Here is a 576716-nt window from a genome sequence, read left to right on the forward strand (position 1 = left end):
GTGGAGGGTAGAAATTGCAGCATTGTTAGCAAGACCAAGAGGACACCCCTCTGGGACTCCTAGAAGTAGCAGGTTGAACCACAGGTTGCTGATAGCCAGTGATCAAGCTGCTGGAGCTTGGTCCGTCACCATCTGGCTGCGATAAGGAAGGTTAGCATCATTTTGAAGTCATAGGCTGGTGAGGATTCTATCAATTTATTTTAATGAAAAGTCCAGGAAAGGCAGGCAAATGTTTCTTTCCTGAAATGATTTGCAATGACTTCACCTCCCCACTTCATTTCCTGTCTAATCCAAACTTGGCCAGAACCACTGTTCCAGCTATCGAATGCTTTGTAACAAATAACCCCGCAATTTAGCACCTTAAGACAATAATCATTTTGTAACCTGCCGTGATCTCTGTAGGTGAGGAGCTTGGGAAAAGTTCATCTGGGCGTTTCTGGCTTGAGTCTCTTATGTGGTTATGGTCAGACAGTGACCGGAGCTCAGAGAGCCAGGGCTGAAGCAGCAGGCAGCTGGCCAGGCACCTCTATCTCTTCATGTGCTGTCAGGGCCTCTGTGTGGCCTCTCCATGTGGCCTAGTTTGGGCTTTCTCACAGCATGGAGGCCTCAAGGCAGTCAAAATATTCCAGAGGGCTGAAGGCTTCACGAGTGAGGACCACGGGTGGAATATGGACGTCTTTTATGGCCGAGCCTCTGAAGTCTCACGTAGCATCACTTCAAGGGTGCGCTGCTAATTCAAACAGTCACAAAAGCTCACTTAATGTCAAGGGCAAGGGAATTAGACCCCACTTCTTGATGAAGGAGTGGCAAGGTTCTAGAAGAGTGTGGGGGATGAGGAGGAGTGGAAGACTTTGCTGCACCCATCTTCGGAAAATACACCCACAACCGCCTTCTCCACGCAGGGTGAAATCATTCTTTCGAGTCTGCCTCCCTCCAAGGCTGGCTTCCTTTAAGACAGCCTTGATCTGGATGTTCCTCCCTTATCAGCTTTCTGCCACCTTTTCTACGTGCTTGAATCTCTGCTCCTTCCCCTCTTCTCCCAGCTCCTCAATCATGTTGGCTCATCTCCTCCCAAGCCCTATTTAATATGCAGGGCCTCGGATGGAAACCTCTCCAGGTCTCCTGCTTTCCTGCTGAGGGATCTTTTCCTAAAAAGGCACTGAACTGGCAGTTCTCGTGAGCAAAGAGAGTGCAGAAATCCATCAGAACACTGACTAAGATGCAGGGCAGCTGTGGGACGCTGGCTGATTGAAACATCCCTGAGTTCTTTGATCTGAGCAAGGCACGCACCAGGGAGGACAGAGGGAGTAAAGGGCTGGGGGAGAACACCAGGAAGATAAATGGACTTGGAAACCAGGAAAGGCTCTCAGGGAATATTTTCCAAGCTTGCAGGCATGTAAGGACACTCCCTAATTGCCAATAAGTGAATCATCACCAATTATCATGCAGCCCAGTTAAGGATAATGGTATGCTATAGGCCTAGAATCAAAGCCTTAAAAATAATATTAATAATATCATTATTATTATTAATATTATTTTTAAATCAACAGAAAAGAGAATCTGTTTAGAAGCCTGGAGGATGATCTAAAAGGAGAGGTCAGGATGGGAACACTTGGAGGCAGGACAGCAGAAAGACAGAGGTATTCCTATGTGACTGTGAGGAAGGGCAGGCTCATGGAGAAACATGGAGCTTCTGGCCAGAAGAGACCTGTTCATAGAATCAGCTAGGTCCCCTGAAGTCACACTAAGCTGCCACCCTCTCCTCCCTGGGTTATTTGTCCTTATTTATGTGGCCGTGAAATAACCAGGCCTCACACGCATCATGCATTTCCGTTTCTTTGCAGTAATTCGAGCCAGAGAAGGTGGCACTCAAACCCAAGCGTGAATTCTGGCTCTGTCACTATTAATCTGTGCAACTTTTAGGCAAGGCACTTAACCTCTCTGAATCTCTGTTTGCTCACGGAAACTGTAAAATGGGGAATATTATACCTTACCTTTGTGTTGTGATAAAATGAGATAATATGAATCAAGTGTTTAGAATAGCCTTGGACCCAATTAGTGCTTAATCAGGTCTGTTCTCTTCTGTTCCCTCTTAATTATCCAAGTAGCATCTTTTTTCATTTTGTAACCAGTCTCAAACTTGTTTCTTTTGATAGGCGTGCATTATTGCAAGAAAGCAAGACATTTAAAATCAAAACATGGTTATACTAAATGGCAGGCCATAATCATTTTGGGGGATTCAGCAAAGGAAGAGTCCTTTTTCCTGGTTTCCTTTTCAAGTGTGGGCCTTCTGAGATGCTGCCGAGTTGGGAATGCAGCCCGCCCAGCATCCTGGCCTTTGTCCTTGGATCTAAGATTCCAGATTTCCCAGCCCTTCACCTGCTGCCATCACAGGTTTAGGAAGGGCTGTCTGGGGGTTTTGCTATGAGTCTGGGTCTGTGAGGCACACAGAGGCATTGTAAGGCAGATCCACCTGCCCCATTCAAGTCCAGCCCCTTATGAACAAACACCACAGATCATCTATTCCCTCTCCCTGGGGTAAAACATCCTCCATTTCCCCTGAGAACTCCCCTCTCAAGCAGATGTGACTTTCTCCTTTGGGGCCTCATAGTGCCTATGACTCGCCTCCATCACAGCAGCTCTCCCTCGGCATCCACATCCTGATGATTTGAGTGCACACTGCCCTCCCTGCCAGGCTCCTCTCACACTCCTGATTCCCAGCAGAGAGCTTGGCACAGAGAGGTGCTCAGTAGGTATTTGTTGACCTACATCAAACTGATGAAAGGCAAGACTTATAAGACTTTCCCAACCCTAATATTCCATGATTTTAAAAAGTGCCTCCGGGCTTCCCTGGTGGCGCAGTGGTTAAGAATCCGCCTGCCAATGCAGGGGACAGGGGTTTGAGCCCTGATCCGGGAAGATCCCACATGCCGCGGAGAAACTAAGCCCGTGCACCACAACTACTGAGCCTGCGCTCTAGAGCCCACGAGCCACAACTACTGAGCCCATGCGCCTAGAGCCCGTGCTCCGCAACAAGAGAAGCCACTGCAATGAGAAGTCTGTGCACTGCAACGAAGAGTAGCCCCTGGTCGCTGCAACTAGAGAAAGCCTGCACACAGCAACAAAGACCCAATGCAGCCAAAAATAAATAAATAAATTTATAGAAAAGAATCACTTCAGAAATGAAAAAAAAAAAAAGACTAAATCAAATTTGCCCAACTTTTCACCCACTTCCCCTCTGATCATCAAGGTGGTCAAAAAGCTGGGCTCAAGACTTAGCGTGAGCACCATCCTCCACAAAGATTAGGGCCCAGAACTCAGCTGGTGCTCAACGAATAGGTGTTTGCTCAATAAACAGATCAAATGAATGTGGCATAGTAACACCAGGAAGTATACTCACTGACCCAGGACTTATCATCTGAGGTGCTGGTTTATCTTAGGGGGTTGATGAAGCATTTCTGGGAACCTCACAGGGCTGACAAAAATGCAGGCATTGTTAGGAAAGCGGATTAAGCTGTTTTGATTGCTGGGCAGACCTAGTCTTCAACATTTCCCCATGGTTACAGCTCTGGATTTTGATGACCTGTCTGAGTGTTTATAGAAGCACAGCCTTTCCAGCAGCAGCCGAAAGGGTCTTTTTGGGAAACCTATGTGAAGAACCCACTGTGACATGGATGTCACCACAGGCTGTGATGTATCTGAAGCAAAGATGCGGCAGACCTGGGTGAAGGAAGTGAAGTCTCTTTAATGATGAAGGTTATAGAAGCACGTGGAAATGGTTACAGAAAGTAGGAGGCAAGCCAGCCTGCTTCCAGGGAGAGGCGAAGCTTCCCATGTCCCCAAAGTCCCCACAAGGACAGCCCCCCACAAGTGATGCGAGCTTCAGAGTGAGGCTCTGCCGGGGCACCACGAGGTGCCCTCTGCCATCGCCATGGGAGGAGTGAGTGAGTTTTTCTCCTGTTACTTCCTCTGCAACACCAGATGTTTTGGAGACTCTGGCTACTTACCTGCCCACTCGCCAGGTACGAGGGATGGGACAGAATAACTCTAGCACGTTCCTGAGTGTTCACCCTGAAAATAACAGATGAAGTAAAAGCCTATTTCTCAGGAGTATCCATTCCTGCCAAGGGCAGTTGCCAACCCCTACTAGAAATACGTATCACCCCTATTGTGATACATATTTCCAAATTACATTCCAAATTGCTTTCACAAATTCATACTCTCATCAGTGCCTGCATGAAGACATCCTTGCCAGCATTACATATTAAGATTAAAAAAAAACTCTCAAGGCTGGAGTTTTCACACATCAAGAAATCAAAGCTGAGAGAAGCTGAGTGATCATTCAGTGAATCATAGAGGATGGCAGAATACAGATATGACAAAAGAGAAGTTTCTATTCCACAGGAAGTACAGCTATTTTGGGACTTGGGGAAAGAATCGAGAAATAGGGCAAGAAACGGCAGGCAGGGGTCGGGCTGTGAGTGTGCTGATGCTTTCCAACCCACCCGTTGGAATCAAACCCCAGGGATAAGGGAGGATAGAAACACCCGGTAGTTTTAAGGGCTCCAAGAACACCAGGGCTGGTGTCCGCACTTTCCTGGGTGTCCCCTGAGAAGGCTTCACACATTTCACTGGACCCTTGGGTCAGCCTGACACTGCTTCCAACATGGCGCCCAAGCCATGGAGTAGAAATGACTGAGGGAGGTGCTTCAGTGGGTTGGGCCTGAGACGGCAGCCCTGGTTCGTAACGTCTGGTCCAGCATGAGATGTGGAGGAGGTCTAGAAGTTCCTTTGTGCCACAGGGGGACCCAAATAGTAGCTGAGGTACTGGCTGGTGAGTTCACTAGTTCACCCATGGCAAAAAAGCAAAGTGACCTTTTAACAGAGAGTTACAGGGAATTCCCTGGCCATCCAGTGCTTAGGACGGCACGCTTCCACTGCAGGGGGCACGGGTTCGATCCCTGGTCTAGGAACTAAGATCTGGCAAGCTGTCTGGTGTGGCCAAAACCCCCCCCCCCAAAAAAAACAAAAAAAAAAACCCGCAGAGAGCTACAGGATGGACTTCTCAAACCAGGGATCAAATGGCTTTCCCATGCAGGCCTCAGGGCATCAGGAGCCTCAGTGAGAGCCAGGTGAGACCTAGGCGGCAAGGCAGCACCTCCAACCTCGAAGGCAGCATATAATTGTGCCACAAGACATGAAGACTTGTAAGCTTCCCCTGCAACAAGCTGTCATGTTGGAATGAAGAGGAGGAAGGAGAACCCTTGTAGTGATGGAGAGACTAAAGACGAAGTAATTACCCAAAAGGAGATGATTTTAAACCAGAAAAGTATGAGATACCATAATGGCACAAACAAGAGTTTTTTGCCTACAGTGGAAAAAGGGGGCTTGTGAGCTGCTGGGGATCTTACAGTCGTGTTTTGCACATCTCAGCACACTTCACCTTCAAGACTTCTATAATAACATACTTTATTTTTTCCGATTATAATGGCAATATGATTTCATTCCGAACTTGGAGAACAATAGTATAAAGAAGAAAATAAAAATCATCCTATGATCTCACCAACCACAGATAACCACTGCGCTATCTTGGTGTATTTCCTTCCAGTCTTTTTTCTACATATACGTGTTTGTGTGTGTGTGTTACTGTGATTGTACACTGGTGCTTCTTGTTTGTTGACAAGAGTCTTTAATGTCTGAGGCACTTTTGTTTGTGGAAAAGAATACCCACCACTTTGTGTACTTTGTTTATTATCTGTAAATAATTAACAATTCTTAATGTTCACAGCACTCATGACCACCAAACTGAAAATGTAAGAAGTCATCAAATCCAGTTTCCCCAGATGCTTAAACATTGATGGAAGTGTGATCAATTAAACTTCCGTAAACATTTGATTACAAATCTCCAATATTATCAGATTCTCTCATGTGCTGTAAATACCTTAAAATGCAGACAGAACAGGCCCACAATGACAATGATTTCTACACTGAGCAGCAGTTACAGAAGTGCTCATTTTATCTCATCATCTCATTCTTACTCCTGTGTTTATTTCTTGCCAGAGGCTCGGCTTCCTTCCCTTAGCCCAGAGAGCTGGCTGCCTCTTCGCTGGCTGAAATGGGAGAAAGGGTTATGGGTCGGGGACTGCTCAGATTATCAGCTCTGACTTATTAGATATGTTGTGATTTTTTTGTAGTCCTATCAGATGGGGGAACTGACCTGATTTAGATAAAAACTTGTCACACTGAAAGTACAGCTTCTCTTTCTCATTGATTATTTTGACCTATAATGTTGACACTATTTTTCCTCTTCATTTCATGAGCATTTCATGGGTGATTAAGTTTTCTTCAAAGAAAATTTTTTAATGGCTGCCTGACATTTACTGGAATGGATGCACCATCATTTATTTAACCTGGTTACTTAATTGTTGGGCATTTAGATGATGTTCAGTTTGTTTTCAGTTAAACTCATCTCCATTTGAACAATGCATGCTTATGAATCTCAGTGTGCCTTTCTAGTTTCTTGGGTTAAACTCATAGAAGGGAACCTCCTGGGTCAATGGATATGAAGCTATTTAAGGCTTTTGATACATAATGCCAAATTGCCTTCCAGAATGGCTCTGTAGGCCTCATTGTTCTGGTGGGGTCCCACATAGGATAGGAGAAGGCACTGCTGTCTTCCTTTAAAGGAGGGGAAATCAAGACATGGCAGAGCAGGACTTCCCTGGTGGTCCAGTGGTAAAGAATCAGCCTTCCAATGCAGGGGGCGCAGGTTCGATCCCTGGTTGGGGAACTAAGATCTCACATGCCACGGGGCAGCTAAGCCCACACGCCACAACTACAGAGCCCACGCGCTCTGGAGCCTGTGGGCCACAACTAGAGAGAGAAAACAACCACACACCACAACTAGAGAGAAGCCCGCGCGCTGCAATGAAGAGCCCGCACGCCACAACTAAGACCCGACGCAGCCAAAAAAAAAAAAGTGAAGACATGGCAGAGCAAATTGTCTGAGGAGAGGGTCACTACTGGAAGTTCTGGTGAAGGACGGTCCATGCCAGATTTCCAAACACTGCCCGGTTACTCACATATGGTAACTGTGCTTTTCAAACTAACAGTTCAGACTCAGCCTGACAAGTCCAGGTATACTTAATGGACAATGGAAAAGAATCTTTGGAATTAGGACTGTTCCAGAAAAGCTGGAACGTATTATAATTAGCTATTCATCCCTGCATTGTCCAATATGGCGGCCATCAGCCACATGCAGATATTGAGCTAATGTGACTAAGGAATGGAATTTTTAAATTTAATTTAATTAATTTAAATTTAAAAGCTGATATTTGATGCAGTTATTGGAAAACTTTTAAGGGTGTTTGGAACAACTTGAATATGTGAATTTAGTTTTTGACTCTAAGTTTTATGAAACCTAACTAAATACGGTCAATATTTCCAGTGAAAATTTAGCATCCAAGTTAAGATGTGCTATAAGTGTAAAATGCACAGTGGATTTCAAAGACTTAGTATGAAAAAAGAACATAAGCTGTCCCATTAGTAAATGTTTTATATTGATCACAGGTTGTAATGATAATATTTTGGATATATAAGGTTAAATAAAATGTCATTAAAATTAATTTCACCTAATTCTCCTTTTTTAAAATAAACTTTTAATTTTAGAATACTTTCAGATTTACAGAAAAATTGCAAAGATAAAATGGAGAAGTCTCATATGCCCCACACCCAATTTCCCAGTTATTAACATCTTAATATTAGTAGGATATAATAACCAACATGGACCTACTGTATAGCACAGGGAACTATACTCAATATTTTGTAATAACCTATAAGGGAAAAGAATCTAAAAAAGAATATATATATATATTAGACTATATATATATATTAGAATTTGTATATATATATATATATATATATAAAACTGAATTGCTGTGCTGTACACCTGAAACTAACATGATATTGTAAATCAACTATACTTCAATTACAAAAAGTTTTTCAAAGTTAAAAAAAAATGTATTAGGGCTTCCCTGGTGGCGCAGTGGTTGAGAATCTGCCTGCTAATGCAGGGGACACGGGTTCGAGCCCTGGTCTGGGAAGATCCCACATGCCGCGGAGCAACTGGGCCCGTGAGCCACAACTACTGAGCCTGCGCGTCTGGAGCCTGCGCTCCGCAACAAGAGAGGCCACGATAGTGAGAGGCCCGCGCACCGCAATGAAGAGTGGTCCCTGCTTGCCGCAACTAGAGGAAGCCCTCGCACAGAAACGAAGACCCAACACAGCCAAAAAATAAATAAATAAATAAATAATAATTAAAGGTGCTAATAATTATAAAGAAAAAAAAAAGATAGTTTAAAAAAATGTATTAGTAGGATATATTTGTCACAGTTAATGAGCCAGTATTGATACATTATTATTGACTGAACTTTATTCAAATTTCCTTAGTTTTTACCTAATGCCTTTTTTAAAAAAATTAATTCCTTGTCTAGAAATATCCTAGCATACTAAGTTTCCTTCTAGATATATTTCCTTTTTATCTCTGTTTCCCCATGGCCTCAACTCCAACAATTACTCATTTAATGTTTTTTTTTTCTATTGTACCTAATTTTGTTAAGCCATCCTGAATCCTCTATGGAATAAGGCATGTTTATAGGACAATGTTGATGCTCTGCCCAGATCCCTCAGATCCCTTTTACTGTTTTTGTGTGTGTGTGTGTGTATGTGTGTGTCCCCGCTGCCACACTTCCAATAGCTGGCCCCTGTCTAGTCTCTGGAGGTCTAGTCTTAGGCTATTTGGGGAGGCATTGCCTGAGAATTTAGGCAGAATTTGGGGAGGCATTGCCTGAGGCAATGCCCCTCTGGGGCAGCCCTTAACCATTGACTGGTGGGGTGTAAGAAGTGGAAGCTTTGTTTAGGTGCCCTGAGGGCGGGAAGCGGGGGGATTCTGAGATGCCGCTTACACTGCAGACCCCTCTATGGAATCAGGCAACAGCCACCCTCCATGGGACTTTGCCTGAGATGGCACCTTAGCGTGGCTTCCCTGAGATGGCATCCTTCATAAGTCACTTGCATACGAAGCTCGTCTCAATGTCTGCTTGGGGAACCTGACCTAAGACAGCCAGTGATACTTTTTTTTTTTGGAATTTTTGAATTTTATTTTCTTTATTTTTTTATACAGCAGGTTCTTATTAGTTATCTATTTTACACATATTAGTGTATATATGTCAATCCCAATCTCCCAATTCATCCCACCACCACCACCACTCCCACCACTTTCCCCCCTTGGTGTCCATTCTTTTGTTCTCTACATCTGTGTTTCTATTTCTGCCCTGCAAACCAGTTCATCTGTACCATTTTTCTAGGTTCCATATATATGCGTTAATATATGATATTTGTTTTTCTCTTTCTGACTTACTTCACTCTGTATGACAGTCTCTAGATCCATCCACGTCTCTACAAATGACTCAATTTTGTTCCTTTTTATGGCTGAGTAATATTCCATTGTATATATGTACCACGTCTTCTTTATCCATTTGTCTGTCGATGGGCATTTAGGTTGCTTCCATGACCTGGCTATTGTAAATAGTGCCGCAGTGAACATTGGGGTGCATGTGTCTTTTTGAATTATGGTTTTCTCTGGGTATATGCCCAGTAGTGGGATTGCTGGGTCATATGGTAATTCTATTTTTAGTTTTTTAAGGAACCTCCATACTGTTCTCCATAGTGGCTGTATCAATTTACATTCCCACCAACAGTGCAAGAGGGTTCCCTTTTCTCCACACCCTCTCCAGCATTTGTTGTTTGTAGATTTTCTGATGATGCCCATTCTAACCGGTGTGAGGTGATACCTCAGTGCAGTTTTGATTTGCATTTCTCTAATAATTAGTGATGTTGAGCATCTTTTCATGTGCTTCTTGGCCATCTGTATGTCTTCTCTGGAGAAATGTCTATTTAGGTCTTCTGCCCATTTTTGGATTGGGTTGTTTTTTTTTGTTTTTTGTTTTTTGTTTTTAATTTATTTATTTATTCATTTATTTAATTTTTGGCTGCATTGGGTCTTCGCTGCTGCACGCGGGCTTTCTCTAGTTGCAGTGAGCGGGGGCTACTCTTTGTTGTGGGGCGCAGGCTTCTCATTGTGGTGGCTTCTCTTGTTGCAGAGCACAGGCTCTAGGCACGCGGGCTTCAGTAGTTGTGGCACGCGGGCTTCAGTAGTTGTGGCACACGGGCTTCAGTAGTTGTGGCTCATGTGCTCTAGAGCACAGGCTCAGTAGTTGTGGCTCACGGGCTTAGTTGCTCTGCGGCATGTGGGATCTTCCCGGACCAGGGCTCGAACCCGTGTCCCCTGCATTGGCAGGCGGATTCGTAACCACTGTGCCACCAGGGAAGCCCCTGTTTTTTTTTAATATTGAGCTGCATGAGTTGTTGAATATTTTGGAGATTAATCCTCTGTCTGTTGATTCGTTTGCAAATATTTTCTCCCATTCTGAGGGTTGTCTTTTCATCTTGTTTGTAGTTTCCTCTGCTTTGCAAAATCTTTTAAGTTTCATTAGGTTCCATTTGTTTATTTTTGTTTTTATTTCCATTACTCTAGGAGGTGGATCAAAAAAGATCTTGCTGTGACTTATGTCAAAGAGTTTTTTTCCTATGTTTTCCTCTAAGAGTTTTATAGTGTCCGGTCTTACATTTAGGTCTCTAATCCATTTTGAGTTTATTTTGGTGTATGGTGTTTGGGAGTGTTCTAATTTCATTCTTTTACGTGTAGCTGTCCAGTTTTCCCAGCACCGCTTATTGAAGAGACTGTCTTTTCTCCATTGTATATCTTTGCCTCCTTTGTCATAGATTAGTTGACCATAGGTGCGTGGGTTATCTCTGGGCTTTCTATCCTGTTCCATTGATGTATATTTCTGTTTTTGTGCCAGTACCATATTGTCTTGATTACTGTAGCTTTGTAGTATAGTCTGAAGTCAGGGAGTCTGATTCCTCCAGCTCTGTTTTTTTCCCTCAAGACTGCTTTGGCTATTTGGGGTCTTGTGTCTCCATACAAATTTTAAGATTTTTTGTTCTAGTACTGTAAGAAATGCCACTGGTAATTTGATAGGTATTGCATTGAATCTGTAGATTGCTTTGGGTAGTATAGTCATTTTCACAATATTGATTCTTCCAATCCAAGAACATGGTATATCTTTCCATCTGTTTGTGCAGTGATACATTTTTAAAGTAAAATAAATTTGAAAAAAAAGAGCAGTTTCTGTAGGTATACTCAGAAATTTGAGTTAGTCTGTACAGCTTATTAAGTAAAAAATGAAGCCAGACTCACTTCCCTTGACATATCAGTCTGGAGTCACAACTGTAGCAGCAGGGAAATAGGAGGGGGATCCCTGTGCATCATGGGTGCTCATTTTGTGTCCTCTGGACACTGATGCCAGATCCTAAGGAACTTCTATGGGGGCTGGAATCACCTCAGAGAATGGGGAGCAGGCTTCCCTCCCTGCTGCCCTCCCAAGTGCATAGGTGAGGCCAGAGGCCAGAACAGGGGCAGTTCAACCAAAATAACTGTCCTGCTGCACCTGACTCGTGGGCCCCACACCCCAGGTCCACCCACAGGCCACAGGGAAGGAAGAGGCAGAGTAAAGAGGGCTGAGTGGAGATGGAGTTTGATTTGCCACCCTGAGTGACCACAGAGAGGGTTTCTAGAACTCTCCACCCTCCTGGCAGCTTTGGAGAGAGGAGTGCTCTGTACTCCCACTGCTAACAGTTGGGGAAGTATGACTGTGGGTTATTCTACACAGCTCAGAGGTCCTGGGAGTTCTGAGAAGCCTCCTAATTCAAGTTCTGCCTTTTGTGGAAAGGCAGAAGGTGGACACCTTGGTTCTTCGAACTAGCAGGGTCACAACTAATGACCACTTGCTCATAGCGTCTAGAGTCTCTGCAGAGCCAGCCTAGGCTTCCTGGAAAGGGCGCCACCTGGTGGTGGGCACTCTAGGGATGGGAGTGCATTCTCTCTCTTGCTCATCTGGGGCACTTGGAGATGGGGACTAATCGGAGGTGAAGGGGTGGAGATTTGCCTCCTGCAGCCTCAGACTTCCCTGGCAAGTCACTGCCTGGGGCACATTTGCTGACTAGCTGTGATTGAGGGCTTCCTGGGGCAGTGGAGCCAGATGCTGGAATTCAAACCACATCTTCACCACTGTGGGAACTTAGACAAGCTACTAGAACTCTCCAAGCCTCAGTTTCTTATCCATAAAAGGGAGATCAAAGGACCTGCCTCCCTTGATTCTTTGTAAAGAATGAGAGATTAGGCATTATCTGAGTCTGGGTTCCCCAAAAGCAGATCCTGAGATTCAGATGTAAGTAGTTTATTTTGGAGGTGATCTCAGGAAATACCACTTGGGGAGGATATGAGACAGGTGAGGGGAAGAAAACAGCAAGAGTGATTTATCCAGCAAGCGTTCTGCCACTGGGGCACCGGGTGCTTAGTCCCTCTCAGCATTACCTGGCCTGAGGGGCATAGAGCTGGGGTATTTCCACTGATTCCCATCAGTCTCTGACTGCGGGGGAGGTCCTGCTGGGGTGCTTTAATTCCCTAGCACTTCTGGCCTATTCAGTGCATGCACATAGCAGGCTCCAGCAGCCAGTGTCCTAAGAGTCAGAAATGATGATATTTGGAAGTTGGGCCAATATGTATGGAAATGTTCAGTGTGTGTGTGAGGGGTGAATTGCAAAATCTTCTATATGCATATTTAAAAGTTCTCAGAACAGACTGGGATACTAGTAACATCTCAATAAACAATAGCTCTCAATAATAGTACACATCAGTGACCCAATGTAGCCCACCCCTTCTCCACCAAAGTGAGATATGGCTGACAAACTAGAAGAGGGACAGATAGACTGTGCCATGGGGAGCACAGGTGCCAACAGCCCTACCAGCCGGGGTTTGATGTTCCCCATTTTGTAGATGAGGAAGCTGGGGCTCACAGAGTGTGAGAGGCTCGCCCTGGTCCTGGGTCAGATGACGTCAGTGCTGGTCTTCCGTGGGCAGATACCGCTGCTTCCACCAGTGCCAGGATTGTAAAGAGTTCATTCTGTGCCTGAATAAAAATGCTCTCTCTCTCTGAGCCCAGCCATGACTGTGCAGAAATGTGTTTCCTTCTGTAAAATGTCAAGGCTGAATCCTTTATGTTCTGCCCTGGGTCTGCGCCCAATAATGAACTCCATCCAAGCCCCATGGCTGCCTCCAGCCCCTGAGACTCACTGGGAGCCTTGGAATAATAACAAAAGGACTAATTCTCAATGGTTGGAGAGAGTGAGGGAATGGCATTATCATTCTTTTCCTGCACCACTTAGACCTGAGAGAGAAGAAGAGGGAATTGGTGGAAAGAGGAAAAGGCTGGGGGCCTGCTCTCTCCCTCATTTCCAGTTGTGACCACGTGGAATATTGGAGCCTGCCTGCCCATGGGGCCTGCTTCCCGTCCACCGGGAGCCAGAGACCCAGGGTCTCATTGCCAGCATCATAGCCTGGAATAGAGGGCCTGCTCAGCTCTCCTTCCTAAGTGCTGCGGCCACATCTGTCAGTGCTCATGACGAGGTTCATGTGGTACTAGCAGGAGAGCAGCCTGGGAGTGGGCTGGGCAGGGCTGCCATGGAGAGCATCATGGTGTGGGGGCAAGGAGCTGTTTCCAGGTGACTCCACTGGGCAGAGGACAAAACCCATCTTTAATGGTCAGTTCTTGGTTGGAGCCAGGTAAGCCTTTTTTCCATTATGATTATTTAAAATTGTTTTTATTGTGGTAAAATATATAATATAAAACTTTCCATTTTAACTATTTTGAAATGTATAATTCAGTGACATTAATTACATTCACAATGTTTTGAAACTATCCTCATGCTGTTTCCAAAACTTTTTTATCACCCCAAACAGAAGCCCTGTCACCATTAAGCAACAACTCACCATTCTCTCCTCCTCCCAGTCCTGCAACCACAATTCTACTTTCTGTCTCTATGATTTTGACTACTGTAAGTACCTCATAATACTAGTGGGTATTTGTCCTCTTTTTTTTTTTTTAATTTATTTATTTTTGGCTGCGTTGGGTCTTCGTTGCTGCACACGGGCTTTCTCTAGTTGCTGCAAGCGGGGGCTACTCTTCGTTGTGGTGCGCAGGCTTCTCTTGTTGCAGAGCACGGGCTCTAGGTACGCGGGCTCAGTAGTTGTGGCACAGTTGTGGCTTAGTTGCTCCGCGGCATGTGGGATCCTCCTGGACCAGGGATTGAACCCGTGTCTCCTGCATTGGCCGGCGGATTCTTAACCACTGCGCCACCAGGGAAGTCCCAGTATTTGTAGTTTCTTGACTAGCTTATTTCACTCGGCATAATGTTTTCAAGTTTCATTCATGTTGTGGCATGTGCCAGAATTTCCCTCCTTTTTAAGTGAGATTATCCCATCATCTGTTGACGGAGGCAAGTCTTTCCCTTACATTTCTATCCACTGTGCACTTTAAAAAAAAAAAAAAAAAAAAAAAGAACACTTTTGAAAGAAACAAAGAGGGCACCCAGCCCATACGATCCTCTCACAGCACTGGCCTGGCTTGCCTGGCAACCAAAGACACCAGTGGTCACCGACACTCTTCGTTAACACTTCTGAGAACAGCAACTAACTATTGTAAGAATAACATACACGTTTCAGTCAATTACACATAAGCATGGATTTAATATTTTGGTCCTTGGAAGTGATCAAACTGGGCTGTGTGTTCCATGAGGGCAAGGTCCAGGATCATTTGATCTCCACTCTGTACCCAGGGCTCACTCTGACCTGCCTAGCATGTAGTACAGTAATACTAAATGAGTATTTTCTGAATATGGAATGAGACAGCTGGTCCACAGGGCTGGAGTGGATTGCTGCCCTGTGTAATAATACTGCTAGTACTGTTTGTTGAGCACCGACATGTACCTGGTGTTTAACACTCACTCTTCCAACAGCCCTGCAAATGTAAGCATCATCATGCCCGTTTTACAGACAAGGAAGTTGAGGTTAAGTATTTAACCCAAGGGAGTACAGGGCAGAGCCAGGTCCCAGTTGGAATCTGTGTTCCTGGAAGGGTGTGAAGAGGAAGTAAACACTTCACTAGGTTATCTTTTAAAATCTTTACAACAATACCTATGGAGAGGTACCGATACTATTGCCATTTTACAGACAAGAAAACTGAGGCCTTAAAAGCAGCTAGCAAGTGCCAGGGCCAATATTAGAACCTGACCAGTCTGGCCTCACTGCCCACTGCCTCTGCCCCACTGGACTGGCCCTGTTTCTCACTCCGTTCTGCTGGAGTCACTCAACGAGCTGAAATGTCAAGCATTGCTGGGACTTCGGCTTCCCTCTGAATGCAACTGGTAGGCTGAGGTGAGTCTGTGGGAATTTTGCCATCTCATCTGGCTAATTAAGTGTGATTTGGGGGCTCCTGAATGATGTGGATGTGAATCATAATAAACACGGGCTCATTCAAACTTAATAACCCCACTAGTCATGCATCTATGTTTAGAAGGGATTTGGGAGCTGCATGAGTTGGGGCTGGGGCATTCCTGGAGGACCCCGTGTCTGTTTTTTGCTGCCTTCCTCATAGGACAAGCACTTATCAACCAGAAGAGAACAATTTGCCGATCAGTTTAAATAAATAAATTTTATAATAACAAACCATTGTGTACGAGATAAATTTTGCATGAATTTTAAAAATAAAGTGTAATATTTTTAAAAATTGCCCCTTGCAAGAGGCAGCATTAGGTAACAACCTCAGCATCCCCAAGGTGGAGGGGCATTCTGTGGCCAGGAGACTTTTGCAGAAGGGTTTGAGAATTAATTCGCTGCATCATTATACCACCATGCCAGTGCGTCTGGCCGCCAGCTCCTGCCTCTCCTCTGTTGGCCTGCTCTGCTCACTGAGCAAGCAGGCTCTAGTCTGATGCTCAGGGTCAGGCACGCCTGGTACCTGCCCTTGGCGTAGAGGTGGGGTGTGTGGTTCAGTCTGCTGTGTTCCCTGTTGTAATCTACCAGGTAGACAGAAAAGGACATGGAACTTCTAAACGTGGTGCGTAAGGCACCATCACACTTTATGTTGTAGGGTCTATCAACTCAGAGAATCAGAACTCTGATTCTTTCCATGTCCATGAGATGAACATTTCAGGAAAGGATCAGAAAGAGTTTCCCCATGGCCTTTATTGCTCATCAAATGCTGTGTGCAAACTCTCCTTTCCACACTCCTTCCATCTCTCTGCCTGATGATGGGACTCCTCAGTCATCTGAACCTGGAGATGGATGGTATAGAGCAGGCATCTGCAAACTATGGCAAAGGACCGTGGGCCTGTTTTTGTATGACCTGTGAGCTAAGAATAATTTTTACATTTTTAGTGCTTGAAAAAAATCAAAAGAATAATTCATGATGTATGGAATTTAAGCAAAATTCAAATTTTGTATAAATGTATACAAAATTCAAATTTCTGTGTCCATAAATAAAGTTATAAATACATAACTTTATATAACATATATAACTGTAAAATAAATAAATAAATACATAAATAAATAAATAGCCACACCTATTCATTTACATATTTCTTATGGCTGTCTTTGAGCTACACCAGCAGAGCTGCATGGCCCACAAAGCTGAAAATAGTTACTACTTGGCCCTTTACAGAAAAGCTTTGCCAACTTCCAGGTGTCTTTTTGTTTTTTTTTTTTGGCTGCATTGGGTCTTCACTGCTGCGCACGGGGGGTGGGGGGGCTGCTCTTCATTGCGGTGCACGGGCTTCTCATTGCAGTGGCTTCTCTTGTTGTGGAGCACGGGCTTCAGTAGTTCTGGCTCATGGGCTTAGTTGCTCCGCAGCATGTGGGATCTTCCCGGACCAGGGATTGAACCCTCCCCTGCATTGGCAGGCAGATTCTTAACCACAGTGCCGCCAGGGAAGTTCCCTTCTGGGTGTTTTGCTCAGAGCCCACAGGCATCCTGTAGGGGGATAGTCACGATGACCCAGGAGCAATGTCTAGGGCAAGCTGTCTCTCCTCCCTCAGCAGAGTGTGCGTGCTGCTCCCAAATTCAGCTTCCCATGACGTTGGTGGCTTCTCCCCCAGTGGGGAAGGCCGGACATGACCTCACCATTCCCAAGTCTACAGGTTCTAGGTAGCCAGCTCTCCCGGGACTCTCCTGGATATCTTGCACCCAAACTCAGAGTCTTATATGGTGCATGGAAGAATGGCCTTGTTCCCCATGGGAGACATATTTTTTAGTCTGGCACCAAAGATTCTGATTTTAAAAAATAAGACAATTTCCCTAACTGACCACTTAATTTTTAATTTGGAAAAACATGCTAAAAATATACTTCTGGTTATCCTAAGTGAAAATATGCCTGGTTAGATCTAAATCTTCTAAATATGGTCTACATGGGGAAAAAAAAGAAAAGAAAGAAAAAAAGGATGCAGGTGTTGAATGAATTCACATTTGTTTGTTTGTTTGTTTTAAAATAACTTCCAGCAGAGAGTTACTGAACCGAGTAAACCTTAGCGAAGGGGGTGTGGATTCGGAGGAGGGGTGTGGGCTTTGTGACATTCTCCTGTGTCTGAGCCGTGAAAGTTATTCAGCCTCCCAGAGCCTGAGTCTGTCCATAAATATTTAAAATAGTGAAAACATAGCCTCCCTCGTAAGACTGCTGTGAGGATTTGGAAGGTCAAGTTCCTGGCATGTAGTAGGTGCACAACCCATGTTAATTTCTCCTGTTCCTTGCCTTGTGCAGACCGCCTTAGAGTATGATACCACCGAGTGTTAACTCACAAAGTCAAAGAAGTCATTTTTTTTAATGTGAAAAATTTCTCACTTTTTGTTTGCTTCATTGGCTTGAAAAACCTTTATTCCATGGCTCTGGCCATTTGAATACAGGAAAAGTAAAAATCATAATTTCATAGATTATTAGACCCACACAAGCAGCCAGTGTAGACAGTCCGGTGGTAAAAACCACTCTGATATCTTAAAACCCCTCTTCTCTAATTTGTACTTTGCCTTTCCCCTGCAAGTCACCAGCAAAATGAGTGGGCACAATGGTACAATGGTACAATGAAGAAATGCTTGAGGGGTGTGTCTTTGTAGCTGGTGTGGTCTGACTAGCCTGGAAGATGGGGAGGGGAAGCCAGCACACAAAACTGCAGGCCTGGAAGGACCAAGGCCTCGTCTTGTCCAACAACCTTGTTCTGTATGTGAGGAAACCGAGACCAAACAGCTCATTAATGGCAAGGCCAGAACCCTAAGCAGGTGGCCCAGTGCCCTGTTGCATTACTACCAGTCTGCTGGCAGTCTTGGGGATGCTAATACTGTATCTAATGCTGATACTAATACTGTGGGACCTCCCTTATAATGCAAGTATCTGGGAGCCAGGGCTTTGAACACAGAGGCGAATGGCCCCTGCCATTCAGACTTCATCAGGAAGGGCCAGCACGCTAGAGCTGGCTGCACCACAGTTGGCACAAGTGCAGGACACCCAGAGGCAAGGCGAGCTAGCCAGACATCATCCGAGACAGGCCAAAGGCCTGGAGGTCAGCTGGCGAGTGGGACAGGGAGTTTAAAGTTCACCTGGTGCCTTTCAGCTTCACTACCCACTCGCCACTACTGGGAACAGGACTCAAGAGCAAGGTGAGGTCTGCAGTGAATCCTGTGGGTGTCCCACCCCAGACCCCCTTTTCAGGCCTGCACACCCATCCCCCAGCTGCTGGGGGTGTGGTTGCTAATATCTCCCAGTTGCCTCTTTCTATGGAGAACTGGGCCAAGCTAAATGGGAGCTGCCAGGGAGGTGTTGCAGCCCGTACCCCCAGACTTTGGCCAACGACTGAAATGGGAGGACAAAAGACCAGCCCTTTGCATCAAGTGGAGAGAGGGTACAACTCTGTGGTGCAATTCCTGCTCGAGAGCCCCCATGGGATCAGGCTGAAGGTGACTCCAGCTGAGACCACATCCTTGCTTTGCTCCTTCCCTGCCCCATCCTGATTCCTCCACTCCCTTCCTCCTGAGAGCACCCTTCAATCAATCCCTTGTATGAATCTTTACATCTCAAGCTCCGCTTCCAGGGACCCCAGTCCTAGACAAGATCCCTCCTAGAAAGCCTTAATATGGTCCATTTATTGTGAGTGGTGCTGAATACATTTTGACCCAGTAATGGTTCTTGTCCTTGGCTGATTCCCCCACCTCTGGCCCCAGCTCTCTCCTTTCTCTGGGTAGGTGCTGTCTTCAGTCCCTGCCCCTGACAGCAGAGGCATCTGAATGCAGCTGTTACTTGGCCATGTGGAGTTGTGACTCCACATGGAGTCAGCTTTGGGGGCAGCATTATACAGGAGCAATATCCTTCTTGCTTATTGAATCTCAGAATTCATTTCACACCAAAGACATCAAACAAACCCAGACAATACAAGGCAGCTCCATGGTTATGACTGGAGGAGATGAATTGCATTGTTCATCCTCTAAAGTTGTGTTCTGTTCCTTATCAGCCTCGTCTGAAACCTCAGACTCAAGAGTAGAGATGTTTCTCCAGGCGGAGTAGAAAGTTTGGTCTGCTTTGATATGTGTCGGAGATGATAGACTTGGGATGGGAAAGATAGAAGACCTCCCCAGCCCACTCCCTGCCAACAATCTCCATCAAGCCTTTGGCCCTCAGATAGGTTTCAATATCCTGTGCAGCTGACCTCTGACCCACATCAAGAATACAGCCTTTATATACCCGCTGCCCAGAGAAGCCCTCTATCACCTTCTGCAGAGGGAGGGACCCCCAAAGAGCCCCTGAGTTGAGAAGGCAGAGTGGCCTCTGAGAAGCAGGTGCCTGCTGGGGTTAAAATATGTAGAATATATGCATGAACATTTGTCGATAAATATTAGCCACGGTCACTGGGGGTGCTGGGGTTGTTGCTGCCATTGATTCCTTTATCTTATGGAGGGTGTTTTCTCAGTTTTCTATGATGTAGCACTTGTATAATAAAGAAAAGTTTTCAAAACAGGTACAGAACAATTCCATTTTTAATATAAATAACTACTCACAGACACATATACATGTGTAAAAATAGACTGGAAGTATATTCACCAAAATGCTGGCAGGGCTTATTTTTGGGTAGTAGGAAGATGAGTTCTCTTTTCCTTCTTTTTTATGTGTCCTCATTTCTAATACTTATACAATGGATAGATAGTATCCGTGTTCAACAAGAGTATAAGGATGGTGCTCTGCAGCAAATTGTCCTTTCTGAGCAGTGTTAACCACCACGGGGACATGGTGACAGCCTGGAGCTGGCACTGTGGGATGTGCCTCTCAGGCTGGGTGAGACACAATTTGGAACTCAGTGATTCAAGCCTTCCAGGACCAAAAGAGAAGACTGTTTCAGGGCAGAGGAGAGAGTTGATGGGGCTGTCCACTCAGGGGTAGCTCTTTATTTTTTGATTTTTTTTGGCTGCGCCACACAGCTCGTGGGATCTTAGTTCCCTGACCAGGGATTGAACCCGCATCCTTGGCAGTGAAAGCGCAGAGTCCTAACCACTGATTCGCCAGGGAAGTCCCCCAGGGGTAGCTCTTATAAGAGGGAGGCCAGCAGAATCTGTTCCCAACTGTTGTCCCCATGTGCTCCTGCCAATGCCCATCCCATTGTAGGTCCCCCAGATGGCCTTCCTATGGCCCATTCTTCACCTGCTTCAGGCTATGGCTCCAGGTCAACCACTCCATTTTAATGTCCTTTGTGCCTTTATGTGGGGTCTTTTATTGTGTGTGAGGGAAAGGGGAGGGCAGGATGAGGTGGGGAATAATCTTTATGTTCTTAAAGCTGTTTTATTTTTTTAATCTCTTATTAAAGTATAGTTGATTTACAAGGTTGTGTTAATTTCTGCTGTACAGCAGTGATTCAGTTATACATATATCTACATTCTTTTTTATATTCTTTTCCATTATGGTTTGTCACAGGATACTGAATATAGTTTCCCGTGCTATACAGGAGGACCTTGTTGTTTATCCATTCTATATATACTAATTTGCATCTGCTAACTCCAAACTCCCACTCCATCCCTCCCCCACCCCTCTTCCCCCTTGGCAACCACAAGTCTGTTCTCTACGTCTGTGAGTCTGTTTCTCCTTCGTCGATAAGTTCACTTGTGTCATATTTTAGATTCTACATATAAGTGATATCATATGGTATTTCTCTTTCTCTTTCTAACATGTTTTTGATGATTTTTTTAAAGTTTAATTTTGTTAATTTTTTTATACAGCAGGTTCTTATTAGTTATCCATTTTATACATATTAGAGTATATATGTCAATCCCAATCTCCCAATTCATCCCACCACCACCCCCCCGCCACCACTTCCCCCTTGGTGTCCATACGATTGTTCTCTGCACCTGTGTCTCAATTTCTGCCCTGCAAACCGGTTCATCTGTACCATTTTTCTAGGTTCCACATATATGCATTAATATACGATATTTGTTTTTCTCTTTCTGACTTACTTCACTCTGTATGACAGTCTCTAGATGCATCCATGTCTCTACAAATGACCCAATTTCATTCCTTTTTACGGCTGAGTGATATTCCATTGTATATATGTACCACATCTTCTTTATCCATTCATCTGTCAATGGGCATTTAGGTTGCTTCCAGGTCCTGGCTATTGTAAATAGTGCCACAATGAACGTTGGGGTGCATGTGTCTTTTTGAATTACAGTTTTCTCTGGGATTGCTGGGTCATATGGTAATTCTATTTTTGGTTTTTTAAGGAACCTCCATACTGTTCTCCATAGCGGCTGTATCAATTTACATTGCCACCAACAGTGCAAGAGGGTTCCCTTTTCTCCACACCCTCTCCAGCATTTGTTGTTTGTAGATTTTCTGATGATGCCCATTCTAACTGGTGTGAGGTGATACCTCATTGTAGTTTTGATTTGCATTTCCCTAATAATTAGTGATGCTGAGCAGCTTTGCATGTGCTTCTTGGCCATCTGTATGTCTTCTTTGGAGAAATGTCTATTTAGGTCTTCTACCCATTTTTGGATTGGGTTGTTTGTTTTTTTAATATTGAGCTGCATGAGCCGTTTATATATTTTTGAGGTTAATCCTTTGTCCGTTGATTCGTTTGCAAATATTTTCTCCCATTCTGAGGGTTGTCTTTTCTTCTTGTTTGTAGTTTCTTTTGCTCTGCAAAAACTTTTAAGTTTCATTTGGTCCCATTTATTTATTTTTGTTTTTATTTCCATTAATCTAGGCGGTGGATCAAAAAAGATCTTACTGTGATTTATGTCAAAGAGTGTTCTTCCTGTGTTTTCCTCTAAGAGTTTCATAGTGTCCGGTCTTACATTTAGGTCTGTAATCAATTTATAGTTTATTTCTGTGTATGGTGTTAGGGAGTGTTCTAATTTCATTCTTTTATATGTAGATGTCCAGTTCTCCCAGCACCACTTATTGAAGAGACTGTCTTTTCTCCATTGTATATCCTTGCCTCCTTTGTCATAGATTAGTTGACCATAGTTGTGTGGGTTTACCTCTGGGCTTTCTATCCTGTTCCATTGATCTATATTTCTGTGTTTGTGCCAGTACCATATTGTCTTGATTACTGTAGCTTTGTAGTATAGTCTGAAGTCTGGGAGCCTGATTCCTCCAGCTCCGTTTTTTTCCCTCAAGACGGCTTTGGCTATTTGGGGTCTTTTGTGCCTCCATACAGATTTTAAGATTTTTTGTTCTAGTTACGTAAAAAATGCCATTTGATAAGGATTGCATTGAATCTGTAGATTGCTTTGGGTAGTATAGTCATCTTCACAATATTGATTCTTCCAATCCAAGAAGATGGTATATCTCTCCATCTGTTTGTATCATCTTTAATTTCTTTCATCAGTGTCTTATAGTTTTCTGCATACAGGTCTTTTGTCTCCCCAGCTAGGTTTATTCCTAGGTATTTTATTCTTTTTGTTGCAATGGTAAATGGGAGTGTTTCCTTAATTTCTCTTTCAGATTTTTCATCATTAGTGTATAGGAATGCAAGAGATTTCTGTGCATTAATATTGTATCCTGCAACTTTACCAAATTCATTGATTAGCTCTAGTAGTTTTCTGGTGGCATCTTTAGGATTCTGTATGTATAGTATCATGTCATCTGCCAACAGTGACAGTTTTACTTCTTCTTTTCCAATTTGTATTCCTTTTATTTCTTTTTCTTCTCTGATTGCCGTGGCTAGGCCTTCCAAAACTCTGTTGAATAATAGTGGTGAGAGTGGACATCCTTGTCTTGTTCCTGATCTTAGAGGAAATGCTTTCAGTTTTTCACCATTGAGAATGATGTGTGCTGTGGGTTTGTCGTATATGGTCTTTATTATGTTGAGGTAGGTTCCCTCTATGCCCACTTTCTGGAGAGTTTTTATCATAAATGGATGTTGAATTTTGTCAAAAGCTTTTTCTGCATCTATTGAAATGATCATATGGTTTTTCTTCTTCAATTTGTTAATATGGTGTATCACATTGATTGATTTGCATATATTGAAGAATCCTTGCATCCCTGGGATAAATCCCACTTGATCATGGTGTGTGATCCGTTTAATGTGTTGTTGGATTCTGTTTGCTAGTATTTTGTTGAGGATTTTTGCATCTATATTCATCAGTGATATTGTTGTGTAATTTTCTTTTTTTGTAGTATCTTTGTCTGGTTTTGGTATCAGGGTGATGGTGGCCTCATAGAATGAGTTTGGGAGTGTACCTTCCTCTGCAATTTTTTGGAAGAGTTTGAGAAGGATGGGTGTTAGCTCTTCTCTAAATGTTTGATAGAATTCACCTGTGAAGCCATCTGGTCCTGGACTTTTGTTTGTTGGAAGATTTTTCATCACAGTTTCAATTTCATTCCTTGTGATTGGTCTGTTCATATTTTCTATTTCTTCCTGGTTCAGTCTTGGAAGCTTATACCTTTCTAAGAATTTGTCCATTTCTTCCAGGTTGTCCATTTTATTGGCATAGAGTTGCTTGTAGTAGTCTTTTATGATGCTTTGTATTTCTGCAGTGTCTGTTGTAACTTCTTTTTCATTTCTAATTTTTTTGATAGGAGTCATCTCCCTATTTTTCTTGATGAGTCTGGCTAAAGGTTTATCAATTTTGTTTATCTTCTCAAAGAACCAGCTTTTAGTTTTATTGATCTTTGCTATTGTTTTCTTTGTTTCTATTTCATTTATTTCTGCTCTGATCTTTATGATTTCTTTCCTTCTGCTAACTTTGGGTTTTGTTTGTTCTTCTTTCTCTAGCTCCTTTAGGTGTAAGGTTAGATTGTTTATTTGAGATTTTTCTTGTTTCTTGAGGTAGGGTTGTATTGCTGTAAACTTCCCTCTTAGAACTGCTTTTGCTGCATCCCATAGGTTTTGGATCATCGTGTTTTCGTTGTCATTTGTCTCTAGGTATTTTTTTGATTTCCTCTTTGATTTCTTCAGTGATCTCTTGGTTATTTAGTAACGTATTGTTTAGCCTCCATGTGTTTGTGTTTTTTACGTCTTTTTCCCTGTAACTGATTTCTAATCTCATAGTGTTGTGGTCAGAAAAGATGCTTGATATGATTTCAATTTTCTTAAATTTACTGAGGCTTGATTTGTGACCCAAGATGTGATCTATCCTGGAGAATGTACCTTGCGCACTTGAGAAGAAGGTGTAATCTGTTGTTTTTGGATGGAATGTCCTATAAATATCAATTAAATCTCTCTGGTCTATTGTGTCATTTAAAGCTTGTGTTTCCTTATTAATTTTCTGTTTGGATGATCTGTCCATTGGTGTGAGGTGTTAAAGTTCCCCACTATTATTGTGTTACTGTCGATTTCCTCTTTTATAGCTGTTAGCAGTTGCCTTATGTATTGAGGTGCTCCTATGTTAGGTGCATATATATTTATAATTGTTATACCTTCTTCTTGGATTGATCCCTTGATCATTATGTAGTGTCCTTCCTCTCTTGTAACATTCTTTATTTTAAAGTCTATTTTATCTGATATGAGTATTGCTACTCCAGCTTTATTTTGATTTCCATTTGCATGGAATATCTTTTTCCATCCCCTCACTTTCAGTCTGTATGTGTCCCTAGGTCTGAAGTGGGTCTCTTGTAGACAGCATATATATGGGTCTTGTTTTTGTATCCATTCAGCGAGCCTGTGTCTTTTGGTTGGAGTGTTTAATCCATTCACGTTTAAAGTAATTATCGATATGTATGTTTTCTTAATTGTTTTGGGTTTGTTTTTATAGATTCTTTTCTTCTCTTGTGTTTCCCACTTAGAGAAGTTCCTTTAGCATTTGTTGTAGAGCTGGTTTGGTGGCGCTGAATTCTCTTAGCTTTTACTTGTCTGTAAAGCTTTTGATTTCTCCATCGAATCTGAATGAGATCCTTGCCGGGTAGAGTAATCTTGGCTATAGGTTCTTCCCTTTCATCACTTTAAATATGTCATGCCATTTCCTTCTGGCTTGTAGAGTTTCTGCTGAGAAATCAGCTGTTAACCTTATGGGAGTTCCCTTGTATGTTATTTGTCATTTTTCCCTTGCTGCTTTCAATAATTTTTCTTTGTCTTTGATTTTTGCCAATTTGATTACTATGTGTCTTGGCATGTTTCTCCTTGAGTTTATCCTGTATGGGACTCTGCGCTTCCTGGACTTGGGTGGCTATTTCCTTTCCCATGTTAGGGAAGTTTTCGACTATAATCTCTTCAATATTTTCTCGGGTACTTTCTCTCTCTCTTCTCCTTCTGGGACCCCTATAATGCGAATGTTGTTGCGTTTAATGTTGTCCCAGAGGTCTCTTAGGCTGTCTTCATTTCTTTTCATTCTTTTTTCTTTACTCTGTTCCGCAGGAGTGAATTCCACCATTCTGTCTTCCAGGTCACTTATCCGTTCTTCTGCCTCAGTTATTCTGCTATTGATTCCTTCTAGTGTAGTTTTCATTTCAGTTATTGTATTGTTCATCTCTGTTTGTTTGTTCTTTAATTCTTCTAGGTCTTTGTTCATTCAAGAAATGAATCTTCTCGATCTTTGCCTCCATTCTTTTTCTGAGGTCCTGGATCATCTTCACTATCATTATTCTGAATTCTTTTTCTGGAAGGTTGCCTATCTCCAGTTCATTTAGTTGTTTTTCTGGGGTTTTATCTTGTTCATTCATCTGGTACATAGCCCTCTGCCTTTTCATCTTGTCTATCTTTCTGTGAATGTGGTTTTTGTTCCACAGGCTGCAGGATTGGAGTTCTTCTTGCTTCTGCTGTCTGCCCTCTGGTGGATGAGGCTATCTCCTGACTTATTTCACTTAGTATGATAATCTCTAGGTCCATACAGATGGCATTATTTCATTCCTTTTTATGACTGAGTAGTATTCCACTGTGTAAATGTACCACATCTTCTTTATCCATTCATCTGTTGATGGACATTTTGGTTGTTTCCATGTCTTGGCTAGTGTGAATAGTGCTGCTATGAACATTGGGGTGCATGTATCTTTTTGAATTAGAATTTTCTCTGGATATATGCCCGGGAATGGGATTGCTGGATCATATGGCAACTCTATTTTTAGTTTTTTGAGGCACCTCCATACCGTTTTCCATAGTGGCTGTACCAACTTACATTCCCACCAACAGTGTAAGAGGGTTCCCTCTTCTCCATCCCCTCTCCAGCATTTGTTATTTGTAGACTTTTTAATGATGGCCATTCTGACCACTGTGAGGTGGTACCTCACTGTAGTTTTGATTTGCACTTCTCTAATAATTAGACATGTCAAGCATCTTTTCATGTGCCTGTTGGCCCTTTGTATGTCTTCTTTGGAGAAATTTCTATTTAGATATTCTACCCATTTTTCAACTGGGTTATTTGTGGGGTTTTTTTGTTGAGTTTTATGAGTTGTTTGCATATTTTGGAAATTAAACCCTGTCGGTCACATCGTTTGCAAATATTTTCTCCCATTCTGTAGGTTGTCTTTTCATTTTGTTTATGGTTTCCTTTGCTGTGCACAATTAAAGCTGGTGTTTTAAATTCGCTTCTTCTCTCCTGTTAGTTATTGTTTTCCCTTCTACTTCTCCCTCTCCAATTCAGAATAACAATTAATAACAATAGTATTTATGATGATGATTTATTTATAATAATAATAATTATTATTATTTCTTTTAAATAAATTTATTGATTTATTTCTTGGTTGTGTTGGGTCTTTGTTGCTGCATGTGGCTTCCTCTAGTTGCAGAGAGTGGGAGTTACTCTTCGGTGCACAGGCTTCTACTGTGGTGGCTTCTCTTGTTGCAGAGCACGGGCTCTAGGCGCGCGGGCTTCAATAGTTGTGGTGCATGGGCTCAGTAGCTGTGGCTCGCGGGCTCTAGATCGCAGGATCAGTAGTTGTGGCGCACGGGCTTAGTTGCTCCACGGCATGTGGGATCTTCCTGGACCAGGGATCGAACCTGTGTCCCCTGCATTGGCAGGCGGATTCTTAACCACTGTGCCACCAGGGAAGTCCCAGATAATTATTATTATTATTATTATTATTATTGCCAGTGCAGTCCTCCTCTAGAGGTTGCAGAATTATCTAGGAACACAGGAGGTGAGGTAGGGTATAATGTGAAAGTTTATAGTAAGAAACTCAGCATCTTTCTTACTAGGTGAACCAAAGAATATGGCATTTAACTCAAGACAGGGTACGCCTATGATCATAAAATATTCTAGAATAAGATTCCAAATTATTACAATGACAGAAATCACAATTCTAGATCATTACACAGTGTGAATCATGATTTAAGTCCAGAGTGGCTAAGTGTACAAGGAAGGCCAAGAGCTAGGCTGCGATTCACAAGTATATCCTCTGGGATAGAACAACACGGAGCCTTGGACTGCTGGGAAAACAGCAGGGACTCAGAGACACTGTAGCACAGCCACTGGGAGGGGGTGGGGAGCTCTTCTAGGTTCCGAACAAGGTTCACACCTGCAGTCCAGGGTCAGACCGGGGTGGGATAGAGAGCTATGGGGTCAGCAATCTTTCCCCACCCCCCTCCCTGCCTGCTGACCCTCAGGAAGTCTCACAGAACTTCCCAGGAGCCCAGGAAGGACTCTGGTCACAGAGTAAAGTGGGGCCTGCTGGGTACCCCCAAGGTAAGTTATTTTCTCAAGTGCCAAAAAAGCTTTCTGGGAGACAGTTTGTACGAAGAGTCAAAATGAGGCCTTAGGATGTTATCAAGATGCCAATTATTTTGACTTTCATCAGTGCCTCTGTGAAAGCACAAAAAATAACAGGCCCTCAGAGGCACACTAGCTCACCCCGGTACTTTAAGGAGACAGTTCTGGGAATACTCAGGCAGTAAGAACACCAGGAAAATGCTCAGGGTGAGGGGAGGAGAGAGGCCTTTAATTGTCCTGGGTGAGCAGCAGCCATGCTACCAGCCCTCAGAGAACCACAGTAAATCTCCATCATCCTCAAAATATGCTTGGACCCTGGCCTGTCCCAGGGCATGGCAGAAATTACCACGCATCAGCACTTGTGTGGGGGATGCCAAAGCTGGGCTGCAGACTGTGCGATTCTGGTAGCTGGAGGTGAGGAGGGAGAGAAGGCAGCTTAACTCTCCCAGTCCTTGTAGCTTTAAACCTTTTAACCTAGCTGAGAAATGGATGATTCTTCCCCAGTGAAAGGAGAGAATTGGAACAGTGAAGACCAGCTCTCTTCTTGCCCCTTTTGTCAATGAATGAGTCATTTCTGTGCGGTGGGGGAGGGGCTAGGCCAGGTGAGAGGGGACACCTGCTCTGACCTTCTCTCCATTCCTTTCTTTCCATTTTAACTCCTTCCATCCTTCTCCCTTGATGACTCCTAGGTCATGGAGATCCAGAGTGTATTTTTGTCTAAATCTCCCCAGTTGAGTTCTTTTGGGACCCACTCTACGCAAAACATTGGAATGGCCACCAGGCTGATGACCTCCATCACTCAGGAGACTTAAAGAATGAACTGTAATCTGGGAATTGCACACATAGGCGCACACAGGCTACCGTGGCACACTTCCTGTCCCGTCAAAGAAGTACTGATTTAGTACTTTAGTAAACTGCATTTTTGGAAGTGTTTCACTACTGAGATGATGCAAATCAAACTGACTAGGAGCACAGACCCTGAAGCTGAGCCTGCCAGCGTCTTACTTCCTTTACCCAGTGGATGGTCCCAACTTAAAGAGACCAAAAGGACACAGGCTCCATCCCACTTTGTAGTCTCCTGCTTAGAGCTCTGGCTCTTAGAAAGCAGCCAAAGTCAGCATAGTGAACTAACCGGTCATCCAATGTGTGTGTATGTGTGTGTGTGTGTGCACGTGTGTGTGTAGAACGATCGATCGATAGATCTAAATACGTTTTACGTGTGTGTGTGTGTAAAAATACATAGAAAGTTTTATCAAGTGCCTGAGTGTCTCATTTAAAAAATTGATGCTCTCCGGCTCCTTTGCATTTGTGACTACACAGAATCTGACAGTGACAGGGGTGGGTCAACAGAGGATCAGACTCTGAGGGGCTAGCTCCTAATTCACCTAGGAAGGGAAGTTTCTGGTGATGAAAAAATAAGAGTCAGGGAGGCAGAAGACCCAGGTTTGGTTTCAGCTCTGCTTTTTTGTGTAGCTATGTGATTGTAGGCAAAATGCTGAACCTGAGCCTCAATTTTCATCTTGGAAAAATCAGGGAGGGTGACTCTGTGTGTGTGTGTGTATTGTCCTAGGAATTCTTAATATGCCTTCCAGAATTACAAATGCTATGACTATATTAAAATTGACCAAGGTTAGGAAAGTTATTTTCTCCTGCTAGTTACCACAGGGTTGGAGAAGAGAGCAGTTCACAACCCACCTTGCTTTGGCGTATAAGAAGGTTTACAGTGACGCATGAGGCTAGCGGATTTGCATTACACTGAACTTCGCCAGTGTCTGGATCAGGAGATAGAGGAAGACTGCCACCCTCACGCTTTCCTCTCTAAGAGGCTGGCTTCTGCTAGAGAGATCCTGGACCCCTAAGAGACAGAGGAACAATTGAAGCTACAGGGCAATGACCCAGACTCTCCTCCAGACATTCCTGTGATATAATAGAGACATCTTGAGATAAAAGGAGGCTACATATTTTGAAGGTTCTCTTCCACTAGTACACAGCGGTTCTCAAATTTGAAACACATCAGAATTTGTCACAGGGCTTGTTAAAGCAGATTGCTGTGCCCCACCCCAGAGTTTCTGCATCTGTAGGTCCTGGGCAGGGCCCCAGTTCTGCATCTCTTAACAAGTTCCCAGGTGTTACTGATGTTGCTGTTCCAGGGACACCACTTTGAGAACTATCAAGAACGGTACCTAGTATTCACTAGAACAGTATGCTCTAGAACAGTTATCAAGTATTCACTCAAAAGTGGGAAGGAGATGGAGCAAGAGAAAGTAGCTTAAAATTTTTTTTAAGGTGTTAGTCTGTAAGAGTTCACCTTGAAAAAAATCTTAATGCTGAAATAGCTCAGGCTTTAAAACCAGCTTTTGAAATGTGTTCATATACTAAAGGTTACACATATGAAAAGGAAATTTACATGCCTTTTAAAATGAGTCATTTTTCATGAAAGACACCTGGCTCAGAGGAACTACCGATTTCACCATATTGGCACTTAACTGGGTGTTTTACAGGGCCTGAGGGAAATGCGTAAAAAGATAAATCACATAAAACCCTGTATGCCGCCGTGACGGGTGTCAGTGAGGCTGAGGGGTGGGGGTGGCCGCGTGGTGAGAGGCAAAACCACTGCCATTAGGGCCAGTAGTATGGTTTCCATCTCCCACCTCTCCCAGACAGGCAAGTGAGACAGAGTTAGCCCTTCTCTCACTTTCTGAAGATTCCCTTCCTCGCGTTTCAGGGGATCATCTTGTAATTCTTGGATTCCTTTTCCGAATCAAATAAAGACACATACGCATCTCTGGAGGAAAATGTCTGTATTAAAAGCCAAAAAAACACAGAAGTACAAGAAGAAACGCCCATCTGGCCACGTCACTGGATAGATCGACTTGGAAAAAGGTTAATAAAGTTCATTTTCAGCGGTAACAATATAACAGTGTTAAATCATTCCCATGCCTCCTCCCCCTTTTAAATAAATTAAAAAACAACAAACTTCAAATACTGTGTTCAGATACAAAGAGCTTCCCTTACTACAGCAATGGCAATTTGATTTTTTTTTACTAAAACTTTCATTTAAAACAGTTATTAAATATATAAAACAAATACACAGGATTTGGTCATTTTCTGCCATGAATATAGGGCACGTGGGTGCGGGAAGGAAGGAGGGCAGGGGGACGCAAAGAGGGGAAGGGGCCCCATTTCCCTCCTCTCCGTCTTCCAAGCTGCGGATCTCACCCTGCAGGGCAAGGGCTTGCATCTGCTTTTCGGAGCCAGAAGCGCGGCACAAACCTGGCTTTTCCCACACGCTGGGGCCTCTTCCGCGGACCCCTCCCGGGAAGAACTAACGGTCACTACTGCACGAAGCACACCGGCCAAGTCTCCCGGCGGGAAAGGCACCGAGAGCGCGGACATAGGGCGGACAAGGGGAGGAGTGGGGCGGGTCACTTGGTCGCCGCCCCCGAGGTGACGGCCGCGGCTGCGGCGGCAGCGGCTGCGGCTGCGGCTGCGGCGGCGGTGGTCCCAGCGGGTACAGCGGCGGGGGCGGCGGCGGCGGCGCTGGCGGTGGTCCGGCGCTGCTCCATGCCGTTGGGCAGGAAGCCGGCGATGATGGGCACCGGCCAGATGAGGGCGGCCACGCTCCACACGACGATGACCAGGGTCATGAAGCAGGCCACCAGCGTGGACTCGATGGGCTTGCGGTTCAGCCGCCAGCCCGGCTCGCCCTGCAGCTCCTCCAGGCTGAAGTCCAGGCAGCAGAAATGCAGCGGCTCTCCCTGCAGCCACAGCGGCGCGGGGGACTCGGCCGCGGGGTAGGCGGGCAGCGCGGTGGGCGCCCCGGCGGTGGCGCCGGCGGGCCGGAGGCGGCCGGGGCGGCGGCCGCGCACCCAGCCGCAGCCCACGCAGAGGCGCAGGTCCTGCTGCGCGCCGCCCGCCGCCAGCCCTAGGTGCTCGATAAGTAGCGGCGGCCCGACTCGGTGGAAGGCGGCGGCGAAGAAGGCGCGGCCGTGCGCGTTGGTGGAGAAGAGGAGCAGGTCGCACTGGAAGCCCCGCGGGCGGCCCCAGCGCACGAGCAGCGAGCTCAGCATCTGTCGCTGCACGCTGATGTTGCACGGCGCCGCCGCCTCCTCCTCCGGGCCGGGGCGCTCGGGGGCCCCGGGCGCCGCCGAGGCCAGCAGCCGCGGGGCGGCAGGCTCGTCCGCAGACGACGCGTTGACCGAGGCGTTGAGGGGCGCCCCGAGGAGGCCCGGCGCGTCCGCGGCCCTGCCGCGGGCGGGCGGCAGCGGGCAGGCGGCGGCCAGCAGCGCGGCGAGCAGGGGCAGCATGGCCTGTGGCGGGCGCCTACGCGCGCAGGGCAGGCGGTGGCTGCATGGCGCGCGGGAGACGAGCCGGCGAGCTGACGGCGGGACCGCGGGGACTGGCGGCGGGCGGAGTGAAGACGCGTCGGGCCCCCCTCAACCCGCGGGGGCGGCGCGGAGGCGGTGGCGGCGGCTCGCTTGGCGCGGAGCTCCCTCCCGGCCCGGCGGTGTCTGGGGTTCCCCGCCGCCCCCCGACGCGAGTGCCCTCGGACGGCCGGGCGGCTCTGCTTGGCCCTGCGCTCGCCGGGAGCAGGATTCCCCGACTCGGCTCCGCCTCCCGCGCGCCTCGCCCCATCCCGCCCCGCCCTCCGCCCGCGAGGCTCGGAGACTCCGGGGAGGGCGGGGTTGCACGCGCCGCGGCGGGAGCGGGGGCGTGGTCGGGCGGGCCCGGAGGGGTGCAGGCAGCGTGCGGGGGTGGGACTCCGAGGCCTGCGCGTGGGCCCGGACGGTCGCTTCTGTGGCTGTCGTCCGATAGTTTGGGGCGGGGTGGGTTGGCCCGGCTCGCGAAGCCTGCGGACGCGCCCTGGCGGCCCCGCCACACCGCCGGAGTCCAACTCCAAGCGGCGAAGGCGCTTTGAGGGAATTGCATCCTCGGAGGGAGGCTTTTGTCACGCCTGAGGCGGGCCTGAGATGTCTCACCTTAGTGCTCACCTGGACCTCGCTCCTTTTACAGAAGGTAAAACTGAGGCGGAGAGAGGGGGAAAGACTTCCCCAGGCCACCCCAAGAGCCAGAACCGGAACTCCTGGCCACGAGTGTCTCTTAGGTCCGGAGAGTTTGGCGGGTTTTTAATGTGCCTCCAACACAATAGATCCACTTGGTATTCTCACAGCAAGCAAACCCCCAAATTCCAAGAACTCTATGGAGTTGGGGTGGAGAGGGTCGGGTGGGAATGTGAGCCCCATAGCCTTGCTGCTCTGGGGTTTCCTGATAGGGACTTTCACTCCCAGGAAACAGCTGCTCATGTGCAAGGCCCTGTCTGGCAAGTCCAATGAGCACGTAGTTATGAAAGATTTGTATGTAGAATCTGTTCAAGGGAAGATTCATCCCCGTTAGCATATTAAGCGGAGGAAGGCCTGTCAAGAATAACGTGCCAAGACCAGATTTATATTTTAAAAAACACTTTCCTAGCAGTTTGGCCTTTTACACTTGGTAAGAAAAATTCACTGATGCTGCTCCAAGAGAATAACCCTGTGGTTTGAAGCCAGTGTGCTCCGTGAGCACCAGCTATTCCTGAGTCTGAGAGGGAAGGGGTGGAGAGAGCAGAAACAGGCCGTCACCAAAATGGCACTCCGTCTAAACCAGCTCTGTTTCCTGAACAGAACTACATTGCTAGGCTTGGTGGCTGATTACATTTCTGGCAGATTTATCCATTGTTTCTAACAATGAGTCAAACCAGGTTGAGGAAGATGTAAAAACAGCTCCAAAATATAGGTCCCAAACCTATCTGCCTTCTTTCCACCTGGGCAAGTTATTATTCTGACTTGGCCTTGGCTTCCCCATCTGAACAGTGGGGTCAGTGGTACCTGCCTTGCGGGGTTGCTGTGATCAGTGCACTCAACCCAGTGTCTGTCCGTCTGTTCACAGAGGTGCTCATGTGGTGGCTGATGAGATGTAGTTCCTGTCAGTCTAGCCCGAGCTGGCTGCCTGGAATGACCCTTGGTTTCTACAGAAATGATGAGTTTCCCTGAGGGGATGGGACTCCCTTTTGTTTAAGCCTTCGTCACTTCTCTGCTGGGAAGCAAACTACCAGAGAGAGCAATGTGAATTTTCGTGCTTTTATTAAAAGTTAGTTTTCCTTTTAGCCTTGCATGTCAGGAACAGAATCTATTGTCTGATATGGCGGAGCTGTTTTGATCTGAGACATGTGGCTGGTGAACAGCCCAAGAACAAGGGCCTCAGGTAATCTTCAGGGCTGAGACAGGCCCAGTCTTCAGGGGGGTGGATTTTGAGTCCACTGGCTTTGACAGCGGGTGATGCTCTCTAGGGTTTCAGCCAGAGGTGGGAGCTTCCTGGCTTTGTCTGAGCAGCAGGGAGGCAGCAGCAAAGGAAGAAGACACAGAGCCGCTTGGGGAGCCAAATAGTTTGCTGCAAAGCTGTGCCACCGTTGCCCTGCGTCCCAGGAACCTGAATTCTGCCCACTTTTCCAGCACGTGTAGGACTACAACACCTTACCCTCATTCAGAGGGACAACCACACAGTTCTAGATTGATTTGCTGTCTTTGGGGGCAATTGGAATTTGGGAAGATAAGATAAAATTACGTTATTTTCGTTCTTGTTTACTGCTGTGTTACCAGCAATGGCAGAAGCGCTTGAGCACGGGGGAGAGGCTGTGTTTGTTGATTGGACAAATTTGCCTGTTTGCTAATAGCTCTGACTAGCCACCATTTATTTAGTACTTACCACATGCCAGGTGTTTTACACATCATCTCTACTCTTTAAAACAATCCTATGGATGTGATACCTATTTTACAGTGAAAAAACTGAGGCTCAAAGAGCGTGAGTAACCTACCTGAGGCCCCACAGCAACTGGTGGCAAAACCAGAATATCAGTCCAGTCTCCACTGACTCAAAAGTTTGTGCTTTTCAAAGAACTAGTTGTGTCTTATCTTATTGAGGTTGGGTTCCAAAGTCTGTGCATAAGTTAAAAGAATATATGGTGTAATTCTAATTTCATTTTGATAAAAACTTTTGGTCGAGTTTCTTTTTAAAGATATATATATAACCAACATATTATAACAGCATTAGACAAAGTTTGGAAAACAGTGGAGGAAACCATTAGAATCCTGGCTACCTGATTCTTTACTTCTCTGCATCTGCATCATTATTCTTTTCTGCAATCTTTGTATTCTCTAAATGTGCAACTAATACTCTGAAAAAAAAAAAAGGAAATTGAAGTCCCACTACCTTTTACAGCCATATCACTTTGTGTTCTTTGCTTCAGCCCAGCGGGGATCTGGGGTCCAGCCAGGAGCATAGGGCACTCAACATGCAGTTGCTGACTGAGTGAGTTGGCCTGCTGGTTAAGAATTCTGCCCAAGCTACAGGCGGAGACCTGTTGGTTAAGTTGTGGCTCCTGGTCCCTTCTCTGATCCATCTCCTACCACCTTCCCTTTCCCTCACCGGCTCTGTTCCAGGCATACTGCCTTCCTTGCTATTCCTGGAACACAGCAAGCAAATCCAGACTCAGAGCCTTTGCCCATGCTGTTTCCTCTGCCTAGGATGCCATTCTTTCTGATAGCTATCTTGCTTGCTCCCTCCCTTCCCACAGATCTCTGGTAAGATGTCAGCTTCCCCAGAGAGGCCTTTCCGGACCATTCCTGTAAAACAGCACCCATTCCCAGCATCCCCAGGCCTCTCCATCCTCTTGTGCATTGTTCCGTGTCTTCCTGGTACTTATCGTCAGCCGTCACACCGTAGGTTTTTCTTCTTTGTTTAATGTGTTTCCCTTCTTTGGAATGCCTGCTGCCTGAAAGCAGGGCTTTATCTGTTTTGTTCAATGGAACAGTGCGTGGCATATAGTAGGGGTTCAATAACTAGCTGATGAATGAGTGAGTGAATTTAATAGACTGGGCCAACCCAGCAGGCAGGATGTCGGGAAGCGGTCAGGGAATTGAGATGGACAGAGCCACGCCAGTTCCACAGCAACAAGACTCACGTAGTCCCTACCAGCCTGCAGGCCAGGAGCCGCCCACCTGGCCCTGCCCTGCCCTGCCTGGGACTGGTGGAGGAGCCAGGTCCCATGGGGAACCACCTGGTGGGGCAGAGTTTGGCCTGGAAGGCTGAATTGATCTCACAAACCCTGACACCCAGCAGCACTGAGGGACATGAGTCAGGGCAAGCTGAATGACTAGGAAGAAGATCCCAGATGAGCCCAGACTTCCCTTCTATCTAAGGAAGAAAGGCAAACGAGACTCCTTCCATCTCCTCAAGTCCTATCATTTTTATCAAACGAATGGAAGACTTTGATAAATCTCTGTTTTGTCTATAAAATACAAATAGCAAGTTTTTCTACATGGACTGTATTGTTAGAAAACAATCATGAGGACTTCAAAGAAAATAATTAGTAATGATGCCCAGTTGTTTCATTCTTTTCATTTCCTGTGTCCTTTGCCGGTGTTAGCTAATTTTTCCTTATGCTGCCTACTGAAGTTATAATTAACAAAAAGATCTCTCTGGGTTATTTGAATTCCTTTCATCTAGTGACCTCAGAGTGCCACAGGTACAGTAATTCATTAGATATGATTACCACACGCTGTAGGCTGAGAAGTAAGCAAGAACCACAAAAGAATCGTAAAAATAGGACAGAGGAAAGAAGGGCTTAGAAACCAGTGGTTCAGCTATACCAGAGTCACTGGTGAAGGCTGTGGTAGTTGGGTTGGCGTGTGTTTTGGGCGGGGGGCACTAGGAAATAGGGGAAGAATTCTTTTCATTCCAGTCTCCCTGTGAAATCCCATTCCTCCGATGGGAAACTTGACTGATTGCAGAAGCAGCTGAAGAGCTGGGCCTTTGTACCAGGCACTGGGGGAGGGCTGGGGGCCCCCAGTGTTCAGGTGATTAGAGCCTGACCAGTCCTGTGCCCTCTGCTTCCAGGTTGCTTCATGACCTCACCGAGTGGCTCAGCCAGATCTCCAGGGTGTGGATGTTTATCCTTCCTGATCACTGTGGTCAGAAGGGAGATTTCCCTTCGCGCACTTCTGGCAGCAATTATAGCCCACACAATTCATTTGGCAATTAATCGTGGGCTGCCTTGGGACAAGGCTGCTGTGGCCAGCTCAAGCTGTTACTAAGACAATTCAGTCTGGTGCATTCGTTGTTTGCTTTTGGATATCCTCTGTGCATGGTGGGCAGGGCCACTGCTGGTATTTCTTTTCTATCCAGAGACCCAGACATCATGCTGGGCTTTTGGTAAGATTTCAATGAAGCCTTTTTGAGGCAATAAGAAGCTTGTGCTGTTATAGGAAGATGGAGAGTATCTAAGAGAGAACTGTGAGGAAGAAAATGGTGCCCGGGTGATAACATATGTGAAAGAATTCGAAGGGGAGAGAAATCCTGCCAAGTGAGACCCTCTTTTGGGTTTGGCCTGGCATTGGTACCTTCACCAGATGATAACTGTCCCTTGACACTTACTGTGCTCCAGGCACTGTGTCAAGCACTTGAAATGCATCCCCACCGTAGTTTCCTGAGGAAGAGATTACTGTGACCATTTTACAGATGAGGTAAACGGAGGCTCGAGGGATTAAGTCACTTATACAAAATCACAGTGGTGGAACCAAAATCCAAACCTCATCTGACAACTGTGTTCTTAATCACAGCGCTGCTAAATGGCCTCAGCCGTCACCAACAACCTTGTGAGTTGGAGGTTATTGTCCTGTTTTAATGATGAGGAAGCAGGTGCAGGATGTCTGGGCAGCTGGCAAAGGATGGGTCATCTGCATCTCTTCAGCATTCCAATTATATCTAGCCTGTACTCAGTCCCAGTTCATAAATTCCACCAATACTGAAATTCTGGAGGATGTTTTCCCAATCTGGTGCATCCTTATGGATGGAGCCCTGGATTCCCCACGCCTGTTGCTCTGCCTCCAGGGCCATCAGGGCTCCTGGTACTCAGTAAGTGCTGGTCAGGAACCTGGGATTCAGCAGGGACTGCTCAGCTGGACAGACATCCAGCCTGGAGCTCCTGAGATACCTGAGAGCCTTCAGGTATGACGTTGATGGATTCTAAGATAATGTATTCACAAGTTACTTGACGAAATATTCAAGAGGTATTGACTAAACCCCATTGATGGAGATAGCAGAATAGTTTCTGTGAAAAAACTGCCATTAAACACTTATTTCCAGGGTGAGCATCTGTCAGGCAAACTGACTGAAACTATCTTTTAAAAACTTTTTTTTTTTTTTTTTGGTAGTATGGTGATGTGCATTTCTAAAACTTTGGTGCTGCTTAAAGTAATTTCTCTTGGAAAGACAACCCTTAAAGCAGATGATATTTTGTGGTTCTTGTGTCCACCTTATAAAAAATTAAAAAGTCATTTAACATTTATAAATGTAAATTCTGAGAATTTCAATATGGCAAATATGGGAGACAGAGCTGGGTCATCAGAGCCAAGGCAGCTGAATGTTCCCCATCAAGCAGTAACCAGCATCATAAAAATTTACTTCATGCTGCTTCTAAACAGCACCAAACACTCCCTTCAAGTGAAATCGTTGGCGTTCCATTTCCAGAGGTAGGGAGGAGACGGAGGAAGCAAGAGCCCATTTAGAGAGAGCCAGGAACATTGGAACACATTTGTCAAAGTCCTTCATGCCTTCTCACCGCGCCCCCTTCCTGCTGGATCTACTGGCCCCACATGCAGGGGGACATCTGCCACTTGCCTGGGCATGTCCTGTCACTCAGGGGTCCTGCCTGGCATTCCCTTCGTGTTGAGTTGGCCTCTTGGTCTACCCATTCTTTCTCTACTAAAGTCCCCAGATTTGGAGATTTGAGAGAGTTTTGACTATGAACATGGCCTTCGGAGCTGGGCAGACCTAGACTGGATGCACTACTTTACTGTGTCGTGGTTTTCTTGTCTGTGAAATGGGCCTAAGAGCTGCTCTCTTGTAAGGGTTAAATGGGATTCTTATTGCAAAACAGCATTCAGTGAGCGTGGCTAGCACTTTGGGTTCCAGAAACATGGGCACGCGGCTCTTCCTCTGTCCTTACACTGCTGTGGAAATGGATGTATTTGCACCTGCAGGGGTTCATCATTGTATGTGGAAAATAAAGAAAGAGGCATGGCTCCTGGCTTAAAAGAAGCTAGTGTACATTCCTGTCTACACGGAGCCATCCCTAGTAATCAAGCACACTTGGATTCCTATGGCCGTGAGAGTTGGAAGGGATCGCAGAGGCCACCTAGTCCAAGCTCCTCGTTTTATAAATGGGGAAACCAAGGCCCAGAGATGGCTGCTGGCCTCAACAAAGATCACAGTCTGCTTGGCAGCAAAACCAGGGCTGGAAGCCAAAACCCATGGCCAACTGGCCATCAAACATGGCACCTCTCTAAGTACAGTCTATTGCAGTGGTTTTACAGCTGCACTGTAAAAATGAGGTCCAGTTGCAAAGTGAGAGCAAAGAGCCTTTCTAATTTACTTGGAGAAGAAGAGGAAAATAATGGGCTTTATAATTGCCAGAATCACACTTCTAACTCTGTTTACACGATGGAGGATTGATTGCATGGGCTGAAAGTGTCAGCACACTTGGCAAGCTTCCATTCTGATGCAATTAAGCCTTTCTCCTTCCAGCTCTGCTGAGAACCTGGGTCAGGCCCCAGGAGACCCAGATGTGGGTGGAAGCCCAGGCTGAACCAACGCCACCCTTAAGTCCTGAAGGAGTCCATGGGAATAGGCAGGAACTTGGAGCCCACTGTCCAAGTGAGGCCACTGGGGCCATCAGGTCATGCTTCTTCCTGATACCTGGGCTGTTGGCCAAACTCCTGCAGTCCTTTGCATGGTATGAGAATCCCCAGGTGACTACCTGCTTGAGGCTATGTACCAGGGTCACCCAGAGCTGGCTGTGCCCTGTCCTCACCATCCAGGCTGTCCCCCTCAATGGCATTCTTCATTTTGATGGTGCCTCAGTTTGCTTTGCCCTGTGCACTTTGGAGATGTGAGCTGTGAGCCCCTCCGTGGAAGAACCCAGTGCTACCCTGGAACTGGGCCTGTGGTTCCAGCCCTGTCCACCCTAGCCCAGCATGTATCGCCCTCTCTGGCTGGCTGTTGACTAAGCAATGGAGCACACAGGTGGGAGGGATCAGACTTCTCTTAAAGCCAAACTCCTGTGGAAATCTAATGAATGAAGCTCAGAGATTTCCCACACTGCCCACTTGCAACTCGCTTTTCAGTGACAGTAATGGAAAGGAAACACATTTGGCTTCCCATAGGCAGACAGTCTCACAATGTCCCATGCTCCACCAGGGCCCAACCATCTCACTGTCACAGAGACTGATACCTGCAGTCACCTACAGTCCCCTGAGCAGGCATCTCCCAGAGGGGACCCATTAGGGTTCTGAACTGACCCCTGTGGCTTACACCTTCCTTAAATCCAGTTCACTTTAGTCTCTTGTTCATCAATGATCTGGCATCTTGTTTTAAGCCTCAAAATGGCAAATCACTTTTATCTTGTAAGCTAGCTTGGATTGGCTGGAAGTCATTACCTGAGTGCTGTGTTAAGAAGGATTCTGAGGCTGAATCTTGGCTCAAGGGGGAAATATTGTTATGGATTAACAGTAGCTGCCAGGGTATGAAGGAATACAGATAGTGAATATCTGGTTTTGTCTGCCTGTTTCTTCAGGAAAGGACATCCCTTTCTCTTGGGTATCTGCTGCTCCCTAAATCCATATGGTTTTGGTGGTGCTACCAGTTAAGAGTACCTGGCCCCTGGTTTCAGTGATGAACATGTGACCCAGGCCTAGCCAATGATAGTGCCCCAACCACCTAACCCTAATGATTTGCCCAGGGAGCATGTGGCCCAAGCCAGCCAATCAGAGACCTTCCTTGGGATTTGATACATGAAGCTGGAGGAGAGAAGGCAGCTCTTTCCTCTGGCATGTCTGGCTGGAATGAAGGAATACTGGAGTTGTCTGCAGCTCTGCCCACTCCTTCCTCCACCCCCTGCCCATTTCTCCTCTCCCTGCACACAGAAAGCCTGTTTACAGTAGGAAGGAATAACCAATAGCAGTTGCTGAGAGATGCCAGAAGGCTTGTTGTTATCATTTGTGACCCTTGATCTAGCAGGACTTGAAGCCTGCACTGTCCCTGTTCTGACCAGATTGTGAGCTTAAAAGCACAGTTGTGAAACTGGAAGCTGGCTAGAGATGCGTGTCTGACACATGCAACCAAATACATGCAGCAAACATGCAGCAAAACACCCTCAGCTATAGCACTGCTTTAATCTTACTGGGAAGCCCCTCTACTCCCTTTTCTCACAGCCCCCAGAATGCCAGCTCTACTCTTTGAACCCCTCTAATTCTCTCAAAGAAAGAAGACACTTTTTTCTCTCCTTAATCATATTCATAAATGAGCACCACTCCCTCCCCTGCTCAATCTCAGGGGAAATTTCTGTTCTCTGTATACTTAGCATTTGAACCAAATCGCTCAACATTTGTGAATCTGTGTTCCAAGGTCATAATCGTGAATAAAGAGAAAGTTTGTAGCTCTAAGACATTTATCATGTTGTTTACGATAGTGAAAAATTGGAAACCAACAAAATGCCCCCCAGTAAGGGGATGGCTAGGAAATAGAGAAATGTTCTCCTTATGAAAGAGTATGCAGCCATGACAATTCTCTTTACAGAGAGTTTTCTGCTGAGTGTGGCATTGAGACCATCATGCAGAATTTAGCTCCTCTCATGGTGTCCAGAGTGTAGAACCCCCAGAACTTTGGTTATTTGTGTAACCCTCACCGATGCTTTGTGCAGTTTAGGGAGAGGGCACATTGCATAAGGCTTGTGATTCCACAGACAATGTCTTGAGATACTCCTTGTTAGGGGGGTCTCACTCTCTCTTCCTTTTTCCCACATAGCACCCAGCCTCACTGTCTTCACTCTCCTCCCCCCTAGATTTCCTCAGGGGACCTCAGAAGTCCTTCCCTTCTATTGTGAAGAGCAATCCAGTTCTTCCCCGGCTCCTACCTCCCAATCTATCCCGGGACTCCCCTGACCTGAGCCATGCAGGGAACCAGACCCTTCCTTCTTACAAGGCCATTGAGCCCTGGATTTTGCCACTGGAGCATGTTCTGGAGCTTCCCCATCTCCACCAAAATTGGCTTTCCAAGCCTTAACTACTCCTGAATCCCCTGGAGGGCCCACCCTAGTGGTTCTGATGCAGCAGTGCAGGGTGGGGCCTGAGAATCTGCATCTCTAACAAGATCCCTGATGATTTCCAGGTGATGCTGAGGCTGCTGGTCTGGGGACACACTTTGAGAACCACTGACTTGGAGCATTTCTTTTGAACACATAGAATACTCTCCCTAAGAGGAATTTTGTGAACAGTGTTTGCTCCATCTTGTCACATATTATTATAGTACTATTCCTGGAGATAGAAAACGTTACATAAAAATGTTTATGCCAGGGGCATCTGCTTCCCAGTTTCTCCAGAGAAGCAGGGAAGGGGATCCCAGGCTGCCCATCATCTGGGTTTGCTTAACTAAAGAGATCCAGATCTTTCCATGGTTTGGAAAGATGATTTCCAGCAACTGACCAGGGCAGCTTCCATGGTATCCAGGCCAGAGAAGGTGCCAGGATGGGGAGCAGTGTTGGGAGCAGGGCTGGGCCAGCAGAGGTTGGAGTCCGGCCCCAGAAGCCAGGTCAGGGACCAGTCAACTCACTGGCAGCTCTACTCAATTACCACTGTACCAAGGGCATGTCAGAGATGACCAGGGACACAGCTCTCTGCTGGTGGAGGAAGGGGAACCAGGCCAAGTCAGCACGTGAAAATATGAAGTCACCCCAGACTCATGGTGGGCACTGACGGAAAAGCCACGGGAGGTGGGGAAGCCCTAGGGCACCTGGTTCTAGTCCTGCCCTGGTGTTGGCTGGTGAGCCTTCCATCTTGAGCACATCACGTCACCTTCTTCAGTTCCAGTGTCTCATTGGTAAAATGAGGGGCCTGCATCAGATGATGTCCTTGGCTCCTTAAGATTCCACAGTCAAATGTGTCCTCAGGGCTGGCACTTCTCTTCTTCATTGGGACTGTATTCCTTTTGTGGGGTAAGGGGATAAAGGGCCAGCTCGGATGTTGGGAGAACTTGGGCCAGTTAGGATGCCTTGATGCGTGTGGCAGCCTCTTTCGTTATGAGGGGTCGTCAGGCTGTGAGAGACCCAACACGCTGTCTCAGTCCCTGGGGTGCTCCTTTTACTCTGACAAGTGGAAGCAGGATGTTGGGGAGCGCAGGTGTGGAGATGGGTCGCATACTGGGCTTCCAGATGTGGGGAGTGCCCAGCACAGCTGGACCACATTTGGTCCCCACTGGCTGTGGGGATCTGAAGGACAGAAAGAAAAGCATCGATAGCTCTTGCAGGGCCTCTCTGGACAGCAGCCCTGATGGCTTAAAATGGATGTGGATTGTGAAGGGAAGGGAGGCACTCCACTGGGGCAGGGGCACCGAGGACAATATTGTCGTCTGAGTGCAGGAGTGTGGCTCCTCCCTGCAGCCAGCCGTGGGACGTGGCATTGCCCACTAGAGTACTGCTGGGGATTTGCAGGGCATTTATATAGTTTCCCCAGATTCTATAGTCAGACTGTTCCCAGGACTCGGAGAGCTCTCGTCTGCCAACAGGAGCTCCTGGTGGCCTTGCCAGCCTCAGGCAGGGCCCTTCTCTGGCCCGATGGGGGCTGCCCCTGTAACTTTGGGACAGACCTAGGCTCAGGGTTTTTCCCCTGCTTTCTCCCTTCCCGTGTCCCTCTTTTCAGGTGCCTGGGGATTCTCTTAGCTGACAGCCAGCTGAGCACTTCACACTTCATTGAAAAGTCACCACAATAATTACCAGATCATTAACAAGGGATTTTGAAAAGGCACTTCAAAGCGTCTCTCCCAGAATTGCTAAGACAGATGTAACAGTCTATCTGGGCAGAGAAGAATGGTTTAAAGGGATGTTGGGGACTGAGGGTAAGGTGTTAATTAAACTGGGCTGAGCAGCGGCAGGAGTGGGTAACCTTCTAATCCGAGCATGGTAACGACCCAGGCAACGGTGAGGAGGCCTGACAGTTTTAGACAAAACACAAAACGTACAGACTTTGTTTCTCCTCTTACACTTTAATAAGGAATTTGACATAAATCCTAGGTCTTCCTTAGAACGCCTGGTACCTGTTTCGACAATGTTCATGTACAAGAAACATAAACTTTCCTGCACCACGGGCTTCGTTATTAATTTTACTCATTACAGTTAAAGAAAAATCAAATGTCCAAATGGCTGGGGACGAGGTGGGCAGATAAGCTTTCCTTATATCAAAAGTCCCACAGGAAGGAAGATAAATGGTTATGTCTCAAATAGGTGGACGATTAGGTATGCCTGCTTAAGCTACCCCCTTTACTGAAACTTTAGATCAAGTTGTTGCCTCCTGATAAATCTGCATACTGTTTGGATGGAGATACAACCCTTCCCTACCTGGGAACCTTGTTTCCAGAGATCCTTGCCCAATTGCAGGTGATATCCGGGTGGCAACAGACTCAAGTACAGATCATCATCTTTCTGTGATGGTCCAAGTCAGTGGGTTTCAGCCCTGGCTGCGTATCAAAATCCTAGTAACACAGGTGTTGGGACTCACACAAGACATGTGGAATCAAAATCCCTGGGGCTGAAAACCTGGCATCCATATTTTTAAACACCTCTCAAGGTGATTCTTGTGTAATTTTTAGAGTACTGGTGTTTGGGAACTAACTACAGGAGCTGAAAATACTTTTTGTGAGGTTGTTTTTCTTTTTTTTTTTCTTTTCATATTCAAAGCTACTTTAGAGCACAACTGCTTTAAAATGTCACCTGAGGGTCTTCGGCCTCCTTGAGAGGGCTGATTTGCATGAAGTATTTTCTAGAAGCCAGGCAGAAAATGTAAGCTAAGCATAGGAGTGTTTGGGCTCGTGGTGACCATCTTTAGCATCAGGCAAGCATCTGTCTGGCACCTTGCAGGCTGGCGAGGCAAAGTGTGAAGTTCATGGTATTTCTTATTCAGAGAATAGCAAACTCTACCTAGGACATCATGCTATCTGGGTATGACTTGCTAAAATGCAACTGTGTCCGTTTGTGCATGAGATCATGCGTGCTGTGTGGGCCTAAATGTGCATGTCCAAACTCCATGCCCCGTCCCAGATTCTCTGCCTGACTCTTGGACAGTGATCATGCAGCCTGAGACAACCGTGGTGGGAAAGGGAGGTCCTGGGTGGTCCCAGAGGGAATGAGGGTGATGGAAGATGCTGGGTAGACCCGGGGGGACAAGTAGATGGGAGGGGCTGGCTGTCCCCAGAGGGGTTGGATGAGAGTGATGGGTGGGGTGCCGTGCTTAGGAGGAAGGTGTCACCAGCTAGATCGGAATCCACAGTTTGGGAGACCCGCTGTAACTTAACAGATCAGTCTGCCCCTCCCCCAATCCTTAAATGGGTGCAGGCATCAACTTGTCATTTTGGATTTTATTAAGTTTTATTAAAATCACCTTGGAAATCTGCCCTATTTATCATAGACACGCTGATGTCTCTGAAACACCTCTGGGCATTCTTGGGGCATTCACATTTCTCCTGCCCGCCTCTGGCCCTGATTCCTGTTGGATTCCCAGTCTCTATTATGTGCTCTTGTTTTCTCCGTAGGATATCACCCCACCTCCCTCAGCCCTGATCTCTTCTTACCCCCAAAGTCCCACCAGCTCAAAGCTTTGAGAGGACCGACTTCCAGGCCCAGATCAGCAGAGTCCAGCCACATCACAAGGATACCCTTGCCCTTAGCCTGGTCGGGACCCTTTACACTCATGCTGCTCCTCGTGTTATAAAAGCAAAGCGTCCCATTCCTGGCCCATTGCCCCTCTCATCTAGCATCTCCTCACCCCTCAGAGACCTCCGACACCCCACTTGCCAGGGCAACGCTGCCAGCTGTGAAGGAAGAGTAGAAAGATGGATTGAGGGAGTCAGAGGGAATGACTCTCCTGTATATCTTAATTTCAGCATTAAAATCAAATAGCCAGAGATCAGATTCTGTAGACAGAAGCCAATTACACACAAATTTTGGCAAATCATATGCAAATAACACATGTGACTCTGCCCTGGATTACATCTGCTTAGATGTGTTTTTCAGGAGCAGACAAGGAGAGATCACGGGGAAAGCGTGTTCGGGATGTGGGGGCAAAGAAGCAAGAGAGGGAATGATGGATTCTTAAACCCAACCACATGCCAGGAAATTTTACTTATGTCATTTGCTCAGCTAGCCCTTCTTGAGTGGCTGTTGTGCGCTTTGTATATTGGCCACGTTTCTCCCCATCATTTAAAAGTGGCTGCCATTGCCCCAAACACCATGTCATCACACGGTGAGGGCCAGAAACAGAAAAAGAAAGGAGAAAGATATCCTCAAGCCTTTCCCTCTTTCATTTTTCAGAGAAGACAATTGCTTTTCAAAGCTACCCAATAATCTTCCCAAGGCCACAGAGCTGGGAATATAGTGGAGCAGCAATTTCAGTGTGGAAGTCTGACTCTAGACTGTCCAACAGAAACATAATGCAAGCCACATATGCAATTTTAATCTTTTAGTAGCTACATTTAAAAAGTAAAAAGTAGGTGAAATTAATATATTTTATTTAACCCAATGTATCCGGAAGATTATTTCAACATGTCAACAGAAAAATTACTAATGCTATATTTTACATTTTATATACTATGTCTTTGAAATCCAGTATATCTTTTATACTTAGAGTACATCTCAATTCAGTCACCATATTTTCACTGGAAATACTTGATCTGTGTTTTATATTTCATAAAATTTATATAGATACACATACTCAAGTTGTTCCAAATAGACTTAAAGTTTCCCAGTTATTGAATCAAGTAGTGGTTTTTACATTCACATTTAAAGTTAAATAAAATTAAAAATTTGGTTTCTCAGTGTTTCTAGCCACAGTTCAAGTGCTCAGAAGCCACATGTGGTGGCTACTGTATTGAATAGCATCGTTCTAGAGTCTGCACACTTAAGCTCATTTTGATCAAATTCCCTGTACCCAAGTACACAGTGATGTGTTAGTAGGTGTCCACCTATATTTAAGTGATGCACAAACTCTCCAGCTAGAAGACTGGAGACCTGCCTTGTGTTCTTGCCCTGGTTCCAATCAGCTGTGTGACCTCAAGCAAGTTACTCTATTTCTCTGGCCTCTGTTTACTCATTTGTTAATGAGGTGGTGTGTCTCAAATGTCTCTTTCGAGCTCTCAAAATATGTATTTTTTCTCTTTTCTAAAAGAGAAAGGAATGAGGTCATTATTAAAGCCATGGGCACCAGGGTGCGCACGCACACACACACACACACACACACACACACACACACACACACACACACACACACACACACACATTCTCCTCAACATAATATATACAATGCGTGTTGCCAGTCTCCAGCATCTGCTGAAATGCTGTGGGCAAGCATGACTCCCAGGGTGTTCTCTTCCTCCCCTCCAGCATTGAGGGACTTTCTCCAGAATGCCCATGATAAAGAAACATTGAGGCATTGTCTGGCCTCCAAATTCCAGGAAATATTGCTAGTTTGTTTCCTTTTATACACTACCTTTTAAGGAAGAAAAATCCTATACATGGACGGAATCCTGCATTGGTTTCTGCAATGATTTTGAGTCACTGGCTTCCTGGAACAGGCTGTGTTCTTTTAATATATATAAAAGAAAGGGCCTTGGCTCTCCCATACTCCCCTTTGTTACAGTTTGTATTGTGTGTACCTGACTTGTTAGTCAGAATGAGGCTTTGGGTTTATTGGAGAGCATAAAAGCTCGACTATATTTTAGGTACAGAGCCATGAAAGGATGGTCAGGGGATTCGAGTCAAACCAGAGAGTAACTACTGAGTCTGAAGGCCCGGCAATCCACATAATAATTGGATTTGACCAGAACTTGCCTTCCAAATGGAGGACGTGGATGTGCCAGGGGGATAAAACTTAACGGCCCTGTAGGAAAGTCGCAGTTCTGAAAAATAATTGCCCCAGACTGGTGACATTTTACTACTTAGAGTCTCATTTCTTTGGGTCTTGTAAGGTGGGCAAAGTGGAACTAGCCTCCTCACCCCAAACTGAGAGATTCTAGTCTGGGTTTGAATGTAGGAGAAGAGAATAATAAGAAACTGAATGAGAGAAGAGGGCAGGAGGGGGCAGGAGGAACTAAAACGACACTGAAGGAAGATGCTAAAAGTTGTCAGCCATTTTATGTGAAGCTAATGCCATACTGGAGTTTATACAGACCAGCAAAGACATAAAAAATCTGTCACCAGTTTATGCTCTGCTTAAAGAAAGACAGGCCAAAAAGAATCAGGAGTGTGGGGTTTAGTTTCTTCATTTCTTCAACCAGCATGAGAATCGGAAGGAAGGTTATAACTCATTTATTTGTTCATCTTTTCATCCATTCATTGTGGTAGGTAACTTTGAAAGATGGTCATCATCAATTCTTACCACTCCGTTCATCATGTCCTTCCATCAAGAGCTGAGTTTGTTTTCCCCTCCAGGTGATTCTGGGCTGGCCTGTGACTTGCTCTGACCAATGGAATGTGCTGGAAGTGATGCTATGCCCTTGGGAGGCTGCGCTGTGCCATAAAGGAGCTCAGGCTAGATTACTGGCTGATGAGAGGCCATGCAGAGAGGGAGAGGCCAGGCGGAGGAACCTGAGGTGCCAGAGGTGAATGAAGCCTTCCCACCCAGCCCACCTACCGTTGGAATGCAGGTGAGTGACCTCAGTCAATGCCAGATGGAGCGGAAAAACGGCCCAGCTTTGAACACTGCCCAAATTCATCGCCAACAGAGTCATGAAATTGTTGTGGTTTTAAGCCACTATGTTTTGGGATAGTTTGTCATCCAGCCATAGATAACTGAATATATATGTTTTTGGCAGCTGTATTTAAGGGGTTCCTTTTTTCAGTTTTCTAAAATAGATTTTTGATCATAAATATGAGTTGAAATTTGTTAAATGACTTTTTCTGCTTCTATTAAAATGATTATGTGGTTACTTTTCTCCTTTAGTCCATTAATCTTTAATTTGCTCTGCATTTTTGGTAGTTTTTTAGCAGAGGTATTGCATATCATCTTTCCTTAAATTTATCCTAAATATTGTATGTTTTTTGATGCTATTATAAATGGTACCTTAAAAGTTTTTATATTCTAATTGTTTGTGACAGTATAAAAATAACACTGATTTTTGTATATATTAACATTGTATTCTGTGACTTTGCTAAACTCATCTATTAGTTTTAGTAATTTTTAAAAAGATTCCTTAGGATTTTCTATATACACAATCATATTGTCTACAAATAGAGATGGTTTTACTTCTTCCTGTCCCATATTTCTACTTTTTATTTATTTTTCTTGCTTTATTGAACTTGCTATGACTCTAGGACTATGGTGAATAGAAGTGTTAAGAGTGAACATCCTTGCCTTATTCCTGTTCTTAGGGGGAAAGCACTCAGTCTTTCATCTTTAAGTATGATGTTATCTTTAGGTTTTACATAGATGTCTTTTATCAGGTTGAGAAAGTTGTCTTCTATTAATAATTTGCTGAAAATTTTTATTATGAATGGATGTTGAATTTTGTTAAACACTTTTTCTTCGTAAATGAAATGATCACATTTCCTGTCCTTTATTCTGATTTTTTAATGGGTTGAACTACAATGTGGTTTGCAGCCTCTAACATGGTCCCCAGTAATCCCCTTCTCCTGGTATTCATGCCTTTGTGTAATTCCCTCTACTTGAGAATGACCTGGACGTAGTGACTCACTTACAATGAACGTAATACAGCAGAAGTGGTGGCTTGTCACTTTTGAGATTAGGTTATAAAAAGACTGTGGCTTCCATCATGGGTGACTTCCCTCACTCACTTGCTCCGAGGAAAGCCAGCTGCCATGTTGTGAGCCACCCTCTGGAGAGAGAGGTCCACATGGCATGGAACAGAGGGAAGCCTTTGGCCATTAGCCAGAGAAGAACTGAGGGCTTCAGTCCCAACAGCCCATAAGGAACTGAATCTTGCCAAGAACCACATGAATCATCATGAAGCAGATCCTCCCTCAGTCAAGTCTTCAGATGAGATGACTATCCAGGCTGACCCCTTGACTACAGCCTCATAAGAGACCCTGTACCTGAAAACCCAGTTAAATAGCACCAGGATTCCTCACCCACAGAAACAGTGAGATAATAAATGTTCATTGCTTTAGTATGCTGCATTTTGGGAGTGATTTCTTTATGCAGCAATAGATAACTAATATATACATTGATTACTTTTTGAAGGTAAAATAAGTCTTGCATTCTTGGAATAAACCTCACTTCGTCATGAAACATTATCCTCTTAAACATTGTTAAATTTGATTTACTAATATTTTGTTAAGGATTTTTGTGTCTAGGTTCATAAGGGATATTGGTCTGTATTTCTTTTGTAATGTGTTTGTCAGGTTTTGATATTAGAGATATGCTAGCCTCATAAAATGAAATCCCTCCTCTGTTTTGTGAAAGAGGTTATATGATGTTCATATTATTTCTTCCTTAAATTTTTGATAGAATTCACCAGTGAGCCTGGAGTGTTCTTGTAATGAATTTTTTTTTCTTAATTATAAATTCAGTTGTCTTACAGATACAGGACTATTCAGAGTTTGTTTCTTCTTAGGTCACTTTTTCCCCTTCTCCAGCTTTAAATATTGAAAGAAAAAATATACGGGTTGATTATCAAAAGAAAGGCAATTATGTTGTAACAAGAACTCCTAAGGCTGCTTTGCATAGCAGGATTGTACAACATAAAAGGAACACGTTGCCTGGAAATGCATTGATGGTGGGAAAAGACAGCATGGATGAGAGTTATGTTGGAGCAGAAGAGTGAAAAAGTATTAGGAGTTTTAGGTGTTAGCGAGTAGAGAGCAGGAGACTTTAATGAGTTGCTATGGCCTAAATCAGATTCCCTGATCTCTCTGAAAGAAACATGCCTTAAGATTAAAATTCTTGTCTGCACCAAGCTTAAGAGTAACACCCGTTTGGGACAACAATATGGATGCTTGGAACACACGAGAGGAGGGATATTCAAAGCTTTGTAAGCATTACTTTTCCATTGCTCTGATGTCACTGAACTTCATTAAGATAACGTGTACTTTGTTACCATTGCTTCCTAACAAATTACCCCAAAACTCCGTAGCATACAACAACCATTTATTATTATGCTCGTGGATTCTTTGGGTCAGGAATTTGAACAAGACATAGTAGGAACAGGAGTTGTCTCTGCTCCGTGCTGTCTTAAAGCCCCAGCTCTCTCCAGCTCTCTTTTTTTTCTCTACCCACTATGCCTTCCAGGCCCAGTCATCTGAAAGTCTTTTACTTTCCTTAACACACTCTGCATTTTCTCTTACTGAGGTCCTTCCTCCATACATGCTCTTCCCAGTACAGAATGCTCTTCTCATATCTCCTTGTCCAATTAATTCCCAGTCTCCTTTGGAGACCACTTAGATGCTACCTCCTGTGACCCTCTGCACCTGCTTTAAGTGCCCTTCCTCCAGGCTCCCATAATCCTCTGCACTTCCCCATTGTAAAGCTCATCACACATTATTTATTTCCTGATTCTAATGTCCAACTCCTCAACCAGGATGCTAGCTCCATGAAGCCAGAGACAGCCTCTATGCTGTTCAAGTGCTTTCCCTAGCATGCGGCACAAGGCTGGATATTTACTTGTTGACTGCATTAATGGGCAAGGCAGGCATTGTTGTTCCCATTCACAGAAGTGAAAACATGGTAGGGGAGAGTAAGAACCAGGCCCAGTCATGGTCAGTTCATGACATAGCTGAGTCTAAGTGCAGGTCACACCACCACCCAACACTCTCGTGCAGCCTGGAAACAAAATTTGCAACAAGCCCCCGCAGCTTTGGTCCTTGATACTCTACCAGCTGTGTCCACTGTCTTTCCAGCCTGGACATGCCAGGCAGCTGGGTCCATGGAGGGAAAAGTCCTGGTTATTAACTTATTTTTATTCATTTGCTTGTGAACCACCCAGTGGGAGATGGTGCTTTTGACTTGTCTTGGTAAGACACAGCCAGAGAGATGCAAGTTCTATTCCCATGATTAAGACTTCTCCACAACTAAAATATTGATCTTAATTAAGAAATAATGCAGGGCTTCCTTGGTGGCGCAGTGGTTAAGAATCCGCCTGCCAATGCAGGGGACACGGGTTCGAGCCCTGGTCCGGGAAGATCCCACATGCCACGGAGCAGCTAAGCCCGTGTGCCTAGAGCCTGTGCTCCACAACAAGAGAAGACACGCCAATGAGGAATCCACGCACCACAACGAAGAGTAGCCCCCGCTCGCCGCAACTAGAGAAAGCCCGCGCACAGCAACGAAGACCCAACACAGCCAAAAAAAAAATAAAAACAAACAAGTAAATTAATTAATTAAAAAAAAAGAAATAATGCATAAGGAGGATGCTGGGAACAGTGGCAATAGGCTATGGAGACAATAGGCTTTTGTGAGATGGGGAGAAGATGGAAGTTCCATCCGCTCTCGTTGCCAGCGTTTTTCTTTCCCACTTAGAATAGTGACAAATAGTTTTCTTTTTCTTTTTTCCATTTGGGAGAAAAGTACCCGCAAACTACTTAACTCAGGGGAAAAACAAGCCCCAAAGCCAGACAACTAGATCACCCTGTCTCTTAGCAGCTGCTACTAATGGGTGTAGAATCAATACCATCGAACCCCCAGACTTCCCAGAGCAGACACTTCCAAATGCCCAGCTCTGAGGCAGGAGGAACTAAGAGGTGAGGCAGGGCTGGACCAGCCAGAGCTGGGCCCGTGAGATGGTAACCAAGCAACAGGCCCACACTGAACCAGGGCAACCAAGGGCATGTGGCTGGATGGCAAGCAGAATTCAAGACTGTGGCATCTCAAGGCAGGGTAAGAGAGGTCCCAAGGCAGAGAGCTCAGGAGCTAGATAAACAGGAGGAAAGAGCACCTGGTTACCAGAGGTAAGAAAGCCAGACAGTCATGGGAATTTCTGCATTCTGTGGCAATGACAACAACGAAATAACCTTGATACAGAAGCCAGACCCCAGCCCACGGAGGAGCTTCCCATACACTTCCTTTTAAGGATGAAACCATTTTAATACTCAGTAAATAACACACAGGAACACTTAACAAAAGAGCTATACAAGTGTCCACTAAGCATATGAAAAAGGTCTCCAATATTTTAGTCACCAGGGAAGTAACAACTGAAACCACGGTGAAAAACCGTTTCACGCCACTAGGATGGCCAACCTCAGAATGACACCACCTCTTGGTGAGGATGTGGAACAACTGCCTGTAGGAATGCAAAATAGTATAACCACTTGGGAAACTTGTTTGACAAGTTCTTGTAAAGTTAAACAAATATACATCTACCCTTTGACTCCGTAGTTTCATTCTTACTATTCTTACCCAAGAAAATGAAAACACACGTCCACAAAACGATTTGTATATGAATGTTCGTAAGCAACTTTATTTATAAATAGCCTCAAACTGAAAACAACCCAAATGCCCATCAGGTTGAGAATGATGAAAATGATCATTCCAGGATGATGAAAATGTTCCATATCTTGCTTGCGGTGGTGGTTCCAAGGATGTAGACAGTTGTCAAAACCTATCAAGCTGAACACCTAAGATCATTGCACCTTGCTGTGTGCTAATTATATCTCAGTTTTTAAAAGAAAAGCCATAGGCAAATTGGAATCTTTAGGTCTAGAATGACAAACACAAAGCTCACATGCTGTTGCTTCTGATTCTGCTCCCATGGCAGACATGATGAATTGATTTCAGCATTCTGTGCCCTTGAACTTCAGTGGGGCTTCAGAATACATCACAGTGTAGCTCTTCAAGCAGCCAGTATTAGTCCACCAATCTGTTAGAGGTCAAAGCCAATGCAACTCATTCTTGCTACTGTGATCTCAACTTGTTTCTCTAGTTTGGTGAAGCCGGGGGAAATTCAAATTTTATATGAAAATAATAATCCCATTTCAGAAAAGTTCTAAAGTAACTCAAAATCCTACTCTCCTATTACCGTCACTAATACCATTGAAGTTATTTCCTTCTATTATGTTGTCCTAGGTAGGCATATTTAACATACAAGTGCAGGTCCTGTTTCTCACTATTCTAAGCATTTTTCTGGGATACATAATAGTTGTCATAACTTCTTTTTATTTATTTATTTATTTATTTTTTTTTTTCATGATGTTTGATGTGGGTTTGTCATATATGGCCTTTATTATGTTGAGGTAGGTTCCCTCTATGCCCACTTTCTGGAGAGTTTTTATCAGAAATGCTGTTGAATTTTGTCAAAAGCTTTTTCTGCATCTATTGAGTTGATCATATGGTTTTTATTCTTCAATTTGTTAATATGGTGTATCACATTAATTGATTTGCGTATATTGAAGAATCCTTGCATCCCTGGGATAAATCCCACTTGATTGTGGTGTATGATCCTTTTAATGTGTTGTCGGATTCTGTTTGCTAGTATTTTGTTGAGGATTTTTGCATCTATATTCATCAGTGATATTGGTCTGTAATTTTCTTTTTTTGTAGTGTCTTTGTCTGGTTTTGGTACCAGGGTGATGGTGGCCTCATAGAATGAGTTTGGGAGTGTTCCTTCCTCTGCAATTTTTTGGAAGAGTTTGAGAAGGATAGGTGTTAGCTCTTCTCTAAATGTTTGATAGAATTCACCTGTGAAGCCATCTGGTCCTGGACTTTTGTTTGTTGGAAGATTTTTAGTCACAGTTTCAATTTCATTCCTTGTGATTGGTCTGTTCGTATTTTCTGTTTCTTCCTGGTTCAGTCTTGGAAGGTTATACCTTTCTAAGAATTTGTCCATTTCTTCCAGGTTGTCCATTTTATTGGCATAAAGTTGCTTGTAGTAGTCTCTTAGGATGCTTTGTATTTCTGCGGTGTCTGTTGTAACTTCTCCTTTTTCATTTCTGATTTTATTGATTTGAGTCCTCTCCCTCTTATTCTTGATGAGTCTGGCTAATGGCTTATCAATTTTGTTTATCATCTCAAAGAACCAGCTTTTAGTTTTATTGATCTTTGCTATTGTTTTCTTTGTTTCTATTTCATTTATTTCTGCTCTGATCTTTATGATTTCTTTCCTTCTGCTAACTTTGGGTTTTGTTTGTTCGTCTTTCTCTAGTTTCTTTAGGTGTAAGGTTAGATTGTTTACTTGAGATTTTTCTTGTTTCTTTAGGTAGCCTTGTATAGCTATAAACTTCCCTCTTAGAACTGCTTTTGCTGCATCCCATAGGTTTTGGGTCGTCGTGTTTTCATTGTCATTTGTCTCTAGGTATTTTTTGATTTCCTCTTTGATTTCTTCAGTGATCTCTTGGTTATTTAGTAACGTATTGTTTAGCCTCCATGTGTTTGTGTTTTTTACGTTTTTTTCCCTGTAATTGATTTCTAATCTCATAGCGTTGTGGTCAGAAAAGATGCTTGATATGATTTCAATTTTCTTAAATTTACTGAGGCTTGATTTGTGACCCAAGATGTGATCTATCCTGGAGAATGTTCCGTGCGCCCTTGAGAAGAACGTGTAATCTGCTGTTTTTGGATGGAATGTCCTATAAATATCAATTAAATCTATCTGGTCTATTGTGTCATTTAAAGCTGTTTCCTTATTTATTTTCATTTTGGATGATCTGTCCATTGGTGTAAGTGAGGTGTTAAAGTCCCCCACTATTATTGTGTTACTGTCAATTTCCTCTTTTATAGCTGTTAGCAGTTGCCTTATGTATTGAGGTGCTCCTATGTTGGGTGCATATATATTTATAATTGTTATATCTTCTTCTTGGATTGATCCCTTGATCATTATGTAGTGTCCTTCCTTGTCTCTTGTAACATTCTTTATTTTAAAGTCCATTTTATCTGATATGAGTATAGCTACTCCAGCTTTCTTTTGATTTCCATTTGCATGGAATATCTTTTTCCATCCCCTCACTTTCAATCTGTATGTGTCCCTAGGTCTAAAGTGGGTCTCTTGTAGACAGCATATATATGGGTCTTGTTTTTGTACCCATTCAGCAAGCCTGTGTCTTTTGGTTGGAGCATTTAATCCACTCACGTTTAAGGTAATTATCGATATGTATGTTCCTATGACCATTTTCTTAATTGTTTTGGGTTTGTTTTTGTAGGTCCTTTTCTTCTCTTGTGTTTCCCACTTAGAGAAGTTCCTTTAGCATTTGCTGTAGAGCTGGTTTGGTGGAGCTGAATTCTCTTAGCTTTTGCTTGTCTGTAGAGCTTTTGATTTCTCCATCAAATCTAAATGAGATCCTTGCCGGGTAGAGTAATCTTGGTTGTAGGTTCTTCCCTTTCATCACTTTAAGTATATCATGCCACTCCCTTCTGGCTTGTAGAGTTTCTGTTGAGAAATAAGCTGTCAACCTTATGGGAGTTCCCTTGTATGTTATTTGTCATTTTTCCCTTGCTGCTTTCAATAATTTTTCTTTGTCTTTAATTTTTGCCACTTTGATTACTATGTGTCTCGGCGTGTTTCTCCTTGGATTTATCCTGTATGGGACTCTCTGTGCTTCCTGGACTTGGGTGGCTATTTCCTTTCCCATGTTAGGGAAGTTTTCGACTATAATCTCTTCAAATATTTTCTCTGGTCCTTTCTCTCTCTCTTCTCCTTCTGGGACCCCTATAATGCGAATGTTGTTGCGTTTAATGTTGTCCCAGAGGTCTCTGAGACTGTCCTCAGTTCTTTTCATTCTTTTTTCTTTATTCTGCTCTGCAGTAGTTATTTCCACCATTTTATCTTCCAGGTCACTTATCCGTTCTTCTGCCTCAGTTATTCTGCTATTGATTCCTTCTAGTGTAGTTTTCATTTCAGTTATTGTATTGGTCATCTCTGTTTGTTTGTTCTTTAATTCTTCTAGGTCTTTGTTAATCATTTCTTGCATCTTCTCAATCTTTGCCTCCATTCTTATTCTGAGGTCCTGGATCACCTTCACTATCATTATTCTGAATTCTTTTTCTGGAAGGTTGCCTATCTCCACTTCATTTAGTTGATTTTCTGGGGTTTTTTCTTGTTCCTTCATCTGGTATACAGCCCTCTGCCTTTTCATCTTGTCTATCTTTCTGTAAGTGTGGTTTTTGTTCCACAGGCTGCAGGATTGTAGTTTTTCTTGCTTCTGCTGTCTGCCCTCTGGTAGTTGAGGCTATCTAAGAGGCCTGATGGGAGGCTCTGGTGGTGGGTAGAGCTGACTCTCTTTTTATTTTTTAAATGGTGGCATAATTCTCTGAGGAGCTGCACTATCATTTACTGCCCCTGCCCCTCTGGTGCTCTGTTTTCACTCATTCCAGAAATATAGTTTTGTTGGGTTTATAAATCTAGTTGACGGTTATTTCTATCAGCACTTTGAAGACACGATTCCACTATCTTCTGGCTTCTATATTTGAGAAGTCAGATATTGATTTTTATATTTTTGTAGATAATCTATCTTTTCTTTCAGGCTTCTTTTAAGATCTTGTCTTTGTCTTTGGCATTCTGTCTTTTCACTATGATGTCTGGATATGGCCTTTTTTATTGTTTATCCCGTTTAGGATTTTTTGGGAACTTTCTAAATATGAGGATTCACATCTTCACCGAATTCTGCAAAAATTCTCAGCTACTATTTCTTTGACTATTGCCTCTTCCCCCATTCTCTCCATTATCTGCTTTTCTAACCCTGATTGAAAGTATGTTGAACTTTCTCACTCCATCTTGTCATTTTCTTAACCGAAGTTTTCCATATTTCTGCCTCTCTGAGCTGCATTCTGTGTAATTTCTTCAGATTTATATTTGAGTTCACTGATTCTTTTTTCAGCTCTTTTTTGCTTTTGAACTCTTTCATAGATATTTTAATTTTTATTATAGCCTTCATTTCTAGAAGAAGTCTTTTTTTGGTTCTTTTGTAGTACATTTGCTGCTCATTTGTATAGTTTCTTGCTTCTTTTAAATTCTCTGTTTTTTACATAATCATATTAAAATAATATTTTAAATTTGATAATTCTAATATCTAATCTTGGTGAGTAACATTTTTTCCTTGCTGTCTCTTACTCATCACAGTGGCTTGTTTATTGCGGCATTTTCTGGTTTTATATTGTGAGCTCATATATGATGGAACTTTGCCTGCAGGAGCTTTATGAGGCCTGGGTTGAAGGTACATGCTTGCCTCTGTCAGGAGTTTTAGGCACTAAAGACCTGGGTCCCTCTAAATTAAATTCTTACCCTGGGATTTTTTGGTATATTTCAGTGTATGAATCTATATGAGTGTTGGCCAGTGGCCTTGAAATCTCAGGGGAAGCCTTTTTTTTCTCCGCCAACAGAATTGTTCCTAAGTCACTGTTTCTTGTAATCAGCCTCTGATAGGCAGGATTTCTTCTACTTCACGCCTTTTCTCAGGGTGTAACCCCCTCTGAGTCCTGGATTGATGCCAAGTTTTGCTGCTCTGTGTCTTTATCACTATTCACATCTAAGGCTTGTTCTCCTTTCCCATCCACCCCTCACCCCAATTAGCTTCTATGTGAGGAAATTCTAGGTCTCTTTTCTCTAAAGATGACCTCAGGCTGGGAAGTGCTTTTTGATTTTCATTTACCTTCAAGGGCTGGTATTCCTGCCGATTTTCTAAATCACAGATGATTCCCTTACTTTACTTTCTTGCAGACGATTTCATTGCTATAAAGGAGATTGTGTGTGTGTGTATCATGTTAAGATATTTTGTTGCTAGAAGATCTCAGGATGCTCAAATTGTTTGCTACTCTTCTTCAGTCATTCTATTCTCTTTACATTGATTTATCTTTGTTCATAATATCTATTCTTTCTAATTGCATTAATATCTTTGTATTTTTCCTTTGCATTGTCATGATTATAAGTTCTTTTATGATAGCAACTTGATTTTGAGCCTTTTATTTCTTACTGTTTGTAAATATTTTTAAAAATTATTTATTTATTTTTGGCTGCGTTGGGTCTTCGTTGCTGCGCGAGGGCTTTCTCTAGTTGCGGCGAGCGGGGGCTACTCTTCATTGCGGTGCGCGGGCTTCTCATTGCAGTGGCTTCTCTTGTTGCGGAGCACGGGCTCTAGGTGAGCAGGCGTCAGTAGTTGTGGCACGCGGGCTCAGTAGTTGTTGCTCGTGGGCTCTAGAGCGCAGCCTCAGTAGTTGTGGCGCACGGGCTTAGTTGCTCCACAGCATGTGGGATCTTCCCAGACCAGGGCTTAAACCGGTGTCCCCTGCATTGGCAGGCAGATTCTTAACCACTGCGCCACCAGGGAAGTCCCTATAATATTTTTATTAATTCTTTTATGATATTGTGTTTGTCCTCGATTTGTTTTCTTAATTCTGAAATATCTAGTTTAACTGTGGTCTGTTGATTTTATGAACTCACCTTTCAGTTCTTGTTCTGTTGAATTTGTGAGAAGAAGCACTCATGTTCTGTTTTTTGAGTTGTGTTTTCTTTTAGAATATGTTCTTCACTTATCTTTGGCATGCTTTGTCCTTTTCTTTCCTTTTGTTTATTGGGGTATTTTTTCCTAGTTTGAATGTGGACTGCTATATCCACACAGAGTATATTCTGTGAGAAATTTCCCTACAAGTATTTCTTGTTCTGTCTACTTTTCTGTAACATGAGAGCGTGGGGTAGGGGTGAGTATTCTCCTGATTCACTGCGAAGTCCTAAAGCCCTTGCTTTCATCTGAGAAAGTACCTCCCTTCTCCTCTCAGTGGCTGTTTCCACTACTCTTACTCTCCCACCCAGCCCCCCACCCAAATAGAAGAGGAAAAGAAAATGTCACATTCTCTCCAGAATAGCTATAAGTAGAATTCTCAGGATCCTGTTGACTCACCAGAGTTACATGTGGGAGGTAGGCTGCACTCCACCATATTCTGAGTTATTTTATTCCCCTTTGTCACCCCTTCTTGAATTCTTATGTCATTAGGTTATGCCTTTGTCTGGCTCCTACTGGTAAAATTTTCTGGTTTGTTTATTTTTTCTTAGTGTTTTTGTCATTTCCTTAGGAGTTAGAGGAAAAAGCCTCTCTGATCCTATTTCACTTTGCCAAATCAGCTCAGACTCATCTGTTTTCTATCTTCCATAATTCTCTCAAACTTCCTGTTAGCTGTAACAGACATTATTGTCTTCCAGCACTTTTATAGTTTCATTCCTTAAACACACACACACAGCCACACATACTCTGCTTGGGGAGCAGCCATGTATAAAGGACGTGTTTTGACTGAGGTGCCTGTTTACTTAGGGCAGCTCACCAGCTTTTGGCTCATATGGACTTTTCTGTGCCAACTTGAGAAAGGCTTCCTGTGAACTAAGGCAGTACTCTTAAGCAATTACTGCACTTCTGCACCCCACATTGGCTAATGTCAAGTACCCGAGTTAGATTCATCAGGGCTTCTCAAACAGAGAAACGTCAGTTATCGGTGTTGGTGCATGAGGACATTTTTCTGGGGAAAGAGGCCTCAGCTTTCATCAGACAACCTCTCTAAGCCTCCGATTCCTCATCTGTAAAATGGGGATTATAATAAAGGTACCCACTGCAGAGGCTCATTATGAGGATTAAACAGTGGAATTCTTATTTAATCTTATTTATTTAAGTAAAGCATTTGGCATAAGGCCTAGAATGTAGTGAGTACTATTATTATTCTCAAACGAGCCCATGTCCCCCAAATTTTAATAACCACTGAAATAGAAGATTTTCCTTCTAGTTTTCTACTGCTATATAACAAAATGCTCTAAAATCTGGTGGATTAAACAACAATTTCCTATCACTTGCTATTTTGTGGGTTGACTTGGACTCAGCTGAGCAGTTCCCACTTGGGGTCTCTCAAACAGTTGCCATCAGACGTTGGCTAGAGTCATCAACAGGCTCGACTGGGTTGGCCATCGAGATGGCTCACCCTCATGGCTGGTAGTTGATTCTGGAGGCTGGCTGAGAGCTCAGCTGTGGCATGCAGAGCGCCTACACATGGCTTCTCCTTGTGACTTGGGGGCTTCACACAGCATGGGAGCTGGGTCCTAAGGGCAGGAATCCCAAAAGTAAACTACCCAAGAGACCCAGTCATGGAAACCTCAAGGCTCCTTATGACCTAAGGGAGCGAATACTGGGAGATGTGAGTACTGAGAGGCTTGGTTCACTGGTGGAGGGGGAGGGACATTTTGGGGAAACTAGCTACCACAGTTAAAGGTCTCTTCTAGCTCTAATATTCCACAGTTACATTGTCATAAACTGTTCTCTTTTCTCATTTCATGCTTATAACCAATCTTTTGAACTCCCATTTTAAAGATGAGGAGACACAGACAGGGTAAGTAACTTGGCCAGGGTCCCTTAACTCCACGTCCAGTACTCTTTGCCCTAGTGGCTTGTAAACACAAACTGGAGTGCCGCCATCTATTGAAACCCTGCCCACGTTCCTAGCATGAGGCTGGGTACCCAGAAGAGGCTGAACTTGTGCTTACTAATGAAGCAAAGGTCTTTTCTTTGAGAACTCACCAAAAGAAGGGGTTGCTCAAGTCTGTCTCCCTGGGGTGGTTCACAGGACTTGAGAAATGCAAACACATTTTCCTTTACTGACTATATGTAAGACAGGCAAAAATCTCTCCTTGAACAGCCGTCTTCGGGAAGAGAAATGTAAACCAAAGCACGCTGCAGCGGCTGCCCAGCCTCTGTCCTTTGCCACACACCTGGATGGGCATCCATGCTGTGCTGGGATGTTGTGTATCTATGACTGTGTGGTCACAGCAGAGGATCTTGACAGCTGAGCAGGCCCAGAATTAATCTTTTCCACCACCAAAATATAGATCAGCTCCAACCCATCCTGTCTGGGCATGTAACTGTGCACAACGAAACAGGTGGCGTCAATTAAACACCCCTAAAATACCCTTTCCCAGAGGAACTAGTGAGAACAAAGTGACGTAGTGGTTGAAGTTATGGCTGAAAAGTGTTTTGCTCTGACATACTTCCTCCCCCAGGGCATCGCGAGAGTTTGCCCAGCCTACCTGCCCAGGAGGGAGAGGAAATACCAGAGGCTCTGAGGGTCCGTCCCCTCTTAGTCTCTCCCTAACAACTGCTGTTCTGCCCAGCACTTCACAGTTTATAAATTCTCTCACATGCCTCTTTGCAGAGACCTTGTGAGCTGGGTTTTACAGGAAAGGAAAAGCAGGTGGAAGGAAGGAAGGTAACTGGCTCAAGGAAACGTACAGGCAGACCTCCTTTTATTGTAATTTGCTTTATTGCGTTTCGCAGATATTGTGTTTTTTCACAAATTGAAGATTCGTGGCAACTGTGCATCAAGCAAGGCTATCAGTGTCATTTTCCCAGTGGCATTTGCTAACTTCACGTTTCTTTGTCTCATTTTGGTAATTGTCACAACATTTCAAACTTTTTCACTGTTATTATATTTGTTATAGTGATCTGTGATCAGTAGTCTTTATGTTACTACTATGGCTTGCTGAAGGCTCAGATGATGGTTAACGTTTTTTAGCAATAAAGTATTCTTTAATTAAGTTATGTACATTGTTCTTTTAGACAGTGCTGTTGGACACTTAATAGACTACAGTGTAGTGTAAGCATAACTTTCCTGTGCACTGGGAAACCAAAAAATGCTTGTGACTGCTTTATTGTGATATTTGTTTTATTGCTGTGGTCTAGAATCCAACCCACAATATCTCCAGGGTCTGCCTGTAGTTAGTGAAGATCACAGTCAGAACCTGACTGATTGTCTTTGGACACCAAATGCCAGCCCCTTCTGCTCCCCTGTGGCCCCCACTGTCCCGCAATTACACTAGGAGCATTACCTGCCCCCCACGCCTCTTGGGGACCACAGTGAGCTACTCAGCCTTCCCCTCCCACCCGCCCTTGGTGTCTGCCGGTCTCCTCAGTGGAGCCACTTTGAGAACAGGACTACCCCAGCCAGGTCACTGCAGCTCCTGGTTTTCAGTTCAGTATGTTACACAGCACAAGTTGCAACCATGAAACTTCATTTTTTTTCTTCCCAACCTTAAGTCTTTCAAAAACAGTCCCAGCTAAATATAATAAGGATGCCCTTTGGCACATCTTGCCAATCTTATGAGTGAATCATAGAGCTCACTGAAGATGCCCAGGGACACAGTAGCTGCCATATAGTAAAAATACCCGCTGTGCTGGAAGGTGGCACAGATGGTTCTTAATGAGCTCACCCTGCTCCTCCGGAGCCGTGCAGCGGTGTGCACAAGTGAGCCTGGCAGGGGACAGGGTTACGCTGGGCTTGCTCTGGTCCCCCAGTCGGCTTATCAGCCCAGTGGAGTTCCCAGAGTCTTCCCACAAGCCCACAGTGCTGGCCAGGCAGAGCTGGCCCCATTCCACGCAGAGTCTCCCTCCTCTGACCACCCCTGAGGCACTGTCTTTGGTTGGGTTCCCCAGAAACAGAGCCTGAGACAGGGGTTTACTGAGGGACTACTCCCAGGTAAAACCTGTAAGGGAGTGAGGGAATCAGGATAGGGCAGGGAGGAGGCTGGGCAAACGTGTAGGTCAAACTGAAATCTAGTCTCAGCCTAATCCCACGGGGAGCTCAGAGGCATGAGTTTTTCCACCTGGAGGTAAGGCCTTTGGCCCTTGGACCAGTCAGACCAGACCAGTCACCGCTGGCTGCCAGCTGCTTCTGCGGGAGGGCAGAACCTCCCAGGCTTTTTCGGGTGAGGATGATTCCCTGGAGAAGAGAATCCATTAGTCACTGACACCCACAGCAGCTGGGGTCTGGGTGCGCTGGCCAGGAAAAGAGGCGCTCAGTGGGACGCCAACTGTACCTACTCCAGGCACCATTTCTCACCTGTTGGGAAAACCAGAATGATCAAGCATCGGAAAGTAAGTCACTTGCTCATAGCAAAACATTATTTTCTATTTGTCCCAAGGGTGGAAGGAAGCCAAATACAGCATCAATTCATTTATCTTTCATCTTGCATTACGTCTGATTTTCCACACGCAGGGCAATCCCTGTGGCTGAGGAAGAAGTAAAAGTATAAACACTACTGAGTCTTTCTTAAACATTCTAACCTCCTATACGACCAGGGAATGCCATAGTTTTCATCTCACTTCCTCAGTTCTTTCACTCTGAGATAAATTCCCTGCTGAGATTCACGTGGTGTGGGATACAGCAATGATGGAGTAAAGCATTCAGTAAGTCTACTGATGATGTTGCTGGAAGAAACATGGTGACCATGGAAGGCAAATTCAAATCTAGAGTGGGCCCTTACTACCTGAGGACAACCCATTGCCCCCTTCAAGATGGAAGGGATTATAAACAACCTGCCCCTGGGTACCTGAGGTAGGTACCATATCAGATGCCCAGCAATGGTCTTTGCTGCTGGCAAACTGGGGAAACAGGAGTGGCAGTACCAGATCATCTTGGTGAGGGGGAGTCCCTATTGTTTATAATTTTGGAATGCAAGAGAAGCTCTAGGGACTCCCTCCTTCTTACTATAATTGCCTTTAGTCCAAGGTCAAAGAGTCAGTGTGGGGATTCTTCCTCTTGCTGAACTGGGAAATGAGCCATTATGTGCTAGGATATAAGTGTGTAAGATATCAGGAGGCTGACTGAGGTGGGCTAGTACCAGAGTGTAGTCCTGGGTCCCTCAGAGCAGATGTCCAATGCTCCTCAAATGGTCTGATGATTTCCCTGTCCCCAGAACATAGTTACCCTGGGAAATGGCCACAGGTCCGTTTGGGAAAGTGGTGATGTCAGGGAGTAAGGGCAGCCTGGAGAAATTTTGATTTCCCCATGAAAGTAACTTCTTTAGGTGATACCATTACAGGACTTCAAGCAAGGTGGGGAGAGCCTCTTCAAACTGGGGAGGAAGGGACATTTTCTGGCAAGTGGATTAGTGGGACTTGGTACCTCTCTTACTAAGCCATCCAGTGCCACTGGAAGAGGCCAGTTTATCCCAGGTTAGGTATAAGAAGTTATGTACATACTTGTGATATTATCACATTATCCAGAAATTCTGGGTCTTCTAAATAACTCAGATCTGGGAACTGCTCTGGCGGCTCGAGTTAAGCTCCAGTTGGCCAAACTAGAGGTATAAGGTCAAGTGGCACCACAGTTAGCTGCCATCCTATTTTAGTCCTAAGGACCCCATGATCACTTGGCTGCTCCAAAAAGCTCTGTGGTCAGACTATGCTGAGTGCTACCCCAGCCTCTCTGCTGATTGCCGTGATCCCAAAGCACCTTCTGGAAGCTAGGCCACCTCTTGGCCTCAGCCACCTCTGTATCCCTTCACCCGCTGCTGATATCAGGGAACCCATTTTAATGTAGTCTCTCCCACTAGCACATCCAAACTACAGATAAGAGGTACAATAGTGCCTTTCAAACATTCCCATTCGTTCTTTATTAATGTAATTCTCAATACTTTGGCAAAGAGAGTGTCTTCAGGGCCCTTTCAGGGGACATGTCTAGGGAATGACATGTCCCCTGACATATTATATGAACAGATCTCATATACTTAGTCCAACATTTATAGCTCCTTCCTCTACATCAGGGCTTCATAACCTTGGGTATACATTTTAATCATCTGAGGAGCTTTGACAAAATACTGGTGCCCAGGCCCCATCCACAGATATTCTTTTTTTTTTTTTTTTTTTTTTTGGCTGCCTTGGGTCTTCATTGCTGGGGGCAGGCTTTCTCTAGTTGCGGTGAGCGGGGGCTACTCTTTGTTGCGGTGCGCAGGCTTCTCATTGAGGTGGCTTCTCTTGTTGCAGAGCACGGGCTCTAGGCTTACAGCCTTCAGTAGTTGCAGCATGGGAGCTCAGTAGTTGTGGCACATGGGCTTAGTTGTTCGTGGCACGTGGGAATCTTCCAGGACCAGGGATTGAACCCATGTTCCCTGCATTGTCAGGTGGATTCTTAACCACTGCACTACCAGGGAAATCCCCATCCACAAATATTCTGATTTAATTGGTCTTCAGTGCAACCCTAGCATCAGTAGTTTGAAAAGCCCCTCAGATGATTCTAATGTGCAGCCATGCTTGAGAGCTGCCGTTCTACATTAGGCCGTGAAATTTCTGGAACTCTGTTTTATGTTGGCTGCCATTGAATTCAGGATTAAGTCCACCAATCAATTAGAGAGAGTAATTAGAATAGTAATCACCTGCTCAAGACAGTCCATTAAACATGGACTCTGGTCAGAGCACTCCAGTTGACAAATGCAGGTCTATCTATGTTATGTTCTTCCCTCCCTGGACCAGCATCTTCAGAATCAATCCCTACACACGCCTCCATGCTTCTTTCTGGCACAAATTAGCAGGTTCTTGCACGTCTTTGAATACAGATGCCTTTTCTTCCCAGATTTGACTTTATATTTGGCCTCCTGTGACTGTTGGGTTCTGATCTCCTGATAGGTCTCAGGGCAATGAGTGGTGATGGCCAGGGGTGAGGGGAACTTGGAGGGAGTTAGAGTTACTGGGCCAAGTAACTCCTGTGGGTGAGGCATTCCAGGCCCTCAAGCAGGCAGGGAAGTAAGGGGATACTGTTCTAACAAAAGCGGGATGGAGGGGCTTAGTGCTGCTCTTGGTGAGCTGGCCAGTGTACTGGGGGCAGCCAGTTTACCACCCCTCCGGCCCTGAATTCCTCATACTTTTCATACCATTTGATGGCAGCACCATTAGATCACCCTGAGCTTTGCCTTCAATGTGCTCTTCAAGGCAGCCCCAGGAAAACACTGTTTTCAAGAGTCATGCCTTGGACTGCCTGGTCCCCTTCCTTATTGCCAGCTGGCCCTTCAGTGCCATCCCTTCCAACTAAGTCAGATAACCAAGCCCACATTCCTTCCCAGGGTTTTGTAGCTGGGACCGACTTCTAGTCCCAATTTCTGGATAAGTCAGGTGTCTGATGGCGAGACTGACTCTAAGTAGGAAAGGCATTTATTAAAAACACATTGCCATAGCTCGTAGAAGTGTTGGGAGGGTGGAGAATCATGCTCATAGCTAAGCTCCCAGAATCACACTGCAGACCTGACTTGATGAAGACACTGCCGCCTCTGGCACTAGAGGAACACTCCCCCCACCTCCAACCCACCCCTCTGAGGCTGCTTTTTCCCCAGGAAGTGACTTTGTACCCGCTGCTGACCCTGAAAGCTAGATGCCTCTGCCACCACCCTGCAGAAAGTTCTGAATAGAGCCTTCTTCGTTGAGTTGCTCATTTCTGAAATTGTATCTCACACAGATGAGAGTTGACATATAGGTCGTGTGCCTGTGTCCCAGCAGCAATGGAGGTTGGGGAACTGATTTTTCTGGGTTCTACTCTCCATAAGCAGAATTTATAAGGCTGGTATATGCGATTTATCTAAAGGAATTGGCTTATGTGATTGTGGGGGTGGGCCTGAAACCCTCAGGGCAGCCCGGAAGGCTGGAAGCTTCCGGGCAGGAGTTGATGCAACCATCTTGAGGCAAGAGTTTTTGTTCCTCAGGGAAACTTCAGTTTTGCTCTTAACACTTTCAACTGATTAGGTGAGGCTCTCCAACATTATCTACGATAATCTCCTTTACTTAACGTCGACTGAGCAACACCTAGATGAGTGTTGGATTGAATAACTGGGCTCTATAGCCTAGTACCCATAAAAAGTTAACACATAAAAATACCCATCACAGATGGTTATTTCTTGGAGTTAGCAATGGTGTTCAAAAGGTCCTGGGAACCCAGAAGACATGGCAGATGTTTACGATGCACCCCAAACTCACCACTAAAGAGGAGATGATGAGGATGATGGTGGTGATGATGACGCCTACAACAATTTGTTGAGCTCCTACCATGCAGCAAATGCCTAGTCTATTACTATCTCATTTAATCCTCACAATAATTCCATAAAGTGGTGTAATTATCTCCATGTTATCAATAAAGAATCTGAGGCTCAGAAAGGTTAGTTCATGGTCACAGTGCACGTGGAGGAGAGAGGAGCAAGAGACACTCTGCTGGATTCCAAATCTCCGCCCACTCCACACACCGCCTCTCCAATTGTCCTAAGAAGGCACTTTGGTAATTTAGCTAATTCTCAACACTCGTGCTAAGGAGGGGACGAAGGAAGTCAGTAAAAGCAGTGATTCTCCAACTTTAAGGCACATCAGGATCACCTGGAGAGGTTGTTAAAGCACAGATTTTTGGGCCCTATCAGCTGAGATTCTGATCTCGTGGGTCAGAGGTGGAGCCTGAGAGTCTGCATTTTTTAACAAATTCCCAGATGATGCTGATGGTGCTGGTGTGGGACCAGACTTTAGGTAGCATGGGGTAAAGAAATCCACACGTATTACGAGCATCTCTCCCCAGTGAAACCTTTAAGAGCGACATCTGTAAATAGCAGACAGCTGACTAGAGTGGCTGCTGTCCTCTCTAGCCTGGGGCTGACAGTGCAATGATCAGAAGTCAACGGGGTGATCATGGAGGAGAAGAAGCAGCAAAGGGCAGCTTGCTAATCTCTTTGTCAAAGAGAAGCCACTGTCAGAGAACTGGGTTTCAGTTTTGTGAGCTCTTCCGCAAGGCTGCAAACACCCCGGTCCCGGGCTCTGAGGGAGCCCTGGTAGGAGGATTTGACACAGCATCATTTTCCCCACTGAGGAAACTCTAGGCAGAAGTTCAGCTCTTGGAAGAGAAGAGAGGATGGGCTTGGCCTTGGTGGGGGCCATGGCCAGCTCACTCATACCGGGTATCCAGCCCTTGAAGTTCTGCCCAGGCCCATGCTGACTACGTGTGAGGAGACCCCACTGCTCTCTCCTGGCAGCTTACTGGAGTGGGGATTTAAGACACGGTCCTGGGAGGTACCAGGAGAGGAATGAGCATTCAGAAAATGGGAGAAGAGTTCCAGTTCAATCATTTAAGCTATAAAACATCTGAGTCTCAGTTTTGTCACTTGCAAAATGGGAAAATACAAGGAACTACCTTACAGAGAAAGGTTTCAGTGCATGGTTGTAAAATTTTATATTGCTTTGACTCTTTCCCTGCCTCATTTCCTTTTTTATTTTATATCCTTTTTTATTTTATGTGACTGATACTACAACTGAGCACAGACTGTTCTCAATTTGGAAGGAAGAACAGTCACTTCCAGATTCTTTAAGGATTTGGATAGTCTGGACTTGATCAAATACCTGGGTGAACATGAGACAAGATAATGAGAAGGGTTTCTTAGCTTAGGCCTCTGGAAAGCAGAGCCAGAAGCAAAGACTAAAACATTGGCCTTAATTGTTTGTTTTTTTCTTTTTTAATCAATATTTTTTAATTGAAGTATAGTTGATTTACATTGTTGTGTTAATTTCTGCTGCACAGCAAAGTGATTCAGTTATACATATATATACATTTTTTATATTATTTTCCATTATGGTTTATCAAAGGATATTGAATATAGTTCTCTGTGCTGTACAGTAGGACCTTGTTAATCCATTCCATATATAAAAGTTTACATCTGCTAACCCCAACCTCCCACTCCATCCCTCCCCCAATCCCTCCCCCTTGGCAACCACCAGTCTGTTCTCTATGTCTGTGATTCTGTTTCATAGATAGGTTCATCTGTGTCATATTTCAGATTCCACATATAAGTGATATCATATGGTATTTGTCTTTCTCTGTTTGACTTACTTCATTTAGCATGATAATCTCTAGTTGCATCCATTTTGCTGCAAATGGCATTATTTTGTTGGTTTTTTTATGGCTGAGCAGTATTCCATTGTATCTTCTTTATCCATTCATCTGTCGATGGACATTTAGGTTGTTTCCATGTCTTGGCTATTGTGAATAGTGCTGCTATGAACATAAGGGTGCATGTATCTTTTTGAATTATAGTTTTGTCTGGATATATGCCCAGGAGTGAGATTGCTGGATCATATGGTAATGCTATTTTTAGTTTTCTGAGGAACCTCCATACTGTTTTCCACAGTGGCTGCACCAACTTACATTTCCACCAACAGAGTAGGAGGGTTCCCTTTTCTCCACACCCTCTCCAGCATTTGTTATTTGTAGACTTTTTAATGATGGCCATTTTGACTGGTGTGAGGTGGTACCTCATTGTAGTTATGATTTGCATTTTTCTAATAATTAGCGATGTTGAGCATCTTTTCATGCGCCTATTGGCCATCTGTATTTCTTCTTTGGAGAAATGTCTATTTAGGTCTCATGTAAATCAATGAAGCTAGAACACACCCTCTCACCATACACAAAAATAAGCTCAAAATGGCTTAAAGACTTAAACATAAGACACGACACCATAAAACTCCTAGAAGAGAGCATAGGCAAAACATTTTCTGACATAAAAAGTACCAATGTTTTCTTAGCTCAGTCTCCCAAGGCAATAGAAATAAAAACAAAAATAAACAAATGGGACCTAATCAAACTTACAAGCTTTTGCACAGCAAAGGAAACCATAAACAAAAGGACAACCTACAGAATGGGAAAAAATATTTACAAATGATGCGACTGACAAGGGCTTAATTTCCAAAATATACAAACAGCTCATACAACTCAACAACAAAAAAACAAATAACCCAAGCAAAAAATGGACATTAATTGTTTGACAAGTGTCTAGCCCAGGGTGGTGAGAGTGGGGAAAAAGAGAAGGGGGGCAGGGATAAGGAAAGATGCAAAACAACATGATGCAACGTGTTACCACCCTGGGTACCACTTCACGACAAGCTGAGAAGGAAGAAGCAGGTAACTTAGCAGGTATGTTTATCCAGCGCATGGGACTCCTCCAAAATAATTGCAAGGGAGAGCTAGTCTTTTATGGTAGTCCATGGAAGAGAGAAAGGAGGGCACACTTGGTGCTGCCACTGATGAATGCCAAAGGGGGAAAGCCTTTGCCTCCCTCCATCTCTTGTTGTGTCTTGCAGATATGGGCACCTTGGGCTTTAGCTGGAAACTAATTGATGTTCTCTGGCCCCTTTCCTAGGGATGATGGTAGATTCTCTGATTCCATTCCAATCTCCCCACCCATGATATCTGTAGCCAATTTCCCCCACTAAGTTATCCAAGAAGCAAGCAACCTCACCAAGGCAAGCATTGTCCTTGTTCCGCTCAGAGGTAGGTCCAGCCTCAATATGAGGAAAATGTCTGCCTGCCTTGAGCATGACTATCATAGCCCTGGTATAATTGTGGCAAGATGAATTTGACTTTTTCTGTCCCTGCAAGTGTTGCCAAAGTGGCTGTAAATGGCCTCCCTCTCAGCCACCTGCATGGGTGGTACCAGCTCAGATTAAAAGTCTTCTTGATTCCAGTTCACTCTGACACAGTGGCTGATGCATAGGAGATGCACAATGTGCATATCTGCCCCCTTCAACACTCCTCTTATTTATGATTATGTTGGCATTGATCCTATTAAATAACTATTTTCCCCCATCACCTCTTTCTTTTACATTTTCTCCCTCCCCTCTTCTTTTATTTCTGACCTCATCTTTGTAGTTTAATCTCTTCTTTGTGGTTTTGTATATCCTTTGTAATTATGAAGTGGAAGGGCTCTTTGGTGATAATTTCTTGAGAAATTCGTACCAGAGAAGAACAAGTAATTTAAAGTCTTCTCTCATCTCAACAAAGAGCTGTGGTTCTGTTTACGTCAGTAGAGGTGCAATTCAAAAGTACTAAACAGCCCAGATTAATGCTCCAAACAGCTTCTGTGTGGGTGGGCAAGGCAATTAAAAGCTAGACATGTTCAAGTTTTTAGCGGATGTCTAGGTGATCAAATGCTGTCAACACATCCAAGGAGGAGTCTGCCAGCTTTTGTTGGAACAACACAATTCTCGTGTCCACAAAGGAAACTCTCATCTTTTCTTCAAGTTCAGTGTCAAACTGGAGAGGAGTATTAATGGGAGCGGGGGAATGGGGATGGAGCAGAGACAGCAGGTGGCTTTGTATTTAAAGGACAGCCAAGGAGACACCCATTAAAATCGGGATTATGCTACAGAACTTAAAAAAACCAATCTCTAAACTTCTAGATGAAAAAAGAGATGAGTTGCTTTAGGATGTCTCTAAAGGTCGCTTTCAAAAAGTTTGAAGGGTCCTTCAGCACACGCTGGGTTTGCAGCTTGGAATGGCTCATTGTCATTGCCCTTAAGTTTTCGTTGATTCTCTTTAGTGTAGCAGGAATGTTGCCATGAGCTTCATGTATACCATCTCACTCTTCACAATAATAAGCATTATAATCTCCATTTTGCAGATGACAAGACTGGGTCTCACACAAGTTAAGAAGCAGAGCAAAAGTTACACAGTTTCCAATAGTGAATAGTTGTTCTATTCACTATTGAAAGTGGGGTATTGAAATTTCCAAGTGTGATTGTTGAATTGTCTATTTCTCCCTTCAATTCAGTTAGTTTTTGCTTCAAGTATTTTAGGGTTCTGTTGTTAGGTGCATATATAACTATAATTGTTATATCTTCCTGATGGAATGACCCTTTTATCATTATAAAACGTCCATATTTAACTCTAGTAACATTTCTGTTTTAAAGTCTATTTTGTGTGACATTTGCATAGCCGCTCCAGCTCTCTTATGGTTGCTGTTTGCATGGTATATCTCTTTCCATTCTTCTACTTTCAATTTACTTATATCTTTGAGTACATAACTCAAAGCCCATTGAGTACTAACTCCAAAGCCTATTGCTATCTACTCTCTGAGAAGGCACTTTAGATTCAAAGATATAAGTAGATTGAAAGTAAAAGAATGGAAAGAGATATACCATGCAAACAGCAACCATAAGAGAGCTGGAGTGGCTATGCAAATGTCACACAAAATAGACTTTAAAACAGAAATGTTACTAGAGTTAAATATGGACGTTTTATAATGATAAAAGGGTCATTCCATCAGGAAGATATAACAATTATAGTTATATATGCACCTAACAACAGAACCCTAAAATACTTGAAGCAAAAACTAACTGAATTGAAGGGAGAAATAGACAATTCAACAATCACACTTGGAAATTTCAATACCCCACTTTCAATAGTGAATAGAAAAACTAGGCGGAAGATCAACAAGGAAAAAGAAGACTTGAACAACACCGTTAAATGACATCTATAAAACACTCCACTCAGAAAATACATTGTTCTCAAGCACACATGGAACATTCCCCAGGTTAGACCACATGCTAATTTATGAAACAAGTCTCAATACATTTTAAAGGATGAAATCATACAAAGTTTGTTCTCTAGCCACAATGCAATTAAGTTAGAGATCAATTACACAAGGAAATTTGGGAAATACACAAATATGTGGAATTAAATTTCCACATTTGTTTCCCAAATAACCAATGGGAAAAAGAAGAAATCACAAAGGAAATTAGAAAATACTTTGAGATGAATGAAAACAAAAACATGACATTCTAAAACTTATGGGATAAAACTAAAGCAGTGCTTAGAGGGAAATTTATAGCTATAAATACTCATAGTAACAAAAAGAAGAAGGGGGACTTCCCTGGTGGTGCAGTGGTTAAGAATCTGCCTGCCAATGCAGGGGACATGGGTTCGAGCCCTGGTCCGGGAAGATCCCACATGCCGTGGAGCAACTAAGCCCGTGTGCCACAACTACTGAGCCTGTGCTCTAGAGCCCATGAGCCACAACTACTGAGTGCATGTGCCGCAACTACTGAAGCCCACATGCCTAGAGCCCGTGCTCCACAACAAGAGAAGCCATCACAATGAGAAGCCCGCGCACCACAAAGAAGAGTAGCCCCCGTTCACCACAACTAGAGAAAGCCCTCGCGCAGCAACGAAGACCCAACGCAGCCAAAAGTAAATAAATAAATAAATAAATAAATTTATTTTAAAAAAAGAAGAAGAAGAAGGAATTGCAAATCAATAGCTTAACCTTCCATCTTAGGAAACTAGAAAAGAAAAGCAAACTAAATCCAAAGCAAGAAAAAGGAATAAAATAAGGACTAGAACAGAAACAAATAAAATGCAGAGTAGAAAAACAAAACTTATGTTTTAAAAGTAATCAAATATTTTTAAAGAAAAAAACTTTATATATCCGTACTTTAACAGCACTTTTTTCCTGCTTTTTGAACAAGGAGTCCCACATTTTCATTTGCACTGGGACCTGCATGTTACTCAGCCCTGCCCATTAAACAGGAATTGTTCTAAAATGCAAGTCATACCTGTCCTTCAGCTACTTAAAACCCTCTACTCTTCCCTGGCTCCCCACTACCTTAATGTAGCTTTCCAAGGCTCCTCACAGTCCTTGCAAATCCTAGTTTCTGCTGTTTCTCATATCACGCCTTGTACTTCCAATATGCAGACCTCCTTGTCATTGCCTGGACACCCCATGCTGCTTTTCATACCTCAGTGCCTTTGCACATACTGCTCTCTGTGTGATATGTCTTCTCCTCCTGCTCTGCTTTCTGCCCCAGTGTGGTAACCCCCTCAGCCTTCACCTCCTCCCTAAAGCCCTTGTCTGAAGCCCTAGTTAATTGAGAGCTCTTTTGTGTTATTTCTGTACCTTATACATACTTCACATTGAATGGACCACACTTTCTATATACTAGGTGACTGTAGGCTCCTCTAACACAAAGACTGTTTCTTATTTACTGCTGTACTCCAGGAATCAGAGTAAATCAGAACTGAACCACAGGGAGAGCACAGCTCTGCTCCACTTGAACTAGGGAAAGCATAAAAAAGAAGGTAGGTTAATATGTTACAACCATGAGCAGAGAGCTGCCTTATGGTAGCAAAACTGACACTAACCAACCACATGACCCTTGGAATCCATAATTTTAGAAAGAGGTAGGAAATATATACATGTTTACATATGTTACTTGTAACATAAATACACATTATTTACATGTTCAAAATTCAGAAACTCCAGCGTGTTTTGTCCATGATTCTTAACATGTCTAAGAAGTAGGGAAAAAAATAAAAGCACAAGTATACCACACACCATTTATATTTTTGCTTTAAAAGATTGTTCAATAAAAATATATGAACACAGTAATTTTAGGAGTATATGTTCTAAGAGCAAAGTTATTTTAGTCTACTACCACTACATTTTGTAAGTGACTCAAGTTTCATTCTGCTTTGTTCTCTCATTAGAATACATCCGTTATGGTATAGATTAAAATTCTCTTTTATAGAAAGGCTTTCTGAAGAAGTTTTTTAAAATAAATAAAAGTCACTTGAAAGCCAACAAAAACGTTATTTATTAAACATATATCTAAAAGGAGCTTTAATCAATGAAAACCAGGAGTTGGATTAGAAAACATCAAAAGGATGGAAGAAAGACACTGTAATTTCTGTCTGATGTACTCTGGTAATTTTTCATTTTCTCCATACCTAGTTGTTTGACCATCTGGAGATGTATAACTAATAGAAGACACTCCTGCTTGCACGACCAACTGGGACCCATCATTAAACTGAACCCACACAGCTCCACTAGTTAACTGTGTAGCCCAACCAACATTTTTCACAAAAACAGACTTGAAAAGTTGTGCTGATTTAGAGAGACAATCTTTTAGACTACTAGGAGAGCTGTTAGTTCCAGAAGCTGCACCTGCAAGGCCAAGTCCTTCATTTGTAACCATAGAAGGATTAAGTATTGGTGCCTGTTTTGGAGAAGCAGCACTATTTATGATCATTCTATTCAGAGATGGTGTCTCTCTCATTGGGTAGTTTGGATCCACAGAAGGAGGAGGTATTAAGGCCTTAGGTGAACTAGTACTACTAGGTTTTCTTCCTATGATTATTGGGAAAAAGGGAGCACTTCCACTTTTCTTTTCCTCTTCTGAAATTATGGATTTAAGAGGTAAGAAAGGGTGTTGAGTAAGCCAATACTTCTATGGAAAACAGAACAGTGTCTGGCACATAGAAGGTGCTCAATACGTTTTAACTAGAGTTAGCAGAGCTTAGTTGTTAAGGGCCTTAACACCACAGATCCTCAGTTTCCTAACCTGTAAACTGGAGATGACAATACCAATCTCCAAAGGGATATTGTGAGAACCAGTGCAGTACCGTGAATAAAGCAATTAACGGAGGGCCTAGCTGTTACTGTTTATTATCATCAGGCTCTTTGAGTCAATAGAGGAAAGGAATGAGATGTTCAAATGAGAGGCAAAGCTGACCTGCAGAGTCAGCAGAGTTTCAATGCCCATGTGGTGTCACAGAGGCCTCTAGTAAATGCAATTACCCTTTGGAGCCATGAAGACCGGGACAGTGCTGGTAGCAGCTAGTGTTAATTGAGGATCAATGACCAGGCACTTCTCTAAGTGCTTCTGTAAGGTATATGACCTATTATAATATGCCTATTTTATGATGAGTAAACTGAAACAAGCCTAACTGTGTGATGTGTAAGCTGAAATATAGTGATGGGAAGTAGGCTACTAATGTGACACACTAATAGTGGTGGAGCCAGGATTTGAACCCAGGCAGTATGGCTGCAGAGGTTAGGCCCTTAACAACTAAGCTCTGCTAACTCTAGTTAAAACGTATTGAGCACCTTCTATGTGCCAGACACTGTTCTGTTTTCCATAGAATTATTGGCTTACTCAACACCCTTTCCTACCTCTTTCTAAAATATCTTCCTATACGGCGAAGACTGGAAAGCTAGGCATTTTCCAGACCCCCTAAAAGCTTGTCTCCAGTTGTTCTCCTATGAGACTGTGATTTACAACTGAGTTACTTGAGCAGAGAAGCAGGGTCCAAAGCTCCATTTTCCTGGCACAGGTTGGTCTAGAGGTAGCATGGTTCTTAAGTCAGCAACTGTAGAGTTCGCTTCCTGATCCTGCAGTTTCCTAATTAAGCAGAGGAACAGTTTTTTTGGTGGCCCAGTTTGGCACTGTGGTTTTGGCAGTTGTTCCTGGAAGCTCAGCCCAGAGCCAATTTCCTCAGCCCCTATAATGATTCTGTAAGTTTTCTATTCTCCCTTATAAATTCCTTAGCTAGAACAGATACTGTTGCCTGCAACCAAGGGTCCTCATTAACACCCTTGGATTCCCTCACCCTGGGGTTAGTCGATTTCTTCAAGAGGAAATTGAAACTCCAAGAAGTTAAAAGATTTGTCAAAGTCATACAGTAAGCCAGGAACTAAGATTTAGTTCTGTCAAACTCCAAAGCCTGGGATTCAACCACTATATTTCACTGTTTTGGTTTTTCTGTTTGTTTGTTTGTTTTTTGTTTTTTCCATTTTTCTGCTAGGCTCAACCCATCATTTTTGAGATATCCTTATTATCAGAGGCAGCTATGTTCCTCTCTTCCTCTCTCAGTCTTCTTGGAATGTGGTTCTGAATATCTGGCAGTTCCAGCAGCATTACCTTTTAATGACTTATCTCCATTGTCATGTGTTGAGCTGGGCCTCATGCTGGGGATTCCACATCATCCTGCAACGATCCCAGAGATGGATAACGTAATCCTCATCTTAAAAAGCAGAGAAGAGATCCTGAGGGCTGTTGATTGAAGATCATAGCTGGTTAGTTAAGGTCATGCTAGCTGTTGGAACAAACCTAACAATATACAATGGCTCAAACATGATAGGAATTTATTTTTCATTCACCCAAAGCCTAAAACAAATGTTCCTGATTGGCAGTGGCTCCCCTCCAAGTGGTGATTTAGGCACCCAGGCCGTCTCCGTCCTATGGTTTTGTCACTTTCGACGGGTGGCTTCCTCTAAGTCAAGGCAGTAGATGGAGAAAGGGCATGGGTGACCCCATGTGGGAGGGTTTTATGGACCAGGCCTGAAAGTGATGCTTGTCACTTCTGCTCACTTTCTATTAGCAAAGACTCAACCAAAAGGCCACACGATCTCAGGGGAGGCTGAGAAATGTCTATGTAAGGAACACTTGGAAATGTAGCCTGGCCACATGCCCAGGGAGAAGAGGGAATGGGACTGGTGATCGTTAACCAGCGCCACACAGCAGCCTCAGCGGGGCCAGTGCCAGCCCTGCTCTCCTCCCTGCTGCCCAGTCGTCTTTGTCACCAGTGGTGGTGCAGAGGGAAGGAGATTGGACTGGAGACAGGCGTCCTAGTGCTCACTCTGGCACTGGCTACATGACTCTGGGTAAGTCATGTCACTGTTCTCAACCTCACTCTCCAACTCAGTAAAATGAAGGGGTTGGGCTAGCTATGTCTACCGCCCTAGCCAGCGCTTAACATTGACTTTGACTATGCTCATTGCCTTAATTATGCTTTTGTCTAGAAGAGATGTTTTTAAAACATCTTTTTAAAACATTTATTCTTTCTTCAAAAGGCAGATCACCTGGAAGCCCAATATAGGACAGATAAAAGGAGAGCTGCTCCGGCTGGAGGCAGGAGAGGGGCTGGGAGCCGTGTGTCCTTGGCTGCCTGCTCCCTCTTTCCTGCAGTGGCCCCTGGAGAGTCTCTGTGGACCTTAAGTCTCCAAGAAGCATAGTCTGAAAACCAGTTGTCGAAACCATAGTGGTCCCTCCACATGTGCATGCTAGGTCTCTGAATAGCACAGGTAACCCCTAGATTCATTCTTTCACTCCTCCATCCAATCTTACTGAGTTCCTATTTTGAGAGGCAGGAGGGTACAGTGGTTAGTCATGTGGTATCCGAACCTGGGTTTCAATTTTGAATCTGCCACTTAATAGCCAAAGGATTAGATTTTGAACAAGTTCCTTAACTTCTCTCCACCTCAGTTTCCTCAGCTACGAGACATGGAAAATATGCATCTCATATGCTTGCTCAACCCTCTTCCTTGTACTATCTTTCTCCTTAGCACTTATCACCTTATACTATGTCAAGTAATTTACTTATTTATCTTGTTTCTTGTCTGTCTTCTCCACTAGAATATCCACTCCTTGAGGTGGTGACTTTTGTCTATTTTGTTCTCTGATGTATCCCCAGGACCTATGACCCAGCCTAGCTCAATAACCATTGCTCAATAAATATTGTTAAATGTTGTTAATTTCCTTAAAGCACTCAGAATGGGGCCAGGTACATTATAAGCATTTAGTAAATGTTGACTGTTAGTATTTTTATTGAGTGCTATTGATGAGGATACAGTGTTGAAAAGAATCAGATAGCGCTCCAGCCTTCATGAACTTTACAGTTCAGAAGGGAGACATATAAAATAAAGAAGCAAAAATAAATATCTATTATATGTTACACATATTTAAATTGTGACAATTGTTATGAAAGTTTAGAGAGCCATGAAAGGATGTAACAGAAAAATATCATTTGGTTTTGGTTTTTTGGGGGTGGACAGGGGTCCAAGCTGGCTTCTTTGCGATAAACCATTTAAGCTGAGACCTGACAGGTGAACATGAGTGGGCCAGGCACAGGGACAGTGTTCCAGGCACGGGGACAGGTATGTGAGGCCTCAAGGCAGGATGGAGCTTGGAGTTTCTGGGATCTGAAGGAAGACCAGTGGGGCTGGTGCCCAGTTAGTGAGGGGAACAGGGATAGGAAAGTCCGCTGGAGAGGCAGGGATTGGAGGGGACAGGATATACAGAACCTCATCATCCCCAGCAGGGTGGAGTCTTGGCTCGACAAGCAATGGGTCCCACAGGCAAGTGATGTATTTAAACAACAGAGGAGGGACATGGTCACATTCACAAGATCCCTCTGGTTGCTGAGTGGGGAGGGAGCTGCAGGGGGAGGAGGGAAGCCGGACACAGAGGCTACACTTCACCCCTGCACCACATTCCACGGGTCAGCGTTCTTTTTCTGCCATTTGTTTTTCCACAAGTTTTGAATTACTTACGCAAACTCTTTCTTCTGTTTACTGATCAAGTTCTAGTGCTTGATCTTGAAACTGCAGGTCCTTCTAACTGCTGGGGAAAGAATTCTCATCGCGCTAAGAAAGAAAAATATTGCCTCCTTTCCTGCAGCTTAGGCAAACCTCCTTTGCCTTAGCAAAGCAGATACTATTCTACATCTTAAAACTGTCTTTGCAAATGCTGTTTCTGACAAGGTCTTCTCTAAGATGCCTGGATTTTGGAGATGGTTGCTCTGCCCTATAACTACCTTTTAACCTCTAAGATGTCTCTTGTCCTAATGGAGTGCCCTGGTAATAAGATTTAAAATGGCATCTTTATTCTCTAAAAGTGATAAGTACTTGCGAGGTTTCTTTCTCGAGCCTGGAGGAGAACATGAACCCTCCCTTCTTTCTTTCTAAAAAAAATACCTTTTTGTATTTCTTTTTTAAACAGAGTTTGCTAGCTTTGGCTCACTGAAATTAACCCTGGAGACTCGTAGGGAGCTTTTGCAAAGTCAGGTAACAGATGCTGCAGGTTTGGATTGGGGGGGAGGGGGGCGCGCGGTGGGGATGAGAGAGCTGGGAATTGGACAGAATTGAGAAAGATTCCGGAGGGAGAATTGACAAGACTTGGGAAAAGACTGAACTGAGTGTGGGAGGGACTTTGACAGATGACTCCCAGGTTCCTTGCATGAACCACTTGGAGGATGGTCCGTGAAAAGAAATGAGAGGGTAGAATGTCCCTCGGAAATCTGTTTACTCCACAATTAATGATGCCAAGAGGTCCTTTGTGCAAAATTTCCCTCCTCAGAGGCCCCAGAGTGAAAACTTAAAGGTCATTGACTGTGTCTGAACAGTATTAGAGGAAATGGGGGTGGGGTGGGTCACGGGGGTTCTTGGTGACTCAGCAGGTGGATTTTCCTCCATAGACGTCTCTGATGATGTACTGGGACGTGAATGGGAGCAGAGCTCCACCCTGAGCCCCCAAAGAGGTGGCATTTCTGCTTGAACTCCTCTCAGCTCTGTCCTCTGGGCACTGAGAGCTTAGGGGGTTGGGGGAAGACATCTCACGAGTCGGGGAAAGTCTGAACCTGGATTGTTCTGTGGGAAGTAAGGACAGGGCTGAATGGCTGAGGAGATGTGCTGGGAATTGAATTCCCTGTGAGAGACTAAATGTACAAATGCGGGCAGCTGGACCACATGTAAAAATAGAACTCTGACCCACAATCTGCTGCCACCAGCTCAGGAAGCCAACCCACAAGGCTTGTAACATTCTGCCCAACATGACTGGGACATTACAATCAATAACTGCCAGCTTCTCTAATGTGTGTCTTCCTTCCAACTTAGGACCAATCACAGAAGGCCAAATATGCTCCCCTAACCAATCACGCAGGATGCCCGGCTTCTAGTTAGCCCACCTCCAGCTCCCTCTGCCCACAGCCTCCAATCAGGACACACCTGAAACCTTCCCTTTCTCCACTACACAGCTTTCCCACTCCTCCGCCTGCCTTTGAGTCTCTGCCAAAGGCAAGTGATGGTGCTGACTCCCTTGCTATATAGCAAGCTCTGAATAAATAGCCTTTGTTTGTTCTCATTTGGGTAGTCTTCACTTATTTCCGCACCTGGCCCCTTCCAGGACTTCATCGAAGCTACCTTGCTGGGGACTTGGGGAGGGGGAAAGCAGACATGGACCTTGAGATCTCTGTATTTCTCAGTGTTGGGGCAGAAGGCTGATTCTTCATCAGAGGTGATGCCGGCAACATCTGGCAATTAATCTGACAGCTTCCCAATGCAACTGAGGAGTATCACTGAGTAGGAGGAGGGCCGTCTGCTGGGACAGACCCTCTGAGAAACAGCTGTTTAAAGGGGTGTGTGTGCGCGTGTGCACATGTTTTTCTGAAATTGTTTAGCTCCTTTACAGGAAGAAAGCCCACAATGGCCACCAGCATAGCCTTAGAGTTTAGAGCTGTACAAGTGGCCCACATGGTGTGTTCTCCTTCCCAAAGAATATGTGCAGAGTATGTGCACCTCTGACTGCAACTGGGTCTGAATCCTGGCTTTATCACTCTCCAGCTGAGTGATCTTGGACAAGCTACTTAACCCCTCCCCCCACCCAGGGTCTCAAAGTCCTCCTGTGTTTATTTCTTGGGCATTTCCATGCTGCCATGCTGGTTTAAGTGTGGTCTACATACCACCTGCATTTGAATCCCCTGGGGTATTTGTTAAGCATACAGGTTTCTGGCCCCCACCGCAGGCCTAATGAATCAGAATCTCTGGCAGTGGTCTGGATATCTATCAGACTAGCCAACTCTCCAAGTGATTTTTCCACTCATTAAAGTGTGGGAACCTCAGGGTTACTGCATCTTAGGTACTTGCGAGGTTACAATGATGATCAAGAGCTGATGCTCCTCCAAGGCAAAGCACATTGCAATAAACCCAGAAATGGAGGAACCAACAGCTGTGGGAAAAGGGATGAATTCCAATCTGGGAAATCTGAGAAGGCTGCATGAAGGAAGTGGTTTCCAGTCTAAGCCTTGAGGGAGAAGTAGAATTCCATCCTGCGGACATGGAGCCCCATCTGAGGTGCTGGTGGTAGGGAAGAGGAAAACCTTCTCCCTCCAGAGGAGAGAGGCATAGACTCAACACTGCCTGGAGGTCACTTACTACAGTGGCACAGGCCCATTCTAAAGCCATGTTAGTTGCCACCTGCCTATGGGGTAGATAGTACTGTCCCCGTTTCATGCATGGGAGACCAGAGGGCCAGCGAAGACCTGGGACTTACCCAAGGATGTGCAGCAAGGAAGGAGGATGCCAGAGGTTTGCCTATGGAGTTAGAGAATCTGCAAGAAGAAGGGGGTTTCTGTGGAGCATTTGAGGAGCAGGGAGCCCCCCTTGATCGGTTTTTTGGAAAAAGGTTGTGGTGCTGATTTGTCAGTATGGGAAACCTGGCCTCAAGGCAGGGGTAGGCTGGTGTATGTTTAACTGGTCACCAGCTCTGGGGAGAGTAGGGGCCCTGAGTTGTAGCGTTTGCTGGTTGCTGTGGTGTAATCACTCCCACCACGGCCCATTTCAAGCTGTTGACATGATGCCACTGAATAAAGTCGGGAAGAGATGCACCCAATGGGCTCTCGAGCCAGTAGAAGCGGCTCCAGCACCCTGTGTCTAGGGCGTGAACGAAGGAGAAATGTGAGCCAGACTCACCCATCGAGAATGAAGTAATGCCGTGGGCTGGTTTGTGGGCTGACCGTGGCCTTCGGCTGGTTTAGAATGCCCCTTAGTCTCTTTGATGGGCTGTGCCATCTTTATTGCTTCTTGGGCATGCCTTTGCTGAAACATTTGCAGTTGAGGAACCCTGGGTGTGAGGGAGGCGGGGAGCTGAGCACTGCTCTTCTCTCTCAGAAGGGAATGCATCCAAGATCTTCACAATGTTGGCTTTTGAAAAACAACCAGTCTCAACATGGTCGAAGGGGCTCTGTGCGCGCGTGGAAGAGCCAGAGGAGAATGAGGGCGTCCTGGCCTTTGGGACAGTGGGAGGAGAGGTGCTAGGAAGACAGTGAGAAATGAAGGGGACCTCCCAACCGAGCTGGGCTTCGTGGGGCAGAGACAAAGCGGAGGGAAGGAGGGAAATTTACTTTCAACAAACCTATGCAGAACCATGGCAACCAGATAATTAAGTTATTATAATTTCAGCATACATATAAATATTGTGCTTTATGATTTTTATTTGGAGTTAGGTATAGGGAGGAGGCATGACAGATAACAGATGTCTTTTCTTGCCCGGGGCACTAAATGGATTTATCCAGCCCCACCCCACTGCCTCCTGACCCATATCTGCCTCCTCCAGCCCCTCACCCCACTCAAACATAGCCCATGTTGGTAGTGGGAGAGGGAAGGGGTGCCGTTTCTCCCCCTTGGAGAGGAAGCCAAGCTGTCCCTCTCTGAGGGCATCCTCAGTGACAAAGGGGGCCAAGCTGAGGCGGAACACACCTGACGAGGGCCATACCCACCATCTAGGCAGAGAGCACCCCACCAGCAAAACCAGAGGGAGCCAGAGAGAGGCCCGAGGCCTCACCCAATGATGGGAGACCATCCCTGAGCCTTGATTCTCTTAGGTCCCCAAGACCTAAGGACCCAGGAGAAGGCATTTGGTATTGTAATTATTATTCTTTGGTGGTATCTTAGGAACCTCAGGGCTGGGACAATGCCTGCTATGTGGCATCCACTCAGGCATCTACTAAGATGGTGGGTACGTCTTGTAACCCACTCTGTGGAGGACAGATTGGACAAAAGAGGCAAGAAGAGAGGCTAGGGGAATGTGGCAATAAATAATAAAGAGCAGGGTGTAATGATGAGGATGGGGGGCACTTCACCTCTGCGCCTTTCCTCCCAGAAACCCATAACCCTGTCCAAGCACGAGAAAAAACATCAGACAAGCCCAAACTGTGATTGAAGAACTATCACAGATCAGGGGAACCTAAGGAGAAATGACAGCTAGATGTAATGTGCATCCTGGAGGGGATCCTGGGACAGAAAAAGGACTTTAAGGAAAAACGAATGAAATCTGGACAAAGTGGGAAGTTTAGTAGTGTACCAATGTTGGTTTCTTCGTTTGGCAAATGTACCATGGTAACCTAAGATATTAACATCAGGGGACACTGGGTGAGGAGTATATAGGAACTCTTGCTGCTGTCTTGGAACTTGGTTTGCCTCTGTCAAACCTGCCATAAAACGGTAAACTTCAAAGAGTCAATTCTACTATATGTAGATTTTCCCTAAATTTAAACACACACAGTACACACATACACAGGGTCACTTAGGCTGGCTCTCCTCACCCGGAACCAGGTAGGCCTCTGTTGGTCGGATGTTAACTCCAAGTCCTGCCTACAACTCCTGGGATCCTTGTATAATTTTTTAAAGGAGGGGAGAAGGAGGAGAAACGCCAACGCAGGATTATAAAAACTAGGAGGTCTCTGAAGCAGGGGCTTGCCACCTTGGCTGTCCCCAGCACCCCCTGCGAGCTCTGACAGCTCCAGGCCACACCCAACAAATGAAGTCAGAATCTCTGGAAATGGGACCCATCCTCAGGATTTAAAAGTCCTCCCACCCCAACCCCCACCCCATGATGGTTTTGTGTGAACGGTTTGGGACACTAATGGCTCTAAAATCATGAGGAGTGGCTTGTATATTCCATCCTTCACTGTTACATCTTTGGAGTCAGTGTCCAAGGCCTACATCTGAGGCTCTGTGCTCTCCCGCCCCCCACCCCGCCCGCCCTACAGGTTGCTGGGTGCCCTTGGATTTCCATCTTGCTGCTATGATGGGACGTCAGTAGACTCCTTCCTCTCCCACTCAAGGATCGATTTGGAACTTTGGCCCTGGGTTCCCACTGCCTCTGGCCCCTGCCCTCCTCCCTCTCTCCCTGGGAATGTACATACATATCGTGTCCCCAGAGGAAGAACTTAGAACTGAACTCTGGTTCCAGCTCCCCATCTTGGGTGAGATTCCTGGATTTAGGAATCCAGGAATGTGCCATCTGCCACTCAGCTTGTCCCTGGGCCCCCTCCTGCCCAGGGCAAATTTGTTAGGGCAAATCATGACCCTCTTAGAAGGGTCATTGGACTTAGATTCCTTGGGTGAGCACCCAGGTTAGGGCAAATCACTTATCCTCTTTGAGCCTCAGGTTTCTCACCAGTAAGATGGGGAAGATGGCTGAGATGATATGTAAGGACTCACTTTGGAAATCCAAGCATTCAAGCCCTAGTTAACATTTTCACCAATGGCTCCCTGGAGGACAGGACTTTATATCCTACATTTCTTGGTTTCCAAAAGGAGTCTCTGCAGTGTTCTCCCAGGGATGCCCGATCATCGTTTGCCAAATTAATTACTGTTAAACCTTGTTTTTAATGGGGAAAAAGACCAAGCTATTTTCAGGCTGGTGGGTTAAGTCAGAACTCTGTGCAGGCTTCCAAAACAGCTGCTGGTTCCTGCTGGGAGGTTTCTGAAGTGGCCCAGATTTCTAAGTGCCCCTGTCCTAAGGGAAAGGCTGTCACCATGCCTGCCCGCCCACTGTGAGGGAAGAGGATGAGCACTGCCCTCCTATGCGTTCTGTTCTTTCCTGTACAGCATGGACAGGGAATGAGGCTCTCCCCTCTGGAGGGCAAAATTGAGGGACACAGTGGGAAGTGGTGTTGTATTTTGAAGCTTTTCCAGAATTGATTGTTTCGGACACTTTTCTAAAGGGTCCCTTCTTGAATGTTGGCAAAGTGGCCAGACTGCCAGAAAAAGGTATGACATGGACAGTGTCCCTCTGCCCTCATTAGATTTCCCCACCCACTTCAGAGCCCAGGAAGGCTGCACATCCCACCTCAGGACCCAGGGTTCCCACTCAGGGTGTCAAATCCGGAGTGTGTTCTGCGCTTGGCAGAGCAGGGTGGTAGGGGTCGGGGGGGGGGCGGCTAGAAACAACAGAAATTTACTCTCTCTCAGTTCTGGAGGCTGAAGTCCAAAATCAAGGTGACCCATCCTCCCTCTGACAGCTCCAGGGAAAAATCCTTCCTTGACTCTTCCTAGCTTCTGGTGGCTACTGACAGTCCTTGATGCTCTTTGGTTTGTAGCTGCATCACTGCAATCTCTGTCCCATCGCCACATGGCCTTCTTCCCGGTGTGTCTTCACATGACCCTCTTAGAAGGGTCATTGGATTTAGTTAGTCATTGGATTTAGGGCCCTCTCTAATCCAGTATGACTTCATCTTAACCAATTATATCCTAGACCCTATTTCCAAGGAAGGTTTGAGTAGAGCTGAATTTTAGGGGGACACTGTTTAACCCAGTACAGTATCCCTGGGGCTTACGTATCCTTATATATCCTCTGTGCGAGGGGTTTTTTTGGGGCAAAGTGTGAGCAGGGTGAGCTCAGCACCACAGTAGTGAAGACAGGCACTGTGGTGTGAAAGAAGGGCCAGGGCTTGGATCTGAAGACTTGGGTCAACTTCCTGTGGACCTGAGCAAGTCACTACCCTCAGAGCATGAAGCTACCTGCAGCCCCACAGCTTAATAGGATTAAGTTCTAAGACTGTGTGCATTAAAATTAACCCTCCAACATTCACAGAAAGATAGACAAGATGAAAAGGCAGAGGGCTATGTACCAGATGAAGGAACAAGATAAAACCCCAGAAAAACAACTAAATGAAGTGGAGATAGGCAACCTTCTGGAAAAAGAATTCAGAATAATGATAGTGAAGATGATCCAGGACCTTGGAAAAAGAATGGAGACAAAGATCAACAAGATGCAAGAAATGTTTAACAAAGATCTAGAAGAATTAAAGAACAAACAGAGATGAACAATACAATAACTGAAATGAAAAATACACTAGAAGGAATCAATAGCAGAACAACTGAAGCAGAAGAACGGATAAGTGACCTGGAAGACAGAATGGTGGAATTCACTGCTACGGAACAGAATAAAGAAAAAAGAATGAAAAGAAATGAAGACAGCCTAAGAGACCTCTGGGACAACATTAAACGCAACAACATTCGCATTATAGGGGTCCCAGAAGGAGAATAGAGAGAGAAAGGACCCGAGAAAATATTTGAAGAGATTATAGTCGAAAACTTCCCTAACATGGGAAAGGAAATAGCCACCCAAGTCCAGGAAGCACAGAGAGTCCCATACAGGATAAACCTAAGGAGAAACACACCAAGACACATAGTAATCAAATTGGCAAAAATCAAAGACAAAGAAAAATTATTGAAAGCAGCAAGGGAAAAATGACAAATAACATACAAGGGAACTCCCATAAGGTTAACAGCTGATTTCTCAGCAGAAACTCTACAAGCCAGAAGGGAGTGGCATGATATACTTAAAATGATGAAAGGGAACAACCTACAACCAAGATTCCTCTACCCGGCAAGGATCTCATTCAGATTCGACGGAGAAATCAAAAGCTTTACAGACAAGCAAAAGCTAAGAGAATTCAGCACCACCAAACCAGCTCTACAACAAATGCTAAAGGAACTTCTCTAAGTGGGAAACACAAGAGAAGAAAAGGACCTACAAAAACAAACCCAAAACAATTAAGAAAATGGAAATAGGAACATACATATCGATAATTACCTTAAATGTAAATGGATTAAATGCTCCAACCAAAAGACACAGCCTTGCTGAATGGATACAAAAACAAGACCCATATATATGCTGTCTACAAGAGACCCACTTCAGACCTGGGGACACATACAGACTGAAAGTGAGGGGATGGAAAAAGATATTCCATGCAAATGGAAATCAAAAGAAAGCTGGAGTAGCAACACTCATATCAGATAAAATAGACTTTAAAATAAAGAATGTTACAAGAGACAAGGAAGGACACTACATAATGATCAAGGGATCAATCCAAGAAGAAGATATAACAATTATAAATATACATGCACCCAACATAGGAGCACCTCAGTACATAAGGCAACTACTAACAGCTATAAAAGAGGAAATTGACAGTAACACAATAATAGTGGGGGACTTTAACACCTCACTTACACCAATGGACAGATCATCCAAACAGAAAAATAATAAGGAAACAGAAGCTTTAAATGACACAATAGACCAGATAGATTTAATTGATATTTATAGGACATTCCATCCAAAAACAGCAGATTACACTTTCTTCTCAAGTGCACACAGAACATTCTCCAGGATAGATCACATCTTGGGTCACAAATCAAGCCTCAGTAAACTTAAGAAAACTGAAATCATATCAAGCATCTTTTCTGACCACAAGGCTATGAGATTAGAAATCAATTACAGGGAAAAATATGTAAACAACACAAACACATGGAGGCTAAACAATACATTACTAAATAACCAAAAGATCACTGAAGAAGTCAAAGAGGAAATCAAAAAATACCTAGAGACAAATGATAATGAAAACACGATGATCCAAAACCTACGGGATGCAGCAAAAGCAGTTCTAAGAGGGAAGTTTATAGCTATACAAGCCTACCTCAAGAAACAAGAAAAATCTCAAACAATCTAATCTTACACCTAAAGGAACTAGAGAAAGAAGAACAAAGGAAACCCAAAGTTAGCAGAAGGAAAGAAATCATAAAGATCAGAGCAGAAATAAATGAAATAGAAACAAAGAAAACAATAGCAAAGATCAATACAACTAAAAGCTGGTTCTTTGAGAAGATAAACAAAATAGATAAACCATTAGCCAGACTCATCAAGAAAAAGAGGGAGAGGACTCAAATCAATAAAATTAGAAATGAAAAAGGGGAGGTTACAACAGACACCGCAGAAATACAAAGCATCCTAAGAGACTACTACAAGCAACTCTATGCCAATAAAATGGACAACATGGAAGAAATGGACAAATTCTTAGAAAGGTATAACCTCCCAAGACTGAACCAGGAAGAAACAGAAAATATGAACAGACCAATTACAAGTAATGAAATTGAAACTGTGATTAAAAATCTTCCAACAAACAAAAATCCAGGACCAGATGGCTTCACAGGTGAATTCTATCAAACATTTAGAGAAGAGCTAACACTCATCCTCTCAAACTCTTCTAAAAAACTGCAGAGGAAGGACTGCTCCCAAACTCATTCTATGAGGCCACCATCACCCTGATACCAAAACCAGACAAAGATACTACAAAAAAAGAAAATTACAGACCAATATCACTGATGAATATAGATGCAAAAATCCTCAACAAAATACTAGCAAACAGAATCCAACAGCACATTAAAAGTATTATACACCATGATCAAGTGGGATTTATCCCAGGGATGCAAGGATTCTTCAATATACGCAAATCAATCAATGTGATACACCATATTAACAAATTGAAGAATAAAAACTATATGATCATCTCAACAGATGCAGAAAAAGTTTTTGACAAAATTCAACATCCATTTATGATAAAAAACTCTCCAGAAAGTGGGCATAGAGGGAAGCTACCTCAACATAATAAAGGCCATATATGACAAACCCACAGCAAACATTATTCTCAATGGTGAAAAACTGAAAGCATTTCCACTAAGATCAGGAACAAGACAAGGATGTCCACTCTCACCACTATTATTCAACATAGTTTTGGAAGTCCTAGCCACGGCAATCAGAGAAGAAAAAGAAATAAAAGGAATACAGATTGGAAAAGAAGAAGTAAAACTGTCACTGTTTGCAGATGACATGATACTTATTATACATAGAGAATCCTAAAGATGCCACCAGAAAACTACTAGAGCTAATCAATGAATTTGGTAAAGTTGCAGGATACAATATTAATGCACAGAAATCTCTTGCATTCCTATACACTAGTGATGAAAAATCTGAAAGAGAAATTAAGGAAACACCCCCATTTACCATTGCAACAAAAAGAATAAAATACCTAGGAATAAACCTACCTAGGGAGACAAAAGACCTGTATGCAGAAAACTATAAGACACTGATGAAAGAAATTAAAGATGATACCAACAGATGGAGAGATATACCATGTTCTTGGATTGGAAGAATCAATATTGTGAAAATAACTATACTACCCAAAGCAATCTACAGATTCAATGCAATCCCTATCAAATTATCAATGGCATTTTTTTCAGAACTAGAAGAAAAAATCTTAAAATTTGTATGGAGACACAAAAGACCCCGAATAGCCAAAGCAGTCTTAAGGGAAAAAACGGAGCGAGAGGAATCAGGCTCCCAGACTTCAGACTATACTACAGAGCTACAGTAATCAAGACAATATGGTACTGACACAAAAACAGAAATATAGATCAATGGAACAGGATAGACAGCCCAGAGATAAACCGACGCACGTATGGTCAACTAATCTATGACAAAGGAGGGAAGGATATAAAATGGAGAAAAGACAGTCTCTTCAATAAGTGGTGCTGGGAGAACTGGACAGCTACATGTAAAAGAATGAAATTAGAACACTCCATAACACCATACACAAAAATAAACTCAAAATGGATTAGAGACCTAAATGTAAGACCAGACACTGTAAAACTCTTAGAGGAAAACATAGGAAGAACACTCTTTGACATAAATCACAGCAAGATCTTTTTTGATCCACCTCCTAGAGTAGTGGAAATAAAAACAAAAATAAACAAATGGGACCTAATGAAACTTCAAAGCTTTTGCACAGCAAAGGAAACCATAAACAAGACGAAAAGACAACCCTCGGAATGGGAGAAAATATTTGCAAACGAATCAACAGACAAAGGATTAATCTCCAAAATATATAAACAGCTCATGCAGCTTGATATTAAAAAAACAAACAACCCAATCCAAAAATGGGCAGAAGACCTAAATAGACATTTCTCCAAAGAAGACATACAGATGGCCAAGAAGCCCATGAAAAGCTGCTCAACATCACTAATTATTAGAGAAATGCAAATCAAAACTACAATGAGGTATCACCTCACACCAGTTAGAATGGGCATCATCAGAAAATCTACAAACAACAAATGCTGGAGAGGGTGTGGAGAAAAGGGAACCCTGTTGCGCTGTTGGTGGGAATGTAAATTGATACAGCCACTATGGAGAACAGTATGGAGTTTCCTTAAAAAACTAAAAATAGAATTACCATATGACCCAGCAATCCCACTACTGGGCATATACCCAGAGAAAACCATAATTCAAAAAGACACATGCACCCCAATGTTCACTGCAGCACTGTTTACAATAGCCAGGTCACGGAAGCAACCTAAATGCCCATCGACAGATGAATGGATAAAGAAGACGTGGTACATATATACAATGGAATATTACTCAGCCATAAAAAGGAACGAAATTAGGTCATTTGTAGAGACGTGGATGGATGTAGAGACTGTCATACAGAGTGAAGTAAGTCAGAAAGAGAAAAACAAATATCGTATATTAATGCATATATGTGGAACCTAGAAAAATGGTACAGATGAACCGGTTTGCAGGGCAGAAATTGAGACACAGATGTAGAGAACAAACGTATGGACACCAAGGGGGAAAGCGTTGGGGGGTGGGGGTGGTGGTGTGATGAATTGGGAGATTGGGATTGACATGTATACACTGATGTGTATAAAATGGATTACTAATAAGAACTTGCTGTAAAAAAAAATAAATAAAATTCAAAAAAATAAAAATAAAATAAGATTAGCCCCCCGCTCTCTGCAGAAAATTCCTGCCTAGGAAGATAAAGTTACAAATAATTGTATTATTTGTCTTATGAACTTCCTGAAAATCCATTTATCTGAATTTTTATTTATCACTGAACTAGCCTTCGTCAGGGTAAATAGCCCCTTTCTCAGAACAGTGGATTGCTCAGCTGGTTTTAGCAAATGACTATTTACTCTTAAGTTTCATTCAAAAACTTCCTTTCTTTGTTTTTCCCAATCCTCAACTATTGTATCAGGAACTTGGTCCAATTCCAATCAGCTCCCCACAGTTGAAGATCCACCTTAAACCAGACCCTCGAATCCTATAAATATGGTACCCTTGACCTCCCCACTTGCTACAGAGCAATAAACTGAGCTTTGCAGGCCCCACAGGCTATCCAGGTGGTATTTTGCCTGGAGTTGGCAGCTGGCATCTCTCTGAGTGTCAATCTCCTATATTTTATATTTATATTATATATAGCAAATACATATTCTTATATAGAAATATATTTTTACATTATGTATTTTTATATTTATATTATAAAAAGCCTATAAAATGGGGATAACAATTCCCTACTTTACCCACCACACAGACTTGTGGGTTCCCTGCTCACCCCCACCCCTGCACCAAAGAAGAAAATGGAGACTGGCAAAAATTCTCGTCAGCAAGAACGTACTCCAAGACTGAAAGGAACAGTTGCCCCCTTGGGAGCTTTGGAGTCTTTTAAATGTGATATGTCAGTAAAAGAATTCTGTAAGTCGTAGGCTGCTGTTAGATATTTTTGTCCCTCTACCCACAAACGGAAGCTTTTGAACCAAATAACAATCTAGTGAGGTAAAGTTGGCTACTTGTTGTAAAATTGGTCCCTGAATCAAGAGTTTCCTAGCTTTTGTTAATTAGAAGTAGACACACACACACACACACACACACACACACCCCTACCGGGCTCAGGATTAGCCTGGGGGATGTCAGGCACCCATGTGGAATGAGGGACAGTGCTGGGTGGTCTCCTTCCACCAGCCCACCTGCAGCATCTTACATGTCCCCGCTGGTTGGGAGTCACGGGGGAATTACTGTGCAGTAAGCCAAGATGTTGATACTTAATAAGTGGTACTTACTGAAAGTTTAGTTACCAAAACTGAATTTAAATAGCTTTCTAATAGGCATTTTATGTAAAATGAAGAAAAATATGCTATTTTGAAGTTGTGCAGAATTCCCCTTGGTTTAGGAACATACCATAATGGCCTCTCTGAGTGTGTCTATTATGGACTGTGATTCTAGGGGTGGGGCTTTTGCAGATCAGGTATTTGCCAGCTGGGCGGCAGGTCTGTAGTTTGGCCAAGTGAAGATCATAATGAAGATCCATATTTCACTTTCCCCAATTGTCCTTACAATGTCATTTAGACCTGACTCTGAGTCAGGACCCAATCAAGATTTGAACGTGGCATTTGGTTGCTCTGCCTGTTTAGTTTTCGTTCATCTAGAATGGTTCCCCCAATTGTTTATCCCTTATCATATCAACTTTTGGAGAAGATAATCGGTTTCTTTATAGAAGGTTCCATCTTCTGGATGTTGTCAACTTGTTTCTTCGTGGTGTCATTTCACTTATCTCTCTCTTTCATGCAAAGTGGGAGTTAAGGCTCATTTGATTAATTTTTGGCAAGAGTATGTCACAGATTTTTTAAAATATTTTTTCAGATAATGAAACCAATTCAAAGTTATTATGGAAAAATTTAAAGAAAAAATAAATAAAGGCAGCCCATAGTCCTATCATTCCAAAATAAATATATTTTGGTGCATTTCTTGCCAGTCTTTTGTTCTCTGCATGTATATAAAGAGAAACAATGAGAGAAAATATATAAATATCCTTTTTAAGAACAAAATTAAGCTCACAGATTCTCTGTGTGGGGGAGTGTGTGTGTATCTGTGTGATCCATCCATCGTTTGATCAGTTGTCCTATTGTTGGGCATTAAGGTCATTTACAGTTTTTGTCTTTTACATGTATGACAAACATCCTTGCATCCAAATCCTTATCTATCTTCTTCTAAAATGGAACTACTAGGCTAGTACCATGTACACCTTGGTACACATTAACAAGGTGCCATAGTTGATTAATTTATACATCCGCCAGCCATTACTCACCTGCCCATTTTATTACAAATTCACCAAACCAGAATTTTCTTTAAAAATATTTTGATAGATGAAGACATAATGGTATCTAATTTTAGTTTTCATACCAGATTATTTAAGGAAGCTGAGCATATTTCCATACGCTCATTAGCCCACCATGGGGTTTTTTTAGTATAATTTTATCCATAATTTCTTGATTGCACAGTCCTTTATATTAAGAATAATCCTATGTCATATATGTTGCTCTTATCAAGTTGGAAAATGAAAGGCCGCTCATAGCCTCAGATTTCACTCATAGCCACTCTCTCCTTGGGATCACGCTGGAGTCTAGGGCCTGTTGAGAGGGTAGGAGCTTGGTGTAGAGAAAGCCCTCGGCACAGGGCCTGGCACACAGGAGGCACTCAGCAGAGGTTGGGAGCATACTGGTGATCCCAATAAGCCCCCAGGACACGTCCCCTCCTGTGACCAGAGGGACCCCGTCATAAACCACCAGGATGAAGCTCAGAGCTCCTCCCGACCTTGCCTCCCCATTCCCACTTCATTCCCTTCTCTCCATCTGCTCCTCGTGAGTCCAGACCTGCTTGGATTTGCCTCTTGATTTTCCCTTTGTTGAACTACAGACCATGATCCCCAGTTGACAAGGGCCTGATTTGCAGAAGCCCCACCCCCAGAATCGGGTTCAGAATACCTGGTTCAGAGGATTGCACCTCTGAAAGCTGCAGAAGGTGGGGGCCGGGGCGGGTGCAGAGGGAGATGCATGCCTCCAAAGCAAGCCTAGTCCAGGCTGGCCTAAGGCATGAGGACATCCTGGGCAGCCTAATAATTTGGTGCCCCATCACGCTGATACACTTTTTAAATTCTTTAATGGGAAGTAAATAGAAAGTAATTTTCTGTTTTAAAAACTAGCGTGCAGAGACAGCTTTCTGCCTCTATGTTCCCAGCACGGCTTCTCTAAACCTTTGCTCTGGTTTCCATGTTGTGATCACCAGCAACTGCCTATCTCTTCCAACCAGACTGTGAGTGCCTGGAAGGTGGGGACTTTCCCTCTTTGTCTCAGAGTCCCCAGCACCTGGGGCAGTGTCTGGCACATAGAAGGTCCTGGAATGAATTGCTGACTCTCCTTCTGTAAAAGGCTGCGGTAGACACGTGGGCTCAAAGGGAAGAGCAAGAAACCCACACATTGCTGATCTCAGGCCCCTTTGGACACCGGGGCTCAGCCCTTATGACTGGGAGCCCCTATGCCTGGGCCCTGGAAGGAAGCCCAGGACTCCCCCTCCTCCCCTCAGTTCTTCTGGGAGCTCTCTGCATCCTGAGACACATTTGGCTCTTCTTGTCCTGGATTAACTTTAAAATGCAGCAATTCCTCTTGGAGGAAGAGATGGAGACTGAGAGGGAGAGCAAGCTGGAAGTGATCTGAATGAGGGTGGGGGCTAAGTGGACCACAATGCTGCCCTGGACACCAAGGGTAGGAAATCAGATTGGAAGCCAAGAAGCTGTTGGCAAAAGGGTTGGGGTTAGCAAAAAGGGCATCATAAAATACCTGTTCTAAAGAGAAGTCACTGGGGCTGAAAGGCTAGGGCCTCGCCACTCTAATCCTGTTCCCAGCTCTCTGCTGCTTCTCCCCTGCGAGAAGCCTGGCCTCACACTTCTGTGCTGTCCACATCAGCCTAGGCAAATAATAATAGTTGCCATTTGTGAATGTCCTCTGTGAACTCTGCTTCACATATGCTTTCTCCTTTAATGTAGACCTCACCGCTTCTCATCTGCTCTTTGATGTATGATGATACCTATCCTCACTTTTGTAGCTATAATAAAAATCAATATAACAATAAAAAGCACTAGGGACTTCCCTGGTGGTGCAGTCGTTAAGAATCTGCCTGCTAATGCAGGGGACACAGGTTCGAGCCCTGGTCCGGGAAGATCCCACATGCCGCGGAGCAACTAAGCCCATGTGCCGCAACTACTGAGCCTGCGCTCTAGGTCCTGCGAGCCACAACTACTTAGCCCATGTGCTACAACTACTGAAGCCCGCGCGCCTAGAGCCCATGCTGCGCAACAAGAGAAGCCACCTCAGTGAGAAGCCCGCACACCACAACAAAAAGTAGCCCCTGCTCGCCACAACTAGAGAAAGCCCACACGCAGCAACAAAGACCCAACGCAGCCAAAAATAAATAAATAAATAAATAAATTTATAAAAAATAAAATAAAATAACAAGCACTAAATTTTTATAATGAAAAAAAACCCTATAGATATGATGCTAACACCCCCCCTTGGAGCAGAGTTTGGCTGCACTAGGTTCCCAGTTATAACTGATGGGCTTGATCTTAGAGGATAAATCATTGGGTTCAGGCATCGCATAGATAAGCTATGCCCTGCACCACCACTCCACTCCTATCCTCCAACTGCTCCCTTTCCCCAAGCCTGTCACATCAGAACTCAAAGCTTACGTTTGCATTAATATATCATTTACATAAAGTTCACCCATTTGAAGTGTACACTTTGAAGAGTTTGAGTAACTGTATACAGTCATGTAACTACCATCACAACACAGACCAGAACCATCCCCTAACCCTAAGAAATCCCTCCTGCCCCTGTGCAGTTGCTCCCCGCCCCCCACCAGCCTCATGCAACCACTGGTCTACTCTCTGTCATTATAATTTAGCCTTCTCTAGAATTACACATAAATGCTCTCATGTAATATATCGCCTTTTGTGTTGGACTTCTTTCACTTTAGCATCAAGTTTTTGAGATTGATCCGTGTTGTTCCATGTATTGCTATTTTGTTCCTTTTTTTAATATAAATTTATTTATTTTATTTATTTATTTTTGCCTGCATTGGGTCTTCCGTTGCTGCGTGCAGGCTGTCTCTAGTTGCGACAAGTGGGGCCACTGTTCGTTGTGGTGCGCAGGCTTCTCATTGCGGTGGCTTCTCTTGTTGCAGAGCACGGGCTCTAGGCATGCAAGCTTCAGTAGTTGTGGCATGTGGCCTCAGTAGTTGTGGCTCGCGGGCTCTAGAGTGCAGGCTCAGTAGTTGCAGCACTCGGGCTTAGTTGCTCTGCGGCATGTGGGCTCAATAGTTGTGGCTCGCAGGCTCTAGAGTGCAGGCTCAGTAGTTGCAGCACTCGGGCTTAGTTGCTCTGCGGCATGTGGGATCTTCCCAGACCAGGGCTCGAACCCATGTCCCTTGCATTGGCAGACGGATTCTTAACCACTGCACCACCAGGGAAGCCCATATTTTGTTCCTTTTTATTGCTGAGTAGTATGCCACTGTATGCATATTCTACAATTTGTTTATCCATCCACCATTTGTTGCTTCCAGTTTTGGGTGATTATGACTAAAGCTACTATGAACGTTCACACACACATCTTTGTGTGGATGTATGTTTTCATTTGTCATAGGTAAATATCTAGGAGTGGAATGGCGGAATCATATAGTAAGTTTATATTTAACTTTAAAAGATACCGCCATACTGTTTCCCAGAGTGACTGTACCACGTTGCATTCCTATCAGTAATGTGCAAGAGTTCCAATCGTTCCACATCCTTGTCAGCACTTGGTATTGTCAGTTTTTGTTGTTATTTTGTGTGTTTTAGCCATTCTAGTAGTTGCATTGTGGTGTATTGTTGTGGTTTTACTTTGCATTTCCCTGATGACTAATGATGCTGAGTATCTTTTCATGTGCTTATTGGCCATTTGTGTATCTTCATTGGTGAAATGTCTGTTCAGATCTTTTTCCTATATTTGTATTGTGTTGTTTGTCCTTTTATTATTGAATTGTACAATGCCTAATTTTTTAAAAATTTATTTTATTCAAGTATAGTTGATTTACAATGTGTTAATTTTTGCTGCACAGCAAAGTGATTCAGCTATACATATACATACATTTTTTTCATATTCTTTTCCATTATGGTTTATCACAGGATATTGAATATAGTTCCCTGTGCTATACAGTAGGACCCTGTTGTTTATCCATTCTATACATAATAGTTTGCATCTGCTAACCCCAAACTCCCAATCCATCCCTCCCCCACTCCCCCTTCCTTGGCAGCCACAAGTCTGTTCTCTATGTCTGTGAGTCTGTTTTGTAGGTAAGTTCATCTGTGTCATATTTTAGATTCCACATATAAGTGATATCATATGGTATTTGTCCTTCTCTTTCTGACTTCACTTAGTATGATAATCTCTAGGTCCATCCATGTTGCTGCAAATGGCATTATTTCATTTTTTTATGTAAAATGCCAAATTTTTAATAGCTAAATGTTCCCTATGACCCAGTCTGAGGCACGGAAGTCTGATTTCTTTCTCAACTGCTTTATCTCTCTTAGAGAGACAGATTTAATAATAGTAAAATACAGAATGTGCCTCCATCCAAGTCATGCTGACCACCGAAAAGTTATTTTAATCCATTGCACCTTTTAAAACTGAACAAGCATTTGTCCTCTGAACCCTAAACATGGTTAATATGACTTTTAACTTCCTTTTTTCAGGAACATAAACATGTAACAATGCTTGTGTAAGAAAACACCCACACTTTAGCTGACACCTGCTTTTTCTCTTCTTATGTCAACTAAAGTCAAATAATCACCAACAGAACTTGGAGGAATCTATTCCAGAGATAAATCCCTTAGCTTCTTGATACTCTGATGGGTCATTGCTCTGAGTAAGAAAATCCTTACATCAGGAAATCTATGCCTTGGCTCAAATTCTTGGAGTTTCTGATTTTTACATAAAGTCCTAACCATGCCAGGGGGAACCCTTACATAGAGTTCGTCCATGTGTCTGTGCTTCATTCAATTCTCTCCCATGGTGGGACACAGAATAAACCTAGTAAGTTTGATAATTTAATAATGGTTACCATTGTAGATGGCTTACTGTGTGCCTGGTCCTTGGAACTTGGAGTCCATAATCTCATCTAATCCTCAGGGAAACCCTGAGAAATGGTGGCTGTTATTATCCCCACTTATAGGTGTGGAAGCTAAAGCTTACAGAGGAGAAGTACTAACCTGCCTGAGGTCTCATAGCCAGCAGAAGCTGGGCCAGGTTCAAACATTGGATCCAGTGCTACTAACCACCCTACTGCGCTGCCTCTCATTCTGTGTATCAGGATTGCCTCATCTGTTCAGCCAGAACACAGCAGTGCTTGCACGGTGGCCTCTGTGCTAGCCACACGGGTGGGCTTTCCCCCTTTATTCGCCCTCACTCTATTTGACCAGTTGGAAGGCTAACACTGCATTTCCTAGACTTCTGGATGTGAATGAGGTTGTGCCAATGAGATGCAAGGTTAGGAAATGTTATGGGTTAAATTGTGTTCCCCCGAAAAGATATGTTAAAGTCCTAACCTCCGGTGCCTGTGAATATGACCTTTTTTGGAAATGGAGTCTTTGCAGACATAATCAAGTTAAGATGAGGTCATTAGGCTGTGTCCCTATCCAATATGACTGGTGTCCTTGTAAGAAGAGGAGAATGCCATGTGAAGACAGAGACACATGGAGAACTTCATGCGACGACAGAGGCGGCGATGGGAGTGATGCAGCTTTAAGCCAAGGAACACGGCCACCACCAGGGGCTAGGAAGAGGCAAGGAAGGATTCTACCTAGAGCTTTAGAGGGAGCATGGCCCCGCCCACACCTTGATCTCAGATGTCTAGCCTCCAGAACTATGAGAGAATAAATTTCTGGTTTTAGGCCACCCAGTTCGTGATACTCTGCTACCAGCCTGAGCTGACTAACACCGGAAGGTAGAGCAAGGCAGAGGCTGCTGGCAGGCAAGCTGGGGGCCGGGGGCATGAGCAGTTTCAGGGGCCAACTCTCTGCCCACTGCCATCACAGCTTGTGGCCAGAGACAGTCACAGCCAGTCCTGGCTCTGGATCTTGGCTTTGAGGCTGGACCTTGAAGGCTGTGCTCCAGTGGTGGTCCCTAGCTCCACTTCTCCAGCCCTTCCAACAACTTTTGTAAGGGCTCAATTCCCTGGATTAAATCCTTTTCTGCTGTATTTCCTGTACTGAACCCTGATTGACACACATTCCTAATGCTGCTAAATATTGGATAGACTTAAAAGCGGAGAAGATTCCCGTGTGGAAATCAGGGCAAGCTATACTAGAAACACAGCTGCAGGGGGGGAGGGCTTCAAGCCTGCCTTGGTCCGCAGGTCTCTCTCTAATCTCCAGGTGACGCACTTTTCCGTTTTCCAACAGCCTGAATTCCTTTCACAGAGCTGACATCCTCAGTGGGTTTCACCCCACTTGGGTTGGCAACCTTTGCTGGATTGTTCTATTGTCAACTTGTTTACGCTGGGAACTCTGTTTTCCAAAATTGCCTTCCTGGTGTGGTTCTGAGTTTGATTTGGTCACAGCTGAAGTTCTACAAGACCCAAGAAGCAGAACTGATGCAGCAACCCTGAAGGTTGTTATTGGTGGGAGGCAATGAAAGAGAGTTTGTCACACCCTACTTGCTCTGTTTCCCCTCCTGACTGCCAGGTGCCTGACCAGTAATGGCCCAGGGTCACTGTTGGATGCTGCACTGTCACCTCCCAGAGACAGTAGCCACTGCTCTTTGGTTAGCACTTAGGATGGCTAATCCCTTCTTTGAATATCCTGTTTCTCCTTGTCCCAGAGCTAGGGGTGCCGTCTGCTCAAAGTTCCTGCATTTTCTCCTTTTTTCAGGCTTTTTCTTTTCTTTTTTGGAATCAGGATGCAATAGGGTAGATTTCCTTCCAAGCCTCCATCTCTCTCCTGTTTGATTCACATGATTCAGGTAGTTTTCTTCGATGCTTGTCCTATTTTGAGGTTGGGTGATGGGGGAGGGAAGGACAAGGAAGGATTTAAGGGTCATTTCTTGTAGCAGGATCCTGTGGGGACTGTTATGGGGCTAACCGATGCATGTACGTCTCAAAATGTCAGAAACCACAGGCAGATTGGAGGGTTGAGAAAACTCTCAGTGAGAACCATCAAGCTGCTCATTCTGTCTGTCTTGATAAATGCCCTTTTTATTAGGGGATGAGGGTGTTATGGTGATGAGAGAGGGCTGAATGGGGAAGGGTTTGGTGTTTTGGTTTTATGTGATTATTTATAGGCAGGGGCATAACTTGTATGAACCATTGTAAAAGTTTTCTTCTCTGAGCTGTACTGAATTCATGTCCCCCTAACACTGTGGACACCATAAGGGAGGAGAATGCCGTTTTCTATGATTCCCAGACCAGATCAGTTCCTACCTTCTTGACATTGCCCAAAGACCAACAAGGAACCCACAGCTACTAAAGAGGGCAGGGAACAGCCGGGGCAGATGACCCAGTGGCTGGGAATGGACATGTTTTATTGGTCATCTTTCCATCCATTTCTTTGGGCTCTAGAATTTGCACATGTTGGAGTGAAGTGTGTGGATGCAGTTCTGAACTCGTCATGACGTTCTGATGGGTACAAACTGCTTTCACTTGCAAAAAAGACACAGAGCCTGGCTGGAGAAAATCACATGTCAGACTTGAGTCATCTGTCCTTAAGGAAATTCTTGGACTGTGGAAATCCTTTTCTGATATTCTGGCCGACTCCACATTTACTCACATATGGGAGAGCCTGGGGAGATCCTCTCAATAGCTATCACAACACTTCTATCTCCACCTGAAATCTCGGGACCACCCAGACCTTCTCACCTTTGGCTTCCATGGCTCAGGGAAGCAAACATATTGCCACAAGCTCCGGGAAGACTCAGACTTGCTTCATGCACACTGCTCTTGACTGCTGGCATTAACCTTGCAGACAGAGGCCCTAATTATACCAGTCACTCTGCCCGATAGACCTGGAGTATCCCCATGATTAATGGGAGAGATTCAGTCAAAACACAAGATATCTCATTTCCTAGTTGGGTGTACAAGCAAAGTATTGCGGAAATGTAGCCTCCACTACTCCAGCTGAAATGTCTCGGCAGGTTTCCTTCTATTCCCAAGCAATTGGAAACAGCAGGGGTGTCTCCTTAGAATCCAAAATCATATTCAGGAAGAGGTGGGGGAGGTAGTCATTAGAGGTCCCAGGTGGTTTTTTAACAAAAGTCACTTTATATAAGTTCACTATAGAAAAGTTGGAAATTATAGAAAAATATGTAAAAGAAACCAAAAGTCACGCACAATCCCACCAGCCACAGATAACTCTGATTGGCATTTTTGGGTATCTATTTCCATCTGTTTTGATGCATACATAGAGTAATAGCTCACACAAAATACTCTGTTTTTAAATTTTTTTTTTACATTAGCATACTATCCAAATTATTAAATACTGCCAGTCAACATATATGGAGCATTAGCTGTGTACTGAGACCAATTTTCCATACTCCATACTCTACTGATAATACCTCATTTAATCCTCTCAAGTACTAGAAAGAAAGCTACTTTTATCTCCACCACTCTACAGAGGAGGAAATTGAGGTGAGGAGGTATTAAAACAACTTGCCCAAAGTCATTAGTTAATACACAGTAGAGTTAGGATTCAAACCCTGGCTGCCTGGCCACAAACCTGTGCTCTTAGCTGCCACTGTGCCGTGCTCTGGTTTCCAGTGCTGGCTCCCCAACAAATGAGCTGTTGACCTTGGTAGGTCTCTGGTCCTTCTTGTCACAGCTTGTGTAGGCCTGGCACCAAGGCATGCTGTGCAAACGTTTTCTGAGCACCTACTACGTGTAAGGTGCTGTGGCTGCAAATTTAACAAACGCAGGGTCCTGTTCTCAAGAGTGTCAAAAGGTCATAAGGAGACAAACACCGTTTCCTTAAAGCATGGCATAGCCAGGGAATTCATGGAAAGACCTCCAGGGGGTGTCCTGCAGGCAACAGCGAGAGGAGGACCTGCTGTTTGGGGTGACCCTGAAAGTGGCCAGCAGCCCAGCTTTCAGCACCTGAAAGAGGGGGATTGCTCTAAACAGTTGTGGATCCTCGTAGGGTTGACCTGGCCAGTACCGGGGTAGTAATGCTGCTTGGAATCAGGTGGTGAAAGAGCCGTGTTTCCAGGAAGTGCATTTGTTGCCATGGTGCCCAGATAGCAGGAGGGACCAGAGAGAGAGGAGCCTCTGTGCCATCTGCCCTGTCCCCAGGAAGGTATTTATGGGGGGAGGATGAGCCCAGGAAAGAATTAGGGACCAATTCCAGCCCCAGGAGGACAAGAGGAGGACGACATTCCTGGCCACGGCCTGGTCTCCTACAGGCTACGCGCTTGGAAGCCTGAGCTTTGAGTGACAAGGATGCTCAGGGCAGCCGACGCCACACTGCCAGCCTTGGCCAGGACCACTCATCCTCAGAGCTTGCAGCCAAGTGACAAGCTGGGCTGCCACTCCTGTGTTCTCCCTCTTTCATCTGTCCTACTGTGCAGATGAGAGGAAATGGGAGATGCTTTGAATAGTGAAAGCAGCAGGCCAGGGTAAGGCGTCTATAGGTGTGCTTATGCCTGCAGAAAACTAGGTCCTTGTCATTAACCCATGTCTCATGAAAATTGAACCCGTCCCCCTCCAGGCTGGTGACTGGGCTGTGCCCCTCTTGTCAAAGAAGTGTCAGTGTCTGGGAAGCATGGACAGGCCGTATTTTCCTGCTAGAGAGTCCTGACTACAGCCCCCAGGCATGTCCTCCGGGCAGGCACTGAGTCGAGACTTTTCTGTGCACTATCGCACAGAACCCACACAGCATGAGGCAGGTTCTAGGATTTCTCTTGTGTGGACAAGGAAATGAGCCTTGGAGAAGCCAGGGCCACACCGGGGCCACATTGGGGCCATGCTGCTACTGAGTGACAGAGTTTGGATTCAAACCCAGAGGCATCTAATCACAAATTGCTCGCTTGGTCTTGTGTGACTGCATCCATTTGTGTGACACTTGAAGCTCACTTTGGCCTGGAAATAAACTAACAGTTTAAATACTTTGGGCTCATTTGGTGTCATTTTATTTAGGCAAAGTGTTACTGGGTCAGGGAACCAGAGAAGTGGCCGGTGGGTTCTTTCTTTATCCGTCTCAGAGCCCAGGTGTCCAGGTTCCAGTCTACACTCCAACCCCACCGAGGACTCCAAGGAGAGCTGGGAGGGGCGGCACGGTTGCCTGCTCACTCCTGTATCCACAGCAACTAGACCAGCATCTGCCCCACACCTAGGGCTCCATCCACACGCTGCATGAAGAGTGGGTGAGGCTCAGGACACCGAGGCTGAAGGCAGACTCCTATCCATCAGGGAAGCTCTTTCTCACCTGTCTCCACCAGCCTCCTTACCTCCCCACACACCCCCTGTTCTGGTGGAGGTCATCTGCACCCCACCCCGTCCCACCTCTCACTTTTGCTTATGACAAAAGGATGCCCTCCTACCAGGCGTACACCACTCCCATCTCCAAGGCCCAGATCCACATTCCTCCCTCCTGCACAGAACTCCCCACCAGCCAGTGGCTTCCTCCTCCTCTCAACTCCTGGCACATCTGTCTGAGCTGTGAAAGCCTGGGGGCCCCTCCAGAAGGTCCCCCATCCTGCTCTTCTTCCCCTCTGTCTCCCACTTGCCATTTCATCCTTACCATTTGTGTGTGTGCTGGAGTGGGGGGATGCAGTAAGGAACTGTTGCATCACAGCTCTTGTATTGTTACAGGAGGTAGGAAATTATAAAGACATTACGTTTCTAGAATGATGCTTGCAGAATAATGTTTGTAGAATGATATTAGCACTAAGCATATTTCAGTCCCAGCTTCTTCTTTTGTTTTTAAGACTCTGAAATTCCAAGTCTAATTTTTCCGTGGCCATTAAAAAATTGAACCTTCCTGTGGGATTTTACCACCACCATCCCCCACTTTCATCAGGAGCTCACATGCCGTGTACTTACACTCCCACCACACAGGTAGCAATCCAAACACACAGCAGGGCCTGATTCTGGACAGAGAGACCTCTGCCAAAGCTGGGGGAAGAAAATCGAATCCCATTCATTCATACTTTCATGCTTGCTGAGTATCCCCTATGTTCCAGGCACTGCCTTGGGGACACAGTAGTGACTAACATTCCAGTGCAGGGAGCCAGGAGTAGGCAGATAGCACTTTCTAGGGAGGGAAGGAGGTGCTATGGAGAAAGTAAAGCAGAAAACTGGACGAGTGGCGGGAGCCCAGCGTGGGCTCCAGGCAGAGGGATCAGCAAGAGCAAAGGCCCTGGGGTGGGAACGTGCATGGCAAGCCAGGCCCGCAGGAAGGCAGAGGAGTGGACCATGGCAGTGGACCAGGGAGAGAGTCAGGTGCCGAGGTCGGGGCAGGGGGTAGATCATAGGACCTTGCAGATGACTTCACATGGCTTTGTGTTGTGCCCAGGTCAGCTGGAGAACCTTTGGAGGATCTTGACTTGTTTTTTTACTTCTGTGTTAAAGAATCACTCTGGCTGCTGAGCGGTGAACAGACTTGGGGGCTGGGGCAAACGTGGATGCAGGAAAACCAGTTTGGAGGCTGATGGTGGTCTAGGGGCTGGATTCTAGGTACACTTTCAAAGACAAGCTGTTGGGATTTCCTGATGTCTTGGATGTGAGTGTTAGAGGAAAAAGAAGTTTGATGAAGTTGACTTTATATGGAAACCATTTTCAAAGTGCTTGTGTGCATATTATTAGGGTCTTTGATGACCCCTGAGAGGTGGGCGGGACTTCTCTTTACAGATGGAGAATCTGAGGGCCAGAGAGAGAAGGGGCTTGTCGCATGTCACAGGTGTTGTTTCTTAGACCCAGGCCATTGGCTGCTCCTGAGGCATTTAATCTCGTTTCGTGCTTTATGTCCTGAGAGAGCCTGAGCAGGAGGGCTGTGCAGGGTAGGAGAGGGTGAGCTGGGCCCCAAGAGGGGGTCTGCACAGAGGCCAGTGTGAAAGCAGTCGGGGCACCACAGGCGGGGCCCGGGGTTATGGTCGGAGGCTGTCTCTGCACCCTCCACCCTGCAGAGCAAACGTCCTTCACCCTCAGTAGAAAGACCGTGAAGGTGGCACTCTTGGCTCTGCCGGCTCCCCTCTGGCACTAGACTGCAGAGTCGATTCTACTTATTACCACCCCGAGCTCCCACTCCAGCACCTTCCATGGTGGTCACAGCATGATTTGTTGGTGACACAGAGGTCCCACTGGCCTCAGAACAGTTGGGGAAACCCAGACCCTTTGCAGTAATTCAGGGAGGAAATGGGATAAATGTGCTGCCAGAGAGGGTGACCCTATGCTGCCAAAAGGCTCAAGACATCTTGTCACCCAGTTCCTTAGTGGGGTCCCGGCTGGAACAGAATCTAGCCCTTATGGTTCAAGAGACTTCAATGCTGGGGCTGTTATTACAGAGTTTGGGCAGGTTAAGGAAACCCAGAGACCAGCCGCAATGGGGGCTGTTGTTACCACCGGACCTAAAAAGGAGGAGGAAAGGTATTCCTGGAGGCCTGAGGGCTGGAGCATGAAGGAAGGACTGCCCCGAGGGAGCAGTGTTCATGGGGCCACGTCCAGGGCCAGAGCGGGGCCAACAGGGCAGACCTTCCCCGGCTCTCCTCCCCGAGGAAGGTCTCGCATTGGCCAACCCAGCCAGAATCCAGAAGGCGAGGGAAGCCCTGGTGCTGCCATCCTCAGGACCAGCCTTGGGGTACACAGGGCAGGGCCAAGAACAGAAGAAGAGAGAGGCACAGGGAGAATAACAAACACACCAGAGATGCCTCAAACCTGGGGGAAATGTGTGCTTAAACAATACATTGATCGTTCATTACTGCTTTCCCTGAACCTGTGCTTAAGTTACCACTGGAGAAAATCAAGTTCTCTGGAAAGAATATCCTGGTAGGAATAGTGATTAGGTACTAAAATCCAGAGACTGTGAAATCTTGACTCCTGGGGACTTTCCAAAACAGACTTAAAAAATCACTGGCTTCAGATGTCAGAGAGCTTCCAGAAGGCAGAGGAATAGACCTAAGCCCCAGGAAGTCATTTCTAGCTCTAGTGTTAACGTATGTGATCCAGTATTTTCCAAAGTGGCCTATATAATTTTGATATAATGGAAACATAAGTCATTTTCCAGGCAGAGTCTATACTAGCAGATAGGCTACTACTATGTAACCCTTTTCAGGGCAGACATATCTTGATAATTGGGATGGTGTAGATGGGTCTTAAAGTTCTCATAAATTCTAGGTAATTAGGATGCTTTGGAACCGAAAGGAATTTGTTGTAAACTGGGACTAAACATGTTGCCTTCTTAGTGTGAAGTTTTTTTTTAATTAAGACTTTTTTTATTCCTCTCTTTCCTCAACTAAAATCTAGGTTTCCACAGGCGACCAGCTGGCCTTTTGATTTGAGCAGAATTTGCTGCTGCTTATAAAGTCAAAGATCAATGCTTATCAAAAATCGTCAGCCTGGAAATCTCTTTATTTTCCTGAGCTGTGTAGGCGGCTTTTCTGATAACATGCACTCACTCTGGTGCTACATTTTGGATGCGGTCTGCATCTGAAAAGCACCCTACAATCTGCTTTCCCTCCCAACACCCAGGCACATTGGTCGGCAATTCCCATCAGTCCTTTCTAGCTGCTCCATGGGGTCAAGGCTGGGTCACAAAGCTCTGAATTCACTCCATCTATCCAGAGAGGGGGAGATGGGAGCGCAGACCTGCAGGAGGGCCTCCACACTTCACTTAGATGCACCCTCTTTAGGTCCCTGTCTCCTTCGCCTTCTCTCTGTGGCTGCCTCATGGTGTTTCTGTCCTTTTTTGCCCTTTTTTTCCCCATTCTCCTCTGGTAGGGATTTTTGGGAAAGGATCTTAAATTGTAAGGGTTTGCACTCCCACTCCTTTAAATCATCTCTAGATCACTTATAATACCTAATACAATGTAAATGCTATGTAAACAGTTATAAATACAATGTAAATGCTATGTAAATAGTTGCCAGTGCACATCAAATTCAAGTTATGCTTTTTGGAACTTTCTGGAATCTTTTAAAAAATATATTTTCTAGGGAACTTCCCTGGTGGTCCAGTGGTTGGGACTCCCCTCTTCCGCTGCAGGGGGCAAGGATTCGATCCCCGGTCAGGGAATTAGGATCCTGCATGCCGTGCAGTGTGGCCAAAAAATTTTTAAATAAAATAAAATAAAAAATATCTGCTACCCCTGGTTGGTTGAATCTGCAGATGTGGAAGGCGGACTGTAATTCTTCTGAAAAAAAGAAGGCAACCTTCACTGACAGTGCATACATTCCTCCAGCTGATAGGTGGCGCTGCATTTGATTACTGTCAGTACCCTAGAAATTTAAAAGGAAAAATTTGTATTTCTAGATATAATTAAACAGTTGTGATTTCCACTTGATTATCTTTCTTTTCTTCTATCATGCCATTTCTTTTAGTTCAATATAGCAAGAAAAAAGATGAAAAAGGAACTCCAAGCCTATGTAAAAGCTTGTGCTGATGAATTAAACCAAAGCACCTCATTCATTCATTCATCCAATCATTCATTCAATGATATTAACAAGGGATACTTTTTGAGTATTTACTCTCTGCCAAACTTTATGCTAAGAACTTTAGATGATTACCTCATTCAGTCTATATAATTACTCTATGGGATGACTGCTAATATTGTCACTATTTCATAAGTAAGAAATTTTCAAGAAATATGCCAGGTCCTATGCTAAATGGGGAGGAACAGAAAAACTAACATATTTTCTTGGCATCAAGGATTTAGGACCATGGAGGCAGAGACAAATGCATAAACAAAAACATAAAATAAAATATTATAGGAGCCACCATGAGCAGCTGTTAGGGTCCAGCTGGGCACAAAGGGGGAATGGTCCCCTCTCCTTAGTGTTATTCAGCTGGCTGTAAGTCCTGAGGCTTTCCAATGGGTTGGGAAAAAATGGGCCTAGCACCAGCATCTCAACACACTTTATTTTCAGCTAAAGCTCTTGGCCACTCCCCCTTTTCCCAATCACCTCTGCTTGCAGGTTCCCCCTCCACCCTATTGACTGTGTTATCCCCCAGACCCTTGGGTATGGTCACCCCCAGCCCTAGAAAAGAAAAGCCCAATACTTTCTGCGATAACCATGTTGTGATGTAAAAAGTATACTCTGTTAACTGCAGGTACCCTAAGCCCTCTTAGGAAAGCCAGCCTGGGAAGATACCATGATCAACTTTTGAGGGCAGAGCAGGGAGGTTACAAGGTGAAAAGTCAAAAGTAATGCTTAAAGATGAGAGAGTAAGAGGAATTTTCTCTGCTCCTGAGAGGAAGAAGGAAAAAGAAACGAGGCAGAGAGAAGCCAGAGCTACCCAGAGGGTGGGTCCCTAGGGGTAAAAGTAGCAGAAACAGGTGGTCCATGCTGGTGGCCCCAGGAAACTTCTAAGAATGAGGACGCCTAGTGGCCAGTTGTAGTTGTAATCCCTTTCTTCCCATCCCCACCGCAACACACACACACACACACACACACACACACACACACACACACACACACGGTAGAGAAGTCTACCACACTCAGGAATACCTTGACACCTTTTGGAGGAAAACAAAGGGCTGAATCTTGTGTGAGGGTGAATGCACTGTGGCATACAGACAGGGAGCTAGGTGCAGGGGCAGATCCAAATTTCATGGAATCTGAAGCTCATACAGTTTGGTGAGATGCCCTTAAAGAAAAATAATATGAAAATATCAACCTTTTGCAAATTTTACCAAAACATATGACCACGTGAACACTTTGCTAGGGCCTCCCACAAGGGAACAGCCCTGGAATTTAAGCTTCATTAGCTTTCTTATAAATCTTTCACTGGGAAGACGTGACCACAGGAGAGCCAGGCCCCATCTGAGAATCCTCAGAAATTTTTGAGGGGGCTTTGGGCTCCATAGTCCACACAATGGGGGAGTTTGAGTCAAGCTGATCTAGATCTCAGGGGCTGGCTGGATATGACTGACAGCTGGGTTATAATCACCTTCCTAGTCTCCAGAACAATCTACAATCTCAGAGGAGGAGAGACCAGGGTGAAGGAGGGACTAAAGGCAGCTGCGTCGGAACCTGGAAGGGTAAATCTGAGAACTTGCGTTTCTGGAGGGGATGGGAGGGAGGATGACCACAGGCCTGCAGAGTGAGGTGAGCCGGCTCTATAAAAGCTCTTCAAGTCTTATTAGAAAATTGCAATGGAGAGATCCCCTGCCCTCTCCTCCATCCCAGGGTACACATTAAGGTCTGTCCTCCACTCTGATTACCCTCATTTTGGAGCTCAGAAAGAAGCTAATCAGAAGACTCACATTGTACAAACTACTTCAAGTGCAATTTAGAATTCAGCGTGACAAAGGGAGTCATCGGGTGTGTGATTATAGAGAAATATTCCAACATAATTAAGGCATGAAGGTGCAGGGGTGGGCGGTTGGACAGGGATGGTCAGAAGAAACCAGGCACAGCTCACCACCACTCTCAATAGCTCCCAGCTCTGCACACCGACCAATGAGGAAACACAGCTTTCCTGTGTTCCTGCATGTCCAGTAGCATCGCCAATAATCCTCACAGCCCTCTCAGTGGCGTGTATTAGTTTTCTCTTGCTGCTGTAACAAATTACCATAAATTTAATGTCTTAAAATAATACATTTATTTTCTTATAGTTCCATAGGTCAGAAGCCTGAGATGAGTCTCACTGGGCTTAAATCAAGGTGTCAGCGGAGCTGCATTCCTTGTTGGAGGCTCTGGGGAGAAATCATTCTCTTGTCTTTTCCAGCTTCTGGAAGCTGTCTACACTCCTTGGTCATGGTCCCCTTCCATCTTCAAAGCCAGCAAGTCTTTCTCACATCTCATTACTGTGACATTGACTCTCCTGCCTCCCTCTTTCACATGTAAGGATCCTTGTGATTACATTGGCCTCACCCAGATAATCCAAAATAATCTCTTTATTTTAAAGTCCAGCTGATTAGCAACCTTACTTCTCTTTTCCCAAATAATGTAACATATTCACAGGTTCCAGGGATTAGGGAATTAGGATGTGGACATCTTTGGGGCCATTATTCTGCTTATCACAATAGGAAATATTATTATCTTCTATTTTCCAGGGGAGGAAAATGAGGCACAGAGAGGTCCTGCGGCTTGCTCAACATCACAGAGCCGGTGAGCAGTAAAGTTGGGATTCACCCAGGCCCATCTGATGCCAGACCCTGTATTCTTAACCTTTAAACTGTACTCCTTTCATATAATCATTGTTCTTTTGTTCAATACTTTATTGAATTTTATTTGACACTTCCATTGATAGAAGCATTGGGTAAGGCAAAGGCTCTGGGGGCAGGAATTGCTGGTGGTATGGACACGCAGGAGTGGGAGAGGCATACTGTATACCCCATAACAGTGCCAAGTGGGGGACCATCTGCTTGTGTTAGGTCACAAGAGACCTGGGTTCACATCTCAGCTCTGTCACTTGTATCTATGTGCCTTCCAGCCAATTGCTGGATCTCTGAGTTTCCTCTGCAAATTATAATAACAGAACCCACCTTACAGGCTTGTTATAGTAACTAGAACAGCATGTATGAAGCTCCCAGCTGTTCCTAGAGTACAGGTGGTGTTCCATGAATGCTGCTGTTACACCCTCTCTCTCCTTGGCCCCTCTCCCCAAGGAACCTTAACTTCTCACAGGTAGGTATTAACAGGGGAAATGGTGGCTGAGATTTCTGGATTCTGAGGAAGCAGATCTGGGGAAGCTGAAACAGAACAGGTAGGAAGAGGACAAGGAGCTCTGCTTTCATCTGTCTTAGGTAGTCCACATTAGATTTAATTAGAGAAAAAGGGCTCTGTGGCTAAAACACATTTTAAAAACACTGATGTCTCCCTCCCTCCCTTCCTTCCTTCTTTGTGTTTTTAGAAAAGTTTGGAAGAAGGAGAGGAGAAATGAAATGTCCATTAGATTTAGAGTTCTTGGTTGCAAGCAACAGAATCTGACTCTGACTAACTTAGATGAAAGTTGAAATTTAGTGGAAGGACATGGGGTGACACCAAACTGAAGACAAAGCTGAACATCTGGGTCTCGGGAAGACAGGAGCATGTAGACAGCAGGAAGGAATAGATAGCCTCTTCAGGGCAGCAATGCCCTGAGTGGAGCCCTTCCCGCTGTCCCCCTGGGCTTGGCACTGGGTCCACTATCCATCTTCCTGGGAAGCAGAGTTACTGGACTAGCCTGGGATACTTGCTGGCCCCATGTCTCAGTGGGCAGGGAACCTTGACTGACTGTCCCTCCAGAGCATCTCCAGAGGGCACGATGGGGTTCCCCAAGAAGATGCCAGCAAGCAAACAACTGTCACCTTTGACAAAGGTCACCTTTGCCAAGCAACCATTGGTCACCTTTGCTATGTCTGAAAATGTATCTTTCACCCCTGCCCTGCCTCCAGGACTCTCTTTCATTTCCTCATTCATTCTATTTAAACTGCAAAATGTCATTTTTGTAGCTACTGCCACCCCCCCCCCAAAAAAAAAAAACAGGAAAAAGAAAAGCTTCATGCTTCTTGGACCTGGGGAGAAATACTTTATGTTTTACTATAGGGTCAACCGAGTTTGGTTAATACGGGACCCTGAGCATAGTGACCTTTTGCTGTGTCAACATCAGTCGAAAAAGGACCACTATGTGACAGAAGACCCACCTGTTAAAACCTCATATTTTACAGTTGAGACACAGGTCGGAGATGCTCAGTGACCTGCTCAAGGTCACAAGGCAGTTTAGAGGCAGGATCTCTGCTGGTTCCTTCCATTAAACAACCTAGGCCTTTGGAGTGGCAGTGCCTCATCAAGAGGGAGCTTCCTCTTATCTGTCATGTACAACGTTGCCCCATCATGGATGAGGATGTGAGTGGCGCCTCCTGGCGTTTGCGGTACGATATGGTGCTGAAACCCAGCACCCAGGGATGGGCTCCTGGGCGATGGAGCTCCGCTGGCTGTGCTTGAGGTGTCCAGAGTCAGATGCAGCTCTCTTGTCAGTCCGTGCCCCTGAGGGCTTAAAAAAGGAAAGAAAGAAAAAGAAAAGAGAAACACTTCCAACCTCTGATTTTACAGAACAAGGCAAATTTCTCATTTTGACAGAATCAAAACCCAAATCCGTCTTACCAAGAGACCAAAGGAAAAAACAAAGTTCAATAGATTTTTTTTCTTAAACTGTTGGATCCCATTTGAAAGGAAATGGGTTTCTTTCTTTAAAAGAGAGACATAAGAGAAATGAGAGTCCCTCCAGGATGGAGAATTCAGAAGTATGGTGTCCCTACGTGCCCGGAAGCCAAGGGAGGGTCAGCAGTTTCAGGGTGTGGTGGACAGGTGATTTGACCAGGGGGTGCAGAACTGGAAGAGGGTAAGGTTTCCAGAAGAACTGGAGTGTCTCTTACTGTCCAGTGACTTCCAAATGGCATCCTTCAGTTTCAAGGAGGGCAGGGCAGGGTGAGCTACTCAAATCAAAGTTGGCACTACAGTGAGCCTCCAAGCCCCACCTCCAAATGCTGGGCCTAATTGTCTTGCTCTAAAGTAGATGGAATCTAAACCCAAACAGCCCATTCTACCTTTATTGCATTTCTAGGCTGTCCTTGCCCCCAGACTTCTCTTCCTGTTGGGCCACTTGAGTGAAAAACAAAACAAAATAACCCAAGACCTTGCAGCAAAATGAAGCAAAACCAATCATGTATTTCACCAGGAATAAAGTGTTCTGTTGTTGATTTTTTAATGCAGACACTTTGCCTTGGTATGATTTATACCTCATTTTATCTTTCCGATACATTTAGCCATCAGTTGGTGGGAAGTTTTCAGAGCCCTTCTCAAATGTCATCTTATCCAAGAGATTGGCCATCCTATCCCCAAGAGAATATGCCCTAGTACCTAGAAAACCCCTGGCATATATTAGGTGTCCAGTAAATATTTGTTGAATGAATGAATGACAAATTCTTTCACTCAGATGCGCCCAGACCCGGTTGTGCTGATGCCCACAATATTCATCGACTACCCTCCGAGGTAGATACAGTGGGCACAGTATGGGAGGGATAAAGGGAATAGTACCCCAGGCTGCAGCCCTGGAGGACTTGAATGTGTAATTTGGGAGGAAAAAAAAAATGTACGTGTTATAGAAGTTAGTGAACTCGTAACAGAAACAGAGCAACAAGGAGGCAAATAGGGCTGTCCATCTGCAAGTGATTTCATTCATCCATCAAATGTCCTGAGTGCTGACTGAGGCTGGCTGCTCAGCTGAGTGCTGGGGCATGATGAATCCTGAGGTCCACCCTGCCCTCCCCGAGCCTTGAGTCTGGTGGGGTGAAGGGAGAGTGAGAAGAACGCCCAGAGCCAGAGACAATTTAAGTCTCAGGCTTTATAAGAAACTTATTTAATATTCTTTAATTACCTTAAAATCAATGTAGAAATTTGACTAAGAATTGAGGATTGGAAAATCTATTTTAAGTTCATGTAATTGATTTTGTGGGATCAACTTTTAGAGCTGGGCAGAGCTTGGAGATCCTCTAGCCCACCCCACCCCCTCCTTTATTATCAAATGTGGAAAGCGAGGCTCAGATCAGCCAATGAATAGTTTTCCATATAAGAAAGAGGGCCCAGATCCCTAGGGTGACAAAATCACAATCTTTATATGGTCACGTATAGTGGGGAAAGCATACAATATGATAGCGACTTTGTGGTCGTGGAATTTTACTTTTTAAATTTTATACATCATTAAAGCAGGATGTGAGATTTGTGTGTTTATCAAAATGAGAGTGTATGCCTGACCCAGTCCTCTGCCAAAGTAACATTGTTGTGAAAGATAAGGAAAGAGAGAGAAGCTGCCCAGATCAGAGGAAGCCATGGAGACCTAATGACTGTATGTGCCATGATAAATGACTCATGGTTATGTAAGATGTTAACAACAGAGGGACCTAGGGGAAGAGCACACAGAATTTTCTGTACCGTCTTTGCAAATCTTCACAATTATTTGAAAATAAAAAGCAATTTTTTTTTTCAAATTGCGGTTTTTCTTTTTTTTAAAATTAATTAATTAATTAATTTTTATGGCTGTGTTGCGTCTTCGTTTCTGTGCAAGGGCTTTCTCTAGTTGTGGCAAGCGGGGGCCACTCTTCATCACGGTGCGTAGGCCTCTCACTATCGCGGCCTCTCTTGTTGCGGAGCACAGGCTCCAGACGCGCAGGCTCAGTAATTGTGGCTCACGGGCCCAGCTGCTCCACGGCATGTGGCATCTTCCCAGACCAGGGCTCGAACCCGTGTCCCCTGCATTGGCAGGCAGATTCTCAACCACTGCGCCACCAGGGAAGCCCAAAAAGCAATTTTTAAGAAGGAGAGCATGGTGTGGTAGATTGTATTTTCTAAAAGTGGATGCCACATGGTCTTCCAAAGTTTGCCACCTCCACGTCAAGAGGTAGAATCTATGTTCTCTCCTTTGAGGGGGCGCAGGTTACTTACCTTCTCTGTGCTTCTGCTGCCCTGTAAAATGGGGAAAAAATGCTAGAATTGTTTTTACTGTGAAATGGGAACACACATGTAAAGCATGTAGACAGAGCTTGGAAATGTTGGATGTCATTATTGTGGGGCACAAGGTAGGAACCCAGTTATCAGAGCTGGACTGGCAACCAAAGTAACTTAATACAGAATCCCGGGAATTCCTTAAACTCCTCCTGTTTCAGGGGAGAATCCTTCCCGGGGGTGGAGATGAAAGTTTGCAGGTGGACTCTGGGAGAGACGGGATGGAGAAGATAAATGCAGAGACCAGGGATGGATGATGATGTGTAGTGCATTCGCTCGGGGGAGGAGGAAACCTCCATAGTCTGGGGCGATCAGGGGTGGTGTCAGGAAGGGGTTAGCTGTAGCTGTACCTTGAAGGCTGGCTCAGGTGCAGACGAGCAGAAAGGCAGGGAAGGGTAGCAGAGGTGGAACCAGGGCCTCACCAGGGGCCTGCCTGGGCACACTTTTAATGTTATTTGCCTTTAGCTATCCTTCTTTCTCGATTTTTACCAATGTGAAATGGTGGAAAAGAATCTGTACATTTCATCATTTTAAGGATAATAGACTCTAGCCATGAACTCAAAGTTCCTGCTGGCCTACATGTACTCGTCAGCTGAGCCCTCTCCCTCCAAGGTCACATGTCCATCAAATGGCACAAATTGGAGCTTATACCCAAGACTGGCCACTTAGGACAGACACCACATCCATGTGCTGGTGGTGATCGGTCCAGAGGTGGTCCTGGGACACCAGCAGGACCAATCAGTGTCCTCTCCTGGGATCATAAGCACTCTGGGAGAGAGAGGGACCCCTTGTGGTGGTTTTAAGTCATGGCCACAAATTCTGTGATACTCCTGCCTTAGAATTGTAGCCCATGACTTTCCCCTTGAATTTGGGCAGGATCGTAACTGCTTTGAGCACAGAATACGATGTAAGTAACACCAGTTGACATTTAAGGCTCCAGCTTAAAAGATCATGTGGCTTCTGTCTTGTTTGTTGAAACACTTGCTCTCACAGCCTTGAACAACCAGATAGTAGAATAGAGGAGAGGAGAGGAAGGAGGGAAGGGGAGGGGAGGGGAGGAGAGGGGAGGGAATATGAGCCCTTAGTCATGTGAGTCATCCCACCCCTTGTGCTAGACATGGAGTGAAAAAGCACTTAGATGATACCAGCTCCCAGCCATTTGAGTCTCACCAGCTGTTATGGATTGAATGTTATACCCCCAAATTCATATGTTGAAGCCCTAATCCCTAATGTGATGGTATTTGGAGATGGGGCCTTTGGGAGGTCATTAGTGTCAGATGAGGTCATGGAGGTGGTGGCCTCATGATGGGACTAGTGCCCTCACAAGAAGAGACACCAGAGAGCTGTTCCAAGCACGTGCTAAGAAAAGACCTTCTGATCGCATAGAAGGCAGCTGTCTGCAAGCCAGAAAGAAACCTGCACCAGAACCTGACTGTGCCAGTACCCTGATTTTGGACTTGCAGCCTCCAGACTGTAGGAAAATAAATTTCTGTTGTTTAAGTTACCCAATCTATGGTATTTTGTTATGGTAATACAAGCACACTAAGATACCAGCTGAGACCCCAGACATAGTGGAGCAGAGAACAGCCAACCCTGCCATGCCCTGTCTGAATCCTTGGTCCATAGACTCCATAAGCATAAGAGACAGTTGTTTTATACTACTAAGCTTTGGAGTGATTTTTTAATATAGCAATATCTATTAACTGGATGGATGGTTCCTATTAACTGGAACATTGTCCTTCCAGAGCCTTGAGCTGGGGACTGTGGAAGCTTTGAGTTGCCAAAGGCCATATCAGCTAACAAAGGGACAGAGAGAAGGAGCTGGCCTGAGAAATAAGCTGGCACAGAGCTGGCAATGAAGAGGAGGAAAGGTCCAGCCCTTCTTGATGATACCACTCAAACCCCTGGATCAAGCTGTGTCAATCTCCTCTTCAACTTTTCAGTTATATGAGCCAATATATATGTTTTTAAGTCTTAAGCCAGTTTGATTTGGTTTATATTCCCTCCAATTATAACTGGAATAGAGATTAAAAGGATAAAAAAGGGAATTCCCTGGCAGTCCAGTGGTTAGGAATTCACACTTTCACTGCCATGGCTTGGGTTCAGTTCATTGTCAGGGAACTAAGATCCTGCAAGTTGCATGTGGGGCAGCCAAAAAAAAAGAAAAGGAAGAAGAGAGAAATGGAGGAAGGCAGAAGGGGGTCAGGTGGGAAGGGGGACAAGACCAGACCTGTTCTGTTTTCCATTTAAATGTAAGTGGTATCTGTAGCAAACACTGTAGGTTGCCCATTTACCATCCATTCCCCACCTTCCACCTTATTAACAGAACCAATCCAGGTTGTCCAATGTTCCTTACCAATGATTGGCTCAGGAGTGGGCATGTGACCAAGTTCCTCCAATGAAATGTGAGGGGAGGTCTCTGGGAGGAGCCTTTGGGAAAGGCTTCCTCCTCTCCAGGAGGCGAGACAGGCCCTCTTGCCTTCTAACCGCAGGAGTTGGGAAGTACACCTGGAGGGGCCACAGCTACCTTGTACAGAAGGAACCTGGGTCTTAGATGACATTGAGCTGCTGATTGTACCTCGCCTCAGGCGCACTCTCTTCTGCCTTTTGTGTGAAATAGCAAATGACAATCCGGTTTGAACTGCGGTTTTCTGCTACTTGCAGCCCTGATATTGCAGAGCCTGAGGAAGGCCGACTCACCACCATCTTATTTTACTGAGAAAGGAACCAAGGCCTAGAGGGACATCTGTGTGTCCAGGTGTCAAAACTAACTGATGGCAGTGAGAGACAAGAGCCTCACCTCCCTTCTAACCTAGGCCTCATCCCGTGGTAAGACAGGTTCTAGAATCTTCCATGTTGCCTTGCCCCCCCTCAGCCCAGAGCCTTCTGTAGTCAGCTGTGTCTGTGGAAGCTCATCTGATTTGAATCCAGCAGGCAATATTCCACCTAATTAAGCAATTAAGAGCAGGAAGGCTACATCTCCAGAGCCTACCTGCTTTCCATGTTGAGCCTTTATAAGCCCTCACTGGTTGTTGTGACGGATGCCAGGGGCCGTGGAGACCTCTGGAAGCCGAGTCTTTCTGGGCTGACCTGTGGGCTGTGACCCTCTTTATGGAATCTAAAGTCTGCCTTTGGATAATTACTTCCAGGTGATTGTGGGATTAATGTCACCTGGGCCAGAGGTCTGCTGTTTTCTGCTTAAGGGAAGAAAAACAAAACCCTTTGGAGAGGCTCAACGACTGTGAACTTGGAAATCGCCCTAAAAATTAGTGAGCCATTGTGGTGAGGCCAGAGCACAGCCACCAGCGTGCTGAACAAGTGTGCCCGTGGGTGAGGTAGAGAGGAGCCTCATAGAAAATGTGTTGATTTTCCTGCTTTCCTCACACACAGGCACAAGGGTGTGCAAATTCACTGAGAAGCAGGCAGCGGTGGGCTTCTGATACGGCACCCTCTGTCCTGGGCGCCCACTATCAGGAAAAATTCAAGCCAGAAAATTCAGGAAGAAAACTTGGGAAAAGCCGGGTCCAAAGAGAAGCCACCTTCATCGTGGACACCTCAGCCATTGCTCTCATTACTCAAGGGCCCGCCCTGCAGCTCAAATTCACAGGCAGTAATATTTCAGCACCAAGGCAAACATCCTTCTCTCAGAAGAACCCCCTCAAAGAGACTGATGCTACAGGTAGAGGTGCCATCTGCCACATGTCTACCACTCAGCCAGACAGAGAGCTGCTGATCAGTGGGTGGGAGGCACCCCCAGCCGATGTTCTAGAACAGCATTTTCCCTCAAGTCCAGTGTGGGGGCGGGGGCGGATGATATCCTCAGGCAGGTGCTCTGTGGCTGGTCTTGGGGGTTGTGTGTCTTTGTGGCCCCGGGTCCTGTTTCCCTGAGTGGCTCTGTGGGACGAGTGGTGAGTGTTGGGGGTGGGGGAGGCAGAGAGTGTAAGTTGTCCTGCGCAAGCGGGTTGTGTGTGCTTGTGCGCGCGTGCGCGTGCTCGCTCGCTTACACAGGGACCTATAGGGATTTGGGTATCCCTGGATATGGGAAATGCTTGGTGCTTTGCAGCCAGAGCTCTAGACCAGGAATGTAGTCATGTTAATAAAAATAGAACGTGAGTTAGATATTAACTTTCAATTTTCTAGTAGCTACATTAGAAAAAAAGAAAAGAAAATCTATTTCCAAAATATATTTTATTTAACCCAGCATATACAAAATTATCATTTCAACATACATTCAATATAAAAATATATAAATGGGATATCTTACAGTCTTTTTTCTCTTATGAAGTCTTCAAAATCTGGTGTGTATTTTACACTTACGGCAATATCTCACTTTGGACCAGCCCCACGTCAAGTGTTCAATAGTCACGTGTGGCTTATGGCTGCTGTCCTGGACAGTGCGGGTCTGGAGACTTGAATCTGTGTCCCTGCTCGGTTTCTTTCTAGCTCTGTGGCCCTGAGAAAATTATTTATGTGTCCTGAGCTGCTATGTAGCCATCTGTGTAATGCCATTAATAGTCCATCTCATGGCAGTCGTTCAGGTAGCGTCCTATGTGTTGCTGGGTATGTAGGGTCCAAATCAGTGCTGCGGGGCTGGCTTGTACAGTGGTGTGCCGGAGCTGGACCATACATGCTCACAAGAGCCAATGGTTAAGTATTCAGGAATTTTGTAAACTGATGGTAAACTATTGGTCTCTTGAAATCAGCCATGGTGGGAGAATGTTTACACCATGGAAATGAGCAAATGCTTACAAATCGGTCCCTGCCACTCCAGAGAGCTGGTTGTTGAACACTTACTTGCACACCATGGACTTGGGTATATTTATATGTGATTGCAGGGGTGAGTGTGGTCTGGGGGCTGCTTCCTTGGCTGTTTTTCCTTGCTGAGGCCTCATCATCTCCCTTTAGGTGCTCCTGTCTTGTGGCAGCCCCTTCCAGATTACTCTTTCCCACTATGAGAGGCAGCATTGAGGAGTGGTTAAGCCAGCAGAATCTGGAGCAGACCCTGGATCCTCCATTTACTCATTTTGTAACTGTGGACAGGTTAACTTCTCTGTGCCTTAGTTTCCCTCATCCGTAAAAATAATAGCAGCTGAGAAATAGGGTTAAATACCATCCCTGTAAAGTGATAGAACAGTGCCTGGCATACAGTATGTGCTCATGAATGTTGCCTGTTCTATGTTGATGATTCGCAGGTGATGTCTGCAGCTCCTCCTGACCTGCAGGCTCTGTTGGTCACTGTGGAACAGTCGTGAAGGGACAGTGTTTATGGCAGGTACATCCAGAGGACGAGCTGGTGTGATGGTGGGGTAGGTAACACCACAGTCAAGTTGGACCTGGGGTTGTCTTTCCTTCCATTTTCCTTTCATCTTCTCTTTCTCATCCTGTTATAAGAATTGACCGCCTACTGTGTGTGAATTCTGTGGGGAGGGGATGGGCACACAAAACTGAGAAAGCTGATCCCTGCCCTCAAGGAGCTTACAAAAGCTCTTTGGGGTCTTCACTAATTTTTAAGAGTATAGAGGGGTTCTGAGATGGAAAAGTTTGAGAACTGCTGGACTGCAGGTATAATGAAAAGACTACTAAATGTGGGGGCCAGAGGGGTTGGCAGGTTTGAGCTCTAGCACATATTACTGTGTTTCTAATCCCTTGACTTCTTCTGGCCTCAGTTTCTTCCTCTGTAAAATGGGAGTGATAATATGGATCGATACCCCAGCCACCTCCAGGGCGCTGTGAAAGTGCATTTAAAGACTCTAAAGGCCTGGGGGGGGGGCGTTGCTGTAGGCACAAGCTGGGCCCTTGGGGGCTATGTTCTAAAGCTGACATTTTACTATCTGGGGGATCTGACTGACCCCCCTGAAGTGAAGCCCAGAGAGTACCCAACAGGCTATCCCAAGCCCTGTCATCGGACTCTCTGGAATACCAGGGATTCTCTGGGGTAATTCCCACATCAATGCATGAAAAACAAAACCGACACATTTAGGTGACTCTGGAAACATTGCTGGAAAATGCAGGCAGGGAGTTCCCTGGTGGCCTAGTGGTTAGGATTCTGGGCTTTCACTGCCTTGGCCCAGGTTTAATCCCTGTTGGGGAACTGAGATCCAACAAGCCAAGTGGCATGGCAAAAAAAAAAAAAAAGGCAGGGAGGGGATTTGGATCTTGAAATTTCCAGATTTCTGCCACCCTTCTTTGACTGGAATTGACAGCCTCAAGTGTGTCACCTACCAGGACCAGTCTCAAATGGAGGGCTGTGAAGACTCCAGAATAGCCCAAAGGGGACATTGCCCCACCCTACCCTGCTCCTGACCTTCTTCCATCAACCCTGGCTTCCTCCAGGTTCCAATGCTTTTTTCCTCCCCAAAAGATGCTGTCATGATTATTCCTACCCATAAGAACCCCTAGGTTGTCTCCCACCAGAACCCCTATCTCCTACCCCATTCCCCCAGAGACCCCAGCCCTAACCTTGGCCAATGACTAGGTGGGATGAGGAGACTCCATAAGAGCTGAAGAGCTTTTCCCAAAGAAGAGCTTCAAAGGTTCCTGGGACATTTAAATATGTCAATATTAATAGAGATGTTTTAAGTAGAAGAAAATGCCAAAATTGCAGCTGGTCAAAATGCTAAAAAACGCTCCATGTCAAACTCAGCAACCAGCAGGGTAGAGAGGACAGGTTCTCCTTAGCATCGCTCTGGCCAATTAACTCCACTCCCTGTATCCCCCCCACGGAGCAGGAAACCTTCCCAGCACCTCTCCCTTGCCCCTGCCCCTTAAGGAAGACAATTAGCATCTGAGCAGAGGTCTCCAAATGACATCCTGTCAGTTTTCTATCTAGTTCAGTACCATTTCCAACAGTGACTTTCAAAACAGAAATGATTTTTTTGTCATTTACTTACAATTTTTAATATTTTAAATCTGTTTTACATAGTTGTGTGATTATATTCTAAAAACAATTTAATAGGCTGTTTAACGTTTTAATATAATAAACACTTATTTTTTTGGTTTTATTAAGCACTTCTTCTTCTTTTTGTTTTTTTTTTCTTTTCCAAAATGGAAATGATTTTTTAAGTGTACAAAAGTAATGCATCGTTTAAGAAAAAGTTTAGGGGAATTGCCTGGCTGTCCAGTGGTTAGGACTCAGCTCTTTCACTGCTGTGGTCCAGGTTCAATCCCTGGTTGGGGAATTAAGATCCGGCAAGCCGTGCCACGCGGCCAAAAAAAAAGAAAAAAGAAAATGTTTAAAATAGGGAAAAGAAAAAAAAAACACTCATAATCCCCTCCCCCCAACTCTAACACAAGCAATACCATCATATTGGTGCTTTTTCCTTGCAGTCTCTGTCCCTATAAATACATTTTATTTGAACGTTGTGATGCTTGTCTTGGCCTGGTTCCCCAGAAAGCAGAGTCTGAGACAAAGGTTTCTGTGCAAATATTTTACTGAGGAACATGATTTCAGGGGGGAGGAATGGGAAATGGGGAGCGAAGCTGGCAAGAATGTGTTATGGAATTGGCCACAGCTGAGTGCACCTGGGTGCTGGATCCAAGATCATCTGAGGAGTCATAGGAAGACCTTGCATGGGTAGGGGGAGAAAGAGAGAAGCATTTTCCATTGGCTCCCAACCCCCGTCGGTCAAAGGCTTTCCCCGTGGGGTAACTCACCCACATTTCTGAGCTGCCCTTGCATGGGTGCTGAGTGGGTTTCCCCTAAGTCCCAGGCGATGGCATTGACAGAGAAGCCCCAGGGTGAGTGGCATAAGCAGGGGACACATAATGTCAGGTTGCAGCTGTGAGAAGCTGGCTGGAGTCGACCCAGAACTGGTCACCCCAGCGTGGGTGGGACTAAGAGACAGGCAGGGCCAAGCAGATCTGAAGAGGTGCCCAATACAATCTTGGCGATGCCCACCTAATTTTATCCTTGCTTTCCCCACTGAACTTTATATATTTTCCATATCGATCAATAATTCTCAAAAATTTTTAATTGAAATATAGTTGATTTACAATGTTTCAGGTGTACAACAAAGCGATTCAGTTATACATACATAAATATATTCTTTTTCAGGTTATTTTCCATTACAGGTTATTACAAGATATTGAATGTAGTTCCCTGTGCTATACAGGAGGTCCTTGTTGTTCATCTATTTTATATATTGTGGTGTGTATCTTTTAATCACAAATTCCTAATTTATCCCTCCCCCACTTCCCCTTTGGCAACCGTTTGTTTTCTATGTCTGTTAGTCTGTTTTGTAAATAAGTTCATTTATATTACATTTTAGATTCTATATATGTGATGTCACATAGTATTTGTCTTTCTCTATCTGACTTACTTCACTTAGTATGATAATTTCTAGGTCCATCCATGTTGCTGCAAATGGCATTATTTCATTCTTTTTTATAGCTGAGTAAGAGTCCATTGTATACATGTACCACATCCTCTTTAACCATTCAACTGTTAATGGACATTTTGGTTGCTTCCATGTCTTGGCTATTATAAATAGGGCTGCTATGAACATTGGGGTGCATTATCTTTTGGAATTAGAGTTTTCATCTTTTCTGGATATTTGTTCAGGAATAGGATTGTTGGATCATATGGTAACTTTATTTTTAGTTTTTTAAGGAACCTCCATACTGTTCTCCATAGTGGCTGCACCAATTTACATTCCCACCAACAGTGTAGGAGGATTCCTTTTTTCCCACATCCTCTCCAGCATTTATTATTTGTAGACTTTTTGATGATGGCCATTCTGACTGGTGTGAGGTGATACTTCACTGTAGTTTTGATTTGCATTTCTCTAATGATTAGTGATGTTGAGCATTTTTTATGTGCCTTTTGGCCTTCTGTATGTCTTCTATAGAGAAATATCTGTTTAGGTCTTCTGCCCATTTTTTGATTGGGCTGTTTGGTTTTTTTGATATTGAACTATGTGAGCTGTTTGTATATTTTGGAAATCAATCCCTTGTCGGTCACATCATTTGCAAATATTTTCTCCCATTCCATAGGTTGTCTTAGTTCTCATAATTTTTAATGGCTGCTTTCCAAGTAGAGGGAAAAGTTTGAATTTTATATATAATCGATTTCTATATATTGTGTTATTTGCAAAACAGTGACAAGTCAGCCCACTGAGGTGACCTAAGAAGGGTCATTTTATACCTTTGTGGCAAAGAGGGAGGTGTCATTCCTCAACCCAAGTGAGTGGAGGGAAGGCATTGATCTCCTTACTAAATACTTCTGTTTCTGTTTCAAATTCAGAACTATTTGGAATACATTGATGATTGGAAGTCAGGAGAAAAAAACCCTACTGACTTCAGTGTTCTCAATAAAACTCTATCCCTTTTCTTCCTTCCCAGCAGTAATACTTTTAGGACTGCTAGAGAACTCTGGATAAAGATGGGTTTAGGACTCCATTTGTCTCTTGGCACTCATCCATTCGGCAAATATTTATTGAGCACTTGCCATATGTCAGGTATGGCACCAGGCACTGGGGACCCAGAGACCACGGACCATCTCTGTCCTCAGGGCATCAGGTGATACAGGCTTGTAAACAATCAAATGTTATGACAATGCTATGATAATAAGCACAAGACACAGCAGGGAAAGAATAGGTCTGACATTTCATTCATTCACTGACTGTATTTGTTATTTATTGCTGGGCAATAAACTGCCCCAATACTTAGGTACCTAAAACAATAATAACTATTATCACACAGTTTTGGTGGATCAGGAATTTAGGAACAGTTTAGCCGAGTGGTTTTGGCTCAAGGGCTCTCATGATGTTGAAGTCAAGATGCCAGCCAGGACTGCAGTCATCTGAAGGCTTGACCAGGACTCAAGGATCTGCATCCAATATGGTTCCCTCACATGGCTCTTAGCAAGAGGGTTTAGTTTCTTGCCATGTAAACCTGGACTGCTTGAGTGTCTGTGATGTAGCTGCCCCAGAGCAAGTGATCCTACAAAAGGAGGTTGAAGCCACAATGTCTTTCATGAGCTAGCCTCAGAAATCACACACCATCACTTCCACTATATTATATTGGTCCCACAGGACAACGCTATTCAGTACAGGAGGGGACTACCTAAAGAGTCAGCATTAGGAAGTGGGGATCATTGGGGGCCACCTTGGGGGCTAGCTACCACGTTGGTTCATTGATTCATTCGATTGCCAGTTATTAAGCACCTGCCAGGAGTCTGGCACTGTGCTCAGGACGGGGGATACCAACATGGTTGGGAATAATTGAGTTCAGGGACCAATTCTTTGTTTAATTTTATATCTCCAGTGCCTGGAACACAGACAGTCTCGGTAAAGGCTTATTTATTTGTCAAAAGGAAGCAAAATGAAGTGGTTAGGAGCTGGACTTATGGAGCCAGTATGCCTAGGTTCAAATCTGGCCTCCTCCTCCCCACCCTGATGGTTTTCCAACAAATCTTGTTGGTTTATGTTGCTTACAACCAAGAATGCTAATGATATGCTCATTAGTTTTCCCACTAATCTCCTTTTGTAGTTCAGACTCCACACAGGATCCCACATTACGTTTAATTGTCATGTCTCCTTTAATCTGGGACAGTTTCTCAGTCTTGCCTTGTCTTTTATGACCTTGCCACTTCTGAAGAGTACTGAGTATGCATTTTGTAGAATGTCCCTCAATTTGGGTTTGTCTGAGATTTTCTCATGATTAGATTGAGGTAATGCATTTTGGACAAGAGCACCAGAAGTGATATTATGAATCATATAAGGGATACGTTATATCAACATGTCTTATTACTGGTGCTGTTGACTTTCATCACTTGGTTAAGGTGGTAGGTATCTGTGCAGTTTCTATCTTTTCCTTTGTAATTAATAATTATCTTGAGATACTTTGAAACTGTGGAAATATCTTCTTTTTTCATTCTTTTGCCCATTGATTTGGCATCCATTGATAATGCCTTTGGACAACAATTATTCCATGTTGTTTGCCTATTGCTGATTTCCTATCTCTATCATTCATTCTACATTTATTAATCAGAATTTTACTTTAAAGAAGAATTATCCCTTCTCCTTCTTATTTACTTATTCAAGTATTTATTTGTAACAGTATGGACTCATGGATTTTTTTCCCTATGGTTTATAATCCATTACTATGGTTATTTATCGCTCAAATTATCTCAGATTTGGCCATTGGGAACTCTCAAACTGGCTCCTGTGTGTATAGGAGAAATTATTTTTAATTTTAATTTTTTACTATGAAAGTAATATATGCCTGGGTGGAGGGTACATGAGAGACCTCTCTGTACTATTTTTGCAATTTCTTGTAAATATATAATTATTTCAAAAAGGAAGTTAAAAAAGTAATGTATGCTCATTATAAAAAATCAGGAAATACAGAAAAGTACAAAAATTATCTCATCTCTTAGACTTAATCACTCTCTGTATTCTGGTATGTTTCTCTCCATTCTTTCATTTTAAATGCTATCATAACACAATTGTGGCAGCTCTGAGCACTGACATTCTACTTTTATAATGGAGAGAATGCCAGCCAGGGAGACAGGGATTACTAAAACAATAATACCACCAGCCCAACATCCATGTGTCTGCCACATGCCCCCAGCCCTCCTGGTGCTGGACCACATCTAATCCCTCCCCCGCCAGCATATGAGGTGGGGTGGTGTGGGCAGTACCCATCAGACAGGGTACTGGAGGGTCTCAATGTATTGATTCAGGGAGAAAAGAGTATCAAGGTTAGTTAGTAGAAACAGAAGGAGTTAAAGCTAGTAAATTCAGGAGAATGTACACAGGTCAGGCTGACTTGAGAGAAGAAGAGAGAGATTAAGATGATTAGAGGGAGAGAAAAGAGGAGAAAAGCAGAAAATGTTGAATTTTTACATTCTTGCTTCCAGGAAACAGAGGGCAGCCAAGAACTCAGTGGGTGTTTAACCAAGCAGACTTAAGGTCTTGGTCAAGGATGAACTTCTCGCCTCCACTCTAGGTTGCCCTGACAACCTTCTCCTTCTGGTATTGACGTTATGATGAGAAAGAAGGGAAAACAGGCAAATGAAGAAAATAGTCACTAAAGGCAGAACCAGCTGTGGTCTGGCTTGCTTCATCTTGCAGGGAGGTCTGGGGAGGAGTCCGGGAGAGGCAGAGGGCTCTTGGGCTGGTGTTTCAGACAGAGGCATGAGGACTAGAGGGAGAGATGGGGTTTCCTGTACAGGGATGGACTTGAACTCATGTGCTAGAGACACTTGAGGCCCCTCTCAGAAATTTTAGTGAAGCCATTCAATTTAAATTAGATCTCACTGGTTGCATATCCTCCTTGCTTCCCTGGCTCTTCAAATTAGTCAAGGTTGCTTAGAAGGAAACTCCAGAACCCAGGTTCAGGAAATGGCAGCCACCCACTCTACCAGCAGGGCTCTGAGTCACCACATTAGCCTGGGGCTTAGAGCCCTTTCTCCTTTTCCATCACCCAGAAGGGTTGGGACCATCAGAGGAGAGAGAAAGAATGGAAGAGGGTATCAACAGTAGTTATTACTCTCTTCTCTTTTCAGGTAGGGAAACTGAGGCTGAGACATTAACTCGCCTACAGTCACAAAACTGAGAAGTGTCCGGGATTCAAACCCAGGTCAGATCAAGTCAAGGTTTTGCTGGGTAATTACCTCACTCTGTGATACAGAGCAGTGGTTCCCAAACTCTATCGTGTGTCAGAATCCCCTGGAGGGCTTGTTAAAACACAGAAGGCTGAGCCCCACCCCAGAGTTTCTGATTTGGTAGATCTGGGGTGTGGCTTGGGAATTTGTATTTCTGACAAGTTTCCAGAAGATATTGATGCTGCTGGTCCAGGAATCACACTTTGAGAACTACTGACATAAAGCAAGCCATTTAAACCTTGGACCTTGAGTATAGTCTTTGTAAAACAAGGAGTACCTTTTTCAGAGGTGCTTTAGCCATGGGGATACAAAGGTTGAGGGAGTTTTACTTTTAGCAAAGTAGCTCCTTGGATCTCTTTACATATTAGGGTTCCATGTGAGAGGTTATTGGAAAGGAGGTTTCTGCTATTAAACATAAAACCAAGAGTTATAAACTAGTGACCTAAAAGATGTCAAATACTGTTTGTTCCTGTTATCTCTTGCTATGGCTTAAAACAACAACAATTTTAATACATGATTTTGTGGGTCAGGAATCTGGGCAGATCTACCCCTATGGTGCCCACCAGAGTTACTCAGGGCTACTCAGCTGGTGTCCGGGCTGGTCTGGAGGGTCCAAGATGGCTTCACTCACATGGCTGGAGCCTTGTCGGGGTGGTTGGAAGGCTGTTGACTGGAACATCTACCATGGCCTCTCCAGCAGGATGGTCTCAGGGTAATTGGATTTCATGGCAGCTCAGGGTCCAGAGCAAGTGTTCCAAGAGACAGAAAGCAGAAAGCACCAGTCTTTTAAGGCGCAGGCCTGGAAACCAGCACAGCGTCACTTTGCCATCTGCCATTTGTCAGCATAGTCACCAGAGGTCCCTGTCCCCAGATTCAAGGGAGGGCACATACACCCACCTTCTCAGTGGGCGGAATGTTTTGTGGCTGTCTCTTTGAACTCAAGCTTCATCCACTCCTGAACCTTATGCTGATGATAAGCTTCTGATCCTCAAGCCAGATGTGGTAAAGGGATGAGACTTAGGTGGGGGGGGGGGTGAGTGTATTTTGCATGTGGGATAAATGTAAATAACTTGAGCAGAGGGTGGGTTGTAATAAGTCCTAGAACACCTCCATCCTTCTGGAGGAAGCCCAGTCGGCCCCATGGAGAAGCCCATATAGAGAGAAACCTGGCCCTGCACCTTTCTCCCAACAGCCCAGCTGAGCTCCCAGCCCATAGGCAGTGCTAACTTGCCAGCCATGGGAGTGATCCAGCTGGGAAGGTTTGGTCCTCCAGCTCCAGTCAAGCTTAGCTGATGGCGCATAGAGTGACATGGCACTAAATAGGGCTGTGTGATGGTTCATGTTGTGTGTCAGTGCCCGGATGCCTGGATGTTTGGTCAAACATTATTCTGGATGTTTCTCTGAAGGTGTTTTTCAGATGAGATTAACGTTTAAATCAGTGGACTTTGAATACATTAGATTGCCCTCCATAATAGGGTGGGCCTCATCCAATCAGCCGAAGGTCTGAATAGAACAAAGACTGACCTCCCCTGAGCAAGAAGGAATTCTTTTTAAGATTCATTATTTATTTATTTATTTATTTAATTTTTGGCTGTGTCGGGTCTTAGTTGCAGCATGCAGGATCTTCGCTGAGGCATGCAGGATCTTTTGTTGCAGCACGCGGGCTCTTCATTGTGGTGTGAGGGCTGCTCTCTAGTTGTGGCGTGAGGGTTTTTTCTCTCTCTAGTTGTGGCGCACAGGCTCCAGGGCGCGTGGGCTCTGTAGTTGTGGCGTGAGGCTTCCAGAGCATGTGGGCTCTGTAGTTTGCAGCACGCGGGCTCTAGTTGAGGCGTGCTTGTGGCACGTAGGCTTAGTTGCCCCACGGCATGTGGGATCTTAGTTCCCTGACCAGAGATTGAACCCGCATCCCCTGCATTGTAAGGTGGATTCTTTACCACTGGACCACCAGGGAAGTCCACAAAAAGGAATTCTGCAGCAGATCTTGAGGTCTTTGACTCTAACTGCAACTCTGCGATCTATGGAATACTAGTTTTTGATGAATGTTAATAAGTCCTCAGCTATTAAAAAAAATGTTTCCATGGTCAATTATGTTTGGGAAAACTATTTATCAAACAATGCTTAAAAGGGCTCTGTGTTGCAGAACTTCTAATTTGGCCGTGGATCAGTTTCCGTATAGCACATCTGGAGCCTTGGAAAGGGCTGATCTGGGGTTATTGCGAGCTTCCTGACAGTGAATCTTTATTCTGTTTTGTAAGTGGGTCACCCTGGTCGGCTTCCACTCTTTTAGAGGGTCTCATTTATAGGAGAAAAGGGGTCTCCTTCTTGGGTAAAGGGAAAGCGATGCATCGCTTTGTTCTCTTCCATCAGAGCAGCACTGTGGGTCCGCGAGTGAAGACTTTCCAGCCTGAGAGCTGCTGCTGCATCAGAGCCCTCGCCCAGCTCCTGAGGCTTCCCCTTTCTGCGAGGGAGTTTGGACCACTCTATCAGATATTCTAGAGCAGAACCAATGAATTATTTAAGTGCTTTCTGCTGGCAAAGATGCTAATGAGATGCTACTGCATACATTAGTGTAATACCTGGAGATTCTTTTTGCTCAGGACCACTGTCTCTGCCCTCTATTGGCTGTGGTGGTGGGTGGGGTATGGGGTGGCAAAGAAGCCAAGGAACTGAACACTTGCCAGCCAGCAATTCATGACTAGGGAGGACAGAGGCCTATCCATCTTCCTAGGTCCCATGTTGGGGACTTGAAGAATGAACATCCAGAAGCTGTTTTCCACTCACACAAGCAGGACAGAGCTCAAATCACCTCCTCCAGGATGCCTTTCCTGACTTATCCCTACCCACTGTGCCCTCTCCTTCCTCTCCAGGCTGAGAGATGTGTCCCTCCTCTGTGTGCCACAGTCCCTGTGCTGACCAACATCATAGATGATGGCAGGGCTCCATTGTCTGCGTCCACCATTACACCCTGAGCTCCTGAGAACGTGTGTTCAGTGCCTTTCTTCTCTTCCTCTCCAGGAACGAAGGTAGCGCTCAGTACGTACAGGATGTTCAGATGTTGTTTCATGAGTTGAATTGAATTGTTCATACGTGATTAGTTCAATTCAGAAGGAAATGTGGTTATTTTGATAGGGATTGGTCTTTGCCTTTGGAGCTGCTGAGCAAATTTAATATGTAAACAAGACTCAGGTGGAGAGATGTTAAGCACTCAAAAAACAATCTTTTCCAAGTACTTTGGCAGCTTCCATTTGATGAACAGTTGGTTGATTTCAAATGATTTAGATGTATTTATTCAAGTAAGTTCAATAGGACCAATCTCTATTTGGCAAAATTCTGTTAACTCTTACTGTCTTTTACTGTATGGCCTTAGAAGTAATTCATTTTCATTTCATCTCCCTTCCTTCCTTCCTTCCTTCCTTCCTTCTTTCCTTCTTTCCTTCCTTCCTTCCCACTCATTCAGATGAGAGTTTGCTCCCCAAATTAAGAGAATAAGTAAGTATTAGGAAGTAAATCTGCGGTCATGTATCTTGTCTGGTTTCTGCATTGCTTTCATGTTTCAATCGACACTGTCACACCAAAGCTATTGGTTAGCTCTTTACTGCTTACGGTGCAGTGCATGGGCTGGCAGTATCGGCATCTCCTGGGAGCCTGCTAGAAATGCAGAACCTCAGGCACACCCCAGACTTTCTGATCCCTGGGTGATTCATATGCATGTACATGTTTGAGAACAGAGGTTTAACTAACCTGGGCAATGTCCCTGTTTCATACCTTGGAGATGATGTGGAGACTGAACCAAAGGAAGAGGATTGAATATGTACCTCTTTGCAATTTATCAGCACTAAGTGGCCTACACCTTTACGGGATCTACACACTGGAAAGGTTTCCCTACCTGTCCCAAGCACACCTTCTGTAAGAAGCAGCACCACTGCCCCTAAGGGACTGCCATTAACCACTTTATATGCGTTCTCTCTCTCAATCCTTACAACAAATCTATGAGGTAGGCACCACCTCTGTCTCTTTACAGATGAAGAAGCTGAAGACTAGAGAGGTGAAACAGCTTGCTTGCCGCCACCCAGCTTGGCACAGCACCTGGCCTGTAACAAGTGTTCTATAATTGAAGGCTTTCAGAATCCTCCTCCTCTTTTTGGGGACAGGGTGGTCCAGATTTAAATGGCTGCAGAATAGTTCAGTTGACTCATAAACTGCATTGAGGTGTCATCTTCTGTTTTCAACCCTTTGCAGACTCTTGAATGGTATTTGCTACCCTGGGCCAAGAGCCAGGGATAGTATCTTATTGCCTGCCCCGTCCCAAGGCTCCCACTTCCTCTTCCGTGTACTTCTCCTCCTCCTCAATCTCCTCCTCCTTCTCAGCCTTCTCCTCCTTCTCTCCTTCCTCCAACTTCTCCTCTTTCTCTTTCTTGTCTTCCTCTTCTTCTTTCTATTCCCTCTCCTCTTCCTTTCTTTTTTTTTTAGATTTTTTAAATTGAAGTATAGTTGATTTACAATGTATTAATTTCTGCTGTACAGCAAAGTGATTCAGTTATACATATATATACATTTTTCTTATATTCTTTTTCATTATGGTTTATCTCAGGATATTGAATATAGTTCCCTGTGCTATACAGTAGGACCTTGTTGTTTATCTATTTTATATGTAATAGTTTGCATCTGCTAACCCCAAACTCCCAATCCATCCCGCCCCCACCCCTCTCGCCCTTGGCAACCACAAGTCTGTTCTCTATGTCTGTGAGTCTGTTTCTGTTTCATAGATAGATGTTTCTCTTTTTTCTCTTCTTTCTCCTCCTGTGGTCAAGCACTTGAACTCAGTGCAGCTCCTCTTTCTTCCATCCCCCTTCTTCCCTCCTTTAACTCTGGGCTCCAGGTAGAGAATTCAGATGATGATGATGGTGACAATGATGACGATGATGATTTTATCGTTGTTATTGTTTGGCCATGCAGGATTTTCGGTCCCTTTTCCCCCTTTATTCTTTTCATCTTCTACCCTGGTGGGAAGGAGGTCATTCAGCATAAGAACATGAACTGCTATGAAAAGCAACCAACATTAGGAAGAGAAAGCCTGGTTTGTCTTAAAGATTTGGAAACTCTGTGGGTGAGGAGGAGGGACATGATGGGTAATAAGGACCGCAGGGAGTGAGGAGGGAGAGAAAAGAGAAGAGACTAGAAAGAAGGAACTCCAGGGTGCTCCTCAGACACACAGTCTGGTTGCTCTGCAAGGGGATTAGTAGGAAAAGCACAGACTATTTGGCGCCATCCTCTCTACTTGGGGTGTGTTCGTCACCAGCCACTGGGAAGCCTCTGTCAGGTTAAGGGTATGCCGGCAAGTCCTTCCAGCCACTGCAGGACATTAAGCGGCAGTTACATCATTGTTACTGCTAATACCAGCCCACCACTTCCTACGCTCCCTCTGCATGCCTGGCGCTTGTTAAATTCTTTCCATACACGACTCCTACATCTCACAGATTGGGCAGAGTAGGAAACTGAGGCCTGTGCTTTCTCTATTTGTCTGCTCTACAGTTTGGACTGTAACACACTAAACTAGATCGTTGGGACTGACACACAACTTGCTGTCCTCTGTGTACAAAACTATGCTGCTGATCAAGGATCAGAGGAGTGTGATCATTGACTTAATTAATTTATTGTCTACTTGGGAAGAGAAGACATATACACATAAATTCAAGGGCTAATTACCTCTAGAGGAATACAAGAGATGCCAGAGATGGTCTGACTAAACACCAAATTAATGGCAGAGATATAGGACCTATAAGATCTTACTAACATTTATTTATTAAAATTGAAAATATCACCAAAAGATGGACAAGATACATTTTACACATTTGCAAATAAATATAAGTAACCCATAACCCACTCTTAGACTAAAAATAACAAATTCTGTAGATGGTTCTAATTAGTAATGTTTTAAAAGGCATTGAACTGGTATTTTACAATGAAAGTTCCTACGTAGAAATTTTTCTAAGTAGAACCTAATTATTTCTCATTAGTAAGACAGATTCAAGAATATGTCAAGCTGATTTTTCTAGGGTAAATCATTATTTAAAATGTGACAAATTGAAAAGGATACTGTGAATGATTTTTCCCCCTAATATCTTTTTTTCTGGTATGATTTACATACCATAAATTCACCCCAGTGTGCAATTCAATGATTTTTAGTACATTTACAGAACGGTGCAACCATCACCACAATTCAGTTTTAGAACATTTCCATCACCCCAAAGGGTCCCTCACATCCATTTGCAATCATTCTGTTCCTACCCCCAGTCCCAGGCAACCATTCATCAACTTTCTCTTTTTATAGATTTACCTTTACATTTCATGTAAATGAAATCATATAAAATTTGGTCTTTTGTGTCTGGCATCTTAAACTTAGCATAATGTTTTTGAGGTTTGTCCATGTGGTAGCATGTATCAATAGTACATTCTTTTTCTTGCTGAATAATAAGTCATTGTTTATTCATCCATCAGTTGATGGGCATTTGGATTGTTTCCACTTTTTTGCTGTTATGAATAATGCTAATATACACATTTGTATATAAAAAAAAAAACAAATTCTGAATATCTTCAGGTCAAATGTAACTCAGTACTCTTTTATACATTCAGTATTTCTTCAAATAGGATTATCTTTTTCTAGAAGCAATCACAAAGCCTAAAGAGATTTGCAGCAGTGGAAAGGATTTTTTTCTCCCCTGTAATGAACAGATCAAAAGCTTAATCCCAAGGTCTGTCTTTGTGTCCAAGGATCATTGTGGTGTGAGTCACTCCAAGTGGGTTTTTTCCTACACACTCAAGAACTGCAAGGCATGGCAGCGGGGTGGGGGAGACATAAAATTTTAAAAGTCAACAAAAGAGATCACTTTCAGCAAACTTTGTATACTGGAAGGGACGCCAAAAACGGGTACTTTTTTATATCAGGCACCTAGGAAAATATGTACTGATTTTGCTCCAGGCCACTCAAGGCCAAGACTGCTCTTCAGAAAGGCATCTACTCCCATTTTCTTTGTTCCTGATCTCTTGGACACTGGCTTTGCAAAGATCATTATGAGTGTTTTGACCCACCAGTGCTAGGCTTAACTTTCAGGTCAGCAAGAACTATTAAAGAAAAAATTATCCATGACACTAGTTAAAATAGTGAGGTAGACTTTATTCAGGGAGACTTTTACTATAGGTGTAGGGACTACTGCAATGGGGTTTGGCAGTAGGGGAGAAAGATTAGGCTTAGCTCTGAATATAACAAGGAAAAGTGGGAATTTATAGCCAAGGAGCAGAGTGAGGGTCAGTGGATGGAAAATTACTGATAGGAAACATCAAGGGTAAGGGGAGAGTCTGGCTAAGCCAACCTAACAGGATTCTTGCTGAAGGCAGGCCAGGGTGATCAGGCATCACTTGGGGGTTGGTGGAGGAAGAGGAATCCCGGGCAGGGGGAGTCTGGCTAAACTGACTTAGCAGGATTCTTGCTATGATTGGGCCATGCAAAGATAGACACAGAAGTCCAAAAGTTGAGGCCTAGTTGGGAAGAGGATTCTGAGACAGCTGGCTTCAGGTAGGGCTTGATCTGGCAGATCCTTCTGTAGCACCAGGACCCAATTCCTCTCTTAGCCTCCGCCTTCATTCTTAGCAGACTTATCCATCTGGTTCTGGGATGGCTGCTGCAATTACTGAGATTTTTCTTTCCACACAGCAGCAAAAAGAATCTGGGTTCTAGTGTTCCCAGCAGAAGTCCTATGCTTTCCTCTGGTTAGTCCAGCTTAGATAATGTGCCTGCCTCAACCATCTCTGTGGTCAGGGGATGGAATAACTGGATTGGATTAAGCCAGACCTCAGACCTGGGGTATGAGGGGTGGGGTCAAGTTCACAAGACTAAATGGCTCAGAGTTGGGGTGAGGGGTGGTTTTTTAAAGGGAAGTCCAGAAGCATTGATCAGAAAAGGGGGAGGAGTAGGTAAGGGGAAAAATCATAGATGATAAGCCTATCTACATCTTCAGTGGTTTGATTATCACAGCTGGGGCATTTTTATTGGAAAACAATCCACACAGTAGCAAGAATCTTGGGGTTTGCCTTCATAGTGGAAGACTGAACGTTGTTCCCAGAAGATCTGAATCAATGTCTGAAATGTGACAGCTCAGATAAGAATTTACATGGCTGCCTCAGGATTTATTTTTTTGAAAGGTCGCAAAAGCATGGAAATAAATGTCAAGTTGGAATTATTTATTACTCTTGCACCTCGAGGTCATTTCTAGTGAGTTTGCTTTACCTAGTGAGGTAAGCAGGGAAAAAGCTTGTTTTTACACTAAGGGAAGAAATGAATGAAGAAATGGAGACTCCTATTCCTGGAAATTCCTGACGCGCAGGCTTTTGTATTAATCAAAGAGAGTGCAGAGCAAGGTGCAAGAGGTAAGGAAAATGAACAAAGGGTAGAGAAGTAAAGTTTCAGTGATTCAAATAAAACTCAAAGATGTTAAGGGAGTCCGCAAAGAACTCAGGAAGTTGGTCATTACAATTTTCAAAATAGTACTTGAAGGAATCCAGAATGTCTAAACCTTGGTAGCGTCCAACAGAGTAGGTGGGGCAAGGTGAGGTGGGAAGGGGGTTGAGGAGGTGGCGTGGGAGGGACCAGAAAGAGACCAACTGATAGGATGGTTGGGAAGAGAAGAAACAGTGAGGCGGGGGGAGAAGAGGAAGAAGCAGGGAGAGGAGGAGGAGGAGGACGACGAAGAAGGATAAGGAGAAGAAGAAGAAGAAGAGAAACTTGGAGGACCAGACACCATAATATGAAAGGCACACAGTTGGGAGGAAAGGCAGGGACACCCAGGCAGAGAGAACGAGAGAAACAATTTGAATATGAGAGTCTCCCTGAGGTCAGAGAAGCCTGTTTTCTTCATCCTTGTCCACCCATTTCCTGATGCAGGGCCTGGCTCTTATAGTGAAAACCAAGGCAGAGGAAGCATGCAGAGAAGGATGCCGGGAAGCTGGAGGGGGAGACACAGGGATGGGAGATGTGCAATGGTTCAGGCTAAAGATCGAATGCCGGCTGTTAAAGGCGTAAACATGAGTAAATACGTTGGAAGAAAAGTAAAATTTGCAAGTCTCCACGCTATAGAAGCCTCTTACAATATGGGGGGAAAAGGTAGTATAATTTCTGAAACAAGATTGAGCCTAGAGTTTAAAAAAATGTCTTTTTCATTTTTTAATCACAAAAGTAATACATGTGTGTTGTTAAAAACTTCAGTGTTCTAATACAGTGAGTAAAATGTGGAAGTCCACCTCTGTGAGCTGGGCATCCTGCCCCCTCTCACTTCTTCAGGCTTCCCTCTTTCGGTTATTCCTTCCATGTCCGGCACTGATTTCTCCTTTGACTTTACCATCTCCACCCCCTTACAAACATGTTCATGCATTTCCTATTCCTTTTAAAAAATGCACCAAGAAGGGCTCAGCCTTCACTTCTGTGGCATGTCTGCCCCATATACAAATCATGAATTAAATCAGGAGGGACATTCTACAAAATACCTGACTGGAACTCTTCAGAAGTGTCAAGGTCATAATAAAGCAAATAAAGATGGAGGAGCTGTCCCAGATGGGAGGAGACAAAGAAGAATTGTATCTCAATGCAGGGTATACCCTGGACTGGATCCTAGACCGGGTATTAGAAGGAAGCTCTCCGGATGTGATAAAGAGTGCATTCGTTATCTGTTGCTGAGAAAAATTATCCCAAAGCATAGCAGCTTAAAACTACAAACATGTTCTATCTCATGCAGCTTCTGAGAGTGACTTAGCTGGGGTTCCTCCTCAGGGTCTCTCCTGCTGTTTCAGTGAAGTTGTTGCCTGGGGCTGCAGTCTTAGAAGACCTGACTGGACTGGAGGAACTGTTTCCAAGCACACTGACCTGGCTGCTGGCAGATGACCTCAGTTCCTCACCATGTAGCTCTCTCTTTTCTTTTTGGCCGTGCCACTCCACACAGCATGCTGGATCTTAGTTCCCCGACCAGGGATCGAACCCACGCCCCCTACAGTGGAAGCATGGAGTCTTAACCACCGGACCACCACGGAAGTCCCTAGCTCTCTTTATAGCCTTGCTCATGACATACTCCCTCATACTCCATCACCTGAGTGAGTGATGCAACAAACACACACACCAAGATGGGAGCTGCAGTGTCTTTTACAACCTAATGTGGAAAGTTTAGGTATATAGAGTTATTTCTGCTGTATTCTATTGGTCATACTAACCCAGCCCAGTATAACATGGGAGGGGATACACAAGGGTGTGAAGACCAGGAGGTGGGGTTATCAGTGGTACTGGTGGTATCTTGGAGGTGGGATACCACAAAGAGTATTTACCAAAAACTTAAAGTAAGCATCATACGTTAAGGTAGAACATTAGAAGCAACCCCAATCCAAGTGAGGGACCAATGGAGTAAGACAAGGATGTCCACTATCACGGCTATTAGCAGTGCTTAATCAAGTGTGAAAGAAGGCTCTCCTTCTCTTTAAGGATTATTTGTGGTATCTGGCATGTTTGACCCTGACCTGTTCTTCAAGTTGAGTCCTGGCCAAAGGAGACAAATAATGTTTGGGTGAGACTCTGGAGAGCTAGGCTCCTTTGATGAGAGGGTGCCATGTAAAGAACCTTTCTGAAGATCCATAAATTAGAATGTTAATAACATACAATGCCCTATAAAGATGAAATCAAACAAATGGTGATGGGCATCACTCTATTTAATAAAAAGTCTTCTTAATCTTTTTCTGTATACAAAGTCATAGAAGCTGAATAGTACACAAATTACCACACACTCGGTGGCTTAAAACAATACACACTTATTTTCTTATAGTTCTGGATGTCAGAAATCCATGATCAGTTTTACTGGGCCAAAATCAAGGTGTCAACAGAAGTCCACTCCCTTCTGGGAGGTTCTAGGAAAGGATCTGTTTTCTTTCCTTTTTTTTATTTTTTTTATTTTTTTTATTTTTAATTATTTATTATTATTTTTTATTTATTTATTTTTGGCTGTGTTGGGTCTTCATTTTCTGTGCGAGGGCTCCCTCCAGTTGCGGCAAGCGGGGACCACTCCCCATCGCGGTGCACGGGCCTCTCACCATCGCGGCCCCTCCCGCCGCGGAGCACAGGCTCCAGACACGCAGGCCCAGCAGCCGTGGCCCACGGGCCCAGCCGCTCCGCGGCATGTGGGACCCTCCCAGACCAGGGCCCGAACCCGCGTCCCCTGCACTGGCAGGCAGACCCTCAACCACTGCGCCACCAGGGAAGCCCCCTTTTTTTTTTTAATTGTGGTAAAATAATCATAAAATTTACCATCTCGGGACTTCCCTGGTGGCGCAGTGGATAAGAATCTGCCTGCTAATGCAGGGGACACGGGTTCGATCCCTGGTCCAGGAAGATCCCACATGTTGTGGAGCAACTAAGCCCGTGCGCCACAACAACCGAGCCTGTGCTCTAGAGCCCGCGTGCCACAACTACTGAAGCCCGCACGCCTAGAGCCCATGCTCTGCAACAAGAGAAGCCACCGCAAGGAGAAGCCCGTGCACCACAACGAAGAGTAGCCCCCACTCGCCACAACTAGAGAAAGCCTGTGTGCAGCAACGAAAACCCAACACAGCCAAAAATAAATAAATAAATAATTTTTTTAAAATTACCATCTCAACCATTTTTAAGTGTACAGCTCAGTGGCATTACATACATCCACACGGCTCTGCATTCACCATCATTCATCTCTGGACCTTTTCATCTTCCCAGACTGAAACTTTGTACATGTTAAACAATGACTCCCCATTCCCCCTCCTCCTAGCCCCTGAGCAACCACAACTCTACTTTCTGTCACTATGACTTTGGCTACTCTAGGTACCTCATACAAGAGGAATCATATAATACTTGTCCTTTTGTGACTGTTTCACTTAGCATGTCTTCAAGGTTTGTCCATGTTGTAGCATGTGTCAGAATTTCCTTCCTTTTAAGGCTGAATAATATTCCACTGTATTTATGTACCATGTTTTGTTTATCCATTCATCCCTTGATGGACACTTGCGTTGCTTCCACCTTTTGATTATTGTGAACGATGCCTCTATGACATGGGTGTGCAAGTATCTCTTTAAGATCCTGTTTTCAGTTCTTTTGGGTATCTAACCAGAAATGGAATTGCTGGATCATATGGGAAAATCTATATTCTTGTCTTTTTCATCTTCTAGAGCTGCATTCCTTGCTTTCCTTTGCTCATGGTCCTTCCTTCATCTTCTAAACCATCAGGGCAGCATCTTGTTCAGTGGTCACATTGCCTCTTCTTCTGTCTCAAATTTCCCTCTGCCTCTCTCTGTCATTGCATTTAGGACGTACCAGGATAACCCAGGATAATCTCATCTCAAGATGTTTAATTTAATCACATTGCAAAGTATCTTTTGCCGTATAAAATAATATTCACAGGTTCCAGGGATTAGGACCTAGATATCTTTGGGGACCATTATTCAGCCTACCACACAAGCTAATAGAAAAAGCAAAAGTAACATAGAAAACTATCATGAATAGAAAGCCCCATAGAACCCCACTGTCCCTGGAGATCATCACAGGAAATAAATAGTATGAGACATATTTTTCTAGATTTCTTTCCATGCATATACTAACACATGTATTTCATTTATTTCCTTTCCTTTTTAAAAAATCAAAAATGGGATAACATTTTACACAGCCCAGCAACTTGTCTCTTTCATTTAATAATGTATCTCTGTAGCAAGCTCTTTAAGAGTAAAAGAAATTTACTTTCATGCTATGTCTTCTTTGATGTAAAAATAGCAACTTTCCAGTAAAGCAAGTGAACTTTTAGAAAAATTCTATTTGAAATAATCTCCTAGAAATGTCAATGTTAACTTTAATTCATAAGAGGAAAGAGATATTTTGAATCAAAATAAGGGTAGAGGCTACTTAGAATTTAGTGTTTTGGGTAAATTAGAGAAAGGGCACCCTAGTTATATGTGCATACAGCATGAAGTCCTTGAAGATTGAATTACTTTGTGTGGTATGTTGATATGAGAGTCAGTGCTTCCATGGTGTCAATTTAAATTAAGCATCTGGTTTCAGGGGTGGAGAGATCAGGAGACCTGGATGGGAATCCTGACTCTGCCATCAACTAGCTGTGTGACCTCAGGCAAGCTGTAGCCAATCTCTGGGCCTCAGTGTCCTCATCTTCGAAATGAGAGAATTGGCCTGGAAGTTGTCTCAACTAATGATCTTTCATTCTGCACTTTGGGAAGGGCACTATTTTAGCAGGTTAGAGACCCAGTTTTGAATACCAAATCTTTTACAGTCAGCCCTCTGTACCCACGGGTTCTACATCAGTGGATTCAACCAACCACAGATGGGAAATATTCCCCCCCAAATTCCAGAAAGTTCCAAAAAGCAAAACTTGAATTTCCTGTACACTGGCAACTATTTACATAGCATTTACATTGTAATAGGTATTATAATCTAGAGATGGTTTAAAGTGTACAAGAGGATATGCATAGGTTATATGCAAATATTACACCATTTTAAGAAGGGACTTGAACATCCTTGGATTTTGATATCCTCAAGGGGTCCTGGACCCCGTCCCCCTGGGATACCTTGGGATGACTGTATTAATTTGCTGTGATCTTGAGCTAGACAGCTCCATTGGGCCTCAGTTTATTCATCTGTAAGATGAGCCGGCTGGACTAGAGTATTCTCAAGATCCTTTCTAACTCTCACATTCTAAGACAGTGAGTCTCAAACTTCAGCGTGCCTAAGAATTCCCTAGAGGTTTGTTAAAATGCAGAGTCCAATTCAGCAGGACTGGGGTGAGGCCTGAGGTTCTATATTTCTAGCAAATTCCCAAGTGAAGCTGATGCTGGTCTGAAGTGTACACTGAATAACAAAGTATTTGGATTTCGAACTGTCAGGAAACTTTGTTAAAGACTTGGAAATTGGTGAGAGATTAGTGTGTGGGTGGAGTACTGGTCTGGGGATTATCTGGTGCTGTGGGGTATGCACATTTGCTTGTCTTCTATTGTCCAGCTCTGTAAAAGCTAAGATATAGACTATAGATGTAGAATACAGAATAATGGGATGAATTTTGTTTGATAGCGGTACAAGTGATTTCAGCCCTGTAGAAAAAGATAGCTCTCAAACATTACTTTTTCTAGTCCTACATGATATCAACCAGTTTTGCACAAGTAGCAGATTTCTTTCAGTATTCCTGATTGCCCATATATATGTGTTCTTCTAAATCTCCTTTAAACAGGTTTTACGTTTTTGAAAATTATACTTTAACCCCGCTGTTCTTTGCAATTCATTCATTGATTCATTCATTTATTTATTTATAGCAAGAAATACTTGCCAGGGATGGGGAGGTTACAGGGTGGAATACATAAACTCTTCTAGGAAAGTGGGTGGTCAGGCATCACGCTTTCCTGACTCCCAGCCCAAGTATCAGGTGAGGAAAGCACACTTTACCTCCGACTTTGGGCTGGTAATTCCCCTCCCAGAGCTAGACCACGGATATAGTGGAAGATGGCTTAACCATCATGTGGTCCATTAAGGATCAAGAGGTTGAGAGAGGAGGAGGAGGCTGTAACTACGATGTACTTCGAACCGTGGCCTCGGGATTCCTCCAGTGGTCTTTACACCACGTGCCGCCTAGGGACACTAAACTGATGGCTTTCACACGCCTGCTACAATTGTTAAGAATTCGATCATTGGGTGTCCAGAGTTTTGCAGCCGCCAGACGCAGGGTGGAGGTCTGGGCCCAAGGGCGGGGCTTGGGGCCAGGGGGCGGTGCCAGTGACCGAAGAGCAGAACCTGCGACAGCCGCCCAGCGGCCCCGGCCTCAAGGAATGCCGGGAGTCGGGACCAGGCCGCGCCCTTACTCCTTCGGCTCCGCCCCCGCCTGTCTGTGTCTGCAGTGGCCGCCATCGATAAAGTTGTTGTTCTGCCAACATGGCGGCGCCCGTGGTGACTGGCCGTGCCGTGTTCGCCTAAGGTGGGAACCGAGGCGTAAGGAGGCGCAGGCCAGAGCCTGTGAGCAGGTAAACCCGTGACCCGGGCTCATAGGGGCAAGAGACGAGGCCTGATCTCCCCTCTACCCGGATTGGTAGATTTCGACTTGCCGGGAGCCGGAAGGGAAAGTGCGGGCTGGGTTTGGTGGTCTCGGAGCTGTGCAGTTTCCCAGCTGGAAAAGTTTCTGAGATTAAGATCTTCAGACTCTTTGAGCCACCGACTCTGTTGATAGGTCTGGACCCTTTCCCAGAAAAACGCATATGTACGCATAGTTTTGTACTCAATTCCCTCTCTCCACCGCTCCACTACCCCGGTTGGTCCCTGGATCTTTGCTCCCGGGGCTGAGGCTTTAGACTCGAAGGACATCCATTGGCCCACATCATCTCTGTGACCCACAGATCATTGTCACAGCATGTTAGGGCTCTAAGTTCCTCAGAGATCATCTGGATTTACCCCTTTATCTTAAGGAGAAGCTGATTTTCCAGGCAAGAAGTAATTTCCCTGAGATCACATAGAGAATTAGTTGGGGTTTTTTTTTGTTGTTTTTGCACATAACTTAGCTCCTTTAAGATTAATTTCCCAGGTATATTCTCGCACACTTTCTTTTGGGCGCACACTAATGCTCTCGTGTGCTTCTCTGTGTTCTGTTTCTTTGCCCTTTTTTTCCTACTCTGCTAGGTTTCTCTGTCCGTATATGATTGTCATTTTGGGTCCAGTTCTCAGGCCCCTCCCTCTATGGTCACAGGCCGCTACCCCCACCATTCTCAAAAAACTTAACCTTAAGCTCTAAGTGAGGTTGAGATCAGGGCTGACTCTTAAAGAGGAGTGGAGTAATGGGGATTGATGCTTTGGAAGGATGTGGAAGAAGAGACAAGATTCCAAACATCTAGGCAAGGAACTGGATGTGACAGAGCTAAGGAAGAAAAGGGCCAAGTTGATCATAACACAAGATATGAATCACACCTTTCACATTCATGGTAGGGGCATGGTCCTCTAATAAAATGGCTGCTCCTTATCAGGAAGAGGCAGTGTCCATCAGGGCTTCGGTGGTGGAGTGTCCCAGAGCAGGGCCTGGGATGTAAAGAAAGGGAACTGGACTGAGCTCCAGGGCTGCAGTAAATCATAGCCCTGAGTGCACTTATGGCTGAGTTCCCCTAACATAAAGGGTGTGGACTTTTCTTAAAGGGTCTTGACACATATATTACCAGATTGCTCCCCAGGGAGTTGGAATCAGTTTGCATTTCACCAGCAGTGTATAAGAGTGCACATTTCTTTTTATAACAGGTTTTTGCCAATCTGATAAGCAAAATATTTCCTTGTTGTTTTAATTTGCATTTCTTTGATTAGTTGTAAAGTCATTCTTTTTCAGGTATTTGTTAGCCAATTTGTATTTCCTCTTTTCTCCTTCCCCAATTTTTAAAATTAGGTTGTTACTGTTTCTCTTCTCATAAGTGAACTCTTTATAGAGAAGGGTAATCTTTTGTTGTAGTTTTGGCAGTTTTCTCTCAGCTTGTTGTTTGCTTTCTAATGTTGTTCGTGGTGGTTTTGATATGCAGGTATTTTACATTTTTTAGAGAGTTTTATTAATATTTTCCTTTATGAAATCTTCCATTGCTTTTATGCTTAGGACAGAACATCCTGCACCTTTTACAGAATTAGTACATACTCATCTATGTTTTTTCTTGTTTTATGGTATTTTAAAAAATTCTTTAATCTATGTGGGATTTACTCTGCTTTTTGGTTTGAGGTGGGGCTCTAATTTGAATCGGCCCCCCATTCATTGAATAGTCGATCACTTTCTAATCTATTTGTGCTTTTTGCTTTATGAACTTTAAGTTCTTTAAAATACCCGGATCAGTTTCAGAATTCTCTAGTCTATACCATTGATTTATGTACAGGAAAGGTTATTAGTGAGCCAGGTATTATGTAAACATTTTTAGAAAGCTTACTGTTATGTAGACAGGGAATGTTGTTATACGTTTTTTATAATTTAGTGCATAGTATAAGTAAGTTATAGAGACAGGATTAGAATTTTAAGTGAACTTAAATTCCTTCCTTCATATTGCTCATATTGGTGATCTGTCTGCACTCCTTGGTATTTCTTTTTTCACAATGGCTAACCAGCATCGAAACAAAACTTTTGAGAGGATCAAGAATTAATGCCAGCTTAGAAATAGAGACACAGATGTAGAGAACAAACGTATGGACACCAAGGGGGGAAAGCGGGGGGTGGGGGGAGGTGATGAACTGGGAGATTGGGATTGACATATATACACTAATATGTATAAAATAGATAACTAATAAGAACCTGTGGTATAAAAAATAATAATAAATAAAATAAAATTCAAATCAAATCAAAACAAAACAAAAAAGAATTAATGCCAGCTCAGAGTGCCAGTTTCTTCCTTCATTTCTCTCTGGTTTTGAAAGGTCTGTTTTTGTCTGTTTCTGCACTATAGCTAATGCTGTTATGCAGGAAGGCAGAAAGTTTAGGCTATTTAGTCATAAATCTTAAATATTTGATGAACTGTCACCTTAGGCTTTAACACAGTGATAAAACATGAAACTTCTTCTATGAGGTCATTTCTGGAATTCACCTTTGGAGGAAACCAATAAAACATTAAAGTTGAATTTTGATTCGCAGCTAGATGTCTTAGTGGGCCCCAACCTGTGGGTTGTATTCCAGAAAACCATAACACTCATCACTGTTACACATGTTATATATTTATTTGTTTGTTTCTTATCTGCTTTTTTCTACTAGTATATAAGTGCCATGAAAGAAGGGACTTTGTTTTTGTTCACTGCTCTATCCCCAGTGCCTAGAATAGTGTGTGGACCTAGTGACACTCAATAAATATTTGATAGGTGAATGAAGAACTAAATGAATAAGCAGTCTTCTAAATAATTTATTTCCTGGCTCAGCCTACTGAGTATACTTAACTTGTAGTATGTATGAAGAATGCTAATCTTAGCTCAGAGTCTCCAATCTTCCTGGGAGACCTGTGTTCAGATCTCTTCTGATACTTGAGCCTAAGGCCAAGCCCAGATGTGCTTAGAGCTCTTCTGAAGCCTGGACAATGGGAAGTAAAGCCTCCTGTACAGACCCTGGGCTGGCCTAAAGGCGAGGGCCAGAGGTGGCTCTGCTGCTTCCCACGCAGGCAAGCTGTGAGGTTGCAGCAGGAGCTGGCCCAGGTGGTGGTCTCCTTTTGTTCCTATGGGGCTTTTGTATCTTTGTTGTTTGGGAGCATCGAACACCTTTAATATTTTCCAATTAAGAGGTTTGTGTTTAGCTCAATTGCACTTCTAAAGTATTCTTTTCAGGGAAAGAAGTCATCAGAATAAGAGGAAAGCGTGTGGACGGGCAGGGAGCGCTGGCTGTGCTGAATGGAAGGATGAGCTCGGGGAGGTTCCGGGCGGCTCACACGTGTGCTTTCTGCCCTCTCTTTCAGGGCCTTCCCTCCTTTTGAAGAATGGCTCCTTCTTGGCAGAGGCTGGGTTTATATGCCTCTCTTCTGAAAAGGCAGCTAAATGATGGTCCAGATGTCATCAAATGGGGAAGGAGAGTGATTCCAGGATGTTCCAGAGGTATTTACAGTGCCACGGGAAAGTGGACCAAAGAGTATACGCTGCAGACAAGAAAGGATGTGGAGAAATGGTGGCATCAACGAATAAAAGAACAGGCCTCCAAAATGGCAGAAGCTGATGTGAGTATTCTTTTATATATATGTATATATATTTTGGTTGCACCAGGTCTTAGTTGCGGCAGGTGGGCTTCTTAATTGTGGCATGGGAACTCTTAGTTGCTGCATGCATGTGGGATCTAGTTCCCTGAACAGGGATCGAACCCGGGCCCCCTGCACTGGGAACTTGAAGTCTTATCCACTGCGCCACCAAGGAAGTCCCGTGAGTATTCTAAGAGACGCTGAAAGGGTAGAGAAGAGGGACTAAGGGCTTGGACCGGGGTGAGACTGCCTGAATTCAAATAAGTTATTGAGTGTGTGACCTTGAACCAAATTTCTGAATCTCTCAGGGCTTCAACTTTTTTTAATCTAAAATGGGCAGTATTAATAGTAGTGCCCACCTGCTTCCCAGGATGCTTGTGAGGGGTAACTGGGATGAGACCAGGATGGTGCTTGGAGGAGTTTCAGTGTGGTGCACATACAAACAAGGTGCATGCAAATGGTGCCACACTGGGCATTCTGGAGCAGCATTTACTGGGGAAACTCATCAAGACAGGAGCCACAGCAGATGTCAGGTCCTCTGTGGTCCACTGCATGGTGGGGCAGCACACAGGGATCCAGCAGGGTCACATAGGAGACTCTAGGAGAGGCACCTGGGGCCCTCAGCTGTGGAACTTTTAAGCTCCTGCATATTCTGAGAAGTACCTCCCTCTCCCCTCCCATGACGTTGACCTCCAACCCTATTCGGCCATCATGGCTTGGGAGGTACCAGCCCTTCCCAGGTGTGATCTGGGACTGGGGTCCAACCTCATGGTCGCAACTATATAAGTTAGTGGACCCTTGGCTTCTGGTCTGTCTGCACCAGAGTTTCAGCGCTCTACCTGAATTAATTGTCTTAAGCACTTGGCTGTAGCCAATTTCCATGGAGTGCTCTGCTGGAGGCCAACTCCTTCTCTGGGAGGCCAACCTGCTGGGGATCAGTCTTGGATGCAGTAACCCTTACCTTACGATATTGGTCAAAATGACAAATGGAAGATGTGATTTGTTACATGAAATGTTGAATCTGATCAGAGCACAGCACTATAAAATAAAGTTTTACTCTTAAATTCTGACCATCCTTTCATAATAGTTACCAGTCAAATAATACTGACCCTCTATGTTTAATTAAAGAGATTAGGCCAAAGGCAAGCAGTTGAGTAAATATATATCTGCACAAGACCACACTGTGCTTGAATCGCCTTTCCTGATTCTCCACTCTTATCAGACTCATTCTTTCTATGAGATTGATCATTGTGAAAAATGGGGGTGGGTAGATATTTGTATTCAACTGAAGGATGGTTTTTGGCATTAGTTACAAAGAAAATCTGGTATTTAAGAGATGTAGTGTGTAACACGTGAAATGATAAAAAGCAAGGTTTAAATATAATGCATAATTATACAATAAAAGCTTGACTTTTACCTCATTAGGAAGTGAAAATTCTTCATGGCAACATGACCAGACTAATGTAACTAAATGTATTTTGGAAGCAGACCTTAGGGAGCAGTTTAATTCTCAATGAGGAGCATAAAATTAGCTTTTTTTCTTTTTACTTTTGGTTTAGATTTAGTCACTTCCAAACATTTTGAAGTTGTAGCTTTTTGTTCTTGTGACATTGCATTCTTAAGCATATGGTTGTGTAAAAAACTAAATGGATCAAAATAAACTGTGTTTCACTAGTTGGGTAAATAGCTTGAGGGACATTTTGGGTGATCCCCTGGTGGCATTCTATGAGGGTTTGAATCAGGGAATAGCAAAGTGGAGAGAGCACTGGATCGGGAGCTTGGGCAGTAATACTGGTTCTGCCCCCAAATCAGTGTGATCTCATCAGCATCGTTTAACCTCTTTGAGCCTCAGATTCTTTGCATTGTTTATCTCACAGAATTGCTTTGAAAATCAAATGAGAAAATATGACTGAACCCATTTTATAAACTGAAAGAGGATAAAAATGTGTCATGTGTCTTTGTCAGGAATGAGAATATGACTAGATGCTGGTGGATTTTGAAGCATCTATGATCAACCTCCCTCTGGTATTAGCTACATTTGAAATCCACCTGAATGAGTTTCTAGAAGTTGAATATTTTGCCATCATCATCATAATCATCGTTATAAAAAGAACTTCCATTTAATGAGCATTTTACTATGTCAGCCACCATCTTTCCATTTATTATCTCATTTAAATCCTGAAACAACCCTGGGGGTAGGTAGTATTATCCTCATTTTGGGGGTAAGAAAACAGGCTCAGAGGGAGGTTTGTTAAATTGTTGAGATGCACAACTCACTTGTGGCAGAGCCCAGAACTCAAACCCAGACACGTTTGATTTCTGAGCTCATGCTTTCACCAGGAACCTTCTTTTGCCTTGCCTTTGATTTATAGATTGTAAACCGAGCCCAGAAAGACAAAGGAATTTGCCTAAGGTCTCACAGCTAGTGTCAAAGCTCGACCAGATCCCAGGCTGCAGGCTCCTATTGAGTGGTCCTTCCCCCTCCATCCTCTAGACTCAGCGACAGCTTCAGAGCATGATCTATAAAGAGGCAGAAGTTATCTTTCTCTTGATGTTAGAAGCTGACAAAAATAATAGGACCCACTTATAAAAACCATCCTTTTTCCATCGCTTCCAATCTTAATTTCTTTTAAAGGCTTAAATTCTTACACTTTTATATAATTATGAAAATTTCCCTTTCAATCAGATTCCTACTCAATTATAGTATAAATTCCCATAATTCCTTCTTTCCACTCCCAGAGATAGGACTTATTTCATTGTCACAGAGGAAAATGACTTAATTCACACAGAAAAGCAAAAGGCAGGGGCAGGCAATAAGCTGAATACCTTTTCTGCAATAAATAAAAATATTCATGAATAGTAAAGACTTTGCTAGCAATACTTTTCTTTTTTTTAAAAATTAATTAATTAATTAATTAATTTTTGGCTGTGTTGGGTCTTCGTTGCTGCGTGCAGGCTTTCTCTAGTTGCAACGAGCGGGGGCTACTCTTCGTTGCGGTGCGCGGGCTTCTTATTGAGGTGGCTTCTCTTGTTGCGGAGCACGGGCTTTAGGCGCGCGGGCTTCAGTAGTTGTGGTGTGCAGGCTCAGTAATTGTGGCTCACGGGCTCTAGAGTGCAGGCTCAGTAGTTGTGGCACACGGGCTTAGTTGTTCCGTGGCATGTGGGATCTTCCCTGACTAGGGCTCTAACCTGTGTCCCCTGCATTGGCAGGTGGATTCTTAACCACTGTGCCACCAGGGAAGTCCAATACTTTTCTATATATATTCTGTAAACTCAGTTTTGTAGTTTGGCTTAGCTAGTATATAATGAATCCCTCGATTTTGCTATAAATTTAATCTTTGTTGGATAGACATACAAAATGGAGATGTTAATGAAGAAGCTATATGTGGAAAATGTTTGGGGCAACATTGTTAAATAAACATAATTTTAATATATATGTCACTATAATAAAAACAAAGTGATTATAATAAAAAGTAGGTTTAATGTAAAAACTTTAAAGTGAAAAACTAGAGATAGTTTATATCAAGGATTTTATTGTTTTTTTCAGGTCCCAAAGAACTCTGTAACAGCTGTTTTCCCATGTCCCTAAAAATTCCCAAAGGAAAGGCAGTAGGCCTAATCCATTGCAATGAGTAATGTTTGAATCGAGTGGATAGTCTGCTTATTTCCTATTCTGCACCAAGTATCAGAACGAGGTCTTGTACTTCCTTTGAGGGATTTGTTTACAAGCTGAGAGGATTGTCTGTCACTTGCCTTCTTAAAGAAGGAAAGTCCTGAGTCCCCACTAACTCCTGAATCTCAAGTCCTCTCTCATTCTCCTGAGGTTTTCCTAAGAGTTATGGATCCACATTAAAGTACATGGTCAATGTGGGGCTTTCCATCCGTTTCTAGAAATCAATAGCAGCTGTTACTTCAGTATTCCAGATTTCCAAGTTTATGTATTATCCAAACTTCTTATTTATTCACTTTTCCCTTCTCTTCCTTCAGGCAGCTTTACTTACCACTCACTCAGTTGGTAATTTCCAGAAGATGGGCAGTACAGAGAAAAGTGCCACTCTGGTCTGTTTTGCCACCCTTTAGGGGCCCTGCTAAAGATTTGTTTAACTTCTTTGCTGAAGAAAGTGTAAAGCAAGGGGTCGAATGAGATTTGGAAAGAATCTGATTTCTGGTTTCTTCTGTTCCCCTGATTACAGTTGGCTGTCAATTATCAGTCATGCAAATACTTACCAAGAAATACCTCCCCACACACATACCCAAAAGAATGGTTATGAATATTCTGTCTTGCATTTGTTTTCATTAATTTTGGAGAAGCAAAGCCTTAAAGAACTCTAGTAGAGCTCACAGAAGGGAGTAAGGACAGAAAGAGAAAAATAGAAGGTGGCAAAAAAGTAATGATAACATCAGACAGTCCAGACCCTTAGTGACTAAACAGAAGCAGTTACCTGTTGTCTTCCTTTCTTCAGAGGCACCCCTTCTCCCCAGTGGGAGGATTTAAGGTTGGATAGGGGGAACATTCCTGTCACCTGGACAGGATTGGTGAAGTGTGCTGGGAAAAGTGCCCTTCAGTAATAAGTGCTCTGCAGAGGCCTGTTATCAGGCTTCAGAGCACAAAGGCCGACAAACATTTATCCAACAGTTATTAAACTGGGAGGTGGGCAGCCGGGAAGGTGGGGTTGGGGGGGAGGGATGATTAAAACATGGTCCTTGCCCTTGAACAATAGGTCCCCAATAAGGAATCAATTAAATGATACCACCTTTCCTGTGGAGCCTTGTCCCCTCATGTGCACAAACTCGTGACAGCATTCACCATTTTACTGTGGAAGAACTAAGGTGCCAAAAGTCAGTGTTCCAGTGAGGACCTCCTGCCCTGTGTTCATTCTGTTCCAATGCATTTACCTTTTTTCTGTGTTTCTCGTGATGAAGCCGCGTCTTTGGAAGTTGGAGAGTTGTGTAACCCTGGCCTGAGGCTGCCTGTAGATCACCCCCTGGGAAATAGCAACCTGGCTAAAATTTTCTCATTACCTTCCCATTTCAACTTTTTCTGTTGAAAGATAAGCTCACAATACAGCAGAGAAACCCGGGACCTGAACCGGTGCCTGAGGACCCTGCTCGTACTGTTCAATCCAAGTCTACACGCAGCTACAGGGAATTTAGGGAGGGCCCGCATTTTTAGACATGTCACATCTCTGTGATTCACCATTGTTTCCTTGAATTATATGGACATATGTGTCAGAGCTTCATTTGGAAAAACATATAGTTCTTTAAGACCTAGATAGCTGTCCTAAAAGAGAAGCTTTTAAAAGAGAAAAAGACAGATTTAAAAATACATATGGGTAATAGGACTTTGAGGTTGTTTGGCATTATTTTGGACATTCTTTAGGTTAAACCAGGGCTTTGAATTTTGGTATTAGGCATTTTTGTCAGTTTACCTTATAGGAATGGTTTTTTAAAAAGAAAACTTTTAAAAATGTTAAATTATTACCTTGAGTAAAATGCCAAAATATTATGTGCATGCAGGTTTCCCCGTGAATGCTTAATAAATACTCATTGTCATTTTTTTGTCATTCTTTCCTAGAAATCAAAGCCCAAGTTTTACGTGCTTTCCATGTTCCCTTATCCTTCCGGCAAGCTGCACATGGGCCACGTACGTGTGTACACCATCAGCGACACCATTGCACGCTTCCAGAAGATGAGAGGGATGCAGGTAAGGCAAGATGCCTGCTGGAATAGCACTTTCCTGCCCGACTCAGGACAATAAGAATGTAGGACAAAGGAAGAAAACCAATCTTAGTTAAGATTAGGACAGCTTTGAAGATAAACATGAAAAGCTCAGGGTTTCCTCTCATGAATTGCAGGACATAATAAAGCATCCAGATTAATTGGGGGGCAGCCGCGTGTTGGATGTTGTGCTAGGGAGGGAGGTGGGGTGTGGATGCAGTGGAAGGAGGTTACAAATGTGGGTACCACATGATATCTCCTCAGGAGGAGTTCACAGTCCAGTGGGGCTGACATCCATAAATAGACAAACATTGAACAGGGGAATGAATCCAATAGTAGAAATGAGGAACAAATGCTGTGAGTAGGAAGTGGGGCCACAAGAGATTTTTCTCCTTGTATTTGATATTTTCTGTATTCTCTAATGAGCATGTATTTATTTTATAATGGAAAAAGTAAAATTTTCCTAACAAAAAAATATGTGGGGAGTAACAGCTCTGTGGGAGTTGGGGAAGGCTCCGCTAAAGAGGGAGCATCTGTCCTTGAAGGACAAGGTGAAATTTCCTGGGAGAGGAGGAGAAGAACCCTTGCATGTCTGTTGTGGGTAGACCCCTTTACCCCACTGCCAGTTACCCCAGAGCCTGCGCTCTACTCTTTACCAACACGTCATCTGTAAGATGAGGTGGCAATGATCATAGCAGCTTCTTTAACACCTTACAGAGAGAGGCAGGATCAAAGAGGGGCTGAGAGCATGGACCATTGAACCAGATGGCCAGCATTTGAATGCCAGCCCTTAACACTTAGTAGCTATTCGACTTTTGACTAATTACTAAATTAACGTCTCTAATACCTAGTTTTCTCTCATCTGTAAAATGGGGATAAAATATTACCTACCCATTGGACTGTTACAAGGATTGAAAGAGGATGACTATGAAGCACTTAGCACATAGCTGGCGCATAAGTATGTAACCAGTAAATATTAGCATCGCCAGTGGAGGGCTGGAGCCTGCTTGTAGCAGCTCCTGAGAGCTGTGCGCATGTCTGCCCAACTTCATGTTAATTATTTGTCACCTTAGTAGCTTGTAATCCACCATGGTGGGAGTATTTACATCATGGAAATCAGCAAAGTCTACAAATCAGGGCTTTTTCTGCCAGAGAGTTGATTGTTAAACGTTTACTGGCATTCCCACTGGCTGTTGCTATTATTAACCTCTCAGGGTCTATATAAAGGGTATCTGCCCCTCCCAGTTCTTTATCAAGATTTTCTTTTAGAAAGGTACATGAATCCATTGTCATAATTGGTTTGAAAATTTGTGCTGAACTGACATTGGCAGCAAGAAGTATTCCTAAAAATAAAAAGGAAGTCAAGGTATAATGTCTCTTTGTCACTTGAAGAGTTAATGACTTTTACTGTCAGATTCAGAGATTTGCCTTCTACAGGGGATGTCTCCCTGGGCTATGCCAGGTGTTATTTTTCCCAGATACTGCTTTCCATCACTTCTGCAATGTTTATTAGAAAGAGGTGGTGCAGAATAAATTGGCTCTTGTCATGAAGTATAGTATCTAACTGTGTTTCTTCAACTAGATTTATTATTATTATTATTATTTTACTTAGGCCAACTTATTTTGGACAATTAGTGAGTACAGGCCAGTTGCTGAAGATTAAGCTTTTAAAACAAAACTGTCATTTATGGTACATTAGTGGATAAGTGGTTGAGGGGATGTAGGTAGGACTCTAATTCCCTTGGATGGATGAGACGTTACAGAGAAAGCTCAAGGCAGAACCCCAGGCCCAGAGATAACTGGGACCCTTGTAGGCAGCTTAGGCCCAAAAGACAAAATGGAGTCCCTTACAGTAACTGAAGCCCAAGGTCAGGCTGGACCCAGGGACTGGGCAACCCAGGTTTGAACCCCACTGTACCACTTTCTCACTGAGTGACCCTGCACAAGTCATTTAATGTCTGTGAATCCCACTCTCCTTGTCTTTAAAATAGGGATAATAATATAATAATAATTATTCTTCCCTCCTGGGTCGTTGTGTGGGTTAAATGAGATAGTACATGTGTCTGGCACATAATAGTCCCTTAATAAGTGGTAGCCATGATTATTATTTATACTGATCTGACTTACTCTGGGAAGTCATTTAATAAATGAAATGAAATCTAATTCATTTAATAAATGAATCTGTGCTCTCTTCTGCTTGGGGCCTGCTGCATGGAGTTGCCTTCTGAGAAGCAACTAGACTGCAGATCATCACCTGCTATTTGTATTATCTATCCTGTGACTCGGTTGGTTCCTGAAACCACTCTTTGTTATTTGGTTTATGGTATCTTAGTCATTGTGACCAGCAGGCACCTAGGGTTCCCTCTGTTCCTCAGTTTCAGTTGCTGTCTTTAAGATGATAAGCTATCTTGGAGGGGGGCGGGTATCCTCCAGGCTCTCTTGAAATTAATTTCTTGTTAATTTTCATAGCCCATATTTAAGTCAGATCATCCCCAAAATAACCGCCAAATATGGTGAAAACTTGTCCAGCCATTTCTAAGTGGTAATGGCAAAAAAGAAGCAAATCTCTGTAATGGTGAACAGTGTGAAAGCCTGTTGAGCTTCCTGTTGTTTTAAAATCCTTCTTTCCCAATGTCAGGACTAGTCCCAGGGATTGGGATTCAGGTCAGGTTCAGTGATCCTCACTCTAAGGAGGGAAGGAATATCTGCTCTGCAATAGCAAGGTCTGACATGTGTATTGATTAATTCATTCGGTACATAGTCCTTGGGCACCTGCTTTTCCAAACACCAGCCTTTCTACTGTATTGTGTAGTAGTATTGGAGTCTTAGATTCAAAATCAGTCAGTAGGCCTAGGAAAAATTCAGTAAGCTTGCCTTTTTCTATAATTTGTTAATTTGTTGGTAGATTTGCTTAATTCTTTTTTTTTTTTTTTAAGATTTATTTATTTGGTTGTGCTGGGTCTTAGTTGCGGCAGGTGAGCTCCTTAGTTGTGGCAGCTAGTCTCCTTAGTTGTGGCTCACCGGCTCTTTAGTTGTAGCACGTGGTCTCCTTAGTTGTGGCAGGTGGGCTCCTTAGTTGCGGCTTGCTGGCTCCTTAGTTGCAGCACGTGGGCTCCTTAGTTGCGGCATGCGAACTCTTAGTTGCGGCATGCATGTGGGATCTAGTTCCCTGACCGGGGATTGAACCCAGTCCCCCTGTATTGGGAGCACGGAGTCTTATCCACTGCACCACCAGGGAAGTCCCTGATTTGCTTAATTCTTTTTTTTATTATTATTATTATTATTATTTTTAATTAATTTATTTATTTTATTTTTGGCTGCACTGGGACTTTGTTGTTGCGCGCGGGCTTTCTCTAGTTGCAGAGAGTGGGGGCTACTCTTTGTTGCGGTGCGTGGGCTTCTCATTGCGGTGGCTTCTCTTGTTGCGGAGCACGGGCTCCAGGCATGCGGGCTTCAGTAGTTGTGGTTCGCGGGCTCTAGAGCACAGGCTCAGTAGTTGTGGTGTGTGGGCTTAGTTGCTTCACGGCATGTGGGATCTTCCCGGACCAGGGATCGAACCCGTGTCTTCTGCATTGGCAGGCGGATTCTTAACCACTGCGCCACCAGGGAAGCCCCCTGATTTGCTTAATTCTTGAATGGAGATATGGAAGTCATTCTAAGGCACACTAAGAACAGTAGATGAGAAGTAAAAAGTGGAGTGACCTTTGCACCAAGTCTGCTCTCTTCAAGGCCACCAGTGACCTCCCTGGATGTGTCTCTGTCATCCTGTCTCACCTCAGTGGGATGTAATACAGTAGAACATTTCCCCCTCTGTGAAAGACTGTGCTCTTGGCATGAGACCCCACTCTCCAGGTTTTTTTGCTGCATCTTGGTTTCTTCCTCCCAGTTTACTCCACAAGGTTTTCCTGCTCCACTCCATCTTTGCATACTCTTATCAGGTTGCAAAGTTCTGCTTTAAAGGCAGACCTCAGGGATTGTGTGGGTTTTGTTCCAGACCACTGCAATAAAGTGGATATCGCAATAAAGTGAGTCACAGGAATTTTTTGGTCCCAGTGCATATAAAAGTAATGTTTACATTATATTGTGTTTTGTTGTGTGCGATAGCATTATGTCTTTTAAAAAATGTACATACCTTATTAAAAAATAATGCTGTTGGAAAAATGGTGCCAATAGACTTGCTCAACGAAGGGTTGCCACAAACCTTCAATTTGTAAAAAGCACAGTATCTGTGAAGTGCAGTAAAGCAGAGTGCAGTGAAATGAGGTTATCCCTGTATTCCTAGTTTGCTCAGAATTTTTATCATGAATGGGTATTGAGTTTTGTTATATGCCTTTTCTGCATCTATTGAGACAATACATGGTTTTTCTCCTTTAATCTGTTAATGTGATGTATTATGTTGATTGATTTTTTAAAAATATTAAACCAACATTGTGTTCCTAGGACAAATTTCATTTGGTCATGATGTACTTTTTTGAATGTATATATTGCTGTATTCATTTGTCAATATCCCTATGTGCCTGAAAGACACTGACCTGTAATTTTCTTTTCTTGTAATGTCTTTGTATTTAATATCAGGTTTATGCTAGCCTCATAAAACAAGCTAGGAAATGTTCCCTTCTTCCCATTTTCTGAAAGTGTTGTGTATTATTAGTGTTATTTCTTTCTTTATTGTTCAATAGCATTCACCAGTGATGGTATCTTGACCTAGAGCTTTCTTTGTGGGAAGTTAAATTACAGTTCTATTTCTTTAATGGATATAAGGCTATTCAGATCTTCTGATTTTTTTTTCTGTGTCAGTTTTAATTTGTGTTTTTCGAGGGATTTGTCTACCTTACCTCAGATTCCTTTCTAGACTGCCTTCTCTTTTTTTTCTCTATCCACTTTCCCTAGGTAGGCTCTATCCTCTTTAGTTTAAATATGATACTTTTAAAAATTATAAACATTTCCAACACAGGACTACAGAGAACATTATTCTAAATACTCAGACCCGCCATCCTGATATAACAGATATTACCATTTAATCTTGTTAATCTCAGCTTTTTTTTTTCTATGTTGCAGATACAGTTGTGCCTCTCCACAATCAGATTCCAGTCCTTCAGTTAAAAAAAAAGCTAGTGTCTCTCCTTTGCCTTCATGTTTCCATGGTTTTATTCTATGTATGGTTTATGGATACATACACACTTGTGTGTAGTATTGTGTGTTTTAAATTTTATGTAAAAGACATCTTAATATTCTGCATGTTTTTTCAGTCAGTATTTTGTTTCAAGATTTAATCTATGTCTCTAGAGTTAGTTCATCCATTATAAGTGCTGTATAATTATGACAATATTTAATTATCCATTTTCACATTGATAGAGTTTTAGGTTGTTTTAGATTTTTGTTCCAATGAACATCCTTGCACCTGACTGTTAGCCTGTGGGAGAAGTGGCACTGCTGGGTCATAGAGTGTACACTCCTCAGCATAAATATATCTTGCCGAATTGCTTTCCAAAATGTTGGTGCCAATTTATATTCCTACCAGAAATGAATGGCATTTCCTATAGCCCTACATCCTTGACAATACTCACTAATGTTAGGCTTTTAAATCTTTGCTAATTTGATATATGGGAAATGGCATCTAATTGTGTTTTTAATTTACGTTTTCCTGAGTTCTGTCCTAGTGAAGCTGTTTTTTATCTATTTAAGTTTCCTCTTCTCTGACTGGCTTGCTCACATTATTTGCCAAGTTCCTCTTGGGTTGTTTGTCTTTTTCATATTGTTCTTACTGTTCATATAGTTCTTTTTTTGGGGGGGGGTCTCAGTTGCTGTGCACAGGCCTTCTCTAGTTGAGGTGAGCAGGGGCTACTCTTCATTGCTGTGTGAGGACTTCTCATTGTAGTGGCTTCTCTTGCTGCAGAGCACGGGCTCTAGGCTCACGGGCTTCAGTGGTTGCAGCACGGGCTTCAGTAGTTGTGGCGCATGGGCTCAGTAGTTGTGGCGCACGGGCTGTAGGGTGTGTGGGCTCTACGGCACGTGGGCTTCAGAAGTTGTGGCTTGTGGGCTTAGTTGCTCTGCGGCGTGTGGGATCTTCCCGGACCCGGGATCGAACCCGTGTCCCCTGCACTGGCAGGTGGATTCTTAACCACTGCACCACCAGGGAAATCCCTCATATAGTTCTTTATATAGTCTGGATTATTGATTCTTTGTTAGTTAAATACAGTGCAAATGTCTTCTCCCAGTCTGTTTGTCCTTGTACAAAGCAGGTTTGTACAAACCTTGTACAAATACAAGGTTTGTCCTTGTATTTTGTGAGCCTGCCAGACCGCAGTTTGTAATTTGGGTTTGAGAATGGACAAGAATGATGATTTGGAAAGTTCAAGGTTGCTTTTACTTTGGTTTCCTCCTATAGCAGCAAATAAGTTGTGCAATGGAGAGAAATGAGACAAGAGTGTAAGCAGATCATTGGGGTCCCCCACATTCTTGTTGTAGTCAATGGAGATGTGCCTGAGGCCATGATCATCACAGTTCTCTCGGGGAAACCTAAAGTCACAAAGTTGGCCAGGCCTTGGGCATATAAGTAAATTACACGTGGACTTGGCAAGTGGAGAGGGAGGTGGTTTGGGGGTGATGAGTTGATCAGGAATCTGTGACTTTAGTCAGTGGCAGTGGCCTCCCACCCACCTCCTACCTCACAGATTTGTTGCAAGGTTCATGTGCAATGATCAATGAGAAAACTCTTTAAAAACCATAATGCAATTTTCCAGTGTAACCCAATTAATAATAGCAGTAATACGGTAGTCCTGAGGTTTGGATGTTTAAGCAGAGGCCACTTGAAGCCGGAGATAAATTATTCTCTTTCAGGAGTCAGTAAAGACCACAGTGCCGATCGGTTTCTTCTTAAACTCATACAATGTCTGATGACATATTTAAAGTTTAGCACCATATGGTGATTTTGTTGTGTTTTCATATGTTGTATGCACAGATGGTTAGAAAATAAAATTACCCACCTCCCACCGCGGCTGGTCTCCTCAGCACCTTCTGGGCCAGAAGCGGGGCAGTTAAAGCATCAAGCTGCCAAGTTCCCCCTCACAGAGTTGGACCTTGAGTAATTTGTCTCAGGCAAAACGCCGCAGGGCACTGCCCAAGTAGTGTTTTCTGCCTGGGCCTTTTTGCTATTCCCTGTGGAGGAGGAAGGAAATTGAGGCTATGTGTCTGGCACCCGCATGATCATAATGCAATTACCCACAAATATCAGGAAGTGGGGGGAGTTCTTAGCAAGTGAACCATAATATACGTTTCATCAGCTTTCAGTTGGCCAGTCAGTCAACAAATGTTTATGAAGTGCCCAGAGAATGCATCGCATGGCATTTAGTTTTCAGATTTTCTAATCTCTGGAGCATCTGAAAGTAGAGAGTAGATTTCCACGGCTTATCCTCTCAGATGTAATTTGAAAGGGACAGTGAGTTGCTAGTCCAGTATTTTGATTGGAAACTGCCTGATTTATCTGCCTCACATTCCCAGAGGTCTTCTGTTTTGGGTCTAGTTACTGTCATTTGGATTCTTTACCCTGAAGTATTCGCTTCATTTTGATCCCCAACCTGTAATAATAGTGAGTTATTAAACTTGCTAAACAAAATTAAATGTTGTGTTTCTCATTTCTTGGAAATAAAATGTTGAATCTACTCCACAGAAACCACGACACTCTCTGAAAATAGCAATTTTTTTCAGAAGCAGTAACCATGGTTGCTCTTAATTAGAAGCTGAATTGGTTTCAAATATAAAGTTTTGTTTTCTGATGAAAGGGAGAGAAAGCTGGTCATTCCTGGGGAATTGGTACTTCTCTCTCATTGGGAGGGCAGACAATCAGCTGCCCCAGCTCCCTTCCCTTCTTAACCTCCAAAGTCTTCTTAACTCTCCTTCATCTTCCTTCCCGTGCTAGAGGAAGAACTGTACTTTTGCCTGTTTGTTTCTTCCTTCTTAAAAAAGGTATTTTTAAATTGTACATAAAATTCCATATTCTCCCCTTTAAAAAGGAGAGATACAACATAGATAAGGCTGCAGTCCCCTTTGAATGCCCACTCCCCCCAGGCCCTTCTGGGCAGTGATCGCTATCATTTTCTAGGGTATATCCCTCCAGAGCCTCATCTGTACATTGTCACATGTAACTGTGTTCTCCTGTATCCCTTCTCGTCTGCTTGCCATCCATCCTGCCTGCCAACCCTGAGATGCCCATAGCTCTGCCTAAATGGAGGCAAGAGGTCCTGTTGGGTAAGCCATGGTCATGTGACTGGGTCCACACCAGAGGCTGGCCTAGCTTGAGCTTCTAGGTCTCGCTTCCTGGCCAGCTCTGTCTAACTTGACAGGGCTCTGATCACTGTGTTTGCCCCTCATCAGTAGCTGGCCCTCACGCGCCTTTGATATCTCGAGTCATGGTAAATTTTGCAGTCCTGTAGTGTTCCTTTGCTGGTCTTTGACTAGTTTGCTGTCAGATGGATCTCCTGCTTTGCTTTGTATGGTGGAAGGGCAGAACTCTGCAGGCCACATTTCCCAAGCTCTGGTGTCAGCTGGCGTCTGGCTGGTTTTGGACGGGAAGAATTCTGGCAAGACTGTAGGGGAGGAGGAAGGAAGAAGCCAAGGAATTTCTCTCTCTCTGCCCTGGTTAGTATCTCCTTCATTAATCCAGTTCCATTTGGCCAGACCTGCCTCTTTCAGCTTCTGCAACTGATCTCAGCCTTTGGGTTCAGTTATCTCTGCTTCCTCCCTTTGTTCCTTCAGTCTAGAAGTGGGGGCAGTGTCCCACTCGTCCTAATTTCTCGGTTGTTTCCCTGTCCTCTTGGCTTCTCACTCAATTTAAAATACTTAGAGCATTTGTTAGAAGAACAGCTGGAAATGATGGTTTTTTACACCCTGGAAATTTATTTTATGATTTCCAAGTTATAGCTGCCAGGACTTCTTGATTCCCTTTCTGCTGAAAGCACTCATCCAAGAAGAGGTTAACACCTAGGGGATTGAGAGGGCTCAGGTGGCCCTAAAATATAAATCCAGATGTTGGTGGGCGGGTTGTTGTTGTTGTTGTTGTTTTTAGGATAAATTGTCTAGTTGGCATATGTGAACTGTAGGTTTAGTTACTTGTGGAACTATGGAAGGATTAAACCAAGTTATGGTGATAGAAAAGAATAGGAATTTTAGAAGCCAAAAGGAGAGTTTAGAGTTCCTCCAGTGAATGTTTTCGATACTCTTGCCCATAGAGAAATCCCAGACAAGAAAGTGGGCATTATATATCCAGAATGGGGGTATTTGATCTGGATGATGTAGAGCAGCGGTCCCCAGCCTTTTTGGCACCAGGGACCGGTTTTGTGGAAGACAATTTTTCCACGGACCGCGGGTTGGGGGGGGATAGTTTCGGGATGATTCAAGCATATTACTTTGTTGTGCACTTTATTTCAATTATTATTACATTGTAATATATAATGAAATAATTATACAACTCACCATAATGCAGAATCAGTGGGAGCCCTGAGCTTGTTTTCACTTGCCACTCACTGATAGGGTTTTGATATGAGTCTGCAAGCAATTCATTTATTATGGTCCCTGTGCAGTCAAACCTCTCTGCTAATGATAATCTGTGTTTGCACCCGCTCCCCAGCGCTAGCATCACTGCCTCATCTCCACCTCAGATCATCAGGCATTAAATTCTCATAAGGAGAGCACAACCTAGATCCCTCTCATGCACAGTTCACAGTAGGGTTCGCGCTCCTATGAGAATCTAATGCCGCCGCTGATCTGACAGGAGGCAGAGCTCAGGCAGTAATGCGAGTGAAGGGGAGCGGCTGTAAATACAGATGAAGCTTCACTCGCTCGCCCGCCTGCCCGCCGCTCACCTCCTGCTGTCCGGCCCGGTTCCTAACAAGCCATGGACCTGTACCAGTCCATGGCCTGGGGGTTGGGGACCCCTGATGTAGAAGAGACCAAGAGGTGAACGAGGTGGGCAAAGGCAGCACTGACATGGTGTCTTTTAAATAAATAGGCTATAACAATTTGACCAGCAAATAGAATCTGCTGCCCAGGGGAAAGGGACAGGCTTTGGTATTTTGTAATCTTGTTATAGGTCTTTACTTTGTTCCTTCTGGACAGTAGTGAGTCATCTTATGGCACAAGAGTGAGTTCTGCCCTTGGTCACTGGATGTCTGGGAAACCCAAGGTGTAGAATTGATTGGACCCTTTCCTGTTCCGTAGAAACTTGGTTCACAGGGACATTGAATCCAGTGGTCCAGCCCATGGTGGAAAGAACTATCCTGACTCCCCACAGTCTGTATTCCAGGGCAGACATTTGTTTTTTGTTAATTTCTGGTAAGACTGTGAAATATTAAGGAGCTTTAAGATTTTTCTAACTTTCTTTTCTTATTGGATCTTTATTGGAGTATAATTGCTTCACAATACTGTGTTTTCTGTTGCACAACAAAGCGACTCAGCCATATGCATACACATGTCCCCGTATCCCCTCCCTCTTGAGCCTCCCTCCCATCCTTCCTATCCCACCCCTCTAGGTCATCGCAAAGCACCGAGCCAGTCTCCCTGTGCTATGCTGCTGTTTCCCACCAGCCAACTATTTTACATTCGGTAGTGTATATATGTCGATGCTACTCTCACTTTGCCCCAGCTTTGCCCTCCCACCCCATGTCCTCAAGTCCATTTTCTATGTCTACTTCTTTATTCCTGCCCTGCAGCTAGGTTCATCAGTACTATTTTTTTTTTCTTAGATTCCATATATATGTGTTAGCATACGGTATTTGTTTTTCTCTTTCTGACTTACTTCACTCTGTATGACAGTCTCTAGGTCCATCCACCTCACTACAAATAACTCAATTTCATTTCTTTTTATGGCTGAGTAATATTCCATTGTATATATGTGCCACATCTTCTTTATCTATTAATCTGTCGATGGACATTTAGGTTGCTTCCATGTCCTGGCTATGGTAAATAGTGCTGCAGTGAACATTGCAGTACATGTTTCTTTTTGAATTATGATTTTCTCAGGGTATATGCCCAGTAGTAGGATTGTGAGTCATATGGTAGTGCTATTTTTAGTTTTTTAAGGAACCTTCATACTGTTTTCCATAGTGGTTATATCAATTTACATTCTCACCAACAGTGCAGGAGGGTTCCCTTTTCACCACACCTTTGCCAGCATTTATTGTTTCTAACTTTTTTGATAATGGCTATTCTGACCGGCATGAGGTGATACCTCATTGTAGTTTTGATTTGCATTTCTCTAATAATTAGTGATGTTGAGCATCTTTTCATGTGCCTCTTGGCCATCTGTATATCTTCCTTAGTGATGTCTATTTAGGTCTTGCACCCATTTTTTAACTGGATTGTTTGTTTTTTTGATATTGAGCTCCATGAGCTGTTTGTATATTTTGGAGATTAATCCTTTATCTGTTGTTTCATTTGCAAATATTTTCTCCCATTCTGAGGGTTGTCTTTTTGTCTTGTTTATGGTTTCCTTTGCTGTGCAAAAACTTTTAAGTTTAATTAAGTCCCATTTGTTTATTTTTGTTTTTATTTCCATTACTCTAGGAGGTGGGTCAAAGAAGATCTTGGTGTGGTTTATGTCAAAAAGTGTTTTTCCTATGTTTTCCTCTAAGAGTTTTATAGTGTCTGGTCTTACATTTAAGTCTTTAATCCATTTGGAGTTTATTTTTGTGTATGGTGTTAGGTAGTGTTCTAATTTCATTCTTTTACATGTAGCTGTCCAGTTTTTCCAGCACCACTTATTGAAGATGCTGTCTTTTCTCCATTGTATGTTCTTGCCTCCTTTGTCGTAAATTAGATGCCCATATGTGCATGGGTTTATCTCTGGGCATTCTATCCTGTACCATTGATCTATATTTCTGTTTTTGTGCCAGTACCATACTGTCTTGATTACTGTAGCTTTGTAGTATAGTTTGAAGTCAGGGAGCTTGATTCCTCCAACTCCGTTTTTTGTTCTCAAGATTGCTTTGGCTATTCAGGGTCTTTTCTGTTTCCATATGAATTATAAGATATTTTGTTCTAATTCTGTGAAGAATGAATGCCATTGCTAGTTTGATAGGGATTGCATTGACTCTGTAGATTGCTTTGGGTAGTATAGTCATTTTCACAATATTAATTCTTCCAATCCAAGAACATGATATATTTCTCCAGCTGTATGTCATCTTTGATTTCTTTCATCAGTGTTTTATAGTTTTCTGAGTACAAGTCTTTTGCCTCCTTAGGCAGGTTTATTCCTGGGTATTTTATTCTTTTTCTTGCAATGGTAAATGGGAGTGTTTCCTTAATTTCTCTTTCTGATTTTTCATTGTTGGTGTATAGGAATGCCAGAGATTTCTGTGCATTAATTTTGTATCCTGCAACCTTATGAAATTCACTGATTAGTTCTAGTAGTTTTCTGGTGGCATCTTTAGGATTTTCTATGTATAGTATCATGTCATCAGCAAACAGTGACAGTTTTACTTCTTCTTTTCCAATTTATATTCCTTTTAGTTCTTTCTCTTCTCTGATTGCTGTGGGTAGGACTTCCAAAACTATGTTGAATAAGAATGGCGAGAGTGGACATCCTTGTCTTGTTCCACATCTTAGTGGAAATGCTTCCAGTTTTTCACCATTGAGTATGATGCTTGCTGTGGGTTTGTCATATATGGCCTTTATTATGTTGAGGTAGGTTCCCTCTATGCCGATTTTCTGGAGAGTTTTTTTATCGTAAATGGGTGTTGAATTTTGTCAAAAGCTTTTTCAGTATCTATTGAGATGATCATATGGTTCTTATTCCTTTATTTGTTAATGTGGTGTATGATTGATTGATTTGCATATATTGAAGAATCCTTGCATCCCTGGTATAAATCCCACTTGATCATGGTGTATGATCCTTTTAATGTGCTGTTGGATTCTGTGTGCTAGTATTTTGTTCAGGATTTTTGCATCTATGTTCATCAGTGATATTGGTCTATAATTTTCTTATTTTGTGATATCTTTTGCTGGTTTTGGTATCAGGTTGATGGTGGCTTTGTAGAATGAATTTGGGAGTGTTTCTTCCTCTTCAATTTTTTGGAAGAGTTTGAGAAGGATCGGTGTTAGCTCTTCTCTAACTGTTTGATAGCATTCGCCTGTGAAGCTATCTGGTCATGGAGTTTTGTTTGTTGGAAGATTTTGTTTTATTTTTTTTCAGCTTTATTGAGGTATAATTGACATAAAATTACAAGACGTTTAAAATGTACATCATGGTGATTTGATGTATGTGTACATTGTGAAAGGATTCCACCCATCTCGTTAATTAACACATCCATCACCTCACGTATTTATCCTTTTTGGGGGGAGGTAAGAATATTTAAGTTCTACTCTTTCAGCAAATTTCAATTATACATTACAGTGTTACCACTACAGTCGCCGTGTTTTTTGTTAGATCCTCAGGCCTTATTTATCTTATAACTGAAACTTTGTACCCTATTACCATCCTCTCCTTATTTCCCCCATCCCCTACCTTGGCAACCACTTTTCTGCTCTGTTTCTAGCCTTTGACTTTTTTTTTTTTTAAGATTTCACATATAAGTGATTCTATGCAGTATTAGTCTTCCTCTGCCTGGCCTATTTTAGATTAATTACATTTAAAAAGTATTCCAACCCATGTCCTCAAAAGCTGTATAATCTTCCTGTATAAATCAGAGTTTTTATTTAAATTGTATAAAAACCATATATGGTTTGCATTATTTTCTTATTAGTCATCAGTTTTATACACATCAGTGTATACATGTCAATCCCAACAGCCCAGTTCATCACACCACCACCACCACCACCCCGCCGCTTACCGCCCTTGGTGTCCATACGTTTGTTCTCTACATCTGTGTCTCAATTTCTGCCCTGCAAACCGGTTCATCTGTACCATTTTTCTAGGTTCCACGTACATGTCTTAATATACGATATTTGTTTTTCTCTTTCTGACTTACTTCACTCTGTATGACAGTCTCTACATCCATCCACGTCTCAACAAATGACCCAATTTCGTTCCTTTTTATGGCTGAGTAATATTCCATTGTATATATGTACCACATCTTCTTTATCCATTCGTCTGTCGATGGGCATTTAGGTTGCTTCCATGACCTGGTTATTGTAAATAGTGCTGCAATGAACATTGGGGTGCATGTGTCTTTTTGAATTATGGTTTTCTCTGGGTATATGCCCAGTAGTTGGATTGCTGGATCATATGGTAATTCTATTTTTAGTTTTTTAAGGAACCTCCATACCGTTCTCCATAGTGGCTGTATCAATTTACATTCCCACCAACAGTGCAAGAGGGTTCCCTTTCCTCCACACCCTCTCCAGCATTTGCTGTTTGTAGATTTTCTGATGACGCCCATTCTAACTGGTGTGAGGTGATACCTCATTGTAGTTTTGATTTGCATTTCTCTAATAATTAGTGATGTTGAGCAGCTTTTCATGTGCTTCTTGGCCGTCTGCATGTCTTCTTTGGAGAAATGTCTATTTAGGTCTTCTGCCCATTTTTGGATTGGGTTGCTTGTTTTTTTAATATTGAGCTGCGTGAGCTGCTTGTAAATTTTGGAGATTAATCCTTTGTCAGTTGCTTCATTTGCAAATATTTTCTCCCATTCTGAGGGTTATCTTTTTGTCTTGTTTATGGTTTCCTTTGCTGTGCAAAAGCTTTGAAGTTTCATTAGGTCCCATTTGTTTATTTTTGTTTTTATTTCCATTACTCTAGGAGGTGGATCAAAAAAGATCTTGCTGTGATTTATGTCAAAGAGTGTTCTTCCTATATTTTCCTCTAAGAGTTTTATAGTGTCCGGTCTTACATTTAGGTCTCTAATCCATTTTGAGTTTATTTTTGTGAATGGTGTTCAGGAGTGTTCTAATTTCATTCTTTTACATGTAGCTGTCCAGTTTTCCCAGCACCACTTATTGAAGAGACTGTCTTTTCTCCATTGTATATCCTTGCCTCCTTTGTCATAGATTAGTTGACCATGGGTGCGTGGGTTTATCTCTGGGCTTTCTATCTTGTTCCATTGATCTACGTTTCTGTTTTTGTGCCAGTACCATATTGTCTTGATTACTGTAGCTTTGTAGTATAGTCTGAAGTCAGGGAGTCTGATTCCTCCAGCTCCGTTTTTTTCCCTCAAGACTGCTTTGGCTATTCGGGGTCTTTTGTGTCTCCATACAAATTTTAAGACTTTTTGTTCTAGTTCTGTAAAAAATGCCATTGGTAATTTGATAGATTGAATCTGTAGATTGCTCTGGGTAGTATAGTCATTTTCACAGTATTGATTCTTCCAATCCAAGAACATGGTATATCTCTCCATTTGTTGGTATCATCTTTAATTTCTTTCATCAGTGTCTTATAGTTTTCTGCATACAGGTCATTTGTCTCCCTAGTTAAGTTTATTCCTAGGTATTTTATTCTTTTTGTTGCAGTGGTAAGTGGGAGTGTTTCCTTAATTTCTCTTTCAGATTTTTCATCATTAGTGTATAGGAATGCAAGAGATTTCTGTGCATTAATTTTGTATCCTGCAACTTTACCAAATTCATTGATTAGCTCTAGTAGTTTTCTGGTGGCATCTTTAGGATTCTGTATGTATAGTATCATGTCATCTGCAAACAGTGACAGTTTTACTTCTTCTTTTCCAATTTGTATTCCTTTTATTTCTTTTTCTTCTCTGATTACCATGGCTAGGACTTCCAAAACTATGTTGAATAATAGTGGTGAGAGTGGACATCCTTGTCTTGTTCCTGATCTTAGAGGAAATGCTTTCAGTTTTTCATCATTGAGAATGATGTTTGCTCTGGGTTTGTTGTATATGGCCTTTATTATGTTGAGGTAGGTTCCCTCTATGCCCACTTTCTGGAGAGTTTTTATCATAAATGGGTGTTGAATTTTGTCCAAAGCTTTTTCTAAGACTGTTGAGGTGATCATGTGGTTTTTATTCTTCAATTTGTTAATATGGTGTATCACATTGATTTGCGTATATTGAAGAATCCTTGCATCCCTGGGATAAATCCCACTTGATCTTGGTGTATGATCCTTTTAATGTGTTGTTGGATTCTGTTTGCTAGTATTTTGTTGAGGATTTTTGCATCTGTATTCATCAGTGATATTGTTGTGTAATTTTCTTTTTTTGTAGTATCTTTGTCTGGTCTTGGTATCAGGGTGATGGTTGCCTCATAGAATGAGTTTGGGAGTGTTCCTTCCTCTGCAATTTTTTGGAAGAGTTTGAGAAGGATGGGTGTTAGCTCTTCTCCAAATGTTTGATAGAATTCACCTGTGAAGCCATCTGGTCCTGGACTTTTGTTTGTTGGAAGATTTTTCATCACAGTTTCAATTTCATTCCTTGTGATTGGTCTGTTCATATTTTCCATTTCTTCCTGGTTCAGTCTTGGAAGGTTATACCTTTCTAAAAATTTGTCCATTTCTTCCAGGTTGTCCATTTTATTGGCATAGAGTTGCTTGTAGTAATCTCTTAGGATGCTTTGTATTTCTGCGGTGTCTGTTGTAACTTCTCCGTTTTCATTTTAATTTTATTGATTTGAGTCCTCTCCCCCTTTTTCTTGATGAGTCTGGCTAATTGTTTATCAATTTTGTTTACCTTCTCAAAGAACCAGCTTTTAGTTTTATTGATCTTTGCTATTGTTTTCTTTGTTTCTATTTCATTTATTTCTGCTCTGATCTTTATGATTTCTTTCCTTCTGCTAACTTTGAGTTTGGTTTGCTCTTCTTTCTCTAGTTCCTTTAGGTGTAAGGTTAGATTGTTTATTTGAGATTTTTCTTGTTTCTTGAGGTAGGCTTGTATAGCTATAAACTTCCCTCTTAGAACTGCTTTTGCTGCATCCCATAGGTTTTGGATCATCGTGTTTTCATTGTCATTTGTCTCTAGGTGTTTTTTGATTTCCCCTTTGATTTCTTCAGTGATCTCTTGGTTATTTAGTAACGTATTGTTTAGCCTCCATGTGTTTGTGTTTTTTACGTTTTTTCCCCTGTAATTCATTTCTAATCTCATAGTGTTGTGGTCAGAAAAGATGCTGGATATGATTTCAATTTTCTTAAATTTACCGAGGCTTGATTTGTGACCCAAGATGTGATCTATCCTGGAGAATGTTCCGTGCGCACTTGAGAAGAAAGTGTAATCTGTTGTTTTTGGATGGAATGTCCTATAAATATCAATTAAATCTATCTGGTCTATTGTGTCATTTAAAGCTTCTTTTTCCTTATTAATTTTCTTTTTGGATGATCTGTCCATTGGTGTAAGTGAGGTGTTAAAGTCCCCCACTATTATTGTGTTACTGTCGATTTCCTCTTTTATAGCTGTTAGCAGTTGCCTTATGTATTGAGGTGCTCCTATATTGGGTGCATATATATTTATAATTGTTATATCTTCTTCTTGGATTGATCCCTTGATCATTATGTAGTGTCCTTCCTTGTCTCTTGTAACATTCTTTACTTGAAAGTCTATTTTATCTGATATGAGTGTTGCTACTCCAGCTTTATTTTGATTTCCATTTGCATGGAATATCTTTTTCCATCCCCTCACTTTCAGTCTGTATGTGTCCCTAGGTCTGAAGTGGGGCTCTTGTAAACAGCATATATATGGGTCTTGTTTTTGTATCCATTCAGCAAGCATGTGTCTTTTGGTTGGAGCATTTAATCTATTCACGTTTAAGGTAATTATCAATATGTGTGTTCCTATGACTATTTTCTTAGTTGTTTTGGGTTTGTTTTTGTAGGTCCTTTTCTTCTCTTGTGTTTCCCGCTTAGAGAAGTTTCTTTAGCATTTGTTGTAAAGCTGGTTTGGTGGTGCTGAATTCTCTTAGCTTTTGCTTGTCTGAAAAGCTTTTGACTTCGGCATCGAATCTGAATGAGATCCTTGCTGGGTAGAGTAATCTTGGTTGTAGGTTTTTGTCTTTCATCACTTTAAGTATATCCTGCCACTCCCTTCTGGCCAGCAGAGCTTCCGCTGAAAATCAGCTGATAACCTTATGGGGATTACTTTGTATGTTATTTTTTGTTTTTCCCTTGCTGCTTTTAATATTTTTTCTTTGAATTTAATTTTTGTTAGTTTGATTAATATGTGTCTTGGTGTGTTTTTCCTAGAGTTTATCCTGTATGGATCTCTCTGTGCTTCCTGGACTTGGGTGACTATTTCCTTTCCCATGTTAGGGACGTTTTCAACTATAATCTCTTCAAATATTTTCTCAGACCCTTTCTTTTTCTCTTCTTCTTCTGGGACCCCTATAATTCGAATGTTGGTGTGTTTAGTGTTGTCCCAGAGGTCTCTGAGATTGTCTTCAAGTCTTTTCATTCTTTTTTCTTTATTCTCTCTTATTTCCACCATTTTGTCTTCCAGCTCACTTATTTATTCTGCTTCAGTTATTCTGTTATTGATTCCTTCTAGTGTATTTTTCATTTCAGTTATTGTGTTGTTCATCTGTGTTTGTTTGTTCTTTAGTTCTTCTAGATCTTTGTTAAACATGTCTTGTATTTTCTCAGTCAGTGCCTTCATTCTATTTCCGAGATTCTGGATCATCTTTACTATCATTACTCTGAATTCTTTTTCAGGTAGATTGCCTATTTCCTCTTCATTTATTTGGTCTTGTAGGTTTTTACCTTGCTCCTTCATCTGTGACATATTTTTTTGCTATCTAATTTTTTTTTTTTTTTTTTTTAATGAGTGGATTGTGTTCCTGTCTTACTGGTTGTTTGGCCTGAGGCTTCCAACACTGGAGTTTGTAGGCTATTGGGTAGAACTGGGTCTTGGTGCTGAGATGAGGAACTCCATGAGACCTCCCTTGGATGAATATTCCCTGGTGTCTGAGGTTCTCTGTTAGTCCAGTGGTTCAGACTTGGACCTCCCACCACAGGAGCTTTGGCCTGACCCCAGGCTCATGAACTAAGATCCCGCAAGCCGCCTGGGGTGGCAAAAATAAATAAATAAAAAGAAAAAAAAAGCAATAACAAAGTAAAAAATAAAATTAGACTAGGAAACTAACAGATATGTTAGGAAGAATATAAAAATAAAATTATAGATGAATCAACAACTGGAAGGTACATCAGTACCACAATAGTAAAAAAAAGTGGAGGAGGGAAAAGAAAAAAAAAGTGGGGGCGGGGAAGACCTCAGCTGTGGAGGGCGGGGCCTAAGCAAGGGCAAGGTTTGGGTAGTGGGCAGGGCCAATGCTGCAGACCCATGGAGCTGGGAAAGGCTCTGGGGCCTGTGGGGGGTGGGGCTTAGGCTCAAGGAACAGAAGGGACCCAGGTTTGCCCCCCACCTCTGGTGTCAGAGGGTAGGGGACCTCACCTGGGAGCCCAGCAGGCTTCCTGGGCTCGAGTGGGTGGGGCAAATGCCCTCTTCTCCTCTCCTCTGGTCTGGGAGGGCCCCTCCCGCCTGCCTCTACTGATCTCCCTGGCCTCCCTCCTATGCCCCCAAGGACCGACGGGGCCTGGAAGGGGGTTTGGAGGGCGGTTACTGGCTTGGGAGCTCATCAGGGTCCCCATGCCCGAGTGGGCGGGTCAATTGCCCTCCGCTCCTCTCCCGCTCCTCCTGGGTGGCTCCTCCCACCTGCCTCTCCTGATCTCCCCGGCCTCCCTCCTATGCCCCCAGCACTCACACAGCCTGAATGGGGCTTTGGAGGGCGGGTACCGGCTTGGGAGCTCAGCAGGCTCCCCTGCCCGAGTGGGCCAGGCAGTCACCCTCCGCTCCTCTCCCACTCTTCCCAGAGAGTCCCTCCTGCCTGCCTCTCCTGATCTCCTTGGCCTCAGGGGCATCAATCCTGTCTGACCTCCACTTCTCCGCCCTCAGCCCCGCTACGTCCTACCGGTTCACTTTGGTGTTCCTCCCGTCTCCTTGGGCATCAGAGTCCCCCACCAGCGGCGGGCAGGTGCCCTAGTTGTGGGGAGACGCTAACTCTGTGTCTTCCCACACCGCCCTCTTGACTCCTCCTTCCCTAACTATATTTTCATAGACAGCCTGGGGCAACATGTGAACTAAGAATATCTTTTCATGTTAATTTCATCTGAAAACAAAAATAGAAATGAATAAGTATATTACATAAATCCAGACTGATTTTTTGACTGTCTCTGTATTGACTTTATTTAAAAACATGGATGGTAACCTAACAGAATGTTAACAGGCAGAAACATTGAACTGGTGCCATTTTGGCAGTTCCAATGAAGAAACCAAGTGGTAATTAAGTTTTCCCCTTTCTTGTGGAACATGGTTATACAAGTTACATTATTCTGCCAGCGAAGTAGCCCTAGGAGAATTAAAGCATCACTGGAAGCTGTACTCTAGTGTTGTCCATGGAAGTATTTCAGAACTTTCTACTAATCAAGCACAAATCCCCAACATGGGATTATTATTATTATTATTTTTAGCTCTTGAAAATTAAAAAGAAAAAGAAAAATCTGTGAAGGAAATGTTTTTCATCTATGGGTTAAGCAGTACTCAAGAGAAAGCTGTATCCTAAAGGGTGAGTGTTTTAGTCAGGATTCTTGGCTACCAGGGACTGAAACCCAGCTCAGACCAGTTTAAGCAAAAAAGGAGGTTTTGGGTGTTTTTACAAATCCTGGTGTAACTCACAGAACCAAAGGAAATGTTGTAGGAATGGGGCCCACTGGGAATTGGGCCCACGTCCTTGGAGCACATCAGTATCCCTAGTCTCTGCCTCCCATTTCTGCATCTGTCCACATGCCAGCTGTATTTTCTTAGACATCTCCACCAGGTGCTCCCTCTGTGGCCAGAGGGGTGGGTTTTGTGATTCACCGTCCTCAGCAGGACCGTGTGAAGTAGGGGGAGGAGCATTTTCCCAGAAGGAGGGGAGGGTGCTGTTTGGAAAGGTGAAACACTTTGGGTAGGACACATTTAGCAAGAGGAAAAGAGACCTCAGGTCTGAAAGATCAACTGGATTGGGTTATGTTTTGACAACTTCCTAAAACTACATAGACTATATATTCCTAGGGAATGTTAGAATCTTTTTAAAAGACATGTGTACACACACACACACGTACTTACATATTTTGTACAAATGTCCATGATATGTTAAATGAAAAAAAACAGGTCATAAAATAGTGTATGACAGGTTCTATTTCCATAAAAACAAACCAGCCAGCTCCTGTATATGTATATATATGTTTGTGTATTTGTGTTTGAGTGAGGAGAAAGGTGTGGAAGGATACACTTGCTTGTTGGTTACATCAAGGAGTTGAGAATAGGAGTCGGGGCTGGGGGAGATGATCAGCTTTGCCTTTATATATCATGTATTGTGTCATTTCACTTATTAAAATAAGCTTGTATTATGCTCGTAATTTGAGAAACATCCAATTAAGGAAAAAGAAGAGGAGCCTATTCCGACTGACCTCAGGAGCGTGGATGCAGGGATTGAATGTGATAGCTTGGGAGTCATGTCATTTTTTTTTTTTTTTTTTTTTTGGCCGTGCCGCATGGCTTGCGGGATCTTAATTCCCTGACCACGGATTGAATCCGGGCTCTCGGGGCAGTGAGAGCGCGGAGTCCTAACCGCTGGACTGCGAGGGAATTCCCCGGGAGTCATGTTCTCTTAGGCTGGCAGGCCAGGGCATTCCACTCTTCCCAGATTCCCAGGACTGGGAAGCACGGCAGAGGATGTGGCAAACCAGACTGGAGCAGCAGCAAACTGGAGAGATCCACAGCACTGTTGTTCACCAAGTCTGTATCCCGTACAGAAAGCAGACCTGAGTGGATCAGGCCTACCACCTCCCCTGATATGGCAAAATCTACTGGGCAGGGCCCTTCCTACCCAGCACACAGATGGCTGCTTCTGCTCATGGACTACCCCTGCTCCAGTCAGCCATGGCAAGAACAGCTGGGCTACTTTCGAACAAAGCACCTGATGTGAGCCGCTAGTTATGCGCAAAAGAAGAACTGATGGGCCCCTTTCATGGAAAAGAAGGCCAAACGGCTGGCCCTTTGAGCCTCATGGTCTGTTCGGTTTGGTTAAGAACTTCCAGTGCCTGGCACCAACCTGCTACAGAGGCTCTTATCATAAGTAACACACCCTTAGGAATGTACATGGATGAGGATGTGTGTGAGGTCAAGGGGTCTCCCTGCCTGTTGTCACAGAGCCACCATAATGAATGTGGCCAAAGAGACACGGGCTGAGGTCCTGATGAGGGAATTGGTGATGTGCAATGTTGTGAGGTGCTGAAGATCAAGCAGACGACAGCAGCTGCCACTGCAGCCAGCCCTGCCATTTACTGGGTGCCTGTACTGTGCTGGGTGCACCACATACATCTTAGTGTGTAATTCTCAACGATTTGGGTGGCTGCTTTCAGTCAGAGTTGATAGTTGGGACTCAGTGTAAGTGACGTGCCTCAGGTCCCACTGCCAGTAAATGGCAGGTTTGGGTTAGGACATTTCCCCACAAACCAAACAGCCTCCCGAGGAGCGAGCCTTTGTTGCATTTCCCACTCACTAGCCAAAGGAGTTAGAGCAGCTCTGATTTTAGATGCATGGTCTTCATTCTTGAGATGGAATTGTTCCATCAGAACTAAAACCTAATTAAAAAATAATAATGTGCAGAATGGAAGGACGATGTAAGGCAAGTGGCTTCTGCCACTGGGAGGGCCGTGCCTGTTCTCTTACTGCCACCTGCTAAGAGGGACTAGGGAGAGAACGGATCTGGGCACTGGGATTCGAGTGTGAATCCAGTTTGGGACACTAAATTGTAGGTGCTTATGGACTTGAGGCAGAGGTGGCCATGGGTGATACTCATTTGCATCTCAGAGAGTCTTTGAACAAGACAGAAAGATGGAAGAAAACTCTAGGTACACAATGAAAAAAAAAACACACAGAAATAATATGATCCCAACTGTTAAAAATTGGATATAAATTTACCAAATAACATTTATGTATGGCTATATGGTAGAATTAAGGTTATTTTATTTTCTTCCGAATATTTTTCTCTATGTACCAAAGCTATTTGTAGTGAACGTGCATTATTTCAATAATCAGGGGAAAAAGTTATTTATAAAAGAAAATGAGACCTGTTTCTTTAGTGGAAAATGTTCCATCATGATATGGGCGGGTGATGAGGTAGTGCCAATAAGTGTGTCTGAGTGTCCATCACTATCCAAGATGTATGTGAACAGAAGCTCAGGTTCTCTGCATGATTACAAACAAACAAACACACAAACAAACCCAGCTTGTGGCAGTTGACAGATCAGGAGCTTGATAGGAAGTAAGAAGGCCAGCTGTAAAGGGCTGTTTTCTAGAAATACTGGAGCCTCCTCAAGCCATCCTCATCCACAGGCAAGCTTCAGAAATATGGCTCTGGGAGAAGCTGTGTTTATGGCTTTGTGGCTGAAAATCAGCATTAGAGAAGGGTAGGAGTCTGAGTTTTCAAAGCAGGTGTCCTTCCTGGCAGTGGGTAGAGAGCCTGGCCTTCTGAGTCTGTCCCTTGATGCCACAGCTTGTGTTTCAAGCCATTGTTCCCATTCATGGCATGTAAGTTAGGTTGAGAGAACTTGGCTATTGAAGCTGCCAGCTGAGCTGTGACTGGTCATCCATTTGCAGAAATGAGAGCCTATCCTGGTCTGAAGTAATTGCTTCTGGTGTGACCTAGCTAGGCTGCTTACTCTTGTTGGTCCATCGTTGCTTGGACTGTCAAATAAAGGAGTGGGGATGGAGGATATATTTCAAAAGCTTCTTCAAGCTCTGAGATCTTAGGATCCTCTGTTGTTTGGAAAATGGAAATATCTTATAGGAGGTGATTCAAAGTGGCTTATTGTACACTTGAAAAGTGGCTAGTGTGACTGAGGAACTGAATTTTAAATTTTAATTAATTTTAATTAATTTAAGTTTAAATTTATATAACCACATGTGGCTAGGGGCTACCCTATTGGACAGCACAACTCCTTAATTGGAAAATCTAACATGAGGTGAGCATCTTGAATGCCTATATATATTTTTATATATACCTATTTTTGAAATTGAAAGAAACTTTTTATAATTTCAGAAAAACCCTTTGGGTTCATTACACACAATACAGACAAGAAGAAGAAGAAAGTAAAAAATAGTCACGAAAATACCTACTCAGAGATAACTGCTATTGGCACCTTGGTGTATAACCTTCTAAATTCTCTTCTGTGCTTATGTCTTAGGTAGCCAGCTGGCTTTCAAAAGCATAGTTTGAAATCATCCAGGAAAGGGATAAGACGTGTTAGAAGGAGAGAATGCCTGCTCATTGCCCAGAAGAGAATACTGATAAAGATTTTAGCAATCTGCCACGGCTGATGTTTCTTTTCTGGGTGCTAGGTTATCAATCCCATGGGATGGGATGCATTTGGATTACCTGCCGAAAATGCTGCAATCGAGAGGAATCTACATCCAGAAAGTTGGACACAGAGGTATGTGTTTACAGGCATATTCAAGCATTTGTATACAGAACCCTTAAACAATTTTTTTTAACCTGTGCACAAGAAATAGAAAGTAAAGCAAACAAAACATTGCAGTCTGCCAAGCAATAAACAGGATTGTCTGTATTTGGTGTTTGCCTTTTAGCACGCTGTATTCTTATCTAAGAAATAACAAAGAGGGTTTGGATATTCATTCATGTGTTCATTTTGATGCTTTGTTATTTACAGTTATTCTTCCTTTGAGTATTTACATTTGGAAGGAAAAAGGAGAAGGAAAGGGTGACATTTGTTAAATTTCTACAGTGCTCTTCATCTTCCTGACCATAGTTTGAGCCATATTCAAATTCCACATTATAATTTTCTCTGCAAATTCTGTTAATTTTTTGCCTTCACCATTTTGAAGCAAGAGGAACTTAGATATTCAACGAGGAAATATATGGCCAATTTATTCTGGGTGTGGCTTTCTCCAAGGAGGACATACTCCCAGTACCCCCTGTGCCTCATGCTTCCATGTACTTGTGGGCCAGCAGTGCCCATCCCTCTCCCTCCTGGTAAAGCCTTGAGGGCCTTATACCAGAACCCAGCAGAATGTTCTGGGCTCACTCCACCCCCTTTCACAAAGCCTTTCCTCACCCTGCCCCTCAGAGGTAGAGAGGGCAGTTCAAAGTCTATCCCCATTGTCTTTCACCTCCCTTTGCTTTATCTTCTGCACCATCTACTTGTCTTTTTCTTCCTAATCCCTAGTTTCCACTTTTCCAATTAAGGTTAATTCTAGAGTAATGGGTGTGATGAAAAAAAGGAGGAAATAATGATTTAAATAAAATGAGTCAAATATGGTATAAATTTGATGTAAGCTAGGCCAGGGATTGGCAAATTCCATGGGCCAAATTTGGCCCTGCCTGATTTTGTAAATAAAGTTTTATTGGAACACAAGCCACACCCATTTGTTTATATATCGGTCATGGCTGCTTTCATGATACAATGGCAGAACTGAGTAGTTGTGACAGAGACCATATGGCTCACAGAGCTGAAAACATTTACCATCTGGCCCCTTACAGAAAGTTTGCCAGCTCCTCCAAGGAGGAGTAGTAAGCATAGCAGTAAAGAAGATGGCCCCTGAATCAGGCCATATAGGTACAAATCCTGCCTTTCCTTCTTCCTAGCCATTCACCTTGAGCAAATTACTTAACCTCTCTGCACCTCAGTTTATTTATCTGTAAAGGAGGGATAGTCATAGTTCCTACCTCTTATGAATGGATAAAGATTAAGCACTGTCTTAGTCAGCTGCTATAACAAAAATACCATAGTCTGGGTGGCTTATAAACAACAGAAATGTATTTCTCACAGTTCTAGAGGCTGGGAAGTTCGAGATCAAGGCACTTGCAGATTTGGTGTCTGGTGAGGACCCGCTTCTTGGTTCATAGACAGCTGTCTTCTCTCCGTGTCTTGGCATGGTAGAAGGGGCAAGGTTGCTCTCTGGAGACTCTTTTATAAAGGCACTAATCTGGTTACCTCTCACAGTACCTTTGGTTACCTCAAAATACCATCACGTTGGAGATAAGGTTTTAACATAACAATATGAGGGGGACACAAACATTCAGTCTGTTGTAAGCATTTTTCTGCAAAATGCTTAACACGAGGCTTGGAATTAAAATCAGCTATTGTTAGCTAATCAGAGATCACCTAGAGAACTTCTTCATGGTTTTTCATACTTTCAGTCTGCTTGAACTGAAAGGGGACACAGTAGAAATGAATTAGTACTTTTTCTTTAAAAAGAAAAAAGAGGACCTAGAGATTATCATATTAACTGAAGTAAGTCAGACAGAGAAAGACAAATATCATATGATATCACTTAGGTGTGGAATCTAAAAAAATGATACAAATGAACTTATTTACAAAACAGAAATAGACTCACAGACATAGAAAACAAATTTATGGTTACCAAAGGGGACAGTGGGGCGGGGCAGGGGGGAATAAATTAGGAGTTTGGGATTAACGTATACATATTACTGTATATAAAATAGACAAACAACAAGGACCTATTGTATAGCACAGGGAACTATACTCTGTCTTGTAATAACCTATAATGGAAAATAATCTGAAAAATATATTTATATGTATATATGTATAACTGAATCACTTTACTATATATTTGAAACTAACACAGCACTGTAAATTAAGTATATTTCAATAAAAAAGGTTAAAATTTTTTTAATTTAAAAAATTTAAATAGAAAAAAGTAAATAATATTTTCTTATTTCATATTATATTAAAGTTGATTAATTTACTTCTCTCCTCTTTTCCAATTGTTGGAGAGTTTTCGGTTTTAGGTTTTGATTGACAGAGCACTGTATGGCTCCTCTTGGATTCCCGCAATTTGTATGTTAAGATTTTTCTTTTCAGTCGCTTTTAAATTTGTAAATGCTTGGCTTAAATTTGTGCAGAATACAGGCATATGGATGGGCCAGGAGTGCACAAATCAGAAGGGTTGCCTTCCTGAATGGCCAGGGAAAGGGTTAGTCCCCAGGACCAAAGACTATCATGGTTTTTAGTGGATTTTGCATGGGTCCAAAGAATAGATGTCTTCTACTAGGCAGATATTTTCACTGATTCTTAGTAATTAATTTTTTCGCCAGGGCGAAACAACACTTAAAGCCCTTTGGAATAATCTAGACTTTTCCAGTTTCCTTTTCACATTCTCAAAGTGTAGTTTGTTTATGGCTTTTCCTGTTTCTAAAATCCAAACTCTTTTCCCTTTGTTTTGCAGTAATATTAGACACATGAGGAAACAACTTGATCGACTGGGCCTGTGTTTCAGCTGGGATAGGGTAAGTCACCTTTTTCCTGGAAGGTCTTTATTTTAACCAAGGTCCTGATTGAATGTGGGATTGTGCACATTTACTTTATCTTCCTTCTCTTCAGGTTGGGAGGAAGGAGGAAAAGAAGGGTGGCAGAAAGCAGGAGGGAAGGATTAGCACTCCACAAATAAAAAAGTATCCCCAGTGGATAATTTGCCTGCAAACAAGTAATTTTCTGTGGGATTAAGCTAAGAGAGTTAACTTCTTATTTAACTTCACAGTTGGCTATTATTTATGTGTGGCAAAAGCTTTGCACAAGGATTTCTCATGTTCTCAGCAATAGTTTAAAAAGACTATTGGAATCTATGTAAAAGTGATTAAATATCAACCTATGTGGTCCCTTTAGGTGATTAGGTGTAGGTTGATGGATCACTTATCTCTTTTGTTCCATGTTTGGAGTTGAGGCGTATAACAAATAGCCTTTTGATATAAAATGTTTTCAAACTGTGTATTAAACCACTGGAGAATTCCAGACCTGGGTGGAGTTCAGTGAAGACCACCTGGGTGTTAGGAACATCCGCACTAAATATGGCTGAGCCCTTTAAAGCTCTGGCCAAAGACCACCCCTTAGACATTGATGAGTGGTCTGTTAGGTAAGATGAACTCTTGCTTGTCCTCTCTACGAACCAATGTCGTGATCTCTCTTATCATCCCATTAACTCCACAAAATGCTTTTCATTGCTGGGTCTGTCAAGTTCAAGTTCACATCCTTTTACTCATGCGAAGCACCTGGAACAAACCCAAATGTAATCACCTTCTCCTCCTCCCCCATAATTTCTTAAATGATTGCAATTTGATGAGTACAGTAAAAAAGAGTGAAAATCAAACACGTTTAAACAGTCCCTGCTTTTTTCTTTTTTTCTATTTTTTCTTTTTTAGCTTCTTTAGATAAGGTCATGGGTTGAATCAAGTTCTTATTGTAGCACTGATGCCATTTTTATCACTAACTTGCAAGGTCACCAGGGTTTCATTTGGTAGAGGTGTGAAAAAGTCCTGGTGCCTGAGTCAAGTTGTCCTGAGGTGCCAGTGGGGAAGTGCTGATGGAGAATGAAATGCATTCTAATGTGGAGAGAACTGAGTAATGCCCTCAGCTCTCCAGAGATGCATTGGTAAATTCCTTGAGAGCAGAGATGGGCTTGTTAACCCTCTAGGATAAGAACTAGCCTAGTCCTACGCAGGAACAGCAACCATAAATAGTTCAAAAATTAATGGATTGTTTTCCTGGTTATCATAGAAGATTAGAAAATACAGAAAAGTATAAGGAAGAACATAATGTGGTTAACCACAATGTGGTTAATTTAACCTCCTTGTATGGTTCCTTGTAGTCTTTTATTCTGGAATATTATATAATTTACTTTTGCAAAATAGAATTCATAATTTGTGTTTTTTATTTTGCTTTTTTTTACCTGCTATTCATGAACATTTTCCCAGTTTATTAAATATTCTTTGGAAAAAGTGACTTTTTATAGCTGTATAGTTTTCCATCCTATGAATGTATCATAATTTATGTAACCTACCCCTTATTATCATACGTTTAGATAGATTCTAATGTTTCTCTGTTATAAATATAGGTTCTCAATCCCTCTTGTAAAAATCTGAAGTCCAGAAAGCTGTAAGCACGAAAAGTTTTTCCATAACTCATTTGACTGCAAAACCTGACCTGAACTGATGTTTATCTCACTTAGAATGAATATTCATATATTTTACTCTATGAATAGTGATGTAATTGATTACCAGGTGCTCTCCCAGACCTAGTTAGGTAAATATACTGTTTACCTTTTCATATCCAAAAAGGTCTTAGTTCTGAAGCACCACAGTTGGACCACAAGCATTTCAGATAAGGGATTTTGAACCTGTTAGTGCAGGATTGTAGATAAATATCATCACCCCTGCTATCAGTGTCTAATAGTTACTGAACAATTCCCATGGGCCAGGCACCCATAATTCTCTCTTCAGATCTCCAGAAAGCTCTAAAATGTGGGTGATTTTATTGACATCATTTTATTGCTGGTCACCCAAGTGGCAGGGCTGGGCTAATCCACTGGCCAATTTATGACTGCTGTGCTCACCCCCCGCACTTGGAGCAGATACTTTAGTACACATATTTTATTTCCTTAATATGACTTCTCAAAAAACCATGAGCAAGTGTAAAGCTTACAGTACTTGAATTTAAAGATACTTAAAGATATAATTTGCTTATGTTACTTTGCTATTGCCAAATTATCCTCCATAAAGGTTATATATATTTATACTCCCAAGTTATTATATAGTTGTTTTCACCTGTACTTCTTTTGTTATTAGTGATGAGTTTTTCCGTGCTTTTAATGAATGTTTAAATTTGGGGAGGGAGGGTGTGTGTGAATAATCTAATCATGTCTTTTGCCCATATGGTTAGAGGGTGTTTGTCCTTTTCTTAGTGATTTTCATTTTGTTACAAATATTTTCCCTCAATTTATCATTTGCCTTGCATTTTGTTTATAGTGGGATTATTGTTAGCACACAAATATGTACTTGGAAAGGCCTTTCAGATAAATACATTTTTATTCTTAATCTTGTGTTTAATTTTTGCATTTAACTCAACTGGAATTATTTTAGTATATGATATAAGATAAGGAATTCCTCCTTTTTCTGAATAACCAATTGTTTCTGTCTTTGATTTTCAAACATTCTTTTCCTCATTGATTTAAAAGGCTAACTTTATTATAACCATCTTCTTTTACACTGTAATTATACAGTAAGTTCTGTTTCTGTTCATTTGATACATTTATTACTATGTCATTACTAAGCTATTTTTAGTTACAGTTGCTTTATAATTGGCTCTAATACCAGGTAACAGAAGTTTCTTCTTATTGTCTGATACTGACAGTGCCATCCCTACTATCTTGTGTTTCTGTTTCCTTGATATATTTTGCCCATTTGAAAAAAATTTTATCCTTTATTTGTTGAATTCTTTTGGTGCATCACTTGTGGATACAATTAATTAAAAAAATTAAAAGATGGACAAAGCATATGGGGGAAACCTTCTTTTGGCTAATCTAGAGTCTTTGTCTTTAACAGGGAAGTGTAAGCTATTTGTATTTATTTTTATAACTAGTATAGCAATTCTTTATTGTGCTAAAAGATAGCTGTAAGGGTCTTAAACCACATGTTTAGTATCAACATAAAAAATAAAAAAGAACATACGTTTTTGCCTCCCATGTATCAATAAGATAAGGAGATTAGCTGGCAGCATTGGGTCTTCATTGCTGCGCATGGGCTTTCTCTAGTTGCAGCGAGCAGGGGCTACTCTTTGTTGTGGTGAGTGGGCTTCTCATTGTGGTGGTTTCTCTTGTTGTGGAGAACGGGCCCTAGGTGCATGGGCTTCAGTAGTTGCAGCACGTGGGCTCAGTAGTTGTGGCTCGTGAGCTCTAGAGCGCAGGCTCGGTAGTTGTGGCGCATGGGCTTAGTTGCTCCGCGGCATGTGGGATCTTCCTGTACCAGGGACCGAACCCATGTCCCTTGCATTGGCAGGTGGATTCTTAACCACTCTGCCACCAGGGAAGTCCCACACTTTCCACTTTCTAAATCTATTTTCCAGAGGTTTTTTTGGGTATGTTCTGAGATTTTAGGCCTAATTTCTTCTTCTTCTTCTTCTTCTTCTTTTTTTTTTTTTAATTAATTAATTAATTTATTTATTTATTTTTGGCTGTGTTGGGTCTTCGTTTCTGTGCGAGGGCTTTCTCTGGTTGCGGCAAGCGGGGGCCACTCTTCATGGCGGTGCGTGGGCCTCTCATTATCACAGCCTCTCTTGTTGCGGAGCACAGGCTCCAGACGTGCAGGCTCAGTGGTTGTGGCTCACGGGCCTAGTTGCTCCGCAGCATGTGGGATCTTCCCAGACCAGGGCTCGAACCCGTGTCCCCTGCATTGGCAGGCAGATTCTCAACCACTGCGCCACCAGGAAAGCCCCCTAATTTCTTCTTATTGTAATTTTTCTTATCATGTATCATTTCTTAAACATAAACATAGATCTTTGCTTTTGGTTTTAGAATCATTTTCATAGCAAATTACTTAAACTGAGTGCTCCTTAACTAGTTTCAGTGCTCATCAGTAGACCTTATAGAGCATGATTGCCCATTTTCACAATTTAGATTCATGAAAGAAAATGTTTAGATATTTTAGCTCTTGCTTTGAATCTTCCGATATTACTTGTTATTTTCATAATGGAGAATGACTTTTCGTTGCTTTCACCTATGACCAGCAACTTACTAGGGTATGAAATTCTTTTTTCTTTCAAATCTCTTTAGTAGACCTTGATCCTTGATTTACTGTCTTAAAAAAAAACAAATTATAGACTCACAAGAAGTTGCCAAGATAGTATAGACAGATCCTATGGACCCTTCATCCAGCTTCCCCCAATGATAACATTTTATACAACTACAATATAATATCAAAACCAGGAAATTAACATTGGCACAATACTATTAACTAGAGTACAAATTTTATTCAGATTTCACCAGTTTTTATATGTACACACAGTGTGTGTGTGTGTGTGTGTGTGTGTGTGTGTGTGTATAGGAGTAGTAGTAGTAGTTCTGTACAATTTAATCACATGTGTAGATTTATGGAATGACCACCCTCTGGCCCATTGGCCTCTGATGGAGAAGTCTGAGGCCAGCCCAGATCGTCTCTTTGTAATACAGTGATCTTTCTACCCTCGTTTTGATGCTTGTTGGACTCCTGTCTCTGCCTTTTCCATTTAAAATTTTCATCAGAGTGTAGCTCAGTGTCCATCCTTTCACTTTAATTTTGCCTGGTGCTTGGTGACCACTTTTGATCTGCAGTGTAGGTATTTCCTCCTGTTGGTTTTCTAGACTCTCTTTCTCAAGAACACTGATTTTGAGTGTGTGCTCTGTTCACTGTCCTCCATTGTTTTCACCATCTTTCTCATGATTTTGGTCCCTTTGTTCTTCTCTACCTTTTGGGAGAACTTCTCATGTTTGCTTTCCACATCACTGATTCAGTTTCTATTGAATCAGGGCTGCTTTGTATGGTTTCTAATGCAGATAGTAATGCTATTGTATTTTTAGATTGATTCTTAGTGTTCCTCATCTCATTCAGTTCCCATTTTCTTTCTCAAGCCTCTTGGCCAACTGCTTTTTTTTTCTTCTTATTTTGCTATCTTATCTCATTTCACAGACCGTGTTTGTTCAAAAATTTTCTTGAGAATACAAGGTGATGCTCTTGAAAAATTATTTTTGCTTCTTGTAATAAATCTTTTTACAAGTTTGAAATGCTGTGCTCTCCTTGTTTGTTTCAGAATCTTTTCACAGACACCTTGTGGATTTTTCCCCCATTTCCTGAGTGAGGTGGACTAGTGTATCAGTTTAGGGATCCATCAGCATGAGGGGAGCGGAGTGGAAGCTCTGTCATACTCTCTGCCTCATTCATTTCTGTCCGGGTTCGGGGAACCCATAGCTCCTGGGGCATCTTTCTCTTTGCTCTGATCTTTACCCGGGTGTGAGTTGTGGTATCACAGATGCCCCTGTGACACCCTGACTGCTTCAAATGCTTCTGAGGCACCACAGACAGGGGTGTCCAGTTGGTGGGCTTTCTACCTGCTCCGTAGCCCACTCTCCCCTCTGGATTTGCCGTTTCAAGTAAGGGGTGCCAGAGCCCTGCTTCTCAAGAACCCAGTCTGTCCTTAAGAGGGAGAGATGCTATTTGGCTTATGGTATTTTTCTTCAACCTAGTCCCATCTGCCAAAATTCCTTGACATTTCTGGCATGTCAGTGGCACCTCTGTTATTTCCTGTATTGGTGCAGTCCCCTCGGCCCCCATCTTTATATTCTCTTGGTCATTTTAATGGGAGTAATAGAAACAAGTTTAGATACATGTGTTCTTGATGCCCTTTTTCCCAGAAATCCACCAGTGCTTTTTAATGAAACCTTTACAATCTGATTGGTCATATAGAGCAGCAGAGTGAGGAGGTAGAGGAATAGTTTATTTAATTGATGAGGCAGATCTGTACCCTTTGCAAATAACAATCCTAAAGTCCCATAAAAACTGGATAATTAAGCAGATGGGTATCTGACAGTTAACAGAATATTTAAAAAATAAGATGGCTCAGAAACGTTATCTTCCTCCCCCAGGTGGAGAAAGCTAACTTGAAAACGTGGGTCATGGCCTCATTCTTCCTGTCTTTGTCTGGATGGGAATCCCTGTAGGAATGGTTCAGCTCTGGAGCTGCATTCTCATCTTTCTTACAGAAAATGCTTAATTCTCTGAATTAAAAGGAAAAAAGTATACATTTCTCGAATTAATGGTGAGCCAGAATGATAATCAAATGATGTCTTTTAGCTCAGCACTGTGTTTCACTTTTTCAGATGTTATTCCGCAAATAGTTTGTATCATCTCGATTTGGAAAGTAAGAAACTGAAAGCTGAATTTGAATAGTTGAACAGCTACTAAGGGAAGAGTGAAGAGGAGATAAAATTCCAAACTGTGCAATGAGAGAGATCAGACGTGTTTTTTTGTGGAGCACTTTGTGGAATAATTGGCAGCCTTTCTGGAGAGGGTGTGACCCTGCATTCTGCTCTCATGGGTTCAGATTATGGCCTTGGTGATCATGCACTGGTCCTAGGGGATGGCCCCATGAGTTCCTTGTGACAGTGACATAGTTAGCTTCTAAGTTGTGTGGTATGGCCCACTGAGGCAAGTGTGTCTCTGACTTTGACCTCTACCGTCTCACCAGTGCTCTGGTGCCTGAGCTGGTTCTGGACCAGGCCTTGGCTGTGTTTTGATTGGCATAGACTTTGGGGCTTGATTTTTATCAGGAGTCATCTGGATAATTATTTGGGGACCAGTTCCCTAGGAGTTCCCTTCAAAACCAGACAAGTATACGAAAGGAAAAAACATCCAAACCAGATAGGATTCAAAGTAATGCCTGTGGAATCTGCGAGAGCAGGGCTTTATTAGCTGTTTATGGTGCTTGCTGAGCAATCCCCAAACACTCATACTCCAATGTAAAATCAAAACAAAACAGGAACATAGGACTGGGCATAAATGATGTTTGGATTAACTTTTCTTGTCTCCTTTACTAGAGTAATCAAGAGTTGACTTTGCTGAGTTTCTTTACTATGGAGATCTTATGAACTTTTATTTGCACTCATTTTCATTGGATTTTAAATTCCTGTGTTTGATTTCCTTCTCGTGTTTCTCCATTCTGCCTTTTCTACATGTTGGTGCCCAGTAATAAGACTGATGGCTTTGCCCATCAGTCCCCTTGGGACCAGGCAAACACACGAATTACTGCCCCCAAGACAATCATCCATTGAAATGAACTCAGTGTGCCCCCCACCATGTTCCCCAAAGGCTGAGTGGGCTAAGGTGGATGTGTAGTGTGGTTATCCTGGAGCAGTGGAAGAGGCACATCAGAACTGGGCTCCATCAGAATTTTTACTGGGACAGGCTTTTATGATGTCGAGCTTTTCCAAGTTTTATCCATCAATGCTGCACAGCCTACATAAATTAAGGGGGCTGCTGAGGCATTTGTGGCATCTCCACCATGTGCAGATGGTGCTTTGCTTCTATTTGCATTTCTTTGCTTCTATTTCTCTCTCTCTCTTTCTCCGTCTTCCTTCCCTTTCACTGTCCTCTTTCCATTCCCTTATTCTCATCCATTTTCCTTGACTCACCTTCCTTCCTTCCCTCCTTCCTTCCTTCTTCACAATTCCATTATCACACCTAAAACAATTAATGATAATACCATAAAATCATGGAATACCAGTCATTTTGCAGATTTCACTGGTTGTCTTATCAGTATTTCTTATTCCGTGGGTTTGTTTGCCTGCACTTCTGCTGGCCTTTTCTTCCCCACCGTCATGTCATAATCATGGTTTGGAACCAGTACTCTCTTTTCATCCCAAACACACGCCCTTTGGACCATACCTGCATGAGTTTATTTTCAAAGACAGCATGATTTGTATGATTACAAAGTGAAAATTATTATTGCTTCAAGACCCTTACTACCTCGGAATTTTATTTACATAGAAGACTAGACATTCGAAAGGAAGGATTAAACTCCAAGAAATAATGAGCGTTCCAGGATAATAGAAAGATATATTTTTAATGGTATTTATTTTAAAAGAATTTAAAGAATAGCCTAAAACAAAAAGAATTTAGGGCAAGTGATTGCCTGAAAACCTGGTTGGGAAGATTCCCGTTGTCAGAGCTCGGGGTTGTGGTTGCCTTGACAACATGTAACAGGCCCTCTAAGTGTTTGACTCTCTGAGTCCTCTTTCAAGTCCTTACAGAGGTGAAGCAGTTGGTCTGGTAGATCTCTGACTCTAGATTACTTTCTGTCTCTCAGAATCAGAAAATTAACCTTTTTCCAGAGGATTTTGTTTTGGTTGGGAGGGAAGAGGCAATACGTTTGTTTTAACTGAAATGAATTGGCAGCATATCTCTAGTGCTTTCATTTCAGGGAAGGTTGGTGCTGGTGCATAAGGGTTAGTGTTCAGAATTGTCATCATCTCGAGGCTGGGAACCACGTCTCATAATGAATACCTAGCACACATGCAGCTGACCTCATGCACAGCTGTGACAGCTCAGTCCTTACCAGCCTAAAACATGGAGGGAAGTTTTTCATTGCCTCAGACAGGATAGTGTTCTTGGACTCTTCAGCCCTAACTAAAGAAGGAGGTCTCCTGGGGCCGCTCAGCAAATGTGGCTATGCAAGGAAGTAGTTTGTTTTATCCTCATCCCCAGTGGTGGTCATGAGCCCTATCAAGGATGTACACTCTGGCTAACGGGAATAGAATTTACCAATTTAATGCTTGTTAAATGCTTCTAGGAGATTGGATCTTGGATGCTCATTCCAGAGGCTTGGGTTTTGGTGATGGGCTTTACCATTCACACATGGTGGGCATGATCTGTTGCCCCTCTGAGCCTCAAGTTCTTATGGTTATTAAAGAGATTAGATCACTCTTCAAATGCTGTAGAAAATAAGAGTACAAAACCTCTTTCCCCATGGCTGAATCAGGTCTCCAGGTCAGTTTTGCACAATGGCCAGTACAACCTTTGACAGAACAGGTGCCTGTAGGTGTACGGTGCAAGGTGCTCTAAGTGTGTGGTTCAAGATCACAAGGTCTTGAAGATGAAGTTGTTACTCCATGAAAATAACAAGGATAATTTATGTGTGTGCTTATACCAGTGGTTCTCAAACATTGGCGAGCATCAGAATCACCAAGAGGGCTTATTAAACCACAGATTTCTGGGCTCCACCCCCAGAGTTTGTGATGCAGAAGGTCTGTGGTTTTGTTTTTCTATTCAGAAAAAAAGGATCTTAGGAATGATCGTGCTCCCAAACCTTATTAGGTAGGAATCATAAGAAGACCTACCATCAATTTTTTCTGACATGTGGTAGAGCATAAATGAATAATAAAAACAAAATTTTAAGAAATAGGCAATGTTTTTGCAAATACAAGATTATTTTTATAACTTCTTTCACTGTGAAATATTAGACGTGGATAGACTAAAGCAAAAGCATATATGTGAAGCTTAACGCATTATTGGAATGTACAGCTACCACCTAGGTTAAGAAACAGAACTTTGCAGCACCCAGCAGTTCTCTGTGTGCCCTTTTCCAATCACAACTCCATCTCTCCCCACTACCACTATCATAGGGAACCTCTGTTCTGACATTTATGATAATCACTGCCTTGTTTTCAGTTTTACCACCTACATATAGTTTTCATAGTTACATAAATGAACTCACATAGTATGTGTTCTTTTGCGTCTAGCTTCTTTAACTGAACATTATGATCAGAGAATATTCTCTGTATGATTTTCTGGAGGAAGAACATTCCTGTGTGTCTCCTGTACTCTCAGTACTCTACTACAGCACCTTCACTTCTGACACCAGATGTGTGTCCTACAATTTAACTCAATTCTGATACAATCTACATGGAGATGGTGTCAGATCCCACAGGTTAAAGGCTTAGCCCTACAGGACTTTCCCCCTCCCCCACTTCTTATGCCAATTACAAGTCCAGGTTGTTACCTATGCTTCTGATCAACTGCCTATAAGTCAGAGGTTCCCACAACCCTTCCTTGATTAATTTGCTAGCAAGAATTCATGAATTTCACAGAATTCAGGAAAGCAGTCTACTTACTAGATTAGTGATTTATTACAAAGGACATCAAAGGATACAGATGAACATCCAGATGACAAAGTATATAGGATGAGGTCCAGGAGGGTCTCAAGCACAGAATCTTCTGTCCCAGTGGAACTGGGATGGGCCACCCTTCCTGCATGTTATCATCCAGAGGCTCATCAAATCTTACTGTTCAAGAGTTTTTATAGAGCAGGGATGGACTCCCTGACTCTCCGTTTGAACTCCTCTGTCACTGTCCCATCAGGGAGAGGGAGGGGCACCTCATTACTGCTGGTTGGAGTAGAAGTCCAGACCCCACCCCTGTGGTCTCCACTGACACCAAGGGTTTTTTTTTCCTAAGTTAACTTGCATTTTATTTTATTTTTATTGAAGTATAGTGGATTTATAATGTTGTGTTAGTTTCTGCTGTATAGCAAAGTGATTCAATTATACATATTTACATTCTTTTTTTATATATATTCTTTTCCATTACAGTTTATCATAGGGTATTCAGTATAGTTCTTTGTGCTATACAGTAGGACCTTGTTGTTTATCCATTCTGTATATAAAAGCTTAGTGCCCAGCAGGGGTAGGAGAGTCCCGGCTTTCCACTCAACCTCCTCTGATGCCACACTGACGCAGAGAGAGATTGGGCTGCCTTGTTATTGCCTCCCAAGGTTGTAAGTCTAGACTCTCCACTGAGCCCTTGCTGGCGAGGGTAGGACTGTCATTTTTTTTTCTGTGGTGTTGACTAAGGTAGAGTAATTATTGTCTAAATTTTCTCTCTTGCTAGGCTGTCCCTTTCCTGGTACTCTGGCTAAAGAGAGCAGGCTTTTCTTTTTTCTTTTTTCTTCTTTTTAATTTTTTGTCTGTACTCCTTGGCATTTCTGGATTACTGGCTTCATTAGCTCCAATTCTGGGACTTATGAGAAAATCCGTGGAACTCACCACTGTGTCACTCCTCAGGTGCTGAGGTCTCTAATTAGTCTACCTTCTCTTCTCAATTTATTGGACTCTATGTTTGTTTTATACATATATATAATATTCGAGGTTTTTAGTTGTACTTAGTGGAAAGAACAGGGAAAAGTACATGTATTCCATCTTCTCAGAAGAAGACAGCATATATAGTTTTAAATCCCTCCTTCTTCCTGTGAGATTCTGGTCTGCACTTCCCTGCCCGTAATCTTTCCCTTAAACATCATTGGACTAAAAGATCTTCAAAATAATTTTCTATACTATTTTCTAAGTTTATAGTTTTATTTCTTGGTCTGTGTCACATAGGAAATCTTTTAAGCTGTGATGGGTTTCTACTACTCGTTGCTTAGGGCGCTCGCAGGCAGCAGAGCAGCTCATTTTGGGCACTGCTGTCACTTTTGCATCCTAGGAATTGATGAATAGATATTTCCTCTTCCTCTGGATCCATGCCCGTATCTAACAAATAGCCTTCACATTATTCAGGAAACCTAGAGAACTCACATCTCAAAAATATCTTTCAGATGACTCTGCCCTGTTGATCCTGAAACTTTCAAGTATGTTGCAGATAAAATTAATGTTCTTTTCCTTCCAGAAAAATGGAACAGTTGTAGAGAGCTGGTTTGGCATGGATAGTTGAAATACTGGCATCTCCCCAAATAGACCGATAACAAACTGCAACTCAAACCCATTCATCTTATCTGTAGTTTAATGGAGGGTTTTCGTTCCCAACTGTCTAGTTAGAGAAGCTGTCTGTATTGTTTGACTGCCTTGATGAAATTCTTGTCAGCTGGCAAAGAACAGTTACCAGGAAATTAGGCAAATTGTTGCTTCTTGTCCGATTATGGATAGTTTACAGAATCTTGTGCAGTTTGTAGCAGGAGGCAGCTTTCAGGTTACCATAAAAATGACAATGCTCAAAAAATAATGGTCAAGGGACTTCTCTGGTGGTACAGTGGTAAAGAATCAGCCTTCCAATGCAGGGGACGCGGGTTTGATCCCTGGTTGGGGAGCTAAGATCCCACATGCCTCGGGGCAATTAAGCCCACACGCCACAACTACTGAGCTTGCGCGCTTCAACTAGAGAGCCCACATGCTGCAACTATAGAGCCCACATGCTCTGGAGCCCGCGTGCCACAACTAGAGAGAAGCCCATGTGCTGCAAACGAAAGATCCCTCATGCCTCAACAAAGATCCTGCCTGCTGCAACTGAGACCCAATGACGCCAAAAAATAAAAATAAAAATAATGGTCAAGAAAATAGCAAAAGAGGAGCTTACTGATGAGTCTGATTTCAGTTCAGAAAGTGTCAGTTGTCTTCAGAACTGCAAAGACCATGATTTCCCTTCACTTAATACTCATTCTCTAAATTGGCTTCAAGAGCACGTAGAACATGAACCTTTCAAATTACTTGAAAATTTAGCTGTAGCCCTAGATTTGAAAAACAAGACCTTTAAGAATAAAATACATGCTCTATAAAAGCAGAGTGTCTAGCATTTGTCATTTTCAATTTTCATTAAATGCTCATTTTCAGTCTAAAGTTAGTCCTGAGATGAAGAAACATAATTATATAAAAATGAGTTCTTAGACAAATGTTTAGGTTCATGATTAATTAATTACCCTGATATTAACACCTGTTCCCTCAGTTCTGCAGAAAGGAGGAGAACAGGGAAGGTAAAGGAGGCCAGAGGGAGAAACTCAGCCAAGATGGAATTAAACAGATGGTTAAAGGAAGAGGGATGAGAAGATAAAGCCAAGATGAAGCGGACAGTGAGGCTGAAGAAGCCTGGGCAGTGGCAGTCATGGGGGGTAACAAATAGTTTAGGAGGGAGGAAGCAGTGGCCGTGTGGTCTAGAACAGGGACCACTGGCTGGGCCTGTAGATGACAAAGAGTTGTTGGGAAAGATGCAAATGCAATGGAATAAAGCAGAACTGGAGAGGTGGGAGGGATGGGTCTAGGGCCTGGAATGCTTATAGGAGGTAAGGTGGGGTGATGGATTGCCTCTCTTTTCTCTCAGAGACAAATGGGAGTGAAGGGGATAGGAATGGGGCTGACAGTTCAGAGAAACTGCTTAAGGGAGGAGAGACTGTGAAAAGGCTTAATGTATAGGTAGATGGCCTGAATCTTCATGCCCCCTGACCCAATGCCCGTATGTTGTTGGTACTCAATAAATCTCTGTGGAATAATTCAATGAGTGAATGAGCAAACAGAGCCCTGAGTTGGATGGAAATTCCCTTCTTTTTGTTCTCTGTACCTCCATTTTCTATCATGATAGCCAGTTATTGAGTCTCTCAGGATAAGGACTCGGTAATGTAGACTCTTGGTGAGTGTTTTCTCATTGGTGGATAAAATGGGGAGAAACACAGAATTCTGAACCAGTGTTATACCAGGGAGCTGAAAAACTGATCTCAAGTGTGTCTCCTTTTGAAAAGCCATTTGTTTTTGATGTTGTGGAAGTTGCTAATGGAGGTAAACGTGGTTCTTCGTTTGCCTTTAGAGGTTCAAAGGTTCTGCAGACAGGTTTCTTAGAACACTGGGTTCGGTGTGCATTGGAGTGACATTTCTCATGTGAACCCCTACTTGACAACATTTAATGTGAATAAGCCAGACTAGTTCCAAGAACAAAGGCATTCTATTGATACTTTTTTAGAAAACCTGTTATATTTAAGAAAACTTGCAAGGGTTCTGTCTCAAAGCTTTAATTTGTTTTTTAAATATAATGACACTTGACATGCTGAGTTTTGTTGTATTTGTTGCTTTAATGAAGATTTATTGAGCAGCTGCTATGCATAAATACTGGGACAGACAGTGTTGGAAAGGCAGGCTGACCCTCTCCAGGTTCCTTGATCCTCACAACAGCATCCCAGTTTCCAGAGGAGGAAAGTGAGGCCCAGAGAGATGAGTCATTTGTCCAGGGTTACCGGTGAGTCCACAGCAGACCCACAGACTGAGTCCAGTGCTCAGACCCTGGTCTTCAGCCTGCCTGCCCTTCACTCCTTCCATCCACTGCCCTTCACCTGCCTCCAGGAGCTGACAGCCTGTTTAGGAAGGTGAACAAAATTTGGGGACTTAAATAATAGGGCCAAAAAGTTTGGGTCCTAAAAGATGGAGATGTACTTGGCATTTAAGACTCAGCAGGAGCTTGTGACCAAGATGGCAGAGTAGAAGGACGTACTCTCACTCCCTCTTGTGAGAACACCAGAATCACAACTAACTGCTGGACAATCATCAACAGGAAGACACTGTAACTCACCAAAAAAGATACCCCACATCCAAAGACAAAGGAGAAACCACAATGAGACGGTAGGAGGGGCACAATCACAGTAAAATCAAATCCCATAACTGCTGGGTGGGTGACTCACAGACTGGAGAACACTTATACCACAGAAGTCCACCCACTGGAGTGAAGGTTCTGAGCCCCACGTCAGGCTTCCCAACCTGTGGGTCTGGCAACGGGAGGAGGAATTCCTAGAGAATCAGACTTTGAAGGCTAGTGGGATTTGACTGCAAGACTTCGACAGGACTGGGAAAAAGAGAGACTCCACTCTTGGAGGGCACACACAAAGTAGTGTGCGCATCGGGACTCAGGGGAAGGAGCAGTGACCCCAGGGGAGACTGAACCAGACCTACCTGCTAGTGTTGGAGGGTCTCCTGCAGAGGCAGGGGGTGGCTGTGGCTCACCGTGGAGATAAGGACACAGGCAGCAGAAGTTCTGGGAAGTACTCCTTGGCGTGAGCCCTCCCAGAGTCCGCCATTAGCCCCACCAAAGAGACCGGGTAGGCTCCAGTGTTGGGTCGCCTCAGGCCAAACAACCAACAGGGAGGGAACCCAGCCCCACCCATCAGCAGACAAGCGAATTAAAGTTTTACTGAGCTCAGCCCACCAAAGCAAAAGCCAGCTCTACCCACCACCAGTCCCTCCCATCAGGAAACTTGCACAGGCCTCTCAGATAGCCTCATCCACCAGAGGGTAGACAGCAGAAGCAAGAAGAACTACAATCCTGCAGCCTGTGGAACAAAAACCACATTCACAGAAAGATAGACAAGATGAAAAGGCAGAGGGCTATGTACCAGATGAAGGAACAAGATCAAACACCAGATAAACAACTAAATGAAGTGGAGATAGGAAACATTCCAGAAAAAGAATTCAGAATAATGATAGTGAACATGATCCAGGACCTCAAGTGCACACGGCACATTCTCCAAGATAAATCACATCTTGGGTCGCAAATCAAGCCTCAGTAAATTTAAGAAAATTGAAATCATATCAAGCATCTTTTCTGACCACAACGCTATGAGATTAGAAATCAATTACAGGGACAAAAACGTAAAAAACACAAACACATGGAGGCTAAACAATACGTTACTAAATAACCAAGATATCACTGAAGAACTCAAAGAGGAAATCAAAAAATACCTAGAGACAAATGACAATGAAAACACGATGATCCAAAACCTATGGGATGCAGCAAAAGCAGTTCTAAGAGGGAAGTTTATAGCTATACAAGCCTACCTCAAGAAACAAGAAAATCTCAAATAAACAATCTAACCTTACACCTAAAGGAACTAGAGAAAGAAGAACAAACAAAACCCAAAGTTAGCAGAAGGAAAGAAATCATAAAGATCAGAGCAGAAATAAATGAAATAGAAACAAAGAAAACAATAGTAAAGATCAATAAAACTAAAAGCTGGTTCTTTGAGATGATAAACAAAATTGATAAACCATTAGCCAGACTCATCAAGAAAAAGAGGGAGAGGACTCAAAGCATTAAAATTAGAAATGGAAAAGGAGAAGTTACAACAGACACCACAGAAATAGAAAGCATCCTAAGAGACTACTACAAGCAACTCTATGCCAATAAAATGGACAACCTGGAAGAAATGGACAAATTCTTAGAAAGGTATTACCTTCCAAAACTGAACCAGGAAGAAATAGAAAATATGAGCTGACCAATCACAAGTAATGAAATTGAAACTGTGATTAACAATCTTCTAGCAAACAAAAGTCCAGGACCAGATGGCTTCACAGGTGAATTCTATCAAACATTTGGAGAAGAACTAACACCCATCCTTCTCAAACTCTTCCAAAAAATGGCAGAGGAAGGAACACTCCCAAACTCATTCTATGAGGCCACCATCACCCTGATACCAAAACCAGACAAAGATACTACAAAAAAAGAAAATTACAGACCAATATCACTGATGAATATAGATGCAAAAATCCTCAACAAAATACTAGCAAACAGAATCCAACAGCACATTAAAAGGATCATACACCATGATCAAGTGGGATTTATCCCAGGGATGCAAGGATTCTTCAATATATGCAAATCAATCAATGTGATACACCATATTAACAAATTGAAGAAGAAAAACCATATGATTATCTCAATAGATGCAGAAAAAGCTTTTGACAAAATTCAACACCCATTTATGATAAAAACTCTCCAGAAAGTGGGCAGGAGGGAACCTACCTCAACATAATAAAGGCCATATATGACAAACCCACAGCACACATCATTCTTAATGGTGAAAAACTGAAAGCATTTCCTCTAAGATCAGGAACAAGACAAGGATATCCACTCTCACCACTATTATTCAGCATAGTTTTGGAAGTCCTAGCCACGACAAGCAGAGAAGAAAAAGAAATAAAAGGAATACAAATTGGAAAAGAAGAAGTAAAACTGTCACTGTTTGCAGATGACATGATACTATACATAGAGAATAGTAAAGATGCCACCAGAAAACTGCTACAGCTAATCAATGAATTTGGTAAAGTTGAAGGATACAAAATTAATGCACAGAAATGTCTTGCATTCCTATACACTAATGATGAAAAATCTGAAAGAGAAATTAAGGGAATACTCCCATTTACCATTGCAATGAAAAGAATAAAATACCTAGGAATAAACCTACCTAGGGAGACAAAAGACCTGTATGCAGAAAACTATAAGACACTAATGAAAGAAATTAAAGATGATACCAACAGATGGAGAGATATACCATGTTCTTGGATTGGAGGAATCAATATTGTGAAAATGACTATACTACCCAAAGCAATCTACAGATTCAATGCAATCCCTATCAAATTACCAATGGCATTTTTTATGCAACTAGAACAAAAAATCTTAAAATTTGTATGGAGACACAAAAGACCCCGAATAGCCAAAGCAGTCTTGAGGGAAAAAAACGGATCTGGAGGAATCAGACTCCCTGACTTCAGACTATACTACAAAGCTACAGTAATGAAGACAATATGGTACTGGCACAAAAACAGAAATATAGATCAATGGAACAAGATAGAAAGCCCAGAGATAAACCCACGCACCTATGGTCAACTGATCTATGACAAAGGAGGCAAGGATATACAATGGAGAAAAGACAGTCTCTTCAATAAGTGGTGCTGGGAAAACTGGACAGCTACATGTACAAGAATGAAATTAGAACACTCCATAACACCATACACAAAAATAAACTCAAAATGGATTAGAGACCTAAATGTAAGACCGGACACTATAAAACTCTTCGAGGAAAACATAGGAAGAACAATCCATGACATAAATCACAGCAAGATCTTTTTTGATCCACCTTCTAGAGTAATGGAAATAAAAACAAAAATAAACAAATGGGACCTAATGAAACTTCAAAGCTTTTGCACAGCAAAGGAAACCATAAACAAGATGAAAAGACAACCCTCAGAATGGGAGAAAATATTTGTAAATGAATCAACGGACAAACAATTAATCTCCAAAATATCTAAACAGCTCATGCAGCTCAATATTAAAAAAACAAACAACCCAATCCAAAAATGGGCAGAAGACCTAAATAGACATTTCTCCAAAGAAGACATACAGATGGCCAAGAAGCACATGAAAAGCTACTCAGCATCACTAATTATTAGAGAAATGCAAATCAAAACTGCACTGAGGTATCACCTCACACCAGTTAGAATGGGCATCATCAGAAAATCTACAAACAACAAACGCTGGAGAGGGTGTGGAGAAAAGGGAACCCTCTTGCACTGTTGGTGGGAATGTCAATTGATACAGCCACTATGGAGAACAGTATGGAGGTTCCTTAAAAAACTAAAAATTGAATTACCATATGATCCAGCAATCCCACTACTGGGCATATACCCAGAGAAAACCATAATTCAAAAAGACACATGCACCCCAGTGTTCACTGCAGCACTATTTACAATAGCCAGGTCATGGAAGCAACCTAAATGCCCATCGACAGACGAATGGATAAAGAAGACGTGGTACATATATACAATGGAATATTACTCAGCCATAAAAAGGAACGAAATTGGGTCATTTGTTGTGACGTGGATGGATGTAGAGACTGTCATACAGAGTGAAGTAAGTCAGAAAGAGAAAAACAAATATCATATATTAACGCATATATGTGGACCCTAGAAAAATGGTACAGATGAACCAGTTTGCAGGGCAGGGATTGAGGCACAGATGTAGAGAACAAACGTATGGACACCAAGGGGGGAAAGTGGCGGGGGGGGGGGTGAGGGTTTTGGTGGGATGAATTGGGAGATTGGGATTGAGATGTATACACTGATGTGTATAAAATTGATGACTAATAAGAACCTGCTGTATAAAAAAAACAAGTAAAATTAAATTAAAATATTAAAAAAAAAAAAAAAAAAGAAGACTCAGCCAAGCAGGAGCATGGCGCACGAGGCCTCCCTTTCATTCCCTTGTGGCCTGGACAGCAGACTGATTCCACCCCAACACTGTGGGGAAGGGAGCGGGTGATCCTTAGATACCCCTGGGGCCCCTGGCATCACCATTCTCCTCTCATCTGTGTGCTACGCATTTGCCAAGTACATTACCAACATTTCTCATTTAATCTTCGTGTCTATCCCAGGATTTGGTCCAATTATTGGCTCCTTCTACAAATGTATTAGTTATCTATTTGCTGCATAACAAATTTCCCCAGAACTTAGTAGCTTGAAACAATAAGTATTTATTATTTCATCATTTCTGTGGGATAGGAATCCAGGCATGGCTTAGTTGTGTCCTCTGGCACAGGGTCCCTCATAAGGCTGCCATCAAGGCCATGGCTGAGGTCTCATTTGAAGGCTCGGCTTTGGTGGGATCTGCTTCCAAGCTCACTCATGTGGTTTTTAGCTGCTGGACTGAGGGCTGGTTCCTTGCATTTGCTGGCAGAAGCCTACCTCCATAGGGCAGCCCACAGCATGGCAGTTGGCTTTTTTCAGAGCAAGAGAGAGTGAGAAAGAGACAAAGAGAACAACGGCCAAGACAGATCCAAAGTCCCTTTGTAACCTAATCTTGGAAGTGACATCCCCTTACTTGCTATATTCTATTTTTTAGAAGCAAGTGTCTAGGGCTCAGCCCACACTCGAAGGAAGGGGATAACATAAGGGTGAGAATACCAGGAGGCAGGGATCATTGAGGTCCCTCTTAGAGGCCACGTGCCACAACTTATGGGGAAAATGAGGTACAGATATGGACAAGTCACTTGCTTTGTATCACATGGCCCCTAGGTGGGATCTGAGCCCTAACCTCCTGATTCCAGGACACTGCATGCCCTGCCCCCACCCCACTCTTGCTCATTACTCGCAGGCAAAGGTGTCTACGTGGCCCTTTATACCCTTATAATAGCAACTTAGAAGGTGGGTAGGCCATCCTAGGCCTCTTACCTAGAGATTGTGGACAGTGAGCCCTCCTCCCCCATTATATTCCCCTGTGGTTCTGCCTTTAGGCCAGATCCTTCCCTTTGGAGCCTGGGTTGTTGGAATTGGTTATATGGATACATACTAAGGTTGTCTGGGGGCCTTGGAGGTGGCCATGTGGATGCCCCTTTGTGACCCCAGGACATTTGTCTGTAGATGGACCATCTCTAGTTCCTTTAAACTCTTCTGTGTGAGTCTCGAGGTGTGTATTCCAAGTATGTTGGAAAGCTCCTCACCAGGGCAAGGGTCCCATTGCTGTAGACCTAGCTCTTTGGTTTTCTTCTTCCTTTGAATCTAAAGGTTTTCTAGGACAGTAAAACCATAGGCGAATTCCCAGAGTAATACACAATCACTATACAGCATCAGTGAAGTTCAGAAAACTTTAGAATTTTAAGAAAATCACCCACAATCATCAGTGTCATCCTGAGGCAACCCAATGTTTGTTTATATGTTGGCATTTTTTCTAGTATTCTTATCATTTTTCCCTTATATAATTGAAACCATAAAACATACTCCATTTTGTATCAACTGTCATGTTCCCATGTCATTAAAAATTATATATAGTTTTTATGAAAGTCAAGGATATAACATTTAAAATATTTCATTAATTCTAGCTTTAGTGCAACTTGTACAAATATTCAATAGAAAGACAGCTATGTGAACATTTATAACAGAAGTTTAACTACATGTAGTGTGTGTTTGGTTCATGTGGCTTTCCGTGTTTGAAAAGATCTAGCGTGAAAGTCTTACAAAAGTTGGGCTGACACTGAGGGGAAGAAATCATTCGGGGTCGTACAGTCATCAAGTCACTCAGACACATGTTTGGATCCTAATTTTGCCTCCTACTGGCTATGTGATCTTAAACAAGTTACTTAGAGACTCAGTTTTCTGAAAGGTAAAATGATTTATTCATTCAGCAGCCGTTTTATTAAACATCCATTGTACCAGGTACTGTTCTAAGCTCTTGGAATATATCAGTGGGAGGAAAAAAGACAAAAACTTTTTTTTTTTTTTTTTTTTTGCCCGCACCACGCGGCTTCTGGGATCTTAGTTCCCAGGCCAGGGATTGAACCCGGGCCATGACAGTGAAAGCGCCAAGTCCTAACCACTGGATCGCCAGGAAACTCCCCGACAAAAATTCTTTCTTTAATGAAGGAACCTTACAATTGACTGGGGGTGGGAGGAGGGGAGACAAAGATAGGCAATAAACATAATAAATAAGTAAATAATATAGTATGTTAGGAGGTCATAAACGCTACAGAAATAAAAAAGTGGAGCAAGGTAAGGGGTGGGGGACAGGACGGCCAGGGGTTAATTGCAATTTTAAGCAGGGATGTCAAGTCCACATTTGATAACCGTAATAACTGACTGCTTGCATCATAATAAGAACTAACTGAGATGTTTCTAAACTGCCAAAATGGGACCCAGTACTAGGCAGCGCCTGGTAGATGTTTGCTATTATTACTGCTGTTGTTATTCCTAAAAGAAGATTCACTGCGGTATTCCTTTATCTAAGAGTGCTCCAGCCTGTTCCTCCTGCTTGATTTACCCAGACCTCCTTGGAGCACACATTTGAGTCAGTCTGGGCACAGCCTGGCTGTACTTTCCAAGGTGCTGTTTCACTGCCTGGTGCCCCTCTGAGCCCAGAGACCTGGGTTCCTGTCTTGATTCCGCCACCCAAAAGCTGGGCAGCGTTAGGCAGGCCACCCCCTCCTCACTGAGGTGCCGTTTCCTCCTGTGTGAAGCAGCATTCATGGCACCGCTTTGCAGCGCCACCGTGGGACGTGGGACGGGAGAGGAGAGGAGGGGAGAGCGGGAGGAGCAGTTTGGGAGCACAGAGCCGTGTACAAATGTGTCCTGTTATTTACTGATTAAGACTCCAAGCCAGGGCTGTGCTGAGCGGTCTGCCTCCACTCTCTATGCCCCCTCCTGCCTGAGGATCCTTTAGGAGCCTCTAAGTGAGGAATTAGTCATCTTCCCCCCTACCTCTGCCTGTGAAGCCCCAGGGGAAGGCCAGGCCACTCTTGTTGGTTTTCTGCAGCTTCCCTTCCAGAACCAAGTCTCCTCTGGGAAGAGGGCTGAGCTGTCAGACAGCCTTGTATTTTTAAACAGATGATCATTGAGCACAGTAGTTACCTAATCAAGTTTCTGTGTCTGTTGGGTGGAGGTGGTTATTTCTTATTGTTTTCTTATGTTTGTTTTGTGAAAACAGAGAGTGACGATTGACTGTAAGGACGAAGAGAATCTGTGTTGGGGCAGACCTGAGGCGCACAGGAAGGGTTTGAATCCAGGACAGGCTCCTGGAGAGACCCTTCTTAGCACAGTGCACTGGGGGCCCTTGTTAGAAATCTCGTATGGACTACATTGTGCCTTTAGCTCCTGTCGAAGCCCAGTTCATTAAGTTCCATGAAGACACAAGGGCAGGACAGAGGACCCTGTCACTTAATGCAGTATTTGGGAGGGAGATGTATTTGGGAAGAACCTCTCTGCAGTGGTTCTCCACCCTGGCAGCACATGAAATTTGTGGGGGTGGGGTGAGAACCAGGCACCAGTAACCTTTAAAGCTCCATTTCAAGGTGCAACCAAGTTTGAGAGCCAGTGCTAAGTTTAGAGGACTTCGTGCGGGGGTGGCCATACATGTCCTATTCCGGCAGATTTTTCTGGTGAGCCTCCCTCTCCCATCTTCCAACACAGCAGGTGCACAGAGCTGTGGACTGGAACCTTGAACCATCAGCAGTGAGGAACATCTGATGCAGGATGTATGTTTACTCCTAAGCTGTGCAGTATGAATCCTGAGGCAGGTTTCTCCAGCCTTTAAGCTGTGCTATGCTTTCAGAACCCCTCCCCTTCAGAATTAGAGAACCTGGGAAGGAATAAAAGGCAAGGCCATTACCATACATTTCCTTTTGATCCGTTGCAGTAAAGAGCACATGATAGAAATGCACAGAAAAGGTATGTGAGTACCCCCCTCCCTCCTCTGTTTACAAGATTGGTTGTTTTGGAGGCAGAAGGCCCTGGTGAGACTGAGGAGAGGGGAGACGATGCTGGAAACTGTGATGCATGGTGGTGGCTCACCTTTCTTACTGCGTTTATTTTCCCGGTGTACAGGGCCACCGAATGACTGACTTGATAAAATGTTGCCTCAGGTTTTGGTTTGTTTCATTTTCTTCAATCCTGATAGCTGACCTAAACATTGTGAGGTTGCAATGCAAATTACATGCACGATGGCTTTGAGTGGTTCTGTGATCTGGGACCAATCACTGTCAAAAGTGCAATGGGAGCAAGAAACAAAGACCCAACTAAATCCTGCCAGAGCAGAAAGGTGGGGGTAGGAAGCGAACTTGCTGGCTCTCCCTGCGGTGGGCATTGCCACCAGAGGTGACTGGGAGCAGCCTGGTGTGGATTTCTCTGTCGGGGTCATGTGTTTTGGTCTTCCCCTCATAAACACTATCTCTTTTTAGTCAGAAAGCCAACATTTGGTAAGGGATGGTGGTGGCAAGCTCTTCTGACCTCAGTCCATTCCTCTGCCTTTCGCCCTGTCCCAGTAGCCCAATGAGGGCGTCAGCCGCCTCTGAGAGGGGTGTGGTGATGGAGCCAGCCTCACTCCTCTTGTCACACACTCTGAGTCAAGCAAGGGAAGTGGCACCATCGATCCCTCATATGTGCCCAGTGTGTGCTTTACACACATCATCACGTTTGTCCTTACAGCCCCTCTGACAGACCTCATCACCCCTCTCTTCTAGACAGGGAAACTCAGCTGTGGCTACAAGGCTAATGATGATGCAAGGACTTGAACCCAGTCAAATGGCTGCAAAGTGGGTTATCCTTCCCTTGGATCACTCTCTCTCTCTTTTCCTGGAGCAAGGAGTGTGCGCCTGAGGAGATCTCAGTGAGGTACACAGCAGTCAGTCACCTTCACATATCAAATGCTGTTTTCTCTCAGGGACAATCCGGTGGACGTCTGCACCTCGGCCTTCTCCTGGCCATTGTCAAGCACTGTGTGCAGGCAGTCCTGGCAAGGCTGGCTTGGTTATTTATCTGTACAGTCACTGAGGTGTGGGTGGCAGGCCTCAAAGGTTCACGTTTTGATCCTTGCTTGTGTTCTGGGGGAGTGTCACCTTCTCTGTTGGGCCCTGGGTTTGGCTGTGAATGTGCAAAATATTTCTAATGCTAAAACAGTGTGGAGGAATGAGTCTAGTTGAGATTTCAGATGCATAAGTTTGGTCTCTTGGCAGCTAGGTTGCACTTTCTAGAGCTCAGGGAGTTATAAAAGTTGACATCTTTATATAGATCTATGTGCAGCGTGGCCGAATTGCAGTTGCTTTTGGAGCTATAACTTTGAATTACCTGACTTTTTGTTTTAAAAACAAGGATGCATTCACGTAGGTGTTGGCTTATTTGGAAAGCAGGGCAAGGAAGGCACAGGAGTGAAAAGGGATTTTGGAACACAGGGAACAGCCCTCGTTTGACTCCTCTGGTGGTCTCACTGAGAAGTCTTACCAAGATGGTGCCGTCCCACAGCTTGGGGACAAGAATCCCCAGCCTGCAGACGTAGGGCTTCCCTTTGGAGGACAGGCAGGGCTGGGCCTAGACATTTGGGTACTGTGGGCTGGATTCCAAAGGATGATCTTTAAACATTTTGTTCAACAACTCTTTCATGGGCGGGGATAAACTGATGTTGTGTCAAGAAAAACTGTATGCCTCTCTAACTTCAAAATAGGAAATTTATTACATGAATTTATTACAGGAGATTTTCCAAGTCAGACAGCTACTTGGAGGTATATTGAATGATTTAAAATTTAGTTCATAAAGGCAGTCACTCTTTCCCAGTGAGTAGCATTATCTGTGCCTAACAGTTTCAGACCTGTGTCTGCCGGCACCCCAATTGCCAAATCTCCCCTCTGGTTGGTCTCAGCATTGGTGGAAGGGCCGGTGGCTGCATCGTGCAGCGTTCCCACCTGCGTTGCATGATGTGCTCAACGGAGATGGGGTCACACCAGCTGGAGAGGGAAACCTAAGTTAATTTACTCCCGTTTCCACTCTTCCCAAGGACGTTTTATCGCTTTTATGGACTGCCCTCCAGAGTTGCTTGGCTCATTCCCCTTAATCTGTGGTTACAGACTCAGACTAAAAAGATTGAAATCCTTCGAGTAGGGTTTCTCCCTTTGGCATTATTGGCATTTGGGGCTGGATAATTTTTTGTTCCAGGGGCTGTCTTGTGCATTGTAGGGTTTTAACAGCATCCCTGACTTCCACCCACTAGATGCAATTGACAGGTCCCCCCACCCTCACCCCCATCACAGTTGTCAAGAACAGCAATGTTTCCAGTCATACCTGGGGAGCAAAAGTTTCCCCGTTGAGAATCCCTGCTTTAGGAAAAGGAAGGAAGGGGTCTTAACATCTTTGTGGGTGCTGAAACCCCAGAAGACCTTTGTCTACAGGGCTGGGTTTTAAATTAGTTCCCAAAGCCTGAAAAGGCAGTCTCAATTTCTAGCCAGTTGACTACAGTTAAAGCTTTTAAGCAGTTTAATTTCAGAAAGATGTGTTTGATGATTTTTACTGAGATGAGGCATTAGAAGACTAGAAATAGCTGTTCGGGTTTTTTTTTTGTTTGTTTTTTGTTTTTATTTTAAATCAGCAAATCAAGGGAGGTTCCAGAAAGGCTCTTTGACTTTTTCAGGAAATACTTTTCCGAGCAGGGTCTCTAACCCACCATGTTTATGGTTCTTGTGAGACTGGACTCCTGCTCTGGCATTTCTTCATGGAGTGGGCAGTACTGAGGGTCGTGGCTGGGCCCTGTGTGCAGCAGATGGGAATAAATGGGCAGGGGCGAGGTTCCTGTCCCCAGGACGTCCCCAGCCTCCTCTAGGCAGGGGGCTCCAACACTTCAGCAGGAGGGGCAGTGCAAGTGAGATAAACATGAGTTGAAACAGTTCTGTTGGGATTGGAATGACGGTTCTGGAGCCGTGGTTTTCGAGCTGTACTCTTTTAGCAGCTGATGTTACTTTTTCTTCAAATGACATGTGCAAAAACACAATATAAATAAAACAGGTCAGACCCAAGTTTGAAGGCAGAGTGAAAGAGGGGGCCTGTACCCCACACACCTCATCTCACCTTGGAGCTGACACTTCCAAAGACAATGCACTTTGCGTCACCCGTCTGACTGAAAGTGGGCTAATGCATGGTTGGATAATCTTGTTTTTTTCTCCCCCTGACTGGATCTATCATCTTTTTTCTATTTTACATAAAAGTAAATTTCAAAACTACAAACCTAAGTGAAGATTATCATGCTCCATTGCTGTGTAATTTTTACTCTCGATCTATGGAAGCAGATTCAGGGGCTGAGAAAATACATATGTATATACATACATACATATACCTATTCATTAGGAGTATTTTGATATTTTGTTTTGAAAAACTTAAATATATAGAAAAATAGAGAAAAGAGCCCAACCCCTAGATTTAACAGTTGTCATTATTTTGTCATATTTGCTTCACCTATTTCTTTATGTCATATTTGCTTCACCTATTTCTTTAGACCTCTACTGGATAAGAATTTTAAAGAACATACCTACCCTAACAAGGTCTGGGAATATTTCCACCGCATTCCCCTCACCCCCACCCCATTCCCTATTCCAGTTCATCTTGCAGACCTGTGTAATTTGAATTTAGTTTGTGAAACCTCCATGAGGAATACAAATTTAATTCGACATGCAGACATCCCTATATCTATTTAGTTTATTCTTTATTCAACACCAATTTGGGGGTGCCTTGATGTGTCGGGGCCTGAGCGTACATGAAAAGCAAAATGAAACAGATGAAACGTAGCCCCTGCCCTGGGTTTTGTAAGTTGCTTGTCAGGAAAATGAGTTCTGTGCCAGGCTTGCAGGAGGGCTAGCTGGTGAGGAAAAGATGATGGGATGAGGATGAATTTGGAGGTTTGGGGGAGCAAGCCTGCCCACAGCGTGCTGCTCTGATTCTTGCGTTGGTGAAGTGCTTTGTGTCCGACGCCCTGCAGACTTGATGTCCGTGGAGCCTCGGGAGCTGGTATAGGCTGTGTGTGCACATGGCTCAGAAATCACGGCTTTGGCGTTGGCAGGGGACAGCTACGGTGTGGGCAGAGCTGTTAGACTGGCTCGTTGTTCACTCCCTGCCTTGTAGGGGCGAGTGGAGCCAGTGATCAGAGTTGAGTTATTTGTTTTCTAGTTGCTATTACTCCGCTATTATTACACAACAGCATATAAAAGGACCCAGGAATCTCACATAAGAAATATCACCCATTGGGGACAGCAGGAGTTTACCTGACACCTTGCTCAGTTCCTGCTACACTTACCCTCCTGTCCTTGGCTTTAAACTCTCTCCTCATTTACTCATCTGAAGAAAGACTGGATTGTTTGCATTTCTGATAGAAGGAAGTATGCCTTCTGTTAATAGTCCATGACGAATGGAACCATTTGGAATGTCCCTTGCCCTACATCCATTTCTCTGTTAGCTCTTTTTTGAAGTGAAAGAAGAGCACTAGAAGAGAAATGGTGTGACTAGTGTAGAGGTTTTTATGCTTACTTGACTTCCTCAACTGCAAACGTTATTGGTTAATTAATTAATTAAACCTGATTTTAAAGATTCTATAGCACATGTGTTTTCAGGACAGAAAATAAACTTAAATAAAATTAAGCTTCAAAATACAAGCCAGGTGATTTCTCACTAAGTTTAATATTTGATAATGCTTTTTAATGGGCCTTCCTAAGTAGACTACAGCATGATTCACATAATGGGATAAACGGAATATAATGAGCCTAAAAGAGGTACCAGTCCCCAGTTATATATAGAAACACAGGTTTGTTTTCCAGTGAGGATCATACCAAAGCAGGCAAATATTCTTCTTGAATTTTGTGATTGCTTCTAAAATGAACTACGTTTATGAATTAGCTTCTTGGCCCCCCAAATATGTTTATGCTGACAAAAATGGGAGTACCCAATTTTGTACAATGTAATTCAGCTATTACTTGCATACATGGGGGGTGGTGCTGTGCAAAAGACTTATGTCGAGTTTCTCATCATTAAACATGCCCTGGGAAAGGTGAGGGTGGCTTTCGATAACATCTCTCTTCCCAGAATAAATTGCTTCTTCCCTTACTTTGCAAATTGGTAAAAATATTATAGGTTGATAAATATTTTTGCAGTGTGATTGCTTTTCAAAATTGAATTGCAAAGCTGATGCATACGTTGGGAGAGGGGATATTTACAATGGCCTATACCTGATTTTCCCCCTCTTTGGCAGGAAATAACCACGTGTTTACCAGATTACTACAAATGGACTCAGTATCTCTTTATTAAACTCTATGAAGCTGGACTGGCCTATCAAAAAGAGGTAAGTTAAAGTTAGCTATGCTTTTAAGATTCTATAAACCTTCTCCATCTTCTTAGAAGACATCATTGTTAAATAGGGAATAAAATAAACCCTGTTTGCACAATAGCAGTGAAAATGAACACAACCTCACATTCATGAAATCAATCACAGCAGGCCCAGAGAGTAACTACTGTCTGGCTTATTTTGGTGCCTCCAGGACAGGGCTTGAGCTTCTTTCACCCTTGAATTCCCAGCACATAACAATGTCTGTAATGAAGTCAAGGAGGAGGCTTAGGAGGAACATGTTTCTCAAATCCTAGCTACCTCTCATAGATGTGTGCCGGCTGGTGACAACGTTTAGGAATCATGGTTTCTCATCTGCTGATGGGTGATAATATCTTCCTTGCCGGGTCTTGGGAAGAGAGAGGTAATATTTAAAGAACAACAAGCACAGTGCCCACACCTAGTGGCCTCCCAAGAAATGGAATGCTTCTTAAAACAGGAGGTCAGTAATAGTAGATAAGCCTTAGATGGTGGGAGTTGAGAGAAAGAGTATCATCACATGGCCTAGAACTGCACCGTCCAGTATGATGATAGCCATTAGCTGCATGTGGTTGTTGAAATTTAAATTTAAAGTAATTAAGATTAAATAATATTAAAAATTCAGGTCCTCAGTCATACTAGCCACATTCACGTACTGGTAGCTAGTGTTGGACAGCAAAGATATAAAACATTCCCATCATAACAGAATATGCTTCCACATAGGAAAAGTACCAGATAGCACTGGTCTAGAAAATTCAGAAGTACCAAGTAGAAAACTCATTGTACCGTTATACTTGAGATGTTCTCCTTTGACCAGAGGGATTTAATGACATAGAATTATATTTACTTTTCTGTGGGTCACATCACACTGCTTCGTCTTGCAAAGAATAGTACTTATAATATCATTATGTTTTAAATATAAAACATTTTACAATCAGTATAGAGACTCATAGAGAAGGCTCAGTTTAGAATATGAGAATAACACAAAATGTCTTAAACCTTGACAACATAAAAAATAATATAGCTAACAAAAATTAGGAGGTGAAATTGGGGAAGAGAAGTAGAAGCAAGCGTGAGATGATCCCTACACCTTTCATAACAAGGAGTCATAGATGGAGAATTAGAGATTTATGTCTATTTTTTTTTTAAGTTGAAAGGTAGCTATTAAAGCTAAAGTTAACAAAGGTAGCAAAAACTAGAATAGGGGTCAGGTGGGAGGAAGGCTGTATGACCGTGCTGAATATCTCATATTACATGGTAGAGGGTCAGCAGAACTGTCTAAAGATAGTATATCAGGGACTTCCCTGGTGGCACAGTGGTTAAGAATCCGCCTGCCAATGCAGGGGACATGGGTTCGATCCCTGGTCCGGGAAGATCCCACATGCTGTGGAGCAACTAAACCCATGCGCCACAACTACTGAGCCTGCGCTCTAGAGCCCGCATGCCACAACTGTTGAGCCCATGTGCCGCAACTATTGAAGTCCGTGCGCCTAGAGCCTGTGCTCCGCAACAAGAGAAGCCACCGCAAGGAGAAGCCCGCACACCGCAACAGAGAGTAGCCCCTGCTCACCACAACTAGAGAAAGCCTGCACGCAGCAATGAAGACCGAGTGCAGCCAAAAAAAAATAAAATTAAATCTTATTTAAAAAAAAAAAAAAAAAAAGAATCCGTCTGCCAATGCAGGGGACATGGGTTCAATCCCTGGTCCAGGAAGATCCCACATGCCGTGGAGCAACTAAGCCCGTGTGCCACAGTTACAGAGCCTGCGCTCTAGAGCCCATGAGCCACAACTACTGAGCCCACGTGCCACAACTGCTGAAGCCCGTGCGCCTAGAGCCCATGCTCTGTAACGAGAGAAGCCACCACAATGAGAAGCCCACGCACTGCGACGAAGAGTAGCCCCCGGCTTGCCACAGGTAGAAAAAGCCCGCACTCAACAATGAAGACCCAATGCAGCCAAAAATGATAATTGTAATAAAAAAATAAATAAAGATAATATATCAAACTTGAGGTAGTACAATTTTATTACTTAAAGTTATAATAGTAAATACCAGAAGAACTAATTAACAGAACCTGCTAAAAGTGGAGAAGTATTTTAATAACCATTGCAGATAATTATGAATAGTCTCCTTTGATACTACACCAAAACTCAACAAGTGGTGGGTTCTTAAAGGTCTGTTGCAATGTTGAATCTAAATATCAATGAACTTTTTGTACTCTGTTATTTTAAAATGTGTTGGCCTATTTTACACTTTGAATGAATGTTGTACCCATGCATTATTATTATAATGAAAATAGTTTTGACCTGCACAGCCCTTGCAGGGGTCTCAAGGACCCCAGAGGTTTATGGACCACACTCTGAGAACCATTGTACAGCGTATACAATCCCTAACCCACTCTCATCTTTAAATTAAGGATATTAAAATATTGGTTGTTTAAAATATTATGTTGTTATGTTTGTTTTTTTAAAGAGACTATTCCATCCCCATTAACATTTGGGATAAATTGAGAGTGAGAACTTTGTGGAACTGAGTCATACTGATGTTTAACCACTGTAGAGTCTCCTGGGTCAATTTAATTTCTTAACACACCATAGCTGTTCCTATGCCCAGAGCCCCGTTAGGTGAGGAGTGGTGAGAGACGAGTACCTGTCCAAAGTGCTGACTGCGACAGACCTTTTGTGTTGTTAAAGCATTATTTTCAGAAGTTAAAAATATGACTCCCATACAAATATAAAATGAATATGTGTCAAGGATTTTATTCAACTCATTAATTAGTGAGAGAACCATTTGTATGTTAAGACTGGTTCAAATGAGATTTCAAGGAAGGGCGGTTTATAGGGTCACAGGCATGCTGAAATGAATTTGCTAATAGAATCAAAACTACTTAATGTCCGTCCTACAATTCTGGGGACAATCTTTTCTGTGAGACAGAAATCATTTGCATTGTCATTGCATGGGAGCCATTTGCATCACTCTCAGACAAAAAGCGTTTGTGAAGCTCTGAGTTTTCTACAAGTTAACCTCTTCTTTTCACCTAGGAGGGCTGTAAAATAACTTAAACAATAGTGAATAGGGAGTCAAACAAAGGTACACATCCCTAGAAAATCAGATAATCCCTGGGGGATGTGGGTCTGCTAGCCAATCCCAGCCTACGCTGAAGGAGCAATCCCTTTTGCCTGTTTCTAAGTTTTGGATAATTTTTCTTAACAGCATTATTCAATATCCAAAAGCAAAAGGGTAGGAAGAGAATTGGTGGGAAAATCATCAGATTTCCACTCTAATCAATAGGTTCGGTGCTGATCTAGCAGCCTGGCAGACACCTTCCCAGAAGAGCCTCCCTTGCTCAGGTGGATTATAATTATACCCAAAGGGGTTTCCACACTGGAATCACCCATGGGTCCAGGCAGACGGAATAAGAGATCATGAGCTACATTGTGTATCCCAAGTGATAGCAGGAAGGACAAACAAAAATTGAAGTTATAAGACATGAAAAAGCCACAGCAAAGCAGAGGGTGTCCTGCAGGTAAAACACAGGAAAGAGTGAACAGTTCTTTAAAGAGTGTAAGCAGTTGTACACAGCATCAATTAGATTAGCCAATGTTACCTATCCTCAGTTGCATAGTTACTATTTATATGCATGGGGTATGAAATGATGTGACATGTTAGTGTAATAGTGTAAACATTTCTTGCATGGAGCCCTTGGTTGTGTAATATCCCTTTACAAGACACTTGATTTTTTTGTATTTATTTATTGTATAGTTAAGCTGACTTTTTGAATATATTGAATGTTTATTATAATATTTCTTCATAGGACACTTGCTTCTCTGTCTCCACACCCCGGGTTTGTTCATGCTGCTTCAGTTCTAAGCACATCAAACCCAAGTAGGAAGCTTAATCTCATCACTTTTGGGTTGGATCCAAAGCCAATCACAGACAGCATCTTAGGAGCTGAGTAACTTTTCTCATGATGGAAGGGGTTTCTGGGGCCCCCCATTGCACAAGGATGACCATGCTACTGGCTCCAGATGTCTCTCTTCTCCCCAGTTGTTTCCAAGTCAGTGTGACACTCCTCCCCCCCGCCTCACAATCTGCATACCCCTGGGGAATTTGGTCCAGTTTTCCCTCTGACTACTTCTCTCATGGGAACAGACTGTATTCCTTTCCCGTTGCTGCTGCTGTAACAAATTACCACCAACTGGGTCGCTTAAAACAACACAGATTCATTGTCTTATAGGTCCATGAAATAGGTCTCACTGGGATAAAAATCAAGGTGTTGGCAGAGCTGCCTTCATTCTGAAGGCGCTAGAGGAGAATCTCTTTCCCTGCCTTGTCCAGCTTCTGGAGGCTGCTTCTGTCATTGACTGGACTGCTCTCCAACTTCAAAGCCAGAGCGTAGCATCTTGAAATCTCTCTGACCTGTGCTTCCATCGTCACCTCTCCTTCTCAGACTTTGAATCTTCTGCCTTCCTCTTTCTCTTATAAGAGCTTTTGTCATTACTTTGGGCCCATCTGCTTAATCCAGGTTAATCTCCCCATCTTGAAATCCTTCATTAATCATATCTTCAAAGACCCTTTTGCCATGTAGGTAACATTCACTGGTTGCAAGTGACATGGGCATCTGGATTCTGGATGACATAGGATGTGGACATCTTTGGGGTGCAATTGTTCTGCCTACCACCCTCTTCTTCCCACTTCATAGGGTGTTACAAGGGTAAAACAGATGAATGCTTGTGGAGAGCCTGGGATTGTGCCTGGCACAGAGTATGTGCTTAATAAGTGCCTGTCTGTGCGTGCCTGCAGGTACCTGGAGTCATTATGATATTTAAATTGGAAAAATAGAAAGTAAAAAAAATCCTGAAGGGACTTCCCTGGTGGTGCAGTGGTTAAGAATCCGCCTGCCAATGCAGGGGACACGGGTTCGAGCCCTGGTCTGGGAAGATCCCACATGCCGTGGAGCAACTAAGCCTATGCGCCACAACTACTGAGCCTGCCCTCTAGAGCCCGCGAGCCACAACTAGTGAGCCCGTGTGCCACAACTACTGAAGCCTGCGTGCCTAGAGCCCATGCTGCACAACAAGAGAAGCCACCGCAGTGAGAAGCCCGCGCACCGCAATGAAGAGTAGCCCCTGCTCACCACAACTAGAGAAAGCCCACATGCAGCAATGAAGACCCAATGCAGCCAAAAAAAAAAAAAAAAATCCTGAAGTTTCCTGGCTAATTCTAAGGCAGGCTGTCCATGGGAAGGTATCACAGAAAAACAATGTAGATTATTTCACGGATTTTCATTTAAAAAGATAATGTTCTTATTGCTAACTAAAACTTGCTAACATTGACTTAAATGTTTTTGGTGTATTAATTTTAAAAGTCACTGTTAAATGACATGATCTTAAGAAAAAAATCATAAATAGAATGCAAACATGCACAATTGGTACATTGTTTGAAGATCAGAGTTAACTAATCCAAAGTATTTTTTCCAGGTAGATTTCCTTTTATTGGATAGCCATTTTCAAATTGGCTTTAAAACATAAAATATATTGGGACTTCCCTGGTGGTCCAGTGGTTAAGAATCCACCTTCCAATGAAGGGGACGCAGGTTTGATCCCTGGTCTGGGAACTAAGATCCCACGCGCCGCAGGGCAACTAAGCCCCGCGCGCCACAACTAGAGAGCTTGTGCGCCACAACGAAGAGCCTGCGCGCTGCAACAAAAGATCCCGCGTGTGGCAACTAAGACCCAACACAGCCAAAAATTAATTAATTAATTAACAAATTTTTTTAAATTAATAAATAAAAATAAAACATATCGATATCAGTTAACATTCTATTCCTGGGGTTTATTTCAAAATATAAACTTGAAATTAACATTAGAAAGTTAATTTACTTTAGAAAGACTGCATATAGCATACTTTGTAAAGCATATTTGGCAAAAAATAACTCACATATTAATACTTTTCCTCTAATGGCATTGTCATAACTTAGTTTTTTAAAAAGAAGATAGCCTTCATTCTTAAATTCAGTTCTGCTAAAGCTGTATAAATGGACATTTAGGGAAAATATTTTAGCAGAGCATTACAAAACAGAACCGGAGTCTTTAAATCTTGTTCTTAACAAGCACTGTCCATCAGAATGTTTATTTTCCGTGCAAAAGGGAATCTCTTCTTGCTCTCACAGAACAAAATATTTTCAGCCAAAAATATGAATATAGAGACCTCTTCTTGGGAGAACATTAATTTCACCTCTCTGGTTTAAAAAAAAATTATTCTGTGGATGTAGCTAGTAGAGAGAATGATGCTGTGTTCCACTTGGACATTCTAGAGACCTGTGGAGTGCCACCTAATTTATGAGTTTGTCTTTGGTTGTCTTCATGATTTCAGTGGCAGCTGCTTATAGTGCTAATTCACCCACCTAAGCTACTTAAAGAAACATGGTGCACAGACAGGCAACCTCTCTCAGTCTGCCCCCTGGTGGCTTTGGAAGGTGGTGGCAAGTAACAAATAAACTGGCCTTGGGAACCTTCCACCCCCCATTCTGGACTGAGTCCAAATTCAGGCCCATTCTAGATGGAATGGAGCAAAATCAATTTTGAGAAATAGATCCTTTAATAAGATCTATACGGTGTTCCTTAATTAAACAAGCTTTTGTCGAGAAAAAAGCTAATAGACCCTGAGAAAATCAATACCCTAAAACATAGATTTTACCAGCCTTCTGGAACGTGAAGCTACATGACAGGATACTCAAAAAACGTCTTCAGTCATATAAAAGCAGAGCTTGAGGAGAAAGAAGCAAGGGAAATGATGGAGAGCAGCCAAAGGCCTGAAGAGTGATGCCTTGGCCAGGAGACAAAAGCATACTAATGGAGGATGTGCTCTAGTTGGGACAGGCACCCTATGAAATGGGTGAGGGCCAGGGAGGCGAGGGGAAGGAGGATCCAGGGGAAGAGGAGGATGAGATGAGCAAGGATGAGGTTTGGAATAGGAAGCCTGCTGGGCAATCGGCACCACAGCTGCTGTGTCGCAGAGAGGAGCGCTGATAAAGTCAAAATCAGGATGAAATTGCCTTGAGAATCCCCGATGGACCCCATAGTCACCCACACCTCCAAGAGCCTAACAGCCAAGAAGGGGAGGGGGAGGAGGCAAAAATGATGCAGCACCCACAGTCACTGTACAAAACTGACCCTGTGAACATGGCCGATTCTTGTTTAGAATCGTGTTGTGATGTGCATTTCTAAAATGCTTTCTGAAAGCTTCCCACAAATCACTCAAACAAAAAAAATGTTAATCTTAGTGTTTAACCCTTGATCAACCGGGGAAGTTCTCTTATTTGGGATGGCTCATTCTGTGATGTTGCCAGATAACTTGTGTGAGGGAAGCAGTGGGCAAAATCGACTAGAGTCCAGTGTTTCTGCAGGTGTTTTAATGATTTCAGTATTGATTTAAAGTTGATTTCAAAATACAGAGATAGGCTGTATTTTACTAATAAGACTAGTTAACTATAAGGAGCATGGAGTTGGCTTCAGGAGGTGATAGAGACCATAATCAACCACCGTAGTGACTACAGTCAGTGAAGTTGTCCAGAAACTATATTCTATGTAGCAAGACTGTGCTTGCTTAAAAATCAGGGCATCTATCAAAGTAAGTGTTCAAAATGTGAAAACCCAAGAATGCCAGATGAGAGAAGACAGACTGTGGCTTGAGGGGAAGCTGTAGGATAGAGACCATTACATAAGAGAGGAGACCCGGAGAAAGGTATTTGGGAAGCAACTCCAGGGCTTCAAGAGGCCACAGGTACTGTGCACCCTGGACCCCACAGGCCCTACATTTTGACCACCCATGGGTTTACTGCCAGCAGAAAGGCTGAGTCTGAACCCTGAAACTCTGTGCTTGAGGTGGATCGTGGTCCTGGGAAGAAAAGAGAGTGGGTTCTCACAAGGATGCATCTTTGATTTGAGACTTTCCTTTTGTGTTTTTCCTCATCTCCCCCACCCCCAAGACTTTCATCTGGGAAAGATTGCTTTTGTGTTTTGCTTTTATTTGTCTTTCGTTCATTACCAGGGTTTTATTGCATTTTGTAACCCGGAGTCTGAGAGATGCCAGGCCATGTGGGAATGTTGATAAGAAAATAAAGTCCTATTTGTTTTTGCAATCTGCAGTGCTGAGTGTTTGCTTCTCCGTGTCACCTGCAGGGGGCAGGAGACAGAGGTGAAGGCATATAGGGCTTTTTTCCCTCCCTTTCATACTTTATACCATTTTAGTTGTACATGGGGTTTTTTTGGGGGGGGGTGCCTTTGAAGGAGCTGTCCTTGTTACTAAACAATACTTGGCTCTTTCTTTTTATCTTTTAAGTGGTGTCCTTCCTCCTAACCCCTAATATGGGCAATGATAATAGATAAGTAAGTCACCCTTGGTTTATTCACCTCAAGTTTTTAGGTCTAAGGTAATTTGTCCTATATTTTGTCTATCTCTATTTATGAATTCAAGGATTTGGGGGGCCCTAGAATCAGGGGAGAAAATCATTCAATGCATGTCTTTCCCACTCCGACTCTAGGCTTCACAGGCTTAAGTTTTTCAGTGGATGTACTACTTTTTAGTTGTAAAATCACAACCCATAGATGGGTTAGTCTCTCCTCCACTCCTACTTTTTATGTAATTTTTAGATATGTCTCTGAATCAGTCAGGGTCCCAGCAGGAAAAAGAGGGCCTACCCGAAAGCAGTCATTGAAGAAAATGTAATGAAAATACTGTCTCTGGGACTTCCCTGGCGGTCCAGTGGTTAAGACTTTGCCTTCCAGTGCAGGGGGTGCAGGTTCGATCCCTGGTCGGGAGCTAAGATCCCACATGGCTCGCGGCCAAAAAACCAGAACATAAAACAGAAGCAATATTGTAACAAATTCAATAAAGACTTAAAAAAAAAAATGGTCCACATCAAAAAAAAAAAAAAAGAAAAAAGACTTTCTGTGCAGAGTTCAGGGAAACCCACAAGGGATGGTCAAGCACCTGGCACTGGGAACAGAAGGAAGCTTTTGCCCACCCCAGGCGGCAGGGGCGACATCGGGAGCCGTTACTGGAACTGGGAGAGCAGTAGCTGGAGCAGTAGGAGAGGCCGCCCAACGGGGGCCGTGGCCCAGCTGGGAGGAAGCCAGGGTGCCTCTCATTGGCCAGCCAGAGGGCAAGGGTCCTGGTTAATGTAGGCACAGGGGACAGCTTCCTGGGGTACAGAACAGGGTAGAAAGAGGATTTGGATGGGCAAATTGGCAACATTCAGCACAATCTCTTATTAAAATTGCTTATTAAAATTTAAAAAAACAATGTGTATTTTACTGCCTAAACATGTCTCTGTACTCATTGCCTTCTTTGTACTCAGTTGTACCTAAATGTCATAAAGGAGTGAGTGTAGATGGCAGAGGTATTTTAAATGAAAATAGAAACGAACTAGAACTCTATGGAGAGAAACTTCATCAAGGTTAAGACTACAGGTTCTATCAGCCAAAGAAATCTATGGAGATAGATCTCAGAATATTGTTACCTTTTGGGGGGGCAGATGTTGATTGGGAGAAGGCATGACAGAATTTTCTGGGTTGCTGGGAATGTTCTGTGTCTTGGTATGAGTGATGGTAGAAATTGATGGAGCTGTACACTTAAGATTTATCCACATTACTCTATGTATGTTGTACCTTAATTTAAACAGAAGTTTTTAAAAATTGCAAAAATGTTTACAGTTCCTAGAGACCTGAGTTCCTACCTTGCTATCTCTGCCACTTACTGACTGTGTGACCGTAGGCAAGTTATTTAATCTCTCTGTTCCTTAACTTCCTCCTCTGAAATATGAGGATAATAATATTCTTACCTCAAAATGTTGTCGTGAGGATTAGAAGAGCCAACCTTAGGAAAGCACTTAGCACAGCGTCTGGCACATGGTAATCTCTCGGTAAGTGTTAGCTATTTACATTAAAATAAATACATTTTTTCCCCTAAAATAACCCAATTCTGCTAAGTTCTAGGTACCATTTTTTCTTCTTTTCCTCTGTTTACTAAAATTTCCAATCTGCAAGTCCATCCTTTCATACAAGCAGATTCCAAACTTGAAGACACATGCTTATTAGAGCCTCCCTTCCCAAGCCTGTTCTAATAAAATGAAAGCACAGAGGCAGTTCACATTCTTTCTTTACAGCTTGCTAGTGGCTTCCTTGCCAAGTGATGCTCAAGTCTCAGAGCAGAGATACTGCCTTTGCAGACCCTCTCACATGTAAGGAACCTCAATATGATCCTATTCGGTATACTTACCAGATTGCATCATTTTGTTTCATGAATTATAACAGGCCTTGGTTAACTGGGACCCAGTGGATCAAACAGTGCTTGCCAATGAGCAGGTGGATGAACATGGCTGTTCGTGGCGTTCTGGAGCAAAGGTGGAACAGAAGTACCTCAGACAGTGGTTTATTAAGACAACCGCTTATGCAAAGGTGAGTGTCAGCCTGGAGGCTCCCCAGTAATGCGTACGTGTTGGCAGGCAACACCAAGGTCTTCTCGGTATTGGAGAGCCTCACTGTTGGGGGTGAACTCTAGTTAGAGGTGTTAGAGCCATGGGTGTGCAGACAGGAAGCACATGAACCTCAGGGTCACTCACGTAGAGGGTGATGGATTTGGGTCTTTCAGTTGGAAATCAAGAATAGCACCTGGAGGTCATTGTAGGCCATTGTTTGCTGACCTTTCAACACATCATTGTACTGCCATAGAGGCCAAAAAACATTCATCTTCATCTGCAGTTATATATCAACAATAAAGCTAGAAAGGAAGAAAGTATCTTCACCTGTGCAGTTCTAGTAAGACCTCCAGAAAGACAGAATGACATGTCAGAGGGTCCAGAGAAGACCATCTAAAAGGAGTGAAGAGATGGCCAGTCTCCATGAGGGAAGGCCAGGGTGAAAGTGAACTAAGCCAGGAACCAAAGCTTTGGACTTTAACTCTTGTTGTGTCTCTGATTAATAGTGTAAACTGATGCAAGTCCCTGCACCTCAGTTTCCTCATCACTAAAAGGAGAGGGTGCGACCAAGTGGTCTTTAAGGTGCCTCTGGCTTTTTATGTTTTCAGGAATTCAAGGCAAACCCAACCATTGAAAGGGGGAGCTTACTTACTAAATCACCAATAGCCTGGGCAAAATAACTTGTTCTGGGTATGCCAGAACCATTCTGTGCAAGGTATTCTTTGAGCCTACCATGTTTCAGGATATGGAATTGAGTGATCACTCCCTGAAACTCCAGAGAAAAGTGGTTAGAGCAAATCAGGGGCATTTCCCATGGCAATTTGATAATCTCTGTATTAGCATAAGACAGGAAGTAAGCAGGATCTGAAAAGGTAAAGGCATCATGAAGGGCTACTGATGGTATGTCATGGTAGTTCTTACCCTGGGGTAGTCACCATAAAAAGGATAGTTGTACCTTTCCATAGTAGCCCATGGGTTGCTCCATCACAGAGAGGGTACTGGACTGAAATGGACTTTGGGTCAGATCCAATACTGCACTTCTTATATGCAAAGAAAGCACAAGTTATAAATAACCTCTGATCACTACAAAACTTTGCTGAATTAGAACTGTAGTACACCAGCTCACCATACCAATGCCATATGGTTATATGACCTCTAGTTCTCTCACTCAAAAGACATGTCTTAAATGAGACTGTTTTCCCTTTTTAATTTATTCAGAATGTAGCATATGGATTTGGAAAACTACTAATTAGAACTTGTTAACATAATGCCTTACTCCTTTTAAGCACATTAGTAGTATTGAGAGACTGAATAAGAAGAAGAAAGCTGAGGACATTGCTTTCTATAACATCCCAGGCAGTGAGAGCCCCTACTTGCTGACAGTTGGGGTCGACTGCATTACTGGGAGGCATGCCAGGTCACCTCGAGGACCTGTCAGATGACTCTGTAATAGGCACTGGTGAAAAGGCCACCTAATTGTCCTCTGCCTCTAATTGGAAATGTAATAACCTAACTGAGTGGCATTATTCTTTAAACTGTCAGCCGTGAATTTTCAGCTCTTCAGCAGAAATGGTTAGTTACCATGGTGACTTGCATGGTTCTTTCTGAACTCCAGTGAAGAATTATTGAAAAAGCTGACTTTGGAGGTCAACACTTGGTTTGCCCTGAAAATCAGGAGAAGAGGGGGTGGCATGGGCGGTAGGGGTGGGCAGAAATCCATGTTCACTGCAGGTCCTTGGCTGAGGGCTGCACATGCACAAAGCAAGACTTCATAAGGCCTAATAGAAAATGATTACTATGAGATTGAGAGGAGAACAGAGATACCAGGGGGCTGCACAGTGCTCTGAAACCTTGGAGTTATGGCTCAGCCAAAAGTACGCAGTTGAGACCTCAGAAAGACTATATATTACAAGTGTGGATGACACCCTAGGACCAAGGACAAAATTAAAATAGACTCACCTTAATTAAAAATAAAAGTAAGCCTGACAGTTTCAAAAGGAACTTTCAGAACAAAACTCAGCACCTTTAAAAGGAAACAACATAATCCAGACTTTCTGCAAGGTTGGTTTCATCTGCAATGTGTAACATATAATAAAAAAAATTACTAGACTTGCAAAGAATCAGGAAATTGTGACTCATAATAAAGGGGGGGGGATGGAGTCAGCCCAATAGAAATAGATACTGAGATAATGGAACTTAAAGGAAAAGATGGTCATAATGAGTGGACAGGGGAATCTCTGAAGAGAAATGGAAACTTTTTTTTTTTAAAAAACTGGAAATCTAGAACAGAAAAGTGCAACTTCTAAAATGGAAAATTTATTGTTTGAGCTGCAGAGGGATGAGTAAGGGTTAAGTAGGCCATAAAGCCATAGGGGAACCCCCATCCCCCCACATAGAGAACATAACAAGTGGTAGCCCTAAAACAGAAACGGATATGACAAGTTTGAGAAGCTGAAATAATGACGGTATACCTGAAACTAAGAGAGCCAAGAGGAGAAACTCAAGATAGGGCTGGAGAACCTGAATAGGTGGTTAGGGGCCAGATTAGCCAACGCCTTTTAGGTCTTAAGAAATATGTACTTTATCATGGGGGCCCTGAGAAGCCATTAAAGGATTCTAAGGAAGGGAATGACATGGTCAGATTTGTGCTTTTATAAATTCACTGTGGAAAGGGCAAGTGTGGGTGCAGAGAGACTAGTTAGGAGGTTATTGCAATGGTCCAGGCATGCATAACTTAGACTTAGATGGTAGTGGAAAGAGATGGGTAGGTTAGAAAAATATTCAGATGGTGAAATCTGTAGAACTTGGTGATAATGAATGAGAGTGTGTAGGAGATGATGTCATCAAGAAAGACCCTGACTTGGACACGAAGTGAATGATTAAGCTACTCACTGGGATAGGGAGTCCTGGAAGAGATATAGTCCTGACCCTTTTGAGTTTGCAGTGGCCATGAGTCATTTGAGTAGAGATGTAGAAATAAATGATGCTTGGATAAATGGGTCCAAAACTTCAAAGAAGATCAAATGAGATAGGACATCTGCTTTAAAACCTGGTATGACAGTAATAGTGTTGAGTTAGTGATGAGGTCCTATTTAAATAAGGATGAGATATTGAGTCAACAATGCTTTTAGCTGCAAGTAAATAAAAACCCAAGTTACAGTAGCTTAACAGATGGGAGGTTACTTCCCACACAAGAAGTCCCAGTTGCTGGGACCAAACTGGGAGAGGGCTCTGAGTTGGCATTTCTGTGATTCTCATGACCTTTCCTTCCTGCCTATCACTCATGGTTGCAAGATGGCTGCTGCAGATCAGACATCACGCTTCCATTCAAGACAGAAAGAAGCAAAAGAGGCAGTGTGAGTGACTAGAATGCAAGAACTTTCCCACAAACCCACAGCCAATTTCCACTGATGTTCTGTTAGCCCCGGTTGTGTCATGTGACTACACCCAGCTTCAAGGAAGACTAGGAAAGCAGGCTCAGGCTTTTTAGCTTCTATAGTCAAGATGGTTGGGGGAAGGGGATGGGGAATGGGTGCTGGGATGGCCGGTGAGCTGTGCCTGCCACAGTTATCTTTAGAGCTCTGCATTTACATCTAGTTTTGCAGCTCTGAGGGCTGCCTCTGTGATGTACAGCTGGTGGTCTGCTTGGGAGCATGGCTGTGAAGGAGCCCTCCTTTCATTCACTTGACTTCCAAATTATAAAGACGATGCCTGAAGTAAAAATTACAGGGAACCCTGGAATATAAAAATCCTTTATTAAGGCTGTTCTGTGACGTATTTGATTTTCCTCCCTTTACCCCCCACCCAGTCTTCCTAGGATTGTTTGCTTTGCTTTATGAAACATTAAAAGTGATTTCAGCCACTCGTTCTGTGAAAAAGAAAACTGGCAGTAGGAGTATCTGAAGAAAATGAATTAGTCTTGGCAGAGATGTGTGGGAGGATTCTTGTGGGCAGCACCACGAGGTGAGAGCAAGGGGAGGAGGGCGGATTGGAGACTTACATACAGAAAGCAAGAGGGATTCAGAGCCGGGTAGAACGAACACTTCAGCTCCTGACAACAGGGTGACAATTGGAAGGCGAGACAAATAGACAGCTTCCCGTTTGAACTTTTCTGATAGATTTGTGGTTTCGTTTTCTGTGCGGCTTCCTGTAGCCCCCAGAGGCTGACTTCTCACAGGCCCTCAGCTGCTGGGACACTATACATGGACTCCTCTTTGGCGTTAAGATGGACATAATCATGCCCTGATGGTGCTTAGTCAGTGCCCACACCAAATTGGTGCTTATGTTTTCTAAGTTTCCAGGAGTTACCCGGCAACTGCTAGAATGTGAACCAAGTCTGTGATCACCTCCCACTTCCTATCTGCTTGCCCCTGATCTGATCAGTTCTCAGGCTTTTACTTACACCATCTTACCGAACCTTCACATTATTCTTTGGAGGGTAGATACGCCTGTTATCCCTGTTTTACTGATGAGGAAACTGAGGCTCACACTGGTCATAAGTAACAGCGCTGAGATTCAAATCCAGGTGCTTGAGCTCTTAACTGGCAGTCTGTGCCACTTCTCAGGTAGCCTGAATTCATTCTTTCTCTCCCCAGCTGTATTCCTGCCTAGGTGCTAAGAATACAGGTGAGAAAAGCTGAGGTCCCTGCTCTTTGGGAGCTTGGAGGCTAGTGCAGGAGACATTCGCAGACATGAGAGGTCACAGCCCCTGGGATCAACATCACATTGCAGGAGAGTGCAGGGGAGGCGAGGAAAAGCCCCAGCTCTACCCAGTGGTCTGAGGAGGTATCACAAGATGGTGATGAAAGATGGGAAGTGCAGAATATCTGTAAGGGAGCGTTTTGTTGCCTCCCAGACATGCAGGAAACTTCACGCTTCACAAGTATTTCCAAGTAGAATTTCTGCTGGCAAGAAGCAGATGGGCAACAGTGAGCCCTTATGAAATCAGGGAGGATGGGAGGTAATAAGCCACCCATTTCCCTGCGCCCTCTGTGCCTCTCATCTTGGTTTCATGTTGCACTTGTGGGTAAAGTAGAGATGCCTTTACCAGAACGCACTGGTCTTGTTGGTCACTGCAAAGAGTGAAACTCTGGAGTTGGAGAGCCAAGGAGGTGAGGGAAGGGAATGAGGCTTATGACAGGAGCTCTTTGGGGAGGTGGAGGAGGAGGCTGGAGCCGAAGGACAGCCCCGGAGGAGCAGCGGTATAAGGGTCTAGTCCCCTGGGTGCCCCTGGCTGCTTAAGAGTCCCCTGCACTCTGAAATGGGGACCCTTGGGCACCCTTGTTCTAATCCTGAGGCCTTGAGTTCCCTGTGAAAGCATTTGGCCGTCTCCTGGAAAGTGGGCTGTCGCCTGGCTTTCTGCTTCTACCCTCAGGTCCTCTCCCAGCCCCAGAACAGAGATAGTGCCAGGAAGCGCCTCCTTGTAATGGCATGCAAGTCCTCCTGTGCCCTCAGAAAACTTTGCAAAGGGATTGATCAGTGAGGTTTGGCGACTTGACCCCACCTTGTCCCCCAAAAAAGACCCTTGGCCCCAGTGTCGCCTGCTGTGTGTTCAGCCTGGCCCTTCACACGGTGGGCGTGTGCACAGATTAGATGTTGGCAGAGGAAGCAAAGTTTCTGAGAACCAAGAGGAGCAAGTGAGAAACGTTTAATGAACTATCAGCTTCTCTGCAGGGCGGTTGGGATAAAAAGCCGTGAGGATCCAGACCAGGGCCAGATTTAACAACGCTGATGCTGAGGTGTATCTACTGTGAGGGTTAGGGTTAAGCCCAGTGGCTTTAAAGCTGTTACTGCGTTCACCCCCACCGTGCCCCTCTGTGGCCAGTCAGGGCTGAGGGTGGCCTTATTCCTCCCTCCTTGTAGAAAGCAGTTTATCAGCTCCTGCGTGGTAGGGGGGGCAGAGCCCATATGGCTCTGGACCCCGGGACTCAGACCAGCGCTCAGACACAGCCTCGGAGCCAGCTTCCTGCCCGAGTTCTCCCCCAGGCCCCGGCTGTGTCTTCTTTTGGAAGCGGCAGACTCTGCTCCCATCCCCAGGATCTGGTTTTGACTCCCTGTCTCACAGAGCTAATTAATTGTTAAATTCTGCTCCTTCTTACATAATACTTCCTGCTGTTCTCTGTTTAACCTGCCTCTCCAGGATCCTTTCTCTTCTAAACCATGAGCCGAACGCTACTCTTCACCTTCCATCCTATCCTCTCAGTCCTCCTCAGGGTGATTGTTGGCTGGTGCCAAGGGGCGCAGTGAAGTCCTTCTGGGGGCGGGGGTGGGAGGGGGACAGAGGCGAAAGGAAAGTAGATGATTTGAGGCTGACAGTCCCCGGCACTTTGTAGGCGAGCGAGAGGCTGCCTGGGGTGTATCAGGAGACTTGTACGCCAGCCTCCATCCCGGCCCACATCCCCAGCCAAGGAGACAGGCTCCTTAATGTCAGCTGGGGCTGAAGGTGAGACTGCTGGGAGAAGGCCGCCGGCTGGCTCTGAGCAGGCCTTAGGGATAACTTCTGCCTGGAAGAGCTCATCAGAGTTGGTGCAGGGCTGGGTTCCAGCTCTGGATTTGGAAACCATGGTATTTCATGACAGAACAGGCAATGAGATTTCCTGTCCCCTAAATGCAGTGCCTTCCTGCCTGTCTCGGGAATGTCCCCCACCAATGCCTGATCACATCTGTATGTGGCCTCTATTAGGTCAGGTCTCTAGGGCTGCCTTATTTCCTCACCCCTGAGTTCGTGCCCACACCCTGTCCCTCCCATCAGGGAACTGAAGACAGCCCTGCCTGCACACCCACTCCAAAGTGTGTGAGAATGAACGAGAACTTCTGAAGGAAGGGGACGCACAGTTTCCAGCTTGGCACACATACTCTGCAAGCAGGAAGGTTTCCTTTGGTTTTTTTTTGTTTCAAGATGGAATGATTGCAAGGGGAAAATGGGAGAAATACATAATAATATATTTCCTATTGTGTATTGACAATGAAATAAATTATAAATTTGATTAGGAAAAAAAATGAACAAAGTAAACATTATGTCTTGCTCTTAAACCCCTAGTAGCCTTTCTGAGCTGCCAGCCAGGTCCTTTAGGAGCGTAAAGGCCACCTTCTTTCTCAAGGTGTTAGCCTGGACTCCGTGGGAGGAAAGAGATTGATTAGCACCTTGTTGGGGGCAGTCCCTGGTTGTGCTCGGGAGGGCTAGTGAGTGTCACCAACGAACTCCTTTAGTTTAGAGAGTCATCTGAATTTTAACACTAGAAGAAACCCGAGAGAACATTGTGCAGCCTCCCCGACATTAGGCTCAGTCTCCTGTGCTTTCTAATCACCGTCCTGATCTGAAAAACATAAAAGCTGACAAAAAACTCCCTCGTGCCTGCCTTTACTGCTGCCGGAAATTACAAAGTCAATATGATGTCTAAAAACGAAGGGATGAGGTGTTGCTTTATTTTAAGCAGCCCACATCCTGCCCTCCTCCTGCTCCCCAGGGGGGCTGATGGCCAGCTTGAGGTGTCCCTGAAAATTACCGCCTGATCCCATTCCTCTTTTTATAACTCAGGCCCCCAAGGCTAGGAAAGCCAGGACCCAACTTGAGTCTCCAAAGCCCTAGGCCTGTGTTTCGTCCACCTGCTCTTGAGCACTAGTTCCCAAGCAACCAAGCATTTCCGACAACCACGTGCAGAGGGCAGACAGTCGGAGGGTGAGTGTTGCAGGAAGGCAGCTAATGCAAGTTAGGAAATGTTATAGGTACAGGGAGAGGGCACAAATGGCCAGATAACGGAAAGTACAGTGATTAGAGGTTTTCTAGTTTGTTCTTGATGGAATTGGCTTGTTGGCCTCAGAGCTTGAGCAGTGTCATGTTTTATGTCATTATTCTCTAATCCAGTGCCCTTTCCTTACCCCAGGGCATTCTAAACCCAGCTGCTCGGAGAACACTGAGACTGATCCAGTGGCTTCCACTGCTATTAAGGAAGCGAACAGACATTAGCAGATACATACATATCCATATTATATTGTTCCGTTTTGTTTTTCAGAATGTGTTTTCTTATAGAAAGGGACAGTTTTCCACAGTATCTTTCCATTTCTCTATTTATTTTGCTTACTATTCCAGGGTGGCTGATTCTGAGTGTCAGAATTGCTTAAAAAAGAGATTTAATCCTTTCTAGAGCTGTAGTAAGTTGTGAACTCTGGTAAAATGCAAACTCTAGTCATTTAAAAACAGTATATTAACAGCATAATTTTAACTGTGTAAAAACATATGCACAAGTACACACACTCATACTGTTTTATCAGTTCTAACACACGATTGGTTTTAAATTTTATGCTCCACTGAGAATGAAAAATGCTCAATCAAAGACACCATTGATTGTAAGACATGTCTCAATTTCAGAATTTGTGGGGAAAATATGTATCTCTGTCACTGGAAGATGGGATATAAATAGGATGGAAGGATATAAAATAAATATTAATAGTGATCTCCCTGGGTGCTTAAGTTGATTTTGGGTAACTGTAATTTTTTTCCCCATCCTTTTCTGTCTTTTCCATATTTTCCACAATGATTACTGTTATTTTGATAATCATAAAACAAAACAGCCTGATAGCAGGGTTATGTCAGCATTTATTTACACATCTTCTTTAGACCTGAGTGTCTTGGAAAGGGATGGTCTTATGTTCTTGCAAGTTTTAAGTTTATAAGCAGGCTTCCAGGTCGAAGGCATTTGAGCAGAATGTCCCCTGGGACTGCTGTCCCCATTTTGTTTTTCTTAATTAGACCAATAAAAGCTCTTAGTGTTGCTCCCAAAACTCCCCTTTCTCGGAACAAAAGCACCTTTTCAGACAAGGGTAGCCTAGTGCCACAGATTGGGCTGTGTACCGTGTTCTGTTTGCAGGATAGTGATTTAATTTCTCCCTCCCCCTGAGGGGTACAGTTACAGCCTCTCTCTTGTACTGTGGAGACATGGGCAGTGAGGTGATGTGGGTGGCCTCTGGGAATCAGAAGCTGTCTCATCAGACAGGTGGCTCTGTCACTGAGAGAGTTTGTCCTCTGTCATCTGCACTCTTAGGTTTTGGTGGTGACACTTCAGAACCTATAGTCACCATCTCTTAGAAGTTAGTGGAATTTAAATCATTTTGCTGCTGAAAAAGTGGGTTACCTGAGACAGAGGGAAAAAACAAAAAGGCTGATGTGTGGCCTGAGTTGATACATGAGTAAGAAGAGATTAGTCAATCTGGCTGCCACTGTAGCTTCCTGGTTTCCTTCACCACATCCTTTCCCACAGAGCATGCACACTGGGCCATCCATGCTGGTCATACCCAGAAAGCACTTCCTTCTTTCCAGCTATTTGGAATCTATTTAATAGCACTTGGTTTGTTCCTCCTTTTCACATGGCTCTGAGATACACCCTTGATGTAAGCATGGGCTGCTTGGTGCCTCTTCTCCTTTTGCCTCTGCAGTCCCATGACCCATACATTGTTGGCAAGTCATACATCATTTGCAGGGTGCTTTGCTTAGAACTGATTATTTCCCTTCTGAGTTAATAGCAACTTCACTGGAATTGAGACCCTTCGATAGCACAACTGTATTTGTAAATAAATGTTTTACATTGAGATGCCACAACAAATGGATTTTGCTAGAAATGCATATTATATTGCAGAAGAGAGGTTAAAGTAGAACCATCAAAAAGAGAGAGTTAAACAAGGTAAACATCATACCAGAGCTTTTTAATGTGTCTATAATCTTCATGCACAACTTCGTGCCAGAGCCAAAGCAGAAGAGGGAGACTAGGATGTGAGAGAGTTTTTTCCTCTAGAATATTCCAGAGGGGACATCTAGATTTTTTAAACATCTTACTGCCTCCAGAATTGACTTTCCTTTATTACAACTCAAATATATACTGTGTCTTTGGAGTAATTGCACTGAAATGATTCCAGAAACAAAAAGAATAAAGAAATCTTGGCAACAATAATAAGTTTTAGAAAAAATACAGACAAATTATCGTTCAAAAATAATTGCTAATCAAATCATACTGATTCAGAAGAAGGCTAAGTGTTAAGCTTTTAAAAATATGTCCATTTTAATTAAATCTTATTAAATCCTGTCTCAAATCTGTAACCAGCTCTCAAGGTTCCAGTTTCTCAACTTTCCCCTTAGTAGCTAATAAATCCACTTGTTTTAAAAGGTCTATATTTCTCAGTTTGCCTAAACTTTTTTTTTTTTTTTTTTACCAAGGTCTTTAAAATGTGTCATGTTTTTAAAACCACGTCTTCTAGAATTCTTATTTACGGTCCTGTTGCACCTTGTTCTTCATGCTTTAGCGCACATCCTGTCTTCTCTTGGGAAGTATGGATTTATTCCTGGCATTATTTCTGCTTCTTGGAAGAAACAGTCAGATTAGCCGTGTTATATCTAATTCTCTTTTTATCCCCAGCTTTGTAGTTTTGATCTTCCTCTTTCTTATTCCTGATTCTATTTTGTATTACTAAAGCCTTTTCAGTTGGATGTTTGCTTCAGCCCATCTCCTGGTGGTACATGCTCTTAAACACGGGCTCACACTGAGACTCATTCCTGTACAGTGCTGTTTCAACTTCTGAAAGCATCTTCATTCACGCACTGTACCTATGGAGCAACAGTGGCCATCTTTTCAGACTTATCCTAGTGAAATGATTATAATAAGTCCCCCCTAATCCTAACCATAGTACTTCTATATACGCTAAATAATAACCACAGGGAAACTTTACAATTTGACTCCAGCTGAGTATTAAATACAATAATTATTTGTAAAAATTGAATGAGGAGCCCATTCACGTTGTTCATTTCTAGGTTTTGCATATAGAAGAAGTTGTCTTTTTTTTTAATTTACAGAAAGATGCCTGAAAACTGAGCATGATGGCCCCAGAAAAATCAGATCTGGTGAATTCATTATTTGGGGTCTGCTGTTGACTTGGTCGAGTGAGCCATTTTTTCATTAATTAAGTGAAGGGAGTTGAATAATTAATGGTTTCCAAGTTGTGCCCAAGCCTTGGGAGTTGATGTAGAGGGCTTAGAGGAGAGAGCAGGGCATCTCCTAGAATAGTTCAGCTTTCAACTCTTAGATATTGGGTTCCCTCAGATTTTATTTGAAAAGGGATTTCATAGCACTTTAATAAAGAGTCTCAAAACCTGGTACTTCCCCAAGTTTTTGGATTCTATGAGCCAGTAAGATTTCTATAAATTGAGGTTGGCCAGAGTGGGGAAGGGAGGCACTGCCAACTGGCAAACGTAAGGACTTGAGATGAATACCATCTACTGTCACTGTAATTGCAAAACATCACAAAAAGTATATAATCTCAACAAAAATCCCAAACAAACAAATGAAAACAGTTCTTTGCATTGAACAACTGTAGCACTGTAAATGCTCACCAGGCTTTTCTTGTTCTGGTGGAGACTTGGTGGGGCCAGCCCTGGGCTGAGGGGAGCTTGTTGGAAGCTGTTGGGCAGGTGCTTTCTGGAGCCCTGTTCTTCAAAATTCAGTCGTGAATAATGAGTTTATTTTATAGTGGGGACTAAAAAGGGCTTGCTGGGTTATTCTCAAGAGGTTTGGTTTCATTTTTTCTTTTTCATTTCTTTTGATTTTTAAAAAATATTCATAGATTTGGTAAGGTTTTACGCAGGCGGACTTTTTTCCCTACCACAATTAGCATATCAAAACATTCACATTTCATTCTATTTGAATCTTTTGTCCTCATCACGATCTGAATATTTTAAGCAAGGCACCTCCATAGGAAGTATTCCAGCTTTGACAGTTCAATCTAGAAGAAAAACACAATGAGAGGGTTTGTAAACTGCGGCTCAGTAATGCAGGGGAAGGGAGGGGCGTAAAGTGTGTCAGAAATGGACCCCATCAGCTCCGAATTTTCTGTGGCAGGAAAGGATGGAGTGGGAGTTGGGGCTAACCTTCAGATCATGTAACGTGGGTTTTATCTGATGGAAAGACATCAGATCCCGTGATACCATACATAGGTTTGCTTGGAAGTTAAATGGAATCTCACTGATCCTTGGAGAGGAAAAGCCGAGGGTCATTCTGAGTTCATAATGCCCTAGTTACGTGCTTGTTGGCATTTAAGACCCCTTAAATTGCTGCATAAATTGAAAAGCTTTCTAAAATATATAATTGTATCAGAAGATTAAGTAATAGTTTATTAACATTGTTTTATTTTTCTAACATTAATATATAATTAATATAGTCAAGATTTTACACTTTTGCTACAATGATATCAGACAGTATAGTTTCAGCTAATATAGATATACATCAGGATGTTGAAACTTTTTAAATCCATTATTAGTTAGGAAACTTGGTTGAAACAACCTAAAGTTACTCTGGTTAACTTAAGCCAAAAAGGAATTGGTCAGAAGAGGATCAGGTTCCTCACAGTTGGATGGGAAGGCAGGAGACCCAGGCCTAGGCAGGAAGCAGGGAGAACAAGGGCACAGCTGAAACCTTGTCCTGGGAATGGTCTGGTTAAGTCATTGCTGCCCTTGGTACCAGCATCTCCAGCCTCTCAGTTCTGGTGTGGCATTTAAACCAGTTGACCCTGTGCCTCTAGGTCCCCTCAGTGTTCCAATTGTACTGAGCCTATGATTGGTTACACTATTTGTTTAGCTTCCACAGAGCAGGAGATTGGGATGGGAAAAGCACCCCCTTTCTAGCTTCCATAGTTGGTGGTGGGGCCCTGCCACTCACCCCATCTTGCAATTCCCCTCCCTACCCCCACCCCCAAGGAAGAAGAGACTTCAGGTGCTGGGCAGCTTAAACAATAGAAGTTCACTGTGCAATTGGGGAGAAAGGTTCTGAGGAAGATGCATTGTAGTTAAATGAGGCCAGAGGAATGAGTTTTTAGCTTCACTCCAATTAGCTAAGTGATGTTGGGCAGCTTGCTAAACCTCTGGGAGCCTTTGTGTCCTTATCTGAAGAAAGGGAATTTTGATCACAACCCCAGTCCTATGACTCTATAACCAGAGTCTTCTTTCCAGGAAAAAAATTAAAATATAAATAGGATAATAGAAGCAGGCAGATCTCTAATAAGTGTCTCTTTTAACTTAGAGAATGATAAGCCAAAACTATCTGAAATATGGATGTGGGAAAGCTGGATTTAAGGACCTCTGCTGGAGAGTAGTCATTGCATAGTAGAGTATAGGAATGCGTATGAACTTAGGAGTCAGCTACACCTTGCTGCCAGTGCTTTTTCACTGTTCCACCCCATACTTCTGGAGTGACTTAGAGGAAATTTCTGAGACTTGTTTTCTCATCTGTGAGGTGGAGATAATACTTCTTGACTTGTCCTGTTGTGAAGATTAAATGAGGCAACATACATAAAAGTGCCTGCTACATAGGAAGTGTTCTGCAAAGGTTACTACTTCCTTCCCTAGATGCCTGGTGATCTGGTTCTGTTGTACTGCTTGCTCTCTGAGACTCTCCCTTGAGTGGAGGGAATTAAATGGGAATTTAATGAGCATTTGCCCAGTTCAAGACACAGTCCTAGGCTCTAGGTCAGGCCCTTTGTGGGGTTTAAAGAAAAACAAGAGAGTTTGCACTTGAATCATAGAGATCACAGGCCAACATTTCTCTATGCCATACTCTGGGAACAATGTGGGATAAGAGTTGTGACCTATGTAATACCAAACTTAGTAGTAAGTTTTTGTTTTGTTTTTACATTTTTATTATAAAATGAAATGCAGATAACCATATAAAACAAATATATAGCTTTTGAATTATTTTAAAGCAGCCGCCCTTGTAGGTCAAGATAGTGGATCTTGCCAGAGCACTCCAGAAGCCCTCTACATGCCTCATCTCAACATTAGTGCCTCCCTAGCCCCAAAGTAGCTACTATCCTAACTTTTAGATAGTCACGTCCTCACATTTCTCTATAGTTTTATCACCTAAATGTGCCTCCCTAGAGAGTATAGTTTATTCCTACCTTCACTTTTTAAATTTGATGTCTTTCAAGTACTTTAATCTACAGGTTTCCCTCTTTATCCCTTTCTTTTTCTTACAATTTATCAGTTGAAGGACCTGGGCTGTTTGGCCCATAGTTTCCTGGGTTTTGCCGATTGAACACTCATGGGGCAGTTCAACATGTCCCTGTGTTCTCTGGATTTCCTGGCACCTTTTATTACACGAAACACAATGTCTTCTACAAGGGAGCTCAGTGGCCATATTATAATTGAAGTGGATGGGAACATGGAAACTTTGGTACATGATTCATTCATAATTGAGATACCACATGCCATCTTCTAAGGTCCATAGCAGCTGGTTTCTTTTGAGAGAATTTCTAAGAAAGCCTTATTTTAGATGAAGTTTACATTGCAGTTCTTACCAACTGACTCATTTTTATCTCTCATGCACCTTTACGATAGTATATCAAAGATCGAATCCCAGAAATCCCATTAACCTCTGGGTTATGCTAAAATTAGTTGTTCGACTTTTCAAGTCTGTGCTGTCAGTAACAGAAACTCCATGTTTCTAATATTTGTTTTGTAGCATTCTTAAAATGTTACATATATGTGTAGCTCTGCAATTTCATGTTCCATTTATGTCAGCCAGGAAGGGAAAATATGGAGAAACTATGGTTTACCTGAAAGATTTTGGGAATAGGCTCTTTCAGTCAAGTAAATATTCTCCTTAGCTGAGTGTGTTTATAGGTACCTTTACGTATATGGTTAGTTTCCAAGGAATTTGTATCCAACTAAATATATATAAACTACATATGGAATATAATTCAACTTTTCTTCAATGAATCATGATCTTACGCTGCCTTACGGCCACCTCTATGAGTGATTTTTTTAAAAAATATTTATTTATTTGGCTGCACTGGGTCTTGGTTGCGGCACCAGGGATCTTCATTGCAGCGTGTGGGATCTTTTAGTTGTAGCATGCGGGATCTAGTTCCCTGACCAGGGGTTGAACCCAGGCCCCCTGCATTGGGGGCACAGAGTCTTAACCACTGAAGCACCCAGGAAGTCCTTATGAGTGATTTTTAAATACCCCAAAAGTCACATTTAAAAATAAACCTGTATTAAATAAATAAATAAATCTGTATCAATTTTTTTTTTTTTTTGGACTTTTGTAACTTTCTCGTAAAGCAGAAAGTTTGCAGACTTAAAATCATGGAATTGAGGCCTCTTGAGATCCCTGAGGGAGGGAAAGAGAGGGACACCAATGAAACTGAAAGGCCACCAAGGGGCCCACTGAAGAGCCAGGTTCCTGTTGGCTGTGCCGCAGGAGGACAAGGCCACCTGTCCATGGTCAGCAGTGTGTCCCCTGGGACAGGTCTATTGAAACCAGAGCCTTGGCTGATCCAGGTTATTAGAGGTAGGCTTCCTTGTCATTATCAGGGAAAAGAGGAGGGGAAAGGGTTGGTTTCTACATTACCTTGGCAGGAGGCCCATTTCTCATTTTTTTTTTTTCACTTATTCAAAATACCTATTATATATCAGAAACTATAGGTGCTGAGTTTATACTGGTGAACAGAACTCTCAGGGAGCTTATAATGCAGAGAAGGAGCCAGACCATCAACAAGCAATCAAACAGACTAGAGAAGAAATGGACCATTAGGGATGTGGGAAGAGCAAGGAGAATGATAGGGGCACCACTTTAGATGGGGAGACTCAGCAGCCACCGTATAGAGGGTGAGGAAATGGTGTTTCAGGGCAAGAACATAGCATGTGCCAAGGCCATGAGGCAGGCTTCGTATTTTTGAGAAACTGAAAGAAGGCCACTTCTTTTTTTTTAACTTTACAATAAATTTTATTGACTTTTTTTTTTCTTTATACAAAAGGAACTACTTATACACTGTGTGATTGTTGCTTTAATTTTTTTTGAATTTTATTTTATTTATTTTCTTATACAGCAGGTTCCTACTAGTTATCCATTTTATACATATTAGTGTATACATGTCAATCCCAATCTCTCAATTCATCACACCACCACCCCCACCCACTGCTGCTTTCCCCCCTTGGTGTCCATACGTTTATTATCTACATCTGTGTCTCAATTTCTGCCCTGCAAACCGGTTCATCTGTACCATTTTTCTAGGTTCCACATATATGCGTTAATATGCAATCTTTGTATTTCTCTTTCTGACTTACTTCACTCTGTATGGCAGTCTCTAGATTCATCCACGTCTCTACAAATGACCCAATTTCGTTCCTTTTTATGGCTGAGTAATATTCCATTGTATATATGTACCACAACTTCTTTATCCATTCATCTGTCGATGGGCATTTTGGTTGCTTCCATGACCTGGCTATTGTAAATAGTGCTGCAGTGAACATTGGGGTGCATGTGTCTTTTTGAATTATGGTTTTCTCTGGGTATATGCCCAGTAGTGGGATTACTGGGTCATATGGTAATTCTATTTTTAGTTTTTTAAGGAACCTCCATACTGTTGTCCATAGTGGCTGTATCAATTGACATTCCCACCAACAGTGCAAGAGGGGTCCCTTTTCTCCACACCCTCTCCAGCATTTGTTGTTTGTAGATTTTCTGATGATGCCCATTCTAACTGGTGTGAGGTGATACCTCATTGTAGTTTTGATTTGCATTTCTCTAATAATTAGTGATGCTGAGTAGCTTTTCATGTGCTTCTTGGCCATCTGTATGTGCTCTTTGGAGAATTGTCTATTTAGGTCTTCTGCCCATTTTTGGATTAGATTGTTTGTTTTTTTAATATGGAGCTGCATGAGCTGTTTATATATTTTGGAGATTAATCCTTTGTCCGTTGATCTGTTTGCAAGTATTTTCTCCCATTCTGAGGGTTGTCTTTTTGTCTTGTTTATGGTTTCCTTTGCTGTGCAAAAGCTTTGAAGTTTCATTAGGTCCCATTTGTTTATTTTTGTTTTTATTTCCATTACTCTAGGAGGTGGGTCAAAAAGGATCTTGCTGTGATTTATGTCATGGATTGTTCTTCCTATGTTTTCCTCTAAGAGTTTTATAGTGTCCGGTCTTACATTTAGGTCTTTAATCCATTTTGAGTTTATTTTTGTGTATGGTGTTAGGGAGTGTTCTAATTTCATTCTTGTACATGTAGCTGTCCAGTTTTCCCAGCACCACTTATTGAAGAGACTGTCTTTTCTCCATTGTATATCTTTGCCTCCTTTGTCTTAGATTAGTTGACCATAAGTGTGTGGGTTTATCTCTGGGCTTTCTCTCCTGTTCCATTGATCTATATTTCTGTTTTTGTGCCAGTACCATATTGTCTTGATTACTGTTGCTTTGTAGTATAGTCTGAAGTCAGGGAGTCTGATTCCTCCAGCTCCGTTTTTTTCCCTCAAGATTGCTTTGGCTATTCGGGGTCTTTTGTGTCTCCATACAAATTTTAAGATTTTTTGTTCTAGTTCTGTAAAAAATGCCATTGGTAATTTGATAGGGATTGCATTGAATCTGTAGATTGCTTTGGGTAGAATAGTCATTTTCACAATATTGATTCTTCCAACCCAAGAACATGGTATATCTCTCCATCTGTTGGTATCATCTTTAATTTCTTTCAACAGTGTCTTATAGTTTTCTGCATACAGGTCTTTTGTCTCCCTAGGTAGGTTTATTCCTAGGTATTTTATTCTTTTTGTTGCAGTGGTAAATGGGAGTGTTTCCATAATTTCTCTTTCAAATTTTTCATCTTTAGTGTATAGGAATGCAAGAGATTTCTGTGCATTAATTTTGTATCCTTCAACTTTACCAAATTCATTGATTAGCTCTAGTAATTTTCTGGTGGCATCTTTAGGATTCTGTATGTATAGTATCATGTCATCTGCAAACAGTGACAGTTTTACTTCTTCTTTTCCAATTTGTATTCCTTTTCTTCTCTGATTGCCATGGCTAAGACTTCCAAAACAATGCTGAATAATAGTGGCAAGAGTGGACATCCTTGTCTTGTTCCTGATCTTAGAGGAAATGCTTTCAGTTTTTGACCATTGAGAATGATGTTTGCTGTGGGTTTGTCGTATATGGCCTTTATTATGTTGAGGTAGGTTCCCTCTGTGCCCACTTTCTGGAGAGATTTTATCCTAAATGGGTGTTGAAATCTGTCAAAAGCTTTTTCTGCATCTGTTGAGATGATCATATGGTTTTTCTTCTTCAATTTGTTAATATGGTGTATCACATTGATTGATTTGCATATATTGAAGAATCCTTGCATCCCTGGGATAAATCCCACTTGAACATGGTGTATGATCCTTTTAATATGTTGTTGGATTCTGTTTGCTAGTATTTTGTTGAGGATTTTTGCATCTATATTCATCAGTGATACTGGTCTGTAATTTTCTTTTTTTGTAGTATCTTTGTCTGGTTTTGGTATCAGTGTGATGGTGGCCTCATAGAATGAGTGTGGGAGTGTTCCTTCCTCTGCAGTTTTTTGGAAGAGTTTGAGAAGGATGGGTGTTAGCTCTTCTCTAAATGTTTGATAGAATTCACCTGTGAAGCCATCTGGTCCTGGACTTTTGTTTGTTGGAAGACTTTTCATCACAGTTTCAATTTCATTACTTGTGATTGGTCTGTTCATATTTTCTGTTTCTTCCTAGTTCAGTCTTGGAAGGTTATACCTTTCTAAGAATTTGTCCATTTCTTCTAGGTTGTCCATTTTATTGGCATAGAGTTGCTTGTAGTAGTCTCTTAAGATGTTTTGTATTTCTGTGGTGTCTGTTTTAACTTCTCCTTTTTCATTTCTAATTTTATTGATTTGAGTCCTCTCCCTCTTTTTCTTGATGAGTCTGGCTAATGGTTTATCCATTTTGTTTATCTTATCAAAGAACCAGCTTTTAGTTTTATTGATCTTTGCTATTGTTTTCTTTGTTTCTATTTCATTTATTTCTTCTCTGACCTTTATGATTTCTTTCCTTCTGCTAACTTTGGGTTTTGTTTGTTCTTCTTTCTCTAGTTCCTTTAGGTGTAAGGTTAGATTGTTTATTTGAGATTTTTCTTGTTTCTTGAGGTAGGCTTGTATATAGCTTTGTATATAGCTATGAACTTCCCTCTTAGAACTGCTTTTGCTGCATGCCATAGGTTTTGGATCGTCGTGTTTTCATTGTCATTTGTCTCTAGGTATTTTTTGATTTCCTCTAATTTCTTCAGTGATCTCTTGGTTATTTAGTAACGTATTGTTGAGCCTCCATGTGTTTATGTTTTTTACATTTTTTTCACTGTAATTCATTTCTAATCTCATAGCGTTGTGGTCAGAAATGATGCTTGATATGATTTCAATTTTCTTAAATTTACCGAGGCTTGATTTGTGACCCAAGATGTGATCTATCCTAGAGAATGTTCCGTGCACACTTGAGAAGAAAGTGTAATCTGTTGTTTTTGGATGGAATGTCCTATAAATATCAATTAAATCTATCTGGTCTATTGTGTCATTTAAAGCTTCTTTTTCCTTATTAATTTTCTGTTTGGGTGATCTGTCCATTGGTGTAAGTGAGGTGTTAAAGTCCCCCACTATTATTGTGTTACTGTCGATTTCCTCTTTTAGAGGTGTTAGCAGTTGCCTTATGTATTGAGGTGCTCCTATGTTGGATGCATATATGTTTATAATTGTTATATCTTCTTCTTGGATTGATCCCTTGATCATTATGTAGTGTCCTTCCTTGTGTCTTGTAACATTCTTTATTTTATCTGATATGAGTATAGCTACTCCAGCTTTCTTTTGATTTCCATTTGCATGGAATATCTTTTTCCATCCCCTCAGTTTCAGTCTGAATGTGTCCCTTGGTCTGAAGTGGGTCTCTTGCAGACAGCATATATACGGGTCTTGTTTTTGTATCCATTCAGCAAGCCTGTGTCTTTTGGTTGGAGCATTTAATCCATTCATGTTTAAGGCAATTATCGATATGTATGTTCCTATGACCATTTTCTTAATTGTTTTGGCTTTGTTTTTATAGGTCCTTTTCTTCTCTTGTGTTTCCCACTTAGAGAAGTTCCTTTAGCATCTGTTGTAGAGCTGGTTTGGTGATGCTGAATTCTCTTAGCTTTTGCTTGTCTGTAAAGCTTTTGATTTCTCCATCAAATCTGAATGAGATCCTTGCTGGGTGGAGTAATCTTGGTTGTAGGTTCTTCCCTTTCATCACTTTAAGTATATCATGCCACTCCCTTCTGGCTTGTAGAGTTTCTGCTGAGAAAGCAGCTTTTAACCTTATGGGAGTTCCCTTGTATGTTATTTGTCTCTTTTCCCTTGCTGCTTTCAATAATTTTTCTTTGTCTTTAATTTTTGCCAGTTTGATTACTATGTGTCTCGGCATGTTTCTCCTTGGGTTTATCCTGTATGGGACTCTCTGCCCTTCCTGGACTTGGGTGGCTATTTCCTTTTCCATGTTAGGGAAGTTTTCGACTATAATCTCTTCAAATATTTTCTCTGGTCCTTTCTCTCTCTCTTCTCCTTTTGGGACCCCTATAATGCGAATGTTGTTATGCTTAATGTTGTCCCAGAGGTCTCTTAGGCTGTCTTCATTTCTTTTCATTCTTTTTTCTTTATTCTGTTCCGCAACAGTGAATTCCACCATTCTGTCTTCCAGGTCACTTATCCGTTCTTCTGCCTCAGTCATTCTGCTATTGATTCCTTCTAGTGTAGTTTTCATTTCAGTTCCTGTGTTGTTCATTTCTGTTTGTTTGTTCTGTAATTCTTCTAGGTCTTTGTTAAACATTTCTTGAATCTTCTCGATCTTTGCCTCCATTCTTTTTCCAAGGTCCTGGATCATCTTCACTATCATTATTCTGAATTCTTTTTCTGGAAGGTTTCCTATCTCCACTTCATTTAGTTGTTTTTCTGGCGTTTTTATCTTGTTCCTTCATCTGGTACATAGCCCTCTGCCTTTTCATCTTGTCTGTCTTTCTGTGAATGCGGTTTTTGTTCCACAGGCTGCGGGATTGTAGTTCTTCTTGCTCCTGCTGTCTACCCTCTGGTGGATGAGGCTATCTGAGAGGCTTGTGCAAGTTTCCTGATGGGAGGGACTGGTGGTGGGTAGAGCTGGCTGTTACTTTGGTGGGCTGAGCTCAGTAAAACTTTAATTCGCTTGTCTGCTGATGGGTGGGGCTGGGTTCCCTCCCTGTTGGTTGTTTGGCCTGAGGCGACCCAACACTGGAGCCTACCCGGTCTCTTTGGTGGGGCTAAGGGCGGATTCTGGGAGGGCTCACGCCAAGGAGTACTTCCCAGAACTTCTGCTGCCAGTGTCCTTGTCTCCACGGTGAGACACAGCCACCGCCCCCCCCCCACCTCTGCAGGAGACCGTCCAACACTAGCAGGTAGGTCTGGTTCAGTCTCCTATGGGGTCACTGCTCCTTCCCCTTGGTCCCAGTGAGCACACTACTTTGTGTGTGCCCTCCAAGAGTGGAGTCTCTGTTTCCCCCAGTCCTGTCGAAGTCCTGCAATCGAATCCCACTAGCCTTCAAAGTCTGATTCTCTAGGAATTCTCCTCCCGTTGCCGGACCCACAGATTGGGAAGCCTGACGTGGGGCTCGGAACCTTCATTCCAGTGGGTGGACTTCTGTGGTATAAGTGTTCTCCATTTGTGCGTCACCCACCCAGCAGTTATGGAATTTGATTTTATTGTGATTGCGCCCCTCCTACCATGTCTTTGTGGCTTCTCCTTTGTCTTTGGATGTGGGGTATTTTTTTTGGTGAGTTCCAGTGTCTTCCTGTTGATGATTGTTCAGCAGTTAGTTGTTGTTCTGGTGTTCTTGCAAGAGAGAGTGAGAGCACCTCCTTCTACTCCGCCATCTTGAACCAATCTCGTTGCTCTGACTTTTTTTTTTTATGTATAGTTGATTTACAATATTATGTTAGTTTCAGGTGTATAAGGTAGTGATTGAAAATTTTTATAGATTATACTCCATTCATAGTTATTATAAGATATTGGCTATATTCCTTGGGCAGTGCAATATATCCTTGTAGCTTATTTATTTATTTATTTATTAATAATTTTATTTATTTATTTATTTTTGGCTGCATTGGGTCTTTGCTGCTGCGCACGGGCTTTCTCTAGTTGCGGCGAGCAGGGGCCACTCCTTGTCGCGGTGTGCGGGTCCCCCACCGTGGTAGCCTCTCTTGTTGCGGAGCACGGGCTCCAGGTGCACGGGCTTCAGTAGTTGTGGCTTGCAGGCCCTAGAGTGCAGGCTTAGTAGTTGTGGTGCACAGGCTCAGCCGCTCTACAGCATGTGGGATCTTCCCGGACCAGGGCCCGAACCCGTGTCCCCTGCATTGGCAGGCAGACTCCCAACCACTGCGTCACCAGGGAAGCCCCGCTTATTTATTTTATACATAATAGTTTGTACCAAAAGAAAGCCACTTTAATTGAAGTAATGAACAGTCAGGAACCTGAAGCAGGACTTTTACCACCTTCTCAAAAGTCAGTTTTCACTCAGGCAGATACTGAAACATAATGGTCCTTTTGGGCAACTTTACTTGACCCATAAAGCATTTTGTATATCCTATGGAAAGCCATCTCACAAGCACAGATGTTGGAATATATGTATGGCATTGACACATGTTGATCTGCTTATTTTACTTAAAACTAGCAACTCTGGTTTTCCTTGATCCTGCCCTGGGAGATTGGGCAATACGGTTTCATCAACATCAGGAATTGGCTTAAGCATAGGTCATGCTGAATTATCAAGCTTCAAAACTTACCTAAAATATTTCTGAATCTTTGTCATCAGCTATTTGGTTTTTGTGGATCTCCTTTCCAAATGACCAGGTAGACTATAAAATACCCACGGTTTCTAATTGATGACATTTCCTCATAAAAAACATTTTTATCTTTCATGATTAATGGTCCGGAAATGGGAGAACCCTAGAATCATTTTGTTGAAGATGACCTATAAACATGAGCTGGGTAGTTGGGTCTCTGCACGAGGATTATGCCAAGTGTCACACAGCTAGGTTCCTATTGGTAGCAAAAAGGAAGGGGACCTGCCTTTACTGAGCCTTAGTATGACGTTGTGTTAAAAGGACAGCTTGAGCTCTTCACTGAGGCTTTCCAGTGCTTTCCTTTTCCTATTTTGCACACACGTCTGGTTTCTATTTTAATATTAGTGTAACTCCGTTCCCTCTTTCCTTTGCTTTTCTCTCAAGGTTGACAGCCCCATGGCAGGAAGGCTCACCCTGTTATTGATTGGTCATTGCACCCTACTGTGGACTGGGCAGGCACTCTTTAGTTGCTTCTTTTCCCTTCCTTTCTTTTCTTTTTGGAGCTTTTCTTTCCTCACCCACCCACTTCCTATGACTTTCCTTCTCCTCTGTGGTCCATCCCCCAAATCTTTTATATCTCTCCCTACTTTTCACTCTGTTACTTTTCTTCCCTACCCTCCCACTATTTTTCTTTTCCCTTGATTCATTTCCACAACCCGTGTCCCATCTTCTTTGATGCTAATAGCATTTGGCATTGCATTTTGATCAATTACCCAACTAATAGCAGCAGGCTCCATGTGTGCATTATTTAAACTTCATTTTAGGGACTCTGGCACATCCTGCTTTGTGTATGCCCAAGTCTCCAATGCCTAGATGAGGTCCTTGTGTTTAGGGTTGGGGAATTAATACATTCCTGGGGATAAACAAATGAATGAACACATTGCTGGTCAACTTGATGGTGTCCATAATCCACAATTTCTGCCTCAGAAGAAATTTCTGGATCTTGAAGCTTGCAGGCTCTCCTGAATAAATGAGAATGGATGGATAGATAGATGACAAGTATAGAAAATGCTCTGTGTTGTTTATCACATGATAGAGTAAGTCTCTGCACTGTAGGCAAAAGAATGCGGTTAGTAAGGTCTGGGTTTTAGTCCTGACTTGTCCTTTCCTGCAGGCTTGCATGAGAAAGCTATACCCTTTCACAGTATGGGCTCATTAATCTGAAAGTGAGCTACCTTACCCAGAGGGTGTGAGAAGAGATGTGTGTAAAAGCACTTTATGAATTACAAAACACTACACAAATAAAGCATCGTTATGTTGCCTGTATTAGTCATAATGCAATTAGGAATTTAAAATTGAACTCTTATTATAAATATATGATTTACTTTTAAACTTATTTGTTGAAAGAATGTATCTCATCTTCAAATAAAGGGATGGCATGAGCTTCAGACCATAGAGAATAGTTTATTGAAAAGCCTCCCTTTTGTAAGATTTTAGGATTAAAATTAGATAACGATGAAAATAAATGTGTGCTTTTAATAGTAAATGTTACACAAATCAATGTGATGGCTTCCCTTATGCTAATTTTTATTTTTTAAATAAACTTATAATGTTCTATATATGATACAGTTGAGTGGTAGAATAGCCATACCTGTGAATGACTTATCTTAGGGTTTAAAAATTCATAAACTTGAACTTCTTTTGTTTAGGTCCCAGACTGTGGAGGAGAATGCACTAACCACATCCATCAAAGATGTTAATCATGGTTTCTCCTTGTTAATTTTCTTCTCTCTCTGAAACCTTGGCCCACTCAAAATAGAGAAATGAGTGAAACCCATCTCACTAAATTGAGTCATGATGAGTGCATCTGTGTGACCTTTGCTGGGCCCCTCTGATTGACAAGTGAAGGAGAAAAGGGCTAAATCCTGAACCTCCTTCAGTGTCCCCAGTTCTCCCACCTTAGCTAACCCCAGATCACTTGCTTTGTCTTAAGTGAGCTGTGTGCTTCTACCTCTCCATTCTCCTTTCATTCCTACAGCCCATGCAGGACGCGCTGGCAGACCTTCCAGAATGGTACGGAATAAAAGGCATGCAGGCCCACTGGATCGGGGACTGTGTGGGCTGCCATTTGGACTTCACGTTAAAGGTGATTGAGCAAGAGCATCTCCAGCAATTAATTCTCAGAAACCCCCTTCTGCATTTTTAGAACTCTTTGAAGAAACCAGCAACTTGAGACTCTGCAGCAGTGCTATCCAGTAGAAAGATACTGAGAGTCACATATGTAATTTCAAATTTTCTAGTAGCCACATTTTTTAAAGTGCAAAGAAACAGGTGAAATTAATTTTAATAACATATTTTATTTAACTCATTACATCCAAAATTTTCATTTCAAGATGTGATCACATAGAAGACCTTTGCTTCTCCACCAAGGTGAGGGATGCGGGTCTCTGAGCCACCTGGCTACTGTATGTGGAATGTCTTCTGTATTCTCTCCCTTGCCCAATATTTTATCATGAAAGTGTTTCCATCTCCATTTCTGGACCCACCTGAAAATGAGACATCTCCAGAGGGAACACTCTCAGTCCTGCAGGTACAGGGCCATGTGGCTGTGCCTCTGAGGCCCCACGCCTGGCTCCATAGGTGATACCTAATTGGCACTCAGTCCATAGTGTGGACTTTTAGTTCTGGGCCCCAAGCGCTTCGCACATCATTGGCACTTTGTGAGCACATTTGAATGTGTGAAGGAAGGAGGATCTGGCCTCTCTGTGTCCTCTGTGTCTGTCACATAGTTGGCATTCAGTTGGTGCCTAATGTTTGACTCTTCCTTGAAAGGCATTTAACCAGCCCTAGGAGCACTCATTCTTGAGCTCAGCTCAGGCTGTCCTTTCTTTCCTATTCAAAATGGAATTAGCCTCAGTGTCTTTTTCTGGTTAGAAATGTTGATGCCTTTATTTGTAACTTAAATCCTGGAGGAAAGTATAGCTCCTTTCTCAGGACAAATAACATTGACAGTTATTATTGATTTGTGAACAAAGGAGCCAAGAACCGGGGAAGGCATCCTTCTGAGCATGCTTTGACCCCCTTTGATTTGGGGCCCCCAAGTACGCTTGGTTGTGGGCACTGGAGAGGCCTCCTGAAAGAGGAGCTGCGACCCTCTTCTCTCTTGCCCTTTCTGCCCCTGCCAGGGACCACCTCAGGTCCCCACATCCCTGTGGCTATGGTCAGAAGCTGTCACCACTGTCTGGGATTGGGGAGGGGTGGGGGGAAGGGATATGGCTGGGGAGCACAGCAGCCCAGAGGGAGGACTGAGAAATGAAATGACTCTGCTTCCCCCCTGCCAGGTTGATGGGCAAGTCACAGGAGAAAAGCTGAGCGCCTACACGGTCACCCCCGAGGCCGTTTACGGCACCTCCCACGTGGCCATCTCTCCCAGCCACAGACTCTTACATGGGCACAGCTCTCTGAAGGAAGCCTTTCGGAAGGCTCTCATCCCTGGCAAAGGTGAGTTGGCAAGTTAAGGTTAAGACGGGGGCATTATGCCTTATGTTTCACAGAGTTCACGGTCCTTTCACATATGTCATCTTGTGTGATCTGTTATTCTCCTTGGCCTAACTTTTCATGTTTTGATTTTAAAACATGAGGATCAAAAAGAACTTTGAAAATGTTAAGTTACTTTGAGTTACTAGTTTGTCCGCTTCTTAAGTTTTTATTTGAAAGCTCAACTCTTTCCCTTTAAATATAATCTAGATTTAAAGCTCTTTTCTGATAGGAATAGAATCTGGTACTTAATTTATAATTTTATCATCAAATAAAACTATACTGACAGGGACAGGAAGGAAGCCAATGACAATTAGAGGAAACATTTTCAATAACTTAATTTTAGTATCTTTAAGAATTCACACAGTGATCTGAGCAGACAAGCAGAGTCCTGCTCAATACAGGTCTTAAATGAGTGGATCAAGCTGACCTAGAATTGGCATAGCAGGTGTTGGTCAGTGAGGACTGGGAAGTGCCTATGCATTAGTCAGTATTCCAGGGTTGCAAGTAACAGAATCCATCTCTGGCTAACCCAGGGGAGAAGGGGAACATACTGGAAAGCTGTGGGGAAGAACCAGTCTGGAAGAGGAGTTGGACCAGACAGCCATGGGGGTTTGGGCAGCAGGAACTAATAGTGTCTTGAGTACCACTGACTGAGTGAATCTGCTCTCACCTCGCCCTCAGTGCTTGGGGCACTTGGTTTGAGATTCCTGTTGCAGAGAAAGGTGTTCGCTTGGTATAACTGGGGACCCTGGCCTTTTTGTTGGCCAAGGGAAGGCCAGGCACCTTCCCTGATAGACCAACAAGACTGTCATCAGTGAGGAAGGGGTAGCTTTCTAAAACTCAGAGGCTCTTACCAGAGGAAGGGGATATGGATCCTGGGCAGGCGAAAGGAACTCCCCTGTCATTTAGAAGTAGGTCTCCAGAGAAATGTAAAATTTCTGTAAAAATCTCAGCCTACTTCGCTTTTCATAGACTATAAACTTCAACCCAAAGCACACAGTCTGAATTATTGGAGGTCTATTTAAATTATTTGATTAATAAAATTTTTTGAATGGTGGCATAAAGTTTTTTTTTTAATTGCTATTCTTAAAATAGTCAGAATGAAAGATTTCCTGATCACGTTGGAAAGATAAACAATGTCATCCCAGCTTATCTCTGCTTAAGACTTCTAATTGTTTACTTAACAATGTTAATATTCAGATCAGTTAATACTTATTGAGAGCCTGCTACATGCTGAGCACTCGGGGATGCATAGATGGCCGTTCACAGTCCTGTCTTCGGGGGGCGGAGGCGGGGTCATAGCAGAGGAGACCCAGGTGCATATGTAATTCACTGGCACAGGACAGATATCACTTGGTTTCATCTCTTTTGTTGTTGTATATTGAAATGGAGAAAAGACTCTTTTAAGATTTCAGTGTGTGCTTATAAAGTCCAGTAGCTATCTCTCTCAGTTTTCTTTTCCACGTATTCAAAAGAAAGATTGGATTGTTTTCAACTGTTTAGTTTAAAGGGAAAACTCGTTGTTTTTACTTTCATGAGCATTTTGAGATTCCTTGAGGGCTATGTTGGTTGAATAATATCTAAAATTGAAAAACTGAAAAATATAAACATCTGGCCTTAGATTTTTTTCCCATGGTTAATTTGGGGACACGAATTAAAGTGAAGTAATAGCAGTAGAGGATTATCCAGCTAATAAGTTACAAAAGATGGAGTTCCTGACATGAAAGACACTATATAAATCAAAAACATTTTCATACATAAGAAATTAAGAAATGATTTTAGCATATGCAGAGAGCAATGTTTTCATGATCATTTGGATATCAGCAGATCTGACTTGGCCTGGTTATTTCCTTTTGGCGCTGAATGGCTCGTTCGCTTTGTTCTCCCCTCTTTTTAGTAATCTCTGAAATAATTCCAAACGGAACACTAAACTTGGCTCTAGATTTTCTGATTCTAATTTTCAGAATGGAAATATTTTTAAAAAAATATTCTTTTTGCAGATGTCAATTTATTCAAAGTCTCTAGATTAATTTGCATGTCAAGTCTCTAGATGTTGACATGTGGAATCAGTCATTTATGGCCAGTACAGTGCTTGAGTGTAATGCAGTTTGCCCAATGAATTAAAATTACCATATGAATATGGATTTATGCCTCCTTTGGCCTTTGAGGTCACATTTTAAACCTGAACATCTTATCACTAGTGTCATTTACCATTGTCATCTGGCTCAAATCAGGCAAGCAGCTTGGTTTTCCCTCAAATGTCCAGTTTTGAGGATAACTAATGTTAAAGCAGTGACTGCTGCAAGTCATGGCAACACACATTTGTGACTGAATATGTCACTTGCACAAGTTTAAATTCTCAAACATGAGTTCCTGCGGTTGCTAAGTTGATTTCTGCATATTGGCTCCTGAGTTGGCACAAGATGATCAAGGTTCTGATCCCAGATCCATCCTATGACTTAAGGATGATCATTTTACCTTTGTAAGTTGAGTTTTCTCTGCAGCGCAGGTGATGGGGCTATCAGGCAAGGTGGGATGGAGTGCTTGGTGGGAAAAGAAGGAGCCCTGAGGGGTCTGAGGAGGAGGATGACACATGTGGACAGGGTGATGCTTGAGTCGCAGAGTAGAGGCAGGAGAGCTGGCTTACCCCATTAGTTAGGGTGAGAGATGATGAAGACCCTAGAACAGTGGCCATCAAAATGGAGGGGCGAGAACAGCTCTGAGAAGTATTTGGAAGGCTCCTGGGACAACTCCCTGATTTCTGGCCTGGCCGACTGGGTTGCTGATGTTATTGACTAAATGTACTGTTTTTGCTCAGCATCCTATAATTGGCACAGATTCCTTTAAGAGAGCAAAAATTAAGGTCCTTCTCTATACAGTTCTTGAAATTGAGTGTATTTCCATAATCATTGGCATTGCCTCCTTTTCTCAGCTGACCGCCTCTGATTTAAGTTATGTTATGTAAGCTGTGACTTGATAGGAACTAGAAACCATAAAAAGCATCAATAGGGAAATATCATCAGAGTTTTAGAAGCTGTTCTGACATTTCCTGGAGTCTTTTCTTACATTCCTAATATTAAAATATGCAAACCCTGGGGCTTTGGAACCACGCATTTCAGCTCTGAGTCACCAGTGGTCTACACAATGTATTTTTTGGCAAAAGGGTAAATGAGGTCTCCCTCATGGGTGACTTAGAAACCCTGTTGTTATTGACACATTAGAGAGAAGCCCCAGAACACTGAATAATTTATTGCTCCCTATTGTCTTGCCCCGGCTCCATTGATTCAGCATGGGGGTGGGACAAAGGGTAAGGAACAGAATCCTGTGGATAATACTTTATTCTCGAATCAAACTGCTCCTACTAGCATCCTTTCAGCACATGTTAATAGATGCTGTGTGGAGGAAAGCTTCCGTGCTCGGGTAACCTGGAATAAAGCAAAAATAAATAGGTTTCTTTGCTTCTGGACTTTTTAGTGCCTTCGCTGTGCTAATGTGCACTGCGACTGTCTACGAGGGGACGTCATGCAGCTCTCCTCACGCTTACTTGACCAGAGGACCCTGTTTCCACAGAGCATCCCTGCGACCTAGTTGCAAGCAGCACTGCTTTGCTGAGTTATGAACAGAGACTTTGGTCTGTTTTTCCATGGGGCGTGAAAGACCTGCCTCTTTTGCAGTGGGGGCCCTGAGAGCAGAGGGCAGCTTCTTGACTGGAATGTTTCCTTTGTAATTTCTAACTATTAAGTTAGTAATCCTTTGTATCTTCTAAAACGTTTAGCTGTGACTTAACCCCTGTATGAACTGCTTCAGTTACTTGGGATTTCTCCTTGGCTTCCTGCTTCATGTCACCAGCACATGACTAATGAGAAATGTAGAGAATGCTAGGCCTGGCCAAGAACTTTTTTCTAATTGAAAAACTGTCATAATAGACCTTTATGTGGGAAAATGGAGAAAAATTCAACCCTTTAATGCAAGTACTCTACTTTTTTTTTCATATTTTTCTTGTAATGACTTTATTGAGATATAATTCACATATCATAAAATTCACCCATTTAAAATGTGCAATTCAATGGTTTTTAGTATATCTACAGAGTTTTACAACCATCACCACTGTCAATTTTAGGACATTTTTATCATCCCCCAAAGAAATCCCACACCCTCTAGCAGTCACCCCCATTCCTCCTATTTCCCCAGCCCCAGGCAGCCACTAATCTACTTTCTTTCTCCATAAACTTGCCTGTTCTGGACATTTCATATAAATGGACTTATATGATATTTGTTCTTTTGTGACTGGCTTCTTTCATTTAGTATAATGTTTTCAAGGTTCATCCATGTTGTAGTCAGTACTTCATTCCTTTTTATTTCAGAATAATATTCCATTGTATATACCAGATTTTATTTATCCATTCGTCAGTTGATGGACATTTTGTTTCTTTCCACTTTCCAGCTAGCTGCTATGAACATTCGTTCAGATTTTTATGTGGATATATGTTTTTATTTCCTTGTGTATATATTGGCTTGGCCAAAAAGTTCGTTCGGGATTTTTCTATATGATCGAATGGAAAAACCCGAATGAATTTTTTTGGCCAACCCAATATCTAGGAGTAGAATTGTTGGGTCTTATGGTAACTCTATTTTTAACTGGTTGAGGAACAATAAGACTGTTTTTTAAAACAGCTGCTCTATTTTACATTCCCAGCAGCAGTTCATGGGGGTTCCAATTTCTCCACATCATTGCCTACACTTGTTATTGTCTGTCTTTTTTATTATGGTCATGCTGGTGAGTGTGAAGCATTATCTCATTGTGGTTTTGATTTGCATTTACCTGATGGCTAATGGTATTGAGCATCTTTTCACGTGCTTATTGGCCATTTATATATCTTCTTTAGAGAAATATCTGTTCAGATCATCTGCCCTTTTTTTAATTTAGTTGTCTTTATTATTAAATTTTAATAGTTTTTTATGCTAGATACAAGTTTCTTTTTTTTCTTTTTTCTTTTTTTTCTACATGTTATTTCATTTAATGCTCACTACAAATATAACACTATTACAAAATTCCCACTTTACAGAAAGTAAAACTGATACTTGTAGAGGTTAAAAATCATACCACCAGTAATCTTAGGAGAATGTTTGTACTTTTTTTTTTTTTAAATCAGTCATCAATTTTATACACATCAGTGTATACATGTCAATCCCAATCGCCCAATTCAGCACACCACCATCCCCGCCCCACCGCGGTTTCCCCGCCTTGGTGTCCATACGTTTGTTCTCTACATCTGTGTCTCAGCTTCTGCCCTGCAAACCGGTTCATCTGTACCATTTTTCTAGGTTCCACATACATGAGTTAATATACGATATTTGTTTTTCTCTTTCTGACTTACTTCACTCTGTATGACAGTCTCTAGATCCATCCACGTCTCAACAAATGACTCAATTTCGTTCCTTTTTATGGCTGAGTAATATTCCATTGTATATATGTACCACAACTTCTTTATCCATTCGTCTGTTGATGGGCATTTAGGTTGCTTCCATGACCAGGCTATTGTAAATAGTGCTGCAATGAACATTCGGGTGCATGTGTCTTTTTGAATTACGGGTTTCTCTGGGTATATGCCCAGTAGTGGGATTGTTGGGTCATAAGGTAATTCTATTCTTAGTTTTTTAAGGAACCTCCATACTGTTGTCCATAGTGGCTGTATCAATTGACATTCCCACCAACAGTGCAAGAGGGTTCCCTTTTCTCCACACCCTCTCCAGCATTTGTTGTTTGTAGATTTTCTGATGATGCCCATTCTAACTGGTGTGAGGTGATACCTCATTGTAGTTTTGATTTGCATTTCTCTAATAATTAGTGATGTTGAGCATCTTTTCATGTGCTTCTTGGCCATCTGTATGTCTTCTTTGGAGAAATGTCTATTTAGGTCTTCTGCCCATTTTTGGATTGGGGTGTTTGTATTTTTATTTTATTTATTTTTTTTGAGAATTTGGCCTTTACATGTTTATTTTTAAAAGGACAGGGAAGATGAACAAATAGAATCAAACATTTTGTAATTTGAGAAATTTCCATAGGAACCTCTATTCTCTTTTTTTAGGTATATATTAAAATTTTTTTCATCAAAGTAATTTATACACATGGTTAAAAAAATCAGTGATCACAGAGGGTGATAATTTCCGCCCTACCTTTCTTCATTCTTAGTTACAATTTCCTGAGCAATCACTTCTTTTTCTATTTTTAGTTCTGTTTGGTGATTACTTTTATAGTTCTAAATAATATGTTTATATTGTTAACTTTTAATTTATAAATACTAGGCAGCACCTAGATGTGTGCTAACTTTATTAACTATTTGTGAAAATAATTTTTAAATTGCACTGATATTTAAAATAAATATCTTATATTGTTGTAGTGGCACCAATAAAAGCCCTGTGTAGCTTTCCGGCGGCGGGTGGGGAGGGAGGGCGGGCGGTCTGCTGGGTCCGCGCAGCCTCGGGGTCGGAGCCCGGGTCCCTGCCCACCCCAGCGCCCGCTGCCAGCCGAGCCACGCCCCCCGCGTCTCCATCGTGGGTCGCGGTGGTTGGATGTACGTCCGGGTCCGCGGGACAGGCGGGCGCAGAGGTCCCTTGTATTGGCGCGGGTGAGTGCGGCGAGGTTCCGGCGCCTCCGCGGAGCATCGTGGGTCTGGGGCTGTGGGCGCCGCGGATTGCTATCCTCTCCGCACTTTCCCGGGTCTGAAGCCTCGAGAGCACGGCTAGGCAGCAGTAGTTTAATGGGGAGTTTGACTGCTGGGAACTAGGGGCCTGCTGGGGTCTCAGTTCTTGGCTGGCCCCGGAACACGAGGTTGCCAGGTGTGTGACGGCAGCAGGTAGGAGTGACCCGCTGGTGCAGTGATGAGCAAGAAAGTACAGGAAGGACAGCGGCTGTTGGCCTGTGAACCTAGGCAAGAATGACCAGCCGACACAGTCCAGACCAAGGTCCGTGGGCCCAGCTTGGTCCTGTGCGTCTGGTCAGTGGACTAGACCTGCAGGTGTGGCTCTTGTCACTCTAGGACTGGCTTCAGGACAGATCCTGCTGATGCGCCCAGGGCACCGCCCTCAGTTCTCCAGGAGAGTGTGCCGGAGAGGAGCCAGGGGGTGTGCCCGACTCAGCGCGGTGGCCACGCACATCCAGTCTGCTGGCAAGGGCAGTGGGCAGCCGGAGGAAGTCATGGCCTTGGGAGTGTCCTGTGATGAAAAAGAACCTGCAGGCTTATCAAATAACTTTGGTGTGGAACGTTGGTGTGCTGAAAAGCAGTTCTGTGTGCTTTTCCCCCCTAGTGTGAATTAGCAGTGCTGAGGCAGCAAGCGGGATACAGAAGTGTGAGCAGAGACCGTCTGGAAGCCCCAGACTCCAGGGAAACTAAAGGTGACAGCCAGCCTAGTGAAGAGGACGGGAGTTAGGGGCGGGGGCGGCAGCCCAGCAGGCGCCCCTCGTCTCAGGGCCCTAATCCTGGCTCCAGCCGGCTGGTCAGGGAGCTGCAAGGTCTTCTGGGCGAGCAGAGTCCACAGTCCTGAGCTGTTCTTCTCTGTGTTTGGGTCATCTCCCCCCATCCAAGGGGAGAAATCTAGATGAGGTTTAAGCATCAGTGCTTTAAGACTGTGGATCTCGGAGTTGAAACCTCGGAAGACATGTTTTCAGCACAGGGTGTTAAAGTGAACGGGAAGATTCAACCCCTTTTCAAGGAGGGTGTCTCCATGTGGGCAGAACTAGAGAATAAATGGGTCTTGAATGAAAAAAAAAAAAAAAAAAAAAAGCCCTGTGTAGTCAGCGTTTTGATGATTGGAAAGAAAAATTTGGACCAATAGGATTGAACTGTAGAGAACTCACTGGAGATACAGTAATGGATAACCTATTTGAGATTCAGCAAGCCCATATTATTATGACAACTCCAGTTGGTGTTGCTTATTATTTCCTTGGTTTATTAGCAGATATCTCTTTCTCTTCACCATGGGAAAAAGTTAAAAGAAAATACAAAGTAGAAGACTATACTTGCAATGTGAAGCAAACAAACAAAACGTACTAGTATTCAGGGTACATACGGAATACTAACAAATCAATTAAGTAAAAGACAAACAACCAAATGGAGTAAATAGGCAAAAGATATGAATAGGCGGTTTGTTATTGTGGATGATTTCTAATCATACTTATTGCTTGTATTCTTTTTGTTTTGTTTTGTTTTGTTTGTTTTTTTATACTGCAGGTTCTTATTAGTCATCAATTTTATACACATCAGTGTATACATGTCAATCCCAATCGCCCAATTCAGCACACCACCATCCCCACCCCACCGCAGTTTTCCCCCTTTGGTGTCCATATGTCTGTTCTCTACATCTGTGTCTCAACTTCTGCCCTGCAAACCGGCTCATCTGTACCATTTTTCTAGGTTCCACATACATGAGTTAATATACGATATTTGTTTTTCTCTTTCTGACTTACTTCACTCTGTATGACAGTCTCTAGATCCATCCACGTCTCAACAAATGACTCAATTTCGTTCCTTTTTATGGCTGAGTAATATTCCATTGTATATATGTACCACATCTTCTTTATCCATTCGTCTGTCGATGGGCATTTAGGTTGCTTCCATGACCAGGCTATTGTAAATAGTGCTGCAATGAACATTCGGGTGCATGTGTCTTTTTGAATTACGGGTTTCTCCGGGTATATGCCCAGTAGTGGGATTGCTGGGTCATATGGTAATTCTATTTTTAGTTTTTTAAGGAACCTCCATACTGTTGTCCATAGTGGCTGTATCAATTGACATTCCCACCAACAGTGCAAGAGGGTTCCCTTTTCTCCACACCCTCTCCAGCATTTGTTGTTTGTAGATTTTCTGATGATGCCCATTCTAACTGGTGTGAGGTGATACCTCATTGTAGTTTTGATTTGCATTTCTCTAATAATTAGTGATGTTGAGCATCTTTTCATGTGCTTCTTGGCCGTCTGTATGTCTTCTTTGGAGAAATGTCTATTTAGGTCTTCTGCCCATTTTTGGATTGGGGTGTTTGTTTCTTTAATATTGAGCTGAATGAGCTGTTTATATATTTTGGAGATTAATCCTTTGTCCGTTGATTCATTTGCAAATATTTTCTCCCATTCTGAGGGTTGCCTTTTCGTCTTGTTTATGGTTTCCTTTGCTGTGCAAAAGCTTTGAAGTTTCATTAGGTCCCATTTGTTTATTTTTGTTTTTATTTCCATTACTCTAGGAGGTGGATCAAAAAAGATCTTGCTGTGATTTATGTCAAAGAGTGTTCTTCCTATGTTTTCCTCGAAGAGTTTTATAGTGTCTGGTCTTACATTTAGGTCTCTAATCCATTTTGAGTTTATTTTTGTGTATGGTGTTAGGGAGTATTCTAATTTCATTCTTTTACATGTAGCTGTCCAGTTTTCCCAGCACCACTTACTGAAGAGACTGTCTTTTCTCCATTGTATATCTTTGCCTCCTTTGTCATAGATTAGTTGACCATGGGTGCGTGGGTTTATCTCTGGGCTTTCTATCTTGTTCCATTGATCTACGTTTCTGTTTTTGTGCCAGTACCATATTGTCTTGATTACTGTAGCTTTGTAGTATAGTCTGAAGTCAGGGAGTCTGATTCCTCCAGCTCCGTTTTTTTCCCTCAAGACTGCTTTGGCTATTCGGGGTCTTTTGTGTCTCCATACAAATTTTAAGATGATTTGTTCTAGTTACGTAAAAAATGCCATTGGTAATTTGATAGGGATTGCATTGAATCTGTAGATTGCTTTGGGTAGTATAGTCATTTTCACAATATTGATTCTTCCAATCCAAGAACATGGTATTATCTCTCCATCTGTTGGTATGATCTTTAATTTCTTTCATCAGTGTCTTATAGTTTTCTGCATACAGGTCTTTTGTCTCCCCAACTAAGTTTATTCCTAGGTATTTTATTCTTTTTGTTGCAATGGTAAATGGGAGTGTTTCCATATTTTCTCTTTCAGATTTTCCATTAGTGTATAGGAATGCAAGAGATTTCTGTGCATTAATTTTGTATCCTGCAACTTTACCAAATTCATTGATTAGCTCTAGTAGTTTTGTGGTGGCATTTTTAGGATTCTGTATGTATAGTATCATGTCATCTGCAAACAGTGACAGTTTTACTTCTTCTTTTCCAATTTGTATTCCTTTTATTTCTTTTTCTTCTCTGATTGCCATGGCTAGGACTTCCAAAACTATGTTGAATAATAGTGGTGAGAGTGGACATCCTTGTCTCATTGCTGATCTTAAAGGAAATGCTTTCAGTTTTTCACTGTTGAGAATGATGTTTGCTGTGGGTTTGTCGTATATGGCCTTTATTATGTTGAGGTAGGTTCCCTCTATACCCACTTTCTGGAGAGTTTTTATCATAAATGGGTGTTGAATTTTGTCAAAAGCTTTTTCTGCATCTATTGAGATGATCATATGGTTTTTATTCTTCAATTTGTTAATATGGTGTTAGATACAAGTTTCTTATCAGATATATGATTTACAAAAGTGTTCTCCAGTTCTGTGGGTTTTCTTTTCACTTCCTTGATGGTGTCCTTTGAAGCACAGAAGTTTTAAATTTTGGTAAAGTCCAATTTATCTACTTTTTCTTTTGTTTTTGCTTTTGGTGTCATATCTAAGAAACCATTGCCTAATCAAAGATCACAAAGATTTATACCTATGTTTCTTCTAAGAGTTTTATGGTTTTAGATCTTATATTTAGGTCTTTAATCCATTTTTAAATTAAGTATAATTTTTATATATAGCAAAGGTAGGAGTTCAACTTCGTTCTCTTGTATGTGTCATAAATCTTTTAAATTTGTGTTCCCGCACACACTTATCTTAAAAATCAGACTGCTTCTGTCTTTATTTTTTGGTTTTTACTTAATATGATATCAGAAAATATTTCTTTGTTTTTAGGCAGGCTTCCCAATTGTATTTTAATCCATACATAATATTCTGTCTACTCAGTGTACCATAATATCCTAAATCTTCCCTATCATGTTGAACATTTGGCCTTTTTCATGTTTGGGCTATTATGGAGACAGCTCTTTGCCTCTATAGAATTACTTCCTTAGGAAACATCCCCAAGAGTGTGATTTTTTTTGGTCAAAGGTTATGAACCCTTTTCTAGTTCTGTTTACAAGTTGCTTTTATTGGTTTCTGAAAGGGCTATATCAGTTTAGAGTGCTGTATCCAATGGTATATGAATTTCAGTGCAACTTCACAAACAGTGATGGTACCCTTCTAAAAGTTTTTCTTATCAGGTGAAAAATAATAATACTTCAAAATTACTTTAATTTCCATCTCTCTTTATAAAAATTAATTTGTGTTTTTAAAAATCTAGGTGATATATGTATATTATGTGAAATTTCAGAGGGTACTAACAACAACAATGACAGTAGCCTCCTTACCCAACCACTTTTAATTTTGGAGGGAATTTGTTACTTAGGATATAAGTTCAATGGCTGTGACAGAGTCCTAGAAAAACAGTGACTAAAAGGACAGAAGTTTATTTCTTGCCCACGTGACATGCAGAGTGGGTGTAACAAGTCTGCTTTGTGGGGTGGTTGGGGCCGAGGCTCTTTCTGTCTTCCTGCTCTGCCCCTCTAGGACGTTGCCCTTATCTGTGTGTTCTAGGTTGTTCTACACTTCATCTGTGTCACAGTAAGAAGGTGGTGGGGGAAGAAGGGCAGCTCCTTCCCTTTGAGAGCGTGACCTGCAAGTTGCTTCTACACTTTCCCCATGGCCATACCCAGTGCAAGGGAGGCTGAGCAGTGCTGCCATTAGCTATGCAGTCATGTGCCCAACTAAACATTCTATTGCTGAATCAGAAGGAGAGACAGATATGGGGTCAACTGGCAGTCTGTGCCACCGCTGTTTCTCTGGTATAGACCGCCACATGTCTGTATAATATGCCTACACTGCTGTCTCTCCATTCACCAGTTCTAGACATTACCTAGTGACTTTTATTGTCACTCCACCATGCCTCACTGTCCATCCTCCTAATAACATACCATAATTGCAGAATTTGCAAATGTATCCCTCTTCTTTGAGAAGGGACCATATGGAATCAGAAATCTGGGTGTCCACTTTGAGGGTGTCAGCACTTAAGCAGCTCCGGCAGCAGGTGCCTCCCAGTCATGGTACCAGGGTGCTGGCTGAACCTCATCCCTGGAGACCCATTTGCGTTGCATTTTCACTCTGTCCCCACCATACCCTGTCCTGTGCTTCCTGACACCCAAGGTGAAGAAAGATCAGAGCTGGCTTAGATGTTTACAGAGCCTATCTTTACCTCTCTGAAAAATAAATCCTAATTCCTAGGCTTTTTTTTTTTTAAGGTTTTTCTGATGTGGACCATTTTTAAAGTCTTTATTGAATTTGTTACAATATTGCTTCTGTTTTATGTTTTGGTTTTTTGGCTGCGAGGCATGTGGGATCTTAGCTCCCCATCCAGGGATCGAACCCACACCCCCTGCATTGGAAGGCGAAGTCTTAACCACTGGACCACCAGAGAAGTCCCCCTAGGCTTATTTTAACTTTGGGGTTTGTAGAACATATTTTAGATAAATCTATGTAAAGTCTTAAAACATAGCGGGTGTAAACAGTAATAGTTCATTAATTATAACTGTAGTTAATTGCTTATGTTGCAAAAGCTCAAATGAACTCACTAATTGTTTACACCTCTCATCCCTTCTTCCTTTGGGACTTTATTGGGGTCTTCATGCTTCCAGTCCAACATATATTCAGTGAAGGTTCATGTATGTATGGTTTATCTCACTGCTGCAGTAGTTGTAATAAGCTTCATTTAAGATGACACACTGTTTGAATAATTCCAAATTAAGTGTTTTATTATGACCACATAAATATTGGTCACCTGAGCCAAATATACTATGATTACATTTTCCTTTTTATATAACTTTCTATTTTTCCTGAAGTTCATGGTGTCCTCATTTTTTTAATTTGCTTTGTGTTCTTTGAATTTCTGACTGTCTTCCCACATCCTCCCAGAAGCTCTTTAAAACTCCTCTCAAGTTTTCTACATATTCCAGCCTGTCAGATAATCTATCCATCCCCTTTTTTTCCTGAAGATGCTTCCTGGGGCTCTCTGTCCTGCTTAAATCTGACCTGGTCATCCTCCAGGCTTCTGCATATCTGTCCTCCTGGGACTTCTCTCTGTCTCTGCAAATGTCCCTACCCTCTTTTCTTTGTTGGATCCTCTGTTTCCTAGATCCCATGTCTGTCTCTTTCTTGATTTACCCCTTCCTTTTGACCACAACCTCTGGTATCTCCTTAGCAATGGTACATGGGAAGGAACTGTTTTGTCCTTGTATGTGTGGAAATCTCCTCTCTGCTCAGTCATTTTCTCCTTTCCTATCCACTGCCATCTTCAAGTGTTATGGTTTAAAATTTCAGATATCTTTTAGTTTCACCATAGATAGATTGTTGTGTTTCTCATTCTTTTGTATACTTGAGGTACTTTTCAAAAGGAAAAAGGGGTGGTGGGAACATCTTTACTCCACCATCTGTAAAGTAAAAATGCTATTTTCATGTCTTTGGTTAGGAGCGCGAATGAATATTTTCATTTTTTTGTTTAATTTTGATTCTCCACTAGTGTGAATTATCTGTTAATACCTTCAAAGAACAAATTCTAAAACACAGAAATTCTAAAGCTTATTTTTCTCACTTGTCTCCTCTGAGATTCAGATGGTGTTAGAGTCCCAGCACACTGGCGTCCACAGTTGTTTGCTCTCATTTTCAGATTGCCTCACGCCCGTGATGGCTGTGAGCATGCTCACCCAGCAGGAAGTCCCTGTTGTCATCTTGGCCAAAGCTGACTTTGAGGGCTCTCTGGATGCAAAAATAGGTAAGTAGCCATTCAAATGTAACCAGGATAATGTACTTAGCAGGTTTAAGATCAAAATACTAGCCTGGAAGAGCTGACTGTATATTCCATGATCTGTTTTGCCTCTTTGTAAAAATGAATGTCCCTTCATTTCATCATCTCTTATTTAAGCATCACATTTTGAAAACGTACCAAGTATATCGCATCTTGCTAGTTGCTACTGAGAATAATGAAAAACGTCTGGCCCATGGATTTTGCCAGTAGAGCTAGTTGGTGAGACTTGCCTATACAATGTGGGGAACCATACAACTCAGATGAAAATCCAATTTCAGAATTCATAGAACCAACAGCAATTGCTGAGATGGGCGTTCAAAGCACACATGATCGATGTGGGCTGGGTTTTTGGTGAAGGCTTTGTGGAGGAGGTGAACTTCAGCTATGCAAGAAAGGGATCGCGAAATAGCAGTAAAATCGAAGGCATATTTAGAGCTGTAAATTGGATATCCTTGGCGGCCTTACTCATTCCTAAGAGTTCTAACCTATCATCACCTAACAGGAAGTCTGGGATTGAACCAAGGGGTGAGACCTAATCATACCCCATCCAAGACCTGCCCTCAGGGTAGACCCGAGCATGTTTCTTTACAGCTTTCCTACTGTAGATTCCAGCCAGTCTCCAATGTGCCAAAACCTGCGGAGAAAGTTATTTCCACACTCTCTCTCTCCTAGCACACGGAAGAAATAGCATTGCTTATTGAAATCATGTTTTTCCTCACAATTCTCAGATCCTTTTTTGGCAAATTGACTTGAAGAAACATCAACACAGAAAACAGATATTAAGCCACTCAAATCATTCTCCTCTGACAATTTAAACCTAGAAAGTATGTTGCTTAAAGGAAATAATTCCTTCTATTACTTTAATGCATTTTATAATTAGTAAAATTCATTAATACAACCAGCCAAGATAAACAATAAAGGAAGCTCTTGTTGATGTGGCTTTTTTTCCCTTTTGTTTTTGTTGTTTTTTTTTTAATATTTATTTATTTATTTCGGCTGCGCTGGGTCTTAGTTGCGGCATGAGGGATCTTTTAATTGCAGCATGCAGACTCTTAGTTGTGGCATGCGAACTCTTAGTTTCAGCATGCATGCAGGATCTAGTTCCCCACCAGGGATCGAACCTGGGCCCCCTGCGTTGGGATCGCGGAGTCCTACCCACTGGACCACCAGGGAAGTCTCCCCGTTTGGTATTTTGAGTCAAAGTACTAACACAATATTGAAAGTTCTGAAGGATAAGGGAAAAAGAAAAAGGAAAATCTGACTTTCTTGGGTATGCATGGAAAATCATTTTTCCTATTGTCTTGATTTCCCACACTTCCGTAATTAATGTTTTCTGAATTATTGGCTCTTGCCTTCCAAGAAGAACAGAAACAAAAGTAAACAAGAGATAAAGTGGTGTTTTCACCATCTCACCTACAAATAGTTCACATTCTACTGAGCCCCACATGACCAACACCGTGGCCCAGAGCGGTCTTTATGTGATCAAATAAATTCCGTGGTCACAATGTCTCCATTCAAAGATTGCTCCTAGTTACTACAGACCCCAAACTTTTGGAATGTAGTAAATGACTTTTTTCCCTTCTTGACATGAACACTTTTCAGCAACCTTTATTGCTTGCCATTTGTCCTCACCCTTCAGTATCCTTCAAGTCCACTCTGAGAGTTTATTTGCTTCATTAGATGCTTTTCGTCCATAATCTCAGCTGGAACACTGCAGAACTTTCCATCATACCATGGAGTTTTCCATCTTACCAAGGAGCTTTAGAATGTGTGTCCCGTGCTCACTTTGGCAGCACATATACTAGAATGTGTGTCCCAAACATTAAATCACCCTTTTAGGGCAGCGTTCCAGAGAGGTTGTTCATGGACATCTGACGTAAGCATTTTGTGTATTACCCTTAGTTTTATCTCTCTCAGTTGCTGCATGATGTGTAGTGTCCCCAAGGATGTCAGCAGTTTTGACAGTTGACCCTACAGCAGTTCTCAACCAGGGGTGATTTGGCAGCAGGCAACATTTGGCAATTTTAGAAACATTTCTACTGGTAGAGACCAGGGATGCTCTTCAACATCCTACAGCACACAGAACAGTCCCCCCAGCAAAGTTCAGAATGTCAGTAGAACCCAGGTTGAGAAACCCTGGCCTACAGAACCAACAACTAAAAAGCTTGTTTTTATTAATAGCTGAAGCTGAAACAGCATGCCTTGGCCCTCTGGATGAGTGATTTACTTACATTCAACTCCATCTCCTCAAGGGCATATGTGGGTTGAAGAATAAATGTCTATTCAGAATGTACTGTTGCCTCTGGGAACAAAGCATAGTTTGAAGAAACACAGTGGCCAGCTTTCCACTTACTGACCGAGTGGATTTTTCTGGGGTGCTAGGAGCTGCTGGAGGAGTCAGCCCTGCTTCTCAAGAGAACTTCACTGCCCTGTGTCACTCAAAGGAGACACTTCCCCAGATGCTTGTGATTTACTATTTAAGTGACAGAAGCACCCAAAATTGTATATTTTAGAATTACAACTAGTTTTTAAAAGAAACTAAGCAATGGAAAAAGACTTACAGGAAGTAGTGCCAAAATGGTAAACTATTGTGTTAGGGTAGTGAGTTTCTCCAAGACTGTTCTCCATTTTCCCAATGAATATGATATGGTTTTATAATTCCTGTGACTAAAATCTTTTAGTCTCCCTTCAGAAGCTAATGCTGAGTGTCAGTGCTGTCAATTATTTTGTGATTTGGCCATTTGCAAAGGAGACATTTTGTGTTTCTTCCCCTAAACAGGAATTCCCAGCACCAGCTTAGAGGACACTGTCTTAGCCCAAACCCTGGGCCTGTCGTACTCTGAAGTCATTGAAACGATGCCAGATGGCACGGAGAGACTGAGCAGCTCTGCGGAGGTCGGTGCCTGTAGAGGTGGCTGAAGAACTTACTTATAAACTCAGAGCCTTGACATGAGCTTGATGACACATTTTCCTTTGGGTGCAAGTTACAACCTATCATTTCATTCATACCCACACTAACAGTCTTGCAGCCTCGCTTCTTAATCTATGAAAACAAAATAATATTCTTTTTCAAGATCTAAAAGCTTATCAGCTCCAAGTTGAACCTGATCCTAGGATAGTGTGGTTATCGAAGCAACTAAACTTTATTTTGCGAATCTTCTGCTTAAGAAAAATGACCTCTTCCAGGGAAACTGATTCCTTGGGACAGGTGACCAAAATTGGCTGTTCCTTTTAGAGATCTCTGTTCTCCCCAGATTACTGACTTATTCCCACCTAAAGTTTGACTCAGTTTTAGAAATCAGCAGAGAAGTTTTGAGTCATGTTTATTTGGTCAAGGTTGTCTCTTGCTAGGTGGTAAGTCTGGCAGGATTTGAGCTCAGCCTTGTTACCGAACTAGGCCAGAAATTATGATGGGAGAAGTAGGGTGAGGTGGGGAAGGGGGAAGTGGGAAATGGCTTAGACAGTCATTCTCAAACTTGAGCACACACCAGAGTCACCTGGTGGCCTTGTTAGAACACAGATTCCCTGGCCCCCATCTGGAGATTCTGCTTCACAGTCCCTGATGCAACCGAAGAATTTGCATTTCTAACAAGTTTCCAGGTGATGCCACTACTGCTGCTGATCCAGGGACCACATTTTGAGAATCCCTGGGTTAGAACTCTGCCACCCAACGTCTGGTCCCCGGACCAGCAGCGTTGGCATCACTTGTTAGAAGTGTAGACTCTCAGACCCCACCTGGTCTAGTGAGAACCCCATGTGATTTGTGTGCACATTAAAGTTTGAGAGTTCTAGTTTAGAGCACTCTTTCTTAAACTTGGCTGCCCTTTGAAAACACCTGGAACGTTTTGAAAAATACTGATGCTTGAGTCCCACCCCAGATATTCTGATTTAATGGTTGGGGGGAGTGGAGAGGACATGGATCGGATATCAGGAGCATTCAGTGCTCCCCGGGTGATTCTAACGTGCAGTAGGGCCTGGGAACTCCTGGCTTAACATAGTGTTTGCAACCCGGCCATGTCTCAGAATCACCTGGGAGATGCTTACTGGCCCCACCTGGGTGATCCTGATTCCGTTAGACCTGAAGATCCAGGTTTTTCAGGTTTGGGACTACCTGGCTATAGGATATTATGTATATAAAAAATAAGGGAATAGCCAGGGTTTTTTCCTCTATAAGGAGTGGCAATGTTTTCTGACCTCATGTTTGTGCCTTCACTTCATAAATTATACCCCCAGACATGAGTCATGTTTTAAGATACTGAACCTTAAACCCTTCTTAAGACTGTGTGTGAGCAGGCTTCTTAGATATGGAGCAGAGCCAAGCCAAGGTGCCAAAAAGGAGACCCGGATAACCCTCTGCAGGGCGAGAAAGGGGACAGTCATGGCCAAAATTAGTCTTCTGAATTAGCCAGAAAAATGCCCCCTCCTTAGTATAGGACTGAGCATTAATTACGCTCCCTGGCTTCTTTCAAATAGCTTCAGGTGGTCTGTTGAATCCTCTGGTGGCCCTAGACTGAATATCTAGACTGGAGGAATTATTTCAATGGATGGAAGGCGAATGGATGGTGAAAGCCTCCATGAGCTTCTGGGATGTGAAAACAGTAATGCATTGAGAAGATAGACTTTCAAGAGAGCTTGTGATCACCTGCACCATAATTACATGATAGTGGGAGTGTAGGACAAAGAAAGTGCTCTCCCAGAGTATAAGTGGATCCTTGGTAGAGAGCTTGGTCTTCAGGACACTTCAGACGCTTAATGGAAAAGGCTGCTTTTGATAAACATAGCTGTACTTTCCTATTCTTTATGCCCCATGGCTGTAAGCTCATTGAGGATAGGGGCAGATCAGATTTATCTTTGTGCTCCCAACACCTAGCACAAGCCTGGCACCTAGTAGGTTTACGGTACACCTGCACTGAACCAATTCCAAGGTTCCCACGATCCCCTCGTTGGCAAGCCATGCTGGCCCGATTCTTATCATTAGTTTGGTTCTCTCAAAAGTGTCCGGTGAACAGAGAATTCCTCTTTTCTGCTATTAGTGTCCTGCCCTGCTGTCTCTAACATGGGAGCATTTAAATACAAAAGGGGTGGTCCTTCAAGCTGAGGCCTCAGTTTGTTCCCCTACTTGCCCAAATTCCTTCGGCTCTAGGATAATATTGAACTTTTCTTTTCTGGCTACCCCTATCTCAAGAGGGGAGTAGTCATTAAAATAAATATGCAGTTTTTTACTGGCAGCTGAATGCTGATATTTGCCTCTCTCTGTAGGTGCCACAGGGCTCTGGTGATAAGGAGAGCCACAAACCAGGGCCCACAGTACTCTCAGGGGCCCCCAAAAAAGTGTTAATTTCTTTTAACATCAGAAGAAAAAAGTGAACTCTTAAGGTCAAATTATATTCATCTTTATTCACCACCGTCATAAAATATGTTTTAATACTGTAGGGAGGAAGGTGCCCACAAAGGCAACAGAGAGTCACAATGCGGCCCTGCACAGACCACACAAAAAATGGCAATCCAGGGTGGTGGCATCAGGGTGGCAGCTCATTCTTGCCAAGGGAGGAACGCTATCTCTCTCCTTCCCCTCTCAGTTCACAGGTATGAACCGGCCGGATGCATTTCTAGCCCTGACTCAGAAAGCCCGGAGGAAGAGAGTGGGCGGAGAGGTGACAAGTGATAAACTGAAGGACTGGCTGATCTCTAGGCAGCGGTACTGGGGCACGCCCATCCCCATGGTCCACTGCCCGGCCTGCGGTCCTGTGCCCGTGCCTCTGGAGGACTTGCCTGTGACCTTGCCCAGCATCACCTCTTTCACTGGCAAGGGAGGCTCCCCACTGGCCTCGGCTTCGGAGTGGGTGAACTGCTCCTGCCCTAGGTAAGGAACCACGTCCCCCAGCTGTGACCATGTCTGGTCCCAGACTTCCACTTGGCTGGAAAGAATAACGTAGGTCTTAGGTCTTTTGCTACCTTTGAGAGAAGGGGCTGGAATCTGGGGCCCAGCCCCTGTGATGAGCGCCCTGTCCTCTCTTCTGAGCCGGTAGAAGCAGCAATGTCAATTCACATCTTTCCTAGAAACAGCTGATCCAACTGATGGAAAAGCTACACATTTTCATGATAGCTTTGGAAGAGACCACTTTCCTCCATTTTATATTCCAAAGAGCTTCTCAGAGATGAGAGAAAATGCCTTACCGTTTTCCCACATAGTGGCTGTGATAACAGTGGGGATTTTATCACAAGTAGCAGAGTAGTAGTAGCTACGAGGACAAGTATGCTCAGGAGGTCTCATTCTTTAATATACTGAAACATACCATATCTCATTTCTTCTCATTTTGGCAGTAGGATTATGTTTTTCTGTTAATTAACTGGCATGTCTCACATGTGATTTTTATGATACCATTCCAGCTGATTAAACAAATAAATAACAGATACCAAGCTGTAATATTTCCCTTCTTCCTTCTATGGAAAAGCCATTTTTCTCTGCCTTATAGATCATGATGGGGTTGTTTTAAAATAACTTAGTCCTCTTCTTAGTATCTCTAGGTCAGTAATTAGGTAGCCATATAGTGCAAGTACATGGCTCAGAATGGGGAGTCAGACAATAATGGCTTCAAGTCCTGGCCCTGCCTCTTCCCTAGCTGTGTGGTCTTGGGAAAGTCACTTAACCTCTCTGAGCTGTGATTCCCTTATCGGGAGCTAAAATAACCCCTTTGAAGGGATTTCAGAAGACGAGAATTAATGCATGTAACTCTGCAGAGTGACACCTAGCAGACACTCTGTAACTGGAAATGTTAGTGTCATCCTGCCCCGGCCTGCCAACAGTCCGCCCAGGTCCTCACCCAGGCGGTTCTGAGGTTTGAGATGGGGCTTGCAGTCAGGAACATAGGAAGCTCTGGGCCATTTTAGGGTATCACCCTCTTTGTTGATAAGCAGTGACAAAGGGTTTCCCTACCGGAGACATCAGCAGCCTTCAGCCCACCAGTTGTGGCAGCCCAGGGCTTTGGTGGTGGGGATAAGGTTTCCTACCTTGGCTGCAGATTCCTGGAGGGCAGAGCCCAGGCCTTGGTCTTGGTCAAGTCTCCCTGATGATTCTAATGAGCACGCAGGGCTGAGAGCCACTGAGCCCATGTGGTCAAGCAGGACAGCATGGTGGTAAGGACCACAGGCACGAGTCCAGCAAAGGTGGATTCCTTACCCTTGAGCTCCAAGACCTTGGGCAGATTTTTTAACCTCTCGGAACCCTAGTTACTCAACTGCAAAATGGGGACATGAGTAGTGTCTACCTCATAATCCCCAGGGTTACTAGGGATTAAATGAGATAATGCCCGTGAAGCATTTGGCTTAGTGTCTGCCACCCAGTGTTAGTATTATTACTATTGGAGCTAATAATGGTAATAACGTTGTCACCATCACCATCATCTCTCCATCCCACTTACCAAGTAGCCTCTTCCGTGTAGTCCAGCTTTTAGTGTCAGCAGGAAAACATGTTGGTTGTCTTCAAGTCCAACATGACCTTTAAAAAGAAAATCAGCATGGCAAGTTTTAGTCAGATATTAGTCCTTTTATCAGTTGAATCCTGCATTTTCTTCCTAACTTGTATGGGTGACCTAATGGTGAGGAAGAAGTAACAGTTATCTTCTAATTATTTCCCAAAATAGTATGTGTTCTGGTTGATTGCCTTCCAAATAAAAAGACCTGGATTTTATTTATTTATTTAATTTTAAAATTATTTTATTTTTTTTTGGTGGGGGCGCGTTGGGTCTTTGTTGCTGCGTGCGGGCTTTCTCTAGTTGCAGTGCGTGGAGGCTACTTCGTTGTGGTGCACGGGCTTCTCATTGCAGTGGCTTCTCCCGTTGCGGAGCACGGGCTCTAGGCACATGGGCTTCAGTAGTTGCGGCTCACAGGCTCTAGAGCGCAGGCTCAGTAGTTGCGGTGCACGGGCTTAGTTCCTCCGCGGCATGTGGGATCTTCCCGGACCAGGGCTCGAACCCATGTTCCCTGCTTTGGCAGGCGGATTCTTAACCACTGTGCCACCAGGGAGGCCCCCTAGCTTTCATTTAGAGATGCACTGTAGGAAACAGGATTAGGGCTCCCTTGGGGCTCTCTCCGATAAGCTCCTACCCCAGGGACCACCACTCTTCCCGGTGGGAGGCCCCCCGACTGAAATGAGGAGGCCCCTGGGACCCCAGAGCCCTGCCAGATCTGGGCTCCTGTGCTCTCTGCTGAGCCACTTCCATTTAATAAGCAGAAGATGGGGAGTGGCTGTTTCCTCCAATAGTATTCGGAAAGCCAGTATGAACTGCGTCACAGATGCAACATATAAAGGCAACTCTTCTATTTCTAAATTAAAAACAGACTCAAGCCCTTGCGTGCTAAATTAGCAGAGGATTCATCAGTTCCTCTTGGGGTTCCTCATCCCCCTCCTCAAATTCTCCAAGAGCCCCCAAGGACCCATACTGCCAAAAGGGCAGCATTTGGAGAGGTGGTTGGTCCCACTTCCATGCCTCAGAAGGGAGACCCTGGAGTCTCAGCCGTGTTCTCCTGCTGTGGCTTCTCACGGCCACAAAGGGTCCCTGCTAATAGCTGTCGGTAGCTGGCTCACCCCATCCACTGCTGTTCCATGCCTTTGGGGGGTCTTCAAGGAAGCCAGGCACCCTCCTTGGCCGGCCTTGGCTCAGGGTACTCTCTCTTGGCTTCCCAGAAGTTGTGGCTTTTGGCTTCAGTCCCACAGGGCCATCACCCTACCAACATGTTTCAAAATTGGTTCAGCAGTTGGGTGCTTGTGGAACCTTAGTCCTCCCCAGGCATCTCTGCATGCCTAGGATGAGGATTGCTTTTTCTTTTCAACCCTTTACACACCAAGCATCTCACTTCATTCACTTTCTTGAACAGTGGGGCTATCTTCACCCTTCTATAAGGAAGCTTCCTTTAGGCAGTGATGTGTTGGTAAGTGTGTACTAAATAGCTCTCTGGAGGGGAGCTTCTGATTTGTAGTGTTAGCCCATTTCTGTGGTATAGGTACTTCCACCAAGGGCTAATTTCAGACTACCAACTTGGCATCCTTTGTCCCAGAGTTGGGAAGCGATCCCAACAGTTAATCCTCACAAGCTGGTATGAGGTGGCTCCAGCATACCTCTGCCTTTGGGCTCCCAAGGTGATTTATCTTCCTGAGGTCACCCCTTGTGGATTTCTGCTCCCCTTACCCAAGAGACAGAGATAGAAAAAACCCCAAGTTCATTTTTCAGCACAGTATCTCACTACATTTGGTTTTCAGCTTTTCTTCATAAACTGATTTGCCTCATAAGCATCATGGAGTAGGCATTGGCTGAAGGCAGTCTTGATATGCCTAAAAGAGAAGTGAATGCAGTAAAGAGACAAGATTCCTGTTAGATATTCTACCATGTTAAATTCAGAGAAGTACAGAATAGGGCTTTTCATTGTTGAAGATTTAAATGTTTATTTTGTAAGTTTCTTTAAAACATCATGTACTCTGCAGTACAAAGAGAGTCCATACTGTGAATTATCTTTTCATGATGGGGCATTGTTCTTATGACATTTTAAATTCATAATGATTGTCATAGCTTTCTCAAAAGCTGGTGGAAAATGCATTAATATTTAAAAAGAAACCAATCAACGAACTTCATTTATTTCTTAGGTGCAAGGGAGCAGCCACGAGAGAGACAGACACGATGGATACCTTTGTTGATTCTGCTTGGTACTACTTCAGATATACCGACCCAAAGAATACTCAGAGGTAAAGAAGGCCCTGCTGAATTCGTGAGCATGTGTCAGTCTGGGTCTTCCAAGAAGCAAACACCAAGATGGAATTCGATGGGCGAGAGATTTATTGGGGCAAGCGCCTCTAGGGAATAAGGAGGTGAGGGAGCAGGAGTTGGCAGGGCGAGCCCTTGACCGTGATGCAGGTCTGACACCTGTGAAAGGAGAGGGCGAAGGTAGGAGGATTGCGTAGGAAGAGGCTCAGACCCCAGTGCAGCTTGAGAAAGTCTCGAGCAGGCTGACGGGAAGCCTCAAGCAAAGCTTGTCCATTAGAGAGTCCCAAGTCAGGAGGAAACGCCTGCTGTGGTGCGCTCCCTCTAGGAGGGCATGGGCTGGCGTGAACACCCAGTGGCTCTAAAGACAGAAGAGCTGGAAGCTGTTGATCAATTGTGCTCTTTGAAACAGGCTCTTGTAGGGAGTGTGTTCGATTATTAAATTAGATTCTTCACAGCCAGGTAAGTCCCAGGTACAAGAAAAATGAAAAACAGAAAAAGGAAGGAAGTGCTAATACCCTCGTTGGCCCTGTGGTGAACTGCATTTATGCAGTTGTAAAGATGTAATGTTATTTACTTAACTGAAAATAATGATGTAACTATTCAGGGAGGATAGGAGGTTAGGGAGTGTGAGAGAGCTGAGAAGCATGACTTCTTAGCACATACAGTCGCTAGATAATTTCCAAAAGTGATAAATGAACAAAGAGCCTAAACATATTTTTTAATAATTGCCAGAAAAAACATCTGAAAGAATTAAAAGTGGCTAAGCGACAGGTGAGGGGTGGGAGGGAGGTTAGCAAAGAAATGGGGCTGGAGACCACTGTTTTAAATTATAAACCTTTTAGTACTATTTGATTTTTTTCAGCTATGTGCATGTGCTTCTTTGACAAAAATAAATAAATAAGGGAAAGAGAGCAGTAGGTAGATAGGTAAAGAAGGAAATGAGAACAAAAGAAAACTGGTGCAGAGCACAGGAAAACCACAGACACTGTGCTTCAAAGACCTTGCCAGCTTGCTCTTGTCCGTGGGAGAACAATTATATTTAAACCCCGTAGTCCACGTATGAAAATGCCCCCATTTTCTTCGTTGGTTGTAAGATAATATATTTCCAGGGAGACAGGCGCTCCTGCCTGCCCTGCAGTCCTGCAAATCTGTGATTTGAGTTGAGGCTGTGCAGAATGAGCAGGATCCGGAGTACATAGCAGCCGGCAGAGGCAAGAACGGATACAGGGCGACTGCTGTGGCTGGGAACCACCAGGGCAGCCCCGGCTAACCCACAGAGGGGCCCCTCTTCTGGGTCTTCCTTCTAGAAGGGGCTTTTGGTGACTTCCAGTTAGGAAGAGCTGCCTTAGAATGCAAGGGAAATCAGGCTCTCCACCTCTCAGGATGCTTCAAGGGAAAACCTTCTTACAGATGATAGACTCCAACTTAATGATGGACCCTTAACTGGTGAGAGGTATGTCTCGAGACCTTCACAGCCCCCAGTTTGGAAATACCACGTATCACATCATTTCCCTCGTAAAATGCTGTTGTTTATTTCCATGCTGGCTTGCATTCTCACTAGGTGGTTTCCAGGAAAGATCATAGATCCCAGCTATAGCTACCTTCAACATCTCACTCCTCAATTTATTTCAAACTTACTTTCAGGCCAAGTACCATCCTTGACTTCCCTTGCTTTTCTGTCACCTGCATGAGCAGTTAGATTTCTCTGGGGAAGCATTTTTCACAAATAAACATTATTTAAAATTTTACCAGAATTCTGGCATAGTGACTGGAGGAGGGAAAACCAAGCTGCATTAAGATGCAAACACATGGTGTTTGGCCAGGCCCACCTGCTGAGCGCCAGGGAAAAAAGTACCTTGCGGTGTAGGGAAGAGAATTCACATATATGTGAAACCATGGAGTGTACACACACACACACACACACGGAGTGTACACACACAGAGTGTACACACACACACACACACACACACAGAAAATAAAGTGAGTGGTATTTCTTTTCCTCCCTAGCATCCATTAGGACTAGGGAATGATGCTTCCAGTGAAGAAGCCTTTCTTTTAGGACCTCTATTGACTAACAAGTATCTATTAGGTGACAGAGAGTTAGGCTATTTCATGTTAATTATGCCAAGTATGCTCAGTGCATTCAGGAAGCATATGCAGGCTCTTGCTATCTGCATTTTGAGGCTGCTTTAAAAATAATATTGAGGGCTTCCCTGGTGGCGCAGTGGTTGAGAATCTGCCTGCTAATGCAGGGGACACGGGTTCGAGCCCTGGTCTGGGAAGATCCCACATGCCGCGGAGCAACTAGGCCCGTGAGTCACAACTACTGAGCCTGCGCGTCTGGAGCCTGTGCTCCGCAACAAGAGAGGCCACGATAGTGAGAGGCCCGCGCACCGCGATGAAGAGTGGCCCCCGCTTGCTGCAGCTAGAGGAAGCCCTCGCACAGAAACGAAGACCCAACACAGCCAAATAAATAAATAAATAAATAAATAAATAAATAAATAATAATTAAAAAAAAATAAGATTGAATTTCTGTTTTATTTATTTATTTATTTTCTGGTTTATAAGATGTAATTTTATTTTATGTTACTCTGCTGTTACATAGGGCATAACATTTTCACAAGGCTTTTTTGGGACTACAGTCGATGATTATTAGCAACATACAATAGTGGTCCAACTCTCTAACAATCACTAGACAAACTGGACACCCTCTCACATGTGCACAAATCTGCATGGAAAAGTACTAATTTTAGACTTGGACTTGTGTACTTTATTTCCCCTTTCTAGTGTATTAAGAAATGACATGCATGTCATTTCTTAATACACTAGAAAGGCAAATGAATTTCTGTTTTAAAATGAACTTTTAGTGTCTGCATGAGAGTCTCCATTGTACATGCCATATTGCCCTCTATTGGTAAGAACTCAAAAATCTTGATTGTCTATGGTAATAAAAATTAAAATAAATCCAGATAGTCAAATATGCATTGTACAGAAATACCCTTTTTGCTGGTATGTTTTTCTTTTGTCCTCATTATATATGAAAATCACATTTGTTAAAATATGTCAATAATGGCTTCTGAAACAGTTTTTATAAATTTCATAAATTAACACTGCTCTGACATTTTTCTCCTTTGTTATATAAGCTTCTCTCATTATCTTTTAAGAAGAAAATCACTGTTCTTCTTTGACATAATTTATTTCAGGGAATATGCAAATTATGATTGGTCTAATTTATGCAATTGTGACAAAGCTAGGTTTTTTTATAAATGACCATCTCTCTTCCTCCCAGCCCTTTCAGCACAGCGTTGGCAGATTACTGGATGCCTGTGGATTTGTACATTGGAGGGAAAGAACATGCTGTCATGCACTTGTTCTATGCAAGATTCTTTAGTCATTTTTGCCATGATCAAAAAATGGTCAAACACAGGTGAGCATTTATACTGCTTTGCAAAAGAATTCAGTTCCTTGAACAGCAACTGAAGGCAGGTGTTGGTTCTTCTGAAGCAAGGTAAATATATGTGGCAGAAGAACTCTATTTTTCAAGCATGCTTTAGAGGTCACTGTCAGCCTTAACCACTGGAAGTCCATTTATGTTGCTTAGTCAGTTCTAGCCCGTGGTGTTTGCCTGCTTGCATAGGATCTTCCCTTCAGCTTTTCTCTGTTGAACTCAGTTAAGTAGTTGAGATTTTCACTTGTGAGGCAGAGAAGAGCGGTTCATAATGTCACACAGCTTTTTATAGCTTCTCATGTGAGGTCATGTTTATCATCTGGTCCCTTGGTGTAAGCTCTGTTTCCAAGCTTGACTGAATCCTGTCTCAATATGTCATTCTGATAAAATGGATTAAAAGCTAGGGAATTACATTGTAAATCCATTGATAAATTCTTTTCTTGTTGGTCTATGATATATTACCCATCATGTTCAGAAAGATGTGTGTGTGTGCTTTTTTCCCATGAAATATATCATATATATGTATATATAATATATACATAATATGTACTTAATGTATTATACAATTTAAAAAATAAAAAATAAATGAACATCCATGCACCCCCTCCTCAGATTAGGATATAGAGTATTCCAGGTCCCTTAGAATACCCAGGGTGCCCTCACTAATCAGATCATCCCCCTTCCTACACCACCCACCCCTCCCCCATAGAGTCCCTATCCTGAATCTTGAATTATTCATTTTCTTGCTTTTCTTAAATGTGTTACTTCTTTATATATTTTTAAACAATATGTGTTGTTTAGTTTTCTGTGTTTGAACTTTGTATAAGTAGAATCATATTTCACGTATTCTCTCTTGCTTCTCTTGCTCAGCATTTTTGGGGATTCATCCATGTTGCTGCATGGAGTTATGTTTCATTCGTGATTCACTGCTATCTGGTATTCCATTACATGGAATGGAATTTCTAATACAGAGCTTAGTTTATGTCCATACCACCATTAACGGTCCTTGGGCTGTTTTGTGCAATTAAGAACAAAACTGCCGTAAGCATCCCGGTACGTTTCCTGACATACGCGTGTTAGCAGTTCTCTAGGATGTGTACCTGGAGTAAGATTAGGGTAACCACATGTTCAACTTCACTAAGAAATGCCAGACCGTTTTCCAAATTGGTTATATAAACCTATACTGGCACCAACAGAGGTGAGGGTCCTATCACTCAAGATCTTCATCATTACAACATATAGTACAGCCATCCCTGTGTATCTGCGGGGGATGGGTTCCAGGACCCGCCACAGATGCCAGAATCTGTAGATGCACAATTCTGATAGTAGGCCTTCCTTATCCGTGGGTTCCACATCCTTGGATTCAACCAACCTTGGATCATAATCCCAGAGGGCTGACTGTATTATCTAACTTTTAAAATTTTGTCAAACTGGTGGTTATATAATGGATCACTTTGTGAGTTAAATTTGAATTTAAAGACACTGCTTACTTAATGAAGTTTAGCATATTTTTATTGTGTTTATGGACCTCTGTGTTTCCTCTTCTGTTAAATCCCTATTTGTGTCCTTTGCCCTTATTTCTTCTGGGTTATCTTTTATCAACTGTAGGAGTTCTATAAATATTCTGGATGCTAATCCTTTATCAGCTATATGAATTGCAATATTTTTTCCCGGTTTTTGGCTTGTCTTATTTTTATGGTGTCTATTGATGAACAGAAACTCTTTTTTTTTTTTTTTAATGATTGTTGTGCTCTTTTATTTTTTTTTCATGTCACACATGGATTCATATGTTTTTTTATATCTTTACTGGAGTATAACTGCTTTACAATGTTGTTAGTTTCTTCTGTACAACAAAGTGAATCAGCTATATGTATACATATATCCCCGTATGCCCTCCCTCTTGAGCCTCCCTCCCACCCTCCCTATCCCACCCCTCTAGGTCGTCACAGAGCATCGAGCTGATTTCCCTGTGCTATGCAGCAGTTTCCCACTAGCCATGCATTTTACATTTGGTAGTGTATATATGACAGTGCTACTCTCTCACTTCGTCCCAGCTCCCCCCCCGCCGCGGTCCTCAAGTCCGTTCTCTACATCTGTGTCTTTATTCCTGCCCTGCCACTAGTGATGAACAGAAACTCTTAATTTAATGTAGTAAATTTTAATAATCTTTTCCTTTATGGCTATTGCTTTTAGTGTCTCAGTTCCTTTAATGGAACAGTCCATCCATTTCCCCATTGATCTGCAGTGCCCTCTCCATTATAAATCCAGTTTTCATATATTTGCAAGGGCCTATTTATAGGGTCTTTATTTTGTCCATTAGTCTATTTGTTTTTTGCTGTGCTAATTAGTTACTGGCATTGTTATTTTAATTTTACAAGTCTCAGTATCCAGTAAGGGAAGTCCTCCTACTTTGTTCTTTTACTTTAGGAGTATCTTGACTATAATTGGACCTTTGTTCTTCCATATAAATTTCAGATTTAGCTTGTCAAATTCCACAGAGTTTATCTATTGGGAGTTCAACTGTAATTGCATTGGATCAACATACTTACTAATATCTTTTCTCACTCTTCTTGCATCTCTGACTTTAACATCTGAAATCATTTCCCTTTTATCTGAAATATATACTCTCCCTTATACTGAAATATATCTTATGTTTTGTAGTGAAAGTCCATCTATTAGTTATTATTTATCTAAAAATACATTTATTTCAACCTCATTTCTTAGAGTTTGCCAGCTCAATAACACATTTAAAACATTTTATACACGTTTTATATCTTATCGGACTTTTTCACTTGTTTTTCATCAGGACAATGATTCAGGTTCTCTTGTCTTCCATACCGCCTGGAGCATGGTTCCTGGGATTTTTTTTCAGTTTTTGCTGTGTTTTGTTTTTTTAATACAACAACCTTTAGAATATTTTTTAATTGCAGCGAAGAAAAGGGGGAAAAATCTGGTTATCTCCTTGTGCAGATAACTTCATGTTAACAATTAAAAAATTAAATAATGAAAAAGTAATACGTCTAAGGTTAAAATTTAAAAATTTAACAGCACAGAAAGTAAACATTGAAATCTCCCTCCCTGCATCCTACCCTCTACCCATCTCCTCAACCTGTTAAGTTTCTTTTGATTTCTTCCAGAAAAATATTTTGCATATCTCCATATTTCTATTGATATACTCATTTTTAAATGTTACATATATTATATATATATATATATATATATGCCTTTTGCATTTTTGATATAATATATCTCAGTTGTCGTTCTACATCAGCATTTACAACTTATGCACAGTATTCTGTCATATGGATATACCATAATTTATTTAAGCAGTCACCTAATTTTCTAATTGCTATTAAAAAAAAGAAAAAGTCCAATGATGCTCTTTATCTATATTCTTAGCAGGCATTTGGGATCATATCTGTAGGTTCAAGTCCTGACACTGGAGAATGCTGGGTCAAAGGATATGTATTTTTAAATTTTTGATCCTTAAAAAATATATTACTTTTAGAACCTCTGTAATGCAGACTAAAATCCAGTTTCATTAAAATGAAGTACCTTGAAAGCTCCCTCCCTTTTCACCTCAGACCTGCTCCCTCATTCTGTGCATGCATACATGGATTAAAAGTCTACAGAAGGCTAATTTAGGATATAAATTAAATGCTTAAAATAATTTCTTCTCATTAGTCCCAGAGACCTTCATGTGTAAAAATTAACCCATCTGCACCAGAAGGACACTAAACACATTAACAGTGTTAATCTTCAGAGAAATAAATTACAGTCATCCCTTGGTATCCATAGGGGATTAGTTCCAGGACCCCCGAAGATACCAAAATCTGAGGATGCTCAAATCCTTCATACCAAATGGTGTAGTATTTGCATATAACTTACACTCATTCTCCTGAATGTTTTAAGTCATTTCTAGGTAACTTATAATACCTAATACAACATAAATGCTATGTAAATAGTTGCCTGGGTGCACCAAATTCAAGTTTTGCTTTTGGGAAGTTTCTGGAATTTTTCTTTTTTTCGAATAGTTTTGATCTACGGTTTGTTGAATCCGCGAGTGTGGAACCCACAGATAAAGAGGGCTGACTGTAGTTAAAATGTTTGTAACTTGGATTATAGAATTTACCATTCTGCCTTGCATTTCTTCTCTATGGAAACTTCTTTACCTCACTAGGTAAAGATTACCATGGAGGATGGAAACCCGTGTTCTGTTACTATCACAGTCTCATGGACATTATATATTCTCAGTGAATATTTGTTTAAATAAGTTGAGTTTAACCCCTTGATATAAACAGATAAAAGTTTATGTTGTTCAAAGGAAATGTTCTTCTTGGGATAGGGAGAGTTGCATAGAGAGAGGTTAAGTTCAAAGACCAAATACAACATGAGAAATATTTCCTTCTCATGTAGGTCTAGAAACAAAGACCATAAATGGCTTCTGGCTCCTTAACAGTAGGGCACATTTCTCAGCTTTGGAACAATTATTTGTAGAAGTAATGAATGAGTAAATAAATTATTCAATGGCTCACTAATTTAAGATGTAGGACAGGCCCTGGCTACTTTTCTGATTTCTTTACAGTGTTTTAAAACTATAGTCAAGGAGGAAAAATGTTTGTAGCATTCCAACATAATTTAAAATACAGTTTTGGATGTGACTTGTTTCTGTTCAGATAAATTTCTAATTTGCAAAGCCTCGAGGGACACCTGGTATTTGCCTTACCATCAACTTTAAGGGACAGCTGTATGGTATAAATGGAAACGTACCTAGGCAATATATTTTTTTAATTCTTGACAAGATGGTACGTTCTATTCCATGCCCTCCCACTCCCCAAAAAGCGGGAGATTTATTTTAAGTACTTAGAAGGCTGACTTTTTTGAGGAAGGTGCAGAAAGTCATCTTATCTCTGTTTCTCAGCACAGTTGTCAGAATTACTCCTGTTAAATTACATCAGGGCAACAATAGCCTCTGAAAACTATTTCTGAGTGTTACCTGTTTATCAGAGGTGTTTTGGTAAACCACTTGGCCTCAAATGAAACGAAAATCATCTACTTTCTGTGATGAGTAATTCAGAACTCTCTGATTAAACATTTTTTAAAGCCTCCAAACAATTTTATCAAGCTGGCCTAGGAGGAAATTTTGAAACCTGTCAACCATGTGTGTATTTCTCTCTGTTTATTAGCTATTTTTCCTGAAATGTGTATAAGTTGGAATTTCATGTCCATTTCTGTATTCTTTTTGATTAGCGTTGTCATTTCAGGAGGAATTTGAGACTACAACTGTTCACTTTTGTTTTCATTTCTCAGCCACGTGGCCACTGTCTCAAGTAGTAGCTCTGGACTGGGAGTCCAAAAAAACCTCTGTCCCGTGATCACGTGGGCCTGTCATTAGCGGTGTGGACAAGAGACCTAACCCCTTTGGTTCTCAGTGGCCTCATAGGTTAGGGATTCAGTCACCTCTGAGCACCCTTTTCACTCTATGATTCTGGTTAAATGTCTTCAAATATCAATATAAAAGTAAAGGTTTATGTGGATTTAATAATCTTCCTAGTTCCTAAAAGAGCCCTGGCCCTTTCTTTCATCACTTGTACATTTAGGTCTGCAGTTTGAACTTTCAGAAGGTCTCTTCACCCTTTATGAGAAACTGGCCTCTGGGTTGGGTATGCCATCGCATGGGACAGCGAGTGCCTTTATTGTGTGTCTGAAACACCAGGTTAATGATTTTTTTTTTTAAATAAATTTATTTATTTATTTATTTTTGGCTGCCTTGGGTCTTCGTTGCTGCACGCAGGCTTTCTCTAGTTGCGGTGAGCGGGGGCTACTCCTCGTTGCGGTGCGCGGGTTTCTCATTGCGGTGGCTTCTCTTGCTGAGGAGCACGGGCTCTAGGCACGTGGGCTTCAGTAGTTGTGGCTCGCGGGCTCTAGAGCACAGGCTCAGTAGTTGTGGCACACGGGCTTAGTTGCTCCGCGGCATGTGGGATCTTCCCGGAACAGGGCTCGAACCTGTGTCCCCTGCATTGGCAGGCAGATTCTTAACCACTGTGCCACCAGGGAAGCCCCAGGTTAATGATTAAGCTGGAATTGATGTCAACAGGAAATTTGCAAAAGGAGAAATACAAGTGATCAATAAACATACTATAAAATGTTTATCTCGCTGGCAGCAAAAGGAATACAAAATAAACAGCAGTGAGGTACTGTTTTCCATATAGCATCCCAATGAGAGCAGCTCTCTCATATACTACAAGGCAATTGCGAACAGGCTTCATGAAAAGCATTTTGGCAGTATATAGTGAGAGTTTTAAAAATAGTCAGACTTTTGGATACTATTTGCACTTCTAGAAATCTATCCTAAAGAAATAATCAGAAATGCAAACTTATACAGCAAAGTGTTCCTGTAAGTATTACTTCATGTAGCTAAATACCCCGAACCTAAATGCCCCAAAATGCTGAGAAAGGGCAAAGTATACCCCATCTGTATGGAGGATTCTTGTACAACTCTTTAAAATTATATTACAGAGAATGTTGAATAACATGGAGAAATACATCTGAAGTAATGAGAAGTGAAAAAAGCAAGATAGAAAATTGTAGATAGTTTGATTATCTCTGTCTTTATATGTACACACATACCAATACACATACACAAAGCAAGAGAAAAGACTAGAAAAAATTATGTCAGCATGCTAACACTATTTTTCTCTGGATGGTGAGCTTATTGATGATTTTATTATTTTTTAATGGATTTTTTTCCAGATGTTATACAATGATTATGTAACTTTATAACAGAAAATAAAGCGAAGTCATTTACAGTTTATATTCTGAAACAGGGAAGTGCACTGGGCCTGCCAGTGTGACTTGTGAGTGTGAGGTTGGCACCAGCCTTGGCTGCTCGTCACCAGGATGCTGGAAGGCACAGAGGGGCACGCTCGGTGGGAGTACGTGTCTCTGCTCCTCTCCACTGAACTGGGGTCAGAAAGCCTTTTCTCCCCCTTTGTGAGAGACAGCTGTAACGCGGAATCTTGTCAGTTTTTGTTTTTGCTCTTTCATACAACTCAGACACTAAATTCCCTGAATCGACTTTCTCCCTGCAGTTCGCAAACAACAAAGAGTGGGGTGGCGTGGGAAGCTGCTGCTCCCGTGCTAACAGCCACCTGCTGACCATTGAGACCTCAGCAGGCCCCCATCCATGGTCCGGGGAACTTTTTCTGATCACACCAGAAATGGAGCTATTGGGAAAAGGCAAAGGAAGAGAAGAAAAGCCTTACTTGAGTCTCGCTGTAATGCTAAGGCTTCCTTCTATGCCCGTGGCTAGCTGCTAGGAAATGGAAACAGTGATATTTTAAGATGAGCCATGTCTTGATACTTAGAAACGGGCTAATTATGTGAACATGATGGTCCTAGACTCAGGGTAGGGACGAAGAGCAAGGTGAACTTAGTCTGAAAAATACCAGTTAGAGACTATTTTCAGAGATCCATGGCTTTCTGTTTTCTTTTTTCCAGATCTATAGTAGCTGCCTGACCAGGCAGGAGAGTGGGCAGCAGGCTCTCCAGGTCTTCTTAAGTAGGGAAATGTCATCTGCAGTGACTAGTTAGGGCTCTGATGGATCCTGAGATTCTTTTAGCCCATCTTGGTTAATGCATTCCTTTATGCACTGAGTTTTACAAGGGTGCTTAAAATAGCTTATCTATGTTCTGAAATTCCTTGTTAATCCTAAGAATTAGTAACCTTCCTCCCTCCCTCCCTTCCTCACACCCACCCTCCCTTCCTTCCTTCTTTCCTTCCTTGAACAAAGGTGCCTTTCAATGACCAGCAGGTATTCATTGTAATTTCTGAATTAGTGCAGTCCAAACTATCAAGGAAACAGTGACGATTCCATCCCTTTTCATCATTCTGATTGCATATAGCTGTGCTGCGGTACAAACAAAGGTAATCGATCTCTAGGGGTGGTATTGAAGGAGTGAGAAGAAAGCTGACTCAGCAAAGAGCACAAATTTGTATTCACGAAAGTGAAACCATCTAGGCCTTCCTCAAGGCAGATGCCCTGCAGAATGCCTCCACCTTTAATGGCTTCAGAGTCAGAAGGGGTTTGTTGGTGGTTTAGAGTTGCAGACTTTTCACTTTCTTTTTTTTTTTTCTTGTTTTTAATTTACTTTATTTTAAAAATCACAGAAGTCATGAATATGCATGTATCCTTAGCTTAAAACTTCCCAATTTTGCTGTTCAGGGAGACACTGCTTTGGGAAAGATCCCCGGTGTTCTCCTTACTTGCTGTCAGTAATAATAAATCCTTCCTTCTCTTGAAAAATAACTAGCTAACTAACTAACTAACTAAATAAATAAATATCACAGAAGGACAAATGCATGTTTAAAAAAATTCAAACAAGATGAAAGTGCATTAATACTGTCCACCCCCCTGTTCCCCAGTTTGTGTATTTGTTGTCCAGTTTTCCCTTCAGAGGGAAGCTTGGAGGAGGGCTGTTGAGAAAGGCCCAGGAGCTAGAGTGGGTGGGAGCAGTGACCAGGGAGATGGTGGGCGGGTCCCTGGGACGTGGCCTGGCTGGACAGGTGTCCCCGGGCTCCTTCGGAGGGGTCTGGGACCCAGGTACATGGCCTGGTCATGTTGGTCCCTTGTGGGCACCAGCAGCGTGACCCACCCATAGTGGAGGAGGGCGTCACCTGCAAGAGAAAGTGCCGTTTGCACTCCTGACCTTGCTGGAATGCCTCCTGTTACCTTCAAATGGAGGAAAGTAGAAGCTTGGGTGCCCAGGCATGGCCATCATCTTAACCCAGTGGAGACATTGTTCCCAGACTTTAAAAACATTCACTCTTCACTTTCTTATAAAGCTCCCTGCTATACACAGTCATTATGATGTGTGAATAACTTGTTTGCTTATACAAGTTTGTTCCCAGGTACCATTTGTTGAATGAATGAATGAATGAATGAACAAATGGGAAATACATTAGTTACATTGTTATGAATCTGAATAATGAACCTGGCAATGTGGTGTCATCTCTGCTCCAGCAGGACTAGGCTCCAAGTCTAGCAGGGCCCTTGATGTCCCCTTGTCCCCCATTCCCATGTACCGTGCTTCTCTATATCACACTTCATGCCTCCTCCTTGTGGTGGTGGCGGTTTATGAGCATGTCTTGGGCCACTCATTTTGCTGTAAGCTCTTTGATTAATTTCAGAGGGCTCTGTACCCAGTTGTCACTCAAATACAAATGTGACTCCTCATTCTAGGCTAAACTACACCTGAGGCTGGATGGAATAAGAACCAGCTTCCCAGAGCCCTTTGGCCCTGGAAGAGTGGAGGGAGAATCACTGGGGAGTGAGCAGGATTCCAGGACCTGGGAAGTGCCCCTCCCCACTGTGGAATTTCTCTCTCTCTCCCACGCTCATTCCCTGCTGATCTTCCCAAGGGCTTGAAATAGAAAGAGTTTGAAATCTTTGAGGGTGCCTCTCTCTGCAAAAAGGTCCTGGCCCCACCTGGAAGCCATAGCATCCAGTGCCCACTCTTCATCCCCTTCCTTCATCTCTTGTCCCCTCCACATTGTCCCCTCCTCTGCTGCTGGAAGATTTATTTATTCATTCATTTCAAACCAGTTACATTAATTGAGCATCTGCTATGAACTGGGCGCTGGGAGGGGTCTTCACAGCTCCTCCTCTTCCTTCTCCTCCTCCTCCTCCCTCTCAGGAGGAAGACAGGCAGCAATGCAACTCACCTGAATACACAGTGACATGTAATATCTGCCCAATGCCGTCACAAGCACAACACTGGACACACCGAGGAAAGAGCAACTAATTCTGTCCAGGAGGGCCTGAGATGCCTTCACAGTGGAGGTGGCATTTGAGTCAAGCCTGGAAGGGGGAGTAGAGTTTTGACAAATGGGCAGTTTTGATAGCACTTCAGGGAACAGTGTGAGTGAGGACATGGAAGCACATATGGGCAACATGTAGAAAGAGCAAAGGAAGCGAAAAGGGAGGGATAGAAGTCCGATGGCCAAGCCGGCAGTTTGGACTTGATATGGCAGGAGTTGATCTTCAGATCTGACTGGACTCTCTGTTCCTCCTTCCCAGCTCTGAGAGTGGTCAGGCATTGGTTTGGTTCAGTGATAGCAGACAGGCTGGCTCCCTGAGGGCAGGGATTGATTTGCCCACCATGACATCCCTAATGCCTGGCTCAGTGCCGGAATCATAGTCAGCACCCAGTAAATACCTGCCGAATAAATAAATGATAGATTTCACAGGGTAACTCTGCTTTCTGAGGACGCGATACCAAGAATTCTGAGCCTCGGCCTGAGTCCACCAGGAAGTGCTGCCATGGATCAGTGATGGGGCGGGAGGGGCACTGGGGCAGTCTTGCCATCCCTGCACTAGATGACACTTCCAGCCATCCCTGCAGTGCTTTGGCTCTGGGAGAAGAAGGTAGCCCAGATGAGCCTCAGCTATCAAGTTGTGTTGTTGCTAACTTTTGGAAATTAAGATTTATTCATTTAACTGGCAGGCCTTGTTTTGGGTGTGCTGCTGTGTGAGAAGGGTACGCCTGCCATTCTGGGGAAGGCCTCCAGTGTGGATGCTCCCCTGAGATCCCTCATTCTGAAAGGGTTAGAAGTGGTTTTGAAACAGGCAGAACTGATCTATGGTGTTAGCAGCCAGGCTGGTGGCGCCCATGGTGGGGAGATGTTGCCTGGAAGTGGGAGGAGGGGGCCTTCAGAAAGTAGGTCACATTCTGATCTTTGACCTGGGTACTGGTTACACAGGTGTGTTTATGTTGTGAAAATTCCTCAAGTTTTACCCGTAGGAATTATGTGCTTTTCAGTATGTGTGCTTTACCTCATTTAAAAGTTTACTTTTAAAAAAGAGAGAGTTGTAAAAGATGAGGCCTGAGGAGTGCAGCCTTAGGCGGAAAGGCTGGAGTTAGGGTCAAGATTCCAGCAGGTTGCAATTCTGTCCATTCCCAGAAGGGGGCAGCATTGTGCCACTTGATAACCTGCAAGACTGGAGAGCGAGCTCCTTGTTTCTGACCCCGCCCCTTCAGGAGGCTTAACGCTACTGATTTTGATCATCCTAGTGGTCTTTATCTTTGGGATCCAGATTATTCCCTCCCTCCTTCCATCCCAAAGGCATCTTTTTTCTTTCTCTTAAGAGTGACCAAAGCCATGTACTCAAAGTGAGAAAAGAGAGGAAAAACCTGGGACTTCCCTGGTGGTGCAGTGGTTGAGAGTCCGCCTGCCAATGCAGGGGACACGGGTTCGATCCCTGGTCAGGAGGATCCCACATGCCGCGGAGCAACTAAGCCCGTGCGCCACACCTGCTGAGCCTGCGCTCTGGGGCCCGCAAGCCGCAACTACCAAGCCTGTGTGCTGCAACTACCGAACCCCATGCACCTAGAACCCGTGCTCCGCAGTAAGAGAGGCCACTACAATGAGAAGCCCACGCACCGCAACGAAGAGTAGCCCCTGCTCACCACAACTAGAGAAAACCCACATGCAGCAAAGAAGACCCAAACACAGCCCAAAATAAATAAATAAATAAAGAGTAGTATTAAAAAAAAAAACAAACAGCAAATTCATCCTCCTGCCACTGAGCACAGCAGGGACAAGGTTGCAGTCTGTCTCTTTTGTGTTAAGCAGCAGCATGTAAAATTATTTGAGGAAGATTCTTGAAAGATAAGCTAGTGCTCAAAAACGTGCATCCTGGGCGTGTGAGAAATCAGCCCCGTCGAACCACTGATGGCCAGTGAAGGCACCAATGGGGCTTGGGGAGGCATGCCTTCTGTGTAGAACACTTGTGCAGTTTGCTTTGTAACCAGTCTCTTCATCTGCCCAATGAAACGTAGCCATACTATTTTCTCCTTCTGTTTTAAAACTGTGTTGTATTGTTTCTGTAATGAGGTTAAAATTCAGGTGCCACCTCAAATCGGATGGAAGGCAAAGATGGCTTCAGGAGCTGGCAGCCCCAAACATCCCGTGTCTTCCTCCTTCCATCCCGCCATCCGTCTGTTCATTCGCATTTGTTCATCCATCCATCCATGTTTTGAACATGTTTAAAGAGCCTGTTGTCTGTTGAGTACAGTGCTAAGCGCTGGGATAGAGGGAAGGACAAGAGAATGCTCCTTGCCACGGTGCGGGTAGGGCGGGGGGCGGACGGGTATTTATGTTGTAATCACAGTGCAACCTGGTCATGCTCTTCACGGCAGGGTGTGCTGGACGTGGCAGGGCACAAAGGAGGGTTCGGAGCTGCGTTAAGGGGACTGTGTGCAGGGTACAGGGACAGCCACCAGAGAAGGGGATGCCTGAGCTCAGTGGTAAAGGTTGGGTCCAGGTTTCCCCAGGAACCCAGGCTGAGGTGGGCAGTCCTGCTGAATCCTAGGAAGCACGGCACATTCTGGGAATGGCCAAGTGTCCGTGTGACCTCTGTGAGGAGCAGGGGCATCTAGATGTGAGAGGAGAGGCCAGGAAGGTAGATGGGGCTGATGGTAGAGAGAACTGCATGCTTGGTCTGTGGGTACAATTCCCTGAGCTTCCTGAGGAAAATGCAGATCTGGGTCCTTGGGCATCAAAACCCCAGGCTACCCTGGATACGGCTCATGTGGCCCGAGGACACAAGGTTCCCGCGGTGTCTATGCCAGTGTTCCTGAGAAACAGGGACCCCAGACACCATTGCTCCCCCTTCAAGGTGCTTCTGTATTAAAATGCATCATGAGATCCAAGTGCATTGTATTTTTAAATCATTTTTCATATCTTCCCATCACTCACATTTTCTGGGAATCTTGCTGGGATGTGGCACAAAAGGATGTCATTCTGCCAATGGTGACATTGCTGGTAGAATTTCTTGGAGGTGGAAGGAAGGCAGTTTTATGACTCAAAAGAGCTTATTATTAAGATAGATCTTAGAGCCGGAACAATGGGGTGACTATTTTTATGCGTATGCACATGTGAAATTTCTTCCAAATTAACACGGTACCATGCTGGATGGGCCCTGTGACACGGAATAATTTGACTGAGGCTTCAAAAATACGTGTTACATTTCCATTTGATGTTAAATATATGGGTCTTTTCCACGTTGGAAAATACCCCCCCACACACACATACCACCAAACTCACACATGCACACACATACATACACACGCTCATAGCAAGATTTTAAAATATGAAGGCCAGGAGTCCTTTTTTTCTAGCTGACCTTCATCTTTTTCCCAGTCAGCCTCTTTGTTCCACTCTGTCCCTCTGAATCCACTAGAAAGTTTCCTTTAAACTGCCTCTGTCCACACAGCTGCTGTGACAGAGGCTGCACAGTGTACAAATCAGAGGCCTGTCCAGAGGTCTTACCCTGTATCAGGGTTCATCTACATGAGCCTCGAGTGTGAAATGAGATCCTGTTAAATTAACAAAGACAGCGCCCTCTACCTCCATCACTAGAGCTAGGTTTGTGGTCTGCTTGGCCTCTGAGGTTATTGGGTTTTTGAGCCTCTAAATAAAAGCCATTCTATGTAAGTGAGCTTGAAGCACCCGAGGGTTTGTACATCGATAGGCTCGTCATACTGGGGGTGACATTGGTGGAGAACATCAATCCGTCCCCTCATTCACACGTTCCTACCTGCTGCTTTGTAAGAGTGAAATACAGGCACATGCTCTCAGCAGAGGTTTCCACAAATACTTTGAGTTTGGAATAGCTCTTGCTCACATGCTTCAAAACTGAGTAACAATTTCAAATCTGAAACAAAGTAATTTCAGTAGGAGGGTCAACCCCTTCTTGTCCTCTTAAGAGAAAACATCTATAGTTCACTATTCAGCCAGTAAGGGTGTGACTAAAACTGCTTTTTAAAAAATAGGCACTATGAAAAAAAATAAGCACTATAAATAAATTGTAATCCACCCATATGTAAAATGCTAAATAGATGTTTAAAAAATGAAATAGATCTGGGGAATTTCCTGGCCGTCCAGTGGTTAGGACTCGGTGCTTTCACTGCTGGGGCCCCGGGTTCAATTCCTGGTTGCAGAACTAAGATCCTGAAAGCCTCTCGGAGCAGCCAAAAAAAAAAAAGGATATAGATCTACATGGACTGATAGTAACTGCCTCATCAGAGGGGAATAGGCCTGGGAAGGCGGGGGCAGGGGTGTTTGAATTTGAACAGAAAGGGCATATTCATATATAATTTGTATGATTTAAAAATTTTAAAAAGAATGTAAGCAGGCACTGTATAAAAGTTAAGGAAAGAGTAATCTTCACGAGTAAAACCCCAACGTAAACCTGCCTGTGTCCTCCTGAGCCCTTCATTACTCCGGGCTCAGCATAACTGACATTTGTACAGACCTTTAAAAGTTACAAGTATTTTCATGCAGTCATTTCATTTAATTCTCCCAACAACCCTTTGAGGCAGGTTTTTAAAATCCCCGTTTTACAGAGGAGCAGACTTATGCACAGAGTAAGTGACTTGCCTTGGCTCATAAAAGTCTTTGAGAAGCAGAACAAAGATTCAGATCCAGGCCTTCCAGGTGTGAGGCCTGGTGTTCTTTCCACTTTGCCACATTGGAAAGTAGTTAATTTCTTCTGATTTGACTTAATTTCCTTATCGCTTATTTGTAAGGAGCCATTTGTTCAAGTTGGATTTACAAGTGGCATTGGTCAGCCTGTTTTCACGCAGGGCAGTTATCTCTACTCATCAGCTGGTAAGGTTTGTACTGCTGTTTTCTGGATGCTTTGAATCCCTGCCCCACCAGTTTTCTTTTTCTGTTATCTTTCCTCAGAGAGCCTTTTCATAAACTGCTGGCCCAAGGCCTTGTCAAGGGGCAGACATTCCGCCTACCATCTGGACAGTATCTACAGCGAGAGGAAGTAGATCTCACAGGTACGAATGGCCCATCTAGTCCCATCCAGGTGCTCACAGAAAACCAAGCAGGAGAACACTGCCAGGCCCTGGCTGGGCAGGAATCCAGGAGAGTGACCCTTTAGCCTCATGGTCTCAAAGCCTCAGCTGGCTCTGGGCTGGCGCCCTCTGAGGCTGAGGCTGGCTGCCCCTCAGCCCCATCCCATCCAGCTCAAGTGTCAGTTCAGTTTCTGGAAGTGTTTTCTTCTGTATATAACATGGAGTCAACTCTGGCATCACCTCCTGTGCTAGCCTGTGTTTGACAGCCCATCTCAGGGACAGAGCCCCCAGACCCAAGAGACATTCTTGTAAGACTGGGGCATTTTCGGCACATCTCCCCACGTGGTCTAGAGGGGCATTTCAGAACGTCAGGGGCGACCACTCTACTTGGGCCCCCTGGTGGAATTCCTCCCCCTGACCCCCTGGACTTCCCCTTCTCCCAGCTTTCCCGAGCCTTTTCCTTCCACCCTGTGTTTTCACTCATCCTCAAAAATCTCTGGGTGGCATGATGAGGGTGTATCATGTGCACCCAGCATACAAATAAATGACATGTTAGAAAATTGGGAGGTGGCTGTGAGAAACTCTGGCCATTAAATTTAGAATAACTCATGCTTAATGGATGAAATTAGGTAAACCCAACAACCCCTTAAATGGTAGGCAGCCTCCCAAGCCAAACACTAGAGAGAAGGTTTAGGTGGAAGCAGGCAATGGGATTACCTAGTTAAAGCCGTAATTTCTCAGGGTTTGGAAGGGTCACCATGGTCCTTGGGAGAAAAAGAAGCTGGAGAAGCAGAAATTGGCAGTGTTTCTCCAACACTTGCCAGAGGGAAAGGAGCTAAATCCAGGGGACACATAACTTTTAGCTGTTGGTGAAGGGCTCTCTGTGTCATGGGCAGGGCTGCTACGTATGACTGTGCAGTTTGTGCAATGTACAAAGGCAGCCGGCTGAGGGGGTGAACAGGGCCCGAGATCCAGCCACTCACCAAACTATACACCTCAGGGCCACATCTGCCCAGAGAGGGCACCTTTTTCTAACTTCTCAACTTCTCTGCCCAGAAAGATGCCTTTTTCCTAATTTTCACAGCAGTGTTATAAAGGCTTGCTGCAGCCTGGACGGGGGGTGTGGGGTAGAGGGGGCAGTGGTTCCCTGATCCTCACCACAGCTTGGATAAAACATCTTCCAGGACTTCAGTCTCCCTTTGCTCTGATGTCACGGGGTCAAGCATTGTTGTGAACATCTTTTCCCTTCCCACGCAGACTTGCCCCCAGGGGGAGAATATGTACGTGGATCAGCAAGGGCAGGCATCTGTCTACTTAATGGGTGTGCCTCTCATGAAATATGGAGTTGGCTTGTAGGTATATAGGGAGTGAGTTTGGTTGCTGTTAGAGGGAGTATTTAGCTGGAAGGAACAGAAATCCACACAAAGGCAGGTTTCACACAGGGATGTAGGGACATCGCCCAAACCCAGCTGCAGGAAGTACAACATGTAGGAAGCCGCCGGGCCACTCCTCTCTCCTCTGTCTTTCTCGAGCCTCCAGTTCCTCTTCCTGCTCCTCTCTGTTCTTCTGCCATGTTCTCTTTCCTCTGCCAGGCTTGGATTCTGCTCTCCCTAATTTCAGTTTACAAAGTGACCTTTGGCAGCCGCAGAGCCACGTCTTGCCCCATCTCCTTAGGACCTTCTGGTTCCAGTGCCCAACAGCATTGAGACAGAGTTTCTGTCTCTTAGTTCCAATTCCTGAGAAGGAGGCTTAGCCTTCTCAGATGTCCTTCCTGGTCCCAGCCACTGGAGCTTGGCAGCAAGGTCACCTCATCCAAACATGGCCATGGAAGGCCTTCGCCATCAGCACCATCTGGACCGATGGTGTGTGGGTGGGGAGGAGACAAAGAACAGGGCTCCACAACGGGACACCACGTTTACTGTGAGCCCAGCGGGCTAACTCCATGCATGGGCCTCGATGGTGCGAGATCATGTTCTGGTGACTTCAGCACGGACGGGGGATCTAGCCTCCAGGTGAAGTGACCTCTCAGGTGCTTTGCTGCTCCGAGACCCTGACTGGTCATCTGCCAGTTTCCAAAGGAGACCCTGAATCCGTAAAGAAAAGAGCAATATGCGAGTCTTCCTTATCCTTTTTCACTTTCCTTTTTGTATATAAGTAATTTACTTTTTTTAAAAAAGGGAAATTGCTTTGTCTTGTTTTGTGATTGAGAAAAAGGAAGATTTGTTATGGGAGGTGGACCTCATTTATTTGAAAACAAAAACATTTTTATGACGTCTAGAGGGAGAGAACGAGTCATGTTAAATGAATTAGTGGAATTCTTTAAATTGACACTTATAATTGCTCACCCAGTATTTTCTTATTGAATATACTGTTATAGAACCAATTCGGCATCACACATCCCCTACCGATGCAATTTTCTGGCGTCTAGGTTCTGTTCCTGTTCATGCAAACACGAGGGAGAAGTTAGAGGTGACTTGGGAGAAGATGAGCAAATCCAAGCACAATGGCGTGGACCCCGAGGACGTCGTGGAGCAGTACGGCATTGACACCATCCGGCTCTACATCCTTTTCGCCGCCCCTCCTGAGAAGGATATCTTGTGGGACGTAAAGAGTAAGTCACCTTCCTCTTCCCAGCCTGCCTCCTCCGTGATCCGCCTCGGTGCCGAAGGAATTCAGGGAAGGAAATGTCTTTGCTGAGTCAATAGTAGGGTTCTAGGAATCAGCTCTGTGAAGCAAGTAGCAATTTGCCCAACATCCTGTGCCATTCCTAGGCCAGTTTTCTCAGATGTAATGAGCCTCAAACCTTTGGGGAAGCTCCCTGTGACTGCAGACTCCCAGTCCTCACCACAGCCCTGCTGACCCAGCCCCCAGGGCAGGGCCCCAGAGCCTGCCTTCAATGAGTCTGTGGCGTTCTCATGCAGGTTCTACGAGGATCCCACTTTGAAAACATTTCCTTGAGCCAGACTGGTGTTTGTGGTACTCCTGGGCCCACTGTGGTCCACAGAGGCCAGTCCCCTTTTGGTCTAACCTGAAAGGTTTTTTCTAGAATTGTGTCATTGCCCCTCACCAGTCCAGAAAACCCTGCATGGGGCCTGGTCCTGATGTTACCTGTGACCTCTTCAGTCACCCACAGTAGCCTTCAGAGGCCCCCGCAGGGGAGATTCGTCCCTCCAAAGTTGTTTAGACCTAAAATGGTGTGAGGTAAAATAATCTCAGGTATCTGGATATCCTAGAATAAGCTGTCCAACAGTAATCAGTAATTCAGTTTTCCTTCATGTGGTCTTATCCAAGTGTTATGGGAAAAAGAAATCAGGTGCCTGGAATCACCGTTCAGTTCAACACACCATTTCTAGTGAGAAGTGTGGTCTGGAGCAGTGGTCACAGATGCCAGTCCTGGAACTAGAATCCCTGGGGACACTCAGGCCCAGGTTCTGGCTCCCCAGCCCTCCCTGTGGGACCAGCTCCAGGAATCTGTTTCTAACAAGCCTTCCAGAAGATCCTGCTGTGCATCCAGGCTTGAGAATGTCTAGTCCAGTGGCTAAAGTGTAAAAGACCTGAACTGGCCCTAATTTGGTTAGCCATGTGACCCAGGGCCACCAGGTGAAGCTGTTCAACTTCTCCAGATCAGATGAACAGCTGATTTGATGAACACATCCGAAATATGTGATACATACAGATCTGGCGTGGACGAGGGTTGTGTTAAAACACCTCAGGCTGTGCAGCACTGCAGCTCAGAGTGCGGTCTGTGGACCACTGCCGCCTCTGCATGTTACCTGTCCACGTGAGATGGGGCACCTGCACCAGTGTAAGTCAACCCTGTCTCCAAGCACACTGTTAGTTCCGAGGACACTTTTGTCACAGCAAGCTTTCTAACCAAGGAGGCAGTGCCCTGATGCACATCCTGACCCAAGCTTCTAAGCTCGTTGTGGGCCAGTGACAGTTGGTGGAAACCCTTTGTGTAGCCCTGCCGTCCTGTACTCTGAATATCTGGGGCTCTAAGAAATGATAGAGTCAGTCCTGGTCTGAGTTCCCAGACACTGGAAGCCAGGAAGGACCCTTCTCCCTGCCCTTGGAGAGATCCACCGGGCACAATGAAGTGTCTCTTCATTCACAGGTGCTTTGTCACTTAGGTGTAACCAAACCAATCATTCTCACATGTCTCTCTTTCTCTCTCTCATTCACTGACATTACACTCAGCCGACGCTCTCCCTGGGGTGCTGAGATGGCAGCAGCGTCTCTGGTCCTTGGCAACTCGATTTATCGAGGCCAGGGTTTCTGGGAAGGTTCCCAGGCCTCAGCTGTTGAGTAACGAGGAGAAAGCCGAGGCCAGGAAGCTGTGGGAGTACAAGAACTCCATCATCTCTCAGGTCAGAAACCTTCCAGGGGACACTGGTTGATTCTGTAACTGAGCCATCGTGATCTGTACGGCTCGCCCTGCCTTGGGGTGGGCACTCTGGGTCTTCCTCCTTTCTTATTATGGTGGCCCACTTGCCTTGATTAACTGGTCTTACTGCTTTGGGTATTTCCCCAAGGTGGAGCAACAGTGCAAACGTTGTCATGAACAGAGATGCTGTCAGGAAATGGCTCCCTCTAGTGGTGCCTCCCATTTATCCATCCCGGATCTCAAGAAGCTGCCCACTTTCCATGTTTCCATATTTAACACATCCAGGTAGAGAACCAAATTTAATATCATACTGATGACACACTGTATATGTTATAAAAACAGAAACAGAATTTTAGAGTTGAAAGGGGCTTGAAAAGACTCTTCTTTAGCCTCATCATCATCCCGTCTGTGGGCAGAGCTGAGACACAGAGAGGTTAAATGTCATGAAAGTCACACAACCAGTGAGGAACTGAGCAGAGAGTTCCCTGATACTCAGAGTAGCGGGTACTTTCCCACTCAGGTACTTTGTTACACAATGTTCACGTGAGTTATTGTGGGTTAAATTTTACAGGTAAAATAATTGTTCACTTTATCTTCTTAGAGAATAGTATATTATTCTCTAAATCATTTTAAAAGATTCTTCATTGATAGCATCCCTTTAAATTGTTCATCTAGAAGTCTGCTATAATACCATGACATTCACCTTTTTTAAGAACTTTGTGAAAAAATGTCATATATCTTTGAAAGAAGGCCCTTAGGAAATCTGAAGCCATTTTTTAATGGGTACCAGATACCCCAAATTCTCCTTAGGCTGAATTTTTTTTTTTAAGTTGTGCTGATTCAAACTTAGAAAGTTAGCCAAGGTCACTTCGCTGGACTCTGGCAACTGATTACATTGAAGGAGCAGGGCTTTTCCTCTGGTTTGTATAACCTACAGTGGCCCTGGGTCCAGCATGGTCTCATTTAGTGACACTTCTTCAGCTTTATTTTCATCCTCTCTACTATAGTGTAGAGAAACAGAGCTCACCGCATTGAATTTAGTGATCTGAGTGATGCCTGAATGATCGTTTTCATACCCCATATTTTCTCTTTGGATTTGGCACATTCTTCTCTTCTGTCAGATAATGGAATTGGGTTATTTCAACAAGTTGGAAACTCTTGACATCTTAAGGATGTGTTATTTTTCTATATCTTTGCCCATGGTCAAAATTGAAAAGCACACCAACAGGAAAAAGCTGACAAATCGTATTTGTGTTCTTGTGTTGACTCCGTATTTGAAAATGTAAAACTAACCTTATCCCATATACCAATAATCTTCACTGTGAATTGAAGTCATGTAACCACGGAGAAGTGACATCCTTTACCCCATCTCCTGTTTAATATTGTTTTGTTGTTTGCTTATCAAATGGGTCCCGCCTCCTTTTCAGGTAATGATCAATGTTTTCTTAGGCACCTACTATGGGAACCAACACTGTCCCAGATATGGGGGAAGAGTAACAGTCTTGAGTGGTGGAAACAACATTGACTTTGATTTTAAAAACCTTTGTGCTGACGAAACATTAAAGTGACTATTTGAGATAGTGAATACACTTATAAATATCTTTTATTGCATGCATTTAGTGTCATATTTTTTGGATAATTCAGTTTTTTTATGGAAAGCTTAAAGGAAATTTGAACAAAGTGAATAATTCAACTTTTTACCAATAGGTGACTGCCCATTTCACAGAGGACTTCTCACTGAATTCTGCGATTTCTCAACTGATGGGACTCAGCAATGCCCTCTTGGTAAGTGGCCCGTCTGTGCTCATTTGCTGGTAACCGAGGAGGGAGCGTGGCTTCCAGTCACGTGGTGAGGTGGCCTGCAGCTCCTTGAGGGCAGAGACTATGCCTTTCTGGACGTTTTATCTCTGAAGTCTGGTGTATAGTAGGTGCCCCATAAAGTGAATGGGTGTGACTGAGTTAACTGATTAGCCACACCTCAGGAAGACACTGAGTGTTTGCAGGAACTGTCAAAGAATGGGGAACCCTGAGCTCCCTGAGGGGCGCAAGAGGACCCCTGTCCTGGAGGTTCCACATTGCAGAACCTTTGAGCAAGTCTCTGTATTTCCCACTGGTTCTGTGCACATAGGAAACATAGCTGAGTGGTTAAGAATTAGGACCGACCTGGATTCTAATCTGGTCTCCATCTCTTGGTTAGCCGTGTACCCAGGGACAGATGACTCTCCCTCTCTAACCCTTAGCTGCTTTATCTGTCAAATGGGGAAACAATACTGCCCTCAAAGGGTAGTAAAAACCAAATGAGTTAGCATCAGTCCGCGGGCGTGGTTAAATGCTCAGTCAACAGTAATATATCTGCTCGGGAATTCCCTGGCGGTCCAGTGGTTAGGGCTCTGCGCTTCCATTGCAGGGGGCACGGGTTCGACCCCTGGTCCGGGAAACTAAAATCCTGCAAGCTGCGCAGCACGGCCAAAAAGACAAATAGTAATATATCTGCTGTTGCTGCTCCAGCTATTTTTAATACTATGATTAAATGGGGAGAGTTCTTTGCCCAGAGCAAAAATGATGTTGAAGAGGGTTTCTTCCTGCCTGTTTGTGTCTCTGGATTTCACGTACACTCATGGCCTTTCTTACCCAGGCTTATCTTGTACACCTCAGTGTTCTTACATTGCTGTTCTTTTCTGTTCCTCAGCAAGCTTCTCAGAGAGTTGTTCTCCACAGCCCTGAATTTGAGGATGCTCTGTGCGCCCTGATGGTGATGGCTGCTCCCATGGCCCCTCACATAACCTCGGAGCTCTGGGCAGGTAGGTGGGGAGGCCTTGCTTGACCAGTTACTACTGACCAACATGTGCTCCAGCCTCTTGTTGAGCATTATTCAGGACTCAGATGTCCTCAGCCGTGGGGTCCAGCGTTTGGCATCTGCACTTGGGACCTCTCTGTGGAAATGGGAATGAAGTGAGAAGGTGCTGTGCGGGAGGACTTGATGGTTATTCTGGGCCCCATTCTCCAGACCTTGTGTTCAGAGGTCTCCTGTGACTTCTGCGGATGTTTCAAAGGAGCTTGCAGAAGACAGGCAGCCTAGGGATGCTATGTTTACATCATGCTTTTATCTGGGGGCCTCTGAGAAGTAGCATTCATTTCTTTTTTTTTTTTTTTTAAATAGTTTTTGGTTTTGTTATTTTTATTTATTTATTTTATTTATGGCTGTGTTGGGTCTTCGTTTCTGTGCGAGGGCTTTCTCTAGTTGCGGCAAGTGGGGGGCGCTCTTCATCGCGGTGCGCGGGCCTCTCATTATCACGGCCTCTCTTGTTATGGAGCACAGGCTCCAGACACACAGGCTCAGTAATTGTGGCTCACGGGCCCAGTTGCTCCGCGGCATGTGGGATCTTCCCAGACCAGGGCTCAAACCCGTGTCCCCTGCATTGGCAGGCAGATTCTCAACCACTGCGCCACCAGGGAAGCCCCTCATTTCTTTTTCATAATTATTTTAGCTCTTCTCACCTGTTTATTCTTCTCAGTAGAACTCTGGCATAGTTCTGTTAAGTTCTCCCAAAATCTCCTTGAGCTTTTGATTGAGATTTGGTTAAACCTAGAATTAACTTGGGAAAGTTTCACATTTTTACTGCATCTAGGCTTCCATCCCAAAACATGGTCTGTCTCTCCATTCATTCAAGACTTCCCTCATGCCTAGGCAAGTTTTGTAATTTTCTTCATGTAGGTCCCACACATTTCTTAAGATTATTCTCAAGTATTATATCTTGCCACATTTCATTTTATTTTTGTTATTGTGACTGGAATCGTTTTTCTTTAATAATTTTTGACTGGTAATGTCTGGCATATAATTTTTAATATTAATTTACTTCCTTATTTTCTAACCAGATTCCCTACCAATCTCTCCTCCTTCATTTAAGGGGTAGAATCCTCTTGGATTTTCTAGGAGTCTATGATCAGCAAATAAGGTTAAGTTTTCTCCTTTCTGATAGTAATGCCCTTGTGTCTGTTTACTTTCTTTAATATACTGCTTAGAAAACCGTATGTAATGTTAAAGAATACTGGCAACAGCCAATCTTGTTTCATTTCCAGATTTAAATGGAACACTTCCCTGTTACGTATGGTGTTGGCTATTGGTTTAGAGTAGATATTCCCTGTCATGTTAAGGAAGCGACCTTCTAACCTTGTTTACCAGAACTCATCTTAGGAATTGGGAGGTAGATTTTACTTAACATCCATTCTTCAATTGTTGAGGTGTTGTATCCTTTGCTTTTAATTTTCCCCTTTGCCCTGTTGTTATGACTTATGTCCACTTAATTGATTGCCTAATAGCCTATTGAGGGATAAATTTACCTTAACCATGGGGTAGTAAACCTTTAACATACTGTTAAATTCTATTTGCTAGTGTTTTATTTAGAATTTTGCAATTATACGCCTAAGAGACACCAGTTTTTTCTCAGTATGCATTGTCAGGTTTGGGAATAAGGGTTTTGCTGACTTCACCAAGTGAATTGAGTTGCTTCTGTACTTTAGAACAGACTCTACAGGACAAGACGTTCACCCATTCTTTGCTGAATAGACAGAATGCCCTAAAGGGAGGGTGGTATTAGGCCCTGCCAGGCTACTGCCATATTATATTAGATTATGTAGCCTTTCATTATCTCCTTAGGCAGGGAACATGCCTCTTTCATTTAGCATTGGTGATCACATTAAGTCTTTTAAATGGCACACTGTTAATTCTTTCCTAGTCTTCCCTTCTTTTAAAACAAAACTTATCTAATTTATAATAAACATGTTTACTCTGACCCTAGAGTATACAGATCTCTCCCTTTTATCGTCCTTTTTTGTCCTACATTATCTGTCTGCCTCCTTCATTTCATTTCTCCCAGGAGGGACTGATGTAAATGGGGTTTTCAGAAACTCCCTTCTTGCATGCCCCTCCAGTCTCTGTGTTTTAGGGCCAGGATTTGGGGGGGGGGTGGCAGAGAGGGTCTGCCGTCTCCAGGGTCCTGTCCCTGCCCGGCAGGTCTTACCAGACAGGTGTACACTGTGGTGTTACCCCGTTAGTCTGTCCTTCGATTGTGTGACAAGATCTCCAGCAGGACATACACTAAAGCAGTATGATAGAAACTGGCCCATTTCAAACTTTGCTCCCTGTTTTTTTCCACTCACAATACCAGTGGGCTTTTGTGAGCTGTGTTATAATAAGGAGTGGGTCTAGACTGAGTCTTAGTTTTGCTAGCATGTCTCATTCAGCCATTCAGTAAACATTCACTGAGAATGTATTTTGTGCCTGGCTCTGTTCTAGGCATTGGTGGGAAAGCTGGGGAGGGCATTCTGAGCAGCGGGCATTGCAGTCTGTGTTCATTCACTTGAGAAGATCTTCCCTCAAGCTTTACAAATTCATGGCAACTAATTTTTTTTTTTTAATTCAAAGAAACAATGGGAAACCTTTGTCTCCTGGCTCTGCACATGTGTATGTGTGTGGCTTCTCTGAATGAGCATCGGGGGCTGTAGCACAGTCAAGTGAGGAGTCCTACACACCAGGCATATCACCCTGGTCATTAACTCACAGGTCTTTGTCAGGTGCCTTCTGGAGAGAATGGGGCCACGACCCCTTCCTGCCTCTCCCAGCAGTGGATAAGGGCCAGTGTCACAAGGTGTTGAAAGTCCTTTGCAAACAGAAGTGCTGTGTTGTGAGGGTCATTATTGTCATCCCACACTGTCAGTCACTCTTGTCTCAAGGCTTTGGGACAGTTTTTACACACATTTGGTTTATTCTAAAAAACATAGCTTTCATATAACTTCTGGTTTCATTCCTGCATCTTCAAAAGATAACCTCACAATGACTATAATGGAAATATGGTCAGTGAGGGTGGGATGTTAGAAATTACCATTTCTCAGAGTTCTCCAGAGAAGCAGGTTTTCATAAAAGAGATCCTCCCCCAAGGGCAGCAGAATTGAGATCTGTCTTCTGGGGGCAATTTGGGGTCCATGGGCAAAATGGCCATCATGGCTCTGGATAAAAGGAAACCTTTAGAGAAGCCCAAAGTCCTTCTCTACCGATCACTTAAAGAATCAATGGAGACCCAAGAAACAGAACCAGTGTCTTGGCAGTGTGCACACTTCAACAGGATGAGGAAATCTTTTTTTCCTTCCTGAAACTTTGGATCTGAGAAGGTCAATAGACCACATCTGAATTTACAAACTTATCTTTTGTTTACCATCATAGAATATTGTCCTATCTATGAGGGTGTTAAGGAAATTTTGCATATTTGGAGTTACTGATACTGTTTACACACAAAGGACACAAGGTTTCCTTTGTTGGTGGATAGTAAAAAAGCAGAAAATCACCAAACAGGGAGCTCCTTGATGGTACTCTGGTTAAAGGTATAATTTTATCATCATCAAAAATGACCTTTCTAAGAATATATCAGCAATACAAATGAGCTGGTTTTATCTTATATGCAGAATAAGGGCAACTGCCTCAGGTCCTGCTCTTGGGCAGTTGGTGGGGGGAACTACAGCAGATACGCAGGTGTAAAGCAGGGGAGGAGCCTGACAGCAGCTAAAATACTCTAACATGCACTCCCTCGCCAAAGCTCCATCAGGAGGCTTGTTGTCCATCTGTAAGATCCACCCTCCCCCAAGTTGTTCTCCAATCTACTGGCTGCCACCACCAACTGGGTTCAGATAATACAGACTATGCCTTGGTAAATGCTTTTGGCAGTTTTAGGTATGAGTAAGTGTGCCTCCTCAGGATGACCCTCCTCCTCCCCCTCTACACAAGGAAATCATTCAAATGCACAGGGCCCAAGTTTCATTTCCATAGTCTTTTTCTTCATCCTTAGAGGGAAAATTTTTTTTGGAAAAAAAAAAGATCAGGGTTTGGCTGGGCATCTAGTCCAGTATTTAGCTCAAAATGATATTCCAACAGTATTCAGGTTCACATAAATTCATCTCAATTCAGTTCAGACTCAAATTCACTGTTGGTATTAGTCATCATATTATTAATCACAGTCTTTTACTGAGCCTTGCTCAGGGTTTGTTAGGAAGCACCTGTCTATGCCTTTTTCCAGAGGCTCAATTCTGCACCTTCCTTGGAAGGGTCACATCCTTGCCAAAACTCCATCGTGGGTGGTGGAACAATTTAGCTTGTGCATGCCCCCCCAAGAAATACGTAGCTAATGATAAGAATGTACGGTGTCAAACTGGAGAGGGACAAAATGGTTCTAGTGACAAAATTATCTCTATCAGAGAGAAAAACTCTTCAGTGGGATTTTTTTCACAGCCTCCCATTCAGTGCTCTGAGGAGTTGCCTTGCAAATGTCCATTATTACTCTGCTCAGTCACACCCTAGGACAGCTGTAGCCCTCATTACTCATTTAATGTACAGTATTTAATGTACTGCTTATCATATGTATGATATGTCCTATAACATTTATGATATATTTATTTACATTTAATTATAATTTAATGTATGTATTTTATAATGTACTGCTTTATCATATATGTATATATAGTACATTAAATTCACGATAATTTGATACCTATCTGTGAAGTAAATAATTAACCCAGCAGCCTTGAGTTACTCAAATCTTGTACATTCTCAGAAGGGCCTACTTGTATGACTAGCCTTTGGCTGGCTCCTAGGAACTGAGGTCTTAGAACATTCCCTATGCTACTAACTGATTAGGGCACTGTGCATGCTTGAGGTCTTGAACCACATTATACCAGCTTGTGTGGATAGTTTGTGTAAAAAATGTGATTTATGGTGAACACCTGCTTTCCTTCCGGGGGGTCTGAAGTTTCAGTAACTGCAGTCAGCACTGCAGTTACCCCAATAAAAACCCTGGACTCTTAGGCTCAAGCAGACTTCCCTGGAAGAAAACATTTTGCATGTGTTTCTGCAGTTCATTGCTGGGGATTTAGTATGTCCTGTGTGACTCCACTGGGAGAGGACTCTTGGAAGCTTATACCTGGTATCCTCCAGCTTCTGCCTGATGTACCTTTTTCCTTTATTGATCCTGCTTTTTATTCCTTTGCTGTAATAAACTATAGCTTGACTATAAAAAAAAAATGACCTTTCTAACAGGCAGCAGCTTGGCTGGATCTCAAGGGGATTATGGTGAGTGAAAAAAAGCCAATCTCAAAAGGCTATATACTCTATGATCCCATTTATAACATTCTTGAAAAAACAAAATTATAGAGATGAAGAACAATTAGTGGTTGCCAAGGGTTAGGGACTGGGCAGAAGGGGTGGTGGCCATAAAAGGGGAGAGGGAGCCTTGTGGTGATGGAACAGTTCTGTCTCTTGAGTGCAGTGGTGGTTATATGAAGCCACACGCACACACATTAGTGCTTATAAAACTGGTGAAGTCTGAATGAGCTCTGTGGATTGTACCAATGTCCATTTCCTGGTTTTGATATTGTGCTGTAGTTATGCCAGATGTTACCAGTGGGGGAGGCTGGGGGAGGGGTCACAGGACCTCCTGTACATTTCTTTGCAACCTCCTATGAATCTATAATTATTTCAATTTCTTTTGTTTGTTTGTTTTAAATTACCTTTCTAAACCCACAAGTCCTGAGTGTTGAGATTCTGGTTCTGGAATGTCATAGACGATGAGAGAGGAAGGAAGGGAAGAAGCAATTTATTTCTTGTTGTGGAAGGTTTTAATAGACACACACACACACACACACACACACTCACACAACTGACCAGATGCAGCCATTCATCCCACTAGTGTGTGAGGCGCCCGTGTCTCCTGCATCGCTCTGCAGAGCAGCGTGAAGGAGCTCGTGGTGACAGGATGGGTCTGCCCTAAGTGCCCAAGGAGCGCTGCTCCTCGAGGGTGACCTCGCAGCTATACAAGCCTAGCTTCCGAAGAAAAGCCCGTAGAGCCAGCTGCAGAAAATAGCTCCACCCTCCAGTGTACCTCTCTGGGCTTCTTAAAGCAAAAGCAAAACCTAGATTTTTCATTGAAAAGTACATCTATATGCATATTGTGAAACCTTCAGTTCTTACAAAGGGTGTGTCCTAAGTTCCCTCCCATCCTCACCCCTACGCTCAGTTGTTCTCCCCAGGTACCTGCACTGCCAGTTGGATAGTTGATTTGACAGAACTCCATGCATGTATGTGAAATGTTTCTCTCTTACCATATGGAGTGTATAGAGCCATTCTATATCAACACTTACAGGCTGACCCTGTTCTTTTTTAACAGCTATATGGTGTCCTACCCAGTGAATATTCCATAGGTTATTAAACAGTCATCCACTGATGGGCATTTGAGTGATTTCTCCTCTTTTTCTGTTTTTTTGTGCTGCTTTGAGATGAGCCTCTTGTCCAAAATACAAGTTATTTAAAATGTGGTGATAAGATCTCCATTTCTGTTTCTCTGGCCATTTTTACAGTTTCAACAGTGATTTATCTATCTTGGTTTTTGCCTCCAGCTTCTACCTCTTGTCATCTCCAAGTCTTCCATCAGTACTTTAATTGTGAGGGTCACAGCAAGGTGACCCTTTGCCTCTCTTAAGTTTCTGAAGTAACTCTAATCTTGAAGTATAGTCTACTACCATAAACCCATTTTTCTTTGTACAAGTGGTGGTAAAATATTGTAGCTATATTGTTTTGCTGTACGTATATGCTGTATTCATTAATTTCAACAAAACTGTAAATCTTGGGAATTCCCTGGCGGTCCAGCGGTTAGGATTCCACGCTTTCACTGCCAAGGGTGCAGGTTCAGTCCCTGGTTGGGGAACTAAGATCGCACAAGGCACGCAGTGCAGCCAAAAAACAACAACAACAGCAACAACAACTGCAAATCTACAAATAATCTAGAAGTGTGGGAACACTTCTTGTAAGGGACGCTAAGATACTTGTAAGGGACAGTAAGACATCTGCTGATGTTCGGATGGTTTTATACATGAATGTGTATGCTGTGTCAGTGTTGTTATTTCAAAATAATGTCAACAGAACCCTTTCTATGGGTAAAGGCTAATGTGAAGTAGCATCATTTCCTGTCCATTTCCTTGGAAGTGCCAGGGCTGGACGAGGCATGTTGGGGATGAGACACCACAGAGTCCCCAGGTCCTCCCCTGTGTGTATATGACGATGGGGGTGGGGTGGAGACAGGCCTGAAGATGGCTGTCAGGAGAGGCCTGCCATCCACGGACACCATGACCACCCAGCACTCACTCCGGGTGCCATGGTGGCGTGGCGACCTCGCCAGCTCTCAGAGCGGGAGAGGAGGCTTGTTTCAGTTATTTCACGGGAAGGTCAGCAACAACAGCTCTCCAGAGGAGGGGCAGGAAGGGGGTGGGCTGAGAGCGACAGCTGGCCCTGCGTGGTGGCCTTGTGTGCAAGGGCCTTGCCACTTCCCAGCCTGTGTTCAGACTTTCTCCACATGCTTCCCAAAGGCCAATTCTTGACCTGACCTGTGTCACGTAAAGAAACCATTGTATTTGCCATGCAAATATTAGGTATTTTTACTACCCTAAAAAGAGCAGGAAGGCAAAAACACTACGTAGAACCTGGGGTAGTGAGTTTCTGTTCCTCCCTGCTGAGCAGGATGGCCCCACTCCCATCTATATGGAATCGCTGGCGGGGGCCCAGGCCGCTATAAATAAGCATCCTGATTGCTCCAGGAAGGCTGGACTTCCTCATTTTTTTTTAAGTGGAATTTGTAACAGCTTCTGCCCAGAACATTTGTGTCCAATGTCCTTTCATCTCCCAGGCATCCTGTACAACTGCCATGCGGAGATTTTGGAATGCTTCCCACTGCAGCTGGGTCACAGGACAAGGCATGCTAGCCCAGCCAGCTAAAATAAAGAAGTAATTATCTTCCTTCTGTGACCTCTGTCTTGCGATATGAGTCTTAATAGGATCCCTTCTGAGGAACAAGCAGGAAGCTCCTTTCTGCTTCTGCCAAAAGGCACATCTGTTAGAAATGGAGTAGGTTCATTAGAAGCATGGGAACCCCAGGACACAGGGGCCAGATGGGCCCCAGGAATACATCTTTTATGCTACTTGATTCTCAGACCCTGATGGGCCTTCCCTTCCCCCAGGTTGACTAGCAGCACAGGGTTACAATAGGAGTGACAGATAGTAAAACATGGGAAGCTACAACAAATCTGTGATGCCTGCACAAGAACCAAGACAGAGGTCAACAGAGCAAAATGGACCAGTGCTATTCAGAATGGTCCGTAGACCTGAGGCTGGTCTAGGAACTGTCTCTAGGACAAGATAAGGAGCTTAGTAGGTACATCACCTGTGTCACTAAGCACATATTCGTGTAAGACTGACCATTTTTTTGGTAGCAAGAATTTCTCAAGGAAGGAAGCAGTGTGTTGATTCATATTCTGGCCCGTTCTTCACCTCATCACAGACAGGCATTTTGAGTATCTTTGTAGTGAATAGTTCTGAAACCATCCCTAATATAATATAGTGTAAAAGAAAAATCACAAACCAATAGGGAAGAGAAGGTTTATTCAACAGATTGGATTTGGAGAATTGACCAAGTATTTTTTAAGAATGTTTTTTCACATTATATGCAAAATAAATTATGGATAGATAAATTATGGATAAATGGGCCAGAAAATGAAACCTTAAAAAGAAATCAGAAGAAAAATCTTGAACTGATGTTATAGCATGGGAAAACTGTTCTTAAATATCTTTTCTAATTACAAAAGTAATAAGTATTCCTTGTAGAAAATCTATAAAATTTTGTTTGGAAATTTATGTTTATTCTTATAGTTCTAGTTATTCCATTTCACTCTGTATAATATTCTGTTGAATAAATAGCTCACAATTTATTCATCTAGTCCCCTACTAATGGACATATGGGCTGTTTGAAGTTTTAATTGTTTTTACTATTAAAAAAACGTCAACAATGCTTCAGTGAATGCTCTTGTAGCTGCCTTCTTCCTAATACTACTAAAGACCTAGATGGAGGCAGTACATGAGAATTCCATTGTTTCACTTCCTCACCAGCATTGGTTTTGTTTCAGTGGTGGTTTTTCATCATCATCAATAAATTTGTTTTTAATAGAAAGATCACCTATACTTCTGCCTCCCAGGGATAATGCTTGCTGCTATTCTGATGTATTTCCTTCTAAATTTTTATCTGTTTATTTAAATATTTACTAAAACTGTGGCCATACTATATATACTATTGTGTGTCATCCTTTTCCATGAAATTGATTATTAGTTTAAAATGTAGGAAAAAAGAGAATCCAAAACTATATCTACAGCATGATCCTGGTGGTAGTTTGGTTTCATTTTGTGGAGTTGGTTTGTACATACAAGTATTCATTAAATACATTACATTAGTATCTTTCAAAATAAAAAGTTTAAAAGATGCTATCCATATGAACATGATTTTCTTCTTTGTTTTTAGACTTTTTACAAATTTTCTGCAAGGAGCATGCATTACTTTTGTCATCAAAGAAAATAAAATAAAACACTGTCATTCACAGCCCAGTGTTCGGGACCGGCATTGGTGGGATTCATTCCCTCTGTCCCAGACTTGGCCTCAGACCATTCCCTGAGCTATGGGCCCGTCCCTCAAATGCATTTGCTGGTCTCAAGGCTAATAATAAGGGGGAGGTGTGCAAGGGCCACCCCACCTCCACCAGCCCTGGAAAAGCCATTCACAGCGTGAGGGCTGTGCATCTGCCACAGCACCACCCCCAAAGTGGGCACACTGGCCACATGCACTTGCCCGCTTGCCCAGGGCTTGCCTCTGGGAGGACCAGGAGGCAGCGGGGATGTACCACACAACAATTGCCCAGGGATCTGTTTTCTGCTCTGTGTATTTCCTGCCCATTTGGGGGCATCTTTTGTACTCATGAGATCAACAGAGGCTTGGAAATCAAACTTTCCCTGCTAGGAAGCCCCTGGTTGAAGTCCCAAAGCACTGACAATTGGCCCTGAGCAGCTCTGGATGGTGAGCCTCCTCTGCTTTGGGAGCTGCAGCATGAAGCACTCTGGGAAGAGAGACTGGAGAGGGTTTCATTCCTCCCTGCTTCCTTGGGTTTGACCCACCCTGAGCCAAGGACAGCTCTTTCCAATTTGGTAATGGCGGGAGCCCCCCCCGAGAAGAAGTTTAGCGGAAAGGTTGAGCGCCCTCTGAGTAGGTCCCGAAGGAGCGCCCCGCTGTTCTCAGCATGTTGGCTCTGGTGATTATGAGTAAAAGTACTCTCAGGCCACAAGTATTCATGGGCCAGAAAGGAAGCAAATGTAGCTCATTACTTTGGGATCCACTCTCAGAAGCACAAAGGATTCCTTCACCAGCAGGACTGCAGAGAGACCGAGTAAAATCAGCAGCCTTGCTTTTGCAAATGCACTTGAAAACAGTGTGTCCGTCCATCTTTATGGCTCTGGGTGTCGTTTGAAAAAAAAAGAAAAAGAAAGCTACCCATAAACTGGGATGATGAGCCAGGCTGAAGGAAGTAGGGGGCACCTGGTAGGCTGTGGAAAGCCATGGTGTGGCCTCCTGGGGCCTCAGACGGCTCCAAGCCAGGCTGTGTCAGGGCAAACGCTTTATTACGTGCTCCCAAGGGCCTCGTATGTGCTCAGTGACTCTCTGTGCCTTGGCGTTGCAGGCCTGGCGCTGGTGCCGAGGAAGCTGTGTACCCACTATGCCTGGGACACCAGTGTGCTGCTTCAAGCCTGGCCAGCTGTGGACCCGCAGTTCCTCCAGCAGCCCGATGTCGTACAGATGGCGGTTCTGGTGAGTGTCTCCTGCAGCCCCCAGGGCCAAGGCGAACCAGCCACACACACACGGATGGGTTTGGAAGTTTCTCGCCAGGCCTTTCTAGCCCACCCAGCTCTCTGCCCAACCCTCCAGCCTGTCTTCCTTTGCCAGCACCTTCAGTTTTGAAGTTACCACATACCAAAAGCTTGTGAGCATGAAACTTGTGGCCAGAAAGTGGAAAGTATCAACCTGTCCTGCATTATAGGTTCTAATTGTCTTCCTTTCCAACTGTGTTTCAATCTCTCTAAATTTCATTTAGCTGCTCTGGGCTCTTGGAGGGGGTAGGGTGATGGTGAGGAGGTGGGCAAGGAACACCTCGCTCTACAAAATATATTTCAGAAAGGCTACATGAAATTTATTTTTGGTAAATTGTGTCATTTTAAATACATAAAAGTAGTTGATTATAGTTTATAGAGCAAATAACTCTCCTATAGTTTATCCTTATGTAATTTTTATGTATTTAATTTGTTTAATCTGAGACCCATTATGAGGAATATCTCTTAAATATGCTGATGTGGCTGAAGAGGGAAAGAGAACAAGGGGTGGACCTTTTAGTCTGAACCACACATGGGCCAGCTAACTTACATCCCAAGTTTAATTTAACTCTCACCACCCTAAAAGATAGGCATAGCTGTTCCCATTTTTTTCAGCTGAGGACACAGGCTCAGAGAAGCTCGTCACCTTGCCCACGTTTATTTGTTTATTCCTCAGTCATTTTCAAGTTACCTATGCTATCAATACATCAGGCACAGTGCTAGGCTCTGGGGACACAAACCGAAATGCAAAAAACAGGGTCCCTGCCCTCACGGAGCTTAAAGCCTGGTGGGAAAGATAGGGGAAAAGAAGAAGGAAAGAGAAAAATAAACAAAATAATTGCAAACTGTGGAAAGTACCACAAAGTAATCACCCAGGGGCTGAACGGGAGCCGGGCCTGCCAGGCCCCACCTGCTGCGTCTGCAAACCCTGGGCCCTGCGGGCAAGTCCATGTTGAGAAAGACAGTTTCCCCCAGGAGACTGGCTCCGTCACAGATGCTCTGTCTCCATACCACCTCCCTGACACTTAGTTCCTCGCTGCCTCCAATTCGCCCCCACCCCCATGGAGGGGAGGAGGGGCGCTGCCCTGCTAGGCTTCTTCCAAAAATCCTCAAAACCAAAACCAGCCTGTGGCACAGAGAGGCGATTTCTTTAACTTGAATAATGTTTCTAAGAAATAACTATCTGTGTACCCCTAAGAACTCGTCCTCAGTGCAACTGAGAAATGCCAACCTGAGACACTGAAGTTTTAATCTGTGAAAATGTCTTTCCATTTTAAATTACCACTGAAGAAAAGAAATTTAGTTTTGATAATTGGTAAAATAATTTCAGATTATCATTGAAATAAAAATCCAAGATTTAAAATGTGTGGAGGACTCCCTACAAGTACACCCAACTCAAGAACCTCTGGGTTGGGGCACTGTGCCATGTGGCAGGACTTCTGTCAAGGTCTGTGTTCCATCTCCACATGATCTCACTTGGTGCCATGGCCAGAAATAGAAGTTGCAACACAGAACAGTGTAACTCAGTGTAATTCAGTTCAGCCGTGCCCGTGTGCTCTGAGCCCAGAGACACTACATCGTCTTCATGGAGCCCAGCACCCAGGAGGGACAGTCTGGGAAGGTACACGCATTGTCATGCACACCGAGAGTTTGTGTAGCCTCCAGGTTAAGATGTAAGAGCTTGGGAGTTGGACCATCTCAGTTTTGCAAAATACTTAATTTCTCTAAGCCTCAGTTTCCTCAGTTAGAAAACACAGGGCCTGCCTTACCTGGTTGTTGAAAGAATTAGATGGGATAATGCCAGGAGGTACTTAGCCTGCTTCTGGACACACTAATGACAAAAGCCACTAACACACAGTGAGTACCGACTAAGAGGCAGGGACTGCCCTTAGAACTTTCCAGATCCTAACTCATTAACCCCGCACAACAGCCCTGTGAAGCAGACCCCGCCGTTTTCCCCATTTCACAGAGGAGGCAGATACATGCCTAACCCCATCTTACAAGTGAGGAAACAGTGGCAGAACAGGGCTTAATAACTCACTCAGTAAATGGTAACTGCTGCTAGCATCAGCATTGCTGCCTCTGGCAGTTGGAGGATTGGAGAAGGCATCTGAGGAAAGGGATGTGGACCTTGGCTTTGAAAGAGGAGCAGCATTTCCCTAGTGGAGAAAGGAGCAAAGGCGGGGGAAGTCCTCACTGGACCGTGAGCCATGGAGGAGGTGGAACAGAGGCAGAGGCAGAGGCAGGGCAGCACTGGAGAGAAGGCCAGACTCCATCCCGAGAGGTTGGGGGCTGGCAGGGAAGAGAGAGGGTCCATGGGGTCATCCCATCTCCACCACTTGCTGGAAAGGGGCCTTGGGTAAGTGGCTTCACCTCCTATCCCTTAGCTTTGCCCTCTGTGAATCGGGGATGGAACGGCTGTGACCTACCTCACAGGCTTGTGGTGGGGATAAACAGGTTCACTCAGGTGGATGGTGGAGCACAGTGCCTGGCACAGAGTGAGAGCTCAGACAACGTGAGCTTTTATTGTCATTAGCCATTGCAGGGCTCCTGTCAGTGAGTAGTGGTGGATGGGGCGGGTGGATAGCGCTTGTGGCCAGGGGCCCTCCAGGCAGCTGTTGGAAAAGTCCAAGAGAACAATGCAGAGGCCCGGACCAAGGCTGAGCGATGAAGTGGAGGTGGCAAAGCTGGAGGGGCGGAAGCTTGCAAGGCCGCCAAATGGGAACTGGGAGACCTTTCTAAAGTCAAGCAGCCGCTGTTTGAGGTGCTGTCTTACTTGTCTCCCACCCAGTGATCTAGGCTAATGCAGCCCATAAAAATGCCACTAAATTCTACAGAAATCTGAAAAGATGAAGTGGGTGATTAAGGGATCCTGGATAATGTGCTTGGGTTGAAACTTCAGAAGTTATTCCTGGTAATTTTTCATAACACAGTGACTTTATTTTCCAAGTTAAAAACAGGAGCATTCGTGAAAAAAAGTACGCGTTCTTACAGGAGCGATGGGATGGAGGATTGGAAGCACGGCTGCTCAGAAGCTATTTGGGTCATGTGTCGCTTTCCTCGGTGGCAGTATCAGTTCATATTTGATGTGAAGTTTATCCTTATGAAACTAATATTCAGTGAATACCACTACGGCTAGAACCGTACTGGCCCATTTTAGGCAAGAGTTGTGTGTGATGTGGGTCCAGCTTCCAGGTGGTCAAACTTGAGCGCCCCCTTCTGGAACCAGTCATCAGGGAGGGAGGTTGCCTACATGCCCCAGAAATTAGTCCACGTGAGATCTAGGTAAATCCTCGGTGACACCCCCTGTAGCCAGATCTGAACTTGATTTGAGCTTCAGTAACACAATAATCCCTCTATCCCTGGATACAGCCTAAGCCATCTCATGCTGAGGATTTTTGACATAGTTTCCACCACAGCTGTGATGGGGCAGCACTCAGGAAATACAAGGTGGCGCCCTCTCCCTCTCCTTAACCGAAGTGTTCAGGCGTTAATCCTACCCATCTAAGTGCACTTTGTTCTTCCTGGAAGCTGGGTGCTGCCTTTTCTTTCTCTTTTCCCGTACTCCCTCCCCACACAGAAGCAGCAGTACCCTTTAGGGGCAGTGGGTATTGATGTCTGGCTGCCTGCCACTCTCAGGACTTTCCTCATTGTTTGTCTCGGCTTTTCACCTTCTCAGATCAACAACAAAGCCTGCGGCAAAATCCCTGTGCCCCAGCAAGTAGCCCAGGACCAGGACAAAGTCCACGAACTGGTTCTCCAAAGTGAACTGGGTGTCAGGCTCTTACAGGGGCGAAGCATCAAGAAGGCCTTCCTCTCCCCCCGAACCGCCCTCATCAACTTCCTGGTGCAGGAGTGACTGCAGGGATGCTGCGGCTACCACGAGGGCTTGAGGCATCTCCTCCAGGTCTGGGATGAAGGAAGGAGTCTGGGGCCCAGGGGCAGGGAAAAGCCAAATGCCTTTTTTTATATATATACATAAATTTAATTAATTTATTTATTTATTTATGGCTGTGTTGGGTCTTCGTTGCAGTACGCGGGCTTCTCTTTGTCGTGGCTTCTCTTGTTGCGGAACACGGGCTCTACGCGTGCAGGCTTCAGTAGTTGTGGCACGTGGGCTCAGTAGTTGTGGTTTGCAGGCTCTAGAGCACAGGCTCAGTAGTTGTGGAACGCGGCCTTAGTTGCTACGCGGCACGTGGGAATCTTCCCAGACCAGGGCTTGAACCCATGTCCCCTGCATTGGCAGGCGGATTCTTAACCACTGCACCACCAAGCCCCAAGCCCAATGTCTTGAATGTCTGCCTTTGTACTCTGACGGGCTGGCATCAACAGGGTGCCTCTGAGGTGTGGCCTGGTGCAGGGGTGAAGGTGGGTGGAGGCAGAGGAGAAATATGAGTGAAGCGGGTTGGGGACCCTGTAACTTCCTCCACCATTGCAGGGTGGAGGAAGCATCTAGCCCCATAGGAAACCACCAGAGAGTCAGCTGGGTGGGAACGAGAAGGTGAATTGAAAAGCAAGTGAGGATGAGCACGAAGCCTCTCGAGCAGCCTGGGAGCTTCTGGACCCTAGAAATTGCACTGCCTTAGGCAGGTGTTAGGAACATGAGGCTAAACCGAGGAGGCACAGGGGCTCAGGAGCAGCATGGGCAGTCACTGTTGAAAAGGTGACAGAGCCTCAGCATCGTGGTGGATTGTCTCCCGCCTTCAGGCTAGATGGAGAAGCCATTTGGGTCGTGTCCAAATATCCATATGCGGAATGGACACTGGGGTCTTCGGAAGTTGCTCGGGGGAATTCCCTGGCGGTCCAGTGGTTAGGACTCGGCGCTTTCACTGCCGTGGGCCCGGGTTCGATCCCTGGTCAGAGAACTAAGATCCTGTGGGCTGGCGCAGCCAAAAAAAAGAAGAAGAAGAAGTTGCTCGGAATCAAAAGGCAAGCAGGCCTAGTCTGGCTGCCAGCACTCCCACCACTTCTCAGCCCTGCCGTGCGGGCTGTTTCAACCCCAGCCCAGCTGGACTTGCCTGCCGGGCCTTCTCTGATCCTGGTACTCAGGCTCGTGGACGAAGTACCACTTCCCACTGTGACTGGTGAGCAGCGCTTCCTAACCACTCCCTCAGGGTGTAAAATTTGCTGTGAAGTGAAGCAGAACGGAGCTGGTTCCAGCCTCGGATGGAACCAATCTCGGAGCCCGCTGCAGCTCAACAGGGAGTCTGCTCATGTGCGCCGCAGATGGTGATGCCGCCATGGATGTGGCCCCCAGAGCCAGTCATTAGGAAGAGCAAGTCCACCGCAGGGGGTGGGACTGATGCCACCCAGGCCTCTCCTCCTGTGCTTGAGCCACAGCAGTTGGCTGCCAGGGAGACCCTGTGTGATTGTATATTAGGGTGATCCTGGGTTTCTGTGAAGTCAGCTATCAGGTGCTCTTACCAGAACTGGCCTAAGCCACTGATTACTATTTAATAGGGGGAGGAGGAGGAGAATCTAGCCATTTTGTGACACTGAAAATCTGTATTCATTCTCTGATGCCTTTTTCTGAAGTAGCCTCAGATGTGGTCCCCTGCACTTCAGCAGTTAACAGATGACTTTTTTTAATGGAATAAAATGTTTGTCATGTATGACTTTGGGACATATGTGTGATCCTGGAATAGCCACCATATTCCAATTCTGGGAGTTAATCAGGAACAGATGGAGGTATTCCATCGTCATCTGAAGCACTGGCTATGTGCCTGACTCCACGTGGACTGTTATAAAGTGGGATGCATGCGGAACTTACAGAACATGGTAGACCGTACTGACTCAGGAACGTTAGTAACAGCAACTAAGTCACTTGGCTCAAACTTAATATTCTGCCTGATCCCCATGCCCAGAAATCCTGGTTTAATTGATCCGAAGTGCACTTGGGCATCTGGGAATCTTAAAAGCTCCACAGGTGATTCTAATGGACAGCTAAGTTTGAAAACCACCGGATTAATTGATGCATTTGAACCATATGTCTAACTAGTCCTTTCTCTCCCTAACCTTCAGCTTAACTGGGATGAATTTGGTAACGACCAAAACACAATGAAGTATAGCTGGGAAAGACTAGGACCAGAAGGGAAGGCAGGGGCCGGAACTCTGGAGCAAATATTTAAGACGTTCCTAGAGCTGACTTGAGTGTACACAATCCAGTTCCATGTACCAACAAATGTGGATTAAATATAAGTGAATGGATGAGGATATTTGGTACAAGGAGGTGAGTGAGTGTTTTTGCTTGATTGTCTTGTTTATTCCAGAAGTAAGGTAAGTGGTCTTGAGTCTGTCAACAAGATGAGTGTAGGGAGCCCTTTGTCTGCACATAATCTGACCAGAGCAATGGGTGAGTCCAGCCTCAAGGCCACTGGACTAACCAGCATGTCTTTGGAGACCTTCTTCTCCAAGAGGATAAAACTTTTAAAAACAAGAGCTCATTGGTACTACTGAGATGGTTGGTGTAATGGAAAAATTGAACAGAAAAATCTGATCCCTGGGGTGGGAAATGATCTCAGTCCTTTATTAACTGTCTTGATTAGGTCAAAAACTGGACTCAACAAGTTCACTTGCATTATGTCATTTAATTTCCACTAAAACCCTAGAGGGAAGGAATTATTCTCTCATAAATATGAAAATCCCCAGGTTCTGAGGTTCAGTAATTTGCTCAGTTTCCACAGCTAAGTAGAAGAACCGAATCCAAACCCAGGTCCTCTGGCCTCCAAATCCCCTTATGCCATCCACTGTGTCTACCAGTCCCCTCACCTAATTGCCCATCTTGCTTGAAGTCGGGAAAATTGAGATGTTGCCTGGAAGCTTGGGGCTTACTAGGGAAGCCTCGTGACTGAATGGAGTGGCCATTATTCTTGTTGCCTTTGCTGCCTTGGCTTGGGGTTTACTGATTGATGGCCTGCGGCTGCTGGGGGCAGATGGCCCAGTGGTGTGAGCTAGAGGTTTCGGGCCACATAAAGAAGTCCACCAGAAATCCTTGCAAGCCACTCATGGCCCACAGGCTTCTTGGCAGGCCAATGCTCAGACAAGATGGCCTCCAAACCAAAAGCTGAGGATCCGAAGTTGGCTTTGGTTTTCATTTCCAGGTGGTTTGATTCCTGAACTGAGCCCAAGTCAGGGTTATGAGGCCACTAGTGCACACGGACATGCAGCAACATGCAACTGGGCTGATGACATTTCTGCTGGGCCACAGTTGGCCATTACTCAGGCCAAAGAGGGCATGGTTCCTGCACCAGCTGCCCTGGCCTCCACCACCAGCTGCCCTCTTGGTCTTTCTCCTCCTAGGAGGGAAGGGAAGGAGGCAGACAAGGCTACAGGGTCATTCTGTGCACCAGGAACCGTGCAAGGGGTTTTGCTGGTGCTCTTAAATCCTCACAGCAGTGCTACAAAGTGGGAATTATGACCCACATCCTATAAAGAATGAAACTGAAGCCTAGAAAAGTATAGCAAATTACCTACATCATGCCACTGATAACTGCTCGAGCCAGGATTCGGCCCCAGTTCTGCCTTTCTGTTCACAGCTCATGCTTTCTCTGCAGCCCCAACCTGCCTTCCGGGAGGGAAGAAGTGGGATGTCTTGGGAGGAAATACAGCTCTTTCTTGTTCTTTCTGTCCCGGGAATTCTGAACTGGAGCTCTGGCATGTTTGTGGCCCCGCAGACTGGAGCCCCACACTCATGATTCACCTCCCCGCAGACCCTCCTTAAAGAAGGGGACTGGGCTTTTGTACCCTGAATCCGTCCATCACTGGCTATGGGCCAACACCGGGTGGAGGGGGATAGTTAATAATTTCCTGGGCATCTTGGGATGAAGGGACTCCCACTGGCTCAGGGAAGGTTTCCAAAGAGGAGCACAGCTGAGCCGTCGGCAGCCAGCATGCACGGGAGCTGGGGACAGGCACCCCTGCTTGTGAGGAGGACCCGGGTGGAGCACCCAAGGCGACCACCACAAGGAGAGAAGGTGAGAGTCCTGAGAAGCAGTCCTGAGAAGCCTGAGAAGCAGCGAGTCCGTGGGTGAGGAAACGCTCTAGACAGATGCAGAGTCACAAGAGACGTGGATGAACATAGGATGGAGTGAGGACAAGCTGAGCTGCCTTGATGCCCTGGGCTGGGTGGCTCCAGGCATTGCTGCTGCATTCAAGGCAGCGGGTGAGACCAAACCGGAAGGCGTCATTCCCCCTTTTGCAGATGACAAAACCACGGCTCACACAGGCTGTGACTTGCTTAAGGTCCTACAGTAAGTGATGGAGTATCTTGACCCCCATTCTGTGCTCATTCCACTCAGGGGCCCCTGCCCCTACCCTGCAGGGAAAGCCTGGTGGTGCCGCCAGGCAAAACTTAGCTCAGGAGGTAAATATTCTTAATTGTGGAAACCATCAGGGTAGACAAAATGAGTAGAGTCTGTACTCCCGTTTCTTCCTGTGAGAAGAGCAAGCAGAAAACATCTGTTTCATGGGCTGAGTCCCTGTCTGAAGCTCGGAGGGTGGGTGGCCAAAGGCTCTCATCCAAGCTGATGAGTCTGGAGATCGGAATCTGTGGTGACCAACAATGAGCAAGGAGGAATCCCCCCAGGGTGGGTGGGCAGGCAGTGCTGGCAGGGAGGGGGCAGCCTGGAACGGCTGGGGAAGGGCCAGTCCTGTGGGCAGCAGCCTCGGATCCAAGGGTGGGGCCAACAGCCGTCCAGAATGGTTGACCTCACTCCAGGTCTTCATTGCATCTGCCCACGTGAGGGAGCGGATGCACGGATAACGAGGCCCTGCGGGGGTGCGGAGCCAGGCCTGCTGGAGTCACACGCCTGGAACCCAACAGTCATGACTCACCTCCATGCGCCTCAAGCCCTGAACTTGAATTCCAGTTCTTGTCTGGCTTCTGGAAGAGCAGGCCTGTGCCAAACACCCAGTGATGCCTGAGATGCCCCGATATCAGCAGCAATAATAACATTTACCACTTACCGAGGACTAGGTATGTGCCAGGCCCTGTTGTAAGAGCCTTACCACAGAAGGGGCCCAGCTCAAGACCACACGAGAGGCTGGCAGAGCCGTGATTCCGACCCTGCTCCACCACATTGCTTCCCAAAGGCCTTGATGCAAACCAGCCCTGAACCTCCTGGGTTTTCCAAGACAGCCCTGATTTCTGGCTCTCAGAGTACCCTAGAACCTGCCACGCCCACACTTCCTGATCTGAGGACACCTGGGTGAGCACCTCCCTGGTACCCAGGGAGAGGTCTGGGCTTTCTCTCTGAGCCTGGGACTGACCACTCCCATGGAGCCCTCACCTTTGAGCCCCATCAGTGAGACCTAGAAGTCAGGGGGTCAACTTTGCTCTACTCCACATACTGCGAGGAAAATACCATGGAAGGGGAGACCTGGCCTGGGCCTGTGGGCACAGCGAGAGCTGCCTGGCCTCACAGCAGCCGGGCTGGTGTCTTCCCCAGAACATCCTTTCCTCCGCCCACAGAAGAACCTCATCTGGGGTTACTTAGGGGTGGTTCGCCCCAGCCCCCCATAAAGGTGGACTCGCCTGCCACACCTGCTGCAGCTGCGCCCTCATGGGCTGCCTCAGGACCAGGAGAAGAACCGGGCCTGGGCAGGGATCCCCTTCCTCAGACACTGTGAGGTGAGGGACGAGTGTCCAGTGGGTATAGCGGACACTGTGGGATCAACTGGGGAGGCGGGGCCACCCAAAAGGTGATATTATTCACTGAACCTGGAATGTCATTCATCAGGGAAAAGGCAGCTCCCTTCCAGTAGAAACAGGGCCAGGGTGGGCCAGTGGGGCTTAGCGAGGTGGGTTCCCCGGGGGGCTCGCTGTCAGTGGGCAGGACACAAGGCAGCCACCACGTGGAAATAGGCTGAAAAGCCAGATGTCACCAAGTATCTCCATGATTAGTTGTCAGTTAACCTGTTAGTTATCAGATAACATGTTAGCTTTCTAGTAATATCTTAATTGATTTTTATTATGGCCTGAATGTTTGTGGCCCCCTAAAATTCATATGTTGAAATTGTACTTCCAAATGTAATGATACTAGCATGTGGGGCTTTGGAGGTAACTAGGTGAGGTCATGAGGGTGCAGCCCTCATGGGTGGGATTAGTGTCCTCATGAGAGTCACAAGAGAGCTTGCTTCCTCTCTGTGTTCTGCCACGTGAGGACACAAGAAGTCAGCAGTCTGCAACCCGGAAGAGGGTTCTCACCAGAACTCGACCAAACTGGCACCCTGATCTCAGACTTCAGCCTCCAGAGCTGTAAGAAATAAATTTCTGTTGTTTATCAGCCATGCAGTCTATGGTACTTTGTTACAGCAGCCAGAACTAAGACAATTACTAACATCTTAGGAGTCAGTTCCCCTCTTAGTGAGTGCAGTAGACCTCAGTTACAAGTTACCTCATGATTACCTGCAACCCCTTAATTGTGCACTAACACCTTAGTGGTCTGCCAGTATCTTGATTGTCTACCAATCATCTTTAGCAATAATTTTTCAAAAATTATCAGCTGTTAATGTAACTATAACAGATAAACCCCTAAGCCACAGTGGGCTCACTCAGCAAACTTTATTTCTCATTCCCTAAGTCTAATCCTCTGGAGAAGGGAGCAGGGAGGGATCCTGTTCCATCCCATTCCAGCTTGATGGAGGGACCCAGGCTGAAGGAACCTCCACCACCTTCACCTCTTGGCTCTCAAGTTGCCCTGGACGTTGATATCTAGCCCTCAGATATGGGCAGAGAGAGGTGGAATTTCATAAGGTGGTTTTTATGGACCGGGTCTGGAAATGCCCATACATCACCTCTGCCCACTTTCTCTTGGCCTCAGGGAGCTGGGAAATGTGGTCCCGGCTGGGCAGCCCCTTCCCAAGAACAACTCTGCCTAAGGGAAGGGGAACCCAAATCTTCGGTGGGCAGCCACCTGCCTCCACCACCTGAACAATCTTTGCTTTTAAATTCTTGGCTGTCTGTGTAAATCTGTTATCTTCTAAATATCTCAGTTGTCTGCTGACACCTGGGTATACAGGCATCTCCTGAGTGACAACTGTTCACCTTCTAAGTGTGTGAACGCTGCTGACTGTGGCTCTGAAATAACTCATTCATCGCCTGCCTGCTGATGCCGGCCCTGCCCTCTGTCCTGGACTCCAGGCCTCACTCCAGAAATGTGTGAAATCACAGGTCTGCTTTGTGCCACTTTATAAATGACTGATTTTTACTCCAAAGGTCCATTTATTGGTCTCTAGTTCTCCCCACTTTCTTCCTCCATGAGATTCACACATTGATTAATGGAGACAGTTTGGAGTGTTTTGCTGGTTTGGAAGAAGTGGGGCATTTTAAAATGTAGAGAAGGGCAGGTTTCCCACGTGCCCTGCTGGAAACCTGGGAAATTCTTCAGATTCCTGTTTCTGAAGGGTCAGGGCTGTTTATTAACGGTAGAAATGTGACACAGCCCTAAATGCTTCACCTTGTTTTGGTCCTGGAGACTTACACCCCCACCTCACCCCATCCCACCTCACAATCACACACACGCCCCCCACACACACGCCACACACCACACACACACACGGCACACACACACACGCCACACACACGCCACAGACACATGCCACACGCACACACGCCACACACACACGCCACACACACACCACACACACACACTCCTCAGACCACATACACACACGTCATACACACAGCCCATACACAACACACACATACCGTATACACACACACCCCACATATACACACTCACACCTCAACATGCACACACACCCACACACACACATATAGAGATACCACACACACATACTGCACACACACCCCGTGCCATACACGCCAGCATACAACACATGCACAAGCCCACAGCCAGAAACCTGCTTTGGGGGAGGTAACTGATAATTTGGTTTTGCCTGACAGAAGATGAGCTTCACACCAGGTGACTAGGAGTGTCATGGGGAGGGCAATTTAGTCTTGAGGATTAATCCAAGCCACAGCTGCCAGTCAGGGAAGGGCCTGAGGCTGGGGCCAAGGCGGACAGTTACACAGGGAGGCCCCCATCCTCACCTGTGCTCAGGTGACACCATCACCAGAGGCATCAAACTGCAGGGAACCCTCCTGTGACAGCACCCACCTATGGTGGGAGTCGTCTGTATTGTTGATGGAAGCGCAGTAATAAGTCGGGACTCTACTGCGTATTAAGCTTAACTTTGTGCAGAGATTGAGCTCGGCAAATGGCGGATGAGATGGGGGACCCTGGAACTCGGCTTGGCTGGAGTCCCCGCTCTCCCAGGTACTGGTCCTGAGAGCTCAGCGGGCCACTTAACCCCCCGAGCCTCCGTCTCCTCACCTGGGGAAGTGGGGATGACAGTTTTAACCTTGGCGTTGTTGCGAGGGTTCGATGAGTTCATGTATGTAGAAAGGCTGATGACTTGGCCAGTGTTCTTAGAATTAAATGCTTTATCCCATTTAATCCTCACCAGACGTGCTGTGAGGAGGTTAACAAGCAGGGCCCCACTTTACAGATGGGCAGACTGAGGCTTGGAGCTGTTGGGGAACCTGCCTGCGGTCGCCAGCTGGTGAGTGTCTGGAGGTGGGTGCTGTTGGTTTCTGTTTCATGATCTGGGTGCTGATGGCAGAGTTTATGAGGATTTGTTGAGCTGTACGCTTAATGTGTATGCGTTTTCGGAATCTGTATTTCCACAAATGTTCACTTTTTTTAAGAAGTCTATATAAGCTACAAGGATACATTGTACAACACAGGGAATACAGCCAATATTTTATAATAACTATATATGGAGTATAACCTTTAAAAATTGTGAATCACTGTATTGTACACCTATAACTTATAGAATATTGTACATCAACTATACTTCAAGAAAAAAAAAATCTATAACACCAAGTGCTAAAAGCAAAAAAAGCCAGTCATGACCTACCCAGCAGGACCCTGGGCCAGCCTCCCACAGCTCAGAGGCTCCACTTGCTCGCAGTTAACCCACCCCACAGGGATGGTGCCCACCAGGATGCGCGAGGTCATGAGCTCTGGTGCACAGTGAGTGCTTAGCACAGGACAGTTCCTTTCTCTTCCCCTTTTCCCCGCTTTCCTGGCCTGAGACAGGGCCCTGCGGAAGGGAGCAGAGGAGAGGAGGGTTCAGAGACCTGACCTTGGTTTCCCCATTTCCCCTCCCAGAGCCCTCCCTTTCCCTGCGGCCACAAATGACTGCCAGGTGGTCACAGGTGGGGTAGGTGAGCTGAGGCACAGCCCCAGGGCCGGGGCAGGGGTCAGAGGTCTGGGCGGGGGCCTGCCTAGGGTAACGACAAACACGAGCCTCCCAGAGGGTGGCCTTGGGGGTCAGGGAGAGGTGGCGGCAGGGGGCGGAGGGGTCTTCGCTTCCCAGATCCCATCTTGTTTTTATCCAGGTGCTGATCTTTCAGTACAAGAGCTAGGAATGTGAGTTGGAGGCCTCTCCCCACGCACTCTACCTGTGCCCCTCCTCCCCGCAGGAGCTCCGACAGATTCCAGGTGAGGACAGAACACCAGGTCACCCGCAGAGTTGAGCTCCCCCGCATCTGTTACTGCAGCCCCACAAGCTGCCATAAACCTCTGATCAGCCGTGCTTTGCTCTGTGCTTTGCTAAGCAAAGTGTACCTGGAAATGAATAAGACGCCGTCTCCACATGATGGGTCCAGTCCCTCCCACCGCTGCCTCTCCACACTCCTCTGAGGTCACTCTGCTCCAGAAACACTGGCTTCTTTGCTGTTCCCCGGGCACACCGGGCACACTCCTGCCTCAACATCTCAGACTTGGAGTCCCTCTACCAAGAAAGCCACTCCCCAGATCGCTCCTTCTCTCACCTCCTGCTGGTCTCTGTGCTCGTAAGGTCTTCCCTGACCATCCTATACCAAATACCACCCCATCCCCAGCATCCCCTACCCCCTAGCAAATAATAACACAGTTTGCATATTTATCTTATCATTTGTCTCTCCTTCCAGAAGGTCAGCATCGTGAGGGCAGGGACTCATGCGGCCTTATTTTATTTATTTACAGCAATTTTAGTCTCTGTTGTGTCTCAGACCCAGAACACCATCAGGCACACAGTAGGTGCTCAGTAAATACTTGCATGAATGATTCTAGCCCTAAGTGGGCTCGGTGACCTTGAGCAAGTTGTTAAACCCAGCAGAGGTTTTTATTTCCTTAATTACAAATTGAGGGAATTCCCTGGCCATCCAGTGGTTAGGGCTCCGCGCTTCCACTGCAGGAGGCACGGATTCGATCCCTGATCAGGGAACTAAGATCCCACATGCCATACGGCGGCGAGGCCAAAAAAAAAGCCAGCTGGTGGGTGAGATGGGCATCCTGGAAGGGAAATCTGCTGAAAATTGTCTGGGGATATTTTGTAAACTAGAAACTGTTGAGCAGCCCTAAGTAACAGTCTGGGGGTTTCTCTGCCAGGGGAACAAAAGGACAGCAACTGGATGGTTTCCTGCTCTGTCTTTCAGTTAAGACTTCAGTTCTGGCCTCTCTTGCCTGGGCTGCCACAGAGTCATTGTTAAACATTAGTCATGGGGCATTATTGGAGCACATCAGCCTCTTGCAGATATGGTTTGTGTGTGTTTTAAAGTCTTGGTTGTCAAGAGCTGGGCTGACCCTAAGGACTGGAAGCCCTCAGGGGAGAGAGCTTCAAGCAAAGGCCACAGGGAAACAGTGAGAAGGCAGTGAGTTGCTGCTGGCGGAAGCGCTGTGGGTTTATTTTTAAGGCTGGAAAGGAGAGGTGAGGGAGCAAAATGTGATGCAGTAATCGGGGCCCAGCAGTCCCTGGCCTGTTGCTGGATATTTCCCCTGAGGAAGGAATGAAAAGGAACTAAGGTTTCTATTTATCATAAGGCTGGGGCCAGAGCCCACGGGAGCCAGGAAGGGGAGATGGGCGGGGGACAGCCATAGACCAAAAAGAGCCTGTTGCTATGTTGGTGGTTGTGGACGCTGGCTGTGGATCACAATGACCCTCTCTGGGCCAGAACCAAAAAACCACTGGACAGTAGCATAATGCAAGACTGGAAAACAGTGACCCATGGGCCAAATCTGGCCCACCACCTGTTTTTATAAATAAAGAGTTTTATCGGAACACTGCCATGCTCGATTATTTATGAATTTTCTGTGGCTGTTTTTGCAGAGTTCAGTAGTTGTGACAGAGACTCTGTGGCCCACAAAGCCTAAAATATTTATTATCTGGCCCTGCACAGAGAAAGTTTGTTGAACCTCAGAATGATGGGAGGGACACTGGGCTTGGGGAGTCTGAAAACCTGTCTTAAGTTCTGGTGCACCTGTTTCCCATCTGGTGCCCTCAGGCAAAGCTTTAGCCTCTCCAAGCCTCAGTTTTTCTACCTGTGAAATTGGGTGTTAATGCTCCTTCTACCTACTTGTCATGAGTGTTGAATAGATAATGTATTTATTATATCTCCTTGTATTATTTTTCATGGGTATTTTAGACATTACAATGTGCAACCTTAACCAATAATAGTCTTCCTTGAGTTAATGTTGTAATCACTTCACAATGGACAAATTGAACTGTTCTGACAGAACTATCCCCTCCTGTCCTTTTGTCAAATTATTGTCAAATTATGAGCTATTGTCAAAATTATTTATACATATGTTATAAATCCCACACAAATTGCTTATTATTTTTGCTTTAAAAACAAAAAAAAAATAGTCTTTTATATTTACCCAAATACTTAACATTTCTTATATTCTTGATTCTTCCTGCAGATCTGGCCTTCAGTCTGAGATAACTTCCTGTTGGCTTAAAGAATTTTCTTTGGTATTTCTTTTTTTTTTTTTATAAATTTATTTATTTATTTATTTTTGGCTGCATTGGGTCTTCGTTGCTGTGCACGGGCTTTCTCTAGTTGCGGCAAGCTGGGGCTGTTCTTCATTGCAGTGCGCACGCTTCTCGTTGCGGTGGCTTCTCTTGTTGTGGAGCACGGGCTCTAGGCGTGCAGGCTTCGGTAGTTGTGGCACATGGGCTCAGTAATTGTGGCTCGCAGGCTCTGGAGCGCAGGCTCAGTAGTTGTGGTGCACAGGGTTAGTTGCTCCGCGGCATGTGGGATCTTCCGGGACCAGGGATTGAACCCGTGTCTCCTGCATTGCCAGGCGGATTGTTAACCACTGCACCACCAGGGAAGTCCCTCCTTTCTTTTTTAAAAAATAGATTCACATGCAGTTGTAAGAAGTAATACATACCCTGAGAAAACCATAATTCAAAAAGAGACATGCACCACAATGTTCACTGCAGCATTATTTACAATAGCCAGAACATGGAACCAACCTAAATGTCCATTGACAGATGAATGGATAAAGAAGATGTGGCACATATATACAATGGAATATTACTCAGCCATAAAAAGAAACAAAATTGAGTTATTTGTAGTGAGGTGGATGGACCTAGAGTCTGTCATACAGAGTGAAGTAAGTCAGAAAGAGAAAAACAAATACTGTATGCTAACATACATACGGAATCTAAAAAAAAAAAAAAAAAAAAGGTGCTGATGAACCTAGTTGCAGGGCAGGAATAAAAAGGTAGACATAGAGAATGGACTTGATGACATGGGGTGGGAGGGCAAAGCTGGGGCGAAGTGAGAGTAGCATCGACATACACATTACCGAATGTAAAATAGTTGGCTGGTGGGAAGCAGAAGCATAGCACAGGGTGATCGGCTCGGTGCTTTGCGATGATTGAGAGGAGTGGGATAGGGAGGATGGGAGGGAGGCTCAAGAGGAAGGGGATATGGGGACATGTGTATGCATATGGCTGATTCGCTTTGTTGTACAACAGAAACTAACACAGTATTGTGAAGCAATTATACTCCAATAAAGAGCTATTTAAAAAAAAAAACAGATAACTAATAAGGACCTGCTGTATAGCACAGGGAACTCTACTCAATACTCTGTAATGACCTATATGGGAAAAGAATCTAAAACAGTGGATATATGTATCTATATAACTGATTCACTTTGCTATACAGCAGAAACTAACATAACATTGTAAATCAACTATACTCCAATAAAAATTAAAAAGGGGGAAAAAAAAGTAATACAGACAGATCCTGTACCATTTCCCCCAGTGATAACATCTTGCAGAACTGTAGTACAATATCACAACCATGATAATGATATTAATAGAATCTACCGATCTTATTCAGATTTCCTCAGTCTTACTTGTACTGATCTGATGTATGTGTGTGCATGTGTTTAGTCCAGTGCAATTTGATCACAACGGTAGGTTCATGTGTCCCCCACCATAGTCAAAATACAGAACAGTTCCATCAGTATAAGGATTCCTCATGTTGCCCTTTTATAACCACCCTACCTCCCTACCACATCCCCACCCCTTCCTTAACCCCTGACAATAGCTAATCTGTTCTCCATCTCTATAATTTTGTCATTTCAAGAATGTTACATAAATGGAATCATATGGTATGTAACCTCTGGGATTGGCTTTTTTTTACTGAGTGCAATTCCCTTGAAATTCATCTAAGTTTTTGCATTTATCAGTAGTTTGTTCCTTTTTATTACTGAGATGCATTCCATGGTATGCACATACTATCTGAAGGACGTCTGAGTTTTTTCCAGTTTTTGGCTATTACCAATAAAGCAGCTATGAACATTCATGTATAGGCTTTTGTGTGAACATGAGGTTTTATTTCTCTGGGATAAAGGCTGAAGAATGCAATTCCTGGGTTATGTGGTAATTGTATATTTACTGGCATGTTTTTGAGTTCACTGATTCTTTCTTATCCTGTGTCTAGTCTACTGTTAAACTTACATATATAAGGAATTCTTCATTTCAGATACTATATGTTTTAATTCAAATTTTTCCATTTGGTTTTTTTAAAATAAGTTTTCATTTTTCTGTTGAATTAGTCCATTTTTTCCCTATATTTGTCTATCTCTTTACATAAATTCTTTAATGTATTTAAAGTTGTTTTAAATACCTAGTCTGCTGATTCCAACAGCTGGGTTATCTGTGGGTCTGTTTCTATTATTTGTTTCTTTTTTCCCAATGAAAGGTCACATTTTCCTGCTTCTTCATGTGTCGTAATTTTTTTTTTAGTATATGCCAGCCATAGGTATAAAAGCAAACTAGAGAATGAGGTGGATAATATTCTCCCCAGAAAGGACTTGCCCTGTCTTCTGTCAAGAAGCTAGAGAGAGGGGCTGATCTCCTCATGTGCTCAAGAGTTGAACCCTCCGGGGGCTCAGTCATAGCTTTGGTAGTTTCAGTTCACTTAGTTTCAAGTCTTGAATGGGTGTCAGGCCCCTCCCTCTAGCAGAGATGGTCTCTGAACAGGTGGCTAAGGAGATCTGGCAACTCTGAATGTCATCCCCAGGAAGTCTGCTGGATTTCTAAAGGACATTCTTCTTCACCAGGCTAACCACTGTTCATCTACAAGGCTTCCCTCCAGGAAACCTTCCCAGAACTTCTAGGCTACATCAGAGTTCTTCCCCCACCACCGCCACACACACCTTCCTCCATGCCTTTGCCCCATTGCTTTGGAATGACCTGGGTTTCTACTCTCTCCTGCCCTCTCTCAATCCCGTCACCATGTAGGCTCCTTAAGAACAAGGATTGTGTCTCATCCCTCTCTGTTTCCCATCAGTAGATAGTGGTTGTGAATTGGGTCAAAAGCTAACACTTACTAAATATTTTTGAATGAACAAACAAGCTTCTGGAGGAGTGTATTAGCAGAGGGGTGTAGGGTCAACGTGGCATTTAGAACAGGGTTTTGCACTGGGTCTGCAGTCAAGCCCAGAGCAGAGAGGACCTTGATCCATCCACCCAGCCCTTCTGAAGGACATGGCTCTATCAGGCAATTAAGAAAAGGAGACAACAAAGTAATCGAAGGCAGGGAAATCAACACTGACCTTGCTGGGCAGGTTTTGGGGATGGTTGTTACGGGAGGAGAAGCATATTTGGAGCATTTTATGCATATCTAGATGTAACTAAGGAATTCCCTTGATGAAGGAAAGAAGATTTACGCACTGTCTTCCCATCATGGAGGACTGGATAAGAGTAGGGGTGAGCAGCAGGTGACCCAGAGACGGCCTTCCTCACTGACCAATGGCACATTGGCACCTACCCAGTTTCACTTTGTAAACTTGTTTCCAAGAACGTTTCCATCTGACACATGCCAGAGTCACATGATGAAAATGAGGGTAGATGGGTACTCCCCATTCTGTGAGAAAAAGATGGACCCCAGGTCTGAATGATGGGTTCCAAAGAGTGGTTATGAGTCCCCTGACACAGGAGACAGAAGCAGATGCAGCAAGATGATGTCAAAGTGAGATGGTAATATACTGGCTTCTACTGAGGGGAGATGGTGAGGACTAGTGGAAGATCTCTGGTTTCTGAAGGGGAGTGGAGTCAGTCAGGTGAAAACAAGAAGGTGGGGTGGTCCCAGCAGAGGGGACAGCCTGTGCAAATGCTAGGTGGTAGGAAAGTACTCAGCATCTTTGAGGAACTGAAAGGCCAGAGTGACCAGGACATAATGAATGAGGGCAGGGGACCATGCAGAGGTGGGTGGGAGCCCGTTTAGCTATGTTAAGGATTCTGGATTTATTTGAGGTTGATGCTGTTTGCAGTTCGATAATGCTAACTACAATGGATATTGGTTGAAAAAATGAGTGAGTGGGTGAATGAATACATATTATCAAGTAAAGAGATGAGAGGCACACAGACATAAAAATGGAGACCCACATGGGACAATGAGACTTTCAACTGAGGCCAGAGATGCTGAGAACTTCTTTCCTGTGTGGCACTTACCCCCAGGGTCCTGGCCTGCTCCTGCCATGTCACAGAAGAGGGAAAGAGGCCCTGCTGAGCTGGGGCCACCACCATCTGTGACCCTCCACTGGAGACCAGCTTCTCAGCCCTCACACCTTCCTCCCAGGTTCCCGCTGTCTATACAGGGAAGAGACACCCACACACGCAAGAGCAGCAGGGCCTCTGAGATCCAGGGCAGCCCTGAGAGAGAGATGAGACCCATAGAATGTTCTTCTCTAAACACTGCCCCTGAGTAAGGCATCCACACTTGCAGAGCCACCACCCAGCCTCAGAGGGCTGACTTGACAGGATGCTTTACTGTAAAAGGCAGAAGGGCAGCCCCTCCAACCTCCGCTTTCCTTCCTTTTCCCCTCAATTTGGAATCCAGGTGTAGGCCTGTTTTTCCATATAGATTTGGTGTGAGGTTTGTACACACTTGAAGGAGGGATGTAAGGGTGCCCTTTCAGCCAAGGTGACCCACTGCTGCCCAGGAGGTGACAACACTTCATCATGGCCTTTCATCCAGGGGCCCCCCCATCCCCATTTTAAAATTCATTCATGTGCATGACCACCTGGGGTGAAGGTTTAACTGGGAGTGTTTCTCACTGATTTTGAATAAACCCAGAGCCCCAGTAAGCCCTAGGAGGCTGCCTCCCTCTCCCAGCTGCGCCCCTCTCCCCACTGAGCTCAGCCGCACCCTCTTTCAGTTCCTGGAGGGTGAGCACTGCCCCACCACCCGCTCAGTCCAGATGCCCAGCCACCCTTCCTCTGGTTCTTCCCCTCGGCCTGCAACACACTCCTGGTTGAAACGTCACCTCCTCACAGAGTCCTCCCTAACTATCCCACTGCTCACCTATGCTTTGCCCCTCCTGCCCGATTGCGCTCATAAGAACATGTTCTTTGCCTTCCCCAGCACTTTTTACAACCTGTAATTCTCCATCCATTGCGTGACTGTGCCATGTGCATCTGTCTCCTGTCAGCTGGAGGCTCCATGGGGCCACGAGCACATCTACTTCATTCCCACGGCTTACCCGGCACTTAGCACAGGGCCAGCACTGAGTAGGTGCAAGTAAATAATTGTTGAATGAATGAAATGAATTGTTATTACAGTGCTTTTTCCAATCTGCCTCACTGCGAGATTCCGCAGTATCAGTTCCTGGGGCTGCTGTAACAAAGTACCACAAACTCAGGCTCTAAGGGAGAGTCTTCTGTGCCTTTTCCTAGTTTCTGGTGGCTGCCAGCAATCTTTTTTTTTTTTTTAATTTGAAATTTTTAAAAACTTTAGTGAACATTCCATATTGTTAATTTTTCTGTAATTTGTTCATATAATTTGGACATTTACATTGGGGTAGTCTTTTTTTTTAATTTATTTATTTATTTTTGGCTGTTTTGGGTCTTTGTTGCTGCGCGCAGGCTTTCTCTAGTTGCAGCGAGCGGGGGCTACTCTTTGTTGCGGTGCGCAGGCTTCTCATTGCAGTGGCTTCTCCTGTTGTGGAGCATGGGCTCTAGGCACGTGGGCTTCAGTAGTTGTGGCATGTGGGCTCAGTAGTTGTGGCGCACGGACTTAGTTGCTCCACGGCATGTGGGATCTTCCCGGACCAGGGCTCAACCCCATGTTCCCTGGTTTCAGGACTTAATGAAGCTCAGGTTCTTGATGTCTCATCGCAGAAAGAATTCAGTGAGAGACAAAGTGATAGGTAAGAAGTGGATTTATTTAGAGAGAAACAAACTCTACAGACAGAGTGTGGGCCATCTCAGAAGGTGAGAAAGGCCTGCCAGCAATCTTGACATTCCTCGCTTGCCCCTGCATTGTCCCAACCTCTGCCTCTGTCTCCACATGGCATCTCCTCCCGGCTCTCTGTGTCTCTCCTCTTCTTATAGGGACACCAGTCATGTTGGATTTAGAGCCCACCCTACTCCAGTTTGACATCATCTTGACTAATGACATCTGCAACTCCCCTATTTCCAAATAATGTCACATTCTGAGGTTCCAGGAAGGACGTGAATTCTTGGGGATGGGGTGGACACTGTTCAACCCGGTACAGGTCTTCAGCTGCTCTTTTCCGTCTGATTTCTCTACCTCCTGCCTATGTTCCACTCACTGCCAGCCCCACACCTCCCCTTGGTAAATGGTAAAATGACCCTGTTACTTCACCATCCCTCCCTGCTCCCTCCTCCTCTCCCATCCCTCTTCTCTAATCTCCCAGCACCCAGAATCCCTGGTTAAAGTCACATTACTTGACAAACAAGAGGATGGACTGCTGACTGCGTCCCATTGCACTTTATGTTTCTCAGTGTGAAGTCACATGTCCCCTCATACTTGAACATGGGAATCACCAGCTCACTGAGGTGCCCATCATGGGAACACTCAGTGACTTGGGCGGACGTGAATTAAGACAGGCTGGAGCTCAGTGTCAGCGCTCTACAGCAGGCACCACAAAGGCATGGGGATGCCACGTGCACCTCTCATGAGGGAATCTGTCTCTTCAGAAGGGAACAGAGGGGACTTCCCTGGTGGCGCAGTGGTTAAGAATCCGCCTGCTAATGCAGGGGACATGGGTTCGAGCCCTGGCCCGGGAAGATCCCACATGCCGCAGAGTAACTAAGTCCGTGCGCCACAACTACTGAGCCCACGTGCCACAACTACTGAAGCCCACACGCCTAAAGCCCATGCTCCACAACAAGGGAAGCCACCGACCGCAACGAGGAGCCCGCACGCCCAACGAAGAGGAGCCCCCACTCGCTACAAATAGAGAAAAAGCTGTCACGCAGCAACGAAGACCCACTGCAGCCAAAAATAAATAAATAAAATAAGTAAAATTTTAAAAAATAAAATAAAATATATAAGGAACTCAAATTAAAAAAAAAAAAAAGAAGGGGACAGAGGGATGACCCCAATTAGAGACAGACTATGGCATAAGACTGACCTTGCCCTCCAGGCAATGGACACTGGGGCTGTTTCCTGCATTCCCATCAATTTCTGGAAGCTCCAGGTGTGTTAACTTGGATCCTCTGAGACGCAAGTACCAAGATGAGATTCCAAGCCTGCGCAGGGGATGGGGAGGGAGACGCGGGAGGCTGGGAGAAGGAGATGCTGGTTGACCCCTGGGAAGGAGAGAAGGAAGGGAGAAGAAAGGTCTTCCCCAGGCCAAAGTTGCCTGTTGGAGGAGCCCTGCATCTCCCAGAAACAGGCCTGGCTTAGCATCTGTCTCCGCCAAGCTCAGCCAGGGGCTGGGAACAGCCCATGGGACATGTAGCCTCAGCACACCTGGGTTCAGAGCCTGGCATCAGGCGATCATGCTCCCCATAGTTGGAGATTGGAGGGCCTACCAGGGGGTCACAAGGGCCAGCAGTTCTCTCCCAGCCCTGCCATAAGCTCAGGCCCTACCAGGGGAAGAAGCCTGGGGTCTGGGGGATCCCAGGTAGGTCAGCTCTCAAGTGGGTGGGGGCTGCAGGAGGGGGGCCCCGGCGCCCTGAAGGTCACCCATGACAGCCAGCCCACAGCAGAAGTTTCCATGAGACATTTTCACGTCAATGAGGGCAGGATGCCCTCGAAGGAAATGAAACCGTGAAATCATTTTCAACACAAAAGGCCCATTTATTTTGACAAGAAAAAAAAATAGTCACTCCAACCAGCCCTCAGATGTGGTGGGCGCCCTGTGGACACCCGTCTTGTGGTCACAGTGCTCGGAGGGCATGGAGCACATCCTTTCCATCTTTTGGGGTTGTTTTTTTACAGGTTTAGAGGATTGTGAGCATTTTGAGTTCCCCAGTAGACTGGTTGTGCTAAATTGACCAAGCGTAACGCATAGCTTTGGCCTCAGGGGTACATTTTTAGCTCCTCAACCGTTGAGGCTCAAAGAAGGGGAGGAGGGTGGGTGTGAAGATGTCAGCGGGTGTGAAATCAGGCAGACAGAAATAAACAGGGCGATCCTCCTTCCTGTCTGTAGGGCTCACGTTCCCCATGTGGCAGGGCACTTCTCCTCCCGGGTAGCAGATGGGGAGCGGCTTCACACCCAGGTCCTCAGGTCACAGTTCCTCTAGCAGCTCCAAGGGCGTTCCTCAGGCTGCCCGCAGGCTGCCCTCACAGCTCACACCCCAACCATGTTGGTTGATGAAAATGTCACAGGCACATTTTTCTTTTTCATGTTGCTCTACAAACATAGCACAAAGGTCCCCAAGTCCTCTGGCTTGGAGTCACCCACTTCCATATCACCCAAGTGAAATAGATCCAGCCCCTGTTCCCATGACACCAGGGAAGCCATGGCCCTCCCCATGGAAACTGCCCCACCAGTGACCTCCATGATGCAAACCCACAACAGGGATTGACCCTCCTCTTAATGTCACACACTCTTTCTTCTCCTGGTACCTCCCTGGCTGCTCTGCCTCAGGCTCGTTTTCTGGCTCTTCCCTCTCTTTGAGCTCTTCAGGACTTGGTCCTGGGCCCTCTGTTCTCTAGCTACACCCCCTGCCCAGGTGAGCTCACTCAGCCTCACGGCTTCCAACACCAATGACTCCAAATCTAATGTCCAGCCAGACCTCTTTTCTGGCCGCTCAGCTGGCTTCTTTGCCTCTCCTCTTGATTTCTCCCTCCAACCCTGTTTCCCTCCAAGTCTGCTCCCTTTCAGTAAATGACCTGTCACCTGTCGCCCAACCATCCAGTTGCGCAAATGGGAAACTTAGGAATTATCCTTGATTCTCCCCATTTTCTTGCCTCTCACATATCCATCCACAATCTCCAGGTATCTCGAGTCCATCCACTGTTTTCTGGCTCCAGGGCCATCTCCCTGATCTCAGTGCCATCCCCTCGCCAGCCCTACAACAGCCTCGCCTTCTCACCCATCTCCTGGCACCTATCCTTGGCACCAACCCCACTCCCAAGTCTATTCTTAACATGGCAGCTGTGCTAATCTTTTCAGAGCTTAGCTCAAATCACGTACTTGCCTTAACAATCCCCAGGGCCAAACCCAGCGGCGGGCCATTGAGAGCCCCCTCCCTGTCCCAGCCCTGCTGGCCTCAATGCCCCCTCTCCCCCAGTGCTCCCTGCACTCCAGCCACACTGGCCTTGCTGCCCCAGAACTGGGAGCTGCTTTCCATCTGCAAGAATGCTCCCCTGGTATCTGGCTTTTCCAGATCTCCCTTTAAATATTCTCCCTAACAGGCTCCCTGAAAATGCCTGTGCCTTTATTGTACAGAGAACTTTCATTGTTCCCTTCACTTAATCTCTTCCTTTTGGACGCTGAGCCGCATGTGTGTTTTGGGGGGAGGGGGGTGGCAGGGTAATAACCAAAAGGCTAACTGATGATTTTCATCTGCTCCAGGGCCTCACTGTTAGTACCACAAAGAATTGGCTGAACAAATAAATGACACCTGTTCTCTTGCAGCGCCACAGATCTCCTACCACACTTGTAGGTGGAGCCCAGGGTCAAGGGCATGTGCTTTTCTCCCCAAAGACTATCTCCATGAGCTGAAGAGGGGCCATGAAAAATCCTATTCTCCTTCTTCTAGAGCAAACTGTAGGGGTCATGGCATTTCCCCTCCTTGCTTGTGGTGACTACTTAGTGTACAGAGCTCTTGTTAATACAGGGCAACTCCACCCCCTGCCCCACCTCCTCCCTTGGCAGCAGTGACTGAGAGGGGGAATCACCTGACTTAACCCGGCCAGAGCTCCTTCCCAGGAATTTGGGTTTGAGACAGGAAAAGCAGAGTCAATCTTCCAGTGATTGCCTGGACTCCAACAGGCGGGACCTGAGCGTTGGGGGTGGTCACCATGCAGCCCGAGAAGCCAATGGCGTGGCCGTGGTGAGCAGAGAGGAGAGGGCTGAGGCGGCACCCTGACTGAGCACCATCCTTCACACACCCAGCATCACCCGCGTTCCGGGCCTTATGCACCATGACATAGCCTGCTGTCAGCTTCCTTTATTCTTAAGGTAGGTTGAGATGGGCCCTTGTCACTTGCAAGCGAAAGAATCATAAATAATTCAGAGGGGAAGTATTTGAAGATTCAGCCTATGGATGGTTAAATAATGGGGCTCTTTATGAAAAAGTCCCCTGTAGTCTGGCTTCTCTAGAACCAGACAGATCCCAGTGTGACCCTGGGCTTATCACTTAACCTCTCTGAGACTCAGTGAGCTCATTAGTAAAATGAGGATAATAATGTCCACCAGTGGAGAAGACAAAAGGGATAAAAAGTTATGGCAACCAGGATTTTCTTATCATCTGCCCAAGGCTCTCTATTCCCAGGCATTGGTGTATTTGGCAATAGTATCAAACGCCTTAAAGATGAGGCACATACCTTCTGACTCAGCATTGCTTGTGTAGGAATTTATCCCAAGGGAATAGTCATATTATGCTAAGATTTATGAACATCAATGTTCACCATAGCCGAGAATTGGAAACCACTCAGTGGTATGGAACCGGTTTCACAAATCATGGTATATCACTGCCATAAATCATGTTTTAGATTGTGGGTCTTAACCTTTTTGGACCCCTTAGAGGATGTGAGGAAAACTACAAGCCCTGTCCTTGGGAAAATGCTCGTAAATACACTGTCACGAAATTTAGCACATCATTTCAGAAAACTGGTGGATTCACAGAAGCTCCATTTAATGAATTATGATTTGAAAGAATCATTTCATGATATGTGTCAGTGTACTCAGTGGCATAAACCGAGTAGAAAAAATTCAGACTACCAAGCAGTCTGTACAATATGATCACAATTTTGTAAAACGAAAATAATTTACGTACACACACATATATTCACAGTCATACACATACATATGGTCAGCTCTCCCTTTAAGAGAGAACCTGCCAAGAGGAGACAGTTAGCTGAGAGCCTCCAGCTGCAACATTGGAGCCGAAGCAACGCTGTCTCCTGGCAGCCGCAGCCAATGACTAAGTGTGGTGGAGTACTCGGGCCTGGTCATTCCTGCCTAGCACGAGACTCTTCTAGGCAATCTTTGTGCTGGAGCTTTACGTTGGGTTGGCCAAAACTCTCCCAGAGCTCACTGCAGTCTGGGGCTCTTCCTGCCCAATCCTCCTTCCTTCTCCCTCTGCCCTCACAGGTGTTAGACCTGCATCACAGTCTGTGGGCTCTCCCACCCACTCCTGATCCCTCACCCCTTTTAATTTCACAGGTGATATTTGAATTAATCATTTGCACTTTAACTCTGTCTTGGCTTTTGCTGCCCAGGGGGCTGGCTTTGATATTCTTCTATGTACTTGCCATGCTTTCCCAATTTTTGTCAATTAAATTGTTTTTGGCATCAGAAAACATGTTTTCTTTTACATGAAACACAAATACATATAAAGATGATATCTTTATATTCACATACTCTGCAAATTTGAAGCCCTTGATCACGAAATTCATTTGCTTAACAAAAATTGCGTTTCGGGGCCTCCCTGGTGGCGCAGTGGTTTAGAGTCCACCTGCCAATGCAGGGGACACGGGTTCGAGCCCTGGTCCGGGAAGATCCCACATGCCACGGAGCAACTAAGCCTGTGCGCCACAACTACTGAAGCCCGCGCACCTAGAGCCCGTGCTCCGCAACAAGAGAAGCCACTGCAATGAGAAGCACACGCACCACAATGACGAGTAGCCCCTGCTCACCACAACTAGAGAAAGCCCCCACGTAGCAACGAAGACCCAATGCAGCCATAAATAAAATAAATTTTTTTAAAAATTGCATTTCGGGTTAGGGCCTACCCTAACAGCCTCATTTTCACTTCATCACATCTTTAAAGGCTGTATTCTATTTATTTATTTATTTATTTATGGCTGTGTTGGGTCTTCGTTTCTGTGCAAGGGCTTTCTCTAGTTGTGGCAAGTGGGGGCCACTCTTCATTGCGGTGCGCGGGCCTCTCATTATCGCGGCCTCTCTTGTTGCGGAGCACAGGCTCCAGACGCACAGGCTCAGTAATTGTGGCTCACGGGCCTAGTTGCTCCACGGCATGTGGGATCTTCCCAGACCAGGGCTCAAACCCATGTCCCCTGCATTGGCAGGCAGATTCTCGACCACTGCGCCACCAGGGAAGCCCCTAAAGGCTGTATTCTAAATAGTCATTCTGAGGTACTAGGGGTTAGGGCTTCTTTTTATTATTTTTTTAAAAAATTTGTTTATTTTAATTTAATTTTTTTATATTGGAGTATAGTTGATTTACAGTGTTGTGTTTCAGGTGTACAGCAAAGGGATTCAGCCATACATATACATATATTCATTCTTTTTCAGATTCTTTTCCCATTTAGGTTATTACAGAATATTGAGTAGAGTTCCCTGTGCTATACAGTAGGTCCTTGTTGATTATCTGTTTTATATAGAGTAGTGTGTATATGTTAACACCAAACTTCTAATTTATCCCTCCCCCCGACCTTTCTCCTTTGGTAACCATAAGTTTGTTTTCAAAGTCTGTGAGTCTGTTTCTACTTTGTAATTAAGTTCATTTGTATCATTTTTTTGGATTCCACATATAAGTGATATTATATGATATTTGTCTTTCTCTGTCTGACTTACTACACTTAGTATGATAATCTCTAGGTCCATCCATGTTGCTGCAAATGGCATTATTTCATTCTTTTTTTATGGCTGAGTAGTATTCCATTGCTACTTGTAATGCTACTAAAAGTAGCATTACTAGTAGTAGATAAAGAGGATGTGAAATACTACTGTGCTAGTGGTGTTCCACATCTTCTTTATCTGTTCATCTGTTGATGGACATTTGGGTTGCTTCCATGTCCTGGCTGTTGTAGGTGGTGCTGCAGTGAACATGGGGGTGCATGTGTCTTTTCGAATTGTGGTTTTCTCTGGATATATGCCCGGGGGTAGGATTGCTGGATCATATTGTAGCTCTATTTTCAGTTTACTAGGAGTTAGGGCTTCTTTACATGAATTTAGGTGGGTGGTGGTGGCATAATTTAACCCCTAATGCATGCCTTTGCTGATTTTTCCATGTTAGAACTTAAAGATTATGTTAGTCATAATTAGATTCAAGCAATAGGAACCACGAAATAAATGGCTTAAGAATATAAGAATTTATTTCTTCCAACCACTTACAAAGTGGAGAGAGAGTCAACCCAGGGCTGGTCTCGTGTTCCCTGGTGTCAGAAATGCAGCCTCCGGGACTTCCCTGGTGGCACAGTGGTTAAGAATCCGCCTGCCCATGCAGGGGACAAGGGTTTGATTCCTGGTCCGGGAGGATCCCACATGCCGCGGAGCAACTAAGCCCGTGCACCACAACTACTGAAGCCCGCGTGCCCAGGGCCCGTGCTCCGCAACAAGAGAAGCCACCGCAGTGAGAAGCCCACGCGCCACAACGAAGAGTAGCCCCCGCTCACCACAACTAGAGAAAGCCCGTGTGCAGCAACGAAGACCCAATGCAGCCAAAAATAAATAAAATAAAGTTTAAAAAAAAAATTGTGTTTCATTAACCTACAACAGTTGATCTCCTGTCTCACAAAGAAGACAGGATGCTTAGCAGCAGCAACAGAACTTTCTGGAGCGTTCAGAGCAGAGGGCCAGCCCTGGGTGGGCTGGGTGTACCTTCTCTGTCCCCACTGGAACCCCGTGCTATGCCCCCAATCCTTCGTCATTCTGTTCCAGCATTCTGGATCCTCTCTGCGGGAACAGGGCTGGATAACAGAGACACACACTCTTTCTTAGCTCCTTTTTTCCCAGATCCCAAACAGATGGGGCCTCTTAAGGGTAAAGAGAGGTCCTGGCTGCTTTGATTCGTTGAGACTCCCAGTATATTTGAAAACAAATAGCATCAAAATAGAGTTCAAAGTTTGTGGCATATTTTAAATACTTACATTTAACTAAATGGTATGTTTTACATGCTCAAACTCACACAAAACTTCCACACTCATAGCATGATTACAGGATTTTTTTTTTTTTAAATTGGAGTATAGTTGATTTACAATGTTGTGTTTGTTTTAGGTGTACAGCAACCTGACTCAGACATTATACATACATCTATTCTTTTATATAGGTTATATTCTTTTATATAGGTTATTACAGAGTGTTGAGTAGAGTTCCCTGTGCTATACAGTAGGTCCTTGTCTCCTAATTTATCCCGCCCCCCCAGGATTTTTTTTTTTTTTTTTAATGAGTTCCTTGTACCCAATATGGGCAATGTGGCTGGTAAAGGGACAGAGGCATGAAGCTGTGTGATAAATGTCTTCTTGTTTCAATCTTGGTGCTTCTCTGTTTGCCTTCACTTCAAGACAGAGATTAAAGTGTGAGCCTGGGGCCCTGTGTGAAGGGCTGACAGCCCCCTTTGGGGGCCCTTTGGTAGACAGACCACCTTCTGCTTCTGTTCTGCCTGGTTTTTTTCAGGTGGACCAGAGACTCAATGGTTTAATTTTTAGCTATCCTTCTTTTTTCTATCTTTAAACTTCATTGGCCTTTCCTCCCCACAAATACAAACTGTAACCTATTTACCCTAACGTGTGAAAAGACATGGAGGATTTACTAAATGAAGGAGCCAATCTGGAAAGGCTACATACTATATGATTCCAACTATATGACATTCTGGAAAATGCAAAACTATGGAGACAGAAAAAGATCAGTGGTTTTCAGGGGTTAGGGAAGAGGGAGAGATGAGTTGGCAGAGGATTTTTAGAGGAGGGAAACTACTCTGTATGATACTATAATGGTGGACGCACATCATTTTACATTTGTCCAAGCCCATAGAATGTACAACACCGAGAGTGAGCCTTCATGTAAACTATGGACTTTGGGTGATAATGATGTGTTAACATAAGTTCATTTAATGTAACACATACAGCACTCTGGTGCAGGATGTTGACGGTGGAGGAGGCTATGTGTGTAGGGTCAGGAGGCATATAGGAAATCTCTGTATTTTCCACTCAATATTTCTATGAAACTAAAAATTGTACTTCTGAGTACACAAAAGTGTACTTTCCACTCAACTTAAAACTGCTCTAAAAATTACGTTTATTTAATTTTTTAAAAAGGACGTGTGGTTATTATCTTCAGGCTGCACCCAGTGGAGGTCAATTCCTAGGTGGGAAATTCGTGGATTCACAGACTTAGGTGCAGACTGACATCATTCAGAAATCACTCGAGGTAGAGAGCAGACATCCAGGGATCAAATCCCAACTCATCTACTTATCAGCTGTGCGTCCTTGGGCAATTTACTTAACCTCTGTGAGCCTCTGTTTCTCCATCTGTAAAATGGAAGTATAATGGAATTTATTTCAGAGAGCTGTTGTGAGGATTAAATGAGATAATTTATGGCAAACTCTTAGCTGGTGCTCCATAAATATCAGCTATTACTAGCATTATTATTATTCAGGATAATATTCATTCAGCAGTAACTAATGAGCAGTATGCAAGGTACCAAGGTGAACAAGGCAGAGCTGGTTCCTACTGTCACAGAGCTTACAGGCTAATCCAGTCCTCCCTCTAGACACACAGTGTGTTGGGAACAGAAGACACAGTTCCCATTCGGGCTTTGCAGGCAAGCACCCACTGATGTACACACCCTGGAAGCAGCTTCAGTAGCCAAGTGATTTCTTAGATGATTTTGTTACGAGAGGTGATGTGGCACAGAGCCGGGCTGCCTGGGTTCCGATCCCAGATGCCTCCTAGCTGTGGAATTTCAGGCAAGTTCCTTACCTCCTCTGTGCCTCAATTTCCTCACCTGTATAAAGGAGGGGATAATAGAACCTATCTCATGAGCTGTTGGGAGGATTCAACACTGTAACATATGTAGAATACAGAGAATGGTGCTGGGCAAAGCGTAGGTGCTATGACGCTTTTAATAATCGTTGTTCTTGTTATGACTCATCAACGGTTCTAACCCTGACTCCAGTGAGATGGTAACCAGCAGAAAACAAGGCAGAGCTCCTTGTTGCCGATGAAGAAATCCAGGCAGCATGGTGGAGTTCTCGAGAATATACCTGTCTCGGGGGTGTTTATCCCACGGCTATGCTTGCACAGGTGTGGTATGGTTTATAAGTCAGTCATGGCCACAGAATACGTAATAGCAAAAGCCTGGAAGCAGCCTAGATTTCTGTGAATAGGAGACGGGTTAAGAAATCCATGACTCACCCAAAGACAGAAATATTAGCCCTCTGAAAGAATGAGGCAGCTGCATGTGAAATGATGTGAAAAGATTTCCAAGAGTATTGTTAAATGCAAAAAGCAAGGGGCAGTGCACTTTTACTTTCTGTTAAGAAAAAGAAATGCGCGTGCCTGTGTACTTTGGTAATATGACGGTGGTTGTCTCTGGAGGGGCACTGGCTCTCTGGGGCTCACGGGCAGGAGGGACTCCTTTTTCCACTGGGTGCTCATTTGCACCTTTTGAATTTTAAGCCATATACATGTATTTAAAAAAAAAAAAAAAGTAAGCAGAAGATTGGTGCTGATTCAAAACTTATTCCAGTTCATTGTTCTGTTAAACATATTCTGCTGATCTCTGAGCAGATGGCCCGGGAGGGGTTGGGCCAGGGCCAGGGGGCAGCCTCCCTTCCCGTGGGTGTGTGGGGAGCCACGTGGGGCCCTGTGGCTGGCACATGCCTGCAGCTGGTCTTCCCGTGTGGCGGGAGGCCCAGGGTGTGGGACTGAGACTGGGGAAGGATGGGCTCCAGTTGCCTGGCAGGGGCTGCACACACAGAGCAAGGTCATGGTCCTAATATCTGGGTCTGGCCTGGGCAGCTTTCCCGGGGAGACAATCATGAGACAAAGCCTCGTTAGAAGCACCAGGAAAGGGCCTTCATCGCAGCTGCTTCTCTCCATTCATGGGACAATTCCACAGTGAAACTTGGGACCAGAAAAGCCTAAGGTTCAGGAAACAGATTTGGAAGGACCAGGGCTTCCTGGCCTGCTTGAGGCATCAGTGGGATGGAAAGAGCCCAAAGGAACCTGGGTTCTTATTTCTTCATCCATTTGCCTGGCTGAAATACAAAGATTCTTTTCAGAGCTCTCCCTGAAGTAGCCCTCCAGCTTTAGGACACACACAGCATTGTGTGCAGGGACATTCCCTGTAGCCAAGCAAAAGTGACAGAGAGGCCCTTTCAGTTAACTGCAAAATAAGCAGGGCTCTGTCCAAAGACAGGAGCCCTTTGCCTCCTGGGCCCCCTGGTAATTCATAGGTTGTCTGAGCACCGTTTACTGCCTACAGCCTATTGGATGAGTGTTTTTCAAATGCCGTTTAGTCAATAATTCTTTATACACACTTATATAAAAAACATATATGTATGCATGCAAACAGATATTCTTAAGTCCAATATCCTTTATACTTTCAAACACACACACCTACAATTCTACGTAGTCATACTCTTGACTAGCAAGATATATGATATGCGAGGCAGATCAAATATTTGGTACAAGGTAATCAAACAAGATCTGCAGAAGGTTTGCAGTGACATACAGTTACAAGAGTAATAATACAGCCTCCTTATTTTGCTTCTCTGAATCTGGGTCACCATTAAGTCCAATTAAATCTTTCCACCTATAGATGGTAACGTTTGTACTCCCTTTTTTGATGTGGCTCATGCATTCACTTACCAAGCATTTGGGGAACAGTGCCAGGCACTGTTCTAGGTTCCTGGGATATAGCGATGAACAAAATGCGCAAAGATCTGTGGCCTTGTGAAGTTGGCATCCTGATGAGGAGACAGCCTCACTTCGGTGGCAGGTAGGGATGGGGATGGAGAGAGGGGCATCCAGACTTCCCAGGGGAGTGAGTGTTGAGTGGAGACCTGAGGACTGTAAGTGAAGGAGTCACGGGGATATCTGGGGAGCAGGTTCTAGGCAGAGAGACCACAACTCTCTTGCCCACTCTAGTTACGTTGCACTCACTTGGCAAAAGCCAGCCCTGGTTAGACCCAACTCTCCACCTACTCCACACCCACATCAGTGCAGCTGAACCCCCTCTGGAGAGACACGTGCCCCATGCTGGCTGGCCTCATAGCAATTCAGGCCCAGGATCTGGGGTGGGGAGCACAGAGGAAGCTTCATGCTTCCATCACAAATGCTTCTCCAGCCCATTCATTCTCTCACTCCCCTAGACGGCCAGTTCCCAGCAACAACTCCCCGGCCTCGCTCTCAGCTAACTCTCTTTACCTCCTGTCCCACTGAGAAAATTAATCAGAAGAGCTACCTACCACTCCAAGATGCCAACACCTTACATACTTACCGATCAGATTATTGCCCAAATCCTTGCTCCTTATTACCATGGAAGAAATGTGCAGGGGAGCCCAGCCCCCCTTTGCTTCTCAGGCATGCCACTCCCCAAATCCTCCTCTCTCTCTCCTATATTAGCAATTCTCCTTTCCCCGGCCACTACCTCATTCACATCTGCATAGAAACAGGCAGTACCATTTCCCGTATTGAAAAAAAAAATTTTTTTTTAAACTCTCTCTTAGTGGCACTTTTCCCTCCATTCCACTTTACCCAACAAAACTCTAGGGAAGAGTTGTTCAGATGGCTGCCTGTCTCTAACCTCTCTCCTTCCTTGTGCTCTTCTCCAAGTCTTTGCTCAGGTGTCACTTTCTCAGGGAGACCTTCCCTGACCATCGTATTGACAATGGCACCCCCTCCATATGTCCTCTTCCCAGCTTCATTGTTCTCAGTAGCTCTCATCACTTGCTAATACCCTCTATAAGGCATGTATCCATTTTGTTGATTATCTACTCCGCCCCCCTACTGGGATGTAAGTCCAAATAGGACAGTGATGTCTGCTAATTTGTTCAGCTGTCTGCCACATCCCCAGCACCTGGAAGAGGGCCCAGGGCGTCAGAGGTGCCCAGCAATGTTTGTTTGGTGAATGAATGAATGCATGGTAAGGGCTGGGCGAGGAGCGGCAGGGAAATCACTGCAGCCGGAGCAGACTAAGCAGGGGGCATAGGGGAAATTAGGCGGGAGGGGTGGCAAGAGGCCCGACCACATAGGGTCCAAGGGGAGGGTCTTACTCTAAGTGTGGTTTGGGACGCTGCTGGAGGGTTTGGAGCTGCGAAGGGACATGATCTGATTGATGTCACTGAGACTCTGGGCCGGTCAAGGTGAAAATTCCACGTTTCGAGAGTGTGCTCGTGGGCAGGCAATTTTTACATCCTCGTGCTCATGAAAATAGACTTCAAGGAAAACAGACTTAAAGGAAAGTTCTGTGTTGATGATGGCTTTTGTTATATAGAAATGGCTTTACAGGTAAAATCGAATGTAGGACATTTCTCACTCAGCAAAATGCAACACAACAAAACAAAACATTATTGGTAAGCACTTACACAGAACCATCCATGCTCACCTACTTACTGATAAAAATATTTAGCTCTTCAGTATCTTGCTTTTTAAACAGCTGGTGTGCAAGTATCAACACCTTTTTTGAGATATTAACCAACAGACATTTCTGAGCATATGGTACAGGCAAAACTGGCCTATGTTAAATAACCGCAGCTGGAATTCTAAATGCTGGGCCCAGAATTTGAAAATGTCTCTGCCCCTTAAGCAATAAACAGCAGCAGTAAAACACCCAGCAGTCTCCTGGCGACGTCTAGCATTTCTAAGTACGCTTTCAGGCGGTATACTATGTGGTCCAATGCTCATGAGATGCCATCTTTATAAGCTGTTTTGTAAAGGTATAATGTATTCGCTAAGAGGGGACAAGATAGTCTGGCCAGGAAATATGTGGATTGTGGGTTTAGGTCTATGTGTTTTGTTGGTGGAGTTGGTACAGCTGCTTCTAGAATTGCAGTGGGAGTGGGGAGTAAAGTCCACAACTCTGAGCGTTCCAGGCAAGCCAAAATGGGGGTATGGGGGCTTAGAAGGGGACCAAGGATGGTGGGCCCTGGCAGCTGCCAAGCTAGGACGAAAAGAGAAGACTGATTCTAAAGAGGTGCTGGCTGGTGTCTATGGCTCTTGTAGTACCAGGGTCCCAGCTATTATAACTGAGCACACAGGAAGCTGGCTCTGGGCTTGCTAGACTTTGCAGGGGGATGGCTGCGTGTTCCCAGTGCTTCGTTAGCTCCTTCCCCAATACTGAGGGTCAGGCAAAGCGGGCCACAGCCTTCCACTTTGATAGATGTCCTCACCGCTCTGGGCACCAAGGGTCATTGCCACAGTGCTTCTAGGAAGCTCAGGACTTGGGACTCTAGACCAGTGGTTCTCAAGTGTGGTTCCAGCAGCATCAGCATCACCTGGGAACTTGTTAGAGATGCAGATTCTTAGGCTTCACCCCAGAGCTGCTGAATCAGAGACTCTGGGGGTAGGTCCCAGCAGCCAGCGTTGAATAAGCTCCCTAAGGAATTGTGATGCGCGTTGCAGTTTGGGAACCACTGATATAGACCAGTTCCAGGCGATGGTGCTGCTGCACGTCCTGGGACCATACTTTGAAAACCAGTGTTCTAGAAATTTCACAGGCAAATCACTCAGGTAGGTTATGAGTAAATCCAGTTATTAAACAACAAGTATTACTGAATACCTAAGGGCTGTTTAACAGTGATTGCCTCTGAACAAGGGGATTGCGGGCAACTTTTAAAACTTGATGTATCTCTGAATTGTTCAAAGTTGTTATTATAAACATGTATTACTTTTGCAGATAAAAAAAGATATTTTAAAAATATAAATACCTCATTCCAGTATAGTTCTTTACAGTAGTGCTTCTCAAACTTTACTGTGCAAACCATTTAGGAATCTTGTTAAAAATGCAGATTCTGGTTCAGTAGGATGGGGGCGGGGGAGGCAGGGCGGTGAGATTTTGCGTTTTCAACAGGCTCCCTGGTGATTCCAGTCTACTGGCCCACGAACCACACTTTGGATTTACAGAGTACAAAGTACTGACATGTGTATTACATTTTTTGTTCCTTGTTACAACCCTGGCAAACAGATTCACTAATTCACTTATGCAACCATTAGGTACTACAACATACATATACTGGACATACTGATATGGTCTAATGGGGTGGAAAACCAACCAACCACCAAAAAACCCACATGTAAACAGATAAATATAAATAGTGATCAGAACTGATCAGGAAATAAAGAGGGTGCCGAAAAAGAAGGGCTCTAGGAGGAGGTGATTTTGGCAGTGACGGTAAGGATGAGCCACGGAGAAGTTCAAGGGCCAGCTCTCGGCAGACACCAGGAAGCTCCTGCAGCTAGCAGGCAGGGAAGGAAGACCCCCAAATCCGGAAGGGGGAGGGGGTGGAGGCAGGGCCCGCCAGGGCAGGAAGGCCGTGGTAGGGGGCCGATTTCAATCCAAATGCGGGGTAAGCATTGAGGGTTTTAGCAGGGAAGTGACTGGTCTGGTATTTGCCTTGGGATCACGCTGGCTGCTGTTCAGGAAATGAAACCTCCCCAGGGTCCCCTCGGAGGTGGTGCAGGGAGTGCTGGGCCATGCGAGGGCGCCCAGGAGTCAGGCCCGGCGCCCTCAGAGTCGCGTGGATCTATTCGGGGGGTCAGGAGTCCCCTCGTGAATAACGAGCCACCAGGGCACGTGTTTTTATTGCCGCACAGAGGACCTCAAATAAGCGCGCTCCGGGCAACAACATGACTTTTAACCCCCTTTCAGAGGACTTGGGCTCGCATCCACGCTTTGCTGGTTACGATGGCATCTTGGACACTTCCCCCTCGGTGCCTCAGTCTCCCTACCTGTCTAGGAGGACTTGGGCCAGCCCACGGGTGACATCCTGGGTCGCCAATCCTGCATCCCCGTGTAGGGGGGAGGGTACGACTGGGGCAGAGGCGGCACAAGGGGTTGGCTTCCCACCCGTGAAACTGAGGCATGGTGGGGAGAGGAGCGCGCGCCCTCCAGACTCCCGCAAACTCCAAGCGGCACGTCTCGTCTCCACGCAAGCTGTCCAGGCCGCCTGCCAGCCGTCTCCACGGAGTAGCCCCCGCCCAGCCCTGCCCGAGGACCGGAGCTGGGCCGGGCTTCTCAGGGGGCCGCAGTGGCGGCGGGGAACTCGGCGCCATCCCCGGGCTCGAGCGCTGGAAGAGGCGCGCGGGACACACCTCCAGGTTCCCCAGACCGATCGGGCGCGGGCCTGCCCGGGGGCGCCAGCCTCTGCGCACGCCGACCCCGCCCCTCGCCGGCGCCCCCGCCCCTCGGCCTCCTCCTCCGCCTCCGCCTCCTCGCAAGCCCGCGACGTGCCCGGCCGGCGACCGAGCTGCAGGGACGGCGTCCGGCGCGCTCACTTCCGCGTCCCGCCGCCCTCCGGTCCGCGCGCGCCCAGCCACCGCCGCCATCGGACAATAGGCCGCCCGCCCGGCTGCCGTGAACTTCCTGCCGGGGCCCCGCCGGCCCGTGTGCCCCGGACTCTGATCCCTCTCCGCGCCGGCCGGGATCGCAGCTCCGCGCCACCAGGGGAAGCAGCAGAGGACCGAGCGCCCGGGACGTTCCAGCGCCTCCCGCCGCCGCGCCTTTGCTCCGGCCCGGCGGGTCCGCGGCCTCTGCGCTCTTCGCTCTGAGCGACTTAACCCCGTCCAGCGGCTGCTGCCTTGTTGTGGGTTTCCGAGTTTGGTTGCTTAAGGAGGATGTGATTTTTACCCCCCCTTATTTCTTTTTCGTTTTATGATTTGAAACAGAGAAAAGAACTCACAGCCAGCTCGGACAGCGAAGCGCCACCAGCTGCCCCCACGTGGACACCTCCGAGAGGAAAGGGAATTGGAAGCAAACTTGGTCCAAGTGACTTTGAGGCCTCACCGTCGGCTGGACTCTAAGGCCTGGGGTCATGACTCTCATGCTGGGCAGGTGGAAGGCTTTGCCTGTCCTGGGCTGGACGTGAGTCTCTGCCCTTCGCCAGCACCTCCACCGGCCCACCTCCACACACTCAATACCCAGCATCTAGGCTAGGCCCGGACACTTGTCAGCAACATGGATAAGTATGACGACCTGGGCCTGGAGGCCAGTAAATTCATTGAGGACCTGAACATGTATGAGGCCTCCAAGGATGGACTCTTCCGAGTGGACAAGGGTGCAAGCAACAACCCGGAGTTTGAGGAAACACGCAGGGTGTTTGCCACCAAGATGGCCAAAATCCACCTGCACCAGCCGCACCAGCTCCTGCAGGAGGAGACCCTGCCCAGGGGGAGCCGAGGTCCCGTGAACGGTGGGGGCCGCCTGGGCCCACAGGCCCACCGGGAAGCTGATGGGGGCAGCAAGGTGACGGGGGATGGCGCTGCGAAGCCTCCTCTCGCTGCCTCGACAGTGGCCCCTGGGACAGCCACAACCATCGCGGCTGGGCAGCCCTTGTCCCCACCCCAGGAACAGAGGGCCAAGCTGTGCGTCCGTGGCGCGAGGCAAGGCAGCCAGGACTGTGGCTCCAAGGAGAGCGTGGCGAGTTCTGAGATGTCTGCTTTCCATCGGCCGGGCCCCTGTGAGGATCCTTCCTGCCTCACCCACGGAGACTATTATGACAACCTCTTTTTGGCAAGCCCCAGCTGGGGCGATGAACCAGCAGTGTCCCCCAGCATCAGGCTGGGTGTAGGAAGTGGGTGGTCTGGCACGCCAGGGAGTGGCCCACCACTGTCCACACCCTCCAGGGACCATCACCTATACCAGCTGCAGCTTTCCCCGAGCTCCAGCAGGTCATTGCAGAGCAGCCAGGATGGTGGTGTTGGTGGCCACAGCAGTGAGAAGCCAGCAGCTCTTTGGACCACCGCCTCCTCCCAGCGAGTGAGCCCTGGCCTCCCCTCCCCAGGCCCAGAGAACGGGGCCCTACCGAGACCTGCTCAGCCCAGGACCCCTTCTTTCTCAGCGCCCCTGGCCCTGAACCGCTCCAGTCAGGGACCTCTTCCAAGAACAAACTCGGGGGTAGGGAGTGAGGTTTCAGGCATGATGCCCAAACCCACTGTGGACCCTCAACCCTGGTTCCAGGATGGCCCCAAATCTTACCTTTCTAGCTCTGCCCCTTCATCCTCGCCAGCCAACATGGACAATATGCAGCTGGGTGCAGTCCCTGGGCCGGGTCCCAAGTCTGGCTGTACAGACGCTGGCGCTGGTCCGAAGCTCAGCCTTGTCCATCCAGTGATGTCCACCCTGCCTGAGTTATCTTGTAAAGAAAGTCCCTCTGGCTGGTCCTCTGATGGCAGCCTGGGGCCTGTGCTCCCAGAGAGCCCCGGTTCCCCCAGGGTGAGACTGCCTTGCCAGACCCTCATCCCGGGCCCTGAGCTTGGACCCACGGCTGCCGAATTGAAATTAGAAGCCCTCACCCAACGTCTGGAGCGTGAGATGGATGCTCACCCGAAGGCCGATTACTTTGGTGAGTGAGAGACTGGTGTGATTGCCCATGGTGGGTGATGGGGTCCCTGCATTTGGGCTTTTGGGGGAAGTGCCCCCCACCAGGGATGCTGTAGCTCTCCTTGAGTGGCCTGCCTTTTTGTGTGTGTGTGTGTTCCTCTTTCAGCTGCTTCTTCGGAAACTTGAAAAGAAACTTGAAAGTATCCCTAGGCAGAAAGCGGATCTTGCAGCTGGGGGTTACCCATGTGCGAAGGGCGGGATTACTCATGACTGCTCCCCCAAAAGGGAAATGCTGTGATTTTGGATTTCAAAGGTTTTGGGGGTGACTTAGAGCCTCTCTCAGTGACCGGCTCAGGCAGGACTTGAATGGGCTTCTTAGGTCCAGGTACGCCGTGAGTGTTCCATCTGTAGTTGGCTGGGCCAGGTGGCTCTGGCTGTTTGAGGACTAGTGGTCGGGCAGGGGCTCCCTGCGGCTCCCTGTGTGTGCGCGTGTCTGCCTGCAGGTTCTGTGTTCAATTGAGGGAGGTGAAACACTAACATGGAAGGCTTTGTTCTAGAGCAGTAGTTCTCAAAGTGTAGTTTGGACCCTTAGCCTGGGAATTAGTTAGAAATGCAAATTCTTAGGCCGCACCCCAGACCTACGGCATCAGAAACTGTGGGGTGGGACCCAGCAATCGGCATTTTCACAAGTCAGCCCGGGATCCTGATGTTCTGGGAAATTTGAGACCTGTGCATTAAGTACCTTCTAACTCAGGACCCGCCGCCACCCCCCCCCCACCCCCGCCAGCTGGCAGCCAGGTTACACCCCCAGTCGTGGCTCCCAAGAGGATGGAAGATGCTTCTTGCTGGTTTCACTCCAACTTGCAAGTTTTGTTTTCTTCTCTTTTAAAGCCACAAACTCTTGGAGACTGCTAGCTTCAGCTTTTTTCTCCTCACAGGGTTTGGAGGCAGCAGGAAAGCAGTGATATGCTTCTGTTGAGTAATGATGTAGCCGTCTCATAGGAGCGCTAACTAGAAAGACAGCCTATACTTTTAGAAGAGTCTGAGGGTTGGTTTTATTTTATTTTATTTTTTCATTTTTGAACTCTGCACAACTGAGGTCACGATTTCCCCACATGAGGCCTGTGAGCCCTGGGAAGCTGAGTGCCGCTGGGGTGGCAGCTCTGCCAGGCAGGGTCCGGGAAGGCCCTGGACATGGAGGGTGACCGGCTTGCTCCTTTCCGTCTACCTCATTCTGCGTCAGTGAGTGATTCTGTCCCAAGGTGCTTGGAGGGTTGGGGTCCGAGGCACTCAAGCTAGCACTGTGTTCTCGCTTCTCATGAGAGCCTCGCGGGAACAGCTCTCACACCACCCTGGGCAGTCAGAGGTCGGGGTGACTGTTTACTGGCTTATGTTTTAGAGCACGTAGCACCCTCTTACTGTGAACCATCTCTTCTCCTTTGCAAATCCCCCACTTTGGGAATAACACTTGGCTGGAAAAACTGTGGGTTTTTTAGTTCAAACTGTTGTTGAATTTTTTTCTTCCAGTTTTATTGAGATATAATTGACACAGCATTGTATTAGTTTAAGGTGTACAGCATAATGATTTGATTTACATGCATCATGAAGTGATGATCACAATAAGGTTAGTGACCATCCATCATCTCATATAGGTACAAATTAAAGAAATAGGAAAAAATACTTTTTCCTTGTAATGAGAACTCAGGAGTTACTCTCTTAACTTTAATCTATAACACACAGCAGAGTTAATTATATTTATCATGTTATACATTACACCCCTAGTACTTGCATACCTTATAACTGGAAGTTTATACCTTTGACTGCCTTTGTTCAATTCCCCCTCTCCCGCTCCACCCCTCTCCCACCTCTGGTAGCCACAAATCTTATCTCTTTTTCTATGAGTTTGTTTTTGAAGTATAATTGACCTACAACACTATGTTAGTTCCTATTACACAACACAGTGATTCGGTATTTCTATACATTCCAAACTGATCACCACGATAAGCCTAGTTACGATATGTCACCTTGCAAAGATAGTATGTAGTTATTGACTATATTCCCCACACTGTACATTTCATACCCATGACTCATTTGTTTTGCAACTGGAAGTTTGTACCTCTTTCCCTCACCTATTTCTTTCCTTCCCTACCCCTCTCCCCTCAGGCAACCACCTGTTTGTATCTATAGCTCTGTTTATGTTTTGTTGTGTTTGTTCATTTGTGTTGTTTTTTTAGATTCCACATACACATGAAATACAGTATTTATCTTGAATTTTTAATTCAAGCTCATTAAACAACAAAACAGCAGTTTTATTTTTTCAGGGAGGCAAGTTTATACACTGCCTCAGAGCAGAGATACTGACTAACACTATCCATTCATTCAGCCCATGTTTATTGAGTGCCTACTTTGGGCCATGGGGTACATAATGAATGGGACAGACAGAAACCCCTGCTTCCCCAGAGCAGACAGTGCAGTAGAGGGCGACAGGAGATGAACAAAATAAATAAGCAAGTATGAGGGAGAGAAATAGGAAGAGGAGAGGATGGAGCCTCCGGGCAGGGAGTGGCAGGGAGGTTTCTGGTTTTAAATCAGGTGGTCAGGGAAGATCCCATCGAGAAGGTGGCATTGGAGCTAGGCTTGAAGGAGGCGAGGGGGTGAACCCTGAGTCCGAGGATGCCCAGGGAAAGGGCGTTCCCAGCAGGGCAGACAGCAAGAGCAGAGGCCCCGGGACCTGGGCTGTGCCAGGCAATGTGCTAGACACTGTTTACTTTACTCATGTAATCTTAGGAAGCCCATTTCACCGACCTGGAAACTGAAGCTCAGAGAGGTTAGATTATTGATCCCAGGTCTCACAGGGGGGACTGGGTGTAGCTGGGGTCTGAGCCCCACAGTTGGGGCTCCCTGCCCATTCTTCTAAGCAGCATTGCCCAGCTGCCTCCCAAGCACAGATGTGAAAGCCTGCTTTATTTATCTATTTATTTTTATGGTTGTTTTTTCCTTAATTGAGGTGAACTTCCTATAACATAAAATTAATCATTTTAATTAATTTGGAATTAATTTAAAAAGTAATGAGTGGCATTTAGCACGTTCGCCATGTTGTGCAAACACCACCCCTATCTAGTTGCAAAACATTTTTATCACCCCCAGAGGAAACCCACCCCCATAAATCAGTTGCTCCCCAATCCTCCAACTCTCCCAACCCCTGGCAACCACCAATGTACATTCTCTCTCTCTGGCTTTACGTATTCTGGATATTTGATATAGAGGGAATCATATTTAAGTTATTTTTTGACTAAGCATTACATTCACATGTAGAAAATTCAAAAGACACAAAAACACATAGAGTGAAAAATTAGTCTCTTTCTCACCCCGGTTTCTAGCCGAGCATCCTGGTGTGATGAGTGTATATGTGTGTGTATCTCTCTGTGGGCCTGCTGTCCACCTGCTCTTCGCCTTTCCCTCTGAACAGTGCGTCTTGGCAGCTGTTGTGCATCAGCACGTGTTGAGTTGGCTCAGTGTCACCCTCTGTGGATGTGCCCCGGGTCACGTAAGCAGCCTCGTGGTGGACTTGAGAAGGGCCAACTGCAAGGTGAAAGACTAGCTTTGTGGCAGACTCCCGGGGGCGGGGCGGGGGGTAGGTTGCAGGGCTGGGGGCTTTGTGGCCTTTAAATGTTGCCTAGTTGCCCTCTGCAGAGGTCATGCCAGGGACCCCACTGCCCATCATATAGGAGGGGGCCTGCCCCCACCTGCTTTGGCAGCTGAGCTTCCAGCCACTCTAACGGGACTGGCCACGTGGCCAAGGAGGACGTCTCTCCTCTGAGCACCTGGCCGTCAGTGTGTGGCCCAGCCCTGCTGTGGGACCTTGAACAAACTGTCCCTTCCAGGCCTCCCCGCTCATCCACAGTACGAGGCTCTTGGCTGGTTGAGGGGCTCACATCGGCAGATGTCTTTCCCTTCTCTAGATCTGGTGTTATTTGAAAGATTTTGTCTGTCCAACACACTACATTTATTACATAAGGATGAAATTTTACTTCTAAATAGAAGAATATCTACTGATACAGGGCTCTTGCCAGAGAGAATCAGGGTAATGTTAACAGTCATCATCAGAGTCGATGTAATTCTAGCCAGAAGCAAAGCAAAGTTGATGTTTGGGTTGCTTACCTGGACCCCTTCCTGGGCATTTGACCTTGTGGGAAGAGCTTGTGAATCCCTGCTGCCACCTTGGAGGACACTTGGGTTTGAAGACACCTCAGTGTCCAGTTATTGATCAGCTTATCACCGAGGACTCTTCTGGCACTTTCCAAGGCCAGGTCTCTGTGGCTTCGGGACAGTTTGGTCCCAGGGAGGCATTTCTTCCCCCACTTTCTTCTCCCATGTTCCTCTGGAGCCTCTTTGTGTCTTCCTGTCCTTGAGGAAAGAGTTAAGAGCAAACTCTTGATGCTTCTTAGAGAACACTGTTGGGTTTCCACCTCCCTGGGCCTTGCGCTCAGAAGGTGCCCCCCCGTGTGGTTGTTTTCACACCACTGTGTTCCCTGCAGAGGAAGTGAAGAGGCCCTCGTGCCGTTTGTTTACTCTCGCCCCTCTTTTCTTCCACGGTAGCCATCTGTTCTCCTCACGCTGGTCGTCTCCCCCCTTTCTAAGGAAAAAGGACACAAATAAACCACCTGCCACAGGCTGGGTTTCCCGGGAAGCTGACTCTGAGACAGAGTCTAGCGTGCAGGGGGCTGACTAAGGGTGCTATTGGGACCCTAACTGTGGAGGGAGGAGGAGGAGGAAGCAGGAGTGGGCAGGGAGGAGCCCCAGCTGCCGTGCGGGCCTGACAAGGCCGGGCCGACCCCAAGCGGGCTCGGGAGCTGGAAAAGCTCTTCAGAGCTGCCCCGAGTTGGGATGAGACGGACGGCCTGGCCTTCACTCTCCCCCACGGGCCGCCCTGGCGTGGAGGTGACTGGGCGAGGCGGCTCTGAGTAGCTGGGGCAGTGCCCAAAGCGGCTGACAGGCGAGGCTCCCTCTTGCCCCACCAGCGGCTGGGCCGAGACTCCTTCAGCGAAGGGAGATCTGGGTGTCCACCACATCCCCGGTCCCGGGCAGAGAAGACCCCATTCCTGGTGACCTTGGCCATGATTTTCATCATAGTGACGTCTGTTGAGAACCTGTATGTAACCTTCACAGCCAGACTCCGTTATTCTCTGCTTACAGTTGAGAAACTAAGGCCGTGACGTGCTCAGGACCACACAGGTGTCCGCGGTGGTGCTGCCACGCCAGGTGGGGCTCTGGCCGCTCGCACGGGAGAACTAGGTGGTCTTTCGGGGCTGAATTGGATGTTCTCCGTTTGCCCCTCCAGATTCACTCTCCGCCCAGCTGCTGGGGGGGCATCAGTGGCCTCCCTGCCCTTTCCAGGCCTTCTTCCCCATGGTCAGCACTCTGGACCTGCAGCCCCCGGCTCCTTCCCTCTGTGCTGTGTGTGGGTCTGGGGGACCAGGCACTGCTAGTGCCGCGCACGAGAGCCACACTCTGTGAGGCACCAGCGGGGTGGCGAGGCAAGAGGGAGCTCGTTTCAGGGTCTCTGTCACCCAGCAAGTGGACGGACGGGCCCTTCTCCACCTGCATGGAGAGAGAAGCACCTGGCTGTCCTTAGTTTTCCTGTCTTGGGTGGACATTCCTGCTGCAGTATTTGAACTCAGAAAACTGCAACGGCAGACCTGCCTTAGCCTGAGAGCCTGAGAACAAGTGTGACTCCTTCTGGGGATGGTCCTGCCCTGCCAGGGACCAGGGAGCCTGTCACACTTGATTTCATTTTACTAGCAACGCAGGAGGTGAAAAAAGCAGTCCAGACAAGGAACCCGTAAATGTCCTATCTGCTCCCTCCCATTGGACAGTCTCTTCAACATCGAGCTGCGTGTTGTCTTAATGACCTTTTAAGCACGTCTTATCTGACTTTATTAGCAACAGATGCTTGAAATATGGGGCTTAAGTCCAGCCTTGAATGAAAACTTGAGGGTGATTTTCAGAGCATTTGTCATATAAAAGGAAACAACCTGGGCCAATCCTGTAGAAGAGGGGCCCCTCCAGAATTCAGGAAAGGGGCCTGTGTGCACCCCAGAGGCCCTGCTTACCCCCCAGATACCAGGCATTGCAGTAAACCCAAACCAAGTGCTGAAGTAGCAGAAGGGGGCAGAAGATCATTAACCATCTGGCCCTGTCTGAGTAGCTGGCATGACCAAGTGTGGGAACTTCTGCCCACATTCCTTTTGGAGACATGGTGCCATAATTTGGACCTGCTGAATCCAGGCTTCTATAGCCATGGAAGTAAATTTCTGATCCTTTGGTAACTTTTGTAAATGACACTCAAGAATCCAATTCTGGGCTTCCCAGGTGGCGCGGTGGTTAAGAATCCACCTGCCAATGCAGGGGACACTGGTTCGAGCCCTGGTCCGGGAAGATCCCACATGCCACGGAGCAACTAAGCCCGTGCGCCACAACTACTGAGCCTGTGCTCTAGAGCCCGTGAGCCACAACTACTGAAGCCCGCGCGCCTAGAGCCCGTGCTCTGCAACAAGAGAAGCCACCGCAATGAGAAGCCCGCGCACCACAACGAAGAGTAGCCCCCGCTCACGGCAACTAGAGAAAGCCCGCGCGCAGCAACGAAGACCCAATGCAGCCAAAAATAAATAAATAAAATAAATAAATTTATAAAAAAAAAAAAAAGAATCTAATTCTGCCTGTCTAGCCCAGCCGGTGTGCACCCTGAGACATGGGGATTCCCAGCTGTTTAGAAATTGGGTAGCTTATGTGCATGTTTTTTTGTAGGCCAGATAATCTTCCCCTCAAAACCAGGAAGGTATATATTTTAAATTTTTATTGGTGTATAGTATACATATATTGTAGATGCTCACAAAGTGAAGACACGCAGCACTCAGATCAAAGCACAGAGCACGACCAGCACCCAAGAAGCCCCCTGCCGTGGTCCCCCTTACAGTCACCACTACCCGCCGGGGATAGTTGTGACTTCTGACTGCAAACATGAGGGTTTTTTAAAAATATATTTATTTATTTATTTGGCTGTGTTGGGTCTTAGTTGTGGCACACGGGATCTTTCTTTTTTTAGTTGTGCACGCTGGATCTTCAGTTGCGGCATGCATGCAGGATCTAGTTTCCTGACCAAGGATCGAACTATGGCCCCCTGCATTGGGAGCACGGAGTCTTAACCACTGGACCACCAGGGAAGTCTCCAAACATGAGTTTCTGAGCAATTGTGTGGTTTGAAGTAACTTCTGAAACCTTGAGATAATTAAAAAACCTTTCATGGCACGTTTTTGGATGGATGGAGAGCACGTGGCTGATCAGAGTACAGCTGAGGCTGGGACAGCAAGGAGTGGGTGCTGTCAGCAGGGCCATCCAGCTCACTCTGTACCAGTGGCTGCTCCCGTGTGGTCAGTGGTCAGGGCTCCTACACTGTTTTGGTCCTCTGTGTTCTCTGAAGGGATGGACTTTTCATCATATGCTTTAGCCCTGTCCCTACTGCCCGCTCTCCCCACAGGATTTCTCTTCTGAGATTTCAGGGTAGGGGGACGATCAGCAACCCCTACAGTTCATTCAGAGTGATTCATCTGTTCACTGGGTCCACGTGTCGGCAAGGCGCGCTTGTCCACTCCCCGCTGTGCTCTTAGCACTGGGCTTGGAAGGACACTGGAGGGTCAGACTCAGCCCTTGCACTTGGAGTGATAGCCACTCTTCTGTCACCCCGGCCTCAGGCCTGCACTCAGGGTGTCCCCCCAACCCCGCCGTGATCACCGGCTTTTGTCGCACTGGCCTCATTGCTGGTCCCTGAGCTTATGGAGTTCTTTCCCACCACAGGGCCCTTGCCCTTGCTGTTCCCCAGCCCACGTCCTCTGGCCAGCACGGTGCTGCCCCCCTGCCATCCCCCTCAGGGCGGCGGGTCTCCAGCTGTAGCCCTGGCCAGTCCTGACAGCCGTTTCCCACGGCAGCTGCCTCATCCCATCAGGCTGTCTTTCTGAGGTTCTCCCTCCTCGGAATGTTTCTGCTCTGTTCCTCTGTGACCAGGAAAAAATGTCTTGTTTTTTCCATCTAATTTTCCTGCTCTTTCCATTCATAATGCAGAACATCGAATTGACCTTTTGACATGACTGTTCTTGCCAGAGGTTTTTTTAAAAAAGTTATGTTTCTTTACATCTCCGGATTTATGGCTCCCGCTCAGGAGAAGGAACTGTGGAAGAAATGCATCATGTATTTGGGAGTGAGGCAACCAGGTGTTCTGGGCCCGAGCCTACCAACAGCCCCAGGTGTGATGTGAGGCTGCTTGCTCTTCCTCTGTGCTGAGCGAGGGCCACCTCTGAGGGCTCTTCCTAATCCAGAGTGCTCTGGCTGTGGGTACGATCGGATGCCTGATTTTAGCTGACCGAGTAACAGGGGACTGGGCAGCAGTATTGTCCTCAGTGACGAGAGCCCGGAAAGGCAGAGGGCTGAATGGCCTAGCATCTCATCTCCCTTCCAGGCCTCTACAGAATTAAAAAAGAACTTTTTTGTTTGTTTAGTTACAGTTACATTTTCACTTGTAAGCGGTAATCATTTTTACTGTAGGTATTCTGGAAAATACATACAGTTAAAACAAGAACCATGAATCACTGACATGCCTGCCACCCTTAGAATAATCAGTGTTAAGATTTTCTGCAGAAAATTTCCAGGCCCAAATAGTGGCCGGAGCCCGCGGTGATGCAGGCTGCGTGATGTGCTGTGGTTCTTGGCTCTTTGGCCAGATGTAGAAGCGTTTACCGAGTTAGAAGCCAGTTTGCTCTGCGGTGTGTCTGATGAAAGTGAGATTAGGAAGGACTGAAGATTTCCTGTAGGAAACAACCACACATGGGGAGCCACTGATATTACGGGGGTCACCCACCCCAGAGGCCTTTTTTTAAAAATAAATTTATTTATTTTATTTATTTATTTTTGGCTGCATTGTGTCTTCGTTGCTGCACGCGGGCTTTCTCTAGTTGCAGCGAGCGGGGACTACTCTTCGTTGCGGTGCGCGGGCTTCTCGTTGCGGTGGCTTCTTTTGTTGTGGAGCACGGGCTCTAGGCACGCGGGCTTCAGTAGTTGTGGCACGAGGCCTCAGTAGTTGTGGCTCTCATGGGCTTAGTTGCTCTGCGGCATGTGGGATCTTCCTGGATCAGGGATCGAACCCGTGTCCCCTGCATTGGCAGGTGGATTCTTAACCACTGCAGCACCAGGGAAGTCCCTTTAGAGGCCTTTTGAGACTCTCATTCTAATTAAACTTGGGGTCCCTAGTGTGGGGGACAGCTCAGAGCACTGACCATGGGGCTCACTGAGATTGTTTTTGCTGGCAGATCCCAGGACATCTCCAAGGGCTCTTGCAGTACCCTCAGCGTTTCTGGGTCTCAGGCTTGAAATGGGACAGTGGCCTTGGGGCCTGGCACTGTCAGGGCCCCAGATCGTGGGGCTGGGTGGTTGTCTGTTGAAGGAATGGAGGGGCCTCAGTTAAGGTGTGGAGGGGGAAGAGGAAGGGATGTTTAGCTGGGGTTACAGCTCTGAGATAGTTTTGCTAAAATTTATTGAGCAAGTTGCTCCGTGTCAGGCACTTTGCTAATCATCTCACACGCATTAACTTGTTTAATCCTTCCAACAACCCTATTTTATGATCCCCATTTTATAGACGGGGAAACTGAGGTACACAGAACAGAACCTAAGTAACCTGCCTAATGCATTTATGAAGGAGCTTTGCTGAGTCCAGGATCCTGACCGCCGTGCTGCGCTGGCTCGGAGCTCCTGGGAGCACAGTGGCTTTCTGACAGAGGGACCCCAGAGGGCATTGTGGCTATGAGTAAATCAGGCCTGAGGTCTCCCGCTTCTCTGGTGGAGCAATGAGGAAGGCAGGCCGTGGATGGCTGCCCAAGCTGGCTAGAGGGGCGGATCCCACTCTTGCAGCTAGGGGTGCACCCAGGTTCATCTTCAGGCCAGGAGCCTGGGCTTTTACCAGCCCCTCCCTGCCGGGCAGTGACAGAATCGTGGAGGCTCAGAGGCACATACATGGGCCGCGTAGGGACCTTGACTGCCCACAGCCCCTTGGCCCTTGACTTCTCCTGTTCCCCTGAAGCGTGTTGGTTAGGGCGAGCGGGCCATGCCCTCGGGGGTGCCTGTGTGACACCCCCAAGGGTTGTGGGCAAGGACAGGGGTGTGCCAGCTCACACTTTCCTTGGGGGCAGCTAGAATGCCTTGGTCTAAGGGTCAGTATCAACCCCAGGCCGTGTGCGGAGATGCTCAAAACCCAGTGTTGGATGAATCTACGCTCAGCGTCCATCTGGCAAACCGAACAGAAACCTTACCCTAAAACAAAACACGCTCCAAAAGTTCCCAGGCATGTCAACTGCAGGGTAGTACTTGTCACCAAATATTTATATCCATTTCGGGTTTTGTTTTTCATCTGTCCCCTCCCAGGGAAACCAGCTGGACACAGAATCTCAGGGTCACGCTGGAAGGCTGGAGACTCTCTGCCTGAGTGTTTCCGAGGGAGTATTTTAGATCCAGGTTATTTTTAAATTTTGAGAGCCACGGTGTTTAGACTTGGCCAAGTTCTTCCCTCATCTGTTTTGTTCTGTAGTTCGTCTCCGTGAGTCCCAGGGGAGCGTGGTCCGGTTACTCCCGGTCACTGGAAGTTGGTCAGGAGCGTATCAGGGCCTCTACCTTCCTTCCCCCACACATGTCTTTGTAACATATTGAAAGTTCTGGAAGCCTGCCATGATGCTGTCTGTCATTCAATAGGAGGGGACTTCAGTTCAGTGTGGGTCTGCCCTGCCGCTGATCCTGGGAGGTGTAGTGACCCAGGTCATTCAGGACGTCGTGGACAAGGCCCCTGTCTTATAATGCAGGCCCTGAGTCAGGGTGAACCCATCACAGCAGGCTCTGGGCCCAACGGCATGTGACGGTCACCTCAGCACGATAAGACAGTAGCAGATTGGCCTTTTGCTGCCTAGAGCTTGACAGTGGCTTCCCTGTTCTCCCAAACCTCCCCATGAGCTGAGTTAATGGCTTCCTTTCAGCAGAGTGGAGCCAAGTCGTGGCCGTGTTTGCTCACATGATGCTCAGGACTGGCCCCAGGGAGCGGGTTAGAGGTTTCCCATCTGCTGAAACATCACCTGTTCTGTTCCCCTCTCCGGCTCCTTAGTTTGCATTGCTTCCTGTTGGTGCAGTAAGGTAGTGAATTTAGAGAGAGATGGATTTCAGGGCTGGGCCCCAGGGCGTTTGCTGACAGCGTTATTGTCACATGGAACATGCTGGCAGCAGGCTCAGCAAGATGCAGGCCTGCCTGGAGATGCTCGAGGGCTGTGCCGGCTTAGACACCCTGCTTCACTTTGCTGCCCTTGGTTTCCTCACCTGACAGGGACTGGAGGTCCTGTGCTCCTTCTAATTCTGTTTCCTTTCCTGTGCTCTGAGCCTCCAGAGCCACTTTTGGATTCAAGGCTGTTGCCTGGGAGGAGACTCCTGGCTCTGATGGTGACAGTGTTTGGAGGCAGGACCTGCTTCAGACGCTGTATGGGTGGCATGCGGGCATCAGTTGAATGGAAGCTGTTCCCTCGTTGGCTTGCAGAGAAACCAGCAACAGAGCGCAGAAGCCCCGGGAGGGAAGGACATGGAAAACAACAGACACGCCCCAGGCAGCAGGCCAGTGGGTGGTGATGGCAGGCGCTTCTCCTGGTTGGCCCACCAGGTCCCTCCGTGAGATCATGTCCCAGCAGAGGTGACTCCAAAATGCCCTTCTCCCACTAATAATGCTTGGTCATCATCGGCCTTGCTCATGAACTCAGGACTCTATTCTTCTGGGAAAAAAATGGACACTCTATGATAAAGCAGCCCTTAAGAAATAAGGAAAGTGAGGAAATAAAACCAAACAGTGATTTAGTGATAAGATTCAATACACAAAACACGGGGCCTGGTCTATAGAAGTTACTCGTTAACTATTTGTTGAATGAATGAATCATGGCATGTATTTATAATGTTATGCAATCAGAGTAAAAAATCAAAATGTTTTAGTTACAATGCCCGTGGGCTGAGACACAGTGGATGCTACAGACACAGTTGCTTTGTCACTTGTTCCCGGTGGTAGCTGTGACGCGCTGTGCTGATATCTGTGCTACCCCGTCTGAGTAGAAGGATGAGCTTATTGGACAGGGACTTGGGTGACATGACTGGTGGCAGGTGGGCTAGTCTGTAAGCCTGGAGAAGTCCTGTTCCCCAGGGCAAACTTGAGACATGACCACATTTTGAGGAGGAGGGGATTTCAGTAGGACAGCATGGAACCTTGGTGCATCTCTGGATGGTTTCCTGTCTTGTGGCTGGGTGGAGCTTTGGAGTCTGTCCTGAAGCAGGGGTTGTGGGCGTGAACCTTGAGTGGGGCACTGACTTTCCTGCCAGGTTCCCAAGGCTCTCACCGACCCCCATCCCAGTCCTACCCAGACCCTTCCCCCACCTCTGTCCATCACCACTTCCAGTTCCAAGCCCAAAAAGCGTATTCCCTCAAGAGCCATTATGGATCGCCTACTGTATACAAGAGACTGGATTAGAATTTGTGGGGCTTCTTTTGTGCCAGACTTATTGCCTGGCCCTCTGCTGGGTGTGGGGTGTCTGTGCTGGTCACTGTTGTACCCCCAGGGCCTAGGGCAGTGCCTGGCACACAGTAGATGCTCAGTATGTACTTGAACAAATGGTGAACGCCCCGGCCAGTGGAGGGAAGGGATGTTCCCTGACGCTCTGCTGAGTGGCAGTGCTTTGAGTGGGGTGTTACCCCTATGGTGGGCACACAGCGCCGGGCTGGTTGTCCACGTCCCTCACCCTGACTGGCAGTTACTCGGAAGAGCTTTCCTATGTGTGTGGAAGGTGTCTCAGGTAGCTGAGGAGTGGGAGCCCGGAAGAGGTTGGGATGCCAGGTTTGTCTGGGTGGAGACTTCACTGAGCTCCAGGGACCAGCTCAGCAGAGTCCTGGGGAAGTTTGGATGGGAGCAGGGAGATGTGCTGGCAGATGTGTTCTTAGCTGAGCAGACATTCCTGTTACACTAAAAATCAGAATTTGAGGAGCTCTTTTTTTTTTTTTTTAATTTTTATTTATTTATTTATTTATTTATTTATTTATGGCTGTGCTGGGTCTTCGTTTCTGTGTGAGGGCTTTCTCTAGTTGCGGCAAGTGGGGGCCACTCTTCATCGCGGTGCGCGGGCCTCTCACTATCGCGGGCTTTCTTGTTGCGGAGCACAGGCTCCAGACGCGCAGGCTCAGTAATTGTGGCTCACGGGCCTAGGTGCTTCGCGGCATGTGGGATCTTCCCAGACCAGGGCTCGAACCCGTGTCCCCTGCATTGGCAGGCAGATTCTCAACCACTGCGCCACCAGGGAAGCCTCTGAGGAGCTCTTTGTGGGAATGAAAAGCCATATATGACTGTGGGGTCTGGAACTGCCCTGGGCAGACTGCTCAGCATCCTCATGCCTCAGTTTCCCCATTAGGAAAATGTGGATATAGTTGTTGTGAGGACTAAATTAATTAGTACAGTCTGTACTGGCCAGTGCGGGAGCCACAGCACAGGAGGCTACTAAGCACTTCAAGAGGTGGCTGGTTTGAGTTGAGATGTGCTATACATGTGAAATATACTCTGGAGTTTGAAGACTTGGTATAGGGAGAAAAAAGTAAAATACCTCCTTAATATTTTTATACTGATCATATGTTGACATGAGAATACTTTGGATATGTTGGGCTAAGTACAATACATCATTAAAATTAGTTTCATCTGTTTTTACTTTTTAAGCGTGGCTACTTGAAAGTGTAAACTGACACGTGGCTTGCATCGTATTTCTGTTGGACGGGGCTTTGCTATATGAAGCACTTAGAACAGGCTCTGGCATGTGGTGATCATTTACTGGACAAGCACTTACAGTTAGTATTTTCTCAGAAGTATCAAAGCACCTTTACCTTTTTCCATCTGAAAGCCAAGCTCAATTGATTCATTCAGACCCACAAATGCTTAAACAGAAGGACTGTAGTTTGTCCAGAGGAGATTGATTTCATGATTGCCACCTGCACCCCCCGAACAGCCCACTGAGGCTCACGTGTGTTCTGATGGAGGAAGCAGATACTCTGGGGTCTGAAGCTGGTGTCTGCACAGGACGTGATGGAGCAGGCGGTATCTGCAGCTGAGCCAGTTTTCCGGGACCTTAAAAGCCCCCCTCAGTTTAGCAAGTACAGGCAGAGCATCCAAAGAGATCACCCATCCCGTCTCTGTAGTTAGAGAAGTGTTTCCTGTCAAGAGGTGGGAAGTGGGCCCTTTGGGATTTGGCTCCTCTCGGGGCCCTGCCGACAGGCTGCCCACCCCGTGAGCCTCCAGCCGGGCTCTGGAGGCCTCGCCTGGGCGTGCAGGAGAGTGGCCAGATCAGGGTGGCTTTCCAGGCAGCTTCCAAAGACCCAGTTATCTGGGGCTTGTTGTGAAGTAGCTGAGGCTTCCCTCTGAGGGGGCGGGGCTCAGATAGAGTCCCTTTGTTGGCCAGCCTTACAGGTCAGTTTTAGAAGCCCAGTGGACAGGAGACGGCAGCCCCTCGTCTGCCCGTGGTCCACCTGTGGCTGCCACCCTCGTTACCCATGCCTGACAGTGGGCGTGTGGGTGTGGGGAGGGCAGCTCTGCCCAAGTTTACAGCCAGAGAGCAGAGGAAGCCAAGGGAAGGAAATAACATACAGTGAAATAACGTGTAGTTTGATGAGTTTTGACGAACACATGCACCCGTGTAACCCACACTCCTATCAAGACAGAGCAGTTCCACCCCCAGAAAGTTCCCTCCTGCCTCTTCCAGGCAGTGTCCATCCCCAGGCAACCCCTGTTCTGATTTTTTTTAAAATCATTTATTAGTTTTGCCTGCCCCAAAACATAATGTAAATAGATCCACGTGGTATTCATACACAGTTGATCCTCATTATTCACGGATTCTGTATCTGTGAATTTGCCTGCTTGCTAAAATTTACTTGTAACCCCAGATCAATACTCACAGCATGGGCTTCCCTGGTGGTGCAGTGGTTAAGAATCCACCTGCCAGTGCAGGGGACACGGGTTCGAGCCCTGGTCCGGGAAGATCCCACATGCCGTGGAGCAACTAAGCCCGTGCGCCACATCTACTGAGCCTGCGCTCTAGAGCCTGCGAGGCACAACTACTGAGCCCATATGCTGCAACTACTGAAGCCCGCACACCTCGAGCCCGTGCTCTGCAACAAGAGAAGCCACTGCAATGAGAAGCCCGCGCACCGCAACGAGGAGTAGCCCCCGCTCACCGCAACTAGAGAAAGCCCGCGCCCAGCAATGAAGACCCAACACAGCCAAAAAACAAAAAAACAAATACTCACAGCACTTTGATGATCATTTGGGAACATGTGTAGAGCGGCGAAAAATTTGAGTCACCCCACACATGTACCCTCGGCTGAGGTTGATCTGGGAGAGGTTCTGCCTGCTTGTTTCTGCTTTCATATTGTAAACAAGTGTCCTTTTCATGGTCTATTTAGTGCAATGTGGTTTTTTGCATTTTTGTGCTCTTTGTTGATGATTTCTCTGTTTAAAATGGCCCACGTGTAAAAAAATGGCTGAAGTGACATCTAGTGGTCCTAAACTTGAGAAGGCTGTGATGTGCCTTATGGAGAAAATACATGTGTTAGATAAGCTTCCTTCAGGCATGACTTACAGGGCTGTTGGCCGTGAGTTCAATGTTAATGAAGAACAATATATACTAAATAAGGTGTCTTTAAACAGAAATGGATAAAACAAGTTGTGTATTTTTTTTTTTTTTAAATTTTATTTATTTTATTTTTGGCTGTGTTGGGTCTTCGTTTCTGTGCCAGGGCTTTCTCTAGTTGCGGCAAGTGGGGGCCACTCTTCATCGCGGTGCGCGGGCCTCTCACTGTCGCGGCCTCTCTTGTTGTGGAGCACAGGCTCCAGACGCGCAGGCTCAGTAATTGTGGCTCACGGGCCCAGTTGCTCCGCGGCATGTGGGATCTTCCCAGACCAGGGCTCAAACCCGTGTCCCCTGCATTGGCAGGCAGATTCTCAACCGCTGCGCCACCAGGGAAGCCCCGTGTATTTTTTGATGGATGAAAACGTTGTGACCAGAGGCTCACAGGAACCTAACCTTGTGTTTCCTCTGGGAGCAGTGATTCACTATTCACTAATTTGGTATTTGCGGTGATTTTATGGAACATAACTGCCTCAAATAGTGAGAATCTACTGTAGTACTCTTTTGTCTGGCTTACTTCACTCAGACAATGTCTGAAATTCATCTCTGTTGCCGCCTGTATCAGTGGTTGGTCCTCTTGTACTGCCGAGTAGTAGCCCATGGTATGAATACACCACAGTTTTTCTCTTTCCCTGTGGAGGAACCTTGGGTTCTTTCAGTGTAGAGCCATTATGAATAAGTCTGCTGTGATCATTTGTGTGGACATATGCGCTCATTTCTCTGGGGTATGTATCTAGGAGTAGAATTTCTAGATCATACGGTAGAAGTATGTTTAACTTTTACAGCAACTGCCAGAAAGTTTCCCAGTGTGACTGTGCCATGTAACATTCCTACCAGCAGTGTGAAAGCCCTCCCATGGTTCTTTTATATATACTTAATTGAAGTATGGTTGATTTACAATATTATATTGGTTTCAGGTGCACAGCTTAGTGATCAGTATTTTTGCAGATTATATACTCCATTATAAGTTATTACAAGATAATGGCTATAATTCCCTGTGCTATACAGTATATCCTTGTTGCTTATCTATTTTATACATAGTAGTTTGTATCTGTTAATCCCATACCCCTAATTTGTCCCTCCTCCCTTCCCTCTCCCCTTTGGGAGAGGGAAAACCACAGAGCAGAGACTCTGGTCTCGGTTGAGTCTAAACCACAAGTTTGTTTTCTGTATCTGTGAGTCTATTTCTGTTTTGCATATACATTCATTTGTACTATTTTGTATTATTTTTCTATATCATGAGTCTCTGTTTTGCATATCATTTATTTGTGTTGTATTATATAAGTGATATCATACAGTATTTGTCTTTCTCTATCTGACTTATTTAGCTAAGCAAAATATTCTCTAGGTCCATCCATGTTGCTGCAAATGGCAGAATTTCATTCTTTTTTATGTCTGAGTAGTATTCCATTGTGTGTGTGTGTATGTGTGTGTGTGTGTGTGTGTGTGTGTGTGTATATATATATATATGGCACATCTTCTGTATCCACTCATCTGTTGATAGGTGATTACGTTGCTTCCATATCTTGGCTCTTGTAAATGTGCTGCTGTGAACATTGGGGTACATGTACCTTTTGGGGGTTGTTTTTTTTTTTTGGCCGCACCACATGGCATGCAGGATCTCAGTTCCCCAACCAGGGATCGAACCGGTGCCCCCTGCAGGGGAAGTGCAGAGTCCTAACCACTGGACCGCCAGGGAAGTCCCTGCATGTACCTTTTTGAATCAGTGTTTTCATTTTCTTCAGATATATACCCAGAAGTGGAATTGCTGGATCACACGGTAGTTCTGTTTCTATATTTTTTCGGAAACTCCATACTGTTTTCCATAGTGGCTGCACCAGTCTGTGGTCCTTGACTCGAGCTGGCTCAGGAGTTTCTTTGGGCTCTCTGCTCGTCGCTTTCTCAACCGCCTGCTCTCCAAGCTGGTGTTGCTTGGCTGATAACCTTCCAACTTCTTCTGTTGAAATATCTTCACAAGAGATTTTCATCCCTTTTCTGGTAGTTACTATGCTCTTGTTTTTTAAAAAATTTTATTGAAGTGTAGTTGATTTACAATGTTGTGTTAATTTCTTCTGTACAGCAGAGTGACTCAGTTATACACATATGCTAAGAGAACTGTGTTCTCTGAAGGGTTTGATTTTTTTCACCCGCTTTCTTCTGTGTTTTTTGTCATTTTTAAAACATTTAAACAAACAGAACTAACTGTAGAAAAGTCAGAACATATAGACAAAGATAATAGTAAAAGGCACCCATCATTCTACCTAGGGATAATCACTGTTAAGACAGACTCTTTTAAACACATAGATATTTAATTTTTTAAGCATCTGAGTGAATTGAGACTTTGGTGAGGATTGTACTGGTAGAAGGCCTCTCGGTATGTCACAAAAGTAGAGATCAGAAGCCAGTGAATGAGGCACTTTCCATTTCTGTTGCTTGTTGGAAGTCGTACTTCCGTTTAGTTTCTGGAACTGCCCAGGGAACTTTGTGTCACCCCAGCTACTGTCTTGACTTTTTTTGCAGGGCCAGTGGCCAGTAATTATGGAGTCTGAACCCAGAACTGGGGGCCTCTCCCCCCTCCATGCAGCAGGAAACCTTTCTTCCCTCCTGTGATCACCAGCAGCTCAGGGGGCTCAGTCTCAAGGCAGCCGGAGAAGGGTTGGCCAGTTCTGATCATCAGAAAGTCTTTCTTCTGTCTGGCCAACCGTCTTCCTGAAGATCTGACCCAATTGGCAGCCAGGTTGAGCCTGTTAAAATGACCAGGTCCTGTCACTCCTGGGCTCAGAAAACACCTTTCATTCCCCTCTTCCCCATTCCTCACTCCCAGAATTAGAGCCATCGTCCAACTAGCCTTCCCCCTCCACATCCTCCCCTCTCCTGGTCCGTGCATGGTGGACATCACTGTTCCAAGCTCCTTCCTCTGGGTGGGTTAGTTATTAAGGCCCTTTCCTGAAAGATGTCTTGTTCTTGGTCCCCCAGGAAACTCATGTCTGTGTGTGCCTTGCAGGTAGCTCACCTATCCTGCAGATTCTAAATGGATAGTCTTAAAAAGCAATGTTTTGTCCTTTCTCAGAAAGGGGAATGAATGATTTACCCTGTGTTACACTCTCAGTCAAGCCTAAGAGTGATGTTAAAACCTCTGTTTGAAAGCCATCGTTCCCGTGTGAGGCTCAGGACCGTTTATGAAGGAGTGATGTGCAGGGCTTTCACCCGCGCCGTCTCTCAGGCTCCCTGAAGCCCTGCAGTGCGCCCGTGACTACTTCCCCGTTTTGAAGCTGGGGGAAGTAAGCCAGAGCGGTGAAGTAGCTTGCCCAGGGTGGTTCACTTGCTCAGCCATAGAACCCAACAAAGCCTGCTTCCAGACTTACCCTTTGTTCTAAGGGAAATCTTTTGGTGGCACTAAAGCTGGAGACTCAACCGAGACCAGAGTCTCTGCTCCTGATTCCCCAGGGAGGGGGAGGAAGGGCAGGAAGAAGGGCTCTGTTTGGAAACTGGAGAGAGCAGACTTGTCCCCTCAGCTTCAAGGTTCCACCGGCACTGTTCACTATGTCTTTGTCCTGCTCCATCACACCCTTTTCTCGTCTTGGGTGAATGTGGATTTAAAGCATCTCTAAACTAAGCTTTGTATTACTTCTGAGGAAAGTTCAGGACTTTATTTCTTCCTTAAAAAAACGATTTTCATTCCTGTTCCTTTCTGGTTCCACATGGTTAGCTGTGCCTGTGGCATTGGACCATCGTCTGAGGCTTCTCACTGATCTGGGGTCACTAATCTCAGAGCTTCTCTGCACCGCAGCAGTCCTCTCTGACCCAGATGTGGACTGGGCACCCCACCTGCTGTGTTTCCCATTGTGGGGTGGATGGAGAGCAGCGGGAGGTTGGGAAAGTGCCGAGGAGGGAAATGCACGGAGCCGTGTGGGCAGGAGAGGAGCCAGGGGCGGGGTGTGTGGGTTGATCCACTCGTTCATTCATTCATTCATTCAATGAGCAAACGTCCATTGAGCGCCCACGTGTGCTGGGCAGGAGCAGTTACCCCTCTGTGCGGTTAGAATGCAGTGGGGGAGTGGATGGGGAGCTCAGATCTGAGTGCCTGGGGGTCCCCCACAGAAGGACTCAGGAGTTTTGTGAGGTATTTGGAGTGTGGGTGACTGTCAGGAGAGTGGCTGATATGTTTTCATTCTCAGTCTCAGGCCTGGTAGGAAATTAGGGAGGAAAACCCCTTTCCTGGAAAGGGAGGGAAGGAAATGAACTTTTATTGGGTACCTCCCATGTGCTGGGAGCAGTTGCAGGCACTTACATGATCTCAGTTAATCCTCAAAGTTACCAGTTAATCCTCAAAGTTACCCCATGAAATGTATATGTATTAAAACTCATCTGGCAGGTGAGGAAACTGTGCTTGTGCCCAAGGTGGGATCTGAACCCAGTGTTTATGCCCAAACCCACTCTTTCCACATCCACCACAGGAGGGGGGCCGGGCCATCCTCAGGCTCAGCAGGAGTGGACCCTGATCCTGGGGCTGGCGATGCTCCATGTCCTGATGTGCTTGGTGTTTACACAGGAGTGCTTATTTTGGGAAAAATCATTGAGTCGTAAACCATGGGGTTTTCTTTATGCATGTTATACTTCAGTAAAAGTGTTTTAAAAAAAACAAAAACAAAATGCTCCCTAGAAAAGGATAATGAACTCTGTAAAGTGTTTTAGCTGCTTATCTTCTTGCCTAAATTGGTCACCAATTGTGTGGACAATAAATGCCACCTCTTCTTTATGCTTGAACTTGGGTTGTCAGATTTAACAAATGAAAATATAGGACACCCTGTTGAATTTGAATTTCAGAGAAACAATGAATAATTTTTTTAGTGTGTAAGTATGTACCATGCAATGTTTGGGACATACTTATACTACACAATTATTCATTTACCTGAGATTCAAATTTGCACGCGATATACTTACACTAAAGAATTGCTCACTGTTTATCTAAAATTCACAGTTAACTGGGCGACTAGTATTTTATCTGACAACCCTCGTTTGAGCTGAGAGCTGAAGGGGGTGAGAAACGCAAGTGAGCCTCATTTGAGAAATCAGAGGATTCTGAGGCCAAAGGCAAGAAAATAATCTAGGAGAAAAGCAGGTGGGGGCAGGATGTTGGCTGGGGGATTCTGAGATGCTGGAGGGAAATTGAACCAATGTCAAGAGAGGGTTATGCAGAATAATCTGACAGGTAAGGGAGTAGTGATATAAATGCTGTACCACTCAGCCTTCAAAATGGGTTCTGCTGGAGGTTGACGTTTGTTCTAGCAGTTTATGTTTGTGCAGAGATCCTGGGGAAAATGCACAATTTTGAGCCTTCTCACAAGAAAGAGTGATGTTAGAAGTGAGCTACCTTGAGAAACTGGCTTCAAAATCTGTGACAATTTGAGCAACAAAACAAATAATGATAGAAATGGATTATAACCCAGAAAATAAAATAAATATCCATGAGTCCTTACTGAAATAAGTAAATAAGTGGGGAGAATTGGGGGGAAAACTCTTGTACAGAAGATCCTATTAGTGAAATGTAGAAAGAAAGATGAAGATAGAAAGGTCACCATTTGGAAAGACGATTGTAATAATTGTTTCAGGCAAGAATCAGTGGAGGCTGAATAGTGGACAAAAATATTTGATGAAGAAAAAGGTATTTGCTTAATGTCAAAGTGTTTTCTCATAAATGTCTTAATAATTACAAAGAGAAAGTAAAACTTCACAGTGGAGAAACCTGGCAGACTCTACCTTAAGAAGAGATCAAAGTTAATCTCACCAGTAGTTAAGACGTATCAATAGCATGTATATCCTGATATGATGTGCTGTAAAGGGCACATCATTACTTCTGGGGTGTTCCTGCCAGATACACATAACCTCAGTCTGATCATGAGAAAACATTAGACAAAACCAAAGTGAGAGACAGTGTGCAAAATAATTGACCAGTACTCTTCAAAAGTGTCAAGGTCATGTAACACAAAGACAGATTAAGGATCTGTCTCTCATAAAAGGAGACCAAGGAGACACTTACTAAATGCAGTGGATTTAGTTCTGGCATTGGCTCCTGGTCCAAAACAAAGGGCATTAGTGGGACAGTTGTTGAAATTTGAATGAGGTCTATAGATTAGTGTATGTGTGTGTGTGTGTGTGTATAATATATATAATATGTATTATATCAGTGTTAATTTCCTGATCTTTGGTAATTGTACTGTGGTCATACAAGAGTTAACATTTGGGAAATCTGGATGAAGAGTTTATAGAAAGTCTTTATTTTACTTTTACAACTTATTTGTGAGTCCAAAATCACGTGAGAAGCCCCTGAAAGTGAATGAACTTGGGGGTGGGATGGTGGGAGCAGCAACGTTGTGCATGGGGAGAGGCTGGTTGTAGGGCTGCAGGATGCTCTGAGGAGCACTTTTCCTGTAGGTATCAGAGTGTGAGGTGGTGGATTTGCATTATATTTAAAACATAGTTTAAATCTTTAAAAAAACCTTGTTTTTGATCATGATGGTAATGTATCTTCATTTTAGAATATATAAAGAGGTTAAAGAATAACATAAAAATCCTCCCTAACCCCTACTTCTCACTAGTAAAGGTGGGCAATAATTAGTGTTCATCCTCTTGGTCATGACTTTATGTGTAAATATATTCTTTAAAAAAACAGAATAGAAAACAATGTGTCCATGTGCATCGTGGTCCCCTCCCCTTTTTTCATTTAACATTGTATTGTGAACAGTTTGTGTCATAAAAGAATACTCTAGAAATGTGTTGCTCAATACATGGGATTATTTAAAATTAAATTTAAAAAATCCAATTACTTACGTGTACTAGCCACATTTCAAGGGCTCAGCAGCCACTTGAGCTGTCATATTGGACAATCCAGAATAGAACATTTTCATTATCACAGAAAAAGTTCTATTGGGTGGCACCGCTGTAGAATATGATTCTTTTAAGTTGTGTAGTATTTATTTAACTTTACGTCTTCATTCGGGTATTTATTTATTTATTATTATTATTTTTTTAAAGGTTATTTTTTTAAAAAAATTTATTTATTTTTATTTATTTTTGGGTGTGTTGGGTCTTCGTTTCTGTGTGAGGGCTTTCTCTAGTTGCGGCGAGCGGGGGCCACTCTTCATTGCGGTGCGCGGGCCTTTCACTGTCGCGGCCGCTCTCGTTGCGGAGCACAAGCTCCAGACGCGCAGGCTCAGTAGTTGTGGCTCACGGGCCTAGTCGCTCCGCGGCATGTGGGATCTTCCCAGACCAGGGCTCGAACCCGTGTCCCCTGCACTGGCAGGCAGATTCTCAACCACTGCGCCACCAGGGAAGCCCCCATTCGGGTAATTATATTGTTTTCAATTATCCATGCTTAAGTGTTTTAATAATAGTTTGATGACTTTTTGTTTTTTTATAACTGCTTTACTGAGATATAATTCACATGCCATAAATCCACCCTTTGATAGTGTACAATTCAACAGCTGTTGTTAGTATATTCACTGAGTTGTACAACCATCACCACTGTCTAATTTAGAACATCTTCATCACCCCAAAAAGAAAGCCCACCCCCATTAGCAGATGCCCCCTTGCCCCCTCTCCCCCAGTCCGAGGCAGCCACTTATCTGCTTACTGTCTCTGCATATCCATTTTGGGCAGCATCTTTGATTTTTTTCCTTGGGAAAAATTCTGTTAAATTCTTGGATCAAATGGCGTGAAGGCTTTTTAAGGCTTTCTTCTAGTTATTTATTTACTTACCACGCCACACCACATGCGGGATCTTAGTTCCCCGACCAGGGATCAAACCCACGCCCCCTGCAGTGGAAGCTCGGAGTCTTAACCACTGGACCGCCAGGGAAGTCCCATTTTTAAGGCTTTCGATATGTGGTGCCACACTGCCCTCCAGAAAGGTCGTCCACATTTATGCTTCCACTAACAGTGTACGAGAATGCCCTTTTCTCTGCACCCTCCGTGACACTCTTACTATTGTTATTATCATTGTTTTCGTCTTTGCCGCTGAGACAGTGACGAGTGGCACCCACCTTTGCATTTGGCTCCTGGGTGGAACACCTTTTCCTGTGCTGATTGGCATATTTCTATTTCAGATTAGAGTTGAAAAAGATAAGTGGGCTCTGTGCAGAGAGACTGGAAGAGGAGGAGTACCCAGGTGGGCGAGCCCAGAAGCCACAGCACAGGGTGCCCTGGAGGCTGTTGAACTCTTTCCTTCAGAGAGCGGAGGGCAGGGAATGATTCGGGCCAGGGAATGGGAGTGCGCCGGGGCAGAAGTGCCCCTGCAGGTTGTCTGGCAAGGCTAGCTAGAGCTTACGGTGGTGATTGGGAAGCTGCAAGAGAAACTTCCTTTCCCACTGCGATGAAGTGAAGCCATCGTTGGTTTTGAATAGCTTTGAGATTGAAGAAAGTAGCCTGGTGCAATGACCCCATAGCCCAGAATGGCCTTGAGTACTTCCTTTGTAGCTTGGTGAGAGTATCACCCCTTGACCTGGGAACTACAGGGTGCGTGGGAGAGAGGGCAGGCAGGGGAGGCACGGGTGCCGGGGAGGATGTAGTTTGTTGTGTTATCTGCATCCATGGTTCTCAGCCTTGGCCAAGCCTTAGAGTCAACTGTGGCGCTGTGGTCCCACCCCCAAATTGGAACCAGAGTCTCTGGAGGTGATGGTGGGTGTCTACTTTGATTCCTTCCTTGAGAAGCAGCCCTCTGCCTGGGAGGCAGGATCCCGGCACCCACCGCCTTCAGGGCTTTTTCCATGAGCTTATATTGTGGCTAGGAGGAAGTCTGTTGCTGAGGCCATTGGTCCAGCTCTGCCAAACGCTTGGCCCCTCTTCTAGAACCTGTTGACTCCCAGAGCTGCCCAGAGCCGCCCAGGTCCATAGGCTGCAACCTCCTGCTGAGAAAAAGCCTTGCTCAACTTGTGTGCAGACTAATTCATTCAAATCTGCCCTCTCAACCACCCCCAACCTGACTGCGTGCCCTGCCCCTGGCCTCAGCCCCCTTTCAGCGTAGTATGCGGTCCATGGCTATGTGATGCCGTGTGGTGTGCAGCATCCGTTCAGAGCTAAAAAGGATGCCCGCACCTCTCAGAGGCCTCCCTTCCTCACTGGGAGAGGAGTGGTCACCCGGACAAGGCCCAGGTGTGAGCTGGAGGTGCAGGGCCACTCCCATTGGCCGGCCTGATGGAATCTTTTTATTTCAAACCTTATCCTAACAATAAAAGGTGGCGACTTGGTCATCACCCAGTTTGGCTTTGTGTTCAGTTGAAGGAGTGCTGCAGGGTCCTCAGCCTGTCTGCAGGAAGGAGGCAGGAATTCTGCTGTAGCCAAAACCTCACGCTGAGGCTGCTTTGCGGGCCTCCTTGTTTGTAAATCCTGCCTTTGCAAGCCAGTAGGGAAGATGCCATGGCCCTAAACCCAATTTGTTTTTTGGCTTTGGGTGTACAGGAGATCATTGAATGCCAATTTGGGATCACTTCCTTCACATGGAACGCTGCCCGGGCTAGGCTGGGTGGTGTCTGCATTCGATCAGTTAGGCTGTGTTATTGGTTCTCGAATAATCTTCCTGGAACTGTTGCAGTGGGTCGGGACATTCCAGGAGGCAGAGTGGGCTCTGTCCCATTTCAAGCGTCGTGGTTTCCCTTTTGTCTGTTATATGCTCTTGAGGTTCCACTGATACTTTTTTTGAGAAAAGTTCCTCCCCCTCTAAGCCATTTGGAAACCACTGTTGTGCACCAAGAGAGTTAGGCTGGCTTGAATTAGTATATAAACAAAAGGTTTTCAAGATACTGGATTCAGACAAGGATGGACAATGATCCTTGAGAGATGGGAAGCAAATGGGGCAGCCCTATGATTGCCCCAGCTTACTGCCTTGAGAGTTTCCAGACATTGACACAAGGAGGGAGAAGGGAGAGAGAGCCTGGGAGACTCCTTGAGTTAAAAAGCTGCTGAGGGGACTTCCCTGGTGGCACAGTGGTTAAGAATCCACCTGCCAATGCAGGGGACATGGGTTTGAGCCCTGGCCCGGGAAGATCCCACATGCTGTGGAGCAACTAAGCCTGTGTGCCACAACTACTGAGCCTGCGCTCTAGAGCCCGCGAGCCCCAACTACTGAGCCCATGAGCCACAACTACTGAAGCCCGTGTGCCTAGAGCCCGTGCTCCGCAACGAGAGAAGCCACCGCAATGAGAAACCTGCTCACCACACCAAAGAGTAGCCCCTGCTCGCTGCAACTAGAGAAAGCCCGTGTGCAACAATGAAGACCCAACGCAGCCAAAAATAAATAAATATACAAGTAAATTAATTAATTTTTTTAAAAAGTGCTGCTGAGATCCTGGGGGAGACTAAGGTAGCTGGAGTTCATAGGACTCTAGCAAAATCTTTCCAAAGCATATATCTGATAAAGGACTTGTCTCCTGAATATGTAGGAAATTCTCATAACTCAAGAAAAAGAAAAAAAAAAATGAGGAAAAGATTTGAACAGACCCCTCACCAAAGAAGATACAGGATGGTAAATAAGCACAGCAAAAGATGCTCTGGTGCGACATCGTTAGTCACCGGAGAAATGCAAATTAAAACCACAACGAGGGGTGAATTCCCTGGCGGTCAAGTGGGTAGGACTCCGCGCTTCCACTCTAGAGGGCATGGGTTCAACCCCTGGTCGGGGAACTAAGATCCTGCGTGCCATGTGGAGCAGCAAAAAAAAAAAAAAAAAAAAACAGAACCAAAAACACAATGAGGTACTACTACCTACCTATTGGAATGGACAAAATCAGGATGACTGCCATTCCAAGTATTGGCAAAGATGTGGAGAAACTGGAACTCTCATAAACTGCTGGTGGGAATGTGAGATGATAGATCTTCTTTGGGAAACAGTTTGGCAGCTTTTTTTTTTTTTTTAATATTTATTTATTTATTTATTTATTTTGTCTGCACCAGGTCTTAGTTGCAGCATGCAGGATCTTTTAGTTGCTGCACTTGGACTCTTAGTTGCGGCATACAGGCTTCTTAGTTGTGGCTTGCAAACTCTTACTTGCAGCCTTCGGGATCTAGTTCCCCAACCAAGGATCAAACCCAGGCTGCCTGCATTGGGAGCTCGGAGTCTTACCCGCTAGACCACCAGGGTAGTCTGGGCAGCTTTTTAAAAAGTTAAATATACACTTACCATAAGCCTGAGCCAATCCACTCTTAAGTCTTTACCCAAGAGAAAAGGAGAAATATGTCTATACATAAACACTTGTACACAAGCAGCTTTATTTGTAACAGCCCCGAAGTGGAAACCACTCATGTTCATCACCAGCTGAGTGGATAAAAAAATGGTGGTCCCATCACACAATGGACTACTACTCAGCAATGAAAAAGAGTGAACTCTTGGTATATACAGCAGCTGGGTGAATCTCAGAATCATTATGCTGAGTGAAAGAAACCAGACAAAAAAAGAGTACGTGCTCTATGGTCCATTTATATAACCTCTATAAAATACAAACTGAGCTCACATTGGTGGTATAGTGGTGAGCATAGCCTTCCAAACTGATCTCTGCTGACAGAAAGCAGAGCAGTGGTTGCCCAGGGAGGGGGTATTAGAAAAGGCATGAGGACATATGGAATCTTTGGGGATGGTGGGTGTGTTCACTGTCCTAATTGTGGTGATGATTTCACAGGTGTATTCAAATGTCAAAAGTTATCAAATTGTACACTTTAAATATGTGCAGTTTATTGGATGTCACTTATACCTCATTAAAGCTGTTTAAAAAAAATCCCTCTGGCTAGAGTTTGGAGAATGGATTAAAGGGCAGTGAGTCTAACTACGGGGCAATAGTTGCATATCCTTTCCTCCCTTCTCCTAAAAGTTTAATTCCTTCTTTCCCTCACTTTCCTCCTGGTTTTGGAGCTTGGATTACTATAGTAATATGTGATTGACATTTTATTACTTTCCTCTGTTGAGGAAAAGTAAGGATTTTCTTTAAAATCTTCTAACTAAGGGACCATGTGGAAAACAAAGGGTGTCTAGGAGTCTTTTGTTCTTGCTGAGTCCTGTCTCGGAAAAACTCACTTCTGTTTCTTCTCTGTGCTACTAGTGCTCACACTTCTGACACCAGATGTGTGGTTTTTCCCACACTAACCAATTCTCCGACACCAGCCAGGTGTCCTACAATTCAATTCAATCTGATGCTAACTGGAGTTAGCACAGACCCCACAGGTTAAGGAAGGACTCAGTCCTACAGGTCCCCCTCCCACTTGGTCAACTAGGCCTCTGACTGACTGGCTATAAATCAGAGTTCCTCCCACCCCCTCCTTGGGTTTGGTTATTTGCCTTAATGACTGACAGAACTTAGGGAAACACATTCACCAGTTTATTATAAAGGATATGATGAAGGATACAGTTGAACAGTTGGATGAAGAGATACATAGGAAAAGGTCTGGAAGGGTCCTGAGTACAGAAGCTTCTGCCTGGTGTAGTTGGGGTGTGTTACCCTCCTGGCATGTGGTTGTGTTCACCAACCTCGAAGCTCTCTGAATCCTGTACATTGAGGAGGCTTCATCATGTAGGCATGATTGATTATTAACTCATTTTCCAGCCCCTCTCCCCTCCCTGGAGGATGGAGGGGTAGGGCTGAAAGTTCCAAACTTATAAGCCTGGCTTGGTCTTTCTGGTGACCAGCCCCCAACCAGGAGCCCACTCAGTGTCTCCTCATTAGAACAAAAGATGCTTATTTTGCCCAGGAAATTCCAAGGGATTTAGGAGCTCTGTGTCAGGAACTGGGGTCAAAAACCAAATATTAGCAGGAACTGGGGGCAGAGACCAATATATGTATTTCTTATTATTTCACAAGCCCGAGCCTCTGCTCAGCCCTGGCCACTTAAGCAAACTTACAGCACAGGACTTTGGGTGAGATTGGTCAGCTCACCTATCAGCAGTGGCATAGTCTGGTTTCCTGGCTCCTTGGATGACCATCCCATGAGGGCAGGATCAGAGTGCAGTCGCGCTGCTCGCCATCCTACTGCCAGCGTCTGCAGAGAGCCTGACTCCGAGTGAATGGTGGAGAAGCACTCGTGGGGTGAATCCTTCAGCTGCAGTGTCCCTGGCAGAAGGGCAGGAGGAACAGAGGGTCTGCATGGGGGTGGCCTTGGGATGGAGGTCCCTGGCAGAAAGATGGCCTTGTGTGCGTGGGATAAACCAGCATGGGAGGTGGGCCGGATGGCCACTAGGAGATCTGGGGCAGGGCTGGTCTTGGGTCTGAATCCCTGAACAGGTTGTATGTTGTGGGGGCGGGTGGTGAGTAAAGAGCTCCTTCTTTTCTGGGGGGGCCCCGTGTGTGTTGCAGGAATAGCCACACAGCTGCCAACCGGATGGGAATAACGGGACCTTTGAGTTAGAACTTGGGCTCAGATTCCATCTTTCAAACCTCCCAGCAGTGTGACCGTCAGCAAGTCACAGCACCTGTCTAGAACGTGGGTTTGAGAAAGGGGATGCACATCCAGCATGCACTGGATGAACACTCCTAGCTCAGGCTCTGGGAGGTACGTTATTTCCTAGAATATGAAATTTACTTTGTCTTTTTTTTTTTCCCTGCCAAAGGACGACTAGGTCTATTTCTTGCCCATGAAGTACTTTTCTATCCATTTACCACAAGCCATAGGGATGAAATATTTTCTTACCTACTTGGCTTCTGTGGGACCTCCTCCGTCCGTGACTGATGGTTTAGAGCACAAGCGGCTTCCTTGCTTGTTTTGTATCTGCGCCCGATGCTCAGAGTGGTGAGAAAGGATGTCAGCATCCCCAAGGAATGAGAGAGAGTGAGGGGGATGCTGAAGTCAGTAGGTCCCAGCCCTTGGATAAAGAGGAAGCCAGAGAGAGTGTCACTCTGCTGGCTGCAGGAGCGGAGGAAGGCCTGATGTGGAGAGATAACACAGCAGGAAGCCCAGGGAGGCCTGGGCAGTTGTCAGTGTCCACTGGAAGATGCTGCCCACCCTACCTCTCACTTTACGAGCTGGAGTGAGAGGTTGTCTGATTTTATTCCCCAAGCCCAGGCAAGATAAGTTCATATCCTTGTGACCCAGCAGCATCCCTCTGACTCAGGAGATGTATTCCACCTCTCCTCACTGGCAAGCTGTCTTCAAGGGGGTCCTCTTCCTGCGCTCCCCATGCGGACAGGTGGAAGGGCTGATCACTGCTTCAGTTGAGTCTCACTGCTTCTCTGTGCTTTGCAGCTAACATTTCTACGGGGCTTAAGCGCAGAGACCACAGTGATGGAGAGGGAAGAAGTGATGTTGCGCTTGGGGCGGTTTTGTTCCATGTTCGTGAGCAGAATTACATTCACGTTGCTTTGAGGTTCCATCCAAGCTGCTGTGAGAGTGCTTTGGTTGCTGCCGGACAAACCAGCCGGTGTTGCTCTTTGTAAAGGTTTAGAGTCCAGTCCCAGGGCACTTGGGATGGGTGGTCTGGAAATCAACCAGGATCACCAAATAGTATAATTAATATCTTGTCATTGTCCGATAGTTGCCATTTTTCAAGAGAAAGTTCTCCCCCCGTCACCATGTTTGAATTATGCCGTCAACCAGGGCTCAGTAGAGGCCCACGTTGTCCATTTCTCTATTTTTATGTATGTTTGTTGAGGGCATGTGAGTGCACTTTGTCAGGGGCTGCAGGTGTTCAGAGATGCATAAGACTCTGTAAAAGGCGTTTACAGGGGTGTGTGTACCCCAGGTACAAGGAGGTGAGGGCCAGGGCAGAGGGGAGGCGACACAGGCTGTACGTGGAGCTGCACAGAAAGTGATTCAGCTCAGCAGTTCTTCACTGAACACTTGCCGAGGCCACTGTTAAGACGTGGCCCTGTCTCTCTTTTTTTGGATTTTATTTTATTTTATGTTTTAAACATCTTTATTTTACTGAAGTATAGTTCACTTACAATATTGTATTAGTTTCAGGTGTACAGCGAAGTGAAAAGAATATATATATTCTTTTTCAGATTCTTTTCCATAATAGGTTATTACAAGATATTGAATATGTGTTCCCTGTGCTGTACAGTAAATCCTTGTTATCTATTTTATCTACAGTAGTTTGTATCTGTTAATCCCATACTCCTAATTTATCCCTCCCCCCTCTTTTCCCTTCGGTAACCATAAGTTTGTTTTCGATGTCTGTGAGTCTATTTCTTTTTTGTAAATAAGTTCATTTGTATTACTTTTTAGATTTCACATGTAATAATATTTGTCTTTCTCTGTCTGACTTACTTCACATAATATGATAATCTCTAGGTCCATCCACGTTGCTGCAAATGGCATTAGTTCATTCTTTTTATGGCTGAGTAATATTCCATTGTGTATATATATACACCACATCTTCTTTATCCATTCATCTGTTGAAGCACTTGGGTTGCTTCCATACCTTGGCTATTGTAAATATTACCGCTATGAACATCGGGGTGCATGTATCTTTTCAAATAAGAGTTTTTGTCTTTTCTGGATACATGCCCAGGAGTGGGATTGTTGGATCATATGGTAATTCTAGTTTTAGTTTTTTAAGGAACCACCAGACTGTTTTCCATAATGGCTACACCAGTTTACATCGATGTGGCCCCTATCTTGAAGGTGCTCCCAATTCACTAGGAGAGGCAGGCAGTGCCCAGGTAACCAGTAACCTGCCACAGCACAGTAGGTGCCGTGTCCAGTGCTGGGCATACCAACCCCGTTGCTTCCATGTCCACACACACGCCTAAATGCCAGAGGCCCCGCCTGGCCCACCTGGGCTGCCTGCTTCAGTGGCCGGCCGCCAGCACCATTGGTTTCTAGAGTGACGAGCCTGCTGCAGCAGGTTTAGAGAGGAGTGGTACTGGCAGAACCCTGCCGTCTTCACTCTTCCCTGCTGGCTGGACACAGCTCTGACTGTGCCAGCAAAGGAATGCAGTTTGCCCAGAACGGATGTATTTCTTGACTTAAGAGCAGCCTAATTGTATATGAAATAATCAGACAAAAAGAAATTCTGATGCCTCTGAGTTCCTTGATGTTTTCAATTTCATCATGCTGTTTGCTAGGTACAGAAATACCAGCTGTCCAGTAGTTTCATCCTGCGTATGTGTGTGCGTGTGCGTGCACGCGTACCCACACACAAAGGTAATTTCATAGCCAGTAAGAAAAGGTGGAAGGGAAGGGCCTTGGGGAACTTGCCGGGGTGTTGGAAACATTCTATATCTTGATCTGGGTTTACATTACATAGGTTACTTGTCAAAACTCATTGGATGATAGACTTATAATTTGTGCATTTCACTGTTTGAATTTTATCTTGAAAAAACAACTGTAAGCAAATAATGGACTGTCATTAATGATATGCAGGCTGAAGTGTTCAGGGTGAAGTGGACTGCTGTCTGCATCTTACTGTGAAATGTGTCACAAATAAGATGGATGGTTGGATTGATTAAGGGATGGGCAGCAAAATGCTAGCAATTGTAGAATTGAGGTGGTGGGCATATGGGTGTTCCCTGTATGATTCTTCCCATTTTTCTGCATGCTTGAAAGTTTTCATAATAAAATGTTAAAGCAGAAGAACTACAAATAACCACCACTTGTGATCCCTAGAACTTTCCATAAGCGAATTCCTCCAAGAGCCAGTTTTCTTGGCTGACCCAGTACCGTTCCTACAAACGGCATCACCTGCTTCCTAAGGGAGTGTTGGTGAAGCGACGTGAGGGCCCTGGGCTTAGTGTGTTCTCTATGGACCTGGTGTGGTTGGTGTGGACGTGTTTCATGAAGGATGTGTTAGCTTGGACTTCCTTGGAAGGTGATGCAGTTTATCAACTTGAAATGATAAGAACTTTGAAACACAGGGCTTTCTGCCCTGCAGGCAGAATGTGGCTGGGGACTTGCAGCCTGAGAACAGCCTGACAGATGGGAACCAGAGCTAGAAAAGGCTGGCTGAGCCCCTGACCAAGGACATGAGCTGGCTACCCTGATGGATGCTGGGGGACCTTTTTGTATATATTTAAATTTTTGAAAAATTAGTTATATATATTTTATATATAAATTGTATAGAGATGTATAATTGATTTTTCAAAAATTTTAACATTATACAGTATATTTAAACAGATCCAGGGGAATTCCCTGGCAGTCCAGTGGTTAGGACTCGACACTTTCAGTGCCATGGGCCCGGGTTCGATCCCTAGTCAGGGAACTAAGATCCCACAAGCCACTCGGCACCGCCAAAAAATTAAAAAATTTTAAAAATTTAAAAAAACAGATCCAAACACTTTTTGAGACTAGACTTTTTTCAGCTATAACAATGCCTGCCCTTGTAAGTTTTTTTTTAATACAGAAGATGGAAAGAAGTAAAACCTGCCATAATTTTACAGTTTTGGTATATTTCCTTCTTGAATCTTTTAAAAAAATTTCATGCATTATTTACATAATTGTCATCTTTTTCATTTGACTATAATGGAGGAGTTCTTTGGAAGGGAGACTCCAAGACCTCCTTTTATGTGGACTGGCCCACATAAAGGACCATATAAAGGGACCGAAGAGTGGGCATAGGGCTCAGACAGGGGAGCCCCGAGCAAAGGCAAGGAGCTGAGACCCAGTGGCCAGGGGCAGGGGCAGGGCAGAGCACTGGGCTTGCAGTCTGAGAGACCTGGGGCTTGGGGGCCTGATCACTCTTTGTAAAAAGTGAGGTTAGTAAATCCCCGTTGGTGGTTCCCATTGTAAATTAAAGGAAATAATTTGGTTGAAGTTGCCCAACCTGTGTATTTGGCATATTGTAATCCTGGTGCAGCATTTGGACGTTGTCTTATAACGGTGGGAGGCTTTGAAAGCTTTGGGCAAGGGAGGAGATGGAAGAAGTGGAGGTATTCTGAACATTAGCACGCTGGTGTGGAGGGGGCCTGAACATGAGCCTGGGGCCTGATTCCTGCAGTGGAAAGGACTGATAGTTGAAAGGCTGATGGAGGGAGAGAGCATGAGAGAAAGACATTGCAAAGGAGTAATCCTTGGGAGTTGGTGATGGGCTGGTTAGGGGAAGGGGTGGGTATCTTGCTTTGTCCATTGGCTTTTTATCACTCACTTTACACTGTTTCCCTCCTGACTCACTGCCGTGTTCTTTCCCTTGCAGGAGCCTGTGTGAAATGCAGCAAGGGGGTGTTTGGGGCTGGCCAGGCCTGCCAGGCCATGGGGAACCTCTACCACGATGCGTGCTTCACCTGTGCGGCCTGCAGTAAGTGTGTGTGTATGTGTGTGTGTGTGTGTGTGTGTGTGTGTGTTGAGGGACAGGGTAAGGAACACAGGGAACCAGGAGGGAGGAGACAGAAGAGCATCCTTCCTGGAGACACTTGGCCCATGTCCCTCCATGGTCCTATGGGAAGGCAGGACAGTGTCCTCTAGAACAGGGTTTTGTACCACCAACACAAGGCCCATCAGGGTAAGCTGACTTATCACAGAGTACCAGGGTTTGCCTGGGGCCCACTCTGGTGGTAGTGGAGCAGTCCCTAATAACATCAGGTTTATAATGCATATCAGAGGTCTCAGAAGAGTCGGGAGGAAAGCGCTGGGATTCACCATTGTCTGCCCTGTTGTCAGTTTTCTCCGCCACTGTGGGGACCAGGCAGTCAGTTACCCCTGTGTGAAGCAGGGTCCTTTCATAACTCTTTGGCCCCGATCTTTCATTTGGAGGCTGCTGTTCAGTGGGAAGTGTGAGCGTGTGCGTGAATGCCTGTGTGTATGCATGCCACACACGTATCGGTGCCTCTTAGCAAACACCTGTGGGCATCTTTGTACTGCATTACGGGCATTATGCCGAAAGCAGCAAATCAGGAAACTAGGCCTGTGCCCTGCTCAGCAAACTGCTCATTGAACTGATGGCATCCACGGTGGAAGATTCTAACACATTGCAGGCTGTTTGCCAAGTCTGACGGAGCCATGAATTGTGCTTGTTTCATGGTCTCTACCAAAGATTAATTTTGAGGAGCATTTTTGAAAAATGTCCCACTGACATCTCCACTTCTACACCAAGGCTGGCAGCTGTCTATTAAAAGGAAACATTACAACAAAGCCAAAGAGAGTCCGGGACCAGGGGGTCTTATCGTCTGGCCCAGTGGTCCCCAGTCCTGGCAGTTCATTAGAATCACGGGAGAGTTGGGGGGAGAGATTTTAAAAGCCAGTGATGGACTTCTCTGGTGGCACAGTGGTTAAGAATCCGCCTGCCAATGCAGGGGACACGGGTTCGAGCCCTGGTCCGGGAAGATCCCACGTGCCGCAGAGCATCTAAGCCCGTGTGCCACAACTACTGAGCCTGCGCTCTAGAGCTCGCGAGCCACAACTACTGAGCCCGTGAGCCACAACTACTGAAGACCGCGTGCCTAGAGTCCGTGCTCCACAATCAGAGAAGCCACCGCAATGAGAAGCCCGTGTGCTGCAACGAAGAGTAGCCCCCGCTCGCCGTAACTAGAGAAATGCCCACGCACAGCAATGAAGATCCAATGCAGCCAAAAATAAATAAATAAATTAAAAAAAAAAAAACCAGTGATGCCCCAGCCCCACCCTGACCAGCAGAATCAGAAGCCCTAGGGGTGGGGTTTCTAGAGTGGGGCACATGTATCGTTTCTAGGCTCCTCCGGTGACCCCCAGGTGTGGCCAGAACTGAGTACCTGGGATTAGTGCCAAGCTTCTCATTTTAGAAGCCTCCGGAGATGGGAAGAGGAGGGACTTTCTTGGCTGGTTTGTGGCACAGCCCTCAAGAGCGCCTGGTTCCCAGTCTGAAGTTCACCAGGTGGGCATGGGCCTACCATGCCTTGATGGCACAGGCATATGCCCGGTTCCAAACCTTGGGCTTCATCCTCACGGAGATTTCCCATAAAACACATGCCTAAGAGTTTCCGCCTTGATCGTTACTCACCTTTGTAGGGAAAATTGTGAAAGACTTTGAGATGGATCACACAGTCTCCTGAGCGTCTGCAGTGGAAATGTAGGAGTTTTCTGGTTATTGGAGTCCCTGGGTCTCTGGGCCTTTCCTTGCCTTTGAGCTGTGTTACACTCTCTAAGTTGTAGAATCTTGACGGCAAGGCCCGTGATTCTTGTCCACAGCAACGCAAACTGTGTCTGGCAGAGATTGACCAGTTTTGCATCCATTAAGCAAATTTACTTCAGCATTTCTGATGGCCTGCACATGGATGGTTCTTTGCTGTCTCCCAGTTGTAACATCTTATTGGTCTCTCATTCAGTGATGAATTAAATAAAATCTTTGACCTGTGTTTGTGTTTTATCTGTAAAGAGTTGTGATCACACCTTCTTTTAAAAATTATCTTTGACTTTTGGCTCCTGTAACTGTTTCTTAATATTTGCTCTATCTTCCAGGAAAAAAGAAAATAAATATTGAGTAGAGGCTGTTTTTATATCTCAAGCAATTACCATTTGAACTAGAAAGTTGTTGGGGGGCAAAAACTACTGGTGAGTCTGTTGGTTCCACCAGTGGCTGCTTGACTAGCTGGCAGTTCCTTGATGGGCTGAGTTTATTTTCAAATTATGACAAACACAAACACTCAGGAAGACAGCTGCTTTGGAATTTTGCTTGTTCTAGCATTTAAGGCCCTTGTGGTCTGGTCTGTGTTTTATTGCTTCCTACTTCCTTATCACAGTGAGACAATTTCTCTCTTCCCCATTCACTCCCTGGAACCTCCTTTCCCCACTCACTTCGTGCACTTAAATTCTGTCCAGCTTTTAGGACCCAGCTCCAATGCCTCCTCTTCCAGGAAGCCTTCCTTGTTCCCCAAGCAGGAAAGAACCGTTTCTCCTGAACTAGGCATGCCCTACCTTCTCACATAAACAATGAACCACTGTCTGCGATTCTGGTGCCAGCAAACCAGGCCGTAGAGCAGAGTTGCTGAAGGAAGCTCTGAGTTCCATCAGAAAGTGAGTGTGGTGGTATTCCTGTTGTGGGTAAACATACAGCTTCCTCCCCACTCACAGGGAGCAGTTGGAGACCCAGGCACGTGTCTGAGCAGCTTCTCGTGGACGCCAGAAGTGACTTGCCTTTGTTCAGTTAACTTACTGCTGCCAGTAACTGCTTTCAGCAGAGGGAGGTGCCAGGGTGGCCCACGTCCTGTGTCTGCGAGTCCTCAAGGATGTCTGCATGAGCCTCGGCACGTGGACGCAGCACAGTGGGGGCCGGGCTCTCATCCAGTCCGTCCCCTCCTTCGTTGGGGAAGAGAAAATTAGGGTCAGAGAGGGAAAGAGACTTCTCGAGGTTGAAAACCTAGCAGTTGAGCTGAATCCATGGCTCCTGAATCTAGATTAGGTTAGCCTTGCACATCTGTTTGTCTGGTTGGTTACAGTGTGTGTGAGAGTGTACTGTATATATGCGTGTGAGTGTGTTTTCCCATTTCATTTATGAGAATACTCTAGCTTGAAACACCATCAAGATGTATTTCTGTAGGTACACACACACTGGCACGTGCACACACTCACTTCTTGGATCTTATTGATACTTTATTAAAACATAACATCGGGATCTTATTGAGAGCTCACATGCACTTACAAGGCAAGGCCAAGGCCCGACTGATTTGATCAGTAAAGATAAAACAAGCTACTTCTAGGTTCAGACAATTTATTCCCTTTGTGAGCAACCAAAAGGACATGCCAAAGGTGCCTTTGTCCCTGTCCCACACCCCAAAAGGGACAGCACTGAAACAAAAGGGCCGATGACTGCAGTGTAAGTTATGAGATGCTAAGCAGTCAATCCTGGACGTGGCTAAGTGGTCGTGAGTCAGCAGCTCCCTTCAGAGGGGTGGGGCAGAGAGCCCTCACCCCATCAGAGATGAGAGACTGTCTCATGTCCCGGAGACAGTCCTAGAGCAGCTCCTTACAAGCCGCTCATCCTATGTCCTGGGAGGATCCCAAGGTGTTTCACACGCCCAGACAAACCTCTGCCTCTGGATGGTGCAAGTTCTCCCGGGCACCTTGGCCAATTCCCCATCTGCCAACAAGCAACAATGTTTAGTTCATTTTTAGTTGTGGGAACAACATGACAGCCACAAAAAATTTTAAAGACAGTAACCTGGTTTGTTATCATTCTAGAACAGGTATTTTCACTAATATTTTCCCTTCTAGATTTTGTCCAGATTTATACACATTTTTTAGAGTTGTGATCATAGAGTGTAAACCAGTATTGTATCCTTTTTGATTTAATATTGTGTCATAAGTTCACCCCTGTCTTTGTAGTCTTCTTCATAATAATCATTTTAACAGTTACATAGTTGTCAACTGAGCCGTTCCACGGTTTGATGGCAGGGAGCGAGTGTCTCCGTGTCTCGGGTTTGTTGGTTATTACACGTGGCCCCAGTGAATGTCTTTGTGCCTGTGTGCTTTTCTCCCTCTGCTGAGTTGTTTCCTTGGTGTTCGTTCCCAGAAGCAAGCATTCAGGGCGCGATGCGTGGGCGTTTATGTGGTTTGTTAAAGTTCTTTTTTGATGTGCTCCTCTGGCCGCAGCGGGTGTGTTTGGTTGCCATGGAGATGTGTGCTGTGGGTCTCCCTCTCCCACCTCGGCTCTGCCCACCCAAGGTGGCCAGGCCCCCAACTGGATGCTCTCAGGAGCCATTGGCACAGCATGGGGTGGGGGGAGGGTAGGCATGGCCTTGGCCAGCAGCCATGGGCCGTGTGTCTGGACACCATGTGTCAAGTGGCCTGAATGAGGAGAAGCTGGCGCCCGTCTGTGGCTCAAGAGAGGCTGAACAAGAAGGAAGAAAAAGTGTGTTGGACTTGGGGGGTCAAGTGAAGTCTCCTCGGCACCTTCCAGCATAGACTATGAGGCAGAGAGAGGCCAGGCTCTGTGTCCTCACCCCAGGCCGTTTTAGGCCCAGAAAGTAAGATTTTGTTCATTTTGTAAAGATTAAATAAATTCCGTCCTGGAGTCATGGGGAAACCAGTTTGCCATGTTCACGGCCCCTACTGTTTCTCAGCCGTGTGAGTTGGAAAACGATGGACGAGATAAGACATGCTCTTCCCCAGAAGCCCAGAGACCACAAGGGTGCCCTGGTCTTGGGGGTAGGGCTTGGGGGGCAGGCAGTCCTGAGGCTGATGGGGATTATGCCCAGCACAGGCCTGAGCTCAGAGGAAGGCAGCTGAGGGCCGGATGGGGTCCACTGACAGAACAGGGCTGGGATGTGCAGGTCACGGCCAGAACAGGTGACTCTTGAGTGTTGTGACCTAGTGCTTATGTTCCTGAGCTGGTGTTGCACTGTGATCTGCCTTAGGGAAAAAACACAACAAAACTAAGAACATATGCCACTGCCCATCCCACCTTCCAAAAACCAAACATCCATGCCTGTTAAAGGTTGTGAAGGGATTTTATAGTGAAATCTCACACATTTATTTAGACCCCATCTGGGAAAGTCTGTCTAACAGAGTTAGTGAAATCCTGCATCCAGAACACTAGAAAGTGCCATTTCATTCCTTCAGGTAAATGAAACAACTAGAAATAAGCCCAGAGCTGTGGGACGGAGGTTCTTAGTGAATAAATCAGTGATTGGTGATTCATCCATCAGTAAGTTCACATCTGAAGTGCGGGAGGGTTCTTGGAGGTTGTTTTGTTTCTCTTACCAAGTCTAAGCACTGCCTCTGAAATCATGTTAACCTTTTTCATTGACTTTGTATATGCCCCCTCACCAGCCCAGCCTTTGGAGATGCCCAGATTCTGAAATAGTTGAGCCTGAATTTGGGAGGTCTCCCTTTAATTCATGGCAGGCATGCTTTCTTAAGAGTCATCTCAATATTTGTAAGTAATTCTCAGGTGAGCTTTCTAGCTTACTTTCGGCCTGACCCTGCCCTGATCCTCTCACTTGCAGTAGCTCACTAAATCCTTGTTAACAGCCCAGTGAGTTCAGCATTGTTATTACTCTCATTTCACAGACGAGCAGAGGCTTGGAGAGTTTAGTTTGCTTGTGGTTGGTTATATCGATGTTAAATAGCCTGGTTGGCACTTGAACCCAGGACCGTGTGGACCCACAGCCCTTGCTTGCAGCCACTGTATCAAATTAGCTTTGCTTAGAGAGACACTGGATCTTGCCATGACATCTCAGGTTCAGCTCTGCCTGGGGGCTATGTGACAGCAAAGGTTGGGTTTGGGGATACTTTTGACTTGTGAATGCAGAAGAATGGCCTTGTACTTGGAATAGGGGAGCTAGAATTCAGTAGTGGGTGGGATGTACCCGTAGGAGAGAAATGGATTAAGGGCTTTGATTAGAGGTCTGTTCCTTTTTAAGGGCTTTGATCCCTGAATTTCTGAGCTGTTGAGTCATCCCAATATTTCTCATCATATTCAGCATTTGTGTGCGAGCTGAATGAGTCAGCTGGATCTAGGGAAAAAGCTGAAGATCAAGAAAGTGAGAAAGGGACAGTGGGCAGATACAAAGGAAATCAGTGGGTGAGGGTGAAATCAGGAAACAACCAAAATAGACGGAGCTGGGCAAAGGGCTGTGCAGGTCGAAGGAGAGCAGAGGGGTGGCTTTTACTTGACGTGTCATCAGATGGTCACTTGTCCCTCTCCAGCAAACCCAGTTCTGCTGCGTGCACCAGAATTGGGACCAGACTTGGTTTCCCAGATCAGACTTGTTGATGCAGTGAGAGGCCATGATGTCCCCGACAGTGAGAGAACATCAGCTTCTTTGTGCCTGTGACATTAAAGGAGTCTGGGATTGTTAAGCTATGTTGTGAGGGTAACTCCAGTGCGACCTGTATCATTAATTGCCACACCTGCATTCCAAACACCTTTCTTATATTTGGACACGCATAGTTTGGGTGGAAATCTGCACCCTTTCCTTCAATAATCCCAGACCAAGGGTGAGACTTGGTGGTACCCAGTGTGTCCTCAACTCTAAGAGCAGAATGGAGGGTGCTCTGACACGACGGGGCTCATCACACCCTGATTAGCATATGACGTCACACTGGGTGCCTCATCTCAGACCCAGAACCCTGGGTTTAGGGAGTGAGATCTTTTACGGAAAACTGAGCTTTATTCTGGCATCACAGTTACTGCTTGGGTCTCCTTGGTGCCCTCATCTTGCTAAGAGCATCTCTTCTCTCTTAAATGTTCTGTCTCTCAAATGTTCTCTTAAACTTCTGTCCCCACCTCTGGCCCTGTGATGGTTAATTTTATGTGTCAACTTGACTGGGCCACGGGGTGCCCAGATTTTGGTCTAACATTATTCTGGGTGTCTGTGAAGGTTTCTTGATGGGAGTAACAATTGGTAGACTGAGTAAAGCTCTCCCTTATGTGGGTGGTCCTCACCCAATCAGTTTTGTTCAATACAACAAAAAGGTGGATGCTTCTGGAGTAAGGGGACTTCCTCCTGCCTGACTGCCTTGAACAGGGACATCAGTTGTTTCCTGCCTTTGGACTGGAGCTACATCATCACTATCCTGGGCCTCCAGCCTGCTGACTGCAGATCTTGGGACCTGTCAATCCCCATAATCATGGGAGCCAATTCCTTATAACCAATCAACCTCCCTCCCTCTCTCTCTCTTCCTCCTCTGCCTTCCCCCTATATATACTGACAATTTCGTCTGCACCCAGGCTTTCTATCGGTGCTCTGATGCCTCTGACATGGGTTGTACTATGAGCCACCGTTTGCAGAATATTTGCTCGGTCGTCTCACGCCCCTCATTTGCTTCCCAGCCACACTCATTTGCACAAGAGGAAGTGGAGCCCCAGAGCGGTTGCATAGCTGGTCTGTGGGGGACTGGGGTCCCGACTCAGGTCCAGGTGGCTCCACAGTCTATGTTTTTGCCACCTCTACGGTCCTCACCCTTTACCGAACACCAGCCCCAGTCCCGAGAAGCTGGTTCCACCTGCAGACATCCTGATTCCTGAAGTCTACAGAGCAGAGGCCCGCGCGTGCATGACGAGCATCCCAGGGGGTCCGATGCAGTCAGCTGGGATCTTGTCTGTGGCCGTGTGACTGGCCTCACCCCCACCCACTTACCTTCATTTGGCCCCCAGCTCCCTGGCTGCTTTTCTGAGCTCTAGACGTGCACCGTCCAGTAGGGCAGCCACAGCCACATGTGACTTTTGAGTGCTTGAAACGTGGCTAGTGTGACTGAGGAGTTGACATTTTTATTTCATTTTAATTAATTCAGTTTAAATTGAAATAGGCACACGTGGCTAGTGGCTACCATATTGGACATTGTAGGTAAAGTCTCTCCTCCTAAGCCGTAGTTCACTTATTAATAAGAAACAATCAGTAAGTTTATTGTTTTTATTTTATGCGTCACAAAGGCAATATAGTCACATTGTAAAAAAAATACATGTGGAAGAAGAAAATCACCCATAACCCCAAACCAAAACAAAACAAAACAAAATAATGTTGGCTATACCCACATGGACATCATTTTTGCCAGGTTGTCATCACAGTACTTGCTTTTATGTTCTGTTTGTTCCATTTAGAAGTATGTCATATGCTTCTTCCTCATTGCTGTGTGGTCTCCTTAAGCATCTGCTGCGTAAGGTACTGTTGACTTGATGACTCAAAGCCAATGCAACCTTCCTGCCAGTTAAAGTTTAAAGGGGAAGAGAATCCTTATTACCACATGAGCCAGGCGTGGATCCTGTGATCAGGTTTTCAAGGACCAGGTGCACCTCCGGGGCACTGAGCAGCCTGGGAGTCTGGCAAATCCATTGCCAGGACAGACCGTGCAAGCAGCAGCCCCTGCAGTGTCCACCGTTGGTGGGTTTGCATGCCAGCGGGGACCCGGGTGCCCCACTGAGGGAAGACCCTCTCTGTTCCTCCTGTGGATCACTGCTTTCCCTCCTGACTGCCTCAGGTCCTGTTTGCTGCCCTGCCCACCTCCATCCACACAGCTGGCCTTTGAGCACAGCTGTGAGGGGACTACTCCCCTGCTCTGAGACCTCAGCCACTTCTTCTCATAACATCATAGTCTGATTCCTTTACTTGACATTGAACACATTCCTTCAAGTAGTTCCAACCCCTTTCTTGTCTGCTCTCTTGCCACTGTCTCCTCCACCCTGTGTCCATCGGAACCTCCGGCCACACTAAACATCACCACCCTTTCCTACCCGTGTCTTGTCACCCTCACACTTCATCCCACGGGGTACGCATCACTCTCCAAGTGACGTCCTCCATTGTGATCTCTGCTGTGGCTCCTCTGATGCAGGTTTCATACACACCTTGTTCATTTACCTGTCTTGTGGTGTTTTGAATTATGATTAGATTGAAACTGTTGGCAGGGGTCTATGCCTCCCCCTCTGTGGTCAGTTTTGTGAGAACGGGGACAGTGTTTAACTGATCTTGATTTACCCTTGATCTGCCACTGTTAGTATAATGCAGGGCACACAGTTAGCACTGAGGAAATGTTGGAGGGCATAAAGGTGGCATTATCCATTACCCTGTACCCATAAGCTTTCACTCCCCATTTCCCATCCCTCTTTTTCTAGCCCTAAACAAGCACTCCTGTATAGATTTGCCTATTCTGGATGTTTCATATAAATAGAGTCATATATATGTGGTCTTTTGTAACTAGCTTCTTTTACTTAGCATAATGTGATCCAGAGTCATCCATGTTGTAGCATGTATCAGAACTTCATTCCTTTTATATTTATTTATTAAAATATTTATTTATTCATTTATTTATTTATTTTTGTCTGCGTTGGGTCTTCATTGCTGCGCGTGGGCTTTCCCTAGTTGCGGTGAGTGGGGGCTGCTCTTCGTTGAGGTGTGTGGACTTCTCATTGTGGTGGCTTCTTTTTGTTTTGTTTTGTTGCAGAGCACGGGCTCTAGGCGCGCGGGCTTCAGTAGTTGCAGCACGTGGGCTCAGTAGTTGTGGCTCGTGGGCTCTAGAGTGCAGGCTCAGTAGTTGTGGCGCACAGGCTTAGTTGCTCCGTGGCATGTGGGATGTTCCTGGACCAGGGATTAAACCCGTGTCCCCTACATTGGCAGGTGGATTCTTAACCACTGCGCCACCAGGGAAGTCCCTCCATTCCTTTTCATGGCTGAATAATAATCCATCGTATGGATAGACCACATTTTATTTATCCATTCATTAGTCAGTGGACACTCGTTTCCACTTTTTGGCCATTATAAATAAGGCTGCTATGAAGATTCCTGTGCACGTTTCTGTGTGGACATATTTTTTCAGTTCTTTAGGGTAGATATCTAAGAGTGGAATTGCTGTGTCATATGGTAACTCTATGTTTAACTTTTTTGAGGCACTGTTTTGCAAAATGGCTGCACCATTTTACATTCCCACCAGCAGTGTATGAGGGTTCCAGTATCTCCACATTCTTGCCAGTACTTGTGATTGTCTGACTTTGATTCTAACCATCCTAGTGAGTGTGAAGTTGAATCTCAGTGTGGTTTTGATTTGCATTTCCCTGATGACTGATGTGGAGCATCTTTTCATGGCCTATTTGTATGTCTTATTTGGAGAAATGGCTATTCAGATCCCTTACCCTTTTTTTTTTGGCCGCACCGAATGGCATGTGGGAATCTCAGTTCCCCGATCAGGGATTGAACCCGCGCCCTCTGCACTGGAAGCTCGGAGTCTTAACCACTGGACTCTCAGGGAAGGTCCCCCCTTAGCCATTTTTAATTGGGTTATTTGTCTTTTTATTATTGAGTTCTAATGGTTCTTTATATGTTCTACATGTAAATATTCTGTTAGATATATAATTTACCAATGTTTTCTCTTATTCTGTGCACTGTTGTTTCACTTTCCTGATGTTATTATTTGCAGCACAGAAGTTCTAAATTTTGATATAGTCTAATCTATCTATTTTTTCTTTTGTTTCTTGTGGTTTTGGTGCTTTATCTCAGAAAACATAGACCTACCAAATGTCACAAAGATTCATGCCCTGAGAGCTATAGTTTTTAGCTCTTAGGTTGAGCTCTTGGATACATTTTGAGTTAATTCCTGTATGTGGTTTGGGGTAGAAGTTCAGGTTCATTCTCTGGCGTGTGGATAGCCAGTTTTCCCAGCCCCGTCTGTTGAAAAGGCCGTTCTTTCTCAATTGGATTGTTGTGGCAAATTCGTCAAAAATTAATTGACCCTAAAATGTAAGGGTTTATTTCCGGTCTCTCAGTTTTCTTCCATTGCTCTAGTCAATTATCTTTTAAAGAGATTTAACTAATGAGAACAAAATCTTATTTATCCATGCAGTTACTCTTTCTAGTCCTCCTTATTCCTTTGTTTAAATCCAGATTTTCATCTGGTACCATTTTCTTTCTCCTTAAAAGACTTCCTTTAACTTGTTTTTTTTTTTTTTGGTAATGCAGATCTGCCCGTGAAGAATTGTTTCAGCTTTTGAATGTCTGAATTCAGCCGTACTTCACTTTGGTTTTAAAAGATATTTTTTGCTGTGTGTGGAATTCTAGGTTGATAGTTTTTTCTTTCATTTTTAAAAAATGTTGTTTCACTGTTTTCTTGCTTGCTTTGTTTTCAATCAGAAATCCAGTGCCATCTTTATCTTTGTCTCTTTGTATGTAACATGTCTTTTTCCTCTGATTAAGATTTTCCCTTTATCATTGATTTTGAGAAGTTTGATCATGATGTCCCTTGGTGCACTTTTCATGTTTCTTGTGCTTGGGGTTTGTTGAGCTTTTTGGATCTGTGAGTGTATGGTCTTCATCAAATCTGGAATATTTTTGGCCATTATTTCTTCAAATTTTCTGCCACCCCCTCCTTTCCCCTTCAGGGACTCCAGTGGCCCCTTGGTTTGGCATCTTGAAGTTGTCCCACGGCTCACTTTAATGGTCTTTTCTTCCTTTCTTTCTTTCTTTTTTTTAAAATTTTGTTGGAGTGTAGTTGATTTACAATGTTGTGTTAGTTTCAGGTGTACAGCATAGTGATTCAGTTATACGTATACACATATTCATTCTTTTTCAGATTCTTTTCCCATATAGGTTGTTACAGAGTGTTAAGTAGAGTTCCCTGTGCTATATAGTGGTTTCTTGTTGATCATCTATCTTATATATAGTAGTGCGTGTATGTTAGTTCCAACCTCCTAATTTATCTCTCCCCTCCAATTAACGGTCTTTTTGTTTTTTAGATTCTTTTCCTCTCTGTTGCATTTTGGACAGTTTCTATTGCTATGCTTTTAATGTCATAGATGTTTTCTCCTTCAATGTGTAATCTGCTTTTAATCCCATTCAATGTATCTTCCATCTGACATTTTAGTTGTCATCTCTAGCAGTTCAATTTGGGCCTCTTAAAAATATCTTCTGTGTCACTGTTTAACTTTTGGGGCATATGGAATAGAATAACAATAACTCGTCCTTCTTTACTAATGCTAATGTCTGTGTCAGATCTGGGTTGATTTCCATAGATTGATTATTTTCTTCATTATGGGTTGTGTTTTCTTGCCTCTTTACATGCCTGATCATCTTTGATGGGATGCCACACGTTGTGAATCATACCTTGTTGAGTCCTAGATATTTTTACATTCCATTAAATCTTCTTGAGCATTATATCTTCTGGGGTGCAGATAACTTATTTAGAAACAGTGATCCTTTCCAATGTGCTTTTTATGATTTGCTAAGTGAGTTTAGAGCAGAGCTCAGTCTAGGGGTAATTATGCCCCACTCCCAGGGCAAAACCTTTCTGAGTATTTTACTCAGTGTTGCATGGATTATTATGTGTTTTCCCAGTCTGGTGGGAATAGACAGCTTCCGACCCTTGTGCACACCAGGCACTGTTCTCTCTCATCCTTTCGGATGTCTTTTACCCCCAGCGGTGGTTATTTTCTTCACATGCATGTGCTGATCCGTGCTCTGCTGAATCCTCTGAGGAGACCCTCTGGGAATCTCCAGGACTTTTTCTCTTTGCAGCGTTCTTTTCTCTGACTCAGATGATGATGGTCTGGAATAGTGGGCATGGAAAACTGTAAGGAAAAAACAAGACTTGGGAGTGGCTAGTGAGAAGAGGATTGCAGTGTGGAGTGGGCTACTCAGAGTGTTGTCCTCAGCCAGTGCTGGCCAGTAAGGACAGAAGCACAGAAATTGAGGCTTTTCATAACACTCTCAACAGAAATTGGAAACTTTCATAACAATTTGACAGAGCATATTGAGGCTTGGATTTCATATGTTTCATTTTCCCATATTATTGTATTTTACGAGAAAGTAAGTCTGACAGGTGGAAATTAAAAACAAAACCCCCAAGACCTGGCCTTTTACCACAGAAAAACTGAGAAGGGAACAGTGACCTGGAGGATTTGGACAAAGAGGGAGACGGAAGTGGATGTGACTTTTAGCTTCAATAATTGAAGGTTTCTGAAGGGATCCTGGCAACGGTGCCTTATGTCACATGCTTAGCATGAGCCGGTGCTGTGCTGGGCCCCACTGTGATCCCTGATTTTGTCCTCTCCTCAGCACCCTCTATGGAGGAACCCAGGGGTTTAGGTGCCCAGCCAGCCTCTCACTTGGGAAGTAGCAAAGCCAAGGACCCCAGCCTGAGTGCTTTTCCACTTTCCTCTTTCTTCCTGTTCCTCATCCCACTGGGGCAGGGTGAGCCTGTGGAATCCAGGTTGATCTGTTCACTGGAGCCGAACCAATTTGGTTGGTTTCTTTCTGTTGCTTTGTTGTTAGCAATACCTTCTAACAGTTATCCTATTCTGGAAAAAGCTGTTTGAAGAAGTAGATCCGGTAGACCTTTGTGGATGACGCAAGTGTTCCATAGCTGCCCTGAGCACAAGTGGCTTTCAGGGACTTGAAATGTGCTTGTTCAAGTTGAACTGACTTTTTTCTTTTTAAGATTTATTTATTATTTATTTACTTATTAGCTGCCTCGGGTCTTAGTTGGAGCACGCGGGCTCTTCGTTGTGGCACGCGGGTTTTTTCTCTTCTCTAGTTGTGGCGCACAGGCTCCAGGGCGCGTGGGCTCTGTAGTTGTGGCGCGCGGGCTTAGGTGCCCCGCGACGTGTGGGATCTTAGTTCCCTGACCAGGGATCGAACCCGTGTCCCCTGCATTGGAAGGCGGATTCTTTACCACTGGACCACCAGGGAAGTCCCGGAACTGAATTTTTAATGTTATTTTATTTTAATTAATTCAGTTACATATCAACAGCCACCTATGGGCTGGTAGCCACTGTGGACAGCACAGGTAGAAGTTACCAGTTGGAACGGTGCAATAAAACCATGATCTAAACAATTGCTAGCTTTTACTTTTCTCAGGAAGTATCTTCATTGTTGGGAAAACCTTGCATTTTTACTTTTTAGGGAGATATTTTAGAAACTGAAATTTGCGGTAAAGTCTTAAAGCTAAGGGCCAATTACTTTTCCAGAATAGATGATTTGGTTCTATTTCTAGAAACAAGGGAGAATGGTGAGTATTGCAAGTTTAGTTTTATTTGTCACATTAAATGGCCAACCTCTCTTTGTGTCATCATCCTCAACCGCTGTTTCCTTCACCAGGCTACACTGACTTTATCCACATTTTTCTGTTTTCATCTGAAGGTGCCCCTGAAGGCATATATAAAATATTCATTCACTGCATCTATGGGAAGTGACTTTTTGGAACGGGTTCTTGATGAGTCTGTACATTTATTAGTGAATATTTTATAAACTGTCGTGGTGATCGGAAAATAAAGAGCAACTTTGAGTACTATATTCTAAAGCTGTGGAAAAGCTCTTTATTTGGTATATTTTTCTTGTGCATATCACTATCCGTTTCCCGTTTCAGGGACTTCCTCTGCTAGAAGCAGGATGATTCTGAAACTAGAGTTATAAAGACGTAACCTGGACACACCCTCCCTCTCAACAGCTTTATGTTTGATGCTAATCGTTATAGGGATGGTCTAGGTCTTAGCACTTTTGTTTGAACAAGATGAATCTCTTCAAGTGGAGGTGCTGCTTCAGAGACAGTCCTGAGGCATAGCCTAACTCTGTGGTTCTCCAAGTGTGGTCCCTGGACCAGCACAGCCAGCATCACCCGGGAACTCATTAGAAAGGCAACTCCTCAGGCCCTTCCCAGACCTACTAAATTGGAATCTCTGGGGAGGGGCCCAGAAATCTGTGTTTTAGCAAACCCACCAGGTGGTTCTGAAGCATGCTAAAGTTTGAGGACAGCTGGCTGAATTTTCTGGTGTTCACGCCTCGACCATTGTCTTATCTTCTGGTGTGTATGAGCTCTGGCACGGCACAGCTGGCTCCAAGTATGTGCCACCATAGGAAGTGTGAGGACAGTGATTTGTCACCACTCAAGGGAGTCGCGTGGGGAAGAGGTGTGATTAGGAAGGTCAAGAATCCACCTTCTTCCCCTCCCACAGTCTGAGAAATACTTGTTCCGGGACAAAGGGATATTATATTGTGATGGGAAGAGTGTTGACTTAGCACTAGTGAGACCTGGGTGCAAATCCCAGCTCTTCTGCTTAGCTTCAGACACACAGCCAAGTTTGCCTGACCGCTTTAGCTTTTGTTTCCCCATCTGCAAAACGAAGGCTCAGTAAACTTGCATATAATGCGATAAGTGGAGTTAAACTGCTTAAAGCATGGGGTCACATTATTGCAGGATTAACGAAATGACCCCCGCCAACCTCCAACACCCGCCAGCCTGGAATTCTCAGCTGGTTGTGCTGTTCCCGCCTGTCCCTGTCCTGGCTGTGGTCTGGCGCCACCTAGTGGTGGTTGGCTGCTCTAGCTTATTTGTCAGTGAGGGCGGTTCTGGGTCCTGTGCTTGATTGGAACTTTCAGGACAGTGGCCTTGATTCCAGGAATTTCCAGGTTCATTGGTTTCTGTTTCATTGGCTAGATCTGGAGTGATTCAGACGGGAGGATACCTTCTCTCTGCCTCCCTGCTTCTCAAGATGAGTTTGCTTGCTGTTTTCTGCCTGGCCTCACTGTCACTCACTGTGTCTGTGGTAGAAGATGGGGGTGAGTCACCAGTCACGTTATAGCCACATGGGTGCCATCGCAGAGGACTTTTACAGAATTGTCAAGACAAAGAGATACAACGTAGGTAAAGTGCCCAGTACATAGAAAGTGCTTTAAAAAATGAAAATGCCCTTCTCCGTTCCCTGGTAGGAAGAGAGAAACTGGAATCCACGTGGAGGTGTGCACTCAGCAAGCATTAAATAGTGCGGGCGGGCTCATGGCACAATGGAACAAGCACGCACGTCAGCGTCAGACAACCTGGCTTCCAACCTGCCCACTTACTGCCTGGGCGAGCCTCTCTGAGCCTTGGAATTTATGAAATGGAGATGATAACGTTTAACCTATAAGTATGGTGTTTTTATGAAGAGAAGAGGAAACCCAGAGAGCTGGGAGCAACCCTGGGTGTCATCTCCAGTGACTCCCAAGAGTAAGCAATTCCTGCATCTTTGCACTGCTCCGTGATGTTGACACGTGACGGGTTCTATTTCTGCCTAATTCTTAGGTGAACCCTTTCCACGCTGGCTGAATCCTAGAGTAGGTGACACGGAGTGGTTTGTGAAACATCTCTGTGAAAGGCATGTGGCAGGTGTGGACAGAAAGGGGGCTAATGATGCAGTGATATGTGTGGCAGTGTTTTCAGACACCTTTAAAACTTTTTTTAGTATATGAAAGTTCTAAATATAGTACTTGAAACATAGAAGGCAATTAACAGATGTTAATTTTTTTCTCTCACTCTGACAAAATGCAAACTAAATATGGGTGTGGGAGCCAGTTTCTAAACGCAGGGGGTCTTTTAAAACTTTAGTGAAAACTGGAGTTTGAGTCCTTCAGAGCAGAGGAAGGCCCCACCTTCTCAGGACTGTGGCGGAGTCCTAAATATTTTTTCTTTTTTTGGTAATAAAGGAAATGCAGATGCAACCTCTGAGCCCTCCCCTGGCCTCTGGGGTCTGGACATGGGACTCCTCAGCTCTGGGGCCTGGCAGCAAAAGGATTTGTCTAGGGAGTTCCCTGGAGGTCCAGTGGTTAGGTCTCGGCGATTTCACTGCGGAGGGCCTGGGTTCGATGCCTGGTCGGGGAACTAAGATCCCTCAAGCCGCGTGGCCAAAAAAAAAAAAGAGGATTTGCCTAGCCAGTTGGGCACTTTTTAAAATGATGATCAAAGTGATACCTGTTCATTATTAAAAGTTTGGGGATGTGTAGGAGAGTATAAAGAAGCAAACAACTAGCTAGCACCCCCCACCCCGCATCCTACAGATACCATGTATGTCTCCTCAGAGGCACTGTCATTCTTGGACAGATTTCCTTTCCAGTCTTTTTTTCTTTGAATTTCTTCTTTACGTAGTTGAATCTTACTTTTTTTTTTTTTTTTAACTTTGCACATTATTACGTAAGAGTTTTCTTTTAAAAATTAAGAAGAAAGTATTGTTTCTCAGATTATGGATACATAATTCCAGAAAAATTTAATCTAGAAATGTATGAAGCAGAAGGTGAAATTTCTCTCATACCATCTTCCAGTGTACTAAATACTAGAAAAAAAATTTAAATATTGAAAAGTATAAAGTGGTAAGTGAAATTTCCCTTTAATACAACCTGTCAGTGCTATATAGTATTAGATAAGTTTTAAAAAGAAAATTATAAAATAAGAAGTGAAATTTCCCTGTAACACCATCAGCCAGTGCTAACCACTATTAGTTTTAATATGCAGTCTTCCAGTTTTTTTTTTCATATCAGTGGTGTGTGTGTATGGGTATAGGTTACTGAAATGGAATTGTACTATAAATATAGTTATCTAGCTTGCTTTTTTCACTTACTAATGTAATTCGAGTATCCTTCTATAGTATAAGCATTTTCTAATACGAATGAAACACTTATTTGACTGGTATTTTAAATGGCTACGTATTACATTTAAATGTGTTCTGTTTTATGTGATCATTTCTCTAAGGCTGCCAGTTTGAATCTAAGTAAACATTTATTCACATTTCCGATTCTTTCCCTAAGCTAAGTCCCAGACAGCCCAATTGAGTCAGAGATAAACATTTTAAAGTTTCCTCTCCAGGGTGAGTTAATCATTTTACACTCTCCTCTATAGCTTACAGAAATATGCACTGACAGCCATCACAAATGAATATGACTGTTTAAAAAAAATCTTTGTTGTTATCATAAGTGGGAAAAGCTCTTGTTTACTTTGTGTTTCTTACAGTGCTGGAGGGTTCGACACTTTTGCACGTGTGATGATATTCCTCTGTGATTTTTGGAACAGAGGTGATCTACCCTCTATTAAATCAAAAAGCTAATTCCTGCTTAGATCCTTTAGAACTTCCCCGACCCTGTTCCAGGAGCCAGAGCGGGGCGTTCTCCACGCCTTGCCTCAGAAGCCTCACCTCTATCTGGGAAGTCCTGTGCGTTTCCAGGCGGCCTCCTCGCTCCCTCTAGTGGCCTCCTCAGTAGCTGCAGCCTCGCTTCTCTTCCTCTCATCAGAACCCGCTCTTCCCAGTGGGACATCCCAGAAGGGAGCAGCAAAGCAACGGCGCTCCACGGACTTGCAGCCAGACGGTGTGGGGATTGTTCTCCTCTTAGGGTGGGCTGTTTGTGTCCTTGTCGCCTTGGCTGCCAGGGAGGGACTGGAAGCAGGACATAAGCTCTCACCCCGAGCCTGGCGGGGACACAAGGCAGAAAGGATACTCTAGTTAGTTTTCATTTTCCTTTCTAAAACTCTGAGTCCTGTGGAGTCTTTTTATAGAGGGGCAATTTGTAAGTCAGTAAAGTAATTAAGTTTAACTTCCATGGCTGTCAGAGGGTTCTGTTAGTGAACCCTGAAATCACTGAGCTGTAGGTACTCATTCTTGTTACCCTAGTTTAGTTGGGAAATGCTTGTGAAGGTTCTAGAATGAGAACTTCCTAGAACAACTTTGAGGTGAGGACAGGAGGGAAAGTTTGGAGAACTAAAGACTTCTAACGTATGCCCCATTGCCATTCACACCCTCTCACTCCATTAAAGTTTGTTTCAGGCAATAAAAATAATATACATAATCATTGCAGAAAAAAACTAATAACATCACCATTTCCTTTACTCAGAGATAATGACTGTGCATGAGCATATAAGTGTGTATGTATATCCGTGTCTGTGTACACACACACACACACACACACAGATGTTTTTAACCCCATTTTGCAGTATTTTAAATATTTCTCCACTAAATATTTTTGGAAAACAATCTTTTTTTTTTTTTTCTCTTCACTCTCCTCTTCCTGTCAGAAACACATTCTTTAATATGGCTTCGTAATAGTACATAATTTATCTGATAAGAATTAGATATTTGGTTGGCACTCATTTTTTAAAAAATTTATTTGTTATTTATTTTATTTTTGGCTGCGTTGGGTCTTTGTTTCTGCACGCGGGCTTTCTCTAGTTGCAGCGAGCAGGGGCTACTCTTCCTTGCAGTGCACGGGCTTCTCATTGCAGTGGCTTCTCTTGTTGTGGAGCATGGGCCCTAGGCACGCAGGCTTCAGTAGTTGTGGCACACGGGCTCAGTAGTTGTGGCTCGTGGGCTCTAGAGCGCAGGCTCAGTAGCTGTGCTGCACGGGCTTAGTTGCTCCACGGCATGTGGGAATCTTTCTGGACCAGGGCTCGAACCGGTGTCCCCTGCATTGGCAGGCGGATTCTTAACCACTGCGCCACCAGGGAAGCCCGACACTCATTTTTTTGTAAGCTGTTATAAATGATGCTGAGATGAAGATCCTTTAAACAATTTGATTATTTCCTTGGAATAAATTCCTGCAGTAGAATTTTTGGGTCACAATAATCCAAACTTTCTAAATTCTGTTGAAATTTAATATTAAATTTGTCTTAAAAAGCTTGTTTCAGTTTCTGCTTTTCCTTGCAGAGTGGAGAGTGTCAGTCTGTCAATGTCATTACTAACACTGTCATTCTTTTTAGCCTTTGCTAATTGGATAGACAAAGCTTGGTATACTATTTTAGTTTGCAGTTATAAAAAAATATGAGAAAAGTTGAGGATTCTTTTATATTCATTGGTCATTCATACTACTTTTGTCATTTTCCCCCCATTCTTTGCCCAGTTTTAAAATATTGGGCTGTTAATTGAGTAATTTGCATATTGGGGTTAAGTTCTGTTTGTCATATAGTCATATATAGTACAGGTGCTTTTTCTAGCATGTCGTTTGACTTTTGGTTTATAGTGTTTCACCTAAAGATGTGTGTGTGCAGTTTAAAAACGACAAGAAAAAAGCTAGAAGAAAGTACCATAGGAAATAACCCTTATTTACGTACCACCCAGAATGCACAAACATTTATATGTTGTCATTTTGGCTTATTTTTAATAAAGGAAGAAGAATATTACAGATAAATTGGAATCATGTTGGTTCCCCCTCCCGTCCCATTTCCCCCTTCCCCAGGGCAGGTACTATTATGAATTGAGTGTATGGATCCTTCCAATCCCAGCTTTTATACTATTACCACATATACAAGTATCAACAGACAATATTTAGGACTAGTTTTGTGTATGTAACTGACATATACACTCTCTCTCATAATAATGCATCGTTGAACAGTTTTCCTCATTTGTATATGAGGATTTTCAGTTCAATTCATAATGATACATACAGACCTAGTTCATTCATTTTGATTGCTGTGTAGTATCTCATCCATTGAATATAACTCTAAATTCTTCCTCAATGTATTTATCAATTTTTCCATATTGGTGAACACTGAAGATGCTCTGGGTTTCTCAGTTTTCATTTCACCCCTGCAGTGAACATCCATACATGGACCTCCTTCTGCACACTGGGGGATCTTCTCAAGGGGTGTCCCTAGCAGTGTGTTGTGTGTAATGTCAATTTTCAGGTCAACTGGCTCTTGCCAATTCTTCCCAAAGTGGTCAAGCCAATCGACATTCCCACCAGCAGTGTGAAAGGGTCCCTCTTTTGTCTCACAACTTCGCCAAGACAGGGAGTTGTCAGACTTGGTGATTTTTGCCCATCTAGGGATGAGTTATCTTCTCATTGTGGTTTTAATTTGCGTGCGCTGATTGGTGGTGGGATTGAACATCTTTTTCAATGGTTGTTGCCTAGAGTTTAACAGGTTTTGTAAGAGGGAAGAACCTTTGTATTCTATTACAAGTTAATCCCTAAAGGTATGTTGCCTTTAAGCTTAAAGTATACATAATGGCCCATCTCTGGGAACCCTGGCTCCCAGGTAATGCGCATTAAGCTAAAATACCTTTGTTTAGCTCACAGGAAACATCCTGACCAGACCCACCCGTGAATGGCTGCATCCCCCTCTGGAGGCTGACTGGAACCAGGAAATGTTCGGCTTTACTCCCTCCCATTTAGTATAAAAGAGCCTGAATTCTAACTCAGGCACGATGGTTCTTTGGAATAGAAGTTTACCATCTTCTTGGTCTACTGGCTTTCCGAATAAAGTTGCTATTCCTTGTCCCAACGACTCGTCTCTCCATTTATTGGCCTGTCGTGGGGCAAGCAGTATGAGCTTGGACTCAATAACAGTTTTCTCTTCTCTACACCTTCCTTTGATCTTTTTCCCCATTGGGTTGCTTGTCTTTTTCTTAGGATTATTAATATTCTTTGTATGTTTTAGATACTAATGCCATGTTGTATGTTGTAGCCATCTTCTGATCCCTGACTTGCCTTTCCTTTTATTCCATTTATTGCCCTTCCCTTGGTTAGACTGTTACCAACACCTCTTAGTCTGAGGCTGAGTTGAAATTACAGTTACGTCCTCAGGGAATGTAGCACATGCTCAGAGCATTGTTCTAGAGGAACCCATCAGAGGGTTGGGGAGACATTGAGATAACAGTAAATCTGGCAGCAACTAACACCCCGCAAAGGGTCTGATGAGGTCAGGAGAAGGTCAGGGCCTTCCTGATAAGCTTAGTATAGAGGCAGGCAAGTGGATGGTCAATGCGTGGAAATCCTTACCGTGCTAAAGTCAAAGACAGTTGCCTGTATTTTCTTGTAATAGCTTTTGTTTTTCGCACTGAGGTCTTTAGTCCATCTGGAGTTTTTTGCTTTTGTAGTTTCATTTATTTCTTTCTGTGGCTTTTCCCCTACATTGATGCTTTCAAAGTCCTCTCTGAGCTCCGATGAGTCTTCATCAGCAACTTCTCCCTCGTTACCTTGTGCTCTTTGCCTGCTCTGGGGCGTCACAGGCAAGGACACCCATTGTGTATGGAGGGGACTTCTCTGTGTCTCAAGCACCGTTAATGTTTTCGACATCGGTGATTTTGGTTTCAGGTGACTTTAGGCCTAAGGAGCTTGATTCCACTAGTGTTTAGAATTCATTCAGTTTTTGAAACTTCCACGGAGTCTGTTGGGTGTGATTTGTGCGTGGCCCTGGAGGTATTCTCAGATCTGGGGTTGCTGCTGAATACAGATCCAGGGTCTCCCACAAAGATGCTCCCGCTTACCTCGAACAGGTGGCCCATTGTGTTTTTTCATAAGGGATCCAAGGAATTGATACAGTGTGCTATTCTTGTCAGTGTCCTAGCTCTATGGAGACTAAAGTTACATCTAAGGAGTCAAGGTGCTTTGAATTTTTCCCACTCCCACCCACTCCATTGAGATCAAGAGAAAATAGGAAAAATCATCATCTTTTCAACAGTGTGTGTTTTCTGTGGTTCAGATGAAAAAAGATGTGAAAGTAAGGAAGATAAGAGCTGACCAATTTATAAGGAATTTCCTGATAGGTTGTCACCAGCATCCCCTGGAGAACATGTCAAAGGTGATGATGCCCAATGTCTGTGGGAAACGGCAGCGTCACAGGAGACTGTTGCCTGGTATTCCCACATGTGGATGCCTCTGCCATCTTGTCACCCAGTGTCTTGCTGGCTTCCTTCTCAGCAGAGACGAGGTGCGAGAAGTGGGTGTAGGATGATTCCCAAGTCAGTCTGCCAGGCAGCAACCACCAGGGGACACTGTCTTCTGGCCTGAGTCTACCTGTTACCAAGGATCACAGCAGCTTTCAGGAACCAGAAGCTGTTATCGATAATTGGCATTTTTTTGCATGATTATTTCTGCTTTAAAAGATTTTGCCTTTCTTTTCTCTTTTTTCACTGCATATTAACATTTTCTTTTTACCCCCCCTTTGTGTTTTTTCCTTAGGCCGGAAGCTGAGAGGAAAAGCCTTTTATTTTGTCAACGGCAAAGTGTTTTGTGAGGAAGACTTCCTGGTGAGTTTGTCACCCAAGCTTCCCCTCCTTGCAGTCCTGCCCTGAGTCAGGCGGCCGCGTGCAGAGAAGCTGGGCTAAGCAGAAGAAGGTGGTTTCTCTCTGTGGTCCCTAGTGCCATCTGGAAGCTGCACTGCTGGAGAAAGGGGTCCTGACTTTCCTTCTGCAGAAGCATGGGGTGGCCCACGTTCCCAGGCAAATGACAAACTGCAGAGCTTTGTGCTTTTCAGGGACTTTGGGGTCGCTCAGCCTGTCCTCTTGTGCTTTGCCCATTTCTGCCTACTCCACCCAGCTCTTAACTCTCAGTCTGGGACCTGGGCCCCCTTACTTCTCATCCTGCCTGCCTCTCCCACGCACTGAAAGTCTGTCCATGTGCCAGTGACTCCCACATCTGAACTCCGGCCATGTAGGCGCCTCTGAGGCCAGCTGTTCACAATCTCCCTGCCCATCAGACAGTCCACAGGGTTGTCCCCAGCCCATCCGCCAGCCCCTCCCACTGTACTTGAGAGTCACCTGAAGCAGAAAAGTCCCCTTGCCTGGGACCTTATCTCTGAGAACAGTGTCCTAGGTTCCTCCTCTACCCCTCCTCTTTCCTGTCTCTCCTAGAGTGTGGCCAAGCATGGGGCCTGGTGCCACCGCGTCCTCCCCAGGCCTGTGTGGCTCGTGACGTCAGCATGGCTCCGCCGCCCCCTCACTGCTGTGCTGTGTCACTGCCCAGGCCCGGGATCCAGGGTTCAGAGCATGCGCAGGAGCTGTCTGCGGTCTGGGCAGCCTCGCATCTCACTCACTCTGAGGCTTGCGGTTCTCTGCACACCATGGCCCCATCCTGTGTGCGTTAGCTTGCGCTGGGTCCCCTGTTTGGAATGTCTTCACCCTTCGTTTGCCCAGATCACCCGATGGCCTTCATGTTCCCCCGCCTCGCAGTGGATCTCCCCTCCTGTGTGCTGCTGCTGCCCCGGGCTTGCCAGTGGTCAGCGCACCGCGTGTCTGTTTACAAGTCTTTCCCTGACTTGACCGTAACTTCCTAGGCAGGGAGGAACATGCTGCTTCACCTTTACACCTTCAGACCCTAACACAGTGCCAGGCATGGAGTGCTGCCTGGTCAGTGGGACGACCAACGTGAGACCCAGAGATGGCTCGGGGCCAGCTTCTCCGTGGATGTGTGGGTTGACTCATTATGACTCATGTTTGCCGGCAACAGCCAAGCAAACCCAAAGAAATAGCTTCCTGCGTGCCCTCAGGAATCACTTCCTCCACATGTTCACTTCAGTCTCCGGCGCTGTGTGTTTGATAGTCAGATGGTGGCACACCAGAGTTGACTGTCTGCCAGTTTCACATCTGATGGGCCAAGTGCCTGTCCTGCTCCTGGAGTCTCATGGGCTCTTGGTGGACCAGGTGCCCACCCCTGGGCAAAGTCTTGGGTGCTGGATGACTGCGAGGCTCTGATTGGCCAGGTCTGAGCCAGTGCCTTGCCTTGGAACCCATCATGGGGTCAGCCCCACGGGAGTCACAGGACCACAGGATGGGGAATGGGGCTGGATCCCAAAAGAAAATAAAGAACTGTTACCCCTAGAATCAGGAGGAAGTGCTGGGCAGCAAAACCCCACACTATGTGGTGTAGAGTTGCAGAAAATTTCCCTTTTCTTTTCCACTTTCCTTTCCATTACATTTCCCTTATTAAGTTGTGTTTGCAATATTTAAGCTTCTAGTATCTTCCAGTGTGTAGTATCTAGTCTGTTTTCTGAGGTGAGTTCCTCGTTTCTTTTAAGACTAGAGCTGTGTGTGTGTGTGTGTGTGTGTGTGTGTGTGTGTGTGTGTGTGTTTTGGTAAGGTAAGGTAAATAATATTTATCCAGTTTCTTTGAAGCTAATTGTAAAAGGTATTGGCTTTTTAACCAGACCCAGACTTGAATTTGAATCCCATCCTTACCCCTTACAGGCTGTGTGACCATGAGAAGGTCACTTAACCTTTCGGAGCTTCCCTTTGCTTCCATTTGAGAAACGGTGTAATATATACCTTGCAGAATTGTTTTGAAAATTAGAGTGATGGTCTCAAACTTGAGTGTGCATCAGAATCCCCTGAAGGGCTTGTGAAAACCCAGGCCAGGCCCCACCCCCTGAGTTTCCAGTTTAGTAGGTCTGGGGTGGAGCTGAAGAATTTGCGCTTCTGACAAGTTCCCAGGTGATGCCAGGGAACTCCGTTTTGAGAACCACCGGATGAGAGACTGACGCCTCTCTCTGCGCAGCCTCTCATGCAGAGCCTGGCATGTCATGGGTGCCTGGGTGCAGCTGTTGAAGGCGAGTGGTATTAGCATTTGTAATGGCTTTTGTGGCAGAGGATATTCCGTGATTCATCACACTGTTGTCCACGGGGACATGACAGATCCTGTGTAGAGTGACACATCTTTCTGAGAAATTCCTTGTGTTCCTCATGACTGGCAGGGAAGTAGCAAGATTCCTCTGCCCCGCCTGGGTTTAACTTTCTTTTCTCTTTCCACTGCAGTACTCTGGTTTCCAGCAGTCTGCTGACAGGTGTTTTCTTTGTGGACATCTGATCATGGACATGGTGAGTAGGGGCAGCCGAACCAGATAATAGCATGGTGGGAGGGGGAGGCATTCAGAGAAGAAAGAAATTAATAATAGAGAACAGTGTTTCCTACCTTGATTTGTGGCTACATCTGTTTTTATTAAAAGAAGACCCCATGCTTGCTTGCTTGCTGTAGTGGACCCGCATTTGGCTTTTACTGGAATTAGCATCCTTCGCCATCCAATCCACATGATGTCATTGCTGCTGGCACTCTCTCCTTTGGGCTGTTCATGTCACATTGGCCTCCCTCTGATTTTCCGTGATCCTTGTGGCGTCCCAGGTGAGATGCCAAACGGAGCTGCAGACACCTCAGCTACTTTGGAATTGGGTGCAGAACGTCAGATAACACAGTTGTTTTCCCCCCATGTTCTTCCCGGCTTGATCATTTCCTAAGATGAGGTCTGGGGCCCCGTTGTTAGTTCTGAGATAGCAAAACAGAGAGCAGGTTTTATCCATTCCATTCCTCGCTCAGCCATGGCTCTCTGAGCTTGTCCTGGGCCTCAGTGCCTTTATCTTTTGAGTGGGGACAGTTCTTCCTTCCTGGCCTCCTTTTAGGGTAAGGTTGTGAGGTTAATGAATACAGAGTTCTTATTTTCTCAGGGATCAAATTGCTCACCATTGGAGAACGGCCCTATCGAATTTCTTTAATATATTGGTCAGAGAAAATCGTTGTATAACATCCTATTAGTTGAAAGAGTTAAATCCCTCTCTAAGCTGAGCCATTAATTCCATTCTGGAGAAGGGAATTGCTAGTCATGAGTTTTTGTTTGTTTGTTTGTTTACCTTTTTTTATTGAGAAACAACTCAGAGGGCGTGCATCTTAAGTGTACAGCTGAATGAATTTTTATATATTTATATACCTATGTGTAAACACCACACAGATCAAGGTATAGAACATTTCCAACATCCAGAAAGACCCTCTCCCACAAAGATACCCACTATTCTGACCTCTATTGCCCCAGGCTGGTGCTGGAATTTCATACAGGTGGATTCATATAGTATAGATTCCTTTGGGTCAGCCTTTTCTCACTTAGAAAAATGTTTTTGAGATTCATCCATGTTGTTGTCTGTGTTGGTAGTTCATTTATTCTCATTGCTAAGTAGAATTCCATTGTATGGATATAGCACCCTTTATCCATTCTCCTGCAGATGGGAATTTGGGTGTTTTCCAGTTTTTGGCAATTTATGAATAAGTTGCTGTGAACGCTCTTATGCATGTCTTTAGCGGACATAAACACTCATTTCTGCTGGTTTTATGCTGACAGGTATAAAACAGTGAACCAGAGCTGTCCCTGTTTGTGAACAGACCCTGTTGCCGTCCAGGCTCTGACACTGCACAGCACAGCTTGGTCCTGTGAGCGGTGTCCTGATAAGCAGCTAAGGCCTCCCTAGGAATGTGGCCCTCCACCCATTCCGCCAGGGGAGGCAGGCGGAAGCCACACACCCTCACCCCTACCTTCCCCAAGTGCCTGCCCAACTCCACAGGGCTCCATTTCTTCAGCAGATTCTGTCCTTGATTTTAGAGCCCTTCTGACAAACCCACCACATATGAGGCGAGGCCAACAGTGTCCAAATTTATGGACATGACTATACACTGTTCTTATCTGTGGGTATCCTAAGCCTTCTTTGGGCCTCAAGGTGTTTCATTTATCTATTACTACATGACAAGCCACCCCAAAACTTAGTGGTTTAAAACAACAGTGATTTATTATTTATCATGATTCCATGGGTCAGGAATTAGGTCAAGGCTCTGCAGGGCGATTCTTCTGCTCCATGTGGCATTAGCTGGGGTCACTTACTCAGCTGTGTTCAGCTGATGGCACAAGATGATCTCTCACCCTCCAGGCCTCTCTCCCCGTGGCTACTAATCTTTCTCAATAGTCTAGCCTGGACTTCCTTTCAGCAAGAGAGGAAGTAGCAGCTGCCAATTTTCTTACATCCTTGACTTTAAAATCTCAGAACATCATTTCTTCCTCATTCTATTGATCAAAGAAAGTCACAAGGCCAATCCCAATTCAAGGGAAGCAGGGAACTGAATTTTGGAGACCATCTCTACCTCATGGGATAGCATGAGGTCTCATTCCTCTCAGACTTAAAAACTTTCAGCGAGTGACTGGTAGTGACACTTATTTTTAAAAATAGAGCGCTTAATTGCCACCAAGAATTATAATAATACAGAGAAAGGTTCCTTCAGTTACCATTCTTGGTTCTCCAGCAGAATTCAGTTGTGCAACTCTTGGTGTAAATTGTCTGTCTCTGCTCCATCTTTGTTAGTAGAGGGGGATACTCTGGGCTTGGAGGTTGGAACTGGGCATTTTCCCACATGAAAAAAATTATTACACCTAGTCAGAATGCAGCAAAATGGTATCTTTATCCTACCATACTTCTGGCAAAGTGTGGGTTAAATTAATTTAAGGGTCTCTTTCTGCCAAGACAGCATTAGTCTGGGGGCCAAATGCATTCCAGGGTCCAGATTGCCAAGGGGACTCTGAAGCCCAGCCAGTTGTTTTTCCTACTTTGGCAGCTTGCGGAGCCTGAAATCCCAGAGGGAATGAGGAAGCTTGAAAGCTGAGCTTTCAGAGGAGAGCTGGGCTAGCACGACGTCCGGTGCCCCCCGGCTGCAGTGTGTGAGGTGTGGCATGGCCAGAACACAGCATGGCTTTCCCACAGGACTTACGATGCTCTGCCAAGGTTCTCCTTGGTTCCAAGTCCCCTTCCTTCTGCCTGTCGGAAGGCTTTCCGTGTGGCCCCACTCAGGGATGCTCATGACCATTCTGTACATTCCTTGCCTACGGTGTTTTGGTGCAGGCTTGCTGGTGTTGATTCCATAGTTCCGTTGTTTGTGCTAAGTTTCATGGCGCAGGTAATCGCAAAAATGAATCTGCTACTGAGTCATCAGAGATGCTTTCAACTGTAGATTACAGAAAGCCCAGACTCAACTCAAACCAATGGTTCTCAAACTTTAGCATGCATCAGAATCACTTTATTAAAACACCCGTTGCTGGGATAGGGCCCAAGAATGTGCATTGTAAACAAGTTCCCAAGGGTTGCTGATGCTGTAGGTGCAGGGACCATACTTTGAGAACCACTGACTTAATGGGAAAAAATGTTTTATCTCACCTAAGAGGTTTGGAGGGAGGCAGTTCCATGGTGAGTTAATTTGGTGACTCACTGACACCACCATAGACAGGACGTTCTTTCCCTCTCTTCTTTCTCCCACCCTCCGCGTCTAGGTTCTGTTCTGGTTTCAGGATGGCCTCTTACAGTTCCAGGTATCAGTCACATCCAGATCAAGTGATGCCGAGAGGAAGAAGGTGCATGGGTCTTTCTCCTCACTGTGTTTCAAAGCAGCAGCAACAAAGAGGCTTTACTTACAATTGGATTTGAGATAATCCGGCTTCTGGATTATCACGCTGCAGAGTCAAAGCTGCTTAGTAGGGGCACCCAGGAAGGAGAAGTTAAGAGGTTTTTCCCAAGCTCTTCCATTTCCTTGTGGAGTTTCCTTTAATCTTTCCATGTACTTGCTGCTTCCCAAATCTGAGGTGGAGCCTTTCATGGCCCTGCTTTGCATCATTTCCTGCAGAGAATCATGTTTTTTGATAGAGAACCCTCCCTTCTGGAGGTTTATGAAGTGCAGGAGAAGGATCCCATTTTGTTTCCTCCTACTTATACCTGTAACTAGGTTAGCCTTTCCTGCCCCCATCATCTCTTGACTTGGTCCAAGTGAAACTGGGATGAGGGTGGCAGTTGCTCATATGGACCCTCGGCCTGATGTGTCTCTCCCTTCCACTGGCACTTCCTTCCCTATAATCCCTGCTGAGTCCTGACCTCTTCCTTTGCACCCCCAGATCCTTCAGGCCCTGGGGAAGTCCTACCACCCCGGCTGCTTCCGCTGTGTCATCTGTAATGAGTGTTTGGACGGGGTACCCTTCACTGTGGACTCAGAGAACAAGATCTACTGTGTCCGGGATTACCACAAGTAAGGAGGGCCACTTGTGTAAGCCACACTGGCTGAAACTCAACAGGGTGGAGGGTGGGGACCTGCTGAGGCACGTCTGCAGGCTGCTTGCACTGTTGTCGACAGTGCAGCGAACGTGCAATGGTTTTGAGGGGTGTAGCACGGGCCTCGGGGGTCAGCGGATGCCCATGCAGACAGGAACTGGTTAAAGAATTATGTTTACTGGAAAAACAGGACCAAAAAACCTATAATCAGATGCCTAGCTAGGCCTCTGGAGGAATGTGCCAAGCCCTGTGGCTCCAGCCTTACCAAACTTCAAAAGGCCCCGATTCAGGGCTGGTCTCCACCACCCTCAGTTTGCCTGGGCCTGTGTGAGGCACCATGAGGGGGGTAAACAGGTCAGCCACCAGCCCTAGCAGAGTGAGAGGGGGCAAATGCACTTGTTACCGCTGGGGAACAATCCCGAAGCAATAGTCCCAGGAGTGTGCCGGGTCTGTCTTTATAGACGAGCTAGAGGGATTCACGTGAAGAGTGACGGGTGGGAGGCAGGGCCGGGCCACTGAGGAAGGCTCCAGGCACAAGTCTCCCAGAAACACCTCAATATGCCCTTCACTGCTTCTTTGCTTCTCCTGCCAGGGTGTTGGCCCCCAAGTGTGCAGCCTGTGGCCTTCCCATCCTTCCACCTGAGGTAAGATGCTTTTTCAACTCTGCTCCTGGGGTCTTCCAAGAGACGAATATCTCCCTGGGTCATTTACAAGATCTGTGTCCTGTCCTTATACCTCTTTAAAAATCCTTCTAAAATCTCAACTCTGAGATAAATGGTGTCCTCACCAAGAAGCCCCTTTCTCACTAGCTGCCTTCCCTAGCCCAGTGTCCTTCTTATGCTCTGTTTGTCCCTGTAATTGGGTCAAATTCTCTGACTTGATACTAACTCCCAGATGAGACGATGAGCAGATGAACAAGACCAAGTAGGTGGTTTTTTCGCTGTGGACTCTGACATTCCAGATGGTAGAGCTGCATCCCTCTCACTTCCTGTCATCTCCTGTACGTGTCCTTTCTTCTGCTGGTGTTAGTATCCGCTACGGATTCCTGCTCTTCTCCTAAGGCCGCCTACTTGCTACCCCAGAACCCTCCCCCACCCTCCTGGCCGCGGAGCCCGATGGCCCCCCAGCTAGCCTCTGCTTCTTGCTTTCCTTTGGTCCAGGGCTCAGATGAGACCATCCGAGTTGTGTCCATGGACAGAGACTACCACGTGGCGTGTTACCACTGCGAGGTAGGCCCCCCCCCGCCCTACGAGGCCCCCAAAGCCCATCCTGGAAGTCCAAGAGGAAAGCATCACGGGCTGATGGAGGCAGGATGTGGGCAAGGGGCTGCCCTCCAGAGCTGGTGGAAGAAGTGGGGTGAAGCCTGATTTGGTGGTGGGGGGAGGGAGGTTGGAGAAGATGCATAAAAGTCTTTACTGTTTTCTCCATGTTTGTAACTACCAAGCCCTGAGCCCGTCACAGCTGCTCTCCCTGAAGCCACAGAGTGGGAGGGTCACGGGGGGTGTGGGTTTCAGGTCCTTTTGGGGGACCAGATTGTCAGGCAGCTGTGTGATTTGAGGAATAGACTCCCTCCCCTCCAGCTTGTATCTGTTCTATCTGCCGGGAACCCCTTTCTCAACCGAGCCCTGAAAATCATGACGAAACCCCCCCTTGGAAACAGGCATGTCGCTGGTTGGTGTAAAGGCAGGTGGGGCCCATCTGTCCCTTCTCTGTTGTGTCACACCCCAGGCTGAAGGAGTCACTGGTGCCCCATGACTGTCAGGAGAGCCAGAGGTTGTGAAGGGTGCAAACGCGTTAAGTGCTCGTGGAATTTCAGCCAGAATTGAGTGGATTCACCAAAGGAAGGAGATTTATTTTGTGATGCTGTGGGTAGGGAGAACAACGAGTGTGGGTGACATATAGCTTGATCCCACTGCCAGCACTGAAGAAATAGGTGGGCATCACTGTCGGTTGGTACCCCAGGTGCTGGAAAAAAAGGTAAAGACACTTGCTCAACTGTGCTTTTATTCAACCCAGTATATCCAAAATGTTATCGCTTCAACATGCAGTTGAGAGAAAAAATTTTTCCTGAGATATTTTACATCCTTTTTCTGTCCTAAGTTTTGGAAATCTGGTGTGTGTGTTTGCACTGACATGACATCTCATTTCTGACCAGCCCCATTCCAAGTGCCGGAGAGCTTCATGTGGCCAGTGTTGGACAGTACAGTCCAGACCCTCACTGGGCTGGAGCTGCGTGTCTCTGCACTGGCATTTTTTTTGCCCGGAAAGAATCACACAGCGCCCTCTGCTGGTTTTACAGGACTGTGTGTGGCCTTTGTGTCACTCTTGCAGTCTTGTTTTGTTTTGTTTCGTCACCACTGGATGTTTTTGCCTCACCCCAGGACTGCGGTCTGGAGCTCAATGATGAAGATGGTCACCGCTGCTACCCCCTGGAGGACCACCTGTTCTGTCATTCCTGCCACATCAAGAGGCTGGAGAAGGGTCACTCATCCACAGCCTTTCACCAGCACCACTTCTAGCCAGAGCCTCCTGCAGACCTCACGGTGGGGAGGAGGAGCCAGGGTTGCACCATGAGAAGTCCGCCGGTTAATTCCTGTCACCCTTGGGGAGGAATTGGGAGCGGGGGAGTGGAGGGGAGGCAGGTGCCTTTCCTTTAAACAAGGAGGGGATCCCTGCTGGTCTGGGATTATGTATTTACCAAGTGCCTTTCACTGCTGCCACACCCTCATCGTATACTCAGGAAGAAGCCCCAGCAAGCGTGGCATGTGACAGGAGATCTCATTAGTGTGACTGAATGAACCTTCCTGTCCCCTCTGGGAAGAGTTCACACTTCAGTGGGAAAGGTTTGCACTGAAAAGAGATTTCAGCTGCCGATATGTTCAATCCTTTCCCTCCCCTTCGGAAAATACCTGCACCCAAACACCCCCTCCCAACCCCTCCCCCGCCCCACACACACCATAATTTAAGATTTCCTTCCACTCCAGAGCTTCAGTTCTTCTGTAGAATGGCTGCAAATTTTAATTGCATCATTGCAAGAGGGATGCTCTAACGTGTGCTTTGTATCTTAGGAAGAATTCACTTGGTAAAGCAGAGCTAAGGTGTGAAATAAGTGAGATGGGGTTTTCTCCTTGTGGCCTGATAGCATTCTGTGTGCCCCTGGAAATCGTCACTCCTTTAAAGGCAGCTGGCGGCCTGATGGAGGATTGATCCTGTTCTAGGAAAGTGTGCTTTGGGATGAGAACTTGGTGCAGGCGCCAGGCCTCTTTTGCCCGCCTGTTGTGCTTTTTTTCCTCTGGAGCTCTCAAGAATCTGGGACTTCAGAGTTCCCCCTGCAAAGGCTGGTCTCGGGATCTTTTGTGGGGATCCTCTTATGCCTATTTTCGCTTCTTTAACAATGGACTTTGGGGAAGTGTGCCCACATACTGAGACCTGACCCCTTATTAATGAGGAGAGTTTTTGTGTGTAAGATCTCAAAGCCAGCCTGGGAGAGAGTGCCTGAGCATAAGTTATGATATTCATTTCACAGGTTTCTCTCTTGCCAATTCAGGCATTATGCTTGAAGAAACCAGTATAAGGTACACTGCTTTTGTCTGTTTTTTTTTTTTTTTCTTTTTCTTTCTGTAAAAATTGTTTCCCTCTACTTTCAGTCTCCCACACACAAAAAATACCTCACAGATAAGAGCTTCAGATTAAGGAGGAATTTGGCCATCACACTGGACTCAGCCAGTGTGTGTTAGGAACCTCTGGCTTCACCCAGGTCAGACCAGTGGGTCAGGGCACTGTAATCTTAACTAAAGTTCAGCTGGGAATAGATCTGATTGATACTGGGTGCTCCTGCCTTACGCATTTCATCATGCTGGCTCCCCGGGATGGCAAGGGCTAAGGGAGGGCCACCTACTGGCAGGATTTCAAGGCCACCTCTGCACTGAAGAGGCAAAATGTGCCCTGTGTGTCACACTCCTGAGGCCAGAGGTCAATACCCCTGGGTATTTCAATGAGAAGAAAGTGTGAGAAAAAGGTTGGCTGGCATTTGGCTTCTCAGCCCACGGGGAGGGACCCCGGGCCTTGTCGCAGGAGGGCAGGGGCCATCTCACCACTGCCAGCCAGGCTGGGAGCATGGCAGCTGGCATCTGCTCTCTGCCGCCTCACCTCACATCCAGAGGGAGGGGATTGGGTGGCTGGGGCCTCAGAGGGCATCAGTGGAACCCAAAGGCACAAGGGACTCACAGACTATTCACTGGGCCCAGTTCTACTTCTAAACCATGCTTTGACTCATTTGGTAGCAGTTGCCTGTAAGAAGCACAGAAATGGCACCATGGATTGTCTTTTCCATTTTTGTTAAATTCATTCTGCTGGAATCCTTTGGCCAGATGTTACTTCAGCCCAAGCTGTGTGATTCTATTGGTTCCTTTTCACAGGCTGAGCCTCCTAAAAACCCATGAATGTTTTTAGGAGGGCTAAAAATCCAGGGGGCTGGGGAGGTGAACCCTGGGGTCCCCCCCTCCCTTCCCAGCACACCATCCAGCTCAGCCTTGGCAAGGCTGGTGGGCAGATGCAGCCAGCCAGTATGTCTCAACCTGTCTCTGCCAACCTAGGATTATTTCTGGCCTTGATGACACACCTTTGCTCCACTAATCAAGTCAAGCAGAAGAAAGAAAATTGCCTTGGAGCCACATCAGAAGTAGCAGGGATTTGTTTGCAAATTGGGTAACAGTTGAGCCTTGAACAGCACGGGTTTGAACTGCATGGGTCCATTTATATGTGGATATTTTTCAGTAGTAAATACTGCAGTCAGTACTACATGAGATCTGTGGTTGGTTGAATCCACGCTGCAGAGGGACCATGATTACGGACGGCCGACTATAAGTTATATGAGGATTAACCCTTAAGTTGTTCAAGGCATAACTGTAGTTTAAAAATCTGATTCATTTTTTAAATGAAATTTTTAAAGTGGCCTTGATTGAGGTAATTTTGATATCTCAGCAAATATTTTATACTGCTGAAGAAGAACAATAAGAGAATTTCTAGACACCCTAGAAATCTGAGCAGCAACTTCTCTTACTGTCAGTGTCCCTGGAGAGGGTACTGGGTAGGAATCTCCTACCAGTTTTGTCTCCTCCTCAGGCCCTTGCAAAAAAGCCATGAATAGATGCCCACTTACCTGGTATTTTAAACTTTCTATAAATTATTAGCCAAATAGAGCTATAATGGGGTTGTATTTATAGGCATGTAGAAAGAACACACAAGCACTTCGTAGACCAGGATGAATAAGTTTGTTTTAAAAGGTAGAGCAGATAGCCTTATCTTGAGCTCCCTAGATGACTCTTGGGCTTTAGATAAACAAGAATTATGGCCTGATTCCAGACGCCAAAGCCAGCCTCCAGCCTTCTCCCTTGCCTCACTTTGCCCACTAGTTTTTTCTTGTCATTTCTTCCCCTCAGCTAGGGTCATTCAAAAACGGCCTGAGTGATCTGAGAAAAGCCAGGAATGCAGTTTGGCCTGTCATAGCAGGATCCTCTCTCTCTGACATTATCCTCCCATCTGTGGTTGAGTAGAGAGTAATTTGTTCATTTTTCACACAGAAGGGCATTGAGTCCTGTTGGGTCATTGCCTGCACGTGGCGGCAGGACTTTCTATTTCTCCATGGTTAGTGCTTGAGCGAAAGCCTCTTTCGGCTGAGTCCACTGAGGTTGTGCCACTGAGTCCTGGGAAGCCGGTGGGATTATCAAGGAGTTCTGATTGCTTTCAAGTGCTGCCATCACCTTGTTTCAGTGGACTTGAGTTACCCAAGATGAAAAACAGAAATGTTAGAATTTGAGAGAATGATCTGGAATTCACACTCCTTTGCAGGCTGTTTTTGTGTGCCGTTTCCCACATGTGTGAAAGTATGAGAGCTATGATGGCTGCTAGTGCCCTTGCAAAGAATGTGTGCAAGACTTGACCCCAAACCATTGTTGCTTGATGCACTTGTTAAAACTGTCGACCAGGAAACCAAGTGCTTTGTATTCTCCTTTGTGCCAGGAATGAGTCCTAATTTCCCAGTTACTATTGGAAGTAACTTTTAAAAGCAATAGGAAAAAGATGAGGAAGATGTGTTAGCTATCAATTGTTCTGAGCCAGAACTGGACAGATGTGGGAAATTTCTATATAGTGTATGAAAGTTTCACTCTGCAGGGAAATTATTTTCCCCTGTGTCTCTTCTTTTACTTTAATTGGTTCAAAATATTGTTCCTGTAAAATTATTCAAAATTTTACTGTTACTATAAAATTATTCAGAATATTGTTACTATAAAATTATCCAAAATATTGTTACTATAAAATTATTCAAAAATTTACTGTTACTATAAAATTATTCCAAATATCATGACAATAAAACTGCCTTAATTTGTAGACTATTAAAGTGATCTCCAACATAATCATGTTTACTGGGTCTTCTTTTGTGTGTATGGAGTACGCAGGTGGGGCTTTTTGCTAAGGGGATTTGGTCTTTTAGAGCTCTGGATTCTTTTTTTTTCTTTCTTTCTTTTCCATTATGGTTGATCACAGGACACTGAATATAGTTCCCTGTGCTATACAGTAGGACCTTGTTGTTTATCCATTCTGTATGTAATAGTTGGCATCTGCTAATCCCAACCTCCCAGTCCAACTCTCCCCCGCCCCCTTGCCCCTTGGCAACCACAAGTCTGTTCACTATGTCTGTGAATATTGGTAATTGGTAATAATGTCTGTGAGTCTGTTTCTGTTTCGTAGATAAGTTCATTTGTGTCATATTTTAGATTCCACATAAAAGTGATATCATATGATATTTGTCATTTCTCTTTCTGCCTTACTTAGTATGATAATCTCTAGGTCCATCCATGTAGCTGCAAATGGCATTATTTCATTCTTTTTTACGTCTGAGAGCTCTGGATTCTTAAAGGAATATTCGGGCGTTGAAACTGTGTAGGGTCTCAGATTTTATCCTACTGGCAAGCTAATAAGCTAGCATGCCATGGTTTTGTGGATCCTGGCAGAAGTTATAAGACTCCTGGGTCAGAGACAAAGGACACTTTATTACTCACAGTAGCAGCAGTAGCATTTCACACTGTCAGCCTTTGCACTAGTTGCCTGAGCGCCAGTTCCTACAGGGCCCCGTGAAGAGGGCCAGGTGATACCTGCACATGCGGTGGGCTGTGTTACAAGAGGAAACCCAAGCTTAGAGAACCACAATCTTTTATAAATGGGCAGTAAACCTGCCTGACTTTTGCTCCAGAGAGAGACACTATCTCTTCCATCCAAGTCTGTTTACTACACAAACATCCTTGAAAAGGTAGTCTGGAAGTAAGGCAGTGCCTCCCTCACAAGATGTGTAGGAATGTGAGAGACCCTGGGAGAATCGTATTCCAAGCATGCAGTTTCTTCACCTGGGACCTTATTATTGAGACTTTTCAGGTCATGCTCAAAACGGTGGTCGTTTTGTCTCCTTCCCTTTTGCGTATGTTACTGTTTTTTCTAATGAGGTTATGACCAAAGAATTCCAGAGGTGAGTGACCCTCTACATTTAAGGCAACCACATACAGGAAGGCAGGACTTGCAGAGGGAAGGGGCAAGCAATGAGAGAGTGGCTATTCCGATTTTACAAATGTAGGCTGCTGTTTTTCTATGACCCTGATGCTACAAGGGATGAAGATGTAGCCAGGGGAAATGTTGTCTGGGCCAGGGTGTGCCCAGGACTAGAGATGAGGTCTCCCGATTGCTAACTAGCATGGGAGAAGGGGTGAGGAGCCAAGGTATGTGATTGCCATCTATACCCAGACAGGGAATAGCCCTGAATCTACTCATGTGGTCAACCCTCTGGTGCACAATAAGCCCTCGGGCAGGGTGGCTTTGGGGTCAGAAGCCCGGATTCAAGTTCTAACTCAGGCTTCACCACCAAATTGCTCAATGAACGTAAGCAAATTTAGTTCCCTCATCTGTAAAAATGGGGATAACAACCGAACTTACCTTACAGGACTATTGTGGAACTGGCTGAATTAGTCCAAGTAACGAGCTTAGAGCTCTTAATTTTTCAATAATAGTCACAGGTTTTAAGACTTACTTGATCTTTCCATTGGGACAACTAACAAAATAAATTACAAATGGGTTAAAGTACATGGAAAAAACAATACAAACACAATTTGAAAAGAGCAACAGAAGAAACCATAGGGTAAATATTGGTAAACTGGAATATATAAAAGTGAAAATTACTTGAGGTTCAAAAATACTATAAGGAGGGCTTCCCTGGTGGCGCAGTGGTTAGGAATCCGCCTGCCAATGCAGGGGACACGGGTTCGTACCCCAGTCCGGGAAGATCCCACATGCCGCGGAGCGGCTAGGCCCGTGAGCCACAACTACTGAGCCTGCGCGTCTGGAGCCTGTGCTCCGCAACGGGAGAGGCCGCGACAATGAGAGGCCCGCGCACCGCGATGAAGAGTGGCCCCCGCTCGCCGCAACTGGAGAAAGCCCTTGCACAGAAACGAAGACCCAACACAGCCAAAAATAAATAAATAAATAAATTAATTAAAAAAAAAAAATACTATAAGGAAAAGGAAAATATAACAAGCTAAAAAAATTGCAATGCGTTCGATAGCTGAAGAATTAATATCCTTAATGTATTTAAAAGTTTAACAAATCTATAAGAAGAAAATGAGTACATATATCAAGAGAAAATATATACATCAAGTAATATAAGTAAAAGGAAGTTCCTTTTTTCAGTTAAGAAAAGTGCAAAAAAATCATAATGAAATTTATAATACTCAGTGTCAGCATGCAAGGAAACTGATGCTATTGATGGAAGTGTGTATTTGTTTAAATTTTTTGGCAGGCAACTTGAAAATATGTACCAAAGTCTTAAAAAGTCCATGAAATGGACCTTAAAAATGTCTCTCTGATCATTCAACATCTAAAAATTTGTAAGATATCAGAAATAATTCAACATAGCATTATTTTTTAAAAAGTGTTAAACTGACAACAACCCAGATTCCCAACAAAGAGGGTAATGTTTAAAATATCTAGTTTTTTGATGGGTTATCTTCAAAGAATATTTAATGACCATAAATCTCAGACAAAAAGCTAAGGGGACAAAATGAGAACACAAAGACATTTGTGACAAAACCCCAAATTTGGAAAAACTACGTGTGTAGGTTTATATTAAAAAGTGTGGAAGAAAAAGTCCATAAGGAAAAAAAATTATGACGTTAACAGTAATGACGGGGGGGGCGGGGATTATGACGTTAATAATAATTATCTCGGGATGGGAATTTGCGTTTTTTTGATTCCCAGGACTTTTCTGTATTTTACAAGTTTCCTGTAATTTGTTCAGGAGGAAGAAACGTTATATTGGAGAGATTAATTGATCGATTGAATGATTAGTTATGGACAGTGTCGGATGTTTCAGCCACTCTTCAGGTTTGACTCTCCTTTCCGCCACAGACCTTTCGGTCCTTCTCAGGTCTTCCCCCCAGGCGCCAATAAAATGAGGGGTAATATATAATACTAGATTACCTGGGGTCTTCGTACTGTAAAAACACGCATGTGCTAAGGTTTCCCGATTCACTGGGGACCAGGAGCTCTCAAGGGACAGGGCTGCAGACTCCGATCACTTTGCGGACCCCCTCTAACGCGCGCAGCCGCACTGCAGCGTTCCCGTCTCCGGGGCAGGTTAGAGCCAGAGCTCACCAGATCCTGGTAAACTGGGACTGTGCCGCTTTTTACGTCACCGTAGGGGTTCTGCTCCACGGGAAAAAGGGCCAGAACTGCTGCCTTAAATGCGCTTTTGTGTCATCCGCTAGCTAACCTCGGGCCACAGCACGCCCCCCTACTGCAAACTACCACCGTTCTAGGTGTGTTTTCCTACATGTACCCCATTTACAGAGTCTCCTCGTGTGCATCATTAATTAGGACGCTTTGCAGTTTACAAACCACCTCACACAACTCCGGCTTCCAAACACAGCTTAAAAAATGACATTTCGGGCAGAGTAGCGTTAAAATTCAAGATATTTAACCTTCACCCCAGAGTCCTTTCTATGGACGTCCTGTAACATCAAACCCAGGTGTGGCTAAAAAGTACACCTCGAGCCAGCCAGGAGTCGAACCTAGAATCTTCTGATCCGTAGTCAGACGCGTTATCCATTGCGCCACTGGCCCCGTACTAGCCGGGTTTGCACTGTAGCGTAGATCACGCCTTACGCATCTACAACAGGCTCCCCGACACTAGCGCTGCGCTTCCGCCCCTGAGCCGGGCGTCGCGGCGCTAGTCCACAGCTCCCAAGGCTCCGCCTTTCCCCAACCATGCGCTCCGCCAATCCGCAGCGGTGACGTCACGGCGCTCTTCGGCGCACTCCAATCCGCCGCGTCGGACTGCGCCTTTAGCGTTCTCTAGCGCGCGCGCTAAGTTTGTCCACGGCCGCCTCCCGTTCGGGAGGAGCACGGCCGGGCGGGGAGAGGAGGTGGGACGAGGTGGGGCGTCGCGGCCGCCGTGCCAGGGTGACCGGTAGCGCCGTAGCCGAGGTGGCGGGGCGGGCGGAAAGAGCAGGGAGGAGGCTGTGGTGCAGGATGGCGGCAACAACCTACGAGCGGCTGAAGCTGTGAGTTCCGCGGGCCGGAAGCCGTTGCCCGAAAGGGTCTGCGGGGCGGCGGGTGGGGCGGCAGGTGTGGGCCGCTGGCAGCGGGGAGGCTTCCTGAGTCCCGGGGCGGCGGGCCGGGTGTGGGAACCCCGCGCGCTCCCCGCCTACTCGCCGGGCGCGGCCGCCCCCGGCGCCGCGCCCGAGTCGCCACAGGCCCGGGAGCGGCAATCCCGCCAGCTTTTCTCCGCTCGACTCGGCCTCAGAGCCCACGGCGAGGGACCGAAGCTGCGCACCGTCTTCCGGCGAGCCGGGCTCGGCGTTTGGATGCAGCCCTTCGGGGCACGCTCCTCCCTACTTTATTTTATTTTATTTTATGTTTTATTGTTTGGGGAGGTGGCGGCTAAATTTATCCTTATTGCTTAGGAGAGAAAACGAGATGTTTTTTTCTTATTTCATGGACCCATAGCAGCATGTTAGAGGCCACACACAAATGGATAAACCTTTCTCTATCTGGCCATTGAAGCCTTCCTGACCGGTCTTTAGGATGCAGGAAAAATTTAAAGTACAGTCAATACTCTTAAGGTCCTAAAAGGTTTACTTGGCTTTAAATATTATACCGCCCAATCATAAAGCAGATTGTTAAGTCCATGTGGACAGCCAGGGGCTACTGTCGAGAATTTTGGCATTGCAAATTGAATTTTCGGTAAAGCCAAGCTCTTGAGGCTCTGAGAAATAGGCTCTGGTTGTTAGAGTTGTAAATTAGGTATTTGTAGGGTTTGGGGTTCGTCCTGGGTTTAAAACAAAAGCAAAAACATGTATTTCCCTTAGCATTACTATCAGCCCCTATGCTTTTCTTGTCTGTGAATAACTTTGTTCTACTCACTTTGTGTTTACTGCTTTACCTCTAGACTGAAAATCCAGTGACCACATCTCAGAAAGTCTTTGGCACCAGAAGCAGATGTGATTTTTGAGAAGCTTATCTATCCCTAAATAAGTTAAAATATCTTGGGACTTAGGCACAGGTATCGCATTTCCTATACAAGGATATGAGGACATCAAGATGTGGTTTGGGCACTTCCTATGCTCCCCAGAACCTCAAGCTCACTTAACTTTCTGGAAGTTTCAGTTAAAAGTTAGCGCTGCAGAATTGGAAGTGAGGCCATCTCGACATCAGATGTTTTGCATAAAAGAAGATTACTTTTTCCTCAGTCCACCCCCCTTGCCTCTTCTCTTCACTGTAATTCCCTTGAAAAACCCCAGCTGCACACTTCCCTCCACATTTTCCTTGCCAGGTTTCCTTATTCTCTCCCGGTTCCCCTTCACAAGGTGATCACCTTGTTGGTGAATGAGTCTAGGAAAGTGTCTTTGACTGAGGTACTGGCGGGGGCCAGTGTCACGTGTGCTGTGTTGGCTAATTAGGTTATTGTTGTCTACCTGATAGTCACTACAGGGTTTTAATGTGATCCTACACCAGGTCTCAGTTGTGTTTAAGAAATATGGAGCCTTGGCTTGATTGCAGCTCAGCGTTAGGTTACGAAATGCAATCGAATTTTCCTGTGGCAAAGATTGAATGGGATGGAGAACTTGAGAGTTATGATGATAACTGCCAAGGAGGCAATAAATGCCCAGTCCAGACCTTAAAAAAAAAAAAAAGCTCTATATCCATAAAAGAGAAAGGAAATTTGGCACTGAAGTGGTGACGCTGATGCTTTTGTATTGATTTTTGTGAGAAGTGGAAACTATAAATTTGGGGGAAAAAGTAAATCTGGGGTTATATGAAAGTCATTCTCTAATTTTTCAGTGCTGAACTTTTTTCCCTGAAAAAAACTAGTTCTAAGTGCTCCTGTAAATGAAGATACAACTTTTTTACAACTTTGTTTTTCTTTGCCAAGGAGTTTGTGAGTTGGAGTTTCTGCTCTTATTTCTTTTGTTTGGCCCTTGCTGCTCTGAGGCGTGGTTTTAAAATGTGGCCTCTGACCTAAGGTGTATTCTTCTTTAGATGCATTGGAGGTGGAAGTGGTTTCTGACCCATATAAGAATTAGTAGGGCATAATGGCCATTTTTAAAAGTGCCTAGAGATATGTTTTAAGGAAGATCCGTACTAGAGATAGTTTGATTATTTTATTATGAAAGTATTGTTACTGGGTTTATTTAAATATCGAAGTGCTTGGGATTTTAAAAATTTGTTCTGTGTTATGCCATACATTTTTTCCAGTCCATCTCTGTCCTGTGGTGTTCACCTTCCTAATGCCCTAAGTTTCATCCTCTACTCTCCTGCTTACAATCTCCAGTTCCATTTTATTGACTTACAGGAATAAGCCCACATTTCTTAGTCACCTGTATTCTAGCCTCTTCACAGTCTATCCCCTAACCTTATTTCCCATAACTGCCTAGTGCTTTTTTTTTTTCCTTTTTTTCCCTTTCACCAGACTTGGCCACCCTCTTTTTGCTTCAAGCTTGGGCTTATTTTGATCTTTCTATCCAGAATGTTTTCTTCCTCTCTCCCCTCTTTACATGCTGATCACATCTATGGTAGAGCCGAGACAACTCAGGCTTTTTAAGTCAGAACAGACTTAGATTTATTTAGACTTAGATTCACCTGCTATTTGCTTTGTGTCCTGACCATGTTACTTAATCTCTCTGAATCGGGTTTTCATCTGTAAAATGGGAACATTTCTACTTCACAGTATTATAAGGACTGAAAGAGCGTAGATGAAACCAGCATACTTAACAGATACTCCTCGTCTCTGCGGAGCCTTTTTTCCAATGTCTTTTCCTTCACTGAGCTCCCATAACAGTCTACTATCACAGGAACTAGACACCAAACGTCTATATGAGTTTTCACATTCTGTCTCTTATGATTCATTAGCAGTGTACTTACTGTCTGATGGACACGAGGACTGAAAGAATGATCGAGCCATAGCACTGTTTGAACCACTCACTTTGCCACCTAGAAATGAAATCATTAATAAATACTTTGTTTCTCCAACTAGGTTACAAGTATGTAGAACATATTAGAAACACCTTAACATTGATTTCTTCTCTAGTCCTCAGTTCCTAACATAAAGCCTGGTGCATTACAGGTCCTCAGTGGATCACCTAAGTAAATGAAAAGAACTTTCCAGTATAGAACACCTACCAGTACTTCAAAAAAAAAAACAAAACAAAACACAGTCTGGGGTAATTTGGAATGTATTCTTTTGAAGTAGCAGCAACTTAAGTCATTTTATGTATGGTATTATCTTTCCAGTGCCTCTGTGAAGTCTAGGTTGATATATATCTGTCATTGTTGAAGACAGGGAGATAATTGCTCTTGGCCCCCACAGTTAGGGCACACAGCCAAACCATGGCAGAACTGACCGTGGAACACAGCAGGCCCAGAGTCCAATGATCTTTTCATTATATTGCATTATTCAAATTATGTTTTTTCTCATCAGATTGCTCTCACCTTAGTCCTCCAACATGTCTGGTATAGAAATGAGTTACTTAACAACTGAAAGTAATTGACATGTTCATTATGGATTTTTGATGTAGAAAACTATTGATTTGTTCAGAATTTAAAGTTTATACTATTTAAACATCCAGGCAGTTCTTAATATTCCTATTTTGCAACTCCTTTTTTCATTTAAAATCATTTGTGTAAGCCTTTGTAATGTCAAACAGTGATAAGTTTGAAATTGCAAGACAATTAACAGAAATCCATGCTTGGAAACATTTAAAGCATTTTTTTCCTTTTAAAGGTCAGGTGAAAAAAGTGTAAGGCAGGAAATCTTTTAGAAAGTGAATGGGGTTGCAGCTTCTATCTGAAGAAACATTGTTTCCTCAGTTAAGAAGTGGACTTTATTTTTAAAAGATTGTCATAGCTGTGAGGTCAGCCAGGGGAGAGGTGATAGAATCTTGAGAACAGATGTAAACTGGGCAATTCTGTGATGAGGATATATGTAGTTTACACAGTACAGTGTACATTCAGATTACTCACACATCTGTCTTCTTGACTGCCTTCATCCAATTCCGCCTCTCCCGTCCACCCCGCCTCCCGCCTGTCTCTGATAACCACAAATCTTACCTCTTTTCTCTGATTTTGTTTTTGAATTGTAATTGACCTACAGTGCTATGTTAATTCTTGGTACACAACATAGTGATTTGGTTTTTTTTTTTTTTTTTAATTTATTTATTTATGGCTGTGTTGGGTCTTCGTTTCTGTGCGAGGGCTTTCTCTAGTTGTGGCAAGCGGGGGCCACTCTTCATCGCGGTGCGCTGGCCTCTCACTGTCGCGGCCTCTCTTGTTGCGGAGCACAGGCTCCAGACGCGCAGGCTCAGTAGTTGTGGCTCACGGGCCCAGTTGCTCCGCGGCATGTGGGATCTTCCCAGACCAGGGCTCGAACCCGTGTCCCCTGCATTGGCAGGGGGATTCTCAACCACTGCGCCACCAGGGAAGCCCGGTATTTTTGTACATTTAAAAATTGTCACCATAAGTCTCGTTATGATATGTCATCATACAAAGATATTACATAGTTATTGACTATATCTCCCACAGTGTACATTTCATACCCTTGACTCATTTACAATGTTTTATAACTGGAAGTTTGTATCTTTTAATCTCCCTCACCTATTCCTTTCCTTTCCCTACCTACCTCCACTCTGGCAACCCTCTGTTCTCTGTATCTCTAACTCTGCTTCTGTTTTGTTTGTTCATTTGTTTTTTAGATTCCATGTATAGGTAAAATCATACAGTGTTTGTCTTTCTCTTTCTGACTTATTTTACTTAGCATAATACCCTGTCGGTGCATTGGTTGTTGCAAATGGCAAGATTTCATTGTTTTGTTATGGCTGAGTAATATTCCATTGTGTGTGTATATATATATATATATCTGTCACACATGTTTTTTATCCATTCATCCATTGATGGGCACTTGGGTTGCTTCCATAACTTGGCTTTTGTAAACAATGTTGCATTGAACATAAGGGTACATATATCTTTTCTAATTAGTGTTTTGTTTTCTATAGATAATTACTCAGGAATGGAATTGCTGGATCATATGGTAGTTCTATTTTTAATTTTTTGAGGAAGCTCCATACTCTTTTCCATAGTGGCTGCCCTAATTTACCAACAGTGCAGTGTTCCCTTTTCTCGACATTGTCACCAACACTTATTGTATTTGTTGTCTTTTTGATAATAGCCATTCTGACAGGTGAGAGGTGGTATCTCATTGTGGTTTTGATTTGCATTTCCTTCATGATTAGTGACGTTGAGCATCTTTTCATGTGCCTATTGGCTATCTGAATATCTTTGGAAAAATGTCTGTTCAGATCCTCTGCCCATGTTTTACTCAGGTTGTTCTTTTTTTTTTAACTTTTTTGTTTTTTTAATTTATTTTTGGCTGCTTTGGGTCTTCGCTGCTGCACACGGGCTTTCTCTAGTTGCAGCACGTGTGCTTCTCATTGCAGTGGCTTCTTTTGTTGCGGAGCACAGGCTCTAGGCACGCGGGCTTCAGTAGTTGTGGCATGAGGGCTCAGTAGTTGTGGCTCGCAGGGTCTAGAGCTCAGGCTCAGTAGTTGTGGTGCATGGCCTTAGTTGCTCTGTGGCATGTGGGACCAGGGCTCGAACCCGTGTCCCCTGCATTGGCAGGTGGAGTCTTAACCACTGCACCACCAGGGAAGTCCCTGTTCATTTTTTTTTGATCTTGAGTTGTTTGAGTTCTTTAAATATTTTGGATATTAACCCCTTATCAGATGTATCATTTGCAAATATCTTCTCCCAGTCAGTAGGCTGCCTTTTTGTTTTATTGATAGTTTCCTTCACAGTGCAAAAGCTTTTTAGTTTGATGTAGTTACATTTGTTTATTTTTGCTTTTGTTTCCCTTGCCTGAGGAGACATATCCAAAAAAAAATATTACTAAGACTGATGTCAAAAAGCATCCTGCCTCTGTTTTCTTCTAGAGGTTTTATGGTTTCAGGTCTTACGTTTAAGTCTTTAATCCATTTTGAATTTACTTTTGTGCATGGTGTGAGAGAGTAGTCCATTTTGATTCTTTTGCATCTAGGTGTCTCGTTTTCCAAGCACGCTGTCCTGGAGAATGTTCCATGTGCACTTGAAAGAAGTTCTTTCTTTTTGTTTATGTGTATATCTGTTATAGATTTTTGGTTTGTGGTTACAGTGAGGTTTATATATAGCAGTCTGTCTGTCTATCATTATTTTAAGCTGCTGATCTCTTAAGTCAAACACATTTTAACAACCCTGCATTTTTGTTCCTCTCCTCCTCCTTACCCCGCATGCTTACTCTTTTGATGTCACCTTTTATATCTTTTTGCTTCGTGTATCCCTTAACTACTTATTGTGGATGTAGGTAATTTTACTGGCTATATCCACTGGCTGCAGAGCTCATGGTGTCCCAGAGCTCGTGTTGGCCTGCTGGTGGGCAGAGCCCGGGCCCAGGGGGCTGGGCTGGGTCCTGATATGGCAGGCTGTAGGGCTGCGGTGGTCCTGGGGCTGTTGTCTGCCCACTGGTGTGTGGGGCGGGGACCTAGGGCATCCCAGAGGTGGTGCCTACACATTAGTGGGTGAGGCTGGTCCTAGGGCTAGTGCCAGCCCACTGGTGGGCTGAGCTGGGTCCCAGGGTCTCTGGTGGCAGGGTCCTGGGGATTCTGGGGCTAGTACTGGGACCCTGGTGTCTAGGGGTGGTCCTGTGCCCTTTGGTGGACAGGGCTGGCTCCTGGGGCAGCTGTGGGCTCAGAGGGGTCTTAAGAGAGCATGTCTGCTGGTGGGTAGGTATGGCTGTGTCTCTGCCTGGCTAGTTGCTTGGCCTGAGGTGTCCCGGTACTGATGCTGATGAAGCCAGTTTAGGCAGTGGGTGGGGCCAGGTCCTTGTGCTAGTAAGCTAGAAGGAGGACTCCAAAATGGCACTTGCCACCCCCAGTGTCCCCGTGGTAGAGTGAGCTTCTAAAGATGGCTGCCACCATCTGTGTCCCCAGGGTGAGCCAGTTGCCTCCTGCCTCTCCAGGATCAGCAGGTGAATCTGACCCAGGCTCCTTTCAGATTTTTGCTCCTGTCCTGGGTCCTGGAGTATGTGAGATTTTGTGTGTGTCCTTTAAGAGTGGAGTCTCTTATTTCCCACAGCCCTCTGGCTCTTCTGATAGTAAGTCCCACTGGCCTTCAAAGCCAAACGTTCTAGGGGCTCATCTTTCTGATGTAGGAACCCCGAGCTGGAGAGCCCGATGTGAGGCTGGACCCCTCGCCCCTTGGGGAGAGCCTCTGCAGTTGTAATTATCCTCCCATTTGTGGGTCGCCCCCACTGTGGTATGGGTCTTGGTTACACTGGCTCTCCTCCCCTCCTACCCGTTTTGTTGTGGTTCCTTATTTATATCTTTAGTTATAGAAGATCTCTTCTGCTAGTCTTCCAGTTTTTCTCATCAGTAGTTGCTCTGTAAAGAGTTGTAATTTGGTGTGCCTGTGGGAAGAGGTGAGCTCAAGGTCATCCTACTCTGCCATCTTGGCCACACATCTCCATGGGCCTTTATTTTCAAAGCTTAATAGGCTTTGAAGTCCATGGTCTTTGGGATGAAGAAGAGAGAGTGCAAGCTCATGCCTATTTTGATATATCTTCCAAAATATGTGTCATCTTAACAGAAACTAGGACTCTGGGTTGATATCAAATCCCCTGTCTTGAAAGAAACTAGGTAGTATTCCTGTTCTGTTAGTTAATAGTTGATACCTATTGGATTCTGATAACCTCACCAGACAGTTTATTTTAGTATACAGTATTACTTTGAACTTTAGAGATTTGATATCAACAGCATAGTTAATGACCAGATAATCTTCTTGGAGGGAATTTCTTTAACTTCTAAGATCTATTTCATAAATAAGTAATGTGAGAGAGTTTTACTGAAATGAGAAACATCACACCAGTTGAGGGCCATTCTTTTTGCAACAGGGAGAGGATTTTGCCTAGATATTTGTTCATCATTGAGTCTTCTGTCTTGGTTTCCATGTACTTATTACATTGAGAACTTAGCAGAGCCTGTTGACTGGTTAATTTTGGAAGAACGCCAGTCAGAACTTGGTGTTAGTGATACTTTGTAGACTTTCTATTTAGAGAACACCCTGCTTCCTTTTTCTCTTCTTATAAGTTACAGTATAACTTCAAATCCAGTTAAAATTTGACCTCTCATGATCTTTCCTTAGCTAAGAGAAAAGAAACAATTTTTAAAATTCCATTTATTCTGTCACTGAGCCAAAGAAAACATTAGTTAAGGGCCATATAGAAAAAACAATGTATGTGTTTTCTGACTAATTACGTTCTATTCTCTAAGAAAATTTGATTGAGCTTTTACTGTCTTGTGTGAGAATACCAATGGGAATGGATAAGCTTAGAGTCCTTGTCTGCAGAGGCTTGGTAGCCTGTTTGGTGAAGATTTTTTTAAAAATAAATTTATTTATTTATTTATTTATGGCTGCACTGGGTCTTTGTTGTTGGGTCCTCATTGCTGCGTGCATGCTTTCTCTAGTTGCGGCGAGTGGGGTCTACTCTTTGTTGTGGTGCGAGGGCTTCTCATTGTGGTGGCTTCTCTTGTTGCAGAGCTCGGGCTGTAGGCTCACGGGCTTCAGTAGTTGTGGCACGCAGGCTCAGTAGTTGTGGCGCATGGGCTTAGTTTCTCCGCGGCCTGTGGGATCTTCCCAGACCAGGGCTCGAACCCATGTCCCCTGCATTGGCAGGCGGATTCTTAACCACTGCGCCACCAGGGAAGTCCCTGGTGAAGATTTAAAAACAAAAATAACAATAAAACCATAACCCCAGCAAAAATTATACCCTGAATGTTTACTCAAGTGTTTCTGACTAAGTGCTAGAGAGTTAAAGTTAATTTCATGAGCTTTTGAAATGAAACCTGGGAGCATAAAACTTACAGAATAAAATTTATTACATAAAACACATTTCAGATCAGTATTAAGGCCAATTAAACAGTGGTGGGAAATGGAAGGAGGGAAAGGAGAAGAGGAAGGCAGCAAAGGCCTACGTAGATAGCTGAGTTGGGATGACACTTGCTGTTATTAGTTGGATTAATTAGAGCGATTACTTGTAATTACTCTTAGAAATGTTGATTAGCTGGCAGTCACTGTTCATATCTCCAATTCTTGCTCCAATTCTTAAGCCATTTTCAATAACATTTATCAGAGCAGCCTGGTGGCAGCACCAGCAACTTAGATTCTAGCAACATCTCTCTGAGAGGTAAGGTAAGATCCAGCAAAGGTCCCAGAGCCCTTAGGCTAGATAGAACTCTTTACCTTGATCCACAATTACTCTTATTTTTGTTTTTGTTCTTTTAACACCTTTTTAAGCTTAATTTTTATTATAATCTAATACAAGTGTAAGGTTTAAAACTAGTTACACAAAGCTTATATAATAAAAGAGCACTTTTCAGCACTCCCAACTCCCGTTGTCCCAGAGACATCTATCAATACTTTCATTTTTTTTAAGTGTTTATTTATTTAGGTTGTGCTGGGTCTTAGTTGCGGCATGCAAACTCTTAGTTGTGGCATGTGAACTCTTAGTTGTGGCATGTGAACTCTTAGTTGCAGCATGCGGGATCTAGTTCCCTGACAAGTGATTGAACCCGGGCCCCCTGAATTGGGAGCGTGGAGTCTTACCCACTGGACCACCAGGGAAGTCCCAGTACTTCCATGTTTTTAAGCAGTTTCTTCTGGTATTTTGCTTCACACTTCTAAACAACATGCTTATACTGCTATTTCCTGATTTTTTTTTCAGTTTCAGTCATATGATGACTTTTCAGAAGATGAGAATTTAGCTTTTATACCTCTCTTCTTTTCCTCTCCGCTCAGTGTGGTTATATTAAGATATTCAGTGTTCACATTATTATGGTTGTGTAGGTATGACTCAAAGGAAGTCAGTAACATATTATAATTACATTTCCTTAAAAAATGCTGTGTTTCTCCTTGAATTAAAAAGTTTGCTTGACTTTTCTTTAATGTACCTGTTGCTAATTAATCTTCAGTCTCTGGGACAGCAGTAAAACTCCTCTGCTGACGGTAACTGTCAATTCATCTTCTTCTGTGAGGCTTACCTCCAGGAGCCCTATCCCCTCTGCTTTAATCTGGACTGGCTGTTCTTTAGGCCTGTTGCATTGTCCTGGAACCTCCCTTTACCATCATCATGAGAATTTCTTTTACCTCTCTCCTGTTTTGGATTCCAAGTCTAACTCTTGATTTACTCCATGTCGATGAAACAAGTTTTCCTTCTTTCCAAGAAAGAGTGAAAGAGAAGTATCTTTTGAGATATTGCACATCTGAAAATGCTTTCATTCTATCCTCACATTTATTTGTTAGTGTGGCTAAGTATAGAATTCTCAGAAATTATTATCCTTCAGAATTTTAAAGACCTTGCTGTTGAATAGTCCAATGTGTTGCTGTTGAATAATCCAGTAGTGTGGCTGTTGAATATTTCAGCACTTCTTTCTCTTAGTTTTTTTTTTTTTTCTGGAAACTTTAGGATTGTATCTGTATGGTGTTTTGAGTTTTACGCTTAATGTGCCTCTGTGTGTGTGTGTGTGTGTGTGTGTGTGTGTGTGTGTGTGTTTCATGTATTTGGTGGGCCTTTTCATCTGGAAACTTGTCCTTTGGCTTGAGGTTTCTTCTTTGTTTTTGTACTATTTCTTTGATAAATTTTTTTCTTGTGTACTCTCCTGGAATTCCTGCTAAGTGGATGTTGAACATCCTGGATTGTGCCCCTCTCTTTCTTCCTGTCTCCTCTCCCCCTCCTGTCTCTTTCCCTCTCCCCCTTTCTTCCTTCCTATGCTTTTCTGTTTTACAGCTCTTATCTTTTTATTCTGTTCTCAAGAAGAGTTCTTCAGTTTTATTTTCCAGTCCTTCTATTGAATATTCAAGTTATTATTTCTGCTGTCAGTCCAAAAACATGTTCTTGCTTGCTGAATCTCCTTCTCCTCCCCCTCCCCCTCCCCCTCCTTCTTTTTGGTATTCTTGTTTCATGAATGCAATGTCTTCTCTCTGAGGCTACCAGTTATAAATGTGTTTTGAAGTTTTATTCTGTTCTCAGCATAGTTTGTTTACCCAAAGTTATTTTTCTCTTTGTTTTGTTCTGTGTCTTCTGTGATGGAAGCTTATCTCAAATATCTGGTGATCCTTGGTTGTCATTTCATGTTTAAGAATGAGGCACTAAAAAATTGATTAGAAGGGTCTGTTTGTGGGTCAGGATTTGTCAATTGGTGGCCTTCACTGTAGAGTGATTGTGCAGGAACTCAACTGTTTCTTTGGGGGAGATGCCCTAAATGTCAGCATTTGCAGGTCTTTTCTTTTGGGCCAGTAAGTTTCTTCAGAGACGGTATTCATAGCTCCTTCGGGAGTTGGGGGAGTGGGATGCTTGGCTGCTAGCATTCTGGGAACCTGGCAGAGGAAGAGGGTGGATGATTTTCCCAATCTGTAAGCAGACCTTCTCTGTGTCTCCAGACTTTACTTGACTCACTGTGGTCCTCAGCTGTGCCTGGTTTTTGGAGTTCAGGGCCTCTCTTGTTGAACTGCTCTAAGCATTAAATCGTGTGGTCAGGGAGGTACCTGGACTCTAGGTTTGGGTAGGGATCTGATTGTTCCTTACACAGACTTTGAACCACCTTATTCTTACCCCCAACCCTGCAGTTAATCTCACTGCCCCACCTCATCCCCTACCCAAGTCCTTAGTTGTTGAGGCTTTTCAGCACTCTACAGCTGGAATCTGCTTACTTTGTTGGCTCTCACCCCATAGGCAGTTAGATTCTGTAGTAACTTAATTAGCCCATTTCCAGGCACTTTTCTTCTTCCAGACCTGCATTTGAATGACTAGTATCTGCCCCACAGCCTGCACCCACCTCTTGGTACTACCCAGATTCCATCTTCTGAAAGAATATCAAGGCTTTTTCTCTGGAGGGTTTTCACTCTTGGAAATTCATTTCATTCTACTTCGATTAAAAAGCTAATTTGTTGATCTTCTCATTTCAAATGTATCTAGCCAGACTGGAAGTGTTATGTATAGTATAGTTCACTTTCATATAAAAGAAATTTACATTTCTTTTTCTTTTCTTTTTTTTTTTTTAAAGCTTCTTGGGTACATTGCTTTTTGGAGACCATAAACACTGAACTGAAAGTGTTTGTTTATTTATTTATTTTTGGCTGTGTTGGGTCTTTGTTTCTGTGCGAGGGCTTTCTCCAGTTGCGGCAAGCGGGGGGCCACTCTTCATCGCGATGCGCGGGCCTCTCACTATCGTGGCCTCCCTTGTTGCGGAGCACAGGCTCCAGACGCGCAGGCTCAGTAGCTGTGGCTCACGGGCCTAGTTGCTCCGCGGCATGTGGGATCTTCCCAGACCAGGACTCGAACCCGTGTCCCCTGCATTGGCAGGCAGATTCTCAACCACCGCGCCACCAGGGAAGCCCCACAAATTTCTATCTCTAACTTTGTACTTTTAAGGATTTTAAACACATAGTGAGGTTATTAACTTTGACTGCGATTATTAGGAATGTAACAGTTAGTAAAGGCCTATTTCTGTGGCCGTATATTTTTTTTTATATGATTTAAAGTCTTAATCCAAGATGTATATATATATATATTTTTTTTAAATATGTTTATTTATTTGCAGCTGCATTGGGTCTTCATTGCAGCGTGCGGGCTTTCTCTAGTTGTGGCAGGCAGGGGCTACTCTTCGTTGTGGTGCGTGGGCTTCTCATTGTGGTGGCTTCTCGTTGTGGAGCACGGGCTCTAGGTGTGCGGGCTCAGTAGTTGTGGCTCACGGGCTTAGTTGCTCCGCGGCATGTGGGATCTTCCCAGACCAGGGCTCGAACCCGTGTACCCTGCATTGGCAGGTGTGTTCTTAACCACTGCGCCACCAGGGAAGTCCCCAAGATGTATATATTTTTTCAGTGTTCCACACCCTTCCAGATCAGTTTTAAATTTAAATGTCAAGTTGGGAAAAATTTTTTAATTGCTTATATTAGGGATACTTTTTGTTCCATATATATTTTTTAATATATTTATTTATATATTTATATATATTTTTTTACATAATTATACATATTAAATTTTTAATAGGAGATTTTTCTGCTCTTATAAACATTTGATTTTATAATAAATATCACTGACTAAAAGGTATCTGTTAGGTAACACACCAAAACTTGTATATGGAAACAAGTATGATTTTTTTTAATTCATTGACTTCATTCAAATAATTTATTTTTATGGTAGAAGTTTTGCAGGTGAGAAGGTTAAATACATTGGTTCTAGGGCCCCGTCAGTTACCCAAATTCAAAGATGCTCAAGTTCCATATATAAGTGGCGTAGTATTTACATATAACCTAGGTACATCCTCCTGTATACTTGAAATCATCTCTATATTATAATACCTAATACAATGTAAATGCTATGTAAATAGTTGTAAATACAATGTAAATGCTATGAAATAGTTGTAAATACAATGTAAATGTTATGCAAATAGTTGCTGGTGTTCAGTAAATTCTAGTTTTGCTTTTTTGGAACTTTCTGGAATTTTTTTTTCTTGAATATTTTCAATCCACTGTTGGTTGAATCCACCCTTGTGGAACCCATGGATAAGGAGGGCCTACTGTATATAGATAAAAGAAGTCAAAGTATAAGAGGGTGGAGCTATTGAGGGAACACAGTATGCATTTCTCTACTGGCTGTTTATTTAGATGCAAGCTTTGTGTTTTTGTCCACTGTATTGAAAAAGTGGAGGAATTTGATTTCTGAAATTGTATGTTGATAATCATTTCTTATATTAAGAATAACATTAGTTATTAAAGAAGTAACACCATTTGTGTGAAGTAAACTGTGCTAGCTTCACCCCCCGCCCCCCCCCCCCACATACAGCTGTGAATTTAGAAGAGCTTAGGACCCTGAGCAATATGAAGAAAATGGATATAATAAAACCCAGGGACTTCACTCGTGGTCAGAACCGTGTAGTATTCATCAGCCTTTGTCTCAAATGTAAAACTAAAGCGGCTGAGTAGGAGCAGTGGTGATGGCTTTGTCAAGAGACTGAGACAGCAGAAGAGAAACAAAACTAAAACTCAGTGGTCTGAGGTCATTTAGTAAAAAAAAAATAATGCCACCATTTCATGGAGTCTCTTCTTAGTGCCAGGCATGTCACGCATATTTTCTCATTTACCCTCACCGATCACTTACCACTTTTTAATAGAGAGAAAGCTGAGCTGGGAAGTTCAGTGATTTGTTCAGGGACTCATGACAGTAAGCATGGAGTTGGAATTCAAACCAGGTTTGTAAGAGCTTAAAACCTGTAATTTTTTCACCGTACTGTGTTACTAGAATTTGAAGGCATCATCTTTTGGTAGGATGGCCCAGAAATCGATGTGTTCAAGATCCTAGTCAGTCAAGAAAACATTGTTATTTATACTTAGGTTAAGACATAAGGAAAAAACCTTGGTTTAATAAAATATAAATTAAAGACATTCCATTAAAAATGGTTTTTAAAATGTTTTATCACTTAGAAACTCACACACCAGGTACCAAACTCAATTGAAGGAAACATCTCTTTGCTTTTTCCAGGAAGATAAAGTGTTTTTGTGTTTTGGCCAGGGGTTAATGTGGAGGTTATTTCATTCCAGGAGGGGTTTGATCACTGTAGTAGTTTTCTATTGCTGCTGTACCAAATTACCATAAGCTTAGAAACTTTAAACAATACAAATGTATTATCTCTTAGTTACTGTCAGTCAGAAGTCCAATATGAGTCTCACTGGGCTAAAATCAAATGTTTCATAGTGGAGGCTCTGAGGAAGAATCCAGCTCATTCAGGGTGTTGACCAAATCCATTTTCTTGTGGTTGTTGGACTGAGGTCCCTATTTTCTTGCTGGCTGTCAACCTGAGGCCACTCTCCTGTCCCTGCACATGACCTCAACATCTCAGGAACTACCAACAACTTGTCACATCCTTCTCATGATTGAAATCTCCATTGTAGGAAAGCATTTTCCATTGTAGGAAAGCATTTCATATGACTCTTTCAGATCCTGAGCCTGTTTAAGACCTGGAAATGCAGTGGGACATCTGATGCACAGGCATTTAAACAGCATTTAAAAGATTGGGGGTTGTTAGGGTGTGGAGGGATTCTAAAGAGTGAAGCTTATAAAATGCCCTCTGATTTAGAGACAGAATTTTTTCCAAAGGCTTTTATAAAGAAGTCATGTTTTTCAGGTCTACTTTTTGTTTAAAATTTTTGTTTCTATTTGTTACTTGTTTTTTTATTTATCACCTACCTCCTTGTCCCTAGTGCTTGTGTAATGCTTAGCACATGGTAGCTTTTCAATAAGTTTATTGACTTACTCCTGGAGTGCAACTTACCCTTGCACAAAACATCTTCTGCAGATATGGACTGATGTGTTGGATTTTTTTTTTTTTTTTTTTTAATGATTCGAGACTAGAGGTAACTATCCTATGACTAGATTGTCTGGAAGTTTTTTTATACTTCCTTTAGTTTGTTTCAGGACCTCTCGCTTTGCTTTCTTTTTATAGGTTTACTGAAGCATAGTTGACATACAATAAACTGCACATATTTAAAGCATGCACTTTGATACATTTTGATATATTTTACACCTGTGAAACCATCACCAGTATCAAATGAATACATTCATTACCCCTAAAAGTTTCCTTGTGTCTGTAATCACTCCCGTTTTCCCTTCTGTGTGCAAGTTAAACATACAACTACCATATGACCCAGCCATTCCACTTCTAGGTAGTCATCCAAGAGAAATGATGCGTATGTCTGCCTTAAGACTTGTACTAGAATGTTCATAGAAGCTTTATTCATAATATCCTAAGCTGGAAACGGCACAAATGTCCATCCGCAAGTGAATGAATAAACAAATTGTGATATATCCATACAGTGGACTACTATTCAGGAATAAAAAGGAACATATATTTAGTTTGAATTGAAGACTGCCATATTTGAAGCAGATTTGTTTTCTTTGTTGCATTTCTTATTTTGTATTAAAATTGACTTTCATTTCCTTGGCATACCCCACTCCCACCCCATGGAGGAAATATTAAGAAGTTAGTTATAGATGAACCATAAAAGGATGTAAGTTATATTTGGATAATTAAGGGTTGATTATTCCTCAAAAACTTATAGTCAAAAATGGTCAGTACAGTTTGTTCTGCTACAGGACTTGTTTCTATAACACCAAATAGTTTATACATGGTCAGTAAATAAGAAATGATGTCAGTGATGGTGTGTGGGTTTTTATAAGATTTTTCATTGGCAAGAGGAGTAGAATAGAGGGAGTAGAATTTAAAAGGAAAGGAAAAAGCCCTCAGATTGGCTGCTGCACAGACAGATGTTCTTTCAAGTGTGGTTTAAGAACAGCAGAGATTAGTCCCTGGAAAAACAAACAAGCTAGTTCTCGCCCCAACTCTGGTCAGCTCCTGGAGGCCCTCTGTACCTGCGGGTTCCGTACCTGCAGGTTCCAAGTTGGTTGAATCCACGGTTGCAGAGGGCTGACTGTACTGCACCATTTAATATGAGGGACTTGAGCATCCACAGATTTTGGTATCTGGAACCAGTCCCCGGCAGATACCTGTATTTACTCCTGTGCCCACCTTAACAACAGCCTCAGTCTCCATTGTTTTAGTGCCTGCAAATCTTTATTTTCACTTTATTTAGTTTTTGTTGATTGTTATTTCCTGAGGCAGTCCCCAGCCATGCTGAATTGCTTGCCTGGAGTTACCCATGTTACCTCCTGAGGAGCCCACTGTTAATTTTTGTTGGACTCAGGTTACAAAGTTGCATAAATTCTGAGTACTCTGTCCCGACCCTAATTTTGCCCCCTTTATTTTTTACTTTGCAGGATGAGGTTTTTTTTTTTCAAGAACACATCAGTGGCATTCAAACAAAATACAAGAATGTTAAAGTAGTTTATTTTAAACAATTTCCTGGAAATGTGTTTCTTAGTGTTTTTAGCTAATACATAAATCTTGGTTACTATGTGTCAAGTGTTCTAAGTGCTTATCAAAGATTATCTCATTTTATCCTCACAACAATGCAATTTAATGAGTCTGGTATTATCCTTATTTTATGGATAAGGGAACTGAGGAACAGAGGGGATGAGTAACGTGCCCAAGTTCACACAGCACAGTCAGTCTGGTTCCATAGCCTGTGCTCCTGACTACTGTGCTACATTGCCTTCTGCACCATGTTGAGTATAAATTAGATTTTAGTATGATTTTCTTATGTTAAGTCAGAGTGGTAGTTTTACAGCAAATTAAAACCTTATCAGCATTAAATTAGGTGAAAAGAGTTGCAGTGAACACATAAGGACAGCATAATAGCTTTATCTATTCAGAAGCTGGGAAAATGATGTCAAATTTAAACACTGTTAAATTGTTATAATAGTTTTTTTTGGAAGTCTTCATTTCACTTCGTTATTTATGGTTTTAAATTTCTTCTTAGGCATATCACACCTGAAAAATTTTATGTGGAAGCTTGTGATGATGGAGCAGATGATGTACTTATCATCGACCGTGTGTCCACAGAAGTTACACTCTCAGGTATTTCATGGCCAGATTTAGAAGTGTCTAGAAAGATTTTACACTTAAGTTGCAATAGTTAAATTAATGAGATCCATGTGAGTGTGTGGATCTCTGAGTGTCTTCTTAGAAAATTTTAATTCTTGCTACCTCATTTGATTTTTATGCATTAATTTTATACTTTTTCCTTTTCATGAAAAGGAGAAATGATCTTGAAAATTTTAGGTAGCATTTTACTGTTCATAAGGATTTAAAAACTTTATTTGTTCCCTTATCAGTACCATAACAGGATTGGTTTTGTTGATGTGTTAGGTTCCTTTCTAGCTATAAGATTTGAATTATTTGAGTGTGAGAAAGTTGTTTTAACATTAAGTGTGTGGAATGTTAACAGTTGATTTGTTTTTGAAAATATTCATGACTATGAGGATAATTTAATAAATGAAAAATAATATATACATCACTGGGTAAAACTTGTGTTTCAGGCAGAATGATTTTCCTAAGCTTTACCTATCTATCTTATCTATCAATCCAGTTATAATTTAGCTTTGCTTCTCTGGGGTGTGAAAAGCAACTTGTTTTTCAATTGGGTGGAACACTGATTTCTGACTAGATTAATGTGAAGTAATTTTGGTGATGAATTAATGTATCATGTGATATCACATTTAGAATTTTATATTTCATTTGTTTAAAAATTTACCTCTAGATAGTGTTCTGTATTAATTTTTTTTTTGAAGGGCAGTATTTGAGTAACCATAGAGTAGGCATTCGGTAAATGGCAAATATCCTTTAAACGGATTAAGTGAAACATGAAAATATTTTGCATAGGATACTAAAGTGTAAGAAAGGTAGGACTATAAATCTCCATTTCCTTGGTTGTCTGCTTTTTCTGGTAAGCTTTTCCTTTGACCAAATAAAGTAAGAGCTGTTTTAGTTTGATAATTTGGCATTTCCTGTGACTGTTGCTTGGTGACTGCTCTCTCAGAATAGCTGACTGATTTTAACCACCCTTAGTGTACTTCTGAAGTTTAGTCCCACTACTTCTTTATAACATATTGATACAACCCAGTGTCTTTTTTATTTTTTTGGGTGGGGGGCGGGCTGGGGGTGGTGGGCCTTGCCACGAGGATCTTAGTTCCCCCACCAGGGATCCATCCCGTGCCTCCGGCAGTGGAAGCTCGAAGTCCTAACCACTGGACCACCAGAGAATTCCCTACCACCTAGTGTCTTATAAAAGCTTTAGTATGGATGTATTTTCAATTATTTTTTGTCCTTTCAGTGACATTTTATTTGTAAGTAGAGAATGCAGACCCATTTGAGTGGACAAAGCTAAAGGTTTTGAATAGTTTGGATGTAAAAATGATAACCAAACAGTCATTGGTAGACACATGAAGAGATACTTTGACCTGAAGCTAGTGATGATGAGGGGCTGTCGATCACAGTTTCTCTGGCAGTTTCCTTTTACCATTGGGAATACAAACCATTGCCACCGAAAGAGGAATTTTTTTTCTTCCCTGAAAAACCCACGTAGTCTTAGGAATTATCATAGTGTTATTGCTATTACGCTCCAGTTAATGTAACTTACAGCTGTATCAGTAGTACATTTATGTTTATCAGTGATCTCAATATATTCAGAATTTTCTCTGAGCTTTTAACTGCACTGGTATTTCCATTTTTCATGGTAATTAATTATGGCATAGCATTGCTAAGTAAATTGAATTATTGAGAGAAACAAGTGAATTTTAGACCTTATTCAGAATAAGTTTATTCAGAAAAACAGGACTGCCTTTAAGAAACAGGACTGGAGTTTACAGCAGTGTTTCAAAATGGGTCCCAGGCTGATAATTAAACTGTGACTGAAAGAAAAATTTTATAGCCACATAGGTTTGGAAGACTTTGAATTAAACAGTGGAACAGCTTTCGTTTACTGTAGGCCTTCTCAGAGCCTTTAATTTCCTACTGTGCATTGTGACTCTGGGAGAAGGAGTAGAGTTAGTATGGATGTAGCAAAATAAGTTTCTTTGACTGGGAGACCCTACCTCCCCCCTTTTTGGGCATTCCCTAAACTAGAGTTCTACAAAATATGTTTTGTGAAACACATTGGCTTAAAGTTTAACAATTGTGAAATGAACCTTGTAATGTAAGGTAGTCTTTATTAATAACGGCATTATTGATAAAATCGCAGCTAATGATATTGCCTCCCTGGATACCTGTATCAGTTTCTTTTAGACATGAACAGGAGGCTTTTCCTTCCTCCTCCCCTCTTGGATCTTGTCCTCCATGTCTCACATTCTTATTAGGGAATTAGGCGAGTCCTTTTTTTGCATTCCATTTGTTGCATGTTGAGATTAAAATCTTGTTTCAACTTCCATTTACTTTCTAATTCTCTTAAAGGGGTAAAGATTTGGTTTCTGACAAGAGGTTGAATAAATTTGGTTGAAAATTGGCATTGGAAATAACCTTTAATTTACGTAGTGAGGTTGCTGAAGCATGTTACTTTTGGCACCATATTCTAGACAGGCAGAGACCTTTACATGTAACATGGACATCTTTATTTTATATTCTGCCAAAGTGGAGGTCTAACACTAATGAAGGAATATTGCTTTCTTAGAACGAAGCGTGCATATTGGAGTAACCATTGAAATGAAACTAAATTTCTCTTTCAGTTGGTGAGCTTTTTCTAAGTGATTTTTCTTTACTTTCTTCTTTAAAGTCAAGAAAGATATTCCTCCTTCAGCTGTCACAAGACCAATATTTGGTATACTGGGCACAATTCATCTGGTGGCAGGTAAGAAAAATGAGCTAAGATGGACAAGAAGGTAATTAAATCGACGCTATTAGAGTATAAGATGAAGGCACACTTTATATCTTGCTTTAGGCAATAAATCTGTAGGTGTTTTTCATTAATTTCTAAAAGTACCCCAAATTGCAAGTGGTTAAATTTGTGAGCCTGAGGTTCTATTTTTTTTAAAAATAAATTTATTTATTTATTTATTTTTGGCTGTGTTGGGTCTTCATTGCTATGCGCGCGCTTTCTCTAGTTGCGACGATTGGGGGCTACTCTTCATTGTGGTGCGCAGGCTTCTCATTGCAGTGGCTTCTCTTGTTGCAGAGCACAGGCTCTAGGTGCACGGGCTTCAGTAGTTGGGGCTCGTGGGCTCCAGAGTACAGGCTCAGTAGATGTGGCACACGGGCTTAGTTGCTCCGCGGCATGTGGGATCTTCCCAGACCAGGGCTCGAACCCGTGTCCCCTGCATTGGCAGGCGGATTCTTCACCACTGTGCCACCAGGGAAGTCCTGGACCAGAGTATTCTAAACCTTCAACTCCATGGTTCTGAGTTATTAGGAAAGTGATGGTTTTTAATCTAAATTTTATTTCATTGAACTTTTGAAAAGTTCCTGTTGTATTAGGCACTGTGCTGGATGTTATTTATAAAAGATGCAAGTCGCTTTTGTCCTGTAGCTTACAGTTGAGTGAGAGAGGCATTTAAATAGTAAATTACTGCAGAACAGTGTGACAAGTTCTAGGAGAGAGATGTACATAGGAAAACTTTCAGGGAGGGCACTTGTGGTTAGAGCCTTGAACAGATGTGAAGAATTAATCTAGTGGTAAAGGCTTACCCTGGTTTATTTGTGGGAGGAGGAGGTGGTCAGGATCAGGGTTGGTATATTAATGCATGGTGCTGGGATCGCTTCTTGATTCCTGACCACTCATCTTTGGAATGTTGCAGTAACCAGTTTAGTTATACTGCCCCAGCACATTTCTCTACCATTTAGAATGACATGAGGGACATGGGAGGTGTAGATATCTGCAGTGGCCAGATGTTATGACCTGTGATGCTTTAAGCTACACGTTGGGAAATGCATTAGCAGAGGCCCGTATGCTTTGGGGATGACAGGAGAGTGAGAGAGAAGCGTTTTCTGTCTGTACTTTCCATCTGCTAGGATCACTGCTCTGGTTACCAAAAGCTTTTTTATCTTTCTGAGAAAAAAATTGATCTTTCAATAAAAATTTGTCTAAATAATATGCTGGTCTTTCTATTCATAAATTATAAGATTGCTTTTCAAAAAGTATGGGTCCTTTATCTATTTAGCACAGCTCTCGCCTTTATTTATTTTTATTTATTTTGGCTGCGCCTCCAGGCTTGCAGGACCTTAGTTCCCTGACCCGAGATCAAACTTGTACCCTCGGCAGTGAAAGCGCGGAGTCCTAACCACTGGACTGCCAGGGAATTCCCGCAACTCTCGCCTTTAAAGAATAAGGACTGCTATTTCTGGCTTTACAGTTGCCTTATTTCTATTTATGTGTACTTGGCTTTGCTTTTTTGCAGGTAATTATCTAATTGTCATTACCAAAAAGAAGAAAATAGGTGAATTTTTCAATCATTTAATCTGGAAAGCAATAGATTTTGATGTCCTTTCTTATAAGAAGACAATGTTGCACTTAACTGATATTCAGGTAAGAACTGGAAGCACTTACTAATTGCAAAATCCAAAGAAGTCCCATGGGGTGGATGGGGAAGGGAGGTGGAACACAAAGAATGTTTGATGGATTTCTTTTAAACCTAATTATTTAAACAATGCATAGAGCATGGTCACTCTACATACCTAGCCCTAAAATGTATTTTTTTTTAAAACTGTTCATATATTTTATTGCACTTGGGTTTTTTTTTAACTGACTCAATTCTTAGATATGAAATTTCATACGAGAGAAAAGGACAGACTGAAAATGCACATGTAGTCAACACGTAGATTTAACTTCATATCCTTTTTGTGAAGAAATAAAATACTAAATATCTTTCCACCATTGTAAAGCAGTTATACTCCAATAAAGATGTTAAAAGAAATAAAAATAAAAGGGATGCTCCTATATATTACTAAAAAAAAAAATTATCTTTGAAGTTCCACTCATCCCATTTCATTCCCTCTTTCCCTAGGGAGAAAGCTTTCTTCAGTTTTGCCACATGGGACTATAAGTGTGTGTGCATGTGTACATGTTCAAACAGTCCTCTTTTTGCTCAGTTCCTATATGCATGGATTTCAGTTACCACAGTTTAGTTAACACCAGTTCCCAACAACACACTTTAAATTTCAGTTCCCATGATACATTGACTAAAGAATTAGCTCACCAAAGATGAAAGTGCAATGAAACAAAAAATGATGACTCTAGAAGTGAAATTCACATTGAACATGAACAGAGTATAGAAGAAATAGCTGATGGTGGGAATAAGAGACTCTGGATACGCAGCCAGAGGTCTCAGTGAAGGTGATGTTATCGACATTAATGGTCAAGTGGTTGTGATGAAAAGGTTGAACGTGTCCCAGAGCAAGTGATGCCGGTAACAAACTTCACATTAAAGGAACTCACAGAAGTATTTCATGATATTAATAGTACGAAGGATTAAGTGTTAGAAGCTAGTTCAGGCTTAGATGTACGACAGTTCATCAGGGTATAGAAAAGATGGTATCATAAGTTACATGATGAGAAGAATGCAAGCACTGTTCAGGCTACTCTTGATAAATTTTGACCAGAAGTAAAATATTTTTAATTATCAATGTTTCAAATTACAGTATACTAAGTAACGTTTTACTATTTTTTCATTTCCCAATACATTTATAACTTACAGTAGGAGAGTTTTTAATGTGTTGATTAAAAAATTTTAAGTCACGGAATGATCTTAACTTTCCTTATGATTATTAAGATAGTTTAAGATTATTAAGATTAAGATAACATGATCATTTTTATAGTCCCACCCTATCGTGCAAAGTGAAGACTGCCTGTATTCATATTCAAACAATATCTGTTTTTGCTTGCAGTATTTTTTAAAACTTACATGAATGGCATTAACCCTGTTCTAGTTTTTGAAAATTACTTTTTTTAAGTCAACATTATGTTTAGAGATTTACATCTATTGAGTACTTGTTTTCTAAACGTACTTTATTTACGGTATTTGCTTTTTTAAAATTTTAAGTTGTATTTTTATTCCCAAGATTACAAAAAGTTTGTTTTTAAAAGAAAGCTAATTATTCTAAAATATGTATCTTACCTATGATAAACATTTAAAAAAAATCAGTCCTAGCACTATTGTCTTATTGGCTAAGTAAAGCTGTAGAATATAGTTTTTATACTTTAAACTTAAAATTTCTTTCTTACTGTATATATATCAATATATTAATAAGTTCATTCTCTATGAGACACGATAATTTAAGGCAATAAAAATGGTTGTTTTCATTTAATAGCCTAGTAATATTTACTTGAACAGTTTCTTCTTTATTGCTATAGTTTGTTTTCAGGCTATGTAACTAATTTTAGCATTCCTCGCTGTATATGCTTTGCTTATTTATACCTTTTGTTTTTTATAAAAATGTTGAGGCCAACTTAAAAATTTTGTACGTAGATTCGTAACATGAATTAACATGTTAATCATTTGCTGAACATTAAACAGTAACAAACATTAAAAATTATTTTTTAAAACAAGGATAAAAACAAATGTCAATCTTGGTATTCATCGGGAAAGCCAGCTAAAATGATTATCAGAAAATAAATAGATACACTGCTTTTACTGGATCTTCCTTTATTGCTTATTGAAGTATAATTGACTTACAATATATTAGTTTCAGGTGTACAACATGGTAATTCAATATTTTTACGCATTATAAAATGATCACCATGAGAAGTCTAGTTACCATCTGTCACCATACAAAGTTACTAAAATATTATTGACTGTATTCTGTATGCTGTATATTATATCCCCATGACTTACTTATTTTATAAATGGAAGTTTGTATCTCTTAATCTCCCTTACCTATTTCACTCGTCCTTCCTACCCCTCCCTCCCCACTGCCAACCACCAGTTTGTTCTCTGTCTATGGGTCTGTTTGTATCATTTTTTTAACTCTTTTAAAATTTTTTTTATTGGAGTAAAATTGCTTTACAATGTTGTATTAGTTTCTGCTGTACGGTGAAGTGAGTCAGCTATACCTATATCCCCTCCCTCTTGGACCTCACTCCCACCGCCCGCCCCTATCCCACCCATCTAGGTCGTCACAGAGCACTGAGCTGAGCTCCCTGTGCTATACAGCAGGTTCCCACTAGCTATCTATTTTACACATGGTAGTGTATTTATGTCAAACCTAATCTCCCAGTTCGTCCCACCCTCCTCTCCCCACTGCTGCCCGTGTCCACATGTCTGTTCTCTATGTTTACGTCTCTAATCCTGCCCTACAAATAGGTTTATCTGTATCATTTTTCTAGATTCCACATATATGTGTTAATATACGATATTTGTTTTTCTCTTTATGGCTTACTTCACTCTGTATGACAGACTCTAGGTCCATCCACATCTCTACAAATGACCCAGTTTCATTCCTTTTTATGGCTGACTAATATTCCATTGTGTATATGTACCACATCTTCTTTATCCATTCATCTATCGTTGGACGTTTAGGTTGTTTCCATGTCCTGGCTATTGTAAATAGTGCTGCAGTGAACATTGGGGTGCATGTATCCTTTTGAATTATGGTTTTCTTGTCAGTGTCTTACAGTTTTCTAATGACGGGTCTTTTTACCACCTTGGTTAGATTTATTCCTAGGTAATTTATTCTTTTTCATGCAGTTGTAAATGGGATTGTCTTCTTAATTTCTCTTCCTGTTCATTGTTACTGCATAGAAATGCAACAGACTTCTGTATATATTAATTTTATATCCTGCCATTTTATTTTTATTTTTAAAATTTATTTATTTATTTTATTTTTGGCTGCATTGGGTCTTCGTTGCTGCGTGTGGGCTTTCTCTAGTTGCGGCGAGTGGGGGCTACTCTCCGTTGTGGTGCGCAGGCTTCTCATTGCAGTGGCTTCTCTTGTGCGGAACGTGGGCTTCAGGCACACGAGCTTCAGTAGTTGTGGCACGTGGGCTCAGTAGTTGTGGCTCACGGGCTCTAGAGCGCAGGCTCAGTAGTTGTGGCGTGTGGGCTTAGTTGCTCCGCAGCACGTGGGATCTTCCCGGACCAGGTCTTGAACCCGTGTCCCCTGCATTGGCAGGCAGATTCCTAACCACTGCGCCAGCAGGGAAGTCCTATTCTACTAGCTTTTTGGTGGCATCTTTACTTTGGGGTTTTCTAAATATAGTATCATGTCATCTGCAAACAGTGACAATTTTACTTCTTTTCAATTTGGGTTCCTTTGATTTCTTTTTCTTGTCTAATTGCTGTAGCTAGGACATCTGATAATATGTTGAGTAAAAGTGGTGAGAATGGGCATCCTTGTTTTATTCCTGATCTTAGAGGAAATGCTTTCAGCTTTTCACTGTTGAGCTTGATGTTGGCTGTAGGTTTGTCATATATGGTCTTTTTTTTTTTTTTTTTTGGCCCTGTCGCATGGTTTGTGGGATTTTAGTTCTCTGACCAGGGATTGAACCTGGCCTTCAGCGGGGAGAGCACGGAGTCCTAACCACTTGACTGCCAGGGAATTCCCTGGTCTTTATTAATAATGTTAAGGTATGTTCCTTGTATACCCACTTTGTTGAGAGGTTTTATCATAAATGGATATTGGATTTTGTAAAAAGCTTTTTCTGCATCTATTGAGATGATCATATGATTTTTATTCTTCAGTTTGTTAATGTGGTGTATCATATTGATTGATTGGTGGATATTAAACTGTCCTTCCGTTCTTGGGATCAGTACCACTTGATCATGGCGTGTGATCTTTTAAATGTACTGTTGAATTTGATTTGCTAATGTTTTGCTGAGGATTTTTGCATTTGTGTTCATCAGTAATGTTGGCCTATAATTTTTTGTGTGTGTGCGGTGTCTTTATCTGGTTTTGGCATCAGGGTAATGCTAGCCTCATGGAATGAGTGTGGAAGCATTCCTTCCTCCTCAGTTATTTGGAATAGTTGAGAAGGATAGGCGTTAACTCTTCTGTCAATGTTTGGTAGATTCACCTGAGAAACCATCTGATCCTGGACTTTGTTGGTAGTTTTTTGATTACTGATTCAATTTCGTTACTGGTAATAAATCTGTTCATATTTTCTGTTTCTCCCTGATTCAGTCTTGGGAGATCGTACGTTTCTAGAAATTTATCCATTTCTTCTCGGTTGTCCATTTTATTGGTGCATAATTATTTGTAATAATCTCTTATGATCCTTTGTATTTTTGTGGTGTTGGTTGTAATTTGTCCTCTTTCATTTCTCATTTTAGTTAGGCCCTACCTCCTTTTTTCTTGATGAGTCTGGCTGAAGGTTTATCAATTTCTATTTATCTTATCAGAAAAACAGGTCTTAGTTTCATTGTTCTTTTCTGTTGTTTGCCCTGGGGTGTCCTGGCACTGGTGCCTGCCTGCTGGTGGGCAGGTAAGCCCCTGCACTAATAGGCCAGAAGGAGGACTCCAAAATGGCACTTGCTAGCATGAGTGTCCTCGTGGTAGAACAAACTCCCTAAGACAGCTGCTGCCAACATCTGCACCCCCAGTAGCAGTCCCAGTTGCCTCCTGCCTCTCCAGGAGGCTCGCAAAGATCACTAAGTGGGTCTGACTTAGGCTCCCTTCAAATGCCTACACGCTAGGACTTGGAGCATGTGAGATTTTGTATGGGCCCTTTAAGAGTGGAGTCTCTGTTTCCTACAGTTGTCCTGCTCTCCTGCACACAAACCCTGCTGGCCTTCTGGCCTTCAAAGCCAGACATTCTGGGGGCTTGTCTTCCTGGTGCAAGATCATTGGCCTCAGTAGCTGACGTGGGGCTCAGACCCCTTGCTCACTGGGGAGAACCTCAGCAATTGTGATTATTCTCCCCATTTGTGGGTCACCTACCTGAGAGTGTGGGTCTTGACTATACCAGGTCTCCACCCCTCCTACCCATATCATGGTTTCTTCTTTATATCTTTAGCTGTGAAACATCTGTTCTACTAGTCTTCAGGTCTCTCATAGATAGTTGTTCTGTGAATAGTTGTAGTTTTGGTGCGCCTGTGGGAGGAAGTGAGCTCAGGGTCTTCCTACGCTACCATCTTGGCCACTTCTCTCTCTCCTGGACTTTTCTTTTCAGTCTTTGCTTTTTTTTTTTTTTTTGTAAAGAATTCCATTTTACTTCCCAACTAGCCCAAACCAGTTAAGTTTCTTAGGGATGAGGATGGTATTGTTCTCTCGTTATTGACTCCGTTACTGGGCCCCTCATGAATTTATGTTTTTCTTCTGTCAAATGAGGATAATTAATGCTAAACTAGCAAGGGGTTGCTGTGAAGATGAAGGAGAATCTCTGTAAAGTGTCTGGGACACAGTAGGTCATAACCTAAAGTGGTGATGTTTTGTTAAAGTAACTCTTCTGCCGTTTAAAGTAAAAATTGTGAAGGACACCAATGGGAAAGGAGGTCTACCTAATCAGTTAATATAATACCCTATAGTGTGGAGCATTGTCCATGTATCAGGAACTGTCCCAGGTCCTGGGGAAATGGTGAGCATCTCCTCGCCCAGTCTTTGTGCCAGTGGCATTTAACAGGGCTGAACTTATAGGTTTTTATTTTCACTCTTTTGTCATGTTGATAGATTCCTTTTCAAGTACAAGATAGACTGATTATTTGCTCTCCTTTGTTTACAGTTACAAGATAACAAAACTTTCCTAGCAATGATAAACCACGTCTTGAGTGTGGATGGGTTTTACTTTTCAACGACATATGATTTGACCCATACTTTGCAGCGGCTGTCTAACACTAGTCCAGAATTCCAGGAAATGAGTCTCTTGGAAAGGGTAAGCTTAATCTTCAATTGTTATTACTTTTTTTTTTTTTTTAATTTTAAGGAGCTTGTCTCTATTTCATCCATAAAATACATATTGATTTTTCTCAGTCCTGGCTATATCAGGATCATGTATGGGGCTTTGAAAGTATACCATGTTTCAAATAGACATCTCATTTCCAAATTCAGGACCCCAGAATCTGTGTATGTTACACAGACAGGATTGAGAACCACAGGGGTCCATTTTCAGAAATCTAGCTTAAACATGAATGTTGGTAATTTCCTAGCTCTCAGTGTTCTGTGTTATAACAATTATTAGCATTAGCAACACAATTGTACTTGTAAAATTAATGTTCTAATGCATGATGTTCTTTCTGCAGTGGTGTTATTTATAGTTTTTACAAGTAGAAAAGTAACAACTTGTTAAGAACTTGAAAAATATGCTTTTGTTTAGGGTGGGGTTTTTGGTTATTTTATTGACTTAAGTGTATCTTTAAAACTGGACCTCAGATGATCTCAACATAAAATTTCTGCTGTTCAGGAACCTAGATAATTGCTGCCTTGATTTTTTGTTAGCAAAAGTAGATATGTTTAGGGGGCAGACAGCATTTAAAAGGTTGCTGTCAAAAAAAAAAAAGTCAGATATCTGTTAGGTTGGACCATATGAAATTGCCACTAATTGACCATATTTGACCAATAAAAATGATCATTTTATATAGCTCAACCTAAATCGTTTTTTTTTTTTTTTGGCTGCATTGGGTCTTTGTTGCTGCGCGCGGGCTTTCTCTATTTGCGGCGAGCAGGGACTACTCTTCTTTGCAGTGCACAGGCTTCTCATTGCGGTGGCATCTCTTGTTGCGGAGCACGGGCTATAGGCGCGCTGGCTTCAGTATTTGTGGTTCGCGGGGTCTAGAGCACAGGCTCAGTAGTCGTGGCGCACGGGCTTAGTTGCTCCACGGCATGTGGGATCTTCCCGGACCAGGGATCAAACCCGTGTCCCCTGCATAGGCAGGTGGATTCTTAACCGCTGCGCCACCAGGGAAGTCCTAAATCAATATTTTAGTTGACTGGCTTTTTAAAGACTTTATAGTCTAATTTTGTAAGATTATATGTAGGCTTCAATGTAAGTTTAGATGTAAGCTAAGCAATGAAGAAATTTGGCTTTTAACTGCAAAGAGACTCTTGCTTTTTTGCTGCAGTCTCCATTTGTTATGAAATGTCTCTCAAATGCCTGCTATGTACCAGGCACTGTACTAGCCACCGGCCACACAGGATGAAAAGACATACCCCTGCCTTGCGGGAGCCTGCAGTCTACTGGGGAAGTGGAAGTCCAGGCAATCACAGAACAAGGGACAATTGCTGTCACAGAGATAGGTACCCAAGTGTGGTGGGATCCTGAAGGAAGACGGTACTCACTCTGTCTGGGGGAGTCAGGGACGACTGTACAGAGGAAGGTGATTTTTGAGCCGAGGCTTAATGATGAATAGGCTTTATTGATCAGGCGGCCGTGGGAGAAGGAGGGTTCCAGTCAGAGGCAGTGGCAATATTAGGCTAAACTGAAGAAGAAGCCATCTCATCTGTTGGGATGGGAGGGAATTTTTTGTCAGCTAATCAGAAGAGTCAAAGTTACCATAACTTTGGGAATCACAAAAGTGATAAGTGAACCATATATACTATAAACATTTTATCTCAACTTAAAACATACAATTTTACATTGACTGGTCAATTTTTTGATGTAGGATCATAAGCTTTTCTTTGTTTTTGGTTCCTTGATTCCTAATTGTCTTTCCTGTATAAATTATATCCATAATGCTTTCCAGTTTGAGTCTGTTTAAAGATTTTGACACAGAGCAGTCTGTTTGCGGAATACTATATATTTTTACCATGTTTCTCCAATCTTTTATAGTTGCCATTTTTCCTCCTAATTCAACAGAAGTTTTGTTTTTAGCAGCTTGCCTTTTATCAAGTTCTGTTCTAAATCATTCAACTTTATAGAAAGAACAGTTTATTTTTAAGTCATATTTCATTGATTTATAAAATAGTTAAATTATGTTATGAATAATAAGAAGAACTGGCACAAACTGATTGGGAACACACAGTCTGAATCTCAGGAAGTGTACCATTCAGCTGGTTATGCCTGAGTGCAAGAGCCACTCCTCGTGACTTTCTGCTGGTGACAGGGGACAGGGGAGTGTCTGTTGCTGTGTTTTATAAAGAGAATGAAGAGAATTGGTTAGTCTGCTGAGTTGTTGAGGGAGTTCCTTCTGTATAGTTTGAACGTCAGAGTGGCCAGAGATGAGAGCAGAGAGTTAAGTAGGGGTTGCCAGATTCCAGGACTGGTTAGGCCATGTGAAGATTTGGTTCTTTAGATGACAGTGAGCCAGTGAAGAATTTCCAGCAAACAAGAGATGTGTCATGTTAGACAACAGCTGCTGGCAGCATGTGGAGTAAGGGTGTGAAGGGCCAGGCTAAGGCTTGAGTGAGGCCAGGGAGGCTGTTTTAGTAGTTGGGCTGCAGTCAGGTGTTAGCCAGGGGTGGTGAGAATAGATATGTAGAAGAGGAAATGGATCTGGAAGGGGATTTAGGACTCGATGATTGATTAAATATAAGAGAAAGAGCCTGCAAGGACTGCCAGGTTTCTGTATGGGCCAGCAGCACTGTCTTGAGGCAACGAGACAGGGATACCCGGAGGAGGGGCAAGTTGGCGGGGAAGTGGAGTTCTTTTTGCAACATGTCAAAGAGACCTGCTCCTAGCCACCAGGTGGAGACATTGATTGTTATACTTTTCTTTCTATAGAAACTCAAATTGGCAGGAGATACTGAATATTAATTTTAAAACTTCTCTCTTAGGCAGACCAGCGGTTTGTATGGAATGGTCATCTTTTAAGAGAACTTTCTGCTCAGCCAGAGGTAATGTACACTAAATAAAACCAGCTTATTTGTTACAGTTCAAGTTTTAATTGAATACATGTTATAAAATGGCTACCTAATTGCCAAGGATTTTGGTAAAGAATTCTAATTTAACTCTGTTTATAACTTATGGACTTTGATCCGATCTGCCCTCCCACATCATTGTAGGTTGAAGAAAATACCTCAGTAAAAATACATTGCTTTCTATAAGTGAGAGAGAGAGAATGGGTCTTGGTAGATGAATAATGTTAGAAATCAGGCCAGAGCTAATTCCCCAGACAGTGGAGAGCTCTGCATTTGTCTTCCTATGGGAACCTGACTCCCTTCAGTCACCCAGGATAGACATGCATAGGTGTCACCTTCCTCTGTTCTTGGTTTATACAAATGAGATGTAAACAAGGAGGCCACCTAGGAAGCATAATGTATTGAATCTAGGTAAACAGATTTGCCTAATGGTGTTATTTCTTGGCATTTGCTTTGCTTTTTCGGGAAAAGTAGTTTAAACTGCGAACCTGTTAGCGTGGGGATATCTTTTCCCTGGAACCCATTAGCGTGGGGATATCTTTTCCCTGGAGCAGTGAACTTGTTTCGGGCAAAGACTGAGAAGGAGGGAGATAAACATTCTGCAACTTCATGTAGTTTTATTAGTGTTCCAAAATCTGCAAATGTTCAAGCCCAAATGATTGTAGCACATACTTAAATTTTTTTAATTAAAAAGACAATGTTACATTAGAGAAATGTCTTTAAAATTAAAAGTTACCCATAAGCTTACTACTTTGTTGTATTTGTATATTACCTCCCCATCTGTAAATATTTTTTATATAGTGCTTCTTTTTGTTTATTATTTTTGAAGTTTATTTATTCCTAAACGTAACATACATCTTCATTTCAGGTCCATCGGTTTGCTCTTCCGGTATTATATGGCTGTATCCTTACATATTACTCTTTAGTTTTCTAGCAGCCTTTATTTAAATATTATTAGAAGTTAGATTTAAAGACAGTCTCAAATATTACATGAGGAGAGTATTTTAGAATTAGTAGAAATCTCTTTTGATAATAATATCAAACCATTAACATAAAATCTTAGAATACTGGTTGTAAATGACCATTGTTTTTTTAATAGAATGAACTCTTTAGACTGACTAATGCTCTCTGGTGCTGGTGTTTTAAAAGAAGAAATATGTCTACTGTGTTTTGGCTTTACTACACTTTGTATCAATAAACAAGAATAGTTTTAGCCTATTGAGAATTTTCCTTAGGAATTAAAAAAGTTAGACTCAGGAACTAGGGTAACCAGCAAGTTGGAGAGGAGAATTACAATTAAAAATTATATTTGTCATTTGAAATAGCCACAGAAAAATGAAAATACATGGTGTACAAAGAATGATGCTTGGGGTGAGGTGTAGTACAAATGCAAAATGAGTAATGGTTATCTAATTGTAAGTTTATTTTTAAAGCTTATCTTTATCATAGACATCATAATAAAAATAGGGAAGCAAAGTGAGCTGACTGTTAAAGGGTAAGCACAATGTGCTGATGAGTGCCTATCATCAGGACTCTGCCCTGCAGAAACTGAGGGGGTCTTTCTTTCACATACCCCCAAAGAAGCTTATTAACTAACACAACAGTCTGTGATTTATTTGTTCATTATGTTAGTATGATTTCCTTAAATTATTATGCTTGTTATACTTAAAAACAGAAAAGTAATGCAGGAAACATTTTCCACAGTTGTGGGGGAATAAAAATCAGAAAATGGCAGGATAAAAGCTCTTATTTATTCTGGTTTTTCTTTTTGTTTTTCCCTGGAGCTCTCTTAAGTTCTCCTAAGGATAAAATAATAACAAGCGTACTATTTAGGTAGTGCTTTAAGGGTTTGGGCCAATTGTGTGTATGTGTTTTTTTAATTCCAAAATGAGATTGTGAATGGGCAAATGATAACAAATGAGATTATAGAACACTTTTTCTAGGTGATTTCAGAAACAGTTTATCTGTTTAGCTTTAAATCTGAAGCTTTACATTGGCTTTTGTTTAGTGAAGCTTTTTGACCAGAACTGTCCTCAGATGTTTCATGTATTTAGAGAGAGATCAGCAAGAAAAAAGGGCCCAAGGCGGGAGCGTGACTGGAGCAGAGAACGGACAGGGAGTGGGAGCTGTGTTCAGAGAGGCTGCTGGACCCGTATCGTGCAGGGCCTTAGAGGCTTTGTCTTTTACTTTAACTGTTAAGGGAAACTATTGGGATTTGAGTAGAGGATTGTCATGGTAAGACAGGATCACTCTAACAGTGATGTAGAGAATATGCCAAAGGTGAGCAGGGGAGGTTGCAAGGAATAGCTAGGAGCAGTTGTAGTAATCTGGATGGGAGGTGATGTTGCCTGGGACCAGGGTGGTAGCTGATGGTGATGAAAAATGGTCAGGTTCTAGATATGTTTTGAAAGTGGAGCTAAAAGGATTTTCTGACAAATTGTACATGGGGAATGAAGGAGGATTGAGTATGACTTAAGATTTTTGGCCAGAGTAAGTGGAAGGAAACCATGCATTGTGGTGGGGAAGAGCCGAGGTGGAAGGCAGGCCAGAGTATCCGGACTTCTATTTGGACATGTTAAGCTTGAGATTTCTGTAAATATCCAAGTAGAGATTGTCAAGAAGACATAGATTAATGGAACTGAAGTTTAGGAGAGAAGTCCATGTTGGAGACATAAGTGTTTTTTTTTTTTTGAGACATAAATTTGAAAGTCCTCAGGGTATAGATGGCATTTAAAGCCATCAAGTGGGATGAGATCATCAAAGGAAGAAATGTATATAGAGAAGAAAACGGTGTGGAGAAAGAGAGAAGACAGCCTGAAGGGGGTTCTAGATAGTGAATAAATGCTAGAGCCACAGACTACAGGCCTCAGGACAAAGGACTTCTGAAGTGGGGGAACCAAAGTAAGTGAACTGAAAGGACGAGTCATATAGAGTTACTCTAAGATTTGAAGTTGGAAAAATGAACCAGCAAAGACAAGTGCGGAAGAGAAGAACCAACCAAGTGAGAGCAGTGTCCCAGAAGCAAATGAAAATAAGGTTTCCAAGCAGAGGGTCTCATCAGCTGATAATGCTGCTGGTTGTTTAAAAATGACCATTAGAGAGGGAGGTTATGTTCCTGTTCCCCCAACTCCTCCCCAAATGGGGGCTGTTACCAAATGTTGGGAAGAAAGATTTTGGAGAAGGTGGGAGCACCTTCAAGCAATGTCCTTGAGTGTGTGAGGGGTGGGGTCTAGTACACAGGTCAAAGGCCAGACACAGACAGCTTGTCCACCATCCAGCTCATCTGCCATAGTAGAAAGGAAGCAGCTATGGTGGACGTGGAGGCTAGTAGGTAGATAGATGTGGTGGGAGCCTGTGGATGGCTTTTATTTTCACAGTGAAATTGGAAGCAGTGCCATTAGCTGAGTCACTAATTGATAAAAGATTAGAAGTAAATACATCGACATTTTAAAAGTTGTGTCATGGTGGTGGGATTCTGCATGATTTTTATTTTTCTTTCGTTCCTTCCATGCTTTTGGATGGATATTCATCTTGTAATAAGAAGAAAATGATTCATAAAACAGACATATTCCATGCTATACTCAGTTCTCTCAGAGGCAGACTCCATGTCTGATTCATCTTTGTGCCCTGCTCCAAATAGATAATTTGGGTGAATGAATGAGTAAATACGGCTTTGGAGTCTTCTCTAGTACTGTGGTTTTAAAGGATTGTGAATTGGGAGCTCAAGATGACTCATTATTAAGTCTGATGATACCAGGTGATAGAGAGGGATGAATCATAAGAAATTCATATTGTTAGTATCATTTGGTACCACTATTTTGAAAATTATTTCGCATTTCCTTATGGATTTACCAGGCCTTCCCCTCTGCATACCCAATACGTTTATACCAGGAGGTTTTTCAAAAATGTTCACGGCACCACTGTTAGAGCAAACTCTGAGCACCACGAGTTCCATCAGCAGAAGAATTAGGGCTGTTGTGATACGGTCCTTATAGATTGCACACAACACTGAAGAGGACCGAACTACTGCTTCATGCAGTGCAAGGATGGCTCTTAGGTACTTACTGGGGGCATAAACAAGGACTTGAAGTTTATTAAGAGTGTTGTGCCATTTTTATAAAACTCAAAAGCAAGCTGTGTGTTTTCAAGTCATGGTTGCATATAATGAAACTAAGAAGGCAGGGGAATCGTCTGCACAGGGCTTCTGGGCAAGAAGGCAGTTGGATGGGATGAAGAAGGAACAGATATTAGATTCAGGGCATTGATACTGTTCGCAAGTTGGAGGTAGGTTTATAGATATTTATTTTATTATGCTCTTATGCTTTATAATGGATGAATCAAATTATATTAAGCAAAATGTTTTGTATAGGAAATAACCATAGGGCAAACCCAAACCTATGAGGAAGAGAGAGAGACATTCTGTTTCTGAATGATCTTTAATTTACAGTTTGATCTATAAATCTTTATATACTTAGCAACTGTTATTTGTAATTGTAATTATGCATATAATATAAACTTCAGTAGCTTAGTCTTTTTCCCCCCTTTTTTCCATTTCTTATTGGAAGGTTAATCTATTTTAAATGTATAAGTCTTTCATTCAAAGATTTTTTTGTGATGTGGTTAATATTTAATTCTTTACTTTCAGAAAGTGGTTGAGACTATCTGGGAAAGGAAATCATATTATTTAAATAGAAACACTGTAATGAACCACTTAAACACACTGACTGTATGTCATTATAGGGTTACTGACTTGACAAAACTTCACAATCAGTACTAAAGGCTTGTGAATATTCATGAGAACCAAAAATTTGCATATTCTCTATCCTTTTTATTTTCTAAAGGCAGAGTCATTCTTACTACGGTAGATAGATTCAAATTTCATCTGAAAATAATACATATGATTTTGCAATATGTTATATTTTTCTTAATGTAGTTAAGTTATTACTATGCACTCATGTTCTATTAATGGAAAATACTTTGATTGGATTCTCATCTCGAGGAGGAGTTGTTTCAGAGCTGGTGTCCGCTATTATGTAAGAGGTGAGATTAATTTTGTCAGCACAATTTGGTACTGGGTTATATCTATCTCTAATTAATGTTTGGCTCATGGTAACATGAATGTAACCTTTTGTATTTTATTTGTTTCATCATTTGATAGCCTCGCTAAATATTTATCTCCTGCTTCATTATGATAATTAGGTAGGTCTTCTGTGCTTTACTCCAGCTACTGTAGTTACATTGCAGATGTTAATGAGACACTGTAGGCTGCTTCTTACTGCTTTAAGAGGAATTGCTCATGTTATTTGCTGGATGTCTGAAAGCGTAGCTGAACTCACTATAGTTTTCAATAACCTAAAACTCATATCAGAAAGTATTTTCTTTTATTGCTCTTGGTTTCTGTGCATGTATAAAGCTAGACATTTGACCTTATGCCTTCAACTTTGAAGATTTACATTTGAGCATTCTTTAGGCTTTGTGCTAGCAACACGCTAATTTGCTTAAACCAAGCTTTTAAAATCTGTATTAGAAGTTACTGTCATTATGAAAATGAGTTTCCTGAACTCTATTTTTTTTTTTTAAGCCAGAGTATATCAGAATAAAATCCTATGGACCCTTAGGTAAATCATAGAAGTTTTGGGCCAGGAAGTTGTAAAAGTCATTTGGTTAATCTCCTTTAGTATAGGTGATATAGCAGAGGAAGAAAGACATTTAGTGAGTGACCTGGCCAAGATCACACAACCAGGATTAGAGTTAGCAATGCCCTTGTATCTGGATTTTCTTGGATGGAGTCATATTTTTTAATTAAAAGTTTTGAATTGGTAATGCAGTCACATAGATCAGGTATCAAAGGTATAAAAAGATATGCAGTTAAAAAATATTTCTCATTTCTGACTTCATCTGCTGCATCTTACCTCTCGACCAGCTGATCTGTTGTTAGTTTCTTACTTATCCTTCAGATAATTTTTATGCCATTCCAAGTATGTTCTCCTTCTTTTGCAGACAGTGGTTGTATACTGTGTACATTTTCTTGCACCTTGGGTTTTTTTAACTTAATATATATTAGAAATCCCTTCATAAAGATATCTCGTACGCTCACTTGCTCTCACACACACACACAATCTCACTCTTATTCTCAATCTCACTTTTTAAAATAACTACATATTATTCCTTAATGGGAATTCTGGACAGAACCAAGTATAGCCCATGCTTCTGACAAGTAATTTTAGAACGTACTGAGAAGGCATTTTATTGCTGATTTGACTCATAATTTTTTCCCTTCTGTTAATATGTTAACAGAAACACTGATATTATATGTTACACCTCAAAATGTTATATGTTTTAGAAGTACGTCAGATAGAAAGGATGTTAAGAAATATTTGAGATCATTAAAAATCTGTTGATTTTTTTTTTTTCTTTCCTAATAATTTGAGTCAGGGACTCACTTGAAAGTTGCCTTTGCTTAGCAAGCTTTTCTTAGTAAAGATAATGTAAACAAGATAGTAAGGTAATGCTTCAAACATTTGAAAGAACTAACCAAATCAAGGCTAAATATTTAAGAGCAGTGCTTTTCAAATTAGTTTTTTTGGGTATATTCATGGAGTTGTAGAAATTGTAGGATCATATACAGTTTTTGTGCTTTCATTTTGATAAGTAAAATTGTAAGCATCTGCTGGACCATTTGCATCATTATAACAAAATACTGTTAACATAATGGCCCACATTTGCATTTAATATTGTGTTTAATGGTTTTAACCTCCAAAATTGGGATCTATGGATATACTGTCAGAGGTTTTTGAGAACTTGTTTTTTCTTTAAAATATGTCCAAAATTTGAGAAACACTGTTTTAGAGGAATTGTGTATATATAAACAATTGATATATTAAATAGCAGCCAACATTATTTGTTTGTTAATAGGTCGTTAATACTCCCTTTAAGCCTGTTTAAATGAGTGAGCTTTGTTAGCTTTCTGATGGTGGACTATGCATTTGTTTGAAATTTAGTTTTATAAGTACTTTTCCACTAATTTGAACTGACTTAATTCTCTTCAAGTTAGAGTGAATTAGTGAGTTTCTGATGTTTTTCTTATGTAATAAATATAGTTAATTTTTTTCCAATTCAGGAATTGATTCTGAAGGCCATGCAGCTAACTTTGTAGAAACAGAACAAATTGTGCACTACAATGGGAGCAGAGCTTCATTTGTACAGGCAAGTTAACGTGTCTGTTAGGCAGCCAGCCAGTTGGTCTTTTCTACTTGGATTGTAATTTCCTGACATATTGTTGAAATTTCTCTCCTTTTTAAAGTAATATCATTGTCTACAATATGGAAAAAGTTCACCCAAAACAAGGATATTCCATTAACCTGGCACTCAGCTGCTGAGGTTTTCTGCCCTTGAATTAAATCCCTAAAGGAGAGGGTAGGGTAGGAGGTGCAAGGGTTACAGAAATGGAGCCATTGGTCTGCTTAACCCCTTAGACTTCTTCAGGACAGTGATGACAGGACAAGCAGCTGGCTTATGCCTGACTTTACCTGCCTTGCATTCATTGTGACATAATATCTGAGTTGTGGATCACTTACTGCTCCAGAGTATTAATGGCTAAAAATATTTTTCAGTTCATAAACATATTCTTTCGAGAATGAATAAAGCAATTTCTAGTTTTATTATAATGCCAAATTATATACCAGACGTAACTTGGTAATTTTTACTTGTAGATAAAAATTGATTTATTTTAGAATTTAGGAGAAACACAACTGTCTACTACACAAGTGCATGTATATAAAATCAGAAAAAGTCCTTTCCAAATGTATGCCCCAAAATATGAATTTTAGGAGCCGTTATGCATGGATTTCTTTCATAGTTAGTAGATCGCATTTTTATTTTTTCTTTTGCGGTCATTGATACTGTATATACCCCTGACAATAAGCTGAGAAAAACAAGTTTGTGTGTATGTTTCTTTTTATATATCTTTTCTTTTCTTTTAGACTCGAGGATCAATACCACTGTACTGGTCTCAAAGACCAAATCTCAAGTACAAACCACTGCCACTGATCAACAAAGTAGCAAATCATGTGTGTATCTTCCATGCTTTTTTCATTGGCTATAAATAGAAGCTTAGTGGCATTATAGTTTGTGTATAGAGCATGTATTTATTTCTCATAAGTCAGACTTCAACATCTTTGAGGCCTTTCTCCTTGGTTCTGGCACTTAGTGAGCTTCTAAACCAAAGGACTGTGTATATGGCATGTTAGAAATGTGGAAAAACAAACTGAATGACTTGGTAAATTTCGATTTGAGAGATCTCAGTAAGATTTGCAGTCTTACACTGTTTAGAATATTTAGTGTATTCTATTTGACATGCTCAGAAATAAAATAGTAATATTGTAGCTCAGAGTAGAATGGCTTATAATTACTACTCACTACATAGTATTTAGAATATCTAGAAGACATAGTCCATCTTAATGTCATTCTCTTGAATATAGAGATAGGACATTTAAGGAGATACTTTTTAACATCTTATAAATATTCTTATAATGTAATCTGGTAAAGTATGTAACTCTTTTTTTTCCCCTCTCTAGATGGATGGTTTCCAAAGGCATTTTGATTCACAAATAATTATTTATGGAAAACAAGTCATAATCAATCTGGTATGTTTCTTACATTTTGGGGGGAATAAAACCCTAGCATCTTTTTTTTTTTTAAACAAAATTTACCATTTTAACATTTTTAAGTGTGCAATTCAGTGGCATTAAATATTTTACAGTGTTGTGCAACCATCACCACTGACCATTTCCAGAACTTTTCATCATACCAGACAGAAACTCAGTATCCATTAAACAGTAACTTCCTATTATCCCTCTTACCTCAGCCCCTGGTAACTCTATTCTACTTTCTGTCTCTATAAATTTGTCTATTCTAGGTATCCCATATAAATTGTATTGTGTAATATTTGTTCCTTTGTATCTTATTTCCCTAAGCAGAATGTTTTTGTTTATGTGGCTCCAAGTTACTTTGTAGTGTCCTTTCATTTTAACTTGAAGGACTCTCTGTAGCATTTCTGGTAGGGCAGGTCTAGGGATAATGAACTCCCTCAGCTTTTGTTTATCCAAGAATGTCTTAATTTCTGTCTCATTTTTGAAGGACAGTTTTGCCAGATATAGAATTTTTGGTTGACAGTTCTTTTCTTTCAGTACTTTAAATATATCATCCCATTGCCTTCTAGCCTCCAAGGTTTCTGAAGAGAAATTGGCATATAATTCTATTCAGAATCCCTTGTATGTGATGAGTCCTTTCTCTCTTGCTGCTTTCAAGATCCTCTCTTTGTCATTAAGTAGTTTGATTATAATGTGACTGGTGTGTTTCTTTGAGTTCGTCATATCTGGGGATTGGGCACTTCTTGGATTTGAAGATCTGTATCGTTCATCAAATTTGGGAAGGTTTTTTGCCATTTTCTCTTTAAATAATCTCTCTGTCCCTTTCTCTCTCTCTTCTCTTTCTGGGACTCCCATAATGAATATGTTGTCTGCTTGATGCTATCCCAGAAGTCCCCCAGGCTCCGTTCAATTTTCCGATTCTTTTTTCTTTCTGCTGCTTCAACTTGATTATTTCTTTTGTCCTATACAAGTTTGCTGATTCGTCTTTCTTCCTGCTCAAATGTGCTGTTGAACTCCTCTAGTGAATTTTTAATTTCCATTTTGTACTTCTGAGCTCCAGACTTACCATGTCATTCCTTTGAATACTTTGTTTCTTTGTTGATAGTCTCAATTTTTCATATACGGTTTTCCTGATTTCCTTTAGTTCTTTGTCCATGCTTTCTTTTAGCTCTGAGCATATTTAAGACAGTTGTTGTGAAAGCTTTTTGTTATTTATTTATTTATTTTTGGCTGCATTGGGACTTTGTTACTGGGCGCCGGCTTTCTTTAGTTGCGGCGAGCGGGAGCTGCTCTTCGTTGTGGTGCATGGGCTTTTCATTGTAGTGGCTTTTCTTGTTGCGGAGCATGGGCTCTAGGCGCGTGGGCTCAGTAGTTGTTACTCAAGGGCTCTAGAGCACAGGCTCAGTAGTTGTGGCACACGGGCTTAGTTGCTCTGAGGCATGTGGGATCTTCCTGGACCAGGGCTCGAACCCGTGTCCCCTGCATTGGCAGGCGGATTCTTAACCACTGTGTCACCAGGGAAGTCCTATTTATTTATTTATTAATTTGGCCACGCCACACGGCTTTCAGGATCTTAGTTCCCCAACGAGGGATGGAACCCAGGCTGCGCCAAGTCCTAACCACTAGACCACCAGGGAATTCCCTGAAAGCTTTTTATAAATAAGGCTTCTGCAGGGATGGTTTCTATCAATTTATCCTTTCCCATTGAATAAGCCTTGTTTTCCTGTGTTTTTTTGTATGCCTTATGATTTTGTTGTTGTTCTTGAAAACTGGGCATTGGATGTTTATAATGTAGTAACTCTGGAAGTCAGATTCTTCTTTCCCAGGGGTTTGCTGTTGTTTTGTTTTGTTTTTGTTTTGATCATTGAATGCTGTAGTAATCTATTCGTTTTGAGACTTTTCCAAACTATTTTTTTAAAATTTTTTTCTGCCTTTATTTATTTATTTATTTTTATTTTTAAATTTATTTATTTATGGCTGTGTTGGGTCTTCATTTCTGTGCGAGGGCTTTGTCTAGTTGTGGCAAGTGGGGGCCACTCTTCATCGCGGTGCACGGGCCTCTCACTGTCGCGGCCTCTCTTTTTGCAGAGCACAGGCTCCAGACGCGCAGGCTCAGTAGTTGTGGCTCACGGGCCTAGTTGCTCCGCGGCATGTGGGATCTTCCCAGACCAGGGCTCGAACCCGTGTCTCCTGCATTAGCAGGCAGATTCTCAACCACTGCGCTACCAGGGAAGCCCCTCCAAACTATTCTTGCAAAGACTGTTCCTTGTTGTGTATGCTCACTGAAGTCTCCGTTCTTTTAGCTTGTGTTCAGCTAATGTTTTGACAGAAATTTCCTTGAATACAAGGAACTGAAATAGACAAAGGAAAAAACAAAAAAGAGAACAACCCCATCTCCTAATCTCTGCAGACTGCTTCTGTGTTGGAGCAGTCCTTCACTTATTTACTTAGGCTTGCTCTGAACGTAGGGATTAGCCTGAGGTGAAAGCTTAAGGTCTTTTCAGGACTTTTCTGAGCATGCATCTTGCTTGGGTATGCATACGGCTGTCTAAAACCCTCCATATACGTGGCTGCTTTTGAGTATCCTAATTTCTCAAAGAGTGTCACCCCAGCTGCTTCTGCAGGCTTTAGATGGTCTATTTTATGTCTCCACCTGAAATATCTTGCCCTAGGCGTCTTGGTTTATAGTCCTCTTGTAGCTTATATGAGCAGTGTGCAAATAAGGTCTGGTCTGCTCTTCCGATTTGTGGAGGGGGGCTGAGAACTGTGTTGCCGCTGCTTAAGCTAAGATCGTCATTGCACTGGGGAAAGGATGAGATAAGGGCAAGAAAAATGCTACAGAATTGTCCTACAATTTTGAGGTTGGCTTTATCTTGATTGGACATTTGTTTGGTTGCTATAAACCTTTGGTTGTTTTCTAGAGCTCCTACAAAGTTGGCTTGACAGCTTCTCTTTTTTCTGATGTTTTTGTGAGGGTATGAGAGCTTAAAGCTTCCTAGTCTGCCATTTTGCTGATGTCACTCTGTCCTTTTAATTAAACTTAAAAGAAAGCTATGGTGGGACTTCCCTGGTGGCACAGTGGTTAAGAATCTGCCTGCCAATGCAGGGGACACGGCTTTGAGCCCTGGTCCGGGAAGATCCCATATGCCGCGGAGCAACTAAGCCCATGCGCCACAACTACCGAGCCTGTGCTCTAGAGCCCGTGAGCCACAACTACTGAGCCCACGTGCCACAGCTACTGAAGCCCGGGTGCTTAGAGCCCGTGCTCCACAACAAGAGAAGCCACCGCAACGAGAAGCCCGCGCACTGTAATGAAGAGTAAGTAGCCCCTGCTCGCTGCAGCTAGAGAAAGCCCGCGCGGAGCAATGAAGACCCAATGCAGCCATAAATAAATAAACAAACAAACAAACAAATATTTAAAAAAAAAGAAAGCAAGCTGTGGTGTTTTTAATTTTTTACAGGTTAATCAGAAGGGCTCAGAGAAGCCACTTGAACAGGCGTTTGCAACAATGGTGTCTTCCTTGGCAAATGGAATGATCAGGTACCTCACTAGAAATCTGTTGTAGGTCTTTTCAGAGTAGATGTGCAGTGCATGTATACGTAAGTACATAGATCTCTCTAGATGTATTTCAGTTTGTTTTCAAAGCATGATTTTGTTAGCTTGAAATTTTCTCTGGCATAATTCATGTTGCAGAATAACTTCTTAACAGTTGAATTTTAATTTTAATTTTGTAAAAGTTTAGTCCTTGATTAAAATCCTCTCCTTGAGGCTTTGTGTCGCTCTGCCCATTGGGTCTTGAATTTCAGTTACTCATGATTGTTTGGTGTGGTCTGCCTGGTCCTGACCACCACACGAGCTGGAGCAATTTACTGTTGCATGGCGGCCTTGTCTGGAGCAGCAGCTTGCCCCTCCTGTAAGGCACCAGGCAACAGTTACAAATTCTGTGTAGCCTTGCCAAAAGAGGGGGGATCCTAAAACATAAACAGTTGCCCTGTGGAAATGTGCAGGGTAATGAGTCAGCCTGTTTGGAGCTTCTGCATCAGGAAACCGGGGTAGGAGGTGGGGGTATACTGTGGTAGCAAGTGGTCACAGGCATTGGGGGAAGACTTTAAAAGAAATGGTACTCGGTTATTTGGGGAGAATTTTTTTTTAACCTACGGAAAATTTTAAACATACACAAAAATAGAAAGATATAATGAACCTGTGGGGAAGAATTTAAGTCTATTGTCCAACTCAAAAACTCTAGCAAATTTATCAGACCCTTACTCCATGCCCATTTCTGCCTTCTCATAGTGGAACCTCCCCAAACACACTTGGATGAGTCAAAGAAGTGATTCCTATCCAGGGTGTGCCTCAAAATCCTCAGAGGAATTACTCAGAATATACCTAAGACCTGAAAAATCAGAATCACTGGGTTTAGAGTCCAACATGTCTATTCTGGAAAAAGTTTATCTGCTGCCTCCTTTGTACACCCCTGGTTAAGCCCCTGTCTGTGCTTCAGAGGGTTTCTGTAGGTATACTCACCTCCAGAGTTGCCTCTAGTGTTTGTAGCAGCAGCTAACTTTGAGAACTTGAGGCATAAGTCAGAGTCTAAAGTTATGCCCTTGGTGTTCCGGGGCACTTGGAGGATACATACTGCTAAGGAATAAACACCCTAAAGCTGTTGTTACCAAAATATAATGATGTAAGACATTCTTAGAAGATACAAATGTAATTTTAGAAGGATACAAGCTTAAGAATCCAAATGCATTTATGTGCTGTGAGCCACTTAAATTCTTCAGGCGAGTCTAGAGCTATGGTCAGAGCACTCCAAAAATAACTATTACACCACCACTTCTAGTGGAGCTGCCTTTGAAAATGCTTCCCCCCACCTCCCAGTCTTCCCAAAGTCTGGCCTCACAGTTGGCTAACTTCTGTTTTTATACTAATTTCTAAGTACCCCGTTCTCCCCTGAGATAACCATGGAGGTGATAGAAGCCTCTCTCTTGACCTGCTGGAAGCCCACCCTACATTGATGTCCCTTCAGCCATTGGAGCCAAGGCTCCATGAGAGCAGACACCTAATCTGAATTTTACTCTGTAGATGAGAGTGTAATGTTCTTCTAATCCTCCTCCTTTATGACTTGACTTGCTCCCTGAATAGGAAGTTGGGTAGAAGTGCAGTGTGTGAGAATCTTCATGTACCCTGGTGCCCAGGTTCTCTTCATTCTTTCTTCCTCTCTTGACTTTCGGGAGTTGGTTAATGATTTTTCCCCCTCTCAAGGGGCAACATCTTCCAGCTCATAGTAGGACACCTTCCCTGTTAGATGTGTTCTAACTTTGAGATTTATACCTCTTAAATATTAGATAACTGAAAACAGCCCATTACAGATTGATGGACAAGAAAATTCTCTCTACCACATGTATGTGTGATGTATGGATAGTAATAATGAATATTTTGGTAGGATGAACAGTAACTAACCAGAGTGGGGACCATCCTGCTTCTGTTCTTCTCACAGCCCCTAATACACAACAGACAGTCCAGTCCTCCTTGGACTGAATCGAATTTGACCATTTTGAACATCTTAATTGATCTGAAAATCAAAAAGAGACCCTATTCTTTGTACATGGGAGTAGAGAATAAATATACAGTAGATATTCAGTTGGACAAGACTACTTTATATTAACATGCCTGATTGCTGTACCTGAGCTCACTTCTGTAGCATTTCACTGGGCTTCTTTACTCCTATCTGAGGGCCTCTAGAAAAACGTGAAGATAGAAGAGTGTGTGTGTGTATTTTTTTCCTTCAGTAGATATGAGCATGAGAAGGTGGGTGTGTCTGTGCATGCCTGCATGCATGTGTATATGTATAGTGGTAAACCCAAAGTGAAGGAGGCTCTACTATTCCCAGGTGATATGTATGTAGAGAAGAGGATCAGCTTATGAAGGTATTATTAACAGAAAGAAAATGAATAATCTTCAGTCACTTTCTGAATATCTTTTCTTTTGGTAGATATATTGCCTTTGACTTCCATAAGGAATGTAAAAATATGAGATGGGATCGACTAAGTATTTTATTGGATCAAGTAGCAGAAATGCAAGATGAATTAAGGTAAGCTATGTTATTTCCCTACAGAGGTTGAGGGATGAGGTAGGTGCATATGTTAATCATGTATATTATGCATTATCTAACAGACTTACAGATATAGTTCACTAGGTTGATAGCACTTGTCTATACTCTCATTTGTAGTTTTTTTTTTTTTTCCCCTGAAAGATGAGACTTGGTGATTTTTAAATATTTAAAAATTCTTTAAAATGACCCAAGTCCAGGTATTTTCATATTTTTATGTATTCTACGCATTTACAAATTTATATATAATTGAAGTTAGTTTGCTACTGTTTTATGTTCAGTTGTTTCCACTAAACATTTTATCACATTTTGTCATTAGCCTACCAAGTCTTTGTAATGATAACATTTAATGGCTTTTCTGTGTTCCATTTTGTCATAGCACAGTTTCAGTTAAATGCTTTTCTTCGCATCGGGCATCTGGTTTGTTTCCTTTTCTCTTCCTACCATGAAAGATTGTGCTGAAGTGAATCATTCTCGGTATAAATATGTTTTTACTTCTGTTAAACTGTTTCCTGAAATAAATTCTTGACGGTAGGATAATGGATCAAAGGGTCTGAATATCTTCATGGTACTTCTCACGTGTGTTTACAGTGTTACTTACTGTGTGGGTTCAGATATTCGCTGTACTCTATGCACATGTCAGTCTTTACCTATTTTAAAGCCAGAAGTAGGAATCTGGAAACCAGTCTTATTTTGTTCTGCCTGTGTAGTTCTAATGCACTGTGTAATTTCAGTTACACAGTAACATAGTAAAACTTCTGTAGACATTTGCTCAGCTTTTAAAAAAATATTTTTATACATATTAAGTCATCAGCTGTAGTTAGTTAAATCTTCTTTTTTTTTTTCTTCTTCTATGAGGTTTTGTTTTGAGCATAGCTAGTGAAGGGGGGTTGACCTATATCATTATTGGGGTAGAGAAACCTTGTCAGAGGGGTTACTTCCTTGGGTTCATCTGTTAATTGTTGCCCCACAGAGTATAAGAAAGAAGGGAGGATTGACACCAGAATCTTTGTCCATTGCTCTCACTATGTTCCACAGGGACAGTAGACCTTTCACCTGTGACTTTCAGATGACCTCTCTGCACATTTGTTTCCAGGGATTTTGGGGGAAGTGGAAAGAATCTGGGCTTTGGGGCCCTACACAATAAGTTTGAAATCTCAGTTTGCCTCCTATTAGCCATGTGACCAAGGAGCAAGTTAGTTATCTTCAAATCTTGATTTCTCCATCTGTAAAGTGGAGATAATAATACTTATCTCTTAGACTTGTATAATTTAAGAAATAATATTTATGAAACAAACATGTAGTATTTAGTTTATAAGTACTAATGGGGTGCCAACACTCACATGCACTCTATATATACATACTCTAATCAAACTTCACCAGTTTGGCATAAACCTCATGTAGAGTTTTAGTCTAAACACGTTCTTTTAAGCCTTTTTTTTTTTTCTGCCATGCCTCACGGCATGTGGGAACTTAGTTCCCTGACCAGGGATTGAACCCATGCCCCCTGTATTGGAAGCACGGAGTCTTTTTTTTTTTTTTTTCCAGATTGTTTTTTTTTTTTTTTTTTTTAAACATCTTTATTGAAGTATAATTGCTTTACAATGGTGTGTTACTTTCTGCTTTATAACAAAGTGAATAAGTTATACATATACATATGTTCCCATATCTCTTCCCTCTTGCATCTCCCTCCCTCCCACACTCCCTATCCCACCCCTCTAGGTGGTCACAAAGCACCGAGCTGATCTCCCTGTGCTATGCGGCTGCTTCCCACTAGCTATCTATTTTACATTTGGTAGTGTATATATGTCCATGACACTCTCTCACCCTGTCACATCTCACCCCTCCCCCTCCCCATATCCTCAAGTCCATTCTCTAGTAGGTCTGTGTCTTTATTCCCGTCTTGCCACTAGGTTCTTCATGACCTTTTTTTTTTTTCCTTAGATTCCATGTATATGTGTTAGCATACTGTATTTGTTTTTCTCTTTCTGACTTACTTCACTCTGTATGACAGACTCTAACTCCATCCACCTCATTACAAATACCTCCATTTCATTTCTTTTTATGGCTGAGTAATATTCCATTGTATATATGTGCCACATCTTCTTTAGCCATTCATCTGATGATGGACACCTAGGTTGCTTCCATGTCCTGGCTATTGTAAACAGAGCTGCAATGAATATTTTGGTACATGACTCTTTCTGAATTATGGTTTTCTCAGGGTATATGCCCAGTAGTGGGATTGCTGGGTCGTATGGTAGTTCTATTTTTAATTTTTTAAGGAACCTCCATACTGTTCTCCATAGTGGCTGTATCAATTTACATTCCCACCAATAGTCCAAGAGTGTTCCCTTTTCTCCACACCCTCTCCAGCATTTATTGTTTCTAGATTTTTTGATGATGGCCATTCTGACCGGTGTGAGATGATACCTCATTGTAGTTTTGATTTGCATTTCTCTAATGATTAATGATGTTGAGCATTCTTTCATGTGTCTATTGGCAATCTGTATATCTTCTTTGGAGAAATGTCTGTTTAGGTCTTCTGCCCATTTTTGGATTTGGTTGTTTGTTTTTTTGTTATTGAGCTGCATGAGCTGCTTGTAAATCTTGGAGATTAATCCTTTGTCAGTTGCTTCATTTGCAAATATTTTCTCCCATTCTGAGGGTTGTCTTTTGGTCTTGTTTATGGTTTCCTTTGCTGTGCAAAAGCTTTTAAGTTTCATTAGGTCCCATTTGTTTATTTGTGTTTTTATTTCCATTTCTCTAGGAGCTGGGTCAAAAAGGATCTTGCTGTGATTTATGTCATAGAGTGTTCTGCCTATGTTTTCCTCTGAGAGTTTGATAGTGTCTGGCCTTACACTTAGGTCTTTAATCCATTTTGAGTTTATTTTTGTGTATGGTGTCAGGGAGTGTTCTAATTTCATACTTTTACATGTACCTGTCCAATTTTCCCAGCACCACTTATTGAAGAGGCTGTCTTTTCTCCACTGTATATGCTTGCCTCCTTTATCAAAGATAAGGTGACCATATGTGCGTGGGCTTATCTCTGGGCTTTCTATCCTGTTCCATTGATCTATATTTCTGTTTTTGTGCCAGTACCAAACTGTCTTGATTACTGTAGCTTTGTAATATAGTCTGAAGTCAGGGAGCCTGATTCCTCCAGCTCCATTTTTCGTTCTCAAGATTGCTTTGGCTATTCGGGGTCTTTTGTGTTTCCATACAAATTGTGAAATTTTTTGTTCTAGTTCTGTGAAAAATGCCAGTGGTAGTTTGATAGGGATTGCATTGAATCTGTAGATTGCTTTGGGTAGCAGAGTCATTTTCACAATGTTGATTCTTCCAATCCAAGAACATGGTATATCTCTCCATCTATTTGTATCATCTTTAATTTCTTTCATCAGTGTCCTATAATTTTCTGCATACAGGTCTTTTGTCTCCTTAGGTAGGTTTATTCCTAGATATTTTATTCTTTTTCTTGCAATGGTAAACGGGAGTGTTTTCTTAATTTCACTTTCAGATTTTTCATCATTAGTATATAGGAATGCACGAGATTTCTGTGCATTAATTTTGTATCCTGCTACTTTACCAAATTCATTGATTAGCTCTAGTAGTTTTCTGGTAGCATCTTTAGGATTCTCTATGTATAGTATCATGTCATCTGCAAACAGTGACAGCTTTACTTCTTTTCCGATTTGGATTCCTTTTATTTCTTTTTCTTCTCTGATTGCTGTGGCTAACACTTCCAAAACTATGTTGAATAATAGTGGTGAGAGTGGGCAACCTTGTCTTGTTCCTGATCTTAGTGGAAATGGTTTCAGTTTTTCACCATTCAGGACAATGTTGGCTGTGGGTTTGTCATATATGGCCTTTATTATGTTGAGGAAAGTTCCCTCTATGCCTACTTTCTGCAGGACTTTTATCATAAATGGGTGTTGAATTTTGTCGAAAGCTTTCTCTGCATCTATTGAGATGATCATATGGTTTTTCTCCTTCAATTTGTTAATATGATGTATCACGTTGATTGATTTGCATATATTGAAGAATCCTTGCATTCCTGGAATAAACCCCACTTGATCATGGTGTGTAATCCTTTTAATGTGCTGTTGGATTCTGTTTGCTAGTATTTTGTTGAGGATTTTTGCATCTATGTTCATCAGTGATATTGGCCTGTAGTTTTCTTTCTTTGTGACATCTTTGTCTGGTTTTGGTATCAGAATGATGGTGGCCTCATAGAATGAGTTGGGGAGTGTTCCTCCCTCTGCAATATTTTGGAAGAGTTTGAGAAGGACAGGTGTTAGCTCTTCTCTAAATGTTTGATAGAATTCGCCTGTGAAGCCATCTGGTCCTGGGCTTTTGTGTGTTGGAAGATTTTTAATCACAGTTTCAATTTCAGTGCTTGTGATTGGTCTGTTCATATTTTCTATTTCTTCCTGGTTCAGTCTCGGCAGGTTGTGCATTTCTAAGAATCTGTCCATTTCTTCCAGGTTGTCCATTTTATTGGCATAGAGTTGGGAAGCACGGAGTCTTAACCACTGGACTGCCAGGGAAGTCCCTTAAGCCCTTAATTTTAAGGTCATGATTTTTAGCCCTTGGTGAATCTATTGTGTTTCTCCCTCCCTTTTTGATTTTGGGGAGTAATTGCAATAAAATTAATATTATCTAGTATTCATTGTATTCTCTGTCCCATATACTCTGGCTAAGCACTTTATATGCATTTTACATTATCTCATTTAAACCTAAGAGCAGCCTAATGGTGGTGCTGTCATCTCCATTTCATGGGTGAAAAAAATTTAGGCTCTGAGAGATTAGGTTAATTACTTAAAGTTACACAGCTAGTAACTTGCCTAAGGAGCTAAGGGTAGCAAACCAGTTGTTTGCTGCCAAAGTCCATGCTCTTTACTGCCACACTGTGCCAACATTGTCAAATTTTTGAGTTCATAGAATAATCTGAACAGATTGTTAAAAATGACAGAAACAATAGAACTGGTAACCATGGTTGGCTCCAGTGCAGACATCTGGGTGGTTCAGGGGAGAAAGGAAAATGGATTTTTCAAATAATACCCTATTATACCTTATAAATTTAGTATTATTTGCATATATTACCCTTCTTTTTAAAATTCATTTATTTATTTATTTTATTTTTGGCTGTGTTGAGTCTTCGTTGCTGCACATGGGCTTTTCCAGTTGCAGCGAGCAGGGGCTACTCTTCGTTGCAGTGCATGGTCTCATCACGGTGGCTTCTCTTGTTGTGGAGCACGGGCTCTAGGCGCACAGGCTTCAGTAGTTGTGGCGCCCGGGCTTAGTTGCTCCGCGGCATGTGGGATCTTCCCGGACCAAGGCACGAACCTGTGTCCCCTGCATTGGCATTCTTAACCACTGCACCACCAGGGAAGCCCTGTTACCCATTTTAAGAAGGGATTTTTAAATGTTAAATGTTTTTAATGCACGATATCCAGCCCTTGCTTCAGAGATTCTTACTCAGTTTATTTCAAGGCCAAGCATCTTCATTTTTAACAAACATCTCAGGGAATTCTGATACAGACAGCACAGGGGACTGTGCTTCAAGAAATCCCGACATAGGGGGCATAGGTGCAATAATTATGTAAAAGGAAGACCTCTTCTGGCCTTAGGGAAACACAGTGATGTCCATAGCCATCCTTACAATACTCCCAACTGTCCTTTTTCACATCTCTTGGGTGAAGTGACCTTGATGCTACAGTTGTTTTGAGATAGGGGCTGTCTTGCGTCTTCTGTTCAAACTTCCTTTTGGTCTTTGGTAATCAAATATACCTGAACCGTACATTTCCCATCTGACCTTTTAATTTACCAGTTTTAATAATGTCTCTGACATGGACCTGTGTTAAAAGAGGTCTGTCCTTAGTAGGCTTGGCTGACTTTGGTATGAGAGTGTTTATACAAATATGTTTTAGTTATTTTCTAGTGGACTCTGATGGCAAGGTGGTGACTAACCAGGAAGGCGTGTTCCGCAGCAATTGCATGGATTGTCTGGACAGAACTAATGTGATCCAGAGTCTGTTAGCTCGTCGTTCACTTCAGGCCCAGCTTCAGGTACAAATGCTTTTTTTCTTTTATCAGATAAACAATATAGCAAAAAAGAAACTTCATCTTTAAAAACCAATAACAAGAAACATTCACATGCCCCCGTCCTAACCCAATTCTTTTTGGTTTTGTGTCTTGCCATCCATGGATGTACACTTTGTCCATAACCATGGTCAGTGTATGTACACAGTTTTAAATTTTGCCTTTTTGCTCTAGCATTATATGTGATCATAGTTTTTAAGAGGTGCATTGTTGTGCTATAATTTACTAAGCCATTTAGGTTGCTACATTTTTGGCTTATAAATAAGACTATAGAGAATATACCTATGTATATTATTATTAGCTTGAATTATTTCCTTTGGGTTAACTCCTGCTGGGTTAAAGAGAATATATACTTTCCAAGAGGGTTATACCAGTTACCCCTAAGACTAGCCAGCAGTGAAAAGTGAATCTTGCCAGCATTAAATATTTTTATTTAGAAAGGTTTTTTTTCTTCTTTAATAGTACAGAGTAGTACCTCAAAGTTGTTTTCGTTTGCACCTGTTATATTGTTTGGCAAGGGATATTAACTCCCAGGTATAAAGTTTCTGACACAGCTTTGCTTTACCAGTAAGACTGTGTTGTTGAGAAAGAATAGGTATAAATATTTTCTTCTCTTTATATTTGGAATTAAAAATATGTATATCCCAGATTTCCAGATCACATTGGCATTTGTTGTAGGGAGCAAACAAAATGCATCCCAAATGGTTTCCTGCCTAAATAATTTGTAAACGTTCAACTTTATGACAATTTTGTGGGACTCAGGGAAGAATTATGGAGGGAAAATACCTCCCTAAATCCTCAAGTAGGACATACCAAAGGAGTGGTTGCCCTCTTTGAGCATTCTCTAGCTTGTATGGTACTATGTCCTTGTCAGTCTGTTGGATTTATTATACTTCAGAATATATTTTTCAATAGAAACAATATTAGGAATGGTTGTTTCCAAGGCTGATTAACAAATGTATTTAACTAGGTTCTGTAATCTTTATTTAACTAATTTACATGCTAAAAATAGTATTATAAAACCTAACCAACCTTCAGAGAGTCTTTGGGCAGGAACCTCTCTAGCCTCAGTGCCAGCTAATGTGAGGACTCCAGTTGTGCCTTTCCCCTTCCAGTGAGGGCAGGTCATTGAGCGTGGGCAGGCCCCATTCTGAGGGAGAGAGAGCGAGATGTCATTTGAGGTGAGCAGTGAGGATGGTGGTTCTAAGAGGGTTGCGGGTCCGAGACAAAGACCAAGGCAGGAGTTCCTAATCTGTGGTCAGAGAACTCCAATGGGGAGTCCATAGAGAGGCTTAGGGATGCCCAGGAGTCCTCTGAGATTATATGCAAAGGACTGTTTGTGGGGAGGTAGGTAGGTAGCATTCATCCCAATTCTCAAAGGGTCCCAGGGTTAGGGGATAAGTTTGGAGGTCAGAAGTCTGGAGATGGTGAATTTTGAGGAGGTAGAGGGGTAAAGGCAGTGGAGGGTTGGGGGTGGCAGGAAAGGAGGTAGTAATGGCTGGAATCCTGCAGCAGCCTTCACTCTCCCCTCTCCTTTCCCTTCTGTCCCTGTCTCTGAGTTTACAGTCTTGCCACTGTTCCTCTGGTGCTGGGGCTCAAGGGAGAGTGGGGGCTATGGGCAGAAGGAAGCCCAAAGAGAGGCTTTGCAGCCTGGCCTGAGCGGGAGAGTGCTGTGGTCCCCACATACAGGGAGAGCATCTCCCACCTGCAGCCAGCAGCCAGGAGCCAGGAACCATGTGAGATGATCTGGGGACTATGCTTTTTCTTCCTAAGTCATATGTGCTGAAATCTGTTACACATAAACATAGTTATGATTCTTATTCCAGAGACTAGGAGTTTTGCATGTGGGACAAAAGCTTGAAGAACAAGATGAATTTGAGAAGATTTACAAAAACGGTAGGTAATTTCTTTAACAGAGGCAAGGTTACTCAAAGTTTGAAATAAATATTTTGGATTTAGAGCATTGGTTGCCATTTTAATCATTATCAGCTGATTTTTACTTTTTTTCACAGCCTGGGCTGACAATGCAAATGCTTGTGCCAAACAGTATGCGGGAACTGGTGCCTTGAAGACTGACTTTACCAGGCAAGCCATGCTTTAAAATCACATTCCAGACCAGTGGTTCACAGTTCTGGTGCATAGTAGATCACTCGGGCAACTTATAGACAATAGCAACAGCAAACCACCAGTGCCTGGGCCTCATTTCAGAGCAGTGAAGTCAGGACTGCAGGGAGATGAGGCCCAGGCACTGGTGGCTTCTTAGCATCCCTGGGTGATTCTGATGCACAGTGGGGGTTGAGAACCATGGCTCCTTAGCTTTTCTCAAAACTTAACTGTGCACCTGACTCACCGCAGTCCCACTCAGCAGGTCTGGGGCAGGGCCTGAGATTCTGTACCCAGGTGATGTTGGTGCTGTTCTCACTGGGTAGTGAGAGGGTAGAATGTTTTGAATTTGTTACACATGTGGTTGGGTCTTTTTCTGCTATATGGATTCCCTGGGAGCAAGATAAGATTTCTAGTCTTTTTGCTATTTCATGCCACTTAACCTGGGCTGTGTGTTTCTCTTCTTATTTCTTGTCTTTGCAAGTGGAACTGAGCATTTTTCCTCTTTGTGCCTACTTTGGTAATATTTTAGAAATAGGATACACATTTCTTGGACCTGATATTGGTTTCTTTTGTGAGGTGTCTCCTTCATATATTCAGGGATGTTTTAAAAAAAATCTTTATAATTCACTTATCTCCATACCACATACTTATTGGCTGTAAAACAGTGTGAGAGTTTAATATGCAAATCTGTAACTCAAAACTTAACCTCATATTTAACCAGAACTGGGAAGAGAACTCAGTTGGGACTTATAATGGATGGCTGGAACTCACTAATACGGTATTACAAGAACAACTTTTCTGATGGATTTAGACAAGTAAGTTTGTTATTTGATGCTAATTTTTGGTCATTAGGTGGCTGTATCTTTGTACTGTTCTTCAGTAATATAATCATATCTAATTTGGGAGTTACTAATTTCCTTTTTTTCTCTTCTAGGATTCCATAGACTTATTTCTTGGGAACTATTCAGTGGATGAATTAGAATCTCATAGTCCTTTAAGTGTTCCAAGGGATTTGAAATTCCTGGCTGTAAGAAACCTTTATGTTTTTCAAGTTGTTAAAAGCATTGTGTCTGAAGGTATAGGTGGTGCCAACTCCCCTTGATATAAAACATTGTATGTTGTTCTAAATGGAACATAAATATTTAAGTTTCCCCAAGGAGCAGATCAGGGAGAGGAGTAAAATAACTTTGGAATGTTTGTCTTCTTTCAAACTTGAGTGTCTTTCGCAGATCCTTTTTAAGTGAGAACACAGACGCAAAGGGAGTGTGAGGGTTTCTCATTTCCGGAGACTACTCCCCTGAGGTTCAGGGATTGCCAGAGGCAAACTTGTGACCTGGAAGTTGACTCCTCTGTTCACCAGACTTTTCAAGAGCCTCTCTGGGGTCTCATTCCAGTGGGCAGGGTGTCCTGGAGTGGAGGGGCCTGGTGTCTGGGTTCTCATCTGGGCGACCTCCCTCTGCTTAGCACTCCCTGGTTTGGAGCAAAGCCATGTTTTTTCAGATCTTTTAACCTGTTCGAAGATTTGGGCAGTTATGAACAAAACTCTAAATAATGATGTTTTGCTGAAAGAAAGATATTTTGTATATTAGATTGCAGAAGGGTTTTATTCTCTTTCAAGCAAAGCATGCATAACTGTACAACCATTGATTAGCATCTTACGTGATGGTTTCTCTTTCCGTTTTCTTTTCCAGTTGCCTATTATCATGGTTGTCGCCTTTTCCATGTGCATTATCTGTTTGCTTATGGCTGGTAAGTCTGCCCTTGTTTCACATTCTTACAGTCATTTCTTAGAATGTTGAACTTTCCTGTACAGCATCTTAAGTTTGCGCCTATTCAGTACTTGATGTTTCCCTATTGAATTGAATGAGTAAAGTGGGCAGATGGGAGGATTAGTCCTTAGATGTGACAGAAGGAAAAATGTATACTCAGTAGCTTGATACTTTTTTTTTTCCACTTAAGCTTTTTAAAATATTTTTTTCTTGCTATCAAAGTAATACAGAGTAATTACAGAAAATACAGTTAGGCAAAAAAGAAGATAATGTTATTTATCACCTTGTCTTTCAGAGATAAGCTAATTACTCTTAACATTTTGATGTTTTAATCTTTGTAAGTGTGCATTTTTTCCCCAAAAGTGAGATAGATTTTTTTTGTAATCTGTTTTTTCACTGAGCAATATAAATATTTCCCCATGTTCTTTATTTTTAATGGCTGCACAGTATTCCATTAATGGATGTATAATTTATTTAACCAACCACCTATGTTGGACAAATAAATGTTATTATAGATTAATACATTACTTCTTAAATTTTAATAGCGAAATTGCCTAAGAACCTGAGCTAACAAGGTCTTTATTGGTTTTCTTTTTTCTCTCAATGTTTTTCTGTGTTACTAAGTTAATGGAGACATTTTCATCTTAAATGCATATTAAGTAGTGTTCAGTGCTCTGGGAGTTTGAGTGTGTAACACGTTGCATTGTGCCTGGGAGGTGCAGCCTTAGGCACCTCCAGTCTCATCCTCTATCCTGAATTCGCTGGGCTGACATTTCTCTGCCTGGCTGACTTCTGCCATCCTCACGCTCCCCTCTCATGAAGTGTCTCTTTGTTCTCCCACACAGACCTCATCTCCCCCTTTCTGATTTCCACAGCATTTTGTGTACCTCTCTTATAGCACTTTCTTCTTTTAACCTTGTAAGCACCTAGGGATTTCTTCTTCAGAGGTGCTGTACTCTTTGGGGTCCTGAATGCACCCAAGGTGTATTCCTGTTTGTGTGGTAGTGATTTGCATACTCATTCGTCTTTCTCACTGAGTCAGCAACTTTTTGAAGGCAGAGATGGTGTCTTACTCATTGTTTTATCTCCTGTGTCTGGGATACAGTTTTGCCCTCAGCAAAACTTTGCTGAATTAAGGACTCCTGTTCACACCCCACACCCCACACCCCGCACTAATTCTGCCAGCTTCTTGAGGGGAGGCTCAGAACCTGTTCATCTCTCTAATCCCCTCAGTGTTCAGTAGTGTAGGTAGTCATGACACAGGAAGGAGCTGTCCTCTTGTTACTCTAGGGCAGGGGTTAGCAGATGTTTTCTGAAGAATCAGATAATATTTTAGATTTTGTAAACTACATACAGTCTCTGTTTGCACAGTTTGTTTTTACAGCTCTTTAAAAATGTAAAAACCATCACAGTGCAGAAACAAGCCGAGGACTCTCGAGTGCAGCATCACTGTGTGGCATGACTAGGGGGTCTGTGTCACGTTTGGGGCAGGAAGGAAGAGGACAGGAGCAGCTGGCATGTGCTGCTCACGGTTCAGTTCACACCCTAGATCCTTTGACTTCTTTCTTTAAAACATTGCCCGTTGGATGCCATTTTCTGGGAACCACTCCACTGCTGAATTAGTTTTGTTATTTTGGTCTTTTTATATACTCACATTTCCCTGTGGAACCTCTGGAAAGGCAGGGAAGTCAAGACCAAGACTCAGCGTGAACAAACGGACCATTCCTTTGGGGAGTGTCCCAGAGTGGGCTTGTGAGGAACTGGTTTTTTCTTTATCCAAAAAGAGTTTTAAAACCCAGAGCTGTCAAAATTAGCAATTGTGGAAATTTGAATGTTTTCAAGTGAAAAGATATTGGATGCTGTGGATAGTAACATCTCGTGTCAGTTAATTCTTGTAAAGTAATGATCTTTGTGGTGTTTAGATATGACAGTGTCTGATTTCTAGCCCCTACTTTGGTATTTAAGAGAACAGCAAATAAATGCAAGCATGTTCTCTGACAGCTTATTAGGAAAGTGTCTACACCCTGAATTTCCTTTCTGGCGTGCTCTCTTACTGGCTGTTGACCTCTGCATGTTTCCCTGTCAGCAGGTGAGGCCAGTACTATTGCAAGAGAGAAGCAACACTGGGTTCACCTATTCAAGGAGTAGAACAAAAAGATCTTTTCCCATTGGCCTGCTGCTTCCTTCATGTACTCTAGACTTTGAAAAAAATGCGTATCAGGAGAGTTGTGTTAAATATGTTGTTAAAATATGTTGTATTTATTGAGTTTTGTTTTATACACTTTAATACATAACTTTTCTGAAGCATGTATATTTGTAAAGTTATTTTCCATAACAGAAAAACCCGAATGAACTTTTTGGCCAACCCAGTATTTTTTGTGTAGGCATTTTGGTAGTAGCTGATACCTGTCATAGATAGGACTATGAGCTAAACTATTAGTAATAACTTCTTATAATATTAAAGTATATAATCTAAAACTAATAATTACTATTTGCTTGATATAACCTGAAATTAGTTTAGTCAAGTGGTTCTCAAAATGTGGTCTCTTGACCCGTAGCATCAGCATAATCTGGGAACTTGTTAGAAATGCAGATTCTTGGACACCACCCCAGGCCTGCTGAATGAGACAGACACTCTGGGGTTGAGCCCAGCAGCTGATTCTTTATCAAGCCCTGAAGCGGATTCTGATGCCAGCCAGAGTTTGAGAACCACTGGTTTAAACCTTAATTGAGAGGTTCTTGTATATTTCCTTTGGATGTGTTTGTAAACTTTAATGTTGTCAAGATGTGCTAAACGGCTGAAAGCTGGATCTAGTATCAATAAAATGACTTGTTATTTATCAGCTCTTTGTTTTTTAAAATCAACAGGTGACACCTGGACAGAAACACTGGCCTATGTGCTCTTCTGGGGAGTTGCAAGCATTGGAACATTTTTTATTATTCTTTACAATGGCAAAGATTTTGTTGATGCTCCCAGATTGGTCCAGAAAGAAAAGATAGACTGAATTTGTGTCTGTGGAAAGCGGCTTGGCTTGGAAGATTCCATTATGCAGAACTGGAGTCTTTACTGACCCGCTTTCCACGTCAGTCCAAGGTCTTTTTAAATCCTTTATCCAGAAGCACATCTTGCACTTGGTGTGGGGGTGATGACTTAGAATTGATCTGATGTTACTGCCTTGATGATCTCTTTACTGTTGGGATGGTTATATTTATAATTTGAAGCTATTCTATAATTAAAATGTAACCTCAATTCAGCTCACGGAATGGAAGGAATCTATTCATTGTCAATTTAATCAGCTGTTGCAGAATAAGTAATATATTTTAAAAAAATCTAGCTTCTTTCCTTATTTAAAACAGTGAAATTATTTTTCTAGCTCAGTTTATTGTCACTGTAGAAGCAGTTGCTGTTAGCAAGCATACTTTTCCATACATCTTTGGACTTTTCTTTAGTTTATAATAAGCTAACTCTACTCTGTTTATAAAATGTCTTTTACATACATCAAGTAGTTGGACGAAATAGTCTGTCACTACATGGTAGGAAAGAGGAGACCAGGGTCTGGTGTTCCTTTGGAGCTTCAGTTGGGCTGCGTTATGAGTTCAGTCAGCTTGAGCTGTGCAGTTTAAGTGTGATGAAAAAGGTTCAGGTGTATTTTATCTTTTTTAAAAGGTGTAAATGAAATCAAAGAATGTGAAGTCTCTCTCTTGTGCTAGAGGTCCAAAGCCTCCTCCGTTTTCAGGATTGCCCCAGTGTGGAAAATACCCTTGGTTGGTCAGCTCCTTCCTCCTGGACCTTTCGGTTTCTTGGGGGTCTTTCGTGGAGACATGCAGGCCTCTGAGCGGGTCTTGTGCTGAATCCGATGTCGCACTTGGAGGCAGCAGCTGCTTTTCCACGCACGGTATTGTCGATGCTTTTCCCTCTTTAAGGGTTTTTGTTAGCTGTCAGTAAGAGTGTCTAAAATTTAGTGCTTCCAGGTAGTTACAGCTCTCCAAATCAAGGACCAACTTAAACTTTAATTTATGTGCAGAAATAAATCTGAAAAATACACTCTAGAAGCTGTGCATAGTTCTAATTATAAGTCAGACTGTATATTCAAATTGTAATTATGAGGTTTAAAAATTAGAAAAGTATGTAAGGAAGTATAATTGCCACTATTTTAAAATAGTTCAATTAAATACTGCTACAATATTTGTGTTGTGCTTGAAAATATGTACAGTTTTTTCAATGGTAATACCTTTTCCTGTCCTTAAATATCTCTAAAGAGCGCCTTGATTTTAACATTACCTTTTTTCCAACATTATCTTTTATAAACATTAATAAGAGTTGTTGCTTTTAGAAACTCTAAAGGAAATAATAGCTGGAAAACCCTCTGTAGCTTAAAGTCAGTCATTAAAACTCACAATAGGGTAAGTAATTAGAACTACCTACTTTTAACTTGTAAATAAGCATAATTCGTTCCAAAGAGGAAATATCGAAACTTAGTTCATGTCTACTGTAATGTATTACTCAGATGCTACTGGGCATTTCACATTAAGAACTTATTTCAACGACCACAACAAAGACCAAATCTGAACTGCTGATGTGGCTGTTTTGCAGTGAATTGGACTAATGTTGGTGCGTTAGATCTTAAGGTATTAATGTTTCAGAACCCTGCAATGAGTATATTTCTAAATTCATGTACTGTCCATCCGTAAGTGAAAATAAAATGTCATATTCTTTTCTAACTAATGTTGGTGTCATTCCTATACCTTGTCTTACAAAGGGATGTTCTTTTTTATAAAAATCATGCAAAGCAATGTGTGGTCATTATAGAAAAATTAGACAATATAAGTAAGCAAGAAAATGAGTAGCTTCTGAAATTCTACTTTCCAGTTATGGCCACTTGAAAAATTGTGTTTATCCTTATAATTATTTTTCAGTTACAGATACTCCAGGGGAATATTTAGTATAGTGTTCATTAAATGATGTCCCCTGTATTCCCACCTCCAAATTGTAATTTCTTTTTCAAAATTGTAGAGGCTCTCAACCAAGAAGTGGGACAATATGCTTATTAGAAAACGTCCTCTCAGGCCACAGGAAGGTGTCAGGGAGCACGAGGGAAATGCTGATGTAGACACCTCGGCGCCTAGGAGACCCTTGCACGTGTGTGTGTGGTGTGTGAAGGGGTGTTTTGGGGGGAAGCGGCTTAAACAAGGGTTTGGGGGTTTTTCCTCCAGCTTGCCTAAGAGTCCTGATGTCAGAAGTTTTCCTACTACAGATAAATTACGATAAATCTTTAAAATATTATGTTCTTTGGCACATGGACCTCTCCACCTTGGCAGTTTGGTTCACCAAAGCCAGCAAGATGGAAGTCACAGTCTTTTTTAACCTAATCTCAGAAGTGTCATCCCATCACTTGTGCCATATTCTATGCATTAGAAACAAGCCACTAGATTAGCTTACTCGGGGAGGGGATTACACAGGGCATGAATACCGGGAGGTGGGGCTCTCTGGAAGTCTGTTCCCACAGCCTGTAAGGAGAGAAAAACCCAAAGTCATGATTCAGAGCTGGTGCTGGAGGGAATCGGGTGTTTCCTGTGCTGTGCCTTTGAGGTCTTTTGCCTGTTTCTGTTAGATTGCTTGTCCTTAAAGATTTCTGAAATTCTTTATATTCTGGAGAGTAATTCTTTGTTGCTTATATGTACTACATATATCTTCTTCTAGTTTGTGGCTTGTCTTTTCATTTTCTTGTGGTTCCTTTTGGTGAAAGAAGTGTATAATTTCAATGGTGTTGAATTTACCAAAAATTTCCTACCATCCCTTGTGCCTGGGTAAGACAACATTGCTCAACTCCAAGGGACTTCTTTTCACATAATTTTGCTTTTTCACTTTAGGTCTTTTCTCCATTATATAAAGTAAGGAAATGGTCTGTGTCAATCCAGGTAGATCAGATTATGCTGCGGTAACAAATGATCCCCAAATCTCAGTGGCTTTAAAAAAATGAAGACTTATTTCTCACTCATTCTATGTATCCTTGAAGGGTCTGCTGCAGCTCTGCTACATGACGTCTGCATCCTGGGACCCAGAGTGACGGAACAGCTTCACACAGGAACATTACCAGTTGTCCTGGCAGAAAGAAAAGGGAGAAGTTTCTGCTTGAAGGTGACAATCTCTTCTGTTCACATTTCATTGGTCAAAGCAAGTCGCATGGCCATACTTGAAGTGATGGAGGGAGGAGAGTGTAGCCCCTGGGGAGGGACTGTGTGCTGTCATCCGACACAGGCCCCAGTTTTCTTTTCCCACTGGGTTAACGGGAAGAGTCAGCAGAGAGCCTTCCCGACTCCCTCCGTCCTGCTGTGCGGTGCTGCCACTGTCACACATCAGGCTCCCCTCCACTTGCGGGGTTTCGGCTTTCTGTTCTGTCCCGTTGGCCTGGGTGTTTTCACTGCTGAGAACTCTTCCTCACTCAGCCGTGTCTTGCAGGATGGCCTGGCTCTTCCTTGAGCTCTGGGCCCCCAGCTTCTCAGTCTGTTTGGCAAAGCATTTTCCTGAGTGTGTTTGGAATAACACGAGTCCTGTGTGCTCAGAGCTGTTTTCTGACAGTAGGGATCTGTGGTGAGAACCGTTTGGAAACATTGGGTTAAACATAGTCAAAGACTTGTCTCAACTCTCGGACTTGTCAGAGGTTTGACTCCCCTAGAAGGGGGTGTATGCAACGCAGCAGCACCCAGACTTCTTGGTCTGTGGAATTTTTTATTTACAGAGCATCTCAATAGGACCATTCTGTGAAATTGATTTTGAATAAGGCTCGCATGAGGGCGAGCACTCTGGCCTTGGAGTTAAAGAAAACATGGGCTCTAATTTATATGTGAACCTCACTTTTGTGTTGAACTTCGTCTCTTAACTCTAAATTCTTGGATTTTCATCCATATGGCAGTTCCCTAAGATCACACATGCACACAGACACACCCCCCTGCTGAGAAACCCAGGTAAATCTACAGGCGGGAGCTCTTCCTTGATGTCCAGCTCTCATCCTCTGTGTTGGACATCACGCAGAGGCTCCATAAATGGGATTTCACTGCGGGGGTGGAGGGGGAGAGACAATTAAAAGGAGTTGTGTGACATGTTTAATTATTACCACGAATGCCCTGGTCCTGCGTGAACTGGTCAGATGGCCTGTTTGTTCTTAGCACTTCCCTTTATAGATTATTCTGAGCATGACTTTGTCTTTGCTTTTTGTTTGTTTTAGCCAAAGGCCCAGACTTTCGTCTTTCTTCATTCACCATTTTCAGTGATGTGTGCCTGTTGCCTGTTTACTTTTCTAGCTATAGGAAGCTAAAGTATCTATTAAAATATCATGTTACATTTTATGTCCTAAATTGAGCTCCTATTAGACTTCGGTTTAAACATAGACTCTGAGGTTAGGAGAAGTAGGAAGTACAGGTTGTAAGTCATGTTTAGGAGAATTTAAAATGTCCTTCTCCTGACCTTTTGGGAGCACACATTCTCCTGGGTTCTGTCCAGCTTTCCTCACAACTCCATTGCCTACTGATGTCTCCTCCCTGCTTTATCCCTGTTGTAGTTATCTATTTCTGGAAAGTAATCTCACAGTGTTGCGAGTTAGGAATGGAGCCTGGCACAGCTGGGTGATCTCTTCTGTTCCAGATGGCACTGACAGAGGTCACTCAGTGACAATCAGCTGACAGAGGGGCTGGTCTCTGGTCCGCGCTGGTTTGGTGCTGCACAAGGGTGGCTGGAAGGTGGCCCAGCTGGTTCTGTGAGCTGGAGCACCTCCATGTGGCTTTGCGGCACGGCAGCCTCAAGGTAGTAGGACTTCATACCTGGTTGGCTCAGGGCGGCCGGAGTGAGTGTTCCAGCAAACCAGGTGGAAGCTTGCATGGCCTTTTATGATCTAGCCTCTAATGTCCAGTGGTGTCCCTTCCGCCATATTCTATTGGTCGGAGCACTCACAAGCCCACTCAGATTCAGGGGGAGGGACACAGACCCCCTCTCTCAATGAGAAAGATGGAAAAGAACCTGTGGCCCTGTCTGAACACATGTTGGATTTTTTTGTAGGCTTTGGTCCTAAGCTCTCTTCTCCATGTACACACTTACCCCAGGTGATGTCATTTAGACCCGTGGTTTTAAAATAGCATCTTTATGCTGTGACTCCCAAATATATACCTCTAGACTGGACCTTTCCCAGAGGTTCAGATTCTAATGTTCTGCTGCCTACCAGATATTCCCACCTGATTCACAGGCATCTCAAACTCAGTACGGTCAAGCAGAGCTCTTTTTTTTTTTCCCCCAGAGCTCTTGATTTATACTCTGCAGACTGGTTCCATGCCGAGTTTTCTCCATCTCAGGAAATGCCACCAGCATCCACCCAGTAAGTCAAACATTTCATCCCTCTCCTCTCAACTATGCATCCAGTCCATAAGCAAGTCTTGGCAACTCTCCCCTGCCAAAATATAACTCAGACCCACCTATTCCTCTCCATATTAATTTCCAAGTCCATGCCACCATCATCTTTCCCATGGACTTAATAAAGTAGCTCCTGGAATAATTTTCCAAGGTCCCCATCTACAACCCTCTCCAGTCTGTTCTCCACAGCTACAAGTGATCTTTCAAGTGTAAACTAGATGACGCAGGGCCCCACGTTAAACCCTCAGGTGACATTCTGTTGCTCTTTGAAGAAAACCGAAGCTCTTTGCTGTGGCCTACAAGGCCTTATATGACCTGGTCTCCGCCCACTTCTCCAAGCTCATCTCCCATCGCTCCCCTCCCCAGTCCAACCATAGGCCTCCTTTCTGCTCTTTCTCCCCTGAGGGCCTTTGCACTGCCATTGCCTCTGCCTGGACAGACCTTCCAGCAATTCCAATAACTAGTTCATTCTTCTTCAAAATTCAGTCCACATATCTCCTCCTCGACCACCTGATTGAAGCACTGTCCCTCTCACACCATCACCTGGCCCATTTATTTCCTTCTTAGAAAAGATCACAGTCTGTAATTATATCATTTGTTATCTATCATTGTCTCTTTTCCCTTCTAGAATCTAAGAGCCGAAGTCCAGGGACCAGAACTTTCCCCAGAGCCTACACAGGGACTGGATTGTAATATACTCCATAAAGGCTGATCCTATGCAGGTGGGCAGTACGAAAGGACACATGATTCACATGTAAGAGACTGGTCAGAAAATTCTGGTTGAGAATTTCATATTTGTAGATGTACTTTTTGCCTTGCAAAAGGATTGTTTAAATCGCTCGTTTTTTTTCTTCCTCTGACTGGATGTTGAGTAGAAAATGGTTGGGTGAATTAATTCTCTGCCCCAGCTTTTCTATCTATAAAGTGGAACAGCCATAAATTAATTTTTCTATGTAAAATAACTTGTACAGAAATCTAACACAATAGTTTACACGCTCTTTCCACCCCAGGACAGTTCTGAGGTCACACCCAAACCTATTGTGTGGGTTCTCATGGCCTCAGCCAACAAGGGATCCTGAGGTGGGCAGACTGCCCAGGGCACCTCTCAAAAGGGTTGGAAAGATTCTGCAGCAATTCGGAAGAGCTCACATTCTGTTTAAATCCAGCAAATTAGAATTTTTCCCCCTAATTTCTCTTTTGGATGCTACCCTTCCTGTTATCATGTGATCCTCTTCTCATGTGATGGCCTTCATACACTGCATTGGTGCGGTTTCACTGCATGTGAGGAAGCAAACATAGAGAAGGCAGTAGAAAAGAGACCAGATGGATTCTCCTTTATTTTCCTTTTTCAAAATTAGCTAGTATGTTTACATAAGGAGGGAAAATCTTGTGTTGAGAGGTCTCAAAACAAAACTACATTTCATAAGTGACCAAAAAGACCTAGAGATATATTTGTTTAGGGTTTTATTTATGACAGTTGCTGAAAAAAACCAAACATTTCCCTACCCGATTCTTTAGAACTAAGTGAAGAGTAGGTGTGTTTTTAGTATAATCAGAAAGCTTTCTGGAGTCCGTGTCTGGCTCTAATGTCATTGTACTGCTAAGGGCACAGGGATGGAACGTGCCTTTTTCTCTCCAGCTTATTGGAAGAGGGTGGACAAATGTTAAGATGACTGCTTTTGTGCAGTCCCTAGAAAATAGTCAAAGAATTCAAAGAATTTTTTGAAACAGGACTTAGTGGTTCAAGAGGATTACTATGAAATGTTCTGCTCTTCATGCAGTTTTCAGAAAGCAGAATAAAACTGAACCCAAGCTGGAGACATTTTCATCTGGAGCACATTGGTCTATAATAATGGGACTTCATCTATTTGAGTTCTGTGAGCAAAAATTATTCTGGAGAAGTAACTTTTCCATACAATTAGAAATACTCAAAAGTGCTTTCAAACTTTTAAAGGTCACTTTCGATGTAAGTGTGCCTAAATGTATGACACATTTTCCTTCTCTCTTAAATAGGGCCCTGGTTCTCAGATTTGGCAGGTTCCAGGGCGTGGCCTGGACACCAGGAGTTTTAAATGCTCCCGGGTGGTTTGAATGGACACTGAGGTGGAGGACCACTGAAGTACAGCAACTGTGGATAAAGAGCTGCTCTAGAACAACATTTGTGTCTATGCTTCTGAGGATACCTAGCATTCAGGGCTGAAATACCCGGGTGATGACCAACCCCCAAGGGGCGGCCCCTGTTGTAAGACAGTGACCAGGGCTGGGGGCTCGGAGGCTGTGACCCGTAAGGATTCAGGAACAGACTCTGTGCTGTGTCTTTGCTGTCGAGTGTGCTCACTCTCCAAGCCTTGATAGCTGAGGTTTTGTGACACCGAAGAACCCTCTGATGAGAAATCGGAGGACTGACTAGTTGTGGTAAGTAAATGCTGGTTCATGCATTTTAAAGCCAAGTGATTTTTTTTTTTTCTTTTCCATTATGGTTTATCACAGAATATTGGATATAGTTCCCTGTGCTAGAGTAGGACCTTGTTGTTTACCCATTCTATATATAATAGTTGGCATCTGCTAATCCCAGCCTCCCAATCCATCCTTCCCCCACCCCCCCTCCTCCTTGGCAACCACACATCTGTTCTCTGTGTCTGTGAGTCTGTTTCTGTTTCATAGATAAGTTCATTTGTATCATATTTTAGATTCCACATATAAGTGAGATCATATGGTATTTGTCTTTCTCTTTCTGACGTCCTTCACTTAGTATGATCATCTCTAGGTCCATCCGTGTCGCTGCACGTGGCATGATTTCATTCTTTTTATGGCTCAGGAATATTCCATTGTATATATGTACCACATCTTTATCCATTCATCTGTTGATGGACATTTAGGTTGTTTCCATGTCTTGGCTATTGTAAATAGTGCTGCTATAAACATAGGAGTGCCTGTATCTTTCTGAATTATAGTTTTGTCTGGATACATGCCCAGGAGTGGGATTGCTGGATCATATGGCAACTCTATTTTTAGTTTTTTGAGGAACCTCCATACTGTTTTCCATAGTAGCTGCACCAGTTTACATTCCCACCAACAGTGTAGGATGGTTCCGCTTTCTCCACACCTTCTCCAGCATTTGTTATTTGTAGACTGACTTTTTAACGATGGTCATTCTGACTGGTGTGTGACATTTTGATTTGTAGTTTTGATTTGCATTTCTCTAATAATTAGTGATGTTGAGCATCTTTTCATGTGCACGTTGACCATCTGTATGTTGTCTTTGCAGAAATGTCTATTTAGGTCTTCTGCCCATTTTTTGGATTGGGTGGTTTATTTTTTGTTGTTGACTTGTATGAGCTGTTTGTATATTTTGGAAATTAAGCCCTTGTTGGTAACATCATTTGCAAATATTTTCTTCCAGTCCATAGGTTGTCTTTTTGTTGTGTTTATGGTTTCTTTTGCTGTGTAACAGCTTAAGTTCATTTAGGTCCTATTTGTTTATTTTTGCTTTTATCTCTGTTCTCTCGGGAGAGTGACCTAAGAAAACGTTGGTATGATTTATGTCAGAGAATGCTTTACCTATGTTCTCTTCTAGGAGTCTTATGGTGTCGTGTCTTATATTTAAGTCTTTAAGCCATTTTGAGTTTATTTTTGTGCATGGTGTGAGGGTGTGTTCTAACTTCATTGACTTACATGCGGCTGACCAGCTTACCTACCACCACCAAGTGGTCTTTTTATGGGCATCAGGTGAAGCTGGAAGTTCAAGACTGCCTAAGACCTTTCTAATGCCTATTCTTGTTATAGGGAAGTTTATGGCATGAAAACGAAGTTTTAAAAGAAAAGCCATCTCTAGCTGATGTCCCAGGTGAATGTTTAAGTGTCTTTAAAGATGTCTGTACAAATCTACTCAAAGAAACTTTGTGTGCTTCACTGAGAACATGGAATTCAGGAATGTTAGAGCAGTAAGGGACCTCCTCCCTTCCGGGATAACCTTGACCTACTTATTGCAGTTAAAAGACGGGAGACGTTCACAAGGTGGACTAATGCTGTATCGTAAATATGGTGTCTTCACTTACTGGGTGTTCTGTTTGAGAGCCATCTTTCTATACATTTTAGAAAACTTATGTACAGATAAATAATTTAAAACTAAGTTATGGTCATGGTCTTTCTTATAAAGAGTTGGTCATCATGTCCAAATATAACCTTAGGTCTATGGGAAAGTTAGCTTCACTTTCATCCTCATAGAGGCTCTGGCAGCTCTTCAGGGCCGAAGGTGGTTTGGGGTTGTTCATAGGGAGGAGTGGTCTTGGACCCACTGAGAGGCCTCAGATTAGGGAAAAGTGACTCCTTTTGTGAGCTCCAAACAAAGGCCTTCTTTCTTTATGGCCAGTCAATCCTGTTAGCGAAGGAGAACACAGTGAGTGATTGATTGCAGGTTCGCTGTAACTGAAAAAAGAACTAATTTTGCATTGATGACATTCAGATTAGTCATCATAGTTAAAAAAACTCCTTTTCAAAGTTCTCTAAAAATGAATGCCCGCTAGTATTTTGGGATCTCTCTCTTCAGAAAAAAAAAAAAAAAAATTCCTTAAATTTTATCCCATAAAAACTAGTCAAATTTCAGCTCCCGGTGTGCCCTACTTCTAGGACTTTGCTAGAGTCAAGCAGTTGTCTTCAAGACTGGCCGTGAGAATTCTGCCTCCGTGGTGACAGGGAGGAAGCACCGTGTGTGACTCTGGTGGGGGGGGTGGGGTGGCTCGGTGAGCAGGGTGTGTGTCCTCCTGAGGGAGTCTTCTTTCTTTTCACCTTCCTGAGTCTTCTTTCTTTTCACCTTCCTAATCCTTTCTAGACTCGAGAAGACGATGGGCTGAGTGCTTCCGGAGTCAATATTTCCAAAAGCAGCCGAGGCGGCTCCATCTGTACGTAAGTTGCTGTAAGATAGTGAGCGGCTGACGGCAGTCTCGGGGAAGCCCAGCTCTCAGGCCACGGAGGCTGTGTCTCCCCGCTTGAGGTGGCGCACGATGAAAGTCCCCAGGGCCCCCAGGGGGATGCACATGGTAGAGGAGGCCACAAGCAGCCCAATGATGGCCACTGCATACGGGGGGTAGTCCTTGGTCACAAGCTGGCCCTGAAGAAGGAACCTGAGTGTCAGAAGAAAGAACCTCCCGTGCGGAACCTTCTGAGGGCACCACCCCTCCAGGCCCTCCGGTGGGAGGAAGAGAGCATCTGCGGCTGGGCATCCTTCCACCCGGGGCCGCCCCAGCTCTGCGTGCAGGTCACTAGTGGCTCTGCTGGGCAGACTGACTAACTCCCCCTGTGCATACTGTTTGGAGCTACCTGGAAAGAGCAACCATGAGAATAATCCAAGGCTTATGTTCAAGGCAGCAGCAGGGCACCTAAATGTAGGGGCTACCCTTGCCCAGTGCTGTCCAATACAGCAGCCATTGAGCACTGGGAATGTGGCCGGTGATGTGCAAGAAGTGAATTTTAAATTTTGTTTAATTTTAATGAGTTAATTTCAATAGCCACATGTGGTTATTAGCTTCTGTGTCCAGCAGCACAGCTCTCATCTCAGGAGAAGTGTTGATGGACCTCAGGACTTAGTTGGAAGAATGATGGATGTTTCCCTAAATGCAAAACTGATGAGAAACCAGTTGAGGCCCAAAAGCCAATAAATGCTATGCTACCTTTCCACAAAGGAACCAGAGGACAGCTAAGTCCAGGGAGCAGGCACTTGCTGTCAACCAGAGTACGTACGGTTTGTAAACCAAAATGCCACACGGAGTGTGGCCGCGGGAACCAGCCCACAGACTTCTGTTGCTCGTCTGTTACTCTGTGTTCTGTGTGACGAGTACAGGAATTGGGAGGAAACATAAATGATTTTTAGCAGTTTGACAGCATAATCTTATGTCTGCTGAATCTGATACATATTTGGTGCTTGTATTTGCTCTACCTTTTTTTAAAGGAATTCACTGTTAATTGCATATTCCAAAAGTATCAGGCTGCATGGCCTGGAGGAAACACCCTGCTCCTCCACTGCGGGGTGGGAAGCCCTGCTCGGCACCACTGCCAGAACCAGACGCAGGGGCGCCTTCCCAGCTGCAGTGCAGCGTGGAGTGTGTGGATGGAGCACGGGCCCTGTGCACCCTGTCTGCACACTCCACACACACCATATGCTAAGGGGCAGCATCTTCTACTCACGGGGAAAGAAATCCAAATTGGTCAGTTGTATTACTTTCCTTACAAAGTAAATCTTTTTTATGAGAGTGTGTCTGTGCAAGGACAGCCAAGGCTGACCCTCAGGCCCGGTGCAGTGATACGGCTGTCCAGGTTGTTAAAACCCTGATGTGCTGCCCTCTGCTGGGTGAGCAGATGCAGCCCAGCCTCCTGAGTGCCCGCCTCAGTCCCCCGTTCTGTCCTAGCAACTCTAGTGTAAACGCCAGTCCCTGCCCCGCCCAGCTCCTCAGGGGCCATGCCCTCCAGCCTTGCTTGGCCTTTCCTGAGTGGCCTCAGTGGACAGAGGCCACCAGGAAGTTCTGGACGGAATCTCACTCTCTTCACTGCAGCCCATGTTGAAAAACTCATAGCCCAGCTCCGCTGTCCTGGGCTGAGTATTTTTACATACCTGGGTGATGTTTCCATGTTGTGACAAATAACCTACCCCCAGCCTGGAGAGAGTTCCTTGGTTTCAGAAAACTAGAGGCCCGTGCCCGCTCACGAGCCTGGGGCCCGAGATGGCAGGTAGCTACCTGGGAGGCGTCCCAGGCTTGGTACTGCAGGGTCCCCGTGATGATGTAGTCACTCAGGTAGAAGACAAAGAGGCTGATGATGAGCAGCGGGCTCACACCGCCCCACATGGCCTTCCAGTACCAGTTCAGAGCGTGTCCAGTCATAGCCTTCAGGTCGCTTTCGAATCTGTTTGGAGGTGGGGAGAGAAAGCTTGGATTATCCATGCTGTTGGCGCCATGCAGTCCAGGCCACACCTCCCCGTCTGCTCAGGAAGATTCTGTGCTGGGTGCCACTGATGTTTGAACACGACCACTGGGCTGTCTCTGATTCCTTCTGGGGGTCCTGGGGGCAGGGATGGGAGAAGGGCTGAGGCCGCCACAGAGGGGGCAAAGCAACCACCCATAGGTGAGTGGACATCAGAGGCCATCCTCCTGGTGCTGGCCTTCAGCTGGAGGTGGCTGCTGTACACCAGAGGGCAGCGCCCAGCGACAGTGGGAACAGAGGGCCTGGCGGGACGCCTGTGAAGCCAGTCCTCAACACCAGGGGACCCCGAGGGCAGCCCTGCTCCACCCCTCCCACCCCTGCTGTCTGTCAGCAACTCTCCTTCCCCCACGAAACGCCCCCAGAGGGGAATCGCTTTTGTCCCCTGAAACCAGAGCAGGTTTTCTGGGGCAGAGGGAGGGAGGACCAAACCTGAAGGAACCAGAAGCACCTTGGCCCTGACCCATTGGAGCTGGCATGGAGTGCTGCTTCCCAAGTGTAGCTGCCTGCAGCCCACCATTGTGATTTCCATCATCTGTGGGCTCTTTTTTTTTAATTGACTCTTTTACCTGAATTTAGCAATAGCATGACAACATCCGTTTTACCATGGATTGGATAGGCTAATCATATATTTTTCTGGGACACACACACATAAATGAGTATGGAAAGTATCTCAGCACTTTGGGAAATGCTGACCCAGCCACCTCCCCGTTTCCCAGGGGAGGGGACTGAGGTCCAGGGCTGTGATGTGACTTGCCTAAGGGCACCCAGCTAGTGGCCGACCCAGGCCCAGCATCCGGATTGGTGTCTTACCTCCAGTCCAGGGCCTTTAAAACTGCTCCCCATGGCAGAAGAGGCAGCCATGGGGGAGGAGAGGGGGCCGGGTGAGACTGTCACAGCAGGAACCACAGCCCCTGCCTCTCTTGGACCCTACGGCGTGTCCATCACCACCTGCCCCCCCTGCTGCCACTGACCTAGCAGGACCCTGGGCTGTAGACCACGAAGACCCACGTGCATAATGTGAACACCTGGGATTCTCGAAACTACATGTGGCAGAAAGTGTTGTGAGGCATGGCCTTCACGGGTGGGTTTCCTGGGCAGTTGGCAGGGGCGGGGCCTCCTACCGCCTCAGTCCGTACAGGTAACACACGGCGACCGTCTCCACCAGGACGATGAGCAGCAGGGACAGCGTGGCAGCGTAGTCGTTGAAGATGTCGAACCAGTAGTTGCCGGCCTCCATGGTGAACACCAAGCCGATGGCACAGTTGACGAGGCACACCAGACCTAGGAACACAAGACCACTTGCTCACCTGCCTGAGACCCCGGCCTGTGCACCCAGCTTTCTGTGGGGCCCAAGAGCCATGGGCCCTGAGGAGGCGCTGGCCATTCGGTTCATCCGCATGGGCTGGGGAAGCCGTCATGGATTGGCCTCTCTGCATGTGTGTGCCACGTGTGTGTGTTGGGGAGCATGGGGCAAAGGTGTTGCGAGGAGTGCCAGCAGGACTTCCTGCTGTTAATTCATGGAGCTGTCCAGTAGCAGGGAATCAAACTCGGTGGAAAAGAGAAACTTGTAGGCGTTGCTGTCTAGGGGAATCTCGCCCAGGCTATGGGTCTGGTGACTCTGTTTATCCCAGCAACTCAGCCACTGAGCTCATGGGAAGTGAATCAGGGGAGGAGATTTGAGCTGCAGGGCACCACTCAGGACCCCCTAGAGAGGATTCACATCTGACCAGAAGAGAGGAGTAGGGAGGGGAAGAGAAGAAACGAATGCTTACCCAGCTGCCACTACGCCCCAGGCACTTGCCATGCAGTGGAGCCTTTAGCCTCTGGGGCAGGTTATCAGGAGCCCCCTTCTACAGAGGGGGAAGCCACGGCTCAGGGATGTCAGGTAACTTTCCCACCATCCCACAGCACAGAAAGAAAGCGAGTTGGAATTCAGACACAGGCCCTTCTGTCTCCAGAACCGAAACTCTGGCCCCAGTCTCTGCTGCCTCCCTTGGGCACCCCACAAAGTATTAGACTCTAAAGCTCCCACCTGCCCTTTCCATGGCCACACCCTATACCACCAGCCAGTAAGCCCCACCGCTGTCCTGAGGGGGACACAAGGAGAACAGGCTCTGTGCTGGAGGGGAGGCTCACATAATGCTGGCTCCTGAGTGCAGGGAGGCTAAGCACTAGAGGGCTCTGGTGGGAGCTGGGTTTGATGTGGGCTGGGACGAGGGGTTCCGGATGTGGGGGTGAGGAGTCACGGTTCTCCGGACACTGCCGGGTTGCACTGGAGCAGATGGGTGGTGGAGTGAAACGGAGAGGCATGCTTGGATAAACAGGTTCTTTCCCTCACAAGGCAAAGGTCTGCCAACTGCAGAATGGGTAGATGAATTGTGCTGTATGGTCTTAAGCTGGATTATTACACGGACAGTAAAGAGGATGGGGATGGGGGCATACTGATGGGGCAGGAGCAGGGAGGGGCTCTCTGGTGTGAGAAATGTACGTGTTGTCATCGTTATGCTTCAGTCAACACAAAGACAAAAGCAGGTTCTCTGCTAGCCTGGAGAGCTTTGAGGGCCATGTTGGGGAGTTTGGCCTTTGCCAAGGTTGGGGTGACCACTTCCCTGTGATGTGGAGAACCAGATGCATGGGGGTGAATCACGTGTACCAGGTCCCAGATTGCCCGAGAGGAGAGAGCCATGGCAGGACCCCTGTGAGGTTGCTGCAGCCTCTCAGTAAGCCCATGGCCCCTGAGGAAACGCCTCCCTCTGCTCACCTCCCCGAGCCCCACCGCCTTCGCTGGCCCACTCACCTGAGATTGCCTCCTTGGGCAGGTAGCTGGAGATGACCTTGCTGTCGGTCAGAGGGGTGAGGATGGCGGCCGTGTTCCCCAGCATGCTTCCAATGCCCAGCATCAGCAGCATGAAGAAGTAGAGCACCGACCACAGCTGGGACACCTCCATGTTTTTAATGGCCTCTGTGTAGACGATGAAGGCCAGGCCGGTGCCCTGGACAGCCTGCCCACAGGATGAAGACACCAGTTACACACCCGGGGGACTTAGGACTCCTTAAACACACCCGGTGCTAAGCTATGTGGGGAACCTGAGAATCAGCCACGAGAAGCCACATTCTGAGGTTGGATCTTCCATCTGCACACCAGCCCACTCAGGTAGAGCTGGGCTGGATAGAAATGTGAGCTGTCAGGAGCCCTTATTTGCAAAGTGTGAGAAGACATCTCAGTCAACTTGGAACACTGAGTTCCTCTCTCCTGCCCCAACTCACATCATTATGGATAAAATATAGTAAAATAATGGTTGGATAATTTCTGCTTCCTGTATCATGACTGGGTGTTCTGGGAGCTGAGATAGTGGAGCCACAGCTACAGGAGCCAGAATGGTGGGGAGCTGGCCTGGCCGGCAGGCAACCAAGTGGGCAGGGCTGCTTAGTGGCCAGATGCCTGTGGCGGTAATGCTGTTGTAGGGATACTGAACTGTGGAAATAAAGCCTCAACTCCTGGTTGAAAGGCCTTATGGTGGGGGGGAGCACCCCCTGGCTGCCAGTAGCAGAAGCAGCAGAAGCAAACACTGGGGAAAGCTTCCATTGCGGGTCTGAATTGGGTTACCTGTAAGACCACCAGAGACGATCAAGCAGTGAGCTTGCAACCCGAGATTTATAAACTGACCAGAAAACATGCCACTATGAGTGAAGAGTCAGCAGGAATAAGAACTAAGATTTCAGCACCCTTCCCCTGGAATGGCAGATGTTGGATTGTCAGATTCAAAATATAGGTCAGCTCAACAGCATACCAATGGGGACAATGGTATTCATCCACCCTGGGTGCAGACCATAAGGGAGTGATCACTTGCAGAGAATTTAGAAACAACAGAACCTACTAAAGGTGGCCTGCTTTTTATTACCATGAGCCAACAGTGCTAAACACTGTCACTGATAATACATGCCCCCAGAAGAGAGCTGGGATGCAATAAAGGCGAACAAATAAAATAGCAAGCATGCAGGTCAATACAGACACTTGTATAAAATAACAATAGCATCCAATTTATAAGTTTAAAAAGAATTAGGAACTTCCCTGATGGCTCAGTGGTTAAGAATCCACCTGCCAATTCAGGGGACATGGGTTCGACCCTTGGTCCGGGAAGATCCCACAAGCCACAGAGCAACTATGCCCGTGCGCCACAACTACTGAGCCCTCACGCCTAGAGCCCGTGCTCTGCAACAAAAGCCACTGCAATGAAAAGCCAGGCCCTCACACCGCAGAGAAGAGTAGCCCCCCACTCACCGCAACCCCGCGCACAGCATCGAAGACCCAATGCAGCCAAAAAAAAAAAAAAAAAAAAAGAATCTGTTAACCTTTAAAAAAATAAAAAGAATTGGACATAAAAGGTATTTAAAACAGGAGGGGTGAGTGAAAGTGTCTGAAAGTCCTTGTACTGTTTGGGAAGGAACTCAAGGTATAGTTTAACTTTAGACTTTGTTAAATATTCATGGAAAATTCAAGTGGAAAAAAGTCTAAATAAATCAATAACCACACAATTCTTGGGCACTGAGCCAAACTCAAAAATAAGTGAGGAAAATTCCCAGGTGCCAAAAACAAAAAGGAAATTTGAACTGAGAGCAGGAACACAAGCAGGCCTCAGAAGTCATCTGAACAGGATCCAGGCCTTAAAGGCAGGGGCTGAGGTCTGGGGATCTGCTGACACCCTGCTAGGGAGGGTCGTGCCACAGGTCAGTGTAAGCAGGGAGGAAGGAGTAACAAAGTGTTGCCTCATCCATGAAATGACCTGGAATGGCTCCACCTATGAAATCAAGGGGCCAAAAAAACTCCAGGGTACCTTCCTGGCAAGCAGAGCTATGGGCCTTTACTGTTCCCTCTTCTTGAAAGGCGTTCTCTAGAGACACTTTCTGGACGCAGTCTCTAGAAGTATTTACATTAAATATAAGAATTAGACAAACATGCCCACTCTCATTTGCACTTCCACTGTGCTAGAAAAAAATTCCTAGGATCTGCAGGTGCCATAAGAGTTACATAGAAAAGTAAAGCAAATATACAGACAAATATGAGAATAAGAGAATTCATCAAGGTTGCTAGATAAAAGACCAACACAAAAACCATTAGCTTTCTTTTGCAACGAAAACCAGCAATGGTAGAAATTGGGAAATGAACGACACTATTTACAATAGGAACAAAACAATAAGGTTCATAGACATAAAGGTAATCAAAGATCTGCCAGGATTTCGTGGAGAAAATGAGTTGCAGAATATAAAAGAAGACTTCAGTGAATGATGAGAAAAAGCCTGTTCCTAAATCAGAAGTCACAGTTGAAAAAATATTGATTGTTCCCAAATTATATTACAGTCAGTGCAATTCTAATAAAAGTTAAAGGGATTTCCCACCCCCCAGTGGAACTTGTCAAATTGACCTGAAAATTAATGTGAAAAATAAAGGTCCTAGGGACTTCCCTGGTGGCACAGGGGATAAGACTCCACACTCCCAATGCACGGGGCCTGGGTTCTATCCCTGGTCAGGGAACTAGATACCACATGCATGCCACAACCAAGGAGCACGTGAGCCTTAACTAAGGAGCCCACGTGCTGCAACTAAGGAGCCTGCCTGCCTCAACTAAGAGCTGGTGCAACCAAATATTTAAAAAAAAAGTCCTAGAATAATGTTGCTAAAATGGCCACACTACGCAAAGCAATCTACAGACTTAATGAGATCCTTATCAAATTATGCATGGCATTTTTCACAGACCAGAACAAATAATCCTTTATATGGAACCAAAAAAGACCCAGAATTGCCAAAGCAATCCTGAGGAAAAAGAACACAGCAGGAGACATGACCCTCCCAGACTTCAGAAAATACTAAGCTACAGTAAAGAAAACTGTCATGGTCACGAAAACAGACATATGGATCAATGGAACAGAATAGAGAGGCCAGAAATAAACCTAAACACCTACGGTCAATTAATCTTCAACAAAGAAAGCAAGAATATACAATGGAGAAAAGACAGTCTTTTCAGCAAGTAGCATTGGAAGCTGAACAGCCGCAAATAAAGTTAGAACACACCCTCACACCATACACAAAAATAGGCTCAAAAGGGATTAAAGTCTTAAATACAAGATATGACACCATAAAACCCCAGAAGAGAACATAGGCAAAACATTCTCTGACATAAATCATACCGTTTTCTTAGGTCAGACTCAAGGCAACAGAAATAAAAGCAAACCTACCAATGGAACCAATCAAACATAAAGCTTTTGCACATCGAAGGAAACCATGAACAAAAAGACAACTACGGACTAGGAGAAAATATTTCAAAATGATGCAACCTACAAGGGCTAAATTTCAAAAATATACCAACAGCACGTACAACTCAACAATAAAACAACCCAATCAAAAAAATGGAAAAAAGACCTAAAACAACACTTCTCCAAAAAAAAAATATATATGGCCAAAAGGCACAAGGAAAGAGTTCAACATATATAATTACGACAAATACAAATCAAAACTACAACAAGTTATCACCTCACAGCAGTAAGAAAGACAATCAGCCTGGTCAAAAAAACCCAAAAAGTCTACATACAATAAATACGGGACAGTGTCTGGAGAACAAGGAACCCCTGTTAGTGGGAAGGTAAATTGGTAACAGCACAATGGACAGCAGTAGGGAAGGTCCTTAAATATTGAAAAATAGAGCTCCCATAAGGTCCAGCAATGCCACTCCTGGGCAAATATCTGTAGAAAACCATCCTTCGAATACACACATGGACCCCAACAATCGTTGAGATAAGATTTACAATAGCCGAGGCATCAAAACTACCGAAATGTCCATCGAGTTGAATGAATGGATAAAGAAAACGCCATACGTGTCACAGTGGACTATTAGCGAGAAAACAGAACAAAATCATGCCATTTGCAGCAACATGGATCAGGAGATGATCTAACTAAGTCCAATAAGTCAGAGTAAGACAAATACATGATATCACTTACAGGTGGAATCTAAAAAAGGATACAGATGAACTAATTGACAAAACAAAAACAGACTCACAGCCTTAGATAAGTAATTTAGAATTACCAAAGGGGGAAGTTGCAGAGGGGGTAGAGAGAAATTAGGAGGTTGGGATTAATACATACACACTAATGTATATGTATATATATAATTATAAAATAGATAATCAATGAGCACCTACTGGAGAGCACAGGGACCTCTACTCAACACTCAGTAATAACCTATGTGGGAAAAGAATCCGAAAGAGAATAGGTGCTTGTATATGTATAACTGAATCAAGCTGCTGTAAAACTCAAACACAGCATTGTAAATCAACCAAACTCTAATAGAAAATAAAAAATAAATTTTAAAAAAAAGAGGAAAAAAATGCAGACTATATTGCCCTGAGGCCTCGGTGACCAGGAGTGGTGTGACATTCTTGGAGCCTGAGCAGGCTTGGGATCCAAGGCTGGGCTGTCATGGGGCTGAGGGAGCTGGGGAGGATGTGCCAGCAAACGAGCCCCCCGCCCTTGTATCTGTGGTGCCTGGTCCCCTCTGTGTGGGACCACAATCTCTGGATCCAGACGGGTCCTCCTACTGCTGAAGCAAGCCTAGTGCACCCAAAGGATGGTGGACCCGCTGGGAGGGAAGAGCTGTGAAAAGACACCGGATCTCCACGGCTCCTGCTGGTGGGGTTCCCACCTCCAGCCTCCTTCCTTAGAGACTCCCCACCTACGAACCACAGCACCATCAGCATAGCACTACTGTAGGGGTTGGGAATCAGTCTGCAGGGTGAGGGGGGTGGGAAGTATCCAGACACAGGCCCTTGGGGTTTTCTTCGGGCATTGTCCATGTAATTTACAACCCAGAACATGGCTTTCTCTAAGCCTGTGGTTGCCCGAGTTACCAGAGTGGGGGCATGAAGAAATGCTGCCGCCTTGTGGCTGCTTCTCATAACAACATCCTTAAAACGCTGCTCATGGTCACTTAATATTCACAAGGCCTGCCGGGCACTAAATGATCACTGCTCTCAAGAAATGTCCTGTTGTAGGTAACGGAAAAAGAATTCAAAACAGGGCCGACTTTCAAGAAAACAATTTCAAGAGATTAACTTTACTCACCCTGTTGTGTTTTTTTTTTTGTTTTAAAGCACGTGAAAAGATGTTCAACGTCGCCAACGAGTAGAAAAATGGAAATCAAAATGACAACGAGTTATCCCCTGGCACCAATCATCAAAAATTCTCCAAAGAATAAATGCAGCAGAGGACGTGGAGAAAGGGGAACCCAACAATGCTGTTGGGAGGAAGGTAAATTGGTAATAGCCACAATGAAGAGCAGTAGGGAAGGTCCTTAAAAATTGAAAAATAGAGCTCCCATAATATCCAGCAATCCCACTCCTGGGCAAATATCCGGAGAAAATCATCCTTCGAGTACACACATGCACCCCAGTGGTCATTGCAGTAAGATTTACGATAGCCGAGGCATCAAAACTACCGAAAATCCACTGAGATGAATGAATGGATAAACAAGATGTGCTACATATACACAGTGGACTATCAACCAGAAAACACAATGAAATCATGCCATTTGCAGCAACATGGATGGATCAGGAGATGATCTCACTAGGTCCAGTAACTCAGACACAGTAAGACAAATATCATATATCACTTACACCTGGAATCTAAAAACAGATACAAATGAAATAATTGACAAAACAAAAACAGACTCACAGCCTTAGAAAAGAAATTTAGAGTTGCCAAAGGGGAAAGTTGCAGAGGGGGGAGAGAGAAATTAGGAGGTTGGGATTAACACATACACAGTAATATATATATACATATATATATATATATATATGTATGTATAAAAATAGATAACCAGTGAGGACCTACTGGAGAGCACAGGGACCTCTACTCAACACTCAGTAATAACCTATGTGGGAAAAGAATCTGAAAGAGAACAGGTACATGTATAACTAAATCAAGCTGCTGTAAAACTCAAACACAGCATTGTAAATCAACCATACTCCAACAGAAAGTAAAAATCAAATTTAAAAAAAAAAGAGGAAAAAAATGCCTACTATAGTGCCCTGAGGCCTTGGTGACCTGGGCTGGTGTCACATCCCTGGAGCCTGAGCAGGATTGGGTCCCAAGGCTGCAGTATGCTGGGGCTGAGGGAGCTGGGTGGGAGGATGTGCCGGCAAAAGAGCCCCCCCTGGGACCTGTAGTGCCTGGTCCCCTCTGCATGGGACCACAATCTCCAGATCCAGGCAGGTCCTCCTACAGCTGAAGCAAGCCTAGTGCACCCAAAGGACGGTGGACCCTCCTGGGTAGGAAGAGCTTTGAAAAGTCACCTGGTCTTCATGGGTTTGGTGGTGGGGTTCCCACCTTAAGCCTCGTTCCTTAGAGGCGCCCCCCCTACGTACCACGGCACCATCTGCATAGCACTTTTGCAGGGGTTGGGGATCAGTCTGTGGGGTGAAGGGATGAAGTAACGAGACGAGACGTAAGCCCTCGGGGTTTTCTTCGGGCATTTTCCATGTAATTTACAACCCAGGAATACGACTTTCTCTAAGGCTCTGGTTGCCGGAGTTACCAGAGTGGGGCATGAAGAAATGCTGCCGCCTTGTGGCCGTTTCTCATAACAACATCCTTAAAAGGGGGCTTATGGGCACTTAATATTCGCAGGGCCTGCTGGGCAGTAAATGACCCCTGGTCTAAAGAAATATTCTGTTGTAGGTAACAGAAAAAGAATTCAAAACAGGGCCGACTTTCAAGAAAACAATTTCAAGAGTTTAGCTTTACTCACACTGTTTAAAAAAAAAAAAAAAGAAGCACAGGGATAGATATTCAACATCGCTAATTATTAGAGAAATGCAAATCAAAACTTGGACAAGGTATTATCTCGCACCAGTCAGAATGGCCATCAGCAAACGTCCACAAAGCATAAATGCAGAATAGGGTGTGGAGAAAACGGGAGCTGCCTACACGCTGCTGGTGGGAATGGAAATTTGTGACAGCCACTATGGCGAACAATCTGCAGCTTCTTTAAAAAACTAAAAATAGAGCTACCATACGATCCTGCAATCCCAGTCATGGGCGTAATCCCAGAGAACACCATCATTCGGAAAGACACATGCACCCCAACCTTTATTGCAGCACTGTTTACAACAACCAAGACATGGAAGCAACCAAAATGTCCATCGACAGAGGAATGGATAGAAAAGATGTGGTGAATATATACGATGGAATATTACTCAGCCATAAAAAATGAAATAGTGCCATTTGCAGCAACAAGGATGGACCTAGAGATGATCATACTAAATGAAGTAAGTCAGACAGATAACGACAAATATCATGACATCATTTACAGGTGGAATCTGAAAATTGATACAAATGTACCAATTTACAAAACAGAAACAGACTCTCAGATTTAGAAAAGAAACTTACAGTTACCAAACGGGAAAAGTGGGGTGGAGGAGGTATAGCTTGGGAGGTTGGGATTAACATATACACACTAATATATATAGAAGAGATACCAACAAAGACCTACTCTATAGCACAGGGAATTCTACTCAACACCCTTTAATAACGTATAGGGGAAAAGAATCTGAAAAAGAATAGATCTATGTCTATGTATAACTGAATCAGGTTGCTGGATGTCTAAAACAAACACAAGAGTGTATATCAACTATACTCCAATATAAAATAAAATTAAATTCAACAAAGTTTGAAAAACTAAAGTATGACAGAAATGAACTTATCTATGAAAGAACAAAAGACATACATAGAGAATAGACTTGTGGTTGCCTAGGGGGGTGGGGGGAGGGTTTGATTGGGGGTTTCGGACCTGCAGATGGAAACTATACATATAGAATGGATAAACCAGAAGGTAGTATTCTACAGCACAGGGAACTATGTTCAATATCCTGTAATACCCCATAACGGAAAAGAATATGAAAAAGAATATATACGTATAACTGACTCACTTTGATGTATATAAGAAAGTAACACAATACTTCAATTGTTAAAAAAAAAAAAAAAAAGTTGCCAGCATAGCAAATATAATTCTGTAAAATATAAATAAAGGTGATTTTAGTAGCAAAAGTTTTGTGGAAAAACCCAAATGTCTATCAGTAAGGGAATCCATAGGGAATTCCCTGGTTGTCCAGTGGTTAGGACTCCGGGCTTCCACTGCCGCTGGCCTGGGTCCAGTAAACTGTAGGATATTTGAATGATGGAATAAAATGTAGCTCTTACAATGAATGAATGGGAGTCCATATGTATCACCAGAGACAAGTCTCAAAAATGAAATGTTGAATGAGAACGATATCTCCCAGGACCTCTTATTTCTAGTTAAAAACTGTGAAGCAAAACAGCAATATAACTCATAAATATATACGGGTAATAAGGACGTCAAAATGAAGGTTCTGGCCTCTGGGGAGTAGTGAAAGCTTTGTGGACAGTAACAAAGGGGATTTTTACCTTTATCTCTGAAATGTTTTCTTTTACATCAAAAAAATCTGAGCCCAAAATGACAAAATATTTACAATTTTTCATTCTGAGAGCTGGATAGATGTGTGTTTGTTATATTATTCTTTATACTTTCCTCTATTTTTAAATTTTAAAAAGAGAAAATTTAAAGGAAGAAAGGACACAGGGAACCCAAAGGAACTGTGTAGAGACTGGGATTCCCGTGCAACACTCGGGGAGACTAGTGGGCAGAGTTCTCGTCCACTAAGAGGCACAAGGAAGATATACATATATATATTTTGTTGTTGTTGTTTTGGTTTTTTTGTTTGTTTGTTTTCACACCACGCATAGCATGTGGGATCTTAGTTCCCTGACCAGGGATCAAACCCGTGCCCCCTGCAGTGAAAGCGTGGAGTCTTAACCACTGGACCGCCAGGGAAGTCCCGAGTTTTCCCTGATTTTCACGGGATGTGCACACCCCTCAAGTTGCACTTTCTCTAGAGCAGCTCCCAAAGGGCCCTGTGAAGTGTGTGGGGAGAAGCAAGCCGAGACCTTGCCAGCACCTTACCGTTTCCAGCTCCGATTCCAAGCTGCAGTTTTTAATCTGTGGGAACACCTCGCTGTACTTGCTGGGGTAGGCAGACGCCAGGTAACTTTTCACCTCCTCCAGGTTGCTGACTGTCAAAAAGCCATCTTCAAGGTCGAAAGAATTGGTCAGCAGCAGAATCACCCTGCAGAGCAGAGCAGCTGACTGACCTTTGCTGATTACAAAGGCCGCTGTCACCAAACCCTCTGCCTCTTCTGATTAGGTGAGGTCGCGCCAACAAAGGGAATCTGTTGACTGGTGAGCTTTTAAAGGGCAGGGTGATTGTGAACGGCTTTGAAGAAGCCTCAGATAGGAACAGTGATGATCAAAGGAACCAAACCCACGCAGCTGGGCTATTTTAACCTCTGGACCAACATTGTCTGACAGAACTTCCTGTGATGATTGGTATGTTCTCCATCACTGCTGTCCAATATGGTACCCACTAGTCACATGTGGCAACTGAGTACTTGAATGAGGCTAGTGCAGCTGAGGAACTGATTTAAAAGAATTTACATTGAAATGGAAACCAATTTAAATCAAAATTTAAATCAATTTAAAATTTTAGTTAATTTTTTTAAACTTATTTATTTTATTTTTGGCTGCACTGGGTCTTCATTGCTCCACGCGGGCTTTCTCTAGTTGTGGTGAGCGGGGGCTACTCTTCGTTGCAGTGCACGGGCTTCTCATTGTAGTGGCTTCTCTTGTTGCAGTGCATGGGCTCTAGGCACGCGGGCTTCAGTAGTTGTGGCTCACGGGCTCAGTAGTTGTGGCTCACGGGCTCTAGATTGCAGGCTCAGTAGTTGTGGCGCACAGGCTTAGTTGCTCCGTGGCATTTGGGATCTTCCCGGACCAGGGCTCGAACCCGTGTCCCCTGCATTGGCAGGCGGATTCTCAACCACTGCACCACCAGGGAAGTCCCCCAAATTTCAGTTAATTTTAAATCAATTTACATTTAAATGTTTACACTAGCCCCTTGTGGCTAGTGACTACTGTATTGGACAGCATACCTTCTGGATGATGTTTCTTATATTTTGGGTAAGGGGCAGCAGAAAGTAGATCCTGCAATCTCCATGACTCAGCTGGAGAGCTCCTGGTTACTTCTGAGGTGGGGAGATGGGGCAGAAGAAACTAAGGTTTATCTGTTGAATGCCCTATTGGTGCTAAGTGCTTTGAATACACAAAACTGCCCTCATCCCTTCAGGCAGACGCCGACTTGCCTTATGCTCATCAGCTGCTGGTGGTTCTGATTTGAACCCTGGATTGAGGACAGCAAAGCCTGTGCCCTTTGCCCCACACCTCTTGAATTCTGGTGCCTGCCTCCTCCCAGGGACCCTTTCAGCTCGGGCCTTTGGAGGTTCACTGCCCCCCCCTTGAGGCCTGGGGCCCACCGTATGGCCCAGGCTTACTTGTTCAAGCAGCTTTCGTAGTTGAAGGTGGCCTTGAAGCCATAGATGGAGAAGGTGACGACGCTGGCAAAGATGGAGGTGAAGCTGTTGATGATGGACACGATGACGGCGTGCTTCTGGCAGTTGTTGGAGGGCTCGTTGTAGCTGGCGAAGGCGATGAGGCTGCCGAACCCCAAGCCGAGTGAGAAGAAGATCTGGGTGGCTGCGTTGATCCAGGCCTTGGGGTTGGCCAGCTGCTCCATCTGGAAAGCCAGCAGGGACAGGGCTGGAGAACCCCGGGTGGGAATCCCAGACTCTCAGATCAGCAGGGGGCAGGAGGCCCGGAGAGGGGAAGGAACTTGCCTGTGGCACACAGCCAGCCAGAGGCAGGCCTGGGCCCCGAACCCAGCTCTCCTGGCCCCATGCGTGCCCAGCCCGGTCCTCAGCAGATAAAACGCATCCTCATGTCCTACCCTCCACTGCCTCTTACCCACAGGAGGTGTGCAATTGAAAAGTGTAGGGTAAAATATCTTTTAAAGGTATTGAGCCCCTGATCCATGACCCAGGCACTGCACGGGCCTGGGCCTCCAGAAATGGCGGTGCTGGTGTCTAGGTCTGGGTTGTACCCCAGCACTAATATTAGGGGGCATTTGGAATGTGATGGGGGCACTAATGGGGGGGGGTGCTGCCAAAGTCATTTTGTTTCCAGGGACCAGATTTGCTAAATGAATAACTTGTCCTGCCCCAAAGGCAATGGTGGCCTCCCTTGATAAGCATCAGCTATGGGGTGACTGGGGAGCGGGGTGCCTGGGACTGGATCACGGAGAGCCCTGCGGAGTATGGATGCACCCCTGTCGGGAGCGGGGTGCATGGAGGTGCGAGCAGGAGGGTGAGCTGACTGGCGTGACGCTCCTGGTAAACAACTTGGTCCACAGGCTGGAGGGAGGGTTTGGGGTGAGACTGGGGTAAAGGCCAGATGTGGGGCTGGGGTAGCAGTCGGTTGGGGGCAGTGAGGACGAAGAGGAGGGTGGACGGAAGATGTAATGCCCCAGAACTAGCAGGGCATAGGGACTGCCTGTCTGAGGACGGAATCCACGCCCCTCCACTGCCTGGCGGGCTCACACCCACCTTCCCCGGGTCCACTACTGTTCCCCCCACCCTTGGTCTTCCCCCTTCCACCCATCCTGGAAGGTGGCAGGATGCATGGGGGTGCCCTCGGGACCCCTCCCCCCCTCCAGCCCATACCTTGGGAGTGAACATGTATGCCAGGCCGTTGGTGGCTCCGTGGAGCGTGAGGCCCCTGACCAGGTAGATGATGAGCACGCAGTAGGGCAGCAACGCAGTGAAGTACACCACCTGCGGGCACCAGAGGGCAGAGTCAGCCTCCTGGAGATGCAGTGACTACAGGGCCCTTTTGCCCAGGGCAGACCCGCCATCCCCCCGAAACACCATGGCACTGTCTTGGCTGTTCGGGCTACTGATAGCTGGAAAGGTATCGAGATTCTTGGTCAGGCACAGGTTCCGAGTTTGGGAAACTGGGTGGTGGGATGTGGATGCCCACGTGTGTGACCACCAGGAAATCTCTTATTTAGTGGAGAAGAGGGAACAGGTCCTAGAGACCTCTGTCCTCCACCCTCCCTTCAACCCGAACTTCTTCCAGAAAGGATTTGAGGCAGCCCACAAAAATACATCATCACATCAACATTTTAAAACTGCTAGATAAAGATATCTGTGTAAAAAGAAAATGTGGGCAATCCAGTAAGATAAGCCCAAAGAAAAAGGCAGCCCACAGAATAGGTGTGTGAGGTGCTACCCAGTTTCTGAGCCAGATTGATCTCTGAGCTTCCTCGTGGCCCAAGCAAAGCAGGAAGCACAATCACTTACAAGATTTATATTGTCTCTGAAAGGAAAAAAAAAGTCCAAGAGGTTGGAGGAATGTCAGGTATCCCCAGGACTGGGGCCTGAGAGAAGCTTAGCCATGGGTGCCATAAAGGAAAAGTCTTGACACTGGTGTCCCTATAATAAATACAATAGAAATTCAGTGATTTTTTATGAAAGGCCTCACTTCCAGAGGCTTTAAAATTGCACATCAATGGAATTTTTTGTGAACCAAAACCTTTCCCTGCTGACATACGTCATGGGTTCAGTGATGTTTTATCTTTGGTTTTCATGGTGGATTTAGAAGTAGCCTCTCATATTCTGGGTAATTTTAACTTTTACAAAGCCTTACAATAGGGACCTTCAAGTGCATGGATGCCCATCCAGGACTGGAATTTTTTTTCTGTATATCAACTCGTATGTGCACAAGAGCCCCATATATAAAGCAATGAAATACTTTGCAAGTTTTTTTGTTTGTTTGTTTTTGGTGAGAGCAGTTCCCTTAATGTTTACATCCTCCTATGAGAAATATAGCTGGTGACCCAAGTCCAGATGAGCCTGAGTTGCACCTGGCCCTCCATTCCCACTGAGGTGTGGCACCCATCTTCCCATGAATTTCCAAGGCCACCAGAGTGGTGCTCTGTCCCCTCTCACCCTGGGAGTGGCAGGCAGAAGCGGGGTGTGTCTTCTATGATTGCTTCTTAACTGAAAACATTGAACTTGAGATGAGTAATAAATCCACCTGAGATTACAAGAAGATAAACCAGGTCTGAGGTGGAAATGGATAGGTGGAAAGAGAGGGCATCCGGCGAGTGAGCTAAAGGAAATCAAGAGACAACAGGGGAGGGGTGACCAATGTCCATAACCACTGGACACTTAGAGGACACTTAGAGCAAGCCCTTGGAATCTCCCCCCATCCCCTCAGGTGAACAAGTTTCCCGGAAGGCTCTCTGGAGTCGAGACCAGGCTGGCTCACTTCTCCCCCATCAGGGAAGCTGGCAGGATTGCTGGACACATGATCCAGCCTGAACTATTGGGAAAAACCATTTCTAAATAATCTGAAAAAAAAATCTTGGAGGGGTAAAAAGCAGATTCCAGTAGAGAAGGCCAGGATATGGCACACAGTCTTTAACAAAATTAATCCCCATAAATAGAGCTGTTGGAGCTCATACAACTCAACAACAACAACAAAACACAACCCAATCCAAAAATGGGCAGAAGACCTAAATAGACATTTCTCCAAAGAAGACATACAGATGGCCAAGAGGCACATGAAAAGATGCTCAACATTGCTAATCATTAGAGAAATGCAAATCAAAACTGCAATGAGGTACCACCTCACACTGGTCAGAATGGCCATCATTAAAAAGTCTACAAATAACAAATGCTGGAGAGGGTGTGGAGGAAAGGGAACCCTCCTACACTGTTGGTGGGAATGTAAGTTGGTGCAGCCACTATGGAAAACTAGTGTGGAAGTTCCTCAGAAAACTAAAAATAGAGTTGCCATGTGATCCAGCAATCCCACTCCTGGGCATATATCCAGACAAAATTATAATTCAAAAAGCTACATGCACCCCTATGTTCACAGCGGCACTGTTTGCAATGCCCAAGACATGGAAACAACCTAAATGTCCATCGACAGATGAATGGGTAAAGAAGATGTGGTATACGTAAACAATGGACTATTACTCAGCCATAAAAAGAATGAAACAATGCCATCTGCAGCAACATGGATGGACCTAGAGATGATCATACTAAGTAAAGTATGTCGGAAAGAGAAGGACAAATACCATATGATCTCACTTAACATGTGGAATCCAAAATATGACACAAATGAACTTATCTACAAAACAGAAAGAGACTCACAGACAGAGAGAACAGGGGAGGGTTGGATTGGGAGTTTGGGATTAGCAGTTGCAAACTATTATATATAGGATCAATAAACAACAAAGTCCTATTGTATAGTACAGGGAACTATATTAAATATCCTGTAATAAACCATAATGGAAAAGAATATCAAAAAGAATATATATAAATGAATCACTTTGCTATACCCCAGAAACTAACACAACATTGTAAATCAGCTATACTTCAATTTAAAAAAATAACTAAAGAGAGCTGTTGGGACACTTCTATCATGGAGAGAGGTGTGGCTTAAGCAGAGGAAATAGACGCTAAGAATGAGTAAGTTTTCATGGCATGACATGTCCTCATCTAACAAGTTTCTACATGATCTGGAAAAGGGATGGCCTCATTAAATCTCCAAGTTTGCAGATATTGCCCTCGGATCTTTTGGATCATGGTCATGATAATCTGGCATAGACCAACTGAAGAACTTTTTTTTATGAGCATAAACTATCGGGCAAGCTTCAAGATGGGACAGAGTGAGTTGCCGCAGACTCTAAGCTTTCCTCAGGAAGATTCACTAGTCCCTCAGCTCGGCGGTGAGATGGGGTGTTGTTAGGGCTAAGATGCTGGCCACCACGAGGTCTCGGAAACCAAAAGAAGATGTCCTACTAGGCATGGTACTGGGGCATCACAGGACACCTAAAATACCGTGGGTAGTTCTGGTCTTGATGCCTCAAGAAACACATGGTGGGGCTAGAGAAGGCAACTCAGATGGCCAAGAGGATGAGGACAGGTGGACTCTTGGGACCTTCAGAAGGGAAAAGCTGGGGGATTAAGTCATGAAAAGTGTCGGCAAACAGGAGGTGGCTCACCAAACCGAGATGATGGGGAGTTTCTGGGGCAAAGCTGGGTCTGCCTGGCTCCGCCCTCACTACTCGGTGCCCTTGGGCAGGACTTTACCTCTCTAAGCCTCAGGCGAGTGGGACAGTGAAATCTACCATGAAGGACTGAAGATTGAAACAATGTGCATGTCTAACCCAGGGTGAGAGGAGTGACTGAGTATGAACAGGGCACACTGGGGGTTCAGAGCACCTGCTGCAGCTTGAGAGAGACGGAAGATGAGGAAAACTCTCCAGGAAAACTTTCTACGTGGAGCAGATTAAAGAAACGTCTCAGCCCCAGCAGGAGTATAAACCTGGGGACACACCAAAGAGAAAAGGTTTCTATATCAAGCCCGACAGCTCTGGAGGGTCACTGAAAGCAGCTTAGGCCAAAGCTGAGTTCTGAAACTCGGCTGCACACCAGCATCACCTGGAGAGCTTTTAAAATCCCAGTACGCAGGGGGCACCTCACAATGATCATTCTGGAACCTCTGACGGTAGGACTGAGACAGCAGAGTTTTAAAAGCTCTCCAGGTGGTACCACTATGCAGCTAGGGTCGAGAGCCGAGGGTGTCTTGGGGACATCTGCCAACGTGAAAAGCTTTCAAAGCAAGGAAAACTCTGTTTAGTTGCTTGGCACCCCTTGGGTGGTACGGGTTTGGGGCTGGGACAGAAATGCTCATCGTTTTAGGAAATAGGAAGGTCCTCATTTCGAGATTTAGGGTTGTGACTTCGAGCACCGCTGGCCATCTCTAGAGTCACTAGCAGGTGACTCGTGCCAGCATCCCTGTCCTCGCCCTCCCCCCCCCACCCAGCGCAGCTTCTGCCCTTCGACTGCAGAGGCAGCCTCTCGCCATTGTGCGGGGTCGGGGCTGACCCCCCCCCTCCACAACACACACACCGTGCCGCCGTCACACACACACCGTGCCGCCGTCCCACCTTGCCGGTGGACTCCGTGCCCCGCAGGATGCACAAGTACACCAGGAGCCAGGCCAGGATGAGGCACAGCGCCGGCTCCCACTGCACCGCCCCGCTCTCCTGGATGGATGGCGAGATGTTGAGGGTTTTCCGGTACCAGAAGTACTGCGTCGAGGAAGCCTTCTCACACTCCTCGTCGTAGCCCGTACGGTTGCCATTCAGTGGGCACACGGACCACGGCAGGGGATCCTTTAGGATCAAGACAAACGTTATACACAGAGGTGAGGGCTGAGGCCAAAGGTCGGGGTGGGGAGGACGGGAGGTGGCCCTGAGAGGAGGCTCCTGGAAGAGGACGCTGGTCCCCAAAGGGCAGGCGGCTGAAGCCCCTGAAGGCAGACAGGGAATCGAGGGGTTTGTCACGGGCACGGATGGGGCTTGGGCAGAGGGGTCAGGCAGGGAGGGGCTCCACACTCCCAATCTACCAAATTCTACGGTGGGTCTGAGAGACCAGATCCAAGGGACAATGGCCAGACCATCTTTGACAAACGAACTCTGACCCACAACTTCTGCAGCCACCAGCCCAGGAACCCAAACCACAATTCCTGCAGTAATCAGCCCAGAGTGGACACGACTCGGTCACCGGCTGCAGCTTTCCAAACCTGTGTTCCCTCTAACTCAGGACCAAGTGGAAAAAGCCAAATACGCTCCCCTAACCAATCACACAGCTACAGTTTCCATGCGAGCACACTCCAATCAGGGCACACCTGCAGCCTTCCGTTTCCCACTAGCACGATTTCCCGCTCCTCTGCCTGTCCTGCCTGGAGTTTCTGCCAAATACGAGTGAAGGTGCTGACCTCCTGCTAACGAGCTCCGGATAGACAGCCTCCGCTTGCTCTCATTTGGGTGGTCTGTTTATTTCCACAAGCCCCTAGTGAGTCCTAGCATGAATAAGACTTGGGTCCTGCCCTCACTAACGGGTGGTGGAGACAGGCGTTTCCTACAATGGGCACTGGGTTTGGAAGTTAGAGGGGGACGCAGTTCAGCCCCACCACAGCCGTCTTCTGCGTCTAAGACAGAGACAACCCAGCACTGATGACTTCCTTTGAGCCTGAGTCATGCTACACCTGTAGCAGTTCCACTCCTGGACTTTGTAGATAGAGCCAGTAAGAGCCTCTTCTGCTTCAGCTAGTTTGAACAGGACTCTCTGTCACTTAGAAACCAAAGAGCCTACATGGTGCATGTACAATGAACACGACCCAAGGCCAAGAGCTAAAGAGAAGCTCTGAGCTGAGTGGGGGAGGGTGGTAGATTCTGGCTTGGAGGGGGAAGGGGGTCCCCCCTCTGCTCTGCCAAGACCAGCCCCTCATTGATCAGATTTCATTAGACAAAAACTCTCCACTGACAGAAGCAAGTCTAACCCCATTGGGTTCAATCCCTATATTTCACAGGAAACAGAAGTGAGCCCCAACGGCATCACTACCTGATGGGCCAGGGCCACTCTGCCCGTGAGTAGCTGGAGCCCAGGTCTGTCACCTGGAAAGTGCTTGGGACCCATGCTGGTAGGACCCCTGGCAGCAACAGGGGGCCCCTCACCTGCTAGAATATAAGAGCTGGTTTCTAGCTTCGACCTAAAATATTTCCAAAGGCGACCTCCAGCAATTCCTCCTCTCGAGAGGTGGCATCCACTGCCCCTCCCTGTGAACCTGGGTTGACCTGTGTCTTGCTTTGATCAACAGAATGCAGTGGAGTGAAGCTGTGTGACTTCCTGGCCTTGGCATCCCAAGGCCTTGCAACTGTTACTTTCACCCTCTTGGAAACCAGCTGCCCTGTACAGACACTCGGGCTTGACGGCTGAGCGAGGCGGACTCGTGGAAAGAATGGCCACGTGGACTGAGGTGTCTGGCGACAGCCAGCACCGAGCCCCTGTCAGGTGGGAGGGTCCCTGTGAACCTGAAGCCCAGACCACAGTCCCTTGGGTTTGCCTGGCCCGTGTGGGACTGACGGGGTCCATTCACTGGACCGTTGCTGTTGCCAGCCCAGCCCAGCCTGACTGCCAACCTTGGCTATACACGTACATGACTTAATCACTCGCAAGGAGGGAAGGCTTTAAAAACTCGGATGCCCGGCTGCAACACCAGTGACTCGGATTTCATTGGTCTGGGGTAGGGCCCGGGCCTCAAAATTTTAAAAGCTCCCCCAGGTGATTCCAGCAAGCAGCCAACATGGAGAAGCTTTAAAGTACAGAAGGACATAAATTGACCAATTCTCAGCACCCAGACTCTCCCCCTCTGAATCAGTGGGTGAGGCAGGGATCCCTGCATCTGTGTTTGTAACAGCCCGGTGCTCCCGCAGGGAAAAGCTGGAGAGCCCAGCCTGGTGGGAAGTGGACAAGAGCACAGACCCTGTGGCTAAGCTGCCGCATCCAGCCTCCCGGCTACTCAACTCCCCTCTGCCTCTGGTATGCACTGTGTCAGCACCATAGAGTGCGGTGATGATCACACAAGGGAATAGTTCTGAAGTGCTTGTGACTCTACCTGGTCCACAGCAAGTGTGAGTGTCTGTTGCCGCAGGTACTATCATTATGATGTGACCATGAAGGAGGCTCCAGGGCACAGAGGATAAGGGAGAGGCCCATGGATCTCTGAAGGCTGGAATGAATAGTCAAGTGATTTTCAGGAATCACTGATTTTCACACTTCTGAGGGTTAGGAAAAAGTACTCCCTTGCTTGAGACACTTTATTTTTGCCTTTAGAAAATGGTCAGATTATCCTGATTTGTTACAAGACACATTGCTTCCACCTTTGGAAAACTGTCTTAAGTATGCAGACATATAGTGCCTGAGACATGTATGGCAACCCCTTAATTGGAATGGCATTGTGCAGTGCACAACCTGCCCAACCATACATGACAGCCCAGCACAGAGGAGGGAAATGGTTACCAGGCTGGAGAGTAGAGGAGCTGCCCTCCACCCAGAAGGCAGAGGACAGGCAAGGTTGTGGCTAGTCTTCATGGAACTCTAGGTTGAGCCAGGGGAAAGGATGAGGGGCTACAGCTGTGCTCAGGGCAGAGTCCTTCCTGTCAGGGACATGCACAGGGCATTTTCCAGCGAGATGACCTGGGTGGGGTGGACTGGGAAGCCAGGGTTGGGTGTGGATATAGCACCTTCTGAGCATAGATGCTGACTCCTGATTATTGAGGTCATTAACCCAAGCATTCCTTGGGGCCCCAAAGATTCAAGGCTGTGCCCAAGTGCTCCAGAGACTGGCCTCACAAATTGGGGTCTGTTCATAGTCCATGACCGGCCCCATCTAGCTTTTGGACCTTGGAGATGGGGTCTGTCCCATGAAGGCTTAGCTCAGTGGCAAAGGGTAAGGCATCCACCCCGTGAGCTCCTGTCTCCTCCCTCTCTTTTCCTATCTCGGAGGAGGCTGAGATGGAGGAGGCTGCTGGGAGGCCGCAGGAGTGGGGTCCCTGATAGTGAAAGGCAGACTCCGAGGAAAAGAAGTGAACATGGGCAGTGGACGGGAAGTTCCCATTTTGGATATGAAAACCACCACTCGGTGTGGAATTAGGGTCCTCTCTTCTCTACATGTTCCATTTCCTTCCATATTTTCTACAATGAGCATCAGCTATGGTTATAATCAGAAATGCATTTTTAAAATGTTTAATCTTGGGAATAGCTGCTATTGTGTTACAGGGGTGACAATGGTCCTTCTAGGAGAACTTTTGTAGAGAAAAGGAGGGCCCCAGCCTGGAGTCAAAAACCTGGAAGGACAAGTGATGAGAGGCAGGAAGGGGGCAGAGGAGGGAGGCCGGTACTGTTACGCTCAGTGGGCGGAGCCCTTCCCCATCAGTTCTCTCCACAGGTTTCCCCCTGGGCCCCCTCTGCAGTGGTTCTTAATATTTTGGGGGGGGTCACATCCTTCAGAGAGAACCCGATGAAAGCCATGGGCCTGCTCCCCCAAAATGTGCACATACATCACACACAACAGCAGGGGTCCATAGATCCCTGGCTCAGAAGTCCTCCGCTTGGTTGGGGGCGCCCAGCCTCCCCCAGCCCTTCGCACCACTTCCTGACAGCTCCTGACTCCCTCGAGGCTGCTGCCCCCATGCTCCACCCATGCGCCGGCAGTGGGCACTCTGTTGCCCTCCCCCTTTCCCGCTCTGACCCCTGCTCGGGTGCGCTCACCTGGAAGGAGTGGAAGAGGTACCAGAAGGCCCAGGCGTTGATGACATTGTAGTACATGGAGAGGAAGAAGGACACCACCACACTGGCCACGCCTGCAGGGACAGGACACAGAGGGTGCTGAGGACGGCCCCTACCCCGCCTGCCTGGACGGGGCAGCGGGGGTCCCGCCCAGAGCCCCCAGGACATGCCTGCAGTGCCCGCCCTGGGACGGCAAAACCAGGTTTGTGACCTGGCACCTGCGAGCACTTTCTAAGGGTTAGTCTCTTCCACTACCTCCCTCCCCATCTTCTGGGACGTGAGGCCTGTGATGTTCTTTTGATGTGCTTAGGTCCTCACAACGATGTTGTGAAATGCGACGTTATGCCTACTTCGCAGAGAGGGAAACTGAGACACAGCACTTGCCCAACACCACACAGCTATTAAGTGGCACAACTAGGATTCGCACCTAGTGTGAGAAGCACTTTGTCACTGATGCCAGGCATAACGGTTGCTCTCTCCTTGGCTTACCTGAAGCTGGGTCACTTGTGCCAAACCCTGCCCAGCAGTGGCAGGGAACAGGGTGTGAGGAGGTGTGTCAGGAGTGGAGGGGATGGGGGCTACCCCTGACCTGGTCAGGCCTGCAGGGAACCATTGGGGGTGTTCGGGGGACCCGGAGCACAGAGAGGGCTGCTCCACAACCAGTGGTGTTCTGGAGCTGGTCCTCACCAGCCCTGAGAGCCACTGTGCACATCTCTGCCCAGCCCCATGCTCCGGGACATCTCCTTAGAAGTTGATGGTGGCCGTGGTGGCAGTAGTTACACCACCAGTATCAGTAAATGCTACAACCAGGCCTTCCCCTCCCCCCCCACCTCCCTGAGCTGGTTGTTAAACATTCACCAGCATCCCCGATTGGCACCAACATCTGGTATTTTTCCTATTCAGCAAATGCTGCCTCAGAGAAGCCCTCTGTGATTGATGACTCGGGCCGATTGTAAAACCACACACCTCTGTGTTAAATATTAACAGCCATTCAAGATGAGGAGGCAGTTCGATTTGGAGGTGATTTGTGAGGCCACCGGACACATTTCTTCTGCATCTGAGACTAAGTCACGCCCAAGTTCACATCCTCCTTGCTCCTGAAACTTTCCTGTCCCCCTTTCTGCCTGGGGGGTGGGAGAGGTGAGCAGAACAGACCGTGGCCACTGCTGGTCAAAGTTCAGCAGAGGAGCCCCGGCCCACGAGGGCCGCACAGGTCGGGCAAAGATCTCCCGCGGGCACCCTGGACACTGGCTCAAAGTAATTCAGGGGAGGCAGGATGGAAAGCAGTGCCCCTCTTGCCATCCACTGTGCCTCGGCCTCCATGCACTGGAGATGTTAATGGCACCCACACCCTCTCTGGTGCGATGAAGATTAAATGAGCCCACACACATACACAGACAGGCCAGCACCTGGCACAGGGCAGGGGCTCACTGACAGAGGGAGCCGTTATACGGGTTCCCAGACTGGTTGCTGGACAGGTCACTGAGTTACAGCTCCTTTCTTGGGCAGCTGTTTCCCTGTTACAAATGAGCAAACGGAGCCCCAGAGAAGAGAAGCAATGTGGCATCAGTTCCCCAGAGGCTGTGCCTCCTCCCTCTCTCACCGTCCTGTGGGTAAGAAATCCGGCCCCTCTCAGCCCACATTCTATGGCACCCCTCCTGGGCCTTCTGCCCGCCCCACTCAAGGGCTCTCTCTGGGGCCTCACGCTTGCCCCTTGCTCCAGCAGCTTTGCCAAGGGACTCCCCCCGTCACCTTCTCCTGCCCAAAACACAGTCTGGGGGTCCACAGGTGGGAGAGGACTGGAGAGCACGCACTTACCAACGCCACTGAGGTAGGGGCTGATGGTCCTCCAGGCGCCGATGCTGCCCTGGCGCATGCGCTGCCCCACTGCCAGTTCCAGGTACAGGAGCGGCATGCCCTCCACGGTGAGCATGATGATGTAGGGCACCAGGAAACTACCTGTGGGTGTCCAGGGCCGAAACCAGGCCATCACCCAGGGCTTTACTCTGGAACCCACCTAACCTCTGTGCAAATGGCCTTCCATCCACCCTCCCGTCTTTCCACTAGTCTATTCATCCTTCTACCTTTCCATCCATCCTCCATCCCTTCTTGTATTTTATCTTTCCCTCGGAATCCATCTTCGTCTCTTTCTACTCATCCTCCGTCCTTCCACCCATCCACTCTTCTGTCTTTCCATCCATCCAGCTGTCCTTCTATCCTTTTGTCTTTCTATTCATCATTCCATCCATGGATGACATGCAGCCACATCAGTTGTTAAGATCGTTAAATACGCCCATCCTGGGTGGTAAATTGCCACCATGCCAAGACCCTTGAGCGCCTTCCTCAAGGCCTCAGCTGCCCCAGCCCCTCTGCCAGAAACCCCCATTCCATTTCTATTGTAGCAACTAATAGTTGATCAGAGTCTGAGTGGTTAAATGTTTTGAACATCACCTCTGAATCCAGTCAGCCAGCCACCCACCTCCACACACTTCCTTTGGGCTTCTGACGTGGCCCAGATGGTGCCCCACGGGAGGTATTACATCAAACAACTGTTTTACTAAACGCTTCCTCTGGGCCGGGCCCTGAGCTGAGTGTAGGATGGATGGGAGAGTAGCAGCCCTGCTCCCTGCCCATGAGGGATCACCTGGGCAGAGGAATTTCAGCTGCTTCATGATTGTCTGGAGCCACAGAATACTCCTCTGGGCCTTTGTCTTCAGAGATGAGGCAAGGGCTTGCTATGTATGTGTGGAGACAAGGAGGTCCCCGATGGACCGAGCCCAGGCCACCAGCTCCCTTTTACAGAGCACCTCTGTTGGATGTACATCCGTTTTATACAGTGGCCTTCAGCCTAAGTTTTCATTTTAATAAAGGGTATCGTGACTAGTTCAAATTTTAAACCCACTGGTTCCTAAGGAGGCATCTGCAGACAATGGCCCTTGGTGATAGTGGGGAGCCAGGACATGTGAACGGAGCTACAAAAGGCCCCCCCCACTGCCAGACACATGGACAGAGGACGGCAGCCTGATGGGGCGTCCCCCACCCCAGCTGCCCCACTGCTTCTCCTGCTGGTCCCGCCCCCTCCTCCGCAGCCCCTTGGACATCCCTCCCCCAGCTCCTAGCTCCTTGGCAGTGGACCTGAAAAAAGGTTCACTGGGAGAGGAGGGCAGGACTTCTGATTAAAAGAAAACCCTGACTCTACAGCTGCAGGAATTAAAGGCTGGTTACAGAAGGAACTGGCTCTGGAAGTATTAAGGTAAACAACACAATACATATGTTCACAGGAACGTCTAATATTTACAAAAATGCCTCCATTGTACATATGTGCTGTCCTATAACCCACTTTTCTCTCCCGACAGGATCTCACAGTCATTCTCTCGACCACACCATGTACCTTCCCATCACCCCTTAAGAAGCTGCACAACATTCCACTGGGAGAATGAGCCTAGAATTTCTTTCATCACATCAGTCCTCGGGCACTTAGGCTGTTGACAGTTTTCTGCCGTCCTAAACAAAGACCGGTCCACGTGTTTGATTATTTCCTCGGGACAGAAATCCCAGAAGGAGAATGGCTGGCACCAAGGCCAAGCAGGGCCCCCGCAAGGCCCGCTCACCACGGAGAGAAAGGTGCCAGCGTGTGCTCGGGAGAGCGGGCCCCACATCACCGGACCTCCGCACTCCCAGCTTCATCCTCCCTGCTCACATCAAGGCTACAACGAATCCTGCCCCCTCATTTCTGGACCCTGCTCTGAAGACTCTGCCAGGCCCTGCTCCCTTCCTGCCCAGCAGGGAGGTGTTGCAGCATCTTACCCAGTTCCTCTCAACAGCAAGGAGTCCACGAGGCTGCCAGGGACTCCCACCCACCATATACCCATCAATACAGGTTGCGTTGGCACAACCTGCCTGGAGCAGCATTCGAACCCTCAGTGGTTATAAGAAAAGATTGTTTTCACCCAAGATGTTAAACAGTAGCCACAGGAGGCCTGGCAAGGTCCACGGAAGGTTTTTCTCTTTCACAGAGCCTGCTTGATGGTCCACTGCCTGTGGGAAGGTTGGACATTCAAGGTGCCCAGATGGGTTCCTTAGCGCTGCCCTTCAGTAATTTCTATTGCCCCTCCCACTGCCCAACCATCCAAACACACACACAATCCCCGTGGGTCTGCTCTATGATCATTTTCTCAACAAATTATGCTAGAACATTGAACATCCATATGCAGAAACAAAGAACCTCAACGCATATATCACATTTTATACTAAACAAAAGCCCTCAAAATGGATCATAGACCTATATGTACAACTTAAAACTGTAAGACTTCTAGAAGAAAACACAGGAGAAAATCCTTCTGACCTTAGGTTAGGCAAAGATTTCTTAGATACAACATCAGAAACACTATTTGTGAAAGAAAATATTGATAAATATTGATAAAATATCAGACTTCATTTTAAAACTGTGCTTCATGAAAGACATTGTTAAGAGGAGAGACAAGCTACAAACTGGGAGAAAGTATTTGCAAAACACATTTGACAAAGATATCCATGTATCTTTATATCTAGAATATATAAAAACTCAAAAATGGAAAAGAACTCGTTCAAAAATGTACAAAAATATGAACAGACATTTCACTGAAGAAAATATATGAATGGTAAAATAGCACATGAAAAGATGATCAGCACTGGTGTTCCTTAGTAGACTGCATATTCAACCCACAATGAGATGACTCTACACACCTATTAGAATGGCTAAAATAGGAAATGCTGACAATACCAAATGCTGACGAGGATTTGGAGGAACTCCCATACATTACTAGTGGGAATGTAAGATGGTTCAGCCACTCTGGAAAGCAGTATGACAGTATCTTGTAAAGTTAAGCATACATTTACTGTATGACCAGCAATCCCACTCCTGGGTATTTACCCTAGAGAAATGAAAACTTATGTTCACACAAAAACCTATACCTGAACATTTACAGTGTCTGTATTCACAGTTGTCATAAACTAGAAACAACCTCATTGTCCTTCAGTGAGTGAATGGATAAATAAACCCTGGTACGTCCATACAATGGAGTGTTACTCAGCCAATAAAAAGAAACAAACTACTGATTCATGCAGCCACATGGGAGAATCTCAAAAGCATTATGCTAAGTGAAAGATGCCAGATTCAAAAGGCAACGTACTGTGTGATTCCATTTATATGACATTCTGGAAAAGGCAAAACTATAGGGAAAAAGACAGATCTGTGGCTGCTGGGGGCTGGGAGTAAGGAGGGGCTGACTACAAGGGGACATGATTGTGGGGATAACAACTGCCTGCATTTGTCAAAATTCATATAACTGTATGCCAATAAACATGAATTTTTCTGCATGCAAATATACCTCAATAAAATAATTTTGTTTTGTCATCAGTTTGAGAACAAGTCCATTAACCAACCCTCTTCCAACTGGACTGTTCCCCATGCTCCTTTTATGTAAAAATTCTGACCCTGGCTCTGTATGAGGAGACCCTGGCATCAGGGAGAAGCTAACAGGGGCCTGAAAAAGGGTGCATCTGCCCCCATGCATCTCAATGAGGCAATAGTGTGGGAGACTAAATCCAGCCACACACTCTTTGCAGCTGCTCCCAGGAAGAGGTGGAGTCTATTTCCACCCATGGATCTGGCCTGGCCCTGGGACTTGCTTCGTCCAGTACAATGTGGGCAAGAGGGCACCATGGTGGTTCTAGAGCCCAGACCTCAAGATACCTTACAGCTCCACCTTCATCCTCTTGGAGCATGGCCCTGAGACCACCACGTATACAAGCTGGTCTAGGCTACCTGGGGATGAAGGGCCACGTGGAGGAGAGCCGAGGGGCCCAGCCAACTCAGCACCAACTGCCAACGTGTGAGGGCACTTCCAGCCCAGCCCACCCACCAGCAAATGTAGCCGCGTGAGCCAGGCCTGATGAAACCAGTAGAGAAGTGCCCAGCCACTCACAGAAGTGTGAGAAATAAACTGTTTTAGCCATGACTTTTTTACCTCTTAATACTTCAGTATGTCTTTCCTAAAAACAAAGACATTCTCTTACATAATCCCAGGGCACTGAGCAAAAAAATCAGGAAATTAACACTGATACAGAATTATTTTATCTGCAGACCTTACTGGAATTTTATCAATTATTCCACTAATGTCCTTTTCCTGGTCTCAGATACAGCTCACAATCGCACATGGCATCTGCCACATCTAGTTAGCTTCCTTTAATCTAGGACAGTGCCTCAGTCTTTGTCTTTCATGACCTTGACACACTGGAGACACTAGCCAGTTATTCTGTGGAATGCCCCTCATTTTCAGTTTTGGCAGGAACACTGAAGTGACCTGGTTCTTTGTCCGGAGGGACAAAATGTAGATTTGCCCCATGCTTGGAAATGTTAACTTACTCACTAGGTTAAGGTGGGGTCCACCAGGTTTCTCTGCTGAAAGTTACTATTTCCCCTTTGAAATGACTACGTATCTTGTAGGGAGATATTTTGAGACCAGGTAACTATCCTATTTCTCATCAGACCTTTGCCCACTACTTTTAGCATCCATGGGTAGAATCCTGCCTGAAACAATTATTTACTGTGTTGGTTGACAAATGGTGGTTTTCTTATTCTATCATTCCTTCTAAGTCCTTCAGTTTTAGAGTGGTCTGTCATGCAGAAACAGGTAACAGAGGCACCTACCCAGCCCTGTGTGGATGGCCTGTTACTGAGTCCAAGCTTGTACAGCTCGCCACACATAGACCAATAAAATCGAGATGAATTGCTAGGGCGAGGAATAGCGACTTTATTCAGAAAGCCAGCAGACCGAGAAGATGGTGGACTTGTATCCCAAAGAACCATTTTGGCTGACTGAGAATTCAGACTTCTTTTATACTAAAAGGGGAGGGAGTAAAGCCAAGTATTCCCTGGTTCTGGTCAGCCTCCGGAGGGAATGTGTTAATTTCTTCCTGCCTGCAGTCATTCACAGGTGGACCTGGTCAGGATGTTTCCTGTGAGCTAAACAAAGGTACTTTAGCTTTACATTCCTTACCCAAGAGGCAGGGTTCCCAGAGATGGGCCATTATGTGTAACTTAAGCTTATAGGCAACATCCCTTTAGTGATTAACTTGTAGTAGAATACAAAGGTTCTTCCTTATTACAATTCCCCACTGTCGATGTCCATTCCACGGTTTTGTGGGGAAAGTGATGAAGACTGCTCTGGCTACTTCCGGCTAAATGGGGCAATGAATATTCCTTAGAATCTTTCCTTTTTTATCTCCAAGTATTTGAATGTGATGAAACCCCTTAGCACTTTGTTGTCTAATTTGTAATTGGACTTGAGTTTTTGTTCCAGTTCCCAATACATATACTAAATTCCTGTGCTATTTATTTGGACAAAATTAAATAGGTTGACGCTTCTCCAGCTACAATGAAATTACCATTTACTTCAGTTGGATAGGCAGACCTGTTGGAGGCAAACCTCGTGAACAGAGGTTAGTATAGTGCCCAAAGTTTTAACATAGTTGGCAACTGCTAGGTCTTTTAGAGCATTTATAGATTCTCTCGCCTGTGCAGACACCTGAAATGGCCTACCACACAACATTTCAAAGGAACTTATTTTAAGCCTGCTTCTGGGAGCCACTGATTCACAGCAGGGCAACTGGTAAGGCCTTATCCCAAGTCAAGTTAGTATTCACTTTCTCAGTTTTTCCTGTTGATTGTGGTCTCCAGGATGAATGTAGTTCCAATGCCTTAATCCTAATCAGGGGATAATTTCCTCAAGGAGGGCTTTAACCAATTAAAGAGTACTGATTTTAAAAATTAAGAACGTTACACTGCCACACACAAAAACAAATGGTCCACAAAACATTCTCCTTTCCTTCTGAAGGTTTTATGATGCATTGTTATCATTAACCAGTCTTTTACTATTAAACTTAAATGGTCAATTGAGACAAGCAGTTCTGAGACCATCCTTCCACCACTGATTAAGACTGGGTGGCAGGTATTGGGGAATAATATTCACTTAGCCTTCTGAGCTTTCTGGGCAGACTTGGTGACCTTGCCAGCTCCAGCTGCCTTCTTGTCCACTGCTTTGATGACGCCCAAAGCAACTGTCTCTCATGTCACAAACAGCAAAATGGCCCAGAGGAGGAGAGTCAGAGAAGCTCTCAACACACATGGGCTTTCCAGGAACCATATCAATGATGGCAGCATCCCCAGATTAAGAATTGGGGGCCATCTTCCAGCTTGTCCCCCAGAAGGATCAATCTTCTTCAGCCCAGCTAACTTGCAAGCAATGTGAGCTGTGTGACAATTCGGTACAGGTGCACATGCAGCACTGATTTGGCCTTGATGGTTCAAGATAATCCCCTTGAGCTGTGAGGCCAGCTGCTTCCATCGGCGGGTCATTTTTGCTGTCATCAGCCACACTGCCACAACAAACACCTTTGACAGACACGTTCTTGACACACTGAGGCCCACACTGTCCCCAGGAAGGGCTTTACTCAAAGCTTTCTTTGTGCATTTCAACAGACTTGACTTCCTGCAGCTCAAGGCATTTGAGTCCAGTCCTCGGTGGTGCAGGTTCCTGTGTTGGGTCCCCATCTGGGGAGGTCCAATAGCCGCCTTTGGGTTATTTTTAGCACAAATCATGCAATTCTGAGTGACTTGCTGGATGGCCTTTTGTAGGTTAGGCCCCATTATATGCTTTTTTTTTTTTTTTAATGGCTGTGCTGAGTGGCTTGCAGGATCTTAGTTCCTCGACCAGGGACTGAACTCGTGCCCTTGGCAGTGAAAGCACCAAGTCCTAACCACTGGACCTCCTGGGAACTCCCCTGACTTTTGAATCCATTGTAAGGTGGCATCTCCCCCTAATGGACACTATTGTGAATGTGCCGCAGCACGGTGCCCAAGATGCCTCAGGGATCAAAACAATTCCTTGTGCACTACATTTCCAGCCAGGTGAGGTGGGGTCCAAGTGAAACCCTACTCTTCGGCCCTCACCTTGTCCTCTCCTGAACACACTGGCTGGTATTTTGACAAGTCTATCAATGGAAGAAGCGATTCTCTTGCCTCAGAGGAGATTGTCCCAGCGTCCTTTTTTTTTTTTTTTTTGTCTCTCAAAATATTTCAAGTAGAAATTGGGAAGACAACAACATGTAAAATAGTTAAGTAAAAAACCTTGACAAATACACTCATTTGGTCATCAAAATATAAAAAGCTGAAAATAATATTACATTAGGTACTTTGATTGAAAACAGTGTTACTCTAGTCAAGTAATAAGCCCAAAGCGGTCCTCAACTAAGAGTTAAAGCTCGTCTCTCTATTCATACACGCAGCCCTTAGACAAGCATCATATATGTTTTTATCCAGAATGGTCCCCCCCCAAATCCTTATCTTTTTATTTTTGTTACTTTTATGGAAATTATTCAGTGTGTTTGTGTGTTTTTTATAAATAAGTTTTTATTTTTCAGAATGTCACTAAGCAACCACATCAACCTCGGACAATATCTGAACCATTTTTACAAAAGTGGAAACAGCCAAATAAAGGGTCTCAGGTTAAGTGAGAGGCATGGGTGGGTTATTAATCGATATGGAATAATTTGTTGTTTGATCAGCACCGTGACACTGATGAACGTACTTTGAAAGTTGGCCCCGCCTGATAGCAACCCATGTGGATGCAAACCTCTTGGTCCTAGAATCCTTTCTCAAAGGTATAAATGAGGCACAAAGAATCACTAGGAGAAGGATTAGTAAAAGCTGAGTCCTTGCCACGAGTGGGGTGCCGGCCAGAGAAAGTCAAGTCCTTGTACACCCAGTTGAAATGCAAAGTGTCCTGGAGCGTCTGTCCCCAAGGGCTGTCCCATAGGGCACATGTGAAGTTGGTCTGGTGCAGGAGAAACAGACTTATTTGGATGAGGGGTACCCAGCATCCTCTGGAGAGTCAGGGTGGTGGAGCAAACCCTTACCACTGAGGCCACTGCAGCCTCCGGGTTGCCATCCTGGGTTTGTCAGCCGGTCTCTGCCCTTTCCTCCTGGGCCGTCTTGCGCCTCCTGACACTGAAGGTGGGAGGGCTGGGCTCCTTCCTCCTGCTCATCTGAATTGGACTCATTGTTATAGAAGTGAATGGTGGCTTGCACAGGGAAACTGGCCAGCACCTTCTCCCCGGAACTCTGCAGATACTGTTGATGCTTAGAAATGGGTAAATAAAGTCTTACAGGATGCTGAAACCCAAAGGCCCCCTTCGATCCAAAGGTTTGTTGGTCATACCCAGCCTCAAGCTGGCTTCCAATTCTGGTGGGGTCAGCAACCTAGGGGGTCAGGATACAAGGTCTCCATGGTGTTTGGCTCTCAGGCGTGGCAGTGGTGGTCCCTAGGGACCACCCCCAGGGCAGTGACAGATGCATCCCTGCGCCTCCTGGGCTCCGGCCGCTGCCTCGGGTCTCATGGTGCTCTCGGAGCCCGCCCCCCTCCAGCAGTGCCCACGACCGGCCGTGCCTTTAACCACTCGGGTGAGGGCGCTCACCTCCCAGCGTCCCTTTTTAATGGGATTTGTGTTGGTCGTGTGTTTTTGGCCCTCCCTGGGGTGCCATGAGCACACACTTCTGGTCTTACCTTTTCATTGACCTGGGGAGGGTGGGGAGCATGGGGGAAGAGCTGTCTCCCTTCCTGGGGTTTTCCTGAGCATCATCTGTAGGCTTAAAGTGTGTTCTGGTGGGTCTCTGATGCCAAGCTGTTCCGGTGAAAAACTTCAGGGTGAGGTCTGTCAGAAAGTTAATCAGCTCATTCCCCACTGTCAATTTCACCCGGGGTTCCTGTAGGGAATTAGGCACCTCCAGTCCAAGGGAGCCCCTGGCCTCTTCATTCACCAGTGTTCCTCTCTTTCTATCGTATGAGAGGCTCTCATCTCTGTTTTTCTTCTTATGTTTTAGCCTAGGGCAATCTGTTTTCCAATGTTCCTCCTCCTTCCAGCAGGTGCATTGTTCCCACCCCAACGGTGACTTACCTCTCTTCCAATTACTCACCTTCCGGGAATTCAATGCCACTGCCAAAAAAGTGGCGCTTCATTTTGCATCTTCTTTCTTCTGTTGTTGTTCACTGTTGAACACTTAATTTTTTTCTTAATTAATTTATTTTATTTTATTTTATTTATTTTTGGCTGTGTTAGGTCTTTGCTGCTGTGTGCGGGCTTTCTCTAGTTGCGGCGAGCGGGGGCTACTCTTCATTGCAGCGCACGGGCTTCTCATTGCAGTGGCTTCTCTTGTTGCAGAGCACAGGCTCTAGGCATGCAGGCTTCAGTAGTCATGGTTCCCGGGCTCAGTAGTTGTGGCTCGTGGCCTCTAGAGCGCAGGCTCAGTAGTTGTGGCGCACGGGCTTAGTTGCTCTGCGGCACGTGAGATCTTCCCGGACCAGGGATCGAACCCGTGTCCCCTGCGTTGGCAGGCGGATTCTTAACCACTGCGCCACCAGGGAAGCCCTGTTGAACACTTTAAAAAGCAACATCTACCAATTGAGAAGGGTTCATTTCAAATGAACCATCTTATTTTTTTAACTTTCTCCTGATATAAGGCACTTCGCCCCCCCTAAAAAAGGTCAAATTTATGATTCTAATATTTTCAGGGGCCACACGATCTGCATTAGTATAATGTCTGTAGGCCTGATAAATCTTCTCCAAGAATTCAGAGGGGTCTTCATTTGTTTTTTTGCTTAATTTTGTTCAACCTCTTTTGCTTTGGCTCCCCTTTTCAAAGCCCTGCCAAGATGCACTGATAAGTAATGCTCTAATAAGGGCAGTCCTCCCTCATTGGGTTCCAATTTGGTTCAGCTGTTGGTACTGCCAAGTGGGTTCAGGTGTAGGAGAGCTCCCTATAAAGGAGGGTTGCAATCTTTTCAAATAAACAAGTCTGAGAAACCCAGCTGGTTGGTTGTTGGCATTTAGGCCCCCTATGAGATAACGGCGTAAGGGAAATTGCCCTGCCCCAGGAGTGGCTCCTCACCCCAACTGGGTGCCCTGTCGGGTCTTAGATGGCAATACCATACCAGGCCCCTGTGCCCCAGGAACTAACACAGGATTTTCTAGTTGATCCCTAGAAGGAGGGGCAGTCCCGAGCTCAGCTGGAGTAGTTAAGGTTTGAAGCAACCTATCCTCACTCTCATTCCTTTCTTTTTCTTATTTTCCCTGATGTAATAGCACAAATACTTGCATGTAAAGAATTTCATCATTCTTCCGCACTTCTTCACAGAAAAGCCACCATAAAACCATAAATAGCAATTGATCATCTCTAACAATTAAAAGGATGCCTTTTTGCCTTGGCATCAACCAACCGGGCTGAATTCTGGGCTGGGGCTTTTGGTGATTTTAGGAACCAAGTAGAACCTTTCTCTTTTCCCTGGGAATGTCCTACAGACAGGTCTTTTTTTTTTTTTTTTTTTTCCCCCTTTTCTATTCCTTTCCTCCATCTGACATCACTAAGAGTTTTAAATATCACAAAATTGTTTTGGCTGTAAATGGAGAAAGAGTACCAAACAAAATGAAACAAAAAACCCAAAGAACAAACAGAAAATCTAAATAAACCCTCAAGTTTGGTCTTGGGGTTTTACATATAACAACGACATAGGAGACCACAAACGACGTAATGAACACAGCAAGGGTAGCAGTATACGGTACACAGGGTCCCAAGATAACTCTGCCTAAACCCCTCGTGGTGTTTCTAACAGGTACTGTGGCCACACAATGTTACAATAAAATATCATCATCTTCTACTCATGGGTCATGGCTGTAATCAGATCACTTATCCAAAACACACCTCAGAGGACTTTCTTTAGGGATAGTTGAAACATTCTCCATTTTTAAAGACAGAAATTCAAGACAAACAAAACACAAATGGCAACATACCAGTGCTAGCATCCAAAGCAGCAAACGAAACGGGTAAAAGTCCAACAACTCCTTCCTCTCTCCAACAGGGTACCCCACTCAAATACAAAACAAACTGGCTTATTTTGGAGAAAAAGCCCCAAATGGAGAGGAAATAAAGTTTCCGGCTGTACACACCGGAGTGACTTACCCTACTGTATGGAACCCGTTGGCTCCCAAATATCAATTCCTTGTTCCAATTGCCTAGCGCTGGGGCAGCCGGTGCCACTTTGGGGAATTTTGAAGGGCAGATTCTCAGGACAAGTGGTCCCGGCAGCTGCTAGGGCCTTACTGGAAAATTCCCCAACCCAAAATTTGTTACCGAGTCCAAGCTTGTACTGCACGACAGGCCAATAAATCTAGGGATGAGTTGCTGGGGGAAGGAAGAGCGACTTCCCTCAGAAAGCCAGAAAACTGAGAAGATTGCGGATTCATCTCCCAGAGAACCATCTTGCCTAAATTAGCATTCAGGCTCTTTTATACTAAAGGGGAGGGAGTAAAGCCAAGCACTTCCTGGTTCCGGTCAGCCTCCAGAGGGGGGGATGAGCCATTCACAGGTGAGCCTCGTCAGGATGTTTGCTGTGAGCTAAACAAAGGTATTTTAGCTTAATGCTCCTTACCTGGGAGCCAGGGTTCCCAGAGATGGGCCATTATGTATAATTTAAGCTTATAGGCAACATCCCTTTACTGATTAACTTGTGATAGAATATAAAGGTTCTTCCTTATTACAGGCCCAGCCTAACCCCAACCTAACCCTCATCACATCTCTGCCTCAGTCCCCTGTGTCCACCCTACATGTGCCTGGCACATGTTAGGAGCCCAAGAGTGTGGTTGTCACCAGGACTGAATTTGGAAATCCCAGGATGAGCAGCAGATATGAGACTCCCAGGGACATTTTCTGACGGCCGGGACCCAGCCTCTCGAGCTTACTTTGCAAATTGTGTTTGATACTTCACAATCTCTGAAACTCAGGCTTCTGTTCCATCCAGGAGCACTGTAGAAACACCCAGGGCCAGAGACCGAGCACAACACACACATGCGCACAGTACACAAGGGAGCAGCCGTCGTGCTGCCCACCCGTCCATCTGTGGACTGGCCTGGTGTGGCTCAATCCCAGGCTGGGTGCTGCCCCGAAGGGCTGTGGCTCCAGGCATGCCGGGGCTGGCTCACACCAGCTCTCAAGAGCTGCACATCTCCTCCCAACCCCACATTCCCAGACATTCCACTGGTTAGTCTGAACTTGGCCACAGTGGGAGTATTTACACCATGGTCATCAGCAAATGCAATAAATTAGGTCCTGCTCCTCCCTCCAAAAGCCAGTTGTTCCACATTATTGGCACCCCACCGCCTGGCTCCCAGCAGCTGGTGGTCTGGGGTCGGGGATTCCTCTAAAGTGTGGTCCATGGCCCGGCAGCATCCATCGGCATCACTTAGGAGTTTGTCAGAAATGCAGAATCCTGCCCTCCCCTGCAGTTCTCCAAATCAGAATCTCTAGGGGCGGGGCCAGCAGTCTGTAGTTTATCAAGAAGCTTCGGTGGGCAAAGTCTGAGATGCAATGACCTAAGCACCAGGGAGGAGCAGAAGGGGCTTTGAGGAAAAGTGTCATTGTCCCACTGCCTAGTCAGGTGTCTTCTGACTGCCCCTCTTTATGGGTTAAATATCACATAGAGAAAATTTAGAGGAAAAAAATCCACATTTCCATGAGCCACATCAATGTTCTCATTCTTCCATGTTTCTTCCATGATTTGAGCACATTTATATAAAAGTCAACAGCAGGTGCACTCATTTTCCACATGTTGGTATACAACACATTTGCATCCCAATTTCTTCCTGAACAACCACGGCCTTAGACTTTGACTTGGTCTCCAAGGCCTGCTGACTATCAAGCACAGATTTTGTGCAGTTCCTTCAGCTGCCTTTCCTTTGTTCTAGCGTCAGGGTGCTGGCACCTGGAATGTAATCTTCAGAATTAACATTCCTTGTGCCGCCTGGCCCACAGAGCAGGAAGGAAGCCTCATGGGAAGGAGCACGGACCCCTAATCCTTTTTATTCTGGGAAGTATTTTGGCGCAGCCTGGCTCTGCGGTTTATAAACAAGCTCTTTGCTGGCTGGCGGGGGGCGGGGTGGTGGAAGCCAGGGCTCTGTGTAGAGGGAAGTTAGATCCCCCTCTGGAGCCTTTCATGATGCGGTAAGTTACCTGTCAGGTACAGAACGGGAGTGTAAACAGAAATCACTTACTGTAGGTGACACCGTTGGGCAGTGAAAGGCTTGGGAAAACCACCAGCGCCCCTGCCTCACGAACTCTGCGGCTTTTCATAACAGACCTGGCTTCTTCATGCAACAAATATTCATTGGGTGCCTCCTCTGACCCCACCACTTCACAGAGACGGGGCTAGTGGGCGACAGAAACTCTAGAACAAAGTGCAGGCCTTCTGCCCAGGTGCTGGAAGTGCCCCAGGCTAACAGTGGCATCCCAGGTGGAGGAATAGCTTGGGAAAAGTGTGGAGGTAGAGAGTGGGCATTCACTAATGGACAGTTGTTCAGAATAGTTGGCGGGGAGGGGGGCTGCTGGAAGATGAGTGACAGGAAATGAGATGGAAATAGGGGCAGGTGTTAGGTGGTCAAGTCCTTACCGAGCCAGGATAAGCTGTTTGGTCTTTGTTCTGTAGACACTGATGACTGAGAGGATGCCACCCACCTAACCTACATCTGTCCATCCTGGACCCATCCATCCATCAATCCATCCCTCCACCCACCCACCAATCCATCCTCTCCCCAGTGTCCATTTGCTGGTCAACCATCATCCATCCGTCTACCTTTCCACCTATCAGCTTAAGCATACTCTGTACCAGGCACAAGATTTCTTCTTTCTTTTCCTGGGTCTTGAAGGTCTTGCTGTTTCCCTAGCAATTTATATATACAGTTGACCCTTGAACAACGCTGGGTTTGAACTGCATGGGTCCACTTATACGCAGACTTTTTTCCGTAGTAAGTACTACAATACTATATAATCTCCAGTGGGCTGAACCGCAGATATGGAGGAACTGTGGATACGGAGGGCCAACTGTAAGTCATATGCGGATTTTCAGGGATTTTCAACAGCGTGCAGGATGGACGCCCTTCACCTCCATGTTGTTTGAGGGTCAATTATATTCCACCTCAGAACTACCCCACCTTACCAGTGTCTACCTGCAGACTACTCAGGTAATGCTGTTGTTAGAAACAAGGAATTAAATAGTCACGTGACAGCAAGGCTCACCTGGCCTGATGTTTGGGAAACGTGTAGCAGGATAAAGGTATCATGGGTAGGTGTGCTGAATGCCGAATGATGCGGAAATCTCATCCTGACAAATAATTCTTACGAAAGTCAGTTATGAAGCTGTTGGAGCATATGGGAATACACGCACTTCACATACTTATGAGATATATATATATATATATATATATATATATATGCCTTTCAAATTAAAAAAAGGAGTCAGAGGATTAAGAATGCAATATTTTTTTTAAAAACTGTACATTAATCTTCTGTCAAGTTTTTTTTTTTTGAGCTGGGAGGGGTGGGTGAGAGTGAGGGAGTAGTGTTTTATGTTGGTCTTCTTGAACAGGTTAAACCAAGTAAATACTTCGGTCTAACATCTTTCATTGTCCTCTATGGTGAAAAAAACCACTCATGCTAAGTATAGAAGACACCACAACACACACACACACACACACACACACAGCCAAAGATAACTATTGTTTTATTCTCTTTGGTATGTTTTTGTTCATCCTCTTTTCTCTGCATACTTTAAAACATAATTGAGATCATCCATTTTATACAGCTTTGAATCTGACTTCCCTCCCTCCATTTAATGTATGACATGAAAAAATACTCAAATACATTTTTTGAAAAACCATCTTAATGGCTTCCAAGAGCACCACCGCGTGCATGTCCCATAATTTATGGAACCAATCCCCTTTAGTTGAGGGCTTAGGAGGTTTCCCATGCCTGGCTCTTATTAAAAGATGGAGGCTATCCGTCTACTGTCTACCTTCTGTCAGAACTATTTTCTTTATGTAGAATGCTAAAAATGGAATAACTCAGAAAAAAATTTTTTTAATGCTGAGACTTCAATCTCTATTGCCACCTTGCCTTCCAAAAAGGCACTTGACCCTCACTGAGGTTCTCTGGCATGTCACAGAAGGCGTCTCCAACTCCCTGGAAGGTATGCGAATGCTGTGTGGGTGCGTTGCTGTCTAGTGAGTGCACTGTGATGCTTCAGAGGAAAAATTTGTAAAAAACCAAAACAAACGAACAACACTGCAATAGAGTGATTAGCCTTCCTGCCTACTGTGGTCCCAAACCCAAATCAATCTTGTGATAAAAAATTTAAAGAAATAGCTCAAAATCCTTTTATCCTGAGTTTCAAATCATGCTGCCAGGAATGTTTCTGATCTGAAAGTTGTATAACGAGTTTCTGCTGAACAAGACAATTCCCTGCTCACTGTCAGACCACTGCCACCTCTTCTCCCGAGGGAGGAAAACAGTGTCCCCCCTACCCCGTGCCTCCTACTGCTCGCAGAGCCGCAGCCTGTCCAACAAGGGTGACAAGGGCGCGCTGGAGGGCTTGGCCGCCCCGGGGATGGGGTCGGGGCTGCAGAGGGCTCGGGAAGGCGCTCTGGATAAGAGCTCCAGCTGTGGACTGAGATGTCCTAGGTCCGATTCCCGCCTCTGTGACTCTGGGCAAATCACTTCGTTCTCTGAGCCTCAGTTTACTCGCACGCAATATGGGGCCAACCCCAGCGCGCACCGCCAGGCCACTAGGCACAGAAGGCGACCCCGCGGGGTCTTGCGGGGACTGCGCAGCCCGGGCGCCGGCACTCACCTCCGCCGTACATCTGGCACAGGTAGGGGAAGCGCCACACGTTGCCCAGGCCCACGGCGTACGAGATGCAGGCGAACACGAACTGCAGCGGGGTGGCCCACAGGGGCCGCGCTTCGTCCATGGCCCCGGAGCTCGGCGCGCGGCGCGGTGGGTGCGCGGCCGCCAAGAGCGCCGTCCCGCCCGGCTCGGCCTGCGGATGGCCCCGCGCCTCTGCCGCGGCCGCTCGCCCGCTTTTTAATTGCTAATCTCATTAACGGCGCTCGCGTCGGAGGGGCGAGGCTGGTAAATGGATGACGGCGAGCCCCACCCCGCCGCCGGGCCGCCGCGGCCGGGAAGGCACCCGAGATTGCGCCGTACGGGATGGCGCCCGGGCCCCGCCAGCTCGACGTGGGGTCTGGTGCGTCGTCTGTGGAGCTCCTGGGAGTGGTCGGGTTCCCTCGAGCACCTACCCAGCATTTACAGAGTGCCTACTGTGTGCCAGGCTTTGTCTGGGGACAGGGCTGTGAACAGCACAAACATCCCCAGTCCTTCCGGAGCTGACATTCTGGTAAAGGGAATTGCTTAAATGAACTGGATGAAATAGCCCATTTTCAACTATTTTTGACCTACAGAAAGGATAATTCCATATGGTCTACCCTAGTCCATATTTAAGACAGAGAGAGGCAAGGAAGGCAACTAAGGCAAAGGGGTTAGCAGTTCTGGGGGCGGGGGGGTAGGCTGGGGTGGTCAAGGAGGGCTTCCCGGAGGAGGGGACTTACATTTGCCCAGAGACCAGAAGGAAGCGAGGGACTCCCCCCACCTCTCCAGCGGAAGAGGAGTGATCCAGGCAGCCATCTCCTTCCATCCACAGACAGGTTGTGTGTGCCTACTGTGTGCAGGGCTGGGAGTCTGGCTCTGTAGTGCAGGATGGGGCCAGGAATCAGGTTTCGAACAACCACTGTGGGAGATTCTACTCCTGGGGCCAGAGATTCTGGTTCACTCGGCTCGAGTAGGGGGCTAAGAAACCTCATATTTCTACCAGTCTCTCAGGTGATTTGGTTTAAGGAGGTCGCTAGAAACGACTAAGTCAGGTGCTTTGGGAGTGAAGCAGGATCTGGCTTTGAATCTCAGTTCTGCCACCAACTTGGCTATGTGACCTTGAACAAGTCATTTAACCTCTCTGAGCCTCTGTTTCCTTATCTATAATGGGAACAAATATTTTCCCCTTCCATGAGCTCATGTGAGAATTAATTGAGAATTTAGCTTACTACCTGGCACATACTAAGGACTCAACAAAGAAGCCATTATTACAGGCTGAATGAATGAATAACACATTAAATAATGACATACTTTGAACAGTGCATCTGGTACAGAGTAAGAGCTAAGAAAATACTTGATAAATAAGTGAAATTAAAAAGAGATGAAAAGCAGAGTTGCCAGTAGGAATCTTAGTTGATGCCAAAATGAAATCACCACTGTGGCTCAACCCCTGGTTGGACTTTCCCCGGAGTTCCTGCCTGGCTAGCGGCACAAGAGAAAGCGGGGTGTGCTGAGGAAGATAGGGGCTCCTCAGACATACCACCTGTCCTCGACCTTCCTACCTCCAACAAGGAGAAAAAGTTCTCAATGCAGCAGGGGAGACGATTTTTATTTTTAGACTTCGAATTCTAGAGAGTGTTTTTTTTACCCCTCACCTCCTCCCCAGAGGAACCCACTATCCTGGTTTCCATCCCAGAGGTCAGTTTCAGCTGCTCTGACCTCTACAAAACTGAACTCATGCAGTGTGTGCCCTTTGCTGCCTGGCTTCCTCGGTGGGATTTACTCACATTCTGGTGTGCAGTGTATGATGTCCTTTATCCCTGCCCCCTAGGGTTCTGAGGGGTGAACATACTCGAATTCATGGCTGAGGGACGTTTGTGTTGTCTCCAGTTTGGGACTGTGATGAATAAAGCATTACTGAACATCCTAGTACGTGTCCTTAGGTGCATGAATCCACGCATTGCTGGGAACTCCGGGCCATCAGGTAGGTATATGTGCACCTTTAGTAGACGTTGCCAAACTGTTTCCAGAGAGGCAGTACCAGTTTACACTCCCCTGAGAGTTTCAGTTGCTGTGCATCCTCACCAACACTTGTCATTCTGTTTTCAAAGTTCCACCCGGTCTTGTGGGTGTGTAGTGATAGTTCGTTGTGGCTATTAATCTTAATTTCCCTAATGCTAATAAGGCTGCATACCTTTCCATAGGCTGATTGGGTCATTTGCATATCCTCTTTCATGGAGTGCCTGTTCAAGTCTTTTGCCAGCTTTTAAATGGCTTGTCTGTATAGTTCTTTATATATTCTGGATATGGGTCCTTTGTCAGTTTTATGTATTACAGATTTCTTCTCTCAGTCTGTGAGTTGCCTTTTTATTTTATCAGTGGTGTCTTTTGATGAACAGACGTTCTTAATTTTAATGAAGTCCCAATTTACCAGTCTTTCACTTTAGTGTTCTCCTTTAGTTTTTTTTTTTTAATGTCATTTTAAGAGATCCCTCCCTTACCAACTCCAAGGTCATGATGATATTCCTGATAATTAAAATTTGTGGCAAAATAAGTCTCAGAGACCCACAGAGAGGGCTGCCTTTTAATGCTGTCGAATAGTAAAGAAGGCATGTTGCTGCCTCTAGCCATCCTCCTGGCATGTTCTTGTTCTCATGAATGACTTTTCCCTAGAGACTACCTGGCTATGTGGCCGCATTTCAGAAACCGGGCACCTTGGAGAGATGCCCAGCCTGTAACCTGGAAGAGGAGGCGGCTTGGTGTTTGTTGGTTTGACATAAGCAAGGCCCCTCTTCGATTCCCTCCCCCAGGGATCAGGCCAGCACCTCTGTCCAGTCACACTGGCAGACCCCCTGGGAGCCTGTTCATGCTGTGAGGCGCTGGGTGGGGCTGTGGGTAGCACAGGAGGCATCCCTATAACAGGACTAAGTAACACCTCAGGCCTCCTGGTAGCATCCCCACACTTTCCTGAACCCCATCTGACAAGACTCTAACCTGACAAGACCCATTGTGCTGCTGTGGCTGCTAGGAGAGGACAGAACAGGCCTGGGAAGGGTAGGTGTGCTTGCCCAGGGAGCCAGCAAAGCCGGGGGTGGACGTTAGTGGTGGTGGGCTGGCAGATGGTTAACAACTGGCTCTCTGCGGCAAGAGCTCTGATATGTAGGTTTACCAATTTCTATGGTGTAAATATTCCCACCACAGCCGATTCCAAGCTACCAACATGGTGTCACCGAACGTGGAGTTGGGAGAGAAGTGCAGTAGCTCACCATTAAACAGAACGTCCACCACACATATGCAATGATACAGATAACCTCAAGAACAGAGCTAATAGTGTAGAAAATAATTAGGAAGTGGTGGGCTTTGAGTATTGACTACCTGTTTTAAATCATTTGTTAGTTCATATAACTTAATTTTTAATAATGGCTGTGTTTACGGGGCTTCCCTGGTGGCACAGCGGTTAAGAATCCGCCTGTCAATGCAGGGGACGCGGGTTCGAGCCCTGGTCCAGGAAGATCCCACATGCCGCGGAGCAACTAAGCCCGTGCGCCACAACGACTGAGCCTGCGCTCTACAGCCCGCGAGCCACAACTACCGAGCCCTCGTGCTGCAACTACTGAAGCCCGTGCGCCTAGAGCCCGTGTTCCGCAACAAGAGAAGCCACCGCAGTGAGATGCCTGCGCACCCCAACGAAGAGTAGCCCCCGCTCGCTGCAACTAGAGAAAGCCTGCGTGCAGCAACGAAAACACAACGCAGCCAAAAATAAAATAAATTTTTAAAAAAAACATGAAAAAAAAAAAGAATTCTTTTAAAAAAAAATGGCGCTGTTTAGCAATCAAGTCACAAAATTCCTGAAAATGTACCAGGTGGCACTCACCAGCCTGTAGGTGCTGGCCCAGCACTCTACAGGGACCCGGGGCTGGGGAAGCAACCTCTGTGTGGCAGGGGCGAGAGAGCGAGTTCAGCTCTAAGCGGTCAGGGGCCCAAGAGCAGCAGGGTTTTCGGCTTAGCTAAGCCCCACCCCAAGTGCTCCCCGGGGGCCTCCACTGGCAGCGTGGAAGAAATCTTCCCGTGGACCGGCCTGTCTAGTCTCACTGTGCCACGTCACACAGGACACACTCCCTGAAGGATAGGCCAGCCTGCCCAAGTCATCTAATTTCGGGAAGAGGGTGGAAAAAGTGGGGATGGCCCCAACTCAGCTGTGTGGGTGTGGGTCACGGCCCCGCGCCAGCATTCCAGATTCTCACCCACCAGCTATCGCCACACAGCTTTCAGTAACGTGCTCACCCTGGTGATCCCGCTGTTACTTAATCCCCTTTCAGTGGCTCCCAGTTCCCCACAAGATAAAGTCCAAACTCCTCAGCCTGGTCTGGAAGGCTCTAGGAATTTTTTAAAATTGGGCCCTGAGGAATTTGACCCTTGCTTACCTAGGTTCCAGGAGAAGCTAGACTTTTCACCTCCCGGAAAATGCTGTGCATTTTTATACTTCTGGGCAGTTTCCTCAGCCAGGAACACCTTCTCCCTTCTTCACCCAGGAAAAGCCTGTCCATGTCCATTCCAAGATGGACTATTGCCCTATTTAAGAAGCCCCAGCACCTCTATCCCCAGCCAGAATATATCACTCCCTCTCCCCTGCCCTCAAGCCTGGGTGTACATCTGGCTTCTAACACTTTCAGTGCCTTGTCAGGAAAAGTGTAAGATACATGTCCCCTCTGGGCTGTGGCCGGTATCATGTCTAAGTCATCCTTTTTTCCCTAGTGCCAGGCGCACGGTTGAGTCTCACTGAAGTTAGCTGATAAAGGAGAAGCCTGCTGCATAATCTGAGCACTTCAGTATAAATTCCATAGCATCCAAGACCCCGAGACGTCCGTGTTGCAGAAGGTTTCTTCAGACATTTCAAGTCTTTATTGCCCACCTACTACTGTGTCCCAGGAGCCAGCTTGGGGACTCGAGGTAAAACCTCTGCACATGGCCCTCCCTTCCCTGCTCTCCAAGGCACCTGCTCACTCTCCCATGGGGAGCAGAGAGACACACACAGTGCAAATAGGCATGTGGAAGCCACCGGGAGGAGGTTCTGCAGAAGAAACACTGAAGCTGCTGGGGGGACTGGTCCAGCTCAGGTGGTGAAGAGGAGGGCCCTCCCAAGAGCCTGGGGGAGCCCCTGCTCCAGGGCTGAGTGTGTGCACATATGTATGTGCATGTATTTGTGTGTGCCTGCATGTGTGTATGTGGGTGCATAAATGCCTCTTTGTGTGTGTGTGTGTGTGTGTGTGTATGTGTGTGTGTGTGTGTGTGTCGCTGAGGAGACAGTGAAACTGAGCAGGACCCTCTGAGGCCTTCCTGGGTACAGCAGTTCCTCCGTGTCCCCGTTTCTTGTTTGTAGAAAAAGGCTTTAGTCTCCTAGGCCTTCCCTGAGTTCCAAAGAGCAGACTCAAGCAGTTACTAATTAGGGAAGTGAGGGCATGCAGAAACAAAGAAAAAGCAAATGGTTCCGTAGGAAAACCAATTAGTTCAGTGATAAAACAGAGTCTTAGTTTCCCCTCAAGAGACACACATAACAGTCTGATGCATATCTTTGAGTTTTTATGCAGAAACTAAGACACCCGCCCAGGTGGAGGACTACATGCTGACTCCAAGACCCCAGACTGGGACTAGAGGGTTGATATTTAAGATTCCTGAAACATCAACCTGTTACCTCAACACCAACCAATCAGAAGAAAGTCTTGCACCCTGCAGCCCTCACCCCAAACGCTGCCTTTAGAAACCCTTCCCTGAAAGCCATCGGAGAGTTAGGGTCTTTTGAGCATGAGCTGCCCGTTCTCCTTGCTTGGTGCTCTGCAAATAAATGCTGTACTTTCCTTCACCACAACCTGGTGTCAGTAGATTGGGTTTGTTGTGCAGCAGGTGAGCAGACCCAAGTTCAGTTCAGTTAAAGTTTTGGCAACCATGAAAGGACAGCTGTCCCAAGTGGGCATCTTGCCCATGGCACATTGTCCCCTGGCTGGTGGTGACACCCAGATTCTGTCCAGCAGCTGCCTGAGCACCTTTGTCTCAGGGACAAACCCTAGAACTTGCTGCTGACCAGGCGTTGCTGACCCATGGTGCTTTTGGTTCTATGGTGAAGGAAACAAGGCTCTGGTCCTGGTCTGTAAGACACCTCTGGCAAGTGCCAGAACCTTGTGTGTGATGACATCAGGATATTCTTCCCTACTGGGTTGCCTTGATTGGAATTTCCCTTTTTTGGGAGGGAAAGGCATAGGACTTGATCATCTGGTTTTGAGTGGAGTGCTGCTTTAATTGGATTTTCCATTCTGGGTTGAGGAGTTCCTTGGCCATCAGGCACCGCCTGAGTGGTAATTGGGAAACTCCCTGTTAGACCAAGGCTTGCCCGCGCTCCCATCTGGAATGGCAAGTAGGAAACTTTCCATTCTTGTGCTAGGGAACTGCAACCCTGAGAGGCCATCGGATACTGATCTGCCTGTTTCTAGTAATACCAGCCATGTGAAAGAATAATGGGAAACCATAACTCTATTCCACCTTGTAGTCCCATATGTGATGCTCCAAGGACAATGGTGCTTCAAGGACAAAGGACAACCCTGCCTGAAAAAGTGTCAGTGTCACACCCCCTACTGGACTCTTAATCGCCCTTCCCACCATGTTGCGATGGTTATGAAATTCCTGAGCCCACCTGGGTGATGCCCACCTGGGTAACGGGACCTGTTCCAAATAAGGAAAGGCATCTGCCCTGTCCTACTCCCACCCTACAGAAGGAAGGTATATGTGCCTCGACCAATCAACAAACGAAATTTTCACCTTGGACCATTCCTTTGTTTTCTGGCTATAAAAACTGATCAATAGCACATGTTCGGGCTTGACTCTCCCAGACTACTAGGAAGTCTGCCCGTTGTTATGGCAGCAACCCTTCCCTCTAATAAATTCTATCTTCTTTACATTCTGCCTTATGTCTGGAAATTCTTTTCCAACCTGCGTTCAGACCATGACACCCTAGGGTGTATTTTGCAAAACTGGGATATCTTCAGCTATGCTCCCATGAAAGAAAAAATATTTTATTGTAATACTGCTTGGCCTCAGTACTCCCTGAGATCTGGAGAACAATGGCCCCTCAATGGTGCTTTAGATTATAACACCATCTTTCAATTAGAACTGTTTTGTAAAAGGGAAGGAAAATGGGATGAAATTGCTTATGTATAGGCTTTTATGATATTCTATCAATGTAAGCCTTTTGGAATTGGTTTGGCTTTTATCTTGGGTGTGTGCATGAGTGTCTTGGTACATTATGTCCAAATCCTGTTTTCTCTCCCTGGTTTTGACCCTCATTAAGGGGTCCTGGGGTTTTTGGGGAAACCCTACCTGTAGGAGAGGAAGAAAGTGAAAGGATTAATCATTCTCAGAGACACTCTTGGTATTGACCCTTGTTAGAGGGCCCTGGTTTTGACCATTAGAGGGTCCTGGTAACTTGAATGTGGTCTAGACAGTCCTAGAAACTGACAGTTTAAATTTGGTCTTGAGTCTGATTCAGAGCAGGTAAGTTCATCTGGAAGTGTGAAGGTGAGTGAACGATATGTATTATTGTCTATTACTGTGGTTCGTTTAGACTGAATTGGCTATTTGAGAACTGAAGGAAACCACCATGAAAATGGCCAAAATGGGGCTCTTTTGACATTCCAAAGCTGGTTTTTGCATATGCAGTTAGAAGAAGCTGGTTTTCTAGGAGGAACTTATTTTTTTCTCCGGGTGCCTCTGAGATGTAAATGTTCTACCAGGGCTCTCAGGAACTCATCTTATCTGACCCTCTCCAATTCCTAAGACTGAAAAGAAAAGTGAGGTGGGGGAAGAGGCCTTTTAATTCAAGCAGGAAAACTATGAGATATCTGTGTCTACATGGATGTATGTATGTCTGTGTATATTATAGATATGATGTCTTTATCTCCAGGCGGTATTATCAAAATTAATTTGTAAATTAGCTCTACTTAACTGGTTTAAAGGAAACTTAAGTGCTTATATAAATTCTTGGAAATATAAAGGAAACTGACCAGAATGAATTTCAGCTTCACATGATCTGGGAAATATTCAATATTGAATTAATATCTGGTATTAAAGTTAGTGTAGGCTTGTTGGTTTAATTGGTGAGGATGTCTTTGACATCATCAATATTGAGTATGGTAGTTTTATTGTACCTAGTCTAAATGTATCATTAATTACAATAAATATAAATGGATTAAATGGACCAGGTGAAAGAGACTATAAGACCAGAATAAAAAAATTCACACATACACTTACATGCCATTTACAAGAGAAAAATCAAACAAGATCACAGAAAGATTTACAGTAAAATGATGAAAAGGATATAGCAGGATAATGTTATCCAAAAGAAAGCTAAGAGGAGCTGTATTACATCAGACAAAATAGACTTTAAGCCAAAAAGTGTTATTAGTGATAGAAAGAACATCTATCACTAGAAAGATATAACATTTTGAAAGTTGAATACAATTAGTAACATAGCTTCAAAAACCAGGAAGCAAAAAGTGATAGACTACAAGGAGAAACTGACGTATCTGCTATCATGATGGAGATTTCTGCACTCCTCTCTCCATTGTTGGTAAAGCAGAAAATAAAAAGTAAAGAACAAGGAATGGAAAATGATATAGATTATTAGAATAAGAGCCAAATGGAACTTTTAGAAATGAAAAATGCAATAACTGAAATTAGAAACCCAATGAATGGGTTTAAAAGTGGATTAGACACAGTTGAGGAGAGATTTGATGAACTCAAAGATATGTCATAAGAAATTTTCTGGAACATTGCACGGAGAGATAAATAGGTAAAAAATATTAAAAGAAGTTAAGATATATAGACAAGCTATGCAGGGCAATAAAGTAGTATACGCTTACCTAGAATTCTAGAATGAAAAGAGAAAGAAACTGAGACAGAGCCATACTTAAAGTACTAGGAGCTCAGCATTTTCCGCTATGGATTCATGCAGTCCAATCAATCTTATGCAGGATTAAAAAAAAAAAAATCTATCTATCTATCTATCTCAAGATGCATCATGATGAGGCTCCAGAACATCATGGTGAGCGCTTAATCCATGACAAAGGTCTCACTGCAGAGGATTGTTTAATTTTGGGGATTTTGAAAAAATAGAAAGGTAGAACTTAGGTCCTGGACAAGTAGAATAGCATATAATTTAGAAGAGTGATAAGAATTCAAATGTTCTACAGAGGTGAATAACTTTAGACTCTGTGATCGTATGCAAAGTGAACATTTCAGGGAGCTGATTCCAAATGCTTTTTATAGCTCTCCAGGATCTAATCAGTGTTCATATATTGCATTTGGTTGTTATGAATAGAGTTGCTTTAAGGACAGTTTTCCCACCTTTTAAATTTCATGATATTGACTTTCTGAAGAGACCAGGCTAATTGTTTAAATCGCAGAATGTCCTACATTCAGGATTTGCCTGATTGTTTCGTTGGGGGCCATTTAACACTGTTTTTTCCTCCCTATAACTTGAAGAGAACATGTTCAATTTAGTCTTTATATGGCATGTGTGATATATACTATAGCACTGTAAATGCGCTTAGGCAATTAATTGTATTTGTTACTGATAGACTTTGGGGAAAAAATGAGTATGTAACCTGAGTTTGCAATTTACGTTCGCAAGATGAGAGACAGTACTGACCTTCTCCACTAAATTTAGACTATCTGGCACATCTAAGTGAGGCAGAATGCCCCTAGGATGGAGAAGAATCACTGGCTAGAACTGAAGTCCGGTGACCGCACAGAGCTGGGACTGGGGTGGCAGCTGCAGGCTGTGGCTCTGTTTCTAGGGCTGCTTCTGCTGTGAGATATGAGAAAACTAATGGGACACAGATGACTTTAATGGCAGCTTTAAAAATGAGATAAAAGAAAATGAGAAGTCTAAGGCTTGAAAGCAAAGAAGACTTAACCTAAAATGATAGGGAAATCATAGCATAAATGTTTGAATTTGTATACTTTACTATTACTTACTGGTAAAAACTCAGGGCTTTGTGAGACTCAGAGTATGGTTAAAGAAAATAATAAATTTAATATGCTGTGTCCTTTTGTCCACATGCCCACTTCCAAAGGACAGCTGTTTCAAGAGAGCAACCTGAAAGGCTTTTCTGTAAACTGATCCTTCTGTTGTCTGAAGGAACTCATTCGGGTAAAGAGCACCAAGTGGGCATTGTTAGAAAGACCCAAATGGAACAAACAGGCATTTTTCAGGTCAGAGGGAACAGATGCAGAAACAAGCTTACTTGGAAAACATTGTGGCTTCTCACCATGACCACTCAGCTGATCACCTGCGTTAGTAAGATCCAGCCACATGCTATGAAAATACCGGCCTGAGAGCAGCGATGAACCATTCCGTACTTTGTGTTGGTGTTGGCTAAATTTATTTCTTCACCTCAAATATTTTTGCTGGGAACAAGCAATCAAGAACAACTAGAAGGCATAATCTGGTGGAGAAAAACAGAGCCCTGTGAAAATATTTTCAAGGGTCAGAGTACGCCTGGGGCCACACTGTCTCAATTAGTCACCCCCAAAGGAGTTTCACTGTGTCCTGCTGTGCTGTTTTGTGCCTGTTCTCTCATTTCATAACAGGAGAAGCCCTATGAATCTCACTCTGCCAGAAAACACACATGCTTTGTTTCACAAGCTCAATAGTTCAAATTACACTGGATTTCTTTCACCTGTCGATATGCAAAATGTGGTCTCTGGCCCAGAATGGGCACCACTGGGGAGCCTGTGAGAAATGCAGACTCTCGGGCCCCTCTCCAGGCCTCCTGAGTCAGAACCTACGTTTTAGCAAGACCCCCGGGGGATCTGTAGGAAGGTTAAAGTTTCAGGAGCATGCTGGTTCTTCAACCTGGTTTCACGGCAGGATCCTCTATGCAGCTTTAAAGCACAGATGTAGGATGCCAAGTGAGTGTTCGTTTAGAAGTCGCGTGGCATTTTCCACCTTTCAAATTTCTTCTCTAAAATACACTGAGTCAACAGAAAAAAGATCTTAAAGATAATTTTGTTGTATACGCAAACAAAAATTTCTCCTCCTGAACCTGAGGAGCTCGAAATCTTTTCCCTGCTTACCAAGGTGCCACATTGCCTGGATATAGCTCAAGGCCCTTGCTGGAGGGATTTTGCTACATGGATTCCCTGCTGTATCACAGGGAGTGACATGCTTCCCAAATTTCTGACTTTCTGGTTTCCATTTCCCAACATACAACCTACCCAGAATTACATTTTATCACGGTCTGTCATGTTTTGTTTTCATTTATTCAGTACTTTAAAATTCCGACTATATAGGATACCTATAGGAAAGTACATTCACATGTGTGTAATGTAGCAAATAATTATAATGTTAGTGCCCATGTAGCCACCACATAAATGAAGAAATAACGTCTAGTGCTCAAGAGCGCTTTCCACCCCTCCTCTCTGCAGTTCTCCAACGCCCCACCCGCCCAGAGATTACCACTATCCTATCTGTTTCTTAGCTTTTCTTTATGATTTTACTACCTATCCACATACCCTAAAAAATGTAGCTTGGTTTTGCCTGGTTTTGAACTTTATGGAAATGGAATCATAATGTCTTTTTGTGTTTTACTTCTGTTGTTTAACATCCTGTCTGTGGGACACATCCATGTTGTATGTAGTTGTCACTTGTGTATTTTCATTGCTGTAGACAATTTTATGATTATAGCACATGGGAATTTTCAGTAGAACATATTTTGTGTGATTCAGTCTATTTTTTTTTTTTTTTTTTTTGGCTGCGTTAGGTCTTTGTTGCTGCATGCGGTCTTTCTCTAGTTGAGGCAAGCAGGGGCTACTCCTCATTGCGGTGCGCGGGCTTCTCATTGCGGTGGCTTCTCCTGTTGTGGAGCACAGGCTCTAGGTGCGCGGGCTTCAGTAGTTGTGACTCACGGGCTTAGTTGCTCCGCGGCATGTGGGATCTTCCCGGACCAGGGATCGAACCCATGTCCCCTGCATTGGCAGGCGGATTCTTAACCACTGCGCCACCAGGAAAGTCCCGATTCAGTCTATTGAACTTTGTTGAGACTTGCCTCACAAGGTATAGTGTGGCCAATCTTTACAAATATTCTCTATGTGGTTAAAAAGAGAGTGGATGCAGCAGTTTGAGGTCAGTGCTTTATTTGTCTGTTAGGCCAAATTTGCTTTGGTATGGTTCCTATCTTCATATTCTCACTGATTTTTTTTTTTTTGTCTGCTTGCTCTGTCAATCACTGAGAGAAGGGTGTTAGTATCTTCCACTGTGATTGTGGATTTGTCTAGTTCTCCTTTTAATTGCATCCATTTTTACTTTATAGATTTTGAAGGGGTTAGGCAATCAAACTTTAAATTGTTATATCTTCCTGGAGAAATAAAACTTTTATAGAGTGACTCTGTTTATCTCTAGCAGTGTTAGATTCTCCTTTTATTTGAATAATTTACCTGCAGATTGTTGTGTATTTTTTATGTTCACAATCCTGCCATCTATAGATAATGACTTTTTTTTCCCCTGGACTCATGCTTTGGTTTGAAGCTCCAGCACAATGTTGACTAGAAGTGGGGAGAGCAGGGGACTTTACTGTGTTCCTAAGATCAAAGGGTAAGCATTCCACACATCACTACTCAGTATGGATGTTGAATTTTATCAAATATAAATCAAAACAGGTCACTCCTCCGCTCAAACCCGCAGGTGGTCTCCCCATCTCACTCAGCACGAAAGACAAAGTCCCTGCAGTGACCTACAAAGCTCTGTATGGCCTGACCCCCTCACTGTCTCTATGCCCTCCTCTCCTACTACTTTGCCTTGTTCAAACTACCCCAGGCACAGCACCAGATTGGTCCTGCCTTGGGGCCTTTGCACTGGCTGTTTTCTCTGCCTGAATGTTATTCTCCCAGATACCACATGGCCAATTTCCTTGCTTCCTCAGATTCTTGCTCAGAAGTCTCCTTCTCGTGAGGCCTTAGTGATAACCTTAGCTAAAATGGCAACTGCCACCCCCAGGTTTTATACCCTCTTTCCTGCTTCATTCTATCTCCTTGGCCCTTATCACTATTTAGCATATAATGTGAGTTTCTCATTTATCAGGTCTGATTCATTAGTTTATTTAGAGGTAATTATTGATTGTCCCTATGTGCAGGGCCCTGTTCTAGGTACTGGGGATGCAGCAGTAAACAAGACAACCCAGACCCCAGGCATGCATTCTAGTAGGAAGGAATACAAGAAAACACACTGCTGCTTCTCCATCTCAAGAAAAAAATCCCTTTGCTTGACCCTACTTTCCCTTCTGGCTTCTGTCCTGTTTGTTTCTACTCTATTTTATAGCAAAACTCATCAAGAGATGTCTATATCTACTTTGTCTCAGTCTCTCTCCTCCCATTGCTTCTTACAGTTAACTTTCTTGTCAAGGTCACCAACGACCCCAGACGTGGCTAAATCGAGCGGTCCGTTCTCGGGACTCCTTCCCTTGCCCGCTCAGCTGTTTCTGACCCAGTTGCTCACTCCTTTCTCCTGGGGCACCTTTCCTAGCTTGCTTCCAGGACAGCACTGTCTCCTGGATTCCCTGCTCAGTCTCCTCTGCTGATTCTTCCTCTCTCCATGATCTGTGATATTGGGCTTCTCACCTACACTCACCTCTGTATCTTTCTTTATTGTGGTTTAAAAGTCACTTATTCATTTGTAACTCCCAACGTTGTATCTTCAGCCCAGACCACACCTCAGATGTTTAGACTTGCATGTCTACCACCTCCCCAAATCCCCATTTGGAGGTCTGGGGAGGGAGGCATCTCAAACTTGTCTAAAAGTGAATTTCCAATCTTCGATTCCCAAGACCTGCTCCTCATCCCTGATACCAAGTCTAACCTTTCAGTTGCTCAGACCAAGACCTTTGGAGTCATTCTTGATTCCTCTCTAATCCTCACTTCCAAAATGAGCTGCTGTCCTTTTTACCTTCAAACTATACATCTGGAATCAAACTCTCCTACACTGCTAGTAGGAGTATAAGCTGTCAAACTGGAAAACTCCGGGGCAGTACCTGAATATTTGTACATGCTGCTACCAGGCAATGGCACTCCTAGATGTATGTATCTCCACCAGAAGATCCACCCCAAATGTTACGGCAGCATTCTCTGTATTCTCTGTACTAGCCCAGAACTGGAACAGCTCCCAGTGCCCAGCAACAGTAGAATGGATATGTAAATTATGGACTATTCACTATACAGCAATGAGGGTGAACAAACAATTGCAACATACAATAACATAGATGAATCTCACAAACAGAATTGAAAGAAGCTGGACACAATATATACTGTATGATTCCACGTATATAAAGTTGAAAACCAGCCAAGATGAATCTCAAGTGCTAGAACTCAGGAAAATGGTTACCTTTGCGGGGAGATGGTGCCCGAAGGGGGAGCACAGGAAACCTCTAGGGGGCAGACAGAAGTACTTTTTAAAAAAAAATTTTTGGCTGTGTTGGGTCTTCACTGCTATGCGCAGGCTTTTTCTAGTTGTGGCGAGTGGGGGCTACTCTTTGCTGCGGTGCGCGGGCTTCTCATTGCAGTGGCTTCTCTTGTTGCAGAGCACAGGCTCTAGGAGCGCGGGCTTCAGTAGTTGCAGCATGGGGGCTCAGTAGTTGTGGTGCGTGGGCTCACTAGTTGTGGCTCGCGGGCTCTAGAGCACAGGCTCAGTAGTTGTGGCACATGGGCTGAGTTGCTCCGCGGCATGTGGGATCTTCCCAGACCAGGAATCAAACCCGTGTCCCCTGCATTGACAGGCAGATTCTTAACCACTATGCCACCAGGGAAGTCCTGGGGGGCAGATAATAAGCGATTCTTCATCCTGGTCCTAAACGAAGTGTTTACTTTGTGAAAATTCTTTGCACTGTGCACTTATGATTTGTGCACTTTTTTTTGGATTTTCTTATACAGCAGGTTCTTATTAGTTATCCATTTTATACATATTAGTGTATACATGTCAATCCTAATCTCCCAATTCATCCCACCACCGCCCTCCCCCACTTTCCCACCTTGGTGTCCATACGTTTGTTCTCTATATCTGTGTCTCTATTTCTGCCCTGCAAACTGGTTCATCTGTACCATTTTTCTAGGTTCCACATATATGTGTTAATATATATGTTTTCCTCTTTCTGACTTACTTCACTCTATATGACAATCTCTAGGCCCATCCATGTCTCTACAAATGACCCAATTTCGTTCCTTTTTATGGTTGAGTAATATTCCATTGTATATACGTACCACATCTTCTTTATCCATTTGTCTGTCGATGGGCATTTAGGTTGCTTCCATGACCTGGCTATTGTAAATAGTACTGCAATGAACATTGGGGTGCATGTGACTTTTTGAATTATGGTTTTCTCTGGGTATATGCCCAGTAGTGGGACTGGGGGGTCATATGGTAATTCTACTTTTAGTTTTTTAAGGAACCTCCATACTGTTCGCCATAGTGGCTGTATCAATTGACATCCCACCAACAGTGCAAGAGGGTTCCCTTTTGTCCACACCCTCTCCAGCATCTGTTGTTTGTAGATTTTCTGATGATGCCCATTCTAACTGGTGTGAGGTGATACCTCATTGTAGTTTTGATTTGCATTTCTCTAATAATTAGTGATGTTGAGCAGCTTTTCATGGGCTTGTTGGCCATCTATATGTCTTCTTTGGAGAAATGTCTATTTAGGTCTTCTGCCCATTTTTTGATTGGGTTCTTTGTTTTTTCAATATTGAGCTGCATGAGCTGTCTATATATTTTGGAGATTAATCCTTTGTTAATTCATTTGCAAATATTTTCTCCCATTCTGAGGGTTGTCTTTTCATCTTGTTTATAGTTTCCTTCTCTTTGAAAAAGCTTTTAAGTTTCATTAGGTCCCATTTGTTTATTTTTGTTTTTATTTCCATTACTCTAGGAGGTGGATCAAAAAAGATCTTGCTGTGATTTATGTCAAAGAGTGTTCTTCCTATGTTTTCCTCTAAGAGTTTTATAGTGTCTGGTCTTACATTTAGGTCTCTAATCCATTTTGAGTTTATTTTTGTGTATGGTGTTAGGGAGTGTTCTAATTTCATTCTTTTACATGTAGCTGCCAGTTTTCCCAGCACCACTTATTGAAGAGACTGTCTTTTCTCCATTGTATATCCTTGCCTCCTTTGTCATAGGTTAGTTGACCATAGGTGCGTGGGTTTATCTCTGGGCTTTCTATCCTGTTCCGCTGATCTATATTTCTGTTTTTGTGACAGTACCATATTGTCTTGATTACTGTAGCTTTGTAGTATAGTCTGAAGTCAGGGAGTTTGATTCCTCCAGCTCTGTTTTTTTCCCTCAAGACTGCTTTGGCTATTTGGCGTCTTTTGTGTCTCCACACAAATTTTAAGATTTTTTGTTCTAGTTCTGTAAAAAATGCCATTGGTAATTTGATAGGGATTGCATTGAATCTGTAGATTGCTTTGGGTAGTATAGTCATTTTCACAATGTTGATTCTTCCAATCCAAGAACATGGTATATCTCTCCATCTGTTTATATCATCTTTAATTTCTTTCATCAGTGTCTTATAGTTTTCTGCATACAGGTCTTTTGTCTCCCTTGGTAGGTTTATTCCTAGGTATTTTATTCGTTTTGTTGCAATGGCAAATGGAGTGTTTCCTTAATTTGTCTTTCAGATTTTTCATCATTAGTGTATAGGAATGCAAGAGATTTCTGTGCATTAATTTCGTATCCTGCAACTTTACCAAATTCGTTGATTAGCTCTAGTAGTTTTCTGGTGGCATCTTTAGGATTCTCTATGTATAGCATCATGTCATCTGCAAACAGTGACAGTTTTACTTCTTCTTTTTCTATTTGGATTCCTTTTATTTCTTTTTCTTCTCTGATTGCCGTGGCCAGGACTTCCAAAACTATGTTGAATAACAGTGGTGAGAGTGGACATCCTTGTCTTGTTCCTGATCTTAGAGGAAATGCTTTCAGGTTTTCACCACTGAGAATGTTTGCTGTGGGTTTGTCATATATGGCCCTTATTATGTTGAGGTAGGTTCCCTCTATGCCCACTTTCTGGAGAGTTATCATAAATGGGTGTTGAATTTTGTCAAAAGCTTTTTCTGCATCTATTGAGATGATCATATGGTTTTTATTCTTCAATTTCTTAATATGGTGTATCACATTGATTGATTTGCGTATATTGAAGAATCCTTGCATCGCTGGGATAAATCCCACTTGATCATGGTGTATGATCCTTTTAATGTGTTGTTTGATTCTGCTTGCTAGTATTTTGTTGAGGAGTTTTGCATCTATATTCATCAGTGATTTTGGTCTGTAATTTTCTTTTTTGTTGTAAGTACCTTTGTCTGGTTTTGGTCTCAGGGTGATGGCAGCCTCATAGAATGAGTTTGGGAGTGTTCCTTCTTCTGCAATTTTTGGTAAGAGTTTGAGAAGGACGGGTGTTAGCTCTTCTCTAAATGTTTGACAGAATTCACCTGTGAAGCCATCTGGTCCTGGACTTTTGTTTGTTGGAAGATTTTTAATCACAGTTTCAATTTCATTACTTGTGATTGGTCTGTTCATATTTTCTATTTCTTCCTGGTTCAGTCTTGGAAGGTTATACCTTTCTAAGAATTTGTCCATTTCTTCCAGGTTGTCCATTTTTTTGGCACAGAGTTGCGTGTAGTAGTCTCTTAGGATGCTTTGTATTTCTGCGATGTCTGTTGTAACTTCTCCTTTTTCATTTCTAATTTTATTGATTTGAGTCCTCTCCCTCTTTTTCTTGATGAGTCTGGCTAATGGTTTATCAATTTTGTTTACCTTCTCAAAGAACCAGCTTATACTTTTATTAATCTTTGTTATTGTTTTCTTTGTTTCTATTTCATTTATTTCTGCTCTGATCTTTATGATTTCTTTCCTTCTAATAGCTTTGGGTTTTGTTTGTTCTTCTTTCTCTAGTTCCTTTAGGTGTAAGGTTAGATTGTTTATTTGAGATTTTTCTTGTTTTTGAGGTCGGCTTGTATTGCTATAAACTTCCCTCTTAGGACTGCTTTGGCTGCATCCCACAGGTTTTGGATCATTGTGTTTTCATTGTAATTTGTCTCTAGGTATTTTTTGATTTCCTCTTTGATTTCTTCAGTAATCTCTTGGTTAGTAGTAACGTATTGTTTAGCCTCCATGTGTTTCTGTTTTCTGTTTTTTTTCCTGTAATTTATTTCTCATCTCATAGCATTGTGGTATGAAAAGATGCTTGATATGATTTCAATTTCCTTAAATTTACTGAGGCTTGATTTGTGACCCAAGATGTGATCTATCCTGGAGAATGTTCCGTGTGCACTTGAGAAGAAAGTGTAATTTGCTGTTTTCAGATGGAATGTCCTATAAATATCAATTAAATCTATCTGGCCTATTGTGTCATTTAAAGCTTGTGTTTCCTTATTAATTTTCTGTCTGGATGATCTGTCAATTGGTGTAAGTGAGGTGTTAAAGTCCCCCATTATTTTTGTGTTACTGTTGATTTCCTCTTTTATAGCTGTTAGCATTTGCCTTATGTACTGAGGTGCTCCTATGTTGGGTGCATGTATATTTATAATTGTTATATCTTCTTCTTGGATTGATCCCTTGATCATTATGTAGTGTCCTTCCTTGTCTCTTGTAACATTCTTTATTTGAAAGTCTATTTTATCTGATATGAGTATAGCTGCTCCAGCTTTCTTTTGATTTCCATTTGCATGGAGTATCTTTTTCCATCCCCTCACTTTCCGTCTGTATGTGTCCCTAGGTCTGAAGTGGGTCTCTTGTAGACAGCATATATATGGGTCTTGTTTTTGTATCCATTCAGCGAGCCTGTGTCTTTCGGCTGGAGCATTTAATCCATTCACGTTTAAGGTAAATATCAATATGTATGTTCCTGTTACCATTTTCTTCATTGTTATGGGTTTGTTTTTGTAGGTCCTTTTCTTCTCTTGTGTTTCGTACTTAGAAGAAGTTCCTTTAGCATTTGTTGTAGAGCTGGTTTGGTTGTGCTGAATTCTCTTAGCTTTTGCTTGTCTGTAAAGGTTTTGATTTCTCCATCGAATGTGAATGAGATCCTTGCTGGGTAGAGTAACTTTCGTTGTACGTGCTTCTCTTTCATCACTTTAAATATATCGTTCCACTCCCTTCTGGGTTGTAGAGTTTCTGCTGAGAAATCAGCTGTTAACCTTATGGGAGTTCCCTTGTATGTTATTTGTCGTTTTTCCCTTGCTGCTTTCAATAATTTTTCTTTGTCTTTAATTTTTGTCAATTTGATTACTATGTGCCTGGGTGTGTTTCTCCTTGGGTTTATCCTGTATGGGACTTGCTGCGCTTCCTGGACTTGGGTGGCTATTTCCTTTCCCATGTTAGCGAAGTGTTCGACTATAATCTCTTCAAATATTTTCACAGGTCCTTTTTCTCTCTCTTCTCCTTCTGGGACACATGTAAAGCGAATGTTGTTGCATTTAATGTTGTCCCAGAGGTCTCTTAGGCTGTCTTCATTTCTTTCCATTCTTTTTTCTTTATTCTGTTCTGCAGCAGTGAATTCCACCATTCTGTCTTCCAGGTCACTTATCCATTCTTCTGCCTCAATTATTTTGCTATTGATTCCTTCTAGTGTATTTTTCATTTCAGTTATTGTGTTGTTCATCTCTGTTTGTTTGTTCTTTAATTCTTCTAGGTGTTTGTTCTTTAATAATTTTAGATCTTTGTTAAACATTTCTTGCATCTTTTCGATCTTTGCCTCCATTCTTTTTCCTAAGTCCTGGATCATCTTCACTATCATTATTCTGAATTCTTTTTCTGGAAGGTTTCCTATCTCCACTTCATTAAGTTGTTTTTCTGGGGTTTTATCTTGTTCCTTCATCTGGTACATAGCCCTCTGCCTTTTCATCTTGTCTATCTTTCTATGAACGTAGTTTTTGTTCCACCTGCTGCAGGATTGTAGTTATTCTTGCTTCTGCTGTCTGCCCTCTGGTGGCTGGAGGCTTGTGCAAGTTTCTGATGGGAGGGACTGGTGGTGGGTAGAGCTGGCTGTTGCTCTGGTGGGCAGAGCTCAGTAAAACTTTAATCCGCTTGTCTGCTGATGGTTGGGGCTGGGTTCCCTCCCTGTTGGTTGTTTGGCCTGAGGCAACCCAACACTGGAGCCTACCCGGCTCTTTGGTGGGGCTAATGGCAGACTCTGGGAGGGCTCACGCCAATGAGTATTTCCCAGAACTTCTGCTGCCAGTGTCCTTGTCCTCACAGTGAGCCACAGCCACCCCACGCCTCTGCAGGAGACCCTCCAACACTAGCAGGTAGGTCTGGTTCAGTCTCCTATGGGAACTGCTCCTTCCCTTGGGCCCCGACGTGCACACTACTTTGTGTGTGCCCTCCAAGAATGGAGTCTCTGTTTCCCCCAGTCCTGTTGAAGTCCTGCAATCAAATCCCGCTAGCCTTCAAAGTCTGATTCTCTAGGAATTCTTCCTCCTGTTGCCGGACCCCCAGGTTGGGAAGCCTGATGGGGGGCTCAGAACCTTCACTCCAGTGGGTGGACTTCTGTGGTATAAGTGTTCTCCAGTCTGTGAGTCACCCACCAGCAGTTATGGGATTTGATTTTATTGTGATTGCGCCCCTCCTACCATCTCATTGTGGCTTCTCCTTTGTCTTTCGATGTGGGGTATCTTTTTTGGTGAGTTCCAGTGTCTTCCTGTCGATGACTGTTCAGCAGTTAGTTGTGATTCCGGTGCTCTCGCAAGAGGGAGTCTGTGCACTTTTATGTAAGTTTTACTTCAATTTTTTTTTTTAATTTTAATTTATTTAATTAATTTATTTATTTTTGGCTGCATTGGGTCTTCGTTGCTATGAGTGGGCTTTCTCTGGTTGCAGCGAGTGGGGTCTACTCTTCATTGCGGTGCGCAGGCTTCTCACTGCAGTGGCTTCTCTTGTTGCAGAGCACGGGCTCTAGGCACACGGGCTTTAGGAGTTGCGGTGCATGGGCTGAATAGTTGCGATGTGCAGGTTCTAGGGCACGTGGGTTTCAGTAGTTGCAGCGTGTGGGCTCAGTATTTGTGGTGCATGGGCTTAGCTGCTCCGCTGCATGTGGGATCTTCCCAGATCAGGGATCAAACCCGTGTCCCCTGCATTGGCAGGTGGATTCTGTTTTTGTTTTTGTTTTTAATAAAAAAAAAATTATTTTATTTATTTTATTTTTGGCTCTGTTGGGTCTTTGTTGCTGCACGTGGGCTTTTCTCTAGTTGCGGCGAGCAGGGGCTACTCTTCGTTGCAGTGCACGGGCTTCTCATTGCGGTGGCTTCTCCTGTTCCGGAGCACAGGCTCTAGGCACGCAGGCTTCAGTACTTGTGGCACGTGGGCTCAGTAGTTGTGGCTCATGGGCTCTAGAGTGCAGGCTCAGTAGTTGTGGTGCACGGGCTTAGTTGCTACGTGGCATGTGCGATCTTCCTGGACTAGGGCTGAAACCTGTGCCCCCACATTGGCAGGTGGTGCAGGCGGATTCTTAACCACTGCGCCACCAGGGAAGTCCCAGGGGGCAGATAATAAGCGATTCTTCATCCTGGTCCTACATGAAGTGTTTACTTTGTGAAAATTCTTTGCACTGTGCACTTTCATGTAAGTTTTAGTTCAATTTAAAAAAACAATCCAGACTCAATCACACCCTTACCACCTCTGCTGCTCCTACCTTGGTCTAAGTCATTGATTCTCACCCGGATGACTCCTAAGGTGCTCCTGCTCCTGCTCCCAATCTTGCCCAAGGACAGCCTATTCTTAATATATCCACAGACTGGTCCTTTTAAATGTCATCAGACTTTATCATTCCAAGGCTCACAACCACAATGTTTCTTTCAGAGTAAAAACCTGAATCTTTCCAGCAGTCCCCCAGGCCAGCATGATCCTGCCCTGCTGCCCTCGCTGACATGATTCAGGCATGTAGCTCCTTGCTGCCTTTCAACATGCCAGGGCCGCTCCCACCCAAGGCCTTTCCCCTGCTGTTCCCTCGGTTTGGGGTGCTCATCCCCCAGGGCTGACCCCTCACAGCCTTGGCTCAGTGTCTCCTCAGTGAGGCCTATTCTGACCCACCCACTGATCTTGCATCCAGCATCCCTCCGGCACTCTTTGTTTTTTGGCTGCACCACGTGGCATGCAGGATCTTAGCTTCCTGATGAGGGATCGAACCCATGCCCCCTGCAGTGGAAGCACAGATTCTTAACCACTGGACCACCTGGGAAGTCCCCCTCCAACACTCTTAATCCTCCTAATTCTACTCCGTTATTATTATGTTACCACAGCGTATTCTTCTTATAACATACTGTAATGGTTTGAGTGGTAGCCCCCCCAAAAACATCTACCCAGAATCTATGAATGTGATCTTATTTGGGAAAAGGGTCTTTGCAGATGTAATTAAGTTAAGGTCTTGAGAGATGCTAGATCACTACATCCAATGACAAGTGTCCGTCTAAGAGAAGAGAAGGGGAGAGGACACACAGAGGAGCCTGTGATGGGAAGACAGAGGCGGAAACTGAAGCGACACGTCCACAATCCAAGGATAGCTGGCAGCCACCAAGAAGCTACGGGAGAGGCCTGGAGTGGATTCTCCCTCAGAGCCTCCAGAAAGAACCAACTCTACCAATAGCTTGGTTTTAGACTTCAGGCCTCCAGAAAGGTGCAAGAATGAATTTCTGTTGCTTTAAGCCACCAAGTTTGTGGTAATTTATTAAAACAGCCCTAGGAAACTAGTATACATACTATATAATTTATTTATTACTATTTATTGTTTATTTTCTGTATTCTCTCACTGTTAGCTCCATAAGGGAACAAATTATTATTTTGTTCATGGTGTATTTCAAATACCAGTGATTGGCACATAGTAGACACTGAATTATTGAAAAATAATTCAGTTTATTTATGAAGTGTAGTAAATACTGGTTAAGGTATTCTAAGATTTAGTTAGGTAGATAAACAAATTGTGATATATCCATATGCTGGACTACGACTCAACAATAATAGAAATGAACTACTGATACACACACCAATATGGATGGATCTTAAATACATTTTGCTGAGTGAAAGAAGCCAGGCATAAAAGAGGACACACTGTGTGATATCATCATATGAAATTCTAGAAAAGGCAAATCTAACCTATCAAGAGAGAAAGCAGAACAGTGGCTTCCCAGGGCCCAGGATAAAGAAGACTGACTGTAGAGGAATAGGAAGGAACGTTTGGGGTGATGAAAATGTTTATATCTTGATTGTGGGACTGCATCGTGGGTGTCTGCATCTGCCAAAACTCATTAAACTGTACCTTAAAATGGGTGTATGTTATTGTAAATTTTACCTCAAAAAGGTGATTAAAAATAAGGTGGTTTATTTGTTTAGAATAATGTAATAATTATCTAGGGGAAATACCCACCGTGGACCCTGGAGCAGGTCTAAAGATGTTACATTAGAGTCCAAAAACATGTGGCAAGAATGTATAGTGGTAGAAATGTAAATTGGCAAAGCCACTGTGAAAAACAGTATAGAGGTTCCTCAAAAAGCTAAAAATGGGGACTTCCCTGGTGGCACAGTGGTTGAGAATCCACATGTAGGTGACACGGGTTTGATCCCTGGTCCGGGAAGAGCCCACATGCCATGGAGCAACTAAGCCCGTGTGCCGGAACTACTGAGCCTGCGCTCTAGAGCCCGCAAGCCACAACTACTGAGGCCCGCACGCCTAGAGCCCGTGCTCTGCAACAAGAGAAGCCACCGCAATGAGAAGCCCATGCACCACAACAAAGAGTAGCCCCTGCTTGCTGCAACTAGAGAAAGCCCACGTGCAGCAACGAAGACCCAAAGCAGACAAAAAATAAATAAAATAAAATAAATAATTAAAAATCTTTAAAAAACCCACAAAAGCTAAAAACAGAACTACCATATGATCCAGTAATTCCACTCCTGGGTATATATCTGGAAAAAACGAAACACTAATTCAAAAAGATACGTGCAGCCCAATGTTCACAGCAGCACTATTTACAATAGCTAAGACATGGAAGCAACCCAAGTTCCCATCACAGACGAATGGAGGAAACCATAAACAAAATGAAAAGACAACCCACAGAATGGGAGAAAATATCTGCAAACGATGTGACTGACAGGAATTAATCTCCAAAATTTACAAACAGCTCATGTGGCTCAATATTAAAAAAACAAACAACCCAATCAAAAAATGGGCAGAAGACCTAAATAGACATTTCTCCAAAGAAGACATACAGATGGCCAAGAGGCACATGAAAAGATGCTCGACATCACTAATTATTAGAGAAATGCAAATCAAAACTACAATGAGATATTACGTCATACCACTCAGAATGGCCATCAACAAAAAGTCTACAAACAATAGATGCTGGAGAGGGTGTGGAGAAAAGGGAACCCTCCTACACTGTTGATGGGAATGTAAACTGGTACAGCCACTATGGAGAACAGTATGGAGGTTCCTTAAAAAAACTAAAAAAAACAAAAAGCTACCATATGATCTGGCAATCCCACTCCTGGGTATATATCCAGAGAAAACCATGGTTTGAAAGGATACATGCACCCCAATGTTCATTGTAGCACTGTTTACAATAGCCAAGACATGGAAGCAACCTAAATGTCGATCGACAGATGAATGGATAAAGAAGATGTGGTACATATATACAATGGAATACTACTCAGGCATAAAAAAGAATGAAATAATGCCATTTGCAGCAACATGGATGGACCTGGAGATTATCATACTAAGTGAGGTAAGTCAGACAGAGAAAGACAAATATCATATGATACCACTTATATGCAGAATCTAAAAGAAATGATACAAATGACTTATTTATAAAACAGAAAGAGACTCACAGACTTAGAGAACGAACTTATGGTTACAAAGGTGGGGGAAGGATGGGGGGGAGGGATAGATTGGGAGGTTGGGATTGACATATACACACTGCTATATTTAAAATAGATAACCAGGGACTTCCCTGGTGGTCCAGTGGGTAAGACTCCGCGCTCCCAATGCAGGGGGCCTGGGTTTGATTCGTGGTCGCGGAACTAGATCCGTCATGCGTGGCACAACTAAGAGTCCACATGCTGCAACCAAGTCCGCATGCCACAACTAAGAAGTCCTCATGCTGCAACTAAAGATCCTGTGTGCTGCAACTAAGACCCAGTACAGCCAAAATAAATAAATATTAAAAAAAAATAAAATAGATAACCAACAAGGACCTACTGTATAGCACAGGGAACCCTGCTCAATATTCTGTAATAACCTAAATGGGAAAAGGATTTGAAAAAGAAGAGATACATGTATATATATAATTGAATCACTTTGCTGTACACCTGAAACTAACACAACATTGTTAATCAACTATACTCCAATATATAATAAAAATTAAAGAAAACCAGACAAATGGATAAAGAAGATGCGGTGTGTTTATGTGTGTGTGTGTATATATACATATACACACACACACACAATGAAATATTAGCCATAAAAAAGAATGAAATCCTGCCATTTGCAGCAACATGGATGGACCTAGAGAATATTATGCTTACTAAAATAAGACAGAGAAAGACAAATACTGTATGATATCACTTATATGTGGAATCTAAAAAATAATACAAATGAATGTGTACGCAAAACAGTAACAGACTCACAGATAAAGAAAACAAACTTGTGGTTACCAAAGGGAAGAGGGAAGGGGGAGGAACAAATTAGGGGTATGGGATTAACAGATACAAACTACTATGTATAAAATAGATAAGCAACAAGGATATACTGTATAGCACAGGGAATTATAGCCATTATCTTGTAATAACTTATAACTGAGTATAATCTGCAAAAATACTGAATCACTATGCTGTATACCTGAAACCAACATAATACTGTAAATCAACTATACTTTGACTAAAAAAAAGAATGTAGAGTAGAAGGAAGCAGAAAATATAAAATCAAAGTGACAGAAGGCAGGTGGTTCCGACTACTGGGAGCCTGACCAAGGAGGCACTTGCAGAACGGCACTGTTAACAGAATCCACGTTTAGGCCACACAGCAAGTTCCTCACCTCCTGCGTGAAGCCCTGGGACACAGATCGGTGGCCTTAGTAATGTAAGAAAACCTTTCACGGTTAATAGGGCAGCTGTCCTGGGGGTAGTGGTCGTTCTTCATTACCCGCCCCCCGCCATCTAACTCACTCATGTTCCTCACTATATGTCTGCTCTTTCTTTTAAGATGGGCTTGTTTCTGATGATAGATAATTGACTCTACATACAAAGTGGAGTAAACACTGGTTAAAGTATTCAAAGGTTTAGTTGAATGTTAATCAGCTATTGATTCAGAAAGACTATTGATGGCTTTCAAGTAACAGCTGCTTTACAAGGAAGGAAAATTCCAGACCGATCTCTAAAATAAATATTGATGCAAAAACCCTAAATAATATATCAACTAATAGAAATCAGCAAGGTGTAAAAGGACAGTACAACATGACCATTGCAGGTCAGGCCCCTTGGGAAGCAGACTCTGAGGTGTACTGGTGAGCTGGACATCTATTAGGGAGTGCCCTTGGGAAGGGAAAGAAGCAGGACTGGCAGGCCCAGTGGAAAGGCTATCGATCCTGAGTGGCGTTCTGAGGATGAGGCACACTTCAGCACAGTCCCATGCTGGGGATTTATACTTCTCCATCAACAGTTGGATGCAGTCACCCTGAAGGGGAGTGTAAACCTGGGCGAAGTAGTTCTCTTTAGCTGGGCAATCCGCAAAGGGCTGACTGCCTTGGACGTTTCCAGTAGCTGGGGCCATAGTCCTTTGTTCCAAACACACAGCGGCAGCCAAGGTGAGGCGGTGGCTGGACTGAGTCACATGGTAGAGATACAATAAGCCACTTTTACATTCAGGCGGTTTCTTACTTACTTAGACAATGGAAGAGAGGAAGGCAAAGGGCCAGCTCTCCGGGCCCTTCACTCACATACCAGAAAGGACAGTACCAAAACAAAAACAGCAGGGTAGCTACAACAGAAGCTGTGGGATGCCACGTTGCTGAGGAGCCAAGTGTAGACTGCAGCTAAGCAGGTCTACCCCGAGTTTATGAGAGCTTCATCAGAGTCCTCCTCCCAGGGTAGATAGGTGGGGGAAGGGGAGATGGCCTTGGAGCAGCTCCTCACCAGCCTCCCACCCTTGTGCTACTGGGAAAATCACAAGGTGTTCGGCCAAGACTCAAATTAGCTGCAGTTCAACCCTTGCCCGTATGGTCTACGTGCCCACAGCACCCACCATGATGACCAAGTGGAGTATGCTTCAGGAATCTAAGATTAGTTAACATTAGAAAATTAAGTGTTGTAATTCATGACATTAACAGGAAAAAAAGAGAAGAATTAAATCATCATCCCAACAAAAACAGTAAAGGCACTTGGCAAAATTCAACACCCATTTATAATTCTTATGAAAGCTCTTATCAAACTAGGAATAGAAAAGAGCTTCCTTATTCTGCTACAGAATATTGTGAATATTATTATCCTTATTGGTAAAATCCTTTAAGTTTCCCCCAGAAATTGGCAACAAGGCAAGGATACCCCCCATTACCACTTCTATTCAACATCATACTAGAGGTCCTAGCCAGTGCAATAAAGTAAGAGAAATAAATAAAAGGCATACTATCTCACTTATCCAGAATTCATTACGTGGAAACCACATCTATTTGAAACAAAGCTGGTAACCTGGAAGGTTAACTTTCCCCTATAAAGCAATCTAAAAAGGTCTTGGAGCAGCCAAGACGTCACAAAGTCTATGCACTTCACTCACAGGGGAGTCCCTTAAGCCCTCACTCTGAGGATATGTAACTCTAATCAGCTTCTCTATTTTCCAAACCCATATCACATTAGAAATGGCAACAGAGAAGCAAGAAGAACTACAATCTTGCAGCCTGTGGAACGAAAACCACATTCACAGAAAGATAGACAAAATGAAAAGGCAGAAGACTATTTACCAGATGAAGGAACAAGATAAAACCCCCAAAAAACAACTAAATGAAGTGGAGATAGGCAACCTTCCAGAAAAAGAATTCAGAATAATGATAGTGAAGATGATGCAGGACCTCAGAAAAAGAATGGAGACAAAGATCGAGAAGATGCAAGAAATGCTTAACAAAGACCTAAAATAATTAAAGAACAAACACCTAGAAGAATTAAAGAACAAACAAACAGAGATGAACAACACAATAACTGAAATGAAAAACACACTAGAAAGAATCAATAGCAGAATAATTGAGGCAGAAGAACGGATAAGTGACTTGGAAGACAGAATGCTAGAATCCACTGTCATGGAACAGAATAAAGAAAAAAGAATGAAAAGAAATGAAGACAGCCTAAGAGACCTCTGGGACAACATTAAATGCAATAACACTCGCATTATAGGGATCCCAGAAGGAGAAGAGAGAGAGAAAGGACCCAAGAAAATATTTGAGGAGATTATAGTTGAAAACTTCTCTAACATGGGAAAGGAAATAGCCACCCAAGTCTAGGAAGCACAGAAAACCCAAGGAGAAACATGCCAAGACACATAGTAATCTAACTGACAAAAATTAAAGACAAAGAAAAATTATTAAAAGCAACAAGGGAAAAACGACAAATAACATACAAGGGAACTCCCATAAGGTTAAGAGCTGATTTCTCAGCAGAAACTCTACAAGCCAGAAGGGAGTGGCATGATATACTTAAAGAGATGAAAGAGAAGCACCTACAACGAAGATTACTCTACGCGGCAAGAATCTCATTCAGATTCGACGGAGAAATCAAAAGCTTTACAGACAAGCAAAAGCTAAGAGAATTCAGCACCACCAAACCAGCTTTACAACAAACGCTAAAGGAACTTCTCTAAGTGGGAAACACGAGAGAAGAAAAGGACCTACAAAAACAAACCCAAAACAATTAAGAAAATGGTAACAGGAACTTACATACTGATAATTACCTTAAATGTGAATGGATTAAATGCTCCAACCAAGAGACACAGGCTCGCTGAATGGATACAAAAACAAGACCCATATATATGCTGTCTACAAGAGACCCACTTCAGACCTAGGGACACATACAGACGGAAAGTGAGGGGATGGAAAAAGATACTCCATGCAAATGGAAATCAAAAGAAAGCTGGAGCAGCTATACTCATATCAGATAAAATAGACTTAAAAATGAAAGTTACAAGAGACAAGGAAGGACACTACATAATGATCAAGGGATCAATCCAAGAAGAAGATATAACAATTATAAATATACATGCACCCAACATAGGAGCACCTCAATACATAAGGCAAATGCTAACAGCTATAAAAGAGGAAATCAACAGTAACACAAAAATAATGGGGGACTTTAACACCTCACTTACACCAATGGACAGATCATCCAGACAGAAAATTAATAAGGAAACACAAGCTTTAAATGACACAAAAGACCAGATGGATTTAATTGATATTTATAGGACATTCCATCCGAAAACAGCAGATTACACTTTCTTCTCAAGTGCACATGTAACATTCTCCAGGATAGATCACATCTTGGGTAACAAATCAAGCCTTGGTAAATTTAAGAAAATTGAAATCATATCAAGCATCTTTTCATACCACAATGCTATGAGATGAGAAATAAATTACAAGGAAAAAAATGTAAAAAACACAAACACATGGAGGCTAAACAATACGTTACTAAATAAACAAGAGATCACTGAAGAAATCAAAGAGGAAATCAAAAAATACCTAGAGACAAACGACAGTGAAAACACAATGATCCAAAACCTGTGGGATGCAGCAAAAGCAGTCCTAAGAGGGAAGTTTATAGCAATACAAGCCTACCTCAAGAAACAAGAAAAATCTCGAATAAACAATCTAACCTTACACCTAAAGAAACTAGAGAAAGAAGAACAAACAAAACCCAAAGTTATTAGAAGGAAAGAAATCATAAAGATCAGAGCAGAAATAAATGAAATAGAAACAAAGAAAATAGCAAAGATCAATAAAACTAAAAGCTGGTTCTTTGAGAAGATAAAGAAAATTGATAAACCATTAGCCAGACTCACCAAGAAAAACAGGCAGAAGACTCAAATCAACAGAATTAGAAATGAAAAAGGAGAAGTAACAGCTGACACTGCAGAAATACAAAGGATCATGAGAGATTACTACAAGCAACTATATGCCAATAAAATGGACAACTTGGAAGAAATGGACAAATTCTTAGAGGGACAGAACCTTCTGAGACGGAACCAGGAAGAAATAGAAAATATAAACAGACCAATCACAAGTAATGAAATTGAAACTGTGATTAAAAATTTTCCAACAAACAAAAGCCCAGGACCAGTGGTTTCACACGTGAATTCTATCAAACATTTAGAGAAGAGCTAACACCTATCCTTCTCAAACTCTTCCAAAATATAGCAGAGAGAGGAACACTCCCAAACTCATTCTATGAGGCCACCATCACCCTGATACCAAAACCAGACAAAGATGTCACAAAAAAAGAAAACTACAGGCCAATATCTCTGATGAACATAGATGCAAAAATCCTGAACAAAATACTAGCAAACAGAATCCAACAGCACATTAAAAGGATCATACACCATGATCAAGTGGGGTTTATCCCAGGAATGCAAGGATTCTTCAACATACGCAAATCAATGTGTTACACCATATTAACAAATTGAAGGATAAAAACCATATGATAATCTCAATAGATGCAGAAAAAGCTTTTGACAAAATTCAACACCCATATATGATAAAAACTCTCCAGAAAGTAGGCATAGAGGGAACCTACCTCAACATAATAAAGGCCATATATGACAAACCCACAGCCAACATCGTTCTCAACGGTGAAAAACTGAAACCATTTCCTCTAAGATCAGGAACAAGACAAGGTTTCCCACTCTCACCGCTATTATTTAACATAGTTTTGGAAGTTTTAGCCACAGCAATCAGAGAAGAAAAAGAAATAAAAACAATCCAAATCAGAAAAGAAGAAGTAAAACTGTCCCTGTTTGCAGATGACATGATACTATACATAAGAGAATCCTAAGAGTAGCTACCAGAAAACTACTAGAGCTAATCAATGAATTTGGTAGAGTAGCAGGATACCAAATTAATGCACAGAAATCCCTTGCATTCCTATACACTAATGATGAAAAATCTGAAAGAGAAATTAAGGAAACACTCCCATTTACCACTGCAACAAAAAGAATAAAATACCTAGGAATAAACCTACCTAAGGAGACAAAAGACCTGTACGCAGAAAACTATAAGACATTGATGAAAGAAATTAAAGATGATACAGATGGAGAGAAATACTATGTTCTTGGATTGGAAGAATCAACATTGTGAAAATGACTATACTACCCAAAGCAATCTACAGATTCAATGCAATCCCTATCAAACTACCAATGGCATTTTTTACAGAACTAGAACAAAAAATTGCACAATTTGTATGGAAACACAAAAGACCCTGAATAGCCAAAACAATCTTGAGAAAGAAAAACGAACTGGAGGAATCAGGCTCCCAGACTTCAGACTATACTATAAAGCTACAGTAATCCAGACAGTATGGTACTGGCACAAAAACAGAAGTATAGATCAATGGAACAGGACAGAAAGCCCAGAGATAAACCCATGCACACATGGTCACCTTATCTTTGATAAAAGAGGAAAGAGTATACAATGGAGAAAAGACAGCCTCTTCAATAAGTGGTGCTGGGAAAACTGGACAGCTACATGTAAAAGAATGAAATTAGAACACTCCCTAACACCATACAGAAAAATAAACTCAAAATGGATTAAAGACCTAAATGTAAGACTGGACACTAGGGCTTCCCTGGTGGCGCTGTGGTTGAGAATCTGCCTGCCAATGCAGGGGACACGGGTTCGAGCCCTGGTCTGGGACGATCCCACATGCCGCGGAGCAACTAGGCCCGTGAGCCACAACTACTGAGCCTGCGCGTCTGGAGCTTGTGTTCTGCAAGAAGAGAGGCCGCGACAGTGAGAGGCCCGCGCACCGTGATGAAGGGTGGCCCCCGCTTGCTGCAACTAGAGAAAGCCCTCACACAGAAAGGAAGACCCAACACAGCCAAAAATAAATTAAAAAAAAAAAGACTGGACACTATAAAACTCTTAGAGGAAAATACAGGAAGAACAATCCCTGACATAAATCACAGCAAGATCCTTTTTGACCCACCTCCTAGAGTAATGGAAATAAAAACAAAAATAAACAAATGGGACCTAATGAAACTTAAAATCTTTTGCACAGCAAAGGAAACTATAAACAAGATGAAAAGACAACCCTCAGAATGGGAGAAAATATTTGCAAACAAAGCAATGGACAAAGGCTTAATCTCCAAAATATATAAACAGCTCATGCAGCTCAATATTAAAAAAACAAACAACCCAATCAAAAAATGGGCGGAAGACCTAAATAGACATTTCTGCAAAGAAGATATACAGATGGCCAAGAGGCACATGAAAAGCTGCTCAACATCACTAATTATTAGAGAAATGCAAATCAAAACTACAATGAGGTATCACCTCACAGTGGTGAGAATGGGCATCATCAGAAAATCTACAAACAATAAATGCTGGAGACGGGGTGGAGAAAAGGGAACCCTCTTGCACTGCTGGTGGGAATGTAAATTGATACAGCCACTATGGAGAACAGTATGGAGGTTCCTTAAAAAACTAAAAATAGAATTACCTTATGACCCAGCAATCCCACTACTGGGCATATACCCAGAGAAAACCGTAATTCAAAAAGACACATGCACCCCAATGTTCATTGCGGCACTATTTACAATAGCCAGGTCATGGAAGCAACCTAAATGCCCATCGACAGACGAATGGATAAAGAAGATGTAGTTCATATATACAATGGGATATTACTCAGCCATAAAAAGGAATGAAATTGGGTCATTTGTAGAGACGTGAATGGACCTAGAGACTGTCATACAGAGTGAAGTAAGTCAGAAAGAGGAAAACAAATATCGTATAATAACGCATATATGTGGAATCTAGAAAAATGGTACAGATGAACCGGTTTGCAAGGCAGAAATAGAGACACAGATGTAGAGAACAAACGTATGGACACCAAGGTGGGAAAGCGGGGGGGGGGGGAGTGGGGGGTGGTGGGATGAATTGGGAGATTGACATTGACATATATACACTAATACATATAAAATAACTAATAAGAAACTGCTGTGTAAAAAAAATAAAATAAAATTCAAAAAAAAAGGACAATCATTGATACTTGCAATAGTGACTTTGAATCATCAGGAAAAGATAAGATTATGCTTATGACTCACTGCTTAAGAGGACATAAAATTGTATTCTGCATTAAAGATTTTTCAAATGGCTGATTTTAAAGAAGTTTTGTTCATTTATATGGAGAAATTTTAGTTATCAGAAAATTACTTTACAGACAATACAGCATACTTTTTGACAACCAACCCGAAGTTTTCCATGACTTAAGCAGTGCCTGTGCAGGAACCAGAAGTTCAGTTTCACAAACATTTGGATTGAGCTCCTATAATGGGCCCGATTCTTGAGTCACAAAGATGGAGTCTGGTTTGGGTACTCAGTCCAGGTACGTTCTTTTTTTCAGATCTGTTACTACTTAAAGGCAGCAGTGGCCAGGCCATGTGAGCACACTGAGCTGAAAAGGCCAAGCAGGTCTGTCATTTCTTCTAATTTGCGTTTACCAGTTTTTAAAAACTTATTTATTTCATTTAATTTATTTTTGGCTGCACTGGGTCTTCGTTGCTTCATGTGGGCTTTTCTCTAGTTGCGGCGAGCGGGGGCTATTCTTTATTGCGGTGCGCAGGCTTCTCATTGCGGTGGCTTCTCTTGTTGTGGAGCATGGCCTCTAGGTGCACGAGCTTCAGTAGTTGTGGCACACAGGCTCAGTGGCTGTGTCTTGTGGGCTCTAGAGCGCAGGCTCTGTAGTTGTGGCGCAGAGGCTTAGCTGCTCCGTGGCATGTGGGATCTTCCTGGACCAGGGATTGAACCCATGTCCCCTGCATTGGCAGGTGGATTCTTAACCACTGCACCACCAGGGAAGTCCCTTGAGTTTACCATTTGATGAGTGAGTATTGACAGCATGTATGGAATGTCCATTGCATTTTCTCTTCTGGTCATTGTGAGTCCACATGACCACATGCTACTGATGCCCCACAAATATCCACTTATCCTAACCTGGAGGTGGCCTGCAGAAGATTTTGTCTCTTCATCTGGGGGCCTTTCTTGGCTACTGGCACATGCTGAACCCAGGCACAAGAAGTGCTGAGGTTTATCATCCCAGGAGCTACCCTCGACCTGATAAATAAGGAGCTGGTGGGTCATGCCCTAGCCTCCTCACTCCAAGGTGGGACTGAGCATGGTGGTCCACACTAGCTACCTGCTCATCAACATATATCCTCTACTGGCTTTCTTCCCTTTTCTGCGTCATGCCCCCAAGCCCTCACCATGCTTCCTGGGATCACCTCCCAAGTAAGCTCCTTAAAACAAAATCCTTGTCTCAAGGCCTGATCTTAGGGGAGCCCAGCTAAAACAGAAGTGGCCCTAGAAAACAGTCCCTGGTTGAGATAGAGGACTTGGATGCCAGCCAGTTGACAACAGGATCCCACTGCTGATGGCAAGTGTGGTGGTGATAATCTCTGGTGCTCTGCTGGGTCACAGTTACCAAAACTCCCACCTGGGATGGATTGGGATAAAGGAAGAGGATGATAGGCCATGATTAGCCAAGTGTCACCTCAGGAAATGCAGTGACAACTAGAATGCCCCATGGCAGCATTTAAAGAGATCCATCCATGTCTCCTATGTGCAGCAGAGAGAAGGTGCTGAGAATCAGGCCCAAGATTGGATTATAAGAGTGGTGCATCCTCAATGCTCATTGCAGCACTATTTACAATAACCAAGACATGCAAGAAACCTAAATGTCCATCAACAGATGAATGGATAAAGATGTGGTACATATATACAATGGAATATTACTCAGCCATAAAAAAGAACAAAATAATGCCATTTGCAGCAACATGGAGGGACCTAGAGATAAGCATACGAAGTAAGTCAGACAGAGAAAGACAAATATCATGATATCATTCATATGTGGATTCTAATTTTAAAAAATGATACAAATGAACTTATTTACAAAACAGAAACAGACTTACAGATATCAAAAACAAGCTTATGGTTACCAAAAGGGAAATGTGGGGGGGAGGGATAAATCAGGACCTTGGGATTAAAATACACACACTACTATATATAAGAAAGGACATACTGTATAGCACAGGGAACTCTACTCAGTGTTCTGTGATAACCTATATGAGAAAAGAATATAAAAAAGAATGAATATATGTATATGTATAACTGAACCACTTTGCTGTACACCTGAAACTAACACAACATTGTAAATCAACTATAATCCAATAAAATTTTAAAAATATACGAATTAAAAAAAAAAGTGGTGCAGTTGCAAAGGGAACCAAATTCTCACGCTTGGAAACTCTTGCTCAAGTCAGAGCTCTGACTGGGAAGGAATGGGTCTCTGAGACATGAGTTGGGCCCCTTTGGGTAGATGCCCTCAAGAACCTGGACACTCCAGACCCCCCTGAACCCTTGGGTGGGTCTAGCAAGTGGCTCACTCCTCCTTGCTAGAGGAGAACATTCTCCCCTTACCTGGAAATCATTCAAAGGCCTCTCTTCAGAAAGAAGACTGGCAAGATAACCTTTGTCCTCCCCAAGATCTGCCCCCACTTACTCCTAAACCAATAAATAGGGGTGAGAATCAGCATGGCCTGTGTACAGAAATATTGTCCTGCTTGGAGAGGGAACAAATTATTCCCCAAAAGAGCTGAAGAACCTGGCTAATATGGACCGGCAGGAACTGGAAGAGCATGTATGGCCATGGATCTTGAGGATGATGGAGTGGGAGGCAGAACAGAAGCTGGATAAGGAAGAGTTTAGTGATAAGGGGGCTCATTTCTGTGACTTAGGATTTGGGACCTTGGCAAGGACACTTGAAGCCACTCCTAATACATTGCTGCAATGGCTCCTTGGAGCTCAAAGACGACGGCGTACCAAAAATGAGTTGGAGATTCCATAACTTCCTTGGCAGAGTACTGAGGAGAGATCAGAAGGCTTGGAGGGACAGCATGCTAGAACGGAGATAGGACAGGAAAGCCCACCCATAGGCAGAGGATAATTCCCTTCACCGAAACAATAAGGAATGCAACATTAGCACTGTTGAGAACTTAGTGGCTGCTGTCCTACTGGCCGGAGCTGAGAGTAGGAGATGCTGGTACATAACTGGGTTCCCTAGGGTCAATGGATAGGATTCCACAATAAGAGTCTAATGGCAGCACTGAACCATTTGAGAGAAAACTGAATGCAGTAGCCTAATGGGCTGCAAGGCCAAAATAGCAACCAGTGGGCTGAGGATCAGTAGCTAATAGATTATGATGTTCCTAGAGATGAGATGAATGGGCAGTCAATGAAGTTACTTTTTGCATTATAAAGCCAAACAAACAGCTGATGAGTAAAAAATTGATGTCAGTCACCATAATGGAAAATCATGATCTCTCCTACAGTTCCCATACCTGAGTCAGTTCTCAGTTCCAGAGCCCATCAACTGGAGGTGAGGTGGGTCCTCTGAGGAGGAACCCTACAGTGCTATGGCAATCATATATAAGAAATATGCCCCCCAATCTTTCCCAAAGAGCCCTGTGGCTATTTATCAGAGTAACTATACACTGGGAAAGTGGAATATACACATCTTTCGAGCACAGCTGAACATAGGGCCTGAGCTGACATACTTAGGGGATCCAAAACACCATGACAGCCCCTGTTAGAATAGGGCTATACAGGAGCCAGACAAAAACAAAGTTCTAGCTCAAGTCCATCTCAAAGTGGATCCAATGAGTCTGTGGATCCATCCTGTGGTTGCTTCCCTGGCTCCTGAGTAGATAACTGGGTTGAGCGTACTTAACTGACAGACCCTCACATTTGTTTCCTGACCTGAGGAGTAGAACCATAACGGTAGAAAAGGCTTATTTTATGTTCAAAATGCCCCTCCTACCCTATCACCCCTCCTGGCCAAAATCAGAGGTAACACCATGTTCCAGGTGTAATGACAGTGATCCCCATGATATCCCACTGAATAGTTCTTGCAAACAACAACAAACCCCCAGACAAACAAAACCCACCAAAACAAAATGAAACACAAATGGATAATGCAAGATGACAGAGGACTAATGCAAAGCAAAAAGTAGCTTCAAAGAGCAGCTGCTGTGCTGGAAGTGGTACCTCTACTAGAACAAATCAGCACATGGGAATATAGCTCTGACCATTTATTGGGTCATTCAGAAGGCTTCCAATTTTGAGTACGCAGAGTCAGAGAGGGCTCTGTAGCCCTCTGTGCTTCAGACTATAGCACAGAATGTGCCCTTCCCCTTGGGCTACATGTCCTAAAAGTTCCACAGTGCAAGAGGCAGCTGAGGTGAAGGGGCTGACAAGCCCCCAATATGACAGTTGTGGTGCAGAAACTTCTAGGTTTCTGGAGCAAGGCAGCAAAGAACTATTCACTTTGAAAAGCAGGTCCTGGCATGCTACTAGGCCCTTGCAGAGACTGAGTCATCCATCATGAGCTAAATCTTGTCAGAACCACTAAATCATAAGGTTTAATGATTAATTAAATAATCTAATACCTCTCCTTTAATACCTCTCCTTTAGCTCACACCTATGGCAAGAGAGAAGAAAAAAAAAAAGCCCAGGTTTGGTAAATGAATGGGTCAGCTCAATGGCTGGGGATAAGCCCCAAATGGCTTGCTACTGATGTATAATTCCACTCAGTGGCTGAAAGACAGTTTGGGTGGAAATCCCCCCAGTGGGCAGAACTTCAAGCTGTACACTTAATCAACCTGGTGTGGAGGGAGAAGAGGTCAGACGTAAGAATATATATGGACTTTTTTTTTTTAAAAATAATTTATTTTTGGCTGCATTGGGTCTTCGTTGCTGCGCGCAGTCTTTCTCTAGTTGCGGCGAGTGGGGTTACTCTTCGTTGCGGTGTGCGGGCTTCTCATTGTGGTGGCTTCTCTTGTTGTGGAGCACGGGCTGTAGGCGCATGGGCTTCAGAAGTTGTGGCACATGGGCTCAGTAGTTGTGGCTCACGGGATCTAGAGCACAGGCTCAGTAGTTGTGGTGCACGGGCTTAGTTGCTCCACGGCATGTGGGATCTTCCCGGACCAGGACTCGAACCCGTGTGCCCTGCATTAGCAGATGGATTCCTAACCACTGTGCCACCAGGGAAGCCCCTATATATGGACTTTTGAAAGTGGTGAATGGTTTGACTGGAGGCCAGGATCCCAGAAGGATCAAGTTTGGAAGACTGAAGATGAGGAGGTCTGGGAAAGAGGCAGGTAGATAGACTCACGGTAAAAAGCACAGAGAGTGTGGGGATGGATTTTTTTTTTTTAAAGATTTAATTTTTTAGAACAGTTTTAGGTTCATAGCAAAGTTGAGCGGAAGGTACAGAGTTCCCATATACTCCCTGTCCCCACACATGAATAGCCTCCTTCACCAGATAATAACATCCCCCACCAGAGTTGAACATTTGTTACAACTGATGAACCTACATTGACACATCATCACCCAAAGTCCACAGTTTATCTTAGGGCTCACTCTTGGTGTTGTACATTCTATGGGTTTGAACCAATGTATAATGACATGTATCCATCATTATAGTATCATGCACAGTACTTTCACTGCCCCCCCCCATCCTTTGTGTTCCACCTATTCATCCCTCCCTATACCCCCAACCCCTGGAAACCACTGATATTTTTACTGTCTCTATAGTTTTGTCTTTTCCAAAATGTCATATAGGTGGAATCATATAGTATCTTTTCAGATTGGCTTCTTTCACTTAGCATGCATTTCATGGCTTAATAGCTCCTTTTTTAACATTGTCTGGATGTACCATAGTTTATGCATTCACCTATTGAAGGACATGTTGGTTGTTTCCAAATTTTGGCAAATATGAACAAAGCTGCTATAAATATCTATGTCTAGGTTTTTGTGTAGACATACGTTTTCAACTCCTTTGGGTAAATACCAAGGAGCACAATTACTGGATCATACAGCAAGAGTTTGTTTAGTTTTGTAAGGAACTGCCACACTGTCTTCCAAAGTGGCTGTACCATTTTGCATTCCTGCCAGCAGTGGATGAGAGTTCCTGTTGCTCCACATCTTTGCCAGCATTTGGTGTTGTCAGTGTTCTGAATTTTGGCCATTCTAATAGATGTGTAGTGGTTTCTCACTATTGTTTTACTTTACATTTCCCTGATGACATATGATGTAGAGCATCTTTTCATATGCTTGTCAGCTGTATATCTTTTTGGTGAGGTGTTTGTTAAGATCTTTGGCCCATTTTAAAATCACGTCGTTTTCTTATTGGTGAGTTTTAAGTCTTCTTTGTACATTTTGGATAACAGTCCTTTATCAGATGTGTCTTCTAAAAATATTTTCTCCAGTTTGTGGCTTATCATCTCATTCTTTTGACATTGTCTTTTGCAGAGCAGAGGTTTCTAATTTTAATGAAGTCCAGATTCTCAATTCTTTCTTTCATGGATTGGTGCTGCATCTAAAAAGTCATCACCATACCCATGGTCATCTAGGTTTTCTCCTATTTTATCTTCTAGGAGTTTTATAGTTTTGCATTTTATATTAGGTCTGTGATCCATTTTGAATTAATTTCTGTAAAAGGTGTTAGGTCTGTGTCAAGATTCATTTTGTTGCATGTGGATGGCCAGTTGTTCTAGCACCCTTTGTTGAAAAAACTATCTTCACTCCATTGTACGATCTTTGCTCCTCTGTCAAAGATCAGTTAACGATATTCATGTGGGTCTATTTCTGGACTCTCTATTCTGTTCCATTGATCTATTTGTCTGTTCTTTCACCAATACCACACCATCTTGATTACTATAGCTTTATAGTAAGTTTTAATGTCAGTCCTCCAACTTTTTTGTTCTTCAATATTGTGTTGGCTATTCTGAGTCTTTTGCCTCTCCATATAAACTTTAGAATCATTTTTGTAGACAAAATGATCTACTAAATCATATCTACAAAATAACTTGCTAGGATTTTGATTGGGATTGCATTAAATCTATAGATCAAGTTGGGAGTAAATGGCATCTTGACAATACTGAGTCTTCCTATCCATGACTATGAAATATCTCTCCATTTATTTAGTTCTTCATTGATTTCTTTCATCAGAGTTTTGTAGTTTTCCTCATATAGATCTTTCACATCTTTTGTTAGAGTTATACCTAAGTATTTCATTTTCGGGTAAAGTATATAGTGTTGTGTTTTGAATTTCAAATTCTACTTGTTCATTATTGGTATACAAAGAATAAGATTGATTTTTGTATATTAACCGTGTATTTTGCAACCTTGTTATAATCATTTACTAGTTCCAGGAGGGTTTTGTTGTTGTTATTGATGATTCTTTCCATATTTTCTAGATAGCCATGTCATCTGTGTACAAATACAGTTTTATTTCTTCCTTCCCAATCTGAATACCTTTTATTTCCTTTTCTTGTCTTGTTGCATTAGTTAGAACTTCCAATACAATGTTGAAAAGGAATAGTGAGAGGAGACACCCTTTCCTTGTATCTGATCTTAGCAGGAAAGCTTCAAGTTTCTCACTACTAAGTATGAGGGATGGATCTTTTTATCTCTTGTCAATACCCATCAGAGAACATCCATTGTAGAAGGTGCTGAACTACTATGTGAACAGAATGACTTGTCCACAGATGTCAGCCAGCCTCTGTCCTCAGCTGCTTCAGTGTTTGGATAATGAACCCATAAATGAAGTAGTCATATTGATAGGGATGGAGGCTCTGTATGGGTCCCCTCTCAACAATGCTCATTTAGTTACTGCTACTGCTGAATGTCCAAACTATTAGCAGTAGAAATTTGTGCTGAATCCTTTATATAGTGTTATCACTCTAAGAGAACAATCAGCCAATTTGATACAAGTTGATTATGTTGGACCTCTTCCACTCTGGGAAGGGCAGTGATTCATCTTTATTGGAACTTATATGTATTGCAAACACGGGTTTGCCTTACCTGTCAACCATGCCTCTGCCAATACCACTACTGAGGGCTCACATGGGATCCTGCATAACATCGTCTCAGACCAAGGACCCACAGAAAGGGACTAAAGTCAAAGAAGTATGACAATGGGCACATGGACACAAGGTCTATTGATCCTATCATATACTACATCACTTAGAAATTGCCAGATTATTAAATGTTGGAATTACTTGATAGCAGATGATGCCCCATGGCGCTGAGGTGTAGTCCTTCATGATATGGTATATATATTTAACCAACAACCAGATCACATAATTCTGGGAACCAAGAGGTGCAAACAGAGTGGGTCCTCTCACCATCATTTTGTTACTCACTTGAGGATTTTGTGCTTCATGATTCCGCAGCTTTAGGCACTGGGGATTAATGTTTCTAGACACAGTAAGGGTTCTACTTAACCCAAAGTTATGACTGCTGCCTGCTCATTTGGAGGCTCTTCAAGTCCGTGGACTAGAAGGCAAAGAAAGGAGTTACCATACTGGCAAAGGATAACTGACCCTAATTATCATGAGGAGCTTGGGTTGTTGCTACACAATGAGGCAGAAAGAAGTTTTTCTGGACTCAGGATTCATAGGTGTGCTTCTTGGTGATACTTGGGGATAACAATAAATGGGAAATTTCACAAATAACAGCACGACAAGGGCAAAATAATCATGGGCTCAGACCCCTAAGAGAGGAAGGTCTGGCTCACTAAGCAAGCAATTCTGACAAGAAATGTTGGCTGAGGGCGAGGGGGAATCTAGTACAGGTAGTGGAAGAATGTGGAGATGTTTGCCAGTGTCTCAGGGGGTCCCCAGCAGGACTGAGCCCCAGTTGTATTAGTGGTGACTCTCTCAATTTGTCTCAAGTCTTCAGTCTCCCACAGGACTTCCTGGAATCACTTCCCAAATAAACTACCTACACCCAAATCCTTATCCCAAAGTCTGCATTTGGGAGAACCCCAGTAAGACCCTTTTCAACAGTGTTATCATGAGGTCTTTGACAAACACCTTGCTGAAATCCTCATACACCACATCTCTCTCTCCTAAAAGACAAATGAGTTTAGTCTGCTATGATTTCTTGCTAGGGAAACCCATGCTGGCTCCTGGTGATTATAAGTTTCTTTTCTAAGTACCCGTGAAAATCCATTTAATAAATTATAATTTGATAGTAGGCATATTGTTATTTTTTAAAAATTATAAATAATTTTCAAAGTCTAATTTGGCTTTGTTTAACATTGGTGGATTTTTATCTGTAAAATACTGAAACTTTTTTTCTATGTGTTGAAAATCATTTTCTTTAAATATTGCCTAAATACTATTATTTTGTCTAAATACTAAATATTTTGCTGAGATGGTTTTTATTTCTGAAAGACTTGCTTACATGAGAGAAATCATGTCTTGAATTTATAATGCCAAAGCTTTATGTGTTAAGTATTTACACGTAAGCAAAGGGAAATCATTAAAGCCAATTTTTTTGGCAATCCAATATATCTAAAAGCACCAAGCATTTAAAGATGTAAACATCTCTGCAGAAATCGGTTGCATTTCTTTACACTAACAATGAAATATCAGAAAGGAAATGTTAGAAAACAGTACCTTTTAAAATTGCATACAAAAAAAAATACCTAGGAATAAACCTGACCAAGGAGGTGAAAGACTTATGAAAACATTGTAACATTATAAAACATTAATAAAGGAAATTAAAGAGGATTCAAAGAAATGGGAAGATATCCCATGCTCTTGGACTGGAAGAATTAATATTGTTAAAATGGCAATACTACCCAAAGCAAGCTACAGATTTAATGTGATCCCTAACAAATTATCCATGACATTTTTCACAAAACTAGAACAAATAATCCAAAAATTTATGTGGAACCATAAAAGACCCAGAACTGCCAAAGCAATCCTGAGGAAGAAAAAACAAAGGCAGGGGGCATAACTCTCCCGGACTTCAGACAATACTACAAAGCTACAGTAATCAAAGCAGTGTGGTACTGGTACAAAAACAAATATAGATCAATGGAACAGAAAAGAGAGCCCAGAAATAAACCCACACACCTATGGTCAATTAATCTTTGACAAAGGAGGCAAGAATATAAAATGGGAAAAATCCCTTCAGCAAGTGGTGCTGGGAAAGTTGGACAGCTGCATGTAAATCAATGTAGTTAGAACATACCCTCACACCATGCACAAAAATAAACTCAAAATGGCTTAATGACTTAAACAAAAGACATGACACCATAAAACTCCTAGAAGAGAGCATCAGCAAAACACTCTCTGACATAAATTCTACGAACGTTTTCTTAGGTCAGTCTCCCAAGGCAATAGAAATAAAAACAAAAATAAGCAAATGGGACCTAACCAAACTTACAAGCTTTTGCATAGCAAAGGAAACCATAAAAAAAAACAAAAAAGACAAAAAGATTTCTCCCTATAGAATGGGAGAAAATATTTGCAAATGATGCGACCGACAAGGGTTTAATCTCCAAAATATATAAACAGTTCATACAACTCAACAAACAAAAAAACCAACCCAATCCAAAAATGGGCAGAAGACCTAAATAGACATTTCTCTAAAGAAGACATACAGATGGCCAGTAGGCACATGAAAAGATGCTCAACATCACTATTTCTTAGAGAAATGCAAATCAAAACTACAATGAGGTACCACATCACACTGGTCAGAATGGCCATCATTAAAAAGTCTAAAAATAACAAATGCTGGAGAGGGTGTGGGGAAAAGGGAACCCTCCTACACTGTCGGTGGGAATGTAAGTTGGTGCAGCCACTATGGAAAATGGTGTGGAGGTTCCTCAGAAAACTAAAAATAGAATTACCGTATGATCCAGCAATCCCAATCCTGGGCATATACCCAGACAAAACTATAATTCAAAAAGATACATGCACCCCTATGTTCATAGCGGCACTATTCACAATAGCCAAGACATGGAAACAACCTAAATGTCCATCGACAGAGGAATAGATAAAGAATATGTGGTACATATATACAATGGAATACTACCCAGCCATTGAAAAGAACGAAATAATGCCATTTGCAGTAACATGGATGCAAATAGAGATAATCATACTAAGTGAAGTAAGTCAAACAGAGAAAGACAAACACCATATGATATCACTTATATGTGGAATCTAAAATATGGCACAAATGAACCTACCTATAAAACAGGAACAGACTCGCAGACATAGAGAGCAGACTTGTGATTGCCAAGGGGGAGTGGGGGAGGGAAAGGGATGGACTAAAGTTTGGGGTTAGTAGATGCAAACTATTACATTTAGAATGGATAAACGACAAGGTCCTACTGTATAGCACAGGGAACTATACCCAGTCTCCTGAGATAAACCATAATGGAAAAGAATATAAAAAAGAATGTGTGTATGTGTGTGGCTGAGCCACTTTGCTCTACAGCAGAAATTAGCACAACATTGTAAATCAACTATATACTTCAATAAAAAAATAAAGATGTAAACGTCCCTGTTAACCCTTTTCAACTCATCAGAATGGAAATAACAAATAGCAAAGGTTTTATCAAATAGGATAACAAATTCAATGTAGAGCAATATTTTCCGTATGAGTTATGTAAGACATAAACAAATGCTCATTAAACATTAATATGACTCAAATGTAATACATAATGAGAAAAAATGAACACTTAAATATTGAACAGAAAAAATTAATAACAAAAACCCTTTACATTTTATTTTTGTCAATAAAGGGTCTGAGTCATAATTTAGCAGGAGCCTTGAATATTTAAGCTAAACTAAAGCTGCATTATAACAGCCACAGTGCACAGTCTATACAGCTTAGCACACTGAAAGTTCAATCAGGGCTTGAGGCAACTTTCTTACAAACCCAAAATACAGCAACTAAAAAGGCTTTCTTTCTTGGTTAAATGAGATAAATCTTAAGACTAGAAAAACATTCAATAAATAAAAATTTAATATTGCATTTTGCTAGGCACATGAGTTAACACACACACACACACACACACACACACACACACAGTGACAAAACCAGGCACAGAAAGTATTTATATGTGGAAGAATCATCACGTTAATTTATGTCAAAGAATATCATGTTTGTTTATCTTAATGCAGGGCCTAGTTAGGTTTTAAGGTTTCATAAATACTTTTGAATTTATTATTGAACTGGATATATAGAATATTTCAAAGTTGCTACAAAAAAAAAGAAAACAAAGTTGAAATTCTACCTAGCAACATAGGTTTCTCAACATAACTTCCTTCCCTATGGACATCAAACTAAGAAACATGTGGAGAGAAAATAAATGGTTTTTGAAAGATACACAAGCCATTTAAAGAGGTCTGTTTCTGAATTACACAGAATATTCTGGTCCATAAATAAT

The 576716-nt window shown here is 44.0% G+C and overlaps 5 protein-coding genes, 1 non-coding gene and 1 pseudogene across 8 annotated transcripts; 3 read left to right on the plus strand and 4 right to left on the minus strand.

The window, feature by feature from the left end:
• Positions 1-30926: 30926 nt before the first annotated feature.
• On the minus strand, positions 30927-32705 carry TMEM158 (transmembrane protein 158). The gene has a single exon (XM_061195307.1). It carries the CDS (start codon positions 32435-32437, stop codon positions 31556-31558), a length of 882 nt encoding a protein of 293 aa, XP_061051290.1. The 5' UTR covers positions 32438-32705; the 3' UTR covers positions 30927-31555.
• A 312-nt stretch (positions 32706-33017) lies between these two features.
• On the plus strand, positions 33018-308873 carry LARS2 (leucyl-tRNA synthetase 2, mitochondrial). Of its 2 annotated transcripts, XM_061196628.1 has the most exons (22): positions 33018-33146; positions 48694-48908; positions 146615-146869; positions 152463-152591; positions 176911-177002; positions 179779-179839; positions 207965-208054; positions 218391-218534; positions 243219-243326; positions 244522-244681; positions 258494-258598; positions 261411-261526; positions 264211-264494; positions 268272-268370; positions 271679-271816; positions 286590-286690; positions 289137-289319; positions 290906-291075; positions 292800-292877; positions 293782-293893; positions 304683-304810; positions 308549-308873. In XM_061196628.1, exons 3-22 carry the CDS (start codon positions 146636-146638, stop codon positions 308726-308728), a joined length of 2712 nt encoding a protein of 903 aa, XP_061052611.1. In that variant the 5' UTR covers positions 33018-33146; positions 48694-48908; positions 146615-146635; the 3' UTR covers positions 308729-308873. The 2 variants fall into 2 exon arrangements, with proteins under 2 accessions (XP_061052611.1, XP_061052610.1); XM_061196627.1 differs by lacking the exons at positions 33018-33146; positions 48694-48908 and adding an exon at positions 143088-143194.
• A 33999-nt stretch (positions 308874-342872) lies between these two features.
• On the plus strand, positions 342873-414662 carry LIMD1 (LIM domain containing 1). Its single transcript, XM_061196629.1, has 8 exons — positions 342873-344893; positions 378758-378859; positions 401649-401716; positions 404216-404278; positions 408148-408278; positions 408894-408945; positions 409462-409530; positions 410683-414662. The coding sequence occupies exons 1-8, from the start codon at positions 343507-343509 to the stop codon at positions 410818-410820; spliced, it is 2010 nt and encodes a 669-aa protein (XP_061052612.1). The 5' UTR covers positions 342873-343506; the 3' UTR covers positions 410821-414662.
• Positions 414663-418392: 3730 nt separating this feature from the next.
• Positions 418393-418465, minus strand: TRNAR-ACG (transfer RNA arginine (anticodon ACG)). Its single transcript has one exon. It is a non-coding gene; the product is annotated as a tRNA-Arg (tRNA).
• A 322-nt stretch (positions 418466-418787) lies between these two features.
• Positions 418788-479544, plus strand: SACM1L (SAC1 like phosphatidylinositide phosphatase). Of its 2 annotated transcripts, XM_061196630.1 has the most exons (20): positions 418788-418905; positions 436355-436452; positions 439142-439216; positions 440760-440887; positions 447014-447163; positions 450001-450060; positions 450953-450986; positions 455023-455124; positions 457205-457290; positions 458067-458153; positions 458661-458729; positions 462197-462276; positions 464729-464827; positions 470776-470914; positions 472774-472843; positions 472960-473032; positions 473775-473868; positions 473988-474080; positions 474745-474802; positions 477691-479544. In XM_061196630.1, the coding sequence occupies exons 1-20, from the start codon at positions 418874-418876 to the stop codon at positions 477825-477827; spliced, it is 1764 nt and encodes a 587-aa protein (XP_061052613.1). In that variant the 5' UTR covers positions 418788-418873; the 3' UTR covers positions 477828-479544. The 2 variants fall into 2 exon arrangements, with proteins under 2 accessions (XP_061052613.1, XP_061052614.1); XM_061196631.1 differs by lacking the exons at positions 418788-418905; positions 440760-440887 and having other exon boundaries at positions 436378-436452.
• An 8197-nt stretch (positions 479545-487741) lies between these two features.
• Positions 487742-531257, minus strand: SLC6A20 (solute carrier family 6 member 20). The gene is made up of 11 exons (XM_061196632.1): positions 531134-531257; positions 515181-515321; positions 513345-513436; positions 509177-509404; positions 504876-504986; positions 503652-503893; positions 502228-502390; positions 492996-493200; positions 491320-491479; positions 489955-490120; positions 487742-488333 (listed from the first exon to the last, which is right to left on the minus strand). The coding sequence occupies exons 1-11, from the start codon at positions 531252-531254 to the stop codon at positions 488184-488186; spliced, it is 1779 nt and encodes a 592-aa protein (XP_061052615.1). The 5' UTR covers positions 531255-531257; the 3' UTR covers positions 487742-488183.
• LOC133094657 (protein ripply3-like) lies at positions 523258-523799 on the minus strand (annotated as a pseudogene).
• Positions 531258-576716: the final 45459 nt, after the last annotated feature.

The sequence above is a fragment of the Eubalaena glacialis genome, chromosome 7, assembly GCF_028564815.1.
Source record: "Eubalaena glacialis isolate mEubGla1 chromosome 7, mEubGla1.1.hap2.+ XY, whole genome shotgun sequence".
Taxonomy (NCBI): domain Eukaryota; kingdom Metazoa; phylum Chordata; class Mammalia; order Artiodactyla; family Balaenidae; genus Eubalaena; species Eubalaena glacialis.

Excerpts from the sequence above, each read along its gene's own strand:
- TMEM158 (XM_061195307.1), bottom strand. The coding sequence starts at position 32,437 with ATGCTGCCCCTGCTCGCCGCGCTGCTGGCCGCCGCCTGCCCGCTGCCG.
- LARS2 (XM_061196628.1), top strand. The coding sequence starts at position 146,636 with ATGGCTCCTTCTTGGCAGAGGCTGGGTTTATATGCCTCTCTTCTGAAA. Across the intron at positions 268,371-271,678 it reads GACCCAAAGAATACTCAGAG|CCCTTTCAGCACAGCGTTGG; the intron begins GTAAAGAAGGCC and ends TCTTCCTCCCAG. Across the intron at positions 292,878-293,781 it reads GACTCAGCAATGCCCTCTTG|CAAGCTTCTCAGAGAGTTGT; the intron begins GTAAGTGGCCCG and ends TCTGTTCCTCAG.
- LIMD1 (XM_061196629.1), top strand. The coding sequence starts at position 343,507 with ATGGATAAGTATGACGACCTGGGCCTGGAGGCCAGTAAATTCATTGAG. Across the intron at positions 401,717-404,215 it reads TTTGTGAGGAAGACTTCCTG|TACTCTGGTTTCCAGCAGTC; the intron begins GTGAGTTTGTCA and ends TTTCCACTGCAG. Across the intron at positions 408,279-408,893 it reads TGTGTCCGGGATTACCACAA|GGTGTTGGCCCCCAAGTGTG; the intron begins GTAAGGAGGGCC and ends TTCTCCTGCCAG.
- SACM1L (XM_061196630.1), top strand. The coding sequence starts at position 418,874 with ATGGCGGCAACAACCTACGAGCGGCTGAAGCT. Across the intron at positions 455,125-457,204 it reads TGTCCGCTATTATGTAAGAG|GAATTGATTCTGAAGGCCAT; the intron begins GTGAGATTAATT and ends TTTCCAATTCAG. Across the intron at positions 473,869-473,987 it reads TTTCTGATGGATTTAGACAA|GATTCCATAGACTTATTTCT; the intron begins GTAAGTTTGTTA and ends TTTCTCTTCTAG.
- SLC6A20 (XM_061196632.1), bottom strand. The coding sequence starts at position 531,254 with ATGGACGAAGCGCGGCCCCTGTGGGCCACCCCGCTGCAGTTCGTGTTC. Across the intron at positions 513,437-515,180 it reads CCCCTACCTCAGTGGCGTTG|GCGTGGCCAGTGTGGTGGTG; the intron begins GTAAGTGCGTGC and ends CTGTCCCTGCAG. Across the intron at positions 491,480-492,995 it reads GCCCAAGGAGGCAATCTCAG|GTCTGGTGTGCCTCGTCAAC; the intron begins GTGAGTGGGCCA and ends TTGTGTTCCTAG.